The following is a 535065-nucleotide window of genomic DNA, read 5'->3' on the forward strand; positions in this document are numbered from 1 at the left end:
GGGTGATAGAGGTGTGAAACAGCCTCCTAGTAGAAGTAGGGTCGGTATTAGACATGCTGGGACCCAGGGAAAAAACTTAAGGAGGGGGCCCTTAATCCCCTTCCCCCAATCTCTTCAATGTCATTACTACCACACACATAACAACTTTTAATGACTTCTCCACACACAAGACACAGACAGACTTTTACCAAATAAGGTCCATCATGCCCAGCATTCCGCTCACTTGGTGGCCCATCAGGTCCATGACCTGTATAGTAATCCTCTATCTATATCCTTCTATCCCCTTTTCCTTCAGGAAATTATCTAATCCCTTCTTGAACCCCAATACCATACTCTGTCCTATCACACCCTCCAGAAGCGCATTCCAGGTGTCCACCACTCTTTGGGTGAAGAACTTCCTAGCATTGGTTCTGAATCCATCCCCTCTTAATTTTTCCGAATGCCCTCTCATTCTTGTAGTTTTTGAAAGTTTGAAGAATCTGTCCCTCTCCACTTTCTCTATGCCCTTCATGATACGATGGCCTCCTAGCCACTCGAGCTGCAAAACTAGATAACAAAATCTCCAACTTACTGTTAATCACCCCAGACTACAAGATTTTCAGAAAAGAAATAAAAACTATACTCTTCAAGAAAGCCCTAAAACAGTCCTAACCACACCTACTCTTAAAATCTCTTACTCCTAACAACACTTAATCTTAACAACTCAAGAAATGACAATGGATCGACCCTTTACAACTCTCAACAAATGATCTACTCCGTACAACGCTAGAAATGACTATTATTCTTCCATTGTAACCCCCATTCTTTATATCTTTTGTAACCCCCATTTTATATCTTTTGTAATCCGCCTTGAACCGCAAGGTAATGGCGGAATAGAAATCTCTAATGTAATGTAATGTAATGTAATGTAATGATCTTGTAAGTCTCTATCATGTCCCCTCTAAGTCTCCGCTTTTCCAGTGAAAAGAGCCCCAGTTTCTCTAATCTTTCAGCATATGAAAGGTTTTCCATACCTTTAATCGATCATGTTGCTCTTTTCTGGACACTTTCGAGTATCGCCATATCCTTCTTAAGGTACGGCGACCAATACTGGATGCAGTACTCCAGATGCGGTCACACCATCGCCCAATACAACGGCAGGATAACTTCCTTCGTTCTGGTTGTAATACCTTTCTTGATAATACCTAGCATTCTACTCGCCTTCTTAGAGGCCGCTGTGCACTGTGCCGATGGCTTTATTGTCTTGTCCACTATTACCCCCAAGTCCTTTTCTTGGGTACTTTCACCCATTACCAGCCCTCCCATCGTGTAGCTGTACTTCGGTTACTGTTTCCTACATGCAAGACTTTACATTTCTCTACATTAAACTTCATCTGCCATCTCATCGTCCACTCTCCTAGTTTGTTCAGGTCCCTTTGTAAATCTTCACAGCCCTCTTTAGTCCGAGCACCACTAAATAGTTTGGTGTGTCTGCGAATTTTATTACTTCGCACTACAGAACAAGGGATCACAAATAGAAATAGAAATTGAACTGGGAACCCCAGGAAATAAAACTCAGCAAGTATGACAACACTGGAGAAATAAAAACAGATTATACACTTCTTTTTTGTACTGATCCCGGCCCAAGCCCCCCCCCCCCAAATTAGCCACCTCCCTTGCTGTGGCTGGCACTCATAAAGGGCCATTCTTAGGGAACAATCCATGGCTCCACTCAAGTACCTCTGTTAACAGCCAAAGAGCATATAAAAGGCCTTTACGGTCACACATGCAGAACAGAGGACCATTGCTCTTTTCAAGTACAGGCAAAAATTAAGTTGATATCCCAAGAAGCCAGACTGCAATGCAGCACAAATACCAGGAAAACAGAAAGAAACATGTTTCCTCCCGCACAGTGCAAAATAAAGACAGTAGATGTCAATTCTGAAATTGAATGTATTCCAAATACTAAAATGAAAATAAAATGATTTTTTTCTACCTTTGTGCTCTGGTGACTTTGTTTTTCTGATCATGTTGGTCCCAGTCCCTGATTCTGGCTCTCTGTTTCCAGGGCCTCCTATCCATTTGTCATTTCTTTACTCTTCTCCTTTTTTCTTCACTTTCGGCCCTATGTCTATCTTTGGCACTGATCTTTCAGATTCATCTTTCTTCCATGTTTCTGTCCTTTATCAATTCTTGTTTTCCATCTGTTCCCTTCACCCAATCCATGTATATCTTCCCATCTGTCAGGAATGGTTAATGACAGATCCTTTGGATCTGCTTTATACCTTCTACAATGGTGGTGGTGTATCTGTGAAGGATCCGGCTTTTACTTATGTGTTGCCTTGGATCCTCTGCTGTCTTGGATATGGGATTCCAACTTCCCTGTTCTGCCCATGATCCTGTGCTGCCTCAGCCAGATCCTGTAGCTGCCATGGATTCACTACTGTCTCAGTCTGCTCCAGATCCAGTGGCTTCTCCACCCTAATCTGCTCTGCTTCAGCAGGGCTTATCTTGCCCAGCAGCTTCAGGATCTTTTTTTTAAACATTAAAGTTGGATCCAGGGGTCTTCTCTGGATCTGACTTTTCAGCAAAAAAGTTGGATACATAGATACCTAGATCCAACTTTAATATTTAAAAAAATCATAAAAGTAGCTAGGACAGACACAGGATCTGACACAGAATGAGGCTGCAGTGGATCCGGGGCAAAGCAGGGCAAGTTGGAGCCCTACTTCAGAGACAGCACAGGATCTAGAGTAGTGCATAAGTAAAAGCCAGATCCTCTGCAGACTTGACTGGATCCTAGAGGAGGTATACAGTGAATTCAGCAGATCCGGATATCCAACTTTTGCCTTTCTCCATCCACGTGCGTATTTTCTCCTCTCTTCCCTTCCCCTCCATCCATGTGCATCTCCTCCCTCTATTTCCTTCCATTCCACTTTAACCATTTGCATCTCCTTCCTCTCTCTTCCCTTCCTCTTCATCATATGCATAACATCCCTTCTTCCCTTTCTCTTCAGTTTCACTTCCTTTCATCCATGTACATTTCCACCTCTTTTCTTCTCTATCCCATAAGCAGCATATCCCTTCTCCCTTTCTCCTCCACCATGTTCAGCATTTCTCCCCATCCTTTCATCCATCCAGCCTTACCAATTCTCTCCATTTCCCCCACCTACCTCAGTCCAACATTCCCCATCTCTCCTTTCCCTCCCAGGCAAGTCCAGTGTTTCTCTTCCTCTAACCATCCTCCTTCTGCCATCCTACCACTGCCTCACCTGGAGTCTGGAGTTCACATAAGGCCCGTCACTGGCGCTAAACTTCTACGATGCACATATGTATCAGAGGGGTGGTACCAACAGGGCCTCATGAGCAGATAGACGCAAAAGCTCTGTGTCAGTTAAGTGCCAGGTTTTGTATAGACTCTGGATTCTGAGGCAGACAGCGGGATGGAGACAGAAGGCGGACAGCTCTTAATCTCTGGAATTAGCTTGGTGTTGCCTGGACTGTGAGGCCCCCTGGAGCTGTGGGTCCTAGGGCAGTGCCCTGTTTGCCTTCCCCTAACACTGGCCCTGAGTAGAGGTGGTAGAGACAAGGACAAGATCTGAGTTTAAGAAAGTACAGATATGTTATAAGTACAGAGGATCTCTGAGGAAGAGGAAGGGGATGTAGAGTTTAGTGGCTGGTATGAATGAGTAGAGTTGATGGAGCCATAGGCCTGTTGCTATAAATGGTGCATCACCATAGAAATATAGAAATGTGTTGGAAGATAAAGGCCAAATACTCCATCCAGTTTGCCCATCTGCAACATCCACTATCTTTACCTGTCCCTAAGAGATCCCATGTGCCTGTCCCACACTTTCAATTATCAAATTAATTTTTTAATGGCATGGTTACCATGCCATTTAACCAATTTAAAAAAATTAACTTTCACTCAGATTTAAATTAGGCATCACTAAGCATCCACAATTAAAGCACCTGGTGGTGCCTAACATGGACACCATAGTCTTCATCTTCCATCATTTTTCTATGTTTCAAGGTAAAATGCAAATAATTTAAATAATTCTAAAACTTTTTAAAATTACAATTTAACCCTGCTTTATGTAACTTGATGTTGAACGAGAGCAACAGAGCCGAGTAACAGGCATTTGGAGATGCAGATTTCTCATAAGAACCACAGTGCCAAATAAAGGGTTAAAATAAGATGGTGAAACTGTGCGTCTAACTGCCTACATTGCATGAAGACAAACTATTCTACACATTTATCATATCATACCAAAATACACCTGGACCCAATATTTAAAGGATGTATGTACATAATTTTGAAAATGATGCTCTTAAATAAACCTATCTGAAAATGTAGTGAGTGCTTAAATTTATGCTCAAAATTTCACAAATAAATTTAGAAACATAAAAAGTGAGAGGCCTTAACAAGTGGACAATGAAACAATAGATGATCCAAAGTTCCAATTTCAATATGACAATGCCAACATCTATTAGACTTAGAGCAATCAAATTTTTGTAAACGAACAGGGGTCCAGAATGCTCTATGCAACAGGAAAAACCATGTTTGTCTCATAGATGCAGACATTGTACATTTCATTCTCCAAGACCAAATGCGTGGCCATTGAGACGCATTAATCTGATGCCCAATCTCAATGCTCCAAATATCCCTAAGTCCATTTTTTGGTTTTTTATTCAAATAATTAGCTAACACTTTATACCACTCAATTTAGGACCAAGTTAATCTTATGATGGAAAATCATGTGGCATTATCTTATGATACGGTTCTGTTTGGAATGTGTATGAGGGCTAAGTCTCAAATATCTTCTGCTAATAATAAGCTGTTAATGATCCTTACAGGTGTGGCTATACAACAGATAATGTATAATTGGAAAAATTATACTAGATTAAACTACAGTTTTTGGTGGAACTCTGTGTGCCAGATATACAAAATGGAAAGATTACTTGCAGTACAAAGGGGTTATTTTAATAGGTTTAAGGATGTGTGGGGGCCATTAATAAGTTATCATAATGATTAATGAATATTTATTGCTTTTTCTTATGAGATGTTACTGAAAGAAAGGGTGGGGGGAGGGTTATGTTAATGTAAGATTAGGAATGGAGGGATATATAGGTATATATATGATTTGATTGATTATTTTACTGATATGGGGAGGGGTGGGAGGTGGGTGGGGGGATTTAAAGTATTTAAAATAACTGTTTAAGATTGTCAAGTGAGTTATGTGAATTATTTGTAATAATATTGTACACTTGTTGAAAGAATTAAAAATGAATAAAGATTTATAAAAAAAAAAAAAAGTGAGAGGCAACAGGAATGGACATAGGGAAGAGAAAAACCAGTTAGGAGCATAGTACTAATTTTTACCACTAGGTTTATTAATGTATGCATATTCATAACCTGTAAGCTCCTATTCTAAGGGACCATTTTACTAAGGTGAGGTAAAATCTAGGTTTAAGGCGGTTTAACATAGGACTTTCCCATAAACTACATCCAGATTGAATTCAGCATATTTTAGGAGTTTTACTCTTTTGTTTTATTTGCAGGATGTGTGCTAATGCGCCTGATAGTGCACAGTACCTGCAAAAAATTAATGCAGGAGCACATACCACCTTCTATTTAGGAGGCACTAAGGGCCAGATTCTGTAATTGGCGCCTAAAAAAGATAGGCACCTATTGTATGTCAATCACACTTAGGCACCCATTACAGAATCATGTTTAGTGGTGCCAAACTTAAAACTTAGGCACCTGTAATGTAGGCCAAGGTTTTAATAGCCTGCATTATAGGTGCCTAGGTCTTTTAGAGCATTGCACCTAGTGGTACCTAAGTTTTTCTTCTCGCCCAGACACGCCTACTTTGGTTTGAGGTGCTTATCTTTTGTAGCATCACGCCTAAGAAGATAGGTGCCCATCTCCCAATTAAATTTTACCTAATCTAATCTAGTATTTCTGAGTCACAGTATGCCTAGAAAGGTTCAAGATGACTTACAATATAAGGAATTACAGAACGTATATGCTACATTATAACAGTTTGAGGAGGGCAGATTTATGAATGGAGTAATGAGGAAGGGAGAATAGAGGTTCTATGACTGTACTGGTATGGGATTTGGTGACATTAGGTATTTTGAGAAATCTAATTCTAATATCACAGTGCAAAATATTTAGAAAAGTCTTATTGATGTAACTGACCAATGAACACTACCAATATAATTGTTCTAGCTCTGTTGTATAGGCAGGCCCAATATTTTCCATGCAGCAAAATTGATATGTTTCACATAAAGAGCATTCCTCTCTCTTCTTTCTGCCATCCCAGTCCTTTTTGAACAGAATATGATGCTTTCTACAGATGCTTTGGGCACTATTAAAAGGGTAGATGAGGTAGGCAACTGTATAGGACACTAACTTGCCACAGCAGAGGAAGAGGCACCAGCAGCAAAAGCTCTACTGGCATATGGTTACATTGGAGGAGAGATCCAGGCAGCAAGGTTATTGGAGAGAGACCTACACTAGAGAATGACACGGTGACAAAATTCATCACCGTTCCTGTTTCCGCGGATAACTGCGGGAAATAATCCCATGTCATTTTCTAGTGTCTATTTCAACCTCAGTCCTTCTACACCAGCATTCTTCAAAGCAAAGCTTGCAGGTCAGTGGTTGTGGCCATTCATACTCTGATTCTTACGTGAGCCAAGGATAATGAAGCCATTGTGACATCACCGATGTGATTGGCTCTTAGGCACTGGTGGAATGAGGCATTATGACATCACAATATCAGCTCTGGATACCAGAGACTGTCGTTCTGCAGTGTCTATCTCAACTTCAATCCTTCTACACCAGCATTCTTCAAAGCAAAGCTTGAGGGTCAGTGGTTGTAGCCATTCATACTCTGATTCTTCCCTCTCTCCTTAAAGAATGACATGAAGATGGTTTCCCGCGGTTATCCGTGGGGACGCAAACGGTGATGAATTTTGTCACCGTGCCATTCTCTAACCTACACCTTATGTCCACCACTACCCCTGGAGAATCTGACATTGTGAAGGGTCTGGTTGAAACATATTGTGATGGTAACAATATCCAGGCCTGGCTCCGGTACTTCAATGGACAGACCTGGAATTTTATTGCCTCCCAGCTATTTCTCCTTGCCTTCTCTACACTCCTGCTTCCCTTGCCTAATGTCATTTAAACTGGATTTGAAATGATGGGTAAAGACTATAATCCCCATGTTGGATGAATGTAATTTAGCCCATTTGTAAAGATCCTTATCTTCTTTCCTATATCCCTAGTCACCTATACACATAAAACATTCTTTCATACACCAGGTTTTCAGCAATGAATTACAGATCTTTTTAAGGGCAACTCCTGTTTCTTCCCTGTTGTAGGCAGAAAGCCCTTAATAAAAAGGTCATAGATTGAGTTACCTGACTGACAACTCTCCCTGACTCCTTAAATTTCTCTTGAATTCATGCTAATTGATAATTTGGCTGATCATTTGTACCTGGGTGCACAATGGTATCACAGTTTGCCTTCCTTTTCCATTTCTCGCTAAGCTCCTGGATTATAGCCCAGTCTTGCAGTCTGAGGCATCTAAAAGGCAAATAACTTGCCTCTAGCCACAGTTCTTTCTCAGCTCTTCATGTTGCCGTTATACAGTCAGTCTGCTCCACATATAGGTTCCATTGGTTTAGGTATTAGATTGGAAAGAGGTCTCTGAGCTCCATGAGGAAGCATTCTTTTCCGATAGTCAGAGGAGGGGCGGGACCACGGCAGAGGGACGACAACTCAGGAGGCCTATGGCAACCTGCAAGGATCGCGATCCTTTCTGCAGGTTGCTTTCAGCAGGAATCAGGTAAAGGGAGGCGAAAGCCTTGGGGTCAGTCCATGAGAAGGGAAGTTCCCGGACCATGACTCCAAGGTCGGGAGCACCCCTCTCATGGCTTGCACCCAGGGCGGACCGCCCCCCCAGGCCCCCCTCCCCTCCCCTCTCCCATCTTGGTATGACACTGCAACATAACATTTCATACTGGTAAAAGTTTGTACCCAATCCTTACAAAAAAAAAAAATTGCAAAAGGTAGACACAATTTCAGCATTCACAATGAAGGGATGCCTCTTCTTTGAATTCTAGTAAGGACACAAAACAGTTCCTAGATTAAGGGTTGCTTTAGGCACCTCCCTTTTCTTTGAGGCTTGCATGATGGCCTTAAAAGGGCAGTATGACCCCTCTCCCATCTCCTTGAGCCCAGAGCTGTGACCTACTTTCTCATCCCTTAACAGCCCTACTTGAGAGAATGGCATGGGGACAAATTTTTTCTCATCCCCGCAGGAACTCATTTTCTCATCCTGTCCCGACGAGTTCTTTTCCTGTCCCTGCCTAATTCCTGCAGGCTCTGTCCTCATCTGCACAAGCCTCAAACACTTTAAAAGCATAAGTGTTTGAGGCTTGTGCGGTTATGGCAGAGCTTAGAGGAATGAGGCAGGGACAGGGAGAGCAATAAAACTCATGTGGTCGGGATAGGGAAATTGAGTTCCTGAGGGGACGGAGACAAATTTGTCCTCATGTCATTCTCTACCTTGCATAACAGTGAAAAAAAATAGGTCAAAGGACCCACCAACAGCAACACAGTCACAAACAAAAGCTATGTGTTTGATTTATCCCCTTTCCCTTCTTTATATAGTCCCCTCTGTCAGAAAATCCTTCAAAACTTGCATTCAGCAATGTTCTAAAGCAGTGGTTCCCAAACCCTGTCCTGGGGGACCCCCAGCCAGTCGGGTTTTCAAGATATCCCTGTATGCAAATCTCTCTCATGCATATTCATTAGGGATATCTTGAAAACCCGGCTGGGGGACCCCCAGGACAGGGTTTGGGAACCACTGTTCTAAAGCATCTGTCTTCTGTCCCTCACCTAGCTGAGGTACATCACCTCCATGGGTATAAACAAGGGATCTCAAAGTCCCTCCTTGAGGGCCGCAATCCAGTCGGGTTTTCAGGATTTCCCCAATGAATATGCATTGAAAGCAGTGCATGCACATAGATCTCATGCATATTCATTGGGGAAATCCTGAAAACCCGACTGGATTGCGGCCCTCAAGGAGGGACTTTGAGACCCCTGGTATAAACCCTGCCAGCTCCATCAGACAGATGACCAAGCATACAACCAGCTTGTGTATTCTCACAGCCTGCATTCCATGAACACCCTAAAGCAGGAATCTCAAAGTCCCTCCTCGAGGTCCGCAATCCAATCGAGTTTTCAGGATTTCCCCAATGAATATGCATGAGATCTATGTGCATGCACTGCTTTCAATGCATATTCATTGGGGAAATCCTGAAAACCTGACTGGATTGCAGCTCTCAAGGAGGGACTTTGAGATCCCTGCCCTAAAGTTACTTTTTCTTGAAGCGGTAGAGTTCTTCAGCAAAATTTGATTAACATCCACGTAGCTTTTACATAAATGAAATGTGCCTAGTCAGAACAGCCTGTCTTCTCGACTGTATCAACAAAGATTGATTCTTGCAGATCTTTTAAATACAGACCAGTAGTTAGTGTAGTGGCCTGAGATTCCGGGGTAACTGGGTTCAAATTCTCATTGCAGCTCCTTGTGACTCTGGCAAGTCACTAAACCTTCCATGGCTCCAGATACAAAATAGGTACCAGTAAATAATATGTAAAACACTTTGTAAACCACAGAAAGGCAGTACAAATCCCATCCCCTTTCTCTTGTGAAGTTTTTGACAGAAATTTTGTTTGATACAGGTTGCTGATAGTAGCTACTGCCACTTTATACATTAGTTTTCTCATTTGCAAAATCCTAGGATTCTATGTGGCACAATTCAGTGCAATAACACACCAAAGCAAGGTTTTGTGGGACAGTCTAATCTCTCCTCAGCTCTATTACTGTGTTCTGCTACCTGGGTCAAATAATTCCAGATATTTGGATGAAATTATCAACTGACCTGGATTTCTTTTAAGACAGAACGTCCCTAGTGAATATGTATTCAATATTTGCTGTAGACAGGTTCTTATATCTTATGTTTGTCTTTTGTAGTCCGCTGTATCCCCGCAATCAATAATACCAAATTGATGTAATACATTAGAAACAAAAATAAGGCCGAAAAGACCTTATTATAAAAGATACTTACAAAACAAATACAGTATATCTTTAATTGCTTATGACCTAAGAAAAGAAGAACTTAAAGCATACTTCCTGGGGTAAGGATTTCCAGATCTTAACTAATAGAAGAAAAAAAAATTATGAAAACTTAGGGCCTGTTTTACAAAGCCGCGTGGTAATGGCCCCGAAGCCCATAGAGATTTAAAGGGCTTCGGGGCTGTTGCTGCGCGGCTTTGTAAAACAGGCCCTTAGTCTTAAACCTTTCATGGAGGGAAAGTCCAAAAGAAGATGATCTACACCGTGACAGGAAGAACCAAAGCTTAATAATCACAAGGAAGATGGCAAACTCTCAGAGGAATATTCTTATGCATAGTCTGTAAAGGTGCCTGCAACACCGGCTGGGAATGGCTTAACTTTGTTTATAGTTGTGAAGAACTGTAGGTAGAATTTAGTTGGATCTAACAAGTATCTTCGGGAACAGACTACCTAACCTACTGAAGAGGGCTTTAAATTCGGATTTATGAGTATCAGGTGGACAAAGCCCTCATGTAAATTGGAATAAAAAGGCAACATTCAGAAAGCTATGTATACTAATGTCCATTGCAGGGGAAACATGATGTAAAAGCTGTAATGGATTTAGTGGCAACCATAGAGATGCGATACACAGAGAACTATAACTATAGTTATGCAAATAAAACCCAGCAGATCACAAAGTTCCAAGAAAAAAATAATCCTTTATTAAAACAAAAACCTGATGTTGTCCACGTTTCACCCACTCTTGGGTTGCTTCAGGGGTCAGTGCTAATTAGGAGGTTAATAAAATTCATACTTTCCAGCTGTCATGAAAATACTCAGCCGTGCAACACTTGTGCAGCATCAACATGAAGTTTTTCCAGCTGCTGAACATTTTCATGCAAGCTGGGCGGTGTGAATTTTTTTAACTTCCTAACTAGTGCTGATCCCTGAGGCAGCCCATGAGTAGGCAAAACGTGGACCATGTGGTGTTTGTTTTAATAAAGGATTGCTTTTTATTGGTACTTTGTGTGTGATCTGCTGCTTTTTTGCTTTATCTTTTTCAGTGCAGATGTAAAGAGCTGCTCTGTTTCTGAAAAGTTCTCAGCCCAACCAAGACGGTAATGACGGGGAGCCATGAAACGTTAAGGCATTCCACATATTCACCCTAAGTTCAACCAACTTGGCATCTCTTGTCTGAAATTTCTGTAACCCTTCTATACTCCGATGTCTGGTCACTGAAATACTACTCTGCTATCACCTCTGAATCACTCACAAACTGTCACCCTTTCAATCTCTTTTTAAGGTTTGGAAACAAAAAGTAGGCAGATGGAGCAAGATGTGGCGAGTAGGGTGGTCTATGCACTGAAACCCCAACTGCATCAAAACATCCATCGTTTTGCCAGCCTTGTGAGTAGGTACATTATCTTGTTAAAAAAGAACTCCTTTCTGCAGCTTCTCTCTCCTTTTTCCTTTGAATGCCTCCTTTAATTGGCACAGTAAGTTACAATAGTATTCTGCATTAACTGTTTAGCCCCTTGGAAGATGGTCAGTAACCACAACACCTTCCTGATCCCAAAACACTGGTCATGACCTTTCCTGCTGACTTTTGGGTCTTGAATTTCCTTGGCTTTGGAGTACCCGAGTGCCACCATTGCATGAAATGTTGTTTTGTCTCAGGATCATAGTGGTGTAACCATGTTTCAACAACAGTAACTAGTCGTTCCAAAAGGTTGGCACCAGCTCGCTGAAAATGCTGCAAAATCAACTTGGAAGTGTCTACTCAATGTTTGTTTCTTGTCAGCAGTCAAACATTTGGGCAGCCACTTGGCTGACAGTTTCTGCATACCCAGCTGTTCATGGATTATTCACCTAACACACAATCCCTAGATATCTGTTGTGTCTTAGCAATTGTTTTCGCTGATATTCACTGATCTGCCAAAAATCAGATCATGGAGATGGTCAATAATTTGAGGAGTTGATAACGTTTGAGGCTTCTCAGACCATGCTGAATCTTCAGTCTCAAAATCTCCATGTTGAAAGTTTGCACACCACTTCTTCACTGTGGAGTATAAAGGGCATTTGTCACTCAGTGTTTGCATCATCAAATAAAATGAACCTGAGCTTAAGCAGTGGGAATTTGACATCACCTCTAGTTCTCTCACTGGCTTGTGCTGCTATTTCTAACTTAGTATACTTGACTCTAAAGTGGAAGGACCATATCCCATTCAGGCACATAGCCCTTTTGGGAAAGGTGCTAGATGTATTGGTCTCTTAGTAGAGGTGGTAGAAATGAGGATGGTCCCTGAATTCAAGGATGCACGGAACATATCCAATTGTCCTCTAAGGGAAAGGAAGAGACCCATTGAGCTTAGTAGCTGGTGTGCATAGGCAGACTGGAAAGGCATCCGTCTATTTTTGTAGACTTCTATAAATCAACCACACAGCAACAAAGTAAACCCAAGAACAAGACTGGGTCATCTACTTACTGAAGCTCTTACTAAACCAGATGGCATGGGTGCTTCCATATTATTGGAAACCAGTAGCATAGTCACAGGGGAGGGAGACCTGGTCCTCCCCCAAACTGATACACTGTATGCTTGTTCGGCTGTAAGGGGTCCTCAAGCTTTGCCAGCAGAAGTCTTCCTCTAGCCGATACTTGTTTCCTGAGCCTCTGTGCTGTCTGCCTTGTCCCTCCCCCCCCTCATGCACATGCTTGATTTTAGTGAAACTGAGTATGCATGAGAGAGGCTTGTCCCTCTATTATGCATGCTTAATTTCTCTACAAATATGTGTAGGTGGGGGGAAGCAAACTAGGCAGCGCAGTGGCTCATAAAGACAAACATCGGATGTAGCAGGGCTTCTACTAGTAAGGCTTAGGGACCCCCCATCAGCCCAGGAATGTGGGATTGCTCCCGAGGTAAGAGTGGCAGGCCAAATTTTGTCCTCCCCCAACATATTGGGCTCAGATCTCCCAAAACCTGAGGTCCAGCTATGTGCCTGTTGGAAACAAACATTAAGCTTGCTTAGCTTATCACTTCAACAGTCTCGGCAAGAGTTGAACACAATTTTCAAACTTATTAATATGTAAGAACTAATCTGGGATTTTATTTATTCATTTTTTAGCCTGTCCCAAAAACACCCCGATGGGTTTCTTTTTAGAAATGCTTATGCCAGGAGCAGCTTTGCACGGTGATACACAAAGTCACATTCCAGGAATCACTAAAGTCATCATGTTCTGTTGGAAACAGAGTGTATTCTGAAGGTAACAGTGCCAGGGTCAGAGGAACATAACTCTTGCACCACAATAGAGAGCTTGAGACTGACAAAACTTAATTCTTCCAAAGACAACATGAGAAAAGTTATAAATGTTCTCACAAGCTGATCCATTATTGCTGTTCTTTTCATTTTAATTAAAATTTAGATGTATTTAAGTTTGCAAAATAATATCTACATATAATATTACAGCAACAACAGGTACAGTGGGTAAAAGACTGAATGAAAACATTTATGTCTGCAAATTAAACACAACATGTAGAAAGGCAAATACTTTTATTTCTGATCAAAATGGCAGTATCCATTCATAACTTAATTAAAACAAAAAGGGAGTAGGGGGTCAAGGTAATCTACATTTACTTATTTTAGCCATGATGCTGTCCAGAAATTCATTTCCATAAAAGGTAAAAATATCCCCCCCACCCTTATAAGGGTAATTTTGAAAAATGAATGACTGAAGGCCAGCAAAGGCTAAATATCCCTTTCAAGCACCGATATACAAATGCACTTGTCATGTGCATGTACTGAAATAGTTAATAAAAATTGTACAGGCTGCCTGATCTAGACATTGTGGAATTAGTTTGGCAGATGCTGAAAGCTAGGTTTATAGATATGTGTTGCAGTGTTCAGTAAGGCACAGATTCTGGAAACAAAGAACTGGCTACCATATCTCATACTGAAGTGACTTATATACCAGACTGTGAACTAATTTTCCTCTATCATTTAATGTAGCTTTCAGCAAAGGATATGAAATGGCTACAACAGTTTGATCCACCCCCTTAATTTATAGATCCTCAGTGTCTCTTACAATGACTTATCAAAGAGGTAAAAAGTGCAAGAACTAGTTTTTTTCCAAGGCAACCTATTGAGCCTTTTTTACCATCTCCCCTCCATACTAACCCCACAAAATTCTTATAAACAAGCTATTAATCCATTGACCAGAATCCAATGTTAATAATACTATGCTACAGGATAAAGTAGTCTTGTCCTAAAAGTTTCAGTAGATAAGTGGTTTCCATAGAAGTAAATAATGCCTCAAAACCACTTCTGCATCATAAATTTTTTTACTTGTTGCTACTACTTTGCTGCTACTTAAAGAATATATTGTTTAAAACAAAAACACTACCTTTAGCACACAACTGAACCTGAAAAAGATATTTTAAAGAGGCACTCACTGGCAAATTTGAAATAGAGGACCATTTTTGATAGGACGTCTAAGTGCGAATTTGGACGTTTCTCACTAAACATCCAAATTCGGGAGTGAAGAAACGTCAACTTTTGAAAATCGACTACTTGTCTTGGTCGCCAAAACATCTAGACCACCAGGATGTCTAAAGTTATTCACCATTTTTGACTACAAAAACATCAAAGTTAGAGATGTCTAAATCAGTACCATTTAGACATGGAAGGGTTCAGTGTTGGTTATGGACTGGCCTCGTACATATGCCAATAGAGTAGTGGGGCACCTTAGAAGCCACTGCTGTGAACTTCACATACAGGGTGACAGACATACATCTCACCATAATCCCCTTATAATTTATGTTGAGCCCTCCAAAACTTCCTTGAAACCTACTATACCCATCTGTCTACCACCCTAATAGCCCTTATGGCTACAGGTGGCACCTATATGGCAGTATGATAGGGTTTTGGTGGGCTCAATCTCTGCACCATGAATGTAGTGGTAAGATGGCTTATGGGCCTGGTTCCTCCTCTCTATGGTTCACTAGCCCACCCACTAGGCTACTTAAGATATCTGTGTGATGCTCTACTAGGATTTCCCATACCAGATACTGTACGTAATGTTTTATTTAGAAATTTAGGGGGTGGGAGGGTGTCAATGAACACTAGGAAAGTGTGTGTGTGTGTGTGGGGGGTCATCTGGTCAGATTGGATCACTTTTGGAATTTAGATGCTTGTAAAACAGGTCTAGGCAAAAACATCTAAGTTCCGTCTAGGACAGCTTGCAAAAGGTTTGGTTTTCACTGCAAAACATCCAAGTCTAACCCACCCCAAAACCCTCCAAAAAACCCTCCTCTTACATGCACCTTTTAGACTTTGACATTCTGGAGGACGAATGATCTGCAAGATGTCCAAGTTTCTGTTTAAAAAAATCAGAAGTTGACATTTCAGCGAGCGAAACGTCCAAGCACTGACTTAGGTGGTTTATTGGGACATTTTTGTGTTTTGATTATGCCCCTAATAGTTTGTGTAAAGTTAGGTGCCTACAACGGTGCACCTAGCCAATGTAGGCACCTAACTTAATTGGTTAATAGGCTTAATTGGAGCTGATAATTGGCACTTAACACTTCATAATTGCTGTTAATTGGACTTAACTGAAAATTAGGCACTTAACTTGTAAAATATGATTCTATAAAAAGTAGGCACCTAGTTTAAAACACCTACCTAATCGTAGGCGTGATTTTGAGTTAGGCGCCATTAGGCATATAACTTAGGTGCAGGTATTTAGTTGAAGAAAAGCCTAGCATAAATATGGTGTGTCTAAAGTTAGGATCCCTAGTGACGCCTAACATTGCTTAGGTAGCGCTAAGCATGATTCTAACTTCTACAGAATCACGCTTAGTGCCACATTAGTTGGTGCTGATTTTTTGGGTAACCTATATAGAACCTCAGTGAACAAGACGATAGTTTAATCTTTACAGTCTGACTTAAGACAGTGTTAAGTCAGGACAGATTACATATGAAGCAGATAAGAAATAAATATAAAATCCAGTAGAAGGCAGATAATGTTGCAGCTTCCTCAGTTATGTATGAGTGGTAAAATGGAGCCATCTACAGTCAGGCATGTGTGAGATTTCAAGCAAATATTAGAAAAGACAAATGTTAAAATGCTCCACAATGTACCAATGTCGTCAGCCATAAAAATATTGGTTTATAAAAACATGTGGAAATACATATTCTGAAACAGAAGTTTCCAGATTCCACAAAATAACAGTCATTCAGAGAGTCTACCATTCAAATTCAGCAATGCTACAGTGCACAGCTAAAGTGCAGAGGACTCTCTGTCACAAACTCAGTGAACCAGAAATAAAGCTATTTGTGAATGTTTTATTGCCTCCAAGTAAGGCAGGAGTGTTCAAAGCAGCCTCCACCCTCTCGTTAATTTCTTAAATGCTGTAAAGTGCATACTATTTGATACAGTTTCATCTAAAGGGAGCCTGGACCTATATAAACAAAACTTTAAAACAAAAGCACCATTTCTAAGTGTCTTTTGCCCATAATCTGAATTTCATAATTCAAGAGCATTTTTCACTGACTGATTACAAACAAGGACTTTCTCCATGCCAAGCATGTCCCTTTTCTCAAATGTGTGGTTCAATTTTTGCTTTAGATGTGTATGTAATGCGCCCACATGAAAAAAATGTGAATCCTCGCTGCAGAAAAGGATGGTGAATGCTTCACTCTAATGTCAAAAAGTGTCCCATCAGCCTCACGGTGAAAGTTTTCGGCCGACATCCAGCTCTTTTTCTGCTGGAGGTGGATTTCTACCTAGGTTTTTTATTTGACCACGCAGATCTTCGACTGTTTGCAGCAACGCCGCTCTCTCAATTTCCAGCGTCAGGACGGATTGCTTCAGCTTGCTCTCAATACTCATGAAACGCTCCACAGTACATTCTAGACTTTGGATCTTTCCATGGGCTACCTACATTTTAAAATCAAGAAAAGAGCATCAGTACGGATTAAGGGGTAAACTCTATATATGGCAAAAAAAAAAAAAGAGCGCTATAAGCCATGCTTAAAGTTAGGCGCGGCTTACAGATTAGCGCTTATGTCCGAGAACTGCGCCTAACTTTAGGAGTGATAATTTGCATCTACAAAAATGTGGTGCACTTAAAGTTAAACGTAAATGCCCTTTTTCAATAACTATGCATATAACGTAAAGGAATGCCTCTGATCTGCCCAGCACGCCACTCATTTCCAGATTCTCTTTATTGACTTGTACATAAAATTTAGGCATGATCAAGTGTAAATTTATGTGCATAATTTATATAAATCAGGTGGTTAGTATTCAAGTGCCCTGACCCAGCCTCAATCCCTCCCCTGACCTGCACCCAGCCCCCCTCCCTCCCTGGCTCAGCACCCTGCCCTCCTTTCCTTCCCTTCCAGGTTCTGCACTCAGCCCCCCCTTCCTGCACCTTGTCCCCCCTTCCCTCCTTGAACTGCCCTGTGCCTTCTCCCTCACTCACTCTTGATGCCTTGCAAGTCTCTGCCGGGCCTGTCGTAAGACCTGGTGAGCCGCAACAGGAGGGATCCCTCCCGCCTTCTGTCCCAGCAGACTCAAAAAAACTTTTACCCAGCCTCCCAATTCCCCTGTGTACCTTTAAAATCCCCGGTGGTCCAGCGGTGGGTTGGGACAGGAGGGATCCCTCCTATCTCTTATCCCAGCTGACTGTGCCTTCCTTTACCTCCCTCCTGCCGCCTCCGTGTACCTTTTACAATCCCTGGTCGTCCGGCAGTGAGCCAGAGCAAGAGTGGCCTTCCCATGCTCCTGCCCCATTGAGTTACTTGTGAGAACTCATGGCAACCATTCAGCAAGTGGCTCAGTGATCTGCAGGAGGGAGGAAAGCTTGCTCATGCCCAGTATACCGCTGGGCCGCGAGAACTCGAGGTGGCCATTTATGGAGGAGGAGCTCAGGGTGGACCAGGAGTGTGGAAAGTTTGCTCCTACCCGGTACACCACTGGACCACCAGTGATTCAAAAAGGTAATGTATAGAAATGACTTGTTCTGTTCTACGATGGGGGAGGTGGGAGGGAGGTAAAAAACAAACAAAAAACCCCCAAAAATCACAAAACACTGACAAAGTCGGCCAGGATAGGAGACTGGAGGGATCCCTCCTTTTCCGGCCCATCAAGTCATTTAGTAGGCCTGGTGGGGGCCTGCAGGACATCGAGAGAGATGGGGACAGAGTACTGGGCAGGGAGAAGGGACAGGATAGAGAGCAGGACACATGAATATTACCCCCTCCCCCCTCTTATATTCAAGTAAACCTTTTTTCTTCCTTTTTTGTGGAGGGGGGTACCTCGTCTTATACTCAGATCGACTTGTATTCAAGTATATACGGTATGGATTAGGTTTGTTATTGCTCCTTAAAAATGTAATGCACAGAAAATCAATTTAACATGTTGGCATAAGAACAATATATTTGATGACTAAGGAGGTTTTTGTTTTTTTTAACAATGGTGATGTTCATAGCCCCATGAAGGTGTTTTAACAAATACTCAAACACTTGGGTATTTGAGGTCTTTTCCCCTTTGTTTTGTTAAACATACATAGGCCCAGATTCACTGCCTAATTACTGTAGTGTTAGACCAGTGGGCTCAAACTCAAACCCTTTGCAGGGCCACTTTTGGATTTGGAGGTACTTGGAGGGCCTCAGAAAAAAACAGTTAATGTCTTATTAAAGAAATGACAATTTTGCATGAGGTAAAACTGTTTATATTTTATAAATCTTTCCTTTTGGGTAAGTCTTAATAATAATATTGTAATTTATAGCTAGAGAGACATATGATCAAGAAATTGTTTTATTTTACTTTTATGATTATGATAAAACATACCGAGGGCCTCAAAATAGTACCTGGCGGGCCACGAGTTTGAGACCACTGTGTTAGACCGTTTATATTTGCCTTTGTAAAATTGGGATTTGGACGTCCATGTATTATGGATATCTAAATGCCAGTTTTCAGACGTCCAAAATAACCACTTATGTATGAAGAACTACAACTTTTGTGATTTTGCATAGAATAATACAAACACAGCTATACAAAAAAAAAAGATATGATAAAATTGCCTTAGCCTTTTAACTCCTCTATCTCAAATGCACAGAAAAGAGATTGGAATTAACAGAGAACATAACAGCAAATAAAAGGCCATAAGGCCTATCTAGTCTGCTCATTTTACTTCTTGATTCAATGCCCTTTATATGGAGACTTCTGCAATGCCCAATTGTACACCCTTAAAATTGCAATATACCACCTGTAAATCAAAGGTGTGATCTACTTGATTAAATGTCCCTGCAATCTGTTGTGTTGTCCTCACACCTCACTAAACATCAGAGCTGTATTTCAACAAGAAAAGCTAAAATACCTATGGTGTTAGAACCATATAAATATGATGGCAGATAAAGGCCAAATGGCCCATCCAGTCTGCCCATCTGCAGTAAGCATTATCTCTTCCTCTCTCTAAGAGATCCCACATGCCTATCCCACGCTTTCTTGAAATCAGACACAGTCTCTGTCTCCACCACTTCTACCGGGAGACTGTTCCATGCATCTACCACCCTTTCTGTTAAAAAGTATTTCCTTAGATTATTCCGAAGTCTATCACCTCTTAATTTCATCCTATGCCCTCTCATTCCAGAGCTTCCTTTCAAATGAACGAGACTTGGCTCATGCGCATTTATGCCACGTAGGTACCATATTTTTGGCTCCATAAGACGCACCTCACCTTAAGACGCACCCCAGATTTAGAGAAGGAAAACAAGAAAAAAAACCATTCTTAACCAAATTGTATACTAATATATACCCGACACCTTTAAATTCCGACCCAGCCCCTCGACGGTACCTTTAAATTTTGAAGGTCGGGGATGGCTGCCTGCTGTTTGTCGGAGCCCGCGGCATTTCCTAATTGTGCCGGTCGCTGGTGCTTCACAGGGCGGCTGCCTGCTGATTACCGGCACGTCGGGGGCCAGCGGCGCACAAGCGCGCTGCTGCGTGGGTGTGCGCCACTTCTGAATGGCTACCTCAGTTCTCGCCTCCGACAGCGGCAGCCTCATGGACAGCGGCAGCCAAGAAAGCAAACAAGATACTAGGAATTATTAGAAGAGGGATGGTAAACAAGAGTAAGAATTTTATAATGCTTCTATCGCTCAATGGTACGATCTCACCTTGAGTACTGCATTCAGTTCTGCTCTCCTTATCTCTACAAAGATATAGCCGCACTAGAAAAGGTTCAAGGAAGGGTGACCACGATGATAAAAGGGATGGAACTCCTCTCGTATGAGGGAAGACTAAAGAGGTTAGGGCTCTTCAGCTTGGAAAAGAGATGGCCGAGGGTAGATATGATCAAAGTCTACAAAATCCTGAGTAGTGTAGAAAAGTGGTATAAGTGGATCAAAATTTTTTACTGCATCAGGATTTACAAAGACTATGGGACACTCAAAGTTACAGCGTAATACTTTTAAAACCAATAGGAGGAAATATTTTTTCACTCAGAGAATAGTTAAGCCAGAGGATGTGGTAAGAGTGGTTAATGTAGCTGGTTTTTTAAAAAAAAAGGTTTGAACAAGCTCCTGGAAGAAAAGTCCATAAACTGCTTTGAGACAGACATGGGAGAAGCCACTACTTGTCCTGGATCAGTGGCCTCCGTGAAGACAGGATACTGGGCTAGATGGACCACTGGTCTGAACCAGTAATGTTATTCTTATGTTATTAACAGTAGCTGGCATCTGTTGATCTCAGAATAGGGCTCTCAGATAAACTGTTTTTGACTGGTTTGATGTGATTTTGTAGAAGACTGGACTCCTGAGGAAGGCACTGCATGCCAAAACAGACCGTGTTGGGTCCTTGATCCTGTGTATTCACTGACTGATGCAATCAACATTTTTGATAAAGCACAGTTACTTACCGTAACAGGTGTTATCCAGGGACAGCAGGCAGATATTCTTTACGCATGGGTGACGTCACCGACGGAGCCCACGGTACGGACCTTTTTACTAGAAAGTTCTAGTTGGCCGCACCGCGCGTGCGCGAGTGCCTTCCCGCCCGACGGAGGAGAGCGTGGTCCCCAGTTAGTATAAGCCAGCTAAGAAGCCAACCCGGGGAGGAGGGTGGGACGTAAGAATATCTGCCTGCTGTCCCTGGATAACACCTGTTACGGTAAGTAACTGTGCTTTATCCCAAGACAAGCAGGCAGCATATTCTTTACGCATGGGTGACCTCCAAGCTAACAAAGAGGGAGGAGGGATGGTTGGCCATTAGGAAAATAAATTCTGAAGTACAGATTGGCCGAAGTGCCCATCCCGTCTGGAGAAAGCATCCAGACAGTAGTGAGTAGTGAATGTGTGAACTGAGGACCAGGTGGCCGCCTTGCAGATTTCCTCAATGGGTGTGGAACGGAGGAAAGCAACAGAAGCGGCCATAGCTCTTACCCTGTGGGCCGTGACAGCACCGTCTAGTGACAGACCGGCCCGAGCGTAACAGAACGCGATGCAAGCTGCAAGCCAGTTGGATAGCGTCCGTTTAGAGACCGGTCGACCCAAACGATTTGGGTCGAAGGTCAGGAAGAGCTGAGGGGACAAGCGGTGAGCCCTTGTACGATCAAGATAGTAAGCCAGGGCACGCTTGCAGTCAAGACTGTGCAATGCCTGTTCTCCGGGATGTGAATGAGGTTTCGGGAAGAAAACAGGCAACACAATGGACTGGTTGAGGTGAAAAGCTGAGACCACCTTAGGAAGGAACTTTGGATGGGTGCGCAGAACCACCTTGTCATGGTAATAAATAGTGAACGGTGGATCGGCAACCAGTGCATGAAGCTCACTAACCCTCCTGGCAGAGGTGATGGCAATGAGGAAAAGAACCTTCCATGTCAGAAATTTGAGCGAAGTTGTGGCAAGCGGCTCAAAGGGAGGTTTCATGAGGGCAGATAAAACCACATTCAGGTCCCAGACGACCGGAGGAGGCTTCAGAGGTGGTTTGATGTTGAAGAGGCCCCTCATGAATCGGGAAACCAGAGGGTGAGCCGTGAGAGGTTTTCCTAAGACAGGTTCATGAAATGCCGTGATGGCACTGAGATGGACTCTGATAGAGGTAGACTTGAGGCCTGCATTGGACAGGGAGAGCAAGTAGTCCAGAACAGTTTCCACCGCTAAAGAGGTGGGATTGTGATGATGACGGAGGCACCAAGAGGAGAACCTGGTCCACTTCTGATGGTAACATTGGAGGGTGGTCGGTTTCCTGGAGGCGTCCAAAATGAGACGGACAGGCTGAGACAGATTTCCTGAAGAGGTCAGCCCGAGAGAAACCAAGCTGTCAGGTGGAGTGAAGACAGATTGGGATGTAGTAGAGACTGATGTTGCTGTGTAAGTAGAGTAGGAAACACAGGCAGAGGAATGGGATCCCTGGAGCTGAGCTGAAGCAGGAGGGAGAACCAGTGTTGACGAGGCCACCGGGGAGCTATGAGGATCATGGTGGCGTGGTCTTTGCGGAGTTTGGACAAGGTCCGCAACATCAGAGGAAGTGGAGGGAAGGCATACAGGAACCGATCCCTCCAATCGAGCAGGAATGCATCCGGGGCCAGACGATGAGGAGAGAAGAGTCTGGAGCAGAACTGGGGCAGCTGATGGTTGTGAGGAGCTGCGAATAGGTCCACCTGCGGAGTGCCCCAGCGAGCAAAGATGGAGTGGAGCGTGGGAGGGTCCAAAGTCCACTCGTGAGGTTGAAGGATGCGGCTGAGATTGTCGGCCAGGGAGTTCTGTTCGCCCTGGATGTAGACAGCCTTGAGGAAGAGACTGCGGGCCGTGGTCCAGGTCCAAATGCGAAGAGCCTCCTGACAAAGGAGGCGAGATCCGGTGCCGCCCTGTTTGTTGATGTAGTACATGGCAACTTGGTTGTCCGTGCACAGGAGCAGAACCTGAGGGCAAAGAAGGTGCTGGAAGGCCTTGAGAGCATAGAACATGGCTCGTAGTTCCAGGAAATTGATGTGATGAAGACGCTCCTGCGGGGTCCAAAGACCTTGGGTGCGTAGGTCTCCCAGGTGAGCTCCCCATGCATAAGGGGAGGCATCCGTGATGATGGTCATGGAATGCGGGGGCAGATGAAAAAGAAGGCCCCTGGAAAGATTTGAGGAGTTCAACCACCATTGTAGAGATTGCTGAAGAGACGATGTCACAGAGATGGGATGAGAAAGAAGATTCGAGGTCTGCGACCATTGGTTGGCCAGAGTCCATTGAGGTGTCCTGAGGTGGAGTCGTGCCAGGGGAAGCACATGCACCGTCGAGGCCATGTGGCCCAGGAGGACCATCATCTGTCTGGCAGAGATGGAGTGATGAAGGAGCACCTGACGACACAGGCGGAGCAGGTTCCGCTGACGGTCGGAGGGGAGAAACGCCCTCATCAGTGTGGTGTCGAGAACTGCTCCAATGAACTGAAGGCGCTGCGTGGGAAGCAGATGCGACTTGGGGTAGTTGATCTCGAACCCCAGGAGGTGGAGGAGAGAGATGGTATGATGAGTGGCTTGTAGCACAAGCGGAGACGTAGGTGCTTTCACCAACCAATCGTCCAAGTAGGGAAACACCTGGAGGTTGTGAGACCTGAGGAAGGCCGCCGCCACAATGAGGCATTTGGTGAACACCCTGGGTGATGAAGCGAGGCCAAAAGGTAGCACTTTGTACTGATAATGGCGATGGTGCACCTGGAATCTTAGGTAGCGACGTGAAGCTGGATTGATTGGTATGTGAGTGTAGGCCTCTTTGAGGTCCAGGGAACATAGCCAGTCGTTCTGAGAGAGATGAGGGTAAAGCGTGGCAAGGGAGAGCATTCTGAACTTCTCCTTGACAAGACATTTGTTGAGGTCCCTGAGATCGAGAATGGGACGTAGGTCTCCTGTCTTTTTTGGAACCAGAAAGTAACGGGAGTAGAATCCCCGGCCCCTTTGTTCCAGAGGTACTTCTTCGATGGCATTGAGGAGAAGGAGGGATTGGACCTCCCTCAGGAGGAGGGGGGTTTGAGTTGAAAGAGAAGCAGACTCTACGGGAGGATTGTCTGGTGGAAGAGTCTGGAAGTTGAGAGAGTAGCCGTGGCGGATGATGTTGAGGACCCACTGGTCCGATGTGATGACCTCCCAACGGCTGAGAAAAATGTGGAGCCTGCCTCCGATTGGTTGAGGGAGAGGCAATGAGGGTGGAAGACTGGCTAAGCCCTGGAGAGAGGAGTCAAAAGGGCTGAGAAGGTTTGGCAGGAGGAAGAGGCTTGGCAGGTTGATTAGACTGTGCACGAGCCTGGTTGTGGTGTTGTTGGCGAGCCCGCCTAGGTTGCTGTGAAGGCGGGTTAAGCGGCCTAGCGGAGAACCTGCGCTGGTATGAAGACTGTGGTTTGTAAGGCCGAGCAGGAGGGGCCTTCTTCTTTGGTTTAATGAGAGTATCCCATCTGGTCTCATGGGCGGAGAGTTTTTGTGTGGTGGTATCCAGAGACTCTCCGAACAATTCGTCTCCCATACATGGGGCGTTGGCTAGTCGGTCCTGATGGTTGACATCCAGATCAGAGACCCTGAGCCAGGCCAGGCGGCGCATGGCCACAGCGATGGCAGATGCACGAGAGGTGAGCTCAAAGGAGTCATAGATGGAGCGCACCATAAATTTTCTAAGTTGAAGCAGGCTGGAGATGTGCTGCTGGAATAGTGGAACCTTGTGCTCCGGCATGTACTTTTGCATGGCGGAGAGTTGCATTACCAGATGTTTCAGGTAGAAAGAAAAGTGGAAAGAGTAATTGTTTGCCCTGTTGGCAAGCATGGCATTCTGGTAGAGCCGCTTGCCAAACTTGTCCATCGTTTTGCCCTCCCTGCCAGGAGGGGTAGAGGCATATACACTGGAGCCTGGAGTCTTTTTTAAAGTGGACTCAACCAGGAGAGATTCATGGGGCAGCTGGGGTTTATCAAATCCCGGGATTGGGATAACCCTGTAAAGGCTATCCAGTTTACGGGGTGCCCCAGGGACAGTTAATGGATTTTCCCAATTTTTATAAAAAGTTTCCCGTAGGATGTCATGCACGGGTAACTTCAGGAACTCCTTAGGAGGTTGATCGAAATCTAATGCCTCCAGGAAAGCTTGTGACTTCTTGGAATCAGATTCCAGAGGCAAAGATAAGGCCCCCGATAACTCCCTGAGGAATTTTGAAAAAGAAGATTGCTCAGGTTTAGATGTGGTATCGGGGGCCGAGGGCTCTTCGTCCGACGACGATGCATCCTCCTCGGTACCGAGGGGAGATTCCTCCCAGAGGTCCGGGTCTCTGACATCGGTGTGTGCGTGCCGAGAGACTGGAGTGGAAGGTTCGGTATGATGAGCTTTAGACCGAGACTTGCCTGAGCGTACCGAGACGGTACCGGGGGATGAAGACCTGTGTCTGTCTCGGTCCCGGGAAGAACGGTGCCGGTCAGGTTCGCGGGAAGACCGGTGTTCCGCTCGGTCCCGAGGAGGATCGGATGTCGTCAGAGCTACGGCCTCGGCATGGGCATGGATATGCGGTGCCGAGAGAATGGGCATGGAGGGGTCCATAGGTACCGATGGCGTGGATACCGGTTGGACGGTGTGGGGCTCGGGCCGGTCTGGTACCGAGAGCAGCGGTGCCAGGATAGAGGGCAAGAGCTGTTTAAGTTGCTTTTGGAGTTGTTCCTGCAACTTATCCTGGAGGATGGCCGCAATGCGGTCATCCAGGGTTGGCACCGGAACCACTTTTTTCTGCTTTGGTTCCATGGGTGCCGCTCTACGCTCCGGCGATGAGGCGGCCGATGACGAGGCACTCACCGATATCGGAGCGGAGCGTTTTTTAGTTCGGCGTGGAGCCGAAAGAGCCGGTGTCGCCACCGAGGTGGGAGGGCGCTCAAGGGTGGAAGGCTTCTTAGCCGGCTTACCTGGCGCCGGTGGCGCCGATGTAATGTCAGGCGGTGTCGAGGTGGTCGGTGCCGACTTCGATGGTGCCGCAGTTGAAGAAGTCGAGTCCATAGTCGGGCCGGTGCCGAACAGCAGACTTTGCTGGATTTGGCGATTCTTCAAAGTGCGTTTTTTAAGAGTGGCACAGCGGGTGCACGAGTCCGCCCGATGCTCCGGTCCCAAACACTGTAAACACCAATTGTGTGGGTCAGTGAGGGAGATCGGGCGTGCACACCGCTGGCACTTCTTAAAACCGGGCTGCGGGGGCATGAATGTGAACACGGCCTCCGCAAAATCAAACCCCGAGGCCTGGATCGTGACAACAGGCCCCGCCGGGGCAAAGACAAAAAACGAAACAAAAAGAAAATATTTTTTTTTTTTTTTTTTTTGGAAATGAAATAAAAAAGAACCCGAAGGTAAATAAAACTAAAAAAAGAACGCGAGCGGGAAGGCAAAAAGAGGATTTCAATCGGAGTTGAAAAACGCACGTCTTCTTCGCTCCGCGGAAACGAAGAAACTGGGGACCACGCTCTCCTCCGTCGGGCGGGAAGGCACTCGCGCACGCGCGGTGCGGCCAACTAGAACTTTCTAGTAAAAAGGTCCGTACCGTGGGCTCCGTCGGTGACGTCACCCATGCGTAAAGAATATGCTGCCTGCTTGTCCTGGGATAATGCAAGTTATCTGGATATAGAGTGCTTCCAATTTATTTGGCTGGGTAAAGCAGACCAATATCACTTTTTGGTTTTTCTTTGGACTATCCTGTATGAGGGTACCTCTGTCCTTTTTTTTTTTTTTTTTTACACTGTCTTAGGTCAGGTCAATTTTCTGACTTGATTGTTATGGCAGGACACGTCTATTTACCGTGGAGGGGAGGAAATTAAGATTATTTGTTAGCACAACATGAACAATTCTATGAGCATCCAAACTCTATGACTGTCGGAGCAGAACAGAGCATTCAGCGTACCGGCTGGCACTAAAAACCTCTTCCGCGCTTTTGTAAAAGTGGTGGTGGTGGTGTGTGTGTTTGTGTGTGTGTGTGGGGGGGGGATTAAGTTTTGAATTTTTTCACACACTGTTCTGATCAGCAATATAGCTTCCGCATCAGAGATGACCTTTACAGCAGCCACACACAATTTCAACGCTCCGGCTGCTCGTAGGAAGCAAATTTAGAGAACTTGTCTGCCGCGAAGGTAAGGGGCAGGGAGGGAGAAAGGGAGAAAAGGTGGAGTGGAGAAGAAAAGACGCTGAAGGGACCTGGGGAAGATGGGGTGGGGAGGAACAGACGCTGAAGGGAACTGGGGAAGATGGGGTAGAGAGGAACAGATGCTGAAGAGAAGAGGGGAAGGTGGGGTGGAGAGAAACAGACACTAAAGGGAACTGGGGATGGTGGGGTAGGAAGGACCAGACCCTGAAGGGAATTGGTGAAGGTGAGGTAGAGAAGAGCAGACGCTGAAGGGAACTGGGGAAGGTGGAGTGGACAGGAACAGATGCTGAAGGGAACTGGGGATGGTGGGGTAGGGGGGACCAGACGCTGAAGGGAACTGGGGAAGGTGAGGTACAGAGGAACAGACGCTGAAGGGAACTGGGGAAGGTGGGGTGGACAGGAACAGATGCTGAAGGGAACTGGGGAAGGTGGGGTGGGGAGGAACAGACGCTGAAGGGAAATGGGAAAGAGAGAGATTCCAGACTATGGGGAGAGTGGAGGGAAGAAGATGGGTGCCAGACCAATTGGTGTGGGGGGTGTAGGGAGAGGCACAGTAACAGAGCATATGGAAGAGACAGAGAAGGCAGACAGTGGAAGGAAGAAAATGAATGAGGAGAAAATGTATCAGAGATGACCTTTATGGCAGCCACATTTGATTTCAACGCTCTGGCTGCTCGAGGGAAGCAAATTTAGAGAAATTGCCTGCCGTGAAGGTAAGGGGGAGGGAGGGAGATGCTCAGGCAGCGGCGATTGGGCGGCCGTGATCATTAAGGAGGGAGGGAGGGAGATGTTTGGATGGCAGCAGTGATTGGGCAGTGGCAGCGGCTATCAGTAAGGAGGGAGCACAATCGGTAACCACGCGCGTTCCCCCTTTAACTGCGGAGATAAGGCCATTCACCGCTCCATAGGGCGGTGAATGGCCTTGTCCACGTAGCCGTAGTGAACACTGTTTTCCACCCCACCATTTCGGCGGGTTACCCGCAGTCACTCGTGGCTTACTGTGGATAACAGCCACTTTGTCATTCTCTTGTCCTAAGTAAACAATATTACAGTAGTCCAATCTAGATATAAATAGGGAGACTATGAATAAATGAAAGCAGGTCTATTAAAGAAAGACTTAATGGAGTACAATTGTCTCAAGAAAGAAAGGAAAAAACCCAAACAGATTTATAGACTGCAGAAATTAAAACTTTGAGGTATAAAATATAATTGGGAGTCTAGAATCATGCCAAGGTAACAGAAGGAGGTTACTGGGGTGACAGAAGTACTGAACAGTAATAGTTTATTAAGTCAGAAAGCCATGGTTTTATCTCAGTTCAACATGAGATGATGATCACTGAGCTATTTATCCACTTAGACCAGTGGTCTCAAACTTAAACCCTTTGAAGGCCACATTTTGGATTTGTAGTTACTTGGAGGGCCTCAGAAAATAGTTACTATCTTATTAAAGAAATGTCAATTTTGCATGAGGTAAAACTCTTTATAGTTTATAACTCTTTCCTTTTGTCTAAGTCTTAATAATAATATTGTAATTTATTGTTAAAGAGACATATGATCAAGAAACTGTTTTATTTTACTTTTGTAATTATGATAAACATACCGAGGGCCTCAAAATAGTACCTGGTGGGCCGCATGTGGTCTCCAGGCCATGAGTTTGAGACCACTGACTTAGACAGTTTTGAAGGGGTGTCATATCAGGATTAACAAAATCAGTATGGAATAAAAGAAGATTATCAGTGTATATAAGAAATGATATACCAGCTTCCTGAATTAAAAAGTGATAAGGGACTGAGAAAGGGAACAAATAGAGACAGGGATAGGATTCAACTTTCAGGTACGCCACAAATAAGCTATTTCGATTCAGATTTCCCAGAAGAGGTGGAGACAAAGGAGCAATCTGCTAGGAAGGAGTGAAACCATATCAGAAATATCCCTGATATTCCCAGAGAAGACAAACAATATAATAAAAGGAAATGGCCAATTAGGTTGAACTCATAAACCATAATAAAGAAAAAACCAAAAGATAGTTGCCAGTACTTATAAATCAATACTAAACCAAAAACTGACACGGAAACTAGGTTGAACGCCACTGATAAGTCCAGGGATAAGTCTTAATCTAGATAAGAATAGACTTTACTGAGAACTGTGGCAGGGATAGTTTCTGTACTACGGTTGGGACAGAAACTTGACTGGTGAGGATGAAAGGCTAGAGTTTGTTCAGCAAATTGTGTAAGTTGTGTCTAGACTACTTTTTCTACTATTTTTGGAACACAAACAAAAAACCCACAAAAAACCCCTTCTCTTTCCTCTGTTAAATCTTATTTCCTCTTCCTCTTCATAGGAATAAGGGTAAGACTTTTATTAACTCTAATTAAATCCTGGTGCCTGTGGCACAGGGTGACTAAAGTAGGGAAAATCCTGTTATAAATCCTGTGTTTTAGGGTAGCCACTGATCTGGTTCAGAGCCTGCATTTCTGTTTAAAACCCTGTGCTTTGGGGTAGCCACTGATCTGGTATGCCTGTATTTCTGACTTACTAGTTTTCAGCCATTGTATCTGCTGATTAGGTGGAGAAGGGAGAGGTTCTGATTTACTACTAAGGTTAACTGCATTATCTTTGGGACAGTGCTGTGAACAAGTCTGCCCTGTGAACTTCTAAAAGCTAAGTTACTTATCATTTCATATTCTGCTCTTTTCACTGTTTTTCAGCATTATATCTGCTTAATTTCTCTTCTCCTCCTCCCTGTTTCTTACTTAAAAAAACAACAAAAAAAACACAAAAAAATAAACCCTTCTCTTTCCTTTGTTAAATCTTATTTCCTCTTCATAGGACTAAGGGTAAGACTTAAAGTCCCACCCACCCCAGGGACCTCTGTTCATATATAGAGACCCAAATAATCAGGACTACTCAAATCAAGTCACTTCACAACCAATCAAGATGATCTTTATTCTATGCAATCACTGTGGTGCTTTAATTCCAAGACACACTATTTGGAGGCTTAAGGCTTGCCCCACCTGTCTTCAACTTGCTAGTATTACATTACATTACATTAGAGATTTCTATTCCACCATTACCTTGCAGTTCAATGCAGATTACAAAAGAGTAATAAACGGAGGGTTACAATAGAAGATCAATTGGTGATTTCTAGAGAAGTTAAATAGGACAGGTAGTATCTGTGGGGCAGGAATAAGGTGGGAGGAAGGAAGGTATTTGTGATGTTAAGACTGTTTCAGGGATTTCTTGAAGTGTATAGTTTTTATTTCTTTTCTGAACATCTTGTAGTCTGGGGTGGTTATCAGTAGATTGGATGGGGGTGGATATACATAAATAAAACACGTATAAAATATAAGTATAAAAAAATACTACTAAGAAATACGTGTGAGCAGGAAGGCAAAGGCAAAAACTTGAACAATATTCAAAAACATGACTTCTTAGCTCTGCGGAAAACTAAGATCTGAGGAGCTGCCCACCTACGTTGGGCGGGAAGTTAAGGAGGAGCTCTGCAAACTTAAATTGAATACAATTGAATAAAATTAAAGCAGCTTCCATCACTCCACAAAATCATACCAACTTACCACCTCTACCTCAAAGAATAAAACAGCCCAGGAATAAATGGGTCACAGTAGGCTCAGGAAGACTGCGACATGTAACACAGAAACATCCACCTTCACTAATATTATCTCTACAAAATTCCTTCGCTCCACTAGTGCACTGCGATATTCAAGAAAACAGAAGGGAGGTGGGACTGGAACCAATGAAGGTAACTCAAGAGAACAAGCGTACCCTAAGCACAAATAAAAAAGCCAAAAACAGAAAACTATTACTGTTGGGGGATTCCATCATCAGAGGCATTAACCTTGGAACACAAGGCAAGGAGACCAAAATAGTGAAATGTCTTCCAGGATCCTCAGCTACCAGGAGTTCCAGGCAAATACTGACTATAATTAAGGAAGAAACTAAGGATTTTAACGCTGATGTTGTTATCCATCTGGGAACAAATGACCTGGCCAACAACTCCACACTTGCAGCACAGAAAGCTTTTCGGGAGCTTGGTGAGGGCTTGAAACCTCTTGTAAAGACTTTAGCTTTTTCTGAAATACTGCCTGCATATGGAAAGGGAGAGCAAAGAGTGAAAAACACAGAGGACTTTAATAGATGGCTCAAAGCCTGGTGTCATCAAGAAGGCTTCAGGTACATAGGAGGATGGAGAAATACATGGAAGGACAAGAAGCTATATTGGGCTACATATTACTACAGCAGGAAAAAGAAACCTTGCAGAGAAATTTAGACAATATGTTTCTAGGCATTTAAACTAGAAGGTGTGGGTGGTGAATGTATGAAGGACAATTATAGAGACCACCCCCGGCAAAAGAAAAGATGTGATAGTATTAAAGATTGCAACATAAACAATATCAGCAACTCATTTCTTAGCATTGCAACGGAAAGTGAAACGAAACAAAAATCTATACGAAAAAGGAGATTGCGGCTGAAAAATAGCTGGAAAGCGATGACCACAAATGCTCGCAGTCTAAGCAACAAAGTTCATGATCTGCAAGCCCTGATGTTAGAGGCAGATCTAGATATTGTTGCTATCACAGAGACATGGTTCAGTGAATCACATGGATGGGATGCAAACATACTGGAATATAATCTTTTTAGGAAGGACAGAGATAGTCAAAAAGGTGGAGGAGTAGCTCTCTATGTAAAGATCAATATCCAAGCGACCGAAATGCAAGGGACCTGGGGAGAGGAAGAAGCGATAAGGATCGCTATGAAAAGAGAAGATGGATCTTCTATCTACATGGGTGTAGTCTACAGACCTCCAATTCAATCGCAGCAAATTGATAAGGATTTGATTATGGATATCCAAAAGTTTGGAAGGAAAGAGGAGGTGCTGCTGTTGGGAGATTTCAACCTGCCAGATGCGGACTGGATTGTTCCGTCTGCGGAATCGGAAAGAAGTAGGGAGATTGTAGATGCCTTTCAAGAAGCTCTGCTCAGACAAATGGTGCGGAACCCACGAGGGAAAAAGCGATATTGGATTTGGTCCTCACAAATGGAGAGAGTATCTCTGATGTTCGAGTGGGTGCTCACCTGGGAAGTAGTGATCATCAAATGGTTTGGTTTGATATAACGGCTAAAGTGGAGAGCCGCCGCACGATACTTAAAGTCCTAGATTTCAAACGTACGGACTTTAATGCAATGGGAGAGTACCTGAAGAAAGAGCTGTTAGGATGGGAGGACATAAGAGAAGTGGAAAGCTGTGGTCTAAGCTGAAAGGAGCGATAAAAATGGCTACGGACCTTTATGTGAAGAAAATCAATAAAAACAAGAGAAAAAGGAAGCTGATATAGTTCTCCAAACTAGTGGCAGAGAAAATAAAGGCAAAAGAGTTGGCATTCGTGAAATTAAAAAAAAAAACCCAAGAAGAGGAGTGCAGAAAGGACTACAGGGTGAAACTTAAAGAAGCCAAGAGAGAGATACGTCTGGCGAAAGCACAGGCGGAAGAACAAATGGCTAAAAATGTAAAAAAAGGGAGACAAAATTTTTTCAGATATATTAGTGAAAGGAGGAAGATGAAAAATGGAATTGCTAAACGAAAAGATGCTGGGAACAGTTATGTGGAGAGTGATGAGGAAAAAGCAAATGTGCATTAAAGACCTGTTCTGATCTTGGTGAGTGGCCGCATTGCTATTTAATATGGTAGTCTTCCCTCGGTGGCTCTATGTCTCACAACAACTTCCCCTATGGATTCTAAAGAAGGACCTTTGTAAACTTGAGTCTGCCTTGCAAAAATTCCTCTGGAAGGGCAAAAACCCCAAATTGAGCTTTCAGTTTCTGACAGGTTCTTGGAAACAAAAAGGGATGGGGGTTCCCAATTTAGCCCTGTATAACTTGGCTTGTGGACTTAGATATTTAAGGGACTGGATCCTGGGAACCTCTGCATTTACCCCAGAAACATTAGAGCGTTCTCTGTTTTGCCCCTTTCATCGGCATTATCACTTGCACGTTGCAGGATCGAGATTACCACCACATTTGAAAAGTCACGCTATTCTTATGTATATGAGGGCGGCATGGTGTGCTCTGTTGAATCTGTGGAACCTTGAACACTCATCCACCGATGTGCTCCCTATTGTGGGTAACATAGATTTTCCTCCGGGTTTAGATAACAGAGTATTTCTTAGATGGGCTGCCTCAAATCTAGCACGTGTTCTCATTTGTAGTTGAGGACAGAGGAATACTCTCGTTTGAAAGCATTTTGGAACACCCTGCAGTGCAATGAAATTATTACTATGCATACATGCAGTTAGAGCATTACCTTCACTACTTAACTAGAGAAGACCTGGCAGTGGGTGTGGGGTGCAAGTTAGGGGAGTTGTTTACACCTATGGAGGTTTGGGTGCCCTCAGTCTCACATTATTATAAACTTTTAGGGTCTATTTTGAACAAGCGGAGCTATGTTCAGATGAGTCCAGATGGGAGCAGGATTTAGGTTCCCAGGTTGGGTCTGCACAGGTTGAGATGGTATTCGATCTCATAGTCACTACAACCTCCAGTGCCTATTATTGAGAAAGCACCTTTCAGGTAGCCTCCCGAGCATATTTCACAAGCTCAAGCTTTCCACGGTGGGCTTAATAGTATGGATATTTGTCTTAAATGTAAGCAGGGGAGAAATTCCTTAGGACACGCGTTTTGGTTGTGCTCCCTTATTCAGGGGTGTTATTTCTGCAATGGGGAGGGACTTATAAACGAGGGACTAGGGAGCTGCTCCATAGGGCGATAATAGTGGGTCAGAAATGTATTTTGTAAACCTGGGTTACTGACTCCCCCCCATCATATTGGCATTGGAGGGCAGCTTCTCATGCACTTCTGCTGTTAGAAGTCAGAGCTACATCCCACACCAATAAACAAACACTAATATTTTGGCAAACCTGGGAACCATATATTCAGGTGTTGTCTCCTAGGGCCTTAAGTTCAGTGCTAAATTCCCTTCATCTTTAAGTAGGAATTGGGGAACTTCATTGAGGTTGAGATGTCTGGGTAGAGAGAGAAGGTGGGTCTCCAAGTTCGTAACCACTGATTCTAGATGACAGGTTTGGGAGGTTTGGGGGGTGGGGAGGGGTGGGGAATCCATTTTTCTCACTGGTCTATTATTCTCTTTATTACTTGTGATATTATAGTGATCTGTGTTGCTTTGAATTTTAACTGGTGAGAGTGGGTTACAGGCAGGGTTAGGGCTAGGGCAGTGGTCTCAAACTCACAGCCCGCCAGGTACTATTTTGAGGTCCTCGGTATGTTTATCATAATCACAAAAGTAAAATAAAACAGTTTCTTGATCATATGTCTCTTTAGCTACAAGTTACAATATTATTATTAAGACTTAGACAAAAGGAAAGATTTATAAACTATAAAGAGTTTTACCTCATGCAAAATTGTCATTTCTTTAATAAGACATTAACTATTTTTTTCTGCGGCCCTTCAAGTGCCTACAAATCCAAAATGTGATCCTGAAAAGGGTTTGAGTTTGAGACCACTGGGCTAGGGGATGATCTTGGTTTGGTATAGACTTGAAAGTATTGTTACATGTGGTGTCTGCATTTTTTATAACTTGACTGGTAATGTATATCTGAGTAGCCTTATGACTTTGGCGGTCGGCCCTTTGCAGAGGGAGGGTGGGTGTGGTTGAGGGGGTATGATACTTGGCTCCCTTCCAGCTGAGACACCATAAGAGTCCATGTGTCTCAGTATAATGATGTAGTTGCTTAAGCTAGTGGGGGAGGGAAGGGGGGGAGGGAAGGTATGAAGGGGAAAGGGGGGTCCTTAAGGGAGCTGTTGTTCAAATATTGATATATTAATTATGTATATTTTAGTGGATTGTTCTGTTATGCCTTATTGTAAAATTAAGGCATAACAGAACAATCCAGTAAAATATACATTTTGACTCCAAAGACCCGTTCTGAGCTCCTTGGGGAAGACAGGATAGAAAATGAATTAAATAAATGAATGCTAATGAGGCCTTTCAGCATTACATTACTTTGTGCTGGCTGTCAGCATTAGTTTGTTGGCATGTCCAGAATATCAGCAAAGACTTATGGGATATTAAACAATCCGACTCTTGGCAATGTCTCCAGATAGACTGAATAGCCCCTATTTTACATGTCTTAAGCCCGATGCTTGGGAATATCCTTCAAGTTCTGAACTTTCAAAAGATATGATAAAGACAGGTGCTTAATTATAACAAATAAACTCAGCCAGAATGGTTCCATACACAAGGGTCATCCTTGTCAATTTTCAAACAAATATCAAATTGTGACACAGAAAGATATTGGAGAATACTAGAAATTCAAGTCTGGCTTTGGCCTTCTGGGTCTCTCCTCTCTCGTTTCAACACATCCACCTATTCAGACACACACTTCATTCAAATTCTGGTCTACAAAGACAGGCTTCACCCTCTCTTCTCTCTTTTTCTCCTTCAGTCTCTTCACACCTCCTCATTCAGATACACAGTTTCTCCCTTTCCCAGACCCAGTTCAGCCATTTTCAAAAGCCCAGCCACACTTTTCCTTATACATACACAGAAGCAGCTCTAACCAAATATTCTTTCTGTACATTCTTATATATATATATATAAGATTTCTTTTCAAAATCACCCCTTGCTATTCTCTCATTATTTTACTTCCCACTGCCTCTCAGGCCTGATACCCAGGACCCAAAGGACTAGGTAAACACAAAAGATTACAAGGCCATTGATTATTCCATGGCAATGCAGAAAAGTAGACCGGGAGCTGCTAGTAAACAGTTACTGCAACAATTTACCCAAGTAGCAGCACACATGGGTTTGTGAAGAGGAGATTTAACTGGCGGTCCTGCCTCCTTGTCTAACTACAATGAAGCCCCTGTAAGGTTCAAAGGTAGACCAGAGGAAACAGACATGTGTGCAAGTCTGTAGAGAACTGGGAGAAAAAGCATACATCAGCACCTGTTCTGCACCCAGATATGAGCCTCATAAAAATTTTACATGCAAGCAATTTTTGCAAGGTTCCTAGTTAGACACAGAAGAACAGGCTCTGACACTTTCAGCTTTTGTTGGACATACACAGAAGACTCTGAGCTTCCCTTTGTACACATGTCCAACAAGCTCTGACCATTAGCCATAAATTTTCTGTGCATAAAATTTGCATGCCATTAGCTTTTTGCATTGCATGTTACGCTTGTGGAAGAAGATCACACACAGCTCTACTGTAAGGCTTTCAGCATTGGCCCCTCAGTTCATAAACATGTTTTTAAAACTTTAGTGTGCACTAAATCAATTTAATGTATTTTAACCTATGAAGTAATGTGTGTTGTCTATTAGCGCATGTTAAAAGCCGTTTGTTTCCTAATTGAATGTCTGAAATGAACCAAAAAAAGTTGTCAAACTGGGTAGAAAAGCCCAAATGAAACAAAAAGAAAAACCTGGACATTTTTGCCCTGTGCACCTCCCTATATAATCACTTTTTTCCTGTCTCTCTTGTACCCAGTTAAAAAACAAGGATTGTATCTTAATCTGGCCTTCCTGGTCAACCTTAGTTCTTTTTTAATCATTTGCCCAGGAGTTAGAAGTACAATACCTACCTGCAGCTCCTCCAAAAGATCAAAGTTTTGTTTGCGCAAGCTACTGTTTGTTTTTTCTAATTTATCTATTCTCTGATTATCACTGAGAGGAGAGGCGACTATCAGCTCTTCCTGAAGCACATAATATTCTACTTCATAAGCCTGCAGTTGTTTGGAGATATCCATCTCAAACACCTGAAAAAACAACAACATATGACCACCATAAATTAAAAAGGAACAATGCAATCATTTTTATAGCATCCAAAAACACACAACATCCTGAAAAGAACAAACACGGTTAAAATAATTTATGAGACCATAGGCGGTACAATAAGTGTTACTTTTCAGAATTTTGTCATTTAGCAAATAAGGTACAGTAAGGCCATGTACCTTCATCACTGGCAACAGAAGTGTTTCAAGGCATGAGGTTGGGGGTTCAAACCCACGCTGCTCCTTGTGACCCTGGGCAAGTCACTTAATCCCCCTATTGCCCCAGGTACATTAGACAGATTGTGAGCCTACCAGGACAGAAAGGGAAAAATGCTTGAGTACCTGAATAAATTCATGTAAACCATTCTGAGCTCACCCTGAGAGAATGGTATAGAAAATTGAATAAAGTATGATAATGGGACTTGTATACTGCTTTTTTGTGGTTACACATTCAAAGCAGTTTACATATATACAGATACTTATTTTGTACTTGAGGCAATAGAGGATTAAGTGACTTGCCCAGGGTTACAAGGAGCAGTGTTGGGAGTCAATCCCACAACCTCAGGGTGCTAAGGCAATAGCTTCTCACACAAGTAGAAAAAAAACTTACAGCCAGAAGAAACAAAAAAAATGAAAGAACTACATTATTGGTAAATATCTTGTATGAATGTTAACTGATACAGTATTGAATGTTCCACAGATTCCAGATAAAACATTGAGGGGCATAGTTATCAATGCAGGATGATAGGGAGGTAAAGTTCCTTGATGAAATCAAGAACTAATTTATGGAGTAGCTGGTTCAGGAACCATCAAGAGGAGGAACAATTCTAGACCTAGTGCTTAGTGGTGCAAATGATTTAGTGCAGGGGCCACTTGATAACAGTTATCATAACATGGTTAGATTTGATATAATCTCTGAAGTAAGTACACACAGGAAATCCAAAAGAGATTATAATAAAATGAGAATGGTTAAAAACACAAAAAACAACTTAGAGGAGTTGCTGCAAAGGTCAAAAATGTACATCAAGCAGGGATGTTATTAAAAAAATACCATCCTGGAAGCCCAGACCAGAAATAGTCCATGTATTTAAAAAAAGTAGAATGAAAAGTCAAATGACAGCCAGCATGGTTAAAAAGTGAGATGAAGGAAGCTATTAGAGCTAAAAGAAAATCTTTCAGAAAATGGAAAGATCTAACTTAAAAGAACAGGACACAGCTTAAGGAATGGCAAGTTAAATGTAAAGTGCTGAAAAGGAAGCCAAGGAGAGTCTTTGAAAAGAAGATTGCATTTTTTTGAAACAAAAAACATAGTAAATGCCTGGAATGATGGACCCTCACTATCTGACTTGGGCACATCAAGGCCTTGCAGACTTGGGCAATTTTGTTGAAAAGGGGTGAGTTTGCCCTTTTCTGTACTGTCAGATGCCTATGATTTAGAGCAATCTGATCATTTCAGATACAGGCTAGTGAAAGACTTTATATATCATAAAGCCTTTGGAAAACTTCAATTGCCTGAAACCCCCTTGGAATGGGCTCTTAATGGTAGCTCTGGTAGGGGGTGTGTATCTCACTTTTTCAAGGATCTTATTCAACAGAATGCTCCCCCCCCCATTAAATCTATAGCCCTATGGGAGGGTCAATTGGATCCCCTGTCTCCGATATTCAATTGGGAGAAGTTATTCCAGTATCTGTTGTGCCCATCAGTTGCGAGTTCCTTGGTGGAAAATGGATATAAGATGCTCTACCAGTGGTATCTTACTCCGGTGTGGCTGCATAAAATGTATCCACAGGTATCGGATTTGTGCTGGAGTAAGTGTGGGCAGCAGGGTTCCTTTCTCCATATTTGGTGGGATTGCCCAAAAGTCATTCCTTATTGGGATATGATTTTTGAATTACTATCTGAAATTTTGTACTTAGAGTTTTGCAAATCCATGGGCAGTACTCTATTGCACATTGCTTTAGTAGCAGTCCCAAAAAAATTTCACAAACTTGCTTCCCACATTTTTACAACTTTTACTGGCAGCACACTGGAAATGAGCTCATCCTCCATTTCGGAGACAGTTTCTTAGTACATTAGATTTTATTTATCGCATGTTTAAGCTGACTGCTTTACTGCACAATCGCACCACACTCTTCCTTAAGGTATGGAACCCGTATGTAAAATGGATAGAGGGTTCCATTGAGTAATATTTAGCTTTTGTCTTATTTACCTTACACATGCCACATGCCCACCAATCTGCGTCTTTGGGGGGGGGGGGGGAGGAATTCTTGGGGTTGCACTGAATTGGCCTTGTACTGAAGAGTTACTGTACAACTTGTTGGCATCAATGGTTGTTGGGGGGGATTGGTTAAATTTCTATGCTGTTACCTATTGTTTATTATAATGTTTTGAGCAAATTTTAAATAAATAAAAACATATAGTAAAAACTTTTTTAGCATATAGTAAAATCCTTTTTATGTACAATAGAAGCAAGAAGCCAGCAAAAGAATCATTTGGACCACTAGATGGTAGAAGGGTAGAAGGGGCACTCAGGGAAGACAAGGCCATAGCAGAAAGATTAGATTAATTTTTTGCTTTGGTCTTCACAGAGGAGACTGTGGGGGGAGATAAAAGTGCTAGAAATACTGACAAGTCAGAGAAGCAAATCTTTGTAAACCTGGAAGATGTAATGGGGCAATTTAACAAACTGAAGATTAGCAAATCATCTGACCAGATGATATACATCTCAGAGTACTGCAGAGTACTGTTACTATATTGTTAGTAATATGCAATTTATCTTTAAACTCAAGCACGATACCAGAAAACTGAAGGGTGGACAAGTTAATGTCAACAACTTTTAAAACGTGTTCAGAGATATCCTGGAAATAATGGTGAGCCCAATGTCAGTGCCATGCAAAATGGTAGAGACAATTATAAAGGACAAAATTTCAGAGCATATACAAAAACATGAATTAATGAGACAAAGCCAAAATGGATTTAGTCAAGGGAAAGCTTGCCTCACCAGGGAAAGCTTGCCTGCCAGATTTTAAGGATAAATGGGATGCCCATGTGGGATCCCTAAGAGGGTGGAGTTAAGGATGGGTCATTAGGAGCGGGATCTCCAGGAGAGCAGACTAGGGGGGTGGGTCTGTGGAGTGGGCAGACTTGATGGGCTATGGCCCTTATCTGCCGTCATTTTTCTAAGTTTCTATGTTTCTAATCTACTACATTTCTTTGAATGTGTGAATAAGCATGTGGATAAAGATGAGCTGGTTGATCTTGTACATCTAGATTTTCGAAAGGTATTTCACAAAGTACCTCATGAACGACTTCTGAAGAAATTAGAAAGTCATATGATAGGAGGTAATGTCTAAAATTAGCTAAAGAACTGGTTAAATGATAGAAAACAGAGTAGGATTAAATGATCAATATTCCTGAGTGGAGAAGGATAGATAGTGGGGCTCCCCAGCGTGTGTTGGGACTGTTGCTTTTTAACTTATTTATTCCCATCTGTACAACATTTATAACTAGTGGGGTAATTACAATACAAGACTGGGAGATTGGGCATTCCAATGGCAGATGACATTTAATTATAGCTATGTGATACAAGGCTCCACATTAGGAGTCATCACCCAAGAAAAAGATCTGCTCAGTGTGCAACAGCAGCTAAGAAAGCAAATAGAAGGTTAGGAATTATTAGGAAAGGAATGGAAAACAAAAATGAGAATGTTATAATGCCTTTGTATTGTTCCAAGATACGACTGCACTTCAAATGTCTAGGGGAGGCGCTGGTAGCCTCTTTGTGATTTGTATGTGCGATGATGTTTGAGATTGTTGAAATGTATGCGATTTTGATTATGTTTGTATTTTATTGTGACTCGCCTTGGAAAAGGCGGGATATAAATAAACAAACTATACACAAATGCTCTGTGCAATTCTGGTCACTGCATTTCAAAAAGGATATAGCTGAATTAGAGAAGGTACAGAGAAGGGTGACAAAAATGATAGAGAGAAAGGCTAAAGAGGCTAGAGCTCTTCAGCCTGAAGAAGAGACAGCTCGGTGGAGATATGATGGAGGTCTATAAAATATTGAGTGGAGTGGAATGGGTTGACGTGAATCACTGGTTTAACTTTTCCAAAAATACTAGGAGGCAAGCAATGAAGCTACTATGTAGTAAATTTAAAACAAACCAGAGAAAATATTTCTACACTCAATGTGCAATTAAACTCTGGAATTCATTGCCAGAGAATGTGGTAAAAGCAGATAGCTTAGCGGGGTTTAAAAAGGGTTTGAATAAGCCATTATTAAGATGGACTGGGAAAATCATCTGCATATTTCTAGGACAGTGGTCTCAAACTCAAATCTTTTGCAGGGCCACACTTTGGATTTGTAGGTACTTGGAGGGCCGCAGAAAAAATAGTTAATGTCTTATTAAAGAAATGACAATTGTGCATGAGGTAAAACTCTTTATAGTTTATAAATCTTTCCTTTTGGCTAAGTCTTAATAATAATATTGTAATTTATAACTAAAGAGACATATGATCAAGAAACTGTTTTTTTACTTTTGTGATTATGATAAACATACCGAGGGACTCAAAATAGTATCTGGTGGGCCGCATGTGTCCCCTGGGTCGCGAGTTTGAGACCACTGTTCTAAGATAAGCAGCATAAAATCTGTTCTACTCTTAAGATCTTGCCAGGTACTTGAGACCTTAATTGGCAACCATTGAAAACAGGATAATGGACTTGATAGACCATCAGTCTGTCCCAGTTTAGCTATTCTTATGTTCTTATAACCCTTATGCTCTTATTGTTAAGACATATTTTACCAAAGGTATTATTTCATGCAATGAGGTCTAGTTACTCATAACTGGGTTTACAATAAAATAACGTCTTAACAGTAGGCTATGTTAATAACTTCTCCCCTACCTAAACTAAAGGTTTTTGACAATCTGAATAGTTTTTAATTGCATATAGAAATCAGAACAAATACTGGACTCCGTGCCTAGGAATTGACATCAGAGGGATAGCCGACAACACGATGTGGGCAACAAGTTTGTGAGGTTGCTCGTGCCCAGAAAATTAAAAAGGTATGGGGGAAGGGAAGGGCAGAGCACCTGGCAAAGGGGGGGGGGGGGGCAGGAAGGAGCATGGGCGGGAGAAGGGGGGAGAAGAGGGCGGGGAGGGGAACCACTCAACTTCACTGCATATAATTTAAAATAATGAGAATAAAATACACAAACCCAGAAAAATAATTAAAATATTTAAAATTTTGGTCCAGAAATTTAGACCAACAGGAAAGCAACACCCCAGGATGCTACCATGCCTTCAGGATAGGAGAGATAGCCACATTCCAGAAGTTAGTGTGAACAGAAGTGAACAAAACCCTCAAAGGTTCACAAACAGGAAATAATTCAAGATACCTGGGGTAGGAGTGCTACATGCAAAAGCAGCTACTGGTGCATGACAGACAGGAGACTTTTTCATAAAATCAGACTTCTTACCCTCTAGTAGAGGTTCTCTAAGTGCTCTGCTGAGTCTGAAACCCAGAATATTAAGTCATTTGATACCATGAAAGTTCAGATTATATCCTACCTGATTAATAGTTTTCTCCATCTGTACCAAGCCCAAATTTGGTAGAGTGTTTTTAATGAAATCAACTATGGCCTCTAAATTTTCATGTTGCAGAATTAAGGGCTTGTGACTTCCCAATAAACTCAAAGCAACCTTGAATATAACTTCTGATCCTTGAAAAAAGATCATATCTGAAAAAAAAAAAACCACACAGAGAAAAAAAAAGAGCCAAGCATAAAGTAACATTAATAACAATTCATAATCATTTCTTTATTCTTTAATAAAGTACATGTACAAACTTATCTAGGGAATTGACCTTAAAAGAATTTCCAGCACAGATGCTGTACATAACAACTGAACTGATGTCTTGCCTCTGAAGGCCACGCATAGTTTGGCTTTCAGAAAATCCATTGTGAGTAATCAGATACATCTGCATATGCCTTGTCTAATAAATAAGGTTTGCTACAAATATTTCGTGGGACCAGACCCATGATTAAGCTATACCTTTCTGGGCTGTGGGCTTGGATCTCCCATCTCAAGTAAATCAGTCAGGTTTGTTCCTATCTAGACTGTGGATGTGATAAATAATGACTAATTAATATATGTGTAATCTGTTGGTGGAGGATGTGATTAAGGCAACTAAGACAGAGGAACTGTACAGAGATTTGGACAAGTTTCTGGAGGAAAAGTCTATAAAAATGATTATATTCCTGACAGCCATTGCTCATCCTTGGAAATGAGCAATGAGAAATATGTCTTTTTTGGGAACGGGGGGAGGGGGAATCTTCCAGGTACTTGTGACCCAGATTGGCTACTGTCAGAAACAGGAAGCTCAGCATAGTTCACCCTATATTCTTATGTTCTCCAATAATGGTTGTTTTTGTGGGTTAAATAACTATGCAGAAGGTACACCTTGGAAGAAGACAACTTCATAACTTTAGAGCAGTGTTTCTCAACTCGGTCCTGGAGTTGCCCCTTGCTAGTCAGGTTTTCAGGATATCCACAATGAATAGAGGAGTGTGTGTGGCGCAGTGGTTGGAGCTACAGCCTCAGCACTCTGGGGTTGTGGGTTCAAACCCCACGCTGCTCCTTGTGACCCTGGGCAAGTCACTTAGTCCTCCATAGCCCCAGGTACATTAGATAGATTGTGAGCCCACCGGGACAGATAAGGAAAATGCTTGAGTACCTGATTGTAAAACCGCTTAGATCAGTGATTCCCAACCCTGTCCTGGAGGAACACCAGGCCAATTGGGTTTTCAGGCTAGCCCTAATGAATATGCATGAAGCAAATTTGCATGCCTATCACTTCCATCATATGCAAATCTCTCTCATGCATATTCATTAGGGCTAGCCTGAAAACCCGATTGGCCTGGTGTTCCTCCAGGACAGGGTTGGGAACCATGGCTTAGATAATCTTGATAGGCGGTATTTAAAACCCTAATAAACCATAAACCATAATATGCATAAACTTGATTTACATACACTGCCTCCATTATATGCAAATTTCTTTCACGCAGACTCATTGTGGATATCCTGAAAACCTGACTGACAAGGGGGTACTCCATGACTGAGTGGAGAAACACTGCTTTTGAGGATACTAGCGGTTTGTATCAAAAACAACAATTACTGAGAGCCTGAGAGTTGCATCAGAAACATAATAGTGAACCCTCCAGGGACAAAAGAAATACATACTAGACCTGAATGTAACTCATCTTAAGCTACTACTGAAAAAGGTGTGAGCAAAATCCAAATATATAAAGTAAGCTTATCTACAACAAGTTAAGACAGTCCTAATCAAATCATACCAGAAGGCCAGAGAAACATCCCTGTGGTGGTTAATGGTAAACTATGTACTTTATCTAAGGTATAATAAAATGACTCACTAGAGCAGCTTTCTATTAATAATTATGTTGCAAAAGGGGAAAGAGGATAGGATTTGATATATCTCAGAGACAGAAAATATCTCAGAGAGAGAAAGAGATAATGGTTACTGTGGATGGGCAGACTAGATGGGCCATTTGGCCTTTATCTGCCATCAAATATCTATGTTTCTATCACCTTTCTGTGGTTACGATCAAAGTGGTTTACATATTTTGTACCTGGGTAGTGGTGTAATAAGTGGGGGGACAGGGGGTCAGATTGTCTTTGAAGGGGGCACTGCCGCCTCTCCTCCTCCCCTGCATATCTCTTTAAATGTTCGCCAGTGCAGGGCATGGCCTTCCAATTGGTCTTGGATGTCCCGTGAGCATTTGGGTCTTTGCCTGCGGCTTCAACTCAGTTATGCCGTAAAATGAGTTTGGTAGCGCGTAAGTGTATTTTGCAGTATTGGACATCCAATACTATACCCACTTATTGGCACTCACTGGTATAATTTACTGCATCAGTTGGCCAGTTGGGAGGCTCGAGATGTCAACGGGAAATGGAAGGGAAGAAAACTTTATTTGAAAATTTGGGGATCCTAATTGGCGCAGTTGCATCCAAGAGGGCAGAGTAACTTACTTAATGAGCTCTAAATAGTTCAGTTGGTAACCCTGGGGATTCTTGTTCAATAGTGTGCCACGGGAAGGGTGGGGGGATGGGACAGGGTTAGTGCAGCAGGATGGAGTTAGGAGAGAAGGGGGGATAGAAGGGGTCGGGTTGAGGGGGATTGTTTGAGATTGTTGGCTCTGGATGGTTATTGTTTGGGGGGTAGGTAGTTCTGATTCTGTCTGATTCAGCTAATTGATGAGCTTTATCCCTTATCTTCCCCCCCCCATTTTGTTTTCTGTTTACATGATATTGATTTCTATTGTTGTACCTGGCTCCTTTCCAAGCCTTGTGCAGTTGGGATAAGATGGATGAGAGGGGCAGGGGTGGAGGTAGAGAATGACACGGGGAAAAAATCTGTTCCCGTCACCGCCCCGTCACCGGCCCACCATCTTCTGCACCGCCCCGTCACCGCCGTTCCCTTCACCGCCCCGTCACTGCCATCCCTTTCACCGCCCCGTCACCGCCACTGCCATCCCATTCACCGCCCCGTCACCGTCCCCGCTGCATCCATATAAGCCTTAGTACTGTAATATTTAGCTTATTCCTTTCTTATAAATCAAAGTTCCTGCTGCTGAACTAGAGAAAGAGATGTTCAGCTGGCAGGGCTTTGTTTATAAATTTTTATCAACACAACTAATATACTATTTTATCCTAAAGCAAAAAATAAATAAATAAATATAATTTTTTTTTCTACCTTTGTTGTCTGGTTTCTGCTTTCCACATCTTCTCATTGAATTCCTTCCATCCACTGTGTGTCTTCTCTCTGCGTCTTCCATTTGCTGTTACTGTGCCTCTCTCTTAACCCCCCCCCAATTGGTCTAGCACCCATCTTCTTCCCTCCGCTCCCGCATAGTCTGGCATCTGTCTTCTTCCCACTCTGTCTTCCACATTTCCCTTGGGGGTCTGTTCCTCTCCACCCTCCTTCAATGTCTGTTCTATTCCTTTCCACCACCACCCTTCCCTCCCTCCTTTACCATCTGTTCCTTTCTACTACCCTTCAGCTCCTCTCGCGTGGCCTATCTACCTTCCTTCCTCTTATTTTCATGGCACGTTACAATGTAATTTGTGCAAGCCACTGGAGCCTGCAAGCTCGGTCCCTGTCCCATCCCCACAAACCATCTCGCTTCTGTGCTCCTATTTTCTCCATTTCTAATATCTCCCCTATGTATCTGTCATTGCCCCCCCTGTGTCCATATACCATCCCCATGGCATGTCCCCTTTATGTCTCTGTCCCTATGCCCCATGCACATAATTTCCCTTCTTTCTGTTACCTTCCTGTGTCCAGATTTCCCCTATCTTCCTCTTCCATACCAGTGTGTCTCTTCTTTTCAACCCCATCTAGCTTTTTCCCCTCTTTCTTCCCCCCCCCCCCTGCTTCTAGCATCTGGCTCACCTGCCAGTCCTTCCCTTTCTTTCCTGCTGTGGGTTTTTCTTTCCGACTTCATCCCCTTGGCCCAGAATCCTTTTCCCTTTCACTCCCTCCTTCCAATTTGAGCCGGGAACACTAGCGATCGCACGGTCCCTGCAGCCACTACCTGCCTGCCCAATCGATCCTAGTGTTTAGCCAGCTCTCTCCCTTCTCCTCACCTTAGTTTATAGGTTTTCTTTTTCGGCGACCTGCACGCTTTCCCAAAGAGCCGCGCACGCGCGGCTGCTCAGTGTTCAATCTTCTGCTCTGCTGCAACTTCCTGTTTCCGGTTGTGTCAGAGCAGAAGTTCGAAACTGAGCAGCAGCGGGTGCGCGGCTCTCTGATAGCGTGTGGGTCACCGAAAAAGAAAATCTACAAACTAAGGTGAGGAGAAGGGAGAGAGCTGGCTAAACACTAGAATCAATTGGGCAGGCGGGTGTGAGCTGCGGGGACCGCGCGATCCTTCATGCCTCACTGCGGGGACAAGACCATTCACCGCCCCGCGGGCGGTGAATGGCCTTGTCCCCGTCGCCGCAGCGACTGCTAGTTTTCTTCCCCGTTTTCGGCGGGTGACCCGCGGCTAAAATGCGGTGGCCGCGGGTAAACCGCCACCGTGTCATTCTCTAGGTGGAGGGTTATATAATGACAAAAATCAGATGGCATGGGTAGCGATGTGTGCCTTGTTGATTGTGCATATTTTGTGCAGTCATCAATAAAAATAGTTTAAACATAAGTGTTCGCCAGTCCAAGCAGAATCTTCCATTTGCTGCTCGCACTGGCCTTGGCCCCCTTCTGATGTCACATCCTGGTCACGGGATCAGGATGTGATGTCAGAAGGGAGCAGAGAGCCCAACCGAAGTAGAAAAACAATGGTCCAACTGTCTGCAGTGAAAAACAATCCAGAGCAAACAAAACAAAAACAAAAAACTGCAGACTTTGTACACGATGCAGGCAGCCTTTATTTATAACGAATAAAACATTAGATTAAAAACCTTTTACCAGGCAAGGGACCCAGAGGCCAGAGCAAGCAGCAGGTAGAAAATGCTGCTCATGCAGGCGAACATTTAAAGTGGTATGTGGGGAAGAGTTGGGAGGTGAACGGTACAGCAATGCTGGGCGCCACCCTCCCTCGCTAGCCACTAGGCAATGGAGGGTTAAGAGACTTGCCCACAGTCACAAGGAGCTTTTCCCTTGGTTCTCAGACCACTGCACTAACCATTAGGCTTACACCTTCATTCAAAAGGATCCTTCATTCTCCAAACTACTAAAATAAAACTAATTTTACTGCTACAGTAATTTTTCCCATCTAATAGTGGCAGCAAATGTAAACTTAAAAATAATTCACAATTTAAATGATGGCATGTACAGCACTGAACCTTAACATAGCAAAATGTATTTCATGTCAAAGGTCATTTTAAGCACATTTCTATAAGAGGATGCCTGCATTTATATACTACTTGAGCCCACAAATTTACAGAATACGGCCACTTACATTGCAAGTGGCAACTCAGGAACTAAGTGTTATTCTGTAAGAGAATGTGTACTTAACATTGCACATAAATGCAAAGCAGCATCCCATGGGTGGAGCATGGGTGGGGCTGTCACTTACCGTATATACTCAAATATAAACCGGCCCATAAATGGGGATCCTGGTTTATATTCAGGCCAGTGCCCACCAATCCCCTCCCAGACTTATTGCAGGCCTCTGCAAGGCCGCCAGGCTCTGCACCCTGTCCCCCCTCCCTGCCCATCGTACCTCCAGTGGTCCAGAGGTGTAAGTGGGCAGAAGCGAGCTTTCTGCGCTCCTGCCCTGCTACTAGCCCGGTCGATCGGTCACTGCCGCAAGTTCCAGCTTCAGCCACTGAGTGGTACCGAGTAGGAGTGCACTTTGGCGCTGCTCGGCGCTGAGTGGCTTCCTGAATGGCTCCCATGAATTCTCCCATTTTTATTCTCATGAGAAATCGCGGGAGCCATTCAGAAAGCTGCTCAGCGCTGAGCAGCGCCAAAGCGCACTCCTGCTCGGTACCGCTCTGTGGCTGAAACCAGAACTCGCGGCAGCAACCGACTGGGTTAACAGTGGGGCAGGAGCGCAGAAAGCTGGCTCCTGCCCGCTACACCTGTGGACCACCAGAGATTCCGGCGGCATAGGAAGTATGATGGACAGGGCAGGGAGGAGAGATAGGGTGGAGAGCCTGAGTGAGAGGGAGGGAAGAAGGCTGTGTGCAGTGCCAGGCAGGGAGCCTAACAGAGGAGGCAGGGGAGAGGCTTGGTACAGTGCCTGGCAGAGGATGGAGAGGGCACTGGGTGCATATCCTGACAGGACAGGGCACTTCAATATTAAGCCACCTGACATATTTGAGTCAACCATTTTTCCTTCTTTTTGGGGGAAAATGGGGGTCTTGACTTATATTTGGATCAACTTATATTCGAGTATATATGGTATACATGCAACATCCAGAATGCTGTCAGTTTACAATGCCCTTGCCACATTTACAAAACAGCAGTTACACCAGGGTCTGTGGCAGTTGTTAATTGTGGACCACAAAAAGGAAAGGAGAAGGTTCGCCTAAAGATTAACACACACAAAAAAGTAGAGGGGCAAACCAAAAGGCAGATAGTGGAAACAAAAACAAGGCATAAAAGATGTATAAAAATAGTCACGGTTTATCGATATAAAAAAGAAAAAGACCAGTACGGGCCAATGAGGGGTCCAAAATAGGCCAAATGTTCTAAAAATAAAAAAAGGCTAAAAACAATGATAAAATAAAAGACTGAATGCGACATTGTGTTTCCGTGAAATGGCCTACATCTGGAGTCAAACATCTAGAACCACAGATGAAAACATAAATCACAAATGTGTATAAAATAAGCAATCAATCAAAAAGAAAAATTAAATGTTTAGGACAAGGGGAATAAAATAACTCCCTACAGTTTTGCAGTTTTTTTCAGAAACTGCTTTTAATTTCAGCGAGAAATTTATGTATTTATTTAGTCATTATCCGCTTTTTTATCACTGGCTGTAGTGGTAAAAGTTTCAACACTCACAGAACTCCTACAAGCGCCGGAGCTAATACCGCTACGGCCAGCGATAAAAAAGCCTAACGCAGCTTCATAAAAGGGGGCCTATATTTATATATTAGCATTAAACAACATTTATTTATTTAAAAATTTATATACCACATACAACTATGTGGTTTCCATATCACATCCATAAAATCTTGTTTCCCTCTGATTATCACATATAACATAGACATGTCAAGACAACATCGTTAACTGTCCCTGTTATAATAGGGATAGAGCACAAATTCAATCAATTCAGAAGTACAAACAAGCTTTAAATCATACATTGATGTCAGAAAAATTCTAAAAGGCGATTATCAACTGAAATATATCTTAGCATAAGAAGGCATTGGCAAATAATTGAGTTTTCAGCATTTTCTTAAAATTCATCCTCCCTATACAAAACTGCAGGATACCAGGCAAGGCATATGCTCATGCTATTGACATTTGAGCATTAAAAATATTCATATTAAAAAACACAATTAAAATAATATCATTCAAACAATTAATACCATTCATGTGTCAGAATTTTGCAGTCACTGTGAATGCTCTCCCAGCTTTAACATAGGAAGGACTTCAGTCACTTTGGGAAGTTCTTAACAGCCTTGTCAATCAGTCCCTGTGGCAGGCTGTCCCAGATCATCAACCAATACCTTGCCCATGATAGCTGTTCTGACCCAAAATGCTTTTAAATAAATTATCAAATACAAATTATTGTTTTTAGAAGTTTTTGTCACTTTGACATCCTTAACAGTAAGTTGGTACTCTGTTTTCCCCCCAAATAATGGTAGTTTTACTGTGCAAAAATGCACGAAAATTGCCAGATGGTCATGTTAAAACTTTTGTAATTTCACCATATTTAAAGATAGGCACATAAATGTTGTTTTTTGTTTTTTTTAATCTTTATTAATTTTCAGATCAGATACAAAGTGCAAACAATGTACATCAAATAATACATTAAACATCACTTATAACCAAACAAATATCAATACAAAATAGATTCCCCCCCCTCCCTCCCTGGATATGTGTAGAAATCAATTTGGAATCAAAGGTGTCTTCGATTAATTAGTTTTAACAAATGCTGCTAATGGACCCCATGTTTCTTTAAACTTTTTATTATGTCCCAGTTGTTCAGCATTCATTCTTTCATATCTATAATACTGACAAAGAGTTTCTCACCAAAAAATAACGTTCAATCTGTCCCAGTTCTTCCAATTTCTCGTTATTAACTGCATGGCCTGCCCCGTCATAATAATAAGAAGTCTGGGGTTTTTTCCCCCCCCATTAATTGGACTCTTAGGTTTCAATAAAGTCCCAAATAAAACAATGTCATAAGACAATGGAACAGAAGCCTCCAATATCCTGTTAATTTTACTCCAAATTGATTTCCAGAAATTGAAGCACATAAATGTTGATAGTATCAAATAAAGCAATAAAATTTCATGTTGAAAATCCAAGTGGTTGCTGAGAAAGCAGCAAAAACTCTAGGGTGTTACACTTCCCCCTCCCCATTCGCGGTTTCCGCTGTCGTGATTTCACGTAATTGCGATATTTTGGGGGGGAGGGGAACCCCCCCCCATATTTTTGCCTTCCCCCCGGCATCCCGGCCTTACCTGGTGGTCTAGCGGGCTTTCGGGGCAGGAGCGATCTTCCTACACTCCTGCCCCGTGTAGATCACCAATAGGAAATGGCTGTGGGGAGTTCCCGTCGTAGTCTCGAGAGACTATGGGAACTCACAGCAGCTATTTCCTATTGGCGATCTGCACAAGGCAGGAGCGTAGGAAGATCGCTCCTGCCCCGAAAGCCCACTAGACCACCAGGTAAGGCCGGGATGCCAGGGGAAGGCGGGAGGGAGGCGAGGGTGGGTCAGAGCCGGATATTCGCGGTATTTCCCTGTTCGCGGTCCGGCTCAGCCCCTATCCCCTGCGAATAACGAGGGAGATGTGTACTTTTTGCCTCATCGTGTATACACATATACAGGGCTCCTTTTACTAAGCTGCGCTAGCGGTTTTAGTGTGCACTGCAGATTAGCGCGCGCTGCCCCCCCCCAATGCTATGCGGAAAAACTAACGCCAGCTCAATGGAGGCGTTAGCGTCTAGCGAGTGCGACATTTCAGTGCGCGCTAAAACTGAGGAGTCCATAGTTTTAAAATATGTAGAACACAATAGATTACCATCCTAAGATTTATGTAAAAAAAATATCAAGAGACATAAAATGAATATGATATCCTCTATACCACAACCATAAATTCTTAATACTGTATTGGGTTTAGAACTATGTACAAAAAAAAGAAATCTAAAATCCATTTCAATATACAGTAATCTCGTTATAACGGACTTGCTTATAATGGAACCTCGCCTATAGTGGACGAGGTCCGCTGGTCCCAGCCGTGCGCCTTTATAAACATACAGAAAATCATCACATATAACGGACTTTCAGATTTAACGGACAACCAATTTGGTCCCCAGAGCCTCTTTTAGTTGTAGTTTTGTTCGGCTATAACGGACATGCAGGCTCCACCTACAAGGCGCGTGGCGTGCCGGTGATATAGTATCAAAATGCAACCCAGAAGAAAATGACAGAGTATTTTTCTTTCCAGTACAGTATGACATAATGCTTTAGAACATCTTTTAGTGTTCTGGTTTTGCAATCATTTCGTGCCATGCCAATGTTTTGCTGAGTTTTGTTCTTGATGTTGCTGATATGCTTGTGCAGTGACTGTTGTTCATCGATTTACGTTGTTTCAAGTTGACCTAAATAAAGTTTTTTAAAAATGCAACTCTGGATATAACGGACTGTTTTTCCAGGTCCCTTGAAGTCCGTTATAACGAGATTATACTGTAAATGAGACCAGAAGGTACAATCCTGAATGTTCATTCAATGCTCTTGTTAATTGTGATTATATACAATTAGGTGTGCTGATGCCGAGTTATGATAGCATTTTATAATGGAATCCTGGTGCCCGGATGCTGTTATAAACTCCCACTGCGCATAATCAGGGTGCCCACCTTTTTTTGTTACTGTATCCCTAGCTGTAAGGTTTTTTTTGGTTTTTTTTTCTCTCTCATGCTAAATTTCAGGTTAGATGTCCTGTATGAGCTGTCACAGTTAAAGAGAGTGAAGTTAAAGCAGATGCTGCATTTTCTAATAGGATATCATTATAAGAACTCTTGTTCTATATATTACATATTTTCAACCACATTTGTCCTCTGTAGAAATAGAAATAACTGTACGAATATTTATATTCCAGTACAGAATGATTATTTGACCATCAGTAAGTTAAGGATGAAAACAGTGTAGCTGTAAAACTAAACAATAACATGTGCCCCTATATTATACAGGATATTCCTTAAATATTTTCAAACTTGCTACATTCTCTTTATGTTACGTACATGCTTACAGGTAACTTACGTGTAAACAGAAACATTTAAAACACTTGTTCATCAAGATTCGCCTTTGACATTTCTGTGGAAACTAAGCAGCCTACCTACACTGGTTATAGGTTCTCCAGGTGGCCTCAAAGAACATACAATATAGCTACTCACTGACTAAACAGCATCCAATTACTTTTCAACAAAAGCTTCCTTTCCATCTCTCCCACTTCCTCCTCTTTTTACAAATGACCTACCGGCCCCAGGCTATGTCCGGTAGAAAATGTAAGGGGCAGCTGTTGCTGAAACCAACAACATCAGCTCCATGATCCATCTGGCAGGGGGTGCTACGGTTAGCTGTTTTTCTTCAGACAGGCTGCTCCACTAATCTGACACTCACACAATACTGGCAGCTGCTAGAAACGGTCTCCTGGTTTGGACATCTAATGATCTGGCACACTTAATCTGGTCAGAGATTTAAAACACAAGAGCAAAACCGAATACCTTATGCATGATCAGCTTTAAAATGGCCTAATTTAACATCTACATCACTCCTGACAAAAACATGCAGCACTCGTAGCACACTGGAAGCAAATCTAAGAATTGGGGTAGTCTACATATAACAAAAGGACTTGTATAACGACATTTTGTGGTTACACGTTCAAAGCAGTTTACATACACTGTACAAGGTACTTATTTTGTAACCTGGGGCAATGAAGAACTAATCCCTCTCCCTTTACAAAACTGTAGTGTGTTTTTTTTAGTGCCGACAGCGGCGGTAACAGCTCCGATGCTCATAGAATTCCTAGGAGCGTCGGAGCTGTTACCACCTCGGTTGGCGCTAAATCCGCACTACGGTTTTGTAAAAAAAGGGGGGTAAGTGACTTGCCCAGGGTCACAAAGAACAGCACTGGGATTTGATCCCACAACCTCAGGGTGCTGGGAAAGCAGCTCTACCATTAGGGGTCTCACTAAGGGCACACATTTTCAAACTAAGAAATACACCTCCCCCTCCATATTCGCAGGGGTTAGGGGCAGAGCCGGCCCGCAAATATTAAAAAACTGTGAATAATATTCAGGCCGGTTCTGCCCCTAACCCCCGCTTCCTCCGGCTATTTTAAGCCCTGCAAGCGCCCCCCCCCCCCTTAAGCCTTACCTGGTGGTCTAGCGCAGTGTTCTTCAATCTTTTTACACCCGTGGACCGGCAGAAAAAAAAGAATTATTTTGTGGACCGGCAAACTACTAGGACTAAAATTTAAAAACCCCGTTTCCGCCCCATCTCCGCAAGCTCGGTCCCCACAAATCATCTGATCCCATCCACACAAGCCTCAGTTATGATTTTATATTGAATGTATTTTATTAAAGTATAAAAAGAAACAATATTCTGTACAATTGTCATTTTATAAATACAAATAATTCAGAGCAAGGATCAACAAAACCCCTGTCTCCCCTCCCCTTCACATATATCCCCTCTACTATCAAGAAAACTGAACAAGCCAAATTATTACAGAATGCTACACAGAAATATCATGCTAACAGAATACTGCAGTCACACATGACAGGAATAGTTTTAGGGGAGTGCAACTAGGGCAACTGCCCCCTGGTCAGAGAGCGCCCTAAGCCAGCTGGAAGCTAAAGAAGAACTTCCTGGGTTTTGCAGTCCCCAGTTATGTCTAACACCAGCTCTAGCAGGATATATATTTCAAATCTGATATATTCTAATCACAAAATAGAAATAAAATTATTTTTTTCTACCTTTTGTAGTCTCTGGTTTCTGCTTTCAATCTTCTTTTCACTGTCTTCCTTCCAGCGTCTGCCCTCTCTGTCTCTTCAATCCAGCATCTGCCCCATCCATCCACTGTCTGTCCTCTCCCCCTTCCATATGGTATCTGTCTTCTTTCTATGCCCCTCTCCCCTTTCCATCCAGCTTGTACTCCTCTCTCCTTTTTACATGATTCATTCCAGCTTCATTGCTCTCTTCATTTTTATCTCTCCTACACCAGATCTATCATCGTTGTCCCTCTTTGCTTATTTTTCTGCTGACCCCTTCCTATCATCAATCTCTCTACTTTCTCATGCCTGTGTCTCCCCTTCCCCTCCTCTAATCTCTCTGCCAGCTGTTTCCTTCCTTTTTTCATTCTCCCTTCCCTTCCTCCCCTCCCAGCAGCATCTCTCCTTCTCCCTCTCCAGTAGCAGCTGTCCCTTTTTTTTCCTGGCCCAGCAGCTTCCCAGATTCCTTTCCCTCCTTCCCTCCCAAAAGCATCTCTCCTTCTCCTTCTCCCTCTCCAGTAGCAGCTATCCTTTTTTTCCTTGCCCAGCAGCTTCCCAGATTCCTTTCCCTCCTCCCCTCCCAGAAGCATCTCTCCTTCTCCTTCTCCCTCTCCAGTAGCAGCTATCCCTTTTTTCCCTTGCCCAGCAGCTTCCCAGATTCCTTTCCCTCCTCCCCTCCCAGAAGCATCTCTCCTTCTCCTTCTCCCTCTCCAGTAGCAGCTATCCCTTTTTTTCCTTGCCCAGCAGCTTCCCAGATTCCTTTCCCTCCTCTCCTCCCAGAAACATCTCTCCTTCTCCTTCTCCCTCTCCAGTAGCAGCTATCCCTTTTTTCCTTGCCCAGCAGCTTCCCAGATTCCTTTCCCTCCTCCCCTCCCAGAAGCATCTCTCCTTCTCCTTCTCCCTCTCCAGTAGCAGCTGTCCATTTTTTTCCTTGCCCAGCAGCTTCCCAGATTCCTTTCCCTCCTCCCCTCCCAGAAGCATCTCTCCTTCTCCCTCTCCAGTAGCAGCTGTCCCTTTTTTTCCTTGCCCAGCAGCTTCCCAGATTCCTTTCCCTCCTCCCCTCCCAGAAGCATCTCTCCTTCTCCCTCTCCAGTGGCAGCTGTCCCTTTTTTTCCCTTGCCCAGCAGCTTCTGACAGTGGCTTTCTCCCCTGCCAGCAGCTCTTCTTACTTTCCAGCGCAGCGATTCACGAAGGCAGCCTCGGGTCCTTTGTTGGGTCGGGTCGCCTCTGAGGAAAGAGGAAGTTGCATCATCAGAGGCAGCCGCGACTCAGCAAAAGCCCCGAGGCTGCCTTAGTGAATTGCTGCGCTGGGAAGTAAAGTAGAGCTGCAGAGAGGGGAGAAAGGCACTGTCGGAGGCTCCCCATGATCTCTCCGGCCCAGCTGAAAATAACTCGTCGATCTTGCCGGCCCTGCGCGAACCGGCAGGAAATTGAAGTTAGTCAATCTTGCCGGCCCTGCGCGGACCGGCAAAAATTTCCTGCGGACCGACATCGGTCCGCGGACCGGCGGTTGAAGAACTGTGGTCTAGCGGGTTTTCGGGGCAGGAGCAATCTTCCAATGCTCCTGCCCCATGCAGATTGCTCACAGAAAATGGCTGCTTTGAGCTCCTGTAGTCTCTTGAGTCATTTCCTGTGAGCAATCTGCACAGGGCAGGAGCGTAGGAAGATCGCTCCTGCCCCGAAAACCCGCCAGACCACAAGGTAAGGCTTAAGGGGGGGGGGGGGGCGGCTTACAGGGCTTAAAATAGCCTGAAAAATGAAAATGCATTTTTAAAATTTAAAACCGCGAATAAGCGAATCCGTAGGTTCGGAATTCGTGAATACGGAGGGGGAAGTGTAGTCTGACAAACAGTAGCAGAAGTACTTAAATCAATCAATCTAACAACATATTGTGGTGGCCTCTAACATAGTTTACACATAGCAGGGGAACATAAATAAATTGTATTTTACAATCAAATCTCAGTAAAAGAAAAAAAAGAAAAAAAGCAGCTCTTAATACAAGGGTTGCAGTTGGGTATAGACAGACCGTGCATAATGAGCACAGAAATATCAAATCTTTGGGACAGTTTTATAGGATACAATCACAGGCACTGTTGCTCAAAAATCTTGCCATATATTGAAATTAAGAAGGGATAGTGTGCTTCTAATATAGAGCCATCTAGCATTAGCATTGAAAGTGACGTTAAAAATGAAATGTTAAAGTCTGGAAATGGGTTGGGATGATTCTTCCTGGACAAGACACCACAGCACAGGATGGTTTTGTCCAATGATGCAAATCTAAGAAAATATTAACTTAATTTTTACTTTGTAAGCACCCGAGTGTGTGGTGTGAGTAGATCACAGAGCAGCCACAGACAAGCAATAAAAAATAATCAGAGAACACACAACTAGGGCCCTAGCCTTCCTCAAAAACATGCAAATCATAAAATGCTTTAAGTTAGTCCAATAAAAAAGGTATCACCTTATTTCTTTTATGTTTTTGTTTTATTTCTATATATCAAGTGGACTAAAAAGTATAGATCTTTAAATGCTTGAAAAGAATAATGGCATAAACAAGCATTTTCCAAACGAGAAGCTCTACAACTAGAGGACATGACATAAAACTTTAAGGAAGGTAAAGTCAAAAACAGTAGGAAATTTTTTTTTTTGTGAAAAGCTTAGTGAATGCCTAGGATGCCCTCTCAAAAGATGTGGTTAAAGCAAAAAGAGTGGGATATACTCAGTGGATCCCTAACAGGAGAGATGATATAAACCAGACTTGTCTAAGTTTAGTCCTTGAGGGCTGCAAGCAGATCAGTTTTGCAGGATATCCCTTATGAATATGCGTGAGAGAGATATGCATACAATGGATGTAGTGTGCATTCAATTCTCTCTCCAGCACATTCATAAGAGATATCCTGAAAACCTGACCTGATTGCAAAGCTGAAGGACTGAACCAAACAGCATTTCAGCTATGCAATGTCTTTTGCACATCTTAAGACACCAAAATATAAGTTGGGCGTGCTTTGGGACATTGCAGGAAAGTTAATTCCCTAGACTCCACCAAAAATACATAAACCTCAAATCTAAATTTTTAAGATAAGGAGCACCTTCAGCGTGAGTTTTGAAAGCTTTAAAGAGCGACTCAAAGAGCCGCTCTAGTGCCTAGAATAGCAAAGCCAGCAAACACTGAGCAGAGATTACCACTCCCTGCCAGCCGCACACCATCATCTGGGTGCTCCTGTGTGCTTTAAAGTGCATGTCAAGTGCAAACAATGTGCAATAAATAAATAAAAGCACACAGGAGCACCCAGATGATGGTGTGCAGCTAGCAGTGAGTGGTAATCTCTGCTCAGTGTTTGCTGGCTTTGCTATTCTAGGCATTAGAGCTGCTCTTTAAGTCGCTCTTTAAAGCTTTCAAACTCACGCTGAGGATGCTCCTTATCTTAAAACTTTAGATTTGAGGTTTATATATTTTTGGTGGAGTCTAAGGAGTTAACTTTCCTGCAATGTCCTAGGGCATGCCCAACTTATATTTTGGTGTCTTTTAAGGATATTTTGTCTTGGGGTTTTTGCACATCTGAGACATCATGGGGAAAGTAAGCTGCACTGCACAACAGATACAACCCTAATATATGGGGAGGGTGTGGCGCAATGGTTTATGGGTTCAAACCCATGCTGCTCCTTGTGACCCTGGGCACTTAATCCTCTCATGGCCTCAGGTAAATTATATAGATTGTGAGCCCACCAGGATAGACAGGGAAAAATGCTTGAGTACCTGAAAAAAATTAATTTAAACCGTTTAGAGTTCCCTTGGGAGAATGGTATACAAAACTGAATAAATAAATGTATGGAAAAAGGAACCTGTACTGCATGGGGAAGGTAACTTGCACTATGCAACAGTTACATCCCCCAAAAACCTTCCTAGGTAGACTTAATAGGCCACATGGGTCTCCCTCTGCCATCCTTTACACTTCTCCCTCTGAATCTGCTAAGGTTAGGGGCAGAGCCGGCCCGCGAATATGGAAAATCACGCATAACTTTAGGGCTGACTCTGACCCACCTCCGCCTCCCTCCTACATCCCGGACTTCCTCAAACCTTACCTGGTGGTGTAGCGGTGATGCGGATCTTCTTACGCTCCTGCCCTGTGCAGAGCCATCATCAAAAACTGCTGCTGCAAGTTCCCGTTGTAGTCTCGTGAGACCACAGGAACTCATGGCAGCCATTTTTGATGACGGCTCCGCACAGGGCAGGAGAGTAGGTAGATCACTCCTGCCCCGCATCACCGCTAGACCACCAGGTAAGGTCTGGGGAGGTTCGGGACGCAATGATTCAGCCTTCAAAAACTAGGGGAAGGTCCAGGCTAAAAAATCATGAATAACCAAATTCGCGGGTACTTCAGATTCAGAGGCAGACGTGTAGTATATTATGATGACTTACATATTTTCAAAGCTGGGGCTCTCAACCCAGTCCTTGGGACACATCTAGCCAGTCAAGTTTTCAGTACACCCGCAATGGATATACACGAGATAACTATGCATACATACTGTATTACCTCCATTGTAAGCAAATCTACCTCATGCATATTCATTGTGTACATTCTGAAAATCTGCGTGGCTAGGTGTGTCCCAAAGAGCTGATTAAGAACCCTTGCTTCAGAGGCCTGCAAGTTCAGCCTGCATAAGCTCTTCTACCTTTTCTCAAAGGATCCTTGCATTAATGGCAGACAAACAAAAGGAGGTTAGTTAAATGCTGCTGAAGTCGGCATTCACATTTAAGTACAGTTGTCAAAGAACTGTTTGTTTTGTCTAAGAGCTTATCCATCCTTCAGGATTACAGCAAGTGGGCTGCGAGCCAGTTTATGAGGGCAAGCGAGGCATCAGCATAGCTGCTGATGTGATTGCCAGGCATCAGCATTCAAAATCAACTTATCTACAATACTGAAACAGAATGAACATTGTTCTTACAAGTCTCTTTCAAAACTAAATAAAATTGTGGTTTTAGAGGCATATCTTGGTGTAACTGTCACATGACCGTCTATCTAAAAGTGTTGAAACTTGGGAGAGAGAAAACAAAAATGTTTTGCAACCTCATATAAAACAATGCTGCTTTGTGGGAGTTCCAACATCCTGTCAGCTAATGAATGCCTTCACATAACTTGTTTTATTCAAGGACCTAGGAATGATGCTGCTCTGGGGCCTGGAATAGCTGCAATGTTAAAACACCCATTAGTGGAACAAGGTGCATAAAAACAGACTGCGTTTTAACTTAGTCTGGTGTATTTTAACTAGTGGAAGCCAGAAATCAAATGTTTGAATCCAAATGTACAGAGCTTTTTCACCTTCAAGGAGGTAGGTAGCAGAAATGTAAGGCCTTAGCCTTTAAAAAAAAATTTCCACTCATGGCTGGACATTTTCAAGCCACAAGACTTTGCAGAAACTATAATCTGAATGAAGATTTTTTGGGGACTGTAAAATTCTCAGTTACTGATTAGTGGTCCCAGGTTGCTTTTGGATGCCTGCAGTGGAAGAGGATTATACTAGCTGCATCTGGACAATTCTAGTTGTGATGTATTAGGACCATAAAGTGAATCCTCCAGGATGACAGTCAGAGCTTCCCAATTTGGATGGCAGTACTAATGTATGAAGGCGAATCAAGGATGCTTCTCCAGTTGGAACATCTAAAAACCAGAAACTTTCCAATAGCACTATCTCCAGTAGATCCTTTGTATTGTTATTACTCTGAGAGACAAAGTAAAACAAAACCAACCAATGGAGTGTCTGCTCCATTCTAGATTACCCTATGGAGAAGAGATATATTGGTGGCAAAAGTATAGTCAAAAACAAAAAAGGAGAACTAAAACCCTATACCAAATCGCAAAGTCCTTCATTAATCTCACAAATTCAATAATCTCACAAATGATGTTGGATCACAGGGAAGCGAGAAGTAATATATCATTTAATTGTCTCTGAATTTCTCTGATGTAACCATGTTTATTGCGAACGGTCATCCATCCTCCCTTGTCTGCCAGTTTTATCACCATATTGTCATTATTTGAGAGAGCTCAGACTGCCAGATATTCAGTTTTTGTCAAATTATAGTATCTCTGTTTCTTATATTGTTCAATTTCCTCAATGTCTCTTTGCACACACAGAGTAAAAGTGTGTATCAATGGATCAACAAGCCCAGATTGAATTCATCTCGAAGGACAATCTTAAATTGCAACATTATTTTTAGAGAAGGACTGAATGATTTGTAGTTTACTAGTGAATCCAATAAGATCCACTCTAGTCTGGAAAACATTATAATTCACTGTAAGTATAAAAGAAAGACCTTTTGTAAAATGTTTGCTTCAGATTCTGTATGATTGACATTTGACAGAATGAAAATCTGAATTTCTACTTCCAACTGTCTTTGCGATAGGAAATCTCCGCCTTTACCACTTTATGAGATATTGTGTCTTCTGTACATTGTCAGGAAAGCAAAGATGGAAATGGAAGAAAAATAGATGACACGGTAGATATATTAGTGATAGGAAAAAGAACAAAAGTGGCATTATGAGACTCAAAGGTTAAGGGGAGAAATAAGTAGAAGTTGATAAAGATATGGCTGAATTGCTTAACAAATTGTTCTGTGTTCACAAATGAAGTGCCAGGAACAGGACCGCAGAAAGACATTTTGATGGCCCTTGGAGACGATTTAAGAAAATAAAATAAAAAAAATGTCAAAATAGGTGTTTTGGAGGTGGAAGACTTGAACCCTACTCCCAGAAACTGCTAAAAACTTAGTTTTTAGACCCCCCACCCCTCCTGATTCTCCCATAGGAAGTAATGGGGATGTACTCACAGTCTCCAAAGTGCCAGCCTGTCAGTACAGTTGAAATGAAGGGAAAGGAATTTCTGCCTCAAATTTCCTCCAAATAGTCCAATCTTCAGGATCTTCGGGCTACCAGTTGGATGGATCCCGAACGAAACCTCCGCCTACTTGGAATCTCACCACACACCTGAGGGCAGAAAAACGCAGCCTGTGCCCTAATGGCTCTTACTCAAGGCACATACAGTCTGTGCTTAAGCCTCCTCTAAGGTCATGAGGCAAGCTTGCTCCCAGGGGAACGAACTCTGAGGCTTGAGGTGGCACACAGCAAGCTGGCTCCACAGGTCCACTTGAAGCTTGCCCTGTGAAGCTGCAGTCTGGTTCCATGGAAATTGCTTCCTTTCCCAGGCAGAGAACCCCTCCAAAAGGGGTGTCAAGGCACCAAAGCTACCGAAAAAGGACAAACTTAAGTGGAAAATTAAGAAAAAGAAACAGAGCAGATCAGAAGTACTTCTGCACGGTCCTCTTGCAGAAATAAAAACTGAAGGGGGCTCTGCGTTCCTCAGCTAAATGGGAAAAGCAGAGGAAAAATATGTATGGCTTTCTGCAAGACCTGGTTTGCAGGTTGAGATACTGACTCTGGAATGGACGTAACAAAATGTGGGTTCAATTTTCCTATGTTACCTATTGTACTCATAGTTGAAATGTTTAAACAGCATTTGAAAGAAGTGTTACAATTATCACCAGAAATGTTTCCATTTGATATTCCTCCATTTAAGAAGCTGATGCAATTCTGTCTCCAGTGGTGTAGAGCAAGGGTAAGAGGTGCCCGGGGTGCTGGTGCCCCTCCCCAACTCTTTCCTGTCGCATGAATGTACCCTTTCCCTTCCCTGTACATCTTTAATGTTCCTGGCTTCAGCAGCAACCCCAGCCTCCTGCTCGTGCCAGTAGTATGGAATCGAGACACTGGAACATATAACCTGGACTAACCACTGTTAGAAATAGCATACTGGGCTAAATGAACTTTCGGTCTGATTCAGTAGGGCAACTCTTATGTTCTAATCTAAACTACAGGCGAGACCTGCCAGACAAAGATACTGAAGAGAAAAGGAAACTGTCAACCAATGTCTTTTTTTTTAAAGAATACTTTTTAGATTGCGCTGTACATAAAGGCAAGTTATGTAATTGCTGAAGTAAATTTAAAATTCAAAATCATCTTTAGGTAGAGGGTTATTAAAAATGTTTGGCAAGCAGGAAGAATCCAAAATGGCTCCTTAGAAACAGGATGAAGGCTTATTCCTTTACACATTAAGGAGCCTTATGAACTATTTTCCTTCTTTTGGGTTAACTAGGGATAATATTGGAGAGAAGGGGTCAGACAGTTTTCAGCCAGTAACCCAACTATTCATCAGGTCCTCAGTCCTAATTTGTTTTCAAGCAACAAAAATTAAAGAGCTGAGCTGAGAACTAGGGAACTCAGAGTTCAGTTCCACTGCATTTCCTTATGGATTTTGGGCAAGACACTCAACCTTCCATTACTTCAAATACAAACTTAGATTATGAGCCCTCTGAGGACAGAAAAATACCCAATGTACCTGAATATAACCTGCTCTGAGCTACAGCTCAAAAAATGCAAGCTAAATTTTTATATAAAAAAATAATCTCTCTTTGTATTGTTCAAGACTATGGATGAAATATCTTTTTCAGAGTATTAGTGGTTCTGAGATATAGAGAAACCCCCCCCCCCCCCACACACACACGCACACTGTCCAGTCAGGTAGAATGATAGAGATATCAGCATCATTTAAGGAACTTTCTGTTGTTCTTCTTTATGCCAAATTAATTCTGCTGCACGAAGTTATTGTGGTAGACACAATGAATAGGCTCTCAATTGCTTCTGTCTGTGCTCTTACTCTACTGAACACATGAATTCATTTGCAAGGCCAGAGAAATCTGTCTCAGCAGAGTGGAACAAAGCCTGAATCTTTGGTTTCTAAGCTTTTAGCCTGTTCACCAAGACCTAATGATTTTGTAAGATCTATGCTCTACAAAAAAGCAAGGATTAGCTGGCCCTAAGAATGTTGGAGTGAACATTTGATGATCCAATCAACTACAATTTGAGGAAATGGACTATGCAGGTCTTTATCTGATGTCATTTACTATGTAAAACTATTGATAATCCCTAAAATTAGTGTTCCTTATGGTCCATTCCAGACCAGTCCAGACAAGCAGGTCATGTCACCCTATCAGAAGATGGAGAAAGATTTGCTTCAGATTCTGTAATTCTGGGAATTATTAGTTTCCATCCCTATGGTGACCAAAATAGAAAGGAGGTGTATCCCTTGCCCCAGAAAGAAGAGGTACAGTTGTAAAGTCCACAATGTAGGTACCGGGAAGCACAGCTCTCACAGACCTTTGTAATAAAAATTTTGGGCCTCTATGTGATCATGATTTCAATTTCTCCAGTGCCTTTCCCCAGGCAGTATTATGTAGTAGCTCCAAGACTCGAGACCTCTTGGGTTGGATTCAGCAATCCCTCAATGGTGACACATATCCTTTGTTCAAGTAGTGATATGCAGAGGTTGGATGGTTTGACTCACTTCCAAATGGACCCAAGCCAGAAGAGTTTACCTGGAGAAGGTAAATGTCAACGAGGAGCTCCTTTTGTCAGATGCCTTGACAACCTGCCCAGTTCTAATGCAGATAGAGCCACAGGGATTATAACTAGAGTCCTTGGAAGCTCCCCTACAGAGTGGCAGTCTCTTAAAGCCCAGTTTTGTTGAGTAATTTTCCTAGGCTTTAAGCACCTTCTGGGAAAGTCATTTTAGTAGCTATGAGTTACCTGATCAAGCACCTTCCTTTCTTGTCTCAGGAAGGTGGCCTACTAGAGCTGGATCTTTTCCCTCCTTGTTGTGAATGGCTGAATGCTAGGCATTTTCTTTCATGACAACACCAGGGGCCTTCATCATTCAGTTGTATGACAACACTTAAGGGTCTGTCACTCACAAGTTTGGCCATAGCAGTTACAGTATTGGTTCAACCACAAGTTTGGTGTTCTGTATGTATTTTACAGACAGGTCAGAAACATGGTACTGTCACGGCACTTGAGATAGAATTTGCTGTCACAGTTCTATAAGAGAGTATGGTAAGGAGAGATATCTCACACTTCTGGGCCTGCCTAGAGAATGATAAAATATGGATGTAAATTGCACCTCTAACCATGTCTCACCCAAACTCCACCAACTGTTCATGCATGCACTAGCTTGTATCACATGCACTTTGAGGCATGATCTAATTTATAAGAATCCATTTTATATTTATAGATCAGTGTTATCAGAACCTGGAAAAACCTCCCACACAAAATAGAATTTATAAGCAGGAGATTGATTAAATTAATTTGGCTGATTTGACTTTATCTGGCAGACTAAAACAGAAAATATGATGGCAGATAAAGGCCAAATAGTCCATTCAGTCTGCCTATCCCCAGGAACAATGATCTAAATACACAACATCTAACACACTCCCTCTATCCAATTCTCTGGTCACCCGGTCAAAGAAATTGATCAGGTTTCTCTGACAAGACCTACCTCTAGTGAATCCATGTTGCCTCTAGTTCTGTACTACACCAGATTCCAGAAACTTCACCATTCGCTGTTTTAAAAGTATTTCCATTAATTTGCTTATCACAGAAGTTGGACTTATCGGCCTATAATTCCCTACTTCTTCCTTACTTCCCACTTTTGTGGCGAGGGACCACATCCACCATTCTGCAGTCCTCCGGTACCACTCCTGACTCTAGAGAAGCTTTGAAAAGGTCAGTTAGCGAAGCCACCAGATCTTCCCCAAGTTCCTTCAGCATCTTTGGATGTAAACCATTTGGCCCCATCACTTTGATTACCTTTATTTTAGTTAGCTCCTCATGAGCACAACCCTCTGAAAATTGATCAGGATCTGCCACTCTTCCATCCCTATTCGTGTTTTTCTTCTGCGGTCCCACTCCCAGCGCTTCAGCCATGAACACAAAACAGAAATATTTAAGCAATTCAGCCATTTCTTTATCAGCTTCTACATATTTTTCCTCTTCACCTTTGTGTCTCACAATGCCACTTTTTGTACTTTTTCTTATCATTAATATATCTAAAAATCTCTTGTCTACCAATTTTACTATGTCAGCTATTTTTTCTTCCATTTGCTCTCTTGACTACTCGACCAGCCTCTCAACTTTTCCAGATATTTTTGCCTGACTTCCTCTTTCTGCGATTTTTTGTAGTTTATGAAAGCTAATCTCTTATTCCTTACCTTCTCAGCTTTTGAGAACCAAAGCCTTCTTTTTCTTAAACTTTTACTTACTTGCCTCACAAAAAAGTTTGTTGCTCTTACAGTAACTCCTTTCAGTTTTGCCCATTGCATTTCTACTCCTTCCAGACAACAATTCCTTGACGTAATCCCCCATCCAAAGTTAGTTTTTTAAAAGTCTAGAACTTTTACTTTGAACGAGCCCTTATTCCCATCTTAATATTAAATTGTACCATGAAGTGATCATTGGATACCAGATGATAACCCACTGCAACATCAGAAACACTTTCCCCATTTGTAAGAACTATGTCCAGTATGACCTCCATCCTGCGTATGTTCCATTACGAACTGCTCCTTGTAGAGAATTCAGGATCTCCCTACTTCTAGAAGACCCCACAATAGAGATACTCAGTGTTAAAATCACTTATTAGTAAAACTTCTCCTTTTTTAGATATATTCTGAATGTCTACCTTTAAATCTCTGTCCACTTCTTCCGTCTGTGAAAGAGGCCTGTATATCACACTATTGTAAGTATATTTAAAATTCCCTCTTTCCAAATTGATCCAGTGCGTCTTCCTTGCCCTGCAGATCCTGCAATTGTGTGGCTTTAATATGATCTTTAACATATAACGCTACTCCCCCTCCTTTTCTTCCTACCCTGTCTTTCCTGAACAGATTATAGCCCAGTATAACGACATCCCAGTCATGATTCTCCGTGAATCATGTCTCCGTGATCGCCACTATATCCAACTCATCTTCTTCCATCACAGCTTCTAGATCTAGAATCTCATTTCCCAAACTTTGAGCATTAGTATATACTGCCTTCCAGACATTGCCCCCTTTTCCTATCCATGTAGAGGTATTCAGTGATTCACTTACCTGAGGGCTTATACTCACCCGGGGGCTTTGATCACCCTGCCCCATCGCTTCTAGTTTAAAGTCCTCTTCAGTAGATTAGCCAGCCTGATGCTGAAGACACTTCTTCCCTTCTTTGATAGATGCACACCATCCCTGCTCAGCAGCCCTTGGAAAATCATCCCATGGTCCAGGAAGCCAGAACACCCATCATTGGGTCTTTAAATCTTATGGTAAGATAATGTACTTTGAATCTATTGGGAAACTACTTATTCTAAGACTAAATTACAAATATTTCTGTGGTCTCCATATAACTACCTGCTCAATAATATAAAATAATTAAAATCATTATGTATTTATTTTCTTTATTTATTGGACTTTATTAACCATCTATATGAAGTCATTCATCCACATCGGTGTAGAAGCATAGCTTGACAAACTAACATTGCATTATCAGCATAACATAGCAAAATGCTGAAAATGTAAGCAGAAAATGTAATCAACAAGATAAACTTGGAAACAGGCAAATTAAATTTAGTAATAACAACAAATAGTATCTGAAGTACACATAGTAAAACAGCAGTTACTATACGGAGACATGACTACCTCAAATTCTGGTTTTATTAACAAGCAAGAGTGATTGTATCCCATGGAAAAGTGGGGGGGGGGGGGGGGAATAGCCTTCACAGAGAATATCAGCAAGTCCCACCCAGGAAGAATCAGTTTAGGGCAAATCTCTTTTATGGGGGACAGGTTAAAAGATGCATGAGTGAGTAGGTGTGCTTAAAAGATCCAGAACCAGGTCTATAAGTTCCTAGCAATGCTTTTGACTCTCAGGGTTAAAGTAGAGTATGAGGCAATACTCTTATAAGACTCGTAACAGAACAGGAATTTGTCTAAAATGACCATTCTGCCCATTCAGTCTGCTTATTTACTCCTGTTAACATTGCAAGGATAAATGTCAATATTTATTTATTTTAAAAATTTATTTTCCGCTTACAACCTAGGCGGATTACAATACAACAAACCCAGAATATTTCACATAATCTTCACAACAAAACAAACTGCAACAAGTAATCCTACTACATCATTCCCTCTTCTAAAATTTCAAATATAAAATCTCTCCAAGACATTTCAATCAAAAAGGATTATTTCACAACATTTCACTCTAGAAAAAAATCTTGTCTTTTTTGTACTCTGCCAGTTCGGTAGATGAGCTTAGATGATCTTCCCTCTAATTCACACCTAATAACTAACCCCTTCCTTTCCATGTCTGAAACCTACCAGTACAAGCACAGTCATTGGACAGAAATCTTGCTTCCTAGGCCTTCTGCACATCCTGTCAGACAGACCTGTCTCATGAGTGCCTGCACTTCTGTTTCTATTTCCAATTTTTACTACACTTCTTCCTCCTTATTCATGGGAGAGGCAGGCACAACATGGGTGTGAATATGGGAAAACTTTTTAAACGTAATTTGTGGTTTTTAGAAAAAGCTCTCGTTTTTTGTATTGAAACCGCAAATAACTTTTCTTTTGAATTCTTTATTGATTTTCAAACTACAAATGTTATTCGCAGTTTTTTGAAACAAGCCACTATTACTGCTACAGTTTTTCTCAAACTGAGCTCTGATCACCAGTCAGTCTTCGACCCTGACCAAGAAAGCAACAAGCAGAAGAGAACCCAAGCAAGGAAAAGCTCCTTCTAGCAGGAACCTCTCCGACCCGGGACAGAGGAAAAGCTTCTGCCGGTATCCAAAGCGAGTGCTCTGTTTCAGATTTCCTGATCACACAGTAGCTTGAGAAAGACACGCAACAAGCGATTCCCTGAGAAACTCTTAACGCTGCAACATGCAAATGATGCTAGTAACTGCACCGTGGTGGAAGAGGGGGAGGGAGGACGCACCTTTCTGAGCTTGGCTCTGCCCGAGCAGGAGCAGTGGCAGGAGGGCGGTAAGCCTCCGGAGGTTCCCGCTCACGATTCCCAGCATTTTCTCAGTGAACACTGGGAAGCATGGAAACAGCGAATTTGTGGAAGAAAGTTTATAAGCAGCAATTTTCAGAGTTAATGGTAAACTTTTTTATTATTTAAGTACGGTACAGTAAAAGGAAAAAGTACTTTAATGGTGATGTAACTTTTGGGGGCGGAGTCAGCGGCTGAAAAATCGCGAATACACGAATCCACAGATACGGAAATGCGGATATGGAGGGAGAAGTGTACACTTGCAAGCCTGCCAGACAGACCCAACAGCTAGTTTAATTTTATCAGTGCATCCTAATCTAAAGAGCTATCAATGCTATCATGGCTACTGTCCAAGCACTGGGGTAAAGGAGTAACCTACTAGCGGTCCGAGTAGCAGCTGAACAATCAGGAAAACCAGGATTCAAAATCCTGCTGCTGCTCCCTGTAATCTTGGTTGGACAACTCAGTTCAACTCGCATGACCTCAGGTACAAAATCAGATTATAAGCTCTGCAGAAGCAGGAAAAAGCATGAGCTAAATCCAAACTAAGACCTTCAGGTCCTATGCACTGCCAGCCAGAGACCAACCAAACTATGTGAATCTTGCATTTTCATGAAAGCTTCGCTATTACTGTACTTCTGGCAAAAGGATCATCGAAGTCTGGCAGACAAACCTAGCTGTGGGGCTGGCTGTGTTTAAGCAAGCACTTTGTCATTCGTTTTGGAAGCCCAACACACACACTGTTGACTCATCCAAGTACAGCAACACGTGCTGTTGTCTCTCCTCCACTTTTTAAAGAAAGAGCGTCTGGGCTTATCCCATGCCCTCTTAAATCCACTACTTCCTCTGTCTCCATTGACCTTTCCATGAAAACAAATTATTTCCTGATGTTGCTCTTTAGACGTCACAACTCTTTTAGTACTTCCTTTCATGTGCAAAGGGGTTACTTCCTAAATATCATTAATGCCTTTTAGGTAGTTTATTTATTTATTCAATTTTCTATACCGTTCTCCGGCATCCCAAGTCCTCTAAATTTTCTTCACACTTCTATCTCTAACCCTCTGTTGTAGTTCCTATTTCTTCTAATGTAAACCGCGCCGAGCTCTACGAATGTGGAGATGATGCGGTATACAAACCTAAGGATTAGATTAGATTACATGAATTTATTCAGGTACTCAAGCATTTTTCCCTGTCTGTCCCAGTGGGTTCACAATCTGTCTAATGTACCCAGGGCATTGGGGGGATTGAGTGACTTGCCCAGGGTCAGAAGGAGAAGCATGGGTTAGAACCCACAACCTCAGGGTGCTGAGGCTGCTCACCTGTCTGCATCATACCTTCCCCATCTCACCTCTCCTCTTAAGAAGTTTAGCTTTAGAAGTTAAGCTTCATCCCTTTGGTACATGACTTCCCCATCCATTTTTTCGGTAGCACTTTTCTATAGGGCCTCCATTCTGTTCATGTCAACGTCTGAAAGGACTGAGTGGAGGCAGCCTGCTATTTGCTTACTGAAGGCAATACAGAACACTGCAGCTAAACTTATCTTTGGTAAAAGTAAATTTGATCACGGAACCCCTCTGCTCAAGGAATTACATTGGCTTCCAGTGTATCTCAGAATTCAATTCAAGTGCATTTGTATTGCATTTAAGATCCTATTTGGCATTTTTGCCACTTTGATTCCATTAGACTGGAATGTTCATAGATCTCATCTTGCCAGAAGTTCTCAAAAATTAAAACTTATATTTCTCTCTCTCAGTGGTAAAAACAGAACCTTTAAGAGATTTAGTTATTCTTTTGCTTTTAAATTAACCAAATTCTGGAATGCTTTACCGCTTACATTAAGAAGTTTAGGTTCTTTTGCTTTATTCTAGAAAGTTCTGAAAACTTTTTTATTTGCTAAACCTTTTGGGAAACCTTTGAAGTTGGCCGGACAGACGGGAGCCAACCCGCCTGTCCGGCAGGCAGCCAACGAAGGAATGAGGGCCGGGATTGGCCCATCCGTCCTAAAGCTCCGTCCTACTGGTGGGGCCTAAGGCGCGTAGGTGCCAATCAGAATAGGCCCTGGAGCCTTAGGTCCCACCTGGGGGCGCGGTCGTGAGGCACATGGGCCAAACCCGACCATGTGCCTCAGGCCGCGGCCCCCAGGTGGGACCGTAAGGCTCCAGGGCCTATTCTGATTGGCCCACCGCGCCTTAGGCCCCACCAGTAGGCGGAGCTTTAGGACGGATGGGCCAATCCGGCCTCATTCCTTCGTTGGCTGCCTGCCGGACAGGCGGTTTGGCTCCCGTCTGTCCGGCCAACTTCCAAAGGTACGGGGAAGGGGAGTGGGGGGGGGGTCGTGGGGGTCGGCCAGGGGGGTCGCGGGTCGGCTGGGGGGGGGGGGGTTTGCGTCGAGGGCAGGAGGGCCTGGGATCCCTCCTGCCCGTAATGTAGTGCGGGGTGGGGTTAGGGGGTCGCCGTTGCCAGGAGGGTTTGGGCTCCCTGCTGGCCAACTACACAAGGTACGGGGAAGGCGGGTGGGGGTGTGTGGGGGTCGGCCAGGGGGGTCGCGGGTCGGCTGGGGGACGGGCGGAGGTTCTTGGGGGGGGGCGGTCGTTGGGGGGAGGGGGTTTGCGTCGAGGGCAGGAGGGCCTGGGATCCCTCCTGCCCGTAATGTAGTGCGGGGTGGGGTTAGGGGGTCGCCGTGGCCAGGAGGGTTTGGGCTCCCTCCTGGCCCGATATTGTTGGGGAGTCGGCGGTCCTTCGGGGTGAGGGTGCGAGTGGTCCTGCCGGGGGGGGGGGATGTATCGGACGTCGGGGGGGGCATCAGGCTTTCAGGATGGGGACAGACCTTCAAGGGGGGACAGGACTTCAAGGGAGGACAGTGCACGGAAGTCAGGGGGGGTGAACGGAGAGTCGGGACAGCGCACGGATTAACTACTTCAGCCTACTTTTTCTTGTCAAATTTATGTATTATGTTTTACATTATTGTAAACCAAGTCGAGTTCCTCTTGGTCGATGACTCGGTCTATAAAACTAAGGGCTCCTTTTATTAATGTGTGCTAGCGGTTTTAGTGCACGCTAAGCACGCGCTACAATACCGCACACGCTAACGCTTCCATAGAGCTTAGTATTTTTCATTTAGCGTGCGCTAAAAACGCTAGCGCACCTTAGAAAAGGAGCCCTAAGTTTTAGTTTAGTTTAGTCTATCTTTCAAGAAGAAAACACCATAAAATAAAGTATGAACTACAAGCAGCACAGGAATTGAACTACAAATAAGAGACAGCAGCCGAGAGAAAAATATTTTTATCTAAATTAATCCCGAGAGAAAAATATTTTTTATCTAAATTAATCCTTTAATATGCACAAGGAAGCAGTTCTACAGAGACACACACACATACACACTACTGCTCTTCTGCAAGTGGGACAGATCAGGGGAGGGTTAGTTTACTAGATTTATGATGGATGCATCTGGGAGAACTGTTCCAATGGAAAATTGAAGTAATATACTTTTGAAATATATCTGGAAGCATAAAATAGCTTTGGAACCAATACAAAAGCCTTAGTTGCAGCAGGTTAAGTCATGCATACAAAAGAATTATGGAACTGATGATCAAGTTAGCCAAAAAAATACAGCTACAGTTTTCCCAACATTTCAAAACTATGTGGCAGGGCATGTCCACATTAGATATTCTGAACCGAGTCCCAGGATATTTTACACTGATGTGTTATTAAATATTTATAACCTCTGATGCGTCTCACTTGCTTCTCCAGCTCACTGGGTCTCTCTTTCATTTTCCCCTCTGTGGCTTCTTTTGGCCCTCAGTAAGTCACTTAACCCTCCATTGCCCCAGATACAACCCCCACCAAACAAACAAAAAACTGAGCCCACTAGGGCTCCCAACGAAAAGGTACCGGGGAGGGACCAAGTCTGGGGCAACGGCGGTGGGGGTGGGCGCCCTGACAGCAGGAGGGAGTAGGCATCCCTCTTGCCTTATGTAAAGGTACCAGGGGTGGTCTGGGCCAGGAAGATGGTGATGGCTGTGTGGGGGGGGGGGGGGCAGGGTGGGCAAGGGTGTTCAGTCAGCTGCGGGCATGCGGGGGAGGAGGGACCGGTGGTGGGATGGGCTGAGCCGGGATGGGAAGACAGTAGCTGTGAGGGGGTGCTGACGCAGAAGCCCTGACAGCAGTGACAGAAGGCTGCTTCTCCTGTAACTACTGTCAGTGTCTGCCCCGACTCAATCACTTTATACATCGCTGTATATGTACAGTCTCTTCTTTAGTATATGCCTTTTTAATACTGCTATTTATGTAACACCTCTGTAAATGTAACAACACTGTAATATGTATCATCGCTGTAAATGTACAGTCTCTTCTATTGTTAACCGCATTGAACTTCCATGGTATTGCGGTATACAAGAATAAAGTTATTATTATTATTATTATTATTTTGAGTCGAAGTTTGCATGCAAATGATTTGTATAGTACAGTGGTCCCGAACTTTTTGACACCAAGGACCACTTTTATAGAAGCAAATTTTTCCAGGGACCGGTAAAGGGGGTGGGAGGGGTTTGTAGGGCAGTTTTATACATTTACAGTTTTATAATTTAACAAAATAAATAAAAAAGGCTTTCCTCTCTCTTTTAGGTCCTAGTTCACACTTGCTGTCTAAAACCAGCTCTGGCAGGATACACATTTCAAATCTGACACATTGTAATCACAAAATAGAAAATAACATTATTTTTTCTACCTTTTGTTGTCTGGTCATTTTGGTTTTCCATCATCTTGGTCCCGGTTTTTCTCTCTGTTTTTTGTCTATCTTCTACCAATTCTCTTTCAAGTGTCTGTAGTCCATTTTTTCTCCTCTTCCATTAATTCCTTATGCCTGTCTCCAACGTATTGATTTTTCCCTTTCAGCTTTCTTAACTTTTTCTTTTTTGCTAATATCCACTCAAATCTTGCCCTCTCTCACTCTTCTTCTTTTTAAATTTTCAGCTTCCTCTCAATTCTCCATCTTCTCTCAGTCCCTAGCTCTCCCATTTCCCATCTCACTCCTTTCCCAGCCTCCTATTTCCTTCTATCTACTTCCCATTACCACAGTTCTACCACTATACTCACTATTCTCTCACCAGTCATCTCCCTTTTGATCTCATCCACAAGGCTCACCACTTTAAGAAACCCCCTCCCTCTTTCCACTGGTCAGGCTTTATCTCCCTTTCTCTCCATCCCCTAGGCATCTCCAGCTCTCTTCCCTCCTGCCCTCCCATGGGTCCATCTCTCTTCCTCTCTTCCCATGATCCAACATTTGCTCCTGCTCTTTTCTGTTGTTCTTCTTCCCTCCCTCCCCCTTGATACTTAACAATGAGATGGAAGAAAAATAAAGAGAGATGCTGCATCTCTCTCTCCCTTTCACGCCCAGGCCTAACATCTCCCTTCCTCCCTTCCAACTCAGATCCAACTTCTCTCCCTTTCTCTTCCCAATTGCCCCCCATCCTATCTCTCCCACTGCCTGCCTGCCTTCCTTCCTCCCCCAGGTCCACCATTTCTCCCTTTATTTGCCAACAGTTCTCACTTCAAGTATTTCTTTCCCTCTTCCTCCACACCACCCCAGGTCCAATTTCTTTCCCTTCAGACCACTGCCCACATTAATAAATCACTGCTGAGGCTAGAAGTTTTTAAGCGCGACAGAAAGTGTGGACAACATCGGACCAGCACGGAGCGAAGGGAAAAGACATGCTGGGCCATGCCTAGCGTAGTGAGTCTCTGATGCCGGCAGTTCTCTCACGGACCGGGGGTTGAGGACTCCTGCAGCAGTACATCAAATACATGATCTTAATCCCTTATCCTCCATTTTTCTTCTCCCCTCCCCCTGCATTCACTATCTCCTCTCTTCAATATGAGGGGCCGCTGAAAATTTCTTAGCCCACTCAACAAAGTTGGGGCAGTCTCCATTGAGGACTATACAGTTAGTCCAGTGATCTTCCACTTTTTTTTTTGTTCTGTCGGAAAAATACAGGGTGCCCACAAAAACACTCCTTGATTTTAAATGGTTACAAAATCAAAACTTATTGGAATATGTTTATAAATAAGATGACAGCAAATACAAGTCCCAAAAAGCACGGTTAGCAAGATCTTACACAATCGCTTGCACTTTCACCCTTATAAGCTGCAATTGGTGCAGACGTTACATCCTTCAGACAATGCAACGTGAAAAAATAACTAGATGTTCCTCAAGTGGCCCCCAAGATCACCAGACATTACTATTTGTGACTTTTTCCTTTGGGGGTACATACCTCAACTACAACTACTATGGATGATCTGCAGGAGTGCATTATTGAAGGTATAAACGCGATCACAACAGATATGCTTCCGAGAGTCTGGTCCGAGCTCGATTATCGCATCGATGTTTTTTTTATTTTTTTATTTTTTTTGTTGTCAGCTCTTTATCACATACCTCATCTAAATCATTTAAAACATCGATTTAAAATAAAAGATATAAAACACAAAATACAAAATTTAAAATTAAAACTCAAGCTTTCATCGAGCGGGGTTTTTTGCAATTTTTGACCGCGGCTCTTTTGAGTCAGCTGTTCAGTCAGCTGTTCTATTACTCAGCCACCTCCCGGGGGTTTGACGTCATTCCCCGGGAGTTCATAACCCGGCACAGTCATGGAGTAGCCATCTTTTTCGATCTTTGGATCGCTTGAGACGTAGCAGCGTCCTACTAAAAGGTATGTCAAAGTGGCTTCTGTAAATATATGAGAAGTTTGCTTCAATTCCAGATATTGATATAATTCTTTTCTGGTTTCAGTTTTTTGATCGGACTTTGATTACACCCTGAGGCAGCAAGTTAGTGAAACGCTGGCCATCGTCGGTGTACCGGTCAATTGAAAGATAAGTAGAAAAGTTTTTCTTCTATCAAGCTTAGACAGCCCTGCCTACAGTCATTTATAACTGGGAGTTAACAGAGGTTTTTGCCAGTGAGGTTATCACCCAACCACCTTTATCCACCATTGTGGCGGTGGGAGGGTCCCTATCTGAGGCTTTTCCTCGAGTTCAGCTTGAACTTTCTCCCTATGACTAAAGCAGTACTGTCTACACATAATATTTGACATCATTCATTATTTTTCCCGTGAAAGTGTTTCACATTAATCCTGATTTTTTCACGGCTCCGAGTATTTGTGCTATATGTTTTCTCTAACATACAACATCTCTTCTCCTGCTTACACCCCCTCTGTTTATATACTCTTGTAAATGTTTCTCCTCTCTCTTCCTATTTTTTTAAGCTTTGTAAACCGTGTCAAGCTCCACTTCCGTGGAGATGATGCGGTATATAAACTTAAGGCTTAAATTTAGTTTTAGTTTAGTTCTTTTGGTTCCATTCAGTCTACGGGGAAAGTTTTATAAAAGAAAAAGACCCACACCCCTGCCTGGACATATTGGTTTTTGTTTCTCTATAGCTGGACCATTGATGCGGAATACCTTTTCCGGAATGTTACGCCATTGTAGAAATCTCCTGCAATTCAGGAAGTTGCTTAAAACCCATCTGTTTGTTCACGCCTTCTTTAAGTGAATATAAAACATCTTTTGAGTTATGTTTTTTTTTTTTTTTAAAAACGGTGTACTAAATTAAAGAATGGTGTTATTTGGTAATCATTTTGGACGCAGTTGAGGCCACGATGACATAATATTGTGACTTTGTATTTTCCTCTAATTGATGTATGTCTCCTTTTAAAATGTTTATTTTATTATGCATGGAAATTTGTGAGCCACCTCGGATAAAGGCAGATTAAAAATGTTTTAAATAAGTAAATAAATAAATACAGTTTTTAAGTGCTAAAAGCTTTGACATGGTTCACCTAGGGCTCCTTTTACGAAGGTGCGTTAAGGCCTTAATGCACGGAATAGTGCGCGCTAAATTGCCCTGCGCGCTAGTCACTACCACCTCCTTTTGAGCAGGCGGTAGATTTTTGGCTAGCGTGCACTAATCCGGTGCATGCGGTAAAACGCTTAGCACACCTTCATAAAAAGAGCCCCTAGTTTATTAGAATTCTAAAATCTAAAGCAACTCGGTAAAGAAAGCAGATGTCTCTTTAAGTCAGACTGAAACTGCTATAGACCAGTACCACCAAGTGAGTCCTCTATACCAGGGGTCTCAAAGTCCCTCCTTGAGGGCCGCAATCCAGTCGGGTTTTCAGGATTTCCCCAATGAACATGCATGAGATCTATGTGCATGCACTGCTTTCAATGCATATTCATTGGGGAAATCCTGAAAACCCGACTGGATTGCGGTCCTCAAGGAGGGACTTTGAGATCCCTGCTCTATACTTACTCACTTTCAGCCTTAAAGAGTATCTTGCCACTCCTTCAACCCAGTATCTACAACTCCTGAAGTGTAAAAAGTAACCATTTGCCTTAAATAATCTTTTTTTTTTTTGTTTGTTTTAATAAAAACACATTATCCTCTCATTTTATAACAGCTCATCTATTTGTGAAGGGCAAATAGACGCCCATTTCTATCCTACTTTATAAAGATATACAGGTGCCTATGCATCATTCGAAAATACTAAAAACACAGTGGCAATAATTACAGCTACTTTGAAGCTGGGGATATTTGCACTTGCTCGCAAGGTTTAAATGTCTGTGCATATTTCATAAATGTAAATAAAAACTCAACTCTGCCAATGCTCCACCCAAACTCTAACCGCTGAGTATGTCTACATGCAGGTCACACAAAAAAATGTGCTTTGTTATCACCAAGTGCACTATCTTCTAACCCTTTGGTAATTTCAGAAAAGAATAAAGGGGGTGGGATTAGATACCACTTTTTCTGTGTGGTTTTACACAATCACAGCAATTTACATAATTTAGACAGGTACAAATAAAGTGTTAAGTGACTTGCTCAGAATCACAAGGAGCTGCGGTAGGAATCAAACTCACAGTCTCATGGTGCGGAGGCAGCTGCTCTAAACACTAGGCCACTCCATTACCTATGAAAAAATCCTCTAAATTACCAAATTTTATGTGGAGGTAGGTCTTGGTAGGCAGGGGCAGTTAACCTTTTCTTGTTGGAGGGGATCAAGCAAACCATTTTCCAGTCCTGCCCCAAAGCTTTCTAGGTGTTGATGCTGTGTTGGGCAAAGCACAGGTTGGGCCTTAGTCCTAGTGACCCCCCTACCCCCACCCTCTTCTGCTGCTTAGGCTGGTGAGCAAAGGGGCACTGGACTTTTCTGCTTTCCCCACACCCTTCAGATCATTCACCAGCTTTGAGAGGGGATGAGCACAAATTTTGTATTTTTCCAGTAATGCCCAGAGATATAAACCAAGGATGTCTCACTAACAAAACAAAATAACTCACTAATAAAAAAAAGCTGAACGTGTTACAATAGTGGATAGTATTATTAACACAAATTATTTAAAAAAAAACAACCAACCTGCTCCACTAGTCGCTACCCCCAGGGTTCTGCATTCTTCTTGCTGTTCCACTAAGGCAATAGCTTTTTGTCAAAGTAAACAAAATCCTGCCTGGAAAAGGAGCTTGAAAGAGTCTGTGCCAAACCCGTCTTCCAGGCTGGATTTATTTACCTTGATAGAAAGCCATTGCTTCAGTGAAAAAGCAGAATCAATTGCACAGGAGGAGGAGACGGTGGGAAAATACTGGGGGTAAGGACTAGGGCAGCCATCTAAGATTTCATCAGCTAAAGTAAATTATTATGTTTAAGAGACATGCAGACTGCAAAAAGCATTAAAAGCTGAAGAACAACCATGATGCCTCAAATATTAACTTATGTTCTTTGGGATTCTTTCTTGGTCAGCCTTAGTTTTAGAGGCTGAAGCTTTTCTTTTTTTGGTGGTTGTGGGGATTATTGAAAAGTTCTGGATAATATAAATAACAAAAAACTAAGGAAACATAAGGTGATATCTTTTTTTTTTACTGGACTAACTAAATACATTTTTGACAACCTTTAAAAAGAAGAACCTTTGAAAGCTCAGCAAAAAATGTCAGTCCAATACAACACGGTATCACTTTATCTTCCTTTTCATTTTATTTCTATTATCTTTACAGAGGACCAACAAGGCAACCACAGTACTTTATACATAAAAATTTCAGAAAAAGAAACAGTTAAGGGGGGAATAAGTGTTACCTTGCTTAGTGGTGGCTGGCCCTGAAATGGCCTACTAGAGTTTACGTGAATAGAGGGCAGTTTTATAAAACAATGTTTTACCCAAAGAAATAGGCTTTTACCTATAGAAATGCCTTTTGAAAATGATTTCTCAACAACAGGGCAACTGTCGGGCTTGGCTGAAGCTTTTTTGTTTTCTTTTTTCCTTGTGACCCTGGGCAACTCACTTAATCCTCCACTGCCCTAGGTACATTAGATAGTTTGTGAGCCTGCCAGGACAGATAGGGAAAATGCTCGAGCATCTGATTTGTAATCCATTCTGAGCTCCCTTGGGAGGCTGGGCCACAAAATAAATAAATATTCTTAAGGTCTTTAGAGCACCCAATAAAAACTGCATTACAATAGTCAAGCTGCGTTAGCAAAAGAGACTGGGCAGACTTGTACGGTCTGTGTCTGTGTATGGCCGTTTGGTGGAGGATGGGCAGGGGAGGGCTTCAATGGCTGGGAGGGTGTAGATGGGCTGGAGTAAGTCTTAACAGAGATTTCGGCAGTTGGAACCCAAGCATAGTACCGGGTAAAGCTTTGGATTCTCGCCCAGAAATAGCTAAGAAGAAAAAAAAATAAAATAAAAAATAAAATAAAATAAAATAAAATAAAAAAATTTAAATTGAATCAGGTTGGGCAGACTGGATGGACCATTCGGGTCTTTATCTGCCGTCATCTACTATGTTACTATGTTACTATGTAAGAAGTCTAAACATTGCATGTTTATAATATTTTGACCATTTCTAAGTATAACTATATTACCAAATGTCAAGGAGAGGTGTACTATGACTCATTTTTGAATACGAGTCATAGTAACATAGTAGATGACGGCAGATAAAGACCCGAATGGTCCATCCAGTCTGCCCAATCTGATTCAATTTAAATTTTTTATTTTATTTTATTTTTTTTAATTTTTCTTCTTAGCTATTTCTGGGCAAGAATCCAAAGCTTTACCCGGTACTGTGCTTGGGTTCCAACTGCCAAAATCTGTGTTAAGACTTACTCCAGCCCATCTACACCCTCCCAGCCATTGAAGCCCTCCCCTGCCCATCCTCCACCAAACGGCCATACACAGACACAGACCGTGCAAGTCTGTCCAGTAACTGGCCTAGTTCAATATTTAATATTATTTTCTGATTCTAAATCTTCTATGTTCATCCCATGCTTCTTTGAACTCAGTCACAGTTTTACTCTCCACCACCTCTCTCGGGAGCGCATTCCAGGCATCCACTACCCTCTCCGTAAAGTAGAATTTCCTAATTTACGGAGAGGGTAGTGGATGCCTGGAATGCGTTAAGCCTACAGCATTAAACCCTGTCTTATGAAATTGTTCATTTATTATCACGAGCGAAATTCTTCAGCATATGTTTTTTTCAATGTTAGTCCACGTTGGCTCCAGATTACTGGGTTAGGAAGTATCAAGTCCTACAAATAATACATTTTGAAACAGTAACACCTTCCAAGTTATTTCATTCAATTAAGGAGAGCTTTAAATTAATTACCAAACACTCGTGCCACAAATCCCAAGGGAAACTGCGAGGCAAACATGGTGAGAAACCAGGGAGCAGCGTAGAGGCTGGGGCCAATTTCATATTCTTCCAAGTGATCGTATAGATCTCGATGATAGTCGTGAAGCAATCGAGAAAGTTGGTACATTTGGACCTGAGGGAAAAATAATAAGAAGGCATTAGAACATAAAATATGTACTATGTTGGATCAGACCAAATATCCATCAATCTAAGCATCCTTTTGTCTGACAGAAGCCAGTTCAGATCCTCTAAGAAGCATCTGTCAGATGCCAAAGAGTAATTAAACCCATGTTTTGCTGCTCTTTCCAGGAATAAGCATCAACTTTAGCCAGTCTAGTTGGCTCAAGTTCTTCTAGGAACACTTGGCCTGGCCACTTTTAAACCACTTATGCTATATGCCTTGACCACATCCATTTGCAACAAATTCCATAGTGTATTTTTCACTTAACAATCAGGCTTTCTTCAATTAAAACTGCTACCAGTTAACTTCATAAGAACATAAGAAGTTGCCCCCGCTGAGTCAGACCAGAGGTCCATCCTGCTCAGCGGTCCGCTCCCGCGGCGGCCCATCAGGCCTAGTGCCTGAACATTGATCCCTGATTAATTTTATAACTTACCTCTAATCCCATCCCTATAATCTACCTCTACTCTTATCTGTACCCCTCAATCCCTTTGTCTATTTGAAGGAATAATTGTTCCATATTAACCTGTTCCACCCCACTCATAACCTTATAAATATCTATGATATCCCCCTCTAAGATTTTTCTTCTGTACAATAAACAGCCCTAACTTGTGCAGCCTTTACATAAGAGATGTTCCATTCCCTTTACCATTTTGGGTTTTCTCTGTACCTGTTCTAGCCCTTCTAAATCTTTTGAACTGGTGTGGCCACAATAGCACATAATACTCCAGGTGTGGCTGCACCACAGACTTATTCAGGGGCATTACGATATCCTCCATTTTATTCTCCATTACTTTCTGAATAACTCAACATTTTACTTGCTTTTTTGACCACGGCTTTTCACACATTGAATGAGAATGTCTTGTTCACAATGTCTCCAAGATATATTTCCTGGGTAGTGACTCCTAATATGGAACCCAGCATTGTGCTCCTATGGTTAGTATTGATTTTTTTTTTGTCCCTATGCACATATTTAGGTGTCCAAGTCTCCAATCTAACCTGGTTCTTCTGCATTTCCTCATAGTTTATTTTAACTACTTAGAATTTATTTTGTCATCTGATAAATTCACATGTTGCTTCTTTCCCCAGATGATTAATTATATACTGGTCCTAGCACATATCCCCGGGTCAATCCATTTTCTTCTTTCAATTGGGAAATCAACTCGTAGTTGTACTCTTTGCTCACTCTTTCTATCAGTTAAGAATCAATAGTAAGATATTGCCTCCTATCACCCAACATTTTAAATGTTCTGAGGAGTCTTATGAGAGATCTCATCAAATAATAATAATAATAATTTATTGTTTATATACCGCCAAAGCCAAGTTAGTTCAAGGCGGTTTACAATAAAGAAGAGCTGGACATACAGCGAAAAAAAAACCAATGAAGTCTTTGAGTACAATTCAGTGCAGTGCAAAATAGAAGAGCTGGAACATACAGCGAAAAAACAGAAACAAGAAGGCTTTGAGTGCATGACTGTTTGTATAGATTAAGGTAACATTGTAGGGATGGTTTGCAATAAGAGTGAGCCAATAGGGAGCAGGTCGTACAGTGTGGGGTAAGTAGTGAAGGATTTGGGAGATTTTGGTCAAAAGGAAGTAGGTCGAGGAGATTTACAAAGAAGGGTAGGTCATACAGTGTGGGAAAGCAGTGAAGACTTTAGGCATTCCTGGTCAAGAATCGGTTGAACAGATTGGTTTTGATTAGTTTTCTGAAGTTGAGGTAGGATGAGGAGTGCATGATGGTGCTGCTTAACCAGTCATTCTGTAGGCTTGCTTGGAAGGCCAGCGTTCTGTCAAGGAATCTTTTGTATCGGCAGGTTTTTATTGTAGGGTGGCTGAACATGCGTATTCTGCATGTAGGCCTGGTGGAGCAGTCTAGTTTGAAGTGGGAGACCAGGTACAGAAGGGCCAAACCGAGAGTGGATTTGAAACAGAGACAAGCAAATTTGAACAATACTCTTGCCTCCAGGGGAAACCAGTGGAGTTTTTGGTAGTAGGGGGTTATGTGGTCCCATTTCTTTAGGCCGAAAATCAGTCGCACAGCTGAGTTTTGTATGATTCGGAGTTTTTGAATGGTTTTCTTGAGCGACCCCAGATAAATAATATTGCAATAGTCAAGTAGGTTTAGGATGGAGGATTGCACCAGTAAGCGGAATGATGTTGAGTCGAAGTATTTTCTGATGGTTCTAAGTTCCCATAGTGTCGAGAAGCCCTTTCTGATTAAAAGCTCTGAATGCTTATCTAGGGTGAGATAGCGGTCCAGTGTCACTCCTAGGATTTTTATGGTATCGACAATAGGGAAGTTCTGTCCTTGAGGGTTATTGTAGTATCTTTGATTTTGTCATTTGGGCTAGCCAGGAAGAATTTGGTTTTTTCGGGGTTGAGCTTCAGTTTGAACTCTGTCATCCATGTTTCGATTTGTTTTAGAATTAGTGCTAGATGAACCTTCGTCTCTGGGTTCAGGCTTGTTAGAGGCAGGAGTATGATGATATCGTCGGCGTAGATGTAGAATTTGATTTTTGCAATAGATTTGCCAGTGGGGCGAGGTAAATGTTGAATAGAGTGGGGGATAGGGGGGAACCCTGTGGGACACCGCATGGGTTAACCCAGCTGGAGGATTGGATATTGTCGCTATAGACTCGGTACGTTTGTTTAGTCAAGAAGCCTCGGAACCATTTTAGTACTTTGCCTGAGAGACCAATAGTCTCCAAGCAGTCAATTAGGATGGTGTGATCGACTAAGTCAAAGGCGCTGCTTAAGTCTAGTTGAAGGATTAGTGCATTGGAGCCTTGGCTGAATAGGCTCAGGAGGGAGTCCAGTAATGAGGCAATAACCGTTTCCGTGCTGAACCCGGATCGAAAGCCTGATTGGTTGCCTTCAGAAGACCAAAATACTCTCTCTACATCAACCAAATTACTTTTATCCACAAACCTACTGACACCTTCAAAGAATTCTAATATATTAATTAGGCACATGGTTAGAGTTAGATGGGTACTACTTGGTCGACTGCCTAGGGCACACAGGTCACTGGAAGCCCCAAACTTACTTGTGGCTGAAGGAGACTGTCTGCCAGTGGCTTAGAGGCCCCTTCCTAAATCTCTGTCCTGGGCTCCAGCAAGTCTAACACTAGCTTTTTTTTTTTAAACATACCCTCCCTTTTCCAAATCTTTGCTATCTGTTCCCAATTAAGCCATTATCTGTTCATACCAACCAGTCATTTTGTTCTTTATAACAGTTTTCACCATTTCATCTAGCATCGATATAAGGCTCACTGGTCTGTGGTCACCTGGGTCACTCATGGAGTCCTTTTAAAAAACTGGTATTAAGAACATAAGAATTGCCTCTGCCGGGTCAGACCAGGGGTCCATCGTGCCCGGCAGTCCGCTCCCGCGGCGGCCCCCCAGGTCTATGACCTGAAAGTGTTCCCTACCTAACCTAAAATATCCATACCCTATTCGCTCAATGTCCTGTAAGGTACCTCTATCTGTACCCTGTAATCCCCTTCGCTTCCAGGAAGTCATCCAGTCCCTTTTTGAACCCCAGAATTGTACTCTGTCTTATCACCTCTCCGGGAAGCGCGTTCCAGGTGTCCACCACCCTCTGAGTGAAGAAGGACTTCCTTGCATTCGTTATGAATCTGTCTCCTCTCAGTTTTTCTGAATGACCTCTTGTTTTAGTTGTCCCTGCTAGTCTAAAGAATCTGTCCCTCTCCACCTTCTCTATTTTATAAGTCTCTATCATGTCCCCTCTCAGTCTCCGCTTCTCCAGGGTAAAGAGCCCCAGCCTGTCTAACCGTTCGGCATATGAAAGGTTCTCCATACCCTTTATCATCCTCGTTGCCCTCCTCTGGACCCTCTCGAGTATTGCCATGTCCTTCTTGAGGTATGGCGACCAGTATTGGATGCAGTATTCCAGATGTGGGCGCACCATTGCTCGATACAGTGGTAGGATAACTTCCTTCGTTCTGGTAGTGATACCTTTCTTGATAATGCCCAACATTCTGTTCGCTTTTTTTGAGGCTGCTGCACATTGTGCCACCGGCTTCATTGTGTTATCCACCAATACCCCCAGATCTTTTTCTTGGCTGCCTTCCCCGAGTACCCTCCCTCCCATCGCGTAGCTGTACATGGAGTTCCCCTTCCCTATGTGCAAGACCTTACATTTCTCCACATTGAAGCTCATCTGCCATTTTTTTGCCCACTCACTCAGTTTGTTCAGGTCGCTCTGCAGTTCTTTGCATTCCTCAACAGTTCTGACCCTGCTGGAGAGTTTTGTGTCATCCGCGAACTTGATAACTTCGCACTTTGTCCCCGTTTCTAGATCATTAATAAATATATTGAACAGCAGTGGTCCCAGCACTGACCCTTGCGGAACACCACTTGTGACCCCTATCCAGTCAGAGTAGTGCCCCTTTACTCCTACCCTTTGTTTCCTGTCCGCCAGCCAATTTTTGATCCATCTGTGCACGTCCCCTTCCACCCCGTGACTCCACAGTTTCTTCAGTAAACGCTCATGGGGCACCTTGTCGAAGGCTTTTTGGAAATCTAGATATATAATGTCTACTGGGTCACCTTGGTCCAATTGCTTACTTATCCCCTCAAAGAAATGCAGTAGATTTGTCTGGCATGATCGGCCTTTACAGAAACCATGCTGGCTCGATCTCATCAGATTATTTTTTTCTATATGCTCATTGATACCTTCCCTGATCAGTGATTCAGCCATCTTCCCCGGAACAGAGGTTAAGCTCACAGGTCTGTAGTTTCCCGGGTCGCCTCTCGATCCTTTTTTGAAGATCGGTGTAACATTCGCTATCTTCCAGTCCTCCGGTATTACCCCTGTTCTCAAGGACAGGTTGCAAATATGCTGCAGTAGCTCTGCTGTTTCATCTCTGAGCTCTTTCAGTATTCTCGGGTGGATCCCGTCTGGGCCCGGAGCTTTGTCCGTTCTTAATCTATCTATCTGCCTGAGAACATCTTCGAGGCTTACCTCCATGCATGATAATTTCCCCTCTTGATCTCCCCTGAAGATTTTTTCCGGTTCTGGCACACTGGATGCGTCCTCTATTGTAAAGACCGACGAGAAGAACTTGTTTAGCCTACCAGCCACTTCTTTTTCCTCTTTCACCACTCCCTTCCGGTCACCCTCATCCAGGGGCCCCACCTCCTCCTTTGCTGGCTGTTTCCCTTTCACATATCGGAAAAATGGTTTGAAATTTCTTGCTTCCTTGGCCAGTCTCTCCTCATACTCTTTCTTGGCTTTCCTGACTATTCGGTGACATTCTTTTTGATGCTTCCTGTGCTCTCTCCAGTTTCCTTCAGTTTTATCTTTTTTCCACTTCCGAAATGATATTTTCTTGTCTCCTATCACCTTCTTTACTTCACTGGTTATCCATGCAGGGTCCCTCGTCTGATTCTTCTTGGAACCTTTCCTAAATCTTGGTATATATAGGTTTTGCGCCTTGTTTACTGTGTCCTTGAATAGGGACCAGGCTTGCTCCACAGTCCGAGTTTCCTTGGAGCTGTTTCTGAGCTTCTTTCTCACCATTTGTCTCATGGCATCATAGTTCCCTTTTTTGAAGTTAAATGTTGTTGCCTTGGTTCTCTTTCCCATAGGTAGTCCTACTTGCACTTTGAACTGAATCATGTTGTGGTCACTGGTTCCTAGTGGTCCCATGACCTCCACATCCTTTGCGGGTCCTTTCAGCCAATTGAGGATCAGATCCAGAATCGCTGATCCTCTCGTTGGTGCCTCGACAAGTTGTTCCATGAAGCAGTCCTGGACTGCCTCCAGGAACTCCGTTTCCCTTGCACATTTTGAAATTCCAAGACACCAGTCTATACCAGGATAGTTGAAATCTCCCATAACTATGGTGTTTGGGTTCTTGCATTCCCTTCTCTGCTCGGCTACCATTTCTGTATCCTCAGCTTCAGTTTGCCCAGGTGGATGGTAGAACAGTCCCATCTTTATCTCGGATCCGTTGCTTCCTGGTACTTTGATCCACAATGACTCTAGTTGGGCATTTGTCGCTGCTGTGTCCACATTGGTTGAGTGAATGGTATCCCTTATGTATAGTGTTATTCCTCCCCCTTTCTGGTAAGTCCTGTCTTTTCGGTAGAGTTTGTATCCTGGCAGTACTATGTCCCATTTGTTTTCCTCGTTCCACCATGTTTCCGTGATTCCTATGATGTCTAGTCTCTCATTATTGGCCATGACTTCTAGTTCCCCAATTTTGTTCTTTAGGCTCCTTGCATTAGTATACATGCAGTTCAACTCCTGGCATTTTCCCTTCCTTTCTATTTTCCCTTGCATTCCATTCTTCATTCTGTCCCCTTCCTGCCCTGCCAACTCCTGAGTATTGTCTCTTTTGTCCTCTCTTTGTGGTAGATTCCTATTGCCTTCCCCTTGTGGCGTGTTCCTATTGTCCTCCTCCTGTTCCTTCTCATCATCCAGTCCCATTTTGACTTCCCCTTTCAGCATGCTCATCCTTTCCCCCTCTCGCTTCATCTGACTCCCTTGTTTGTTCATAGTCTGTTGCTTGCCACTTGTGTCTTCCCCGTAATCTTTCTCCTCAGTACCCTCACTGGATACTGTTTCCCGAACCGTCGATACCAGGTCGACTGTCGGCTTTCCCCTTCTCCTTAGTTTAAAGCTTGCTCTATCGCTCTTCTGACGTTATTTGCTAGTTGTCTAGTTCCCGCCTTGCTCAGGTGTAGACCATCCTTCTTGAAAAGCTTGTTCTTTCCCCAGAACGTTGTCCAGTTCCTCACGAAAAGAAATCCCTCTTCCTCACACCATCTTCTCATCCATGCGTTAATTGATTGTAGCTCCGTCTGCCTCTTCGTTTCTGCCCTCGGTACTGGCAGGATCTCTGAGAAGGCTATCCTCTGGGTCCTCATCTTCAGTTTCCTTCCTAAGATCTTGAATTGTTCAGTCAGTGCATTCTTGCTGTAGTCCCTCCTGGTGACATCGTTCGTCCCGACGTGGACTATCACTGCTGTCTCTTCCGTCTCTGCTCCTTCCAGGATTCTCTCAATCTTGTCAACGATGTCCTTTGTTCTCGCTCCTGGGAGACAGGTCACTAGCCGATCCTCTCTCCCTCCTGCTATGTGACTGTCAACGTGCCTCAGGATTGAGTCTCCCACCAGGATTGCAGATTTCCCTTCTTTCAGCCTCCGTGTCGGTCGCAGGTCTGTGTCCTTGGTGTTCTTCATTTCTTCCAGCAAGGTTCCTCCGTGGGTATCCTCTACCTTGGTGTCAGATGTTTCTTGTCCTCTGCTCTGTGTGTCTTCCTCATTTCTGTGCTCCTGTTCTTCCACTCTCCTGTAGGCATCCTCGATGAACCTCTCGAGCTCCCTGACCTGTTCCTCGATGTACCTCTCTCGCATGGGGTCTTCGGCTGTCTGGAAGGGGGCTTCGGAGATGTAGAGTCCCTCCAGCTCCTGAGCTTCAGTCGACTGACTTCTCTCTTCAAGCTCTCCATTTCCTGACATCGTCTGCACACATATGACTGCTGCCCGGAGGAGAGGTAGTCATACATGTGGCAGTCCGTGCAGTACACTGGGAAGCTCATCCTTTGGGTTCCTTCCGCTTCCATATTTGTCCGCTCTCTAGGCGTCCTGTTGCTCTTTGCTAGTGTGTTCACTCCTGTGCCTGGCTCTTCCTTACCTTCTTCGTCTTTCGCTTCCTTTTACTTATGCGCTTGTGCTATTTGCCCCTTGTTTACCCTCAGTGGCTGCCTTTTCCTTTAGCTTGTGTTCTCTCTTGAGTTCGCCTTTTCTTGTCCTGCTGAGCTTGTTACTGCTGTCTCTGTGTATGTGTGTGCGCTATCTTCTTGGCCTGCTTCTACCCTGTCTTCTGCCCTTGCTATTGTTCCTTTGATGTGTGGTCCTTCCTGGGCCTACTCCTTCCTTCTTTTCTGGGTTTGCTTCCCTTTTGCTTGTGTGTATACTTCCTTACCTTGCTGTCTTCCTTTCTTGGAGTCCTTGAATATAGTGACCCGGCCTGCCCTTCTTAAAGCCCTTCGCAAAGGCGCTCTTGCTAAGGCGAGCGCCTTTTCCGCTCGCCTTCGTCGCGCGCTGAACGGCTGTGCGCCGTTGGCTTCCCTCCTTCAAGGGGGAGTCTGGGCGATGACGCTGCGCTGACACGGTGGGGGTGGGCGGAGCCTCCTCTCGCCGCTACCCGCTCCTCGCCGCTTCTGAAGCTGGTCTCCGGCCCCTGTCTCCTCTCTCCGGCTCCTCTGGCTTGTCTCCTCTCACTCCTCCTCTCTTCGCCGCTGCTATCACGCGGCTCTGGTTGCCTTCGCGCCGCGGCTCCCCTCCTTCAAGGGGGAGTCTGGGCGATGACGCTGCGCTGATGCGGTGGGGGTGGGCGGAGCCTCCTCTCGCCGCTACCCGCTCCTCGCCGCTTCTGAAGCTGGTCTCCGGCCCCCGTCTCCTCTCTCCGGCTCCCCTGGCTTGTCTCCTCTCACTCCTCCTCTCTTCGCCGCTGCTATCACGCGGCTCTGGTTGCTTTCGTGCCGCGGCTCCCCTCCTTCAAGGGGGAGTCTGGGCGATGACGCTGCGCTGACGCGGTGGGGGTGGGCGGAGCCTCCTCTCGCCGCTACCCGCTCCTCGCCGCTTCTGAAGCTGGTCTCCGGCCCCTGTCTCCTCTCTCCGACTCCCCTGGCTTGTCTCCTCTCACTCCTCCTCTCTTTGCCGCTGCTATTACATTGTCTATCCTCCAGAAGCAGATCTAATAATTAGTTACAGATTACTAGGAGCACATCTTCAATTTGTTATGTTTTGTTACACTGATTTATATATTCTGCCTACAGCTATGTAGTTCAAGGACAGATTATATAAAAAGAAACTAGAGCTATTTGTCTAGAATTACAAAATAATATTCCACAAATTAATCAATTAAGCATTAACATTATATTTGAGTTCCTTTATAACTCTGAGCTACATACCATCAGGTATAGGTGATATGCTATTACTTAAATGTGCAACTGGCCACTATACCTGCTGTATTTACTATTTCTAACTCATTATTTAACCTGGCTGGGATCCATTTCTGTGTTCATGTAATAGAACTGGAGTGGGTTTTTAGCTGGCTCTCCCCACTGAAAGATGCCAAGAGAGAGGTTGAGGAGGTGGTAGAGTTAATAAACTAAGAAGTATGGAAGAAAAATTGCCTTTTGGGTTTATTTTTCTCTGCCTCCCAAAAGCAAACCGATAGTGAGCAAACTAATGGAAACTCTAATCAAACACCAATTGGATAAGATCCTGGATGAGGAGAATCTACAGGATCCCTGACAACATGGATTTACTAAGGGGAGATCATGCCAATCCAACCTGATCAGCTTCTTTGACTGGGTGACGGGGAAGCTGGATATTGGGGAGTCCCTGGACATCGTGTACCTGGACTTTAGCAAAGCATTCGATAGCGTACCACACCGCAGGTTGTAATTTGTAATTTATTTCTTATATACCGCTACATCCGTTAGGTTCTAAGCGGTTTACAGAAAATATACATTAAGATTAGAAATAAGAAAGGTACTTGAAAAATTCCCTTACTGTCCCGAAGGCTCACAATCTAACTAAAGTACCTGGAGGGTAATAGAGAAGTGAAAAGTAGAGTTAGAGGAAAAATAAAAATAAAATAAACATTTTAACAAGACAGCATTGATCTAAATACTTTGGAAGGTAGAAGAGAGGAGAGAAAAGAATAGAAGCATGATGAAGTGATGAAGTGGAGCAAGTAAGTTTAGGTTGCTGAGCAAGATGAGTTCTATAGGATTAGGTGACACATTGACGAAATGGGTTGGGAGCTGGCTTGGAGGTAGGCTCCAAAGGGTGGTGGTGAACGGCACCCCTTCCGAAATGATAGAGGTGATTAGTGGAGTACCACAGGGCTCAGTCTTGGGCCCAATCCTATTCAACATCTTTATAAGAGACTTGGCAGAAGGGCTTCGAGGTAAAATAACATTATTCGCCGATGATGCCAAACTGAGTAATGTAGTGGGCAAATGCACAACAGACGAAGATTCAATGCCCGACAACATGATGCACGACCTACTCCTACTGGAGCGATGGTCTAGGACATGGCAACTCAACTTCAATGCCAAAAAATGCAAAGTTATGCACCTGGGCAGCCAAAATCCATGCAAGTCTTATACCCTTAATGGCGAGATCCTAGCAAAAACGGTAGCAGAACGAGACTTGGGGGTAATCGTCAGTGAGGACATGAAGTCTGCCAATCAAGTGGAGCAGGCTTCGTCCAAGGCAAGACAAATCATGGGCTGCATACGAAGGGGTTTCGTCAGTCGTAAGGCGGAAGTCATTATACCTTTGTATAGATCCATGATGAGGCCCCACCTGGAATACTGTGTGCAATTCTGGAGGCCGCATTATCGCAAGGATGTGCTGAGACTGGAGTCAGTGCAAAGAATGGCCACCCGGATGGTCTCGGGACTCAAGGATCTTCCATACGAAGAACGGCTTGACAAATTACAGCTATACTCGCTCGAGGAGCGCAGAGAGAGGGGAGACATGATCGAGACGTTCAAGTATCTTACGGGCTGCATCGAGGCGGAGGAAGATATCTTCTTTTTCAAGGGTCCCATGACAACAAGAGGGCATCCGTCGAAAATCAGGGGAGGGAAACTACGAGGTGACACCAGGAAATTCTTTTTCACTGAAAGAGTGGTTGATCGCTGGAATAGTCTTCCACTACAGGTGATTGAGGCCAGCAGCGTGCCTGATTTTAAGGCCAAATGGGATCGGCACATGGGATCTATTCACAGGGCAAAGGTAGGGGAGGGACATTAGGGTGGGCAGACTAGATGGGCCGTGGGCCCTTATCTGCCGTCTATTTCTATGTTTCTATGTTTCTAAAGGTAGGAAAAATGATTTTATTTTCAATTTAGTGATCAAAATGTGTCCGTTTTGAGAATTGATATCTGCTATCTATATTTTGCACTATGGCTCCCTTTTACTAAACCGCGATAGTGGTTTTTAGTGCAGGGAGCCTATGAGTGTCAGGAGCTGTGAGGGGCATTCATCATAGCTCCCTGCGCTAAAAACTGCTATCGCGGTTTAGTAAAATGGGAGGGGATATATTTGTCTATTTTTGTATAGTTGTTACTGAGGTGACATTGCGTATTTTAAAGTCATCTGCCTTGACCTCTGAAAAAAACCCCAAATACAAATGATAATTAACATTTTCTCTGCGTACAGTGTGCTTTGTGTTCTTTAAAATTTTATCAATTTAGTAGTGTTATTGACCCATAAATGGCCAAGTCAGTTTAGAAATACTTGAAAATGCATTTCTGAATTACCAGCTTAGAAAGCATTTTGAGATCTCTGTTCACAATGCAGTAATTTAGCTGCTACAGTTTCTAATTTATTTTGCCACTTCAGCTACATTGGTCAAGTATCAATACTATACCTGCAAAATAATCATGTCGGGTCGATACTGCTTCCTCAGACCCATGTCGTACATAAGAAACTTTAACATTTTAAATGCATCCTCCTCACTCATGTGAAGCAATAGGACTCCTGCCACGAAACTCAGGCCCTGGCAGTAACCTACTTCAGGATCCAGAAGGGAGTAGGCCTTCAGAATGTTGTAGAGTGACAGCTGTCCTGCTCCCAGTTGTGCGGAGAAGTAAGGGTGTGTTGGAAAGGTGCGGCCTAAGAAAACAAATGAGGTTTGCATTTCAAACACTGTTTTTTGTGAGGGTTTTATTTTAAACTCTACTATCTAGGCAGTCCAAACAAACAAAAAAAAAAAGAAGCCTTTTGAAGCTGTCTTATCTTTTTATGTCAACTTTTAAGACTAGCATTGCTGAGTAAACAGTGTAAAATCAACTTGCCCTTGGCCCTGTAGGATTATATATTTTTTTTGATAAAAATTAACAATTTCATATAGGTTATTGCTATAGCTCTGATAAAAGACATTGTAAAAACTACTTCTGCTTCAGTAATCGATAGTGGTTAAAAACACATGTCCCTCTCTGCCATGACTATTATATGAAAATCAACAGCGACACCCAATGGTCAACAAAGACACACTAGGGTTAGCAGGCTATATAGGGGATCTCAAACAAGGCAAACCAGATCTATTGACTTGCTAGCTTGTAAGGTGCTATCAACTCTTAATTGAGTCTTAGCAACTTCAAGTTTTTGTGGTGGAATACAGAGTAAATTGCTGGGCCTTTCTTCTGCGCAGTATAAATCTAATGTTGTCGCTTTAAACGCAATCCTCCGCCTTCAGCACTGCCCATCTGCTACTGCATCATTCATCTGACATCTTTACTAAAACCTGTCCGCCTTGGTAGTGAAACTATTGACGGCATAGCTTTTAGCTTCTCAGATACGCACAAGCCCCAGTGGCAGGGCAAGCCCATGTACCATGATTGGACTGCTGAAAAAACTCAGGCCCTGATGCACAAAAGGTTTCTATGCCAGTAAGACTTGTTAAAGTAGTCTTTACTGGCAGGGAAACCCACCTCCCAATGTTCACAAGGGTTCTCTGTGGCTGCTATTGGTTGTTGTAGCAGCCACCGAGAACCCTGTACAAATGCATCCAAGGAGCTTATTAGTATTCTAATGAGCTCCTTGCGATGCACAAAAGGAAACCGCCCCCCATCTATAGTTGTTAGTAATCTGTTTTTAACAAACTATCTAATCAAAAATGAAAGTGACTGACCTCACACACACACAAAAAAATTTTTTTTTTCTCCATTTAAAGAGACCTCAAGAGGCATGAAGTGATAATAGCCACAAAGGCAAATCACCTCTCTAATCCCCATTAAAATATCACAGGACCTCAAAAACCCCTCCATTTTAATCTAAATAATTCAAGTTGTAAGGTCACTGTGAACTTTCATCTGCAGTACAACAAAAATGCTGACAAGGTTGAAACATTGTGAAAAAACTGAAAATATAATTCATTTATCTGAAGTAGCAATTATTATTTCTTCTGCTTCATCTATTCTCAGCACTGGTGGATATTGTCAAAACACTTCAGCGTACTCCCGACATGGTAGCTGTTTCGCATGTCGCTGCATCAGAGTATGATGAACTGTCTTGCTGCCCACACCTTCTAAGATGGTGCTAGGGTGCTCAAAGACACCATTCTTTAAAGCTATGCTATGCAAAGAAAACTCCACCTTCTACAGTTCCTGCATATAGTATATGTAAACTGCTTTGATTTTTACCACAGAAAGGTCCATGATCCTTTACAGTCTCTCACAATAAAAAAAAAGTTGACCATTCAGAATTCAAACCTATCAGCTCAATTGTCTTGAAAAAATAAATCCATGTCTGCTCCCTTTCTAAAAGTTGTCTCTTGAAGTTGTCTATGCAAGATTGTTTAACTTCTTGTTGACATTAGATGTTTATTCCTTATATACTTCTGCTCCTTAAAAAAAAAGCACCAACAGTTTTGTTTACAGCATTGGAACAATGACCCCGTCCGATTTTGGTTCCCACTCAGTTTCTGGTGTCACTGAGTGAGGTAGTCATGACAAAGAACTATTTTTTGTTCAACGGTTGCTTTTACCAGCAAGTGACTGGACTATGAGGCTGGTTTGAAAAGTTTGGTAAAAAAGCAAGCTAAACAATGTAGTTAGTCCAAAGAGTTTCCATTTTTTTTTTCGTATCAAAGGACAAATAACTTATGAAAAAACTGGAGACTTGCTGAACTAAGTGTATAGACCTCAATGGAGACTACATTGTTTAAATTGCTTTTTCACCATACTTTTTAAACCACCCTCGTAGCCGTGGGAGCAGTGTTTGCCCCCAACAGTAGCCAATTTACTTATGGTGATGTTTGAAGAGAATATTCCCGTCAACCTACTCAATCTCAGAACACCACACCATGGAATATATATATATTCCATGGTGTGGTGTTCCGAGATCTTTTCCTTCACTTAGGCATCTATGTGATGTGGTTGACCTTGATTTGAGGATGTTTGAAGAGAAGCATGTATATTCTGCCATTTTTCAAACAAGAGATGTTAGCATCACTTTATTGATGATATTTTTGTTTATGGGATGGTACTAGAGAAGTTGTAAATGGTTTTTTTCATTATTTGAATAGATATCACAATTCAATTAAATTTGAAATGAAAGTTGAACCTAAGGTCATTACTTTTTTAGATGTTCAACTGCAAATGGAATCACAAACTTTTTCCACTACAGTGTTCTGTGAAAACAACTGACAGGAATTCCTTGTTACATTTTCTCTAGCATGCATCCTCAAACATGAAAGAAAGGATACCATATTCTCCATTTTTGAGATTTCGATGTATATGTAGTAATGAGAAAGAATATAAAGCTAAGGATGAAAATTTATACTCCAAGTTTGATCAGAGTGGATATCCATCTACAATAATTAAAAAGGTGGCTACTAGAGCCTTTTTTAAAATCTGTGTGAAGTCCTGTTGGAACAAAAAGGAGATAAAGTTGGAGAATATATTATGAAATGGGCTAACTTTCTTTGTCTGAATCCCGCAAAAGATATGGTTTGGATAGGCTGGAGTGAGCTTCAACAGCAACTCTAGTAGTTGAAAACTAAGGTCAGTACCAGGTAGACTTCTAAGGTCTATGGCCCAGAAATAACAAAGAAAAAAAGACAACTTAATCATGAAATTGTGATTAAAGGGCAGACTGGATGGACCAACAGGTCTTTATCTTCCGTCATTTACTGTTAGAACTAGAGAAATTTTCAGACCCACAATGTAGAAAGTATTATTTGGATCAATGCATGACATGTCAATCCATGAGAGTGGTATATGCGATTATCTGCCCCTGTAGACTACTATATGTGGGGCAGACCTCCAGATCATTATATGTGAGACAGGTAGAACATAAGTCATGTTTAAAGAATACGAGGCCATTGGCACATATAGTTTTGCATTGTATTTCTCAATATGAGTTTGAAGGATTGCAATGTATCATCATAGATCAGCTTTGAGCCTTTGATTGCCAGGGTAATCTGAAGAGAGACAACTTTTACAATTTGCATCATCAAAGCTTTTCTGTTTTTAGTACTATTATAGAAAATCTGTATCAGTTTGGAACCATGAAAAAATATATGGTTTTCCTCCCACAAAATGCCCATGTTCAATGTAGCTCTAATTGTCTTTATTTAAAGACAAATGAAGTGTCTGTGGTAACTTCCCATTTGTTAAACATCACCTCACCTTTCTCCTCCAGGAATGCTGATCTAATGCTGCTGCAGAAGATACCAACAATAATTTTTTTCAGCTATACAAAGCTTTGTAAAACCCAAAACTGTGTGACCATGAAGCATTTTTAAGCTATGTTGCTTCAGTGAGCTTCTCTTTTAATTGGTGGAAAGCCAAAGAAAAGCAGAACACCAGTTTATAATACTGCCATAAAGTGTATTGCATTTCCACATATTCTTATACTCACACACACAAAAATAAGTCTAGAAACTAGAAAAGGTTGCCAAGAATGACAGTAAAACCCACCTCAGGGCCAAGACAATGTAAGACAAACTAAAGGCTAAATATACTGAAGCGATTTCCCCCTTTTGTGTCCATGATCCCTTTTTTAAGGGCTCTCACGAGAAAGGGGAACAGCTTCAGGTGATAAGGTCAGGTCAGTGATTCCCAAATTCATCCTAGACAAACTCCAGGCAGTCAGGTTTTCAGGATACCCACAAAAAATATTCATGAGATCTATTTGCATATATTGCCTCCCTGATAGGTTTTCACAATGAACAATCATGAGATAAATTTGCATATCAGTGAGGTAATATATGCAAATTGATCTCATGAATATTTTTTTGTGGATATCCTGAAAACTTGACTTGAATGAAGGGTTAAGTGGTGCAGTGGGAAATAAATTCATAAAATATATTTAATTGTGCAATTGTGATTAAAAATGTTTTATTAATAATAATAACTACTTTATTTTTCCATACCGCCATAGTCAAATGACTTCTAGGCGGTTCACATTTAAAGAAGGCTGGACAATCAGCGAATTACAGAATGCATGAAGAGAAATGTTACATAAGAAATTGGAGTTACAAGGGGAAGGAATATATAATAATAATAATAATAATTTTATTCTTATATACCGCCAAAGCCATGGAAGTTCGAGGTGGTTTACAGCAAGAAGCGCTGGACATAATGAAAGAATTGGAAAGCTATATATACATGAGATATTGGAGGTACTAGAGAGATTACATCAGGGTTTGCAGTGGGGAATTAACATAGTGAGAGAAGGTCATCTGTTTAGGCAATGAATTTGTCGAATAGAGTGGTTTTAATTGATTTTCAGAATGCATTGTAGGTCTGTTTGGCTTCATTTATGCAGTTTCCCAGACAGGATTGCTGTCTGTCTGCTTGGAACATGAAGGTTCTGTCCAGGAACGATTTGTATTTGCAGCCTGTGATCTTTGGGTATGCAAAGATGTTTTTGTTTCTGGTTGTTCGTGTGGGGTTGTGTAGAATGAAGTATGCTTGCAGGTAGGAAGGTGCTAGACCCCAGACTTGTTTGAAACAGATACATGCAAATTTGAACAGTATTAGCACTTCCATTGGTAGCCAGTGCAATTTTTTGTAGTAGGGGCTAATGTGTCTTTTTTTTCTCAGTCCGAAGATTAAGCGAACTGCAGTGTTCTACACTAATCTCAATTTTTACTGTTTTTTGTGGGATGCCCAGGTAGACGATGTTGCAGTAGTCCAGGATGGACAGGATCAGCGACTGCACCAGTAACCTAAAAGATGTTGTGTCAAAGTATTTTTTAATAGTCCTTAGTGTGTAAAAGCATTTTTTTCACCAATAAGTTTGTGTGGTCAGCCATGGTTAAGTGTGTATCAAGTGTGATAAGAAAAATTGTATAGAATACTGCTCATACTGGACAATACATATCAGTATTGGAAGCCCAACAAACTTGAAGGGCTCTGGCCTCAGAATCGGAGCCTACGCACAGCAGTGAATCACAAACTGAGATGATCCGCGTAGTTATACAGCTCCTGCTCCAATCATTGGCCAGTAATTAAATTTTTTTGAAAATTTTTTTAAAGCAATTTAATAAAGCTAAAACCCTTCCAAACTTTAAAGGGATACTATGCATATGTAGTAGCCAGGATTTGAAAAAATGTGAGACCAAAAAGACTTATCTCAAAACTTGACTTGTCTTTATAACATGTTCAGTCACCAGTGTCTATTTGCCTACGCAGCCACGTTTCGCGGGAATTATTAACATCCGCTGCGTCAGGGCCACCAGGACATTCAAAATCACAGGCTCACGGGTCTGCTTTTGGCCAGTCTCTGGAATCCCCTTTACAGGGTTTGTCTGCCACGGTGAGATTCCTCCCTGGGTTCTCAATCCCCCTCCTGCTAGGTTGTCTCCAGGATGGGGTCCTGGCTTGAGGCACCTCTCCTCCCTGGGACACCTGATTGGTGTTCACTGAGGATGTTAAATTTGTCTAATGAAATGCAGCCCTAATATCTAGCCTTTAGTTTTCGTCTTACCTCGTCTTGGCTCCAATGTGGTCTTGCTCTCATTCTTGGCACCCATTTCCTAGTTTCTCCAAATGTTTCTGTTTCCCCCCCCCTTTTTTTGTTTGAGTACAAGAATGTATAGAAGCACAATATACTATATGATGGTGTTATAAACTTAGGGATCAAGTTGCAGTCCAATACTTCTCATGCACTGATTGTCTTTCTAATCTAGGGTATAGTTATTGAAGTAGAATCGAGGAAGGCTCTGCTCTCCTGACTAGGATGGATACTCTGAAGAAGTTGCTCTTGTTGGTTACTCCTGGATCAGTGCACAAGTGGACTCCTTATCTCTAACACAAGAGCAAAGAATGTTAACTTCCTTCCCCTGCAGTGTTCCTCAGGGAGCAGGTGAGCCCCAAGTTGCCTTTACCCCAACTTTTAATGGTAAAACCCTGTTGCTCCCCCCTGGGGTTCCTTGTTACCTTATAAAACCCTTCTCACATAGGCCAGAATATGCAAATAAATTGTGTTAGGGACCTTAGTGATCCCTATGCATATGGCCAAGGTACTTAGTATATCTCATCTTAAAATAATAGCTTTGGTCCTATATTCTGTGAGATTTCAAAAATATTTTAATTCTTTAATTTTGCTTTGCATATTACATTGTCATTATGTGATCTGTGTACTATTCAAAATTCAAATTTATTGTTAAGTAGATATTAGAATATTTCTTTCCTAAAGTGAAAGTGTTCCTTGACAGCAGTACACTTCTATGCATCTACTGTGAAAGTGTTCTGTGGGTGGCCTTTGTGACTAGGATTGAATATTAAAGTTGCAATTTCCATTGAACAAAATATGAGCTGAACTTTCTACATTAGTCATACCCACAGAGACAAAAGGGTTCAAGTTCTAAGGCCAGTTAAAAGGTGACGCTTTATTTCAACATCTTTCTTCAAAATATGTTGCATGAAAGGGGAGAACAAGAAGAGAAACAAGATTCAAATCCAGAAGTGTATCAATATATACAGGGATCTTCTCGTACACTATACAGATTTGATGCGCCCAAATTAAGAATGTAGAAAGATTCTGGCAAAAGTGTACTGGAGAACGTTGGTGAATAAATATAAACACATAAAGTTAAAAAATACACCATTAAGGGTGCACAAGGCAGACAAATTGTGTAGCAAATTTAAAATGGCGAAGAATGATAAAAGTTTCCTCACCTTTGTGGATGGTGTCATTTTTCTTTTCCATTTCTATCGTGTTTCTTTCATAAATTCTTTCTTTAAATTCCTACTTTTGTCATTTTACTGTTGCCTGGTTTTCCCTTTCTTGTAGCTCTTCCCTTTCCCCATTGTCTTCCCTCAAGTCTAATTTCGTCTCTTATCCCTCTCCCCATAACCTTTCTTCCCTATCTCCCGTCATGACGTCCAATATTCTTGTTTTATGACTACATCCTTTTTGTTTCCTCTCCTTTCACATAAGATCCCCTCCCATCTTTCTCTCTCCCTGAGAATTACTCTGCCATATCACCTACTTACTGAGGGGTATGACACCCAACTCTATACCATTTCCACTTTGAGTTGAGCTCCTTAGGCCAATGCTATTTCCTCTCTTGTGCCATGACAGGCTGCAGGTCTGATTTCCTTGATCCCATACTATCGCATGTCTTGACGAATAAAGCAAAAGCTCATCCTGGAATAATGCTAAAAAAATGGTTTTAAATTAAATAATCTCAACATTGAATTTGGATTTAGATTACAGTTAAGTACTGCTTTAATGCTACACACGAAGACTACGAGAAGCTGCTTTAAAAACCTACTATCCTGCTCCAGCCTAACCCAGGGACTCAGTGGCATTGCTGTGTGGAGAGTCCATGGTTAAATCAAAGATTGTACTTCCTGCACCCTTTAGTAGGCAAATCACAAAACTGTATTCTCCAGTTTAATTTATTTGGATTTAAATGGATAGCCTAAATCTAAAAGCATAATAGAATTCTAAGAATGGAATCGACATGGGTCACTCCTGTCCATGCTGGTTCCAATCGCAAAATGGCTGAGACTGCTACTGGAAGTTGAGGCAACCATTCTGACAGAGGATATGGGACTCAAGATCACTCCTGCACTAACTAGCGACTAGACCAGATGTTAAGGTCAAACCAGGGAGGGACGATGGATACTGCCTATGGCAGTCCCCAGGGGAGGGAGGAGGAAGGAGGATGGATGGCAGGGGATGAGAAGTTGTAGAAAGAGAGTGGAGCTGTTCTGTCAAGAGGTCAGGCATGTTTGGTTGAAACCAAGAACTGAATTTAAGCCACAGAAATGGTCTTGGTCCCCCTCTGAGAGTTATTCATATTGGGTATGGACATGCATTTAATATATTGCCTTTCTGTGGTACATATAGATACTTCCTGCAATTAAGAGATGCCATTTTAATTCTGTTAGTGGTGTTTGAGCAGACATTAAATTTAATTAATCATAAGCACTTTCATAATATGAAATAGGGCTTGAATTTTTTTCAGGCTTGACAAAAGCCACGCGGGAGTATAAGGCAGATGTTCTCAAAGCAGCAATGCGATATGCTTCCTCCTCCTCACAACTAGCTAGATTTTCAGGATATTGACAATAACCTTTCAAGAGATAGATCTATATGCAATGGAAACATAAATCTCTCTCATGCATATTCATTATGGATATCCTAAAAACTCAACTGGCTGGTTTGGGGGGTGGGAGGTTGCTCAGGACCAGTTTGGGAACATCTGGCATAAAGCTTTCCTCTTAATTCATCAAGAAATTCAAGACTTGGGAGCAATTTTTTTTTTATCCTGAAATTGTCCTGCCCCCATCTGTGCAAACATCTAGTCAAATTATCTGGACTGAGTTATGTCCTTGAGCAGCTGTGATTCTTTTTAGATCCTAATAAGATTTCATCTGGGTGTCATCACTGTAGCATTAGTGTGGCCAATGAGAATGATGGTGAGTAATAGGTGTGTGAAACAGGAAAACTCAGGCTTGGTTGCTTCTTTATACAGTTTTTTTTCCTTTATTTACTCCATGTTTTCCTTTCACTGAAAGAAGGGAAGGAAGGTCTAATGTGGTCATAAGAAACATGAATAATTTTGTTTTCTTACTACCAGTATTTTGAGTATACTGTGGGAATGTTATGATGACCTACATTTCTAATAATCAAGGTTGCTAGACATGGTTTATTGCAAAACATAAATAAAGTTGATGGTCTGTACATTTTATTATATTTTTAGTTTCACGAAGTGGAATCCTTCTTCCTCACACCAGCGCCACAACCACGCGTTGACTTACTTGGCACTGGGCCAGGAACCACATATAAATATTACATGCAGATCTGGAAAGGGGGCGCAGCCATAGGAGGGGGATGGGTAGATCAGGGGCAGATCAGAGGCATTCTTCAAATTTGCATGCAGTGTTACAGAATAAGAAAGAGACACACCTATTTTAGGCGCAAGAATTTACTCCAGATTTTAGTTGGTGTAAAGCTTCATTCCCAAAATGAATTGTAGATTCTGGCACCAAGTGCTATTCAAGTCTCATTGTGTTTAATATACCGACCATCAAAATGTATCTGGCTGGTTTACAATGCAAAAAAAAAATAAAATAAAGAAATATGAAAAAAAAATAATAATAATAATAATTATATATATATATGGGGAGGAGTGAACATTATAAAGACGATAAACAAGGACTTACGTGAATTTGAAAGTAATAAGAGGAAGGAAGGGTCAATAAATACATTATTAAAATGAAATTTAAAATAAAGGGAGGAGGGGGAGAGGGTATGACATCAGGGATAGGGTTGCTTCATAAAAGCGGTTGAGATGATTTTACTGGTTTTGGGAAAGGAAGTATTTAGAGATTATGATATGCATCTTGAAAAGAAATGTTTTTAGTTTGGTCTTGAATTTAACGAGAAGATTTTCATAATGGAGTTGAGGTGGCATGGCGTTCCAAAAGATTGGAGCAACTACAGAGAAGTTAATTTTCCTAGTGTAGTAGAATTCTTTAATGGAAGGAACAGCCAGTAAATTTTGATCTGCTGATCTTAGGGTCCGAGAAGGACAGAGAGGGATAATAAGTTTGTCGAGAAAAGATGGAAGACGTGAGAGTTTGATTTTGAAAACCAGCATTAAGGTTTTAATAGGTGATACGGTGCGTGATAGGTAGCAAATGAGCTTCTTTCAGAAGAGGAGTTACATGATCATATTTCTCTACTTTATGTACGAGTTTAATTGCTGTATTTTATATGAGCTGCAAAAAACGTAATTCTTTTTGTGGGAGTCCATTATATAGGTAATTACAGTAGTCTAGATGGGAGATAACCAGTGAGTGCACAAGGGTTATGACTGAATTAATTTCAAGGATTGAAGTTAGAGAGCGGATGAGCCTGAGTTTGTAAAAACAAGTTTTTACTACGGAACTTATTTGGTCGTGGAATGTTAAGTCTTTGTCTATGGTTACTCCGAGAAGTTTTATTTTTGGTTCAATTTTTACAGAGCAGGATTTAATGAAGATTTTTCCAGTTATTGTTTTGTTGTTCCTGACTGGGAAGAGTATACCGCAGGATTTATTAATGTTGAGGGAGAGTTTATTTATTTGGAGCCAATCACTGATTTTATCAAGTTTATTATTAATTTCTTGTATTTCGTTTGCTTTTGTAGAATCAACGGGGTGAAGTAGTTGAATGTTTACGTATGCTAAAATTGTAAAGCCAATGGACTGAGCTAGGGTGAGAAGAGGAGAAATGAAGATATTAAATAGTAGTGGGGAGAGAATAGAACCTTGGGGGATGCCGTAAGTTTGAAAAATAGGTGGTGAGGTTTTCTCTTTTGAGTGAACTTTAAAGTTTTGCTCATTAAAATAAGAAATAAACCATGAGAGCGCTGAACCTGTGATACCGCAGTTCCTAAGACGATCAATAAGAAGATAGTGATCGATAGTGTCGAAGGCAGCGGATAAGTCAAGAGAAACAAGAAGAACAGATTTTCGGTGATCAAGAAAGTAGTGTATAGTAGTGATAAGACCGAGTAAGGATAATTCAGTGGAATGATTGGAACGGAAACCTGTTTGGTGGGGGTGAAGCGCATTGGATTTATCAATAAATTCTATGAGCTGATTATGTACTATTTTTTCCGTAAGCTTTGAAATGAGAGGAAAGTTGGCAATAGGGCGAAAGTGTGTTAACTAAATTTTGGTTTTTCAGTTTTGGAAATACTAGAGCGGATTTCCAAGCTCTTGGGACAAGGTTGGAGGTTAGACTTTTAGTTACCATTTCCAATATATATGGGCCAAAAATGGAAAATAATTTTTGAGGATTATGGAAGGGATGCTTTCTGTTGGGTTATTAGGGGCACTTATAGATTGGAAGACTCTGAGAAGATCAGCTAAAGATGGAAGTTTAAAGTTAGAGAATGAGCTGAAGGATAAAAGATTAGTATGATCAGAGGATTTTGGAAATTGTGTAGGTGTAGATTGATCTAGGTTTGATCTGATATCATTGATTTTCTTGTCGAAATAGTTTGCAAGTTCTGATGCTGGTGGTGGTTTAAGTAGGGGAGGGGGTTTCTTATTAGAATAAGGGGATAGTGATCGGACTATACTGAAAAGCGCCGAGGAGTTATGAGCTGTGGTTATGTATTTTGAATAGTACTCTTTTTTTGTTTGTTGTATAGTGGTTTTATATTGAGTAGCCATTTTTTTGTATTGAAGGAGGGAGTTGTTAGACGACACTCAACTGAGCGCCAATTATAGAACAGCAGTTAGTGCTAATGTTTATCGGCACCAATTTTTTTCAGCGCCATATACAAATTTTAGTCCTAACTGCTTAGCACAGCTTTGTAAACCGTCTCCATTGTCTTCCAGGGATGCCCTCTTGAATGCCCTCTCGTTCTTGTGGGGCCGGAGAGCTGCTTCTGCCTCGCGGCGCTCTGGAGCTCTGGGTCTCGGCAATATTCAGGAGCTCCTAAGGTGCATGCAGGTGGTCTCGGCGTCATCGTATGGTGGCTTGCTGAGGACACAGGGAGGCGAACCCGCGGTGGACACTCTTGGGCCCGATACTACTCTCAGCCCTGATACCAGGGCGCCGCCCCCACAGCCTCAGATTACCAGCTCCCCGGAATCTGAGGTATTCTCTTCTCCAGAGGCAAGTAAGGATCTGGAGGAGAGCTTGGGGCTCGTGTCACAAGGGCCCCAATGGAGATATTTGGGGCAGATTCATCTCTGAAGGAGGGGGAAGCCCAGAAGACATGTCCCGAAGAAAATCTTCAGAACGGTGAGCACTATACAGTCACACAAGTTCCAATTGTACTGAATAAGCCTGCTGAAGTGACTCTAGATTCCTTATGGGACCTAATGGCTGACTTTGTTAAGACCATTATTCCTACTTTTCAACAAATTGAAAGAAAAATTAAGGAACATAACAAAGAATTAAATGATATAAGAAAAGATATAAATATTTCTAATTCATCTATACAGAAAATTGAAAAGGAAATGACAACATCAAAACATCTGTAAGAGACTTTAGTTAAAGATAACATTAATTTAAGGAGGAAAATTGAAATGTTTGAGAATAACTCACGTAGTAATAACTTAAGGTTAATTAATTTTCCTAGGCTTGATTTGGTAACACCTAGAGATATGCTTAAGAGATATCTAGTGCAAATCTTGGAGATATCTGAAGAATTGTTACCACCATTCTCACGGGTCAATTACCTGCTTGATAAAGGACAAAATCAACAACAAAAAGAAAAATCCTCAGATCAAGAATCCTTAAATATTTCAGAAATTTTAGAGACACCTGAGAAGGACTTAGCTTCATCCACTATGATTATTACTTTAGCCCTACCAAAACATTGTTTACTTTAAAAATAGACAAAAAAATTTTCTTGTTCATAAAATACAAATGTTTCCAGATTTAGCACGGGAGACGCAAAAGCGCCGCCATGAATTTCATTTTTTGAAACCTGAGGTTATATCTTTGGGGGTTAACTTTTTATCTGAGACATCCGTGTAAATGTATTGTGTGTTACCGTACTGTTAAGTATAATAATAATAACTTTATTTTTCTATTCCGCCATAGTCAGATTGACTTCTAGGCGGTTTACATAGAAAGAAGGATGGACAATCAGCGAATTACACAGTGTGAGAGGAAGAAGTTACATAATAATTAGGGAAGCATAGTGAAGGAATACATGAGAGAAAGAAGTTACATAATACATTGGGGGTGTAAGGGGAAAGAATATCTGAGAGAGGTCATCTTTGAACCATCCCAATTGACAACTTTTGTGGCAATGTCTTGTCTGGATGGAAGAAATCTTTGAGCCCTATAATTTGTTATTAGATGACCTCATTTCAGAGCTATACTTTCAGTTTCTTGTCAAACTCTTAGTATTTTCTTTTATGTTTCGCCGTTTTTGAGTCTTGGATCCTAAGTTGAGGACTTGAGCATAAATAGTTAAAATTTTGTTAACTTTATGAGTCATAATTACATTGTATTTAATGTGCCTTCTATTATTGCTTTCTGTACAAGTATAATACCTGAAATTTAAATTTAAAATCAATAAAGATTTAATGAATTAAAAAAAGACAAGCTTAAGTCTTCTGGCGCAAGCCTCCTATCATTTTCGTCGCCCTCCTCTGGACCGCCTCAAGTCTTCTTACGTCTTTCGCCAGATACGGTCTCCAAAACTGAACACAATACTCCAAGTGGGGCCTCACCAATGACCTGTACAGGGGCTTCTTCCTTCTACTGACTACGCCTCTCTTTATACTACCAGAAGGATGCTGGGCTGTATAAAGAGAGGCGTAGTCAGTAGAAGGTGTTGATGCCCCTGTACAGGTCATTGGTGAGGCCCCACTTGGAGTATTGTGTTCAGTTTTGGAGACCGTATCTGGCGAAAGACGTAAGAAGACTTGAGGCGGTCCAGAGGAGGACGACGAAAATGATAGGAGGCTTGCGCCAGAAGACGTATGAGGAGAGACTGGAAGCCCTGAATATGTATACCCTAGAGGAAAGGAGAGACAGGGGAGATATGATTCAGACGTTCAAATACTTGAAGGGTATTAACGTAGAACAAAATCTTTTCCAGAGAAAGGAAAATGGTAAAACCAGAGGACATAATTTGAGGTTGAGGGGTGGTAGATTCAGGGGCAATGTTAGGAAATTCTACTTTACGGAGAGGGTAGTGGATGCCTGGAATGCGCTCCTGAGAGAGGTGGTGGAGAGGACATAATTTGAGGTTGAGGGGTGGTAGATTCAGGGGCAATGTTAGGAAATTCTACTTTACGGAGAGGGTAGTGGATGCCTGGAATGCGCTCCCGAGAGAGGTGGTGGAGAGTAAAACTGTGACTGAGTTCAAAGAAGCGTGGGATGAACACAGAAGATTTAGAATCAGAAAATAATATTAAATATTGAACTAGGCCAGTTACTGGGCAGACTTGCACGGTCTGTGTCTGTGTATGGCCGTTTGGTGGAGGATGGGCAGGGGAGGGCTTCAATGGCTGGGAGGGTGTAGATGGGCTGGAGTAAGTCTTAACAGAGATTTTGGCAGTTGGAACCCAAGCACAGTAGCGGGTAAAGCTTTGGATTCTTGCCCAGAAATAGCTAAGAAGAAAAATTTTAAAAAAAATTTTTAAATTGATTTAGGTTGGGCAGACTGGATGGACCATTCGGGTCTTTATCTGCCGTCATCTACTATGTTACTATGTAAGTTACGGTTTTAACTTATATGCCATGTTGAAAAGTCAAGTTTTCAGCATAACTTTGAAAGTCTTTAACAGGCATTCCCGAATACACTGCAAACAAGTCAGGTATTTCTTAGAACTGCTACAGTGCATCAATGCATCTTGATATACTAAGATATGTAAAAATCATGTGTGCTGCTAATGAGATGTTTTTATTAGTACTGTAATAGACAAAAGGGTGTGTTGTTTTACTAAGTTATTACCTTAGGTGTGGGAAAGTATGCTGCACTGGTTATACAATGCTTACTGTTCATGGAAAGGATAACAGTGTTTATTCTCTAAGGTCAAATAATGATGAAAATCTTAGTCCAAGAAGAGACTAGAGCAGATAGAAAATCTCTCTTATACTGACTGAAAAGAACTTCTATTGACATTTCTACTAGAAGTTATACATGTAATATGGATTTAAATCTTATACTATGGGCTCCTTTTACGAAGGTGCACTAGGGGCTTAATGCACGGAATGGTGCGCGTTAAATTGCCGCGTGCCCTAGCCGCTACCGCCTTCTTTTGAGCAGGCGGTAGATTTTTGTCTAGTGCGCACTAATCCAGTGCGTGCGTTAAAACCACTAGCGCACCTTCGTAAACGGAGCCCTATATTTATACAATGCTTTGGAATATTTTCAATAGCTATTTATTAATTGCAAGGTAGGTTTAATATGTCCCTTGACTCCTGCTGCTCCATGCATGGAAACAGTTTTCAAGCTCCTCTCAAAGTATTTAGCAGCAAATGTACAACTTGATCTGGTTGCAGCTCCTTTGCATACCCAAACACAAGGAAAAGATGAACAAGGTGGCCTGAACTGTTTAGTTCTGATATCTGTCCCACCTCAGCTTTATAATGTAAAGTTAAATACTGAATAATAGCTCTTACAATTAAATCCCCTCATGGAACACTTCCTACAGAGCTAAATTTTCTATAGGTGCTGGATTTGGAATAATTTGAAGAACTGGCTATATCCATTACAAAGTAAAAATTATCAAATATATGCAAATATGCCACATAAGATATGATTCAAGCCTACAAAATCTGAGTGGAGTAGAATGGGTAGAAGTGGATCGATTTTTCACTCCATCATAAATTACAAAGACTTGTGGACACTCGATGACATTACAGGGAAATATTTTTAAAACCAATAGGAGGAAATATTTTTTCACTCAAGAGATTAGTTATGCTCTGGAACATGGGGAAGGCATGTTTAGCTTTGCTAAAATCTAAATACACCACATCTAGCGCACTCCCTCTATCCAATTCTCTGGTCACCCAGTCAAAGAAATTGATCAGATTTGTCTGACAAGACCTATCTCTAGTGAATCCATGTTGCCTCCGGTCCTGTAATCCACCAGATTCCAGAAACTTCACCATTTTCTGTTTTAAAAGCATTTCTATTAATTTGCTCACCACAGAAGTCAAGACTTACTGGCCTGTAATTCTCTACATCTTCCTTACTTCTACTTTTGTGTAGAGGGACCACAACCATATGGCAGATACTAAAACACCCCCTCCCAGGGGTCCAGCAGTTTCTCCTACCTCTCTCTGGGTCCTGTACATGTGCAATCTTCACTGACAATTAATGCAGGCCATTATCAGCAAGCTCCGAAGACTTCCTTTCTTCCAGCCCCGCCCACGCAGCAACAGGACATTGCTTTCCAAGAAGGGAAATGTTCGAGAGGTTGCTAGACTATCCAATGGCGACTTGTAGTAATCACTGGCAAAAAACACACACTTATAGGACCCAGTTGTGTGTGTGTGTGTATGGGGGGACGGGAGGGAGGCAGGCAGGCAAGAGAAATTGCCAGACCTGCAAAGAGTGGAAGACAATGGTGCTGGTCACAGGGGTAGAGGAACAGGCACAGGGACTGAACATCTCATAGGAGGGAGCCTAACGGTTGTTTTTTTTAATCCCCTCCTCCCCAGGCAAAAAGTTAAAAAGGATCTTGGTGCTGTATGGGTCCTCTCTCCCGATCTGCCTCCTTGACTTACTTCACTGGACACATGTGACTTAGCAGCATAAGTCTGCACAGCTCAGGTTCTTTCTATGTCCTTTTCTTGACGCCACATTATAGAAGGCTGCACCTGCACAGTGTAATTTTTTTTAACAGGTGGTGGAGCAGAGAAGGAGGCCTGGCTTACAGCCTGATTAGTGATTCAGCACATAAAAGGTAAATTCTGCGTCACTGGGGAATTCTCCGCAAATTCTGTGTTGCACAGTTGCATAGAATTCTGCCAGGAGTAACATATGGTTGCAGCCATCTAGTAAGGAGTTAGATCCTGGCGTCTCCTTTATCCTTCAAACATACAAGTACTGTGTACCAGGCGCTTTCGCTGTCCTCTACGACAGTCTTGGAGTACCCCCTTGCCACTTAGGTTTTCAGAATATCCACAAAGAATATGCATAAACTTGATTTGCATACACTGCCTCCATTATATGCACACTTCTTTCATGCATATTCATTGTGGATATCTTGAAAATATGACTGGGACTGGGACTGAGTTGAGAAACACTGCTCTAAGACATGCTCATGAGCTGGGTTGGTTTATTTTTTCCTCTACTCTTTTCAAAGAACAAAGCATTATTTCATATTGTACGTGCTTCACTATGGAGCTGTTTGATGGTTCTGAAGCATTCCTAAAGGTGTGTTTAGGAGGATAAACATTTCTGGTATCTTGGAGAAATGCTTGTTGCAACATGTCAGTCTCTTCCAACCTGTGCTATGCCTGCCCATCCATACTTTTTTTTTTCCCCTTAGACACTTTCTTTCTGATGAAGATGCAACCTAAGTATATTCTACAACCTGAAATGAGTATAAACACACTTCTTGGGTTTAAGAGCAATTATCCAAAGGAAATGATATACCTTTACTGGCTTCAAAGTGTTATCTTCCATAGTACCTGCTTAAGGCAGATTTAGCAAAACCCAATCCATTCCAGATTTTTTTTTTTTAAGTATTTTTTTTTGCATCAAACATGTCCTTTTACTACACAAAATAGCTAAATCTTTCCAGCTGAGTAAATATCATGTTTTTTCTTTAATTTCCCAGTAATGAAAATATCTCTTTTAAGTTTATGATCTTCTGGCTGGGCATGCAATTAATTTGATGTATTTGCAGTTTCTAACATCACACATTTTGTATGATTTCAACTATATAGCTTTTTTTCCATGTGTGAAAATGCTGAAGAGCTATTCAGCCCATTTTCAATTCACACAGTACATTTTAAGCATTTTTTTTTTGGCATATACAAACATATCACAGATTTTATTTAGATGAATGAAATCACCTTGATCACATAAAGGCACATGTTTAAAATAGATCATTTGCAACTCATCAATAAGGTGCTTTTGATTGCAGAAGGTTACAATCGCCAAGAAAATGAGTCTGGATTCAGTCAGTTATTTAATGCAATGAGCAAGCTCCAGTTTAAAGACACTGTTACTTGGAAGATACCATCAGCAGGCTTTGTGCCCATATAATTTGTTTTTCATCAATTTGTGTAAGCTTTTTCCTTAAAGTGAGGATTATTTTATAATTAGTACTATTTTATACCATTTTGAGCTATACTCTATTAGCCGTTTTACACATTCTTGTTTTTAGAACTTTGACAAAGAATTTAGATGGATGGATCATATCACCGAGTTGGCCACCAACTCATGGCAACATGCAGAGTGAAGCATCTACCCTGTGATGTTTCATGGCAAAGTACAGGAATGGTTTGCCATTGCCTTCTCCCGTGCAGTGTGTGGCTCCACTAGGTCGCTGCTGCCCAACATAGGGCCCCCTCAGCCTACAGCACCTGGTATTCCCTGGTGGTCTCCTATCCAGGTCCGACCCTGCTTAGCTTCCGATTGTAAGAGCGGGCCTACTCAGGGCGGCCAGGCTGTAGGAAACAAAGAATTTATGTTGGTAATATGTCTGATGCAAGCATATTTTCAATGTAAGGTTTTTCTTACCATTATTAATGAGCTGTCTGATTTCTTTTTATTGATAAGTTGTTTTATACCGTTCCTTTGGCTATAATAGCCTTTTTCATCTCATCGTTTAACCATACTGGTGTCATTTAACAGAAGGAAATAAAAATGTGAAGCTCCACTGCGTACTAGTGGATCAATTAGGTTCTGAAAGAGTCTTGCCTAGATGAACCAGCATCAGTCAGCCAGCCTGGTGGAGCCTGCTGATACCTGCTGGCAAGGAAACCTCAGTCCACTCCATGGCTGCCACTTCCTCTCAGAAGCCATCTTCATCCTATGGCATTTGATTTTAAGCCTAGTCTTGGGTTAGTCACTTTGCCACTAATTTATCTGCTTTCCTATGATGCATTTTTTTAACCTTTAGATTCAAATTCTCCTGTGACATCATCTTCACTCTAGGCCCCGTCTTCCAGTCAAGTATTCCATTTTGGTGACTTTTTATTAAACACCAGTTTTCCAACTCAGTCCTGCCAGCCAGCAATGCCAGGAAGACTCTATTTAAAGGGAAGATGGTTGCTATAAGAAAAAAACTGTTCTTGTCACCCTAGGCTTGCTACATCTGGTGAGTATTCTGCCTGTGGAGCTTAGCTTGAACTCTATCTCTAATTCACTTCTTACCAGCAAAATTATAGGAAAAATGGTACTGTCAAACTCAAAGAGTGGAAGGAAGAAGTATGTAGAGGCTGATAAGCATAAAGCAGTTATGTTTAACAACTATTTCTGTTTGTTGTTCACCGATTTAGGGTCAGAAGTAGAAATATAAAATTAAGGACAAGATGGCGGCGGCGTGAGAGCTGTTAGAGCTGGAGTCCTGTCTTACCTCAGGATTTGCAGCTTTTCTGGCTTGATTTGGATCATGCCTCATACCAAGCGTAAAGGCGTTATTCGGGGGGAACTCTCCACACCCGGACAAGCGCTGATGGACCAGTTTCTAACGAGGTCGCCGGTCACTGAACGAGGGGGAGTTTCACCCACTGTTGCACCTTGGAAGGAGTCACTGGCGCCTTGGACCTTGAAACATCGCTATTCCCCCCCAACAGCTCAATTAACGCAGAATCCAGCACAGGTCAGCACATGACCTGGGAACGCCGAGAGCTTGAGCAGCGCGGCATCCCCAGATGGAGGGGGCCAAGACGCTGACCGGGTCGCTGAGTCAAAATCTTCAGTAGAATCGTGCAAATCGATTTCTCAGTGGCGGTTTTAGAGAATATATTGAGGACTCTCCAGAGACTCGAAGTGGCTAACACCAAATAAGCAGAAGATATTTCAAAAGTCGTGAGTAAACTAGAAGAGTTATCTACTTCTGTTCAAAATCTTCAAACTGATACAACTAAAAAATTTTGAAAAAGTAGATAAAGATATTTCATCATTGCAGAAATATAAAATTAAACATGAATGGGAATGAAAGTGAGGTAGACTTCAAAATATTTATCAGAAAATTATGTCAGTGAAGAGTTAGCTACAATGTGGAAGAATGGGATACATGTGTGGGTAATGAAATAATTTATGGAAATTCTAGGAGCTCTGCTGAAGTAGCCACCTAATGGCTAAAGCAGTGTATCGCAAACTGTATGCCACGGCACACCAGTGTGCCTCCTGAGATTTCTAGTGTGCTGCGACACACTGGTAAGGAGGAGAGTCGTCCATGCCAGCTGCCTGCCTACAGGACGTGCTTCTTGCGGTGAGAGGCATGTCCTGTAGGAAATCAGCCAGCATGGATGACTCTCCTCCTTATCGACATCTCTCCTCTTCTTCCTGCACCTCCTGCATTCCCTGTAATGGTGGAGTCGCAGCAAGACGGGCCTCCACACATGCACAAACATTGATGCGATGGCGTCATGAATGTGCATGACATCATCGTGTCAACTTCCAGGTGCCTTCCAGCCGGGGCACTGCATTTAGTTTGCCGCCAGCCGGAAAAGTTTGCGGGACACTGGGCTAGAGCCTTAAGGCTGAGAACCTAAGAAAACCAAGGTGGCTCCTGTGATCTTGGACAAGTCATTTAAGCCTCTATTGCCCCAGTACAAACAGAATTAGCCCTCTTGGGGACTGAAAAATATCTGCTGTACCTAAATGCTTCTCACCTTGAGTTACAACTGAAAATGTGTAAGTTAAATTCAAAATTCCTTCCTTTCTCCAAAATTAGAAGTAATGCAAAAAGAAGATAAAGGGTTATGGACTTGGTATGCTGTCTTTCAGAAGCAGGCTGGAGCAACTAGCAATGCCTGCCACAAGGGGTGGGGGCCTCCCTGATTGAGAGGGAAGGAAGAACAGAGGGGAAGGATGAAGGGAGTAGAGGAGCCAATTGGGGGAGGAAGGGAGTGCGGCAAGGTGAGCGGCGAGACCCCTTTAAAGTGGCCTTCACCATTATTTCAGTGGCATGCTCAGAGAACAAACACGTGTACTCCCACCCACTGCCCTAAAAGTTAGTACACTGCTAGCGTAACCGCCAGGGTAGCATCCAGGCTCATTGCAGCAGGCAGAATTGGTGACCCAGGGGACCACAAGATGAGTGTGGTGGTGATAATCACTGTATTGCTTATCGTTATGTAACCATGCTGTGGTCTCACAATAAACTTCTCTTAGTGGAAATTTACCATGGACTTAAGACTGCAATTTGTCGGGAGGGGGAAGGGCAAGAGCAGGGAGAACTGGCTGAGGCCTCCCCAATTGTGTGTCATACAACAGAAGCAATTTACATATTTATGCAGGTACCGTATTTTCTCTGTCCTTGCTGGGCTCACAATCTGTTTTTGTATCTGGGAAAATGGAAGGTTAAATGATTCCCCAGGGTCACAAGAAGCTGTAGTGGGAATTGAAACCAGTCCCCTAGGTTCTCAACCTACCGCATTAACCATTAGACTACTTCTCCAAGCCAAAAAGATAGGCAAATATGGTTCCTCTCCAACAAGAGCAGAAGTAAAGAGGAGTCTGACTGACTGGGTTACAAACTGGTTGCCGCATTATTTAATGGAATTAATTACATTACTTGTGGGTAGGCCAGGTAATGTTTTATGGAAGCAATTTTATCTTCAATTTCTATCGCCGAAGGCAAATCATGTACTTTTATTCATTGATTGTATAATTTTTAATGTATGTGGACTGCCTAGAACTATGTGGTAGGGCGATATATAAAAATAAAATTATTATTATCATTTACTCAATGGAATGCATCTTTTTTCTACCAGGCTCCCTTAATTTGGAATGATCTTCCTATTTTAATTAGAAGAATGTTATACAGTTTTTAGAAAACTTTAAAAATATTTTCTGTTTAAGAAATTTTAAGCATGAATCCAATTTGTTTTTTGCAGTCTATAAGCTGCATGAATAGTTGTCATTATACTATGTTTAACTGGGTCTTTTTCCAGTAGTCATTACTTATTGTTATCCACCATAAACTCGTAAGGGCTTTGGTGGAATACAAATTGAAATGTAATGTAATGTTAAATGGGAAGCCACAATGGCTATTGCTGAATGGCTACAGGTTAAATAAAGAGATATTACTAATGGTGTGCCACAAGGATTGATCCTCAGTCCAGTTCACTTCAACATTTTGTAAACAATATTAAAGAATGGCAGTAGTTAAAGGTTGCCTCCTCAAGAGAGATATCCTTAGAAGGTGTGGAAAAATATGAAGAGGCATCTAGCAAACCTCGAAGAATGGTAATGCATTTATGCTGTAAAATCCACGCAAGTGATCCAGTATAAACAGTGAATTATTTCTCTGTATGAAAAAAATGGTGTTTGATGTGAAAATGATAGTATCTGATCACATTTAGGAAGCTCAAAAGGTAAAACGGGCAACAGAAAAAGCCAGATTGATGCTTAGATGCATACAAAGAGGAATTGCACAGTGCTTCTCAGTGTCTGAGACCTCATTCGGAGTACTACTTGAAATTCTGAAGGGTGCATTTTCTAAAGCAGGGGTGCCTATCCTTAGCCCTCGCCAGGTTAAGTTGTCAGGATTTCCATTATCATTATGCATGGAATCTATTTGCAGACAATGGAAGCAGTGCATGCATATAGATAGCATGCACATTCATTGGGGAAATACCGAAAACTCAATTGGATTGCAGCCTTCAAGGACCAAGGTTGGACACCCCTGTTCTAAAGGATAAACTGAATAGTCTGTCCAGAGAGTAGCTACTAAAATAGTATGTAGTCATAATCATAAACCAAAACAATTTGTATCGATTCATAAATTCAATATATCATAAATACGCTCCAATTTCCATGCAGCAAAATACATTTACTCTCATTAATCACCATATAGTACAATATCGGGGTATCTTGCGGATCTTCAGACCACCACTCGTGTAATCTAACATCGAGTGGTCCAATTCCTCATTGATCCTGATATAGACCCGAGGAACATTTCTTTTGTTCTTATTAACTTTTTTTTATATCTTATTGCCTTTTTTTAAATTTTTTTTTATAGTTTTTCTAATTAGAAATATAAACATTCAGGGTGCTTTACTTGATCTCATTTTTGTTATGTAAACGCTCTCATGAAATACATGCGAAGGTATTACTTAGCTTAATAGTCAGTCATCCCCTCACTGACATGTTTCCTTTCACTTCCTCAGGGTCGGGGAAGCACCAAATTAGAAATTGATTTTAGTTTAATTTTTTTTATTTAAAATCTTATAGTATTTCTTAGATTTTTTTTCTGGTTGCTTGAGAGTTTTGGTTAATTGAGTCCCGGTTAACAGAGAGTCTACTGTACATGAGACAGATTTGCATATGAGGGCATTCCTACAAAGTACAGCAAATGTTCGGTGCCAAAACGCTGGGTGCTATCCACAAATTATATTATGGGATCTGGGTACCCAGATTCCATTATAAAAAAATAGCCTAAGTCAGCAATTACACACCAACATTTAGGCGTGCCCACTTACATCTCATCTATGTGCACACAAATGACACCATTCTTTAATACACATGTAATTGTGGGACAAAGTGTGCACTAAGATTACAGCAGTAACATGTAAAATTTCTCATATTCACATGAAAAGTGCTAGTATTCTATAATCTAAGCACATTAATTCATGTCTAGCTTTAGGTACTCACATTATAGAATGATGGGGATACTGGGTTTTAATATCTCTTCAAAAGGGAGATCCTCTGACAGTAGCACAAAGGGTACAGCTTTTCTTCCAGGTACATTTATGGAATCAGATCTCAGTAGCTTATTACTCAAATCTATTGCTGAAAACAAGGCACTCAGGTGGGCCAGTAACACCTTTCTTCTAAAGGTGTTACTGGCCCACCTGATGCTAATATATACATCTATGCTAATATATACACCTAATGCTAATATATACATCTATGCTAATATTCAGAGCAACGCATCATACTTACCCAGATCAATCAGTATTGCATGTTGCTGGGAAGTTAATTGCTTTAAGAGGTCTTTATAGGGTGTATCCATAGGCTGCTGTTTGCTTGGAAACTGGTGTTTCTGCTGATACTGCTCGGCTAAAAACTTCCAGATTTCTCCACGGTGATGGCGTGGCACTCCTTTTAATAAAGCAGAAATGAGGAAAATATGTAATCTTTACCCAGTCATGTGTGACAGGAGAAACTAGAAAGGGCTTTTGCATTAACTCATCAAGCAACTTTGTTTTTACCAGTGGCAAAAATATTTTGACTCTTATTCAATAAACTTTCTTTTGTAAGAAGACATTGGGACTTTGGTTTATAGACCAAAAGATAAAAAATAGTAGTATATGAGCGTCTAACTCCAGAAAGAACCCTTTTCAGGATCACTGACTACACAGAGAACTGATCTGGCTGCTAGAGCTCTACATTGATTATGAATGTGATAAGCACTGTCAAGTTGGCGTCACCTTCCAGTGACTGGATGAATGAACTCTCTAAGTGGACATGCCTTCAACTGTTTCCCACAAGTGCTGCAGCAGGACCTAAGTTACATGAACACAAGCTATTCCTGTGTCCGGTACAAATTATGGTGCCGATTAACATGGCCCACAGAAAATGGATGACTGTAGCCTATTTGGATCTTCTCATATATACATCCTGTCCATGCAAGACAACTGGGGTGAGGTTGGAATTTAACTCCAAGTGATTATGAACTGAGGTTTACCAGAAGGTATCTTGTTTCACAGCAGAAATAACCATCAAGAAATGATCTGAAAATTCCCGTACTGCACTCTATCAGAAGGGCCAGTACATCTAGCTGCAGAACCTTGGCAGTTAGAAATACTATGCCCCGTTGTAAAAATGAGAATGCTTTCAAAATTTCCCCTTTAAGTCATTATCATTAAGATTGAATGTATGAATTATATGCATTAGGAGCTCATAGCACAGGTATCTGGAATTATATTAGCCAACAGGGATGTTTAGGAATTGTTTTGTTTGTAAAGTTCTTGTCCATTCTCTTATACTGAAGCTTTTGGTAAAATGTCCGATTGTAGTATGTTTTTGAAAGTTGAGTCTAGTCATCCCTACCATCTATATACTTTCCAAGATCCACAAATTCTTAAAGAATTGACCTAGTAAAGGATTGGGACTTGTATACTGCCTTTAGACTAATCATCGCTGCAATAGGCTCTCGTTTGGAGCCATTATTTATTTTTGTGGCCAAATTTTTGAGATCACTTGTCCCTACCATTTCTTCCTATGTTAGGGATTCATCTGATATCAATACTTTGAAGGACCTGCATGTTGAAGGAGAGATCACACTGGTCATACTGGACGTTAAATTGCTCTACACAAGTGGTCTCAAACTCAAACCCTTTGCAGGGCCACATTTTGGATTTGTAGGTACTTGGAGGGCCTCAGAAAAAAAATAGTTAATGTTTTAAAGAAATGACAATTTTGCATGAGGCAAAACTCTTTGTAGTTTATAAATCTTAACTTTTTGGCTAAGTCTTAATAATAATATTGCAATTTATAGCTAAAGAGACAAATGATCAAGAAACTGTTTTATTTTACTTTTGTGATTATGATAAACATACCGAGGGCCTCAAAATAGTACCTGGTGGGCCGCATATGGCCCCTGGGCCATGGGTTTGAGACCACTGCTCTACACTAATATTCCTCAGGATGAAGCCATCAGTGTGATTAGGGAAGCACTGATGGAGACATACCTGCAACCCATAGAATTTGTGGTGGAATATGTATCCATTGCATTAGGTATTTCTTCTGCTTTGAAGGGGCTTTTTACAAACAAATAAAAGATACTGCTATGGGGGCCACCATGGAACCCTCTGTGGCCAACCTCTATGTGGCAGCATTTGAAAAATGATTTTTGAAGACATCACTATGGAGAGATAATATTGTCCTGTGGAGAAAGTATGTAGAAGATACTTCTGATTTGGAAAAGAAGCACAGCAGCACTTGGAATTTTATGGATGTCTGAACAGATTTCATCAGAATTTAAGATTTCAGATGTCTTTCAAGCAAAATTCGGATCCCGTACCTAGATGTACATATTTTGAAAAATGGAAGCTTCACAGTGATTTGTATATAAAGCCAAAAGATGTTAAGAAGTATTTGGCTTTCAAGAGCTGTCATAATATGTCACTGAAAATGAATTTACCTTACAGTCTTTTCTTAAGAAGCAGCAGACACTGCTCTAATGAAACCTTTTTCATTAAGCAATCTAAAGAGATGAACAAACGCTTTAAGTCTAAAGGTTACCCCAAGAAAATGATTTTGGAAGGTTTCAAAAGAGCTTCTAATGCCAACAAAGAGGACTTGTTGCTGCCTCAACCAAAGAAAACAAATGACAAAGTGGCACATGTTACAGTTCACACATTTATCAGGAGACATTATAAAGTCTTATTAGAGAATGACACGGGGACAAATTTGACCCCGTCCTCATGAGTTTTGTCGCTGTTCCTGTCCCATTCCTGTAAGCTCTGCCTTAACCGCACAAACCTCTAACACTTATGATTTTAAAGTGTTTGAGGCTTGTGCTGATGAGGACAGAACTTGCAGGAAACACTGGCACATAATATGAGGGATCCAACATTTTGGAGGAAAAAAAAAAAAGATTGCACATAAGAAAGGGAATAACTTTAAAGTTATTCTGGTTCATTCTGCACTTCTAGATCCTCATGCAGGAGTCATCAGGAGACCAGCAGTCCACCACAAATGTGGTACCTGCTCCGTTTGTAGAGTGAATATTGATATTTTAAGATGTTTGTGCATCCAGGAGCATGGGAGAAATATATTTTGAACAAATTCACCAATTGTAAAAGTGCTGGGGTAGTGTATGTGGTGTTGTATCCATGCAAGTTGATGTACACGGGAAAAATTATAAGACCACTGAATGAAATAATTTTGGAACACAAAAATGCAATTAAGAGAGCTGCAATGGACAAACCTTTGGTTCAGCACATAAATTTGAAGATTTGAATTTTTTGTGCTGTGTATACCATACCCTGCATGGAGAAGAGGTAACTTGGACAGCCTGCTTTTGCAGACAAAACAATGATTGATTTATAGATTCCATACAGTCACTCCCAAATGGACACAATCAAGAGATAGACATTTCTGTATTTTTATGATTCTGTCGCCTTATTATACATCATATTTGTGATATTTAAAGATCTGTTTTATACCTTGGTCATCATGGATAGATATGAATTTATCTTACTGGGGTTTTAAGTTGTTTACCTGAGATTTTTATTTATGTTCTAACTTAGATTTCCCAGTTTTATCATCATTTTTAAAAAAGTATTAATTTTGTTATTTATGGCACTCTAGATAACATATTCGATCAAATTCTGAGATTCTGAGTCGGTCTGACCCTATTTTAGACAGTTTTATCAGGTTTCTCAGCTTTTTTTATACATGTTTTAACAGTATACTATCTATCTTTTAACAGTATACTACTATCTTTCCCCTCGCTAAAAGGCGTTATCTATGTGGGAAAATTAGGGAAATCTATTTTCTTCAAAATCACTGAGCTTTGGAATAACCTTCCTGCCCTGCTGCGGAATCTGGGCTCCTTCCAATTATTCTGAAAGCATCTGAAAACTTGGCTATTCTCAAAACTGTAAATCTCACTACCCTCTTTATAATCACTAATTCTTATTATGTTTTTCCTTCCTTATATTAAAGTTCCTGTAAACCGTGCCGAGCGCTATCTTTATGGAGAGGATGCGGTATATAAACTTTTAGGGGTGTTTCCTTATTCACACCTGAAGGTTAGGCCTCTCTTACGTCATAAAGCCTGATCCATTGTCTGCAAGAAATCTTTCCAGCATGAACCATGAATGCAAGAAGAGAAAGAAGAAAACATCTTTGCTGTTTATGGCTGATGCATTCTGGGTATGTACCAGAATTGTATTCTAGTCAAGGACATCCAGCTATGCCTACATGCTCAGTCTGTGTGAATCTTGGGGGAGACATGGCTCCTATGCTGTTCTTATTGACAAAGGCACCTCTGTTTCACAGCCTGTGCGAGACTCTATACAGAAAGGCTATTCATCTAAATTCTGTTTTTGGATTGGTCCGGAGAGGTCATCTGATGAGCCAAGTGGAATGTGCCTAATTATTAATTGATTCTGTGCTAGGATGTGAGGAAGCTTGCATCTTATCATAGGTGTTCTCTGCACATCTTCTATAATAATTAAGACCTGAAAAGTTACTTCTTGTGACTCTCTGCTTGAGAGACAGAATCAGACTTTTATACATCTGGATTCCATCACATAAAGGAAACCTTTGCTGCCAACCTAATTTACAGCTGTTCCAGTGACCAATGGACTCTTGTTCCTGTACCAAGAGAATTCTTATCTTCAGTGCTGAGTAGAAGACGTCTTCCCTTTCACCTGATTCTGTGCTACGGCCTAATCGGATGGTGAGAATAAGGAATATGTCTTTTCAGCTGGGTTAGAGAGAATTCTATTGTCTTTGGGACAAGGACGTGAAGTATCTGTGGTGATAAGCTATATTTTAGTTGCTGCTAATCAGAAATTATTATTATAAGGAATTATCTAGTGTGTGTAAGAATTAGTATATTCATTCATTTACTTAGGAATTATTGTGTAATAATTATGTACTGAGTTTCATATATGTATTTGGATATGTTGTGAACAATAATTAGTTTATTATTTACTGCTGGCTTATGAATTATATTTTTTATATTTCTAATAAAGTATTTCTCATAGCTTGGGTCTCTGTGTCGTGGAAGTAGGCAAAGCTTGCTGGACCTGGATGAGATATTATGGTCTTCTCTAGAAAACTAAGACAGGCACGTAACATGTTTATGTAACTGATTAGTACAACCATAAATCTTACTACATACTTAAGGTTTAGTTTTTAGTTTAGTTTCAGGTTTCTTTTGTGGTTGGAACACACCATTGAAGTCATTGGAACATATAAGACCACCTTTTAAATATTTTAAATTGTTTTGAGATATTTTGAGTTTCTGTCACAGCAATTTGTGGTGGTATGGTCTTAATCCAGTTTGTTTGGGGATTTTTTTTTTTTTTAAGATCCCTTCCCCTTCCCCAACATTTTTTATTCTAATATCCATTCTTTATATGTTTTAGTGGGTTCAAGTTTTGGCTGATGTTTTTAGTGTGTTTTGAACTAATTATGCATACATTAGACCTATCTTTGAGATTTAAGTTAGGTTGTAATTACATGACTGCCTGATTGCTAATCTTCACGCAACCAGGCACATGCGAGTAAGTCCTGACCTAATGTATTTCTTTTTATATCATTCTTTAGAAGGTTTATAAACTTCAGGTTTGATTAAATTGCTTACTGCATTTTTTATTGAATATACCTAGTGCAGCCTGGCTTTGAACCGAGATGTACAGTATAGTTTACCTTTCTTTTACTTTTCTTATTTTAAGTTGTGTAGTGAGTTATATATGTTGAGAAACATGAGGAGCTTCAATGAAGTATTTTAAGTATCTAGTCCAGGCACGTGTTATGTTGGTAATGTGGTCAGTGCACATCATCTGTCTTTCTTTACTGTTTTAATCAGTTGTATTTGCAGTTTTGGTGTTTTTAATATGTCTTTCACCAGCCTGGTAAGCTTTTATTTCTCTTTTACACACACACATAATGTTTGGTTTTACATTTGTAGAAAGTATTCATTAATTCATATTTATCTCTAATGTTTTTTTTATTGTTTGAGATTATGTATACTCACAGGTTTATATTTTTACAGTGAATGTTCTATTTTATGAATTGTGGTTTCATTTTTAATTTATATTTGGTTTTAAATTTGCCCCTGATGCAGCCATATAGGCAAAACATGGCCACATCGGGCATATATTTGTGTTCCTGGGACTACTTCTAATAAAGACTTTAATATTGGGATTCTGTTTGGTTTACTTCTTTGTTTTCCTCGACAGTGGATCTAATGGACCTGTTGCCTTTTTGTTTTCTCATTCGGATGCAATACAGCTGAACGGTTCAAATGGTTGCACAATTGCAGATAGATAGAGGTCAAGGGAAGCAAGGCTTATACCTATGCAAAATTCCACTTAGCAAATACCAAATACTGAGCAAATGAGGAATTCTTCATAAATTCCCCCAGGAATATTAGTATACTAGTCAAGCAGGCAATTTAGAAACTTTTATTTTCAACATTTCTCATGGACACCCATATCACTAATCTTACAATTAATACTAATGAAACTTGACCTTACTGAAGCTTTTTTAAAAAAATAATTTTTATGGCTCAGCAGCTTGCTGCTGCTCGATTTTGGGCTTCCAGTTCTAGTGGCCTCAGTTCATCTGGAATAAGATGTCATAAACTCTTTCACAAAGCTTTTGAAGGCTTTCCCTTATTTATTCCCCATAGAGCCACTGCATCAACAGCCTGTTTTAGAGAGACAGAACGCATCACTCCTTTCAGAGCCCCATATATATGGCACTCTGATATCAGTTGATCAATATCACCAGCAATCAGGATCTCCTCCGTGGAACATCTAAATGTTGCGCTTGCATTATTGCTAGGATGCCAATCTAAGTATCAAAGTAGAGTCTACTTTATGGCAGCATTCCTAGATAACTGGGGCAATACAACCAAAGACTTCTGTAACCACACCAAAAAAAAAATCCAAAGAAAAATGTAGTTTTACCTTGTCCAACAGCAGCATGGATTTTCTCCATGTCAAACTTGATCCTCGATCTTCCTGGTGTACTCAGCATTTTTTCCCAAACCAAAGTTACATCTTTTAGACATGGAGTGATTTCTTCATAATCAAGTTTCAGGCGTTTGTTTAGTAAATCGTTTTCAGATGCTGGCAAATGAAATGATTAACATGTTAAGTCAGAAATTATTGCTGCTATTTCAGCATTTTGAATCAGAGACCTAAAAGCAGAGCCAAAAGGAATGGAGCCTGGACATCCAGGCCCTGATTCTCAAAAAGTGCGTCCCGATTTTAGGCAGCTGTAGGCGTCTTACAGCTGTCTAATCAGCCAATCGGGATGCACGTTTTAAAAAAAAAAATGCTCCCCAGGCAGGCCTGAAGGCACCTCCGGGAGCCTAGGGAGACCCGCAAGACGCCTAAGCTCGCCTAAGGGTCTTAGGCGAACCTAGGTGGCCCTACGCGTCTCCCTAGTAGAGGAAGAAACCTTAAAAATGTAGGCCAGCAAAATGCTGGTCTACATTGTAAGTAGACGCAGCTGCTATACTTATCGCGGCAAGGGATCTCTCTCTGCCGCTATAAGTATAGCGGGCCGCGGCCTGTCCGATCGGATGGCCGCGGCCTATCCGATCGGATGCCCCCCCCCGACATTACCGATCTCCCTCCCACCCCGACACTACCGATGCTGGCAGGAGAGTGCCCAATCCCTCCTGCCCGAAGACAGCGCACCCCCCCCCTCCTGCCCGAAGACTGCACACCATCCCCCGGCGCTAACAACCCCCAAACTAACCTGTTCTTCGGGCCAGACGGTTCTTTCCCGTCTAGCCGGTAAGCCCGCCTCGTCGAAATGAGGCGGGCTCGCCCCTTCCCGGCCCATCCCGCCGAAGCCTAAGGCCTGATTGGCCCAGGCTCTAGAAGCCTGGACCAATCAGGCCTTAGGCATAGCGGGTCCGCCCATCCCCACTAAGTCTAAGGTCTGATTGGCCAAGTGGGGATGGGCGGATCCGCTATGCCTAATGCCTGATTGGTCCAGGCTTCTAGAGCCTGGGCCAATCAGGCCTTAGGCTTCGGCGGGATGGGCCGGGAAGGGGCGAGCCCGCCTCATTTCGACGAGGCGGGCTTACCGGCTAGACGGGAAAGAACCGTCTGGCCCGAAGAACAGGTTAGTTTGGGGGTTGTTAGCGCCGGGGGGTGGTGTGCAGTCTTCGGGCAGGAGGGGGGGGATGTGCCGTCTTCGGGCAGGAGGGATTGGACACTCTCCTGCCAGCATCAGTAGTGTCGGGGGGGGGGGCGGTCGGTAGTGTCGGGGGGGGGGCATCCGATCGGACAGGCCGCGGCCCGCTATACTTATAGCGGCAGAGAGATCCCTTGCCGCGATAAGTGTAGCGGGCCGTGTCTAATCTAACCCGATTCTCTAACCCGCGTCTGTAACATGGACGCCGGTTACAGAATCGGGGTTTAGTTTAGGCCGATTCTGAATAGGACGCCTCTCCCGGGCGTCCTATACAGAATCAGGGCCTCGCCTTCAATATAGGCGGCCTGCCTGGGGAGCATTTTTTTTTTTAAAAAACGTGCATCCCGATTGGCTGATTAGACAGCTGTAGGACGCCTACAGCTGCCTAAAATCGGGACGCACTTTTAGAGAATCTGGGCCCCAGTCTCTCAAATGTTCCATTTTCCTTTTAAACTTTTTAGAAATTTTCATTGTTTAAAGAACGGTAGTACAGCATAATTCAAACACAACACCAATTTAATGCAGCAGATATTTCAAGGTTGTAGCAATTATGCAGCATATTTTCATATATTTGCATATTAAATTGTGCAAATTGACAACAAATATTTAAAAACATAATTTCTACTATTTCTTATGTACCCAATTTAGTCATTTTATTGTAGGGAAAAATATATTAGTCACTGGTACCAGGAACAGAGGAGGGGAATAATAGTGAATAATAAATAGTATCTGAGAGAGGGTGAAATAGAGGGGATCAACAGTCATCAACATTGCCCACAAATATAAAATCACTATTCACTCTTATGCCGATGACATACAACTATTGATCCCACTAGGTAAGTCCCAATCCATCCAACTCACCAACTTCTGCCACTATCTTGACGACATGAAGAACTGGATGACAGACAACAAACTCCAACTAAACATCTCTAAGACCGAACCCCCCTGGATCAGAAAGAAAAACACCAACTTTACCCGCCCAACGCTATTCCTGGGAATCCACCTCCTTAACGGCAAAAGACCAGGTTCGCAGCCTTGGAGTGGTACCTGTCTCTCTCCTCCCACATCTCAAAGGTGGTAGTCACTTCTTTCTACTACTTATGCCAACTCCGAAAGATCAAACCCTATCTTTCAAAATCAGATCTGGCCCAGCTGCTCTATGCCTATGTGTTCTTGATGATGGACTACTGCAACTCCATGTTCAACAGACTAACCATGAAAGACCTGAAACACCTACAGCAGGTGCAGAACTCAGCAATCTGCATTCTGTACAACCTCAACATCTGTGATCCCATCACACCAGTGCTCTGCACGGTCCACTGACTACCTGTCAAGTGCTGTGCCTTTAAGGCCCTAGTAATAGCACATAAAAGATTCCACCACAAAACCCCAGCCTACATAGCATTCAAGCTATGACCATACATTCCCAATTGCTCTATCCACTCTGACACAGAGATACTCAGCATTCACCCAGGAAAATCACTCAAACTGGAAACAGCAAGCAAACACTCTTACAGCCACTTTCTTCCTCTTCTATGTAACCAATTACCTACTCAGATCAGGTCACTGGACTCACTGATGGCCTTCCGAAGACCTGTGAAGACCTTTCCTTTCCGCTAACAATGCTACTGTCTGTAACCTGATGTCCTTATATAGATCACTTGTTCTTTGTAGATTACTATCTATAACCTCATGTCCTCATCTTACTCTGTGAATGTCTTATTGTAACCTGTTCTGAGCTTTTTGGAGGACGGGATAAAAATCTAAATAAATAAATATTTTGAATTAACTTTTCTTAAATACAGGTCTTTGCTGAAAACCCATCTCTTCCGCACAGCTTTTCACTTAGATAATACTTGAAATATTATACCCAGGCCTGGACAGAGACACCATAAGATATATTGTGCTCTCTTGTCTGATCTGCCATGAATGTGGTTCTATCCTATATGATTTTAAAGGCATTTTTTTCCATATATATAAAATGTTATAATGTAAACTGCATGGTTCCATCTGTGAAAAAAAACAGTATATTATGCCTAAATAAACAATGATAAATTATGAATTTGTTTTATTCTTTAAGTGTTTAAAAAACAAAGACCATACGGTTCATCCAATCAACTCAAACTGTTATAGTAAAAAAACTGGATTAAACTTTTAGGAATATAAATTGATTACTATATGCTCTAATACACTGTGATGCTTTGCAATAATGATAACACCCTTTATGGCTATCCCTAATGCTAACTTTGTTATAGATAATAGTTTTAAAAAGTTCCAGCTAAAGCAAAGTGAACAAGCAAAGCTGGCTGGACTCCCATCATCCTAATTCATACTCAAACAATATAGATGCCTAAGGCAATTTTTGCAAGATATAGCAATAATAAAAAAAATATTAGAAACACAATCTCTCTATTGTACAGCTCATGGAAGACTGGCAACAGCAGAAATCTCAAACCTCATAGAAAAAGGAATGCAGTAGTTTCAGAGTCAGACTCACAAGTTTTAACAGCTTCATTACAAATTTGGATATGAAAATGTACTTTCAAGGAAGCCAGTTTTGATACAGTTAGAAAAATGCTTAAGTATCAGAAAATGCTCCAGGTCAAGGTGTTTCTGTGTTTGGTCTTTATCAGAGACATAGCAAAGAAGGGCACTTCCAAAGACAGGTACGTTTAAAAAAAAAAGGTACGTTTAAAAAAAGCAGCTTTTGAAGAAGCTTATTATGTACCGAACTAAAATCATAGTGATGAGGCTTCCAAGTTTTCCTTTGTTAAACAATAAAGAGATAGCATTAGAATATACAGTCAAACCTCGGTTTGCGAGTAATGCGGTTTGCGAGTGTTTTGCAAGATGAGCAAAACAATTTTGCAAATCGTGAAAAGAGGCCCCCAACCTGTGAACCGGCATCGCCCCCTGCCCACAAACACCAACCCCCCCCCGCGAACAGGCATCACCCCCCCCTGCCCAAATTGAAGGCTTACCCCCCCAATTTGGCACCAGCACACAGCACCAATCCAAAGGAAGTGCCGGTGCCCAAAGATCCTGCCTCTTGCCTGACTGGGCCTTCTGGCTCCCGCCTCTCTCTGAGGCTTCTGCTGGGGTTTTTTCTTTTTTTTATGGCACAGATATTTTGCTTGTATTACACACGCAAAATATCTGCCCGATTTAAAAAAAAAAAAAAAAAGACCTCTCCGACAAAATGCCCCCTCTCCCCTGAACCAAAATGCCCACCGCCATCGCAACCTCTGCAAACAGAATGGCAAGAGAGATTCCCATCCCCTCCTGCCATCGGCCTCTCTTCTTCCCCCCAAAACAAACGGCAGGAGGATTGTCCACTCCCTCCTGCCACCGGATAACATCTACTGACCCCCCTGCCCCCTCCCCATACCTTAAGTTGGGAGCAGGAAGGGTACTCAGTCCCTGCTGCTCCTTCGGACTCCAGCAACGGATGAACTGTGAGCCTCAGACCCCTCCCCGTTGCATCATGTGATGCACGGGAAGGGGCTTAAGGCCCCGATTGGCTCAGGTGCTTCAGACTCCTCCCGTGTACCTATAGTATCCCTGGTAGTCCAGTGGTGAATCGCGGCATCTGCCGCGAGTTCACGGCAGCCAATCAGCTAGTGGCTCTGCATAGGCAGGAGCAAAGGAACGTTGCTCCTGCTGCAATTCACTGCTGGACCACCAGGGATACTAAAGGTACACGGAGGCAGGAGGGATGTAAAATTCGGGACAGGAGGCATCCCTCCTGTCCCGACCACCGCTGGACCACCAGGTCTCATGGCAGGCCCGGCGGAAGCCTGCAACAGGTTTAGGAGGGAAGTGGGTCAGCACTGACCGGAATATAAACCGAGGCCTTTTTTTTGGCCCCAAAATCTCGGTTTACATTCAAGTATATACGGTAGTAGGAAGATTCAATGCTATTCATCCCAGGGACAAGCAAAGGCATCCCCCTTGCCTATCTTTTGTTTTTTTTAATGTCTTTATTCATTTTTAAAACTTTCAACAAGTTTAACATAAGATACAATCATTTTATACTTTAACATCACTTAAAATACCATCAAAGTTTAACTCACATCAAATATCCCTCCCCCCCTTATATCCAACAATTGTACTTAAGCATAATATTACATAAAATATTCCCTCCCCCCTCGGACGTATATGAACAAAGGGAGAAAATAATATTCATTATGTACAATATTTTGTTAATAGCTCCCAAACATCCCTAAATTTCTTAAAATGCCCCTGCTGTATGGCTAGTACCCGTTCCATTTTAAAGATTTGGCATATTGAATTCCCCCCAAAATTATAATTCAGCCGATCCCAATTTTTCCAATTTTTCATAATTTGCTGTATGGCAACCCCTGTCATGATGAGCAAATGTTTGCCTTATCTTAATAGCAGTTCATTGATTTTTCATCCAGAAACTTCTCCAAACCTTTGTTAAACCTGCTTTTTCCACATCCTCTACCAATGAGCATTGCTGATCCAATAATATGGGCACAAACTACACTGACCTACGTTGTTGAGGTAGTTCCATTTTCAAAATACAGAATTCTGATATCTACCAGCGTGTACTATCACTGCAGGATTTCAGAGTTATTTGACAGTGTTCCAGCCCTATCATGTGTGTGTCAAGGAACCAGCTCAGTTGGAATAAGGATTCAAATCCAGTGACATTAACCTTAAATATCTCATTCTCTGCCTACTCCCCCCACCTCTGTCTTTGCAGCAGCCCTGCACCAGAACTCCATACCATGGGTCCTAAATCTGGCCTTCAGGTGTCACCATTGCACAAATGATTTCCTCCCTTGCCTCAGGGGATATGAATACTACCTACTCAGTATTCCAAGTCCTAGAAAGCAGAAGACCTAACCCACGAATGGAACTCAAAGCTGTGCATGGCAGTATGCAATACTACCGCAAGTTCTGACTATACATATGCCTTTGAGGGTAAAGTCTAAGCTATACAATGTTCTGTGTAGCATGCTTATATTTCACAGCACATAGAAGGTGCTACATGAAACTTCAGGGGCAAGAATGTAGAGTATCCAAGGAAACCTTTCTTCAGTTGTTTGTGTGTTTGCGTGTGCATGCGAGTTTGTGTGTGCATTTACATATTTGCGTGTGCATGTTTGTGTGCGTGCTTGCATGTGTTTGCGTGTGCATCTGAATGTGTGTTTGTGTGTGTGTGTTTTGTGTATAGCCCATTTCTGTGAACCATTGCTTTAATGCGAATGAAAAGTTATTTAATAACTGATTACCAAAAGAGATCTAACTCGTATGCATTTATACTCCCCTGCAACATGATTGCATGGCTGATCAACTTTACAACAGATCAGGTCCGGGGAAGTCTACATATAGAATCTTAAGGCATCGTATTAGACAAAATACAACTAATGCATTGCAGGAAAAAACTAAAGGATAAGAACAAGAAAACAGCAAAAGCGAGCTGGCCCCAGCGCAAAATACAAAAAATATATATTTTTTAAACCTATAGAAAGCACATCAGGCACTTGACTGACCTTGTAATTTTTGGTTTTCCTTCTCCATTCTAAGAAGCAATATCTGTTGAAGGATTGCTTTCTGCCACAGCTCACGGATTTCCCGTGATGTTCGGCTTCTTTCTTCTACTCCCAGCTTGAAGGGGCCATCTTCAAAAACGGGCTCTAGAGGAGATCTGGGAGGAAGCTCTCCCAGTTCTGAGCGATCTAACAAATACAAAGAGAAAACAACACGATTAGATATGCCAGTAGTTTTTGGCCTTGAGCCATCATTACCTTGAGAAGCATAACATTTTGGAGTGTCCCCTCTGTGTTTCCCTTTATTACAGCATTAAACAAAAGAGATGCCACCCAAAATTAGTGCCCAAATGTTTGAAAAGGAGAGAGTATGAATGCACACTCACCTTGCTTAAAGTATGCTTAACTTCCAAAAGTAAACTAACTGGTTATTCATCCCGATACACTGATGAGCAGCCTGTACTAAGTCAACAGGAACTGAACTATACAAAGATCATGAATTACACGTGGCAGGTTTGTATACCTGGAAGGACTCTTGTGTAGAATGTCTAAGATTGCTGCATCTGTTAAAAATCTAGTGTACTATAGCAACAGGCCTCATTTAAAGGTATATAAACATTTTCAACAATCCAACATCTTTTCCTTTCATAGGGTCAATGTTTGGTTCAAGTGCTGGAAAGAAAGCACTTGTCTACCTAAAGTAAGTTTATGCTGCATCTTACAGTAATGTTTTAACAAGCATTAATAGAGAGTTATCTGCTTAGTCAGTGAACAGGCCCCCACTAAAAATGGGGCTTGCATTCATGCCTGTTAGAAATAAGGATCTTAGATAGTAAAAACTCTGGACTCGGGAGACAAGAGAATATCTACTATTGTTTTTATTAATTTATAACCCGCTTTTTACAGAGCAGTTTACAATAAGAATATACAGAGTATTTAAAACACATGTGCACACACCAAATATGATTAAAAAACACCAATAAATCAGTGACCAGCGGTTACACCATTGCAATAAACTCAGTCCCCATATTTCATATTGCAAAACAAATGTCTTTTCAATAACTTCTTAAAAGTAGATAAATTTCCCTGCTGTCATATATAATAGAGAATGACACGGGGAAAAATTTGTCCCCGTCTCCGCCCCGTCCCTATGAGCTTATCCCCGTCCCGTGAGCTCAGCCCCCGTCCCATCCCCGAGAGCTCGGTCCCCATCCCTGCAAACCATCTGATCCCATTTGCACAAACCATCTCCCTTCTGTGTTCCTATTTCTAATATCTCCCCTCTGTATCTGTATACTCTCTCCTGTGTCCAGCATTGCCCCCCTTTATCCATATACCATCCCCATGTATCCCCCATGGGAGTGGTTGGGACTGCAAGTGTGAAGGACACCTGTCGCTGAAAGATGAATGTTGGAGTGAAGTTCCATTTTCAAGATAAGTCTCTTTGTGCGCACCTGAATGGAGTAATTTCATTTTAAAACCTTGTTTGATATAAGTGGGAGCATTTTTATGCCTAAATGACATGACTGAAAGCAGCCATAAGCGATTGGTTCAGAAGTGCTGCTACAATAGTTTGCTGCTTTTTTCTCTCCCTTGCTGTTTGTGTAACAGGGTTTTAGATGGAATGCCCCTCAGTGACCACAAAAAAAACATTTTTTGTACAGTTATTTGTTTGTTATCCTTTTGAGATTTTTTGTATGATACATAAAACTAATCCATTTGGAGATACTGCCCACAAGTGAAATACAGCAGTCAGGAACTTGCAGTAGGATGGAGTAGCTTTGGGAATGGAGATAGCTTGTGAACAGGTAAGCGAGGAGGCAGTCTGAAAGAAGCAACTGCCCCCATGTTTCTGTCCCTATGCCCACATGCACATCATTTCCCCTCTGTTACCTTCCTAAGTCCTGATTTCCCCTCTCTTCCTCTTCCACACCAATGTCTCTCTCTCCTCTCCAACTCCATCTTTCCCTCTTTCTTCCTCCTCTTCCAGCAACAGGCTCACCTGCCTGTCCCCCCTTTTCTCTTTCCTGCTATGGGTTCAATATTTGACTCCCTCTTCATCCACTTGGCCCAGCATCTCTTTCCCTTTCACTCCCTCCTTCCTACTGTGAGGGAACATGTGCGATCCAGCAGCCCCCTCCTACCCAATCACCGCATCCCACATCTCCATCCCTCCCTCCCTTCCTTCCTCTCACTTTATATGGTGAATTTAATTATTCTTCTCCCAGCGGCACGCTTTCAACAAGTCAAGTGCGGCTGCTTCAGTTGAATCTTCTCCTCTGACGAAACTTCCTGTTTCCAGTTGCATCAGAGGAGAAGATTCAACTGAAGAAGCCACACGCAACTTGTTGAAAGCATGCCGCTGGGAGAAGAACAATTAAATTCAGCACATAACGTGAGGGAGATAGAAGGACGCAGTGATCGGGCAGAGGGCATGACCGCATGTGTTCCCCTTCACTGCGGAGACAAGACTATTCACCTCTCCACGGGGCGATAAATGGCCTTGTCCCCATCCCTGCGGCGACTACTATTTTTTTGCTCCCTGTTTCAGCGGGTTACTCACGGGTATCAGCCACCATGTCATTTTCTAATATATACATAGGTACTCAATTCCATTCCTGGGGACCCATACAAGAAAACAAGCTCGTTCTTGACACCTTCAACCTTCAATGTAACTTACCTTGAGCTATATCCAAATAAATAAAAATAGAAATGTCTATTTTTTGCTATGGTGATACAGAGAATTTTGGCTTACACTTTGCAATGACACTTCATGGTACAATTTTGCACAATGTTCCACCTTGTTCCCTTTGGCTGGATGTACAACACTTACTTAGCTGCTGTCAGTGAAAATACATAAAGCCCAGTTACTTAGCTAAAGCAGATGTATCCTGCTATTCATAGGGAACAAGCCCTCACAAAATCTGATAAAACTCACATGGAAAAGCTTCTCCTACTTAGATTACTCTAGCAGTTTTTGAAAAGCAGGAAATAAAGAAAGAATGGGTCACAGGGGAATGGAGTTGAATTCTAATTCTCAAAGAAATTCTGGAGGATCAACTGGCCTATTGTCAGGTTAGAAGCCCCTTTACAAAAGATAGCGAGATATTCATGTCACAGCCTTGCATGGGGACCAAACTTAGTGGGCTACCAATGCAGCCATGGATTGCACAGTACTAGCCTTGACATTGCCCTCATAAGTCAAACTTGCCTATGCATAAGTGAAGGAAATGCAATCTCCAACTCAACTGGATACAGTGTGCATGGCAATGTAAGTCCCAGGTTTATTGGAGGTCAAAAGAAATAAGACTTAGTGAACTTTCTAAGGAATATAGGCCACTACGCAGAAGCCTAAGGTTCTTTTGGAATCCAAAGCATGCAAGACACATTCACCTTCATAGACATGTGGCTGAGGAAAATCTGTTGGAAAGGAAATTAATAAATAAATTGCTAAATAATCATGTAGCAAAATAATCACCAGGTCATGGAAATACATAACATACATACATAAAAGCATTAATACAAATATAATTGAATCAAAACAAAAACACACCAACGAATATTAAAGAAATATGCTCTAAACACTTGCTCAAACAAATTAATGAAATCCACCACCACCTTGGGCAAGAACTTTGGATGGGTGCATATTAAGTGAAAAATCCACTAAAATCTGGAGTTCACCAACTCTGTGTGCCAAAGTTATCGCCACTAAAAATAAAGACGTTCCAGGTCAGGACCTCTGATCACAGGAGTCTAGTGGCTGAAATAGAACTTTCCAAAGCTGAGCAGCTTGATAAGAGGCTGCTGTAGAAGCAAACTCTGACAAAAGCAAACTAAAGATTGTGCAGCTGGTGCTCGCCATCATGTAGAAGACAAATCCAAGGTGTACTTCAAGTCTGACTCTGAAAAATGCAGAAGACACTCATGCAATATTTGTCTGAGACAGGTAAAAGGATCTAAGCCCTTTCTTTCGCATCAGACATCAAACATCTTCCACTTAAAAACATTAAGACCTAGTGTAGCCTCTCCTGGAACCCAAAAGGATCTGTGACATAGACAGATCTAGATTAGCTTAAGGCTACTCTCTTAACATCCAGATGTGAGGGCAAGAGACCTGATGCTGGGATGAAACTGCATTCCATACAAGTAGGGTCTACTTGTAAAATATCATCTGAGCCATTCAAGAGTCCAGAGATCTCTTGTATGTCTAGCATAACTATTCAGTTTGTTCATCAAGACAATGTCCTTCTGTGCCATGTAAGTGGCCCCGAGTATTATTCCATGAGAAATAGTCCAATTCCACATTCTAGCAGAAAACAGAAGAACAATCTACCGCAAATCAAAAAGCAAACCAAGAAACAGAGTAGGAGATGAAAAAAGCACAGTCTATGATGTTCCAACAGATGAATTTATTGAATTGACTCAACACAACTTGTGTTTTGGCTGCTAGGCCTGCCTCAGAAGTCTGATGTTGTAGTCGGAACCCCAGAAGTGCTCAGATTCCCATCCAATAAAGATTTCTAAAGGCCAAATCTAGGCCTGAACCTGGCTAGATCTTTGAATGTCAATGAAAGTCAGCCTAAAGTGAAGGCATTTAAACACAGATGTCCTCCTGAGTCGAACCAAAGCTTCCTCTTCTAATGCACTGAAGTCAGACTACTGTGCGGGTAGATACTGAATCTCCTTCAAGTACTTCATGAGTTTCAGATTAACTGAAAGTTTTATGTACGGTACTGATGAAGTCAAAGCTGAGGCAATGACTTTGCAGGAACTTATTGATCTCCTCCTCAATGGCTGCCAATGCCAAAGGTGCAGGAAGTCCAGCAAGTCTGGCCACATCCTTCTAAGTCACTTGTGGAGTATCTGTGGCCTACTCTCATCTCCTTAGAGGCTATCACTACTTCATTAGTGTTAACAAAGACAAGCAATCCTCTTTGTGGGGTTGCTTCAAGAATACTGGAGAAAGCAAATACCTCAATACTCTCAACACCAGTTCTGAAAGGGTATGATGTTGATGCTTCTTGGTCTCTGCCAACATCTTGAGCCTCCAGCATCAGTTAAAAAGAGGGTGAATTATTAATTTCCTTTAGATGCGATTCAGTTAATAGTTAATCCCAGTGGACTATCAATGCTTAACATCAAGGGCAATCATAGTGCCCTTGGTGTCAGTGCATGTCGAGCATCTGGTGCAGCTCTAAAGCCAAGACTGGCACCTTCAAAGTAGATGTTAACAGACTGGATTTAGAAGCACCAAAGATCTTCTCATTCTGTTCTCCACAGCCATGAATAGAACACAGATGACAATCAAAGGGTTTATGAACAGTCCTAAGTTACTTCTATCACCAATTTTGGCTATATGCTTTTGTCTGTGACATTAAACCCTACCTTAATTATGTGTGACACACCAAAACTACCTGGACATAGGCTAATGCCAGAGCAAACTAATCTCAATAGCACTCTATTAGAGACTATGGATCTCAAGTGCTCACAGCTAGTAGCCACTTGAAGTTGTCTAGGCTTGCTAGCCTAAATGCGAGCTATTATTAATAAATAAATTGCTAAATAATCATGCTCTTACTCTGGACGTCAATACGTAAAGCCAGGACTACTTCCGCTTATCACGTACTGGATGTGAGATCAAATAAACCTTTAAAATCAGAAACAAGAGAATTAGTCTCCTATTTGCGTTGCTGAAAGTTTCCTGTAATGGCGAGAAAGCGCCGGGGCAGCATTATTAGGTAAGCGAGGGAGTTGCGCTTAGGTTGCTAGTTCAATTAAAAAGTTATCAGGAACTTGCTGTTGCTTGTTGTTATTATTACGATAAAACAGTTAGCAATGTCTATAGGCACCAGGCGATATGGTTAGCTGTTGTAGTAAAAATTTGACTCTAAAAATTTTGACTTTAAAAAAATTTTGACCTTAAATAAATTGCTATGAAGTCAAGCTCAAAATAAGCCTCGGTCCAACCCATTTAAGTTAATTTAGTACAAGGTGCTACTAAGTATAGTTTGTGAAAGTGTATGTAATCAGATTTCAATTTTAATCTCAAGTTCAATTTCAATTTAAAACTTATGAAGTGAACCGGGCAGGTATTAAGAAATCCTGCTGTGATTTCTTAGAAATCCCTTAGCAATCCCCTGAGTCTTCTTAATTGGCTAGAACAAGTTTGTCTTAATTCTGATTAGTTATATATTAAGGAATTTGAGTATGTATATATTAAGGAATTTGAGTATGTATAATGTATACTTTCATTATTTTTTATATTTATAGTATGTGTAAACGCATACCATCCGTGCCTTGAAGAAACTCTCTTTTCAGTGTGAGTGCGAAACAGAGATCCTCCGTCACTGGTTTTGAGGCCAGGTAGAAAATCACACCTGAGCTAAGTATCTTACACAAATACTATGGCCCTGATAAGGGCTCTTATACCTTTATGCTAGTTGGGTAAAAGCCCTTAGGCATTTATTTATTCATTTATATTTGAGAAATACAAGATAAAAAAAATAAGTAATAAAATTATAAATTAAGTAGCTCTTAACAAGAGATCTTTTGGACCGATGATAGCTCGCATTTAGGCTAGCAAGCCTAGACAAGTTCAAGTGGCTACTAGCTGTGAGCACTTGAGATCCACATTCTCTAATAGAGTGCTATTGAGATTGCTCTGGCATTAGCCTATGTCCAGGTAATTTTGGTTTGTCTGTAACATAACATCAAAAAGCACAGTTGCAACACAGCCAAATGCTATATATACCTAGCTGAGAGGCCCTAAGACCCCTAAAGAAGGTCTGACTAGGTATTCATTAAAAAAAAAAAAACCCAGAAAATCTGAACATGCCCAAAATCCTAAGCAGGGACACATATTGGGGGTGAGGTAGGAAGGGAGACTGTGAAAGGTCCACACGACAGTGAACTGAAAAGAAAAACTATCTTTGAAAGTTTTTACAGAGTGCATTGGGAAATGTCCCTTTGGCTGCATGAACAGACTGAAGGTAATCCCGAGAGACAGCGATGAGTGGGAAAGTACACGTTCTCCATGCGAACTTGTCAGATGACATCACACGATTATGAGAACTTGCTATCCTACTTTTCCTCAGAGATATACTTTCCTAAAATTAAACAAAATAAAGAAAATATATGGTTGGTTCTAGAAAAGGAGAACAACAAATAAGCATTAAAGTCCAGAAGAGCAGACTGATGTAGTACTACTTAAGACTGAGCATTACTGTATATCTAAGTTTTAAACAGCTAAAACCAAAACTTAACACTGAGCAATCATATCTTATCAGATGAAACCATAAGATAATGAGGAACTGTCACTGTATATAAAAGTACCTCTAACAGTAAGAAAGCTAGGTGGATCTAAAAGGGAAGGGCAAATTGAAAACATATTTATCAGGGCCATTTTAGAAGTGATGGAGAGCAAACATGCTTTGCTGAGCTACTCAACCACAACAAAAAAGGCTTCAGTGAAGAAATAAAATGCCAGCTAATCTTTAACTAGTATGCTTATACCCTAAAATCTTGGGCTGGAAACTGCCACTCAGCACTGGGCTTTTTAGAGATGACTAACCACAAAGCAAACATCAACACCATCTGGGCTTCTCTTGTTTATCTCCCCTGCTGAAGCAAACACTAGACAAGGGCAGTAGGAGTGGGCACCTTGTAAAAGGTGCTTGGTCAGGTCAACAGGGTTTTGTTCGTGTGTGTATTTTAAGATCTGCTACGTTCGGCAAATAAAAAAGCCAGTAACCTTTGCTAACTAGTTTATCTATACCCCAGCATGCAATCATCTAATAGTAAACTAAACTAAACCTTAAGTTTATATATTGCATCCTCTCCATGAATATAGAGCTCAGTACGGTTTACAAGAGCTTAATAAAGGAAAGTATAACACATTGAGTTTGGAGGTAGTGTAAAGGAGGGGGGGGGAGGAGAGCATTATGTTTTTGTGAAGAGACTAGTTTTCAGGTGCTTGCGGAATAGTTGGAAGGAAACCTGATTCCACAGTAGTAAGGTTATACTAAAGCCTTGAGATTCTGAAGAAGAGAGATTGTCCCAATTTTCCCGCATGGAGGATGCCTTTTAGTATACAGAAAAAAACAGGGGAAAGCAACACCACAACCACAAATATGCACAAATCAGAGTGGAATTGTCCAGAAGAAAATGATGTGCACTAAAGATGTGTCCTCCAATATGTCTGGTGATTTGAAGATCTTTATTGTTCAAACATCAATAAAACACATTCATCGACTCGACATGTACATGTTTCGGCCATCAAGGCCTGCCTCAGGAGTCTATAAATATATATATGAACATATAAAAAGCATCAATAATTGCACATAAATCAATACAAAAACTCAATCACTAATCAGATAATAAAAGACCATGAAGACATATATAAATATCATAAAAACATGGATGAAACATAATTTTAATAACAAAAGTAACTATTCAAACAATATAATACATCAGCTTTTACTTGATAAAATTAATATAATACTCAGCATATACAAATTTAATGATATCCAGGCTCAAGAACAATTAATATAAAGCCAGCACATATTCCATCGACAAAATCATTAACAATTTTCCTGTATGGAGGATGCCTTTTAGTATATACATAAATATATACATAACCTATAAATATATACATAACCTCTTCTTCCCTGAAGGTTGCTTGAAAGGGACGGATGAGAGCAGACGCCTTTGCTTCTCTGGAGTTTGAAATTAAGTAGTGGAACTGAGGTCCAGGCTGTTTATCCCTCTCCCCCCAAAAAATAAGCCCTGCTCTTAAGTATTTAATTCATTTATAAAAGGGAATTAATTATTCAGTTTTATCCTAGTAATTCCTAAGGAATTGAAGGCACCGCTTCTCAACATAACATACGTTTTTGTTTATATACCGCAATAAGCCTTTCGGTTCTAAGCAGTTAATAGCCAACAACTCAGCTCTTAAGAGAATGACAAAATTCATCACTGTTCCCGTCCCTGCAGATAACCGCGGGAAACCATCAAGTGTCATTCTTTAGTGTCTATCTCAACTTCAATCCTTCTACACCAGCATTTTTTAACGCAAGGCTTGAGGGTCAATGTTGTGACCATTCATACTCTGAATCTTCTCTGTCTCCTTAAAAAATGACATGGAGATGGTTTCCCACGTTTTTCTGTGGGGACAGGAATGGTGACAAATTTTGTCACCCTGTCATTGCTGCCATATGCTTCACTCATTTTCCAGTAAAACAAGTACATGTCTCCATATATATCTCAGTGTTGAGGGTATTTTTTGCCTCTTAATTCAGTTATCTGGATTTTACAAACACATTTTTATACAAGTACTTTTTTTGCTTGTCAGTGTTGGGCCAATTACTCTTTGTTAAGTTCAATTCTGTTCTGTATGGCAGCCTTCAGTGTAATGATTATGTTTTCCTACTGTTATTTTGTGGTTTTCTATTACATATTATTCTCTTTTATTAGGTAATTTGTGACTGGTTCATTTTATTTCTTCTCTTATTAGGAAACTTCAAAATCCCTATTCACAGCAAATCATTTTGTTTTAATATATGCATGAGACCTGCTTCTACTTACGACTATTTTTAACTACATTGGGACAAAAAAATAAATAAAAATCATGATCAAAATCCTGCATCAGCATGCCACAGACATATTAGACAAACAGCTAACTAACCCCCTCCCCCTTTTTTTTTTTACAAAAGCGTAATGCAGTTTCTAGCGCCTGCCACGGCGGTAACAGCTTCAATGCTCAGAGAAGTACCAAGCCCTTCTTGTGGCTGATGGAGTCTACTACCTCAGCCATAGCTTCTACCAGTGGCCCCTCCAGTTCTTCTCATAGGTCTGCAGCTCACTTCCCTACCTCCACCTGAGGTTGGGCATCTGCCCCCCTCTCAATCCCCACCCCACCAGTCTACAGTAAAAGTGCTTCTTAGCACCGGCAGCATTGCACATTTGCTGTCTGCAGACTGCTAAAAAGTTTTCCCTTTGGCCTGCCCCACCTCCTCTGGCATCATTTCGTACTTCTGCAACTTAGATTGTAAGCTCTTCTGAGCAGGTACCATCTATAAATGTCAAAATATACAGCGTTGCTTTATGTCTTTCAGCGCTATATAAGTGATAAGTAGTAGTCTGCATGGGTGGGATGAGTCAGAGGCAGTATATGTGCAACACTGCCTCTGCCAGAGACTAACAGAAGACCACATTTAAGGTAGACTGGGGCAAAGGGGGGGAGGGAGGACATTGAAATCAGGGGGTGAGGGGAAAAATGTCAGATTGCACTGAGGACGGAAGCTGAAAATGGAAGAGAACAAAAGAGATGTTTGAAGGAACAGGAGACACTGCAACAATTTTTTTTTTTTTTAAAAGAATTGATTAATAATTAAAGCATTAATCACAGAGTTAACTTCGATTAATTTGCAGCCCTAACAAATTTCTTTCAATGTATAAAGCCTGTTTTTATACAGGAAGCATTTTCTATAATGCACATATACGTAAGCACATGTAAGTAATGCACATATAAGATCACGTGCTCATGTGTGTGATGCACTTAGGCAGCATTTGGCAGGAGGAGGAGTAGAATTACAAAGTATGCACGTATATTGTATACAATATGCAGGTACCCGCACACGTTGGACCTCCTTCAGTGAAAGTGGCAATTTGTGTGCGAGCATGTGGATGCCACCGGAGCTGCCTCAATGTGCTCAATTTATAAAAAGGCACACAGGCACCTATATCGCTTTTATAAAACAGGTACCACTGTTACTTTGACCAAAGCGCCCTCATAAAATTAACTGCATAAGAAGAGGTTCTGCTTTACAAATCGAGAAACATCATTGTTGAAGATAAAGAGGCCCTTTTACTAATTACAATGGACATGCGCTAATGGCCACGCAGAATTTAGTGTGCGCTAAGCTTTATTTATTTGCAAATTTGAGGGCCCTATTACTAATTGTTTCAGCAGTTGGTTTCAGGAAACAATAACTAACAACAACAATCTTAATTTGTGTGGGTTATTCACATAGGCTCAGCCAATATTTTTGGCCAGTAATGAAGCGGGATAGGGAATGATGGCGCAAAACTGAACCGAACGGCAAATTCAGGCGATGACAGCTTCATCCTACCACAAGGGCTGGGAAAGAAGGACAACTGCTGTGGGCGCCAAGTCGGGTAGGGTGGGGCGTCACATTCGTGCGAGTCTGTGTGTAGGAAAAACAACGGGAGGAGGCACCAAAAGCAACCTTTATCCAGGGCTGTGCTTTGACAAGTGATTGACCTATGCACAATACCTGCATACTCTGGAAGGAAAGGTGAAAATATGGACTCGTACGTCTAAGTTTGGGAAGGGGATGTCAAAATACAAAACGACAAGCAAATTACACAGTACCATCAGCTGAAAAATGTCAAGAAGCCACAGAGGCAAGTGCTTTTGGACTATATTAGGAAACCAATTCTTTTCTGTGGTTCTCTATACCAGCTGAAAAGCAGAGTGATTTACTGCTACACATGCAGAGACTTTTAGCCAGCACATAAAATTTAACCAAAGCTTTGCCAGCTCAACACATTCAGCTTGGCATATTTTTCATATTTTATTGAGTTGAGAGAGAGGGGAACTATGGCACATTAACAACTGCCTATTAATTTTACTTGAATACAAAGTTAACAGTGGACACAGCATTCCACAGAGGCAGGTCAGAAAGCAGTGAAGAAATGATTAACACAGCTCACAAAAGGCACAATAGATAAGGAGTTTACAATTTGTCAAACTGAAAGGGAAAGGGGCTGAGGAGGCTTAACAAAATGCCCCCATGTATAGGAAACATAGAAACACGATGGCAGATAAAGGCCAGATGGCCCGTCCAGTCTGCCCATTCACAGCATCCACTATCTCCTCCTTTCCCTAAGAGTTCCCATGTACCTGTACCAAGCTTTCTTGAATTCAGACACAGCCTTTATCTCCACCATTCCACACATCTACCACCCTTTCTGTAAAAAAGTATTTCCTTAGATTACTCCTGAGCATAATACCTCGCAACTACTCTGGAGCTTTCTTTCATCTGACAGAGACTGGGCCCATACCTATTTGTGGCACATAGATATGTTTAAATACCTATCATATCTCCCCTCTCCCATCTTTCCTCCAAAGTATACATACTGAGATCTTTACGTCTGTTCCCATACTCCTTATGACAAAGAACACCGACCACTTTAATAGCTTTCCTCTGGACAGACACCATCCTGTTTATATCTTTTTGAAGGTGCGGTCGCCAGGAATGTACACAATATTCTAAATGAGGTCTCACCAGTCTTTTTACAGGGGTTGAATACCTCCTTTTTCCTACTGGCCATACCTCTCCCTATGCACCCTAGCAATCTTCTAGCTTTCGCCGTCGCCTTTTCAACCTGTTTGGCCACCTTGAGATCATCACATACTACCACATTCAAGTCCCGCTCTTTTGTGCACAAAAGTTCTTCACCCCCTAAACTGTACCATTCCTTCGTGTTTTGCAGCCCAATTGCATGACCTTGCATTTCTTAGCATTAAAATTTAGCTGCCAAATTTCAGACCATTCTTCAAGCTTTGCTAGGTCCTTCCTCATGTTATTCACACCATCAAGAGTGTCTGCTCTATTGCAGATTCTGGTATCAACTGAAAAGAGGCACACCTTACCTGACAGCCCTTCAGCAATATCACTTAAAAAATGTTAAAAATAACAGGCCAAAAAACCAAACCTTGAGGCACACCACTGATAACATTATTTTCCTTAGAGCGATTTCCACTGATCTCCTTCCACTCAACCAGTTCCTGACCCAGTCCGTCACTTTGGGGCCCATACTGAGGGTACTCAGTTTATTTATTAGACGCCAGTGTGGAACACTGTCAAGACTTTGCTAAAATCTAAATACATCACATCTAGCACACTCCCTCTATCCGATTCTCTGGTCACACAGTCAAAGAAATTGATCAGATTTGTCTGACAAAAACTGCCTCTAGTAAATCCATATTGCCTTGGGTCCCATAATCCACTGGATTCCAGAAACGTCTCTATTCTCTGCTTTAAAAGCATTTCCATTAATTTACTTACCACAGAGGTCAGACTAACCGGTCTGTAGTTCCCTACTTCTTTACTTCTACTTTTATGGAAAAGGACCACATACGCCCCTTCTCCAGTCATTTGGTACCTCTCCAGACTCTAGAGAAGCACTGAAAAGGTCAGCCAGAAGAGCCGCCAGAACTTCCTTCAGATGTACACCATCTAGCCCCATCACTTTGTCCTCCTTTAGTTTAGCACTTCACGAACACAATCCTCTGAAAATTGATCAGGGTCTACCACACCTCCATCCCTCTTTGCAGTCCCACTCCCAGCCTTTTCTTTATCAGCTTCTACATATTTCTCCCTTTCAGTAGAGTCTCACAATGCCACTTGCACTTTTTAATCACTAATATAAATGTCTTGTCTCCCCGTTTTATTGCGTCAGCTATTTTTTTCTTCCATTTGCATCTTTTCTTTCCTGACTACTCAACCAGCCTCTCAACTTTTCCAGATATTTTTGCCTGTCTTCCTCTTTCTGTGATCTTTGGTAGTTTATGAATACTAACTTTTTTTTTACCTTCTCAGCTACTACTTTTGAGGACCAAAGTGGCCTTCTTTGCAGCCATCAGCAACCGAGCTGCCGCATTTTGAACCAGTTGCATTGAAGCTGTTTTTTCATTATAACAGAACATAAAGAATTACAGCAGTATAATCTATTGGTAATCAGAGCAAGCATCAATGGAACAAATCTGATTCTTGACTATATATATATATATATTTTTTTTTTTTTTACCCACCTTTTAAGGTGGAGACTTAAAAAACAAATATAGAATGGTTAAAGACCAGTAATGGTCCATCCAGTCTGACTAAAAAGGACCAGAACAGTACCTTCAAACAGTGAAGATTACTTTGCCTGTGCCTTTTTTTTTTTCAGCACCTGACTCACAGAACACGTAACTTGTCTTGTAGTTTCTTATGCTAAGCAAAAGATAGTTGCTTGGAGTCAAATAAACAAAAAAGCCTCAGAGCTATAGCCTATGTATTACCGTATTTTCACGCATATAACGCGCGCGTTATACGCGTTTTTACCTACCGCGCATACCCCTCGCGCGGTATACAAAATTTTTTTTACATAGTTCCCACCCCGCCCGACGCCCGATTCACCCCCCCAGCAGGACCGCTCGCACCCCCACCCCGAACGACTGCTCGCACGCGCTCCCACCCGCACCCGCATCCACGATCGGAGCAAGAGGGAGCCCAAGCCCTCTTGCCCGGCCGACTCCCCAACTCCCCGACAACATCGGGCCAGGAGGGAGCCCAAACCCTCCTGGCCACGGCGACCCCCTACCCCCACCCCGCACTACATTACGGGCAGGAGGGATCCCAGGCCCTCCTGCCCTCGACGCAAACCCCCCTCCCTCCAACGACCGCCCCCCCCCAAGAACCTCCGACCGCCCCCCCAGCCGACCCGCGACCCCCCTGGCCGACCCCCACGACACCCCCACCCCCTTCCCCGTACCTTTGGTAGTTGGCCGGACAGACGGGAGCCAAACCCGCCTGTCCGGCAGGCAGCCAACGACGGAATGAGGCCGGATTGGCCCATCCGTCCCAAAGCTCTGCCTACTGGTGGGGCCTAAGGCGCGTGGGCCAATCAGAATAGGCCCTGGAGCCTTAGGTCCCACCTGGGGGCGCGGCCTGAGGCACATGGGCCCAACCCGACCATGTGCCTCAGGCCGCGCCCCCAGGTGGGACCTAAGGCTCCAGGGCCTATTCTGATTGGTCCACGCGCCTTAGGCCCCACCAGTAGGCGGAGCTTTGGGACGGATGGGCCAATCCGGCCTTATTCCGTCGTTGGCTGCCTGCCGGACAGGCGGGTTTGGCTCCCGTCTATCCCAACTACACAAAGGTACGGGGAAGGCGGGTGGGGGTGTCGTGGGGGTCGGCCAGGGGGGTCGCGGGTCTTTATAGTGCTCATGCCTAACTCATTGTCTTTATAGTGCTCATGTCTTTATAGTGCTCATGCCTAACTCAGGGTTACCCGTGTGTCCATTTTTGCGTGCGTGTGTGTACACGCGCCGGAATGAGATATTGTCATCACAACAGCCCGATTCAGCCCTTCCCTGCAGCAATCAATACAAATAAGTGATGGCAGTAACTTTCCGTGCCGCTGACACAGCTGAAACCTGAACATAGTAATTCATTTGAGTTCGCTGCACAGTCTCTTCTCGTGGGCTCTTATTAGACTCTCTGCTGTGTCTTCCAGAAGGGAGGATTTAGTGGGCAAGCCATAAGCTTCTAATAAAAGCATTTATGAGGGGGCGGTCGGAGGTTCTTGGGGGGGGCGGTCGTTGGAGGGAGGGGGGTTTGCGTCGAGGGCAGGAGGGCCTGGGATCCCTCCTGCCCGTAATGTAGTGCGGGGTGGGGGTAGGGGGTCGCCGTGGCCAGGAGGGTTTGGGCTCCCTTCTGGCCCGATATTGTCGGGGAGTCGGCGGTCCTTCGGGGTGGGGGTGCGAGTGGTCCTGCCGGGGGGGGGGGGCAGGGCAGGGCAGGGCGGGTAAACGGAGAGTCGGGACAGCGCACGGAGAGTCGGGGAGGGCGAAAGGAGAGTCGGGGCGGGCGAAAGGACAGTCGGGCAGCATGCGCGGTATACCCGTGAGCGCGGTATACAAAAGTTTTTGTACATAAAATCGTGGTTTCTGCGCGCTATACCCGTGTGCGCGTTTTACACGGGTGCGCGTTATCTGCGTGAAAATACGGTACTATCTGCATTAACGCATATACTTTCACTCATATATTCACTGATGGTGATAATGCACAATTCATTGTATCTCACATCAGCTTTTAATATGCACATTGAACACTTTGGGCTCCTTTTACGAAGCTGCGTTAGCAGCTTTAGCGCGCACGACTTTTCATCACGCGTTAACCCCCGCACTAGCCGAAAAACTACCGCCTGCTCAAGAGGAGGCGGTAGCGGCTAGCACCGCCGGCGGTTTAGCGCATGCTATTACGCGCGTTAAACCGCTAATGCGCCTTCGTAAAAGGAGCCCTTTGTATATCTATATAATCTCCAACTAATTCTAAATCAATACATATTTATTTTTAAAATTTATATACCATCTATATCTAGACAGTTTCCATATAAAACATAGATAACATAAAATCAATTGTTTATTATTATACATTTGATATCCTGCTTAATGCAATAGTTCAAAGCGGCTTACAAACTAAAATGAAATTAGGTACTTGAGAAAAACTACCCTATCTGTTCCGAAGGCTCACAATCTAGCTAAAGTACCTGATTAAAATAAAAACATATAATACATTTCCAAGATCAAAAATCAAAAACGAAAAAGAATGAAATATAAATAATTAAAAATAAAATAAAACAAATTTAAGAGTTAGAAAAGTCTCTGAAGCGGTCTAATAGTAAGTTCAATCTGAAGAACCAGGTCAACAGGCCATCACCAAAGAAGCAAGACCAGGAATCATGCTAATGAAGATTATTATGATGCCAGGCGCCGTCGATAGAAGACTTTTGAAGTGAAGTTCAGTTTACCTTCGATGTATCCAACAACGCAGCTGTAGGAGTACAAGTCCGCCGAGGAGAGGGGGAGGGAGGGCAGGAAAAAGGAGATCCTCCAACGTCGGCATCAATCTACCGCTGGTGACGTCGGGGCTGTGCTGCATCGCGCCGATGGCTTCCCCCTTCTGCTGCTAGACAAAAGCCCGGAAAGGGTTGTGCGCTGCTCTTCCACCGGAGTTTGTACAGCTCCTCATTCAGACCCTCGCGAAGACGGGCTGCCTTCGCCCTCTTAGGCTGCACATGGAGTTCATGTAGAGCTGTCCTCTCTGCCGACACAAAGCTCCAATGCCCATCACAGCACCGTCCTCGCCACTCCAATGAGCCACCAGAAGGGAAACGGCAATCACCCGTTAACATCAACATCGATCTCCTGCCGCACCACACTGCACGACCCCAAACACCAAAAAGCATCATTTTCTGGTGGAAAACAATGCTGTCCCGGCTCCACAAGACCTGTTACCATTACTACAGTTGGGCCAGAAAAATAACGGTCAAATGAGGAGGAATATAAATGTTAAATGGTGCCTTCTAGTCACTCATCCCAGATCAAAATGGGTAGGAAACAAAACAGCCAAAGCAAAAGAATAGAAAATAAGGAAAAAATAAAATAGAACAGAAGAGGGAAGAAGGCACCATAACCTACAACCTAACCTGGCGCCATTTTGGAATTAAACTCAACATTACAAAAAGCTGACTTCATGACATTGCTTGCCCACTTCCACTAATTACCTGTGCAAATAGAAATCTTTCTTTACATGCAAGCAGATACAAATAGCTGCGTTTTCAATAGATTTTTTTTACAATGTAATCTGTCAGTACATAGGCATAAAAGCAGCTGCTGTAGACTCAGCATATCATACTTTAGTCGGTTTCAAGTAACATGGCATTTCCCCCCCTCTTTTACCAAGGCGCGCTAGCCAATTTAGCACGCTAAACGCTAATGCGTCCATAGAATATAATGGACACATTAGCGTTTAGTGCGTGCTAAATCAGCTAGTGCGCCTTAGTATAAGAGGGGGAAAATGCCATGTTACTTGAAACCGACGAAAGACTTAAGATGACATAACAGTGGCCTATTAAAATATATACTAGTTATTACTGCGGATCTTACCTAAGCAGAACAACTTCATTTTGCCTTTTTCTCTTCAGCAGCAACCATACAAGCATTATCAGTTCCCCTCAGAGGGCCATCATTTCAACTACAGCAATTTTTGGTTAAAAAAAAAAAAAAAAAAAAGGCTAGTGGAAACAAGTTATTTGCCTATCAATTACACTGAATACTTGACAATCCACATGCTCTAACATGAGATGAATTGTTACTCACCAACTTCTCAGAATCAACTAAGCATTGATAAGAATTTCTTAATTAAAGGAAGCAAGTTTAACAGTGTATCTGGTTAACAATTAGAGAAAATATATCTGTGGCTCTTCCCCTTAAGACAACAGTGCTCTATAGAAATCAACTTTAATACTGCTCGACTCTAATTTCTCTTTTAGTCCCATTTCCAGGTCTCCTCCTTTGCAAGACCAGATTTATCTTTCATTTTTCAGGCGTGTTTACAACACAGTGTATTTTTTTTTATTTCTCAGTTTAGTGTTGTGCAACATACTACTACCTGCTAAAAGATGCACAAATAAAGCTGTGGGTCTTTGGTCTAATATTAAAAATTTCCCCTAAATCTCTGTGTGACATAAGCCAAAAATTAACTCAGTGCCAGAGAGCAATATATAGCACAAAATGATGTGACCTGTTACATTTACCCCCATTTAGAGCACAGTCCCATTAGGGATGGATAGTGGTTGAGGACTGTATGTATTCTCTGCAGTTGATGTCAACAATTCCTCTCCCCAAAACTGTATTTTTATGTCAGGTAAGCTCAAGCTTCTTTGGAGTTCCTCAAAACATCATGTAGTAAGGGGACAATATTTTTTCACCATTCCCATCCCTCCTCCTGAAAAGCAATTCTTGTGCAAAAGTTTAGACCTATTAGAAAGGGATAATCGGAGGGTAAGGATTTGTTGATGCCGAGTACGCCTGGCAATTGTCAAGAAAATCAGCAGTTCACTTACTTCCCACAGCCTTTCCTGTTACCTCTGGGGAGGACTGCAGAAATATACTGGCTCACAGTTACTCATGGAGTTATCACTCTACAATAAGGAGGAGGTGAAGATAAGTGTTCTGAGCTGTCTAGAGCTGGCATGGAGAATCCTTGTGTCCTCAGGTCTCCAGCTGTTATCCAGCTCCCAGTCTTTGGAAGAATCGATTGCGGCTTGTTTAAAAGATACTAGAAACTGAACGATTCGAAATGCAAGTTTAAACTGAGAGGGTCTTATTTTATTTTTATTTAATTACTCTTTTGTTTTATTTTAATTCAATTCTGTTATTTTAGGGGGTTATTCTGGTCGTCTTCTTTAGTATGTAATGCAATTGTTCATATAGGTGCTTTAGTTAGACTGTAAGCTTATTGGGCAGTTACGGATTTTTTTTCAAAGCACCTAATATTAGATAATTCATTGTTTGTGAACTGCTGTGAATTTCAAAGAGGTATAGGCGCCGTACATGAAGGATACTGTACTACTCGAAAGGGTCCAGAGAAGAGCGACTAAAATGGTTAAGGGGGCTGGAGGAGTTGCCATACAGTGAGATTGGAGAAACTGGGCCTCTTCTCCCTTGAAAAGAGGAGACTGAGAGGGGACAAGATCAAAACATGTTATCAATTGTGCATAAAATATGCCTTTCTCTCCCAAAAACTACTATAATTCAAGTCATGTAAAATTTAATCAAGACCCACAGCCAGAAACACACGACAAGTGAATCATACATGTGCTCAAGAAGAAACGTTGGCTTTTAACAAGCTCGAATGAAACATGCCTGTCTCCCATAAACTCAAAAGAAGCGTGATTTTACTACCCTCCATACATTTTTTTCCCCATAAGCCACAGTCGAAACACAAGTGCTGGCACTGTAATGGCACTCTCGAGCCAGTCACTACTTTTTGTCGCCAAAAAGCCAACGCCACTCTTCGAAAATGCCTTGGCGATATTTAAGAATCCACCTGAGGGCTCATTTCAATGTTAAAGAGCACATTTGCGTGCCATTGTCGGAGACTGCTAGAAACCTTGCTAAAGACAGAGATAATCCATTTTGATAATCTGCCGCTATAATGCATGGAGGCTAAACCGCCGGAAAACAGTTTAGCAACCGCGTTAAAAGTTTTGAGAATCTTGCCCTTAGTCAGCTGTTTCCTTTAACCTCGTTGCACTTCCAGTTTATTGCGTGCTTCAACTGGGGTTACTGCACCATTCACCTTTACTGAACTTATGCAGGTTTATTCTCTCTTTATTATCTCTCTGTTTAAGCCCAACCACTGCAGAGACAGTCCCCTGGTCCAGAGGCACTCATCACAGTTCCGTCTGAAGCACAGTGTAGGAATGTCCTCAAGCTAAGTAAATATGAAACATGTTAGCTACAGTTGGTTTCAATACCATCCTTGCCACCAAAAGCAGGAATTGAAGCCAAAGCTTAAACCCATCTCCTGTACCCTAGCTTAGCGCACATGAAAGTTCTTCAACACCTTCCTTTCTACCAGCTTGTAATGGTTTATTTGTTTTTGTAATTTAATAACATTTATAGACTGGTTTCTCACCCTGCTTGGATCAATGGCAGATTAATCACTATAGAACAAGTAAAATCACTACAAAAAAAAAAGAGAACCATAAAAATCGGCTGCAGTTGAGCATTTTACCCCAGGAAAGAGCGCTACAGTTTGAAATTATACAGCGCCACTAGTGAACCCTTGGAAAAGCCAGTACAGCTGGCAAAATGGGTCCCGTTGAGCCAAGGATGTCTGCTCTTTTAAAGAAAAATGGTACAAATTGATTTCTGGATTTTTAAACAAAAAACAGTCTTAGAGACATCTGGAGCATCGAGATAAAACTATATATTTCTGTGTCTCGTTGGCCACAAATTTGGACTTGGAGATTGAAATGTACAGCGTCAGCATCTTTGAGGCAAACAGGTTATATTTGTTACATAGGATTTTTGGGACCTCTGTTTGATTAAATAAAATAGATAGTTCTAAGTCTAATAGATGCTGGCACTGTCATATTGATATAGGGATCATCTGCTATATTTTTGTCCGTTTATATTTATATTTTGGAAGTCAATTTGGGGACAAATAAATTTAGTTTTGGATTCAAACATTCCACTATCATATGAGGCTATAATTTGTGGAACGATATTACATGTGAAACCCACTCTAGATAAATATAAGAGTCGTCTATTTATGATCATGACAGGTATAGCCATTCAATTGATAACGAGTAACTGGAAGAACCATGACAGAATAAGTTATACTTTTTGGTGGGTGAACGTGTGCACCACATACAGATATGAAAGAATTAATGCAGAGTGTAGGGGAGTTAGTGGTGTATTTAATAAAGTTTGGAGCCCATTGACTAAATTTGTAAAATTATAATAATGTATATTTATCTTATCTTTCCTTTTTTTTTCCATTTACCTTTATATATCCATGAGGGGGGTTGAGGGATTGGAGGGAGGGGAATAAATATTGTTGGGGATATTTGGGTAACTTTATTCTTTATTTATACTATGTATTATGTTATATTATGTTATTATTATTAAATGTAGGATAACTGAAAATCTTGAATGACATATGTGTTACCTGTACAAATATTAGTGTAATGTATGTAATATCTACTGTTTGTTCATTTGTATGACACTGTTTTAGATTAAAAATCAATAAAGATTAAAAAAAGAAAAATGATTTATTTCCTTTGCTTTGCTTGGGATGAGTAAATGCCACAAGTGGAAAGTCATATTAAATTTTTAAGTAGAATATAAAATAAAGAAGTTTTAGGCAAGCAAAGGTGTTTAAAGTTAGGTGGGGAAGGATTAGAGGATCAATGATTGAAACTTGGAACCTGTTATTCTTGGTTAAAAGGTTCATTTACCAAATTCACTAGTGGGTTTCTGAGATCCTCATTCTCCCTTTAACCACATTCCATATTTTGGATAGTGGGATCTTTCTGTACTGTTGGACGTTTCCATTTGATCTCACCTACCATCTTTTGTGAAAATCAGTTGGTAAACAGCAGTTCTTCCCAGGTGGTGCTAATCAGTACCATTGCAAATGGTCAGAGGGAGGCCAGTTAAAAGACTTGCCTGCTGACAGAAAGAGAGGACAAGGAGAGAGGAGAAGGTGGAGAGAGGAAGTAACCCCTCCTGGAGAGAAGCATCCAACCCAGGACAAGGAGGACCCCAAAGTAAGGTCTGAGTTGGATGCTGTGAAAGGACTGGAGAATGGAGATGGTCATAGGAAAGGCCAGGGAGCCAATGAAGAGAAGACCCGGGGCCTGTAAACCTTGGAGGAAACCCAGATAAGTCCCCAGATGGTGGGAGTTGGCTTCTGGGTTGCAAGGCGCTGTGTGGTGCACTAACTCCCTTGGCAGATATGTGTGGGCAGTGTGCAGAAGCCCCTGCCAGAGAGGGAGAGTTCCCCGAGAAGGACAGTCCCTGAGAGCCTGGGAGGAGGGCTTCCTGAAGCTGAATGAAGCAGAGGGGGCTCTAGAACGGAAGGGCTTCCCTAGCAATGAAAAGTAATGAATTAGAGCACTGGGAAAGAAGAGAGACTGCAAGACTCAAGGTGAACAAAGCCATGGGACCAGACAATTTGCACCCAAGAGTGCTCAGAGAATTGAGCGATGTCCTGGCGAAACCGTTGGCTGAGCTATTCAATCTCTCCCTAAGTAGGGGGAAAGTTCCCCTGGACTGGAAATTAGCTAATATCGTTCCTCTGCATAAAAAGGGTTGCAGGGCAGAGGCTGAGAATTATAGACCGGTGAGTCTCACATCAATAGTGTGCAAACTCATGGAAACACTAATTAAAAGCAAATTGTACACGATCTTGAATGAAGGGAATCTTCGGGATCCCAGTCAGCATGGATTCACCAAGGGTAGGTCCTGCCAATCCAATCTCATCAGCTTCTTTGACTGGGTAACAAGAAAGATGGACTTGGGAGAGTCTTTGGACGTCGTGTACCTGGACTTCAGTAAAGCTTTTGACAGTGTCCCACACCGCAGGCTGCTAAGCAAGATGGAATCGATGGGGTTAGGAGAGACACTAACTGCATGGGTCAATGATTGGCTGAGTGGCAGACTTCAGAGGATGGTGGTTAATGGTACCCTCTCTAAAACATCGGAGGTGACCAGTGGAGTGCCGCAGGGCTCGGTCTGGGTCCACTCCTTTTCAACATATTCATAGGGGATCTGACTCAAGGGCTTCAAGGTAAAATAACACTATTCGCCGATGACGCCAAACTATGTAATATAGTTAGTGAATGCAGTTTACAGAATTATATGGCGCAGGACCTGCTTACATTGGAAAGTTGGTCCTCAACCTGGCAGCTAGGCTTCAATGCTAAGAAATGTAAGGTCATGCACCTCGGAAGCGGAAATCCATGCAGGACGTACTTCTTGAATGGAGAAACTTTAACTAGGACTTCAGCAGAACGAGATTTAGGAGTAATCATCAGTGCAGACATGAAAACTGCCAATCAAGTGGAGAAGGCTTCATCTAAGGCAAGGCAGATATTGGGTTGTATCAATAGAAGTTTCGTCAGCCGAAAGCCTGAAGTCATAATGCCGTTGTACAGGGCCATGGTGAGACCTCATCTGGAGTACTGTGTGCAATTCTGGAGGCCACATTACAGTAAAGATGTGCGCAGATTTGAATCGGTTCAGTGGACGGCCACCAGGATGATCTCGGGGCTCAAGGGTCTCTCGTACGAAGAGAGACTGAACAAATTGCAGCTCTACACTCTCGAGGAACGTAGGGAGAGAGGAGACATGATCGAAACATTTAAGTACTTCACGGGACGTGTCGAAGTGGAAGATGATATTTTCGTTCTCAAGGGACCCTCGGCCACAAGAGGGCACCCGCTCAAACTCAGGGGCGGAAAATTTCATGGCGACACCAGAAAGTATTTCTTCACAGAGAGAGTGGTTGATCATTGGAACAAGCTTCCAGTGCAGGTGATCGAGGCAGACAGCGTGCCAGACTTTAAGAATAAATGGGATACCCATGTGGGATCCCTACGAGGGTCAAGATAAGGCAATTGGGTCATTAGGGCATAGACAGGGGGTGGGTAAGCAGAGTGGGCAGACTTGATGCGCTGTAGCCCTTTTCTGCCGTCATCTTCTATGTTTCTATGTAAACTAAGATAGTTGCCAAGTGGCTTGCTGAGTGGGTGGTCATGGTAAACCACTGTATGCTGAATAAGCTTAATGGCATAGTGTTTTGAAGCATGATAAAGTCTAAATACTGGGTCTTGGTAAAGCACATGATTATAAGAGACTCGAGGCCAGACTGTATAAGCTCTGACACAATGGCAAAAAATAGCATGGTAGAATGATTTTTGTTTTAATTTAATCTAATCTAGAATTCATGAGTCACACTATGCCTACAGAGGTTAAGGTGACAAAGTATAGTTGAAGGTTTAGATATGCATTACAACACCAGTACAGATATTCATTACAGTGCAGGAAGCACTAGAGATACATCAAGACCTTTGGGATTCTTTGAGGTGGAGATTGTCATGGCCAGAGTCTTAGGCCCCTCTAGGGTGCACTAGGAAAGGGATTAAGGTTCTGATTGGCCCAGGCACCTAAGGTCCCTCCCATAGAAGTCTTAGGCTTCTCCCCGGTGCATCCCAGGATGCACTGGGAAGGGGAAGGCCTGCCAATTTGAAGAGGCTGGCCTGCCAGCAGGAGAAAGTGAGCATACCTTTTTCTACAAAATGGTAATGGGTGGGGGGGTCAGCCCACTAGATCATAAGAACATAAGAATTGCCACTGCTGAGTCAAACCAGTGGTCCATCATGCCCAGCAGTCCCGCTCACACGGCGGCCCTCTGGTCTAAGACCAGCACCCTAACTGAGACTAGCCCTCCCAGCGCATGTTCTTGTTCAGCAGAAACTTGTCTAACTTTGTCTTGAATCCTTGGAGGGTGTTTTCTCCTATAACAGCCTCTGGAAGAGCATTCCAGCTTTCTACCACTCTCTGGGTGAAGAAGAACTTCCTTACGTTTGTACGGAATCTATCCCCTTTCAACTTTAGAGAGTGCCCTCTTATTCTCCCTACCTTGGAGAGGGTGAACAACCTGTCCTTATCTACTAAGTCTATCCCCTTCAGTACCTTGAATGTTTTGATCATATCCCCTCTCAATCTCCTCTGTTCGAGGGAGAAGAGGCCCAGTTTCTCTAATCATTTGCTTGGTGTGGTGGGGGGAGCTTGCTGTCAGGGGAGTAGGGGGGGTGGTCGAAGTAGGGGATGGCCCACTAGACTACCAGGTTTGGTGTGGTGTGAAGTTGTTGGGGGGAGGGCTTGCTGTCAGGAGGGACCATGACCCTGGGGCAGGAGGGAGTTGGCATCCCTCCTGCCAATCTTCCGCATGGGAGTATCGGTGGGGGTCACTACCACCAGGCTTTTCTTAGGCTCCATTTTGAATTGGGGCCATTTGAGGTGATGGGTCTGAGCTGCTTTATTTTCCTGTCAGTGCCTGAGCCAATCAGCACGCAGAAACTGACAGGAAAGTAAAGCTACGACAGCTTATAGTAACATAGTAGATGATGGCAGATAAAGACCCGAATGGTCCATCCAGTCTGCCCAACCTGATTCAATTTAAATTTATTTATTTTTATTTTTTCTTCTTTGCTATTTCTGGGCAAGAATCCAAAGCTGTACCTGGTACTGTGCTTGGGTTCCAACTGCCGAAATCTCCGTTAAAACCTACTCCAGCCCATCTACACCCTCCCAGCCATTGAAGCCCTCCCCAGCCCATCCTTCACCAAATGGCCATATACAGACACAGACCGTGCAAGTCTGCCCAGTACTGGCCTTAGTTCAATTTTTAATATTATTTTCTGATTCTAGATCCTCTGTGTTCATCCCACGCTTCTTTGAACTCAGTCACAGTTTTACTCTCCACCACCTCTCTCGGGAGCGCATTCCAGGCATCCACCACCCTCTCTGTAAAGTAGAATTTCCTAACATTGCCTTTGAATCTACCACCCCTCAACTTCAAATTATGTCCTCTGGTTTTACCATTTTCCTTTCTCTGGAAAAGATTATGTTCTACGTTAATACCCTTCAAGTATTTGAACATCTGAAATCATATCTCCCCTGTCTCTCCTTTCCTCTAGGGTATACATATTCAGGGCTTCCAGTCTCTCCTCATCCGTCTTTTGGCGCAAGCCTCCTATCATTTTCGTCGCCCTCCTCTGGACCGCTTCAAGTCTTCTTACGTCCTTTGCCAGATACGGTCTCCAAACTGTACACACAATACCACAATTGCCAGAACACAATACTCCAAGTGGGCCTTACCAATGACCTGTACAGGGGCATCAACACCTTCTTCCTTCTACTGGCTACGCCTCTCTTTATACAGCCCAGCTTCCTTCTGGCAGCAGCCACTGCCTGGTCACACTGGTTTTTCGCCTTTAGATCTTCAGACACTATCACCCCAAGGTCCCTCTCCCCGTCCATGCATATCAGCTTCTCTCCTCCCAGCATATACGGTTCCTTCCAATTATTAATCCCCAAATGCATTACTCTGCATTTCTTTGCATTGAATTTTAGTTGCCAGGCATTAGACCATTCCTCTAACTTTTGCAGATCCTTTTTCATATTTTCCACGCCCTCTTTGGTGTCTACTCTGTTACAAATCTTGGTATCATCTGCAAAAAGGCACACTTTTCCTTTTAACCCTTCAGCAATGTCACTCACAAACATATTGAACAGGATTGGCCCCAGCACCGAACCCTGAGGGACTTCACAACTCACCTTTCCTTCCTGCGAGCGACTTCCATTAACCACCACCCTCTGGCGTCTATACCACAGCCAGTTTCTAACCCAGTTCACCACTTTGGGTTCTAACTTCAGCTCTTCAAGTTTGTTCAACAGCCTCCTATGTGGAACCGTATCAAAGGCTTTGCTGAAATCTAAGTAAATTACATCTAGCATATGTCCTCGATCCAGCTCTCTGGTCACCCAATCAAAAAAATTCAATCAGGTTCGTTTGGCACGATTTACCTTTTGTAAAGCCATGTTGCCTTGGATCCTGTAAACCAGAGGTGCCCACACTTTTTTGACTCGCGAGCTACTTTTAAAATGACCAAGTCAAAATGATCTACCAACAATTAAATTTTTAAAAAACACAACACACACTGTATGCATAGAATTATTAATTATCATTCCTATTCCGGGGGTTTTTCAAAGAGGTCAAAGCAGATGACTCTATGCACTGTTACCTCAGTAACAACCATACAAAAATAGACAAAACCCACCCCCTCCCTTTTTACTAAACCACAATAGCAGTTTTTAGCACAGGGAGCTGCGCTGAATGCCCAGCGCTGCTCTGGACGCTCATAGGCTCCCTGCGCTAAAAACCACTATTATGGTTTAGTAAAAGGGGACCATATGGTAAAATTATGGTCATACCTGTTAATTTTCTTTCCTTTAGAAGCAGCAGATGAATCCAGAGACTAGTGGGTATAGCTCACATCGACCAGCAGGTGGAGATAGAGAACTGATTAACAGTTGGCCTTAAAGCCTGGTGCTCCTTCTGTTGCTTCAGTTTTGCACTTTGCCCAAGCATCCCGATAGGAGAATGAGCAACCAGAAAACTCCATTCCAGTAGAAAATGTGTCTCTCTCTTCTTCTTATCCCTTTGTTTTTTTTTTTTTTTTTTTTTCAGCAATGAAATAATACACTTACCAACCATAGCCCCGGCTAACCAAATGACCTAAACACCCTACACACAACCCGTGCACTTGGGGAGGGGCTCTGGATTCATCTGCTGCTTCTAAAGGAAAGAAAATTAACAGGTATGACCATAATTTTACCTTCCATAGCAAAGCAGCAGATGAATCCAGAGACTAGTGGGATGTAGCAAAGCAAACTCAAACTGGGTGGGACGCCAATGCCGCCTCTGCCAGCACTGCCGCGCCAAAACTCGCCTCTGACCGGGCTGCTACATCTAAACGATAATGCTTTGAAAAAGTATTACCTGACGACCAAGTGGCCGCCCGGCAAATCTCCTCTAATGACATCCCCCCGGACTCCGCCCAAGATGTAGCCAAAGCCCGAGTGGAATGAGCATGCAGGTGCTCCGGTACCTTCTTCCCTGACAACACATACGCCGAAGCAATAGCGTCCTTGACCCAACGCGCAATGGACGCTTTAGACGCCGCCATCCCCTTGTTTTTACCCGCGAACGCGACAAAGAGATGGTCCGACCGACGAAAAGCATTCGTCACCTCCAAATAATGGAGAAGCATACGGCGGACATCCAGGAGCCGTACCGACAAAAAACGCTTCCCCCAATCCTCCTTCCTGAAGGATGGCAGAAACAGGCTCTGGTTCACATGAAAGGACGACACAACCTTAGGCAGGAAGGACGGCACCGTACGCACCGTCACCCCAGCCTCCGAGAAACGAAAAAAGGGTTCCCTGCAAGAAAGCGCTTGCAGCTCTGATACTCGCCTTGCTGAAGCCATCGCCACCAAAAAAACTGTTTTTAGCGTGACATCTTTCAAAGTGGCCGCTGACAGGGGCTCAAAAGGTGCCCCCTGCAATTTCCCAAGGACGAGTTTAAGGTTCCAAGTTGGACAAATTCGCCTAACCGGCGGCCGGATATGTTGCACCCCCTTGAGGAAACGCACCACGTCCGGCAGTGATGCGAGAGCCGAGCGAGCCACCCGGCCCCTGTAACAGGCAATGGCCGATACCTGCACCTTTAAAGAGTTATATGCTAACCCTTTCTCTACGCCCTCCTGCAGGAACGCCAGAATAGCCGGCAGAGAAGCCTGGAAAGGCGCAATTCCGTGTCTGCCGCACCATGCCTCAAAGATCCTCCAGACCCTCGCATAGGAGGCTGACGTTGAAATCCTCTTAGCCTTAAGCAGGGTGGAAATCACCCGTTCAGAATAGCCCTTCTTCTTCAGCCGTGACCTTTCAATAGCCAGGCCGTAAGACCAAAGCGGCCCGGATCTTCCATTAATATTGGACCCTGAGTTAGCAAGTCCGGAGTTACCTGGAACGCTACCTGATCGCCTACCGACAGCAGCATCAGATCCGCGTACCACGGCCGCCGTGGCCAATCCGGAGCCACCAGGATTACTGTGCCTCGAAAGCGAGCAATGCGCTGCAACACCCGCCCTATCATGGGCCAAGGCGGGAATACATACAGAAGGGAATTCGGAGGCCACGGGAGCGCTAATGCGTCCACCCCTTCCGATCCCAGTTCCTTGCGTCTGCTGAAGAACCGAGGCACCTTCGCATTGCGGGAAGAGGCCATGAGATCCATCTCTGGCCACCCCCATCGACGGACTAGCAGGCTGAATGCTCGAGCCGACAACTCCCATTCTCCCGGATCGAGAAGAGTTCTGCTGAGGAAGTCCGCTTGCACGTTTTCGTGCCCTGCAATGTGGGCCGCCGACAGAAGCGGGATCTGCCCCTCTGCCCACTGAAACAAAAGTCTTGCCTCTTCGGCTAACTGCGGACTCCGGGTACCCCCCTGACGGTTGACATACGCGACCGCCGTGACACTGTCCGACAAGATCCTGGTCGGGCTGTCTTGAACTAGGGTCTGAAAAGCCCGCAGCGCCAACCGGATCGCTCTTAATTCTAGTAAGTTTATGGGCCATTGAGCCTCCTGGGAAGACCATCTTCCCTGCACCGACGTGTGCCTGCACTTGGCTCCCCAACCCTGCAGGCTGGCATCCGTTGTAACCACCACCCAATCCGGTGTGGCCAACGGCATGCCCCTCCACAGATGCTCGTCCTGGAGCCACCAGCGCATGCTTTGAGCCGCTCGAGGACTCCACTGGAGACGCACATTGTAGTTCAGAGAAGCTGGAGACCAGCGAGAGAGCAGAGACTGCTGTAAGGGTCTCATGTGGCTCCGGGCCCAGGGAACCACCTCCAGAGTCGCCACCATGGAGCCCAGCACCTGCACATAATCCCAAACTCGAGGTCTGGGCGACCCGAGAAGGAGGCGAATCTGCGCCTGCAATTTCTCCCCCCGCTCTCGGGGTAGAAACACCTTCCCCAGAGTCGTATCGAACCGCACCCCCAGATGCACCAACGACTGCGATGGGGACAAAACACTCTTGGGAAAGTTGACAATCCACCCCAACGACTGAAGGAGAGAGATTACTCTCTGCGTCACCGACAAACTCTCCTGCCGGGATGAGGCGCGGATCAACCAATCGTCCAAGTAAGGGTGTACCCGAATCCCTTCCTTGCGTAGAAAAGCGGCTACCACCACCATGACCTTGGAAAACGTGCGGGGAGCCGTCGCTAGGCCAAAGGGCATTGCCCGAAACTGATAATGTTGGCCCAGAATCGCAAACCGCAGATACTGCTGATGCGGAGGCCATATCGGAATATGGAGGTACGCTTCCTTGAGATCGAGAGACGTGAGGAACTCTCCCGGCCTTACCGCCGCAATAACCGAGCGTACCGTTTCCATTCGGAAATGGCGCACACTGAGGAATCTGTTGACCCCTTTGAGATCCAGCACTGGTCTGAAGGACCCCCCCTTCTTTGGAACAATGAAGTACAGGGAATAAATACCTCTGCCTACCTCTTCCGGGGGCACCGGTACCACCGCCCCCAGATCGAGCAGCACCTGAAGGGTCCTGCGGACCTCGGCTCCCTTGGCCGCTCCATTGCACGGGGACACCACGAAAGAATCTACGACCGGAGCGGCGAATTCTAATTTGTACCCGTCGCGAACAATGTCTAACACCCACTGATCGGACGTGACTGTGGCCCACTCCGCCCGGAATGCCGAAAGCCGACCCCCTAAGGGCAGGGCGGAGGGAGCCCAGCCCCCGTCATTGCGGAGTGCGACTGGCTGGGGTACGGGCTGCCTGCCCTGGAGAGGGTTTCGTCGTGCGAAAGGAACTTCTCTGCTGAAACCGAGGTCTCGAAGCAGAGAACGGGCCAGATGCAGCCCTGGAAAAAGGTTTACCAGCCCTGGCACGCCTCACATCCCGGAAACGTGGTCTAGACGATGAGGCCCGTACCGGGGGCCTAGCCCTGTCCTCCGGTAAACGCTGCGTTTTGGTATCCCCAAAATCCTTTACCAGTTTATCTAACTCCTCTCCAAACAATAAACCCCCTTTAAAAGGGAGTCTCACCAGCCGGAGCTTGGACGCGGCATCGGCCGCCAATGACGGAGCCACAAGGATCTGCGTGAAACCACAGACAGAGACATTTGTTTCGCAGACGCCCGAACCATATCATACAAGGAGTCCGCTAAATAAGCCAAGCCGGCCTCCAAATCTGCCAGTTCCGCAGGGACAGAACCCCCAGACTCCAGCAAATTATCGGTCATCCCTTGTGACCATTGCAGACATGCCCGCGCTGCGTAAGAACTGCATATTGCGGCCTGTAAAGTAACCGCCGCCACCTCAAAGGACATCTTTAGGGATGCTTCAATCTTTCTATCCTGCGCATCCTTTAGTGTCACGCCCCCTTCAACCGGCAAGGTAGTCCTCTTGGTCACCGCCGCCACCAAAGCGTCCACCCTAGGTAACCGAAACTTGTCCAGTTCGGCCGGGTCAAGCGGATACAAGCGCCTCATGGCCTTTGCCACCCGCAAACTGGCCTCCGGCGCCTCCCATTGCGCCGAGATCAGCTCCTGCATGGCCTCATGGACCGGAAAGGACTTAGGCGGCCTACGTGTACCTGCCATCAGCGGGTTACCGGACACTTTAGCATCTTCCTGAGAAATATTCAAACTTTGTAAAGCCTTTGAAATAAAGGAAGAAAGCTCCTCTCCATGGAACAACCGGAGAGCGGAAGGGTCATCCCCCTCCCTACCCGGGATACTCTCCTCGTCCCAATCCAATAGTTCACCCTCCTCCAATGACTCAGGTAAAGAGAAAGGCGACCTGGGCAAAATATCTACCGCCTCCGCAGACACCAGCCTGCGCTTTTTAGCCCCCTGCGACCGCCCCGGGGACCCAGCTGCCCCCGCAGTGGGCCTGGTATCTGTCCCCTCCCCCCCCGCCGAGGTAGAGGGTACCGCAAGGGACCTCCCGGCCCCCAGCACCGGCTGAGTAGGCTGGGAGGACTTCAACTGAAACACATGATGGAGCAACTGTACAAACTCGGGCGACAAAGATCCCCAGTTAAGGGGCACTCCCCCACCCTGCTCCGAGCCGAGGGGCGGGCCCACGCCGGCCTCCAGCGCTCTCAGCTCTCCCCCCGCCGCCTCACACTTGTCTTCCGTGGCCGAGTCCTGCAGTCCCCCTGCATCGACTTCGAGCGGCGGGGACCTTGAGCGAGACTCCCGCACCCGGGAAATGGCCGCCTCACAAGCCGCCAAAAACGGATCATCTGCCGGCGCTTCCCTGCACCCGGCAGAGCACAGACCCGACAGTGTTCGACGCTCCCCACAGCGCGAACACTGCTGACCAGCCTCGGCAGCCATCCCCCCTCGGCTTTACTAAAGCTCCGCTTTTTTTTTTTTTTTTTTTTTACACACACGCGGTGAACGCCGCCGAACGCTGACTCCGCCCCCGAAGCCGCCCGGCACCCGGGAACGCTCCGAGGACCAGTACCAACAAGCAAGCAAAAAAAAAAATCACTCACCCAAACGGGAAGCCGCTCACCCCCGAAGCCAGGGAATTGTTGGTAAATGTACTGGAAGCCGAGTTTAACCCCTGCCCGGCTCAGTACACGCAGGAAGGCTCCTTTTTTTTTTTTTTTTTTTTTTACTGGAATGGAGAAGCCAGCCAATAGTCCTGCAACCTGGAAAGGAACCCCTCTATCCAACGGAGGGGAGGGTGGAGGAGGGACCTGGGAGGGCCCAGGTGTACCTCCTAAAGCCGGCACCAATCAGCCAGGCACCCCCAACCTACTGAAGAGAACTAGTCTCAACAGAGGAATTCCAACGGACCACCAATCCAATCTATCCGGCAGCAGCCAGAGACTAGGAGCTAGAAGGGTAGCTCCAACCCTGCTGGGAGATAGAGCAAAACTGAAGCAACAGAAGGAGCACCAGGCTTTAAGGCCAACTGTTAATCAGTTCTCTATCTCCACCTGCTGGTCGATGTGAGCTATACCCACTAGTCTCTGGATTCATCTGCTGCTTTGCTATGGAATGTAAAATATAGACAGCAGATATAAATTCAGACACATTTTGATCACTAAATTTAAAATAAAATCATTTTTCCTACCTTGTCTGGTGATTTCATGAGTCTCTGGTTGCACTTTCTTCTTCTGACTGTGCATCCAATCTTTCTTTCAGCCTGTATGCTTCCTCTCCTCCAAACCTCATTCCCTCCCCCAACTTTTTCTTCCTCTCTCCCTGCGCTTTCTTTCTTTCTCTCTTCATGCCCCCTTTCTTTTTTTTCCTATTTCTCTTCTTTCCTTCTGTCTCCCTGCCTGCCCCCTTTCTTTCTTTCTCCCTGCCCTTCCCCAAGCCACTGCCACTGTCGCTGCCATCGGGGAACAGGACCCAAACGCCACCAACGGATAACAGGCCCCAAAGCCGACGCATGCTCTCTCTGCATCGGGCCGATCAATCTTCCTCTCCCCGACGTCAATTCTGCCGTCGGAGAGGAAGTTCCGCCCAGCCAGGCAGCGATTGGCTGGCCCGAACTTCCTCTCCGACGGCAGAATTGACGTCGGGGAGAGGAAGATTGATCGGTCCGATAGATCGCCAAGGCAAAGGGAGTCCTGGATGATCGACTCACTTTGCCTTGGCGAGCTACCGGTCGATCGCGATCGACCTTTTGGGCACCCCTGCTGTAACGCATTAGATTCAAGGAAGTACACTATCCTTTCTTTCAGCAACACTTCCATTATTTTTCCAACAACTGAAGTGAGGCTCACCGGCCTGTAGTTTCCTGCTTCATCCCTGTGACTACTTTTATGAATAGGGACCACATCCACTCTCCTTCAATCCCCAGGAATCACTCCCATCTCCAGAAATTTGTTGAACAAGTCTTTAATAGGACTCGCCAGAACCTCTCTGAGCTCCCTTAGTATCCTGGGTCTGATCCCATCGCTTTGTCCACCTTCAGTTTTTCAAGTTGCTCATAAACACTCTCCTCCGTGAACGGCACAGAATCTACTCCATTTTCTCGTGTAACTTTGCCAAACAATCTTAGTCCTTCTCCAGGATCTCCAGACAATCTCGGGCCTTCTCCAGCTCAGACCCTGTCGGTAAATATCGGCCTCGATTCCTCGTAAATGGAGGGGTTTTCCTTTTTAAAATCGCCTGAAGAGGTCATTTTAATATTAATGATCTTGTTATACTACAGTTTTAATATTAATGACCTCATTGTACCACATTTGCATAGTATGGCTTATGGTTTAATTTTATTTAATATACTGCCCTTCCTTATGCAACAACAGAGCGCTTTACAAAATTACAATTAAAATAGAAAGGAACTCCATATCCAAAAAAGAAACAAACGAATATAAATTTTTTTAAATATATAAACAGTACAATTGGAAGCTGCCAGAAAGCACGGGAAAGACCACAGTAGCTACTGGACAGTGGGGGAGGTAAAAGCAAGGGAGAAGGGCTACTGCTGGACAGGGGGAGCAGGGAAATGGTATTACTGGACAGTGGGGAGATAAAAGCAATGGAGGGGGGGGGAGATAAAAGCAATGGAGAAGGGCTACTGCTGGACAGGGGGAGCAGAGAAAGGGTACTACTGGACAGGGGGGAGATAAAAGCAATGGAGAAGGGCTACTGCTGTACAGGGGGAGCAGGGAAAGGGTACTACTGGACAGGGGGGGAGGTAAAAGCAAGGGAGAAGGGCTACTGCTAGACAGGGGGAGCAGAGAAGGGGTGCCGCTGGACAGTGGGGAGAGAAAGAAAAGAAAAGAAAAGCCTAAGTGTACACATCTATTCTAGCACTCGTTAATGTAACGGGCTAAAAAACTAGTAGGTAATATTCAGAGACAGTAATTCTGTCAAAATTGATGGGACTCTAAAATAGATTATAGTAGGGCAGCATGACAAAGTCTGCACTTCTATTTATCTGAAAGCAGCTTTTAGGGCTAGATTCACTAAACCCACCGATCAAGACCCGACCGGTGATGGTACAAAAGTATGCGAGACAATTGAGCGCTGACAATATGGAGCAGACGATCGCAGGCAGAACATCAGCGCGCTGGACTTAAACTTAATTTTAAAGTGCTCCGAGGGTGTGTGTGTGTTGGGGGATACCCCCCACTTAAGTTAGTACTATTGCTGCTGCCGTTGGGGGGGGGTGGGGGGAACCCCCCACATTAGAGGAAACTTGACGTTTTTCCCTAAAAAAATGGAAAAAAACGCCTCTTCCCTCTATTTATGGGGGTTCCCCCCACCCAGTACCTCCACTCAATGGCAGCGCAAACAGTACTAACTTAATTGCAAGGGATCCCTCCCCAAACCCCCCCTTGGAGCACTTTAAAATTAAATTTAAGTCTGGCGCGCTGATGTCCTGCATGTGATTGTCTGCTCTGTATTGTCAGCGCTCGATTGTCCTGCACGTTTGACTATGAACCGAACCGACCACTTAGCGACCCAAACCCAATTCACTAACCTGCCTCTCGATCCAATTCCAATCCGCGCATGCAAATGAGGGTAGAGACATTCAAAAGTAGGGAAGGCAGCGATTCACAAACAAAAGTAAGGAACTCTGACTGGGTTGGCCGATCACATAAGAAGCGACTGCTGGGGACCAATCGCTCACGTCCCTGCCGCAGTAGAGGAGGTAGCCAGAACAGCACTGCTGACAGTTCACGGTCTGACTCTCCTGCTCTTGCCGCCCTGACTTCAGTGCGAGCCCGTGGTTTTAACCCGCGGGTTTAAAGCGGGGCCGCACTACGACGTGTGCAGCCCCGCTTTAAACCTGTGGGTTAAAAACACGGGCTTGCACTGAAGACGGGGCGGCAATTGCAGGAGAGTCGGGGTGAATCTCTAGGCCAAACAGTCACCAGAATAGGGCAGTGCTGCTCCAAAAAAGCTTTCACCAGGCTGCTGACTGAGAGTCAATAATCTACTTCTGCATTTGTAACATTCCTCTTTTCTGCTCTCAGGAAGACTGCTCCTCCTAGCTTCTGCTCTTCTTTTCTATTTGGCTAGTCTGGTTCTTGCCTGTGTCAGACCTGTACTCCAAAGAGGCCCGGAGATCTAGCTCATGCGCAGACCATGTTTAGATGGTCTGTGCGTGTGCTGGGATCGCTGTAGAGTGATCCGGGCAAGCAGATGGGGGGTGTTCCTCCGATCGCTCCCAACTGCATATTCAACTTTTAAGAATTCATCGGACCTGTTCGAATCAGGCCCGATCAGGCAGGTTCGTGAATCTAGATCTTAGAATGCAAAAATGTTAATATGTAAACTGAATTCAGAACAGATAAGATCATTTTCTTTCACTTTCTTAGAAGGACTGGCAGGCTGTTAATTGTTCAATGAACAAAAAAACATCAAAATGTGGAAGAAATTACTCAGAGGAAGATCAAGAACATTACCATGAATGCGTGTGTAAGGGTGTGGATCACAGGACAGACTTTGATCTACCAGCAACAAAACAAACTCTTAAAAGGAAAAACTGCAACACTGCCATCTAGTGCTCACTGTGGCATTTCATAGCTCATCTATAATGAATTCAATTAAATACAAACTATCAGTGGTGTAGCGAGGGTAGGAAGCACCTGGGCAGTGGCACCCCCACCTTCTTCCATGGCCCCCCGGACCCTGGCCACGCACTCACCTTCCCCTCCCGTACCTCTCTGGCTCTTCACTGGCATGAGCAGTATTTCCAAACTGCTGCTTGTGCCGGCATCGGCTCGCCCTTCAAAATCAATTCTTGAGGAAGCGAGTTCAGGAGAGACAAGGCCGGCACAAGCAGCAGGTAGGAGATGCTGCTTGCACCGGCAAAAAACCAAAGGGGTAGAGGGGCGAGAAGAGGAGAGGCACCAATGCCCCCACCTACACAGCACCTGGGGCTGTCTGTCCCCCCCCTACTATCCAACTGCAGGTTTTTGCTTATTTTTCCCACCATTAACTTGTTATTATTGCTATAAAATCATACCATAAATTGGAAATACCAGCATAAATGATTAAGAAAAGTTAAAATTTCTTAGGAAGAATAATTATTAGATTTACTATTTTGTGGAATTTCTTTAAATACTGATCAATAGAATGTATGAAAGATGGTGACCTCTCTAACTGTGGGCTAAATGGCATTACCGATGTTTGGAAAATGATGTCTATATATAATTTTTTATTTCTGTTTAAATTTCCATTTCTTTGCCTTGTGTAATTCAATAATTTTGAAAATTATAAAAAAAATAAATAAATATCATACCAAACAGAGCAGTAAGTACAAAATGTGATAAAGAATACTACAAATAGTGGCATAAGAGTAGAACATGCCTGCATTAATCTCAATTTCTCTGTTCTCCCACCCTTTACTCCATAAATCTAAATTCCAAATAAGCTGATCATTCAGAAGGTGAGTGAGAACATACACTGTGACAGGGAAGATGCGCAGCACAGTGAAAATCCTGAATCACTATATCAGGATGGGGAAACTTCCCTTGTCAGCAAAGGAGAGAGCTGTCAAACACCATTCTATCCAGAAAGGGGGTAGAAAGCATAGTATTTCCTCCAGCCAGACTTATTTATCCCCAGATAAGGAGTCTGTCACTTTAAAATGACCTGCACACAAGGGTAATCTAGGTCCCTGCACAGAACCCAGAGGGGGAGGGGAGATAAAGGCCCAGATTCATCACTAACCTGCCCAATTAACTCCACTCCATGTCCGATTCTACGCAGGCCAACTGATTAACAACGGGCCTGTATTCAAATGGGGACGATCTGAGGAACGCCCCCCTCCAACTACACGGATTGCGATCAAGTGATCCAGATGCATGCGCAGACCATCTACTTTGCCTGTAGATGGTCTGCACATGAGTTTGATGTCCATGTGTTTTTGGGGGGTTTTTTTTCTAACTTTTTACTCGTGAGCCTGTGGTTTTAACCTATGGGTTTAAAGCAGGTTAAAACCACGGGCTCGTGCTGCAGGGAAGGGTGGAGAATCGGGGCAGAGAAGACTGGAGGAGGAGAGTTGGCAGAGCTTGGGGCAGAGAGCAGGGCTGGAAGATCGGGGCAGGAGAGTCAGGGCATAGCTCGGGGCTGAGAGCAGGGCTGGAAGTTGGCAGGGATTTCAGAGCGGCAATGGAGCAGGAGAGTCGGCAGGGACGTGTGTGACTGTTCCTCAGCAGTCGCTTGTTTTGGGATCGGCCAGCCCAGTTGGTGTTCCTCTTTTTTTTTAGTGAATTGCTGCCTGCCTACATTTGTATGCTGTTCACCCTCATTTGCATGCGCAGATTGGAGAATGATCGGGACAGAGGTTAGTGAATCGGGTTGGTGGGAAATTGAGTCGCTAAGTGGTCGGAACTTGATCGGTGGGCTTAGTGAATCTAGCCCAAAGTCCTTAATTACAGGGTTACTTGAGAGAGCTCTGAAATCAGTAAGCAGAGAGAATCTCTAAGCCAATGAGAAGCTACCACACACCAGCTGAACCCATTAAACAGGGAAGCAAAAATCAGTACAGGACGGCAGCTGAAAAGGTAACAGAAGGGCAACAGCCATGGAGTAACAGGAGCAACCATCAGCCTGGTAGCAGTTTCTACTCTCTAGCACACACAAATCTACATCTCTCCATGCTATAAGGTAAAGCCCACAGCTTTGAAAGAGGAAGCCAGAGTGTTTACAAGTAATCAGAATCAAATTCCTGATAGAGAGAGAAACGCTGCTAAGTGGCACAGATTTATTGCAGCTAAGCATTCCAGTCAGGTTAGGGTTCCAGACACTGGAATCCCTAGTTCTGAATTAACCCCAGACTCTGAGAAGTGGGAATCTATCTCTGTGGGTTGTGATTTTTCATGAGATCCTAACTTGGAAGAGGATTGAGTGATGCAGTGGCAACCTGAACCAGGTATCCCTGATTGAAAGGAGAAATTCCTTTAGAGCTAAAGTTTGTGGTACAATGAAAGATGTTTTCTACCCTGGTGTACATGAATGTATAGAATTAATAAATCTAAAACCTGTTGTTCAAAAAAAGCTTAAAAGACAACAATAAATTGCATGTGTTTTGTACCTGCACATGTGCAGGGTTATGAGAAACTGTGGGAGAAAGTACCTGCTTTATTTTCTCATTGCTTCTAAGGGATCTATAGAAGCAAAGTTAAGAGACTTGCCAAGCATTAAACTTATGATTGTTTTGTACTATGATTTGCCAGAGCTATGGAGCTTTATGAAAGCATTATTCCATGAATGGAACTGTTTGGTTACAGAAGAAAGCCTAATATAAATGAACCTTGTTTAAGAGACTTTTGGATACAGGACTCTTTATTACAATTGGGCCACTCCAAGGCTAAAGCTCAGCTTGATGTTTGGTTGTGGCATAGGTAAGCCAAGGCTTTCACCTACCCCCTGCCGCAAAACAAATCTGTAATGTACAGAACAGTAAATTGATATAAGGCACAGTAATAATATCGGCAGATTCTAGTAAATAGGCACATCATTCTTGAAGCCCACCCATGTTCATTAGCCTGCTTACTGTCTCAGACATGTCCGATTGCAAGCTATCTTGTTTCTGTCCAGAATGGTAAAGGATAGAAAAGACCACTGCTATCAGAAAGGGATCAAGGAGTATCATCCAGAGCTCCAGGACTGTTAGTGCAGGTTGCACCCAGGTAGGTGACTTGTTTGTTCCATATAGTTATATGTTTTAAATGGTTCATGATTATTTCATGTTAAATGTTTTAATATGAGCAGAACATTGCTTCTTAGGGAGATTCCCCAACATATCTCAGTATCGGCATGCTAACCACACCCTTAATTACACCAGTCATAGATCTGTTGTGAAGGTGGACATCTAAATGTGGTAGAAACATGCCTAAGTGATGGTCTTCTGTAAGTTACATATGTAATTGAGATATCCTCTTATATCCTATCCTTGAAAATACACACTATAAGTTAAGTAGGTGTCCTACTGGTACTTCATAGGTAAGTAACACATGGAATGAGGGGGCATAGGATGAAGGCAAGAGGGAACAGATTCAGAAGTAACATCAGAAAATAATTTCTCACGGTAAGTGTGATGAATGCTTGGAATGGCCTCCTAGTGGAGACAAGCTTGTCCTAAGTTTTCTTGAATTGTATCTCAATTCAAGAAAGCTTGGGACAAGTGCGCTGGATCTCTAAGGGAGAGGGAGGAATTGTAGATGGCATGGTTAGGCAGACTAGATAGGCCATATGGTCTTTACCTGCCTTCATTTTTCTCTGTTTCAAAGGGGAGCATAAATGCAGGTGCCAAGATTATGGAATTGCGCTCCCTGAATAACGAGGCCTCTTACCTTCGTATCTGATGGAAGAGTCGCATCCTTTCTGTGGAGTAGCCACTCTCAGGAATATCTGCTGCCTCCACGAATGTCTTCGGGTCCTTACAGGGCTGTCATAAGCAACACTCCCAGGACTGTCTTTAGACTCAAAAGCACTACAATTAGAAATGGCCACAGCTGTTTAAGAATAATGGTTGGGTTACCTGGTAAACCACTGAAAGCTTTTAACACTAGTAAAAGCACACCTGTGAACATAGGAGTCTTAAGTGGTCAACTAAGCAAGTTCCCTGCATTTTACACACTGCACCATATGCTTAGGGAGGATACTGTAATGCAAACACACATGAAAGCACTTATTACTTCATTGTTAAAAAATGGTAATGTACTGTTAGCTGTTAATTTTGCTACAAGTTAAAATCAGACTCTACAGACCGAGTTCCAATGACAGACTCAAATATATCCACCCCTTAGGCCATACTGTTACAGAAACAGACTTTCTGCAGCCATGTGGGCACAGCGGCTAAAATTAAGATACACAGGAATTACTAAACACACCAGTGAAACAACTTTAAAGTAAAGCAGGTAGAACTTAAACCTACCTTTTCTTGATGTCAGAGTTATTTTCAGCTACAGAAGCCAGAAATTTAAGAAAGTTTGGCACAGAAGAGGAGGAACGAAGCTTCTTGCGTAGAGCACTGCGGTAGGATGTGCTGAGAGCAGAGTTTAGAATGAAGAGGTCATCAAGTCAACATGCAAAGCTAAGTACACATACAGAATGCTTCAAGACACAAAAGCCAATGCCACACTACTGTGGAGCTCTAAAGGAGAAGACAGTTTCTCACACAAAACAAATAAAAAGTAGATAGGAGTTAGAGAAAAAAATATTTATGAGGACTGATCCAATCAAAAAAATGTTGGCCTGTTAAAGAGATAAATATTTCATAGGGCTGTCATTTATGGAGGTAATTTTAGGAGATTCTGGATCCATGCATCTCACAATCTTTGGATCCTGTAGGACAAGGCATGACGTTGTGAGCTAACTTCTAGCTCACAATAGGTATACAAGACAATTTAACTTCCATTTGGTCTTTCTCATGTAAATAAGTGAAAAACCTTCATATTTTACAGAACACAAAAAGGATTGCTATTTTACAAAATAAGAACTTTCAACTAAAGTTTTGTCAACAGCTTCTAAAGCACATTCAATGGAACATCTTATCCAGAAAGCAGGCAAAATCTTCTGTCACGTATTGTAATAAGAACATTTTAGTTCCCATCTCATGACATGCACAGAACTAGAAGTATGCAACACTATTAAAAATAAAACAAGAACAAACCGTGCATCTGCTCTCACCTCTTTTGCAAAACATGCCCACTTTGTTCTCTGCTTGAATTGGGCTTTAACTTTTGTAAAAAATTTGGAGAGGAGGCTGATGTTTTAAGACGAGCTGGAGGAGGGGGAGTTGCTGGTTGAGCAGAGTAGCTCGTAGACTCATTTGGAGGTAGGCTCAAGCTAAACAGAAGCATTCCAGGGAGTGAGGGAGGACAACAGAAGTTGGGAGGGAGGGGAAGAAAAAGAAATAATGCAAAGAGCAAAAAAGGAAAGGAATGAAAAGCAAGAACAGCAGGAGAAAACTAAAAGATTAAAAATCCTTCAGATTCTCTCTAAAAGCAGTCTTCTATTATTATTATTTTCAATGCTAAGGCAGGGACATCCGATGTGCAGCTCAAGGGTTAAATATGCCCTGCCTGATCTTGGGATGGAGTACATTTGAAATTTCTTAGCAAATTTTTGTCTTAATTAGCTAGCACACATGATCCTTAAGCATTACAGAGCTATTTGTTGAATATGGAGTCATAATTTCATAAAATATCTACTAATGTTAAAGAATATAAATTATGCCATAATAGCTAAAATATCAGACACCAGGAGTAAATCATCCTAGAGCAGGGGTGTCAAAGTCTCTCCTCGAGGGCCGCAATCTAGTCAGGTTTTCAGGATTTCACTGCTTTCATTGTATGCTAATAGATCTCATGCATATTCATTGGGGAAATCCTGAAACCCTGACTGGATTGCGGCCCTCGAGGAGGGACTTTGACATTCCTGTCCTAGAGTGAGATTTCCATCTCCAAAGAGAGATTTTTCAAATAGTGTGTCCAGGATATAAATCTAGAAAGATTTGTGTACTCTTGCTTTGCAAATGAATAAAAGTAGCATTGAAATATTTGCTTTTATTTGGTACAAGGGTATAGAAAAGCAACAGGCAACATGGGACAATTTTCAAAGAAATTTATCCAAGTAAGTAAGCAGTTACTCGTATACATATTCCAGACTTAAAAGTGTCTTCCACTCAGCAGCTAAAAATGTATATGCAGTATAAATTTCAGAGGAGATACATTTGTCAGCACTGAGAAAAAGGGACAGGGGAGGGGGCAGTAGGCAAAAGGGGAACTAGGATATCTTTCTAGTGCAAGGTGTCAAACTTCAGTCTTTGAGGGCCACTACCCAGTCAGATTTTCAGGATTTCCCCAATGAATATGCATGAGATTTGTTCCAAGTGCTGCCTTCAGAATACATAAAAAGTTATCATGCATATTTATTGTGAAATCCTGAAAACCTACCTGGGTAAGGTTTGAGGTTCTAGTGACTGGGCTATTTTTCTTTCTTCCTCTGAAAGCAGTATCAGGATCAGCATGCTGACACTGTGGCTCTGATGAGCGAGGCACACCTTCCAGTGAGTGAGGCACAGCATCGCTAAATATTCATGCGACTTGCACACCTATGGATTTCTGTTGGAAAAAATGTGAACATCTTGATTCATGTAACAAAATCCTTAGAAGCAGTAGCTTTGAGCAAGTCCCAGGACTCGAATAGTATGGTTGCAGTTGCACAATTTGTACTGTTGAGATATTTGCTATGATATTTTATGAAAAATTTTTTTTTAAAAAAACTTTTGTTCTTAATCTTTTCTTTTCTATTTTTAATGGAGTTCTTCTCTTGATGAATAAGAATTGTGTATTGTAAACCGCTTAGCCCCTTTTAGGCTGTTATGCGGTATGTAAAGTTCTTAATAAACAAACACCAGTTCCACAAGAGGAGGAGATGGCTTCCATTGCCAAGGAAACCTTGGTCAAGGATTCTTCAGTGTCACCAGGTCTTCCCTTTAATGTGCCATACTGCTACTCCTATGTAAAGAATATGCAGTGCAAATATAGCATAAATTCAAATCTTTGCCTCTGAATCTCAATTTATCCAAATTCTAACCATCTCCCCTCCTTTTCCTGTCCCCTCCTTGTAATTGAAAACTAGTTACCAATACACTTGGCAATTACTCTTTGTATCTTCACTGTACATGTAGTCTCTTCCTCTGTAAACCGCTTTGAACTGTTTGTGGTATAGCAGTATACAAAAATAAAGTTATTATTATTATTAGAGCTGGAAAATTAACTCCGTGGTCCCTATTGATTCCTAACTCTGGACCGGTTTTAGGAAAATCAGCTCCAAATGCATTCCTACCTTAATCCTATTTATGGAGTTCCTTCAATTTCTTTTAAAATTAAATACTGTAAACCACCTAGAAAGTTCCCTAATTGGGTGGTATACCAAATTTTAAATAAACTTGGAAAGTGCAAAACAAGAGTACGCCTTGGAGGAGATATGCTTCCACAGTGTCACCTAGACACACTGTCTGGGGAGAAGACCTTGAAGATGGAGTGTGACGAAGACAACTGCAAACAATTCCTTGGTTCTCTTATACACATGTTAATTCCCTTTGGAAAGAAGTCTGGGTTATCATACAAAAGATATTTCAAATCAGATATCATTCTCAATCGTTATATTCAAATCACATTCTCCAGATATTAGTATTTCTGCTAAAAATAGGAAATTATTTGATATTGTGCTTACAATTGCCCAGAAGTTAATTCTTTCCAATTGGAAAACCTCACATCTTCTTAATACTAGTGCTTGGTGGAACTCAATCCTTTTCCATCAGAGATGTGAAATGGTAACAGCAGAAAAGTTGGGGGTATTTAGAACAATTCACAAACATTGGTCCCTTTTATCTTCTCTCTGTGACCTTTCTTTATCACAACTGAATTAATTTCATAGTCCTCCTGGGATACACTGAATCCTTCTTTTGATAAAAGTGGTGTATAAATTTAATTTGCTCTTTTATATGCACTGTGCTTCCACATTTTGTATTTCATATTATTTACTACAATATTTTCTTGTTTTGTGTTCTTTATATACAGTAATTAAGTTCAAATATGTTGAACATTTATTGTATTTTTTAATTATATTTTTCAATAAAATATCTTGGGGGAAAAAATAAAAGGAGTGTGATGAAGAGGACAATAACAAATATTTTGTATAACAAGAAGATTGTTATAAGAAGCAATGGGTCTTATATAGTCAGTAGCAAATACTGACTGTCTAAGAAGTGCTTTTTCAAAAACATTCCCATATGTTATGGTTGTGATCAGCACCAAGGTACAAGAGACATTCTGCATGTGTGTCACAATACTTGATTTTCATGCCACAGTATGAACAGGAATGACATTCTGATTTTGGAAACAATGTCTTTTTTCCCCAGAAAAGAATAAATTTATATTTTTTATTTTTTTTTTTTTGGGGGGGGGGGGGTATTGTATGTTTTTGTACCATCTTGTATAGATGAGTCTTTTCTAGTTTTAAATGACATTTTTACGATATGCACGACTATGATCTTACTTTCGTTAAGTCAAGTGGTATTAGAAAGTATAATGAACTATAAAATGCAGGCACAATGAAAACAGCAGCAACAAAAAAACAACTAAAGGCCTGAGGAGTTGACTGCGTACATTTTCAGAACTTTACATTAGAGTTTTACATTCTGAGAGAACCGTTCCATCCTGGCACCATCAGATGCTGTTGTGTGTTATTAATCCTGGTGACTATGAAAAACATTATTACAGATGAGCAACATTGCTTTCGGTTTCATTCTACCCTTTATTTCGGGCATGTTTTCTATTTCTAATAAGTTCAGCATTGAAAAATGAGCTGGCATCCTTACAGGTTTACCACTGCTTGCCAGCAGCACTGTTTTATACCAGCAAGATAGACACCTATGAGATATAGATGTAAATGTTTATATCAAGATTCTATTCATAGAAATGCTTTGAGATACAGCTCCGCTTCACATTTTTTTTTGCAGGAAAGCTACAGTCAATTTAAGCCGCCCCTCACCCTTCTCAGCTCAGACTATGTATTATACCTCAGTTTTGAGGGGAAGGGGGGGTTATTCAATAATTTGTTGACTACAACTCAAAAGAAAAAGTAAAGAAAAATATATGGTAATTTTAGGAAAAATTGCATGCCAAAGCAATTATGCGACTATCTAGCCTACAATAGGAGGCGAAAGAACAGTAAATCATAAACCAAGACAACCCTCAATGACACTCTAGTACCAAAAAACCTTAATAAACCCCTATACACATCTTATTTGCAAAGAAAAAAGGATGGGAAAAACATCAGTACCTCATTCTCTAGAAGTTTCTTAAGTTTCAAAGGGTCAAAAAGGAAAAAAAAAAACCCATATTGGTTCCCCTAAACGTTTATAGGGAAACTGCAAGTAAGAAGTAGCCTCAATGAATAAAACCACAGCTCTTATCTGCAGGAAAGACTTTCTACATAACTCGACTCACTCAAGCACGTCAGACCAATGTGTGGAGGGCCTGGTGTGAGGGACAGATGCTGGACTATGTGCGATGGAGGAAAGGGAGGGGATGCCGTTGCACACACCTTGCTCCATGCATGTTCCCAGGCTGTGTAGGTGGTAAACTGCACTCTCTATGGTGCAAGAATTAGGTGACTGGGTTTTATCATCCCTGTCTATAATTGTAAATAAATCGCTACAGCTGAACATTATGCCAAAAATTGTTAAAGACTGATATGATTAAACCTAAATTGAAAAGGGCCCAAGATGTGTATGTTGATCACGTTTTTCAAATTACTGTAGATTGTCATAGTAATCCAACTAGTATAATCGGTTGTAGTAAACTGAAGGTATTGTCAGTAGCTCAGCTGAAGCCCAGGGAAGGCATCCAGCTACACTCAAAACATTTTGCGTCACTTCTCTCCTCCCATGTGGCCTAATAGGCATCTTTCCCTCTGCACTAACAGCGTATTATGTAAGAACGCAAGAATAGCCTTACTGGGACAGACCAATGGTCTATCAAGCCCAGTAGTCCGTTCTCACGGTGGCCAATCCAGGTCACTAGTACCTGGCCAAAACCCAAGGAGTAGCAATATTCCATGCTATCAATCCTCCTGAGTTGGACATATAGATTGGTCCATGTTTACTGTGCTGCATGCTGACACACACAGCTGATTCACCATCAGGCACTATTTTTAGAGATACGTATGAGAGGAAGTATGTATTGGGCCATAAGAAGCAGGTCAATTTTAAGCTTAAAAACACACACACACACACACCCCTCCTTCATCTACCGTCTTTCTCTGAAAATAAGACACTGTCTTATATTAATTTTGGGCCCAAATAGCGCACTAAGTCTTCTTTTCAGGGAAACACGGTATTTCAGCTCATAATAACCTGCTTATCTGCTTCCCCGCCCCACCTCTCAGCTGGTGGGACTTGGGTATCCCCTCTAGCCATTGCAAATGTACCACAATTTTAGGTGAACCAGGATCCATTTGTGACTCCAGCCTTCAACCGAGTGTCTCTATTTCTCTCATATATACCCATGCCATCACCCAGTCTCTCTCTCACATCCCCCTCCAGTCACCCTGTTTCGCTCTCTTAAATCTCCTTCCAGTGTTCTCTCACTCACACATCTCCACTCCAATCAGCCTGTCAGTCTCTTAGATCGCTCTCCAGTCTTCACTGTCTCTCACACACACTTCTCCCCCTCCCTCCAGTCACCCTGTCTCATTCTCATATCCTCTTCAAGTTTTTACCACTTACTCTCCTCATCTTGCAAATAGCATGCTTACTACCTCCCTGTTGCTGCTATTCTGCTCCCTGTTAGCTTGAGTAGTATGGTGCGAGAAGATCGGGCAGGTCTTGTGGTTTAGAATCTTGTGAGATTTGGAAGTCGCGAGACTTGCTGAATTTCCTGCACTGAGCAGCATAAGCAGTCCGACAGGGAGAGATGGGAGGGGCGGTGGCAGGGGGAAGCGCTTCCACTAGGGCTTATTTTTTGTGAAACACCGTAGTATAAAACTTGATTCTTTACATATCAGAAGGTTACTGGAAAATTCATCCAAAATACCTCTACCTGCTATGTTAACATGGTACTGACAAATTGTTCCTTAGATTTTTCTATCTTGAGTCTTTGCATAATTGCTTAAAAATGAGACTGTTTCCATAGGTAACAAAAGTGTTACTAATCTAATCTAATCTTCTATTTCTGCTTCGCTCATACTAGGTAGGCTCAAGGCGATTTAAAGAGGGGGGCGAGGAAGGAGAAGGGAGAAGGAGGGGGTGGGAGAAGAGAAGAGGAGGGTAGGAGGGGGTAGGGAGAGGGGTGGAGAGGATACAGGTGATTAAGTGTCAAATAGATGAGGTTTTCAGTTTCTTCCGGAATATGGTGTAGTTAGGTTCCATCCTGGTCATTTCAGTAAGGCCATTCCAAATTTTTACGCTTAGAAAGGTGAGCATGGAGTGGAAAACACGTTTGTATTGCAGATTTTTTGTGGAAGGGAGATTTAGAAGTATTCTGTTGAGGGTTCTGCAGGAAGTAGACCATACCTTGGAGAAGAGTTGGATGAGAGTTTCCGTAAAGTATACAGTGAATGATGCATGCAGTTTTGAAGGTTATTCGTGATGGGATAGGTAGCCAGTGCAGTTGCCTAATGAAGTCTGTAATCGAGTAATATTTTCTTAGGTTGAAGATTACTCAAAGTATGAGGAATATATGTCTGCTGCTGCGACAATGCTTCGACAAATGAGTTCTGCTTGAACTTTTCCTGCAAGGGTACTGTGAAATCTAAAAACGTGAGATATATAATTTTATCATCCTGCAGGGTTCCTTGGTATCTCCATCTCCTATTATTTGGCAATCAAATCTTTGACTTGAAAATTTGTATTGAAGGATCCATATCTAGCTTGGCTCTACTTTTCTTTTGTATAGATGATTGCCTTACATAGCAACATAATAAATGACAGCAGAAAAAGACCTCAACAGTCCATCCAGTCTGCCCTATAATTACATGTATTACAATTTCATGATTAAGTGTCTTTTTTTTTTTGGGGGGGGGGTTCTTTTTTTTACTTCTGGGCCATATAGGCCTTAAGGGTCAGATTCTGTTAATGTCACCTATATTTGTCAATCACATGTTAGGTATCGCTAACAGAATTGCACCTACATTGAAGGCATCTTTAATGTAGGCCAATGGTTTACCTTGCCTATATTGAGGTACCTAATGTAGACACCTACTGTTACTTTACAATGCCTAGAAGCGCCTAAGTTTAAAAAATGCCCTTGATCCATACCTACACAGTGTTAATTGCCTAGGTGTAGGCGCCTACCACCAAATTAGCCTTAATTTTTGTGTCATTATGAGCTTGTTAAAGCTCATTAATGATGCCATTAACTCTAATTCAGACTGTGAAAATCTGCCCAATACAATCCTCATGTTCCAAATAGCTAGGGCTCCCGTCGAAGCACTCCCAAGCCCCATCCTAAACTGACTTGCCATATACGGGACACATATTGTTCAAATCTGCCCAGTACCGGCCTTTGTTCTTCAATTTATACCATTCATATTCTAATTCTGTGTTCATCCCGTGCTTTTTTGAATTGTGTCACCATATTCCTCTCCACCACTTCCCTTGAGAGGGCATTCCAGGCATCCACCACCCTCTTCATGAAAAATAATTTCCTAACATTACTCCTAAGTCTGCTACCCCACAACCTCAATTTATGCCCTCTAGTTTTACCAATTTCCTTTCTCTGGAAAATATTTGGTTCTAAATTAATACCTTTTCAAGTATTTAAATGTCTGTATCATATTACCTCTATCCTTCCTCTCCTCTGGAGTATACATGGTAAGGTCTTCCAGTCTCTTCTCGTACATCTTTTAGCGCAAATCCCCTACTATTTTCAGAATTTATATCCTTAGCCAGATATGGCCTCACTAATGACCTGTACATGGACATCATTACCTCCTTTCTTCTGCTGGTTATGCCTCTATATAGCCTAGCATCATTATAGTTACAGCCACTGCCTTATCACACTGTTTTGTTGCCTTCAGACCCTTAGACACTATCACTTCAAGGTCCCTCTCTCAGTCTGTGCTCATCAGACTCTCACTTCCCAGCAAATACATCTCCCTTGGATTTCTACTTCCCAAATGCATCAATCTGCACTTCTTTGCATTAAATTTTAGTTGCCAGACAATAGACCAATCTTCTAAATTTTGCCAAACTTTTTTCATGTTTTCCATTCCCTCTGGGGTGTCTACTCTGTTTCAAATCTTTAGTATCATCCGCAAAAAGGCAAACCTTGCTTTCTAACCCTTTGGCAATGTTGCACCAATCCCTGAGGCACTCCACACTCAGGGCAGGATTAATTCATCGAGGGCTCCTAGGCACATAAGTACACTGGGCCCCCTACCCCACCCCACCATGCACCCAGGTGGAAACAGGAAGCTGCGTCAGAGGGAAGCTTTTGGCAAGCAGCACCACTTGTACAATTACAGTTCCCGTTGCTTGTCTTACTTTCTGTTGATGGGGGGGGGGCCGCATTGCCGATCCGGGGAGGGGGCCCGCGTTGTCAATTGATGCTGGAGGGGCCCATCGCCGTTTGGAAAAAACAATGTTGATGCCCTCCTTCATCGGGCCCCCCTGACCATTTCGGGCCCTAGGCACGTGCCTACTGGGCCTATTGGTTAATCCTGCCCTGACTCCACTACTCACTTTTCCTTCCTCCGAGCAAATTCCATTAACCACCACTATCTGACATCTGTTTGCCAACCAGTTTCTAATCTAGCTCACCACTTTGGGTCCTAACTTCAGCCCGTCAAGTTTGTTCAAGTACCTTCTATGAGGAACCGTTGAAAGGCTTTGCTGAAATCTAAGTAAATTACATCTAGTGCATGTCTTTGATCCAACTGTCTGGTCACTAAAATAAAGAATTCAACCAGATTCATTTGGCACAATTTAAATTTAGTAACCATGTTGTCTTGGATGCAGATTCTAGGAAATTCACTATTCTTTCCCTTCAGCATTGCTTCCATTATTTTTCCAGTAACCAAAGTGAGGCTTACCGGCCTGTAGCATCCCACTTCATCTCTGCTACCACTTTTGTAAAGAGGGACTGGACATCTACCGTATTTGCCGGCGTATAAGACGACTTTTCAGTACCTTAAAATCCTCCCCAAAGTCGGGGGTCGTCTTATACGCCGGGTACTGTTTAGAGAGCTGCACGGGGACGCCCCTAGGGTCGCGGGGATCCCGTGGGGACGCCCCCTAGGGTCGCGGGGATCCCATGGGGATGCCTCCGAGGGTCGCGGGGCTCCTGCGGGGCTGGATGCTCAGTCTTCTGGATGTACGCGGCTCTTCTTCTCCCTACCTTCTCTGCTTGCAGCACAGAGCCGAACGGAAGTCTTCCCGACGTCAGCGCTGACGTCGGAGGGGAGGGAGGGCTTAAACAAAGCCCTCCCTCCCTCCGACGTCAGCGCTGACGTCGGGAAGACTTCCGTTCGGCTCTGCTGCAGGCAGGGCAGATAAGGAGAAGGAGAGTAGCCTCGCGGTTTGAGTGGTTACCAAGGGAGAAGGGCGGCCGCCCCGCCCCGGTTGCAGCACAGCCGGCCAGGTTCCCTTACTTTTGTGGCACTTCCCCGATCGACCGATAACAGCCCGGGTCCGACCTTCTTACAGCAGCTGTAAGAAGGTAATTTAGATTCGCGGTTAAGGGCAGGGAGGTTTGTCGGACCCGGGCTGTTATCGGTCGGTCGGGGAAGTGCCACAAAAGTAAGGGGACCTGGCCGGCTGTGCTGCACCCGGGGCGGTAGAGAAGGTGTGCGGAAGAAGGGGTAGTCTTATACGGCGAGTATATAACAAAACTCTATATTTTAACTAAAAGTTGGGGGGTCGTCTTATACGCCCAGTCGTCTTATACGCCGGCAAATACGGTACTCTTCTCCAATCCTACAGAACCTCTCCCATTCTCCAGGGATTTATTGAACAAATCTAAGTGGACTCACCAGAATCTCTCTGAGCTTCCTTAATATTCTTTGCCCACCTTCACTTTTTCAAGTTATATCCACTCCATTCTCACGTGTAGCTTTGCCAGCCAATTGTGGTCCTTCTCCAGAATTTTCTTCCGTGAAGATAAGCATTTGTTTAACACATTTGCTTTTTCCTCATCACTCTCAACATAGTGGATCATAGCTTCCTTCAGTCTTGCAATTCCATTTTTCATCTTCTTTCTTTCACTAATATACCTGAAAATTTTTTTGTCTCCTTTTCTTTAACATTTCTAGCCATTTGCTCTTCTGCTTTCATCAGATGTATCTCTCTCTTGGATTCTTTCAGTTTCATCCACTTATTCCTTTCTGTACTCCTCTTCTTGAGGCCAGCTCTTTTGCCTTTATTTTCTTCGCCGCTACTTTGAAGAACCATATTGGTTTCCTTTTTCACTTGGTTTTATTTTTCCTCAAATAAAAGTTGGTAACCATTTTTATTGCTCTTTTCAGCTTGGACCACTGTTTTCCCCATTTCTCTTGTGTCCTTCCATCCTATCAGCTCTTTCTTCAGGTACTACTCCATTTTACTAAAGTCTGCACGTTTGAAATCCAGAACTTAGAGTTGTGTGGCCACCCTCCATTTTAGCTGTTATATCAAACCAAACCATTTGATGATCACTACTGCCCAGGTGAGCACCCACTCAAACATTAGATACACTTTCCCCATATATGAGCACCAGATCCAGCATCACTTTTTTCCTTGTTGGTTCTGTCACCACTTGTCTAAGCAGAGCCCCTATGAAGGCATTCACTATCTCTCTACTTCTTTTGATTCCACAGACAAAACTTTCCAATCTGCATCTAGCAGTTTGAAATCATCCAGCAACAGCACCTCTCCTTCCTTTCCCAACTTTTGGGTATTTGCAACAAGATCTTTATCAATTTGCTGCAATTGAGTCAGAGGTCTGTAGACACCACCCAAGTAGATAGACATTGCAACTTCTCATTTCAAAGCGATCCATATCACATCTTCCTTTCCCCAGGCCCCCTGCATTTCAGTCACTTAGATACTGGTCTTCACATAGAGAGCTACTCCTCCATCTTTTCGACCAGCTTTGTGCTTCCTAAAAAGATTATAGCAAGATATGTTTGCGTCCCATCCATTGGAATCACTGAACCATGTCTCTGTGATAGCAACAATATCCAAAGTCTGCCTCTAACTTCAGGGCTTCCAGATCATGATTTTTTTTTTGCCTTAAATATAGCTTCTAGATCCTTTTTTATTTGCAGACTTTACAGAATTAAGTCCTATGAATCTCTTATTTTATTTTAATGTATTGGATGTAATTGTTATTTTTTAGTACTGCTTGAGCAATGTAGCTGTCGGTGGGTGGGAAAAATAAATACAATAAACATACAACCCCAACATTGTTCTAGCATAATTTTGGGACAACCATGTAACTACCTCTGGGAAGTAATCCAAGATAGTGTTCTCAATGCAAGATACATTGTAATTGGTTTAAAATGGCACAAGAAATGACAATAAATATTGCAGATTTAAGACCCTAATAGAAAAATGCTTGAGTTCTCAGGATACAAAATCACAAATACTTAAGAAAACAAAAGAAGTCAAAACAAGACATAAATAACAAACATAAACAAAGACAAAAATATTAACTTATAAAGAAAATTCCAGAACTTACTGAAAATCACAAGAAAATAAAAACATTTTCAGTTTTTCAGCATCACAATTTAAAAAGAGAGAAAAAAATAAGAAAAAGCAACTTTGCAAATGTGATATTATCCAATAAACAAGTTTCAAGTTTCAAGTTTAGTTTCAAGTTTATTTAAATTTAATGGTTCGCTTAAGAATTCTAAGCGAATAACATTACAATAAATATAGGGGTCAAAAACAGTTAAGATCATTTTTGTGAATTAAAAAACATATTCGTGACCACTTAACAAAACAGACACTACTGGAGTGGGTGGGAAAAACATGAGGGATAAAAAGTTACAATATTGTTGTGTCCTCATAGATAGGCGAAGAGAATTGTCTCTTAGTCTCTTACATTACATTACATTACTCTTACATTACATTAGTCTCTTACAACAACCAGCATTAAAGTAGATCTCTTCTATGGGGCTTTGGAGCTCAGAAGCTGAAGGCTCAGCTATCTGTGTCTATGGCTGGATAGCATCTGAGCCCATAAAGGGGCTTCTGCTGGAGATGTTCACCTTCAGCTTACTAAGTTGCAATATTTTGATAGCGTCAATGGTCTCTAGTAGAAAGAGGTATAAGATTCTTATTTATTTATTCAATTGTCTATTCTGTTCTCCCAGGGGAGCTCAGAACAGTTTTCATGAATTTATTCAAGGTACTCAAGCATATTTCCCTTTCTATCCTGGCGGGCTAATGTACCTGAGGCAATGGGGGGATTAAGTGACTTGCCCAGGGTCACAAGGAGCAGCGTGGGTTTGAACCTGCAACCTCAAGGTGCTGAGGCAGTAGTTTTAATCAAGGGGTTTGGCACATCACCACCCCCACCCCCACCAATGGTCTGGTTGCTGACACTGAATTGACCTGTTACCCCCCAACCAATATGATCTCTTTACCCTTTTTGCCCATACAAATTAAGCAGGCACGACCCTTTAAGGAAGTTTTTTTTCACCCAAAGGGTCGTGGACACTTGGAATGCGCTACCGGAGGAAGTGATCAGGCAGAGTACAGTACAGGGATTCAAACAGGGATTGGACGGATTCCTGAGGGATAAAGGGATCGTGGGATACTGAGGGAGGAGCTGGGATGTAACACAAGTATAGAAAGCTAACCAGGTAATAAGTATAGAAACCCAACAGGTCGTGCATGTGCAAGACCGGAGGGTTAGGACTACGATGGGAAGATAGGACTTCAATGAGAAACCAAGGTGGCAAGGGAGCCCCCTTCTGGTGATTCAGACAGGTCGTGACCTGTTTGGGCCGCCGCGGGAGCGGACTGCCGGGCAGGATGGACCTATGGTCTGACCCGGCGGAAGCACTGCTTATGTTCTTATGTTCACACTATGGACTCAGGCATGAATATTTGCACGTGTCAAGTCTGAATCCCATTTAGCACTCCCTGGACCGGATTCATACCTATCAGGCAATTCTGAATCAGGCTAGAAATAGTAAATCCTATGCCAAACAAATTATATAAAACATACAGAAATTAAGAAACTCAATGAGGCATTTGTCATGCAAATTAAACATTCTGCTTACCTCTCTGTGTGTGGAGTCTCTGCACCTACTGAGTGATATCTCATTAGTTTTCTTTGTGGAGTGGATGCAGATTCCTCAACAGACTTCACAGGCTCCTGGTATTCCACAGGAAAGTGACTCAGTGTGTTTGCACGCCGCCTAAACCCTTGCTGAGATGCATGGGCGTCCTCTTCAGAGGCCAGACACTCAGGGTCCTTGGAAACATCTCCCGTAGATCCATGCGATTTGAGAGTGTTGGGAAGTGGCTCCACTTCCTGTTCACAAACAAACAAATCCTAAAATAGAATTCAGAAACCTGCATTAGAATATGTACTGTAAAGCAAAATTTAGCTTTTTCAACAGAAGCACATTATTATGTTTAGAGTAAAAAAACTAAAACCTGTCCCCGCTTGTGTTCAAAATCAGGAATACAACCCTGTTTATTAGATTTCAGTCTTGACTGAAGTCTGCTATTTATTACCTGCATTTTCCAGCTTAAAGGCTTCTGATAATAGTTATCCCTATCACCAAAACAAAAGATAACATGAGGCATCTCACACACAGCAGAAGAAATGCTCTGTAGTGTGACCAACTCAAGGTCCCCAGATATGCAACAAGTTCTGGTTTTAGGGTACATCTCAAATATTCATTCTGGGTATTTGCACAGTTTTATAAATATTTAATATATTTCAGCTCACTTGAAAACTAAGCCTATACACAGTCTTCAAGGACCTTAGGAGGTGGTTCTCAAATGTTTGCGGTAAAATTCGATGGGTTGCCATTGTAGCCATTACTGTAATGATTTCAAAATGGCGAGCCATTCTCTAAAAACTGTGCATGCAAATGAGGTTCGCAGAGAGTCGCAAAATTTGTATGTGGCTATCGCTGGTGATAGAGATAGACACATATGCAGAATAAACCCACAAATTAAAAAAAAAAAAAAAGAGGCCCACAAATTGAAGATTGGCAGGAGAGATGCCCACTCCCTCCTGCCATAGATGTCAAGCAACCTCCCCCTGACATCCCCCTTGCAGCAGGAGGGATGCCCACTTCCTCCCACCACTGCCGTTAAGCAATCCCTCCCCCACACAAACAACAGCGAGAGAGAAATGCCTACTCCCTCCTGCCACTGCCATTAAGCAACCCCCCCGTGACACCCCCCCAGCAGCGGGAGGAATGCTCACACACTCTCACTGCTGCTGTTAAGCAACCCCCTCAGAAGCAGAAGGGGATGCCCATTCCCTCTTGCCCTCCTCTCCCCGTCATGCCCCCAGCAACCCCATCCCCCACCTTAGAAACATAGAAAGATGACGGCAGAAAGGGGATATAGCCCATCAAGTCTGCCCACTCTACTGCCCCATCCTCTTAAGTCTATACCTAGTGATCAATTCTTCAGATCGACCCTCGTAGGGATCCCACATAGGCATCCCTTGTTTACTAGCTCCGGCCAGTAGACCCACCCCTTCAAAATAGCAAGTCTTCCCCTTTCCAGTGCATCCTGGGATGCACAGGGGAGGGGCCTAAGGCTCCAATTGGTCCAGGCTGCTTAAGGCTCCTCCTATGTGAGGGACCTTAGGTGTTTGGGCCAGTCAGAACTTTAGACTCCTCCCCGTTGCAAAGTTGCTTGCATTTTGGGGGTGTAGGGTGAGGAGAGGGATATTTTTAAAATTTCTTACAGTGGACTCTATGATCCATCATTTCTCTCAATTACCTTAAATATATAACAAGACTGGTTTGAAAGCTACTGGAGGTGAATGAATGTTTGTAGATATATCCATGTGGGGCAAGAAAGCACTAGGGGGCTTCCACAGTAGCCGTTTCCACTGCAAGTTCTAATTACCTGTGTGTGTCTTTTTCTGCTCGTTATAGTTCAACTATTTTTCCCCAATTGGCCCAAAATTTTATAGAATTTTGCACAAAAGACTGTTGAACTATAAAGAGAAACAATGGATCTTTACTTTGCAAGCAGTTTTACCATGAGGCTTGAATGAAGAATTAGATTGGACGTCTCTGGTGTAGCCTTATTAGTGAGTGTCCTCATGTGATGCACATATATTTGAGTGAAAAAAAACACCTTGGCCATTTTGAAAGACAGAAGAATTAAGTATGAGTTTCCAAATCAGATAACAGAGTAAGTTTTGAACATATTGAGGTAGTGACTGTGAATATATTTTCAAGAATGAATTTCTGTTTTGATTATTCACTTATACAGTATAAATCCCCTGATGAAGCCTATTGCAAAACACTTTGGTTGTTGGAAAAATAATGGAAGCGTTGCTGAAAGAAAGGACAGTGAAATTTCTAGAATCTAATGGGTTACAGGATCCGAGGCAATATGGTTTTACTAAAGGTAAATCATACCAAACGAAACCGATTACATTTTTTGATTAGGTGACCAGAGAATTGGATCAAGGACATATGCTAGATGTAATTTACTTAGATTTCAGCAAAGCCTTTGACACAGTTCCTCATTGAAGGCTCTTGAACAAACTTGACGGGCTGAAGTTAGGAATCAAAGAGGTGAACTAGATTAGAAACTGTTTGACAGACAGACACATCAGAGGAAGAAAAGGTGAGTAGTGGCATTCCTCAGGGTTTGGTGTTGGGGCCGATCCTGTTCAATACGTTTGTGAGCGACATTGCCGAAGGGTTAGAAGGAAAGGTTTGCCTTTTTGTGGATGATACCAAGATTTGTAATAGAGTAGACACCAAGGAGGGAGTGGAAAACATGAAAAAGGATCTGCAAAAGTTAGAGCAGAGATCTCAAAGTCCCTCCTTGAGAGCCAGAATCCAGTCAGGTTTTCAGGATTTCCCCAATGAATATGCATTGAAAGCAGTGCATGCATACAGATGCATGCATACAGATGCAGGATTTCCCCAATGAATATGCATTGAAAGCAGTGCATGCATACAGATGCATGCATACAGATGCATATTCATTGGGGAAATCCTGAAAACCCGACTGGATTCCGGCCTTCAAAGAGAACCCTGAGTTAGAGGAATGGTCTAATATCTGGCAACTAAAATTCAATGCAAAGAAATGCAGATTAATGCATTTGGGGATTAGTAATCGGAAGGAGCCGTATGTGCTGGAAGGTGAGAGGCTGATATACATGGATGTGGAGACAGATAAAGGGGCATAATAAAAAAAAGTCTAAGTCCCTTTTTGGCCTAAGGCCTTAAACGTTGAAAGTAGAAGCAAGGAAAATGTCCATTATCAAAAAAAATGTCCAAAAGGAGGTTTTTTTTTAATAATGGCCTGCCTCTACGTTCAGCTGTTTAAACGCCACTACGTCTACACTAACACCATATAATCAACCTAAAAAAAGCCTAACTCCCAAACGCCCAAAACAAGAGCTTTTAGGCAAAGGAGGAGCCAGTTCTTCACCTAAAAGCTGGATTCTATAACAACACCGGTTACAGAAACCCCCCTTTACAACGATCCGGGCAGGAGGGAGCCCAAGCCCTCCTGCCCCAGCATCCCCGAACCCCCTGACACTATCAGGGCAGGAGGGAGCCCAAGCCCTCCTACCCTTGACGCAAGGGCCCCCTGGAACCCCCAATCGACCCCCCCCCCCGCCAACCCACGACCCCCCTGCCGACCCCATGACCCCCCCAACTCCACCATGTACCTTCAAAATCGTTGGTAGGACGGACAGGTGCCAAGCCCGTCCGTCCGACAGGCCAGCCATCGTTGAATGGCTGGCCTTAGGGCCTGATTGGCCCAGGCGGCTCAAATCCCTCCCACAGGTAGGGTCTGAGACGCCTGGGCCAACCGGAATAGGCCCAGTAGGCTTAGGCCCCCCCCCTTTGGGCGGGGCCTTAGGCATATTGGCCGGGTTGGGATAATTTAAATTAAATCAATAATTTAAAGAGAAGGTAAGGTTGGGCAGACTGGATGGACCATTCGGGTCTTTATCTGCTGTCATTTACTATGTTACTATGTAATTTATTCTGAAGAGCTGGATAGGCCACAAAAAGATGCATTTCATAGCACACCCTACTATCTTTGAATTTCCTCTTCTATAGTAGCTAATAATTCCCCCCTTCACCCAGTAGTACAACCTTAGTGGCCTCCCCAAATAATACTGGATCAGTTTCATGTATTTGATTAAAAATTCTATATATCAGCCTACTTATCCAAAAGATAGACCAAAAAAGCATCTTCAGTGTAACACTGAAAAGGAACTTCCGTTGATGAGAACCAGATGAGACCATTTAGAAGTCCTTCTCCACCCAGATCATTGCATTGTCTCACACCTCATAAGGACCAACTCCATGACCAGACATTTGTCCAAACAACTCTTAAGCAGAAAATGACTAGGTGGAATGGGCTCTCGACAAGTACGTATAATCCCTTTCTATCAGGTGGAGAACTTATTGAAAAGTGTGGATGGACTATGAGATACCACCATCTTACCCTTCTGTGGCCTAGCCTTCTCTTTGCGCACTCCCTTGGCTGCCATTCAGACCAATTCCAAAATGCAAATAGCACAGTCAAATATAGTGAATCATCCATGGTCCGTTCAAGTTAGCGACCAAAAAAATGACAGCCAGGGGAGGAGGGGGGAATTAGAGCAGATGGGCCAGGAGCTCAGACTCTTACTATCTTCCTTCGAGCATGGCACCCATTTTAAGGTTTTAAAACTGGTTAATAAAGCTACTTTTCTACTCTGGCTATTCTGTGTACTATAACCCCTTTCTTATGCTCAGATAGCAGATCCAAGCTCTTCATTCTACCCCAGGATTCTTCTTGTTTGGAATCCACCAGGCATAGTGCTTTATTTTCCTAGGACCTGCATTCTGAATTCACTCCCAGCATCACTTAACTTTGAATTGCAAAGCCACTGGATAACGCATCCATTTATTAAGGCCTACAGTGATCTTGGCTGCAGGGAGGAATGACAGCTCCACATTTGATTGCTTAAAAAAAAAAAAAAGATTGTTCTTTAATTTCTTTACTTCATCTCTTCTGTTCTTTCTGCAGTGCTTGTCTATCATGTTGGAGTTTTGTTTTATCTCTTGATTCTGAACTGTAAACCACCTTATTTTTCCCAAAAGCAGGCAGTATTTTAAATTGAAATAAACATTAGCACATTGATATATTGCTAGCACAAACAAGGACTAATCAGTGGATTATGAACCAGCATTATCATAATACATACATACACTCGGCACTGCTAGCCATATAATTAGCAATGCTGAATATACATGTTGAATGATGACTATTCTTGCACTTCCCAAGATTAGGCCAGCCTGATAAAAAAAACCTAATCTACATCTGGATGAGGGCTGAATAATCACCATTATCTGAATTGGTCCAGACACCACCTTCATGCTGACCTAAACAGGTCCCTTTTTATCTGTATAATACACAAGCATTTAGTAATAGTCAACATTGTTTAGTAATAATTGTAGGTGCTGGTCACTTAAATGTTTTATTTGATTTGTTTAATTGTAAGTGATGTGCTAATATTATACAAGTAGGTTTTGGAACCCCCTTTGTATAAAGTGGGATATAAATCTATAAACTATAAAACTATAAATTGGATATTATTCTGACCACTTTTAGAACTATCCAGATAGATGAAATATGTGCAGGCCACAGGGCAGCCTACACAACTCCCTTTGAATATTGCTTGAATAATTTTAAGCACTTTTATGCTGTAAACCACAAGTACTTTCACTTACTTTACTGGTAGCATTTACAGTGCTAGGCAAGGTATGGTCCAAGCCTATGCTCCCAGAACACTCCTGTTGACCTTTGATCTTACTTCCCTATAAAATAAAAATATGTCCTTAATTAAAACTAAAACAAAATACACCCCACCACAGTCTTTCCTAGATACATTAACTCATACAAAGCAAAACTTTTTATACTATTTTCAGTCGATATGAAAACTCGAATAGTTTGTTCTTCATTATTTGCAGCTGTTTTCCTTACCTGAACTCAGACTATGAAATGAGATAGTAATATAAAATACCATAGTGAGATCTCTCTGCCCACACTTTGCCAAAGCAAGAAGGGTGATATCAATAAGATTTCACTATATGTGCTCAATTTTCTACAAAATTAGGACAGATTTGTTGCACTTAACTTAAGTGCAGGATATAAGTTACGTTTTATTATTTCCAACCAAACAAAAGTTGGAAAGAATTATAGAAGAAAGGTTTCTAACAGTGGTCAACCTAGGTGACAATTACCTGACCAGATCCCAAGGAGAAAAACAGATTTTATGCTGCTTATCCTAGGAATAGGCAGTGGATTTCCCCAGGCCATCTTAATAACGACTTATGGACTTCTCTTTTGGGAAATTATCCAAACCTCTCTTAAACCTTGCTAACCTAACTGCTTTCACTACATTCTCCGGCGGTGGCGTAATAAGAGGGGGCATGGGGGACCACTCCAGGTAGGGGCCCATCCTCTGCTCCCCCACTACTTTGAGAGTGAATATGGATTTGTTAAGGATGACGCCCATTTGTTAGATGTTACATTAACATTTGCCCTAAAAGTTACTAATAAATAAAAAATGTTACTAATAAATAAAAAATTATAGAAACATAGAAAATGACGGCAGAAAAGGGCTACAGCCCATCAAGTCTGCCCACTCTGCTTACCCACCCCCTGTCTATGCCCTAATGACCCAATTTCCTTATCTTGACCCTCGTAGGGATCCCACATGGGTATCCCATTTATTCTTAAAGTCTGGCACGCTGGCATTCTGGCACATGGCAGAATGTTAACTATCAGCTGAAACTTTGAAGACCAACACTTCTGGAGAGGTCCAACAGATAATTCACCTGTCTGTTCAAGCAGTGTCATTCTTGCATTGACCCGATGAAGGAAGCAGAGCTGCAGAAAGTTAGTTCCTCACCAGACACTCATAATCATTAGCCCAATAAAAAATAGTTTCAACTGCAACCTGTTCCCTGGCCTTTACTTTCTATAATCAAAACTAGATTAATGCAAAAACCATGCTATTTTAATTAAGTAGAACACCTCACTAAAAAAGGGACACATCTGATTTACAAAAGAAAAAAAAAAAACCAAAAATGAAGAATTAACAAACGATTCTTTCACTTTGCGCCGCTTAATGTGTTTTAATGGTACCAGATGATTAATTAAATGCTTACCCTGGACAACATGCTCTCTAGGGATTCTGTTAAAGATCTCTTGGCTTTGCTCCTTAGCATGTCAAATTTGAACCGAGCAGCAGCACCTGGGAGCTCTGCAGTGACATTTTCTGATGAAGTTTGTGAAGCCTTAAAAAATAACCAAACAGCAAAAACATTTAACAACATCTATAGTGAGTATTTTGAAAATAAAGCTTACATACAGAACTTTCATGATCTATTAACTAGTAACCTAACAAAATAACTAATCCTAGGAGCATGTCCAAAAGATAAAAAAAAAATAAAATAAAATAGTGTTCTATTTGGGAGCACCCATCCTCTCAGAGAAACTAATGCAGAAATCTACCGTGGGGGATGGAGTGTGCTGTTAAGTCTATGAACTCGTTATAGGCCACATGATGCAGAAAGGAATTCAGCGATTAAATTAACTTGCAAGGTAGACATCAGCGCAGGGCATATTAAAATGCACGATAAAGAGGTTATTAATTAAGCTATACCAATGCAAAGAAGTTCTAACCTATATGTTCAGAAATTTACTACCAGATCTGAGATGACAGAAGGGTTAAGGAAAGCCCCAAATTCAAAACCCCTGTCCACCCAATAGCTTTCAACATATAACCTTGTTAGTCTAGCGCAGTGTCCTGCAAACTTTTTGACACCGCAGCACATTAAACTCGGTGCCAAGGCTGGAGGGCATCCGGAAGTGTGCATATATCAATGCGCATGCATGACATCATCACGTTGACGTCCGCACAAGCGCAGGTGGGAGTGGGCATCTCTCTTGTTCTTTTTTTCAGGGAGGAGAAGGGTAGGGGATGTTTGGGGGGAGGCTGGTGCGGGGGTGGGCCTTCAGTGGCAGGAGAGAGTAGGCATCCTTCCTACCAATTTTCTTTCATGCGGGGGGAGAGGGGAACATGCCATGGCAGGAGGAAGTAGGCATTCCTCCTGCTGTTTTCACTCCCACGAGGGGGGGGGCAGTGGTTTTGGTTCACAGTGAGTCGAGGAGGGCCGTCATCGGCAGGAGGGGGGAAGCTTTTTTTCCTTCTTTTTTCTAATGGGGCACATATTGTGCAAGTGTAACATGCACAGCATCTATGCCCATTAAAAAAAGTTTTTCTAGTGCATCAAGAAGCCATGTTAGAGCATCAATCACTCTATTAATTTGCATGGCATTTTAATATTAATGAATTTATTTGCATGGTCAGATTGGAAATGAGTGACCGTGCAGAAAACCAGGCAGTGAGCCATTCTCTGCATCAGGTCGGCAAATGCAATCGTTGGTAAAGCTGTTAAAACAGGTTTAGCGACGATCGCTGGCTTTAGTGCATATTGTTCATGGGCAGTCTGTGCCGATGCAAGTGTCAACTTAAAAAAAAAAAAAAAAAATCACCCTGTCATATTGTGAGCCATTATCCCCATGCACTGACAGCAAGGGTGGCATTTCAGAAAGAGCTGTGGATTTCTGCCACAGTTTTAACATGAAAAAGGGGAAAAAAACCTTCTTGAAATAAAGGGAGAACAAATCACAATAGACAAAAATATATATGAAGCTCCCTGTATTTCTGCTTTACTGTAAAGTGCTCCCCTGCGAAGTCTGCGATTCGCGGTCCTGGTTATTCATGATATTTTCCGACCTCAAATGACCGGGCAGGAGAAGGCAGCCGGAGCGCCAGCGAGTGAAGGAAATCACTTGCGGTATGCTCCGACCACCTCTTCCTGTACTAAAGTCGGGCCTCACCAATCAGGAGCTGCTTTGACATGCAGTTCCTGATTGGTGAGGCCCGACTTTAGTAAAGGAAGAGGCGGTCGGAGCATACCTCGAGTGATTTCCTTCACTCTCCAGCTGCCCTCTCCTGTCTCCCCTGCTAAAAAACGTATTTGCGGTTTTTCAACATTCACGGGGGTTCCTGTAATGGAACCCCCACGAATATCAGGGGAGTACTGTATACTGTCTTGAACTGAAAAGGTATGATGGGATATAAATAAAGCTATTATTATTATATTAAATGATATTATAAGAAAGAGGTTTTTAATACTTATCAATCTGCCGAGTTTGAAATTTTGCAGCGTAGGAAAAATATATTCAGAGACGTGGAGGCCAAAAAAAGGAGACAAGACCCCCAAATATAGCCTCACTATCCAATCAGAGCATATACTTCCACGAATAACCACTTTTCTTGATATTATGAACAGTCATTTTCAATGTTCAAAACATTAAAAAAGTGGTACTGCAAACATGCACTTATCTGCTTAAAGGTTTCAGTTTTAACAAAGCAATAATCTCATGCTCATTGCTTATAGCAAGCAGCAGTATTTTTGAATTACTAATTCTGCAGTAGAGCAGTGCACTGAGCCTGCTCTGCCACAAGGCTTTCTGCATCAGTCCCTATATAAAAGTACATAAAAACCTATGTGTCTTTATATAATAGTCTTACAATAAACACCTAGCCAATTTGTTATAAAATCACCAACCATCTGTGCACTACTGAATGCTAAAATATAAATTAAACTATGCTAATATGATATTCCTAAAAAAAAAAAAATCTGCAAACAATGATTAAGGGCATAGGATGAAGTTAAGAGGTGATAGGCTCCGAAGCAATCTAAGGCAGTGTTTCTCAAGCCAGTCCTGGAGTACCCCCCTTGCCAGTCAGGTTTTCGTGATATCCACAATGAATATGCATGAAAGAAATTTGCATATAATGGAAGCAGTGTAGTCAAATCAAGTTTATGCAAATTCAATGTGGATATCCCAAAAACCTGACTGGCAAGGGGGTATTCCAGGACCGAGTTGAGAGACCCTGATCTAAAGAAATACTTTTTTTTTACAGAAAGGGTGGTAGATGTGTGGAACAGTCTCCCGGAATAAGTGATGGAGACAGAAACTGTGTCTGAATTCAAGAAAGCGTGGGACAGGCATGCGAGATCTCTTTGAGAGGAAGAGCTACGGATGAGCAGACTAGATGGGCCATTTGGCCTTTATCTGCCATCATGTTTCTATGATATGAAATCATGTCACTGGAACTCGGGTATTATAAAAGTAAGGTATCCTTCCTAAAAAGGTGGATGTTCTGGCCGTGATCAATATAACACTTCTGTCACCAGGCTTTCTGCTACCCACAGGAAAGTACCTGAATTGCATTCTTCTGTTGGCCAAGACTGCATCATTCTTGTCCTATCCCATCCATTACTTGAATTTTGGTTACATAATATGACTTTAGTTTCTAACAGAAAACAAAAACTGGTATGTGGGGAGAGCTGTGTTCTACAACACTATCACCAAGTTATAAAAAGTTTCTCATAGTTAAACAGCTATCACAAACTCTTCTGGTTTTGCTTTTTTGTTTGTTTTACTACTTCTAACCTAACCAGAATCGGGCTCTGCTTGGGCTCCAACATCTTCTTACTCAACTACCTGAAGATTTTTCCCCTGTTCCAAATCCTTACCTCAGGCAGCTTTATGGGGTAAGGATTTGGAACATCTGATAATGTCTTCTAATTCCTATGAAGAATTTAGGAGAAATTTAAAAACATATTTGTTCTCCAAATACTTGGATAATTAATTTGCGTACACATGGATATTAAAATTTCAGTAAACTTGTTTCGTTTAGTTGTAATTATCTAGTTATTTAATCTTGATTCTATTCAATTGTATATCTTTTTAGCAAATATTTGTTAACCGCATAGAATTTCACAATTCTGCGGTATATAAGCTGATTGTTATGTTATTTTGCTCACCTGTAGCACAGGCAACGTCCCAGGGCTCCTTCTAGGCCCTACGATAACAAGCCATAAAGACAGATCTCAAGTATCAACACTTTGTGATGACTAAGCACCCCCCCTCCCCAACAGGGGCCAATCAAGTTTTCTGGTTTCTTTACATTTTAATATACCGACCATTAACGTGTACCTGGCCGGTTTACATAGCTAAAAATATTAAATAAAATTTTAGAAGGGGGTAGGGAAAGGAAACGTGAACATTAAATAGAATACAATTATGAACACAAGTTTGAGGGTGAAGAGGGAGGGAAAGTTTATAATTACATCGTTAAAACAAATGACGCTTCCTGCCTCTGAAGCATCCTAAGCTCCGGTCATGCAGGGCTTCAATTTGGCAACAAAACCCAGATACTCCATATGACACAGTATAATTGCTCCTATAAAGCCACCAGGCAGGCATAACGCAAAATTTTTGAGAAGTCCTACCTGCTTCACTTCTCCATTATGGATGTGGTCTCTCTGCTTTTCTTCATACAGATTTCTCAGTAGAGAAATAATCAGTTCATTTTCCTGCTGATCAGATCGTGGCATCATTTTCTTAAAAGCAAAAGGAAACATACGTTATATAACATGACAAGTGAAGCTGGTACAATAGCACTTTGTTCCACCTAATTGGTACACAGAATTTTCTTAAGTACATCTTCTTCTGAAACAACATACATAGGAATTGATGGTAGAAGACAACTAACCAGCCCCTCCAGTTGGCACAGTTGGTTAACATTTACATGACTCCTGCTGGCAAATTGTTAGCCTCTCTTAGTAAACATTATCAGCTTTATGCTGATGATTTCAAACTCTCACTTGAAAGACCGATTTCAAAACTATTCAAACATGAATGACAGTTTAAAATGATTCATTCTTACTGAGGATAAGGAAAGATTAGGTTCTTACCTCACTGATCTTCCTAGTAGAAAGGCACATCAGCCCTGATCAATGGGTTATTCTCCTCTACCTTTTTCAGCTCTGCCTCTTTCCTCACTGGGCTGGGCTGTAGCTCCTCAGTTTGTCTCAAAGCAGTTGTAAACTACTATAAAGAGGAGAAATAAGAAAAAAGGGTACAGGGAACTTCCCTGACAAATCACATCTGTTCTGCAGCAATTATTGTTAAACAATGTCAATAAAACAATATGGAAAACATGATGAAACAAACACGCTACCTACCTGAGGGACGCCAGCACTAACACCTATGGATCTCTCATATTCTCACTTGACCTCTTAACAATAGAGGTGTCTTTTTACACGTCAGATATCTGACAGGAGAAGATCCCAACCTTTGGAAACCCATACCTATCTGAGACAGTAAGCGGGCGAAATCAGTAATTGACAGGACAGGTCGTCAAAACTGATGTGCCTTTCTACCAGAAAGAAGATTGAGATAAGAACCTAATCTTTCCTTCTGGTGAAAAAGGGCACATCAGTCTTCACCAACAGCAGGTCCTTGAGTCTAGGGCAAGGCAGATGAGTCTGCTGTGAACGATAGGGACCAAAATCCCATTTTTCTGCCACGACCACTCTGTAAAACTTCCTCGGGCAGTACTGGGATTCTGCCTATGAAGAACCCACACTTCTAGTGGAATGCATCCTCAAAGAGATTGGCAAATCCATCTGGAAATAGAAACCTAAGAACATAAGAATTGCCACTGATGGATCAGACCAGTGGTCCATCATGCCCACTGGTCTGCTCACATGACGGCCCCCATGTCAAAGACCAGTGCTCTAAATGAGTCCAGCCTCACCTGTGTACGTTCCAGTTTAGTAGGAACTTGTCCAACGTTGTCTTGAATCCCTGGAGGGTGTTTTCCCCAATAACAGACTCCGGAAGAATGTTCCAGTTTTCTATCACTCTCTGGGAGAAGTCGACTAGGACTGGTAAGCACAAAAAGATGAACTGAGAAACAAAAATCATTACGAGGCCTTAATGTAATGGAGAAGGACATTCCTAACATCCAGCAATACTAAAACTTTGGGGGTGGGGTTCAAACCCAACCCCTGGAATGGAACACTAACAGCTGGATGTCCTGATTTACATGGGAGCTCAAAACACTTATGGAAAAAGGGAAGATACCATGCACAGAGAAACCTCAGTCTCTGTAAATTTGAGGCATGGCTCTCTGCATGAGAGTGCCTGCAACTTCAAGACTCTCCCTGCTGGATAGATCCATTAGACACCCCTCCTACAAGACTGAGGCCCTGCAAAACAAATGCTAAGGATCCATACTGAAAAAGGTTGCCATACAGGAGGATGCATCCAGCGCAGGCACTTCAAAAGTCTGACGATGTCTGAATGAGAAGCCAGTGAAACTTTCAGCACTCGAGCCCTAACGCGCAAGAGGCATGGCAACTGCACTTTGCAGAAATGCTTGGAACGTTGACATCGGAGCGCTAAAAATCTCTGTATTCTCATTAGCACACCTGTGCTGAAACATTTTCCCAGCCTTAGTATAGACCACAACAGTTGCTGGTTTCTTAGATCTTAGGAGGATAGCTATGACCATCTCTGAGTAGCCCTTCTGTGCTAATGCCACACGCTTAAGAGCCATTCTGTGAGCCCAAAGCTTTCTGGATCCTCCATGGAAACCGGTCCCTGTGATAGAAGGGACAAATGAATCAATGGTTCGAGACCCTTGTCTCTCTGCTGGCACACTAGATCTAATCTAATCAAGATTTGTCTATTGCATTTTCCCGAACAGGTTCAAGGCAATTTACACAGAAAGAAGCCCATGCAGAATCATGGGAAGAAATTACATCCTGAGGGAAGAAGAAAATTACATTAGTGTAGTAGGGAGAGACTACTTTACATGAGAACATAAGAATAGCTTTACTGGGTCAGACCAATGGTCCATCAAGCCCAGTAGCTCGTTCTCACGGTGGCCAATCCAGGTCACTAATACCTGGCCAAAACCCAAGGAGTAGCAATATTTCATACTACCGATCTAATAGATGAAGGTCAATAGTTATGTTGGGCTATAGAGAATATCTTCTTTGTCTGGGAGGAAGCTGGTAACATTACATTGAGAGAAATTTGTTGACTAGGTGGGTTTTCAATCGTTTCCTGAAGATGAAGGGGTGCTGTTCAGTTCTCAAGGCTGTTGGAAGGGCATTCCAGGTTCTGGTAGCAATGAATGTAAAGAGGGTGTTGAATATTCATTTGAGCCTTACTCCTTTAGCAGATGGGATGATAAGTTGGTGGGTTTCAAGAATCCTAGTTGAGTTGAAGAGGGAGGAGGAAAACATGTGGCCTGTTTCTTCCGGTGCTGTGGCAACCAGCGCATGATGTACAATGTGTGACAGTTTAAACAGGATACATGCTTGTATACATAGCCATTGAAGCATGTGATAGTAAGCAGTGACATGTTTATACTTTTTAGACCGAAGATGAATCAGAGTGCAGCGTTTTGGATCAACTGTAGTTTGTGCATTTGAGAGAAGGCTAAGCCCGCATAGAGAGAATTTCAATAGTTAAGTTGTGTTAAAACTATCATTTGTACAAGTATTGCAAAGTGGTTGCAGTGGAAGTAAGGTTTGATTAATCTCAGCTATCTCAAATTTTAGAAGGTCTTTCTCCGGAGGTTGGAAAGTTGGGGGTTTATATGAGAGTGTGGAATCAAGCAGGAATCCTAGCACCTTGGAGGTCTTCAACAGTTAGTGTCTCGCCTGTGTGTAGTGTTAGGCTTGTGGGTGCTGTCTGTGTGGTGGTGTGAACTAGAGTAGTTTGGTCTTGGTGGTGGTTCATTTTAGTTTGTTGGAGACTGCCCAGGAGTGGATTTCTTTAATGCTGTTGGAGACTTTTTTATGTGTGCGGGAGGGGGGGGGAGAGGGGGATTCACTAGCATCAGGGTGAAGCGTGATTAGAAGAATTATGTCATCAGCATAGGAAAGCAGGCATTCTCCATCAGTTAAGGTATTCATAAAGACATTGAATGGCGGTGGTGAGAATGGGAACCCTTAAGGTACTTCACAGACTGCTTTCCAGGTTTATGAGAAGGAACCTTCTTTCCATATGCGGTATTCTCTGTTTGACATGAACTCTTTGAACCAATTGAGAACAGTTCCAGTGAAGCCTAATTTGCTGAGTCCACTGAGTTGAATGTAGCAGATATGTCAAACTAGAGGAGAAGGAACTGTTGTCCTTTGCTGTGCATCTGCTTGATTTTGGTGGGTAGTGTGAGTAGAAGCATTTCTATGCTGTGATTGGGTCTGAAGCAGTATTGAAAGGGAAGGAGACAGAAAAATTGGTCATTCTAAGTTGTGAATTGCTTGCAGACTAGTGATTCTAGACGTTTGCTGAGTAGGGTCTGAAATTGGATAGTAAGGATAGATCAGATCCTTGGGCCTTTGGGAAGGGGGCAGGGCAATGCAACCCATTTGGGTCAGAAGTTGACCATTTTTAAGAGATTGTTCCTCAGTGATGTCAGCCAATGAGATCATTAGTGATGTGGGAGTGATGTGGGAGTTCAAGCATGGTGAGCATTTGTTTAGTCCACCACTTTTGGAGGATAGTTTGATTAGTTGGGGGCGAGTGGTTCAAAGGTGCCCCAGATTTGGTCCACCATGCAGTGGCCAGTAGTTACAGGAATAGATTTGGTTTCCAAGTGTTTGGTGTTCGGTGATTTGTTGATCTCTGCTTGTACGTTGTTTATTTTGTCTTGGAAGTAAATAGCTAGCTTTTTGGCACTGGGTTGGGTCTTAGTTAATTGCTGTACCTGGTTTAGGGAGAGCAGCAGTAGTGTGTGCAAGTTGGAATAACTTCTTGACATCAAAGATCCACGAACTACAGCCAACGTGGTCAATCCAGGGCAACCAGGATTACCAACCCCAGGTGGCTCACTATTCTGTGAGTGAACCGGCCTATTCTTGACCATAGGGAATGTACAATAGGCCTCTTTCTGGCCACAGTTAAACTATTGCTTTGGTGGCAGGGGGGAGCCTGGGATAGTCACATGGGATCTCTTAGAGAGAGGAAGAGATAATGGTTACTGCAGATGGGCAGACTGGATGGGCCATTTGGCCTTTATCTGCCATCATGTTTTTATGTTTCTATATTTCTATATGGTCAGCTATCTGGAAGGGCTTAAGGTGACAGTATGTCACATTGGCCATAAGATTGTTCAGTCTCTTACCAAAGAGCATTTGGCCTTTGAAGGAAAGCCTGTTAAAGGAGGATATGGAAGCTGACTCTCTCGCCGATTGCTTAATCCAAAGCATTCCAAGGGTGGAGAACAAACAGAAAACGTGCTCAAACCCCAGAATACGTCATATAGAGCATCTGATACTTAATCTACCAACATTAACAACTGACTTAAGTGTCATCCATCGCAGGAATCAACTGTAATTAGTATGGCATGCATGTACAGTAAAGGAAGCAGCTGCTTCTGCCTTTACTCCCAAATCCATGGCCTCCAAGTGTCTTTTGAGGACTACATCTACCTTGTGATACTGCGTATCCTTGAAAATTATTTGTCTGTATTTTATGACATGGGTTTTTTGTTTTTTTTTTTTGGGGGGGGAGTTTAATTCTTTATTGATTTTTAATCAAAAACAGTGTCATACAAATGAAAGAACAAAAGATATTCCATATATTATACTATTATCTATACAGGTAACATAAATATCATTCAATAATTTCATTTTCCTGCATATAATAATATCATAATAGGGCGCTGCTGAGCCCGCACGAGATGGCAGCATAAGACCTGAGCTCCTATAATCTCCCGCTTAAAAACGCTGCAAACTGCGTTATAAACTGAGCAAATCCGACCCGAACGATCGCACTCGATCACGCAAGTGGGGGGCAATAATAATATCAAATCTTGCCGGTTCCAGCTAAGGCGATGGCGGATAAAAAGGTGGGTAAGCGGCACAAGCCGGACCCTCCTTCCCCGTCCAAGATTCCGCTCCCCGCCGCACCGGAAGACACGAACCGCGAGATTTTAAACGAACTAAGAGAACTAAAAGAACTGGCAACAGATACGAAAACAAGAACAGATGAAATAAACGAAAAACTAACTGCTCTAACTGCTGATCTTTCTCTAATACAAACACGTGTTACCACCTTAGAATCCAAGATGGAGGCGTCCTCACTACAAATCACTGAGCTCCGCAGACAAACCAATCGAATAAATCTACTTGAACAAGAGCTGGAAGATAGCAATAACCGCTCCAGACGCTGTAACCTGCGTATACTAGGTATTTCCGAAAATGTGCGCGACTGTGACCTAATAAAGCATCTTGAAACACTGCTGCCCAAACTGCTTGATATTACCTTCCAGCGTGATTTTGAAATAGAACGAGCTCACAGAGTACCCTCTGCTCGCATGCCTGCTGATCGTCGACCCAGACCAATTGTACTCAAACTGCTGAGGTACCAGCATGTGCTAGACATCCTTCAAAAGGCGAAGATAAAATCTCCGATTCAGCATGAGGGATCCACAATTTTATTCTTCCCAGACCTGAGCAAGACCACGGCTTCTAAACGCAAACAACTCCTCTCATACAGGCCACAACTCAAAGCCCTGAATGCTAGATTTGGCATGATGTACCCAGCACGTTTGAGAGTGACATTAAACAACCAAACTAAAGATTTCACTGCCCCTGATGAGCTGGCTACATATATCGAGCTCCACTCACCAACACCGATTAATCAGGTTTGACTGGGTACTTGAACATGTATGGGAAGGATTCAGTGTCCCACAGAATCTAATCTAATCTAACTGAAGTCTTAATATCCCTTGTCTGTCTCTGGATATTATTGTCACCAAAATACATCAGGTGCCTCTTCAATTCTGTTTCTATTGCTCATACATAAATAATGTTATGATATTTTATGTTTGCCTGTTGAAAATACTGACAAGATTGGGAGTTTAGGTTTTCCCTCTCTGCCTCTCTGTTACCTTAGCTGCACTCACGCTGTGTTATAGAGGTGCACACTATTGCACCATTAATTACCAGATGTACATCTTACGGATAAAAATGATATGGCTCTCTCTTGCACTGTTCATGACATGTTTAAATGTATGGTATGATACTAACCTCATGATTTTTTTCCTGTTATTGATATGCAGATCTGAATGTATGTCTACATATGTTATTATACTTTATCATCACAATGTCTTTTAATATTATTTCATTGAACACAAAAGGTCTCAATAACAAAGTGAAAATGAAAAAAATTCAGTCATATATTGACAATTTTAAACCAGATATAGTTATGCTGCAGGAAACTCATCTGAATAAGGACTCTTCCTCGAAAGTCCTTTTTTCATGGTCGTTAAAGCCTTTTTATTCTCCTGCTTACGACCGCAAGGGAGGAGTGATTACTTTAATACGAAATAGATCAGATATCACAATTATTTCTTCAACTGCAGATCTTAGTGGTAGATGGGTCAAAGTTAAACTTAAAATAGCAGGTGAGACCTATTGTTTGATGAATATCTACGGTCCCAATGCTGATAAACCTGACTTCTTTCATGAAATTAAGGCAACAATTCTGGAAGATATAGACTCAAAATTGATACTGGCAGGAGACTTTAATATGGTATTGAACCCGACAATAGATAGAAAGTCTAACTGTGCCTACAAAAAAACCAAAGCCTGGTATGCATTACAGGATCTAATATCTGATTCTTCACTCATTGATATTTGGAGATATATGCACACTAATGACAATTCTTTAACATTTTTCTCTCCCCCACACTCATCCTATTCTCGAATTGATATGTTTTTGATCAGTGACTCCCTCACGAATTCAGTTGTGAAATCTGATATCTCTTCTATATGTGTCTCAGATCATGCTGCAATCACCATCTCACTCAAATGCTGTTTGCCTTCCTCTCTACCTAAACAATGGCGCTTTAACAACTCGCTTCTGCAGGATCCACTCTTTTGCACCAGGATGAAGTCCCAGATAGAAGAATACTTTCAGCATAATAAACCTGAACACACCTCCTGGACATGTTGGTGGGATGCCTTCAAGGCATATGTCAGAGGTATCACTATTACTTATTCAGCACATAAACACAAACAGTTGAAGGAGAAGACAAATCTCATTGAACAAGAGATATCATTTCTGGAGAACCAACACCAGAACACACCTTCAGACGTCTCCGTCTTGATCCAACTCAATAAAGCAAGATTTAGATATAATTCTCTTTTGAGCCAAAGAGCGTCGCAGGAGATAATACAGCAATCGGCATCGTATTTTGCAGGGAGCAACAAATGTGGATCTTTATTGGCCAAATATCTTAAAGGACGTAGAGAAAAATCCAATATCGCAACCATCAAAGTAGATACGGGTGAAGACATTACATTACATTACATTAGGGATTTCTATTCCGCCTGTGCCTTGCGGTTCTAGGCGGATTACAATAAAGATGAATCTGGACATTTCCAGTAGATTTACATTACAGGAGAAGAGTAGATTATAAGTAAATGTGAAGAGTTATAATACATTCAACATCGCAGCAGAGATAACATAGCCTCGGATTACAATAAGGAAGATATCTGGGCATTTCCAGTAGAATTACATTACAGGAGAAGTGTTAATTACAGGTAATAGTGAAGACATTACTGATCCATCAGACATATCCCAAGCCTTCATGGGATTCTACCGTACTCTTTACACATCAGAAATCAGACTTCCACACAAATCTATGGAATTCTTAGAACCTATTCTACACAATTGTCTTTCTTTAGAGGACAATGAAATATTGGATGAACCAATAACGCTCGAGGAAATATCTTCAGTAATTAAATCCATGGCACTCAAAAAAACTCCGGGACCTGATGGTCTGACCGTGGAATATTATCGTGAATTCCAGGATATTTTGGCCCCATACTACTTACAATTTATCGAACATCTCATTGCTACTGGTGAAGTCGCTGGGTCATTCACTGAAGCGACAATTATTGTCCTTCCAAAATAGGACAAAGATAAGAGAATTATATCTAATTACAGGCCATTGTCCTTGATTAATGTAGATGCGAAGATATACGCTAAATTATTATCTATTCGTCTGCAAAAAGTCATCACTAACCTCATATCAGCAGATCAAACCGGATTCATCAATGGTCGATACTCTTGTGAGAATACGCGCACGTTCTCTCATGTACTTGCACAGGCACATGCCCAACATCAGGACATTATTGCGGTGGGACTGGACGCTGAGAAGGCATTTGACCGTATTGAATGGCCCTTTTTGTTCCACACATTACGCTGGTATGGCCTCTCTGAGAACTACATTTCCAAATTAAAAGTCTTATACACCAAGCCTTCCACTAGAACATACGTAAATGGTCATCTATCAACTCCTTTCCATCCAACTAGAGGGACTAGACAGGGCTGTCCCCTCTCGCCACTCCTGTTTAATCTGGCACTTGAACCATTGTTACAAAGTATACGTCATAATCCTAGGATCACTGGTCTCACGATTGAAAATCATGAACTTAAATTATCAGCGTATGCGGACGATGTCCTGCTGTATATGACTCCTGCTTCATTCCCTCACTTACTGGAAACCATTAAGAGATATGCTGCAGTCTCAGGATACAAATTAAATACAGGTAAGACGGAGGTGATGTCGATCACATGCCCGTCCGCTGAATTCGACATAACTTCCTATGGAGTTAAATGGTCTTCTTCCTCTATGAAATACTTGGGAGTGCTTTTTGGTCCCACCATACCTGAATCTATACAACTAAATTGTGCATATCTCCTGGATACCCTTAAATCGATAGTAACTAAATGGTTCCCCTTAACAATGACCTGGTGGGGGAGACTTGAAACTATCAGGATGATGTTGACTCCTAAAATTAATTACATATTGTACATGCTTCCTTTCCAATTGCCCTCTTACTTCTATAAACAAGTTGACTCCCTACTCATGAAGTTTTTATGGAATTCTAAACAGCCACGTATCGCACTAAACAAACTAAAGGCACCACGTAAATCTGGAGGGGTTAATTTCCCGTCATTCTCTCACTACCACAATGCATTCATCATGAGACAATGGACGCTGGGTCATTACCTAAAGGTCAGGGATCCGAACCCTCCAACATGGATACTGATTGAACGAGAAATGTACGGTGAAAAACGACTTCAACTATTGGCAGGCGTGCTTCTAACTAAAAAAGACTCCACTGACCCCATTCTCCAGGCTTATAAATCAACCATCCATAACCTTGACTTAACTTTTAAGACTAAATGGGAGTCGTCGACTTTAATTCCTCTCTGGAGGAATGATCGCTTCAAAATTCAAAACTCAGCAGTATCCTGGAAAGAATGGCGAGGATGTGATATTTGGACTGTGCAAGATCTCATAACTTCAGATGATTGGACTCCGTTTCAGACTATCGTAGATAATAAAGGTCTTCCTGCTACCCAACAATACAGATGGTTACAACTTGTGCATTGTATTCGAAACTCCATGCCTACGATTCTTACTTGCAACATTGACTCTGGTCTGCGTAGTTTTCTACATAGGACTTCTGGACAAGTACTCACTGCGTCAATATGGTATAAAATTTTACAGATGACGGCTTTTACTGGTTCTACAGAACTGGAACAGAAATGGAATTACAAACTCAGTCTCCCATCTGATGCCATCGACTGGGAGGAGCTATGGAAGAACTTCTTCAAATCCATTCGCTCTGCTTCACTTTTGCAATCCATTTTCTTCGTGTTTCACAGAGCTGTATGGACCCCACAACTATCCCATAAAATTGACTCGACGACTTCACCTCTATGCTGGACCTGTAATTCATCTGAGGGTTCCTTGGAACACTTACTTTTCTCCTGTTCACATGTACAAACCTTTTGGGACAGAGTTTGGAAAACCATCTGTGAAGTTTTACAGATACATGAAACGTTGTCACATGCTACACTTATTGGTATGAGTCAAACATTATCGACCCCCATATCTAAGTCTTCAGAACGCTTATTTACCATAATGGTGGCAATAGCTTTACAAACGATACTATATTGTTGGAAAGATCTCACTAAAGTAGATTTCCATATGTGGTGGAATGCTCTTTGTATCACTGGTAAATATGAAAAAATCTATGCTGAAAAATCTCAACTAATGTATAAATATTATGATATATGGAAACCATTACTTGATTACTGCTCTAATTGACCTTTTGTGTCTCTGGTATATGTATGTCTCAAAGGACATTTCTACTAAAATTTTTCTATGAGAAAGATATATATTATATATAGTATGTTCATGTGCAAGTCTGAGTTGTTCGAGAGCTAACTGTGATTACCTGTACATCTTTCCATATGGTATTGTTTTCTTCTTGTATTACAATAAATAAAAATAATTGAACTTAAAAAAAAAAAAAAATAATAATATCATAATATATCCTAATATACAATACGAATAAAGTTACCCAAATATCACTATCAATAAAAATGACCCCTAAGTAACCAAGCTATTATGTCCACAGGGCAGGATTTTCTAGAAAGACACTTACACACAAAAGTGTATTTACAGAATAAGTTCACTACCTGTGTTATTATGGTGCCTAAATGGTGGCACTCGGTTATAGAAGTGCCTCCTCTGTGTTCCTGCAACCTCTGCTTTTGCCTCTGCTCTTGAAAGCATGAAGGGCAGAGTTATCCTATATGTACTGCCAAGAAGCAAAATGTCCTAAAGTAAGTTCCTAGAAACTACTGGCATCATGGATTATTTTAATGGTATCACCATAAATCTATTCACCTTGTTCATGGTTCAGTTCTATATTCAGAAAAGCATAACCGCTCTGAACTGTTTGTGGTACTGCGGTATATAAAATAAAGTTATTATTATTAACAAGACAAATTAAAATTGTATCAAGATTGTTCTCAAGTACCTTTTCTTTTCAGTACTTTTTTTTTTTTTTTTTAACAGAGTTTAGCAACTACTACAGCAGACATTTCTATGATATTGCTATAAATCGAGGTATGGAAGGCTCTATTAAAAAAAAAAACCACACAGTAAGCAGAGTAGAGGCCAACCGAGTGGTGGGTGCTTGGAATGCTCTCCCGGAGGAGGTGGTGGCAGAAGCTACTGTTCTGGGTTTCAAACGCAAGTTGGATGCACACCTTCTTGCAAAACATATTGAGGGATACAGGAAATCCGGGTCTCCAACAAGGAGCACCTAAATGGGCCTCCGCGTGTGCGGATCGCTGGACTAGATGGACCTTGGTCTGTTCCAGTGAAGGCGTTTCTAATGTTCTTATGAATTTCAGTTTCAGTGTTGATGCTGGCCTAAAATCCTATTTCTGTCTGGTTTTTGTTCTGGCTTTGGCCAAAAGGCGATACAGAAAACAAGGGAAATAAGCCCACGAGGAAACAATGGAGATCATGCGATTGGGTTGGAATTGTACACATCAACCAGGGATATATCGAACAAGTGAATCTTTATTAAAATATTAAAATAACAGTTTCTGAGATGTATTCACTGCATGTCGTGGACCCAACACAGTCTGTGTTTCGGCTAGAAAGCCTACCTCAGGGGTACAATCCACAGAATGAATTAAAACAATTTAAGAGTAATGAACCATTACTTTATTGAATGAAACCGATACCAAAATTATGGCAAAAAAATTATATAATGTGCATGTGGAGTGTCAACAGGATGAGGAACCAGAGAAATGATCCCAGAGATATGGACTGAAGAGAAGAGATATGTAGGACATAGGAAGGCCCAGAGAAAATTGTGCAGTATATAAATGTGATAAGATTTATATTGATCTTGAATCAAATAACTGATGGAAAAAAATGTGTAGATATTGAGTGAATTTCTGAATAAAGAATGACACAGGGACAAATTTGTTCCCGTCGGAATGCAATTTCACCGTCCCATCCCCAAGCGTTTTGTCACTGTCCCTGACCCATTCCTGTAAGCTCTGCTTTAACCACACAAGTTTCAAACACTTATGATTCTAAAGTGTTTCAGGCTTGTGCAGATGAGGATGGAGTTTGCAGGAGTGGGGCAGAGACAAGAAAAGAACTTGCGGGGACAGGACGAGAAAATGAGTTTCCGTGGGGAAAGCGAAAAATTAGTCCTCGTGTCATTCTCTATTTCTGAACAAAAACAACATACCCAGCAGGTGGCGCTCTCATATCATTAAAGAACAGCTATATAAATACATGTCAAGGACAATGAATTGTACAATATCCTCAACACAACACGGGAAATAGGAAAGAACAAAAACTTAAGGCAAAGAGAAACTGTATAAGCCAAAGAAAAAGGGGGGACCAAAAGTAAAATGCATTGAGTGAAAGCAAACTGAAATTATTACGACGCTGTGCATATAGCAGATTGCACCGAGTGAAAACAGACAAAATATTATGAGATTGCTCTGACATGATCCATTTTGAAGGAGAAACTAGCCACCATATGTTAAATAGAGAAGAGGAGAAATAACAAAAAACAAAAAGTAATACCTCTAACAACGAGACCAGTCAGTTAGAAGAGGTATGCAGGCAGATTGATAGGCTTAAAAATGATAAATCCCCGGGACCGGATGACATCCATCTGAGGATAATCAAGGAACTGAAAGGGGATATAGCTGAACTGCTTCAACTAATAGCAATCTGTTGATCAAATCGGGAAGGATTCTGGAAGACTGGAAGGTGGTGAATGTTACACCGATCTTCAAGAAAGGTTCGAGGGGTGATTCGGGAAACTACAGACCTGCGAGTCTGACCTCGGTACAGGAAAAGATGGTAGAGGCGCTGATAAAAACCCACATCATTGAGCACCTTGACAGACACGATCTGATGAGGACCAGCCAGCATAGCTTCAGCAAAGGAAGATCTTGCTTGACGAACTTGCTGCACTTCTTCGAAAGAATAAACAGGCGGATAGACAAGGGTGACCTGGTCGACATTGTATATCTGGATTTTCAGAAAGTGTTCGACAAGGTTCCGCATGAACGACTAATTTGGAAAATTGTGAGCCATGGAATCGAGGGGGAAATACTCATGTGGATTAAAAACTGGCTGGCGGATAGGAAACAGAGAGTGTGGGTAAATGGACAATACTCAGACTGGAAAAGCATTAACAGTGGAGTTCTGCAGGGTTCAGTGCTAGGACCCATGCTCTTCAACATATTTATAAACGATCTGGAAATTGGTACAACGAATGAGGTGATTAAATTTGCAGACGATACAAAGTTATTCAGAGTAGTGAAGATGCAGGAGGACTGCAAAGGCCTACAATGTGACATAAACACGCTCGAGAAATGGGCCATGGCATGGCAAATGAGGTTCAACGTGGATAAGTGTAAGGTGATGCATGTCGTTAACAAAAATCTTATACACAAATACAGGATGTTCGGGGCGCTACTTGGCGAGACCCCCCAGGAAAGAGACTTGGGAGTACTGGTTGAGAAGTCAATGAAGCCGCTCGTGTAATGTGCGGCAGCAGTGAAAAGGGCGAATAGAATGCTAGGAATGATTAAGAAGGGGATCACGTACAGATCAGAGAAGGTTATCATGCCGCTGTACCAAGCCATGGTAGGCCCTCAACTGGAATACTGCATCCAGCACTGGTCGCTGTACATGAAGATGGACACGGTACTACTCAAAAGGGTCCAGAGAAGAGCAACTAAAATGGTTACAGGGCTGGAGGAGTTGCCATACAGCGAAAGATTAGAGAAACTTTGAAAAGAGGAGACTGAGAGGGGACATGATAGAAACATTCAAGATACTGAAAGGAATAGACTTAGTAGATAAAGGCAGGTTGTTCACCCTCTCCAACGTAGGAAGAACGAGAGGGCACTCTCTAAAGTTAAAAGGGGATAGATTCCGTACAAACATAAGGAAGTTCTTCTTCATCCAGAGAGTGGTGGAAAACTGAAACGCTCTTCTGGAGGCTGTTATTGGGGGAAAACACCCTCCAGGGATTCAAGACAAAGTTAGACAAGTTCCTGCTGAACCGGAACGTACACAGGTAAGGCTGGTCTCAGTTAGGGCACTGGTCTTTGACCTAGGGGCCGCCGCATGAGCGGACTGCTGTGCATGATGGACCACTGGTCTGACCCAGCAGCGGAAATTCTTATGTTCTTATGAGAGGAAGTCCTACAGAGAAGGATTTAAAACAGAAACCAAATTTTAACAGACAAACAATTACCCTCAAAGACATATAGTTTAAAATAAAACCAGCCATAAAAATGCCATGCCAGATATGACAACTGAAAATAGAAAATTAGAACTCACCCTTTGTTACTTAGAAAAACTGTATAATCTCTAAACTCTGTCGAGAAATGCTAAGAAAATGGCAAGAGGGGAAGGCCTGTCATTTTTGATAGGGGGAACTCAAGAGCTGGAGGAACCATACATCTCTCCAGTGTCCATCTACCAAAGATACCGGGGGGGGAGGGGGGGGGATCTGGTTCGAGGGGGTATCTGGTGGGAGGAGGGAATGGGGCCCACTGGCATTAGGGAGTGAGCATCCCTCCTGCCAATTTTCTCTTATGAGGGATGGGGCCGGTTTGGCAGGAGGGAGTGGGCATCCCTCCTGCTGTTTTCACTGCTGCCAGGGGGAGGAGGGGTATTGGTTGGTTCCCGGTGCCAGGACATCAGGGAACGTTGGTTGGTTCCCAGTGCTGGGACATAAATCTGTCCATTAAAAAGAAAAAAAAGTTTTCCTGCCCCGAGTATCTGAGTGGCAGGAGGCTGCTTTCAAGGCTTCCCCGGCCTCTCAGCTGCTCGGGCTTCCTTTTGCCAACTTTGCGCATGTGTGAGAGCCACTCTCACACCGATCAATCGGATGAGAGAGACTCGAACCTCCCCGCAAATCATTTGCATGTAATCTTTTTGGTACATCGATCATCTTCTGCAATTGGCCAACAGCAATCCAGTCGGTATTAGCGATTATGTTTAGTGTATTCGGGCCAAGGTCCTGTGCCGACTGCTTCTGCCATTATTTTAATGCTTTGGATAAGTGGGGGGAGGGGAGAGGAAGTAGATAAAGGAGAGGGGTGTGGTTTTGTTTTCATCATCTGGCATCTTGTGAATTTTTAAATGTTAAAAGGGAGGAGGGGCATGATGGATAAAAGTTTGGGAAAATTTGCTCTAAATACAGATGAGCTATAACAAATGTATTTTACTAGTATTTCAACTAGAGGTCTCTGGTGATTTCTGCAAATTCTTTACTGAATGAGCTATAGAAATAATTCCCCTTTCCAAGCCAGTTTCTGAAAATAAAAATCATGTTATAAACAGAGCCTGATTTATCAGGAGTTCCTTATTAAAGTGCTAGTAGAAAAAAAAAAAAAAGATATGTGACAACGGGCACAGAATGACTGCCTCGATATAGCCAATTCAATAGCAAGTCATTCACCATTCACGATGAAAACTAATACACTTCTCCCTCCATATCCGCGGTTTCCATATCTGCGGATTTGCTTATTCACAATTTTTCGGCTGCTGACTCCGCCCCCTAAATTTCATCACTGAACCCAGCGTTTCACTTTGGAAATCACTGCTCGCAGTGGTTCCTGAAGGAAATCGCTGCTCTTGGCGTTGTACAAAACAAATCGCAGGTCGTGTTATTCATGGTTTATCGTTAAATATATTTTATTGAGCACAACAATCAGAATCAAAAGCAGAAAACAACAATGTAGCTCAAATTTGTATACTAAAACCATCAAACCCACCCTACCAACCCAACCCATCCCCACCCTCCCCCTCTCACTGATGCCAAACAAAGTGAGGTAAATAAGAAAATAATATCCAATACCCTAGCAGTTCAGAATGCGACTACGAGCCACCGGAGATAATTTAGACCAAAAAGGCTCCCAAATTCGTTGAAAGGCCCGTCCAGGCAAGGAAGAAATGTCCTGAACACCTCTCCGTTCCCAAGAAAGCAACGTAATCATGTGACTACGCCAAAGGGAATAGTCAGGAGCCTCCGCCTCCATCCACTTAAGCAAGATGCACTTAATAGCAATCACAGCCATCCAACGAATGAATGCAGAGGCTCTAGGCCAGGGGTCTGCAACCTTTAAGACATAAAGAGCCACTTGGACCCGTTTTCGAAAAGAAAAAAAAACTTGGAGCCGCAAAACCATTATAAAACAAATCTAACACTGCATATATTGTTTCTTATCTTAATGCTATATACAGGATCACTAAATTGAAAATAAAATCATTTTTCCTACCTTTGCTATTTGGTGATTTCATGAGTCTCTGGTTGCACTTTCTTCTTCTGACTGTGCATCCAATCTTTCTTCCTTTCTTTCAGCCTCCTGTATGTTTCCTCTCCTCCAGACCTCATTCTCTCCCCCAACTTTTTCTTTCTGTCTCCCTGTTCCCCCTTCTTTCTGTCTCCGTGCCGTCCCCCAAGCCACTCGGTTTGCTGCCACCGCAATCGGGGAACAGCCCCCAAGCCACCGCCGTCCCAAGCTTTCCCTGCAGAAGTGTTGCGCTGACCAGCATTCCGCTCCCTGACGTCAATTCTGACGTAGGAGAGGAAGTTCCGGGCCAACAAGGCATTTCTCCTCATTCCATCCAGCCTGAGCCCCATCTCTCCTTGATCCAGCATTTCCCTTCTGTGTCTGTCAGAATTACCATTCCACCTATTTTCCAGCATCACCCTTCTTTGTGTCCATCTCACCTATATCCCTATCTCACCACTTTTTCAGAATCTTCATTTGTCTCTGTCCTTATCTTTACGCCATGTTCACCATTTGCCCTTTCAATGTCTTTATCTCCCCCCCCCCCCACTTTTTCAGCATTACTTCTATGTCTCTATTTCACCTCCTCTTCATGTCCCCTCTGTATCTCTATCCTTATTCAGTAGGTCCTGCTTACTCTTTCTCTTCTTTGTGTCACTATCTCCATTTTCAGCTTTCCCCCCCTTTTCCTTTGTTAATGCACCCTGTAGCCAGAATCTTTCCACCCTCCCTCCACTCCGGCCCAGCCCAGTATGAAATATTTCCTTTTGTTCCCCTCCCCTCTCTCTTTCTCTCTCTCCTGCTCCCTCACCCACGAGTCCTGCATCTGGCCCTCTCCCTTCTACCTGCACCTGGCAACACCCCCCTGCTCCGCGGCTCTCTTCAGCAACTCGTCAGCATCAGTGATCAAGACAAGCTGCCGACATCGAGGCCTTCCCTCTACGAGTCCCGCCTTTGTGGAAAAAGGAAGTTGAAACAAGCGGGACTCGCAGAGGGTAGGCCCCGACGTCAGAAGCTTGTGTCGATCGCTGCTGCTGAGTTGCCGAAGAGAGCCGCGGAGCAGGGGATGTGGCCGGAAGCAGGTAGAAGGGAGAGGGAGATAGGAAGGCTGTAGATCTCCGGAGCATGACACCGACCCCGGCCAGGATGATTTCTTTTTCAGGCACCTTACAACTCCAGCGTCGCGGCGGGAAATAGCCATGCTGAGCAGTGAGCTCAGCACTACACAGATGAAAGCCTTGCTTGCTGATTGGTCCGGCGGCACGGCGGGGCGGGGCCGCCGGACCAATCAGCAAGCAAGGCTTTCATCTGTGTATGTGCTGAGCTCACTGCTCAGCATGGCTATTTCCCGCCGCGACGCCGGACTTGTAAGTGCCTGCGTGACACACTACCGGAGCCGCAGCAAAGGTGGAAAAGAGCCGCATGCGGCTCTGGAGCCGCAGGTTGCCGACCCCCGCTCTAGGCCGACGAGGATGAAAATGCAAGGAGGCTCCAAATAACATCAGGGCTGATCTCCGAACTGTAATGGTCCAGATGTCATCCACAAAAAGAAAGACAGCGTCCCAAAAGGTCTGTATGGATGAACAAGACCAAAACATGTGACCAAGACCAGCATCCGGGGCACCTTTTTCAGGTCTATTTTACTGAAAAACCACAAATAACATGTAAAAAGTTATTTGCAGTTTTTCAGTATTCATGGCTATGTTCTACCTGCATCCCCCGCGATTAAGGAGGGAGAAGTGTAAATCTGTCCATGTTCAGCGAACTTCTCCAGTCTCTCTCTTTCTCTTTGGTGAACAGTCACAAAAACAAAACTCACAGGTAAGCTACTACAGGAAGTCACCAACATCCCCGTAGAGCAGTGTATCACAAACTGTGTGCTGCAGCCACACCAGTGTGCCTCCTGAGATTTCAGGTGTGCTGCGACACACTGGCAAGGGAGAAAGTCGTCCACGTCGGCTGACTGCCTACAGGACGTGTCTCTCGCGGTGGCACAGATAACTCTCCTCCTGGCCGGCATCTCTCCTCCTCTCCCCACACCTCCCGGATCCCTCCACCGAAACGGGTCGTGCCACAGTCAGATGGGCCTCCGAGCATGTGCGCGACGTCACTGTGTTGATGTCCGCTCACTTCCGGGTGCCTTCCGGCCGGGGCACTGGATTTAGTGTGCCACCGGCCAGAAAGTCTGCGATACACTGCTGTAGAATCTGGCTAAGTTTACCATAAATCTGAATTTTCCTGAACGTGTCCTCATTTTAGAGGACTCTCCGGGTGTCCAGATGGATTTTGAAAAACCAGCAGTTTGTCTAGGTTTTTGGAAGACCACAGCTCTGCTAAAGCTCGGGGTCACTTCTGGACTGCCTCCCTAAGGCTGGCTATATTTAGTCTCTTAGATATCCACAGTTTTGTTTGGTTTATTTATTTATATCTCGCCCTTATCCAGGGCGGGTTACAAAAATACAAAATTACATACAAAATCAACAATAAATACAAAAATGCAAAGAATAAAATACATAGGCTGTCATTATCTCGTCTTCATTAACCACACAGTCTCATACCCTGGCAAAAAAGTTGTCCTGGTGGTGCCACGTCCAAGTTTGCTTAACCAATATTTCAGCTATCTTGCTGAGGCTTTCTTCAGGATGATGCTGTGGTTTTTAGGTAAGGATCTGCAGTCCAGATCTGATTGGACAAACACCAACCAATCTGGATCAAGAATTACCAAATAAAAAACAGTACACAGACTCACTCTGAAGAAAGCCATAGCATGATTTATAGTTATTTTATTTATTTATATTTCACTCTATTAGAACATTTCTAGGTAGATTTCAACTCAACATACACAATTTAAAACATACACTTCTCCCTCCGGATTCGCGGGGGATAGGGGCAGAGCGAATGGTGAAATACCGTGAATATCTTCTGGTCCGGCTCTGACCTACCCCCGCCTCCCTCCCACCTTCCCCCAGCATCCTGGCCTTACCTGGTGGTCTAGCGGGCTTTCGGGGCAGGAGCGATCTTCCTACGCTCCTGCCCCGTGCAGATTGCCAATAAGAAATGGCTGCCGTGAGTTCCCGTAGTCTCTCGAGACTACGACGGGAACTCCCCACAGCCATTTCCTATTGGCAATCTACACGGGGTAGCAGTGTAGGAAGATCGCTCCTGCCCCGAAAGCCCGCTAGACCACCAGGTAAGGCCGGGACGCCAGGGGGAAGGCTAAACTGTGTGTGTGGGGGGGTTCTTTTTCCCCTCCCCAAAAAAATCGCGTGTATGTGAAATTGCGATTGCCGAAACCGCGAATGGGGAGGGGGGAAGTGTAATCTTATCTAAAAACAGAAAACAGAACAATTATATACGCAATAAAATAAACATACCTTAAAAAAATCATCATAAATTTAAAAAAAAATTAAAAACTTGATAAAAGAACAGACATGATTAAATTAATCAACTATTAAACACTTCTTTAAAAAGAAATGGCTGAAATGTCAGTCAAGCCAATTATTTATATACATTTATTTATTAATTACTACTGTATTTATCACTGTTTATGTGTGAATGGTCTCACTGCTTTCCTTTCTCCTACCACACTCTTATACATGTCAGAATTCATAATGAAGTGCATTCCTGCAAACCATCTTGAACATGTAATCAGGACAGTGTTATTATGTTTTAAATTAATAAAATAATTTATTAAAATGCATTTATAATATCCTAACTCACATCCTCTTTTATGAAGCCACGTTAGGCTTATTTTTTTTTTCTTTTTTTCTTTAAATCGCCAGCCGCAGTGGTATTAGCTCTGATGCTCATAGAAATTCTATAGGGGTAGGAGGTAATAGCACCACGGCCGGTGATAAAAAAAGCCTAATGCGGCTTCGTAAAAGGGGGTTTAGTCACCACATCATATTGCTATATTTTATATGTATGAAATTTTCTTTTTTTTTTTTTAATGAAAAAAGGAAGTGATGCGGTTCTATTTAGCTGCGTTAACACCAAACACTGCCATTTAGAACAAGAGGTTTTGAGGCAGGGCACCAGAAGCCTCCAGTAAAGTATATGGTTTTAATATTCGCATTTTCTTAAACTTAATTACATATTTAACCTTGAAGTTTCAAGGGAGTTAGTATAAGGGTAAATCAAAAAGTAAAGGCAAAATACATTAAACAGAAGTAACTGTGAGCAATTGAATATATCAGTTTTCCACATAGTCACCATGCAAGACGATGCATTTGTTGAATCATTCAATTAGCTTCTGCATTCCTGAAGAGAAATTTTTCTGCTGCTCCCAAAGCCAGGTAAGCACCGCCTCCTTTATTTCATCATGCTTTATCTTTTGCCCTTCAGGTTGCAATGATGTTCCCATGTCTCATCACCAGTGACAATTCTCTCCAGAATACTCGGATCTTTTTCATACCTTCTCAGGAACTGGGTTGCAACCGCCACACACTTTGCTTGTGCAGATCAGCAAGCTGTTTGGGAACCCATCGTGCACAGACTTTCCTGTATTCCAAGTCATCATGCATTATAGCAAATGCAGATCCAAATTTGCAGCCAATTGAGACAACGTTATCCGTCGGTTGTCTCTAGTCAAGGCATCCACCCTGTCAAAGTGCTCTTGTGTGCGTGACCAGAATGAACTTCGTTGGTTACACCCGTTCTTCCTGCTTTAAACCTTTTCATAAATCTTTCTTTAATTCATGGTGCTAGGTCCATGCTGAGTCAATATCCGATGGTGAATTTCCATAGGTTTCACTCCCTCTGCCCAAAGAAAGCACATCATTGCACATTGTTCTTCGATGGTGCTATCTTGCAATGGAGCATCCATGTTTCTGACCTCATGGCTGCCACACGACTAAAGGCCGAATGCTGCACTTTGCGTAGACGAACTATCCAACAGGCACTGTATGAGAAATATGTTGCATTTTACTAGTTCTGCTCTGGTTATCGCGTAATTTAACAATTGCCTTTAATTTTTGGTTCACTCTCGTATATTGTCAGCATTCTGGAGAATGATTTATTATGAAGAGAGTTTTGTGCCTGATCTGCAAAATCTTAACATCTTCTCTTTATTAAGGCCTGGATATTTACCTGGACCTCCTCAAACACAGATGCTTGCTCCTGGTTGCTGAGGACTGTAAGGTGCTTCTGAAGTTCTAGCTTAGTTTTAGAAGGATGAAGTCCTAGGGGAATAAAAACCATCATCATAAATACAAATCAGCTTCGAGCAGTAATCTCCTTATGCGACAATCAGAAAAAAATAAAGCCCAGTTTCTCTAAATAGCACCGTTGTCGGCAGCCACCTTAAAAGTGGCTACCGATCATGTCAATCGCATGATAGCACTGAATCACACCTCTGGCAAAGTAAGGTGCCGGAAATGCAGATCAAGGTTTTCAAGGCCTACATTTCCAGTGCCTGCCTTTGACATGAATAGTGCCTCCAAAGGCGCCGGACGCCACTTCTTGCGTTAACCAAACCTAAAATGGCGTTAGGTGCTGGAAGGCACCTCCGGAGGCGTGATTCCAGCACCATTTTAGGCACCAGTAGGCACCTTGAAATTTTATTTAAGTACCATTTAAAACGGCGTTTCCCTCTTAACGTAGGTGCCATTAAAGCACCGTTTACAGAACTTCCCCCTAAGTGGATAAATGTTGGTTTGTTCCAAAATAGTTATGCTCCACATAAATTTAGGATATTGCCACTGATGCAGATATTTTGACTTTTTTCTATGAAGCAAATAGCTCTTTGTTCAGCAAATTTATACTTTTACTTCTGACAAATGCTAACTTGTACGACAGTAAATCTAGAGGCCATTTAGATACTTTTGACCTGGTAAGTAAACACAGAGAACATTCCCCCATAACTTTACTGGCAATGACAGATTTATAAACAATGGGACAAGAAGCACCAAAAGATAGGGAACACACCCTACATCTTTAATCATGTTTGCTTAGTTTAATCATGTTTGCTCATAAATGAGTTTCTGTTCCTAACTGCTGCTCTGGCTGCTTCTTGAGATATTATTCCTCTGCAATCAGCTTGGTGCACCATATCAAACCAGACATTTCACTTGATGCATCTATGAAAGGCAATTCTATAACCTAGACATCCGCATTTACACACACATTACATGCCTAAATATTTAGACTGGTACCTATGCAAATATGTGCGCACATATCCAAAGTGTTAGCAGGGTGCAAAGAAGAGAATGACACGGTGACAAAATTCATCACCGTTCCCGTGGATAACCGAGGGAAACCATCTTCATGTCATTCTTTAAGGAGAGAGGAAAGAATCAGAGTATAATTGGGCACAACCACTGACCCGCAAGCTTTGCTTTGAAGAATGCTGGTGTAGAAGGACCGAGGTTGAAATAGACACTAGAAAATGACATGGGATTATTTCCCGACAGGAACGGTGATGAATTATGTCACCGTGTCATTCTCTATGCAAAAGTGCTATTCTGCAAAAAGACCTGCTTAACTTAAAGAGTGCAAATTGCAAGGGACGTGCAACAGGGGCTGAGTATGGATAGGACATCGGTGGGACTCCCATTTACACTTGAAGCTTACAAATTAAACATTACACGCATACTTGCTGTATTTACAGTAGGTACCTACACCAGCTCTAACTGCAGACAGGTTGGATAAAAATCAATTATTATTATTTTTTTTTTAATTTAAATCTCATTTTTTTAAATGGTTTATAAAAAAAAAAAAATCTATCTAATGATAGCTTTCTATTTTTTTGGTAAATGAATTCCATTAATCCATTCATAATGTCACAGGCAATTTTTCTGTCTAGAAGATATTTACAGACGTTTGGCTTTGCATTTCTCAAAACTGTGAATTTGTGTCTGCAGAGAAAACATGCTTTTTCATAGCAAAAATGTTATAAATACAACAAGTTGTGAAAAAAGACCTTAGCACCATTGTTCCTTTGCAAATGGATGTACACAGAATCAACCCCCTAACTCTTAAATGCTAACCCCCTCTTTTACAAAACTGCGACAGCGGTTTCTAGCGCAGGGAGCCGCGCTAAATAGCCCACGCTGCTCCCAACGCTCATAGGAACTCTATGAGCATCGGGAGCAGTGCGGGCCATTCAGCGCGTCTCTCTGCTAAAAACTGCTAGCGCTGTTTAATAGAAGAGGGGATAAATTTATATATATGCACAAGGAACTAAGGCCAGGATTTTCAAAAACCTGCATTAAAAAGTGACGGTCTGCTAACGCAGCCGTTTTGATACCAAATCTAAAAGCCCGAGACATTCTTAAAAAATTGCACATGCTAATAAGATCAGCGGACAGCGGCGAAGATGCTGATGGGCACATGCACAGAAAAAAATGCCGTAAAAAACAACCCCTCCAAAACACACTCTCCCACTGCCCCTGTGTTGTGATGCAGCGGGAAAGATGCCCATTTCACTGCATCATAATACCCCTTCCCTAAAATCCTGGCCGCGACCCCCCCCCCACCTCTGCAGCAGGAGAGATGCCCACTCTCTCCTGCTGCACTAAATAAAAAACAATCCTGACCCGAAATATTTCAGACTCATTCATTCTAAATTGAGAAATCGTTTGGGACCTGATAAAGCAGGAAAGCTTGTTTTAATTTTGTAGGTTATAAACAAACAAGACGATGAAGATGAGTGAGCTACTGAAGACAGTATTTTAAGTTTTTCAAGTGTGGAACTGGCTGATAAGTCTAAGATTTTTTAAAAGATATTTTAAGTTTCAAGTTTTATTATTTTTAATATACCGACCATCAACAAGTATCTAGCCGGTTTACAATGCTATGTTAAAATAAAGAATTAAAATAATAGTTATAAAAGGGGGAAAAGTGCACATTAAAGACTACATAAACAAACATGAAAGTGGGGGGTTGAAGGAGAAAAAGGGGGGTAGAGTTACATTGTTAGGAGTGGAGAGAAAAAAAAAATTTTGGTTAAAAAGAAAAGAGAAGGAAAAGGGATAAAACATTAGAATTGGGTCGCTTCTTAAAAGCGGTTGGTGGACTTAATGATGAGAAATTTAGGAGCTGTGAAAAGCATCTAGAAATAAGAATGTTTTTAGTTTAGTCTTAAATTTATCAAGGAGATTTTCATGGCGGAGTTGGGGTGGCAAAGCATTCCCTAAAGTTGGGGCAACTATGGAGAAATTGATTTTCCTGGTGAAGTAAAATTCTTTAATAGAGGGGACGGATAATAGATTCTGATCTGCTGATCTAAGAGTCCGAGATGGACAGAAAGGGATGAGGAGTTTGTCCAGGAATGGTGGAAGACGCGAGTTTGATTTTAAAGATTAGCATAAGTGTTTTATAGGTAATACAGTGTGTGATAGGTAACCAGTGGGCTTCTTTCAGAAGGGGGGTTACATGATCATATTTCCCTAACTTATTATTGCTGTGTTTTGGATGAGCTGTAGACGTCTTAATTCTTTTGGGGGGATTCCATTATAAAGAGAATTGCAGTAATCAAGATGAGAGATAACTAATGAATGAACAAGGGTTGTAATGGCTTTGGTTTTGAGGATAGAAGTTAAAGAGCGAATAAGCCGAAGTTTATAAAAGCAGATTTTTACCATAGAACTAATCTGATCATGAAAAGTTAAATATTTATCTATGATTATACCAAGTAGTTTTATTACTGTTTCCATTTTTACAGGGTAAGATTTAATGAGGATCTTTTCTTTTATTATTTCATTGTTCTTGGTTGGAAAAAGTAAACCACTGGATTTATTGATGTTGAGGGAGAGTTTGTCACTGATTTTGTCCAGTTTTAGTGTTAATTTCTTGTATTTCGGATATGTTTGAAGGATCAACAGGGTGAAGTAGTTGAATATCGTCTGCATATGCGAAAATCGTGAAACCAATAGACTGAGCTAAAGTAAGGAGAGGAGCAATAAAGATATTAAATAATAAGGGAGAAAGAATAGAACCTTGTGGGACACCGTAAGTTTGAACTATAGGTGGTGAGGTTTGCTCTCTTGAGTGAACTTTGAAGTTACGTTCATTAAAGTAAGAGGCAAACCATGAAAGGGCTGAGCCTGTGATGCCACAGTTCCTAAGATGGTCAATAAGAAGAGAGTGATCGACAGTATCGAATGCTGCAGACAAATTGAGAGAGATAAGAAGGACAGATTTTGGTGGTCAAGAAAGTAGTATATAGTGGTAATGAGACCTAGTAAAGATAATTCGGTAGAGTAATTAGAGCGGAAACCAGTTTGATGCGGGTGTAGCACGTTGGTTTTGTCGATAAATTTGGCGAGCTGGTTATATACTATTTTCTCCATTAGTTTAGAAATGAGAGGGAGGTTGGCAATGGGATGGAAGTTTGCTGGTAGTGTTGCGTCTAGGTTTTGGTTTCTTAATTTTGGGAAGACCAGAGCTGATTTCCAGGCTTTAGGGACAAGATTAACAGTGAGACTTTTAGTTACCATTTCCAATAGGAATGGACCAAAGAGAGGAAAGAATTTCTTAAGAATAGAAGGAGGAATGCTTTCTGTTGAGTTGTTGGGAGCATTTATTGATTGGAAAACTTTGAAGAGGTTTGTTAGAGATGGGAGTCTGAAGTTAGAAAAAGTACTGAAAGATAGACGATTTGTCTGTTCAATGGAATCTTGGGGTAGTGTAGGTATAGATTGCCCTAAGTTTGATCTAATTTCCTTAATTTTCTTGTCAAAAAAATATGCAAGTTCAGAAGCAGGTGGTTGTTTGGTTAGAGGAGGAGATTTCTTATTGGAATATAGAGATAGTGATCGAACTATATTGAAGAGTGCTGAAGAGTTGTGGGCTGTAGTTACATATTTTGAATAGTATTCTTTTTTGGCTTGTTGTATAGCGGTTTTGTATTGAGTGGCCTTTTCTTTATATTGAAAAAGGGAGCTGTTTGACCAGGTTTGACGCCATTTATGCTCGATAGAACGAAGTTGACAGTGAAGGAGGACAAGTTTTTCGTTGTACCATGATTTCTTTTTTGGTTGTAGTTTTGAAGATTTTTCCTGGGGGAGGGTGAGGGGGGCAGAAGGTCCATTAGAGATTGTGTTGTAGTATTCAAAAGGGAGGATTGTTCTTCTATTGTAAGATTCATGAAATCTTGTAATTTTTATTTTAAAAATTCATAACCCACTATGGGCTCCTTTTATCAAGCCGTGCTAGCGGGGTTTACGGCGCAACTTTTCATCACGTTAACCCCTGCGCTGGCCAAAAACTACCACCTGCTCAAGAGGAGGCGGTAGTGGCTAGAGCGGCCGGCAGTTTAGCGCGTGCGCTATTACGCATGCTGAACCGCTAGCGCAGCTTGATAAAAGGAGCCCTATATCCAACAATTCTGTGTGCGGTACAACAAAATTTATAACAGACCATCATTAACATAACATTTTGTTTCACTACATCAGTAAATATGGTTTATGGTTTATTAATCTTGTTATACCGCTCGCTCATTTCATTTGTCCAAGCGGTTTACAGAATACAATTAAATATTTTTTTTTTTAAAGAAATATAAAAAAGAACTCCATTATCAAATAGGATAGACCTGACCCATATATGGATGTTAAAGCAAATACAAGAATTTATATGCTATTTTGTTATTGTTTTGGTTAAATAAAACTATTTACGTTGTTATTAAGGTAATGATTATTTTCTCCTTTCAATATACTACAGCAAAAAGGTTGTCCAAATAGGAATGATTAACTTATAATGGAGATAAGTTACCATCACTACTAATTTCTATAAAGTTACCAGATACACACAGTGCTGTTCATTAATACAGAAGAGACAGTTCCTGCTCAAGAGAGCTTACAATCTAATTGAGAGATTTCACCTTGCAATAATTTCATAATTATTTATGTATTTCTAATATTACATTACATTTTGACTTATATTCTTCCAAAGCCCTTACAAGTTCATAGCGGATAACGATGGAGTAATTTTTTTTTATATATAAAAGTAAGACAAATCTGAAAAGTTATATTTCAAAAAAAAGAAACCTTCATCTGGTTGTAAATATTAAGATTAAACAAGCAAGAATAAGCCTTTCTGTAGAAAACCATGATTTAATTCAAATCCACCATGATTGCAGATGCCTAAATTTATTTATTTATTTTTATTTATTTATTTAGATTTTTATCCCGTCCTCCCAATAGCTCAGAACGGTTTACAAATGAATATACACAGTGCGGAGTAACTAGACATATAAGTATTACAACAGGTTTAGTGGTTGGATTTATAGTTTTTGGAGAGAATTAAATACAGGGAGATTAAGCAGAGAGAGAGAAGGGGGAAATACAGTAGTTTAATTTATGGAAAGTTATAAGCGTATAGGTGCAATTTTTTAGTGGATAGAGTAAGAGAGGGTCATACTGGAATTTCGGGAAGGAGATAGGAGAGTGGAGGGTGGGGCTTAAGGGGGGGAGAGACAGAGGAGATCTTTAATTGAAGAGGAGGGTCTTTACCGATTTACGGAATGCTAATAATGAGTTCTGTTGTCTAAGTTGGGGGGGAAGTTGGTTCCAGAGGTGTGGAATGAAGTGGCTGTAGGATCGTTTGTGGGCAGTTTCTGTGAGCAGGGATCTTCCGGGGGGGACGCAAAGGCGTGTCTCTGACTTTGAGCGGAGGGTGCGAGTGGGGTTGTAGATGGGAAGTTTGGATTTTATGTAGGAGGGGGTGGTGGAGTAGATTCTCTTGTGGGCAATTGTTAGGGCTTTGAAAGTACAGCGTTGGCTAATTGGGAGCCAGTGTTCAGCATGGAGTGCCGGGGAGATGGAATCGCGGTAGTTGAGGTTGTGTAGGAGGCGGATGGCTGCATTTTGGACCCGTTGGAGGCGTTTGATATTATTTTTGGTCAGTCCGTTAAATAGCGAGTTACAATAATCCATTCTGGAGAGGACATATGCGTATAGGAGTTGGGCGAGGTCTGGTTTGGAGATGTAGGGTTTGATCCTTTTCAGTTGGCGAAGGTAGTAGAAGGAGGTGGAGACTACTTGGGATATGTGGTTGGATAAGGATAGGTGTCCGTCTAGGGTTACTCCCAGGCTGCGAACTTGATCTGCTGCCGTTAGTCGAGTGGAATCCCATGTTAGTGTAGGTCGTAGGTATTTGGTGTTTTTGTTTCTGATCCATAGGAGTTCGGTTTTGGAGGCGTTAAGTTGAAGCTTGTTGTTTGACATCCAAGTTTTCATGTCAGTGAGGCAGAGTTCGAGGTTAGCAATTTGGGATGGCCGGTTTTCGCCTAAGGGGAGGAGCAGCTGGATGTCATCTGCATAAGAGTGGATTTTGATTTTATATTTTTGCGCTATATCGATGACGGGTTTGATGTAGAGATTGAATAGGAGGGGGGATAGAAGGGCGCCTTGGGGAACGCCATATTTGATAGGCTTAGGGTTAGATTTATGTGTCCCTAGTAGGACTGTTTGGGTCCTTTGGTGAAGGAAGGAGGTGATCCATTGGAGGGCTGTGTCTTTGATTCCGAGGTCGTGGAGCCTAGATGTGAGTAGGTGATGGTCAACTGTGTCGAAGGCAGCGCTAAGGTCAAGTAGGACTAGTAGGGCGTCGTTGCCTTTGTCCAGTATTGACCAGCTGTCGTCAATGATATCAATGAGAACTGATTCTGTGCTGTGGCCCTTACGGAAGCCGGATTGGACTGGGGATAGGGCAGCGTGTTCTTCAATGAAAGGGTGTAGGCGGTGGAGTACAATTCGTTCAAGGAGTTTGGAGACAATTGGGAGGTTGGAGACTGGGCGATAGTTGCCAGGTTCATTAGGATCAAGGGAGGGTTTTTTGAGAGTGGGCTTGATAATAGCTGATTTCCAGCTGAGGGGGACAGTTCCAGTAGTTAGAGAGGTGTTAATGATGGGGAGGATGGATTCTGCCATGGCATCTCCGGCAGCCAGCAGGAGGCTGGACGGGCAGGGGTCGAGGATGGTGTTGGAGGGTTTGAGATCTCTCAGGGTTTCGAGGACCTCCGCGTGAGTGGCTAGATGAAATTGGGAGAGAGAGGCGGAAGGGGGGGTATATGGAGTTGGTTGGAGCTGAGTAGGAGTGGTTTTGGTGTTGAGGTCGAGGTTAGCTCGGATGTTTTGTATTTTGGACTGGAAGAAGTCCGAGAGAGTTTCGCTATCGAGTTCTGTTTGGTTGATTTGATTATTCCTTTGGGCGTTGGTGAAGAGATGGTTGGTAAGGGTGAATAGTTGTTTTGATCTGGAAGGGGCTTGTTGTAGGAGATGAGAGTAGTAGGTCTTTTTTGCTTCTAGAATGGCAGTTTTGTATGTGGTGGATATGTTTTTCCAGTGGGTTTTGGTTTCAATGTTCGGATGTTTGGCCCAGATCCTTTCTGCTTTCCTCAGGGATCGTTTTATAGATCGGAGGTCATTAGTGTACCAGGGAGCAGGTGCTTTGTTGGTGATTGTTTGGGTTGTTTTTGTCTGGACCAGGTTATTATAGAGGGATTGGATGTTAGAGTGCCATGTGGTGGCTGCCAGGTCAATTGATAGGGGATGTTGGGTATAAGATTCGTTTAGGGTGCGAATACCTGCGGCCATATCTTGAGGGTTGACCGAATTAGGAAGTTGACGTAGGGTGGGGGGGGTGGGATCTTTACGTGGGATTAGGGCAGTATCGAGTGGAAGTTCGAATTCAATGAGGTGGTGGTCTGACCATGGGACAGGTGTGGAGGTGTAGGTTTGCTGGGGCTTTGTCGTTGGGTCTCTGAGGGTGAAAAGCAAGTCTAAGATGTTGCCTGCTGAGTGAGTGGGGGTGGTTATAGTTTGGTGGAATCCTAGGTCGGAGAGGGAGGAGAGGAAGTTGTCAATTTGTCCTGAGGTGTTGGGGTAGTCTGGGAAATTGAAATCTCCTAGGATTGTCATGTGTTTGTGTGAGATGGTTAGTTCAGTGATGAATTCGAGGAGGGTTTCTAGGGTATTTGCTGGGGAGTTGGGGGTTCTGTAGAGGAGTATGAGGGCGGTTTTTTGTTTGTGGCCTAATGTGAACGCAATAGCTTCTAGGGAGGGAATGTTGATGGAGTTTATTAGTTTTGGTGTGGCGGAGGTTTTGATAATGGAAGTCACTCCACCTCCTTTTCCAGCGGTACGCGAGCAGGTTAGAGCCTGGTAGCCTGGGGGACATAGTTCGCCTAGCGTTATTCCCTCGTTGTCTTGGAGCCAGGTTTCGGTGATCATGAGGGCGTCCCAAATCTTGTCGCAAATGAGGTCATGTAGGAGGAAGGATTTGTTGTTGACTGATCTTGCATTGATGAGTGCCAATTTGAGCGTGTTGTGAGAGGGGGTTTGTGGAGAGGGAAGAATGGGGATGAGGTTGGCAGGGTTTCTGGAACGGCTTTTTTTAGGTTGGGGGGAGATATCACCGTATCTGCCTTGGCCTGTAATAATGGGGATGGTGAAGTATAGTGTTGTGAGAAGTGTAGTGGGAGTGGTGGGAGTGGGAATGGGCGGGAGGGTGGTTTGTAAAGTGGTGGGAGGAGGGGCGGGGAAGGTGGTGGCCTGGATAGTTGGTGGCATGGCAAGAGGGGGGTTTGGGGCGTTAGGACGGAGGGATTCAGGGGAAACTCACTATCAGGGAAAACTCGGTTTGGTTCTATTGGTGAGTTAAAGTTTGGTGGGAGTCAGTTTTTATAGAATTAGATCAGGAGCTTGGAGTTGAAATGTTATTATTGGGCAGCTGGAGGAGCAAGTAGAGGAGAGAAAGCTGGGAGACAGAAAGGAAGGAGTCAGAGAGCAATCAGATAAGTTAAAGAGGATTGAGTAAATTACTGTTACTAGTTATAGTAGTTGTGTAGGTCGTGTATGCTGTTATGCTAGTTAAAGAGCATGCAGCTTGTGTGAGGGATAATAGTGGTCTTTAAAACAAACAATAGAGGTCTGCTTTCCTGTGTCGGGAGGGGGGCGGAGCAGGGCTCCCACGCTCCTCTCTCGATGCAGGGGCTGAAAAACGAAGGCAGGCACCTCCGGTGAAGTTTCTGTTTTACAGGCAGTTTTCCTGTGTCGGGAGGGGGGCGGAGCAGGGCTCCCACGCTCCTCTCTCGATGCAGGGGCTGAAAAACGAAGGCAGGCACCTCCGGTGAAGTTTCTGTTTTAAAGGCGGTTTTCCTGTGTCGGGAGGGGGGCGGAGCAGGGCTCCCACGCTCCTCTCTCGATGCAGGGGCTGAAAAACGAAGGCAGGCACCTCCGGTGAAGTTTCTGTTTTAAAGGCGGTTTTCCTGTGTCGGGAGGGGGGCGGAGCAGGGCTCCCACGCTCCTCTCTCGATGCAGGGGCTGAAAAATGAAGGCAGGCACCTCCGGTGAAGTTTCTGTTTTAAAGGCGGTTTTCCTGTGTCGGGAGGGGGGCGGAGCAGGGCTCCCACGCTCCTCTCTCGATGCAGGGGCTGAAAAACGAAGGCAGGCACCTCCGGTGAAGTTTCTGTTTTAAAGGCGGTTTTCCTGTGTCGGGAGGGGGGCGGAGCAGGGCTCCCACGCTCCTCTCTCGATGCAGGGGCTGAAAAACGAAGGCAGGCACCTCCGGTGAAGTTTCTGTTTTAAAGGCGGTTTTCCTGTGTCGGGAGGGGGGCGGAGCAGGGCTCCCACGCTCCTCTCTCGATGCAGGGGCTGGGTGGTTCATAGTCATTCGCGCGCGAGACACCAGCGCGCTGACAATGGAGGGCAGACAATTCAGCGCAAGACACCAGCGCGCCGTGGGAAAACTTAGTTTTAAAGAGCTCCGAAGTGGGGTGAGTGGGGAACCCCCCACTTTACTGCATAGTGTTCGAACTGCTGTTGGGGGGGGGGAAGGTTGGGGGGTTGGAATCCTCCATTATAGAGAAAATAGGAACTTTTTTTTTTATTGGCAGCACAAATAGTATGCATTAAAGTAGGGGGGTTCCCCCCACACACTCCCGTGGGAGCTCTTTAAAACTAAGTTTTCCTGCAGCGCGCTTGTGTCTTGTGCCGAATTGTCAGCGCTCGACAGTCGGCGCGCTGGTGTCTGGCGCGCGATTGTCCCGTCACCATACTGGCTTATGCTAGTATTCTATAATGTTCCTCTATAACAGTGTTTCTCAACTCAGTCCTGGAGTACTCCTTTGCCAGTCAGGTTTTCAGGCTATCCACAATGAATGTGCATGAAAGAAATTTGCATATAAAATGGAGGCAGTGTATGCAAATAAAGTTTATGCATATTCATTGTGGATAGCCTGAAAACCTGACTGGCAAGGGGGTAATCCAGAACTGAGTTGAAAAACACTGCTCTAAAGAACAGGCACCAGCCACATGGCCATGGCATGCCTAAATGGAGGTGCCCTGTTATAGAATTGCCTGCTTAATGTCTACAGTCTTTGGCATGTTTTTCTTCAGCTGCCTTCTGCATAATTATAATTATACACTTGCCTTCTATCTTCTCACAGAGTCTGTGGAGGCTCTGCATGGGACATCCGTCACAAAACTGATGCTGAGCTTTGGAGTTCTGCTGTACAGCTGCGACACTAAAAGCCTGCTTTAGCGTCATCATAATTTCATCAACCTGAACGGAGCAAAGGAAGGGAAAAAAAAAAAAAAAAGGTTAAAAAGATCTGAAATCAACACATTACAACTACTATAAGGCACTTTTCAAAAGGATACTACCTCACCTAAATAAGTTCTCTTAGGCTTCCGCGGCTGGCATCATGATTGCAGCAGGTTTCCGGGTCTCACCGCAGCGAGACCCGGAAACCGGCTACAATTACCTAAATAAATTTGCACTCAAATATGCTTATTCATCTCACACAGCATATACTATCTGCAATAAATATTACAAACATTATTTGTGACAGAAAAAAGTAGACCTCGTTCTGGGCATGCCTGATAACACAGAGGTCTTTATGGAAAGCTGGGTTAGGTTTCTAAAAATACATCCTGGCTCCTAAACACAACAGTTCTGCTAAAGAAGGATTTGGAGGGGGGATGGTAGTACTACATTATTCTCACAGGGTCAGTACAGAGTGGCACTAGACATAGCTGTGATGGGAACAATTTCCTCTCTATTTTAGATAGTTTAAGATTATGTTGAGAAAATCGGGGAGGGGGAGGGGGGAAAGGTGGGCAGAGGATATGTCCTCCCTGAAATAAACATATAAAAGACTAAAGAGAAACCTTACAAAGAAGAATGCACACAAAATCAAGTATCTAAAGTACATTCTCACAACCCGCTAAATTAAAAATACTAACACTAATACCGTGTTTCCCCGAAAATAAGATACTGTGTTTTAATAATTTTGGACCCAAAAAAGGCACTAGGTCTTATTTTTGGGGAGGTCTTATTTTTTTTCATGTACAATGATTATCTCTCCCTTTCTCTCCTTCACATGTGCAGCATCTTTCCTCCCCTCTCACCCATCCCCTTGTGCAGTATCTTTCTCTCCCTCTCCCTCCTTCCTATCCCCCTGCCCAGCAGAACCCTTGCAGCTTCTATCCCTCCCTCCTTCCCATCCCTTGTGCAGCAGAACACTTGCAGCTTATATCCCTCCCTTCCTCCCATCCCCCCGTGGAGCATTTTTTTAAATCCCTCCCATCCTCCACGCTGCCACCGTGCACCCCCCTCTCCCTGCTGACCCTTTCATCTCTTCCATCCATCCAAATCCTGACCATGAGACCAAAATACAGTACCTTATAACAAACCGCGTCGTCGGCAGCACAGGCCCCATCGTGGCTTTCTCAAGCTCGGGCGTTCCTCTGCCATGTTGCTGATGGAGCCTGTGCTGCCGATGGTTTGTTATAAGGTACTGTATTTCGGTCTCACGGTCGGGGTTCGGATGGAAAGGTTGCGGAGGGAGCACTACTGCCACCGACAGCAACTAGGGCTTATTTTTTGGGGTAGGGCTTATATTAAGACCTACCCCGAAAATCATGCTAGGGCTTATTTTCAGGGTAGGTCTTATTTTTGGGGAGACATGGTACTACATTTATTTCTATTGAGCTACTACATGTAAGCATCAGGAGATAGGTTTATGATAATCTACGAGGGCAAATCAAAACTTAAAGGCAATTGTTAAATTAAGCAATAAACCAGAACAGAGCTAGCAAAATGCAACATATGCACTTGTACATTGGATGGTTTGCCCATGCACAGTGCAGTGCTCGGCCTTTAGTCATGTGGCAGCCATGAGATCAGAATCATGAACGCTCCACTGCAAGATTGCGCCATTGAAGAACGTGCAGTACTGCGCTTTCTTTGGGCAGAGGGTGTGAAACCTGTGGAAATTCACCGTCGGATATTGACTCAGTATGGACACAGCACTATGAATCAATGAAAGGTAAAAAAATTCAAAGTGGGAAGAACAGATGTAACCTATGAAGGTCGTTCTGGTCATCCATCAACATCACACACACAAGAGCACACTGACAGAGTGGATGCCTTGATTAGAGAAGACCGATGGATAACAGTGTCTCAATTGACTGCAAATTTGGATATCAGCTTTGGATCTGCATTTGCCATAATGCATAATGACTTGAGATACAGGAAAGCCTGCGCACAATGGGTTTCTAAAAAGCTTAATGATCTGCAGAAGCAAAGCATGTGAAGGTTGTGACCCAGTTCTTGAGATGGTATGAAGATCCAAGTATTCTGGAGAGCATTGTCACCAACAACGAGACATGGGTGCATTACTTTGACCCAGAGAGCAAAAGACAAAGGCATGATGAAGTACAGGAAGAAGTGCTCACCTAGTTTTGGGAGCAGCCGAAAAACTCCTTCTCTGTAGGAATGCAGAAGATATTTGAACAATATAATAAATGTGTCATCTTGCATGGGGACTATGTGGGAAAGTGATATGTTCAATTGATCACAGTTACTTCTATTAAAGCCATTAAATGTATTTTGCCTTTACTTTTTGATTTACCCTCGTATCAAGACCTCCCTTTCCAGGTAGCACGCAAGAACTTCCAGTTCTCAACAATCTATTGATTGCAATCATGGAGACCTAAACTAAACTAAACTAAGCCTTAGGTTTATATACCGCATATTCTCCACTGAAGTGGAGCTCGACACGGTTTACAGAGTTTAAAAAATATGGGAAGAGAGAAGAGAAAGAGTTTACAAAGCATAAAAAGAGGGGATGTAATCAGGAGAAGAGATTATTATATGCTAGAGAAAAGCCAGGTTTTCAGTTGTTTACGGAATAGTTGGAGGGAGTCCAGGTTCCGCAGCGGGACAGTGAGGTCGTTCCAGAGGCCGGTGATTTTGGAGAGGAGGGATCTACCCAGTTTACCTGCGTGGAGGATGCCGTGTAGAGAGGGGAAGGATAGTTTATGTCTGTGGCCAGATCTGGTGGTAGTTGGTGTCGGGGCGAGGAAGGATAGAGGGAGTAGGGGCGGAAGGATGCCGTGAATGATCTTGAAAGCCAGGCAGGAGCATTTGAAATGAATTCTGGAAAGTACTGGGAGCCAGTGAAGATTGGTAAGTAGAGGGGAGACGTGGTCATATTTGCGTTTAGCAAAAATCAGCTTAGCCGCAGTGTTCTGGATAAGCTGGAGTCTGCGAAGACTTTTTTTCGTTAGGCCTAAGTAGATGGCGTTACAATAATCGAGTTTGGATAGGATGATGGATTGTACAAGGACGGTGAAATGCTTTTGGTGAAAATAGGATCTAACTTTCCTCAGCATGTGGAGGCTGAAAAAACAAGATTTTGCCAGGGAATTCAGGTGATCGTTGAGGGAAAGGGAGGAGTCGATAGTGATGCCAAGGACCTTGCTTGAGAACTCAAGGTGTAGAGCAGGGCCTGTGGGTAGGGTGAAGAGGGCGGGCAGGTGAGCTAATTTTGGGCCGAGACAGAGTAATTTTGTTTTTGATTCATTTAATTTCATCTGTACTGAGAGGGACCAGGCGTGAAGTCTCATTATGCATGATGTGATGTTCTCTTGGAGGTTTGTAAGGTTTGGATCTGTTTCGAGGAGGATGAGGATATCGTCTGCATATGTGTAAATTGTTTCAAGGGGGGATAGTTTAAGGAGCTTCAGGGAGGTCATATATATGTTGAAGAGAATATGGGATAGGGGAGAGCCCTGTAGAACACCACAGGATGGTGTCCATGAAGCGGATTTGGAGCCGTTTGTGTTGACAATGTAGGAACGATCGCGAAGGAAGTTTGAGAACCACTTTAGGACAGAAGAGTCTATCCCAATCTCGGAAAGTTGGTAGATTAGTATGTCATGATGCACGACGTCGAAAGCCGCGGAGAGATCAAACTGTAGGAGAACACCAAATTTGTTTCGGGCGTGTAGTTGTTGCACCTTTGAGATTAGGGAAACTAGGAGGGACTCGGTGCTGAAATTGGGCCTAAATCCGTATTGGTAGTGTTGGAGAATGGAGAATCTCTCTAGGTAAGAGGAGAGCTGAGTGGCGACTATGGTCTCTAGAAGTTTTGTTAAAAGAGGGATGTTTGCTATGGGGCGATAGTTCAATGGTGAGGAAGGGTCAAGATCGGGTTTTTTCAGAAGAGGGGATAAGGCAATGTGTCCCATTTCGGTGGAGAACAGGCCCGATAGTAAGACTTTGTTTATGAGGTTAGTAAGGGAAGAGATGGCCTGTGTAGGGATTTTTTCGTAAAGGTAGGATGAGAAGGGATCTAGGATGCACTTGCAGGATTTAAGTTTGAGGCAAAGTTTAAAGATCTGGGTCTCGGATACAAGTTTGAATGTAGTCCATGATCTGTCGGCAGGGATAGCGTCGGAGTCTTTCGGGGGGAGAGAGTTGTAGGAGATAGCCGAGGGAAACGAGATCTTTATGGTAGTGATCTTCTCGTTGAAAAATTTGGCTAGGTCATTTGGAGATGGGAGGGGGGGAGGGGGGCGGAGTCATTTTTAGAAGTTAGGTTCCGCCAGATGTGGAACAGTGTACTGTTTTGGTTTTTTGACCTGGAGATTTTGTCTCCATAGTAATTCTTCCTAGCTTTTTTTTAGTACGGAGTTGTAGGATTTGATGTTTTCTCTCCAGGATTGCTTATCTAGGGGGGATTTTGATTTTTTCCATCTTCGTTCCAGGGCCCGACATTTCTGTTTTAATTCTCTGTGGTAAGGGAGGTACCAGGGAGCCTTGTGAGAATAGGAGATGGATTTAGTGGTTAGAGGGGCATTCGTGGATTCGGAAAGAGTCACCCAGTTGTGCCAGATTGAGTCAGGGTTCGTGTGAGTGGAAAGGGGAGGGAGTTTGTTGAGAAACTGGGACCAGAATAGTTCATTTGAGATCTTTTTGCGGTAGGTGATGGAGTTTGTGGCACGGGTTGGGGTATCAAGGGCTGACATGAAGACAGGGAGGCAGAAAGAGCCTAGGAGGTGATCTGACCAGGGGACATGTTCCCAACGGGTCGTATCTGTGGAAGTTTTATGCTCAGTCAGGTCAAGAAAGCTAATGATGTCAATGGAGTGCCCCTTTTCATGGGTAGAGGTGGGCGGGGAAGCAGTGAAGCCTAAGGAGGTGAGGAAGTCTTTGAACTCAGTTGAGTCATTGTTGGTGTTGTCGTCTAGGTGAAGGTTTATGTCACCTATGATCAGTAGTCTTTGGAATTTTAGATAGGCCTTTGTTATGGTCTCAAGAACAAAGTCAGAGGATTTGTTCCAGGGGTTGGGTGGGCGGTAAAGTAGCAGGATGCCTAATGGGTGGGGGCGAAGTTCGTCATTTATTGAGGCTAGCATGAATTCCAGGGAGGGATGACTACCCTTTTCTAAGAGCTCAACATTAAAGAATGATTTGTAGAGAAGGGCTAGACCTCCTCCTTTTCGATTTAATCTAGGAGAGAAAAGACCATGGTAGCCTGGGGGACAGAGTTCATTTTGTGTGAGTAAGTCATCTTTTTCGATCCATGATTCAGTGATGCACAAAAAACCCGGATCAAAATCCTCAAATAAATCTTTTACTATTTGGGTCTTATTTCTGACGAACCTGGCATTACAATAGAGAGTAGGGACTGGGGTGAGAGAGTCAGAGGTAAGGATGGCCAGGTTTGCTGGGGGAACAGGTTTTACGGAGGAGAGATTTGCACCTCGGTGCTTTTTGAAATGATGGGGTCTGGAGGATATTAGCATGGGAATTCTGAGCCCAGGACAGATGTTGATTGGGGAATGTAGCATCAGGAGAGTTTGGGAAGAGGTTTTTGGGATTGGGAAGTGTTTGTGAGGGAGCAGAGAAGGAGGATAAGAGGCCAGAGTGAAGGAATTCGGGGGCGGAGCAGGGCTCCCACGCTGCCCGAAGTCACCGGGCCAAAGAGAGGAGCAGCCCCGAAGGCAGGGAGCTGCTTATAAGGAGAGCGATGAGAGTCTCTGGACTTCGGGGGCGGAGCAATGGCTCCCACGCGGCCCGAAGTGGCGGTTGGAGTGAGGAGCAGCACCCGATGGCAGAGGTGCTACTCTCGAAGAAAACTCGGTCCAGCAGGGGAATTCGGGGGCGGAGCAGGGCTCCCACGCTGCCCGAAGTCACCGGGTCGAAGAGAGGAGCAGCCCCGAAGACAGGGAGTTGCTTCTGAGGAGAGTGATGAGAGTCTCTTATGAACCAAAGAAATACAGAGGCTCCAAATTCAGTTTGAGACTGAATGCAACAGAACACATGAACAGTTGAGAAGTTATTAGATACTTCAGTTAGATACCAGCATAAAAAAAAAGAAATTGATACTCCTGTATAAGACTCTGGTGAGACCTCATTTAGAATATTGTGTACAATTCTGGCGACCATACCTTCATAAATATACTAATAGGATGGAGTCGGTCCAGAAAAAGGTTACTAAAATGGTTAGTGGTCTTCATCATAAGGTATATGGGAACAGACTTAAAAGATCTCAATATGTATACTTTGAACGAAATGCAAAAGAGGGATGATATGATAAAAGACATTTAAATAGCTATGTGCCACAAATGTGCCATAAATAGTTTAATGGCCTCTCTGTGGAGGTGGTAGAGACAAAGGGCTCCTTTTACAAAGCCGCGCTAGGGCCTTAACGTGTGGAATAGCGCGTGCTAAATTGTCCCGTGCGCTAGCCGCTACCGCCTCTTTTTGAGCAGGCGGTAGATTTCCAGCTATAGCGCGCGCTAATCTGGTGCGTGCGTTAAAACCGCTAGCGCGGCTTTGTAAAAGGAGCCCAAAGTGTCTGAATTCCAGAAAGCTTAGGACAGGTACATTGGATTTCTAAGGGAAAGGAGGGGATTATAGATAGCATGGTTTCAACTCCTAACTCTCACTCACTGTAAGATACCTATGTATATCCCATCATTCTCTCTGCAAGAAACTACACAACTCTATATGTCCTGTCTGTCCAAATTAGATTGTAAGCTCTTCTGAGGAGGGACCGTCTATTACATGTTAAATGTACAGCGCTGCATACTCCTTTCAGTGCTACAGACTTGATAAATAGTAGCAGTAGTAAGGCAGACTAGATAGAAAAATGAAGGCAGATAAATAGAAATATAAGGTATATGGTCTTTAATAGCACATGTTCAATATCTGTATAGTCAATGAAGTGATTAAACCATATGACAAATCGCAAGGAAAAATCTGTTAAAAAGATTCTTCGAACTCCTGTTCAACAATCTCATTAAATCCCATCATATATATTTGCTAGGAGTACATCCATTTCCTTTTTGGAGAAGCAACAAGCAATTAAGTTAGTTCATACTGTTACTCCATCAAGGCCAGCCCAACATTAGCTAATATCCTAGGCAAACCTTCAACAGTGCAGAGGTGACTTAAGGCTCCTCCCCCTTCCTCTATCCAGTATCTCCTCCATCTATTTCCCTTACAGACTCTGCTCTTTGCCTTCCCCTGCTGCCACCTTACCCCCGCCTATCATGAAGCCTCCGAGTACAAGCATACACACTCGGTCCCATCCCCTCCAGCAGAAATTTGCACCAAGAAGGTAGAATTAACCAAATCTTGAATGCATGCCTGGGGTCAGAGGCCCCACACTCTGCATGCCACTTCAAGCATTTTAGGGCAGCCCAGGCAAAAAGAGGTTGACAGTAGTGTCAGCAGCAGAGCAGAAGAGGGATTAGACCCTGCCCTGCTGCATCCTGCAGTCTGTTACAATATATTAGACTGTAATGAATTACTATGACCTTGGGAGGTCAAAAGCCTTTGTCATTTTCTATGATCTTAATAGTATTAAGAGTGCTTACCAGAGCTTCATTTGTACACTGGAATACATAACAGACAAAATGGCAGCCTCCATTTGCTAATAATTCTCTGCAGATAAACCCAAAGTGATCCACATGTCTTATTCCCTGGTGAGAAAAAAAATATGAAGCAATTAGTAGGGCTGTTCAGAAAAACCTAAAGTTGGAAAAACTATGCGAATTGAAGTTTTTTGATGAATTTGATTGCGCTAGATCAGAAAATAGTTTTAAAAATTTGTAAAGCCAATCCTAGGGGTCCCGCAAAGCCACTGATTACACAAAGCTCCGGTTTTCTTAAAATTTGCTATTATTTTTGCTTAATGGAGCACATTTCATGGTATTATAGCTATAACTTTTAGGGAAAGGGACACTTTTGTTTACACACTCAGAAATGAATGATACATTGATAAAAAGACATTTTATGTCAAGTCTGTTTTATTGAAAAAGAACTATAAATTAGTACAGAAATAACACTAGTTTCCCCAATATGCTTATTATGGGAAATTTGACCATATGACGCTGACTTAAATAAATAAATAAATAAAATATGTATTTATTTATGTATCATTTAATTATCTATCCCATTTTCCCTAAAGAGCCCAGAATGGGTTACAGGTTAACATACATAATAAACAATTAGGTTACAATGTACCATAGTTACAGAACAAGTTTTTGTTCTAATTCGATACATACTAGGGATCTAATACCAATATACATAATATACAGTTTACAGGTTAAATTTGCCATAGTTACAGTTCAAGATGTTTCAATCCAAGTTTTATCCTAATATGACACATACTGAGGATCTAGTACCAATTACGTTTCTTTTTGATCTATCCGTCATGGCGGAACAGTTAGGTCTCACTTCACTGGCTTCCCATTGAACAACTGTCGTTAAGCTTCTCTGCCTAACTTACAAAGCTCTTCATAACTTAAGATCCCCTCCCCCGCCAATTTCCGTATTGTTGCAGCGTTAACAGCCTACTAGGACGCTACGTTCCTCTGGTGATCTACTGGGCACTCCTATGTCATTCAGATTGGCCATGGTGAGAGACAGGATGCTATGTTTGATGGTTCACTGGTCTGACCCAGAATACATTGGGGGGAGGGGGAGAGAATAGAAAGGGCTATGCAAGAAAAGAATTTCACAATTAAAGGGTGTCTTAAGACTAGACCAAACTTTTCTTGACTAGTCCCAACAACAAAATAACAAACTCATTGCTTCATCTTAATGGTCATGACTACCCGATTATTAAATCTATCAAAATTCTGGGAGTCACACTAGACCGACATTTAATACTAGCAGAACACACGAACTTAGTGGTACAAAAATGTTTTTTTACATTGTGGAAATTAAGAACCATAAAAAAAATATTTTGATCCTTTATCGTTTAGACTATTGATGCAGGCATTAGTTTTATCTATTTTAGACTATTGTAACATCATCTATTTAGGAGCACTAAGGAAATTAAGGATAATTCAGAATACAGCTGTTCGACTGATTTTTGGTTTAAAAAAGAACGACCATATTAGTCCATATTATCGTTTACTTCATTGGCTGCCTTTGGAGGCAAGAGTATCTGATTTAAGCTGATATCGGGATTGTCTCCAGCTTACCTTTTTCCTCATTTTGTGTTGCATAGACCATCAAGAGAAACTAGAAACTTCTACTTATTTGCTTATCCAAAAATTAATGGGTATAGATATAAGACCTTCTTAGATAGGACCCTAACATTTCAAGCTGGTAGGCAACAATCTTGGTTAGGTAAATGTATTCAGCAAGCTATGTTATCCTATTGCAGTTTTCGGAAATTAATTAAGACCACTTTGTTCGATAAATTTATTACTTAGTGAGTTTCATTATTGAAATTCTATTTTACAAATATTTGTATTTTTTTTTAATGTATTATTGATTCTCCAGCTCTTTTTAGTGTAAACTGCCTAGAACTTTTGGTTATGGCAGTATAAAAGAATAAAGTTATTATTATTATTATAGGAAGGAAAACCTGCTTTTTGTGCACCCCATCGTGTTATAATTTAGAGTTTTGCCCAGTGAGGGAGCAGGTCTTATTTCTTAGCTGAAAGGGGAAGGGTTTGGTGTCTATGGTGCAATTTTAAGACAGGGTGCAGTCAGAGGTTCAGAAAGTTTGACGAGCTGCAGGCACAGTATGGCTTATTGGTTCGGGATGTGCTCCCATACCTGCAGGTAAAACATTACATCCAAATTTCAGGAATTTGGGCAGATTTAAAATTAGGGAAGAGCACATTTGAGAGTTTGCGCAGCCCTATAGTCCTAAAGGGGGCAATATCCCAGATCTTAATAGTAGCTTAATAGTGGCAAACATTGGGCCTGTACAAAAAAATTAACTTCTTCACAGTGACAACTTAGGGCTCCTTTTACTAAGGTGCGCTAGCGTTTTTAGCGCACGCAGGAAATTACTGCGCGCTATGCTTCTAGAACTAACGGCAGCTCAATGCTGGCATTAAGGTCTAGCGCGTGCACTATTCCGCTCGTTAAAGCCCTAGCGCACCTTAGTAAAAGGAGCCCATAGCCTTTTTAGGCTACTATTCACCCTTCCTTATGTATTTGCCCTTACACTGTTTCTTTCCTATTACAATTGTAGTTCTACTCTCCTTCCATTTTGTTCCTGTTATAGTTTTGTTTTTAGTTCCTGTTATAGTCTTGTTTTTAGTTTTTAATTGTTTTACCCTGGTTTTTAATTGTAAATTGCTCAGAAATTTTGTATAAGCGTTTAAATCAAATTTTAAATAAAACTTGGAAACTTGGGTGTCTCAAAAATTTAAATATAGGTTAGATTGGAAAAATGACTTGGGGTTATCCTTGAGGTCTGAAGAATGGGAGGAACTATTGAATAGAAAAATCACAAGGAATCTCTGCTTTGATTGCCGAGAATGGCGATCCAGGCAGATCAGATGAAAGATGGTCTGCGCATGCTGGGCACGGCAGAGATTTTTTTTTTTTAAACTTTTGGAGCCTGTAGTTTTAACCCACGGGTTAAAACCATGAGCTTACATTGCGGGGAAGGGTGAGAGAGTCGAGGCAGACAGGCAGCTCCAGGGATGCAGGCGATCAGGGCAGCAGGAAGAGTTCAGGGCAGAGAGCAGGGCAGTCAGAAAGGGCTTGAGCGACTGATCCTCAGCAGTCGCTTATTTGTGATCGGCCAGCCCAGTCGGTGTTGCAGGGTTTTGGTTTGTGAATCACATCCCTGCCTACTTTGCATGCCGTTGCCCTCATTTGCATGCGTGGATCGGAAGATGGTCGGCAGAGAGGTAAGTGAATCGGGCCGGAGGGAAATTTGCTCGTAAAGGGGTCGCAAACAGATCGGTACATAATTGGTTTGCTTTGTGAATTCAGCCCAAGGTTTTGTTACATTGGTACCATACCCCAAAGAGAATGTGGAAAATGTGTATGGGATACAGAGTTTTGTTGGAGAGGGTGGGGGGGGGATCAAGGTACTGGAGAAAAGTGATGGCGAAACTGGATCAGTGGCATTCGCCGACGGCGCTATGCAAATATAAACTGGGACTTTTTGAGTGCCAACATTGTTTTCAGTTGCGCAGACAGACGATTTCCACCTAGGGGATGGATGAGACTTCTCAGAATATATGCCATTCCTGGACAAGTTAGGATTGCAAAGAGCAGCGTCTTACAAACTTCACGAGCTACGGCACACTAAACTGGGAGCTGTGAATCGAGGGCACCCAGAAGTGGGCTGCCTACGCTGCGATGATGTCACGTGCATGCGTAATGTCATCATGTCGACGTATACGCATGCATGGAGGCCCTCCAGATGAGGCAGTGAGCTGCCAGTGAGGGGTCCTGAAAAAGAAGGGGCACAGAGAGGAGGAGAGGTGCTGGTGGTGGCTGACTACCTACAGCACATGTGTCAAACACAAGGCCCACCTGGCCTTTTATGTGGCCCGCAGCAAGGCTCCCGAACTTCCCCTTCTCACAGCTCAGCATGTCCTCTCTCCCGCACCGGTCTGACGTCACCATCATGTCAGAAAGTCTGCCAGCTTCGGCAGCGATTCAGTAGTGTTGTCTCTGGCTCCCCCAACTGCCTTCCGTCCACCACGGTCCACCCGGGCAGAAACAGGAAGTTGCGCGTCATTGGATAGACCGCGGCAGGTGAAAAGCAGGAGGGGGGAAGCTACATACAACACTGCCGAATCACTGAGGCTGGCAGATTCCTTGGCTGGGAGGTGTTGGACCTGGGGTAGTGTGGAGGAAGACGGGAAAAAGATACTTGAAGGGAGAACCATTGGGAAGAGAAAGGAAGAAATGGTGAACCTGGGGGGAGGGAGGGAGACAGGCAGACAGGGGGAGAGATAGAATGGGGGCAGTTGGGAAGAGAAAGGGAGAGAAGTTGGATCTGGAGATGGAAGAGAGGGAGAAATATTAGACCTGGGGGTGGAACGGAGAGAGATGCAGCATCTCTTAATTTTTCTTCCATCTCATTGTCCAGTATCAAGTGGGAGGGAAGAAGAACAAAAAAGAGAGGGAGCAAAATGTTGGACCAAGAGAGGAGGAGGAGAGCTAGAAGGAAATAAAAGGCTGGGAAAGGAGTGAGATGGGAAATGGGAGAGCTACAGAATAAGAGAAGATGGAAAATTGATAGGTAGCTGAAAATTTAAAAAGGAGAAGGATGAGAAAGAGGGTGAGATTTGAGTGGACAGAGGCAGAAAAGAAAAAAAGGAGAAAAGTTGAAAGGAAAAAAATCAGTATGTTGGAGACAGGGACTGGAGCAAGCGAGGAGAAAAAAAAAGGACAGCAGACACTGAAAAGAAAATTAGAAGATAGACAAAATCAGAAAGAGAAACTGGGACTAAAAGCAAAATGACCAGACAACAAAAGGTAGAAAAATAATTTTATTTTCTATTTTGTGATTACAATATGTCAGATTTGAAATGTGTATCCTGCCAGAGTTGGTGTTAGACAGCAAGCATGAACTAGGCCCTAAAAGAGAGGAAAAGTATTTTTTATTTATTTTGTAGCCGGCGTGGGGGTGGAGAGGTTGTTTTACTTTTGCTGGCGCCCGGCGTGAGTTTTGGTGCCGGCGGCAGTGATTGATCCGACGCTCACAGAAGTCCTGTGAGCGTTGGAGCAGCCGCTGCCGTCGCTGGGGCTCACGCTGTGTGTCAGCAAAGGAGGGGGGTAAGTACTGTAATAAAAAATCCAGCCCGCGACTTAGCCTGTGTTTTAAATTTCAGCCCCTTATGTGATTTGAGTTTGACACTCCTGACCTATAGGATGTGCCTCTCGCTGGGAGAGGAACGTCCTTTAAGCAATCAGCCAGCACTGGTGCCTCTCCCCCTCCCCAGCATCTCGCGGCACACCTGAAACCTCATGGGGCACACAGTTTGCGATACACTGACAGAGGATGAGATGATTTTTTGGGGGGGGAGGAGGGGGAAGGGAAGGAATGGGGGGAATGGCTGTTTTGGCTGCTCTGCTAGTTTTGGTTGGTGAGAGGGGATGCATTGAACAAACAATGTGCAAGAGTGGCAGGGTAAATGGGGAGGAGAAAGTGTCAAGGTTACCCAGCCTCCCACCAACACCTGAGAAACGAAGGGGCAGGGGAGGGTCCCAGGCCTCAGGAGTTTGAACAAGCTAACAGGTGGAAACAGAATCTTGCTTCACAGCAGGAGATGTTAGAGCCTGCTGCTCAGCCAGGGGAGGAAGGAAAGCAATACTGAAAATCCAAGAGGGAAAGGACAGCCTGGGAGGGAGTAGGTGATGGGCAAGCCCTGTTCTCAGGACAGAAAATCTGAGTTGAAAGAAGGCAGAAAAATCAGAATTATTCTATTAATGACTGGAATTGTAAATACTGTGAATAGTTCTTACCTTTCTGGGCATTCCTAGGATGATGAAATCATTGCTAAATTGTTCAGCATAGTTAATTGTTTCACAACATTTGCTAATGTGGAGTGGATTCCCTCTCAGAGGATGTGTGAAAAAAAATGGCAAGAATCTCTCCAGCCTACCAGAAAATATCCCGGCCCCAGCCTGCGCCCTGAACTGAAAACTGAATTATAGACCTGCCCTTCTCATGCTCAATCGGGCCTTACGGTAAGGTCCAAATATATTTCACCACCAGCCCAGGCAGCAGGTCAGGTGAGGGACACAGAGAAGGGTCTCTGGGTCTTGGCTTCTAAATTGGAAGTCATTTACACATCTACCCTATGTAAGCAGTTCACTATTTAGATCAATGCTGTCTTGTTAAAATGTTTATTTTATTTTTATTTTTCCTCTAACTCTACTTTTCACTTCTCTATTACCCTCCAGGTACTTTAGTTAGATTGTGAGCCTTCAGGACAGTAAGGGAATTTTTCAAGTACCTTTCTTATTTCTAATCTTAATGTATATTTTCTGTAAACCGCTTAGAACCTAACGGATGTAGCGGTATATAAGAAATAAATTACATTACATTACATTACTACTGAGTAAAGTGGATGGACCATATTGGTTTCTCTGCTACCAAATACTCAATTACTAAAAGTCTGGTAAATCCTAACCTTACTAAATTTGTCCAGCACAGAGATTAATATTGTGCCCTGATATGCTGAAGGATTCCTTGCTAGCACACTGATATCCAGAAGAAGTGCTAGAGATATGCTTAGCTGAACTAGCCATAAAAATGTTCATCTTGAAAACCAGATAACAAAAAAACTCTAATATACAGGAAGTGTGAAATTGTACTCACAACTGGACAATCATGAATTATGCTCATTTGCTTAATATAACAAGACATTACAGTCCTGAAATTGTCCATAGCTTCTCTATTTATTGTTATCCTTGGTCAATTTGGTCCTGCCTTTTGTTCATTGTAATCCGTCCTGAACTGTTAAGCTAGTTGGCCGAATAGAAAACCAGATACAACATAACTTACTGATACATCAATATAGCAAACAGCAAAAGTCCATTTCCTTTTTACATCTGAGGCTACTTTTTTGTCTCTAAATGAGTGCTGAATATGAAAAATGTTATTGCTAGTTTGAGACACGAGCTGTTTGCTTTTGTTTAGTTACTTCAAATTGCTGCCTGGCCACTGGAGTTTGACCTCTTGCGAGCATTTCCTCCATTCTTCCCAGCCTCCTACACAATTTTCTGAAATCCTTCCTCCTTGAGCTTCTACCAAGAGGTACAAGAGAAATTAATGACGCACACTACATGAGCCAGGTGCTGTTCCCCAATGACTCAGATTTAGTAGGGATCAAACTGCAGTATGAGTACATACCTTGTCTTGTTTCTAACGCGATTGTATTCCTGAAAATCGCTCCCCAACCTATTCTTGTAACCTCTGTACATCATGCAGTGTGTCTCCTCTAAAATTATGCATGTAAAATTGTAGTCTGCTTAGAAAATAAATAAAATACCTGAACTGCAATGTATAAATCACTAGTGTGAATAAATATTTTTCTCTGAATTATTTATAATACAAGCTAGGAACTAACTGCCCCCCCCCCCCTTTATGAAGCTGGATTAGGATTTTTTATTGCAGGCTATGGCGGTGAAAGCTCTGACACTCACACAATTCCTATGAGCATCGGAGCTTTTACCGCCGCGGCCAGCGATAAAAATCCCTAACGCAGCTTCATAAAATGGGGGGGGGGGGGTAAAACAGAGCAATCAAGTTGGTCTGCAGCACTTCTCACAACTCAGCCACAGAAGAAAGGCAACACGATCTTAAACAATGTACCACTAGCCTGTAATATATATTTTTCGTGTGAATATTTTTAAGAAAAAAAATGATTTGAACATTATAGTGGCAAGACATCATTTACAAAAAATCTGAGAATACTTATCTGATCAACGCAGAGAATCTCTTAAGAGTAAGAAGCTGGAAACACAGCACTGGAATTACCTGCATGGACAGGACTTCAGTTCAAACAGCAGTGAAATAATGACTGTGTTGCTAAGACAGGCAGAAAGAAGAACACCTCGCCTTGAGATACAGACAGTCCAACAAAAGGCAAGGAAGATGTCTTTTTCAACCAATGACAGACTTTATTTAATATACACAACTGGGAAGAATTTCAGAAAAAGGGTTGTTCCCAAAAATTCTGGATAGGCAAACAACTAGTAAAGGAACAAGCTACTTTAGATACCTTTTTAAACGAGTAAAGGTGCTCAGAATCCAAGATGGAGAAAAAACTTCAATTTGGGGTACAAACCCCTAAAAGGCGTTTTTTATAGAATCAATCATTGCACCATTTTGAGTAAAAAGGTAATAGAGAGTGCTTGTTGAAAAACACTCTAGAGTTAAATGTCCTTAAATGTCCAATAAAGTGAATATTCTCCAACTACTATATGAATTCAAAGAGTTTAAGTTCAAAAAATAGTAAGAACTTATCTAAGTGGGTTCAGATAGCGTTGACCCGGCGAGGTTCTGACGCGTTTCGCCAATCCTGGCTGCTTCAGAGAACCTGCTACGCTGCTAGTGAACTGTTGCTTAAATAGTCCAAAGTTAAAGGTGCTTCTTATATCTAAACAAAGTAACAAAACACAAAAAATGATGCTAGTTTGTAACAAACACTTGTGAAAATCTGTTTCCATAACCACACTTGCTCATTGCCTCCCCTATTCAAGTGAGCCACTTCAATTATTACTGAACATTTGAGCAAAATCAGGAGGGGCAATATGGGGGCCCCCCTGGTACAACATTGGCAAGACACTCCACATCAATTGCAAGATCTTCGTTTTGTTGTTTTGGAAGTGGCTCACTTGAATAGGGGAGGCAATGAGCAAGTGTGGTTATGGAAACAAGAACAAAGGTGGATATTTCACTGGCAAACTGTGTCTCCCAAAGGGTTAAACAAGGAAGTAGAGTGGTGGGCGTTTCTTCATTAGGTGATTGACACATCGTCATTGTACAAATACAGGAAGCTCAGCTGAGCTCCCACGTCACAGGAAACGTAAAAAAAGTTCCTCTGAACCAGGTACCCTGCTGTCAGTGCCATGACAATTGTTTATTAGCTTTAACATAGATTTTCACAAGTGTTTGTTACAAACTAGCATCATTTTTTGTGTTTTGTTACTTTGTTTAGATATAAGAAGCACCTTTAACTTTGGACTATTTAAGCAACAGTTCACTAGCAGGTTCTGAAGCAGCCAGGATTGGCGAAACGCGTCAGAACCTCGCCGGGTCAGCGCTATCTGAACCCACTTAGATAAGTTCTTACTATTTTTTGAACTTAAACTCTTTGAATTCATATAGTAGTTGGAGAATATTCACTTTATTGGACATTTAAGGACATTTAACTCTAGAGTGTTTTTCAACAAGCACTCTCTATTACCTTTTTACTCAAAATGGTGCAATGATTGATTCTATAAAAAATGCCTTTTAGGGGTTTGTACCCCAAATTGAAGTTTTTTCTCCATCTTGGATTCTGAGCACCTTTACTCGTTTAAAAAGGTATCTAAAGTAGCTTGTTCCTTTACTAGTTGTTTGCCTATCCAGACTTTATTTAATGACAGAAACCTTGCTCAAAAATGTTGTCCCAACAAGGATCCTAGTTTCAGCATAATCGATATGCCTTCCTCAGGGGACACTATTGGGAACATTTAAAAACATAGATATAACCATACTAAAACCAAATTAAAAGCATAAAATATATTCCAAACAAATAAAATGTATATACATATTTAAAACAAGAAAAAAAGACATGCATTTGCTAAATGAGACAGGTTGCACATATAAGCGCAGATTAAACCAGAAATAAGATCAATAAGATATACTGTGAACATAAAAGGAAAGGATGATCCTAAGCCATGCTACTAATGTAAACTAAACTAAACTAAACTAAACTAAGCCTTAGGCTTATATACTGCATCTTCTCTATAACAGTAGAGCTCGGCATGGTTTACAAGAAATTTAGAAAGGAGAACGGATACAGTATGGATTTGGAATAGTATGGAGAAGAGCGGAATTTACAACTTTGAAAATAGCCAAGTTTTCAGATGTTTTCAAAATGGTTGGAGAGAACCAGATCGCGCAGATGAATAGGAACATCATTCCACAGCTCAGTAATTTTGAAAAGTAGAGACTTCCCTAATTTGCCAATGTAGGTAACGCCTTTCAGCGTAGGAAAGGACAATTTAAATTTTTGAGTAGATCTGGTAATGTCAGATCTTACAGAATTCCAAGACAGGGGAATTAAAGGAAGAAGGATGCCATGCAAGATCTTAAATGTTAAGCAGGCACATTTAAAATAAACCCTGGAAATTATAGGAAGCCAATGAAGTTTTTGCAGGAGCGGAGAGACATGATCAAATTTACTTTTTGCAAAGATCAGCCTAGCAGCAGTATTCTGGATCAGTTGAGTCTCTTAAAGCTTTTCTTGGTCAAGCCTAAATAGACCAAATTACAATAAGCCAGTCTCGAAAGCATGATTGATTGAACAAGGACAGCAAAGTGTCGATGATGGAAACAGGATCTCACTTTCCTCAACATATGGAGACTATATCACCAGTGAGTCAGAGTAAGTACTGACAGAACTGAAAATAAAAGAATGAGCATCAAGAATAAAGTGACAAAAGAAGCTCCAGAGAGAACACCAAATGTAGACATAAGAGACCACACAGAGAGATTACCTGAACAGAGCAAAATATGCAGAAAGTGAGACTGAGAACACAATACCTCTTGTTGAGCGCAAGAACCTCTCCAGATGGACCCCGCCTGGACCCCAAAGATCCTCTTATTGAGGCATTTTCAACCTGTGTCCTTAATGAGATCTCAGAATTAGAAAAAAGGAACAAAGGTTCTTTAACTATGGAGCAAAGGCAAAATGTGAAATGAACATAAAGGGCGGAACTCTGGATTAATCTAGTGTGACTAAAGGAAAGAAAATTATCAGGTAAGAATATTATTTTTCCTTCCTTGTCATCAACAGCAGATGAATCCAGAGAAAAGTGGAATTTAGCAAAGCAGTCTTCAGTTGGGCTGGATAAAGAATGAATTGTAGGCCAAAGAAAATACTAAAATACAAAATCCCCCAAAGAATTGCTAGACGGGCAAATTAGAGCTGCCAGGTGCCTATGCACCCAAAGGAACATGACGGAACAGAATCAAACCCATCACAACATTGAGAGGAGACAAGGAATTGTGCCCCCCCCCCCCCCACTCCAAGATGGCAAGAATGAGGAGTGCCTAAAGCATAGGCAAACCATAGAGGAGAGCATATGCACCTTTCCCATAGGGGAGGAGCTGTGGAAAGTATACCCCCTTCAACAGCCAAGAAGGAACGCTCGCTGCACTGCCAGCAAAGAAAGTATACCAAGAAAAGGCCAAAGCAGGATATGTGCTCAATGCCAGAAAAGTTAAGTACACCCTGTAGACCGACACTGCAATAATTTAGTTGAGATAGTACCAGTGACTGAACCAAGTTGATCTGAAAGTTTTCTTTAGCAAAGCAATACCAGATTCGGCTCAGTTTTCTCAGTGTAGTGAATATTTTGTATGTTAAATATTCACATTTGTGCCTCCCAGGATAGGTTCTTGTCGAATATAATCCCTAGGATTCTCAGTTCTGATTCTAGTTTTAGTGGGTCATTCTCCAGTGTTATTTGAGTGTTGTCACTGGCAATTCTGGGTGGGCTTATTACTGTATATACTCAAATATAAACCTGGGATTTTGGGGCCAATGGGGGTACAGGTTTATAATCAGGCCTGCACCCCTCCTTCCAGAATTATTGCAGGCCACTGCCAGGCTCTGCATCCTGTCCCCCAGTCCCTGCCCTCGTACCTCCTCTGCCGATCCCTGGTGGTCCAGAGGTGCAGTAGGCAGGAGCAAGCTTTCCGCGCTCCTGCCCCGCTGCTAATCTGGTCAGTGGTGGCTACATTGAGAACGGGTTTCTTCAGCCACTGAGCAGCACCAAGCAGGAGTGCGCTTTGGCATTGCTGCTTGGTGCTGAGCAGCTTCCTGACTGGATCCTGCAAATTCTCAGGCAGCACTACTCTCCATCGCCCCAGGTACCACAGTCAGCTTGTGAGCCTGCCAGGACAGATAGAGAATATACCTAAGAGCACCTGATTACCATTCACTATGGGTGAATCTTTTCATGAACAGGTAGTTAATAAAATCCAAATAAATAAACAAAATATTGCCTTCTATCCAATTACTTTTTAATTTTCTCAGGAGTCTGTCAAAAGCAGTCTGAAAATCTAGATACACTACATCAACCAGTTCACCTTATGTTTATTTAGCCTTCAAAGAATTAGGCAAATTGGTGAGGCAAGACTTCCCTTGGCAGAATCCACGCCGACTCAGTCTCATTAAACCATGTTTGTCTGTGTCTTCCATAATTTTGTCCAGTTTCCACTGTTTTGCTTGGCACTGAAGTCAGGCTATAATTGCCCACATCACCCTGAATCCTTTTTAAAAATTGGCTTTATGCTGGCCACCCTCCAATCTTTCGGTACTATGGAGCATTTGTAACTGCAGCTTACTAACAGCAGATCAGTAATTTCATGTTTAAGTTTGTTCAGTACCCTAGGATGCATGCCATCCAGTCCAAGTGATTTATTTATTTATTTATTTATTTATTTAGATTTTTATCCCGTCCTCCCAATAGCTCAGAACGGTTTACAAATGAACATACACAGTGGGGAGTAACTAGACATATAAGTAGTACAACAGGTTTAGGGATTGGATTTATAGTTTTTGGAGAGAATTAAATACAGGGAGAGTATGCAGAAAGAGAGAGGGGGGAAATACAGTAGTTTAGTTTAAGGAAAGTTATAAGCGTTTGGGTACAATTTGTTAGTGGATAGAGAAGAGAGGGTCATATTGGAAGTTCGGGAAGGTGATAGGAGAGTGGAGGGTGGGGCCTAAGGGGGGGAGAAGACAGAGGAGATCTTTAGTTGAAGAGGAGGGTCTTTACCGATTTACGGAATGTTAATAATGAGTTCTGTTGTCTAAGTTGGGGGGGGAGTTGGTTCCAGAGGTGTGGAATGAAGTGGCTGTAGGATCGTTTGTGGGCAGTTTCTGTGAGCAGGGATCTTCCGGGGGGGGGGGGGGGGTGCATAGGCGTATCTCTGACTGTGAGCGGAGGGTGCGAGAGGGGTTGTAGATGGGAAGCTTGGATTTTATGTAGGAGGGGGTGGTGGAGTAGATTCTCTTGTGAGCAATTGCCAGGGCTTTGAAAGTACAGCGTTGGCTAATCGGGAGCCAGTGTTCAGCATGGAGTGCCGGGGAGATGGAATCGCGGTAGTTGAGGTTGTGTAGGAGGCGGATGGCTGCATTTTGGACCCGTTGGAGGCGTTTGATATTATTTTTGGTTAGTCCATTACTACTGTTTAACTTGTTGATTTGACTCAGTACAAGTTTCAGGATCACTGAGGATTTCTTTCAGTTCCTCTACAACAACATTCTTAAAAATTGTTTCTGGTAGATCTCTTACATGTTCTTCCATAAATACTGAAGCAGAGAGTTCACTCAGCCTCTCCGCTATGGCCTTTTTCTCATTTGTGATCTAACAATCCCACAATGATTCTTTCATGGGATTTCCATTTTTGATGTATTAATTTTTTTATTTTACACTTCTCCCTCTGTATTCGCAGTTTCTACACTCGCAATTTCGATTATTCACTGGTTTTGTTTTGTTGGCTTTCCCCCGCCCCAGTCCTGCGCCCACACTAATAAACTTACTTTTCCCTGGCCGTCGGACGGTACGCTGTTACTCTTCCCTTTGGCTTGCAGATAGCTCCGATTGTCAAGTACCTCTTCTGATTGGCCAGCAGCCATCCCTGGCACCACCCTCCTTCGTTGTGGTAACTCGCTTGATGGATAGGTTTCTCCTGGAACAGAGCAGCGCCGCGCACAACAAACAGTGAAGCGTCCTCTTTTCCCCTGCCTCCCTTTCTCCCCTTCCGTGGCACAAGGGGGAATTAGAAACAGTCCCCGGATTTTTAAACAGCTGCTGTCAGGCGACACCGAGACGAGAAAAAGAGAAAGCACGGCACGGATCACTGAGGCGGGTGGTAAAGAGTGCAAAGCTGAGCAGAGTCTGGGCAAGTACATAGAAATAGTTATTCACGATTCCTCCGTATTCACGGGCTGGCTCTGCCCCTAAACCCCGCGAATACGAATGGAGAGAGTAAGCAATGGGATCATACTCTTCCTTCTCCTCTTCTATGCAATGTTTAGAAAAGAAGCGCAGGCTGGGAAAGAAAGAAACTACAGATTTTACTAGATTGATTTTATACAGAATTCATCCCATTCTTCTAAAGTTTTTTCTAGAGTTTTCAACTAAATCTGGGATAAAATGGTGTGGCAGCTATTTTAAACCACATTTAAAGATAATGAATAGAAATGGAAAAACAAACAAACAAACAAAAAAAAAAACCCAGGGACACTTTGCGGGAAAACACTTTGTTAGAGCAGAGCACTGCATGAATAACTTTATGCTGAGAACACTAAAAGGACATTTTAAAAACAACCTAGGAACGCAAGACCTTTGAAGTTATAATGATGAAATATTTTGACACCCACCAGACAAGATTTAACTAAGATCTAGGTTTCCTATCATATTATAAACCATGAAATTATACTGCCTTTGTCACTCTCTCATCCATCAATCTTTCCCTACTTCTCAGCCAACCCCCCAATCCCTAATTCTTCCTGTCAGACTGTCACTGGAATGCTTTTATGTTTCACTTATATATTCTGATATATGTCATCTGCTCATTTCTGATCTGAAATTTAAAAAAATACTGCTTTCAAAAGCTAATCAAGTAATGCACTGTTAGTCCAATTAAAAAAGGCACCCTCTTATTTTCTTTTTTTGCTCTGTTTTGTAACCAACTCTTAATAACACTGATAGCTAAATTTATATCATCTTTTTATCCCTTGATAATATTCTTCTTGGGGGGAAGGTGGGTTAGGAGCCTTACTATTCTCTGGAAGTCTACAATATTATGATTTCATTCTTGCATGAATATGACTAGATTACTAGCTGGGACCATAGCTGGTCTCTTTAGTGTCTGCTACAATTACAATTCAACAAACAGAAGTAGTTTCTGCTGCAATCTTTCTGTGTATCCTGGAGCTCGTGACCAATTACAAAGAGATATCTGTGGACCAGGTTTTAAATGAGAACCCTGCAGTATTGTCTAACACACAGATAGCATGCTCCCAGACTTGAATTCAGTCCCAGCTGTCACTAACTGAAAAGGCAAAAAAAAGAGAAAAATCCAAAGGGAATGTAGCCAGAGGCAGGGAAGGACACTGTACTGTCTGTAATACATGCAAGATCATCACACGAACCACCTTTCTGCATCAGTCTCCACAGACTACAAACCCCTATACCTGAATGTTCCTGAAATTAAAGTGGCTTTTCTGGTTTTCACCATCCAATTCCCAACAAGCATGGGCTAATTAGACTAGAACAATTTATATTTGGCTAAGAAAGTTAAAGACGCTAGATCCAAGTTTCAAAATTTCAAGCATTAAACTCAAAATTTCTTTCTTTTGGCTGCACAGGCTTAGCCACATCTGGAAACACCACAGGTTTTACAGAAATGAAGGTTACACTACCCTTTTGCAGAAAGCTTTAAAGAACAAAACCCATATGCATGGAGAAATAACTCTACAAGTATGATGGCCTGGGTTTTTTTTTTGGTTTTTTTTTGGGGGGGGAACATATACACACGTACGTCGGGAAAGTCGATGTTGGTTTAACTTCTGACAGCAACTTTCTGGGAACGAGAAGGACCCTCCAAACCCTGGCAATTTAGGGGGGGGGGGTTTATACCAAGAATATCAGAAAGTCTTAACTGCCAAAGGAAACTAACAAAGCCTCTAATATTTTTAATGTCATTATCAGATAATACCACAAGAGGCTGTAGATAGGAACATGAGGTCCCTATTCTACATTCAAAGAGCTATGTAATGCTAATTTAGTATATTGCAGAGTTCAAATCTCAGAAAAACCTTCAACAGTAGCTACTTCATTCTTCATAGTTTTAAATCTTCCCTCGTGTAGTGCCAAAAGTCAGTTTAATTGCGGGCTATCCATCCCTGGAGGCTTTAATAGATCAAAAGAGAGTCTGCATTGTTATCTTTCTTGGACAACATCTTTCACTTAAAAAAAAAACAACAACCACCTAAAAAACAGATAGTACAATGTATAAGAACCCAGTTAAACATTTGACTAACCAAGTAAAATGAATTATATAAAATGTGAAATTAAAAAATTATGATTATATAAGTATACAGTAATTGAATAATATTCAATAAATCAAAAACTCTCAAATATCTTAAGAATCATAATATGTGAAATATAATAAAACTAGTTTTTTAACCCTTTATATTAACAGGTGCTAGAATAGATGTGTAGACTTAGGCATTTCTTTCTTTCTTTCTGTCTCTCTCCCTGGCCCCGTCTGTCTGTCTTTCTTTCTCTACCCCTCTGTCCAGCAGCACCCCATACCCTGCTCCCCCTGTTCAGCAGTAACCCTTCTTCCTTCCTTTTACCTCTCCCCTGTCCAGCAGCACCCCCTCCCTGCTCCCCCTGTCGAGCAGTAGCCCTTCTCCCTTCCTTTTACCTCCCCCCTGTCCAGCAGCACCCCTTCCCTGCTCCCCCTGTCCGGCAGTAGCCCTTCTCCTTTCCTTTAACCTTCCCCCTGTCCAGTAGTACCCCCTTCTCCCTTCCCTGTTCTCTGTCCAACACCCGCTAGGCCGGGCAGCCTCGGGGCTTTTGCTAGGCCGGCCCACCTTGCATTATCAGCTGATTTCCTGCCCTGATCTCTGACGCCGGCTGACTTTCTGCCTTCTGACTATGCTGCCGCTGCTGCTCTGGGGGTGAGAAGAGGAGGTGTCCCGGCAGCGGCAGCATAGTCAGAATGCAGAAAGTCAGCCGGTGTCTGAGATCGGGGCAGGAAATCAGCTGAAGCAGGCACTGCGCATGTGCGGCATGGAAGCACGGACGCACAGAGATTGAAGTGCGCATGCGTGCTAAGGTTTTTATTATAGTGGATGTGTGAATAATGTGCTCAGTGAAAATTATAACTTCATACAGCAGTATGAGAAGATTATTTCAAAACCTTCATAGCACATTATTTGAAACCACAAATTAACCACAAAAAAGATAAGCACTACACTGTATAAAAAGAAATTAGTTTCTTACCTTGCTAATATCTTTTCTAGTAGATAGTTGTGTCGTTCTGGACGGATGGGTAACATCCCCATGCTCGCAAGCCATGCAGGATTCCACTTCAGCTTTTGAATTCCTTCTCCTTCACTAAAAGGCTCTGCTGCCCCCTTTAGTTTGTACCAAAGTAAGTGATAGTGATAGCCCCATATAGAAACACATGTGAAGGAGGGGTACAGTGAAACTCTCCATACTACAACTCTGTTCTGCTCTGAAAATATAACAAACATGTTAAACGCTGCTATTGAACAATCAAAACATCATGCCAAACAGAAACATTTATGAAGCTCAAATAATACCCCAATGTGTTATAGCAATAGATTATTCTTCATACCCTTAAGGTCTGACTGACATCCAAATTTCAGTTTGGACGCAAATTCTCTGACTGAGACAGTAGGCAGGCGCAGGAGATAACTGACAGGGCGGGGCTCCAGAATAACACACCTATCTACTAGAAAAAATATTAACAAGGTAAGAATCTAATCTCTTTCTAGTACAATAGGTGTGTCATTCTGGATGGATGCGATGTACAAAAGCAGTCTCAGAAATCTAGAGTGAGACCACTGCACTGAAAATTAACATCTTTCAGTTATAGTTTTGATAGCCAACAGTTGAATTACGAACACTAGCAAGTGCAGGGCTAGGCTCCTGGAATCCAGCTCCAGAATCATCAGCTAGCCCTGTCTAGCAGTAGAACTTTCTCCTGCGTGAAAGCACAGAAAATAAATTTTACCTACAATCAGTTTCAGACTCCACAAACAACTTTAGAGGGGCAACAATATCACCTACAAATTTCAACATGTCCCATAAAATCAGTGTAATAATTACTGCATCTCAAGTTCACACCAACTATTGCCACCAGTTCTGATTTTCAGAGCCAATGCTGTTATAGGGGAGAATGGAAAAAAAAAATGTACCTTCCACTGCTCATTCTTGCTTCATTGTAGGGCTGAGTAGAGAACAGCATAATGTGATGGCTGCCTTTGCAATGCCATTTCTCCAAAGATTAGTGATGAGATGAACTGTTCTACCACTACCAAAGCCCGTTTCATGTGCAGGACTGGTCATCAGGCTGGCATGGGACATAGAAGCCACAAGAAAGTCTCCAGCATTTCCACATCAACTTAAACAGTAATACAATTAGAAACCAAGCCTGGGATGACCACGGCTGGAGCTGACTCATCCACCCCCCCCCCCTGCAGTTCTGGATAAACTCACCTTTTCAAAAATGGCCAGAAGGTTTTCACATAGCAAAGGAAAAACTATATATCTTCTCGTCTCCCAAAAACTTTCTGAAAGCCAACAAAAATAATTCCCTTATTTTTAAAATGATCTGCTATCAACATGGTGCAGCTTTAAAACCTTTGCGGCACCATGCTTTATCATAACAGGGAGATATTGTAGCTAAGAGGATCTAAGCTATGAAGTTGAACAGCAGAAACTCCCAGTAACAAAGCAGCAGTTCCAGAGAAGACTTCAATTTATATAACTATTTGGGAACAGACTTAAAGATCTCAATATGTATATACTTTGGAGGAAAGGCGGAAAAGGGGCATATATGAAAGAGATGTTTAAATACCTACATGGCATAAATGTGCATGAGTCAAGTCTCGTTCATTTGAAAGGAAGCTCTGGAATGAGAGGACATAGGATGAAGTTAAGAGGTGATAGGCTCAGGAGTAATTTAAGGAAATACTTTTTTACAGAAAAGGTGGTAGATGCATGGAACAGTCTCTCGGAAGAGGTGGTGGAGACGGAGACTGTTTGAATTCAAGAAAGTCTGGGATAGACGTGTGGGATCTCTTAGAGAAAAGAAGAGATAATGGTTACTATGGATGGGCAGACTGGACGGGCCATTTAGCCTTTATCTGCCAGCATGTTTCTGTGTTTCATTGTTTTCATAAACCAAGAAAGTAGAAATGAATAACACACCTTGACAATTCTATTCCCATACCAAGCAACCTCAAGTATCTATCTCACTGGAGCCACATATAAGCATCATTCAAGCCAAATTGACAACTGGAAGTGAACTTCAGAAAGATGATTTTTAAAAATGAGTTCCCTGAATACAACATTCACATTTTTTAATTGGGGGAAGGGAAAGGAAATCTCCTACAACAGACCCACTGCCAACAAAGGTACATTCATACATTAAAGAATTTAGTAGGTACTGCTGCTCTCATTGGCCCATAGTCCAGTTTTGATCTCAGTTTGAAATGTTAATCCATGATTAAGGGCTTAAGTTATTAAATCATGTTCATTCATTCATTCATTTTAATTATTTATATTCCGTATATCCTACAATTCTATATGGATTACAAATTATTCAGGCACTCAAGCATTTTTCACCTTACCTGAGAACAAAAGGATATTTCCTTAAAGCTTTTCTCAATAGCAATTTGTTTTGTGTCAGGGCTGATGAGGTAAACTTCAGACTGGCCAATCTAAATGAACATAAAAAAGGAACAGATTTTCAAATATGTATTTTCTGAATATGATGTCATATTCAAAACAAGGTCAAACTTATTCATTTGCTGCAGATGTTCTCCCTTGCCACACATTCATTCTGCTTTAGACACAACAATTTAAAGTTGTTCTAATTACTTTTCCTTTGCACTAATGCAATCACATTATAAAACAAAATTTTAATTACTTTGCATTAGCTAAAATGATATTTTGGGCTTTATTACAAGTATTATTCAGAAAGCTGAATACTGAAGAGCATTTTTCCAAAACTCACCCAATACATATTTTGTCAGTTTTGAGTTATGTGATTAATTTTGTGTATCAAGGCAAGATACATTTTGGCAGCGGGAGAGAGTGGGCATCTCTCCCGCTGCAGGGAGTGGGGGGGGGGTGTTGTGTGGCAGTGGGAGAGCATGGGAATCTCTCCCGCTGCTGGAGGGGGTTTGCTTGGCAGCCGGAGAGAGTGGGCATCTCTCCCGCTGCAGAGGGGCGATGTTGTGTGGCAGCGGGAGAGATTTCCATTCTCCCCCCCGGAACCTAGAATTAGATGGCTGACCAGAGGGATGCCTACTCCCTCCAGCCAGCTGGTCCGCCTCTTCAAAATGGGTCTTCCCCTCCCTTGGGCATCCTGGGATTCACCGAGAAGGGGCCTGAGGCTCTGATTGGCCCAGGTTGTTTAAGGTTCCTCCTCTCAGTCTGCCAGTCTCCTCTCAGGTTAAGGCCCCTCTTTCAATCTGCCCATAGGAGTGGCCTTAAACATCCTGGGCCAATCAGAGCCTCAGGGCCCTCCTGAAAGGCCAAATCCAGCACAATAGAACCAACGCTGTGCCAGTAACCTGGTCCGGGCCTGACGGCTGGTGCTTTTTTTTTCTTCTTATGGGAAAGAAGCCCTCCGGACTAAGGAAATCCTGTACTCCACGGGTGGGGAAGGGACCTGGGAGGGCCCAGTGTTGCCCCCCCAAGTCGGTACTATAATCTGCTGACACCCCTGAACTCAACTGAAGCCTGAGTAACAGGAGAAATCAGCCTTTACGAACAGGAGCCCACATCAGATAGCCAGGAATGACCGGAATAGGAGCCATTCATCCTGCTAGAGAGAGAGCATACTAACTGGCTAGGAGGGACTCCATCCAAGATATATGCCTGCCAGTCAGATGTCTATCTCCACTTGCTGGTACATGTATGCTATCCCACTAGTCTTTGGATTCATCTGCTGCAGGCGCTAAGGAAACAATCAGATAATTCACATATCTTTTGCAATATCCTAACAGCTGTCCCCTTCTGTGCCTCATCAGCTGGCAGTATTATCTTTAGATGCAGAAAAAGCATTTGATAGGATAGAGTAGGTCATATGTTTCATGTTCTTGAGTGATTTGGATTGGGTTCACAATTCATTGCTATGGTAAAGTTGTTATACAGATCAAAAAGTACCCACAGGTTTGTCCTCTTTCTCCCTTGCTATTTAATTTGGCCTTAGAACCTCTATCTGCATCTTCAAGGGAACTATACAGGAGAGGACAACGATTACGGTTGTTACAAAATGGAGTTCCTTTCTGTTGCTATTGATCTTTTCAAGCATCCACGTCATCCAGATATCCCTCCAATCAGATGAACACCTTCCACTCGATGAATAAATTCAAACCTTCTGGCACCAAAGTACATAAAGCACAGTTACTTACCGTAACAGGTGTTATCCAGGGACAGCAGGCAGATATTCTTAACACATGGGTGACGTCACCGACGGAGCCCTCGGTACGGACCTTTTTAACTAGAAGTTTCTAGTTGGCCGCACCGCGCGTGCGCGAGTGCCTTCCCGCCCGACGGAGGAGTGCGTGGTCCCCAGTTAGGATAAGCCAGCTAAGAAGCCAACCCGGGGAGGTGGGTGGGACGTAAGAATATCTGCCTGCTGTCCCTGGATAACACCTGTTACGGTAAGTAACTGTGCTTTATCCCAGGACAAGCAGGCAGCATATTCTTAACACATGGGTGACCTCCAAGCTAACAAAGAGGGAGGTGGGATGGTTGGCCATTAGGAAAATAAATTTTGTAACACAGATTGGCCGAAGTGTCCATCCCGTCTGGAGAACGCATCCAGACAGTAGTGAGTAGTGAACGTGTGAACTGAGGACCAAGTGGCCGCCTTGCAGATTTCCTCGATGGGCGTGGAACGGAGGAAAGCTACAGAAGCAGCCATAGCTCGGACTCTGTGGGCCGTGACAGTTCCTTCCAGAGAGAGACCGGCCCGAGCATAGCAGAATGCAATACAGGCAGCAAGCCAATTTGAAAGTGTCCGTTTGGAGACAGGACGACCCAAACGGTTGGGATCGAAAGACAAAAATAGCTGAGGGGATGTTCGTTGAGCTCTGGTACGATCAAGGCAGTAAGCAAGGGCACGCTTACAATCCAGCGTGTGCAACGCCTGTTCCCCAGGATGCGAGTGAGGCTTAGGGAAGAAGACGGGCAACACAATGGACTGGTTGAGATGAAAAGCCGAGACCACCTTGGGAAGGAATTTAGGGTGGGTACGCAGAACAACCTTGTCATGGTGAAAAACAGTGAATGGTGGGTCAGCAACCAGTGCATGCAGTTCGCTAACCCTCCTGGCAGAGGTGATGGCAATTAGGAAAAGCACCTTCCAGGTAAGAAGCCTGAGCGAAGTAGTGGCAAGAGGCTCAAACGGAGGTTTCATGAGTGCTGAGAGAACCACATTGAGGTCCCAGACGACAGGAGGAGGCTTGAGAGGCGGTTTGATATTGAAGAGACCTCTCATAAATCTGGAAACCAGAGGATGAGCCGTGAGGGGTTTTCCGAGAATAGGCTCATGAAACGCAGTGATGGCACTGAGGTGGACTCTGATGGAGGTAGTTTTGAGGCCAGCATTGGACAGCGAGAGCAAATATTCCAATACAGTTTCCACCGCTAAGGAGGTGGGTTCCTGATGATGCCGGAGACACCACGAGGAGAATCTGGTCCATTTCTGATGGTAACATTGGAGGGTGGCCGGCTTCCTGGAGGCGTCCAAGATGAGGCGGACCGGCTGAGATAGGTTCTCTGGAGAGGTCAGCCCGAGAGAAACCAAGCTGTCAGGTGGAGCGAAGACAGATTGGGATGCAGTAGAGACTGATGCTGCTGCGTAAGTAGAGTAGGAAACACAGGAAGGAGAATGGGTTCCCTGGAGCTGAGTTGGAGCAGGAGTGAGAACCAGTGTTGGCGAGGCCACCGAGGTGCGATAAGAATCATGGTGGCGTTGTCCTTGCGGAGTTTGGACAAGGTCCGCAACATCAGAGGAAGTGGAGGGAAGGCATACAGGAACCGATCCCTCCAGTCGAGCAGGAATGCATCCGGAGCCAGACGGTGAGGGGAGAAGAGTCTGGAACAGAATTGGGGCAGCTGATGGTTGTGAGGTGCTGCAAAGAGGTCCACCTGCGGAGTGCCCCATCGAGCAAAGATGGAGAGCAGAGTCGGAGGGTCCAACGTCCACTCGTGAGGTTGAAGGATGCGGCTGAGATTGTCGGCCAGAGAGTTCTGTTCGCCCTGGATATAGACCGCCCTGAGAAAGAGATTGCGGTCCGTGGCCCAGGTCCAGATGCGCAGAGCCTCCAAACAAAGGGGGCGAGATCCGGTGCCGCCTTGCTTGTTTATGTAGTACATGGCGACTTGATTGTCTGTGCACAGGAGGAGGACTTGAGGGCAGAGAAGATGTTGGAAAGCCTTGAGGGCGTAGAACATGGCTCTGAGTTCCAGGAAATTTATGTGATGACGACGCTCCTGTGGGGTCCAAAGTCCCTGGGTGCGTAGATCTCCTAGGTGAGCTCCCCACGCGTAGGGGGACGCATCTGTGGTGATGATCATAGAGTGGGGGGGCAGATGAAAAAGTAGACCCCTGGAAAGATTTGAGGAGTTCAACCACCATTGGAGAGATTGCTGAAGAGATGATGTCACAGAGATGGGATGAGAAAGAAGATCCGTAGTCTGTGACCATTGGTTGGCGAGAGTCCACTGAGGCGTACGAAGGTGGAGACGTGCCAGAGGAAGGACATGCACCGTCGAGGCCATGTGACCCAGGAGGACCATCATCTGTCGGGCAGGAATGGAGGGATGCATGAGTACCTGACGGCAGAGATGGAGCAGGGTCCGCTGGCGATCGGAGGGGAGAAAGGCCCTCATCAGCGTGGTGTCCAGAACTGCTCCAATGAATTGAAGTCGCTGGGTGGGAAGCAGATGCGACTTGGGGTAGTTGATCTCGAACCCCAGGAGGTGGAGGAGAGAGATGGTGTGATGAGTAGCTTGTAGCACGAGTTGAGATGAAGGTGCTTTCACCAACCAATCGTCCAAGTAGGGGAACACCTGGAGGTTGTGAGATCTGAGGAAGGCCGCCACCACTATAAGGCACTTGGTGAAGACTCTGGGGGAGGAGGCGAGGCCAAACGGTAGCACTTTGTACTGATAGTGGTGGTGTAGCACCTGGAACCGCAGGTAGCGGCGAGAATTCTGATTGATGGAGATGTGAGTGTAGGCCTCTTTGAGGTCCAGGGAACATAGCCAGTCGTGATGAGAAAGAAGAGGGTAAAGCGTGGCAAGGGAGAGCATTCTGAACTTTTCCTTGACCAGACACTTGTTGAGGTCCCTGAGATCGAGAATGGGACGGAGGTCTCCCGTCTTTTTGGGAACCAGGAAGTAGCGGGAGTAGAATCCCTGACCCCTTTGATCTGGAGGTACTTCTTCGATGGCATTGAGAAGGAGGAGGGATTGAACCTCCCTCAGGAGGAGGGGTGTTTGAGATGAGTGTGAAGCAGACTCTACGGGAAGGTTGTCCGGTGGAAGAGTCTGGAAGTTGAGAGAGTAGCCGTGGCGGATGATGTTGAGGACCCACTGGTCCGACGTGATGACTTCCCAACGGCTGGAGAAAATGGTGAGACGACCCCCGATAGGCTGTGGAAGAGGCAGCGAGGGTGGATGACTGGCTATGCCCTGGAGAGAAGAGTCAAAAGGGCTGAGATTGTTTAGCAGGCTGAGGAGGCTTAGAGGGTTGAGTGGCCTGAGATCGAGCCTGGGCATGGTGCTGCTGTTGACGGGGTCGCCGAGATTGTTGGGGAGGCGGATTGAGTGGCCTGGCTGAGAACCTCCGCTGGTAAGATGATTGAGGCCGATAGGGTCGGGCAGGCGGAGCCTTCTTTTTCGGCTTGATCAGGGTGTCCCACCTGGTCTCATGGGCCGAGAGTTTCTGGGTGGTGGAATCCAGTGACTCTCCAAAGAGTTCGTCCCCGAGACAGGGGGCATTGGCCAAACGATCCTGGTGGTTGATGTCCAGGTCGGAGACTCTGAGCCAGGCTAAGCGACGCATGGCTACGGCCATGGCAGAGGCCCGAGAGGTGAGCTCGAAGGAGTCGTATATCGAGCGGACCATATATTTGCGCATTTGGAGAAGGCCAGAGATGTGTTGTTGGAATAGCGGGACCTTGCGCTCAGGAAGGTACTTCTGGAGGGCAGACAGTTGTTGGACCAAATGTTTCAGATAGAAAGAAAAATGGAAGGAATAGTTGTTTGCCCTGTTGGCAAGCATGGCATTCTGGTAGAGCCTCTTGCCAAACTTGTCCATGGTCTTACCTTCTCTGCCAGGAGGGGTAGAGGCATAGACACTGGAGCCCTGAGTCTTTTTTTAAGGTGGATTCAACCAGAAGGGACTCATGGGGCAATTGAGATTTGTCGAATCCAGGAATAGGGATGACACGGTAAAGGTTGTCCAGTTTACGGGGGGCTCCCGGTACCGTGAGGGGATTTTCCAAGTTTTTGTAGAACGTTTCCCGTAGGATGTCATGCACGGGAAGCTTGAGGAACTCCTTAGGAGGTTGCTCAAAGTCTAAAGCCTCTAAAAAGGCTTGAGACTTTTTTGAGTCAGATTCTAGGGGAAGGGACAGGGCAGCAGACATTTCTCTCAGAAATTTAGAAAATGAGGACTGCTCTGGTTTAGAGGTGGCATCGGGTGCCGATGGTTCCTCATCAGATGAGGAGGGATCCTCCTCGGTACCGAGAGGAGTTTCCTCCCATAAGTCAGGGTCCCTGACCTCTGGTGCATGTCGAGACACCGGGGTGGAGGGCGCGGTATGGCGAGTCTTGGACAAAGACTTTCCAGAGCGCACCGAAACGGTACCAGGAGAGGACGACCGGCGTCGATCTCGGTCCCGGGAAGAATGCCGTCCCGCCTGGTGCCGAGGAGGATCCAATGTGGCCTGAGAATGAACCACCGGATCGCCATGGAGTTGTTGGGCCGAAAGGATCGGCATGGAGGTGTTCACAGGTACCGAAGGGGTGGACACCGGGGGCTCGGTACGGGGCTCGGGCCGGTCTGGTACCGGAAGGAGCGGTGCCAGGATAGTGGGCAACAGGTGTTCAAGTTGTTTCTTTAACTGCTCCTGGAGTTGAGCCTTTAAGATGGCCGAGATACGGTCATCTAGGGGTGGCATCGGAACCGCTTTCTTTTTCTTCGGTTCCTTGGATGCCGCTCCACGCCCCGGCGATGAGGAGGCCGATGACGAGGCACTCACCGAGATCGGGGCGGAGCGTTTGCGGGACCGGTGCGATGCCGGTAGGGATGGTGTCGCCACCGTAGCTGGAGGGCGCTCGAGGGAAGAGGAAGGCTTCTTAGCCGGCTTACCTGGCGCCAGCGACGCCGATGTGGGGTCGGTCGGTGTCGAGGTCGACGGTGCCGATTTTTGAGGTACCGCCGTTGAAGTTGAGGAGTCCATCGCCGACTCGGTGCCGAAGAGAAGAGTTTGTTGAATTCTTCGGTTTTTAAGGGTTCTCTTTTGAAGAGTGGCACAGCGGGTGCAGGAGTCCGCCCGATGCTCCGGTCCCAGACACTGCAAGCACCAATTGTGTGGGTCGGTGATGGAGATCGGGCGTGCACACCGCTGGCACTTCTTAAAACCGACCTGCGGGGGCATGAAGGGGAAGATAGCCTCCGCAAAATCGAAGCTCGAGGCCTGTATACTGGCAACAGGCCCCGCCGGGGCAAAAACGAAAAAAGCAAAGTTTTTTTTTTTTTTTTTTTTTTTGCAAATCAAAGAAAAATAAACCCGAAGGTAAAGAAAGAAAAAATAAGGAAAAAAAGCGCGAGCGGGAAGGCAAAAAGTGGTTTCAACGGCCGTTGAAAAAACACACGCGTCTTCTTCGCTCCGCGGAAACGAAGAAACTGGGGACCACGCACTCCTCCGTCGGGCGGGAAGGCACTCGCGCACGCGCGGTGCGGCCAACTAGAAACTTCTAGTTAAAAAGGTCCGTACCGAGGGCTCCGTCGGTGACGTCACCCATGTGTTAAGAATATGCTGCCTGCTTGTCCTGGGATAAAGATAAAAACCAATGCTGCTCTTTCATAACTAATCACTTCCTAATGTCACCCCAACATGCATTTGGCAGCAATTGCTCCAACACGATACATTTGAAATCAGAAAAACTGTGTCCCATTTCATTGCAATGGTCTACCAAAGACTTTTCTTAACATTTTTCTTAACATTTGACAAAATATCTGTGTTCTATCATTCTGGTTTTTAACTGTCTTGAGGTTTGTCCGATATAGATTTTATCACATTGGCAGATCAAAGCATATATCACATAACTCAATTCACAATTAATCCCTGATCTCAAATTAATCCCTCAATGTGTCTTGGGGTTAAACTCTGATGTATACAGAAGTGCTACATTAATAAGTGTGTGTTTGGTAGTAGCATGTTCTGTGATTCACAGAGATATTTTTTTCTCCACTTAATTTTTGAATTAATGGGAATTCCCCCACACGCAGGAAAGAGTAGATGGTTTTTGAGATTTTGGTATTTGACTACTCTTAGCCCTTTTGTATTTTTTCTGGTAATTGAAATCACCCATTATTATACGGCTGCTCAATTTGACACCTTTCCTACTTCCTTACTAGGGACGTTCACTGGGCCAAAGTACACTATACAGGAGTAGATCAATACGTTTCGAAGACACCAGTATTGAAATAACTGCTGCCAATTGTTTGGAGAGTTCAGTTTAAGGCAGTGGTCTCAAACCCGCGGCCCGGGGGCCACATGCGGCCCACCAGGTATTATTTTGATGCCCTCTGTATGTTTATCATAATCACAAAAGTAAAATAAAAAAGTTTTTTGATCATATGTCTCTTTAGCTATAAATTGCAATATTATTATTAAGACTTAGACAAAAGGAAAGATTTATAAACTATAAAGAGTTTTACATCATGCAAAATTGTCATTTCTTTAATAAGACATTAACTATTTTTTCTGAGGCCCTCCAAGCACCTACAAATCCAAAATGTGGCCCTGCAAAGGGTTTGAGTTTGAGACCACTGGTTTAAGGTATTGACAATTATGTATCGTGCTCTTTATGATCAGACACCTTGGTATTTGAAGCAGGTTTTTGGCTGTGTATATTCCTGGAAGAAACTTAAGATCTGAGTCATCAATGCAGTTAGTGGTTGAAGAGGCTACATGTGTGACAACATCACAGGCTGGCATAAGCTGCCAGGTAAATATGTGGTTATATAAGAGATATGACCAGTTTCGTAAGACACTTAAAATATATTTATTTGTGTGCTAATTTATTACCGACACTGAAGAGGAATACATGGATATAATGAAACAAGAGAAGAAATGATATCTAGCAAATTAGTTGTATTTTTCCTCTCTTAGAATGTGATATCTGTTGGCATCGATTTTTATGTATGATTTTTTAATGTAACTTGTGTAGGTTTTAAGCGGGCGACAAATTTTTTAAATAAATAAATAAGATCGTTAAGTCTGCAAGGGTAACCAGTTTTCAACCTTGCAAACATCCATTTCCTTCTACCAGCAGCTTGTCAGCTTTTCCCAGACAGCCAATAAAGTCATGCTGTGAAACACAAAGTAACTTTCTTATCTTTATTTGTTATTTACTATTTCACCTTTCAGTGTTGCCACCATAAAGTAGTTTACAGACTAAACTATGGCCAGAAAAGAATGCCATTTTTCAAATAGAACAGGAGTAATAGCAATAGAAAGCAATGCCTCACCACAACACATACCCAAAGCCTGTCATATCACTAACCAACTGTGCTTAAGTCAATGGGGAGAAAAATTCTCAGTGCTGGGAGGGGAGAAGCTCTGGTCTCATGTTACCATGACCTGTATATAATCCATAATGCAAATTGTAAAAATGCTTCAGCAATTGCTTAAATACTGTAGCACTTCTTTTAAGAAGCCACAAAAGTTTTCCTTTGCTTTTCACTTGGAGAGAGACATCCTTCCAAAAGATCGGGCAGTATCCCCTTGCCAGTCAGGTTTTCAGGATATTCACAATGAATATACATGAGATTGGCATGCAATGGAGGCAGTATAGGCAGATCAATCTCCTTCACGATATTCAATGTGGATATCCAGAAAACCTGACTGGCAAGAGGGAAACATTGGTTTATAGATCACTGAGAAAAAAAAAAAAAAATCCCTTGCTGTTCCCCACCAAAAGTCTTTGTTTATTCATGCAGCAGGACATTGAGGCATGGAGTGGAGATACTCTTCCAACCATCCTATAACAGTGACACCAGCTAACTTCAGGACGTATAATAAAAGTTATAATATGTGTGACTGATCAGTAAGATCACTGCTTTAATACCAAGCTAGACCAAGATGGTGTGTGTGGGGAGGAGGACGGAGGGGCTCTACAGAGAAACCAGAACTGCAACAACTCCCCTATTTATGACAGGGGTGATTGTAGAGATCAAGTAGGTACAAGACTATCAACCTAACTAGGAATCAGACAGAAGTATCCAAGACAAAAGAAGAATGACTAACTTGCTTCTATAGTATTTATTTGCTGCTACAAGCCCTTTGGCTGAAAGATCAGACCCAAGTTGTATGTCTAGACTTTGTGACAGATTTAAGTTTCAAAACAGAAGCAAAGCAAAAAAAAAAAAAGAGAGAGAGAGAGAGAGAGAGCATGAAACACCTGAAAAGCACACTGTGGGATTTCTGCCTCATTCAGAAAGGCTTTGGATACTTTTTCTCTGAAATGGTTTTCCCACGGACTGTAGATGTGTTTTCCAGGAACAGGGCTTTAAATACCCTGGTACTATATCAGAATAAAACAAAACAAAGAAAATAAGATGATGTGTTAAATTAGTCCAATAAAAAAAATATATATCTCATTTTATGTTTTGTTTTATTTCCATATACTGTATTACCTTTAAGATTCAAATCTTTTTATTGTTGAACAAACAAAAACTCAAACATTTACAAGACAATAATGATTCCAATCCAACCTTGGTTGAACACCCAATCCCAGAACCAGTGCAATAACAAAATCTGACTTTCCTATTCTCTTCCTTTCCCCCCACCCAGCCCATATGCAACCCATACCATATAAACAAAATGGCCACTAGTACAAAACATAACCATCAAGAAACTGTTAGGTGCTACTACAATTTATTCAGTAACAAACTATACCCATTGGGTGCAGGGTTTGCAGACATGGGTCCCATATTTTCAAAACAAAAAGTTTTCATTGACGTATGAGGTAGTTATATGCGGAACGTTATTGCATATTAAGCCCCCATGGACTGCTATAAATGTCAGTTTTTCCGTATTATGACCGAGATAGCCATGCAAATGATTACTCGCAATTGGAAGAATTGGGATCACTTTAGTTTTCCTTTTTGGTGGGTGAGCTTATGTTTAACTTATAAATATGAGAAAATGAATGCTGACATGCTGGGGCATAATAAGATATTCAAATTAGTTTGGGGACCATTGATGTCTTTTGTAGATTTGCTATAGTTGTCCTTTATCTTTATTTTCCATTGTTTTTCGCCCATACATCCAGGGGGGATGGGAGCGGGAGGTAGGGGGTATATCTTTTGTTTTGGTATTATTCCTGTGGTAATGATGGATGGGGGAGGGAATTTTTATCTGTTGTATAGATACTAATTGATTATAAGTGCTTGGTTGATTATCATTATTTGTATATAAATTGTATTTAACTTTTTTGGCATTAAAAACTAAATAAAGTTTAAAAAGAAAACCTAAAAAGTTTTCTCTTCCGTGTCCTCCTGGCATCCCTCCATATATTACCTTCAAAAGTGGACTAAACTCAGCTACCACACCATTTTACTTGGATATCTTGGAAATCATGCCTGCTTAGGCTGCCTTCAACTGTGTGTAATACTGCAGGCCAAGAGAGACTGGAGTTAAAATGCCTTGTCCACTATGGTGAACTGAGTTTTAAATATCCTATGGCTCAAGACACAAAGAGATTATAACATTACCACAAATAAGCCACTTGTGTATAAATATTTTTTTTAATAAAATCAATTATCTTTTAGACTATGGGATGCAAGAAGAATGAGAATACCTATCAATAATACTACATTTAGGACGCTTATTGTATCCCTAATCAAGGTGCCTCATTACAGAAAGCAAGGGGAGGATGGGTAATTTCATAAAAAGTTACCTACAAAAAATGTCAAAGAATACACCTATTTTAGCAAAAGCAACATAGACACTTAGGTGCCTTTATACCAGTGGTCTCAAACTCGCGGCCCGCCAGGTACTATTTTGAGGCCCTCGGTATGTTTATCATAATCACAAAAGTAAAATAAAACAGTTTCTTGATCATATGTCTCTTTAGCTATAAATTATCTAAGTCTTAATAATAATATTGTAAAAGTAAAGATATATAAACTATAAAGAGTTTTATTTACCTCATGCAAAATTGTAATTTCTTTAATAAGACATTAACTATTTTTTCTGAGGCCCTCCAAGTACCTACAAATTCAAAATGTGACCCTGCAAAGGGTTTGAGTTTGAGACCACTGCTTTATATAGTGCCTTCCAGACCCAGCGCCAACGCCACTCAAATGTCCTTATACTAATATACACCCTCACCAAGGTGGATACAAATGTGTGCATACTTTATGTACCATGTATTCTGCAAACCTGGCCAAAAATAACTCCCTGAGAATGCCTATATACAGGTTGCACAGAAGTAGAAGTTATCTTTTTGTCCCTAGTTTCTGTACTTTTATATCCCAACTTAATTTTTTTGAAAGCCTTTTCCCCACATATGAAATATGATTTACAGGCAGAAAATGTTTTGCAAAACTACTCCAAACATTGAAAAACATTTTATTCTCCTAACATTTTGCTATAATATTCTTCTTATAAACTCACATGTAGAATGACGTGTTCAGCTTTTCTAATAGGCCTACCCCAAATGTATCTGCTTAAAGTCCTTTCCTATGCTACTTATCTTTGAAGAGATCACTATAATGCCTGCATATGACTCTGAATAGGCTCAGTAATGAAGCACCCCAGTATATTTACATTTCTAACAGGCAAATCTTTCAAAATTCTTCATATCTTAATCTCTTCAGAGATGAAAATTTCCTGACCACAATGGTGGACCTGGTTTAGTGGCCACATGGGGCAGAACATCCTCTCATCCAGGAAGCATGAACAGCTGTAGGACCATGCATATGTCGGCTTTGTTGATCCTCTGCCCTGGAACAGGAAATTGGCATCAGAGAGGTCAAGGGCTAGCGGCCCTGCAACCATTCCAAGCAATCCCCTCTCCCACATGCTACCTACTACTGCTGTCCGATTCAGGAAAAAAAAATTTGATTCGATTCAGCCTATTGAACTGGTTTTTCGATTTGATTTTCCTGCCCAATTGGGTGTTTTTTTCAAACATCCTGGTAGGTTTATTTTATAGCCTCTTCACCCCCTTTGCCTTCTCCTAACCACACTGGCACTGTGATGTAAAAAAAAATAAACAAACAAAAAAGACTTTTCCTCTCTCTCTTAAATCCTAGCTCACACAGGATACACGTTTCAAATCTGGCATATTATAATCAGAAAATGGAAAATAAAATTAGTTTTTCTACCTTTTGTTGTCTGGTCATTATTCAAATCTTGTTGGTCCCAGGCTCTGGTTGTCTTCTGATAACTTGCTTGCCAGGGTCTCCTTCTTTCTTCTTTCTCCGTTCTAACCATCCATCTGCCATCTCTGTCCTCCCCTTCCGTTTCCCTTCCCTCCCCAGGAGATCTGGCATCTTTCCTTTTTTTTCATCTCCCTCCATAGATCCACCTTTTCTTAACTACCCTTTCATCCAGCATCTCTCCCTCCTTCCCACCACCCCAGGGTCCACCATCTCTCCTTTTCTTTTCCCAACTACCCTCCTATCCAGCATCTCTATCCCCCGCTCCACACCATCCATTGTGTCCAACTTTTCTCCCTTTCTGTTCCTTCCCTCCCTAAATCCCATTGTCCATCATCTCTCTCCCTCTCCTCTATTTTTAGACCCATTATTTCTCCCCCCCAAAGTCCGGCAAATGCATGTCTCTTTGAACTCCCCTTCCCTCCCTCCGTGTACTTCTACACCAGTGCCCCCCCAAAGGTCTGGCCCCCCTGAAGGCGTGCACCTCCCCCTGAAGGCCTGCACCCCACTCCTGAAGGCCTGTTCCCCCCCTTGAAGGCCTGTCCCCCCTGAAGGCATATGCCACCATCCCTGGCCTGTCCCCCCTTTGAAGGCCTGCACCCCCCCTTGAAGGCCTGTTCCCCCCTTGAAGGCCTGTTCCCCCCCTTGAAGGCCTGTTCCCCCTCCTGAAGGACTGCGCACACACCCCCCGGGAAGGCCTCCATGTTCCCCCTGGCATCCCTGCACCGTTTACCTCATAGCTGCAGTCTGCAGCGAAGATCGCGGTTACAGCATCTTTGTAAACTTGCTTTGAGCTGTTTCCTCTGCTGCGGTCCCGCCCCTCATCTGACGTCAGAGGCAGGATTGCAGCGGAGGAAACAGCTCAAAGCAAGTTTACAAAGACGCTGTAACCGCGATCTTTGCTGCAGACTGCAGCTATGAGGTAAACGGTGCGAGGAGGCCAGGGGGAACACAGAGGCCTTCCCGGGGAGAGGGGGGGCGCAGTCCTTCGGGGAGGCCAGGGGGGGAAACCAGACACCAGCGAGGGGGGCGAAGCCGGAGACCAGCACAGCAGCACTTCCCGACTGACTCTCCCTCCTCCCCTCTAAAGCAGATGGGGCACTGGCTGGCTAGCAAGAGCAGCGCTGCCGCTCCTGCTTTAGGGGACGAGGGTCAGATGAATCGGGAAGCCGATTTTTGGGGGGTTTAAATCGATTCAAATCAATTCACCTGAAGTGAATCGGTGAACCGATTCAAATCATGAATCGGGCAGCACTACTGCCTACACCCGGGGCTGACTGGCCCCACCCTTGATAAGCTAGAGCCTGATCATATTATTGAAGGAAGTCCACCTGCAGTGTCACATGCTCTTAGTAAATGATCCCCCAGCCAAATTTAGCTAGGATCAATGTTTTACAAATTATTTGAGATCACCACCACATTGCTCATTAGGGACTCACAGGTATGAACAAAATTATCTCTCTCAACAGTAAGGCAACCCACGGAGGCAGGAGCAGGGACAGTTAGAAAAATTTTCAGTTTGTTTTCAAATACTTTGGCTGGGGCATCAGCGAGGGAGATATCCCTTTAAGAAAAGGAGATAAATGAAGGCATTAGGCCTACCCAATCTGCCCATCCATGCCACCTATTCTCCTTTAGAGATCCCATGTACTACTCCCAAGCTCTTGAAATCAAGATACAGTGGTACCTTGGATTACGAGCATAATCCGTTCCAGGAGCATGCTCGTAATCCAAAATGCTCGTTTATCAGAGCGAGTTTCCCCATAGGAAATAATGGAAACTCGCTTTGATAGGTTCCCCCCCCCCCCCGAGGCCAGCAGCGCTGCTCCCCCCCATGAGAACTGGCATTGCTCCCCCCGAAGGCCCCCCCCCCGTGAACCGGCACCCTCCCCCCGCGATCCGCACCCCCCCGCCGCCATTGGGCACCCCCCCCCCCCGCCGCAACCTGAGGTCCCCCCAGCCCACCCAAACCCTCTTCTTACTTTGCTGTAGCCTCTGCAGCGGCACCGGCACCAGATCTGCTTCCTGTGCTGGGCCTTGAGAGTTCACGTTCGATGTGAACTCTCAGCCTTGAGCATGCGCACATGCTCAAGGCCCAGCACAGGAAGCAGATCTTCAGGCACCGGCACCGGCACCACGCACAGGACATGCTGGTGCCGGTGCCGCTGCGGAGGCTACAGCAAAATAAGAAGAGGGTTCGAGTGGGTTGGGGGGGCCTCAGGTCACGGTGCGGGGGGGGTGCCCGATGGCGGCGGGGGGGGGCACGATAGCGGCGGGGGGGTGCCGGATCGCGGGGGGGGAGGGTGCCAGTTCGCAGGGGGGGGCGCTCGCAAATCGAAGCACGCTCGGTTTACGAGGCGCCAATTTTGCGAATGTTTTGCTCGTCTTGCAAAACACTCGCAAACCAGTGCACTCGTAAAGCACAGTTACTTACCGTAACAGGTGTTATCCAGGGACAGCAGGCAGATATTCTTAACACATGGGTGACGTCACCGACGGAGCCCTCGGTACGGACCTTTTTAACTAGAAGTTTCTAGTTGGCCGCACCGCGCGTGCGCGAGTGCCTTCCCGCCCGACGGAGGAGTGCGTGGTCCCCAGTTAGGATAAGCCAGCTAAGAAGCCAACCCGGGGAGGTGGGTGGGACGTAAGAATATCTGCCTGCTGTCCCTGGATAACACCTGTTACGGTAAGTAACTGTGCTTTATCCCAGGACAAGCAGGCAGCATATTCTTAACACATGGGTGACCTCCAAGCTAACAAAGAGGGAGGTGGGATGGTTGGCCATTAGGAAAATAAATTTTGTAACACAGATTGGCCGAAGTGTCCATCCCGTCTGGAGAACGCATCCAGACAGTAGTGAGTAGTGAACGTGTGAACTGAGGACCAAGTGGCCGCCTTGCAGATTTCCTCGATGGGCGTGGAACGGAGGAAAGCTACAGAAGCAGCCATAGCTCGGACTCTGTGGGCCGTGACAGTTCCTTCCAGAGAGAGACCGGCCCGAGCATAGCAGAATGCAATACAGGCAGCAAGCCAATTTGAAAGTGTCCGTTTGGAGACAGGACGACCCAAACGGTTGGGATCGAAAGACAAAAATAGCTGAGGGGATGTTCGTTGAGCTCTGGTACGATCAAGGCAGTAAGCAAGGGCACGCTTACAATCCAGCGTGTGCAACGCCTGTTCCCCAGGATGCGAGTGAGGCTTAGGGAAGAAGACGGGCAACACAATGGACTGGTTGAGGTGAAAAGCCGAGACCACCTTGGGAAGGAATTTAGGGTGGGTACGCAGAACAACCTTGTCATGGTGAAAAACAGTGAATGGTGGGTCAGCAACCAGTGCATGCAGTTCGCTAACCCTCCTGGCAGAGGTGATGGCAATTAGGAAAAGCACCTTCCAGGTAAGAAGCCTGAGCGAAGTAGTGGCAAGAGGCTCAAACGGAGGTTTCATGAGTGCTGAGAGAACCACATTGAGGTCCCAGACGACAGGAGGAGGCTTGAGAGGCGGTTTGATATTGAAGAGACCTCTCATAAATCTGGAAACCAGAGGATGAGCCGTGAGGGGTTTTCCGAGAATAGGCTCATGAAACGCAGTGATGGCACTGAGGTGGACTCTGATGGAGGTAGTTTTGAGGCCAGCATTGGACAGCGAGAGCAAATATTCCAATACAGTTTCCACCGCTAAGGAGGTGGGTTCCTGATGATGCCGGAGACACCACGAGGAGAATCTGGTCCATTTCTGATGGTAACATTGGAGGGTGGCCGGCTTCCTGGAGGCGTCCAAGATGAGGCGGACCGGCTGAGATAGGTTCTCTGGAGAGGTCAGCCCGAGAGAAACCAAGCTGTCAGGTGGAGCGAAGACAGATTGGGATGCAGTAGAGACTGATGCTGCTGCGTAAGTAGAGTAGGAAACACAGGAAGGAGAATGGGTTCCCTGGAGCTGAGTTGGAGCAGGAGTGAGAACCAGTGTTGGCGAGGCCACCGAGGTGCGATAAGAATCATGGTGGCGTTGTCCTTGCGGAGTTTGGACAAGGTCCGCAACATCAGAGGAAGTGGAGGGAAGGCATACAGGAACCGATCCCTCCAGTCGAGCAGGAATGCATCCGGAGCCAGACGGTGAGGGGAGAAGAGTCTGGAACAGAATTGGGGCAGCTGATGGTTGTGAGGTGCTGCAAAGAGGTCCACCTGCGGAGTGCCCCATCGAGCAAAGATGGAGAGCAGAGTCGGAGGGTCCAACGTCCACTCGTGAGGTTGAAGGATGCGGCTGAGATTGTCGGCCAGAGAGTTCTGTTCGCCCTGGATATAGACCGCCCTGAGAAAGAGATTGCGGTCCGTGGCCCAGGTCCAGATGCGCAGAGCCTCCAAACAAAGGGGGCGAGATCCGGTGCCGCCTTGCTTGTTTATGTAGTACATGGCGACTTGATTGTCTGTGCACAGGAGGAGGACTTGAGGGCAGAGAAGATGTTGGAAAGCCTTGAGGGCGTAGAACATGGCTCTGAGTTCCAGGAAATTTATGTGATGACGACGCTCCTGTGGGGTCCAAAGTCCCTGGGTGCGTAGATCTCCTAGGTGAGCTCCCCACGCGTAGGGGGACGCATCTGTGGTGATGATCATAGAGTGGGGGGGCAGATGAAAAAGTAGACCCCTGGAAAGATTTGAGGAGTTCAACCACCATTGGAGAGATTGCTGAAGAGATGATGTCACAGAGATGGGATGAGAAAGAAGATCCGTAGTCTGTGACCATTGGTTGGCGAGAGTCCACTGAGGCGTACGAAGGTGGAGACGTGCCAGAGGAAGGACATGCACCGTCGAGGCCATGTGACCCAGGAGGACCATCATCTGTCGGGCAGGAATGGAGGGATGCATGAGTACCTGACGGCAGAGATGGAGCAGGGTCCGCTGGCGATCGGAGGGGAGAAAGGCCCTCATCAGCGTGGTGTCCAGAACTGCTCCAATGAATTGAAGTCGCTGGGTGGGAAGCAGATGCGACTTGGGGTAGTTGATCTCGAACCCCAGGAGGTGGAGGAGAGAGATGGTGTGATGAGTAGCTTGTAGCACGAGTTGAGATGAAGGTGCTTTCACCAACCAATCGTCCAAGTAGGGGAACACCTGGAGGTTGTGAGATCTGAGGAAGGCCGCCACCACTATAAGGCACTTGGTGAAGACTCTGGGGGAGGAGGCGAGGCCAAACGGTAGCACTTTGTACTGATAGTGGTGGTGTAGCACCTGGAACCGCAGGTAGCGGCGAGAATTCTGATTGATGGAGATGTGAGTGTAGGCCTCTTTGAGGTCCAGGGAACATAGCCAGTCGTGATGAGAAAGAAGAGGGTAAAGCGTGGCAAGGGAGAGCATTCTGAACTTTTCCTTGACCAGACACTTGTTGAGGTCCCTGAGATCGAGAATGGGACGGAGGTCTCCCGTCTTTTTGGGAACCAGGAAGTAGCGGGAGTAGAATCCCTGACCCCTTTGATCTGGAGGTACTTCTTCGATGGCATTGAGAAGGAGGAGGGATTGAACCTCCCTCAGGAGGAGGGGTGTTTGAGATGAGTGTGAAGCAGACTCTACGGGAAGGTTGTCCGGTGGAAGAGTCTGGAAGTTGAGAGAGTAGCCGTGGCGGATGATGTTGAGGACCCACTGGTCCGACGTGATGACTTCCCAACGGCTGGAGAAAATGGTGAGACGACCCCCGATAGGCTGTGGAAGAGGCAGCGAGGGTGGATGACTGGCTATGCCCTGGAGAGAAGAGTCAAAAGGGCTGAGATTGTTTAGCAGGCTGAGGAGGCTTAGAGGGTTGAGTGGCCTGAGATCGAGCCTGGGCATGGTGCTGCTGTTGACGGGGTCGCCGAGATTGTTGGGGAGGCGGATTGAGTGGCCTGGCTGAGAACCTCCGCTGGTAAGATGATTGAGGCCGATAGGGTCGGGCAGGCGGAGCCTTCTTTTTCGGCTTGATCAGGGTGTCCCACCTGGTCTCATGGGCCGAGAGTTTCTGGGTGGTGGAATCCAGTGACTCTCCAAAGAGTTCGTCCCCGAGACAGGGGGCATTGGCCAAACGATCCTGGTGGTTGATGTCCAGGTCGGAGACTCTGAGCCAGGCTAAGCGACGCATGGCTACGGCCATGGCAGAGGCCCGAGAGGTGAGCTCGAAGGAGTCGTATATCGAGCGGACCATATATTTGCGCATTTGGAGAAGGCCAGAGATGTGTTGTTGGAATAGCGGGACCTTGCGCTCAGGAAGGTACTTCTGGAGGGCAGACAGTTGTTGGACCAAATGTTTCAGATAGAAAGAAAAATGGAAGGAATAGTTGTTTGCCCTGTTGGCAAGCATGGCATTCTGGTAGAGCCTCTTGCCAAACTTGTCCATGGTCTTACCTTCTCTGCCAGGAGGGGTAGAGGCATAGACACTGGAGCCCTGAGTCTTTTTTAAGGTGGATTCAACCAGAAGGGACTCATGGGGCAATTGAGATTTGTCGAATCCAGGAATAGGGATGACACGGTAAAGGTTGTCCAGTTTACGGGGGGCTCCCGGTACCGTGAGGGGATTTTCCAAGTTTTTGTAGAACGTTTCCCGTAGGATGTCATGCACGGGAAGCTTGAGGAACTCCTTAGGAGGTTGCTCAAAGTCTAAAGCCTCTAAAAAGGCTTGAGACTTTTTTGAGTCAGATTCTAGGGGAAGGGACAGGGCAGCAGACATTTCTCTCAGAAATTTAGAAAATGAGGACTGCTCTGGTTTAGAGGTGGCATCGGGTGCCGATGGTTCCTCATCAGATGAGGAGGGATCCTCCTCGGTACCGAGAGGAGTTTCCTCCCATAAGTCAGGGTCCCTGACCTCTGGTGCATGTCGAGACACCGGGGTGGAGGGCGCGGTATGGCGAGTCTTGGACAAAGACTTTCCAGAGCGCACCGAAACGGTACCAGGAGAGGACGACCGGCGTCGATCTCGGTCCCGGGAAGAATGCCGTCCCGCCTGGTGCCGAGGAGGATCCAATGTGGCCTGAGAATGAACCACCGGATCGCCATGGAGTTGTTGGGCCGAAAGGATCGGCATGGAGGTGTTCACAGGTACCGAAGGGGTGGACACCGGGGGCTCGGTACGGGGCTCGGGCCGGTCTGGTACCGGAAGGAGCGGTGCCAGGATAGTGGGCAACAGGTGTTCAAGTTGTTTCTTTAACTGCTCCTGGAGTTGAGCCTTTAAGATGGCCGAGATACGGTCATCTAGGGGTGGCATCGGAACCGCTTTCTTTTTCTTCGGTTCCTTGGATGCAGCTCCACGCCCCGGCGATGAGGAGGCCGATGACGAGGCACTCACCGGATCGGGGCGGAGCGTTTGCGGGACCGGTGCGATGCCGGTAGGGATGGTGTCGCCACCGTAGCTGGAGGGCGCTCGAGGGAAGAGGAAGGCTTCTTAGCCGGCTTACCTGGCGCCAGCGACGCCGATGTGGGGTCGGTCGGTGTCGAGGTCGACGGTGCCGATTTTTGAGGTACCGCCGTTGAAGTTGAGGAGTCCATCGCCGACTCGGTGCCGAAGAGAAGAGTTTGTTGAATTCTTCGGTTTTTAAGGGTTCTCTTTTGAAGAGTGGCACAGCGGGTGCAGGAGTCCGCCCGATGCTCCGGTCCCAGACACTGCAAGCACCAATTGTGTGGGTCGGTGATGGAGATCGGGCGTGCACACCGCTGGCACTTCTTAAAACCGACCTGCGGGGGCATGAAGGGGAAGATAGCCTCCGCAAAATCGAAGCTCGAGGCCTGTATACTGGCAACAGGCCCCGCCGGGGCAAAAACGAAAAAAGCAAAGTTTTTTTTTTTTTTTTTTTTTTGCAAATCAAAGAAAAATAAACCCGAAGGTAAAGAAAGAAAAAATAAGGAAAAAAAAGCGCGAGCGGGAAGGCAAAAAAGTGGTTTCAACGGCCGTTGAAAAAACACACGCGTCTTCTTCGCTCCGCGGAAAACGAAGAAACTGGGGACCACGCACTCCTCCGTCGGGCGGGAAGGCACTCGCGCACGCGCGGTGCGGCCAACTAGAAACTTCTAGTTAAAAAGGTCCGTACCGAGGGCTCCGTCGGTGACGTCACCCATGTGTTAAGAATATGCTGCCTGCTTGTCCTGGGATAAAGATAAAAACCAATGCTGCTCTTTCATAACTAATCACTTCCTAATGTCACCCCAACATGCATTTGGCAGCAATTGCTCCAACACGATACATTTGAAATCAGAAAAACTGTGTCCCATTTCATTGCAATGGTCTACCAAAGACTTTTCTTAACATTTTTCTTAACATTTGACAAAATATCTGTGTTCTATCATTCTGGTTTTTAACTGTCTTGAGGTTTTGTCCGATATAGATTTTATCACATTGGCAGATCAAAGCATATATCATATAACTCAATTCACAATTAATCCCTGATCTCAAATTAATCCCTCAATGTGTCTTGGGGTTAAACTCTGATGTATGCAGAAGTGCTACATTAATAAGTGTGTGTTTGGTAGTAGCATGTTCTGTGATTCACAGAGATATTTTTTTCTCCACTTAATTTTTGAATTAATGGGAATTCCCCACACGCAGGAAAGAGTAGATGGTTTTTGAGATTTTGGTATTTGACTACTCTTAGCCCTTTTGTATTTTTTATGGTAATTGAAATCACCCATTATTATACGGCTGCTCAATTTGACACCTTTCCTACTTCCTTACTAGGGACGTTCACTGGGCCAAAGTACACTATACAGGAGTAGATCAATACGTTTCGAAGACACCAGTATTGAAATAACTGCTGCCAATTGTTTGGAGAGTTCAGTTTAAGGCAGTGGTCTCAAACCCGCGGCCCGGGGGCCACATGCGGCCCACCAGGTACTATTTTGATGCCCTCTGTATGTTTATCATAATCACAAAAGTAAAATAAAAAAAGTTTCTTGATCATATGTCTCTTTAGCTATAAATTGCAATATTATTATTAAGACTTAGCCAAAAGGAAAGATTTATAAACTATAAAGAGTTTTACATCATGCAAAATTGTCATTTCTTTAATAAGACATTAACTATTTTTTCTGAGGCCCTCCAAGCACCTACAAATCCAAAATGTGGCCCTGCAAAGGGTTTGAGTTTGAGACCACTGGTTTAAGGTATTGGCAATTATGTATCGTGCTCTTTATGATCAGACACCTTGGTATTTGAAGCAGGTTTTTGGCTGTGTATATTCCTGGAAGAAACTTAAGATCTGAGTCATCAATGCAGTTAGTGGTTGAAGAGGCTACATGTGTGACAACATCACAGTCTGGCATAAGCTGCCAGGTAAATATGTGGTTATATAAGAGATATGACCAGTTTCGTAAGACACTTAAAATATATTTATTTGTGTGCTAATTTATTACCGACACTGAAGAGGAATACATGGATATAATGAAACAAGAGAAGAAATGATATCTAGCAAATTAGTTGTATTTTTCCTCTCTTAGAATGTGATATCTGTTGGCATCGATTTTTATGTATGATTTTTTAATGTAACTTGTGTAGGTTTTAAGCGGGCGACAAATTTTTTAAATAAATAAATAAGATCGTTAAGTCTGCAAGGGCAACCAGTTTTCAACCTTGCAAACATCCATTTCCTTCTACCAGCAGCTTGTCAGCTTTTCCCAGACAGCCAATAAAGTCATGCTGTGAAACACAAAGTAACTTTCTTATCTTTATTTGTTATTTACTATTTCACCTTTCAGTGTTGCCACCATAAAGTAGTTTACAGACTAAACTATGGCAAGAAAAGAATGCCATTTTTCAAATAGAACAGGAGTAATAGCAATAGAAAGCAATGCCTCACCACAACACATACCCAAAGCCTGTCATATCACTAACCAACTGTGCTTAAGTCAATGGGGAGAAAAATTCTGCAGTGCTGGGAGGGGAGAAGCTCTGGTCTCATGTTACCATGACCTGTATATAATCCATAATGCAAATTGTAAAAATGCTTCAGCAATTGCTTAAATACTGTAGCACTTCTTTTAAGAAGCCACAAAAGTTTTCCTTTGCTTTTCACTTGGAGAGAGACATCCTTCCAAAAGATCGGGCAGTATCCCCTTGCCAGTCAGGTTTTCAGGATATTCACAATGAATATACATGAGATTGGCATGCAATGGAGGCAGTATAGGCAGATCAATCTCCTTCACGATATTCAATGTGGATATCCAGAAAACCTGACTGGCAAGAGGGAAACATTGGTTTATAGATCACTGAGAAAAAAAAAAAAAATCCCTTGCTGTTCCCCACCAAAAGTCTTTGTTTATTCATGCAGCAGGACATTGAGGCATGGAGTGGAGATACTCTTCCAACCATCCTATAACAGTGACACCAGCTAACTTCAGGACGTATAATAAAAGTTATAATATGTGTGACTGATCAGTAAGATTCACTGCTTTAATACCAAGCTAGACCAAGATGGTGTGTGTGGGGAGGAGGACGGAGGGGCTCTACAGAGAAACCAGAACTGCAACAACTCCCCTATTTATGACAGGGGTGATTGTAGAGATCAAGTAGGTACAAGACTATCAACCTAACTAGGAATCAGACAGAAGTATCCAAGACAAAAGAAGAATGACTAACTTGCTTCTATAGTATTTATTTGCTGCTACAAGCCCTTTGGCTGAAAGATCAGACCCAAGTTGTATGTCTAGACTTTGTGACAGATTTAAGTTTCAAAACAGAAGCAAAGCAAAAAAAAAAAAGAGAGAGAGAGAGAGAGAGAGCATGAAACACCTGAAAAGCACACTGTGGGATTTCTGCCTCATTCAGGAAAGGCTTTGGATACTTTTTCTCTGAAATGGTTTTCCCACGGACTGTAGATGTGTTTTCCAGGAACAGGGCTTTAAATACCCTGGTACTATATCAGAATAAAACAAAACAAAGAAAATAAGATGATGTGTTAAATTAGTCCAATTAAAAAAATATATATCTCATTTTATGTTTTGTTTATTTCCATATACTGTATTACCTTTAAGATTCAAATCTTTTTATTGTTGAACAAACAAAAACTCAAACATTTACAAGACAATAATGATTCCAATCCAACCTTGGTTGAACACCCAATCCCAGAACCAGTGCAATAACAAAATCTGACTTTCCTATTCTCTTCCTTTCCCCCCACCCAGCCCATATGCAACCCATACCATATAAACAAAATGGCCACTAGTACAAAACATAACCATCAGAAACTGTTAGGTGCTACTACAATTTATTCAGTAACAAACTATACCCATTGGGTGCAGGTGTTGCAGACATGGGTCCCATATTTTCAAAACAAAAAGTTTTCATTGACGTATGAGGTAGTTATATGCGGAACGTTATTGCATATTAAGCCCCCATGGACTGCTATAAATGTCAGTTTTTTCCGTATTATGACCGAGATAGCCATGCAAATGATTACTCGCAATTGGAAGAATTGGGATCACTTTAGTTTTCCTTTTTGGTGGGTGAGCTTATGTTTAACTTATAAATATGAGAAAATGAATGCTGACATGCTGGGGCATAATAAGATATTCAAATTAGTTTGGGGACCATTGATGTCTTTTGTAGATTTGCTATAGTTGTCCTTTATCTTTATTTTCCATTGTTTTTCGCCCATACATCCAGGGGGGATGGGAGCGGGAGGTAGGGGGTATATCTTTTGTTTTGGTATTATTCCTGTGGTAATGATGGATGGGGGAGGGAATTTTATCTGTTGTATAGATACTAATTGATTATAAGTGCTTGGTTGATTATCATTATTTGTATATAAATTGTATTTAACTTTTTTGGCATTAAAAACTAAATAAAGTTTAAAAAGAAAACCTAAAAAGTTTTCTCTTCCGTGTCCTCCTGGCATCCCTCCATATATTACCTTCAAAAGTGGACTAAACTCAGCTACCATCACCATTTTACTTGGATATCTTGGAAATCATGCCTGCTTAGGCTGCCTTCAACTGTGTGTAATACTGCAGGCCAAGAGAGACTGGAGTTAAAATGCCTTGTCCACTATGGTGAACTGAGTTTTAAATATCCTATGGCTCAAGACACAAAGAGATTATAACATTACCGACAAATAAGCCACTTGTGTATAAATATTTTTTTTAATAAAATCAATTATCTTTTAGACTATGGGATGCAAGAAGAATGAGAATACCTATCAATAATACTACATTTAGGACGCTTATTGTATCCCTAATCAAGGTGCCTCATTACAGAAAGCAAGGGGGAGGATGGGTAATTTCATAAAAAGTTACCTACAAAAAATGTCAAAGAATACACCTATTTTAGCAAAAGCAACATAGACACTTAGGTGCCTTTATACCAGTGGTCTCAAACTCGCGGCCCGCCAGGTACTATTTTGAGGCCCTCGGTATGTTTATCATAATCACAAAAGTAAAATAAAACAGTTTCTTGATCATATGTCTCTTTAGCTATAAATTAATCTAAGTCTTAATAATAATATTGTAAAAGTAAAGATATATAAACTATAAAGAGTTTTATTTACCTCATGTTTGGCTGGGGCATCAGCGAGGGAGATATCCCTTTAAGAAAAGGAGATAAATGAAGGCATTAGGCCTACCCAATCTGCCCATCCATGCCACCTATTCTCCTTTAGAGATCCCATGTACTACTCCCAAGCTCTTGAAATCAAGATACAGTGGTACCTTGGATTATGAGCATAATCCGTTCCAGGAGCATGCTCGTAATCCAAAATGCTCGTTTATCAGAGCGAGTTTCCCCATAGGAAATAATGGAAACTCGCTTTGATAGGTTCCCCCCCCCCGAGGCCAGCAGCGCTGCTCCCCCCCCCACGAGAACTAGCATTGCTCCCCCCGAAGGCCCCCCCCCGTGAACCGGCACCCTCCCCCCGCGATCCGCACCCCCCCCCCCCGCCGCCATTGGGCACCCCCCCGCCGCGACCTGAGGTTCCTCCAGCCCACCCAAACCCTCTTCTTCCTTTGCTGTAGCCTCTGCAGCGGCACCGGCACCAGATCTGCTTCCTGTGCTGGGCCTTGAGAATTCACGTTCGACGTGAACTCTCAGCCTTGAGCATGCGCACATGCTCAAGGCCCAGCACAGGAAGCAGATCTTCAGGCACCGGCACCACGCACAGGACATGCTGGTGCCGGTGCCGCTGTGGAGGCTACAGCAAAATAAGAAGAGGGTTCAAGTGGGTTGGGGGGGCCTCAGGTCGCGGTGGGGGGGTGCCCGATGGCGGCGGGGGGGCACGATAGCGGCAGAGGGGTGCCGGATCGGGGGGGGGGAGGGTGCCAGTTCGCAGGGGGGGGCGCTCGCAAATCGAAGCTCGGTTTACGAGGCGCCGATTTTGCGAATGTTTTGCTCGTCTTGCAAAACACTCGCAAACCAGTGCACTCGTAAACCGAGGTACCACTGTACTGTTTTTTTGTCTCCACAGCAGAATGTCCAAAAGGCATCAGGTTTCTGCCCAAAGCTACCATCACAAACCTTTGTGGAATCCACCCAGCACAATGATAGGTAGAGGCCCATTGAAGGAGACTAGTAGGTTGGCAGCTGGGAGGATACAGAGGCTGGTAATTTTTTTTTTTTTTAATCTTTACTTAGGGCTCCTTTTACAAAGCCGTGTTAGTGGCTTCATCGCACTCACCTTTTTAGCGCTGCTAACCCCCGCGCTAGCTGAAAAGCTACCGCATGCTCAAGAGGAGACGTAGCGGCTAGCGCGGCCGGAAAATTAGCGCACGCTATTACGCGCGTTAAACCACTAATGCGGCTTTGTAAAAGAAGCCCTTAGGGTTCTCCTCAATTTAAATTTTTGTCTAATATACTGTAAATGCCATTTATTGTGCTCGTTTGATTTTTAATTAATTTTGCAAACCACTTTGCTGTTTATTATGAAAGTAAGTATATCAAGAAATCAAACTACATTAAGCTGGAATAGGGAGATACTGGAAAGGGGAAACTGGTGGAGTAAGGAAGGAAGAAAGACACTATAGGGAAAGGCTGGGTGGGAGAAAAACAGGTGAAGAGAAGGAAAGAGTAGAGATGAGAAGTAAGAGACTGGTTAGGAAAGGGAAAGGATGTAAAGAGATTAATGGAGGCAGCATGAGGATGGCTAGAAAAAGTGGTAGAGACAGAGCGGTGGGGAAACAGCAGGCAGGGAAAGTGATCTGATGAAAGTTAAGAGGGCAGAAAGCCCAACGAGTATGAGCAGGAGAGAGAGACTATTGAGAAAGGTATGGGGGGGGGGGGGGGCAGGAACAGGTTGAGAGACTTTTGCCAGCAGAAAAATTCAATAAATAAAATGTCAATCAAAGACCACAGCATTATCAGAATAACACATTTTTCATGCTTACTTTTAAGGCATTCTGTCTCTGGGTTACTTCAGTTAAATAGCAAAAGAATTGTAGCTGCTGCGTTAGACCATTTGGAAATAAGGGTCAAACAGTGATATGGTCTAAATGTCCCCCAAAAAACTTACTATATCGTGACCCTGTGTCAAGCGTTATACAATTATCCTCTCCTCACCGAGTTAGTGAAGAAACAGTGCAGTTATGTTGGTTTTAATTTGTAAAGAATAATTGAAATCTTAGGCTGTTTGCATATGTTACTGCAGCTCAATAAGAGGGAGCAAGAAGAAACAGAGGTGAAGATAGAGCACCATTTTACAGATGAAAGGCCCTATATCTAACAATGGGTGAGAAAGCCAAAATATCTATCGAGTCATTTTGTGTTTTGTTTCATTGTAGAAAGCCTGAAAACCAGGCCGGTTAGAGGAATTCTCAACCCTCTCCTGTCTGCACACACAGCCTGTTGAGTTTTCAGGATTATCATGGGTATGCTCGAGATTAATCGAGGTTTATATTGGAGACCCATTTTATGCAAATCTCTCTCAGGTATACTCAGGGCCAGATTCTCCAAACTTAAGGTGTATTCTGCTCAAGTGCCGATGACTATCACCAGCGACTCATCGCATGTAAATTTAGCAAACCTTCGCTACTCTCCACCGACCTCATTTGAATGCGTGATTTTTTTGAGAATGACTCATTTTTTTTAAATCGCTACAATAACGGCTGCGACAACGGCCCATCGGTTTTTAACTGCAAAGTTTTGAGAATCCTGCCTTCAGTGTAGTAATCCTGAAAACCCAAATGGCTAGGTATACTGCAAATGGAAGGCTGAACACTGAATTGAAGGATAAAGATAACCAAATAAACTATATTGTTTAAGCACTCTCTTGTGTGCTCCTATTTGGTATAAATGTGCCAAAAGTTTTCAACAGATCCCAGCGATTGTGCATTCACTGTCAAACTGATAATTGCTCAGAACAAATCCTATTTAAAACACACACAATTTGTGGAATTTGATATCAAGTAGTATCTATAAGGAATAGAAGGTGGTAAATACCGTGAACAGCATAGTCTGGTTTTCTTCCATATCCGTTGGCTGCACAAGATTATTTCCATGGCCAAGGTGATTTTGCCCATCTAGTGCATCATAATCTTCAAAAGAGCCTGGGAGACTGTAACTCCCGTCACGCCACTCCTTCTTAAAAGAGGTCCGTAGCCCAGGCTGTGAAGAGCATTTTCTAATTGGCTTCTTATGGTTCTCTTCGTTGGACGCCGATTGAAAAACAGATCGAAATTTGTCACTCAGCCAAATTCCTCCTGAACGGCTCTCAGTTTCCAGCTGCTGGGACAGTGAAATAAGTTCTGTTGTTTTGGTAGAACTAGCATGGCTAAATTTCTCAATACATTCATCGATCAGTGCAGGGGGGGCTTTTTTGTGTGCCACCGTTACTCGTCCACAGAATAGCACCTCAAACTTTTTTGTAAATGCATCATCCACGCTGGAAAAACTAGATTGAGACTCTTCTTGGTGTGCTGTCTTCCCTGCTTGTCGAATGGAACTAATTATTTCAGGTACCTAAAAGAAATTGAGAGATCCACAGTGAATATTTGTATTTGCTCATGCTGCAAGGTCACAGGTGACAATATAAAATCTAATGGTCCAATATTCAGCTGGCAGTGATCAGCATTTTGCTGGCCACTGCTAGCATTCAACCTGGGAATTCAATTGCCAGTCTATGTCAATGTTTCTGGAGCTGGCTAAGTGCTATATTCAGCACTTAACCACTACGAGTTACTGCATATAGAGAAGGACTGACTTTTATGTGGTCTTATTTATGCAGTTAAGTGCTGAATGTCAAACATTTAACTGGCCACGTGCCGACTCCGCTCCCCAAACCCCCCCCCAAAAAAAAAAAAACCAGTTTTCAGCTCAACGCTAACCAGTTATTTTCAGTGACACTAACCTGTTAAGTGCAGTTGAAAATTAGCGGCTAGCTATGAACAAGTGACTTAACCAGTCAGGAGTCATTTCTGAAAGGTTTACTTTGAACAACGACTCTTAAATATAAATGTTCACTTGACCCCCTTACTCCATGTGCTTGAGTCACTTCACAGTGGTAAACAGTTATTAAAATCAAGTTTAAGTTTCAAGTTTTATTTAAAAATTTTTATACTGCTCAATCAGACTGCTGAGCAGTGTACAATAAAAATTACAGTTTGTGTCACATAAAATGGGTAAGATGATTAAAATAGACTGTTTAATAAATTGTGTTGAGGAAGCAGTTTCAATTCCATTATGAAACATTCATCAATAACCCAACACGGGTTCTATGACAGTTTGGTTTCATATTTTAAAACACAGATGTTGACCAGGGTATGTGCTATCAGATGTGCCAAATGGCTTGTGAGAACATGGCAACAGTTTCTTGAAAGGAGGGGGGGGGGGCAGAGGAGTAGTATACAGCGAACAGCAGTAATGGATTGACAGTGAAAATTTATATCAGCTTTGGTCAATTCAGAAAACCCACCATATTGCTAAGAGTACAGCAAAAAACAGGACCACATTATACCAATTTTACTCTATGCTGGCTTCCAGTTCTCCACAGGGCCAAATTTAAAATCCTAATTCTGAAGGCCTAATAAAAAAACCCCAAAACTGAGCTAGTTACCTAACAGCAGACACTTGCTAGGCTTTTGAAAATTTCTCAAAAAGCCTCAGTTTCAAATAACTGAAATAAAAAGGTCCTTCTCAGAACCACCACCACTCATTGCCTCCCACAAAGCATTTTGCACAACTTGGGACTGCTTCTGAAAGTCTCCAGTTCCCCATCTTCTGCAGCCTTACAGTATTCCCAGACCTGGTGTGCAAAATTAAGATAGTCTTTACAAAGAAGTACAAGAAGGGTTTCTGCTACAAACTGGACAACCTGACAGAAAGAAGGACCAGGGAAGAGAAGAAAACGATGGACAGAAGGGAGACAGGGCACATGATAATCACAAGGAAGAGAGGGAGAAAGTGGCATACAGCCATGAAAGAAAGAAAGAACAGGCTAGCACATGAAATATGAGGGGAAGATAAAGACAAGGAAGCAACAGATAAGAGAAGGGAGTCATTAGATATGAGAGAGATATCAGAAGAAATGGATTTGGGGTTTTAAATTACTCGCCTTTCCAAGTCTGTGTTCAACATATAATTCAAATACAGTAGGTCCCTACTAGAGAATGATATGGTGACAAAATTCATCACCGTTCCCGTCCCCACGGATAACTGCAGGAAAACATCTCCATGTCACTCTTTAAGGAGAGAGGGAACAATCAGAGTATGAATGGGCACAGTTACTGACCCTCAAGCCTTGCCCTAAAGAATGCTGGTGTAAAAGGACTGAGGTTGAGACAGACACTAAAGAATGACACGGGATGGATTCTCGTGGTTATCCGCGGGGACAGGAACGGTGATGAATTTTGTCACTGTGTCATTCTCTAGTCCCTACTCTAGGGAAAGAAACCAACTTGCAATCCATGTTGGTACCTGTAGCAATAGAAGGCAAAACAACTTGCTAAAGATTGCAGTGGAAAAGCAGGAAAATGAGGGGATGGGATATAAAAGGAAAAGAGATAATCAGAAGGGACAAGAGACACAGAGCTGGAAGGAAAAAACTTAGGACTGGGAAGGGGTGGGCCAATGGAAGCAGTAAATGGAAAACTACCACCACTACCGTGTTTCCCCGAAAATAAGACACTGTCTTATATTAATTTTGGGCCCAAAAAACACACTAGGTCTTATTTTCGGGGTAGATCTGTTTTTTCATACACAATTATCATCTCTCCCTTTCTCTCCTCCACCCCAATTCTTCCTCTTTCCTTTCCCCCACCCATATGCATCATATTTCCTCCCCTCTCACCCATCCCCTTGTGCATTTCCCTCCCTCCCATCCTATCCCTTGTGCAGCAGAATCCTTCACAATCCCTCCCTTCCTCCCATCCCCCCCATGAAGCATCTTTCTATCCCCCCTTGCACAGTCGAACCCCTTGATACTTCCATCTCTCCCTCTCATTAGAACGCCACCGACCATGACACCAATATACCTTGCAAACGGCAGCATCGGCACAAAAAATCTAATCAGGCTGCTTCGCAGCCTTCTCTTCTCCCTACCGGGTGTTCCTCTGCTGCCATCACTGATGATGTCATCAGCAATGTGGCACATGGAACGCCCGGGAGAAGAGAAGGCCGTGAAGCAGCCTGATTAGATTTTTGCTGATGCTGCCTTTTGCAATGTTTATCAGTCTTGCAGTCGGTGGCATTCTAATGGGAGGGAGAGATGGAAATGTCTGCGGGGGTTCAGCTGCGCAAGTGGGGTGTCGGGGGGGGGGGGCACAGTGGGAAGCGCCGCTGCCGGCGACTAGGGCTTATTTTGGGTTAGGGCTTATATTAAGACCTACCCCGAAACTCATGCTTGGGCCTATTTGGGGGGAAACACAGTACTATTTATTATTTCTAAAGCGCTACCACAGCGTTTTACATTAAACACCCAAGACAGTTCCTGCTCAAAAGAGCTTATAATCTAATTGTGAAAGATGCACTTGACTAAAAGGATGACTCTATACATGCTGCTCTGGAAGGGGATTACAAGGGAATGATGAGGTGGATAGGGTAGGGGACTATAAAGAGAATGACAAACAGATATAGGTGCTCTACAACTTGGTTGGGTTAGGACTTAAATGCAGCTTCAAAAAAGGTTAAAAGGTCAAAAGTATGAAAAGCACAATAAAAGGGATAGACTGAAAAGAAAAATGGAAAGTGGAAGAAACAAGGCCTGCTAGAGGAAGACTGGGTTTGGGGAAGAGGATGGTCATAAAATGAAAAGTGAATTGGATAAAAAACAGAGTATCAACACAGTATAATGTGAGAGAAAATATAAAAGGATAAATTTTAAAAAAACATGATTTTTAATAATATCCAAATATGTGACTTTGGAAATTTAAAAATAGTTTTGAAAGTAATTTATTTATCATGCTAGCAATACAGGTGGTGCCTCTTAATATACCATTAGCCACTGCTTTGTCATATTTGGCAAATTGACTGATGACAAAAGATGATATAAATATCTGGTCTCTTTCTCATTTAACAAATGCCAGTTCCTTCCTTCCCAAACAGAGTGCAGCATTTGGATTTCCACAAATGAAATACATTCTGTTTTGCTTTGCTCTTTTGTCTTGAACACACAATTACAAATCTGTTGACCATTCTTCCAATCATTTCAAATCATCTTTTATTTGAACTATTCCCCTGGTAGGTTGACACTAATGAAAAGGACCAGCCTTGTGGCACCTCACTAATTTTCCCTTGACTCAAAAAGGATCAGGTGAATCACCACTCGAAGCCAGAGTCTCTAATGTCACCATGCATTTAATGATGGCACTAAACCATTGCTAAATGCATGTATTTACTGCCCGATTATTAAAACACCTCACCGTGGTCTTTTCTGTGCTTTCTAGCAGCCTCTGACTGTACTATGCAAACATAATGCATTGAGGTCATTAATATTAAAACTGCAGTATAGCAAGATCATTAATAGTAAAATGACCTTTCCAAGCAATTCTCAAAAAGGAACGCCCCTCCATTTCCGAGGAATTGGGGCTGATATTTACCGACAGGGTCTGAGCTGTCATAGCCTTACTTTCTTGTCAGTGCTCGCTCAGGCACTGACAGGAAAATAAAGCAGCTCAGACCTACCACCAACAATAGCCCCAATTCCTCTTAAATGGAGTCCAAAAAAAAAGCCTGGTAGTCTGGTGCCCTCCCCCATCCCCCAATGTGGAAGATAAGCAGGAGGGATTCCCACTCCCTTCTGCCGCAGGTTTGGAGTCTCCCTTCCTGACAGCAAGCTCCCACACACACGCATACACCAAGCCTGGGGGTCTAGTGAGCCATCCACCCTATGACCCCCCTGTACCCCCCCCGGCAGCAAGCTCCCTCCCCAACAGCCACCCACCACACAAAGCTAAATGTAATCTAGTGAGCCGTCCTCCCCTTTGATCCCCCTTCCACACACACACACGGTACCTTTTTTAGAAGTCTTGCAGGAGGGATGCTCACTCACTCCCACCAGCAGGCCTGCTTCTTCAAAATCGCAGGCCTTCCCCTTCCCGATGCATCATGAGATGCATTGGGGAAGGGCCTACGGCCCTGATTGGCCTAGGCTCCTAATACCCATTAAAAAAAGCAGCCCCTGCTCTCCATGCTTGCTGGTACAGAAATGGAAACCAGGGCCTGCTTTTTTTTTTTTTTTGGCAGGTAGGCAGGCAGGCAGGTGGGCAGAGAAGCTGTGAAAGTTGTTTTTCTTCTGAGCAGAGTTTCTCCCACATCCCACTTTACCGGTGGTTTTCTGCACACACAGAATGCATATAATTTGCATGCTATTGTGCTGAGAATCGTCAGTAAAACAAAAATCACTCCCACCATGGTATTTTTTTTACCATGACGTCAGAGCTTAGAGAATCTGACCCTCAGTCTTCTGGCTAGTTTCCCCAACAGCTTTCTATGCAGACATGCTACAAAAGTCTTACTAAGACCCAAACAGACCATTTACTGCATATCAATCAGCTCACTTCATATATCCAAATAAACCATATCTACTGTTGACTTTTCCTTTTATTAATTTATTTTTACCAAGGACGTTGATATTCTAAAAAACCCAGTTAGCAAGTGCTCACATAGTTAGGTTTGTCTGCATGAAAGAGGAAGTATAGGGAAACAGAAAGGAAACAAACAAACAATTTGTTAAACAAGGTCATTAAGGTTAACATCAGTCCGGAAATATTTTACACCATTGTGCCTTGCTTAGTGGAACCTCTGCCTTAATTCTGGCTATAAAGAAACACTTAAAAAAAGAATATTTATTCTGTTTAAATTAAACAAATTCTCATTTTTTTCCTTATGCGTACTTTAAGAACTTTGATGTTGTGATCATGATTTATGCTGCTATCCTACAGTATTTATCAGCAGCTAGATAGATTATATTAATCACAATGAGGTCTCTTACCAGAGTAAGTACAATTAAGGTGAATGACTGGCTCTATTTCCTAGTCCTAGTTTTAATTATAGTGTGTATGGACCTGTAGATCTAAGACCCCTAAGAAAGGCAGGAGTATATGTTCATTAATGAAATGTGGGTAAATCCAAGATTGGATCTACCATTTCTGGAAGAATAAAAATACAAAGCTACTTGGTCATCTTATCTATGACACAAGCCTAGAGACTAATTATAACTGCCTTTGAGCTATCAGTGGACTGAAAAGTAGCATCAGCTCACCTATCCTAGCTTCAGTTTGAATTCAGTCATCCATTGCTCCATCCGATTTAATACTTCTGTTGCTTTGGGGGTGACTTCTGAGATAGAGGTAGTAAATGGGATAATTATCGTGAAGTCATCAGCTTAGCTGAATAGTTTAATCCCCAGCTGGGACAATTGCGCACCCAATGAGGACATGTAAACATTGAAGAGCAGAGGGGATAGTGGTGACCCTTGTGGTACACCAGTTGGATTGCTCCTTGTATCAGAGAGATCATAATTAAAACGGACTTGGTAGGTGCGGGATTAAACTGGTTTCAAGGTTTCCTTATATCCCGCACCTACCAAGTCCATTTTAATTATGATCTCTCTGATACAGGGAGCAATCCATCTGGCGTACCACAAGGGTCACCACTATCCCCTCTGCTCTTCAATGTTTACATGTCCTCATTGGGTGCACAATTGTCCCAGCTGGGGATTAAACTATTCAGCTACGCTGATGACTTCATGATAATTATCCCATTTACTACCTCTATCTCAGAAGTCACCCCAAAGCAACAGAAGTATTAAATCGGATGGAGCAAAGGATGGCTGAATTCAAACTGAAGCTAAACTCAGAGAAAACAAAATTTTTTATAGCATCGCCACACCTACCTGATACTAAATTGTCAGTGTGCATCAATAACCTTAGTTATCCCATTCAACCCACAATGAAGGTATTGGGAGTAACACTGGACCAGAATCTGACCATGAAAGACCAGGTAGACTCCTTGATTAGAAAGATCTTTCTCACCCTCTGGAAGCTTCGATCCATCAAAGCTTATTTTGATGTCTCATCATTTAGAATTCTAGTATAATCCCTAATACTAAGTCAACTTGACTATTGTAACATTGCCTACTTGGCACTCTCCCAGAAAAATATGCGGTGATTGAAACTGATACAAAATGCAGCGGTTAGGCTACTCTGTGGACTGCAGAAGTTTGATCATGTAACACCTTCCTATCGACTTCTACACTGGCTGCTGATGGAGACACGTGTGAAATTCAAGTTTGGTTGTTTTTGCTTCAAGGTACTTTACGGCTTAGCCCCTAAATATATAATAGACCTTTTCTCCTTCACAACCAACAGACATAGGAGAAGCTCACATCCAAACTTTGTTTCTCCACCGGTTAGAGGTTGTAAATTTAAAAGTCATCACCAACATCTTTTCTCACATCAAGCAGCATTATAGGCTAAAGATCTGGAACAACTGCTTGGGCCCACTACTTATAGGGAATTCAGAAAAAGCCTAAAAACACATCTGTTCCTGAAGTACTTAGGTAACTGACCTATACAATCTTAGTCCCAACAAATGATCTTTAGAACTGCTATTCTCTAACTCTGAACTATGTTTATTCTATTCAATCTGTAACACCTTTAATCATTGTAAACCACATAGAACTTCACGGTCCTGCGGTATATAAACTTATTATTATTATTATCCTATCAGTAACTATAAAGATAAAATAGTACTCTCTTCAGCTACATTGGCAAAATATCGCTCAGAATTTAGGAAGTTGGTTGGGCTGGGAACTTTCTAGCACCCCTCATATAGTTAGGTTTAGAGTAGAATGCATGATGAAAAATGAAAGGGGCTTATTATTCCGCAGCCAAGGCAAGAATCACAAAATAAATTGTAAACCACCAAATTTTTGTGCAATGCTGCCTCTCTTAAAAATCTTGCCTCACCAATCTACTATATTTCTTTGAAGGGGTGCCTAAACATGTGGCTGAAGGTGAGCTGGCACATCTGGATTTTCAAAAGGTGTTTGACAAAGTACCTCATGAAAGACTCCTGAGAAAATTAGAAAGTCATGGGATAGGAAATAAGATTAAGAACAACATTAAAAGAAAAAAACAAAAGGGAGTATGATTAAATGGTCAATATTCTCAATGGAGAAGGGTAAATAGTGGGGTTCCCCAAGAGTCTTGCGGGGGCCACTGCTTTTTAACATATTTATCAATGACCTAGAGCTGGAAATAACTAATGAAATAATTAAATTTACTGGTGATACAAAGTTGTTCAAAGTGGTTAAATTGAAGGAGGATTGTAAAAAATTGCAAGACAACCTTGTGAAACTGGACATCAAAATAGCAGATGACATTTAATGCAACATAGTAACATAGTAAATGATGACAGATAAAGACCTGAACGGTTCATCCAGTCTGCCCAAACATGATTAAATTAACTTGTCTCGTTGATATTTCTGGGTCGTAGACTATAAAGTCAACCTGATATTGTCCAAGGTTCTAAATGCTGAAGTCGTCATCCAGCCTATCCAACCATCCTGTCTGCAGGATATCTACCATAAAGTCTGGCCAGTAACATACTCATGTTCCAACTTAATGGAGTTCCCATTGATTTCCTCCCCAACCCATCCTACATCAAATGTGAGCAAGTGCAAAGTAATGCATGTGGGAAAAAGGAACCTGAACTATAGCTATATAATGCAGGGTTTTACACTAAGAGTCACTGCCCAGAAAAAGGATCTAAGGCCTAGATGCACTAAACCAGGGGTCAGGAACCTTTTTGGCTGAGAGAGCCATAAACACGACATATGTTTAAAACTAAATACAAGTAAATGTGTGCATTTTATGTAAGACCAACACTTTTAAAGTACAATAAGTATCTGAATTCTTTTTAATAACGTCGTTATGCTGCTGCTAACCAATGATGACTAAAGTAATTCTTACCATTAATGCGACTTCTGGTGCTGCATGGTTTTGCTGATGGCTTTGTAGTCTGATTGATACGTGGTGAGGTTAAGTTTCATGCAGGCATTGAGACTTCCATACGTTAAACGTGATCGTAGGTTGGTCTTAATGTTCTTTAGATGTGTGAAAGCCTACTTACATGCATACGTAGAGCCAAACATTGTCAGTACAGCAATACTCACACGCTGCAGTGTGTGGTATGTGACGGGAAGCGCGTTCCAAGTTTTGAAAATCAGCTGGTCTGCGGGTTGAAGTTTTTTTCATTTCTCCCCACTTGTGTTTGCTCGCCAACTCTGCTTGCTGTCGTGCAAGTCATTCCAAATCTTCATTCAGTGACTTGAACTTATTCACCCACATGTCTGAGGCCTTCAGGTCAGCAGCTTGGAGCAAAATCTCTGACGGAGACACCAGGGATGTAACTCAGGTCGGCGCTGTCCACTGCACACTTGTGTGGATGGGTGATGAACTTAAAAAGACGAGCGCGCTCACGAAATTCTCCAAAGCTAACTTTGAATGACTGCAGGAGATTAGATGTGAAGCCCGCTACCTGCTGACTGGTTTAGCGACTGATCAAAACAGCTCACCTTTTGGTTTTCCATGCGTTTGTACATTCTCCGATTCTGGCATTCAAATGACCTCATTACTATTAAAATGAAGTAATAAATTTTAGAACGAGCCATCCGATCAATGGCCTAACATTTCAAAGCCTTAAGCAATCATCAATACCAACCTGAAAATACTTGCAGGTCTGCCATGTTTTTTCAATGGACACAGATGTGTGTGCTTAACACACAATATCTGCCCTATAAAAAAAGTTCAGTCACCCCCCCCTCCCAACTCAGAACAAAAATAGAGGTAGGAGGGATGCCTACCTGCCAGTGCGAACCCCTCCTCCCCCCAATGCCGTGAACTGTCTCTCCTTCAACACCCCCATTGGAAAAAGAAATTGGAAGGGGGGATGCCCACTCCCTCCTGCCACCGGAGGCTACCTCCCACAGAACTGACACTCTTTCCCCTCCCCTACTCCCTGCACTTTGCAAAAAAAAAAAGGAGGGATGCCCACTCCCTTTTGCCACCGGATGTACTCCAGCCTCTCTGAACCACCCCCACACCTCTACATGAAGAAGACAGCAGGAGTGATGCTCAATCCCTCCTGCCCACAGTTCCAAAATGGTGGGCCTTCCCCTTCCCAGTGTATCCTGGGATGCACAGGGAGAGGTCTTGGGCATCTGAGCCAATTAGGGCCTTAGGCACCCCCTAGTATATCCCAGGATGTACAGAGCAGGAGGCCTAAGGCCTTGATTGGCTCAGACGCCCCCTGGGAGGGGCCTTAAGCATCTGAGCCAATATGGCACTGGGAAGGGGAAGGCCTGCCATTTTGGAGGTGGGCCTGGGGTCTGGGTATCCCTCCTACGATCTTCACATAGTTATGGGGATGTTTCAGGGGGTTTGGGGGGCGCCATGGCCATCCCTCCTGCTGATTTTTTGCAAAGTACAGGGGGTGTGGAAGGGGAGGGGGTGTCCTGGCATGAGGGAGTCAGTTCCGGGGGAGGGTAGGTTTATCCGGTGGCTGGAGGGAATGGGCATCTCTCCTGCCTCTCTATTTTTGTTCTGTAACCTTAGGAACACTTCCCTGTTTGTAAGCACCAAGTCCCAAGTAGTTCTATCCTGCGTGGGTTCCATTACTCATTGCCAGAAAAATACTTCCTGTAGCGAATCCAAGATCTCCTTGCTTCTAGATGATCCTGCAGCTGGGACGGCCCAATCAACATCCCACATATTAAAATCACCTGCCAGTAGTACTTCCCTTTTCCTAACTATCTTGTGAATGTTTTCAATTAAATCTTTGTTCATTTCTTCTGACTGTGAAGGAGGCCTGTATATCTCACCAATGTAAATACATTTTCCATTCCCTCTTTCCAGATTAACCCACAATGCTTCTTCTTTACATCTCGCAATTCTGTCACTTAAATATTATTCTTAACATATAACACCACTCCTCCACCCTTTTTACCTAACCTATCCCTCATGAATAGATTATAGCCAGCTTAAAGCCCTCTTCAGTACATTAGTCAAACTGTTACTAGAGATATTTTGTCCCTTCTTTGATAGATGGACACCATCTCTGCTGAGCAGTCTTGGAAAATCATTCCATGGTCTAAGACAGTATTTCTCAACGCGCAGTATGCATACCCTAAGGGGTACGCAGGCCACTTGTTGGAGATACAAGCCTGTCCGCCAATTTCCGCCCGTCCATAGCTGTGTCCATCGCTTTCACCGCCACCCGGGATCTCGCAATATTGCCCCGATCTCTGTTTTGCCATGCCACCCCGTCCCCACCCCGAAGTTGACACAGTGTGACAACCTTGGAGCCGCACTCTCTTTTGGTTTTCAGCCTTCAGCAGCGCTCCTTGCAGTGGGCAGTGCATGCAGCGATTCAGGAACTGCATTAAGTGGCTGACACAGAAGCCTTCCCTCCAACATCAGTTGATGTCAGAGGGAGGCTTGTAGGTCAGCCACGTGCAACGTGTGGGTAGCTGCTTCCACCATCCATTGCGGGGAGTGCTGCTGGGAGCCGAGGACCAAAGGAGCAGTGCAGTTCAACAAGTAAGGGGGACAAATGCTGGAAGGCAGGGAGGGGGAGGGGGAGAAGGATGAGATTATTTATTGCATTGGATATGATGGGGAGAGGGAACAGAGGGGATGCAAGGTGGGGGAATATTGGACATACTGATGGAAAAGTCAAAAACAATGCAGACAAGAAACATTTTTGTCTAACTGTCCACCTAGTGTCTTCTGCTTTCTTGCTTTTCAGTTCTAGACCAGTGTTTCTCAATATGGCATGATGCTGGAGAGGGGTGATATGAATGGGCATATGGGGCTGATAGGCAGTGGTGAAAAATGCAGCACATGATTCAGGGGATGAGAGAGGGATGTGGATGTGGCAGTAGAGGAGGTGGGAGAGATTCATCCTGGATGTTGGTTGGGGAGGGGAATGAGGTCCAGAGTAGAGGAAGCATGCACATGTTGCATTGGATTGGTGGAGGGAAAAGAGGGAGAAATATTGGACTGGGAGGGGGTCCAGAAAGGAGCAGAATGTCAAATCACTGGAAGGGGGAGGGAGATGTGTGCGAGAGAAATTGCCCATAGTGACCGACCAAGTTATCTTTAATTTCTCTGGGAAATTAAAAAAAAGGAATCTGACTAGTCGCTATGATCAGTAAGAACATACCTGCTGATAAGAGACCAGCTGATAAGAGGCCAGACAGTTTACTTTATGGGAGTGAAACATAACTGTTTTTGATATGTAGTTTAATTTTGTGGTTACCATTCTGTATTGTTAATAAGGTTATACAGTAGTTTGTATATTAAAAATAAATGGAAAAGGTTTATAAAAAACCAAGACCTTGGCTGAGATTGGTTGTTTATAAAAATAAATAGAAGAAATGGTATTACAATTAGTACTATTATTATGGGGGTGGAGTTTGGGCGGGTGTACTTGGTTGGTATTTGTTAGGCTTAGGGGGTACTTGGCTTGAAAATCCCCAGAAAAACTTTGCCAACACTATTGATCCGACTCCATGTTGCTATTCTCAGACTATGAACTCCCTTACTTATTAACCTCCCTTCTCAGTTAGGTCCTCTTAATTCCCTCTCTGCGATCCTCCAGTCTCTCAGTTCTCTTCTCCTTTAATGTAGCTCACCGACTCTTCTCAGCCATTTTTATATAAACTGCCTTGAACCGAAAGGCACTCGCAGTATATAAATAAAGATTTATGTTATGGAAACTTCCATTAGTTGCATAAGGGAATTTATATTTTTAGCTTAAAAAATGTTCATATCTCAACTGGGCAGACTGAGTGGGCCAATCTGGTATTAGTACACAACACAGACATTGGTAGTCTAAGATATTTGACCATGTTATACATGAATCCACATTATATCAGATATATGGTATAATATACAATTTTTAAAAAGGGGAGGGGAATCCTACCTTTGACTATAATATATCAAACTGTATAACATGGGGTCTAGATTTTATAGATCAAATTAAGAGCCAGGGGCAGACTGACCATACAGACAACCGGGCAGTCCCCAAGGGCCCAGTGCAATTGGGAGGGGACCAGCACTTCCCACCAGCTGTCTGCAGCCAAGCTCACGGCCTATTCTCTGCTTGTCCTGTCCCCTTCTGATGCCAATTTCCTACTTCAGCAAAGGCAGGACACAACAGAGATCAGGCTGCGAGCTCCTTGGCAGACAGCTGGAGGAAAGATCTGTTGCTCTAAACTACCACAGAGTTCAGAGAGCAATCAGAACATCCAGAAGTAGAATGTATAATGGCAGGCCACCAGTCTTCGGCAAAAGACAAAGCAGCATTTCATCTGAGGAAGTCATCATCTACAAGCAAATTTGTTTGTTCCTCTCAATACTTTGAAGCTTTTACACCATTACTATATCTAATTTTGCAGGGGAAGGGGAAAAAAGAAAGTTAATTACTCCAACAAACTAGATGCATTAGTGATTAAATGCAGAGGAAAGGCACTGAAATTCATTGTTTGTTAGAACGTCCAATACTTGGCACATACATCCCCACAAGCTGAAAGCTAAGTACTCACACAAACTTCGTAAAGTGCTGAAATCCAAAACAACAAAAGGGATAAAAATCCAAAAGAAAGATGTCAAGAGGAGAAGGATCTAGTGTTTTCATATTTAATCTTGCTGCTACACACATTTTATCAATTACTTTCTTTCACAGAAATTATTCCACTGCTATTATAAAATGAGACTTAACATACATCAAATGGCTGGATTAACACTATGAGCACTAAGCAAACATATTTGTGGGTCCTCCTACCAGGGGCCCCTCCCCTACCATCATTTCACCTCTGAAAGTAGCAGGGAAAAGTACATAGCCTAATTGTGGATATGAAAGCCTAATTAGTGAGCGAGCATGGGGTCGATGCAAGCACATGCTTTGAATGGAGGTGCTTAATGGGTAGAGGTGGAAAGCTACCAAGTTACTCAGTTCCAGGAAGGAAATTCTGAGCCAGTCCTTGTACATTATAGGACCTGAAGTGTTAATTTCAATTGGTGGTATCAAGGACTACATATAGAATACTGAATTGGGATACAAGTTCAAAAAACAGGACTGGCCAAATAGTCTATTTCCTGAAACTGAGAAACTTGGCAACGCCGCAACAGAGGGTTAAGAACCAAGGAAGCTGGGAAAGTCATTTTAACTACCTCTGGTACAAACCAGAGATTCCAAGAGTGGAGTACTTTAAAGAGTGAGATTTAAGGACAAAGGCCCTGATTCTCTAAAAGTGCGTCCCGATTTTAGGCAGCTGTAGACGTCCTACAGCTGTCTAATCAGCCAATCGGGATGCACGTTTTTTAAAAAAAAAATGCTCCCCAGGCAGGCCTGAAGGCGCCTCCGGGAGCCTAGGGAGACCCGCAAGATGCCTAAGCTCGTCTAAGGGCCTTAGGCGGGCCTTAGGCTGAACCTAGGCGGCCCTACGCGTCTCCCTAGTAGATGAGAAGCTTAAAAATGCTGGTCTACATTGCAAAATGCTAGTCTACATTGTAAGTAGACGCGGCCGCTATACTTATCGCGGCAAGGGATCTCTCTGCCGCTATAAGTATAGCGGGCCGTGGCCCCTGACCGATCACTGGCAGGAGGGTGCCCAAACCCTCCTGCCCGAAGACGCACCCCCCTCCCCGACACTACCGATCGCCCCCCCCCGACAATATCGGTCGCTGGCAGGAGGGTGCCCAATCCCTCCTGCCCGAAGACGCACCCCCCCCCGACGCTAACAACTCCCACTCCACCAAACCTGTTCTTACAGATGGGTCTTGTACGTCGAGCAAGCAGGCACGCCTCGTCGAAATGAGGCGGGCCCGCCCTTTCCCGGCCCATCCCGCCGAAGTCTAAGGCCTGATTGGCCCAGGCTCTAGAAGCCTGGACCAATCAGGCCTTAGGCATAGCGGGTCCGCCCATCCCCACTTAATCTAAGACCTGATTGGCCAATCAGACCTTAGACTTAGTAGGGATGGGCGGACCCGCTATTCCTAAGGCCTGATTGGTCCAGGCTTCTAGAGCCTGGGCCAATCAGGCCTTAGGCTTCGGTGGGATGGGCGGGGAAGGGGCGGGCCCGCCTCATTTCGACGAGGCGTGCCTGCTTGCTTGACGTGCAAGACCCATCTGTAAGAACAGGTTTGGTGGAGTGGGGGTTGTTAGCGCCGGGGGGGGTGCGTCTTCGGGCAGGAGGGATTGGGCACCCTCCTGCCAGCGACCGATATTGTCGGGGGGGGGCGATCGGTAGTGTCGGGGGGGGGGGGGCGGTCGGTAGTGTCGGGGAGGGGGGGGCATCTTCGGGCAGGAGGGTTTGGGCACCCTCCTGCCAGTGATCGGTCAGGGGGCCACGGCCCGCTATACTTATAACGGCAGAGAGATCCCTTGCCGCGATAAGTGTAGCGGGCCGTGTCTAATCTAACCCGATTCTCTAACCCGCGTCTGTAACATGGACGCCGGTTACAGAATCGGGGTTTAGTTTAGGCCGATTCTGAATAGGACGCCTCTCCCGGGCGTCCTATACAGAATCTGGGCCTAGGTGTCTTGCGGGCCTCGCCTTCAATATAGGCGGCCTGCCTGGGGAGCATTTTTTTTTTTTAAACGTGCATCCTGATTGGCTGATTAGACAGCTGTAGGACGCCTACAGCTGCTTAAAATCGGGACGCACTTTTAGAGAATCAGGGCCAAAGTGTCCAAGATATGAGTACACTTCTCCCTCCGTATCCACGGGGGTTAGGGGCAGAGCCGGCCCACGAATATTAAAAAAACGCAAATAATATTTGAACCGGTTCTGCCCCTAACCCCTGCTTCTCCCCAGCTATTTTAAGCCCTGTAAGCTCCACCTTAAGCCTTACCTTGTGGTCTAGTAGGTTTTCGGGGCAGGAACGATCTTCCCACACTCCTGCCCAATGCAGATCGCTCACAGGAAATGGCTGCCTTGAGCTCCCGTAGTCTCTTGAGACTAGGACGGGAGCTCAAGGCAACCATTTCCTATGAGCGTCGGGAGTAGCGTGGGCCATTCAGCATGGCTCTTTGTGCTAAAAACTGCTAGTGCAATATCTCATAGGTTGCTAAACCATGAAAAAGTTAGGCTTAACACAGATGATGTGCTCTTCAGACAGGCTAAATTACTTTTGACATTTGGTAAAATACAGGCAAGGAAGAAAAGACTTTCTCACTGGATGCTGCCTTATGAAAAAAGATTTTCAATAAAAGCAGTTTAAAACTGGATTTTGCAGCTGATGTGCATATACATTTTGTACCCAACATCAAAAATAAAGATCTGTGATGCAAAATTGATCTGTTTGCAGCTGTTGCTTCAGTTGATCAGTTTGCAGCTGTTGCTTCAGTTTTTATTAGGCATCTTCTGTTAGAATCAGGGTGGATGGATTTGATTGATGTAAATCACTAGTCAGAAAGACTTGATTTAAATTATGGTTTTCTACAGAAAAACTCATATTTGCTGGTATAATCTTAATATTTACAACCAAATGAAAGTTTTGTTTTTTTGAAAAATAACTTTTCAGCTTAGTTAGTTACGTTTCCTTGTAACCTATTAATCTAGGCTCCTGGGGAGAATGGGCTTTAAAACTGAATGAATAGATAAATTAAATCAATCACTGATTTGATTATGCTATTAGAAGTACAATATGAAATTTTTGCAAGGTTAACTGTTTTCAGTTTCATAAATTAATCATTCATACTTGAACAGCTTTTCTACTGTACTTTATTGAAAGGAGAAAAACATTACTTAAAACTATTTAAATTGTTAACGTAACCAAACCAATAATATTATAGCATATATATTCTCGCATTTATTTAAACATCCATGTCAACTGATGTGGTTAAACAAAATATTTTTTTTTTTAAACCCAACTTAGATTATCAGCCAGGTCCAAACATGAAAAAGTTAAACTACTCATAATGTCTTCTGTAACTCACTCATCATCTTGTTTGTTTTATAATCTTGAAAAGAAAACCAAGCTTTCCTGCTTTATCGGGTTCCAAGCAATTTCTCAATTTGGAATGAATGAGTCCAAAAGAAGAGAATATTCTATGCCAGCAGAAGCAGCTACTACTGTTAAAAGTGAAATCATTACTTCAACTGTCTCTAAATTCAAATGCTTAATAAGTTACCTCCACCAGTTCACTGGTGAGACTTTATTTAAAACATCATCGGCAAACATATATTTCTTGAATGGTTCCCCCTTAGTGCTGAAGTTTATTGCAGCTGGCATTACAGATGGGTGATTCCTGGATACCCATGTCATAGCTAACTCCTCTTTTTCAGCACTTAAGGTTTGACTCTGGTAGAAGTGACAATATTTACAAGAAAATGAACTGGAGATGGTGCTTGTTCGATTTGGGTTTTTTCTATGCTTGTAATTAAATTATGTCATTATACAGTTCTGTTTTTAAATGCCCATACAGCTCCTTCCAAATTTCAATAGCATCAGCAATAAAACAGCTATTTTTCTGTATTTTGGTTAAAGCTTCAAAAAAAGCAGATAGCATAACTGGTTTTAAGAAAGGTTTGGTCAATTTCCAGGAGGAAAAGTCCATAGCCTGTTATTGAGAAAGGCATGGGGGAAGCCACTGCTTGCCCTGGATCGGTAGCACGGAATGTTGCTACTCCTTGGGTTTTGGCCAAGTACTAGGAACCTGGATTGGCCACCGTGAGAATGGGCTACTGGGCTTGATAGACCATTGGTCTGACCCAGTAAGGCTATTCTTATATTCTTAAATGGGTTTCATTTCTCTTAAGCCTAATGTTGAAGATTTTGACTATAATAATGCCATCTATTTTCTCTTGATTTTGTTCACAAACTGCCATCAGAATAGGCCAGTTCTTGATATACTGCTAAAAGTCCACTACAAAATTCCATCTAACATCTTGTGGGAGCATTAGCTTGATTCCACCCATTCTTTTCAGAGCAGTAGTTGCAGTGATTGTTATGGAAGTATTTAGCAATTTCACCCATATTAGGCTTTATTTCTGAGATACTGAAGTCTTTGGCTAATTAAAAAAAAAAAAAAAAAAAAAAAAAGAGATTTGCTCATGGCATTATAACAGAGTATTTGTAATGTTTATCTGAGGCATGAGATCTTTTTGTTTCCTCCTAATGCACTGAAATACCAGCCTTGAAGAGAATTTATGACAGTAAGCCTGTCTACAGCCAGGGTAAATTTCAGTGTGCTGTGATAACTACATGGTAATTAACGATGGAGCCCGTTACCTTTGAGTATTTGCAGAGATTTCACTGACATCTACCAAGCTAAGACCAAAGAAACTATTTAACTAGGGAGAAAAGGAATGCTCTTTTAAGTACAATCACACTCAAGCCTCGTTCCTCTTTGGTGCACAAATGTTCTTCACCCCTAAACTGTACCGCTCTCTCATGTTTTACGATCCTCTACACAAAAGTGGAAGTAAAGAAGAAGTAGGGAATTATAGGCCAGTAAGTCTGACTTCTGTGGTGAGCAAATTAATGGAAACACTCTTAAAACAGGGAATGGTGATGTTTCTGGAATCCGGTGGACTAGAGGTAGGTCTTGTCAGACAAATCTAATCAATTTCTTTGACTGGGTGATCAGAGAATTGGATAGAGGGAGCTCGCTATATGTGGTGTATTTAGATTTTAACAAAGCCTTCAACAGTGTTCCACACAGACGTCCAATAAACTGTGTGCCCTCGGGAAGGGCCCCAAAGTGACGGGCTAGGTCAAGGAGATGACAGACGGTAGTGGTTAATGGAGATCGCTCTGAGGAAAAGGATGTAACCATTGGTGTGCTTTAAAATTCTGTTTACTGAGAAGTGTTTAGGAGAGTAAGTGTCTCGAGCAGACATTGTTTTTGCAGAAAGAAAACAGAAACAAGTGCCAACAAGATTAAGCAAAGACTGAACTGCAATAACAAAGTTTAACATTGCAATGTGCCAAGACTCACCTCCCCCATTCACAATATTTCCTCTTAAAACTGAACAATCCCCAATCAAACATCTGAACAAGATGCAACTCAATAACCTGACTTTGAACTCTACATTTGTGACTATGGATATGGTGTGTGTGTGTGTGGGAGGGGAGTGGTTGTGAAGCTATAAAGGAACACATCCAAGCCAGGAATATATTTAACATATTCTAGTTTTCTCACTCTTGGCACAGATTATTATTCTATTCTATTCTTATTTATTTATATTCCACACTATTCTCACAATAGATTCTAGGCAGATAACAAGAACAAATAGTTCTATGAAAAATGTTTGCCCTATCTACATGAAACAATTTATACACAGCTATTCCTCTTCTATTTAGATCGGCATCTACTGACGGTGTCAACACCCACAAGTCTGAAACTGCACAACATGAAACCATTTTTGTGCATTTCTTTTTCTACTGCTACTAAGCAAGAAAGAACATCTTATGTCCATCAGTTTGTTTCACAGCTAAACAATATACTGAATAGCTGTATAAAACTTAGGTTTCTGGATTCTTTGAGAAGAAAAAATGGGGTTGGCGGTGAGCCTCATATCAAGACAAACGTACACAAAGAAGTCACCAGGAAACTAGTAGAAGATTAGGTTTTTACCTTGTTAATCTTCTTTCTGTCATAAGACACAGAATTATGTACTGAATGTGTTCATTCCCCTTAGTCACAAACTTTGCAGAAGGATGTCATTCAAAACTTCCAGCTCCCTCTTCAGTTAGTACCAAAGTAATCGAACTCCACTGAAACAGAAGAAAAGAGAAGGAGGGGCACGGGGAACTTCCCCAGTGACAAACCATATTCTGTTCTGTACCTTTGACAAAAGTACAATTAACAATGATCAATTAAGCACATGAGTAGCTAAGAACCAACCTACTAGGTGCAATTATGAAAACCTGTAAAACCCCAAAGGGTAAAGGTAATAGGTGCTTTCAAATTCCTGTATGTTATCACTTCTGAATCTTAAGGACAGGAGAAAAAGTCTCATGACAGACATTGGCCATGTCCAAGGCAGAAATCAGGTGAATCAAAAATCTGCACAGGGTGAACCGTACAGAAGCCTATGTCTTACAGTATAACAGAAAAAAGAAAGAACCTAATCTTCCATTCTGTACTGAAGCTGATGTATCAAAATAGTGCAAACTTCTAGGGAGGGACAGATGAGCCTGCCCGCAGTACCGAGATCCCAAAAGCAGCATCCTCTCGAGCCATCACATCCACTCTGTAGAATCTCGTAAAAGTGTGGAGAGTAGACCAGGTAGCTGCTATACAGATTTCATCAGGTGAGACAGCCTGGGACTCCACCCAAGATGCAGCTAAGCTTCTAGCTGAATGTGCAGCGACCAAGATAGGGGGCTGTTTAATGCAGGCAATGTAGGAAGATGAAATTGCCATGCAAATCCATCTGGCAGTCAGTGGCGTAGCGAGGGTGAGGCACGCCCCACTCTCCGCTACACACAAGACCCTTTCCCCTGCACCTCTAGTTGTTCACCACCACGAGTAACAACTTCAACATGCTCCTCACGACCCCGGCGGCTCTCCCTCTGATGTCACTTCCTATGCGTGGGCACCCGGAAGCGACGTCAGTGGGAGAGCTGACGCGGTCGCAAGGAATACATTGAAGTTGTTGCTCATGACAGTGAACAACTAGAGGTATGGGGCAGGGAAGGAGAATGCGTATGTGGCGAGGGGAGGAGTGGGAAGAAGTAGAGGGAGCAGAGAGGAGGAGGGGTGCTGGCACCCCATCAACATGGCGCCTGGGGAGGACTGCTCCCCCTTTACTACATCACTGCTGGCAATCAAACCTTGGACAGTCAAACAAAAAAAGGCAAGGGTGGTGTTTTTTCTTGTCTGACTGGCCTTTCTCAAAGGCAAGGTGCTCTTCTGTTTTGCCTGCTCAAACCTTGGAAATAGGCTTGCCTCATCTCGATTGGCTGACCAGCACAAAAAGCTGGTCAGAGAGCTAGGAATCATTATTTCTCTCCAAGTAGTGAAGGAGGACTCTACATACATTCAGTCTCTGCAAAATCTTGTTAAGTTTTGCTGAACCTGTGAGGTGAAAGTCAGGTAAATGAATCTCTTGATTGATGTGGACAGTAGAAACCACCTCCAGTAGAAATGAAGGTATCGTCTGCAGAGAAACCCCAGCTCCGTAAACCTAAGAAATGGTTCTCTTCAGGGGAGAGCCTATAACTCTGAGATTTGCTTCACTGAGACAATGACATCCAAAATGGTTTTGACTGTAAGATTCAAGAAGGACGTGTCTGGCAGAGGCTCATATGGAGCCCAAGATAGACCCTTCAAAACAATATTAAGGACCCAAGAAGAAAATGGCCTACGCAGCAAAGTAAGCAATTGGAGAGCCCCCTCCCCTTCAAAAACCCTAAAGCATGAGAGACCAGTCACTTTTACCTTGAGAGAAGAAACCGCTAGGCCTTTTTCCAGGCCAGCCTTTAGGAAGGTTAGAATCACCACGATGAGAGCCCTCTCAAGCTCCACTTGTTCACTGGGCACACCATAACTAAAAAGCCCTCCAGGTTATAGCGCAAGTTGCAAGAGTCAAAGGCTTTTATGCTCTAAGGAGAGCCACAATGACTACTTCCAAGTAACCCCTATGAGTTAGAGCTGTATGCTCAAGAGCCATGCTGTAAGACTAAAGTGCTTGGAACTCTTCATAGGAACTAGCCCTGACTGAGTAGATCGGGATGAACCGGTAGCCTGAGTGATTTGCCTTTTCAGAGGTGTACCAGATCAGCGTACCAAGGATGATGAGGTCAGTCCAGAGTTACCAAGATCACCAGCCCCTGGTGGCTCGGTTTTCTGTGAATGATCCAGTCCACCATGGCTGACAGAGAAAACACACAGAGGAGGAAATTGGTGGGGCAGGGCTATACAAGAGTGTTCATACCCACACTGCCCAACTCGGCTCTTTGACTATAGAAATGATCTGCCTACACATTCTTGGCTAAGGCCATGAGATCTATTTCTGGACTTCTCCAGCACTGCACAATGAAGGAGAATGCCCTCTGGGACAGGGAGCACTCCTCCGGATCCAGAGTCTGTTTGCTGAGAAAGTCAGCTTGCACATTCTCTACTCCTGCCATCTAAGCAGTTGAAAGGGCTTGTAAGTGAATTTCTGCCCTGTGGAATAACTTCTGTGCCTCCTTGCAAAACTCACATATAGATAGGGAAGTGATTCTAGTGCCTCCTTGTCTGTTCACATAAGCTACCAGGGTGGCATTGTCTGAAAACACCTCGCCGGCCTTCCTTGACAGGAAGGATTGCAGCTCTTTCAGTACCAAATGAAAGGCTCTCAGTGCCAGATGATTTATTGACCACTTGCTCTCCGATGGAGACCATTTGCCCTTTAGAGGGCGACTGTAGCAGTGGGCTCTCCAGCTGCTCAGGCTGGCGTCAGTCATGAGGGTCATCCATAAGGTGATTCTGAGAGATATACCGTATTTCCCCACATATAGACCGCTCCCATGTATAGGCCGCAAAAAATGCCTACATGAGTTTAAAAACTGGTAGATAAGCTACCCCATTTTAGTAGCCATGGCATATCTACCAGTAACTGGGTGGCCTACACAGCATTTTAAAATCATACCTCCCTTCCCTTACCTCCCTCGCTGGCGGCGGCCTCCTCAAATCGTACTGCCAGCATTGCAGAGCAGGAACGATCTTTGCGTCTGCAGGCTGGCCCCGCCCCAGCGAGGGAGATAAGGGGAGGAAGGTAAGGGAGGACAGGGGGATTATTTTAAAATGCTGTATAGGCCGTCCCAGATATGCAAGCCATACCCACTGGGCCGGCTTGCAAAACCCATATATAGGTCACAGCATATATAGGTCACAGCGGAAAAATGGTACCCATTGATAAGGCATCCCCCTATAGCCACCAATGTAAGCTGCATTTCACCCCCAGAGATTGGGGAGATACATCTGTAGAGAGTGTCTTTGTGGTGATCACATGGAGAAAAGAGTCCTGGAGCGGCTGCCATCGAGCGCAGCACCTGAAGGTAATGCCAGGCCTTGGGGCTCAGTAAGGTCAAAATCTCAGAGATCTACTTCCCGAGCTTCTATTTGCATGGCCCGGGAAGAAAAAAAAAAACACAATCCTACACTGTGTCAAAGCAGACGTCCAGATATTCCAAGCACAGAGTCAGTAGTAGGTGACTCTTTCAAAAGCTGACTATCCAACCAATTCTCTAGAGGAGATCTACCACACTGTGAGCTCACCCTCCTGATGAGAGAGCCCAGATAAGCCAATTGTCCAGGTAAGGATGCACTACTATACACTACTACCAACATCACCTTGTTAAAGGTGCATGGAGACATAGCCAGTCGGCAGGGCAGTTCCCAAACTGGAAGTGTCACTGGAGGACATAAAATCTTTAAGATATTTTCTGTGATCCAAAAAGATGGGTATGTGAAGATATGCCTCTGTTAAATCCAAGGAGGCTAGGAATTCTCTCTGAGCCACTGCCGCTATGACCAAGCAGACCTTCTCCATGCAGAAGTGGGGAACTCTTAGTGCCTTGTTCACCGACTTTAGGTCCAGGATAAGCCTCCAATCTTCTGTGCCTTTCTTGGGCACTATGAAGTATATAGATTATCTGCCGGAGCCCGATTCTGCTTAGGGGACCAGTTCTATGGTGTATACGCCTAAGAAACATTGTACTGTCACTTGGACTCTAGCATCCTTTTCTGGCTGGCCTGCTGGGGAATCACTCAATAGTTCTGGAGGACAATAAAACTATCTTGTGCCCTTCCCAAATGATATGCAGGACCCACCGGTCTGATGAGATCTGATCCCATTCCCTCCAGAAAGCAAACAGCCATCCGCCAATGTGAAGGGGGAGGCCATTAACCTGGCATCATTGTGGATTTTTCTTGATGAACCACCACGGGAACCTGAGGATTGCTGGCAACTGTACGTGCCAAATCTCTGACGGGACTCCTGGAAGGACCCTCTGGGAAGAGGAACCAGAGGAAAACTGGTGGGATCTCCAAGAGGCATGAAAATTGTTTCTGCTGCTCTTGTGGAATGACGGCCCCTGCTGTCTGAGAGGCATTTGGGATGGCAATCTGCTACACTGGCCATAACGTCATCTAAATCTTTGATAAAAAGCATCTGCCCCTTGAAAGACAGCCTGCTGAGAATGGCCTACTCCTTGCTTAATCCCAGAAGAGTTGGTGAAAACAGAGACTGTGTCTGAATTCAAGAGGGCCTGGGATAGGCACGTGGGATCTCTCAGAGAGAAAGAGATAATGGTTATTGTGGATGGGCAGACTGGCCATTTGACCTTTTTCTGCCGTCATGTTTCTATGAGGAAGATCTGTGAACCAATAACTAGGACTGAATCTCATCCATGTCTTGACCTCGAGGGCAGCAGACTGTGGTCCACACCCGATGCAACCTGCACCGGTTGCTGGAGACAGAAACACTTGCTAGATCCATTGCAGCACTACTCTACTAGTGATTTTGTCACTGATTTTTCAGTATTTTCTTCCTCCATCTATTGGTTTGGAGCTATAGCCCATGTTTCTGGACTGTCTAACAGGATAAGAAACAAAGAATTAGATTTCAAAAGTTAGTTCTTCTTCACATCACTATTTAACCTTTACGTTTGGGTCTCATGAAGTCCAGCTTTGTAAGAGCTGAAAGAGACTTAACACCTTATTAACAGACATACTATGGACCTCTGAAAGACTGGGAGCAAAGAAGGGAGAGTTTGGACTCAAGTCAGTCACCAGGTAACCCTACAGGCTTTTATGCAGTATCCTATAGGGAAAACATTGTTATTGTTTAAAGCTATGACTTCACCAGCAGCTTTCGGCATGGTTATAATAAGGACTCTCGAGAAAACCCAGAGGCAGCATATGCCACAGGACACGTGGCTTATGAATCATACTAAATAAAGCAAAGGCCAATCAGATTTGCAGGTGAAAGGGGAGTTAATTTCCCACCTCCCATCAGGTAAATCCCACTTACTGAAAAGGAAATGGAAACAGTTTTCATAGTATGGCCCAACACAAGTCATCTAACATTACTAACTAGGCAGTCGGACTCCTGGTAAAGAATTCTAAAAGTGTGATTGCCTGCAAAATGTTCAGTTAGCTAAGGAAACCCTAAGTTCTCTTTAACCACTTTATATCTTTAAAATCACAAATTCCTTGCATTAAAAGGGGGTTCTATTTTGGTGTGTTTTGATATTAAACTGCAGATCTCTGTTTAATAAACTAATAGGATTCCATGTTTAAGGTTAATATTCTCTCCCCATAATAAACACCATGATCATTGTGGATTTTCTATATGCTTGTAGCGTTAATTAGTGTCAAGTTGCCAATGTTACTAAAATGAAAATACTCAAATATGCCTGTGTCATCCACAGAGAATTCAAATCCCAACACTCCCTGTGACCTTGCACAGGTCATTTCACCCTCGTTGGGTCTCTATTTACTTAACCAACAGAAAAATCTCACATTTGCGTGCTATTATTTTAAAAAGAAAGAAAATTAATCTTCAAGTCCAGTGACGTATGTCATGTTGCAAGCCTTTCTGCCAAACCATCTGCACAATATTTTTTATGAAAAGGGGTTAGATTGCATGTAAATTTTGTCTCCTTTTTTGCCTCCAACTTTATAATCAGACATTCATTTCATGAGCCCAAACTCTGAATGCTAGTCTGATTTTCAACCAGTGAGGATGAAGCCTGGAGCTTTTCTCTGAGCTACAATTCACAGTATAATAACTTAGAATCTCATCCCTATGCCCTATTGCATAACGGCCAAGGCCTTGAGTGGCCAGCATTGAGTTCTATTTTCAATTCTTCACAGGATTTTTGCCTTGTCAACTGAAAAGGGCTGCTCCTTCTAGTGCTACGAGGAAAGGTTAAAGCAGCTAGGGTTCTTCAGCTTGGAGAAGAGATAACCGAGGCTCAACAGTTCCTTCCCATTCTCTGTGCTCATTCTCTCTCTTCTTTAAGCATAAAGTCTTTACCCACAGCACTGCTCACCCGCTCAATGCAGACCTGAACAATCCCAAATGGCAAGTAACCAACACAGTAACATGGGCTGAATTCTTGGCAATAGACATTATAGCTCTTGATTTTCATATCGATGTTAATTCCATTGTGGCAGCAGAAAGGGTTTAGGAATCTGCCACTAAACAGCTCACACTGCCAAACACGCATTACATATCCTTAGTCAATGTTTCTACAGAGTTACAAGTCTATTGCCCACAAAACATGATGTCACAGACTGGAGATCCAGTTTATAAACCACAGCTAGTAAAAAAAGATGTAATTAAAAGTGCATTGCCTAGTCAAATAGTATTCGTGTAATGCAGAAATTTGAATCTTCAATCACTTACATAATTTGGATATTGTCATCTTTTGCTCATATTTGTCCTGGCCTGACAAAGGTGGTTCTGGCTTTTGAAAGCTAGTCAAAAACTGTATTAAGTCCAATAAAAAAAAAAAATGTATCATCTTATTTTCCTTTGCTTTTATTATAGTCATTTATTAACTTTAAAGTGAACTAACCCAGCAATCAAACTACTTTATGCACTTTCAGTCTTTAAAATTACCGTAAACACTGTCAGTATGCTTTGTAAGATGTCTGCTTATCCACAAAATGTAGAATTATAGGCTATCACTAGCCAAGCTGTTTTTCTAAAGCTCAGCACAGAAGTGATGACCACTGCCTTTTTTAATTAGCTCAGCATTAAATGTTTTTTGCTACCGTCATGAATTTTAAGAGAGATTATACTTGTTACAGACCGTTGTAAATAAATTATTCTGCTATTCAAATTTTATGAACATGGTTTCATATTGGCAAAATGCAGGAGCTTTTCCACTTTACCAAAAATGGTAAAAAGAATTGTGTTGCCACTCTCTCACCAACAGCAAAGTAAAAAAAAAAAAAAGAGAGAAAGATCAGGCAATTGTCCAAGTTTCACTGAAAGAAAGACTTCAAATAACCAGCGAGACTGTGCCTTGGCAAAAAACCAAGAATGATTGAGTACACAGGGGAGATGGCTACATCTCACAGCTAATGAAAATATGTGGCACTGGATTTCTCAAATTGAGTCAACAACCAAACATGTCCTTTTCACAGTCTTGCCACAAATTTCTGCAAAATCTGTCCATTCCAGAAGTGCTATAAAGAACTTCCAATGTAAGTAATTTTAGAGGGAAATAATGTTTCAATCTTGTTCTGTGCCATACCACTGGATTTATCTTTGATAAAGCTTCCTCCTCTGGAGCAAAGTTAGCTATCAATATCATACTCTGGTTTAAGAAGGCATGCTAGAGCCCAGGACAGAAATTTGGAATAAGGCCCCAAAGCTCACCATCGGGCTGTATATCCTACAGAACTGGACAAGCTTGGAGCCCTTTTTAACTTAGGAGTCCAGGGCAATTGTCCTGCTCACACTCCCCTAATTCTGGCCCTCTTTGAAGGTCAACTTTCACAAACTATTGAGCACTTGACAAAATCCAGGTATATGAAAGTCATTGGCATTTCACTTGATCGTTTCTCTGCAGCAGGGGTTCTCAACCCAGCCGGTCAGGTTTTCAGAAAACCCACAATGAATATGCACTAGATCGGTGTCTTGCAAACTTTTTCAAGCCAGGGCTCACTAAACCTAAAGCCCCTGGCTCGAGACACCCGGAAGGGCAACCTTTCAATACAGCTGCTGCTGGTACTGCAGGGCCAAAGAGTGGTTTCAAAAGATATGTTATTATGTTCTTATGTTCTGAGCATAAAAGGCCCTTAAACAAGTAGGAACCCAACAGTCTGTGTTTCGGCACAAGAAGCCTTTTTCCAGGGCCCTTTAAAAATAACAAGAGAAACCCGGTATGCCTATACAGTATATGCAACTAAAAATATGTAGAGACTAAAGATGTGAAGTGGCTGAGGATGTGAATAAATTAGTGAGACAATGAATGTGCAAATTGAAAAAATGTGATATACATTAACTGATGAGTATAGTAGACAGTGAGCAAACAACTAGGTTAAGAACGAATTCCGTTTTTTTAAACCGTTGCTAAATTGAATTTGTATGTAACTCAGCTCCTGTACAGTATGCAGTCTATAAAAACATTAAACATTAAAGAAAGTCCTCAAAAGCACTGTAGTTTAAATAGAAAGGATAGGTTTACACTTACTTTCGTTCTTCATCCGTCCCACTATTCCCTCTCCACCACATCCCACATTTCTCCCTCTCATCTCTCTTCCCCATCATCTGTACCTCGCACCTCTCCTACCACTATGTCCAAAATTTCTCTCCCCAGCCCTACGCCTAACAATTCTCCTCTTTCTTCATTTCTCAATGTACACATCTCTCTTTCCCTCTCCCTCAGACTCCCATGCCCAACAATTATCCTTTTCTATTCCCTCTACCACCTCAGCATCTTTCCCTCACCCCCTCCATTCTTCCATCCTATGTCCCAATTTCATGCTTCCCTCCCTCCATTCTGTGTCCCAAGTTCATGCCCCCTCTCTCCTACCATTCTTTGTCTGAAATTTCCTCCTTTCCTTCTGTGTCCCAACACACCCTCTTCCTCTGTTCCATGTCTCAACATGCCCCTCGTCCTCCTTCTCATTTGCCTCCTTCCCACGGGTGTTTCCTCCTATGGCTGGCTCCCTCTTCCCTGCCATAATTCTCTTCTCAAAGCCACGGCTGTGGTTCCTACATGCAAACTGCAGCTGACTCAGAAGCCTTCCCTTCCTGTCCCAATGCATCTCTCTTCCTCCCTTCCATGTCCTAAAGCGCCCCTCCTCCTCACTCACCTCCCTCCTGTGGGTGTTACTTCCTCTGGCCGGTTCCCTCCTCTCTACTGTATTTCTTTTCTCAAAGCTGTGTCCATGGGTCCTGCATGCGGACCCAGAAGTCTTCCCTCAATAGTCATGCAATACCTCTGGGTAAACCTGGCAAGAGGCAGAGAAAAATGCCTGTATCTAGGTGTGGTATACAGACCCCCAAGACAACTGGAACACATGGACGCAGAATTAATTGAAGACATAGAGATATCACTCTACGAGGAGAAGCTGTACTGCTAGGGGACTTCAATATGCCTGATGCAGACTGGAACTCATTTTCAGCGACAACCAGCGGTAGCAGGAGGCTCTTAACCTCCATAAAGGGAGCACGTCTCAAACAAATGGTAACGGAGCCCACTAGGGCCCAGGCGATCCTCGACCTGGTACTCACCAACAGGGAAAGCGTCTCAGAGGTCTCAGTAGGAGATACGCTAGCCTCCAGCGACCACAACATAGTATGGTTCAACCTTAGGAAAGGCTTCCCTAGATCAAACATGAAAACAAAGGTACTCAATTTCCGGGGCACAGACTTCGCACGCATGGGAGATTTCGTCCATCAGACGCTGCAGGACCAAGCGGAGACCGATGATGTAGAAGCTAAGTGGTTAACACTGAAATCAACCATACATGAAGCAACTAGCCGCTTCATAAAATCAGTAAATTAATAACAAAGAAACAATAAACCCCAATGGTTCACCGCGGAGATCTCGCTCCTCATTAAGGAGAAGAAAAAGCGTTTCTCTCCTACAAGCGCACGGAGAAAAGAGAGGCAAAAGTAGAATATAGGACCAGGTCTACAGCGGTCAAAATGGCAGTTAGGGAGGCAAAACTTCAAGTGGAAGAAATTCTGGCAAAACACATTAAAAAGGGGGACAAATCCTTCTTCAGGTATATTAGTGACAGAAAAAGGAACACAGGCGGGATAGTACGCCTTAGAAGACCGGACGGAAGTTACGTGGAAGCAGATTCCGATAAAGCCGAACTACTGAATGAATGCTTCTGCTCAGTCTTCACCTGTGAGGCACCGGGACACGGTCCGCAGTTGAAGACAACACAAAGCACAGAAGACCCATTTCAGAATTTTGAGTTCACACCAGGTGAAGTTTACAGTGAACTGGCAAGACTCAAGGTGAACAAAGCCATGGGACCAGACAATTTGCACCCAAGAGTGCTCAGAGAATTGAGCGATGTCCTGGCGAAACCGTTGGCTGAGCTATTCAATCTCTCCCTAAGTAAGGGGAAAGTTCCCCTGGACTGGAAATTAGCTAATGTCGTTCCTCTGCATAAAAAGGGTTGCAGGGCAGAGGCTGTGAATTATAGACCGGTGAGTCTCACATCAATAGTGTGCAAACTCATGGAAACACTAATTAAAAGCAAATTGGACACGATCTTGAATGAAGGGAATCTTCGGGATCCCAGTAAGCATGGATTCACCAAGGGTAGGTCCTGCCAATCCAATCTCATCAGCTTCTTTGACTGGGTAACAAGAAAGTTGGACTTGGGAGAGTCTTTGGACGTCGTGTACCTGGACTTCAGTAAAGCTTTTGACAGTGTCCCACACCGCAGGCTGCTAAGCAAGATGGAATCGATGGGGTTAGGAGAGACACTAACTGCATGGGTCAATGATTGGCTGAGTGGCAGACTTCAGAGGGTGGTGGTTAATGGTACCCTCTCTAAAACATCGGAGGTGACCAGTGGAGTGCCGCAGGGCTCGGTCCTGGGTCCACTCCTTTTCAACATATTCATAGGGGATCTGACTCAAGGGCTTCAAGGTAAAATAACACTATTCGCCGATGACGCCAAACTATGTAATATATTAAGTGAATGCAGTTTACAGAATTATATGGCGCAGGACCTGCTTACATTGGAAAGTTGGTCCTCAACCTGGCAGCTAGGCTTCAATGCTAAGAAATGTAAGGTCATGCACCTCGGAAGCGGAAATCCATGCAGGATGTACTTCTTGAACGGAGAAACTTTAACTAGGACTTCAGCAGAAAGAGATTTAGGAGTAATCATCAGTGCAGACATGAAAACTGCCAATCAAGTGGAGAAGGCTTCATCTAAGGCAAGGCAGATATTGGGTTGTATCAATAGAAGTTTCGTCAGCCGAAAGCCTGAAGTCATAATGCCGTTGTACAGGGCCATGGTGAGACCTCATCTGGAGTACTGTGTGCAATTCTGGAGGCCACATTACAGTAAAGATGTGCGCAGAATTGAATCGGTTCTACGTACGGCCACCAGGATGATCTCGGGGCTCAAGGGTCTCTCGTACGAAGAGAGACTGAACAAATTGCAGCTCTACACTCTTGAGGAACGTAGGGAGAGGGGAGACATGATCGAAACATTTAAGTACCTCACGGGACGTGTCGAAGTGGAAGATGATATTTTCTTTCTCAAGGGACCCTCGGCCACAAGAGGGCACCAGCTCAAACTCAGGGGCGGAAAATTTCATGGCGACACCAGAAAGTATTTCTTCACAGAGAGAGTGGTTGATCATTGGAACAAGCTTCCAGTGCAGGTGATCGAGGCAGACAGCGTGCCAGACTTTAAGAATAAATGGGATACCCATGTGGGATCCCTACGAGGGTCAAGATAAGGAAATTGGGTCATTAGGGCATAGACAGGGGGTGGGTAAGCAGAGTGGGCAGACTTGATGGGCTGTAGCCCTTTTCTGCCGTCATTTTCTATGTTTCTATGTTTCTATGGGTCATATGGAAGTTCCATATCCTATATCTGAACTTGGCTCCTCCTCCTCAGCTTAAGAATGCTGTGGGGGTGGGGGATTAAAGCCATTGGGGGTGAACTCAGGTATAATTCAACAATTCATGCCTCCTTAGGATCTCACTTATGCAGGGCACTGACTAATATAGAGCAGAAGTCAGTGCCTTGAACTCAGAGGAAAGTAATGTGTGGATGAGGAAGGACTTAGGCACCTGCAAATGAAGATTCACAGCCCACTTTTGGCAGGCTGCAATTGAGCCAAGTATCCACAAGCAAAATTAACCAAAACAAATGGTCTTTACAAAATGATGATCATGTCTAATACAGTATATACAGAAATATAACAAAAAAGTGCAATTAAAAAGGTATCACCTTATTTTCCTACCAATATGATTTTTAACAAACTTTCAATGACAGAATCATCTTCTTCAGTCATGCATGAGCAAAGATGACAATATCAAAATATACTGTATATAAGCAAGAGACATGAACAGCATTCCAATGACTGTATGAGGGAGGAGCAAGAAACAGGAAGAAGTGGATGAGTAATCAGAAGGTGACAAAGCGGTGTAGATCTATGGTTTATAATGAACAGAAAACCCAATCAGTCATTCTCCTTTCGTTTTATTTAAGTTTATTACCTTTACAGCAGACTCACACTAATATATATAATAAAGGGTCATGGATTTCATATACAGTACTGCCTATGATACAACTAAAGCTGTTTATATATTACTTGCAGGTACTTTGTGAACCCACTAGAGACAAAATCAAAGATTTTGTATCTGGGGCAGTGGAAGGTTAAGTGACTTGCCCAGGTTCTCAGTCCACCGCACTAACCACTAGTCTTATCGGTTACACTGTACATCCTGCATGCACACAGAGAATTACGCTCTAGGACTTCACCATCAAAAAGGATGTGGAAAACGTGACTCATTTCATGAACATTTGTTAAAATCCGCACAACCATGAAAATAATGGGAGAATTTGCATATTAAAAAAACTTGAAAAGCAATATCTATAGCTTTAATGTTTTGGGGTTTGTTTTTTTGTTGGTTTTTTTTTTTTGGGGGGAGGGGTTCTGGCTGAAGAGATAGGGAAGGGTTTACAAGAGAAGCTTATTATAGGTCATAGGCACCAAGATTTCATGATGATTGGGAATGACAAAAATAAATTACTTCTACCAACCCCCCAACATAATGAAGCAGCTTGCTTAATACTGAGAGTGCCAAGCACCCATAGAGCTGGCTCCTATATAATAGGTAAATTAGTTAATGTGACTTTACAGATTAAGAGTGATGTGTTCATATTTTTTAGGATTTTTTTAATGTTTATTTTTCCCTCAATTACAAACCATTTACTTATTGGGCTGCATTTTAAATTTAAAATTTTAATCTCACGATTAAATATAGGTCACAGAACATATGAACATAAGAAGTTGCCTCCGCTAGGACAGACCAGAGGTCCATCCTGCCCAGTGGTCCGCTCTCGCGGCGGCCCATCAGGCCTAATTGCCTGAACAGTGCCCCTGACTAATTTTGTAACTGCCTCTAAACCTATCCCTAATACCTACCTCTGTTTCTATCTGTACCCCTCAATCCCTTTGTCCTCCAGGTACCTGTCCAGACCCTCTTTGAAGCCCTGTAGCGTGCTCCTGCTTATCACATCCTCCGGTAGCGCGTTCCATGTATCCACCACCCTCTGAGTGAAGAAGAACTTCCTGGCGTTTGTTCTAAACCTTTCCCCTTTAAATTTCTCTGAGTGCCCCCTTGTACTTGTGGTTCCCCGTAATTTGAAAAATCTGTCCCTGTCTACTCCCTTCATGATCTTGAAGGTTTCTATCATGTCTCCTCTAAGTCTCCGCTTTTCCAGGGAGAAAAGCCCCAGCAAGCGGTTCATTGTGTGGGGGGCACAGGAGGGGCATGCATTTCTTCTCCCTCTTCCCCACATTAGTTATCATACCTTTGCTGGTGGAAATGCCAAATCCCACTAGTCAAAGACATCCTCTGCCAAAAGCTGCCTCTTTCCTCCTTATGATGCCTAAGAGTTAGGAAGTCAGTGGGGTGCCTCCAGCTGCCGAATGCGGGCACTCCCCAAGCATGAGCATGCTTGTGGGGTATAAGCATCAGTGGCTGAAGGCACGCCAATAGTTCTTCACTCCTAAGGCAGTATGAGAAGGAAGGGGGTGACTTAAGCAGCAGATCTCTTCTACTGATGGGGTTTCAGCTACCTCACTAGGCACTGAACAGGTACTTCGGGTTAGCCTTCAGATGAGCCCTCCAAAGCCCCCACCCAATATCTTCCTTTCTCTCTCTTCAGGTCCAACCCTCTTCCTTCCTTTCACCCTTCCCCATACTCTAGGTTCGTTCTCTCTCTCCTAACATTTTTTCTTCCCTCCACTCTCTCAACCTCGGGTCCATTATGCGTCTCCCTCTCTCTCCTCCCTCCCTTGAGTTCAACATTCTCTCTCTCTTCTTCCTCCATTTCCCTCAAGCCTTTGCAGTTCTCTTAATTCTCTGGTCACGTCCTGGGCACGACCCTTCTGATGCAATATCCTGTTTCCAGAAGGGGCAGGCCAGGTTAGAGGGAAAGACCTAATGCAGGTCACAGGCAACCTTTCAATACAGCTGCTGCTGGTACTGCAGGGCCAAAGAGTGGTTTCAAAAGATACAACCAGCTAAAAGAGGGGGGAGGGAATCAAGCAGAAGATGGGCTGAACACAATTATTAATTGCAAAAATGGGCTTTGCACAAACTAACCATGTGCAGCACTTAGGGTATAATACACCAATGCATAGAATTTTTAAATCCATAGTAATGAGGCTTTTGGCTATTAAGCATAGATGCAGAGAAGTGAACAAAAAAGCAAAAGGCTAAGCACAGTGTCGAAGCTTTAATGCCAGGTCTCAGGAAACATAGAAGGTTAGTTCAGAACTTCTGAGGCAGCATGAGGATTTCAGACCTTTAAAGTAAGCATAGTAGTCAGCAACTTTAGAGAACATAAGAACATAATAGCCTTACTGGGTCAGACCAATGGTTCATCTAGACCAGAATCCCATCTTCAAAGTGGCCAATCCAGATCACAAAACCCAAATATCTTATGTACTCGAATATAAGATTTATCAGCCCAAATAAATAGCCCAAAAATGAGGGTCTCATCTTAAATATGGATCAGCACCCTCCCACACTCCTCCCTGACTTCTTGCAGGCCTCCGCCGGACCTGCCTTATGACCTGGTGGCCTTCCGGACAACTCTGACAATTTTTTTTACCTCCCTCCTGCCTCCCCCCCACACACACTCCCCCCCCCCAAGTACCTTTTTGAATTCCTTGTGGTTCAGCGGTGTACCAAGCATGAGCGAGCTTTCCATGCGCCTGCCCCGCTCTGAGCCCCTCTGAATTGCTGCTGTGAGTTCTTGCGGTCCAGATGGTATCAGGCAGGAGTAAGCTTTCTGCGCTCCAGTCCGGCACTGAGCCACTCGCTAAATGGCTACCGCAAATTCTTACGGGACTCACGGCAGCCATTAAGCAAGTGGCTTGGAGCTGGGCAGGAGAACAGAGGGGGGCTGGACGCAGAGCCTGTCAGGGAGTGAGGGTGGCTGGGTGCAGATCCTGACAGGATAGGGCACATTAATATTACCCCCCAGATTATATTTGAGTCGACCTTTTTTCCATCTTTTCAGGGGGAAAAAGGGTACCTCTATTTATATTCGGATCGTCTTATATTTTGAGTATATAAGTTAGTAGCAACATTCCATGCATGCAGTAGGTATACAAGGAGCTTAAGAGTCAGGATGTGGGAAAACAGGTTTATGTGCTCAGAACTGTTATCCGCATCCAAGTTGCAGATACATCTGCACATGTGATAGAATGCTATTCTGCACATCAATGTTATTGCCACAAATATTTTATGCACAGAATAGCATTCCCATACGTTCACAGATGTGCATGCATGCCATTCTGTGAGATTTGTGCATTAAATATAGCTGCCTCTAGAGCAGGGGTGTCCAACCTGTGGCCCGAGGGCCGCATGCGACCCCGTAAAGTATTTTGTGCAGCCCCGGTCAAGGGCAATGCACTGTTTTCCTCTGCTGCCCCCGGGTGTTTACCGTCTTGCCGGCTCCCTGTTCTGTCTTGCTGTAGCGTTTACGTGTTTGTGTGGCCCCAGAAACATTTTTTTTCGGCGAATGCGGCCCAGGGAAGCCAAAAGGTTGGACACCCCTGCTCTAGAGCAAACCTATGTGCATATATATCCTGTGCACTCTCGCCACAGCACATTTTTTGTGCAGGGCTGATTTGCATATTTGCTCCTTATGAGGAACAAAAAACTTTTGCATTTCACTCTTGCATTAGGAAGCCCAAAATTTCTGTATTGGCTCCATTCAAAACAATTATGAAAGAAACCTTTGCTTAAATTAGACATAGTTACAGACCAAGCAGCCTAGCTTTCACTTTTACATGGACATCTTGCACATTTAAAAAAAAAGGTTTCAATTTTAATAATAAATTACAATAAAGAGTTTTCCTCCGTTTTGCACCATTCTTAAGTATTTTGCTTTAATAGTAATTTGACAGTGAGCAATTGCTTCTGATCCTTTCCAACTCAGAGCTAAATGCACTAAACAGGGTTGATAAGTCTGCAAGGGTCCGCTGCGGTCCGATTTTTGGCAGATTCCAAAAGAGTGATTGATGCTCAAAAAAGTTTGAATACAGATGATCTGAGTGGAGGTTTGCCGTAGTACCCATCCGATGAATCACTGTGAGAGCGACCCTCACACATGCGCAGAAATGGCAGGAGAAGCCCAAACTGAGAGACATGGGAAGCCCCGAAGCAGCCTCCTGCCACTTAGCTGTTAGGGGCAGTAAACCTTTTTTTTCTTTTTAAATGGACACAGATGTTGTGCATCTGTTAACCACACACAATATCTGTCCTGACCACAGCCATTGCACCCCCTCTGACAACCGCAGGTCCCCGACCCCCCTTTGATGGTGACAGCTGCCCCCACAACACTGACGCACCCAGAGAGACAGGAGGGATGCCCACTCCCTCCTGCCTCAGCAACCTGGTTGTGCCTCTGGGCCACCTGGACCCCCTCAACACTCCCCCAGCACTTCCCCATGCACCCCCTGACACCCCACCCCCATCCTACATCCCAAGAAGACCCCAAAAGACAGCCCTGGTAAGCTGTTAGGCTAGGAGGAGGGTCATCTCTGGTACCACCAGCTCAAGCAACCCTACAGCCCCTCCCCGGTACCTCGTTATAGAAGCCAACAAGAGGGATGCCCACTCCCTCTTGCCAGCAGGCCTGCCTTTTCAAAATGGCGGGCCTTCTCCTTCCCGGTGCATTCTGGGGTGCACTGGGGAGGGACCTAAAGCTTCAATTGGCCTGAAGTCCCTGCTATGGGAGGGGCCTTAGGTATCCAGACCAATCAGCACTTTAGACCATCCTGGGATGCACTAGGAAGGGGCCTAAGATTCCAACTGGCCCGGGTACCTAAGGCCTCTCCCATAGCAGGGATTTAAGGTATCCAGAACAATCAGGGTTTTAGGTCCCTCCCCGGTGCACCACAGAATGCACTGGGAAAGGGAAGGCCCACTATTTTGAAGAGGCAGGCCTGCTGGCAAGAAGAAGTGGGCATCCCTCTTGCCGGCTTATACAAGGTATGGCGGAGGGGCTGGGAGGCTTTTGAGCTGACCCCCCAGCCCATCAGGGCTGCCTTTTGGGGTCTTGGAGGTGGGTTGGTGGGAGATGTGATCTTTTTGTAAGGTGGGAAGGTTGTCAGGGGGAGCATGGGGGAGTGTTGGGGGGGGGATCTAGGTGGCCCGGATGCCCAACTGGGTTGCTGAGGTAGGAGGAAGTGGATAGCCCTCCTGTCTCTCTGGGTGTGTCACTGTCACGGGGGTGATCGTCATTGTCAGAGGGGTTCGGGGACCCACGGTTGTTGTCAAGTGGGGGGGGGGGTGCAGTGGCTGTAGATATTGTGTGTAACACACACACAGCATCTGTGCCCTTTTTTTTTTTTTTTTTTTTTAAAGTATTTTAAATGTTATACATATATTAATTTCAGGGCTGAACTATAGGTAAGACGACTAAGCGAATGGTTTTGATCAGTTGCTTTTTCCGGATCGCTAAAAATCATTGCTTTTTTTTTGTGCATTGTGAAGCAATGTTAGTGCATCAATCAGCTAATTTACATGCCATTTTACTATTAAAGTGCTTATTTGCATGGCCGGATCAGAGAATGAGCATTCATGCAGAAAACTATGCGGTGCACCGTTTTGTGCATCAAAACTGTTTTAGCAAGGATCTTTAGACGATCGCTGACTTTAGTGCATCTGGGCCACAATGTTTAGCACAAAGCTCTATCTATAGTACATAATACTGGTCTTACAGAAGGGGGACTGTAAAGACATTTTCCAAAAGTGAACCTAACTGCTAAAGATTCAAGCGGCCGTTTTAAAGCACAAAACTGAAGGAACCCTTCATTCAAAAGAATCCACTTTAAGTATATAGTACTAACATCATATTTTATTACGATAAACTTAGAAAATAAATTAGTGTATATTATAGTGTTACATTAGAGTAACAAAGCGCCCTCCGGGCACCATAAGTATTATTACTTTCTCAGTACATGTAATAGAAATATCCGATACAGTTCTCACACCAAGCAACAAGAGGGAAACCTGGGGGAGAATTATTAAAACAGAAATGCTTCACAAAGTAATTAAAAGGCCAATAGTCTTACCTTAGCCACCCAGCTGAACAATGGTGACATCCTATAGCAGCAGAAAATATAGCATAGGCAGATTCTCAACTAATCTTCCCCCCCCCTCCCCCCGATCTCAAAGGGGGAGGAGCTCTTAAAGTGCGGAAGACGCGCAAGCCCATGCTGCAGACTGCATGGTCGCTTCCCAGAGCCGACAGCAAGCCGTGTGCCGCGACCGATCACGCAGCCCCCGCCGCTCGCATCTTTCCTCTCTCACTCGCGCACACAATGCAAGGGGAAAGGGGAGGGGCCAGCAAAGCCGCTCTGCGAACTGATCCCGCCTACTTGGAAGATTACGCTTACCAACAAGACCGCCGATTACAACAACCAGGAAGTTGAGAAAGGCGCTCCTCGTCACTCCCAGCAGAACTCAGAGGGACTAAAACGTGCAACGCTCATTAAAAACAGCAACTCTGGGCACACTACCGCGCTCATGGTCCAATATTTGAAACAAGAAGATGGCACTCGTGAATTCATTCTGCTTTTTAAAAATGAGATGATTGCGCAGGATTATGGATGTGCTGGGGGAAGGCCTTCCAGCACAAAAGTAATCCTCTTAAAACAAAACATGTTAAAACTGCGAGGTTCCAGGTTTTAAACTTATGATGCCATAAAATATACTTTAGTAATAGGAAAGTCTCTAAACCTCATGCCTAACCACTCCCGCAGAATTAGTAGCTCCCGACACCTCTTTCAATTGTAAAAGGAAAAAAAAAAACAATATTAAATATTCTGCTGCTATTGCGATGACGGCTCCAGATGGAAGGGCGGTAATCCCCTCCTCGTCACCCATTTCAAAATTAACTAATTAGTTTATTTATTTATTTTCTATCCTGTTCCCCCAAAGAGCTCAGACCGGATTACAGCTTGATATGCATAATATACAACAATATACATGATATACATAATATACAATTTGCCATAGTTACAGTATAAGTTTTTATCATAATTTGATACATACTAGGTAGGGATCTAATACCAATACTGTATACATAGTGTATACAGTTCTATATAAAATGCATCCAAAGTAAAAGCTGATACATGGAATGCAGTTCTCCCCTTGAGGCAATTAAGCAGACCAGGGTCAGACTAAGATTTTGGCACTGATGAGCAAAACCAGAGGCAGAAGAGAGAATCGAGGGCTGCGAGGCTCCAAAAATTGAAATGCCAGAATATGAGTCAAGAACAGCAGCACTTTGAACCAGAAGAAACACATGGTGCTTCTGTAAAAGGAAGCAGGCGTATTTGAAGTCCTGTCTTTCAGCATATAGATTTGTCTCAGGCATGTTCATTGCTGATCTCCTGAAAACACCACCGATCAAGTTTTCCTCAAGAGTCCACCTCCAAAAAAGGGTTGGGAAGCACTGTCCAAATTCAAGCCTAGTGCCATCCTTAGCAGACATTTTTATTATCTCCAACTCATCACAATGTTTCAAAGCAATTATACATAAGGGGGTAAAGAACGCCAGGCAACAAAATGAGAATGGAAAGCCAGGAGAAAAAAAAAAGAAGAAGACACATGGGCCAGATCAAAATGAGGATTCCAGAGAAATAAATATATTAACATCTCTGGACTGAATCTGATGTGTGTGTAACTGTATATATAATTTTTTTTTTTGTAAATTCTGCTGCAACATAACCATATAGTTTGCTACCGGTACTACAGTAGTTATATTTACTGCCACCTTGTGGTAAAGAAGCAAAACAACAGTTACTGCCTAAGGACAGTGGCACCGGTGGCTGCAAAATCTCTTTTGAAATATGTTGACAGCTGCATGGAAAGGCTAGATCTTTTTCTTCTTTCCATTCCAGGGGAATTTAAATATATTGTTCCATATTAACAGCCTCACCCTTTTCCCCATTAATACACACAGACAAAACAAATACAAATGCATGGACGCACATAAACACACAGAATGGAAAGACTTCCATGAGTTATGCTCTGCCATGTATACCTCCATCTGTTATTCTTTCCTGGTTAATAAAGTGGACCACAATCCTGGCGAACTGGGTTCAATTCCCACTGCAGCTCCTTGTGACCCTGGGCAGGTCACGTAACCCTCCATTGCACTAGTTTAAAAAAAAAACCAAAACCAAGATGAGCCCACTGCATATATGACTGTGTACAGTACTCAGTGGCGTAGTGAGGGAGAGGCACCCCCCTTATCTCCACCCCCCACTTCTTCCCCAGTCCCACCTGCCGCGAACGCCCCTCCTTCCCCCATACCTCTAATTGAAGTTGTTGCTCATGGTGGTCAACGTTATCCTCACGATCCTGTTGGCTTTCCCTCTGATGTCACTTCCTATATGCGACACCCAGAAGTGACATCAGCAGGACTCGTGCGAACTCACGGCAGCCATTCAGCAAGCGGCTCAGTGCATGGCATGAGCGAGGAAAGCTCGCTCATGCCCATTACACTGCTGGACCTCCAGTGATTCAAAAAGGTACGGAGGGGGAGGCAGGAGGGAAGTAAAAAAAAAAAAATAAAACTGGCAGAGTTGACCAGGACAGGAGGGATCCCTCCCCCACCAGGCCATATGTCAGGCTCGGTGAAGGCCTGCAACAAGTCCAGGAGGGAGGTGGGTGGGTGATGACCCAAATATAAGCCGAGACCCCCATTTTTGGGCCCAAAATCTCAATTTATATTCGAGTATATACGGTACTCCTGAGCCTATTACCTCTTCACTGCATCATATGCTCTCTCATTCCAGTTTCCTTGCAGACGAAAGACTCAACTCATGCCCATTTATGCCACGTATTTAAACATCTCTATCATATCTCCCCTCTTACGCCTTTCCTCCAAAGTATACGTATTGAGATCTTCAAGTCTCCATACGGCCTAAGACAAAGACCAAGCACTATTATAGTAGCCTTCCTCCGAACCGACTCCATCCTTTTTATATCTTTTTGAAGGTGTGGCCTCCGGAATTCTACACCCTGATTTTCTATTTCTTGTCAGAGTATTTTAAAAAATCCACATAGACGACCTGAAACAAAGCAGCTACAGGTACTCTAGAGGTCTCCTTTCATAAAATGACATATTTCTTTATATATAAACACTTTAAAAAGGGACAGTTTGCTATGGCTAAACACTGTAGAAATCCTTAACCTACAGCGATGTGCAATGCAAAGCATGCTATGCTCATCATCACATTTAAATCTCCCAGTTTCAGATTCTCCACCAGAGTCTTATACAGGAGCATCAATACCTCCTTTTTCATAATGGCCATACTTTTTCAGCTTGAATGTTCAGCTGTAAAATAAAGCGTCTCTGTGTTCACCGTCGAGGCCATCAGATCCATCTTGGCAGTGGGAGACCCCCACTGCCGAACTATGATGTCGAACATCTGTGGAGACAGTGATCATTCCACTGGATCAAGAGTCTGCTGACTGAGAAAGTCGTGCTACACATTTTCCACTCCTTCTACGTGCACAGTTGAGAGCTTGAAAGTGAGTTTCTGCCCACCAGAAGAGGAGTTGAGCTTCTAGGTACAAAGGGGCACTTCTGGTGCCTCCTTGCCTCTTGACATATATTATCGCTGTTGCGTTATCAGAGAAGACTCTGAATATCTTGCCTTCCAGAGACTTCACTAGTGTCTGAAGTGCTAGACAAATGGCTCTGTGTTCCAGGGCGATTTATGGACCAGTTCTACTGAGCCGGGAGTCCAACGCCCCTAGACTAGGTGTCCATTGCAGTGACACCCCCCACCACACACTATAAAGGCTGGCATCAGTCGTTAGTATCTCCCAGATGGTGATGCAAAGAGGCATGCCCCTGGAAAGGGCATCTGACATCAGCACCACCGCAGGCTGCTCTTTGCTGTAGGTAGCCAGGGGTGCGGCTGCTGTAGTGAGTCCGACTGAGGAGACCAGCAAAAGAGAAGAGTGTCTTGGAGAGGTCTCATGTGCTCTCTGGCCCAAGGAACCACCTCTATGGTCATCACCATCGACCCCAGGACCTGCAGATAATGCTATACCGTGGAAGCCGGTCTCTGGAGTAGCTCCGAAATCTGTTTCTGGAACTTCAATCTATGTGGCTCTGGAAGAAACACTTGGCCCAAGGCCATGTCAAACAAGACTCCCAGGTACTCCAGGCACTGAGGCAGTTCCAGTTGACTCTTCTTGAAGTTGACTATCCAGCCTAAATTTTGGAAGAGTTGCACCACTCTTGCCTTCCTCCTTGGATCGATCACTGATGAGCCAATCATTCAAATATGGGTGCACCTGAATCCCAGCTTTGCAGAGGTGCACTGCTACCACCATCATCTTGGCAAAGGTGCGAGGTGCCGTGACCAGGCCAAAGGGGAGTACAGAGAACTAAAAATGCTGCTCCAGCATATGAAAGCGCAAGTACCTTCTATGGGAAAATGGGGATGTGAATATAGGCCTTCATCAGATCAAGAGAGGTGAAAAATTTCCCCAGCCCCACTGCCCAAATGGTCTCCATGCAGAAGTACGGTATCTTCAGAGCCACATTGACTTAACTTGAGGTCTAGAATCGGTCTGCAGTTGTCTAAGCCTTTCTTTGGCATGATGAAGTGTATGGAGTATCTGACCATGTCCAAGTCTGCATCTGGGACGAACTCTCTGGCCCGAAGAGCCAGTAACTTTGAGGGCCATTTCTGGTCGGCTGGCTGGAGAAGTTACAAAGCAGCCTGGCAGGGGGCACAGAACTTGATTTGTACCCCTCCCGGATCACGTCTGGAACCTAGCAGTCTGTGCCAATCTGAGACTAGACCGACCAAAAGGCTGACAGTGTGCCCCCTATCTGGGGAAACTCGGCCCCTGGCCTGGAATCATTGTGCTTTCTTAGTGGCTGGTGAAGGGCGAGAGCCCAAGGCTTGCTGTCTTCTGCCCTGCTGAATTGCTGATGCAATCCCTGAAAAGGTCATTGCGTCATTTGCTCTCCCCCGCAAAAAATCTGTACAGAAACTTCAGGAGCCTTACAAGCTTCTCTTTTGAAAACAGTGTTTTCCACACAAGGCCTGTTCCAGTTACAGTGCTCCCTTTTGGCTTTCATGGAGCTCCTACTACATTTCAACGCTTGGTTGATAGTCCCCAGCAGCTTGAGGAGGCAATGCGGCGCCAACTTAGACAACATTGTCATCTATAGCAAGGACTGGAGGACCCTCCCCCCTGCCAAGTGGAACCAGCCCTAGATAATTTGCAGACTAGCAAGGACTGGAGGACCCACCTTGTCCAAGTGGAACCAATTCTAGAGAGTTTGCAGACTACTGGATTGACAGTCAATCCAAAGAAATGCTTCTTGGAAGAACAGGAGATTCAATATCTGGGGTACTCAGTTAGAAAGTGTCTAATGAAACCCCAGATCCAGAAGGTAGAAGCCATTACCCAAGTGTCAGTACCCCAGATCATGAAGCAGGATCTGGGGTACTGACACTTGGGTAATGGCTTCTACCTTCTGGATCTGGGGTTTCATTAGACACTTTCTAACTGAGTACCCCAGATATTGAATCTCCTGTTCTTCCAAGAAGCATTTCTTTGGATTGACTGTCAATCCAGTAGTCAGTAGCCCTTCTTAGGGCTCATAGGATATTACAGGCAGTTCATCCCGACCCACCTGCTACAGAAGAATGCTCCAGATAAAGTGAAGTGTACATTGGAGTTGGACAAGGCATTTCAAGCTTTGAAGGACATCATCTGCTCGGTGCCCATACTGGTTGGCCTAGACTTCAATTGACTTTTTCTGGTACAGACATATGCCACAGAGGTGGGACTTAAGGCTGTTCTGGTCCAGAAGATGCATAAGGAAGAACATCCAGTGGCCTACATTAGCCGCAAGTTGTTACCTAGAGAGAAGAACTATGAGGTAATTGAGAAGGAAGCCCTCTCAAATGGGCTTTAGAAACATTCCAGTATTATTTGTTTAGTCACCACTCCATATTGATCACAGACCATGCTCCCCTTCAGTGGTTGGCTTGCCATAAGGACTCCAATGTTCACATCATGAGATCGTTCCTCTGCCATCAAGCCTTCGATTTTGAGGTGTGATGTCAGACAGGCCAAGAGAATTTGAATGCTGACTTTCTGTCTCAGGTGGTGGACCCTGACATGGCAGGTGCTCCATCAGGCATAACTGAGCTAAAGGGGGAGGGTATATGAGGGAGTCTATAGGACACTACTCCCTCACAATGCCAGAGCCACCTTAATATAGATAGATTCTCCTTAGGGGGAAGTGACACAGGAAGGAGGCAGGGAAGCAGGAACCAGGAAGTATAAGAGGCCAGGTCAGAACTAGCTAGGGGAAGCCCAGGGGAAAGGAGGAGGAAGAGGCAATTCCTGTAAGCGCCAATCTATCTTTGTTGCTGAACACTTGTGATTTTGTTCTGAGGTCTGGCTGGGGCCAGACCCTGTTGACCGACAGAGGAAAACTATTGAAAGACTGTGTTTGGGGGCATGGCAGTCACAAGCCACGGTTCATGATTCGAGTCCTGTCAGCTACAGGCCCCTCTCAGAACCTTTGAGCAAGAGAGGTGTTCCATGTATGCCTGGCCCTGTGAAGTAACAGGATACAGGATTTCTCTTTATGAGTTAATAAAGAAAATTTCCTTTACCTTCTCTGCTTATGTCTGGCTGTTTGTATATTGGTCCAGACCCCACCCCACTCGCGCTGTTACAACAGACGTCAGCCTTTTCTTTCCTAACCCCATATTTTTGGAATGACTTACCAGCTTAAATCAGGTCAGAATAGTCATCTTCTTTGTTTAAATCACAACTTAAAATATATTACTTTTAACTGGCTGCTCCCAACTCTCATAGGAACTCAATGAGCGTCAGGAGCATCATGGGCCATTCAGCGCGGCTCTCCGCGCTAGAAACTGCTATCGCAGTTTTGTAAAAGGAGGCCTAATAATCAGGCTATTGGTTTGGATGGAAAACCTTTTAAACATAACTCTTTGCTTGTCTTAAGCCTGTGCAGAATACTGAAATTAAATGAAATATCATCCTCTTACTGAAATCTTGCTTTAAAATGAAACTGGTTATTTTCAATTTGGGAAACACAAAATCTCTGAACTATAAAGCATTCAAGGAATTGTTCCTCCCACAGAGTTCACTGTTCTCAGCTATTCCACTCAGGGCCGATAAAGAGACCAGCAACAAGCTGAATAAAGATACTGTGTTCTCAAAATACCATTACCTAACTTGTTTCAAGAGAACGCCTCTCACCAAGCTGAACTATTTCTTTCATTACACTCTCTACATCCAACAGGAAAAGCACGGCTACTGCTCCACCGTATAGGACAGCTCTAAATGTCTGCCTTCTGATCTGAAGAAGAATTATCTTCGAAAGCTAATCTAACCATACTCCAGTTAATCCAATTAAAAAGGTATCACCTGATTACTTTTTGCGTGTGCTCCTTGCCTCATATACCCGGGCTGTGCCTTAATAATTACATTTAAAAAATGCAAGACATTTTCAGTTATTTATAATAAACCTGAAGGTATCAGTGATACTTCAACTTTGAAATGTTAGAAGCTGCCTTCTTTTATTTTAAGCATTTATAACCTTCATCAGAAAAAAAAACACACATACACCCTCCAAAGCATTGGACAGTAAGAATATATTTCCCCAGACCTTCGGCTTGAGAACAAGTGTTATGAAAGCCCCAATTAAATACAAATTAGACACACTTTTTACTTCACTCAGCTTTTTGAGCCCCTGTCCTGCACACAGCTTTTATGGATCAGTTTTTTTATCCACATATCTTTACCACTGGACTTCATAGGGACCCCTGAAGAAGACATTCTGTCGAAACACGGACCGTGTTGGGTCCAGGGTCCAAAGCTTTTCAGCAGACTGTGTCCTAGAGGTTTTTGTGTGGTTTGCCAAGTTTTAATATTATTTTAATACTAAAAAAGTCCAACCTGGGAACATCATTTCTCCACATTGTTTTTTGTTTCTTTTTTACACCTTTTATTAAGCCTGACAGCGCGGGACAGTGCATCAAATGTTCCAACACCCATATGAATTAAACAGGCATTGGAGCATTTGCTGCACAGTACTCAGCTGTGCAGCTTAGTAAAAAGACTGTCAGACAATTCAAGCATTAAATATCAGTCCCCATATACCAACCCTATTGATTATAATCAGCTCCCCCTCCCCCAAGTGCCCCCTTGTAGCATTCTTCCCCAAATCACCAACCCCCTCCCTACCATCACAAAATAAATCAGCCTCATAAACCACCTAACACAACAGTATTTACTGGACTAAAAAGTCCAACAAGAAATGAATTTGGAGGGGGGATACTGGACATCCCCTTAGACGCAGTTAATTTTCCTTACAGCTTACTGTAAAATCGTTATTTATTCATTCAATTTTTTATACCGTTCTCCTAAGGGAGCTCAGAATGGTTTACATGAATTTATTTAGTTACTCAAGCATTTTTCCCTGTCTGTCCTGGGGGATTAGGTAACTTGCCCAAGGTCACAAGGAACAGCGTGGGTTTGAACACACAACCTCAGAATGCTGAGGCTGTAGCTTTGACTACAGCACCACACTCCCCCCTTAGTTTGTTCAATTCTTTTTTTCTGTCTCTCGCTTCTTCTCCAAGATAAACAGAATGCTCCGTTAATGGGTAGCAAAGCACTTTGGGCTACATGTACAAAACATGGTCGCCAAGAGCGTGCAGGTCGCTGTGGGCCGATTTTTTTTGGCCAATTCTGAAACAGCGACCAATGTTCCAACAAGTTTGCATGCAAATGATTTGTGCAGAGGTTTACCGTAATCCCATCCGATCGGTCGCTGTGGTGAGAATGACAGACACATGTGCAGAGGCAGTCTGGGGAAACCTGAACAGCTGAGTGGCAGGGAAAGCCCCAAAGCAGCCTCCTGCCATTCAGTTGTATGGGGCTTTTTTTTTTTTTTTTAATGGCATAGATGTTGTGCGTGTTACACAAACACACAATATCTGCCCCATTAAAAAGTGTGAGCTGCCCCCTCCCTGATGACACCCTCCTGACAACACCCAGTACCAAAATAGAGGCAGGAAGGATGTCTACTCCCTCCTGCCAACGCAAACCCTCCACCCTCTGTACTTCAATAAAAATCAGAAGTAGGGATGCATGCTCCCTCCTGCTACTGCAACACCCCCACTAAACTGACAGCCCCACCAGGATCTCCTCCTGAAGCGACCCCTCCCCTCCTCAACTTTAACAAAAATTGGCAGAAGGAATGCCCACTCCCTCTTGCCCCCTACCTCAAATCAGGATGACAGCAGGAAGGATGCCCAGTACCTCCTGCTCACAGGCCCTCAACTCCAAAACGGTGGGCCTCCCCTTTCCAGTGAATCCTGGGATGCACGGGGAGGGGCTTAAGGCCCTGACTGACTTTTTTTTTTTTTTAATGGGCCAGATATTGTGTGTGTGTTACACACACACACATCATCTGTGACCATAGGAAAAAAAAAAGTGAAAAAAAACAAGGAGACCTGTCAGTAACACAGTTACCCACAGGTCTAGCTAGACCTGTCGGTTTTTTCTGGTCAGTAGTACTGATCCGATTCGGCATATGATGTTAAGCCGTCGATCGGATGGCATTAATATTAATGACCTTATTTTTATACCAGAATCGGAGAATGTACGTCCGCACAGAAAACCACGCGGTGAGCCGTTTTCAGCACCTTTGTTAGCTGTAAGGCAGATTGCATATCAACAGCATTATTGTACTTGAAGGGCCTTTACCCCAATATACCAGACACTGAAACGATGTTTTACACAACAGATAGGCCTAGATCAGGGTCTCAAAGTCCTTCCTTGAGGGCCGCAATCCAGTCGGGTTTTCAGGATTTCCCCAATGAATATGCATGAGATCTATGTGCATGCACTGCTTTCAATGCATATTCATTAGGGAAATCCTGAAAACCCGACTGGATTGCGGCCTTCAAGGAGGGACTTTGAGATCCTTGGCCTAGATCATCCACAAGAGTCTACCTAGTAATTACCGTGTGTCCCCGAAAATAAGCCCTAGCATGATTTTTCATGGTAGGTCTTAATATAAGCCCTACCCCCCAAAATAAGCCCTAGTCGCCAGCAACAGTGTATACCCCCACATGCCCCCCCCCACCCCTTCCTTTCATCTGAACCCCGACCGCGAGATCGACATACCTGGAAACAAACGGCAGCGTGAGCAGTACAGGCATGAAAAGGTCGCGATGCAGCCTGTGATACCGACACTGCTTTTTGTTACCAGGTAATTCGGTCTCGTGGTCGGGGTTCAGAAGGGAGGGAGAGATGAAAGGGTCGGGGTTGGGGGGTGGCAGGGGGAATGGGAGGGATAGAAAGATGCTGCACACGGGGATGGGAGGAAGGGAGGGATAGGAGCTTCAAGAGTCCTGCTGCACAAAGGTTGGGAGGAAGGGAAGACCATGTGCTGGATGAGTCATAGCACAAAAGGAACCGACAGCACAGTGAGCATCTTTCTTCCACAATGGCATTGCTATGATTGTACTACAATGTTTTCGCAAAAATAAGACAATATTAATCATTTTTATTTAAAGTATTACAGCATTTCTTTGATTTTTTTTTTTTTTTTTTGCTGGTTGCTTGAGTTCCGATTAACAGAGAGTCTACCGTACATCATCAGAAACTAGAAGGTTTGAGAGGCTTAAGATTGGTTTGTTTGACCCTCAGGGCCAGTCCAACCCAACCATTAGACAAGACTAGGTAATCGTCCAGGGCAACAGCTAAAGGCAAAGGGGCTCATAATCGAAACGGAAACACGTCTAAAAACCGGCCTAAATCGGCACTTAGACGATCAGACAAGTCATCTAAGTGATGATAATCGAACCAGGTTTTAGATGTATCTAAAAACGACTTAGGCCTTCACAGTGCTACAGTACACCCAAAGCTAAAAGGGTGTTTTAGGATTAGTGGTGAGGGCGGGATTTGGGCAGGACATGGGCCGTCCTAGATTTAGTCATAATGCATGTATAACCGAAAGTTTAACAACACTGCCTAGATGGAACTTGGACATTGTGACTTAGGCCGTCTAAAACCAGGTCTAAGTCACAAAAAGGTATCCAAAGCGACCAGATAACCACTGCAGGGCCAAAGTATAGACCCTTACACACTCCCCCAGTGATCACTGACGCCCCCCCCACCATAAAATTCATAATAAAAACATCACATATCTGCCTCCAGAACATCAGCACCTGGCAGCCTGGCATAGGAAAGCCTAGTAGAGCTGCACAGAGGTGGCTTAAGTGGTCTGAGGCAGTGGCGTACTAAGAGGGGGGCGGTCCACCCCGGGTGCACGGCTTGGGGGGGTGCACAGCCGACCAGGTCCGGGTCTTCCTGCCCTTCCTTTCCCCCGGCTGCGCCGCTACGATCCTACCTCCCCAGCTGACAAGAAGTGTCCGACGTCAATTCTGATGTCAGAGAGGACGTTCCGGGCCAACCAGGCAGTGATTGGCTGGCCCGGAACGTCCTCTCCGACGTCAGAATTGACGTCAGAAAGACTTCTTGTCAGTGGAGGGAGGTAGGATCGTAGCACACGGGCTGGGGGAAAGGAAGGGGAGAGGCGCTTTTTATTTTTTTCTGCGGCAGGAAGGGCAGGCAGGAGGCAGGCAAGGCAGGCAGGCTGGCTTTAGCGAGGGAGGGAGATAGGTAGACAGGCAGGCTGGCCAAAATCTGGTAGGTAATGGGGGGGGACATAAGGAGGCACTAGGGGCACTATGGACACAGGACGGAGGCACTGGGGGCACTAAGGACACAGGATGGAGGCTCTGGGGGCACCATGGCCACGGGACGGAGGCACTGGGGGTACTAAGGACACAGGATGGGGCACCATGGACACGAAATGGAGGCACTGGGGGCACCATGGACACTGGAAGGAGGCTCTGGGGGCACTAAGGACACAGGATGGGGGCACTGGGGGCAACATGGACACAGGACGGAGGCACTGGGGGCATCATGGACACAGGATGGAGGCACTGGGGGCACTAAGGACATGGGAAGGAAGGAAGGAGGGAATAGAAAGGGACAATTGTTGGGCCTGAGTGCAGAAAGAAAGAAATGAAAGAAAGGATACACAGTCAATTAATAGATGTCACCTTTTGATGAAAAAAATAAATGATCATGTTACCTTTGACTTACTTTCGCTGCAGCAAAGTCGGCAGCCGTGCTGAGGTGCAGGAAGGTCTCACGCTGACTCATCTGCCAGCTCTGCTCCGGAAGAAGTAAGTTACGTCAGGGGGGTGGACCCGGCAGACGCAGTCATTTCGGGACTTTGCCACAACTCCCTGCGTCTGCCGGGTCCACCCCCTCTGACATAACTTACTTCTTCTTGAGCAGAGTCAGCAAACGAGTCATCGCAGGACCTTCCAGCATGCGGCTACTGAGTCTACTCCAGAGCAAGTACGTCGGAGTGGGGTGGACTGGCAGCCGGCAGCTACAATCATCGTGGGACCTTGCTGCATGAAGGTAGAGAAAGGAGCAGGATTGCTGGAATGGAAGAGTGGTGGAGGGAAAGAAAGGGGGCAGGGTAGTATGGAAGGGTGGTGCTGATAGAATTGATGTACAGAGAAAGGGGAGAGACATAAGGGGGAAGGATATTGGAGGGAGAGAAAGGGGGCAGATGCTGATTGAAGAGGGGTGGATGGAGAGAGAAAGGGCAGACACTGGATGGTAATGGGGAGCCTATGCTGGATGGAAGTGCAGATGGGAGAGATAAGGGAGCAATTGCAGGAAGGTAATGAGAGGAGAGAAAGAGGGGAGCAGACGCTGGATGGAAGTGGACAGAGAGAAGGTACTAGATGGAAGGGTTGGAGAAAGAGGGTACATGATGGAAGGAGGGGGATAAATAAAAGGAGGGCACATGATGGGGAGAAAAGGATTGAGTTAGGGAAACACTGGAGGGGGTGAAGGAAAGAGGTGGCAAGCTTTAGGTAGACAGTAAAAAAGGACATTGATGAGAGGGTAGTAAGAACGTAATCTAGACAGATGCAGAAAAGGAAAATGAGGGAAAAAAGGGAAAGGGATTGCAGAAGAGAGGTGTGGGAGAGGGAAGGAGAGGAGAGAGATGCCAGACCAATGGGGGTGAAAGGAGAGATGGAAGGGGGAGGCATACAGTTTCTGGAAGGGGCATAGGAGAGAAGATGCCATATAGGGGAAGAGAGACGGCAGACAGTGGATGGAAGGAAGAGAGTTACAAGGAGATGAGGAAAGCAGAAACCACAGAAGACAAAGGTAGGAAAAAATTTGTATTTATTTATTGCTTTAGGAGACATGTGTCACTGTTTCTGTGGTGCACTGTATGCAAAGTCCAGCTTCTTACTGGTTCAATTTAACCATTGTCTATGTATTTCTATTTTATCTCCCCTTTTACAAAACTGTGGAGCGTTTTTTAGCGCCAGCCGTGGTGGTAGCAGCTCTGATGCTAAAATTCACACTACAATTTTGTAAAAGGGGGAGGGGTTAATTTGTGATGATATATTCCACACTAGGCGAAAGTGTTTTCTGTGTGTTCGAAAGACATGTTTTCTTGTTAGGATTGACTGCAGGATTGATCTGTACTAGTCTGGCTTGTTTAGTTTTACAATGGGTGTATTGATGTTGTACTGCTCAGTGCAGTATGTAAGATGCTGCCTTTTCCTAGGTACTCATGTGTAATATGTGGCTTGTTACTAAAAATAATGTTTTTCGTACAGATGGGAGGGTGTCAAAAAATGATGGGCCCCGGGTGTCACATATGCTAGGTACGCCACTGGTCTGAGGGGTAGGCTAGTGAACCATGCAGCGGAGGACCCAGGCCCATAAGCCACTCTAACCACTGCATGCATGGTGAAACATGCGCACCCCCCAAAACCCTTATGTACTGCCATATAAGTGGCACCTGCAGCCATAAGGGCTATTGGGGTAGTAAGCAGGTGGGTCTAGTAGGTTCTGGGGAGTGTTTGTGGGGGCTCACCATGACCTATAAGATTGTTGTGGTGAGATGTGTATGTGGCACCCTTTTTGTGAAGTTCACAGCAGTGCCCTGTAAGGTACCCCACTACTCTGGTGCAATGTTTGGGTGTCCAGTCCATCACTTTGCTGATCCCGCCCACATCCAAAAGGTCTTTTTTGTACGCGTTTTTGACTTGGACGAATTTTTGGACGAAAATGGGATATAGGCAACTTAGCGGTCTGGATGATCAGACGGCTGGACGTACAGTTAGATGATTTTCGGAGAAAAAAAAAATTGGACATATTTTTCAAACATGGACTTTTTCCATGTCAGACTTTGGGCGACTAGACAACTTACCCCTCTAAGCAAACAAGTCCTGAAAGCCATACAAAGACAAAAGAACAATCAGCACATAACAAGCATTTTTATATGTTGTTTGTTTGGTCATCATGAATATTGAGTTTAATTATCAAAATCGGGAGAGGGGAATCAGATTGAAAGATCTGTTGCCCTGTATTATGCTACCATCGTTCCACTGTCTCAAGTACAAAATTTAGATTCCTGTCATAGGAAAATACCTACAGTTCTTGTATGTACGGGAAGGACTTGGAATGCCAAATTAATGAAATCTAAACAAACTCTGAACATTGAACAAAATGAACAGTGTTTCGAACTCAATGTCCCAGGTATAGGATGTGGTTTCTTTTGTTTACCTTCAATAAAATGAATTTAACACATCTGGCATACTTTTAGACTGCAAGCCGCCCAGAAGGCTATGACCCTTGGTGTGGGATAGAAAGTTTTAATAAACTTGGGAACTTGGCAAATACTAAAATACAAACTGCAATACAGTAATTAATAGATTTTAATAGTCTCGGGAGCCACACCTTATCAAACACATTGCTGCACCAAAACTTTTAAAAACAGAAAGCTGAACGATCACTACTACATTTCTGCTTTCTGTACTACAGGCAGTATCTGGTAAGATCATTCAACAAAAAGGGGCAATGAATGAGCTTAACATTCCACACTGGGGGTTTCTCAAAAGTACCAGCCCCAACGATTTGCTCTTCGGCAGTGCAGCACGCCCCGACTTGCAAATTAGCACAGAATTCAGGGAACAAGCTCAGCGCATGTCTGAATCCACAAGTCTTAAACGCAGCAGAGCACAAATACCTTACTCTCCTTTCCTTGGCCGGTATCTAGCTGGAGAAATCTCAGCTTCTGCAATCTAGCCCTCATATTCCTCACTGCAGGGCTCCCGATCGGAACCACATGCTGCAAACGCCGGAGCGAAAGCCTCTCGTGGGCCCCTCCCCCTACAATCAAAAGCTGGCTCCGCGGCTCCAGCCAAACAGAGAGCAGTTTCAGACCCACTTCGTCACGGCCAGGTTTCATTGGGCCACAATTCAGTCAGTCAAGTTTTCTTCCTGAGGGCGGGATTTAACGACATTTTTATTACTCGTTGCTACTGAGCAGAAAAAGGTCCTTTGTAAAGCAAGGTCATCTCTCCATACTGTGAAGCAAGTGAAAGTTAAGTCTTATAGAACATGGCACTGACTAAGAAGTTTTTCCCTCATCCACAATTATTATATATATATTTTTTTTAGAGAGGGAATATAGGAGAGAAGATGGTGTTTTGGAATTTTTAAGACTCTGTGGAGGGGTAGAGGGAAGTTTTCTCCAGAGCTGCAGCAGATGAATTCCATCTGGCCATATACCTTAATGCTTCCCTGCACTAGGGTTACCAGACGTCCGGATTTCCCTGGATATGTCCGGAAGGCTTTTCAAAACCTGGCACTTTGTCCAGGTTTTGAAAAGCTTCCCGAAAAAATTGCGTCAGTATGAGGCATCTGCACATGCGCAGACACAATGCAGTGATGTCACACGTACGATCGTGTGCGTGTGATGTCATTATGTTGCGTCCAACGCATGCGCGGATGCTGTCTGGGGGTGGGGTTGGGGCAGAACTGGGCGGTCCTGGGGGCATGGCCATGGGTCTGGATTTTTACTTCACTAAATATGGTAACCCTACCTGCCCCCACATCCAAAATCCCCACACATGATGGCAGATAAAGGCTAAGGGGGAAACTCTCGAAGACGCGCTGAAGGTTAGCCAGCAGTAGAGCACCCTACCACTGGCTAGCCAGCAATCCAGAAGCATGTTTTCTAAAAAGGCGCAAACAGCGTCTTCATTTACAGTGCCAGTGTCACACTTACAGAAGTGCTTAGGGGCACTTAAGGACACGTAAGGCCAGCATGGGCGTGCCATGTGCCAGAAGTGGCCTTAGGCGTCCTTAAGTACCACTAGGCGCTTCTGTACGCATGGCACTGATGCCTTAAATGTAGGCTTCTAAAATGTCGGCCTACATTTAAGGCACCATGTTAAAAAAAAAAGTCAAAATTCTATAATGGGCGCCTCTTTGTGATTGACATATTATCCACGGCCACTTCTTAGGCAGCCACCGATTATAGAATTCCCCCCTAAATGGCCCATCCAGTCTGCCCATTCACAACATCCACTATCTCCTCCTCTCCCTGAGAGATCCCACGTACCTACTTCCAACACACGTTCTAAGGATTTAACTCACACCTTTCTGTAGTTCTAGTGTTACATTCTGATACAATTAGGTATTTTCTGTCATTGGTGGGCTTAAAATCTTAAATTTATACCTGAGGCAATAAAGGGTTACATGACCTGCTCAAAATCACAAGAAGCATCAGTGATTTTGGTAAGCAAATTAATGGAAACGCTTTTAAAACAGAAAATGGAATCCTGTGGATTATAGCTGGGTTTCTCAAAGTGTGGTACGCGTACCCCAGGGGGTACGCAGGCTGCTTGTTGGGGGTATGCTGGCTGACCATCACCCACCCATTCTTCCATCCCTCATCCGCTCACCATCGCTGCCACAGCTCGCCCGCTACATTTACTTACAGCCCCCCTGGAGCTGCAACAAAGGGAAGCGAAGGGCCAGGCTTGTTGCCATAAACCTTCCCCCCCCCCAATGTCAATTCTGACGTCGGAGAGAAGGTTCAGGCCAGCCAATCCCGGACCTAGGACATAGGAAGGAGGCACTGGGAGACACCAAGGACATAGGAAGGAGGCACTGGGGGCACTAAGGACATAGGAAGGAGGGAGGTAGGGAATAGAAAGGGACAATTGTTGGGCCTGAGTGCAGAAAGAAGGAAATGAAAGAAAGAAAGAAAGAAAGGATGCACAGTCAGAAGGAAGTGCAACCAGAGACTCATGAAATCACCAGACAGCAAAGGTAGGAAAAATTATTTTATTTTCAATTTAGTGGTCAAAATGTGTTTGTTTTGAGAATTTATATCTGCTGTCTATTTGTCTCTTTTTCTATAGTTGTTACTGAGGTGACATGGAAGAAAGACCTAGTGAAGCTTGAAGAAAGGTCTGAAATTTGGCAGCTAAAATTTAATGCTAAGAAATGCAAGGTCATGCATTTGGGCTGCAAAAACCTGAGGGAACGGTACAGTTTAGGGGGTGAAGAACTTAAGTGCATGACAGAAAAGCAGGACTTGGGTGTGATTGTATGTGATAATTTTAAGGTGGTCAAACAGGTTGAAAAGGTGACAGCGAAAGCTAGAAGGATGCGAGGTTGCATATGGAGAGATATGGCCAGTAGGAAAAAGGAGGTATTGATGCCCCTGTATAAGACTCTGGTGAGACCTCATTTAGAATATTGTGTACAGAAAGGGTGGTAGATGCGTGGAACAGTCTCCCAGTAGAGGTGGTGGAGACAGAGACTGTGTCTGATTTCAAGAAAGCCTGAGATAGTCACATGAAATCTCTTAGAGAGAGGAAGAGATAATGGTTACTGCAGATGGGCAGACTGGATGGGCCACTTGGCCTTTATCTGTCATCATGTTTATGAGATTTGAATCCTAGTTTTTAGCCTATTGCTGAAACCATTAGGTTACTCCATGCAGTCTGGGGTTGCATTTCTCAGACAGAAGACACATACACCAAACCATTATGTTGGTAAACTAGTATTCTCTTTCAGAAAATAAAATAGTTCTCTCCATCCCTTGATAGCGTTTGTATTATTTTCTGCTTTATCTCTCTCTTTATTCAACCTCTGTTTAACTTTTTTCTTCTTCTCTCTAGTGTCTTTATTCTCCCACGATTTTTCCTCCTCCTCCTCCCCCTCCCCTCATTTCAGTTGATTCTTCTGTATCTCTGCAGTGAATACTTCATTCCGTTTTCTCTCTTTTCCTGACATTTTCCCTTTTCCTTGTTCTCTTCCCTTTCTCCTTTTTTCCACCATCTCCTCTTTGGGCTAAAGAGGGAAAGTGGAGGAGGGGTGGCAGCAGCATAACTTTGGAAGAAGCAGGTGGACAGCAAAAAAAAAAAAAAAAAGAAAGAGGAAGCAGACAGCATCAGGAAGGAGAGTTAGTACTAGTTAGCATTGGAGGAGAGAGTAGGAGAAGCTGAATGAAGCAGGAGAAACAGACAGGTGGAAATTTGGGAAAGGGGAGAACAAGGGATATAGAATTAAAAAAAGGGAGACAAGTGACAGGAAAAAGAGACAGCAGCAGTTTTAGGAGGCAAGAAGGAAGGAGAGCGCATCATCAGCTAGGAGGGAGGGAAAGGAGACAGACATAAAGAGAGCAAGGGGGTAGTGCTGGAAAGGAGGGCACAGCAGAATTCAGCAGGAGACGGTGTCAGGCAAGAAGCAGCAGTATAGGTCGCATTGGGCAGAAGATGCTACATTAGGGTTGTCCAGAAAAACCTAAGGTTGGAAACACTGTGTGAATTGAAGTTTTTCCCATGAATATGTGCTGGATCAGAAAATAATTTTTTTTTTCATTTTTTAAAGCCCATCCTAGGGTCCCTCAAAGCCACTGATTATATAAAGCTCCATTTTTCTTAAAATTTGCTATTATTTTTGCTTAATAGAGCAAATTTCTTGGTATTATAGCTATAACTTTTTATGTTTTCACACTCAACAAAGACATTTTTTTTGTCAAGTCTGTTTTATTGAAAAAGAACAATAAATCAGTACAGAAATAACATTAGAGTCTCCAAATGCTTATTATAACAAGTGGAGTCAGATTCTTTAGAACCCCATTAATAGTGTTATAACCACAAGAGAATGGAAAAACATTCTCCTGTCATCAAATAATGATAAAAAGACATTTTATGCAAAAAAAAAAATCTAGCAGAGCTTTTATTAAATGAACCTTTAATATCTGTACTTTATTGTGGAAAATAACAAAAATTTAACTTACTTTGCTAATAGCTAAACACGTAATGTACACTTTGGTGTAGTCATCAACCAATCGTGTTCCAAACATTCAAGAATTCAATGTCCTCTTGAGACAGTCAGGATAAAGCCTGCAATGTTGTTCAACTCCTTGCAAGAAGGCCTCATGCTGTACTTTTATATGATTCCAATTATGCGGTTACCTTGACTGGTTAAGCACTGATATCGGCACTTAACCTGACAAATACTGACTCTACCCTGGAACATCCCCAAAATAGCCAGTTTGAGTTTGGCACTAAACAAACTTTTTAGCTTTGCCATCAAGTTAATTAAGTACCACTGAATATGACTGGTTAGCCTTGAACAAATAGTCCAGTGATATGCTGTCAGGGCCTTCAGTGAATCCCCAGCCCACAATGTTGCTTTTTTGTTTGAACAATACAAAAACCCAAAAAAGGGGGAGCACTGCAAAAAATGCAAAAACAACAAGTCTCCCCTGACCCGAAAACAGGGTGCGGAGCAGAGGCAGCCGAACCAAACCAGAGGCGTTCCCCTCTAGTTAGCGCCATTTTCAATCCGGACTTTCTACTCTTTGGCTGGTTATTTGAGAGCAACTTTGATTCACAGCTGGTTCCTGAGGAAGGGGGGGTTTTCCCTCAAAACGGAGCCCCGTTGGACGGGTTCATTTCAAGCTGGTTACTCTTTACTCCGGACCATTATGGAGGAGCCAAGTACTGTTTATTACCTTTGACTTGCTCGTGATTGAACCAGCTCAGCTGATTCTGGATGCTACTTGATCCTCGGATGAGGGGCAGAGACAGTTGAACCATTCACAGTATATATATATATACATTTTGTGGTCATTTATTTATAATATTTACTTCACGTTTTCACTTGTAGCACATTTGTGCACTAGTTCAATTATATAGGTAGCCCAGGGATGTTTCACAGATAATACCCATTTGGGTGTACAACTGTGACAGCTGGTACATTAGGGACACGTCCCATTGCAAGCTGTGAGAACGAGGGCTTCCCATTCACCAATAATAATTTGTGATTGATTGGTTTGGTTCGGCTGCCTCTGCTCTGCACCCTGTTTTTGGGTCAGGGGAGACTTGTTGTTTTTGCTTTTTTGTTTGAAACATGGAAACATGATGGCAGATAAAGGCCAAATGTCCCATCCAGTCGGCCTATCCACAGCATCCACTAATTCTTTCTCACTAATTCTGCCCCACAATTTCTTGAATTCAGACATTGTCTCCACCACCTCTACCAGGAGACTATTCCATGCATCTACCACCCTTTATGTAATAAAAGTATTTCCTTAGATTTCTCTTGAGTCTATCACCTCTTAACTTCATCCTATGCCTTCTCATTCCAGAGCTTCCTTTCAAATGAAAGAGACTCGCCTCACGCGCATTTATGCCATGTAGATATTTAAACGTCTCTATCATACCTCTCCTCTCCCGCCTATACATATTGAGATCTTTAAGTCTGTCTCCATACACCTTATGCTGAAGATCACACACCATTTTAGTAGTCTTCCTCTGGACCAATTCCATCCTTTTTATATCATTTTGAAGGTGCGGTCTCCAGAATTGTACACAATATTCTAAATGAGGTCTCACTAGAGTCTTATATAGGGGCATCAATACCTCCTTTTTCCTACTGGTCATACCTCTCTATGCACCCTAGCATCCTTCTAGCTTTCAGCCTGTTTTGCTACCTTAAGATCATCTCATAACCAAGTGCACAAAAGTTCTTCATCCCCTAAAATGTACTGTTCTCTCAGGTTTTTGCAGCCCAAATGCATGACCTTGCATTTCTTGGCGTTAAATCTTAGCCGCCAAATTTCAGACCATTCTTCAAGCTTCACTGGGTCCTTCCTCATGTTATTCATACCATCAGGGGTGTCTACTCTAATGCAGATATTGGTATCATCTGCAAAAGGCAAATTTTACCTGACAGCCCTTCAGCTATATTGCTTACAAAAATGTTGACAACATCAGACCTTTCTTTCCTCCTCTACAAATACTATACTTTTCTGTCTTGCCTGGAGCTTTCCAATGTACCTCCCAGCATTGATAAGTAGCGACAGTATGTTTCACTGTGCCCATGACTATTCCCTCTTGAACCAAATCCACCCCCAAAATTCCCATTTTTTAAATAAAGTCTACATTATGTGTATATGAAAAATGGATGGAAGAAATTGCGTGACAATTAGTACTATTATTATGGGGGTGGGGTAAGGGGCAGAGTTTGGGCAGGTCTGGGGGTGGAGCTTGGGCGGGGGTACTAAGTTGGTATTTGTTAGGCTTAGGGGGGGGTGAAGTTGAGAAACACTGTTTTAGAGCATCCGGCTCTATGAATTTTAAATTTTCATAGAAAGGAAACATCATATAATATACTGTACTTTCAAGTTTATTTCTAAACATCATGGAAGGCTGGGGTTGAAAGAAGAGAAGGCGGTGCAGGAAAATTGTGTGTTAGATCATTAACCCCCCCTTTTACAAAACTGCGATAGTGGTTTTTAGCACAGGCCAGCGCGCTGAATGCTCTGCGCTGCTCCCAATGCTAATAGGAACTCTATGAGTGTCGGGAGCAGCAGAGCATTCAGTGTGCTGGCCTGCGCTAAAAACTTCTATTGCAGTTTTGTAAAAAAAGGGGGGGAGTAAATAAAATCCACCTAAAAAGCTAGAGTTTATTTTTTCATGACATGAATACACTGATCAACCACTATTTTTCTGAATGTGGGAAAGCACCTAATTGCCTTAAAAAGTCCTAAAATTCTAGATAAACCCCTAGGATCAATTCACACATCACAGAAATGCTGTAGTCCTACATAATCTTAGTCATAGGTTATTACCATTCCTAAAAAATATCTGGTACTCACAAACCATCGCTTTTAAGCCTGTCAATCTGCCTGCATACCTCTTCTAGTCTTACTGTCAACCCAGTCAGTTTCCAATCTTCGTTTCCTAGGTATAGTCTGTCAGATTCTGGTATGTTGCGTATATCCTCTTCTGTAAACACAGACGCAAAAAATGTGTTCAGTTTGTTGGCGATGGCTTTGTCCTCTTTCAGCACTCCCTTTATTCCATGGTTGTCCAACGGCCCCACCGCTTCCTTCACGGGTCGGCAAGGGGGTTGACTTACCTGTTTCATCTGGTCCATAGGGATGGCACGATGAAATCTTTTGCACAGCTGTGCAGGGATTTTAGCCTCACTGATATTGATAGGTTTGCATATGTGCAGATTCACCACTATGTGGCTTCCCTTCAAAAATAAAATTTAGGTAGTAGTAGGCAGGAGTTACTGTCTCCAACGGCCTATACCTTGGGTTCTCAGCTGAAAGTGCCCTTCAGATTTCATCATCGTTACTTGAAGGACGAGACCCCCTTGCCTAACTATGCGAAATACCAGGCTGCTTGCGCTCAGGATCTCCAGGTAGCATTATCTATTGACACTTTATTGAATGCTGTAACTAGATTGCCTTCTTTGAGGACTCATTTGTATTTTTTTGAAATACAATACAAATTGATTTTCCTTCTGTATGTATCGCCCTTATGGGCTTATCGTGCTAAGTTTAGAACCTCTGTGGCCTGTGATAAATGTGGACATTTGGAGGCTACCCTTGGCCACATGTTTTGGTCTTGCCTGGCCATTCAGGCCTTTTGGACCGGACTGTTTACCTTTATTGGAGGATGACTATTCGCTCTTCTCCTGTGCTCCTGTTTGGAGTACTTCCATCTCATCATCCTCGAGAACTGGGCACAAGGGCTTTTCTGAGATGGTCCATTTTGTCTGCCCTAAAATGCATTTTGCTGAAATGGCTGGAGCCTGAGCCTCTACTCTCTCGACGTGGTGGGCTCACATGTTTACACTGCTCTCCAGGGAACGTCAGACTATCTTAGACTTCTCTTCCACTAGAGGTGTGCGTTTTACAGCTACCTGGGAGCCTTTCTGGACCACCATGACCCCTGTGGCCAGAAGTCAGATTTTGAATTGCTAAATGTGCTGTCCCTCTGTTCTTTCTCCCTATTGATTGTCTTCCAGTCTATTATTTTGTTGTTTTTCTCTTGACATTTTGAGCCCATGGAACTCTGGCCAGGGGGGTGGAGGGAGGGGAGGAGTTTTGTATTGTTGAAAAATTTGTTTGAGCTCTGTTAATTGGATGATACCATTGGACCAGTTCATTTATCTTGGCTCAATAAAAATCATTTAAACATAAGTTGTCTGATCTGTGGACCATAGAAAATTCCTGCCTTCAGTTTTTCCATGGTAAGGCCAGGTAACATATGCCTTATGTAATCAATGCACGAAAAATCTTTATTCAAAGTCTTTACAAATTGTTTACATTTTTATGCCAATTATAGAAAAGGAAATAGACAAATAGATGTGAAACAAAGGTTATTATACACCACAAAAAAGTAGGTAATTTTAAATACATAAATTTCAAAGAAAGCTCACTATGACATCCTGATTCTGCAGAAGAGATCTTTTAAAAAGCAGTAAAAAAATTAATAAATTAAACCATATCTAAGAAACTAGAGCTGATGTGGTTTATCTAATGCAATTTCCTAAATCAGTGCCCCAAATAACCCCAAGAACAGGTCAAATAATTCAAGACACCAAGAACATTTTTTTTGTTGTTGTTATCAATTATTTGATTTGTATATTCCTGTCAAGATGTTTCAAGTCATTTGCTACTGAAAGTCTTCCGTTACATATCCAGTTTGGCCCTTGCAGATCCAGGACTGTATTACATTAACTACTCTAGTGGCAAGAACAGCTGGACTCTTCCTGTTGTAAATGGGGATGGAACTCTTCTCGCATAAGAAAAGACTAAAATGGTTAGGGCTCTTCAGCTTGGAAAAGAGACGGCTGAGGGGAGATATGAATGAAGTCTACAAAATCCTGAGTGGAGTAGAATGGGTACAAGTGGATCAATTTTTTGCTCCGTCAAAAATTGCAAAGACTAGGGGACACAGAAATACTTTTAAAACCAATAGGAATAATTTTTTTTTTTCACTCAGAGAATAGTTAAGCTCTGGAACGCATTGCCAGAGGATGTGGTAAGAGCGGATAGCGTAGCTGGTTTTAAGAAAGGTTTGGACAAGTTCCTGGAGGAAAAGTCCATAGTCTGTTATTGAGAAAAACAAGGGGGAAGCCACTGCTTGCCCTGTGTTGGTAGCATAGAATATTGCTACACCTTGGGTTTTGACCAGATACTAGTGACCTGAATTGGCCACCGTGAAAATAGACTACTGGGCTTGATGGACCACTGGTCTGACCCGGTAAGGCTGTTTTTATGTTCTTATACAAAAACAAAAGTCGGGTTTTTGTCTTTGTTATGTTATGTGCAGTCTTAAGAACATAAGAATTGCCACTGCTGAGTCAGACCAGTGGTCCATTATGCCCAGCAGTCCGCTCACGCAGCGGCCCTCTGGTCTAAGACCAGCATCCTAACTGAGACTAGCCCTACCAGCGCACGTTCTTGTTCAGCAGAAACTTGTCTAACTTTGTCTTGAATCCTTGGATGGTGTTTTCCCCTATAACAGCCTCTGGAAGAGCGTTCCAGCTCTCTACCACTCTCTGGGTGAAGAAAAACTTCCTTACGTTTGTACGGAATCTATCCCCTTTCAACTTTAGAGAGTGCCCTCTTGAATTGATTATAGACAGTACTAGATTTTAGATGGGAATATGGCATACTTTTACACATTATTAGGAGGAATTGTGGACAATATGGCAAGTGAAGATACTGGAAAAGGCCACAGTTTTGCTACCTAATGTCAAAAGTAATCCCCATAGTATATAAAAATGTCATCATGAGGCTAACCATGACAAATGCTGTAGCGTTCAGAGTCCTGCTCATTCCCTTTATAGCTGCATAATGTAAACTTAGCAAGCTCAAAGTGTTCTGCAACACAGTGGCATTCACCTGATTTGGCAGACAGTTAAGTGTTGATCACTTGACACTGGTACACTGCTCACTTGCTCACTTCAAAACTGCTTTCAGTCACATCACTTTCAGCACAAGATAAAATGTGATCTGCTACAGGGGATGAGATTAGTAGTTAAGCAAATCGGCACATTAAAATGTATAAATAAAAGCACACCTGTCAAAATACAACTAGCACAGTGTTCACCAAATAACAAATGCCTGGACAAAAACTTTATTTTCTGAACCCTGACCATGTCATGCATTTTTTAAGTACCTTCTTACTTCTCATTTATAATCTTAATGTATATTTTCTTCAAACTGCTTAGAACTTAACGGATGTAGCGGTATATAAGAAATAAATTACATTACATTACATTACATTTTCTGCAAAGCTAATTAAACTAGAAAAGACTCTGCATTCAGAAGAATAATATTATTTTCCTACTATTGAAATAAATACTGTTGGCACTGAATGTACCCATTTCATGCAAGTTTATTGAGAGAAATGCCTTAGAGTTAAGAGCAATGGACTATAAATAATAATGGACCTAGAAGTATTGAAATAGATCAGTACTGTACAGTATATATGATGTGACAGACAAGGGAGCCTGTCATGTAATGCAGTGTCCACAGGGGGGAGATCCATGACCAGGGATGTGTGATATAGGGGTAAGATATGCCCAGAGTCCATTGGGAGAAACTTTAGTTTCCAAAAGGAGGATTAATGAAGGCCAGACTTCTGTTCAGAGAGAGCTACACTTCTCAGGAGCCGTAGGGGCCAATAATTGCTTCTTTGGGACCTTGGGAAAGTAGGGTAGAAATCTGGACTAGAATCTTCTGGTGGTTACCTTTATGTATTAAGATTATATTGTGTGTATATGAAAAATGAATGGAAGAAATTGCATTACAATTAGTACTATTATTATGGGGGTGGGGTCAGGGGAAGAGCTTGAAAGGGGGTACTTAGTTGATATTTGTTAGACTTAGGGGGCACTTCGCTTGAAGAAGTTGAGAAACACTGATATAGAGCCTTCCTGTAGTCTCCAGAAAGAAGAGGGTCCAGAAGAAGCACACTGAATTATTCAGGGGTCGGTTCCTGGATGGAGCTATTCTAGAACCATACAAACCCTTAGATAAAAGCAGGTGGACTTGATGAGAGAGGGGAGGATGTATCTGGAACTGTCTGTGCCCACAGATAGTGAAAGAAGTAAAGCCTACTGGGAATAGAGAAAGTGGTTCTGCTGATATCCAGTTTGCAAATCTGTATATTGAACCCCTTATATTCAATAGTCATATGGTTGAATAAATACTAGTGATAACTCCAATTTAAATGAAAACAATTGATTTTCTGATATATGCTCAGACACCCTGAGACTACTCCCAACACTAACCAGAAACTCTTAGGCAGGGATGAAAAACCTAGTGCCAGGTGACCTCGATACCTGGAAAAACTGGCACTTGATGCTGACCTGGGCCCAACAGAAGGAACCACCACCAGCTAGTTCCGTCAAAAATGACAAACACTAGGGGACACTCGATGAAATTACAGGGAAATACTTTAAAACCAATAGGAGGAAATAATTTTTCACTCAGAGAATAGTTCAGCTCTAAACCCATTACCAGAGGTTGTAGTAAGAACGGATAGCGTAGCTGGTTTTAAGAAAGGTTTGGACAATTTCCTGGAGGAAAAGTCCATAGTCTTTTATTGAGAAAGACATGGGGGAAGCCACTGCTTGCCCTGGATCAGTAGCATGGACTATTGCTACTCCTTGGGTTTTGACCAGGTACTAGTGATCTGGATTGGCTACCGTGAGAACGGGCTACTGGGCTTGATGGACCATTGGTCTGTCCCAGTGGGGCTATTCTTATGTTCTTATAGTCTACAGGAAGATGGAAATGACAAAAGAAAAATATGTAATACATTGGAAAGGAAAAAAAGAACAACCTAAAATAGAATAACAAAGCAAAACAGCAAAGAATATATATAACAAAGACAAAAAGAAATTAGGGAAAAAGACAAAACAAGCAAATGGGGAAAGCGTATGAAGTATGGCTCATGGAATTCTTTCCAGCTTCTCTGCGTGGTGGAGGATGTGTGTGTCGATGTGTCAAAGGAACAAACAGGGGAAAACAAAACCACAGACACAAATACAAATAAACTAGAATGGAATTGTCCAGATCAGAATGATGTGCACTACAAAAGTGTCCTCCAACTCATCATCCACCATTTGCAGTCGTTCTCTTTTTTTCCAATTTAATTTCTGCCAGAGCTGAAAATCCAAGTTCGCAAAGATAAGAAGATCTAAACGATAACAAAGCCTGATTGCTTTGTGGATTAAGTTAGGATAACTACTGCATAAAAAAAAAACTAAAATTACTTGCCGTTAGCTTTCAAGGACCAATCAAGACACTGATTTATACTAACTATATGGTTGGCGTAAGTGTTCCTGCCTTAAATACAGGAACATTTTTGGTCACCTGCACTAGTATTTGTAGGTGTCTATTTTTCTTTATAGAATAGGTTTCAAATAGGCACTTTCCTAGCCCCCAGATCTAGGCATTTTTAAAATAGAACTCTCCTCTAATGAGTCAAGTCTATAATTCTGTACCAAAATTATATGCTCCCCACAGGATTTTGTGCAGTAGAAATTCTATAGCCCAGTGGTGTAGTAAGAGGGAGGGGGGAGGGCGGTTCACCCCGGACACCATCTTGATGAGGGCACAGCCACCCATCCTCCTCTTCGCCCTGGCACAAAAAGATAACGTGGACATCATCGGCATCACGGAAACATGGTGGACTGAGGAAAACGTCTGGGATACTGTGCTACCGGGATACAAACTATACCGCAGAGACAGAGTGGCTCAAAAAGATGGGAGCATTGCCATATACGTCAAAGAGAGAATTGAATCAACTGGAGAGAACACATCACAACAGATGGATAAGTTAGAGTCTCTATGGGTCAAAATTCTGGGAACAAATGGACTGGAAACGAAGACTGCCATCTACTACCGACCCCCAGGGCAGTCCAAAGAAATTGATGGAGAAATGATGGATGAGATTAAATGCAACTGCAAGGGAGGCAATGCAGTTATCATGGGTGACTTCAACTATCAGGGGATAGACTGGAACCTAGGCACCTCTGGCTGCGCTAGGGAGACCAAGTTCCTGGATGCTGTAGGCGATTGCTTCTTTAAACAACTTGTCAAGGAAAATACAAGAGGAAATGCAATTCTGGACTTAATTCTAAATGGACTGCGAAGACCGGCACAAGGTGTAGAAATAGAAGGGACGCTGGGAAACAGTGATCACAACATGGATGCAGGGGCGAAACATCGGTCCAGAACGACGACCACGGCACTGAACTTCCGATAAGGGAATTATAAAGGGATAAGACTCATGGTGGGGAAGAAGATTAAGAAGAGGATAAGCACTGTAAAAACGCTAGAGCAAGCTTGGTCCCTTTTTAAGGACACAATCACCGAGGCGCAAAATCTATATATAATGCGTATCAACAAGGGATCCAAGAGGAAAAAGAACAAGGAGGCAGCGTGGCTCATTGTAGAGATGAAGGAAGCGATCAGAGACAAGAAAACTTTGTTTAAGGAATGGAAAAGGTCAAGAATGGAAGAAAACTGGAAAAAGCACAAACAACATCAATGCAGGTACCATAGGGTAGTAAAAGGGGCCAAAAGAGACTACGAGGAGCCATAGGGCAGTATAAGGGGCCAAAAGAGACTACGAGGAAAAAATAGGCACGGAGGCGAAAAACTTCAAGCCGTTCTTTAGATATATTAAGGGGAAATGACCCATGAAGGAAGCGGTGGGACCGTTGGATGACCATGGAATAAATTTTAGTGCAAAAGAGCCTTGGCGTGTTAATATCTAGGCATGACTGCTTATGCCATGCCAATGGCAGACATACTGTATGTTGCCACTCATGCGGCACTTTGCAGCATATGCAACTTATAGTACTCTGTAAGGTGTGCACATCACCCATGCTCTGCCCCACAGGTATGGCCTATTTACATTTGCACACTAAGCTCCATGCATTCCATGTGCACAGAATAGGGCCTAGCATGTATGCATATATTTGCCAATTAAGGGTGTCAGTCCCATGCATAAGTGCTAGTATTTTATAAACATTGGCGTGGAAATGGTGCCTTAATTTAGGCATGCCTTATAGAATTACCCTTCGTATCTCTCGTCACAGGAAGCAACAGACACAAACCATTCAGCACTTACCTTGGTCTGATCTGCAGCTCTGAAGACATAGCAGACACTTTGCTGCTTTCCTCCTTCTTCTTCTCGGATCAGGCAGGCAAAGTAGCTGGGATCCTGGCTGTTGTGAATCAGTTTCTGAACAGACTGTGGCTTGCACTCAAAAATGCTGGAATATATTAAAGGATCCCACTGCTGGCTTTTGCCTCTATCTCGTTCACACTGCAGGCTTGCTTTTGAAACATACAGAATGATTTGGCTAGAGTGAGTTCTCTCCTTAGAGCTCCAGATACCAAGTCTTCGGATTTCTGCCACAATCCAGGGCAACATAGGCATAGTGGTTAATGAATGTACCAGCAATGAACCCACCAGCTGCAATCTAAACTCCACAGGAGCTTCACTGGAAGCTGATGGTTTTGGAATATTAAATGATAAGAGATCCATCTCTTACCTGTAAGTGAATATAGCAGAAAACTTCACAGATAGTGCAGGTTCCTGAAATGAAAAAGACATTTGTATTAATTAGAGTATGTGATGCATGGGCTGGATTCTACTCAATTTGGAGTTGTGTACCCGATATCAAAAACAGGGCTATGGGTGTGCCATTTTATAATTAGGATTTCCTTAACTGCAAAACATATTTCTGGCAATATTCTCCCTCCTCAGAATCTTTTTTTCTATATGCATCTCCTACCAATTATATGCACATCTGGGAAAGGGAGAAAGAGATGCTAATGAGGCAGAGATTGTGGCACAGTGGTTAAAGCTACAGTCTCAGCACCTTGCGGTTGTGGGTTCAAACCTACACTGCTCCTTGTGATCCTGGGCAAGTCACTTAATCCCCCCATTGCCCCAGGTACATTAGATAGATTGTGAACCCACTGGGACAGACAGGGAAAAATGCTTAAGTACCTGAATAAATTCATGTAAACCATTCTGAGTTCCCCTGGGAGAACAGTATATACAAATTGAATAAATGAATAAATAAAATGAGCAGTTTCCAACTGCTGATGTCACTTCAGAGTAATGGCTAGAGGTTGTGAATGCCTATCCATATTCAAAATGAAATAGCTTTCCCCTGATTGCAGGCACATACTGTAAGTTGCACAACTTCTCATGCATACATAGAGCAACATTTCACAAGAAACTTACTCTTCTAAGCTCTCAAAGTGTTGATCTGGAAAAAGTTAAATAAGAAAATGATCTGGCCATAACACTCTAAAGGGCCACTCAAGACCTTATAGACAACAGCTTCTCACTGACTCTGTCTTTTTGGCCCCGATTCTGCAAAGTCCGCCTATCTTTAGGTGTGCTTTAGGAATCTTTTATATTTAGGCAAATTACTATAGCTGCTAATGGTCCTTTGAAATGGAGAGAGTTGTGGCAGATATAGGAAAGAAAAGGTTAAAAGATAATCAAGAAAGGTAAGGTCTCAGAAATCAGCATAAGCAATAACATAGAATGGGAGTCCTTAAAGAGAAAATGCTGCTCTGATGGACCTTCTTATACTAAGCACGCCTAAGTAGCGTCTGACGTCATAGGACTTCCCACCAGAAAACTTTCAAATCTGATTGAGCGTGCTTTGGGTGTGGTTTGGGCAAACACACCTGTACTGACTTTTAATCATTTCCTTCACTTTTCAAAGCTTTGACAAGAAGCCATTCCTCATCTGCTTAGTCTGTAGAGGCTCTGTTACCAAATTCTAAATGTAGTTCCCTTTATAGCTCTATGCCTTAAGGCACTACTTTTATCTTCCATACGTCAGGGGTTCAAGTCTTGAGTGCGGTTAGCAAATAATTATATTTATATTCATTTTTAATTATATTTATATTCATTTTTTATACCAGAAAGTAAACCTTCAAACTGTTTGTCCATTCCTTTGCTGAAACACATTTGGATTGAGCTTTAAAATGATCTGCAGCAATTCTCAGATGTCTAAAGCAACCTGTTCTCTCATCCATGCAACTCTATAAAAGTTATGTGCACTGCATAGAATCATGCTTAGCACCATCTAAGTGCCACTATGCCTCTCAACATTTAGGTGCACCCTATTTATGCCAGGATTTTCATGGCCTAAATACATGCACCTAATTTGTGCACAGAACAGCACCTAAGTCAAAAACATGCACCTAATTCTAACACACCCATGATCTGCCCCTAATCACACCTATTTTTAGGTCTGCACTTTGGAGAAGGCACAAATTACGCCGTGTTGTGCGTGTAACTTTCAATTGGAGCTCATAAGCACCAATTACGATGTGTTAATTGCCAGTTATCAGCGCCAATTTGGCCATTTAATCAATTAAGTTGTGCATATATGTCAGCTATGTGCACCAATGTATGCATACAACTTTATGAGTATTATCTAGAATTTGGGGGCTAAAAGGCAACTCTACAAGGTAAGGTAACGCGTGTGCGTTTACACACGTATTTGTTTAGAATACTAGCACTTATGCATATATGTGTGCATGTACCTGCTAGTAGGGTACCTAAGCACTATTCTGCACATACCTCCTCCATTTGCATAGTGCATATTTACAAGGGGGGCATACACAGGAAAGAAGCATGGGCAGGACGTAAGTGGGGCTCCCACTTATATGGGTAATTTGCACATGTCCCTGCCACATTTAGATATCTGCCCATGCACTAACTATGGTTGTACTAGCATTCTAGAACAGAACTTAGGTTCCATAGAATAGCCACCTACCACAAGGTCTCAGAGTGCTTAAATGGAGGTGTCCAGTTGATGCATTGCCAAAATAGCCTTCCATTGCATCAGCTATAAACATAGACTATAAGCCTTCCAAGAACAGAAATACCTCAAAGTACACCACTTTGATAGTTCTCGGGCTTGTAGGTGGTATATGAGAAATTAAAATTAAAATAAATAGTAATAAACTTTAAGCTACCACTGCAAACAGGTTAAAATTAATCCACTCTTTCATTTTACTTCCTCATTTCCTTTCATGTCTCATTTTAAGATACCTAAGTAATGTAGGGGGGAATTTGTGAAGCAGCATTAGATCCTTCACGCAGGCATTAGGGCCTTAACATGTGTCAAATGTAAGAAGAAAATCATGTATATTGACAGACTAGATTCAAAAGATCTAACAAAGGATCAATTATAGCATATAGAGACCTAAGTGAAAGAAACATTTCAGATACACCACACCGAGGATCATATAGAGTTCTCTAGTTTCATCGATCTGAAAACCTTCATAGTTTTATTGGCCAAAACTCCACGGCCTTACTATTTTTGTAATTTTTCAAAATTTATTTTTAAATATTTTTGTATTTTTTCAATATTTTTGAAACACCATAAAAATAAGTGAATCACTCTTTGTTGAATAAATATATGAATAAATAAATAAATGGCAGTCACATTCAATCTTAATGACTGTCACAACATATGTCCCGTGCAGAAAAAGTTTATGCCACTTATCTCAATCTTTAGCAGATCAATCTGCACTTTAAGACTGCCTGTATGGCATCATCAACAGGTCCCGTTTCACCGCTTTACAGTCAGCTTCTTCAGGATCTTAAAACGGGCTCCTGCAACAATACGTGCTGTCTGATAGCTCTTGGGCTTGTAGGTGGTATATGAGAAATTAAAATAAACTTTGAGCTACCATTGAATACAGGATAAAATAATTCAAACTCCTTCATTTTACTTCCTCATTCCCTTTCTTGTCTCATTTTAGGATACCCAAGTAATGTAGGGGGGGATTTGTGAAGCAGCATTAGATCCTTCACACAGGCATTAGGGCCTTAATAATAATAATAATTTTATTCTTATATACCGCCATACCGAAAAAGTTCTAGGCGGTTCACAACAAGGTAAGCTAATACATGGGATACAAAATACAAATTAGAATAATGGACTTAAAAACAGATAAAGACAGAAAGCATTTACAACATAATGCAGAAAATACCGGCATGGCAGGGAAAGAAGTAAGTCCACAGCTTCTGCTCGTGTCCTTTTATAATAATAATAATAATAATAATAATTTATTTCTTATATACCGCTATACCGTGAAGTTCGAAGCGGTTTACAATAAAGATACATTTGACAGTACATGGGATAGAAACAGTTTACAATAAAGATACGTTTAGTCAGTACATGGGATGCAAGTGGTTTACATTAAAGATTCTTTTTGCCAGTACATGGGATACAAGTGGGTTACAATACAAGTGGTTTACTATCAAGGTGCATTTTGTCAGTGTATGGGATACAGGTGGGTTACCATAAAGATACATTTAGTCAGTACATGGGTTACAATAAAGATACGTTTGTCAGTACATGGGGTGCAGATGGGTTACAATAAAGATACATTATGTCAGTACATGAGATTCAAGGTGGAAAGTATAATTAGTTTCGGGCCTTGGAATTAGGGGGCGAGGTGGAAGGGTCATGGCAAGGAAGAATTGGGTATGGGAATTTAGAATTTGTTAAATAGTTGAGTTTTCAGGGATTTTCTAATGTCTGCATATGTAGTGGCCTCAAGTATGGGCTTTACATCAGTGTTTTACATCAGTGTTCTTCAGTCGAGTGCTCATTGTCCGTTCCCACTTCCTTTTGTACTGTTTTATACCCGTGGGTTCTCTGTACTGTTGGACTTTTTGGTGTTTACAGGGAAAGAAGTACTACATAGAACAGATAAAATACATCAAGTTGAATATAAGGAACTTGATTGAAAAAAATGAAGCAGAATGCATTAAGATACCAGCCTATCAAAGAGTTGAGTCTTTAACAATTTTCTAAAATCAAGATAGGAAGAGACCTCTAACATAATTTTTCCAAACCATACATTCAATTTAGCGGCTTGAAATGAGAGGGTTCTCTCAAGGAACTTCTTATAACGACAGGATTTTATGGAGGGATATGAAAACAAGTGCACTCTACGTGTGGTATTTTTGGCATGACTCAACTTTAACGTGTGTTATATGTAAGAAGCCCTTAGGTATAAACAGCTAAGGCCCTAATGCTGCTTGATGAATTCCCACCACACTTATTTTTCTAACTGTGGCAATTTGATTAAGTGATTGCAATGCAAAGTCAAGTAACTGTGTCCATGATCTCCTTTGTAATGATATTGCCATACCAGAAGGTATGGTACCATACCATATCATACCATACCTCTCTCAGAATTCTTAACAGGATACAGTTAAACCTCCCCTCGACAAAACACTTCAAGTACAGAAGAATCTTCCAATCCATGTTCACCTTCTTAGGAATCAAGTCTTGGAATGAACTCACAGAGGCAATAAGAACAGAAGCCAACCACACTCTTTTCCGGAAGAAACTGAAAACTCTACTCTTTGACAATCTAATTACGAGAACACACTTGCACATGCTCTCTTACTTAGTATGACTAGGCTTTTCTTCCCCTCCCCCCCTTCTCTTTCCCCACCCCTCTCACATGACCCAGCTACTCTTCTTCTCTTACAAGTCGCCTAGAGCCTGACTAGGTTTGCCTAGAGCCTGACAAATATTAGATTAGATTAGAAGGAGAAGGGCAAGAAAATAGTGTCCAAGGAAAACAACATATATTACACCAGTGGTATCCAAAACGTGGCTCCCCAGTTGCATAGAGCCAGTGACCCCCCCCCCCTCCACTACTGTGGGTAGAAAAAGGCCCCTCAAAACTCTACTGGGTCGCATGTATCTGCATGGTCACATTGACGCACATATGCATGCAAGCAAATGCCAGCCGACTTGCCTGTGCATGGTGCACACATGCGCATCAGTGTGCACACGACTCAGCGAAGCTTCACGGGGCCTTTCTCTACCCACAGTAGTGACAAGATCTCCTGACGGTACACCTCTGCTCTAGCTCAGCAAAGTGGAATTACAGGTTTACTGGTTGCTGGTGAACATGCACCTCCCATTTTAATATTAGTTTGATAGGTTTGAAAATTAGAGCAAAGGACTGTGGTATTTTCATTCAAGGTGGGCTGACCGGCAGCAATGGAATGTAGTGGCTGTGCTGTGTGCACCCTCATTGCTTGCGCTTACCTGTATGATGTGGCATTGTTGGATGGTGATATGCTTGTGGAATCAAAAATAGTATTGTGTCCACTTTGTGGCCCTTTACATATGGTGGTGTAGTAAGGGGAATGATCTGCCCTGGGCACTATCTTCATGGGGGCGCTAGCCCCCATCCTCCTCTCCGTCACCCCCCACTCCTTCTCCGCCCCCTCCCAATGACCACGCGCGCCGCTTCCCTTCCACCTTACCTCATTAACATTTGCAGCGCGAGCAGCAACCCCAACCTGCTGCTTATGCCAGCATCAGCTCATCCTATGATGTCACTTCTGTGACTAGGAAGTGACGTCAGAGGAAGAGCCAGCTCTGGTGTAAACAGCAGGTTGAGGTTGCTGCTTGTGCATTGAACGTTAATGAGGTATGGGGAAAGGGAAGGGTGCACACGTGGCAAGAGGGGGCGGAGAAGCGGACGGGGAGGGGCGCCTTTCACCCTTGCAATGCCACTGGCTTTGACTAACATGAGTCGATGGCACCTAACACAGCAGCATTTTAACGAAGAGTGCAGAACTGAGATAGGACAATATCCTTTCCTATTTAGATCACTATTTTATTACCGCGCCAAATGACCCTGTTTTGGTTTTTCCTCAACCAAGTGCTTTATTTGTCTCATTTAAGGGAAGTGCTGCTCTACCTCAGAGACTCCCTGCTGACAGCTGTGAAGAAGGATGTGAAATATACTTTGGCCCAAGGCCTGGAATATCCACTTTCACATTACTCTTGAATATAGGTCACAATTTTTTTTCTTGAACTTACTGAATCACTAAATTTTCTCCATCTAATGCTCTTCTGTAGCACAGCTACTCTCCATCAAACTTTATTTCTTATCAAAAAAATAGCAGCAATAGGAAATTGGCATCCCCTCATAAAACCTTGTATCCTCCTAATCAGTCAAGCTCAGAGGAGTGATCACAGTCCTATCTTGAATAGCTGGGAGTCACGCTGGGATAATTCTATAAAGTAGAAGCTAATAGTGATGCACGGTCTGTGCACATAAATGCTTAGACTACCAGCATACTTGTACGTGTGTGTTTGTGCAATATTTTTCACTCAGAGAACAGTTAAGCTCTGGAACGCATTGCCAGAAGATGTGGTAAGAGCGGTTAACATAGCTGTTTTTTTAAAAAAAGATTTGGTAAGTTCTTGAAGGAAAAGTCCATAGTTTGCTATTGAGACAGACACTGCTTGCCCTGGATCGGTAGCATGGAATGTTGCCAGGTACTTGTGACCTGGATTGTATAAAACTTGTATTGAAGAAAACCTTGTACTATAACTGTGGCAAATTGTAATCTGTTAACTGTATATTATGTGTGTCAACTTGTAACCCGTTCTGAGCTTTTTGGGGAGAATGGGATAGAAAATGAATTAAATAAATAAATAGGTTACCATGAGGATGGGATACTGGGTTAGATGGACCATTGGCCTGATCAAGTAATAATAATAATAATAATAATTTTATTCTTCTATACCGCCATAATCGTGTGACTTCTAGGCGGTTTACAACTGAAGAGAGCTGGACAATCAGCGAGTTATAATATGCAGATAGTTAGTGAAATTACAATATACAGAAACTTAAAATGCAGCAATTACAATGTACAGTTCATTTAGAATTTCAGAGGGGTCCTTTTAGATAAAGTGGCGAATTACATAACACAGTTTGTTTAGAATTTTTCAGGGGGGACATATTCAGTGGCTTACCTAGCATATGTGACACCCGGGGCCCATCATTTTTTGACACCCCCCCCATCTATATGAAAAATATGATTTTTAGTAACAATCCACATATTGCACAACAAGAGTGTACCTAGGAAAAGGCATCATCTTAAACACTGCAGTGAGCACTAGAACACCAACACATACATTGTAAAACTAAACAAGCCAGAACCCGCACAGATCCTGCAGTTGATGCCAACTGAAAACTATGTTCTTTTTATACACACAGAACATAGATACATCCTCGCCCAATATGGAATAATCACAAACTAAAAATAGAAATATGTAGACAAAAGTTAAACTGAACCGCCAAGAAACCAGACTCTGCATACAATGCAACACCACAAAAACAATAACACATGTCCTCTAATACTGTGCAAAATATAAAGACAGTAGATGTAAATTTGAAAAAACTGATACATAACAATCACCACTTTACAAATTAACAAATAAAAATAAAAAAAATAATGAGAAATAAGAAAATACCATTTTATTGGACTAATCCCCATAAGCTCGGACCCCATCCCCGCAAACCACCTGATTCCATCCACACAAGCCTTGAATTGTTTTATATTGAACTTATTATATTAAAGTATAAAAAGAAACAATATTCTGTACAATTGTCAATTTATAAATCAGTGTCTTCTCCCCACTCTCTCTTCCCTACTTCCCTTCAGCGTCCTCTGCCCACTTTCCTTCAGCGCATGCACATAAAAACAAGCAAGTAATTTTATATAATTTTCATTCTATTCATTCATAGAAATTAAAGTCTAAATAATGCCAGTCACATAAAAAACATGATTTTACAAAATTAATTCTCTGCACAGTCAAGCCTGCAAGGATTACTAGATGTCTTTCAGCAGCTCCCCGCCCTCGTGGCCAAGTCACAGCTTACCTTCGTGGCCAAGTCAAAATGATCTACCAACAATAAAATTTTAAAAACACAAAGCACACTGTACGCAGAGAAAATGTTAATTATCATTTATATTCCGCGGGTTTTCATAGAGGTCAAGGCAGATGACTATATGCAATGTCACCTCAGTAACAACTATACAAAAATAGACAAATATATCCCCTCCCTTTTTACTAAACTGCGATAGCGTTTTTTAATCCTGCGCGAGAGGGGAGGTGGGGAATAAGCCAGCAATCTCACACACTGAATCAGAGAATCAGGTGGGGTTTGTGGGGGGCTTTCCTGCCTTCACAGATAGAGCCTCTGCAGACTCCACTTCCCACATACACTCTGCCAGCTCCTGCTCCTTGTGACTCTGGGCAAGTCACTTAACAGTCTGGAAGACAGACTTTCATTTCAGTTTTAATGTATTAATTCTTTTTTGCCAACCCTCTTGCCTTCAATGAAGTGGGGGGCTTTTCCCTTTAATTACAACCCAAAATATAAAATTATAACTAATTAGCTCAGATAAAAAACAAGACTCAAAGAGATATCAGTATACTAAAAATATATTTATTTTTATATAGAGGAGGGGGGTTTAAAAATTTTTTTTTCAGCCGTGGGTGTTACATACACTAGGCACACTATTGAAGAGAGTAAAGAATGCCTAAAATGCTTAAGCCCAGATAAACATACAGTATATCCTTGATAGAATACTAAACGAAATGCCATCAAGGCCTGCCCTACCACTTCAGGACACTGTTTTTTTCCTCAATGGCCATGCTTTTCAGTTCTGCTTTTCCACTCTTATAATCTTATGCAAATAAGACCCTGCAGTGACTCTCTCAGTGGGGATCTCCTCCTCCCCCTCCTCCCCCCCCCCCGGCCTGATAGCAATGTTCAATTTCAGGAAGCACTAAGAAAACTTTTTAATCTGGTTGTACTCTGGTTACTTCGCTAAGACATGGTTAGAGGAGCTAATTGTTCCAGTCTGTAAATGAGGGGATGGGGTGGGGGGTGGTTGGGGGGGGGGGTGGATATCACTAACTCCCATATTTATAGAGGAATATGTTTAAAATGGAAGTAAAGTACAGCCTGAACAATTTTCAGAGGACTGTGTTTGTGATAACATAATTAACTACAGGTAGACAAATCAATGGAATTTAGGAGAGTTTTTATGGCTCCTCTGTCTGACCTTCTCTAAGCTTCTTTAGAATTGGAAGTAGTGCTGAATGAATGGAGAAGGATGGATGTAGTCTCTTTCCACAAAATCGGAATTAAGGAGGAGGTTTTAAGTATAGGCCAATTAGTCTGACCTCTGGGAATGTGTGGTGCAGTGGTTAGAGCTACAGCCTCAGTACCCTGAGATTGTAGGTTCAAATCCCGCACTGCTCCTTGTGACCCTGGGCAAGTCACTTAATCCCCATTGCCCCAGGTACATTAGATAGAGTGGAAGCCCACCGGGACAGTTAGAGAAAAATGCTTGAGTACGTGAATAATTTGTAATCTGCATAGAATTGTAGGATATGCAGAATATAAATTATTATTATTAAGAACATAGTCTAGGTTCCGGAATCCAATGGACTGCAGGATCTGAGAAAGTATGATTATACTAGAGTTAAGTCTTGTCAAATTAATCTGATTAAGGGCTATACAGCAATTAAAAATTGTAATCGTTATTAATTGCATAATGCATCTCCTCTCACATTTTCACCTGTACAGTGCAAAATATAGACAGCAGATGTAAATTCTCGAAACTGACATATTTCAGTTACTAAACTGAAAATAAATCATTCTTTTTAACCTTTGTTGTCTGGTGATTCTTTTCCCCTAATCATCTCGTTCCCTGTCTCTGGTTCTGCTTGCCTCTTTTTGTGCTCTGAATTCTGTTTCCAGGACCTCCTGTCTAGTCACCTTTTCTTTCCTCCTTTCTTTTTCACTCCCTGCCCTATATTTGTCGTTTACATTCAATTTCTTCCATTTGTCTTTCTCCTCAAATCTGTCTAGTTTCCATCCCTTCCGTCATGGGCATCATCTCCTTTCTTTTCTCTTCCTTTCCTTTCCTATCCCTTCCCGTCCAAGGGCACCATCTTCTTTCCTCTCCCCTTCCTCTTACCAGTTACAGCATCTGCCTGCTTCTCCCCTCCCCCTGCTCTCAGGCATCTCTGCATGCCTCTTTTCCCTCCTCTGGTCTGCATTTCTTTCTCTATTTCCTCCCATGGGTTCTGGCATCTTTGCCTGTCTCTCCCCTCCCCAGCCCCTGCACGCAGGCATCTGACATTCCCCGTAGCTCTCCAAACTTGCCTATATATAGGGTTACTAGATTTGTTGAAGAAAAAAAAGAGGACATATGGCACCACCCCATTCCACCCTAACCCCAACCCCACGCAAACCTCGTCTCTTCTCCTTCCCCGAGTCTCGTCTGGAGGGCCTCTGAGCATGCACGAATGTGACACAATGACTTAAACATCCCAGTGTATATACTTTAGAAGAAAGGTGGGAGAGCAGATATGATAGTGATATTTAAATACCTCTATGGCATAAGTGCAGAGGAGCTAGGTCTCTTTCAATTAAAATGAAGCTCTGGAATGAAGGGGTATAGGATGAAGGTGAAAGGGGATAAATTCAGCAGTAACTTAAGGAAATACATTTTTACACACACTAACATAAAACCCTTGGGAATGGTTCTGGATAACAGCCTATCCTTTGATAAGCTGGTTTTTTTTACAAAGAAAGTTTTCCTCTACTGATGGCCACTTAGACAGATAAGGCATTGTTTTGAATGTGCTCAATTTAAATTGATTGTACAAGCTCTGATATTAAGCCAACTGGATTACTGTAACTTGCTATGTGTCAGATGTACAAGGGCAATTTTGATGATGCTCCAGATTCTACAGAATTCAGCAGTCAGGTTGATCTACTCTGCTGGTAACTTTGATAGAATAACACCACTATTGATTTAAAACTCATAGGCTGTTCAAGACTAGGATATATTTTAAAGTCTGTGCCATCTTACAATAGTTTCTTAAGACTGAATGGGTTAAAAAAATCTTGCATTTTCCATCATTTTAAAGGAATTCGATTTTAAAAGTTTATTAATTCTCTTTTCTTTTTCCTACAAAAAAAATGTGGAACAATCTTCCTATGGATTTTAAATATCTTAGTAATTATATAATATTTCAGAAATCTTTAAAAACTTGGTTATTTTATAAGTATCTGTCATAGTTCGATGGAAATGGTGCTACTATTTGGGGTTTTGACAGGTACTTGTGACCTGGATTGGACACCATGAAGACAGGATACTGGGCTAGATGGACCATTGGTCTGACTCAGTATGTTCTTAATGTGCAGGGGCATAATAAAAGACGTCTAAGGGCTAGATTCACAAAGCAGACCGATCGTGTACTGATCGGTTTGCGACCAAATTTCCCTCGGGCCCCATTCACTAACCTCTCTTGCGATCCGATTCAAATCCGTGCAAGCAAATGAGGAGAAACACATGCAAAGTAGACAGGGACGCAATTCACAACACAAATTTTCCAAACCGACTGGGCTGGCCAATTATCCTAAGAAGCAACTGCTGGGGATCAGTCAAAAATGTCTTTCCAACTCTCCAGCTCCATAGAAGCCCTGCTCTGCCCCGATTTGTCTCCTGCCTGCTCTCCACAAATGTCACCCTGATCTGCCCCAATCTGTTTCCTGCCTGCTCTTCCCGAATGTTGCCCTGCTGTGCCCTGATCTGTCTCCTGCCTGCTCTTCCCGAATGTTGCCCCGCTCTGCCCTGATGTCTCCTGCCTGTGCTCCAATCGCCGCCTTGTTCTGCCCCGATCGCCGCTCTGCTCTTCCCCATCTCTCCTGCCTGCAGTTTGGGGGGTGGGGGTGGGGGTGGATCACGATTGCGGCAGGAGAGATACCCAATTTCTCCTGCCTTGATTGCGATCCATCCCGACCTCCGAACCCCAACACAATATCAGTAGGAGGGAGCCCAACCCCTCCTGCTGAGACACACACGCGACCCCCCCACCCCCCCTAAAATATGGGCAGGAGGGATCCCAGCCCCTCCTGCCCACAGCGCACCCCCCGCGAACGCCCTACTCAAATCCCCAATGGGCTTCCCCGAAGCCCGCAACCCCCCAACCACCACCCCCACCCCGATACCCCCTCACCCCCCTTCACTTACAGTAAATTGGCTAGGTAGACGGGTCCCCAGCCCATCCATCTGGCAGGTCCACCATCCTCTGAGTGAAGGGGGTGTCGGGGGTGGGGAGTGGGGTGGTCATGGGGTTCGGGGGGGGCCGATCGGAGGTTGGGGGTACCGATTGGGGGTTCGGGGGTATTTGCAGGGGGGGTGCTGTGGGCAGAAGAGCCTGGGATCCCTCCTGCCCGTATTTTAGGGGGGTGGGGGGGTCATGGTGTGTCTCTGCAGGAAGGGTTGGGCTCCCTCCTGCTGGTATTGTGTCAGGGGGGGGTCGAGGGTGTATCTCAGTAGGAGGGGTTGGGCTTTCTCCTGCCAGTATTATGTCGGGGGGGGGTCGCGGGTGCGTCTTGGCAGGAAGGGGTTGGGTTCCCTCCTGCCAATATTGTGTCGGGGTTTGGAGGTGGGGGGGTGGATCACAATCGCGGCAGGAGAGATTGGGCATTTCTCTTGTCGCGATCGCGATACCCCCTCCCCAAACTGCCATGAACCGTGGCAGGAGAAATTGGCCATCTCTCCTTCCATGGGTCACAGCAGTTCAGGGAGTGGGGATTGCAATTGCGGCAGGGGAAATGAGCCATCTCTCCTGCTGCGATCATTGCAGTGGGGGGTAGGCAGGTTGCCGGCGCTGCTGAGCTGATCGCGGCAGCTGCGATCAGCTTAGCAGCCCTATTCGGAACTTATACCTGTTTTGACTTGGTTTAAGTCAAAACGTATAAGTTCTGACTGGGCAACCTGCTCAAGTTTTTGGTTATACTTACTGTACGACTAAGTCTAGGTCGGCCCATCTCCCGCCCTTTCTCCTCCTCTAAAAACGCCTCTTTTAGCTCTAGGCATTTAGAGGCAGGGGAAAGACCTAAGCTGGTTTTAGATACGTCTATAACCAGCTTTCATTATCGGTACTTGGACGATCTGGCATTTTGATCATCCAAATACTGATTTAGGCCACTTTTTGGACTTATTTTTTAATTACGAGCCCCTTAGGGTCTCTTTAAAATCAAATTGTTCAATGTAAAGGAGTTACATTTGTATCATCCCAGGTATACCCGGCTTCTTTGTTATGTGATCTGCACTGAACTTCTAAGGTATTCATGGAATATAAGCATGTATTTATTTATTTATTTAAAATATTTATATTCTACATTATTTCAACATTCTAAGTGGATTACAATATAACAATCATAATAAATACACAATCTCCAAAATAATACCCTTCAAACACATCTAATCAAAATCATTCCAAACTCATAGGTCATCAAAATATTGAATAAAAAATATGTTTTTAGACCTTTTTAAAATCTCCTACAGTTTGCACTTAGATTAGGTGGTAGACTTGTGGAATAGCCTCTCAGTGAAGATGATGGAGACAAGGAGGTCTAGATTCTCTAAAGGGCGCCAGTATTTTTGGTACCGGTAGGCTTCCAAGCTGAGTGAAAAATGCCATTTAAATTACATTTTTCACTGATTTTCAAGTCAACTGCTGGTGCATAAAAAATCAACACCAGAATCATACCTCTGTAGGCACTTTACAGCACCTAACTCCACTGTAGGCATGCTAATACTGAGGTGCAATTCACATGAAAGGTAGGCATCAGAAACATAGGCCTGGAAAACCCTGGCCTACATTTCCAGCACCTACCTTTGCCGGAGGTGCAATTCTCCAACTGGCCCCATCGCATGATTGACACGTGATCAGTGGCCGCTTTTAAGGCGGCCACCGACAACAGCGCCAGTTAGAGAATTTGAGCCAGACCATATTTGTATTTGAATTCAAGAAAGTGTGGCATAAGAACATAAGATTTGCCGCTGCTGGGTCAGACCAGTGGTCCATCGTGCCCAGCAGTCTGCTCATGCAGCGGCCCTTAGGTCAAAGACCAGTGCCCTATTTGAGTCTAGCCTTACTTGCGTATGTTCCGTTCCAGTAGGAACTTATCCAACCTTGTCTTGAATCCCTGAAGGGTGCTTTCCCCTATAGCAGCCTAGGGTAAGTATAGGATTGTCCTAGTGGTACAGCTGCTGCCTCAGCAACCTGAGGTTGTGGGATCAATCCCAACACTGATTCTTGTGACCCTGGGCAAGTCACTAAACCCTCCTTTGCCCCAGGTACAAAATAAGTACCTGTATATATGTAAACCACTTTGCATGTGTAACCACAAAAAGATGGTATACAAGTCCCATCCCCTTCCTCTAAAGGAGAGGGAGGGATTGTAGAGATTAGTATTTTATATGGATGGATAGACTGGATATGCCATATAGCAGGGGTGCCCAAAAGGTCGATTGCAATCGACCAGTCGATCGCAAAGGCAACACGAGTCGATCGCGACTCGCGTTGCCTTTGCGTTCTTCCTATTCTCCGATGTCACAACAGGCCAGCAGTGACTTCAGAAGTGCCAGGCAAGCCAGCCTTCCCCCTACAACGTCAATTCTGACATGGGAAAGGAATTTCCATGCGTCGGGGGTGGGGGGGGGGAGGCTGCTAGCCTGTTGTGGCATCGGGAAACAGTGAGAACTCGGCGGCAACTGCGGCGGCGGTGTTTGTGGGCCTGTTCCCAGACATCGGCAGTGGCCTGTTCCCAGATGTCAGCGGTAGTTTGGGGGCCTGTTTCCAGACAACAACCCCGATGGTGGCGTGGGGAGAAAGAAAGGGGAGACAGAAAGACAGGGAGGAAGAACGGGGAGACAGAATAAAAGGGGGAGCAGGGAGACAGAAAGAAAGAAAGGGGAGGTGGCAGGGAGAGAGGAAGGAAAAGGGGGAGGGAATGGAATGTGTAGGGTGGCAGGGGGCAGGTAGGGAGAGAGGAAGAAAAAGTGGGACTCATGGAAGGACAGAGATGTTGATTGGGGAATGGAATGAGGTCTGGAGGAGATGAAGCATGCAGGAGGCAGAAAGTAGGGAAGAAATATTGCATGCACAGTCAGAAGAAGAAAGTGCAACCACCAAACAACAAAGGTAGGAAAAATGATTTTATTTTAAATGTAGTGATCAAAATGTGTCCGTTTTGAGAATTTATATCTGCTGTCTATATTTTGCACTATGGCCCCTTTTAACTAAACCGCAATAGTGGACTTTAGCGCAGGGAGCCTATGAGTGTCAAGAGAAGCCGGGGCATTCAGCGCAGTTCCCTGCGTTAAAAACTGCTATTGAGGTTTAGTAAAATGTGAGGGGGTATATTTGTCTATTTTTGTATAGTTGTTACTGAGGTGACATTGCATATTTTAAAGTCATCTGCCTTGACCTCTTTGAAACCCCCCCCCCCGAATATAAATGATAATTAATATTTTCTCTGCATTTAGTGTGCTTTGTGTTTTTTAAAATTTTATTGTTGGTAGATCATTTTGACTTGGCCATTTTAAAAGTATCTCGCAAGCCAAAAAAGTGTGGGCACCCCTGCCATATAGTCTTATTTGCTGTAATTTTTTATGTTTAAATTGTCCTAAAATACTAATGTAGCTCCTAATGAGGAGTGCAGACTGGAAAACAAGACAACTTGACAGATTTACATGCTAGTAGAATACTTGACCTTGGTCAGACATGCAAAGCATAGACAGACTCTCACCAAATAAGAATAAATAGCCGAGATTAGAATAGAAACATGCAGACAGATTCAAAACTAGAAACCCAATGAAGCAAGACTCTGTATGCAATGCAATATAGGGGAAATAGAAACAGAAATGCATTTCCTGTTGGGCTGTTCAAAAGCTATTCCTTTTAAATGGCAAAAGATTATCCATTTTACTCTATTGTGATTGCATAAGAACTACAATGAAATTATGCAGATTACTAGAAGAAAATTCAAATTTACTGGCAGATATGAAAACTGGCAGGTATATGTTATGAGAATCCATATTTTGTTAAATTGCTTTACTTACAGAAAATTGTGAGCAGATTCATCAAGTTGAATAAATAGGCAAGTCCCGAGTGGCTCCCCAAAACCCTGGCAGGGTCTTATTTATATTGTATTGTGTGTCTGTGGAAAATACTGTATGCTTAGTAAATTGGACTGTATTTATTGTAGTTTCACAAGGGACATTAGCTTTAATATGAGACCAGCCTTTCTGTACTGCACACAATAAAGTGATCAGTGTGATTGATTAAGAACTGATAACAGAAAGATTTTCTGCACCTTTATTAGTTAGTAAGGCCCAAAGCCCTCGAGCAGAGATATTATCTAATGTTTATAGACACAAACTTCCGGGACCTCACTTATACTTTTTGCAGATCAGAACTGCAAAGGAAGTGCAAGAACGAACACTGCATCTATAAAGCTGTCATCTACAGTATAGGCACAAAAAAAGGAAAAAAATCCCCACAACAAAGTAAAATACAGGAACCCACACTTAATGCCAGTATAAAATGTCTGATAAAAGACAGGATGCCCCTTGCATGAAGGAGTCAAGCCCACTAGGGATTTTCTGTCTATTTCTCTTTGGTAAGATCACACAAACACCCAACCCAATGCACACACACACACACACACACTCATTCACAGCTCTCCCGAGATCCTCCCAGTCCATACTCTGTACCTACCTGCAGCTGCACAGTATGTAGACCTACACCTGCAACAGAATGGAAGCAGCTGGGACTCCTTCCAGCACCTTAGGGTACACAGGCAGCTGCACAGATCTTTGCATGCCAGCGAGCCGGAGGGCAGGCAAAGAACAGGCAACAGGAAGGGGACAATACCAGTAACCCTTGTGACTTTTTTTTTTTTTGCAAGAGACCTAAGAAAGGTCTTTGCCTGTCACATGCGAGCGACAGCTGCAGTGCATGTCCTGCTCATTTCCTCTAGCTTGGAAGGACAGTAAGCTTCGTGTTTTGAAAGCCAGTGTATGGTATGGAGAGTGCAGATACCAACCTGGTACTTTTCTTCCAGTCTACAGGACATAGGAAGGGAGTTTAAAGTATTATGAGATTTATGGAACTGCTTAAACATAAGACCAGAGGCTTGTTACCAAGACAAACACAGACAAGTGAATATTCATATATAGGGTAATTTTATAAAAGTCTTTTTATGTGTAAGATTACGAAATTTATAAAATTACCTCAGATGTACACTTATATGCAATAACAAATAGGTGCATACTTATATATAACCTGGGTGTAGGCGTGTTGAGGGTAGATGTTAAAGTGCAGGCAGAGCCATGATTTTAACCATGTTCTTTGTAAAATGCATGTGCTCACCTGTACTTTAAGAACTTACATTTACATTGGCTCCTAAGCCAGTGTAAATGTACATGGTTCATTATAGCCATGATTTTGGCTGACTTTGTGTAGGGTTACCAGATGTGCAGATTTACCCGAACATGCCCTCTTTCTAGAGGAACTGTCTGGGTGTCTGGACAGCATGATTACTTTGGAGGAGTTTGGGTACAACTCAGTCTTCCCCCACTTACCACCTCTGCTGAAATGTTCAAACTTCAGGCAGGCTGGCAGCGTCAGCGAGGTGAGCCTGCTGCCGTTGGCCTTCCATGGAAGCCTTCATTGTGCAGCTATCCTGCCTACATGGGAACAGGAAATCACTGCAGAACGAAGGTTTCTGGGACATGTTGAAGGCAGCAGGCTCACCTCGCAGACGCTGCTGGTCTGCCCAAAGATTGAACATTTTAGCAAAGGAGGTAGGTGGGAGATGGGAGAGCCATGACTGGATAGAGTCCTGGATCTTGCTGGGGGAGAGGGTTGGAGAAAGACAGAGATAGAGAGAAACACTCATGGGATTGGAGAGAGGAAGAAGGAGAGAGAAAGAAGAACCCACAGGGGAGGGGGATGGAGAGAGAGACAGATAGCACTAAAAGGGAAGGCAGACTATGGAATTGAGTGAGGAGTTGGATGGGGCAGGAGCAAAACAGGTGGAAGGCAGGGGTGGGGCCAGGGGCAGGCTAGGGGCAAGACTGACAGGAGGTAGGGTGGGGGAGTGAGGCCATGAGTCCTCTTTTTTGACTTCCCAAATATGGTAACTCTAGGGTTACCAGATGTCCGCGAAAACCAGGACTGATTAGAATTAGATGACACAATTGGATATATGTGTGACTAGTTACTTGTGTGATTGTGAACTTTACTTTTATTTTTTGGCGTTCCTTTTCTTTGTATTTATGTATAAATTGTAAGCCACTATGACCTATTGCACTGGCGGGGTATCAAATGAATAATAAATATATACAAACTATCCAAAACCTGGCATTTGTCTGGGTTTTACAAAGCCCTGACGAGCTCCAGCCACATCTGGAGGAACCCTGAGCATGTGCGGATGACATCACACACATCTGCACATGCTCCAGGCCCTCCAGACATGGCTAGAACTCGTCTGGAAGAAGAGAGGAGGCTTTGTAGGGGCAGGGCTAGAGGCAGAACCGGGCGGGGTTGGGGTGGAATGGGTGTGGTTGGAGGCAGAATGGGGCGGGGTTATGTGTCCAGGGTTTCTTGGAGAAAAATATGGTAACTGTAACTTTGTGAGACCTATGTATCTTTATAAAATCATTTTAAAATAGGTCATCCAGCCTACACAACCTGTTATAAAATTACTTTCAAATAGGGTAGAGTTCAATTTTTCTCAAAGTGATTATAAGAGGAATAGGAAGTTATCCTCAAATACCAAAGAGACAGCAAACTAATACTTTTGGCCAAAGCCCTAGTGACAATAAAGTTTGAGGTTAACTGGTAGAAAGATCAGCACACTACTTATTATATCATAAAGATCAGTTCCTTATTTTTACATCATAAAGAGAAGTAGGAACCTGGCTCCCTTCATAAGAACATAAGAACATAAGTACTGCCTCTGCCGGGTCAGACAAGAGGTCCATCCCGCCCAGCAGTCCGCCCCCGCGGCGGCCCAACAGGTCATGACCTGCCTTAATCACCAGAAGGGGCCCCCTTGCCCCCTAGATTTCTCATCGAAGTCCTATCTTCCCATCAATGTCCTAACCCTCCGGCCTTGCACCTGCACGACCTGGTGAGCTGTCTATACTTATGCAACACCCCAGCACCTCCCTCAGTACCCCACGATCCCCTTTTCCCTCAGGAATCTGTCCAATCCCTGTTTGAATCCCTGTACTGTACTCTGCCGGATCACTTCCTCCGGGAGCGCATTCCATTTGTCCACGACCCTTTGGGTGAAGAAAAACTTCCTTGCATTTGATTTGAACCTATCTCCCTTCAGTTTCTCTGAGTGCCCCCTTGTACCTGTCGTCCCTTTTAGTCTGAAGAACCTGTCCCTGTCCACCCTCTCTATGCCCCTAAGTATTTTGAAGGTCTCTATCATATCCCCCCTGAGCCTCCTTTTTTCCAGAGAGAAGAGCCCCAGTTTATCCAGCCTCTCAGCATATGGGAAGTTTTCCAGCCCTCTTACCAGTTTCGTTGCCCTCCTTTGGACTCTCTCAAGAACTGCCATGTCCTTCTTGAGGTGCGGCGACCAATATTGAACGCAGTATTCCAGATGTGGGCGCACCATCGCTCGATACAGCGGCATGATGACTTCCCGCGTCCTGGTTGATATGCCCCTCTTGATGATATGCCCCTCCTGTTGGCTTTCTTCGAGGCTGCTGCACACTGTGCGGATGGTTTCATGGATGGATCCACTAGCACACCCAAGTCTCTCTCAAGTCCGGTGTCTTCCAGCAATCTCCCCCCCATTTTATACTCGAACAACGGGTTCTTTTTCCCTATGTGCATGACCTTGCATTTATCTACGTTAAAGCGCATTTGCCATTTGTTTGTCCAGTCCTCCAGCTTATCGAGGTCCCTTTGCAGTTCCTCACACTCCTCCCTGGTCCTAACTCTGGCGCAGAGCTTGGTATCGTCTGCAAATTTTATAACTTCACACTTTGCCTCCGTTTCCAGGTCATTGATAAATATGTTGAAGAATAGCGGCCCCAGCACCGATCCCTGCGGCACACCGCTCGTGACTCCCCGCCAGTCAGAATATTGGCCCTTTACTCCGACCCTCTGTAGTCTACCTGACAGCCAGTGCTTGATCCATCTGTGTACATCCCCGCCCACCCCGTTGCTGCACCCCTTTACCTTTGCTGGTGGGGGATGCAAAAATCTTTGGGCAGTAGGGCCTTTCCTCTGCTGAATTCTGCTTCTCTGATGCAAATTTCTGTGGGCACGACATGGCAGAGGAAAGATCCTGCTGCCCAAAGAAGCAGCTTTCAGTGCTGCCTCCGCTATGATTTCAACAGTGCATGGAGGACTGTGGTGAGTATGAGAAGCTGGAGCAAGCCTGGATTCACATGGGCATATGCGTGTGTGTGGGGGGCGGGGGGTGGGGAGATTTGAAGCAAAGGGAAGAAGGAGCAAATGATAGGCTGGGGGTGAGCAAAGAGAAGAGCTAGAAACACTGAGCTAGAGGAGGAGGGGGAGAGATACCATACCAAAAGGGAGGAAAGGTGGGTGGGTAGGATGCAGGAGGACAGGAAGAGAGAAGATGGACATGGGAAGGGACAGGGACACCAAAGAGGTGCTGGACATGGAGGGAAAATAAGGACAAGAACACAGAAGGGAAATATTGGACACAAGGGGAGGGATACGGACACAGAAGGGGATGCTGGACAGAGTAAGATAGAGATATGATAGAGATGTTTAAATACCTACATTATGTGGCATAATGCACATGAAGTGAGTCTCTTTCAATTGAAAGGAAACTAGGGGATAAACTCAAAAGTAACCCTAGAAAATACTTTTTCATGGTAAGGGTAGTGAATTCGTGGAATACGATGACCAAGTTATCCTGGTATTAAAACTACATCCAAAACCATCACTTTGCTGGCCCCTCCCATGTCCAAAAGGTCATGTTCTAGGCGTTGGGACTTGGACGAGAATGTAATATAAAGATAGATATACTAGTGGTCTGGACGATCGAATGGCTGGACGTAGATGTAGATGGTTTTCAAAAAAAAAAAAAAATTGGGGGACATATTTTTCGAGAATGGACTTTGGTCACTGCCGACTTTGGACGACTAGCACCCTAGGCCCAAAATGGACATAGACGTTTGTTTTTATTATGCCCCTCCACGTATTCAATGCACAAACCATCTTTATTCAAAGCCTTTACAAATTGTTTCATCAGGCTTAGCATTATATGCAGTGGTGGCAGTATGATTCTCTCTCGTGCTACCAAAGGTTCATTGATTATATTTTGTCCTCCAACAACCATATAGTCCTTTGGAGGCCAATCTTTTTTTTTTGCCCAATTTTCATGTTTGACTCTACTATCCCAAAGGCATAAAAAACAAGGATACTTTGTGTAGCCACCATATCTAAGAAACTAGAGCTGATGCAGTCTATCCAATGCAATTTTCTGAATCAGCACCCCAAATAACCCCAGGAACAGATCAAAAAACCGAAGGCACCAGTCAATATTTTTTTGGTGGCCTGTGTTATAATTTAATAGTGTCTGTATTGAAACCATCCCAGGAAACACAAACTCTGTATTGTAATACCTTCACAGAAGCTCATGTATTGCAACACCATTACAAAGCTCATATAAACTGCTCTTGACTCCCCCAGTCATTAGCAGTGGTACAGAAGCTTTCAATAAACAATAAACTGCCAAGCTTCCAGCAGAGTTCTCTCCTTTTGAGTGCAGTGACGGACCAAGAGACAGTGACTGTGGAATTTGGGATTTACTAGGATTTTAACGAAACTTGGTATGCAGATCCCTCACTACCTGGGGTGATATGTTCTGGGGGTCTCGCAGCCCACCTGCACACGTGGGCGGAGCTACAAACATAAAATCGGATTTCACCCATTCATGTCAATGGAAAAAATGTAAAAAGCTGCCATTCTCACAGTAATTCAAAAACGACTTGACCGATTTGAACGTAACTTGGTATGCAGATCCCTCACTACCTGGGGTGATATGTTCTGGGGGTCTCGCGGCCCACCTGCACATGTGGGCGGAACTACAAACAGAAAATCTTATTTCACCCATTCATGTCAATGGAAAAAATGTAAAAAACCTGCCATTTTCACTGTAATTCAAAACCGGCTTGACCGATTTGAACAAAACTTGGTATGCAGATCCCTCACTACCTGGGGTGATATGTTCTGGGGGTCTCACGGCCCACCTGCACATGTGGGCGGAGCTACAAACAGAAAATCAGATTTCACCCATTCATGTCAATGGAAAAAATGTAAAAAGCTGCCATTCTCACAGTAATTCCAACTATAAAACACTTTCTATGACACTATAACCACTAGGGACATTGTTTCTATTCTACCGCAGACACCATACATATAGAGTTTGTATGTTCTAACTGTGTTTGTAACTGTTTCCTTCATGCACCCCAGTTCATAATGTTATTACATTACATGAGTACTCACATATCCTGACCTATGAACACAGGTTCCATTCTGAACCGGGAACAAACTGCGTGGAGTTTCTTTTCAACCTGAGTTTCCACATATTGAGTTGTTTAAATCAATACTGAAACTTTTGGATGCCACTTATTCCAACAGATCTTCCTTTTCAGTTTATGAGATTGCAAATTCCAGTGAGACTTGCATTCTCTATCACAATCAACAAATCACAGGGACAGACTATTACATACTGTGGAGTGGATTTAAGATCCCCCTGTTTTTCCCATGGACAACTCTATGTTGCTTGATCAAGGGTGGGTTCACCCAAGAATTTATATGTTCTTGCTCCTGGAGGTGAAACTAAAATTGTTGTTTATAATCAAGTTTTGTGTTAGTTGTATTGTATTCATTTTGTCTAATATTTCACATTATAATTTGATTATTGTACTTTTTATAAAGCTGTAAAATAATAATTTCATTCACCACTATAAAGTATCTTTATTTCAATCCATTTACTGTGTTATTGCTATCATTAAATACCCGTGCAACGCCGGGGCATCAGCTAGTATCTAATATAATAAAACGCTAAGCGCGCATGCGCACTCTTACCACCGCGTTGCCTGATCTGTAGTTCTGTGGTCGGCAGAGTGCGCATACAAAGGTCCCTCTCTCGCAGGTGATGTGCGGTCTTGCCCTCTCCGTCTCTCTTACACTTCACAGCCGACGTTTGCAACATGGATGCAGGGAACACGCCAGTGACTCCCCCCTCTTCCCCTGACTTCGTCAAACACAGCGTTCAAGACCAGACCGACGACCCCAGAACAATTCAAATTTGGCTGTAGTCCTCCAGAAAACATGGCACAGCAGACCGAAGACAGCAGGAGAGAAAAGAGAAGGCAAGTCGCAACCAGCCACTCGAACTCCAAATCGCCTGAGAGGGAGTCATGTAAAAACCGGAGCTCTGCAAACACAGATTGAGGAAATGCCAAAGGCCTACACAGCCAGGCGTGATCTCCCGTAAAACAGTAGGGGAGCCGCACCAAAGCAGAAACTCCACCAAGGGGAGCAACCGAGGGGGTCCAGTTGGAATCCGCATCCCCCAAGCACCAAAGGAGGGCTGATTTGACCGTTGGAGCCAACGGTCAGAAAGTTATTATACACCTGGATTAAATAGTAAGATCGAAAAAAAATTAATTAGACCAAATTAAAATTAAAAGAATAGTTAAAAGAATAAAAGAAAACAAATAAAAACCCAGAGGCACCGAAACTGACACCCATACCAAGCACAGTCTTTCAATACTGTAGAACCCCAATTAAAAAGTGGAGGGGGAGGGAAATGCTGCTGCACAGGGAAGTAGGGGGAGGGGAGGGAAAGGGGGCCAGGGAGCCAACTTGCTATGCTTTGGGGGGAGGGGTGTCAGGGAGAGAGACAGACAGGGGACCAGAGAGACAGACAGAAAGAAAGACAGACAGACAAAGGGTGCCAGGGAGAGAGAGAGAGATAGAGAGAGAAAAATAGCAGGAGGGAGAGAGACAGACAGAAAGAAAGAAAGGAAGAAAGAGACAGGAGCAGGGAGAGAGAGATAAATAAAGAAAGGCAGACAGGCATATATTCTAGTACCCGTTAATGTAACGGGCTTAAACACTAGTTATTAGAATAATGCTAGTGGCTTCATGTTTTCCCTCACTACTGCTTATAGCAGTATTGGGAGTAAGAATTGGGAGCACCATTTCTTTTTTTGTCATGGAATAAATATATACTGCACCAAGAAAGTCCTGAGTGGATAACTCAGCAGAACTTAAAAAAAAAAAGGGCAATGAGAAAAAAGAGGCAAAAACTGTTGTCTTATTCTGTAGCCAATCAAAAGAAAGCAATCCTTTATACAGTATGGGCTCCTTTTACGAAGCCACGCTAGCGGGTTTAACGCGCGTGACTTTTCATCACGCGCTAACCCCCGTGCTGGCTGAAAAACTACCGCCTGCTCAAGAGGAGGCAGTAGCAGCTAGCGCGTCCGGCGGTTTTAGCGCACGCTATTACGCACATTAAACCGCTAATGCGCCTTCGTAAAAGGAGCCCATGTAACCATTCTATCTGCAAAATTACCTTCTTGTGATTAAAGCTGTAAGCCACCTTGGAAATGATTTTCTTCAATCTGTCCTGTAATAGGACTCCGGTTATATATAAATAGATGTGTTGTTCCTCATGTCTTCTCCAGCTGATGATGCCTGCATGGTCAGAACAGTCAAAATATGTAACTGACAGACACTGGAAGGGCACCAGCACACTGGAATCAAAAGAGAATTGCAAAGTAGAGATACAGGACAAGACAGTTTTTTTTTCTAAATTTCACAAATCAAGCTTGTAAATGATGTTTTCTTTTCAAGCAGAATAAAAATATCTTACATATTAGATACCTACTATGGGGTGAAGGAAAAGCTTACTGTTTAGAGTAGTGTGAATACATGGTTTTACAGTAGTTGATTTCTTTTTTAATTGCAAAACTCTCTGGCACAGTGGAAAAACCAATATGACCTGCAGGTAGCCAAGCTAATCAGATGACCAAATAATTGGGGAGGTGAAATGTTTGTGCTCTGAGACTTAGGGCTCCTTTTACAAAAGGCGCGCTAGCGGGGTTAACGCGCGCAACTTTTCATCACACGTTAACCCCCGCGCTGGCCTAAAAACTACCGCCTGCTCAAGAGGGGGCGGTAGCGGCTAGCGCGGCCGGCGGTTTAGCATGCGGTATTATGCGCGTTAAACCACTAACGCGCCTTTGTAAAAGGAGCCCTTAGAGGCACTGACCCTTTGAAGAAAGAGGTTATATAATCCTACTCCCCACTGCCCACCACCCTAGACAGCAGGTTAACCATTCTCCCTAACTGTATCCATGGCATCCTGTTTGTCTGTCTTGTCTGTTTAGATCAGGGGTGTCCAACCTGCGGTCCGAGGGCCGCATGCGGCCTCGTGAATTATTTTGTGCGGCCCCAGTCAAGGGTGATGCAGTGTTTTCCTCTGCTGCCCCTCGGTGTTTACCGTCTTGCCAGCTCCCTCCTCTGTCTTGCTGCAGCGTATGCGCATTTATGTGGCCCCAGAAACATTTTTTTTCTGTTAATGCGGCCCAGGGAAGTCAAAAGGTTGGACACCCCTGGTTTAGATTGTAAGTTCCTTTGAGCAGGGGCTGCTTTTTTCATTACTCTGTACAGCACTGCGTATGTCTTGTTGCACTATAGAAATTAATTGTAGTAATTAATGCTATAATAACCAGGCACTTTATTCTTTCCTGTCCTTTGAAGTGCAACTTCCTTTTTTATCTATGATCCTTCCTCTGACTTTAACAATCCTATACCCTTTAAATTGCTACAAAAATAATTACCTAAGGCTACTAGTATCTAGATAGAGGCCCTCTTTCTGCCTCTTCCTAATGTTCACATCACTTCTTTTTCTATTTCTCTTTCAATCTATTTTTTTTCTCTTTCTTGATAAGACACAGCACATAGGGTTCATAGAAAATGCAGGGGCCACCTGTGACCTGTGACCCTGTCCATAAATCATAACATTCCAATTAAAAGGGCCAATTTACATTTTGTTACTTCCAAGGGTCGTGATACAATCCAGATTGACAGAGAAACATGAAAGATATTAAAAGAATCAAAGGAATGTTTGTTTGACCTGATTTACACTGAGGGCTCCTTTTACTAAGCCGCGTTAGGGCTTTGACGCGCGGAATAGTGCACGCTACATTGCCGTGCGCACTAGACCTTAATGCCAGCATTGAGCCGGAGTTAGTTCTAGAAGCGTAGTGTGTGGTAATTTCCTGCTTGCGCTAAAAACGCTAGCGCACCTTAGTAAAAGGAGCTGTAAGGTTATCTGAACTAATGAATATGCATTTCTCTTATTCTATATATGTTACCAAGAGTCCTATATAGCAGTGTTCTTCAACCGCTGGTCCGCAGACTGGTGCCGATCCGCAGAAAATTTCTGACGGAACGCGCAGGGCCGGCAAGATCGAGTTGGCAGTTCAAGTTCCTGCCGACTGCCGTTCCTCCCAGCTTCGGGCGATCAAGACAGGCTGCCAACGTCGGGGCCTTCCCTCTGTGAGTCTCGCCTGTTCAGAAACAAAGTTGAAACAAAATAGGCGGGACTCAGAGAGTGAAGGTCCCGACATCAGCAGCCTGTCTTGATCGCCGCCCCTGCCGAGTTGCTGAAAAGGGCTGCAGGGAAGGTGCAAGTGGAACGGAGAGAGCTGCAGGTACAGGTGCAGGTGGAGGGAGATGGTCAGTGTGTGCGAGCAAGATCCTGGGGAGCCTTCACAATGACTGTCTCCCCTCCCAGCAGCTCTCCTACTTGCCAGGGCAGTGATTCACCGGCAACTTCCTGCAGGCAAGTACTGAGAGCTGCTGGAAGGGGAGGAAGCCACTGTAGGAGGCTGGGAAGCTGCTGGATAAAGGGAGAGCTGTTACTGGACCTGGAGGGAGGTAGAAGGAGAGATGCTTCTGGGAGGGGAGGAGGGAAAAGGATGGGAAGAGAGTTATTGTTGGATAGGGGGAGGAGGGAAGGGAGAAGGAAAAAAGGAAGGTGGAAAGGAAGAAGGAAAAAAGGAAGGAAACAGCTGGCAGGGAGATTACAGGAGGGGAAGGGGGTCAGGGTGGAATGGAGAGATCAGATGAGGGAAAGGGGAGAGAGAGGAATGAGAAAGTAGAGAGAGATTGATGCTGGAAAGGGGGTCAGCAGGGAAATGAGAGAGGGATAAAGATGCTAGATCTGGTGTAGGAGAGATAAAAATGAAGAAAGCAGTGAAGCTGGAATGAATGATGTAAAAAGGAGAGAGGAGGCACAGGCTGGATGGACAGGGGAGAGGGGCATAGAAAGAAGTCAGATACATATGGAAGGGGGAGAGGGCAGACAGTGGATGGAATGGGCAGATGCTGGATTGAAGAGACAGGGTAGATGCTGGAAGGAAAAGAGTGAAAAGAAGATGAAAGCAGAAACCAGAGACAACAAAAGGTAGAAAAAAATAATTTTATTTCTATTTTGTCATTAGAATATATCAGATTTGAAATATATATCCTGCTAGAGACATAACTGAGGACTGCAGTATTCTGTTAGCATGATATTTCTGTGTAGCATTCTATAATAACTTGGCTTGTTTAGCTTTCTTGATAGTAGAGGGGGATATATGTGAAGGGGAGGGGAGACAGGGGTTTTGTTGGTCCATGCTCTGTATATTTGTATTTATAAAATCACAATTGTTCAGAATATTGTTTCTTTTTATACTTTAATAAAATACGTTCAATATAAAATCATAACTGCGGCTTGTGCAGATGGGATCAGATAGTTTGTGGGGACCGAGCTCGCGGAGATGGGGCGGAAACGGGGTTTCTAAATTTTAGTCCTAGTAGTTTGCTGGTCCACAAAATAATTATTTTATTTCTGTTGGTCCACGCGTGTAAAAAGGTTGAAAAACACTGCTATATAGGTAGACCCCCTGAGCCCTGTTTTTCTTGTGCCTGAGAAAATATTGCTAGGCCAGGATTACAATCCCCCCCCCCCCCACTCTCGCTCTGTTTTTTTGTCTATGCCAGTCTTGACTCTGTCTTATATATTACTGTGTGCTTATCTTGTATAAGGATTCTTCTGAGAAAGTTCTATTTGTTAGTAGACCCTTCAAATATGATTAGTATTCTTTTCTAATTTTTTATATAACATTTTTCTATTATTATGAGAGAAGAAGCTAACCAGAATAAAAGTGAGTATTACCGTGCACAGGTTTGGTACTGTTTGGCTGAGAATACTGGCATTCTCCAAGACCATTTGTGTCCTCTGGAGATTGCCCAAGTTCCTATATTTGTGGTCTGGGAACCAGAGGATCCAAGTTCAAATCCCATGGCAGCTTATTATGGCCTTGGGCAAACCACTTAAAATTCCATTGCTTTAGGGATGACTGGGGACAGTGCTGGCAACCTGCTCAAGTTCAGGTCTGCCATGGCAACTGTCACCTGTCATATTTGTACTGGCCCCCATGAATTGTTCATGGCTTGCAATTAGGCAGTTAAAAAAAGAAAACACAAGAAACTGCAAAGGGTAAAAATTCACCTGTGGCATGGACACTTAAAAAAAGAATTGTTTGGAAGCCCAGCCAAATGTATTCCAAGTGGATAGACAAGGGCGACTCGGTCGACATTGTATATCTGGATTTTCAGAAGGCGTTCAACAAAGTTCCACATGAATGACTACTTCAGAAAATTGCATACCATGGAATCGAGGGTGAAATACTCACGTGGATTAAAAACTGGCTGGAGCATAGGAAACAGAGAGTGGGGGTAAATGGACAATTCTCAGAATAGAAGAGCATCACCAGTGGGGTGCCACAGGGCTCGGTGCTTGGACCTGTGCTCTTCAACATCTTTATAAATGATCTGGACATTGGTACGACGAGTGAGGTGATTAAATTTGCGGATGATACGAAGTTATACAGAGTAGTGAAGACACAGGGGGATTGCGAAGATCTGCAACATGACATAATCAAGCTTGAGAAATAGGCATCGACATGGCAAATGAGGTTCAATGTGGATAAGTGCAAAGTGATGCATGTCGGAAACAAAAATCTCATGCACGAATACAGGATGTCCGGGGCGGTACTTGGAGAGACCTCCCAGGAAAGGGACTTGGGAGTTCTCATCGAGAAGTCCATGAAGCCATCTGCACAATGTGTTGTGGCGGTGAAAAGAGCAAATAGAATGTTAGGAATGATCAAAAAAGGAATCATGAATAGATCTGAGAACGCTATCATGCCGATGTACCGGGCCACGGTGCGCCCTCAACTGGAGTACTGCGTCCAGCACTGATCCGCCGTACATGAAGAAAGACACGGTACTACTCGAAAGGGTCCAGATAAGAGTGACTAAAATGGTTAAGGGGATGGAGGAGTTGCCATACAGTGAGAGACTGGAGAAGCTGGGCCTCTTCTCCCTTGAAAAGAGGAGATTGCAAGGGGACATGATCGAAACATTCAAAGTACTGAAGGGAATAGACATAGTAGAGAAAGACAGACTGTTCACCCTCTCCAAGGTAGGGAGAATGAGAGGACACTCTCTAAAGTTGAAAGGGGATAGATTCTGTACAAACGTAAGGAAATTCTTCTTCACCCAGAGAGTGGTAGAAAACTGGAATGCTCTTCTGGAGTCTGTTATAGGGGAAACACCCTCCAGGGTTTCAAGACAAAGTTGGACAAGTTCATGCTAAACTGGTGAGACTGGACTGATTTGGAGCACTGGTCTTGACCTAGGGGCTGCCGCATGAGAGGACTGCTGGGCAGGAAGGACCACTGGTCTGACCCAGCAGCGGCAATTCTTATGTTCTTAAGGTTGAAAGATGATCAAATGATTGCCAGTATGGTTAAATCGATGAGTGAAAAGAACAGCTTTCCAAAGCTGGAAAGAAGATAAACAGATGTAATGCTTCAGTAATATAGGTCTCAAGAGATCTGGAAAAAAAAAAGCTTTCACAGAAGCAAAAACTCATACAAGCTTTTTCAAACATATTGAATGCAAGAAGCCTATGAAACAGTTTGCTGGACTACTTGATGGACCAAGGAGTAAAAAAGGGACTCGGAGTACAAAGCTATTGCTGAAAAACTAAATTAAAGACAGAAGCAAAATAGTATTTTGCTTCTGTCTTGACTGAGAATGTTTGGGAGATATCCATACCTGAAACATTCGTTGATGTCAACGATTCAGAGGAACTAAAGCAAATCTGGAAGATACAGCAGAAGAAATTGACTAAGGAGTAAAAAGTCACCAGGACAGAATAACATCCTAGGGTTCAGAAAGGACTCAAAAATGAATCTGTAGAACAATTCCTATAAATCTGTGCTCTATCATTAAATTGAGGAATGTAAAGCCATTTTTAAGGACTCCAGGAAAATCATAAGAGCATAAGAGTTGCCATATTGGGACAGATTAAAGGTCCATCAAGCCCGGTATCCTGTTTCCAACAGTGGCCAAGCTCCTTCTCCTCACCTCTCCTTTTGCAGCAGCCCCCTCCTGGTGGTAATAGGAGGCTCAGGGCCACAGCTGGAGGACATCTGCGCATGTGTGGGCCGTTGGTGTGATGATGTCACGCATGCACAAGATGTCATCACATCGACGTCTGCACATTTCTGGGTGCCTTCCAGCCACAGCTGCGAGATTAGTGTGCTGCACCTTAAAATGTTTGCCACACACTGCTTTAGGGAGTAACAAATGAAACAATGTGTGCACCATTGATGACTCTTGCTTTTGTTGCCATTTCTTAGTTGTTGCAGTTGACTTCATTTTGGCTGCTTGCTCCTGAAAAAGATTTGGCTGTTTCCTGCCACGTCAAGATCTCCCCACAATACCTTACAGTTCTGTGGTGATAGTGGGGGCTATGTGTTAGTAGTGTGGCATGCACTGTGCTCATTTACAACTCTGTGTTGGTATCAATTCTGGCTAGTCCCTTCATGCATGCAATTCCTGGTTGAGTTGCAAGTGGCATAACTTAGATAACTTGGCACCCCTCGACAGGGATGACCATTTCCCCCCCCCCTTAATAGTCATCCTTCATGAGCAGACAGTTCAGATTGATGGCTTGCATATGGGCTGACCTCTCCAGCTTTGAATTTCCTGGACGTGGAATGGAAAAATAACACTCGCAGCACAGTTCTATGGTTGAAGTTTGTTGATCTGTCCATATGAATTTGAGCTGATATTACTTACAAATGAAAATTCTTGAAAATATATGGGATCAAATGCTTACATTATGGGCCCCTTTTACAAGGACAAAGTAGTGAGTTCCGGCGCAGCAAATGAGATGCAGACCATAGGAACTGAATGGGCTGCATTACCTTTGCTGCATGGGAATCACTACTGTGGCTTGGCAAAAGAGGCCCTATGTTTTTTCCTGTAATGATACTTTTCTATTTATCCTCTCCTTCCCTTATGTATTCCACATTAACACTTGGTTTCAATAAACGTTGCAGAAATCTGAACACAAATTTTGGACACGTGCAACATAACTACTTAATGAGCCAATTCACACCAATTATTGGCGCTAACTTCAGTGCCCAACTTTACAGAACAGCCCGCAGGCAAAAGCATGCATTAATCCAAATGATCACCAAAGGCCTGTTTTACAAAGCCGCACAGTAATGGCCCTGAAGCCCACAGAGATTTAAAGGGCTGGGGCTGTTGCCGCGCAGCGTTGTAAAACAGGCTGCAACTGTCTCACTTACAACCCAAAAGGAGGCATAGGTGAGTCAGGGGCATTCCTATAATTTAATCGTGATTTTATAAAATCTGTGGTTGCATGCGCAACTTGTGCACCACGATTTACACTGGGTTTTACTTGTTATAAGTCCACACTCCCAAAGTTGGTCTTGGGAATAGGCACTAAGCACAAAAGTTGGCCCTCAGTATCCATGGGGGATTGGTTTCAGGACTACATTTGCAGTCAGTCTTGACACTGCAGCAACAGCTACAGTCATACTCAAAGGGTGTCTGCAGCCTGTACTGGGCATTTACCTCTTATCCAGCCCACTCAGGAAGTTGCCCAGATTGGCCAAAGCCTGAACTGGTTATTTCAACACAAAAGTCCTGGTTAGCCCTCAAAGGTAGTAACCATGTGATTCAATTATGCATTTTTACAGGATTAATCTGGGAGGAATAGAGTCCAGGATGATCAGAAGGGGGAAGCCACTGCTTGCCCTGGAATCAGTAGCATGGAATGCTGCTATTTGGGTCTCTGTCAGTTGCTTGTGGCCTGGCTTGGCCAATGTTGGAAATAGGATACTGGACCATTAGTCTAACTCAATATGGCTATTCTTATGAATTATTTGGGGATTTATTTCCCCTTTTGAGGTAGGGAGAGGTAGCTGGAATGTGTATCCTAAGTCTTGTGGACTGAAATTGCTCTCAAGTAGAAGCCTTTGTATACAGAAAAGTTGTCAATTCTTAACTAGTAGAACTCTGCTCAGAGACATGAAGGCAATATGTTCCGCCTCACCACCCAATCATTGCAGTGTTCAAAACAGTTTTTACTCCAGTTTAAGACATTCTCCTTAACTGTTATGTTGCTAGCTACAACGGCTATGCTTGGCTTCTTATGCAAGTCTAAAATGTAAAGGCAAATTACTCAGACTTAGCTTTGAAACAGTAGCAGGTTCCGACATGCCACGTTTCGGTCCTTCGTCAGGGAACCGACAAACAAACACAGTTAAACTGGAGGTGAGGCGGAACATATTGCCTTCATGTCTCTGAGCAGAGTTCTACTAGTTAAGAATTGACAACTGCTGAATTACTATCTATGAATATTTTTCACGTAGTGACTTTTCTGTATACAAAGCAATTCTATTTAGTCACTCAACAGCAACAGTTCATTTATTGATTCTGTTACCCCTTCAGTATTTTCCTCAAGTAGAAGCCAGCATGTTTTGATGTGAATTCCAAACCTTTTAGGAACTAGTTATACAATGGTATTGCATATCTTTTAAAACAATTACAGCATCTGCTTGGGAATATAAGTTTACCAACTTCTTTACCAACCCTGCAGCGTTCTGAGAGTGTTTTTCCTAAGGCTAGAGTGGAGAGGAGTACTCTGATGTCCAGCACAGAGGACAGGCCTTACCTGCATTGCTGTACTTGAACAGCAGAGGGTGACAGCCTCCACTATGGATTTATCCTTGCCTCACTCAGGAAATCTCCTTTTAATCCTCTAGAAAAAGCATCTCTCAAATTCCTAACCTGGAGAGATCTATTCCTCATAACTGTTATGTCAACTAGAAGAGTTAATGAACTTCGGCCATTAGTAACATACAAATTATATACCCAATCCCATTATCATAAGACTGTCCTTCACTCATTTCAAATTTTTGCAAAAGGTTGTCACACTTTTCCATCTTAATGAGGAGTGCTTCCAACCTTCTATTCAAAGACTCACTTGAATTCTCAATAAAGAGCCCTTCATACTATGGATTGTAAACAGACTTCAACTTGTTGCTTACAAAGAATTTCATCTATGGGAAAGTCAACTCATCTATTTGACTCTTTGAATCCAAACATGTAATTTGTGCACAGATATTACTGCCTATGTTATAGAATTACCCCTTTAGGATCTTTGTTTCATAATGATTGGAACTTCAAATCTCCATGCCACAGAATTATGGAAAATGTTTGTGTAACAGCTTCAGCTAATGCCTGGGCTGTAAACTGAACCCAGATCATCTACCTAGCAGCACACAACACTGGCACTGAGGTACTGGAACAGTTCCGGTTCATCTCTTTTACTGACAGCAAATTAACTCTCATGCACGTTTTTAACTTCCTGGTTTAAAAACAAAACAAGGGGGGGATTTAAAAGTGTTATATTTTTCTTATTAATAAGGTTTTAAGGATTCTGATTTAGAAATTTAAGATAGGGCAAGCCTATAAAGTATAGCCATATGGAACATCTGGGTTCCATTTCTGAGCTGGGCTTTTACTTCCCAAGCTAGGTTGAGATCCTAGAGGACAGATGGATAAATAAAGGAGGAATTACAAAAATTAAAATAAAATAGTGAAAACCTATTCAGTAATTGCAAACATAAGAATTGCTGCCCAATATCAGCTGGGTAGACAAAACCTGCACTTAGATTCTACTTCAAGAGCTCAGCAGCCATTATCCAGTTCTTCCTCCTTTTCTTACTGGGTCTTGAAGAGTCATTGATGTAGAAGTTACCATATTAGAACCCTTGAGAGTACTTTGGAGCCTAGAATAGCCCTTGTGAAGACAGCTAATGGGCTATTAAAAAGTGCAGTTTAAGGCACTGCAGTACTATACTTCAGCCACAGGAGGCTGCTAAAGTTCTATATAGTAAGGAATGTTGCAAGCTAGGTACAGCAGCAAACAGAGCTATTTATTAGGTGACCTTCAAGAGTATAAACAAAATGAAATGCCTCAGTTAACTAATCAAATACATGCTCAAGAAGAGATTAAATTGCAGACAAGCCTGCTGCTACTTCCCAATTGACCTTATAAACAATTACTGACTAACCACACCAATGAGAATTTTAACACTGAAATTTACTTTTTTAGGAAGTTATTTTCATGCATCTTTGCTAACACCGAAGTCCTCTGTGATTCTGGAAATGACATCTGCTGTGGTAGACGCCTGAAAAATGGGTGCTTACCGCATGCCAATCACTGGTAGGCGCTGTGTCCAGAATTGTGTTTATTTTTTGTACAGATGCCTTAAATGTAGGCCAGCATTTTACAGGCCTACTTTAAGGTGTCTGGATTCGCGCCTGTATCAGTGCTTAGGCATGCCTATGGACGCCTAAGGCCACTTTTGACAAAAGCCATGCTTACGCCAGCCTTAGACGTCCATAGGCATACCTAGATGCTTCCATACACACCTGAATGACACCTACATTTTAGGCGTTGTTTGCCAAATTACAAAAAAAAGCATCCCAATTGGTCCATTAGATGGTAGTACGACGCCTACTGCCGCCAACAATTGGGATGCCATTATGAGAATCAGGCCCTAAGTACCTAGCAAGACAAGAAAGCTTCTCTAGACATCATGAATGAGACAGAAGACAAATGGTTATTTAGGAAGGTTGGCAAATTAAAATATTCATAAATACTGGTTGAGACATGAATAGATGCTGTGCTACAGGCCAAAGAGCAGTCAATTGGGTGAAGAGAGTATAGTGAGTATAGTGCTCAGATCAGTTATAAAAACATAAGATAGGCCATGATTTATCAGATCAAAGGTCCATTGAGCCTAGATCCTGTTTATGACAGTGGCCAATCCAGATTTATTTATTCAGTTTTATAGCCTGTCCTCCCCAGGAGCCCAGAACAGGTTATAATGATACATTCACAATATTTTGGAGGCACAGGGTACATTTACATTATACTGAAGGGTGGAGTAAGGGAAAAGGAGGTGCATTCACAATATATTGGGGCAAAGCATCAGGGTACATTTACAGTATACTGGGGAGGTGGAGTAGGGGTTATAGAGGTATATTCACTCTAGGCTGGGGGTTTTAGGTTTAGATTGGCACAAGTTATAAAGTCCTGGAGGCATATAAGGCTGCATTTACAATGACTTGGAGGCATTCGATTAGATTACGTTTGACATATATTCGAGTCAGGGCCTATAGAGATGTGTTCACCTTGTATTGGAGGTATTTGCTTGGAGTACTTTTATCATATACTCAGGTCAGCATTAATGGTGACAGTGGTATATTCACAACTAAACTGGAGACATGGGGCGGTGGAAAGGTACCCGTAGTGAACAATACCTCACCATCAGCAATGAGTCTTAGATGATCAGTTTTGGTTGCATACTGTTAGAGCCTGGTCTCTACGGTTTCAGGGCGATTATGTGTTGGTTTGAGAAAAAATGGTTTTTACTGTTTTCCGAAAGGGTAGTAGGTTATTTATAGCTTGAATGTCTGGGGGAGCTGGTTCCACAGTTTTGTCAAGCTATGAGAGAAGAATCATTCCTGGGCTGTTTCAAGTTGGAGCTGATGTGCTAGTGAGATGCACAGTCAGCGTTCCAATTCCAATCTGAGTGGTCTGGTTGGGTTATAGATGGGGAGTTTTTCAGTTATGTAGTCGGGAGCCATGTTGCAGAAGTGCTTAAAGGCGATAGTCAGTTGTTTGAAGATGGCCCGTTTTCCTATGGGTAGGCAGTATACTTCATTCAGAGCTGGGGGTAATAGGATCAAAAGGACCGAGATTTTTCAATAGTCTGACTGTGGCATTCTGGACTCTATAGTCGATGTTGTTCTTTCTTAGGAAGGCCAACATTCAAGCATTCAAGCTTTTAAAGTAGTCCAAGTGAGAAAGCACAAAGGCATATAGCAGTTTAGAGAAGTCTGCGTCAGAAAAGTATTGCTAGAGATGCTTTAGTTGGCATAGGTGGCAGGATGAGGACACCACCTTGGAGATTTGTGCTGAAAACGTGAGGTTGGCATCTAGGATGATGCCTAGACTCCAAACTTGATCTTTGGGTATGAGAATGGTGTTATCCCAGGGGAGGGAGGGTCAAGAGGATGTACGGGTCTCTTTACGGATCCATAATAGTTCAGTTTTGGATGGGTTTATTTGATGTCATCCATGATTTGATCTTGTCTAGGCAGATTCTCAGCTTTTTAAGTTGGGAATTCCGTATTGATCCCAGTGGAATGTAGAACTAGATATCATTGGCGAATGAATGAGTGTGGATTCCATGCCTTGAGACAATTTCAATAACTGGTTTAATGTGGAGGCTGAAGAGCCATGGAGATAATAGTACTCCCTAGGGTACTCCATATTTTGGTGATGTTAGTGTTGACAGGTGGGCATTGGTGAGGACGCGCTGTTGTCTGTCAGGAAGGACCTGAACCAGGATAGTGCCGTGTTGTTGATCTCGATCTCCATTAGTCTAGAGAGTAGGATATGCTTGCTATCATATCATCATGGTGATTTGAGTGCCTCCAAGTGTTATTGTATACGGTGCCCCTCTCTAGTTGGCAAGCTGTCTAGTTTGAAGCTTATTTGGTTCAGTTTTAATACATTGCATACTCCCTCTTTCTCTTCCTCTCTGTGCCTGCGAGTGTGCATGATGTGTTCTTGGGATTGTAGATGCAGCTGCATGTCCTATCTTTTTCCCTGCTTCACATTTGCTGTTTTCTTACTGTCTTTAAAACATCTTGACCAAATGTCTTCATTCTTTCTTAGTGAAGGCCCAAACCTCCAGAAGCAAATGAAGGAGAAGGAGATTCCATTCTTGTTTTTAGGTTAAGCTCAAGGCAGGGATTTTAAACCCAGTCCTTTAGACAACTCCAGTCAGGTTTTCACAATGAATAGGCATGAGAGAAATTTGCATACAATGCAGGCAGTGCATGCAAATCTGTATCATGCATATTCATTGTAAAGAGCCTGAAAACCTGACTAAATTGAGAACCCCTGTTCTAAGGTGCAAGAATATGCCTGTTTGGAGCCTATTCTACAATGAAAAGTAGGTGCTTACTTTTCTTTACAGGATACTAGTATAACAGGTTAAATACATTCCTCTATTTTAAGTGTGAGCACTTAAGACTTGCCCTAGAGCTAATGTAAGGAAAAATTAGGTTCTTACCTTGGTAATCTTCTTTCTTGTAAACCCTCACTCTATTCCTGAATACTCGGGTAGTCAATCCCATCTCGCAAGATCTCTTGTAGGAAGTCTCATTAACATAGCTTTTTGTTCCTCCTCTCTTACCTCTAGACTGCCTTACATCTTCTAGTATGTGATAAAGCAGACAGCCATTCCTGTAGAGAAGAGAGGGGTATGGGGAAACTCCCAAAGAAACAAATCTAATCATATCAATAAACATTAACATCAAACATTTTTTTGTAAACAGAATAACCAATAAAATTCTGAGAACAGAGAGCCAGATTCTGTAACCGGTGCCCAAGTCAATGGCTGCCTTAAAAGCGGCCGCTGATCACCTGTCAATCAATTGAAGGCACCAGTTACAGAATCACGACTTTGGGAAGTCCATGCTGATCAGCTGATGGGGGGGGGGAATTCCCCAGTCACGATCGGCTGAGTGGCCGCAGCAGGGAACCCCCAAACCCCACCGCAAGTGGGGCAGAAAGGATGCTCACTCCCTCCTGCCACACAAAATCTATTCTGTGGTCTTGGGTGTCCAACACCACACCGCCTTCAATGGGAAGAGAAGTATGCTTAGTAATCTGCACCACCAAAGAATCCACCTTTGGGGAAATAAAAAACTGATTGAAAGTATTTGCCATCGGATAGAGCTTAGACATAGCCTCGGCCACTCATAGGGGACCTGAAGGGATTCTGAAATGATCCCTATCCATAATGAAGGTTTGGAATAGTTGCCGCTCAGTGGAGTCTTCCCCAAGATCCGGAGTGTCCCTGGATCTAGGTCCTGCAGATCTGTGACTGCAGCCACATCTCCCCCTGTGGAAATACCTGAGATCATTATTCAGATCATTTGAGTTGTCCTCAGGCGGTCTGTTCCCCAACTGTGCATGGCTCTGGGGGGAACACTCTTGGGGGGGAAAGAACTCTTGATGCTAACAGGGCCACCATAGTAGGCGGATTCAGCAAACTCTTGTTAGCTAGATAAGTTTGAAACAGCATGTTAATAAACTCTGGGGGAAATCCTTGCCTTTGAGGAGCTTTTTAGAGCCTTTGGTGCTTTTCTGGGATTTTAGCACCATGTCACGGCTGTATTTTGCCAGGGACGCACCGGAACTGCCCCTTGTCCCTATTTTGGACTTTTTGGCCAGTCCTCAGACTGAAGGGGCAGGAAAGGGGGGGCTAAAGTGTTACCTCCCTCCCTCATGCGCCACGTGGCATGTAGAACACAGATGTTCGCCCAATAGCTATCTGCCTTAAATAGGGCATGAATCTGAAGTATCCTGCCTCGAGTCCATCCCACCTGTTCTTGCAAAATGAGGCAGCTTAAAACTCAAATCAGGAAAATCCAAAATGGTTGCTGCGGGAGCAATTTTAGCGCTAAAATGGCCTGGAATTTTTGGGGTAGGGGACCTAGGAATATCCTGCAAACTGCACAAAATTTAAATCTGGGGATCCCTCAAAATCAATCTCACAGGATTTCAGCCTGTTACTTACTGTGTCATGCTGTGTTCTGGAAGCTGCAAGCTAGAAACTGTAACAGCTTACAGGGAGATTCTCTGCTTCAAGAAGCCTGGAAACTGGACTGCCTTTTTCTAACGACTGCTTCTCAGACCCAACGCATGGTCTGAGACCTCCACCCCTCCAGGAACCCATGCATGCTAATGGGTAGAGGAACATAGTTGGTCCCGATCCTGAATTCACTACCTTGGAGCCAAGCAGCCTGCGCTCTAACCCACCAATAGATGAACCTGGAGTAAGCAATGCTCCCAAGGGAATGGTCCCCGAGTCCCAAACTGAGATTGCGGGCTGTCCAGGTGGGTGCAGCACTGTGAAGCAGCCAACCTCCGGTGGGTGCAGCACTGTGAAGCAGCCAACCTCCTGGAAGCAGATTTTGCCCTTAAAGTCTATGATCTCCTGTAGCTAGGGCTGTCCCCACGGGGATCCTCTGCAGCTCAAAAGTACACAAAGCAGTGGAAAAATACTAACATTAAAGAAAAAAAAGAAAAGAATAGAACCTACTATATCGCTTGTGGGAAGACTGGAAGTTGGAAGGCAGTCTAGAGGTAGCAAAATCAGTCTAAAGGAGCAGAAAGCTATGCTAATGAGGCTTCCTACAAGAGATTTTGTGAGATAGGATTTACTACCCGAGTGTTCAGGAACAGAGTGAGGGTTTACAAGAAATGCTCATGCTTAGATCATGAAAGAATGCAGGTAAATCAAAGTATTCTATAATTGTGCAACAGTGTGTCCTATCCAGCCTACAAACCAACTCCACCCAGGTGAGCATGCACCTGCAAAGTATGTGTCATTGACTACTGGCACCTATTCATCATGTAACTGTATTATGATCATTTGCATGTTTGTATGTTTACCCACATACATGTGTAAATGAGTAGAATACCAGCACTGATGTGCATTCTGACCACTTAAATTTAGGTGGCTCCTTACAGAATTACCTCCTAATTGCAGTTTAGGAAACTGATTTGCAAAAGTTAATAGGTCAAGAACTACTATGTTAAACAAAAGGTGGATTTAAAAAAATGACAAAACAAATATTTTTGATTCTCAAGGTCAACCAGACAGGTCTGAACCAATATACATGGACATCTGTAGAATTAAAAGTCACAAGCTGGGAGTGATCAACCTACTGTGGCTCCCTACATGAAGAACAGTTTCAGAAACTGGTATGTTCAGTTACACAGTGCTATAGTATTTTGGTCATGCAGCCTTAACTCTTACTCTGTAAACATAAGAACATATGAACATAAGCATCGCCTCTGCCGAGTCAGACCATGGGTCCATCATGCCCAGCAGTCCACTCCCGCGGCGGCCCCCCTAGGTCCATGACCTGCAAGTGATCTTTAACCTAAAACATTTTATTCCCTAATCCTTTAATATCCTGTATAGTAACCCTCTAACTAGTAACCCTTCAATCCCCTTTTCCTTCAGGAAATCATCCAATCCCATTTTGAAACCCAAAATCGTACTCTGCCCTACCACCTCCTCTGGAAGCACATTCCAGGTGTCCACCACCCTCTGAGTGAAGAAGAACTTCCTAGCATTTGTTCTGAATCTGTCTCCTTTCAATTTTTTTGAATACCCTCTTGTTTTTGTTGCCCCCGCTAGTCTGAAGAATCTGTCCCTTTCTACCTTCTCTATACCTTTCATGATCTTATAAGTTTCTATCATGTCCCCTCTAAGTCTCCCCTTTTCCAGGGAAAACAGCCCCAGCTTCTCTAGCCTTTCAGCATATGAAAGGTTTTCCATGCCTTTTATCATCCTTGTTGCTCTTCTCTGGACCCTCTCGAGTATCGCCATATCCTTCTTCTTAAGGTACGGCGCCCAGTATTGAACGCAGTACTCCAGATGTGGGCGCACCATCGCCCGATACAGTGGCAGGATAACTTCCTTCATTCTGGTAGTGATACCTTTTTTGATAATGCCCAACATTCTGTTCGTCTTCTTTGAGGCCGCTGCGCATTGTGCCGCTGGCTTCATTGTTTTATCCACCAAAACCCCCAAGTCCTTTTCTAGTTTGCCTTCCCCCAGTACCATCCCCCCCCATCGTGTATTTATACATCGGGTTTCCTTTCCCTATGTGCAAGACTTTACATTTCTCTACATTGAAGCTCATCTACCATTTATTTGCCCACTCACACAGTTTGTTCAGGTCCCTTTGTAGTTCTTTACATTCCTCAACAGTTCTAACCCTACTGGAGAGTTTTGTGTCGTCTGCGAATTTTATAACTTTGCACTTCGTCCCTGATTCCAGGTCATTAATGAATATATTGAACAGCAGCAATCCCAGCACTGACCCCTGTGGGACGCCACTCATGACCCCTTTCCTATAAGAGTAGTGTCCCTTTACTCCTACCCTCTGTTTCCTGTCTGCCAGCAAATTTCTGATCCATTTGTGCACGTCCCCTTCCACCCCGTGGTTCCATAGTTTCCTTAGTAGGCGCTCATGGGGTACCTTGTCGAAGGCTTTTTGGAAGTCCAGATATATGATGTCTATGGGGTCACCTTTGTCCAATTGTTCGCTTATCCCCTCAAAGAAGTGCAGTAGGTTCGTTTGGCATGATCTTCCTTTACAGAAACCATGCTGGCTTGTTCTCAACAGATTATTTTTTTCTATATGCTCATTGATACTGTCCTTGATCAATGATTCGACCATCTTCCCCGGAACTGAGGTTAAGCTCACCGGTCTATAGTTCCCTGGGTCGCCTCTCGATCCTTTTTTGAAGATAGGTGTAACATTCGCTATCCTCCAGTCCTCCGGGATTACCCCTGTTTTCAAGGATAGGTTGCAAATCTGCTGCAGTAACTCCGCTGTTTCATCTCTGAGCTCTTTCAGTATTCTCGGGTGGATTCCGTCTGGGCCCGGAGATTTGTCAGTTTTTAATCTATCTATCTGTTTGAGTACATCTTCAAGGCTTACCTCCATGCATGATAATTTTCCCTCTTGATCCCCCTTGAAGATTTTTTCCGGTTCCGGCACGTTGGATGTGTCCTCTTTTGTGAAGACCGACGAGAAGAACGTGTTTAGTCTGTCTGCCACCTCTTCTTCCTCCTTCACCACTCCCTTACTGTCTCCCTCATCCAGAGGTCCCACGTCCTCCCTCGCCGGCTGTTTTCCTTTCACATATCGGAAGAATGGTTTAAAATTCCATGCCTCCCTGGCAAGTCTCTCTTCATACTCTTTTTTTGCTTTTCTGACCACGTGGTGACATTCTTTTTGATGCTTCCTGTGCTCTTTCCAATTTTCCTCAGTTTTATCCTTTTACCACTTCCGGAATGATTTTTTTTTCTCTCCTATCACATTCTTAACCTCATTGGTTATCCACGCCAGGTCTTTTGCTTGTTTCTTTTTGCACCCTTTTCTAAATCTGGGTATATACAGGGTGAGTCATTCTAGACATGTAGGTTATTTCCCAATGGTCATAAGCCATCTGCAGAAGGAATCTGTAGAAGGAATCAGATTTTTTTCCTCCGACTCTCCTCTACTTCACTAGGAGCTCTACTGCCACCTGAATGAAGTTAGTACCCAAGCATAAAGAGATCCATCGATAGTATGTGAAGTAGGATCACCAAATGGGAACTTTCCCAAGAATCAACTGTTTTGCTCAAATAAGAAACTTTAGAATAATAAACAGCCAATAAAGCATCTAAGGAGCTCAGGAAGTACCCCTGCATGCAAGTTGAACATATATGCAAAATTCTTCAAAGACCCAAGGTGCGTGAAATGCTACTATTTAACTTATCATTTTAAAATTAAACAATCATCAATTTCCCCAAGATAAAAATGAATTTTTTTTTAGCATGACTATCATCTTGCTACACCTAACATGAATATGTAACTTGCTTTGACTTCTGATTTGGAATATAAAATAAAAACCCATTTAAAATTATTTCAATCTGATTTGGTAGGATGTACAAAGCCAAAAAAAGTCAGTGTTTGTATTTTATAAAATTTTCTAGATTTTCATTTTTTTCAGGATGTATTCTGCACATTTGTTTTAAATATGATGCACGCCTAAATATTTGAACAAACAAATTGACTGTATGTGTGCTAATTCATAAGCATACATGTATGCAAGCACAGACAAAAAAATTTTAGGTGCCCAAAAGAAGCAAAGACATACTGATAAATGTATTCCCTTAGTGCTTGGTTAATATCACAATGTAACTTAGAACTGCAGATTTTAAATGAGAAATATTATCAAAATATTGTTTGAAGATACAGGAATCTTACTGGTTTACTTTTCATACTTTTTATTTTTTTTAAAAAAAATGACTGCACAATAAAAGCACATTTGGAGGCATTTCCTGTTTTTCCCTTGAAATTCCTTTAAATTTTCTTTTGTGTTTCCGGTCATACAGGCATTGAGGTGAAAGTGATATCCCAGTTGTCACAGTGCCCTTACTGGTACTGTGTACATATTCCAACATGTCATTGAAAATGCACCATTAAATCATCACTGTTATTATACAGATTGCTTCAGTCAAACTTTCTATGAAATACCATTAGAGAGGCATGTGTGCACACAATTGCTGCAAAATGAGGAGGACCCCAACATCACTAAAAACAAGTGCATCATGGGACAGATACTGGCACCAGCAAAAAGAAACAGACAAGATAGCTCTAAGCTTACTGAGCTAAGGCTTAGAGATAAATTGCAGCACAACAAAGAAAAATGGGGAGACCCAATGATCCACAGTGAAAACAATCCTCCGATGAAAACAAAACAAAAAACTGTGGATACAGATGTTCTGGAGCTGAAGTAGCATTGCTACTTCAGCTTGTCTGCGGTGTCCTTTGCTCATATGTTTAAAGAAAATAGACTTGTTTTCAGTCCAATTCTTTATATGTGAGTTTGCAAACAATTGGACCCCTGAGGAAGGCGCATTCGCCGAAACACAGACCGTGCAGGGTCCGGTTGAATTTTTACCACTGTATTTTTTATCATTGTACTTTTTTCATTGAATTTTCATGTTTTTATATGTCAGTATTTAATAAATTATCTCCAGAACATCTGTATCCACAGTTTTTTTGTTTTTGTTTTCATTAGAGATAAATTGAACATCAATATGTGACCCGCTGAGTGAAAAGCTACCAAAAGTAGAGTATGTGACTTATTTGTACCACAAAATTGAGGGATATTATTACTAAGTGCTGTACACATTGTATGCAGGTACTTTCGCTACCTCTAGTGGGCTCACAATCTAAGAAAGGGATGATGTAAACTGCTTGTTTATTTTTTACCAAAAATACTAGGACTAGTGGGCATGCGATGAAGATACTAAGTAGTAGATTTAAAATAGAATATATTTCTTCACACAACATGTAATTAAAATTCTGGAATTCGTTGCTGTAAAATGTGGTGAAATCAGTTATCTTAGTGGGATTAAAGAAAAAAAGTTTATAAAAATTCCTAAAAGGGAAGTCCATAGATGGCTTGGGGAAATTCATTGTTTCTTCTTAAGATAAGCAGCATAAAATCTGTTTTACTAGTTGGGATCTAGCTAGGTACTTGGGATCTGGGTTCGCTACTGTTGGAAACAGGATATTGAGCTTGATGGGCCTTCGGTCTGTTCCAGTAGGGCAATTCTTATGTTATTAAGTTATTGTACCTAGGGCAATGGAGGGTTAAGTGACTTGCCCAGGGTCACAAGGAGCTGCAGTTCCCCAGGATCTCAGTCCACTGCACTATTAAGTTACTCCTCCACTCTAAAGAGTTGAAGTGGCATCTGAACTTGGATCCCTTGGTCTACACTCTACTGCACTAACCACTAGGCTATTCCTCTGACCTGCATCAACTGCATAATCAAATTGTGAAAAGAAATTGTATAGTCCCTTTCTACCCTATAGTACACAAAGGATCTGATTCTAAAAATGGCGCTGTAAGTTAGGTGGTGGTAGGCGCCCCACCGCTGCCTAACTTAATTGCTTTAATCAGTGCAGTAATTGTGCCATTTAAAAACCAATTAAAATCCATTAAAAAAAAGTAGGCGCTGGCAAGCACCTACCGTGATAGGCATCAGAATCATGGCTATGCGATGAAGCCTAATGGCGCTTAAGCTCAAAATAGGCACGATTATGGCTGGAAACTACTTTAGGCACCACTAGGCGTGATTCTCAGTCAAACTTATGTGTAGGCCTTTAAAACCCTGGCCTACATTAATGGCGCCTAAGTTTGACATAAGACATGATTTTGGTAACGGTGCCTACATGTGGCCAATGCTGTTTTTTGAGGCGCCGGCTGATGTAGGCACCGTTTCTAGAGTCAGGCCCAAAATGTTCAACAATGAAGGCTGCCCAAATTTATTCCTCCAAAATTTTTGATAGCTTTTATCTTTGTAATTTGTAGCCCCCACCTTTGATACCTCTTTGCTCAGCGTGTCACATATTAATACTGAACATGTTTGCTAAGCATTTCAAAGGTCCTATTACAATGTTCAGCTTTGTGGTTCTGATTTGAATTGATTTTTAGAAATCGCTTGCGTTGCGTTTTTTTTTCTAACTAAAACAAGGAAACACATGGTAACTTAAACTTGATCAAGCTATTGTGATAATACTTTCAAATTGGTCCTTAAAATGATTAACCTATAAATAAAAGCCAATAATAGATTTCTAGCATGAATCTGCAATACAGTACAGGTTAAGGATGTTAACTTCAGCTGCTTCACTCTGCCTTTGGTTGCAGTTTATTTTTTTCTGGCTGGAAGAAATACTCCTCTATAGCACTGGCCAGCTCATCCAGTTCCTTCTTCAGCTGTTCAAAGTCACTGAGAAAACAGAAGGGAAAATATTTTCTCAGTTAAGAACTTTTGTTGGAAGAAATAAATCTCCCACAATTCAAAACTACAAGCCTTCTGACGTTTAGAAGGTAACCTCTAAACATGTTAAACTGCACCATTTGCTTTTAGATATATGGAGGGTCATTTTCAATAGGACATCTAAGTCTGAGGTTGGATGTTTTGGGCAAGATGTCCACAAAACCAGTAGAAAAAAATGTCCATTTTTAAAGCTGCTAGACATCTATCTTTTATTTTCAAAAATGACCTATGTATAAGTTTTAGTCCTTAGGACGTCTATCTTTTCTGGCTATTTTCAAAAATAAAAACGTTCACATGAAAAATGCACAAATGCAAGTTTTGTAGATGTACCCAACTATTTTGTCTGATTGCGGCAGGGAGTATCCCCATCAGTTGACCCAGTTTCAGGGATTCCTGCCGGTTCAGCTGATGGGGATTCTTCCCTGCGCAAGGTACAAGAGTGTCGGGTGATGTGGGAGAGTATTGCCAGTGCTGTCGGGGAGATGTGTGTGTGTGTGAGGAGGGGGGGGTTTGCCAGTGCTGTCGGGGGTGTCAAAGGATGTTTGGGGGAGGGGTGTAGTGTGGGGGCTCTCTGTGGAGGGGGCTGGGGGATCAGTGCCTGGGAGGGAGGGAGAGGAATCTCCTTGTCAGTTCAGCTGATCCTGTCAGGGGGAATCTCCATCAGCTGAGCCAGCAGGAATCTCTGGAACTGGCTCAGCTGGTGGGGATTCCTCTGCCCTGATCAGCTGATGGCAAGCCCTCAATTTGCTGGTTTTCCCCCTATCTCTGGGTGGTGAGAGGGGGGTCGGTGACCATTGGGGGAGTAAGGGGGGATCATACCTTAATCCTTCCAGTGGTCATCTTGTCAGTTTGGGCAGCTTTGGGGCACTTAGACGCAACTAAAACAGGTCTAACTACTGGCGTCTAAGTTCCCTCTATGAAAGCTTTGATTATCGCTGCAGTACGTCCAAGTTTAAGCCTGCCTGATTCTCGCCCATAAATGCCCCTTTGAGTTCTGGTCGCACAGCAGCTTAGAAGTGCTAAGAACAAAAGAACATAAGAATTGCTGCTGCTGAGTCAGACCAGTGGGCCCTTACGCCCAGCAGTCCGCTCCCGTGGCGGCCCCCAGGTCAAAGACCAGTGCCCTAACTGAGACCAACCCTACCTGCGTACGCTCTGGTTCAGCAGGAACTTGTCTAACTTTGTCTTGAATCCCTGGAGGGTGTTTTCCCCTATAACTAATAATAATAACTTTATTTCTTCTATACCGCCATAATCTTACGACTTCTAGGCGGTTCACAGTGAAGAGAGCTGGACAGTCAACGAATTACAGAATACAAATGGCGAGGATGATACAGTATAGTCAGTGAATTACAAATTACAATTAGTAAAATACAATACGATACAATACAGTTAGTACTGTACACATATCAAGTTATCAGCATGGAGTTAATCGTTTAGAACTGGTAACTGATTAGGAGATAAATCTGTTGAATAGTGCTGTCTTAATTTCTTTCCGAAATGCGACGTAGGTCAGCCTAGCTCTGTTGATGTAGTTGCCTAGCCAGGTCTGCTGTTTGCTAGCTTGAGACTTCAAAGTTCTGTCCATAAAGGACCTGTATTAGCAATCAGTGATCCTTGGGTAGGCAAAAAGATTGGAAGAGCGTTCCAGTTTTCCACCACTCTCTGGGTGAAGAAGAAGTTCCTTACATTTGTATGGAATCTATCCCCTTTTAACTTTAGAGAGTGCCCTCTCGTTCTCCCTACCTTGGAGAGGGTGAACAACCTGTCTTTATCTACTAAGTCTATTCCCTTCAGTATCTTTAAATGTTTCTATCATGTCCCCTCTCGGTCTCCTCTTTTCAAGCGAGAAGAGGCTCAGTTTCTCTAATCTCTCGCTGTACAGCAACTCCTCTAGTCCCTTTACCATTTTAGTCGCTCTTCTCTGGACCCTTTTGAGTAGTACCGTGTCCTTCTTCATGTATGGCGACCAGTGCTGGACGCAGTATTCCAGGTGAGGGCGTACCATGGCCCGGTACAGCGGCATGATAAACTTCTCTGATCTGTTCGTGATCCCCTTCTTTATAATTCCTAGCATTCTGTTTGCCCTTTTCACTGCCGCCGCACATTGCATGGACGGCTTCATCGACTTGTCGATCAGAACTCCCAAGTCTCTTTCCTGGGAGATCTCTCCAAGTACCACCCCAGACATCCTGTATTTGCGCATGAGATTTTTGTTACCTACATGCATCACTTTACACTTATCCATGTTGAACCTCATCTGCCATGTTGATGCCCATTTCTCGAGCCTGATTATGTTACATTGCAGATCTTTGCAATCCCCCTATGTCTTCACTACTCTGAATAACTTTGTATCATCCGCAAATTAAATCACCTCACTCGTCGTACCAGTGTCCAGATCGTTTATAAAGATATTGAAGAGCACGGGTCCAAGCACCAAGTGAGAGATATTACCAACAAGTTTTATCCCTTTTACTGAAGGAAATATAAGTTTGTACTTCTGAGAATTCCTTGAAACAACAGACTGAAGAGAATTCCATGCTAGAGGGACTATAGGCAAAAATCGACCATGGATAATTTTGACTATCATAGAAGCACATTTAAATCAAATTCTAAGATGAACAGGGAGCCAGTGAAGATTTCTCAGTAATGGAAGTACATGATCAAATTGATTTTTTCCAAAAATCAATTTGGCCGCCATATTCTGAATCAATTGTAACTGGTTGATATTTCCTTTACTCAAGCAAATGTAAATAGAGTTGCAATAATCTAACTGAGCCAAAATAATGCATTAAACCAATACAGCAAAATGTTGCTTAGAGAATAGCTGATGTACCCTCCGTAAAATTTGAAGACTAAAGAAACATTTTTTTAAAAGATGATTCACCTGACTTTGAAAGGAAAGGAAGAATCCAACAAAATACCCAATACCCTAGATCAGGGGTAGGCAATTTCGGTTCTCGAGAGCCAGAGCCAGGTCAGGTTTTCAGGATATCCACAATGAATATGTATGAGATGGATTTGAATGCACTGCCTCCTTGAGATGCAAATCTATCTCATGCATATTTATTGTGGATATACTGAAAACCTGATCTGGCTCCGGCTCTCGAGGACCAGAATTGCCTACCCCTGCCCTAGATGAAAAATCTATCTTCAAAAGATCTGCAGACCTTAAAGTTATCGAAGAAGGTAAAAGATCAATTTTTGGACCAAACCACAATAATTTTGTTTTTGCCACATTGAGCTTCATTAGAACATCCCAGGCTTGTAATCCGGAAATCAGCATTGGGTCTACTTCTAATAAGATAAAGATGTTATCAGCATATGTGAATATTGTCTCAAGAGCAGTTGACTTATATTTCTTTAAGGTGGTCATATAGATGTTAAAAAAGAGAGGGGACAATGGAGAGGCCTGTGGAACTTTACAAACAGGCTTCTATGTTGCTGAGGTTTTACCTTCACTTTGTATGAATGCAAAGTTAGAAATCCTACAAACCAGCTCAATACTTTTGATCCAAACCTATATCTGAAAGTCATTGGATTAATGTTTCATGATGAACAACATCAAAAGCTGCAAAAAGATCAAACTGCAACAGAATAGCAAAACTATTTTGAGATAGTAAACTTTGGATTGTGGAAATTAGAGGTAGTAACAGAGTTTCTATACTAAAATTAGATCTAAAGCCATGTTGAAAAGGCAGTAGAGTAGGGTTTTTTGGTGGGTTCACATGTTCCACTATAAATGTAGTGGTTAAGAGTGGCTCGTGGGCCTGGGTCCTCCTCTCTATGGTTCACTAGCCCACCCCCCCAGACTACTTAAGCCACCTCTGTGCAGCTCTCCAGGCTTTCCTATGCCAAGTGCTGATATTCTGGAGGCAGCTATGTATGTTTTTATTCTGAATTTTGTGTGAGTGCAATGGGGACAGGAACATGGGGATCTTTATTTTGCCTCTGCAGTGGTTCTCTGGTCACTTTGGATACTTTTTGGGCACTTATAAGTGTCTTTACATCATCTAACTGCAAATGCAAGCAGTGTCTCACTTCCGGCTCACCACACAATTGTTTCCCACGTACTCACCTTTATAGGACCCCAAGGGACCCCTGAAGAAGACTTTTTGTCAAAACGCGGACCGTGTTGGGTCCTGTATCCCTAGCGGACTAGGTCCTTTAACACTCTTATGTGGATGATTTACTTTTATGTGGATGGAATTATTTTATGTGTATGATTTCAGTGTACCTTTGGAACTTTGACACTTTCAAATAAAGTCCATTTAGGAACATCGTCACTCCACAGAGTTTTTTTGGTTTTCTCCAGTTATGATTTGCACCTGTTGTTGAGGGGAGATGGGAGTTTTGTGGATGCAGAGCATATTTCCACTTACCATATAAGAACTGACATATTGTATCAGAACAAAGATCCATGAAGGTCAAGTATGCAGTTTCACAGATGTGAGCATCATCCATAAGGTGTGTCCCAACTGAAAAAATGTTGGGAACCAGTGATCTATAATATACATTTGGGCCAGATGCTCCAGGTTATACCTGATCTTGGCACATCCAACCCAGACATATAAACCTATACCTAAAGAGTAGGCTTTGCCCCAGAACATTCATTTCATGCCTATTTTTCGGCACATATAAAACTATGTATGTACCTGCGTGCACTCACAGTTTTATGCAAATACTGCTGCTGAAAATGAAACAAAACTGGCACTTAAGACGTCTGGCTCAGATTCAAAGGGGCAATTTCTGTAAAATAACTCAATGCTATGTAGTGATAGCCTAATTTATAACGGTATCAGGATGCCTAGATTCCTTCGTAGAATATCAGCGTAGCCTTACATTTACATGCTTGCAGTTAGCCCTGGCTTAACGGCAAGTACATAAATGTGGCAAGGAGGTGTGTAACTTACAGTATTCTGCAAGAAACCAGTGTAAGTGGCAGCCCCGTCTATGAGTACGTATCATGCCACTTATGTACACTCTTATAGTGTTTAGTGCCCTATTGCAGGTAAATGTACTCTTAGACGTGTGTGTGCTAGTATTCCGTACAATATGCAAGAAGCTGCTAAAGTTATAGAATTGCCCTTCAAATGTCTAAGTGCCATTTGAAAACTGACCTTGATTTTATCAAAATTCTATTTTAGATAATGGCTGAACATGTAAGACATTAGGTCCAGGACAAAAAGGGAGTCTTTACACACAGAAAAATTTGTCTAAAATTATTCCCAATGGCTAAAGTAGGCAAAGTCTTCTTAATCAAAAACAAGTGCAACAGTCAAAACTGAAGACTAATATAAAGAGTTCTTGCTCATATCGCTATACCGCTCTCAGAGACCTGTAAGGTTAAACACAGCTGTGTTCTAAAACCACTTTGACAGGTGATAGGTGTCATTCATTGAGCCGGTAAGTATATATCGTGTATTTTTGTGCAAATTACTGCAACCAGCTATACAGCTCCAATAAAGTGCAACGTGTAATAAATATTTAAAACGTATATGAAAAATATATATCAAAAAATTTTAAACATTGCACTTATCTCATATAAGCTGGTTCGTAGTTAACGAATGGCTAAACGCCCTACGGGACCCGTTTCACCATGTATATAGGCTTCTTCAGGGGTCATAACATTGAAAACTACAAAAAACAGAAAAACAATATACTGAACGTTAGTGCGACAGTGCTAGAACATATAATAGATGAAAAAGTAGACATACTCACAGTGCGGCGTGAATTACGTCTGCACAAGAAAAAATGGCGCTGGCAATTTTTGAACGCCGCGCATGCGCCCTTTATCCTCTTGATCGCGCATGCGCCTTGTTACATGAATGTTAACCAAAAACTACTTATTTAAAGAAATATACTCTTTTGTAAAAAAACAAACAATTGAGAAAAATAATTTTGAAAAAATCTCTTTAGAAAAAATCTTTTTAGAAAAATGAACTAGAAAAATGAACTAGAAAAATGAATACCAGTCTATGTTAGAATTCAACCCCCGTGGTTTTATCGTATTTAACTTAAAAATCCATCGTGACTCACGCTGATGTAATCTCCGTTGTCTGTCACCCCCTCTGATGTTACATACTTCCCTGTCTATCCCAAAACATTTTAAATCCGAAAAAACATGTTTCAACTGAATACAGTGTTCTGCTAGAGGGGCATTTCTTCGGAGACATTTAATGTTGGATTTATGTTCCCCCATCCTAACTTTCAATGACCTAGTGGACATGCCAACATAAAATTTGTTGCAAGGGCACACTATCACATAGATGACATAATCAGTGGAGCATGTTAAAAAATGTTTAATTTTATGCGTTTTACCATCCTGTGGATTAGTGAACTCAGATTGTGAAATAGTGAGTTCACATATATTGCAATGTCCACAAGCAACAAAACCAACCCGCGATGAACTCGGGGTTTCGGCTATGCCACATCTAGTTGGAGAAAGAATGTCTCTTAAATTCCTATTTCTAGAAAAGGCTATCCTCAACTGTACATCTTCAAAAAGAGAACTGGTATTCATAATTTTCCAGTTCTCTTTCAAAATGTGCGCGATGGAATTCCCATCATTTGAATAACGCAAAGTATGTAACATCAGAGGGGGTGACAGACAACGGAGATTACATCAGCGTGAGTCACGATGGATTTTTAAGTTAAATACGATAAAACCACGGGGGTTGAATTCTAACATAGACTGGTATTCATTTTTCTAGTTCATTTTTCTAGTTCATTTTTCTAAAAAGATTTTTTCTAAAGAGATTTTTTCAAAATTATTTTTCTCAATTGTTTGTTTTTTTACAAAAGAGTATATTTCTTTAAATAAGTAGTTTTTGGTTAACATTCATGTAACAAGGCGCATGCGCGATCAAGAGGATAAAGGGCGCATGCGCGGCGTTCAAAAATTGCCAGCGCCATTTTTTCTTGTGCAGACGTAATTCACGCCGCACTGTGAGTATGTCTACTTTTTCATCTATTATATGTTCTAGCACTGTCGCACTAACGTTCAGTATATTGTTTTTCTGTTTTTTGTAGTTTTCAATGTTATGACCCCTGAAGAAGCCTATATACATGGTGAAACGGGTCCCGTAGGGCGTTTAGCCATTCGTTAACTACGAACCAGCTTATATGAGATAAGTGCAATGTTTAAAATTTTTTGATATATATTTTTCATATACGTTTTAAATATTTATTACACGTTGCACTTTATTGGAGCTGTATAGCTGGTTGCAGTAATTTGCACAAAAATACACGATATATACTTACCGGCTCAATGAATGACACCTATCACCTGTCAAAGTGGTTTTAGAACACAGCTGTGTTTAACCTTACAGGTCTCTGAGAGCGATATAGCGATATGAGCAAGAACTCTTTATATTAGTCTTCAGTTTTGACTGTTAAAATTATTCCCAACAAGTACAATTCTTTATCAGTTCCTTAAGACCATCCTTTAAAAGAAAACAAAATTTATGTTTTTGAGTTACAATTTAAAGCATCCCAGGAGACTTTTTCTTTAGTTGAAGCAAAAAAGGTTAACACTCCTGCATTGCCAGCATGGCAAAAGCTAAATGTGATCTCCTCATAAAGGAGCTTGACTGAATTAAAGACAGCATAACATTACTGGTTTTGTAAAGATGGCACTGCAAATCAATTTTAGGAAACTTCTGTTGAGACTTTATAAACCCTGTACCTGTTTCCAGGAGGTGTACACAGTTCAGCATAGTATTTAATTTTGGGTTCCGTCCCGCTGGTCCTGAGTGTGACTACCCCTCCGTTAGTAAAAGTGAAGGTTATCATTTGGCTGCTTTTACTAGTAGGAAGAATCTGAACATAAACAATTCACAAAGAGAATACATTTAATGAGCTAACTTAAAGCAGTATATAAAACAAATTTGTTAATGGCAAAACACAAGACTTGTTGAAACTAGCTTCTTGTAAATTATTTTGTTTACAACATTCCAGCAGGCTTCCATTTCCTTCCAAGTCCACAGTTCAATATGAAAGATGACAGGCCAGTAGCACATTTAAATATACTCGACAGAAACCATGCTTTAAAAATATCAGTGTCAACAACTGAAATTCAAATTCTTCACAGTTGACAAAATTAGTCATAAGTAATCTCCGTAGATAATAAGGACAATAAAATAGTTCAAAAGATATGGAGCGCTCAGACACAGGAAAGAGCTACAGTGCTTCAGATGCACACCTTATCCTTTAGTGCTCCCTTTACAATGAGCACCTGAACAAGACACATAGTAGGGGGGGCACACTGCCCCAGGCGCCATCTTGGCAGGGGCACCAGCACCTCACTGCCCCCCCACATGCCACGCTGACACCTTCCCTTCCCTGTCCTCCTTACCTCTTTAAAATCTTTACCAGCATAAGCAACTAATCTTGCCTGTTGCTCATGCTGGCCTGGCTCTCTGAAATCACTTCTGGGTCAAGGGGCCAGGAAGTGATATCAGAGGGAAGCCAATGCGAGCAGCAGGCCGGAGAAGCTGCTTGGGCTGGTGAAGACTTAAAGAGGTACTGGGGTGGGAAGAAATGACGCGAGTGTGGCATGGTGGTGTGGAAGCAGCAGGGGATAGGTGGGGAAAAGGGCGCAGGGGGGAACGCCATTGCTCCGGGTGCCTCCTACCCTCACTACACAACTGACCTGAACACTTAAATCTGCTTTGGAACTAACTGTAGGTGGCAGCAGAGCCCTCTGTGAAGTAGGAAGGATACAGAAAAAATCTGGAGTGGATTCCTTCTGCAAGGCTCATGGCTATGGGAAATTACCTGCTTGTCCAGAACAATACACCGATTGCACTGGAAGTATTGTTATCTGCCTAGAATCTGACTGGAGATTAAACAGGGCTATAAATGTTATATAGAATAGAATAGGATTTTCTAATCATCTTGTTCTCTCTCTGCTTGTGCTTCCCTCTGTATGTGCTCTTAATTCTGTTTCCAGAAGCTCCTGTACATTTACTATTTTTTTCTTTCCTTTCTTAACTTTGCCTTACATTGATCTTTGGTGCAGATATTTCCATTTTTCTGCCTCCTCAAATCTACCTACTTTCCCTTCCCCTGCCCTCCATCCATGTGTACCATCTCCTCTAGCTCTTTTTCCCATTTCCTGCCCTCTATCCATATGCAAAATCTCATCTTTCTTCTCTTCCCCTCCATGCAGTCATGTGCCTCAAGGTTCTGTTCTTGGGCCTGTTCTTTTTAACATTTTTTGTAAGTGATATTGCTGAAAGGCTGACTGGTAAGATTTGCCTCTGCAGATGATACCAAAATCTGCAATAGAGTAGACACCCTTGATGGTGTGGATAACATGAGGGAGGACCTAGTGAAGCTTGAGGAATGGTTTGAAATTTGGAAGCTAAGATTTAATGCTAAGAAATGCAAGATCATGCATTTGATCTGCAAAAACCTAAGGTAACGTTACAGTTTAGGGGGTGAAGAACTTTTTTGCATGAAAGAGAAGCGGGGCTTGATAGTAAGTGATGATCTTAAGGTGGCCAAACAGGTTGAAAAAGTGATGGCGAAAGCTATAAGGATGCTTGGATGCACAGGGAGAGGAATGGCCAGTAGGGAAAAGGAGGTATTGATGCCCCTGTATAAGACTGGTGAGACCTCATTTAGAATATTGTGTAAAATTCTGGAGACTGCACCATCAAAAAGATATAAAAGGATGGAGTCGGTCTAAAGAAAGGCTACTAAACCTGTTGCAGGCTTCTGCTGGGCCTACTGTGAGACCTGGTGCTCCAGAAGTGGCCGGGACAGAAGGGATCCCTCCCACTTCCTGTCCTAGCCGATTCTAAGAATTTTTACCTCTCTCCCACTTCCCCTGCGTGTACCTTTAGTATTCCTGGTGGCCAGCGGTGAATCGCGGCAGGAGTGACCTTCCTTTGCTCCTGCCGTATAGAGCCGCTAGTTGATTGGCTGCTTTGAACTCATGGCAGCCAATCAACTAGTGGCTCTGCATGGGCAGGAGTGAAGGAAGGTCGCTCCTGCTGCGATTCACCGCTGGACCACCAGAGATACTACAGGTATGCAGGGGAGGAGGAAGGGAGGTAGAAATTCTTATAATCAGCTAGGACAGGAGGCAGGAGGGATCTCTCCTATCCCGGACACTGCAGGACCACCAGGTCTCATGGCAGGCACGGTGGAGGCCTGCAAGTCATCGGGAGGGAGCGGGGACAGGGTACAGAACCTGGCAGTGAGGGAGTGGGGCTGGGTGAAGAGACTGGCAGGGGAGGGAGTGAGTGGTGGGCTAGATGCAGTCTGGCAGAGCAGCGAGGGAGGGGAAACAGGGTGCAGAGACTTTCAGGGCACTGCACTTGAATATTAAACCCCCGGTTTATATTTGAGGCAACCTTTTTTTGAGGAGGAAAAAGGTTACCTCGATTTATATTTGGGTCGGTTTATATTCAAGTATATACGGTATATTTGCCAGTTTTCCAGGTACTGCATATGTGTTGCATATGCTTTTGGAGTATGTGTACCACATGTTGGGAACCTCTGCTCTATCTTTAAAAGAGAAATACTTAATTAAATGTATGCTATACCATATTTGTTTGCTTTTTGTTTAATTGTGTGAGGAAAACAGAAAAAGGGAAAAAACAAAAACAAGATACGATTGATGATGTTGTACTTTTAGTTGCAATGCGTACTTACCGCTTTTTTATCAGCTTGGCTGCTGTCATAACCAGTTGTTAAATCTCGAATTCCAGAAACCTCAAATTTGCCACACGACTTTGGGTATGTGCTTTCCCCTCCATAGTTTCTGAGATTTTCAAATAAACACTTTATGATTTTTGGATCATGACAAATAAAATATGAAGCTTTGGTAATATGATAGCCATACCTGTCAAGATGAATTGAAAACATTTATTAATATACAGAACTTTGGGGGTAATTTTAAATCTGAACAGGTCACCTAGGTTGAGAGAGTAAGAAGTCACATACTTTTAGCCTAAATGTCTTTATAAAATACAAGAGGTAAACCAGTAGAAATTGTGGTTGAAGCCACAGACACCAGTTCATATGTGCATATTTTATAAAGAGTTCATATATTTTACGACTCTACCCATGTTCCATCCACTCATTTAAAATATGCATTGTTTTGTCACTGTGCGTTTCTCATGGGGTAATTTAAGACATTAATGACTTGATTCACTTACGCTTTTCTCTCACTCTGTGGGCAAGATTATAAGATGGCATGCACATAAATGCTAGCACCTAACACAAATAAATATTTAGAATACCAACATATACATGCCTCCATTACATGATGAAGGGCAAATAACTCTCATAGCTAGCCACAGGATATATTGAGTTAGTCTAAAAAAACAACAACACCTAGAAATTGCTCTCAGACCCTAATTTCGACTTACTTACCCAAAGTCAGAATTTTATTGGTTAATAGGGATCAAAGTGCAACATATTGGTTAAAGCAGTGAACTATGACTTGGGGAGAACTGCAAAATTCAGGAATCCAGTCTAGTGACTTTGAGCTAACACCAACCAAGCCATCTTGTATCTCATGTTGCTATACCCATGTGGCACATGTAGTAGTATTGCTTCTTCTCCTATAGAAGGTGAAATACAGAACTTCCAAACTGATAACTTTTTGTATTAACATAAGAATGTAAGAATTACCGCTGCTGGGTCAGACCAGTGGTCCATCGTGCCCAGCAGTCCGCTCACGCGGTGGCCCTCTAATCAAAGATCATTGCCCTAACTGAGACTAGCCCTACCTGAGCACGTTCTGGTTCAGCAGGAACTTGTCTAACTTTGTCTTGAATCCATGGAGGTTGTTTTCCCCTATGACAGACTCCGGAAGAGCGTTCCAGTTTTCTACCACTCTCTGGGTGAAGAAGAACTTCCTTACGTTCGTACGTAATCTATCCCCTTTCAATTTTAGAGAGTGCCCTCTCGTTCTCCCTACCTTGGAGAGGGTGAACAACCTGTCCTTATCTACTAAGTCTATTCCCTTCAGTACCTTAAATGTTTTAATCATGTCCCCTCTCAATCTTTTCTGTTCGAGGGAGAAAAGGCCCAGTTTCTCTAATCTTTCACTGTATGGCAACTTCTCCAGCCCCTTAACCATCTTAGTCACTCTTCTCCGGACCCATTCGAGTAGTACCATGTCCTTCTTCATGTACAGCGACCAGTGCTGGATGCAGTATTCCAGGTGAGGACGCACCATGGCCCGATACAGCAGCATGATAACCTTCAATGATCTGTTCATGATACCCTTCTTTATCGTTCCTAGCATTCTGTTCGCCCTTTTCGCCACCGCCGCACATTGCGTGGACGGCTTCATTGACTTGTTGATTATAACTCCCAAATCTCTTTCCTGGGAGGTCTCTCCAAGTACCGCCCCGGACATCCTGTGTTCGTGCATCAGATTTTTGTTACCAACATGCATCACTTTACACTTATCCATGTTGAACCTCATCTGCCATGTTGATGCCCATTCCTAGAGCCTGATTATGTCACATTGCAGATCTTCGCAATCCCCCTATGTCTTCACTACTTTGAATAACTTCGTATCGTCTGCAAATTTAATCACCTCATTCGTCGTACCAATGTCCAGATCGTTTATAAAGATGTTGAAGAGCATGGGTCCAAGCACCGAGCCCTGCGGCACCCCACTGGTGACACTCTTCCAGTTCGAGTATTGTTCATTTACCCCTCACTCTCTGTTTCCTATGCTCCAGTCAGCTTTTAATCCACATGAGTATTTCACCCTCGATTCCGTGGCTCGCAATTTTCTGAAGTAGTCGTTCATGCGGAACCTTGTCAAATGCCTTCTGAAAATCCAGATATACAATGTCGACCGGGTCGCCCTTGTCTATCTGTCTGTTTACTCCCTCAAAGAAGTGCAGCAAGTTCGTCAGACATGATCTGCCTTTGCTAAAACCGTGCTAAAGGCATGGTCTTAAAAATCAAATCCCAAAAAAGTGTGTTGGCAACCAATTTAGGCGAAAGATACTCCATAGAGTGACAACAGAATCTTGGATTTATCAATCTAGATTAAGGGCTCTCAATCCATTCCTCAGGTCACACCTAACTAGTCTGGTTATCAAGATAGCCACAATGAATATGAATGAGAGAAATCTGCATACAACAAAGGAAGTGCATGCAAATTTCTCTCATGCATATTCATTGTGGGTATCCTTAAAACCTAAGATGTTAATGGAAATTATCTAATAACCAAAAAATGACCAAAAGGCAAAACAATAACGGATATGATAGAATCTGTTATTAATGCTTCCGATTTTATTTCTATCGTGAAGCTACTTGGGGAAACCTCAAACGCCCAAGTGTTTTAAAGTGCTAAAACACTTTAATGGGGCCATGAACATCATCATTGGTCACAAAAGCCCAGTGTATTTTTTCTTTTTTATTCGTGTTAATTACATCTAAATTTATGTGCATTGAAAAAGCATACTTGCCTGTTATCATTCATACAAGTATGCCCATAAATTTAGGTTTAATTAACACGGGGGCCAGGGAAGGGGGCAGGCCTACCTTGCTGTATATTTTTTTCTGGTAGGTGAACGTGAGGGATCACGATCTGGTCAAGAATTTATGTGGGTCCCGGCTGAATATCAGCTGGGATCCTGAGAATTAGTCTGAGATATACAGTGCTAGTGCCCAGACATGACCCAGGGCTAATTGAGCTGGCACGAGTTAGTGTTTATAAGAAATGCTGACTGCCACCAGATGAATAATTGGCCAGTATAATATTTAGAATCATCTATGATGTAGCTCCAGCTTACACTGGATACCTGATAACTTTTATACCTTCTACTAAATCATTATGCAACCAAGATCAATTGATCTTTCAGTTTCCATCAGTGAGAAGATCTAGTGGGATGTTCTCAGCAACTTTCCTTTACTGGGCCTCCACTTTTTTTTGCATTCATTACCACCAGATACTAGATTAGAAATCAGTTATACATGGTTTCATAGAATGTTAAAAACATTTCCAGAAATTTGTAGAGATAGACTAATCATGCTGGATAGCATTGTATTAGTCTTTTACATTGTGATCCACAATGAACCAGATTGCTGGGTAACTGTAATTGTATCGTATAAATCAAACCACTATTTTCAAAAAGGAAGGCCTAGACAAAACACGAAGTACAAAAAGGTTCAACAAAAGCAAAAATGAGATAAAAAGAAGAAATCTTCAAAATGGTTCAAAAACCTAACAAAGAGACCTAAAAGAAAAAGGTCCGCATTTGTGACAACAAAATCTGAAAAAAAAGAGCCTTAAGAAAGCTCAAAAATTGCTACCGAGAGACTGAATTGGAAAACACATCTCACCAGTTCTGTGGATATACAAGAACTGAGGTAGGCCCTGCATAATGACGCAGTGAGGAAGTAGTACATATGTGGTTCAGGCAGCAAAAGCTTTTGAAGTTAACTGTAAGAGGATCCATCGGATTAAGTCACCTACTTGTGACAGCTTGCAAGCCTGCTTGTCTTTGGAGGATATACAGTACATCTAAATCATACTTATATAACCACACAATTATAGCTGTATCAGAGCAGGTTTAAATGTATGCAACTACTTTCCCTGATGATTGAAGAGCAGCTGCCCCTCCCCAATCCCAAGAGAATGATTGCATTGTATATTTCCTACAGCGGTTACTGTTTCATTTAATAAACTCACTCATTATAGATAGCTTTCAACTGTTGAGACAAAGTCAAATTCTTAGTTGCTAGAAAACTAGCCATTTCTCCGGTTATAACAGCAGCACTGACACCATCCTTGTCAAGCACAGCAGGGCAGCACATATAACCTGCAGAGAGAAAATCCATTTCATTATAGAATTTAGCAGAATTTAAAAAAAAACATCAGAGGTATAAGTTTAATAAACTGCTCAGAGAGACAAATCCCCTTCCTTATCTACTTCCATGAAGTGTTGTGATGGGTCTATTCCACTGTGGACAGCAGGGAAAGTTTTCCTAATGGAACAGTATTTATCCACTTCTCACCTTGGTCCATTATTTTGCATACTTGGTCAAGGGCTGCCAATACATGAGACTGAGTAGAGGACTAACGGCTAGTGCATCAGACTTTGATCCTGGCAAACTGGGCTCAGTTTCCACTATTTCTTCTGACCTTGGACAAGTCACGTATCCATCCAGTGAGTGCCCCAGTTACAAAAACTTAGATTGTGAGTCCACTTGGGACATAGAAAATATCTGCATAAAATGTGTACAGTGCACATCTAGCAGCGCTATAAAATAATTAGTAGTAATAGTAATGAAGAAGCAGGCAAACTGGTTCTCATTCTGTGGAGTAGGGATGAGACTGGCACCTATGCATGCACTTTATAAAATACACACACGTGTTTATTCTTTCTGGCATATACAATCACACAATTACATCTGCCTTGAGCGCCTGTCATCTCTCGAGACTACGACGGGAGCTCAAGGCAGCCATTTCCTGTGAGCGATCTGCACGGGGCAGGAAAATTGGAAGATTGCTCCTGCCCAAAAACCCACTAGCCCGAAAAATGAAAATGATTTTTTTTGGCAGGAAATCGCGAATAATCAAAACTGTAGGTACGGAAACTGAGAATACAGAGGGGAAAGTGTATTACTATTAGATGCTTGGGATGTACAAGGCTTGCTGTTTTTTGCTGTTAAGCTCCAAGCTTTTAAAATGTGTTTTGAATTTTATTATATATACTGTTTTCTAAGATTATGCCCTAGAACTCTCAGCCGATGAAAACAAAAACTGTGGATACAGATGTTCTGGAGATAATTTATTAAGCACTGACATATAAAACCATGAAAATTCAATTTAAAAAGTACAATGATAAAAAATACTGTGATAAAAATCCAACCGGATCCTACACGGTCCGTGTTTCGGCAAACACGCCTTCCTCAGGGGTCCTAAAAGGAAGAGGTAATAATAAATAATGATAAAGAGAAAGATTAAAAATGAAAAGATAGAAAGATAAGAAGTGACTGTGATGCCAATCTGGAGCATGCATATTAGTGTCTATACTCGACTGCAAGATAAAACAAGTGAGCCAAGTGTGACATGCTATATACAGAGGCTTAAAACATCGACAAGAGACATGAGAGGAAAAAGTGCCATAGGTGTGTATTAGAGTATAAACTTAAGCACAGGAGTCTATAAGGTGCCTAAGAGAAGCCATAAGAATGAAAAGTTAATAGAATGAAGAAACCATGGTGCATGTCTGATTTTGAAAACACGAAGAGATATGTGACACAATGTAATGACAAGAAGACATTATACATACCAATGGTTTGCAACCTCACATATTAAGAATTGGACTGAAAACAGTCTATTGTCTTTAAACTATATAAAAAAGACATCGTATTCAAACATGAAGAAACCAAAATAGGACATGAACACATAGAATAATGCAGTTAAAATAACAGAATAAAATGACTTGGTTCTAAGACAGCAGGACAATCTTAGCTATCAAATTACTAGACAAATCATTTCATATTGTAATTTTAAAGTTAAATGATATAAGATATATAAAGCATGGTCACGATGAAATATAATGCACCCATGAAATGAATGAAACAAAGATGTGAATGGATTATATATATGTGTTTTGCGGGACATAGAAGATTTTGAAATGAAAAAACAAAGTAGAGGATATAATCATAATCTTGACAATACAGAATTTCATGCTATTACCGAATTAAGGAATAATCATCAAATCATCATTAAACCTGCCGATAAAGGAGGGGGGATCGTCATTCTTAATCGTGAAGATTATATTAAAAAAATACTCTGACAAGTTAATGACTTAGAATTTTACATTCCCCTAGAAAATGACCCAACTACAAGATTACATACGGAGATTAAAGAACTAATAGAGAGTACTTATCAAGCAGGCATTTTGACATCTAAAGAAAAGACTTTCCTGTATTATTCTGTGTGTTCATGTCCTATTATGGTTTCTTCATGTTTGAATATGATGTCTTTTTTATATAGTTTAAAGACAATAGACTGTTTTCAGTCCAATTCTTTATATGTGAGGTTGCAAACCATTTGTATGTATAATGTCTTCTCGTCATTACGTTGTGTCACATATCTCTTCATGTTTTCAAAATCAGACATGCAACATGGTTTCTTCATTCTATTAACTTTTCAAGCCTCTGTATATAGCATGTCACACTTGGCTCACTTGTTTTATCTTGCAGTCGAGTATAGACACTAATATGCATGCTCCAGATTGGCATCACAGTCACTTCTTATCTTTCTATCTTTTCATTTTTTATCTTTCTCTTTATCATTATTCATTATTACCTCTTCCTTTTAGGACCCCTGAGGAAGGCGTGTTTACCAAAACCGGACCGTGTAGGGTCCAGTTGGAATTTTATCACAGTATTTTTTATCATTGTACTTTTTAAATTGAATTTTCATGGTTTTATATGTCAGTGTTTAATAATTTATCTCCAGAACATCTGTATCCACAGTTTTTGGTTTTATCGGTAGATTGTTTTCACTGTGGATCATTGGGTCTCCCCATTTTTATTTGTTGTGCTGGAACTCTCAGCATCTTCCCTATGTTTTCTTGGAGTCTTCCTATTGGCTCCTACCTGTTCTTGCAACAATAGCACCAGTACCAATGTTAACAATGGACATTAGGTAGTGGCTGCATTGAGGCATTGGGAACCTCGATGTTGAGGCATGCCTCAGAGGTGACACCAATTGCAATGACAGTGATGGGCATCAGAGCGTCAACACTTAAGAGTGAGTCAACAGCAATCACGCTTGGGAGGATGCCAATGCATGTTTGGAGAGGGAAACATGTTTATGCATTAGGTTCCCCTAATGATGGTAACATCAACATCGAAACATGATGGCAGATAAAGGCCAAATGGCCCATCCAGTCTGCCCATCTGCAGTAACCATTTTCTCTTCCTCTCTCTAAGAGATCCCACATGCCTATCCCAGGCTTTCTTGAATTCAGACGTAGTCTCTGTCTCCACCACCTCTTCCAGGAGACTGTTCCACGCATCTAGCACCCAGAGCTTCCTTTCAAATGAAAGAGACTCGACTCATGTGCATTTACATCACGTAGGTATTTAAACGTCTATCATATCTCCCCTCTCCCGCCTTTCCTCCAAAGTATACAGATTGGAATCTTTAAGTCTGTCCCCTTAAGCCTTATGATGAAGACCACTAACCATTTTAAAAGCTTTCCTCTGGACCAACTCCATCCTTTTTATATCTTTTTGAAGATGTGGCCTCTAGAATTGTACACAATATTCTAAATGAGGTCTCACCAAAATCTTATACAGGGATATCAATACCTCCTTTTTCCTACTGGCCATACCTCTCCCTATGCACCCTAGCATCCTTCTAGCTTTCGCCATCACCTTTTCAATCTGTTTGGCCACCTTAAGATCATTACATAAAATCACACCCAAGTCCCGCTCTTCGGTCGTGCACGTAAGTTCTTCATCCCCTAAACTGTACCAGTCCCTTGAGTTTATTCAGCCCAAATGAATGACCTTGCATTTTTTAGCATTAAGTTTTAGCTGCCAAATTTCAGACCATTCTTCAAGCTTCGCCAGGTCTTTCTTCATGTTATTCACACCATTCTGAGTGTCTACTCTATTGAACATTTTGGTATCATCCACAAAGAGGCAAATCTTACCCGATAGCCCTTCAACAATATCGTTTATAAAAATGTTAAAAAGAACAGGGCCAAGAACAGAACCTTGAGGCACACCACTAGTAACATCCCTTTCCTCAGAGCGATCTCCATTGATCACTGCTTTCTGATGCTTTCCACTCAACCAGTTCCTGACCCAGCCCGTTACTTTGGGCCTCATCCCGAGGGCACTCAGTTTATTTATTTGACGTCTGTGTGGAACACTGTCAAAGGCTTTGCTAAAATCTAAATACACCACATCTAGCGCACTCCCTCTATCCAATTCTCTGGTCACCCAATCAAATAAATTGATCAGATTGATCAGGGTCTACCACTCCTCCATCCCAATTCATGTCTACCAATAGTCCAATCTATTGCAATCAACTTATTTCACCATGCTAAACCGTTTGATCATGTTACCCCCTCTTCTCTACCTGGCGTACTGGCTACCCCTCTCTGCCCATATTCATTTCAAACTTGTAATCCTTGTTTTCAAATCCTGCTTCCCCTTAGCATCAGACTACCTTTCCTGCTTTTTCATTCCCTACACTGCTTCCTACTCGCTTTATTCTTCTACTGCTGGTCTTCTTGTGCTCCCTCCTTCTGCTGCCGTCCCCCTTTACATGACTTGCACCACCGCAATTAGTTACACTGGCCCAAAGTTTTGCAATTCACTCCTTCTTCACCTCCGGCTTGAACCCTTTTAAGCTAAGCTTGAAGCAGAATTGAAACTCACATCTTTAGCCCTGCATACCTTGTTAACTCCTAACTCCTCTTTTCTCTCCTTGGCAGCTAATTTGTTTTATGAGAACTGCTTAGAAGTCAGTCCTTGGCATATTTTTTTTATTTATTTTAATAATTTATATTCCGCAAATCCGGATTACAAATTATTCAGGTACTGAAGCATTTTTCCCTAACTGTCCCAGTGGGCTCCCACTCTATCTAATGCACATGGGGCAATGGGGATTAAGTGATTTGCCCAGGGTCATGAAGAGCCATGTGGGTTTCGAACCCACAACCTCAGAGTGCCAAGGCTGTTGCTCTAACCACTGCACCACACATTCCTACAACACCTGCTGCACTGGCTGCATGCGGAATATCAAGCAAATGCAAATAAAACATTCTTTTCTTACCGATTGCTTCTTCAAAAGCAAATAATACAGTTTTCCCTTGATCCATAAGCTGCTTTGCTCGATTTCCCATCCACTTGAATCCAGTCAATGTTTCCTACATTAAAAGTCATCAAATTCAGTTATTTTTAAACTTAAAATTGCAAAAAGGAAATGGAAAAGCACACTAGTATACCTCAAAGTGGAATCCTTCTTTCAGTGCAATAGCTCTGAGGATTTTGGAAGAGACCGTACTTGCCAGCATGTACACATCTTTGATGGCACTGGAATCCTGAGCTTGTTCTTTCCAACAGGTGAATATCCACCAACCTAACATTGCTCCAAGTTCATTGCCAGAGAACACTTTCCATTCTCCACTGAAAACCAAGAAGATGCAGCCAGTGTTACAAGTAAATGAAAAATGGTAAAAACAGTCTCAACATTAGTGTATATCAGTTAAACTTAAGTTCTCCTTCTGTAAGATTTTCCACTACAGAGTAGTTACCTAAAGAGCAAATAAAAAGGATTGGTGGTTTTTTTAAAAAAAATAGCTTCTGGTAGAGTGAAAATTAGACATTAAGGCCTGGATTCTCTAAACAGCATTGGAAATGTAGGCCAGGGTTTTCAAGGCCTACATTTCTAGTGCCTACCTTTGATGTGAATTGCATCTCTGGAGGCGCCTAGCACAATTTCCAGTGTTAGCCATGCTTACAGTGGCATTAGGTTCCATAAAGCATCAATGGAGGTGCGATTTTGGTGCCAGTTTTCAAGTAGGCATCTTGGAAATCAGTTTAAAACATCATTTAAAAAGCATTTTTCACTTAGCTTAGGCGCCTAAAAAAAAACAGCGCCGTTTAAAGAATATGGGCCTAAAAGAGAAGGTTTTTCATGATTATAGTTAACTTGGATTCTTATCTTCTTAGCCAAAGTAATTCAAGGCAGATTTCAAAATCCTAACACACAATTAATAATAGATAATAGTAATAAATATTAATAGTAAAATTATATTTATCATTATCAGTTAAAAAAATGTTAATTGTACATTTTATAAAATTGAATACAACCACCAGCATTAAAAATAACATTGGAATATAGCAACGTTGCTCACCTGTAGCAGGTGTTGTAAGGACAGCAGGATGACTATTCTTACTCCTGGGCAATGCCAGTTGACAAATCCCTTGTTAGAATGCTCCCCAGCAACTATTCTAGAAGCTTTTGGAAGCACCTCACCGCACATGTGCTCATCATCCTACATATTGTTGTGCAGGACCAGATCAGTCACAATAACATAATGATGGCAGATAAAGACCTGAACAGTCCTTCCAGTCTACCCAACAATCCCACTTATAACTAAACCAACAATGAATGTGAAATAAAATACTTGATCTTTGTCTTTCTTTGGGCATTTTTGGGACATAGACCATAAAAATCCACCTGGCAATGTCCTTACGTTCCAACTACTGAAGTTGCTGGCAAAGCACATTCTAACCTATCCAAATCCATCTGGTCATTTGCAGGACACAGACCGTACAAGTCTGCCTGGCATTGACCACATACTCCAATTACTGGAATTTCCATTGAAGCCCTCTCCAGCCCATCCTACACTGAATTGCCATATAAAAGGACACATGTCATACAAGTCTGACTGCACTAGCCTTAGTTCTTCACAGCTGGAGTTGCTATCCAAGCACCACTCAACATTTCAAACACAAATGCAACCATCTAAGTTTGGGTTTTATACCATTCATTTTCTATTTAGAGATCATCTATGTTTATCACATGCCTTTCTGAATTGTCACCATTTTTGCCTCCAGCACCTCTCATGGGAGGGTATTCCAGGCATTAGCCACCAACTTCATGAAAAAAAATTTGCTAACATTACTACTAAGTCTACCAACCTGCAACCTCAATTCATGTCCTCTAGTTTTGCTTCTATATCTGTTATCATATCTCCTCTCCTTTCTTTCCTCTAGGGCAGTGGTCCCCGACCCTGTCCTGGAGGACCACTGGGCCAGTTGGAGTTTCAGGATAGCCCTAATGAATATGCATGGAGCAGATTTGCATGCCTGGCACCTCCATTATATGCAGATCTCTCTCATGCATATTCATTAGGGCTATCCTGAAACTCCAACTGGCCCAGTGGTCCTCCAGGACACGGCTGGGGACCACAGCTCTAGGGTATACATATTCAAGACTTCCAGTCTCTTTCTCTTATGTCTTTTGGTGCAAGACCCATACCTTTTTTTTTGTCCAAATTGAAATCAGATGACTCAATTGTGAAAAAATTGAGCCTAACTGGGTGCCTGAGGTCTAACAATGTCTAGATAACAAATGACAATGTCTAGATAACAAACGATAATGTCTATAAACTTAGAAAGTGCCAAAAACCCTAACTAAGGACATGAAGGTGGTAAAGGACCTGCGTGACAGGACGTTTACACTGAAATATCCAATGGGCAAATTAATACACAAGTAAAATATACACTTGAAAAGAAATAAGTTTAGAGGAAACCATATCAAATAAAAGAAATATATTAAAGTAGAAAATGCACATATACAGAACCTTTTGAAAAGCCCACATTTTAAGAACAGTGGAAAAATAACTGGGAGAAAACTAAAGAAAAAAAAAGGAAAAATTAACCAGTCAAGTGCCTGTGTTAGGTGCCATTGACTTGTGTTCAAGTTCTAGTGACTTGATGAATTACAGATCTGAAAAGAAATTGGTATTCTTCTAGTCTGGTAAGGTCCTCTAGTGTCATCCCCATGGTTTGTTTTCAACATGTCCAGTCATCTGACTGAAGGTCACCCTCTTCACCTGGTTCCTTCAATCTTCACAGACATGGTGTCCTTCTCTAGTGATCTCTCTCTTCTGACAATGTGACCAAAATAAGACAGCCATAACTTCATCATTTGGACTTCGAGTGACATAGCCTGTTTGATCTCGTCCAGAATTGATTTGTTAATTCTTCTGATGGTCCACAGCACAAATAAAATCGTTCTAAAGCACCAAAACATAAATGAGTCAATCTTCTTTCTATCTTGCTTCCATAGCATCCAGCTTTCATATCCGTAACTGATACTTGAGAAAATGAGTGCTTGGACAAATCTGATCTTTGTTTGGAGTATTTCCTTGCCTTTGAATACTTTGTCGAGAGTCTTCATTGAAGAGCAACCAAGTGCTACTCTTCAGAGTATTTCTTCCCTGCTAGTTCCCTGCTAGTTTATAAAAGAGCCCAGGAGATTGAAATCCTTTACAACTTCTACGTGTATTCTATCACCTTCAAGCTCAAAATTTTCATCATTTACCAGTTTATGATCTTCATCTTATGTTCAGTTCTAATCACGTTATGACTTTTGGCTTTGACTTTTCTCAGTATATACAGCATGTCTTCTTTGCTGTTGGTGATGAGTGTTGTATCATCTGCATAGCACGAGTTTATATTTCAGCCACCAACTTAGAAACCAACGCTCTCTTCTCCTAAATTTGCTTTTTTGAAGACGGCTTCGTCATAAAGTTTGAACAGGTAAGGTGGCATGATGCATCAAGTACCAAAGGATATAGAAATTTGATTAAAGACCTTTTATCTCATTAATATAGAGTAAAAGAAGGGTTTACTCAGTAGGAGTCACAGGTGAAATATTCTGTTATTGGCCTAAGAGTGTCAATTGGTAAGGTATAAATATATATATTTAACATTTTCAAAAGCAAATAACACATCTACAGAGAAACAGCAGCAAGAAATGTGCCCCCAAATGTAAAGCCTGAGGTAAATCAACAAAAACTGTTTGCTTTTTCTGGGTGGCCTTGGCCACATCTAGGAAGACCAATACTTGGTAATCCAAAAACTTTTTCCTCCTATACTTATAATAAAAGCTTAATTATTTTGTCTCAAATAGACTCTAATTAAACATTGCTATTGCTGTAGGGGTGGGCATAGTAGTCTTAACAGACTGCTCAAAAAGATTTAAACTTTATTCAGATAAAACAGGACCAATCGAACAACTTATTCATCTTCAGTTGAAATATTAAAAATTTCACAAAATTATTGTTATAGCAAAGTCTAAGGGCTCCTTTTACTAAGGTGCACTAGCATTTTTAGCGCGCGCTAAAGATTAGTGTGCGCTAACCACGCGCTACACGAAAAATACTAAGGCAAGCTCTAAGGCGGCGTTACGTATAGCGCGCACGGCACTGCAGCGCGCGCTAAAACCGCTAGCGCACCTTAGTAAAAGGAGCCCTTAAGATATACTAACTTTCCTAGGTAAATTAATAAACTGCAGGTTTTCATTTTTTAGTTAAATTTTCTTAAATTGCTAAAATATCCATCTAAGCAGGGGGCGCAGGGGAGGTGAGACGGAGAGGTAAAGTTTCTTGAGTTGCTAAAATATCTTGTATCAAAGCTGCATTTTCAGCTCTATAGAATCAAGTCTTTTGCCCTGATCTACCACAATTAAAGTTTGTTCTGAGAAATCTGCTGAGAGTCTGTTAACATTATCTTCCAAGTTAAATTTATTAGTGAGCATTTCACCAAGATTATGAATCACTACCATAATGATTCTAATGTCATAACGTGGGGCTTCTTAGAGATTATTTGAGGGCCTTTTTCTACTCCCAGGCAATCTTTGAGAGTAGAAAAATCAGCAAAACTACTTAACAGGCTTTTGCTGTAATTTCTCCTCTACATGACTGCCAAAAGAAGATGCCAATGCTGCCAAATCCTATCTGTAAGCCATTCCTTGTTTTGCGCTCACCTTACAGGGCCACTGTACCTGGTCAGAGTGGCATTCTGCATTTATCGAGTGATAAGAGATGTTTAAAGCACCAAAGAGAACGTTACCTCTGTTAGTGATCTATTCCAAAGTGACAAACTGCCTAAGGCTGTTTCAGGGACCTTGGATGTGGGGGCTAAACAAATCAAATGGGCCATAAATCTAGGTTTATATTTGAGTATTCAGTATACAATGTATTTCATCTCCTTTCTTTCTAATCGATCATCCATAGTTAATTTCAATTAAACAACATCAAAGTCTTATACAATTATTAGTCCGATCCTACTACAAAGGTCCCCACCCCCGTCCCAGTCAACAGATCCTGGACTACCTTTGAGCAAGTATCCGATTCGCAGGTCCTCAAACTCTGCCTGAAACTGAAATCCTGTAACTGCACCTTGGATCCATTCCCATCCTATCTATTTGAGAAAATACCCACACAGGCCATCTCTTCTCTCACCATACTCATAAATTCTGCCCTATCATCGGGCCTCTTCTCCCCTGAAATGGGACGCATTGCACTGACCCCTCTACTGAAGAAAGCTGACCTAGACCCCTCCTCCCCATCCAATTATCGCCCAATAGCAAACATTCCGCTCCTAACCAAATTGCTAGAATCCATCGTCTCCTCCCAACTCTCAGCCTACCTGGAAAGATTCTCTGTCCTCCTACCCTATCAATACGGCTTCAGACCCAACTTCAGTACCGAAACCCTCCTGGCCTCCCTAATCTCGAAGATTCAACAATTTCACTCTCACAAAAAATTTGCCGTTCTCCTTCAATTCGACCTCTCTGCTGCCTTTGACGTTGTCCACCATGACATTCTAATCTTCCTACTCTCCGAGATAGGCATTAGTTCTACAGTCCTTGACTGGTTCTCGAACTTCTTACGTTCTCGCTCTTACACCGTCACCAAACATGGTTCCTCTTCCTCCCCATGGAAACCGACTTGTGGAGTCCCACAAGGCTCCCCCCTTTCTCCCATCCTCTTCAACATTTATATGTCCTCCCTGAATCTTCTCCACCTATCCCCCCTAGAAACACTCTACACTTACGCCGACGATATCCTGGTCCTCATCGAGACCGACGCGAACCTCACCAATCTCGCAGCTAACATTTCTTCTTGCATAACCAAACTTCAATCCTGGGCTCACACTGTACAAATGAAATTGAACGAGTCCAAAACTAAACTACTTTGGCTCGGCCCTAAACTTGATCAATTACCCACTTCCATCCCACTGCCCACAGGCTCCTCTCTACAGCTGGAATTCTCTAGCAAAGTTCTGGGCATCACCATAGATTCATCATTATCCTTCAACGACCACCTCAACTCCCTGATAAAAAAATGCTTTTGCAGCCTTCACATGCTGAGGAAAGTGAGATCCTGCTTCCACCAAAAACACTTTGCCGTCCTCGTACAATCCATTATCCTCTCCAGATTGGATTATTGCAATTCCATTTACCTAAGCTTAACAAAGAAAAGCCTCCACAGACTCCAACTAATCCAGAACACCGCAGCCAAACTTATCTTCTCAAAAAGTAAATTTGACCATGTCACACCGCTCCTATCCAAACTCCACTGGCTTCCCGTTATTTCCAGGGTCTACTTTAAATGTGCCTGCCTAACCTTCAAGATCCTCCACGGTATCCTTCCTCCTTTTATCCCTCTATCCTGGAATTCCTCAAATCCAACCTCCACTAGATCCACTCAAAAATTAAAACTATCCTACCCCTCCTTAAAAGGCATCTCCCTTGTTGGTAAACTTGGCTCTTCCCTCCCTTTCAGAATCACTCAGCTCTGGAACAGTCTCCCTTCCCCTCTCCGCAATTTGAGCCCCCTTCTACCATTCCGTAAGCATCTGAAGACTTGGCTCTTCTCCAGAACGTAACCCCGTCCCGCTCCTGGCACTCTCACACCAACCTCTCTTCTCTCATACTTATATAATTCCACTGGAGTTCCGTTCCTTCCCTAACCATGTAAACCGTGTCGAGCTCCATCTGCGGAGATGATGCGGTATATAAACCCAAGATTTAGATTAGATTAGATTAGATTATACTCTCAATTATGGCATTCCCCAAGGATCCATTCCATCCCCATTATTGTTTAACATTTTTCTATCGCCCCTATTAAGTCTATGTCAATCGATAGGCTTTACTACCTTCACATACGCTGATGACATTCAAATTTCACATCCCCTAAATCCAGAAAATACAGAGGAAATACTTGAGATCAACAAAAAACTTGAGACAATCAAAGACTGGCTTAATTCCAACATGCTAGCTCTAAATATACAAAAAAACAAAAGCTTTACTTTTCCCATGGAAAAAGGGAATAAGCTTGAGTATTCCTTTCACTCTTGATAGCATTCATCTGGAGTTAGTAACATCTTTAAAAATACTGGGTGTCACTATTGACGATAAATTCTCCTATCATGAACACATAAGTAATACCGTCAAATTTTGCTTCTATAGGTTACGCATGATTCGCTCGATCTCTAAGTTTCTCGAGCCAAAATCATTAAACATTCTAATCCACTCCCTAATTATCGCTAAACTTGATTACTGCAATTCATTATTAATAAACATCACACAAAAAGAAAAGAAGCACCTTCAAATAATACAGAACACAGCCGTCAAACTCATTCATAACGGTAAAAAATATGATCATGTCACTCCTTTTCTAATCAACTCACATTGGCTTCCAATCAACCACTGTATCACCTTTAAAACATTACTCTTAGTATTTAAAACCCTTTCCACCAATGAACTACAATTTATTAATAGAATGCTTATTCCTTATAATATACTGCGCTCTCTCCGGTCTACTAACCAAAAGCTCATAGTAGTCCCTTCTATGAAAGTTATCGGAACTCAACGTCATGATATGTTTTCGGTGATGGCCCTGCAACTTTGGAACACTTTGCCTCAATATATAAGAGAGGAAAATGATCTTAGCCGTTTTTAAAAATAACTTAAAAAGTTTCCTTTTTAAAGATGCTTTTAATCTTTAAATTATACTTAAATCTTAAAATAGTTACCCTCCAGGTTTATACTACCCCCTCCCTAATGTTTTTTCTATCTATGGTTCTTAGTTACCCTCCAGGTTTATACTACCCCCTCCCTAATGTTTTTTTCCATCTATGGTTCTTTTTTCTACTTTAAAACCCTGAATTGTAACTTCATCCTTCCATTCCTTGTATATCAATTAGTAATTAGGTCTGTCGGTCATTTTATTACATTTTATTAAATTTTAAATAGTATGTCTAAATGTATGTTTATCTTTTTATTGTAACTCGCTTAGCAAATTTGAATAAACGATTCATCAAATCAAAATAAAACTTGAAACTTTTCATGTCCATCTGCCATTTTTGCTCCATTTCAGCACCTTGCATCTATTAGAATGCTTTTTCAAGCTGAGTACCTAATATTCGGTACACCAAAACAAGAGATTTTACCTCCTCAAGGTAGAACACAGAAAAACAAGAGGCAACCTATGGTGCTGAATCTTTTATTCAAGTACAAGACCCGACACATACGTATTTCGACCCTAATGTTCGGTGATATATATATATGTCTATATATATATATATATATATAGATATATATAGATATAGATATATATAATTTCCTTGTTAGTGAATCAGGCTTTAATCCACTTAACCCTCCTTTCCCTCAGGTACACTCAGATTGTGAGCCTTCCAAGGGACAGAAAAAGACTCACTGTACCTGAATGTACACTGCTTTGAGAGCTTTCAAAACTATATAATATCTATATAAATATCTTCAAACTACTACTACTACTACTATTAATTACTACCTATATTTCTATAGTGCTATGATGTATGCAGCGCTGTACAGAGTAATGAAGGTGGCAGTCCCTGCTCAAAGGAGCTTACAGTCTAAACCAGGGGTGTTCAATAGGTCGATCACGATCGACGGGTAGAGCGCCCCATGCCCATTTCTCCTTCTATCACTCCTCTCCAGCACAATGCCACATTTCTCCATCACTATGTCCAACATTTCTCCCTCTCATCCTTCTATTCCCCATGCATCTCTACCTCACTCCTCTCTATGCCCAATTTTCCTTTCTTCCTTTCCCCATGTACACCATCTCTCACTGACACACTCATGCCTATCAATTCTCCCTTTCTACCCTTCCCTTCTGGGTCCCATGTTCATGCCCCTTCCCTTCCTCTGCCACGTCCCTGATGACATCATCAGAGACAGAGACGCGGCAGAGGAAATCAAGGCAGTAGAAAGCCGCAAAGTAGCGTGTTTAGAGTGCTGCAGACGCTGCTGGAGCCTGGAGGTTTGTCGGTCGTCTCGCGGTGGGAGGGTCAGTGGGGTTGGCTGCACGGTGGCGGTAGTGGCGGGGGGGAGATGGAAACATGCTGCTCAAGGGTTATACTGCACAGGGGGATGGGAGGGAGGCAGGCAGGCTGGCTTCGGAGGGTGGGGGTGGGACAAAGTCTGGAAGGCAGTGAGGGGGACATAGGAAGGAGGCACTGGGGGCACTAAGGACATAGGAAGTGGCACTAAGGGCACTAGGGATATAGGAGGCACTGAGGGCACTAAGGACATGGGAAGGAGGTACTAGGGGCACTAAGGACACAGGACGGAGACAATGGGGCACTAAGGACACAGGATAGAGGCACTGGGGGCAATAAGGATATGGGAAGGAAGCACTGGGGGCACTATGGACACAGGACAGAGGCACTGGGGGCACTAAGGACATGGGAAGGAGGTACTAGGGGCACTAAGGACACAGGACGGAGACACTAAGGACATAGGAAGGGGCACTGAGGGCACTAAGGACACAGGAAGGAGGCACTGAGGGTACTAAGGACATAGGAGGCAGTGAGGGCACTAAGGACATAGGAAAGAGGCATTGAGGGCACTAAGGACATAGGATGGGACACTAAGGACATAGAAAGGTGGAATTGGGGGCACTAAGGACATAAGAAGAAGGCACTTAGGGCACTAAGGACATAGGATGGAACACTATGGACATAGGAAGGGGGCCACGGAGAGACAGGCAGGCAGGGGGGCCAGGGAGACAGAAACAGAAAGAAAGACAGACAGACAGGGGCCAGAGAGAGACACAGACAGAAAGAATGACAGACAGACAGCGTCCAAGAAGAGAGAGAGAGAAAGGAAAAAAAAACCCAGACAGACAGACAGACATCTTCTAGCACCCGTTAATGTAACGGGCTTAGCAGTTTTTATATTCTGGATCATTAACGTGCAGTAACTTGAAAAGGATAATATCTTGCAGTGGAAGCATTAAAACTATAGATCTGATAGTCTTCAACAAGCTTTTCTAATCCTGTCATTCTCCAATTTCCACTTCTTAGCACTAGAGGACTCCATTTACAGGGAATCTTGTTGTCAATGATCAGTCAACTATTATACGTTACTCATTTTTGGAGCTTAAAGTCTTCACCAATTAGGTATTCTGACCCCTCATAGAAAACCGTGGTAGTATTTCTGAAAACCAGTACCACCTCAGTCACTTAGCTATTATATGTATGCTTTTTTTTCAACATTTTAAAACAGTGCCATGACAGTTATACTGCTGCAAAGCTGCATGATTAAGAAAAGCCCCAAGCACCCCTTTCCTTTCTGAAGCTGGTACTTAGATTGGTATCCAGGAACTATGCAACACTAACATATGTAGGCAGCCAGAGAATCTTATTTATTTATTTTATTTAAAATACTTATATCCTGCATTTCACAATATCTATGAGGATTACAAAATATACATATATAAATTAAAACAAACATGTCAATAATAATAATAATAAAATAAATTCTTTAAAAATAAATAATTTACAAAATTAAGACAAAACCAAACTACATAACATCTACCACAAAAGTATCTCATGGTACATTTTCAAAAGCCTCTCTAAACAAAAAAGCTTTCAATATCTTTCCGCCTGCTAAAGGATGCAAACTTAAAAAATATCATCAGCATCTTCTTTCATATCAAGCAGCAGGATGGGGCAAAGATCTATATCAATTGTTCATTTTTACTGAAATTTATGGGGAATTTAGAAAACATCTACAAACACATTTATTTCTGAAGTACTTAGGTAGTTAATTTGTAAAAATTTTATACTATGTAATTATCTGATTTTAGGGGTTTTAGCCATTGGTTCTTACTCTCTAATTTCCTTCTGCTTTTATTGTATTTCAAATGTATTTTAAATTGTGTAAACCACATCGAACTTCACGTTTTTGTGGTATATAAATAAACTGTTATTATTATTATTAAAATGATAAAACAGTACAATTAGACGAATACTGTCAGGAAGTGTATTCCACATTTGAAGTATTTCTGGGCTCCACAACCAGTGGCAGGGTTCCATGACTAGAGGGCATCAGATGAAGGATTAGGTTCTAACACGGAAGTAATATGATCTCTTGCTATATTTTACACATCATAAAATACATTCTCTGCTTGTAAAAATAGTTTTTGCAATGAGTGATCCAGAACCACTGTAAAATGGACAAGAGAGTGAATCATGTATGAAAAGGGACTGGGCAGTATTATAGTGAAGCTTCATATCTTTCCAGCTGTTTGCCTTTTCCTTTAGATGTACAATTAATCTAAGAACAGGTTCAACAGGTACCTTCCATTTTGCTCACATGAGCTGACTGCCTAGAAGCTCTACCACCTGCGAACTATAAATGTTTGCACAGCAGCCTCAATTACCTTTCCTGTTTCTCTGCAACAGCAAGTCGATCAGCGTCGGGGTCATTTGCTAAAATGACTGTAGCACTTTTCTTCTCAGCCAAAGCAAACGATAATGTCTATAAAAGGGAAAAAAAATCAGGAATTTAAGCAATCAAAAAAGGTCTACATAGGATTGGGGAAATACCAAAGCAGAGCACAGGTAGATTGACTGCAAACTATGGGTCAATTCCCCTAATCATCGTTTGCTAATCCTAATTCATATTATGAACTCATGGAAGGAATGCCAAAATAAGGGCTTGCATGATGCTATTTCACAGAGCTAATATACAAAAGCCAATTTTTCAACAGACCTCAGCAGTGTGACCCAGGACTACTATTTTTAGCATTCACTGGGAGTATTACACTCCACCAGCTTCATCGAACTGCATCTTTTTATATTCATTGCAAGGATCAAATTTAAATTAGGCATCACTGCCTTTAAGATCCTGACAGGGAATGCCCATAACTGCCTAACAGAGTTAGCCACCCTACTCCAGAGTGCTTCCAACAGATATTCCACCAGAAATCCTTTCCACTTAAAATTCCCAGCCTTAGAACCAGGAGAGGACTGGGCCGCTAAATCCAAAATCACTGAAGAGCTTGGACATTTAATCGAAATCTACTAGGTCAAATGCACTGCTTAGGTCAAATTGGATTATGATTGCACTGTGAACCTTGCTTAGTAGTTGTTTGCTGTATGTTACTAGTGCCACGACAAGTGCTGTGATTGTGAAGGGTGGAGGATATTGACATGTTGTAAGTAGCATTTGAGTTATTCTGTGACATATCCTTCCATCACTTTGATAAATATGGGGATGACAGCTACTGGCCAATAATTAAGGGGCTCAGTCTTATGTTCTTGGGACTGGATGTTAAGATACTTCCTCCTGATTTGAGGAAAAGGCTGGTTTTTAGGTGACAGTTGAGCCACTGGGTTATTATTCCTATGGTTGAAGAATAATGCTTGTCTAGGCAGTTGTATCCTTATGAACACAGACACCTCATAACATTGATAGACTTTTGCTATGCAATGTATAGTATGTCATCTATTCGAGTGCATACTTATGAAGGGAATTTTTAAAAATAAAGTAAAATTCCAGAATCTCTCATGGTACACCCAGTTTGAGACACACTGCCCCACACTATTTTGTAAAAATAGTAAAAAAAAAATGTACATTCATTAGTTCTCCAGCAGCCAAGAGAATAAATTTGTCACCTTTATAGAGGTTTTGCATTGACTCATACCTGGATATGAGAAACAAAAAAACATAAGACTGGTATTCATCTTACAGAACACCATACCAAACTTATCTTGAGACAACCAGGATATCAATAAAAGCTTCTCTGGATGAGAATGGACATCACTCTGGATTCTGAGCTAAAAGATTTACATTCTATAAAAGTGAGTTCTTATAGCATACATTTTGACTACTATGACAGAATCTTCATCAATTATTGTGGAAGATGAGATGAGACTTTAACAACATTTCTTGTTACAAAAAAGTAAGCTACAGTGATCATAAAAAAATGCTTATTAGGAATATTCTGTTTGTTGTTATTTATCTTAGGCGATTATTCACTCCGGGGTTATTGCAGTATTTTGTACCTGAAATTGCGAATGCAAATAGGCACAACCATAAAACAAATGCTCTGAAAGATCTATAAAACTTACCAATACACCTTTTCCCTCTTCAGGATTTGGATATTTAACAGTTGGAAATTCTGGATCGGGATCTTTCTGTTCTGGTACAGCAAGAGGAGCTCCAAAGCCAAAAGCTTTAAAGGCAGACTGGACAAATTCATGGCCTACACCATGAACAGATGTGTGAACAAATTTTAGCTTTGATTTCTTATTGATGTCCCTGGAACAACAAAAGCACATTAGATTGCTGAGAGAAAAGTACTCCTATTGCATCAAATCCCATAGAGTTCTGGAACTGTGCATTCTTCCTAGGCTCATAAATGAACGTGTTCTCTACTTTGGTAATATAAGCAAACTATGTAGTTCTGCATAAATTTGTTACATAAATTGGTTATTTGTTGATGACTTCTAACATAGTGAATTTATTTGTATCTGCATTTGGTTTTTGATAAAGTGGAAGAAATTGAAATAAATGAAATAGAACATAGCCAGAACAGTACCACCCTTTAACTAAAAGCAGTTCATCCAGGAAACAAATTTCCAAATCATTTCTGACCCCTCGATACTTGGCACCTGTGGGTTTTTGTACAAAAATCCTTTTGAAAACTGATGAGGATGCACCTAGGGGCTGATTCTATAAACGGTGCCAGTCACAGAATTGCAGCTAGTGGCGCCTATGTAAAACTTAGGCGCCTGAAATGTAGGTGAGGGTTTTAAAAGGCCTACATTTAAGGTGCCCAAGTTTTTTGGAAAATCATGCTCAGCAGTATCATAGTCAAGCTCTACCCATAAAAACACCCACTCAGGCATCACTATATGCCATGCAATAGGTGCCTCTCTCTTATAGAATCATATAGGCACCTACCACTCAATTATTGATGCTATTAAGGGCATTTTGCCAATTAAGTTAGGTGCCTTTATAGAATCAGCCCCTTACTTTTTCTGTAGGTATTCTCTCACATTGGTTGATTTGGAAATGCAATCTATAGAAATAGCTTCCCTTCTCTTGACCTCAACAGCACCCCCTACTCCATGAATGCTGCCTTCCTAAAGTTTGCGGTTTGTGGAATCCTAGTGTACCGTCAAGGTACACTTTATATTGTCACCACCTGTGCTTTCGCCGAGTGGTTTAGGCAGCCTGGCAGTGACATATGACTTAAACTCTGGCGTGAGCCCCTATGAAGTAGGGAAACCTTTCAAATAGGATACCCCTAGGTTACTACCTAGCACAGACGGTGTGTGTTTCTTTCTAGAAAATCCATTAGTCAGAATGGCTTCAGTGAAAATTATAAGCTTTATTAGGCCACTGGCCTTAGCAACACAATGCACTCCCGGTTCCAACGGTGGCATAAACTTTACAAACTAGAAAAGAATTCTTCAAAACAAAATATAATTCAATCTGCTCTGGGCTTTATCAAAATGAATCACAGTCTTAACATTCCTCTTCATCAGAGTCTTATAATTGAGTATGCTAACTGCTACCAGAGTCCAAAGTTCATTCAGCTTTAATAATGTCCAGTTGAAAATGACTAGCTGGAAAATACTCCCTAAGCTTGAGCTGCATTTACCACGCAACAATGGAGCAGTCTTCTACTCAGCGTTTTGTTTAAACTTCAAAGGCAAGCAGGACTAATTGCCTTTCACAGGTTTCTATAGCAAACAGATAACAGCTGCACGGAGGTTTGGGTAACAATACACCAGAGTACTTCCAGGCTGTCTTTCTGCCTTGTGTTTGATTTAGCTAAGCTAAGGTTTGTATAGTAAAACATATAGGCTCTTGTGATTTACCCAGCTATGTCATCAGGAAGCAAGCTTGGCAATTTCCAATATTACAACTTCTGCCATAACACTTTCCCCATTTATCAGCGAGACAGCAGAGAAGCAGCAAGGTAAAAAAATATTTCCCTTTGGACTCACAGTTCTTAGGCTATCTCCATTTGTTCAGGCTGGCTTTCAAACGGAGCACTACTCTCCTCAATCACCATAGGCTCAGGAATACAGGATTCTGCAGGAGAGCTCACCATCTGCTCCTCCTTCATGTCCCAATCGAACTCAGCAAGCTGCCCTGGCTGCTTCCAGGCAAGGACAGCCTCACGCTGGACTCCCTGCCTCTGCACTGCTCCTGCCTCGAGGGCTCCCCTGGTTCCTTCCTCCTCCAGCTCTCTATAGAGCCTCGCTTTAAGCTAAGGGAAGAAACCACTCCCCTGTAGCTGCAGATGGGGGGAGGGTTTCCTTCTCTCTGCTTGTATCATTTCTCTCAGGGAAAACTGCTCATCTGCCTTTTGCTTCCCAGGCACTGGATAATGAGAGAGCAGAGATTTCTGCTTTTGCTTAGACACTAACTTAGGTAAAGCAAAGCTTTCTTGGTCTGTCTCCATGTCTTCCTCACTGCTTACAGGGTAGTCAGCTGACTTACTCTCTTGGGCACTGACCTGGTCAGCCCTTCTGCATTGGGGTTTGTATGTTTTATTATATTTCCCTGTGATAAACCTCGGGGATGCAGTAGGTTTGTCACAATATCAACATATAAAGTTCAAGTAAATCTTTTTGTATCTGAAAGGAAAGTACAGATCTAAAATCCTGGCATTCTTTTTTACTTTAATAATACATACACTGATATTCACTTCGAAACGCAGTGTTTTTTTCTTATTGTGGTTTGGATGCTCTAGCTTTCTTGTTAATTAACTAGTTTACCACTACAATCACTTTAAATAAATCTTTGGCCAGATGGGAGGAGAGCTATACAATAGTTTCCCATCATACTGGGATTGAACTTTCCCTGATATCTGCTTTCCATCACCTTAATGAAATCTTTCCACATGTTCATCACTGACATCATTAAGATTGGGTGGGAACAAGTCGAGATAAGAATGTAAGAAGTTCATTTTAAGTGACATTCTGGCATCCATTAGCTGATATGCTGTCAGCAAGTTCTCCACAAGCTCAGCATAATTCTCTGATCTGTGATTACCAAAAAAATTCTGAACAACCAGCACAAATGCTTCCCATGCTGCTGATTCAGCTGGGTTCAGCTTCTGTTTGAACTCATCATCAAGGATCAGTTCACGGATTTCAAGTTCAACAAAAACAACTTCTTTGTCCGCAGACATAACAGGATGTTTAACACAACTTCGTCTGGTCATAATAATTATAATATTTTAGTCAAAAACAAACAAAATATAAAAATTTACAGATAGAAAAAGCAGCACAATCACTTTTTAGTACAAACTTTCAAATTACTGTTATATGTGATGGATGAGCTATCCTAAAATGCAATATTGTGTTACAGAAATACCGATGCTTCACGGTAGCATTATTGATGAAATGATAAAAAACACAAACTTAACACAGGATGTGATAGATGAAAACTGTTTTCAGATTTAGAGTCAACATGTGGCTCTTGTTAAGGTACAGGTGACAGAACTCCAGTAGCAAAATGCTAGTTGACCAGTGTAATACTTTAAAAGTTGAGAGGAAAGGTTCTATACAGAGAGACATGGAAAAAGCAATCCATAATGTGGGTCCCCCTACACTAAACATCGATTTGTAAAGTGACCGATATGAAGTAACTTGAAGCGAGGGGACCTCCAAGTGTTCTTGACTAGAGCACAAAGCTCACATAGGGATATAAGAGGTGTCAAATAAGAGGTCAAAAATTGAGGATGACCAGTGTGGAGAATTTTAAATACTAGTAACAAGTGTTTGTAGATTATACGCTGAAGTACTGGTAGCCAATGTTTGGATCTCAGTAAGGGAGTCACAAGGTCATATTTTGCAGCCATATTATTTATCAATTGCAGTCACTTGATCTCTCTCTCTCTCTCTCTGGCTAATGCCCTTGAAAAGCACATTACAGTAGTTCAAGCGTATAATAACAAGAGCGTATATAAGCAGATGCTGTACACATCAAATCTGCTGCAGCCTAAAGAAACAAGCTCTAACCACTAAAGAGATATAAGCTTTAAAGGAGAAGTTAGATTACAGTAGTATATCCAGAACCTTGATTGTATTGCTAGGCTGCAGGGAAGTATCTCCGAACTTAAGAGGCAGTATTACAGATAGTAGTTGACATCTATTAAATACTTGACAGTGCATATTTATTCACCTTCAGCCAGGTCTCTGTCTGTGATAGTTTGCCCCTAACCTATTCATAACAAAAATTTCAAATTTATCTAGTGGAATAAGAACTTGAGCATTGTCAGCATAGATATATAGTGCCCATCCTACTGTCTGTATTAATGTTTAACAATTTTTTATTGATGACAACAAAAAAACTGAATGTACAATAAAACAATATGTTACAGAATGCATCATCTAGTTTTTGTGCTTCCCCCCAGCAACCCAGACCTACCTACCCCCAGAACCTCCCCCCCCACCAATAAAGGCATCAGAGAAAAGCCGAAGACACCTATGAAGTAAACCAACCAAAGTACAGCCTAAGTCAGGCCAACAGGGCAGCAGCAGTTAAAGCCATCACAATCAGGTTAGCTGCGACATCCTAACCCCCACCCATCCCTTGAAAGAAGGAAAAAGAAAAAGAAAAATTGTATTTCCAGGACCCTGGGCTCTGATGGGTCCCAGAAAAAAGCTCACAGACAGGCAACAAGAATAGCCCCCCTCCGCCTGATGAGGTGTCCAACCTAGAAGAACACCCAACAGAAGGTAACCAGACAATACAAATGAACATGCTCAAATATAATGGAATCCCTCCCTTCCCTACCTGGAAAACCAGAAAGAAAGTATGAAGAAAAAAAGAAAGGAAAAAGAAAAGAAAGAAAGGTGCATCTCCCGTATACCCCCAAAGGATCTCCCCTATGAACCTCCAAGCTGAGCAACTACTGACTGTATTAAAAAGACTACAAGAGACAAAAAAATATTGAAAAGGGCTGGGGCTTTTAGGGATCCTTGAGTGCAAGAAACTGCAGCAACATTCCTTGGCTGGGAGTCATGAACCTGCAGCTTTTTCTAGAACACTACAATCATGAGCCTCAAATCTGGCCACAGGATGTCACCTTTGCATGATAACGTCACACCTCACTAGTTCTCAGAGGCCGTGAATGTCTCCATTTGTGAATAAGCAAATGTTGCACACATACAAGAGATTTTTAAAACTGTACTAAAAGGTTGGCTTTATGATACTGTTAAGAAGCTGTTAAGAAGCTTCTTGTGTCAGAGAGTTGTGTAGTATGACAATCCCTGTATGTGTGGATACTGGAAGCAGCTCACTATTATGAAGCAAGCTGGCATGATTGTGTGAAGAAGGTTCCACCACTGTGGGCTGTTCTGTACAGATTCATGGAGGACTTTGATTTTAAGTGCTTTCAGTGTGGCACAATTCACGAGTGCTAAAACATTATAGAAGTCTAACCTGTGAAAGCAGTGTTTCTGGATGACTTCAAAGTAATCTTTATTGATAGAGGTATAGGGATCATGAAGGAGTGAACTACTGTCAATTAAACTGTCATCCCAGGCCTCAGGCCAGGGCTCAAGATTCTCCTCAATAGCTTGAGCAATTCCTTTGTCATGAGGAGAGATTATCTGAGCTCCATTTTCCCAATAAACCTGAATAGGAGCAAAAGACAGAAATGACATGAGCTGCACTTTAAAGAAGTAATTCAAATACAGCATTTTCTGCTTGTGAACCAGGCTTTACATAGGAGAAAAGGCTCTTATAAAACTGTACTGGCAAATACATGCAAATAAGCAGGTTAATCAACAAAACAAGTGTGTGTACTTATATAAGCACAGTCCTTAGATTTATTTATTTATTTATTTATAGCCCTTCCTTCTCAGGAGCCCAGAACAGCTTACAAGGATAGCTGCTCCCAAGGGCATAGCTTAGGCAGTTATGACATACAAAATATATAAGTATACACAAAATACATGCACGATGTAAATTTGGGTGCCACTGCAAATCGTTCTGGGTGCCTATTTTATTAAAACAAACAATAGACTTTCCACTTTAAACAATCCTACTCATGCAATAAAAATAGTAGATGGTGACAGTAATATGATCTGTAAGAAATCATCAAATTATTTGTCTAATATAGATCAAACGAGAACAGGGTTTATCATAAATAAGGCAGGAAAACCTATACATTAAACTCACAATTTTCCTTCAACACCTTAAAATTTTAATTATTTATCCCAGGGGTAGGCAATTCCAGTCCTCGAGAGCCGGAGCCAGGTCAGGTTTTCAGGAAATCCACAATAAATATGCATGAGATAGATTTACATCTCAAGGAGGCAGTGCATGCAAATCCATCTCATACATATTCATTGTGGATATCCTGAAAACCTGACCTGGCTCTGGCTCTCAAGGACCAGAATTGCCTGTTCCTGGTCTATCCCTTTGAATCTCTGGCCTTTTTATTTTATATTACTTTTATTTCAATAATTTTTCATTTGAGAGCAAAAAATATTCCAAGGTTTAAATAATTTTCAAGCAGGAAAATGGAAAATAGATTGTTACTTTTATAAAATAAAGCCCTAGATTCTATATATGGCTTTGAGATTTTGGCCCTGAAGTTGAGTGCCGATCCATGATGCATCCGCATCTTAATCAGCAAATGAGCCATTAACTAGCAATTAAACTAAACTTACATACCGGGTCTTCAACCAAAGGAAGCTCGACGCGGTTAACAATAAATTTTAAAAAAATTAAGTAAACTGAAATACAAGAGTTAGTTTTCAAAATGTTTAGCGAATAAAAAAGTTTTTAGAAGTGTACGGAAGAGTTGGAAGGGACACCTCAAAATTAGGGGAAGTTCATTCCATAGCTGGGGAAATTTAAACGCCAGAGAGCTACTAACAGAAAGGAAATGGCAAAAACTGGGAACTGTACACAACTCTGCTTGCACTCTATACTATAACCCCATATGCCTAAATATCCTAGTGCAGTGGTTCCCAACCCTGTCCTGGAGGCCCACCAGGCCCATCGGGTTTTCAGGCTAGCCCTAATGAATATGCATGAGAGAGATTTGTATATAATGGAAGTGACAGGCATGCAAAACTGCTCCATGCATATTCCTTAGGGCTATCCCGAAAACCCGATTGGCCTGGTGGTCCTCCAGGACAGGGTTGGGAACTACTGTCCTAGTGCACACTCAAAAAGGGGCACAGCTAGGGGAGAGACGGTGGTATTGCAAAAATCTATGCGTGGGGTTATAGAATAGCTTAATTTCTGCACACAAATGCCAGGATATAGGTGCACCATATTGTGGAGTGTGAGCAAGTAGTGCATTAAGATGAAAACTTGAGAGATAAACCCAGCCCTGACGCATACATCGAAATACATACTGGCATTGGGTTTGGCTGAAAGACTGATCTTATGATTAGTGCAATATTTAAATTATATATGGATAATATAAAGAGAGATTAAAAGTATACAAATATGACAGTGAAGCCGATGAGGAAGCTTGCGGCAAAATGAAATATATCGGGTGAAGTGTTTTCCCGTAATTAAGCCGCTTCTGAGTGCTTCATATATCTGTCGGTGGGACACTGAATATAAACTAGTCATTTCAAAGAAGCTGATATACACACTGATAAAGAAAGATTACTGGCAGATTCTTTAGGATTTAGATGCTGGCATTTACACCAGGTTTCGACTGACAAATACCTGTGCCCAACTTTTGGCTCATAAATTGGTTCTAGGGAGTAACGAATAATCTGAACAATTTGGAGTGCTGTTTATAGAACAGCGCTCTGTGCCAAATTTTCTACGCCATTATATAATTGCCTTCCAAAACGGATCTTTTTGGAACTCCGATGGATATTTTGTTAAAAGGTTTAGAAACTAAACTGCCTATTTGCATTATTTATAATATCTGTGGCATTTGACAGTAATCCCGCTGGATTAGGTGGATTTCTATTGAAATGGGTTGCTTCATTTTTAAGTAGCTGTGAACAGCAAGTTCAAACAATTAAGGGAATGTCTAGATGGTGCTGTTTAGACAGAGGCATCCCCAAGGGGGTCGATAGTGTTGACTTTATTTAATCCATATAGAGTGCCACTCTGAAAATGTGATACCTAACAAACGGAACATTTTCATTTTACAACAGTACATATTTGCTCCTTTTTCAAATTTAAGTGGTCTGCAATATTCCAGCATAGTTAAAAATGTTACTAAATACAATGACCTGTTTATTAATTTAAAGAAAATGGGGGCACTGGTTATGCATATTGATTCTACTTATCTTTCTCCAGATGTTTTATTTATTAAAGGAAGTTCAGATCCTATCCCCATTTGGGATTAACGTATATACTCGAATATAAGTCGATCCGAATATAAGTCGAACCCCCCCTTTTCCCCCAAAAAAGGAGGAAAAATGGTTGACTCGAATATAAGTTGGGCGGCTTAAAATTCAAGTGCCCTGCCCTGTCAGGCTCTGTATCCATCCCCCTTCCCTCCCTCCCCTATCAGGCTCTGCACCCAGCACCCTTCCTTCCTTCCCCTGTCAGATTCTGCGCCCTCCCTCCCAGGCTCTGTCCTCTGTCCCCCCTTCTTGCCCTATCCTCATAGCTCTGCTGATCCCTGGTGGAGGTGCAAGCTTTCCGAACTCTCTGGTGGAGGTGCAAGATTTCCGAACTCCTACCCTGCTGCTAACCGGCTGCGCAGATCCAGTTTCTTCGGCTGAGCAACATGAGCACGAGTGCAATTTGGTGAGAATTCGCAGGAGCCAGTAAGGAAGCTACTCAGCGCCAAGCAGAAGGGTCAAATCATGCTGCTGCTCGTGCCACTCAGCGGCCGAAGATACTGGATCTGCGGCAGCTGGTTAGCAGCGGGGTAGGAGTTTGGAAAGCTTGCTCCTTCCCGCTGCACCTCCACCAGGGATCGGCAGAGGTATGAGGATAGGGCAGGGAGGAGGGGGGCAGAGCCTGGCAGTGGCCTGAAAAATTCTGGGAGGGGGCAATGACTCGAATATAAACCGGGATCCCCATTTTTGGGTCAATTTTTTGGGCCAAAAATCCCAGTTTAAATTTGAGTATATACGGTAAGTTCAATACACGGATACTGTGATTGATTGATATTTGACTTTTTGTCCTTAGATAAATGAAGTCCTTTGAGATGTGTTGTTAAGCTCCACTGGGTGTGATGGCCATACCCTTTTCTAGACTCTGCAAACCTGATGGATGATATTGTTAGTCAAAAGAGAGCATAATATACTGACATCGGTTTACCTGAGTTATCCATTAAACCACTACAATTGATACAGAAAGTGGCTGCCTACTTGATTGAATGGCCTGACTACATTAATCTTTTCTCCATTTTTGAGAAAATTTCATTGGCTCTGGGTTAAATATTGATCAATCTTTACATTTTTGTTTATAGAATTTAAACTGTTTATAAGGTATCTTCAAAAGTGACTATACTTTGTTATGTGCATCAACTGTCTTGATCATTACATGTATTGTTCTGGTAGCTAGAGCAGTTCAAAAACTGTCAACCTGTTCTTGGGTGTCCTCAGTATGAGGTTCACAACTGTGAAACGCTTTATCTGAGCTGTGAGGTGAACAGGATTTTTGAGGTTTCATAAGAAACTGAAAGCTTATTTGTTTGCAACAGCATTTTAGTTGTTTCACACCATGGGCTCCTTTTACAAAGCTGCGAAAGCGTTTTTAGCGCACACAGAATTTTAACTCAATGCTGGCGTTAGCGTCTAGTGTGCGCGGCAATTTAGCACGCACTAAGGGGTAAATTCTCTATTAGTACGTCTAACATAGGCGTGCTTTAGACGTCCGGGAACCGCAAGTGTCAATCAAACGGTACTTAGGCGTGCGGTAGACGTCCCTACAACCTCTTCGCGCAAAATAGACGCAGGTTTCTGAAACGTCATTAAGACGTCTCCAATGGACCCGTGATAGACGTGGGTACGGTTTTGTTTTTTTTTTTGTTTTTTTTTCTTAAGATTATACTTTTTTTATACTCTTTATTATCACTCATTCAGCATTGTAAGTATAGGATGATGAAAAAGATAACCAAAACACAGTATACCATTTTGAAAACTATATATTAGTTGATCTAGCAATATCAGTGAGGTAGGGAATGGCAGACAGAGAACACTGCTGTGTTGTATCTTTTTCCTCTAGGATATCAGAATTGTACAGTTTATCATTAATACAAGGAAAAAAAAATATGTTATGTTTCAAAGGAGAACTAGAAGATGAAACGTACCGAGTGGGTGTTGAACTTACATTATCAGTATGGAAGGTGGGAACCGGTAGATGTATGCTACACAGAAAGCTGTACAGAAATGTCATACTCACCTCCTATTAGAAGTGGAAAGGATAGGACTTTGAACACCATATAAACTTCGTTTAAGTTCCACAAAGACTGGCAGGAAAGGCACATTAAGTCATCTAATAAGCTTTCTCTCGATTTCCCAGAGACATTATTTCAGAGAGGATAGTTTAGAAGTGATATCTTGCTCGAAAGAACACTCTCCTGGTCTTAAAACATTGCAACAATCAGCTCATTCTTCAGAACAAAGGTAAATCCCATAACTTACACTGGCCCAACTTAGAAACAGAATCAAAACACAGATTAGACTTGAATGTGGCTTCTAGTTCACAGGAAGAGGAAGTAGCAAGCAGCACAATGCTGATCTCATTGTGACATCATCAAGGTGCACCTGGAAGGTAGATATGCCACAAGTAAAAGACAAGCCGGGAGTTGAACTCACAACCTACAGATGATCGATATAGTGCTTTTACTCACTGACCTACACCTGTGTCTCTGGTTCCCCTGTCATAGCATACCTTAGTGATGTGCTAAAGTATACTCTACTTAGCTATCATATCACAGTCAGTTGAGGCAAAAGACTGGTAGCTCAATGGTGTAAAGCACTGTTGTCACGGATGCAACACCCATATTCTTAAGTATGGTTCAATAAATGTAATACAGAGTCAAAATTATGCTGTTTATTTTATCAAACCCAAGCTCAACTTTGTAATGTATTGTGTATAGTCTCGCTAATGTGTTTGTGATGAAAATGAGATGCGATAGGTGTATATCCTATATAATAAAACCCTAGCCACGCATGCGCACATACCTGCATGCTTCTGTGATCTCTGCTCTGTGATCAGTGGGTCTGTGGCCAGCAGGAGTGCAGATGCAGCAGCCAGGCGACTCCCCCCTCCCGCCCTCACTCACCACCAAAACCACCACCGCCAAAGCCTCCTCCTTCTGCCCAGCCGGGAGGAGGGCTCCGAGTCGCTGAAGACCGTCCCAGATCAGCTTACACAGTCCCTCAAAAATTAACCTTTTCATCTGAGGCGCGAGGCTGCGGTGACCTTCCTCCCCCGGCTCACTAAGGTTTCATCTTAAGAAATTCAAATGCATTGTTGAAAATGCAAGTGACTATTCTCTGTCATCCTAGACACCCCTGCAACACCCCAACAACACACTCCTGCAGCATAAACCCCTCATGTTATAATCAAGTAAAAGACAAGCCGGGAGTTGAACTCACAACCTATGGATGATTGGTACAGCATGTTTACTCACTGAACTACCGAGCTACTTAACTGTAGCCCTAACCCTAACCATAAAGTAGCATCTGACGTCATAGAAGCCGTTAGAATTTTGAAATCGTTTTGGACGTTCATTGGGTGTTCTCAGATCAAATACACCTGTAGATACTTGCAATGATTACCCCTTGTCAAAGCTTGTACCTAAAGCCATTTCTGGAGACTCCCATTCCCAAGACCCCAACATAGCTCAGTGCTTAAAAGCACTGCATGTATCTTCCAAAGGTCAGGGGTTCAAGTCCTGACTAAGATTACCAAAGACATAATACTTTTTTTTTCCACCCACCCAAACATGCATAGCTAAGCATGTGAACCTCACTTCCCAATCTTCATGTATTTGATTTATAACTTGTCATTGTGTTTGGGGGAGGTGAAGTTTCATTAGGTTTACATGGTAAGCTTCTAAGCTTGTACCTAAAGTTATTTCTGGAGACTCCCATTCCCAAATCTCCAACATAGCTCAGTGCTTAAAAGCACAGCATGTATCTTCCAAAGGTCAGGGGTTCAAGTCCTGATTAAGGTTACCAAAGACATAATATTCTTTTTATTTTCCACCCACCCAAACATGCATAGCTAAGCATGTGAACCTCACTTCCCAAAATGCTGGAGTACGTGAATAAATTCATGTAAAACATGTGGCAGAAGGGGGTGGAGGCAGGCAGAAAAGCGGATAGGGGCTCTTGGAGGGCAGCATACTCCATTTTTATGTGCTTATAGAGGTCAATACTTAAGTAAACATGTTATGCCACAGTGCTAGATGGCACTCATCATATCCCTCCCTCTCCGTTCTTTCTCTCTCTCTCTCTATTATCCAGGTTGAGGATCTCAGGAAATGGGGTCGGCTGCTGAGGCGCCAGGAGCGGGCCTTCCTTGAGGGGGTGAGGGAGGAATTGCGCGCTGAAGCCAGTGAGTAATGAGTCCAGCGTGTGTTTCTTTGTGATCAGCCTACCAGAATAAATAGATGAAAATGCTTGAGTAGCTGTAAACCATTCTTAATCATAAAATCTGCAGTAAAGCTGCTATTGTGATATCATGTCACAATGGCTTTATGGTGTTCTACTTGCCTCACTTACTTATGCTACATTTTGATGTTTACAGTGGAGTAGGTGCTTTGCATCCTGTTATTAGCATTTGAAGAAATAACGTAGTAAAGAATGTAATGTTCAAAAGTGTTGTGGACATATCTGACTGGATCCTGTTTCCCTCTTGTCAAGCAGCAGCGCAGGCACCCCCTCAGGAGGCACCGCAGGTGATGGAGGGAGCCCCACCCTGGTCCTCGGCAGAGGAGGAGGAAGAGGAGGAGAGGGAAGAAGGGGAGGAAGAAGAGGAGGAGGGGGATTATTCTCCCTGGGAGCCCTCATGACCACCCACACCGACTGCCCCACCACTGCCCCCTGGACCTCCACCGCCTGCCCCACCACTGCCCCCTGGACCCCCACCGCCTGCCCCACCACTACCTCCAGGACCCCCACCGCCATCCCCTGTTGGACCTTCCCCTTCATTCTAAGCACTGTACTAATGCATATATGACTGTAAGTAATCTGTTCCGTTTAGGCATCATACCGGAAAAGTGGTGTTTTTTTTGCCCTTACCGATCAGCGTCATTTGTGCTGCAATTCTTTAATACATAGTTGATATTTGTTTTCTACCTTCCAAATTTGTTTTCTACCTTCCAAATCTTTAGGCATTCCTTTGCTTAAACTTATTTGAGTTCATCCTGATATGATCGCTAATGAGCATAGACAGCTCAGTCAAGTATGATATGAACGGGTGGTGAGATGGACCTTAGTAGAAGCAGCTGTAGCTCTATGTGTTAGGCACCAGCCTGTGCTCCTAACATCCAGAGGTTGTGAGTTCTACACCCAGCACATCTTTTAATTGTGGCATACTACTTTGAAGGTGCAGATTGATGAGGTCACAATGAGGTCAGTTTTGTGCAACTGAAGACCTCCATTTTGCAATGAGGGAAGTTTGAATGTTAAGGTGTGTATCTGTTTATTCTCTTTTTAAGTGCTGATAATGTGTGCTGTTTTTTCTTTGCTTTCAAAAGAGAGCCGATTGCAGTGCTGTTTGTTGAGAAAAAAAAGGGGGTTGTAAAAGCCATGTGTAAATTATATTATTGTTTGGGCAGAAATGTGGTTTGTTATCCATGCAATATAATGTGTTCCATTGTTATGGTGTCATTATATTTATTAGGACAGAGAAAAGATGAAAATTACCTATTCAAACTCACTATTGGAATTATTGATGAAAAAACACAGCAGACGTCTGCCTCACGTCTAACAAAGAGCCGCAATTACGATAGATGAAACGGCATTGAAATAGCTTTGTAAAAGGAGCCCTATATTTTAAATGTTTATAAATGATGTATTGTCTTGTTTTGCATTACTTTCAATATATGTTGAATTATAAATTGCTCAGAAGTGTAAAGATGGATGGGTATAAATCCATTAAATGCAATAAAATGAAGAAAAAAAATCTTTGACAAGGGCGTCTTGTTATTACCCCTCCCCTCCCAAATATTTATAGCTAAACTTTTCAAAAATATCAGCTTGGCTGTTCCAACTATGCTTCTACTTGTAGCATCATTTCCTAAGAACCTTCAATTTTGTCTTGAAATGTTTTACCCACACTACTTTAAATAAGTGTGAAGCTTTTATTATGGCTCTCATTTTCCCCTCCTGCTTTTCTATCGCCCCCACCCCACCTTGCTGAGTCTGTTCTATCTGTTTCACATGATGGTAGGGCATACAAACCATTCATCAGTTCAAGTAATATGTTCATTCAGACTCACGTTAAACCATCAAAAACCCAGGTCTGAGCTTTAGTTATGCATGCTGTATCTGCACCTTTCAGGCTTCAGTGCAATCCCTGCAAAAACTTCTGATGAGGTTAATGGAGCAAAACTCAAATTTAATTAAATTCATAAAGGTCAGAGCGAGCCTAGCTTTGTCAGCTTTTAATGGAAGTGTTAAAATAACTGTCACAAGTTAATGGAAATGCCAGTTGCAAGTAACAACGGAATAACCAGGTTTATCTAGCAAATTTTAAAATTGTCATTTTATCCTCCTTAAAGATGCATCTTTATGTATTTATTTGTTGAACTTTATCACATGCCATATTTAAACTCAGATTGGTCTACCATATCCACAGCATCAAATTACTACTTTAAAGAAATTTTTTTCAGATCTTCAGAAATGCTTCTCATAAACATTTAATTGTACTTCAAGAATGTATGCACCTGAATTATCATTTGATCTGAATTACTTTTATCATTAATTGTGCTTCATTTGTAAGTAAAACCCATTATTTTTAGTCACATTTTTACATGCTGTTCATAAATAATTTAACTTAACTTGGGCCGCTTTTCAAGTCGGCGTCGGGTGGGAACATTTCACTCAAGGCATGAATGCTTACATAACAAGGCAAAAAAATACATAAACCCCTGGATTCTATATATGGCATGTAAATCCATAAAACCAAAATCTTGCCAATAGATCTGATGTATCCATACAAAAAACAGGCAGTAAATATACAGTGGTACCTTGGATTACGAGCATAATCCGTTCCAGGAGCATGCTCGTAATCCAAAATGCTCGTTTATCAAAGCGAGTTTCCCCATAGGAAATAATGGAAACTCGCTTTGATAGGTTCCCACCCCCCCCCCCCCCGAGATCAGCAGCGCTGCTCCCCTCCCCACGAGAACCGGCATTGCTCCCCCCCGTGAACCGGCACCCTCCCCCCCGCGATCCACATCCCCCCGCCGCCATCGGGCACCCCCCGCCACCATTGGGCAACCCCCGCCGCGACCTGAGGTCCCCCCAACCCACCCGAACCCTCTTCTTACTTTGCTGTAGCCTCCGCAGCGGCACCAGCTCCAGCATGTCCTGTGAGAGGTGCCGGTGCCTGAAGATCTGCTTCCTGTGCTGGGCCTTGAGAGTTTACGTTCGACGTGAACTCTCAGGCCTTGAGCATGCGCACATGCTCAAGGCCCAGCACAGGAAGCAGATCTTCAGGCACCGGCACCACGCACAGGACAAGCTGGTGCCGGTGCCGCTGCGGAGGCTACAGCAAAGTAAGAAGAGGGTTCGAGTGGGTTGGGGGGACCTCAGGTCGCGGCGGGGGGGGGGCCCGATGGCAGCGGGGGGGTGCCGGATCATGGGGGTGAGGGTGCCGGTTCGCAGGGGGGGTGCTCGCAAATCGAAGCGCGCTCAGTTTCTGAGGCGCCGATTTTGCGAATGTTTTGCTCGTCTTGCAAAACACTCGCAAACCGGTGCACTCGTAAACCGAGGTATCACTGTATTTCTTAAAGAAATTGCTTCTTGTGGACTGCTCTTAAATAAGAGCTCTGAAATTTCAAGACACTTATTGCAAAATTGTGCCTCTGCAATTTCAAGGTACTTATAACAAAATAGCATCATTAGTATAGGGCATCAGCGTGTTAAATTATTTTAAGAGAGCTTAGTACAGGGCAACTGCACTAGATAACCAAAGGCAGTTTAACCCAGGACAGTGTCTCAAACATGGCACATAAAATCAGTACCTAATTGAGTCTGCTCCGTACGGCCATGGTTAGAGCGTGAGCATTCTAAAAGGTTGTACACAGTGTTATAGAACAATGGTTCTCCACACCCAACTCGGGTACCAGGATTTATACCAAGTTTCAGCAGGCACAAATCTGGGGCCCAGAATTGAGTATGGAAACCGGTGCCAAGTTCTCCACCCTCCTGCCTAATACAGCCAAATCACCCTTAGATTCAAATTCAACCTCGGTCATAATATTATTTCTCATCGAACCCAGACTATATTACAAAACCCAGCATATATCTCCTATCACTCAATATCTTGGAGTGAGGGGGGGGAAGGGGGTATTTATTTGTGAACATAGCCGTTTTACCCTGACCAAACTCTGATTTACCTAAAGAGATATATCTGTTTTGCTTTATCAATCTCCTGCCTATAAACGTTTCTGCTTATCTTCCATTAACTGACCAAAACATGTTGAACTAATTAGAGGAGATTGCCTATCTATATAGCAAGAATGGTTTCTAAACAGGCAGAGAAACCTGTGAAAGATTTGTAACCCATTTTCAATACCTTGTAACCATTATCTTGTTTTGGGTTATGAGAAGCAGTCACCATAATTCCAGCACAAAGATTCAGGTGAGACAACGCGAAAGGCTGTAAAATTAAAAATAAAAAATTACACACGTTAGCCTGAAAACAAACACCTACAGCCAAACCCTTTCTTTCAGTAAACTATCACTGAAACAAAGCCAAGCTTAAAGTATTTATTACAACAGAGCTCTTATACCCACAGGATTTGATAATGACATTTGTTATTAGATGTGACATTAGGGTTTGTAATATCAAAGCCTTTTAGCTTCCATTCTAGTCTTTGTTAAATTTGAGCAACGTGTGGTGGACACCTGGAATGCGCTTCTAGAGGACGTTATAAGGCAGAGTACGGTACTGGGGTTCAAGAAAGGATTGGACAAATTCCTACTGGAAATGGGGATAGAGGGGTATAGATAGAAGATTACTGCACAGGTCCTGGACCTGTTGGGCCGCCGCGTGAGCGGACTGCTGGGCACGATGGACCTCGGGTCTGACCCAGCAGAGGCATTTCTTATGTTCTTATGAGGCTCAGCAAGTCAGAGGGCCTGAGGCAGTTTATGACTCAGAAATAAATCTAAAATTAAGAAGGGAACAAAGCAGTGGTTCCCAAACCTTTTTGGTTCAAGGCACCATTAATGTATTAGTAATTTTTTCACGGCATCCTTAAGTCAAAAGAAATACCTAACCATTCCCCCTTCCCCCCAATCTGGTAACTTTCTCCTGACTTCTCCTTCCTCCCTCCCTTCTCTACCTCATCCATGGTCTGGCATCTCCCTCTTCTCACCCACAATCTCTATCTCTCTTCTCTTATCTGTGGTCTACCATCGCTCTCTCTCTTCTGTTCTACCTTCCCTTTCATTCCCTAGTCTGGCATTTATCTCCTTCCTTCTCCCTCCCCCCCAAAAAAAAAATTTGGCAGTTTTCTCGCTTAGCCTTCCTTTCCAATGAGGTGCAGCATTTCCCCCCCCCCAATGGGATCCAGTACCTCTTTCTCTCTTCCCTATGTTCCATATTCATTAGGGACATCCTGAAAATCAAATCAGACCCGTTTGTGGCCCTTGAGAATCAGAGGTTAAGACCCCTGCCAGAGAATAATATTAAGTAAAAAGTAAGATAAATTGATGTCAGAGATACAGTGAAGTTGGAAGAAAATCCAAGCAGTCAGAATGGAGATGATGTCTCCATTCTTACTTGGGATCTAGCTAGGTACTTGTAACCTAGGTTAGCCACCGTTGGAAATAGGATACTGGGCTTGATGGTCTACCCCAGTATGGCAATTCTTATGTTCTTATGTCCAGAGAAAGGTGGCAGGGTCAACACTTACATCAAAATTTTAAGCAGAGCTAGATTAAGGAAGGGCAGTTGGAGCCAAAAAAGAAAGCCAGGAAGAGAGAAAATGGAAGTTGGCAGTAATTACAAAGAATAAGACTTCAACTCAGAAAGGGTTAAGCATGAGAAATCTAGGGTGCATGCAAAACAAATACAAAGATACATTGATACTGTCTCCAAGACACCTACATTACATTCATAAGATAGAAAAATACCTTGCATCATAAAGGCATTTCACTGACCTACTTCCTGAAAGCCAGGTACAAATGTATTATGTTAGAATTTATTGACCTCTATTGTTTTGGAACTAAGCAAAACACAACTAGTGGTCAAGGGTTGTACTATTGTTCTGCTACTTCATTCCCAGTACTGTAAGCAAATATCACCACCAGACTAGCCTCTCAAGACGTAACCAATTCTTTAATGCAGTAACTCAAAAACAAGGAGGAAATGATTTAACAGTTCAGTTGCTTGGAAAGAATTGTAGCCTCTGCTACCAGAGTCCACTGTCAACCAGTGCTCCTTAGACTTAGGAGACTGGGAAAATATTTCAGCACACACTGAGTGGTAATGCTATGGTACTATAAGATAGAAGGATACTGTATAATAGATTGGTAAAGGGTGAAAAGACTTGATGGAATTACAGTGGTCTTGAAAGCATATGCTGCTTCTGCTACAGCCCTGAGGGAAGAGAGAAGACAGGAGGGGCTACCAGCTCAACATGCTTAGAGAGCAAGCAACCAATAGGAAGAATCCTATAAACCATGGACAGCTTAACATGTGCTCTAAAGGGGCCTATTATAAAGAACTACAGAATTACATAAATTTGTAGTTCAAGGGAACAATCTCATATTTTAAATATATACAAACAAGCAACTTGCCTCCATGCATACGGGAGAAGAACAACTATTATATTACATTACATTACAGATTTCTATTCCGCCATTACCTTTCGGTTCAAAGCGGATTACAAAAAGAGTTATGGAAGAAGGGTTACAACGTTAGATCAGAGAAGGTTTCCAAGAGAGGGAAAAGTAGGATCTGGGGTTAGGGAGGGGATGGTAAGAGGGGGTTAAGCTTTATCATGGTATTAAGCTTTATTAAGGGATTTCTTGAAGAGCATGCTTTGCACTGTAGTGAATACTTATATTTTTAATTTTAAAATAATTAATTCAAACTAGATAACTTATCTGGTTAGCTCTAGGCCAGTTACTTTTGTACCTCTGTTAGGAATGGGCTGGTCTCCTGAGGTTAGCATTCCATCACCTCATGTGTTACATGTTTGTATAAGACTTTGGCCTAACTGATTCAGCAAGTGGAGTCAGTGAATACATTAGACCAGGAGTGGGCAACACGATCCGAGGGCCGCAAACCAGCTGCGTTTTCAAGATGCACAAGATTTAATATGCATAAGATTGATTTTACTACTTCTATTGTATGCAAATAGATCTCAAGCATATTATGAAAACTTATGAATACACGATTGAGTTGTGGCCTTCGAGGATTGTGGTTGCCTACCCATGCATTAGACCAGTGGTCTCAAACTCGCGGCCCGCCAGGTACTATTTTGAGGCCCTCGGTATGTTTATCATTATCACAAAAGTAAAATAAAAGTTTCTTGATCATATGTTTCTTTAGCTATAAATTACAATATAATTATTATTACTTAGCCAAAAGGAAAGATTTATAAACTAAAGAGTTTTACCTCATGCAAAATTGTCATTTTTTTAATAAGACATTAGCTATTTTTCCTGAGACCCTCCAAGTATCTACAAATCCAAAATGTGGCTCTGCTAAGGTTTTGAGTTTGAGACCACTGCATTAGACCCACTAACCTGCTTTACATTACTTTACTGATGGCATTCCTTTAGGGATGGGACTTAATATACTGCTTTTTCTGTGTGGTTATACAATCAAAAAAGTTTACATATTTTAGACAGGTACTTATTTTGTACCTGGGGCAAAGAAGTGTTAAGTGACACAAGGATCTGCAGTGGGAATCAAATTCACAGCCTCAGGATGCTGAGACAGCTGCTCTAACCACAAAAACACTCCTCCACTATAATGCTTTCCCCAATAATAAATGGGCTCCATATCCCAAAGTCTGCAGTATTCCCTCAAAATAAATCCAAAGGCTGTCCCAGTATTCATTCCATATACAGTACCTAAGCTCACTTTTCAAGGCTGCTTTTAACTCCTAACACCCACTCCCCATAAGATACCTATGCCCATTCTACTATTCTCCCTGTGAGAAACTCCCCAACCCCTATATGTACTGTTCGTGTGTCTAAACTAGATTGTAAGCTCTTCTGAGCAGGGACTGTCTATTACATGTTACAGCACTGCATATGCCTTTCAGTACTTTAGAAATGATAAATAGTAATAATAGTAGTATTATATCTAATAATTGCATGACAATACAATAACGGATGTAGCGGTATATAAGAAATAAATTACATTACATTAAATTACATTACAATAAAAGGCTAGCCGAGGACAGTTGCAATATGAGTGGGCTAAAATACATTTAAGACATGCTGCTGAAGGCACCCATCCCACACACTGTGCTTGGGCCTATGCAAGATTCGAAACTGACATTTGTGCAAATATATATTACACACTAGGAATGGAAATTATTTTAGGTATTTATATACCGCCTATCAAAATTATCTAAGTGGTTAGGAATCAGGCACTCAAGCATTATCTCTATCTGTCCCAGTGGGCTCATAATCTATCTAAAGTACCAGGGTCATTAATTGTTTATTTAAACATCCATATCACCAAAACCCTATGTAGGATACAAAAGAAAACACAAACATAGGTGAACAAACACACCCTGATCTTAAAATACTAACATATAATTCTTAAACTTCCCCAAAATACACAATCATATAAGCTATTAAAAAAAAATTAATGATCAAATTTTTCAAAACATATAGATAATAAAACAATAATTGTTTTAATTAGCACTAGCATACAAAGGGAGACTCTGAGAGACCCAAATCCTCATACCAGTGAGGTCTCCGTACACTCTAAAATGAGCCCTGTGTGTACTGTGTCCATCATAGGCTAGAGTTGGACAACTGCCTCAAACCACTTAACTAAAAATTGTCTAAGCTTTGTTCCATAGCAAGTACACTAGCCCGTTTGGTGCAAAGATTTAAAATAATGCCATAGCTAGGTATAAGCGAAACAAATCGCTCTATGCAATTAAGCCACACTGCTGAAGATCTGCAAAGGCCTCCCTGCTTCCCCTGAGACATGTTCCACCTCCACACCCTGTGCCTTGCGGGAAAAGGCACTGCTCTCCATCCCAGGAGTGAAGGCCGCATTATCACCAAGAGGTAGCAGATCTGAAGAGTTCGGATTTTGTTTCCAAAAGGATGACAAAATATCTCTGGGTCTCATGGAGGGAATGTAACAAAATTTAACTTCACTTCCTGAGGGATGTGCTACACCTTGACATGTAAAAGATAATGAAAATGCCCTAGGTAAAAGTGTCTACTGTGTATCAAGCAGCTAAAGTAACACCTAAGTAACACCACAAAAAGGCAAAATTATATTTTCTAAGATCTGGGAGTCCTATTCCCTCCAGTGTCCAATTATACTATAAATATTCCAGTTTCATCTTTCTTTTTACCCCAACAAAATTTAGCAAGGTCTCTAACAATTTCAAATCTTTCTTCAGCAAACGTAAGTGAGCATGTTGGAAGCCAAACACCACCGCAGGAATAATGCAATCCAAAAATTACATATTTTGCCACTTAAGGAAAGTGGCAAGGTCCTCCAGTTAGCTAACTGCTGTTTAGTTTTATCAAGCAGTGTATACACATTGAGCTCATATAGTAATCTGGGGGTCAATGGATAATTCTATTCCTAGATAACAGAAAGACAGAGGCCCATCTCAGGGGAAAGGAACCCACCCAGGAACATTGTAAAGTTACATTCATAGGCCAAAACTTCAGACTTCTATCATTTAAGCCTGAAAAATCCCCATATTCATTCATACTTTCCATCAGGGCCAGCAAAGATGCTCTGGGGTCTGTTATTTGAACAAATAAATCACCTGCGAAGGCTGTTATCTTGAAGCAGTACTGTCTAAATTGTTCTCCTTTTATATCTGGCTTAAGAGTGATTTCTCTTATAAGAGGATCCTGAGTAAGAACAAAGAGTAGAGGCAAAAGCGGACAGCTGCTGCTTGCCTCGTTGAATATCAAAGGGCTTGGGGATTACCCACTAAACCAGGGATCTCAAAGTCCCTCCTTGAAGGCCGCAATCCAGTTGGGTTTTCAGGATTTCCCCAATAAATATGCACTAAAAGCAGTGCATGTACATAGATCTCATGCATATTCATTGGGGAAATCCTGAAAACCCGACTAGATTGCGACCCTCAAGGAGGGACTTTGAGACCCCTGCATGAAACCATTCAACACTACACAAGGCTCACGATATAGAGTGCAGACATCATCGCTTAAAATGATAGTTCAGGCCATAAGCTCTAAACACTCTATACATAAAATCCCAATTTGCCCTATCAGATGCCTTCTTTGCATCAAAACTAATAAGCAGAGAAGGCTCTTGCTGGAATCAAACTTGCTCCAACGATACCAAAATGTCTTTCTGATAAGTTCTCAGAGGAGAGGTGGACGTTTCTCTGGGTAAGCAAACATTAATTTGCTCTATGCTTTGATAATTTGGGGGTAAAAGAAAAATTGTAGGTTCCTTTACAAAAGACAGTTTAAATTTTAAGGACAAACTTTACTCATTAGCTAATTTGCATAGTATAAAAGACTTTACGCCCATAGTTTTAAACTTAAACTCTCCGCTAGAGATAGAACTTAACTGCCATAGCCTACAACATTAACAAGTAAGGGCTCATTTTCAAAGAAGAAAGACGTTCATAAGATGACATAAACTGGCACTTGAATGTTTTAATCACCAAAACATCCAAGTGCCGATTTTTGAAACTGACTTCCTAGACGTTTTGCTAGGCCTTTTGACTGCAAATCATCCAAAGTTCAAGGGGGCCTGTTGGAGGAGTGTTATGGACGTGCTTAGTAATTGGATGTCTTGCAGTGATAATCCAGTATTTACCAAGGTGTCGAGGATGCCATTTAGATGTCTGAAGCTAGACCTGTTTTAAAAGCATCTAAGGCCAAAAAGGTACCCATGAACCCCCCACACTCTCCAAGTGGTCACTGATTCCCTATCACCCCCTAAGATCAGAATGAAACAGTACATATCTGTTTCTATAACAGCAGCACCCGGTATTGGAAATCCTAGAAGGCAGCAAGCAGGTGTCTGGAGTAATGTGGTGGGTGGTATAGTGAATCATAGAAAGGGGGTCCTAGGCCCATATCTTACTCTAACCACTATATTTATGGTGGAAAGTGTGAGCCCACCAAAATCCTACTGTACTGCCATATAGGTGACACCTGCAGCCATAAGGGCTATTGGGGTGGTAGACAGGTGGGTATAGTAGGTTTTGGGGGAATTCTGGAGGGCTCACCATCTATGCTCCCTCTGAGTACATGAGCAATCGCTCATACATTCTAGGAACGTCACTCACAGAATTTGCATAGTCTCTCACAAAAATACTTTCAAATCTGGAAAATTGTTGGTTTTTAGAACTTGTTGCTCACACAAAAAATAAAATTTTCACACACCTGGCCAATCCTTAGAGGGAATATTGCTCACCATACATTATAAAGGAGTTATGGTGAGATGTACACCTGGCACCCTTTATGTGAAGTTCACAACAATGCCCTCTAAGGTACCCCACTGCTCTGCTGCCATGTCTGTGTGGCCAGTTTTATGTTGGCCATTTTTAACTTAGATGGGGGTGGGTTTTTTTTCCCCAAAATGGCCAAAAAGTTAGACATTCTAAGGGCCAAAATATCTAGATAGGTGATTTATTAAAAAAGAAAAGACATCTAGCGGTTTCAAAAATGGACAATTATTCCAACTGAGTTTTGGACTCACTTCTCAAGATGTCCAAATCGGACTTAGATGTACTATAAAAAATGGCCCTCATAGTCTCTAAAGGCACAGCTGGGCCTAGCTCCCTCTTCTTTCCCACTCACCTCTAGCATATCTCTTCACTTAAGTCTTAATTTATAGTCAGTTATTCTCATTAGGATAACAGGAGGAGGAGTGTTTATTACAGACTTATATTCTATTAATTGCTAAGAATCAAACACTAAATAAAGTGCACAATATAATCCTTGGGCACTTTATACTAGTCTAACATTTCTAGTACCTTAACAAGGTTTAATTAAATAATACCAAGATGCAGACAGCAGTCCAACAGTGAGAGGGGTGCTAGTCAGTCTTTTACATTGTGTGTCACATGTATGATTTATCTCCCAGTTGGCAAGATATTATATGTGTGCTTGATACAAAGAGCTTCTAGCTCTCAGAAAACGAGTCTGCTCTCTTGAGGCTAGAGTAGCAGACCTGGAGGAGCTGAGGGAGACAGAAGTACACAGAAGAGGCCTACAGGGACATCATAGAGAAGTCCCACCTCCAGTTTGGCAGCCCTTGTGTTGCCTTGGAGGAAGGAGGTCTCCTAAAAGGACAGCATCACCCTGGTGAGGTACAAGATAATCCTGTTACTAGGACTTGCCCACCAGGCAATGCAATATCCTCTCACACTGAGGATATATTTCCAAGGGCTTCTGCCCAAAAGGAAATGGTAAGGACAGCTATTATAGCTGGTAATTCGATCTTTAGAAATGTAGACTGCTGGGTGGCTTGTGGTCAGAAGCCAAATTTAGGCTCATAGGTAGAAAGCTAAAATCCAGATCGTCCAGCATTTTTGGAAACAATTCCTGTTCCATGTGCAGGACCTGATAGGCAGACAGATTGCCAAAATCTCAATGCATGGTTGAGATGATGGTGCAGGGATGAGGGATTTAGATTTGTTAGAAAGCCTGTTCTGAAAGGATGGACTCCACCTTATCCAGGATGGAACCATGCTGCTGGTGCTAACATTTAAAAAGGAGATAGAGCAGCTTTAAACTAAATTGGGATGGGGGGGGGAGTCAACAGTTGCTCAGGAGCAGATGGTTTGGTGAAAATGGTTAAAAAGAAGCTTAAAGGATCGGTGGCAAAGGTTAGGACTTTAAAGCATGCATGGATGTTATTTAAAAATGTCATCATGGTAGCCCAGACCAAATGTTTTCTTTGTATTAACAAACGTGGAAAGAAGAGAAAAATATAGGCCAGCATGGTTAAAAGGTGAAGTGAAAGAGGGTATTAGAACCAAAAGAACATCCTTTAAAGAATGGAAAAAGGATACAAATGAAGAAAATAAGAAGCAACATAAGCAAAGGCAAGTTAGTTGCAAAGCACTGATAAAGAAGGCTAAAAGAGAAACTTGCCATAGAGGCAACAACTCATAGTAGCAACTTTTTCAGGTATGTCAGAAGCAGAAAATCTGTGAGGGAATCTTTGAGACTGCTGGATCATCAAGGAGCAAAAGAAGCATTCAGGAAGGATAAGATCATAGCAGAGAGACCGATTGAATTCTTTGCTTTAGTCTTTATGAAAGAAGATGTAAGAGATCTACCTGAGCTTGAAATGATTTTCAAGGGTGATGGTGCGGAGGAACTGAAAGAAATCTCCGTGAAATTGGAAGCCAAATCGACAAATAAAAAAGTAATAAATCACCTGAACCGGATGATATACATCCCAGGGTACTAAAAGAACTCAAATATGAAATTGCTGACCTGCTGTTAGTGATCTGTAACCTGTCGCTAAAATTGTCTGTAGTACCTGAAGATTGGAGGGTAGCCATTGTTACACCAATTTTTTAAAAGGGTTCCAGGGGAGATCCAGGAAATTACAGACTGGTAAGCCCAACTTCAGTGCCGGGCAAAATGGTGGAAACAATTATAAAAAAAATAGTAGTATATCCAACATGGGTAAGATTAAGAACCTACTGCTTCACTCCTAACCCCTTCTTTTACTAAGCCGTGGTAGAGGTTTCTACCATGGCCCGGAGTGCTAAATACATCAATGCTGCTCCGAAACTCATAGAATTCCTATGAGTGTCGAAGTAATGTCAGAGCATTTAGCAAAAGAGGGCCTAAGTTAGATATGAAAGATTTAAAATGAAGTTTCAAGTTTAATGATTATTTGATATATCGCCTAAGTGATTATACAAAATATTTAAAATCAGGGGGTACATAACAAAAATACATATTATCAGATACAAAGACAGAACGGACTAACATGGCATGGAAGGACTAAGGGTGAACTACAATAAGGTATAGTAAAGGAGAGAAAACAAAAAAGGATAAAACAATGGGGGGGGGGGTAGGAGTTATAATGAGTACATGGGGCAGAAACACCCTTGAAACATACATTAAAATCACCCAGAATAATAACATTAGAAACTAATTCAGCATTTGTTGGGAGAATGTTATTCAAGCTCTTTTCTGACAATAAAATAAATCTAAGTATACCATGTCAGGTGCTAAAAATTTTCCTATTAATACCTCCTTGTTCAGAAGTGATATTGATGGTATTTAACTAAGGAGATAGTCTCTGCTGATAAGAATGCTACCCCCCCCTTTCTTAATGGGGCCGTATTAATCAAATAAGATTCTTCATCATGCACTAGCCATGTCTCTGTCAAACAGAAAATCTTATTATAATCCTTAAAAAAGATCAACATTAGCAAAGTTTTTTGTTTAAGTTTTTTATTGAATTTTTTTTCCATTTAACAACAAGTGTCATAAATTTTCATACAATTATCTTAACAATACACTTGATATTTTTATAATATATTTTATATATAACATTTCTTGTCTTATTTTTCTTATGGTTTTATATATCATATAATTGTAATTATTTTTCTTATAAAGTTATACAATATATATATTGTAATGATTTTATCAATTATTATTTAAATATGAACCTTTTCCCCCTCCCTTTATTACGTTATTTTCATGTAAGAATATCATCTATTATAATTAGCATTAGCAAATATAACATTAGCAAAGTTTTGATTCTTAGTGGCCTCAGTCTCATTACTTATTAGGACCTTCTCTCAAGGTCGAGGATAAAGAAATAGGGATTAAATTAGCTGGTTGTAAACTATAAATGCACTTCTTTGAATGGTGTGGCCTATTATTCTCCTAAGGCTACATTATTCCCATTTCCCTCCGCTTCAAAGGATACTATAATAATTTTTGGAAAAGTATTGTTTAAAATGTCAATATTCTCTGCTCCTAGGAGTGCCATATTATTGAAGTTGAAGCCTTTAACAAAAATGTTTGCTGCTGGCACTGAACATTAGCCTATTAGTATACTGAAAACAGACTAAAATGACTTCAAAGATTGATAACCTTCATGTTTACTGTTTCTTAATGGAATGTTATGGGGTCATCACCATTTGTAATTTTTATTTATTTGATTTCATAATTATTAGTTGTCCCCAAGGGTTAATTGGATGATCTTACAGAACAAAATGGGTGAGGTATAGGATTAGGTTAAATCACTTACCACAAAGGGTGTTGGTGTTATACTGGAGAAAAGGTATACAGGAATTCCCTGGCTAACGAATGTGGTGGCAGCCAGCCTTGCAAACCTAAATTTAAAATAAAAAAGTGATGTGCAAACATGTTTCCAGTTACAATTCCTTCTTATTTTTTTTTGTGTTGCTGAAGAGAACTCTGCAAGTTACAATTCTCATTATACCAAATCACTGTTTAATTAATTTTATCATTTGAATCACTGTCACAGTTTACAACTATTATGCTCGCATTTGTTGGATCCAAAAATTACCACATATAATAAGGTCTAAGCCAGTGTTTCTCAACTTCTTCACACAAAGTGCCCCCTAAGTCTAACAAATATCAACCGAGTACCCTCGCCCAAGTTCCACCCCAGACCCCACCCCATAATAATAGTCCTAATTGTAATGCAATTTCTTCCATTCATTTTTCATATACACACAATATAATCTTATTAATAGATAATGGTAACCACAAAATTAAAAAAAACACAAAGCACACTGTATGCAGATAAAATGTTAGTTATCATTTATATTCATTTTTTCAAAGAGGTCAAGGCAGATGACTTTAAAATATGTAATGTCACCTCGGTAACAATTACAGAAACTGATACATTTCGATCACTAAATTGAAAATAAAATCATTTTTCCTACCTTTGTTGTCTGGTGATTTCATGAGTCTCTGGTTGCACTCCCTTCTGATTGTGCAACCAATATTTCTCTCTTTCTGCCTTCTGCATGCTTCCTCTCCTCTGGACCTCAATTCCTTCCCCAAACAACATCTCTCTCTGAACCTCCGTGAGTCCAACTTTTCTTCCTCTCTCCTCCACCCCCATTGGCAACATGTTGTTTTTCTCTCATTCCCTCCTTTGCTGCAAAGGAAATGGGGAAAGAGAGATCCAGGGTGCATCTCTCCTACTCCCCTCTACTACCACATCCAACATTTCTCCCTCTCATCCCCCAGACCATGTGCAATATTTTTCACCAGCCCCATGCCCATTTCTCCTTCTATCACCCCTCTCCAGCCACATCATGCTACATCTCTCCCTCTATCACTATGTCCAACATACCTTCCCCTTGCATCCTATGCAATCTGTCCCTCTGTTCCCTCTCCACCACCATATCCCAACATTTCTCCTTCTCAACCTTCTCTTCTCCATGCATCTCTACCTTAATCCTCTCTCTCTATTCCCAACAATTTTCCTCTTTCTTCCTTTCCCCATGTGCACCATCTCTTTACCTCTCATTCAAACACTCATGCCCAACAATTCTCTCATGTTAGTGCTTCCTTACTCCCTTCTTTCTGTGTCCCAAGTTTATGACTCCCAATTTTCTTCCTTTCCCAATGTGTCCCAAGTTTGTGCACCCCTCCTTGCCTTTGTCCCAAATTTCACCCCCCCCCCCCCCTTTCTCCCTTTGTCTCACGATCATGTTCCCTCTCAACCTTACTTGCTACTGTTCCCTTCAGGGCTGTCCAGCTTGGCTGCTCCTTCCTGCCTTCAGCCATACAGGGACGTGTCACTGGCAGCGGCTCTTACACGCCGCACATGGCTGACCCACAAGTCTTCCCTCTGAGACCAGCTCTGATGTCGGAGAGAAAGCTTCCAGGTCAGCCAAGTGCAGCGTGACAATTTTTGTTATTCCATGTCCAGTGTGGATGGCTCCACTGATTTCCAGGTTTGTGCTACTATCACATATGTAGCAATTACTCCAAGTTTTATTAAATTAGATTCTGCCATTGTCAAGTTGTAAGGGGCAGCATTTAATAGGGAAACCTCAATCGTTACTTGAATTGCTTTCTTAAAAAAAAAAAAAAAAAGCTGAAATAACTGAAATCCCTACAGAGGGTTTACATTTTGTTACAATTATAAATGTAAGTGTCTTCCTGCCAATATAGGTTTGAGCCCTTGCCATATATTGTGGCTAAAAGCTCCATGGTATAGTGGATTTCCAACATACAGCATGCTATTTTTCCTCTTCATATACATTCAAAGGCCAATGCCCATTACTCCTCATCTCGTGTCTGCCAGTCTTTTTCCCATTGCTTTCATATGAGTCAGTTTGGCTGCTTTCTGACTGCCCATTCATTTACAGAAATGCCCCTTTAGGGATGCCCACTCTAAAAATACCTCTCAACAGACTGGCTCATCTTGCATTGCACCTCTTATTTTCCTCAAATAATGTTTCACTTGGCCATATTGGAAGGATTGCTCATTCTTCTAAAAATTTCCCCACACAAATTAAAACCCTCTCTTTCCAACTCAAGAACACTGCATTCACCATTCCTGACAAAAAGTTTGGATTAGAGAATGACACGGTGACAAAATTCATCACCGTTCCCGTCCCCGCGGATAACCGCGGTAAACAATCTTCATGTCATTCTTTAAGGAGAGAGGGAAGAATCAGAGTATGAATGGCCACAACCACTGACCCTCAAGCTTTGCTTTGAAGAATGCTGGTGTAGAATGACCGAGGTTGAAATAGACACTAGAAAATGACATGGGATTATTTCCCGCGGTTATCCGCAGGGACGGGAAAGGTGATGATTTTTGTCACCGTGTCATTCTCTAGCTTGGATATACAGCAGGGTGTATCTAGAATAACCCTTGGTGTGCAAATGTATCCGTTACTATTTTCTCCACACCTTAAGAGTGAGAGGTTTTATAATCTCTCTCATCTGTGTTCTATGATTTGGCAACCAAAGTCTCTGGCACAAAAGGGTTTCTCTAACTCCTAATTCCTTTATGCTTGACCAGTTTACCATCCATATCTTTCCTGTCCAAAGTTGCCTTCAATTAGGCTGCTTCATAGTATCTCTGAAACTTTAGGATTGCTAAGCCTCCTCGAGATTTTGCTCTATGCAGATTGAGTATATCTGGGAGAAGAAACTAAACACTTTGTCCTGTAATTTCCTTAAAAAATAAATAATACCAAGTTGTCATTAAATTGGAAGAGCACAAAGAGATGGAGAAATTGAGATAGAATCGTCATTTAATTTCATCCAACATTAGAGAGCACATATTGTATTACCACTTATTTTATAACATGACACCTAAAGACAGTTGCTGACTGCACATATTAAGTTATATAATGATGTTACCTTATGCATATAAGTCCATTAAGTGTGAGATGTCTCCTAATTATGCACTAAAATGCCATATTTACGTGACAACAATTACACCTGCCACAGACATGGCTTAACTGTTTGTACCTTCCCTCCCTTGAAACACATCCTGACCCCCCCAACCTCTACCTCTCTCAGCCTGGTGGTTTAGTGGTCTCAAAGCAAGAACGATCCTGTCGCTGCCTGTCAAAATGACTCCCCCTAGTGGTAGTAGTGTGATACTATTCCTAGGGGGTGCCATTTTGACATGCAGCAAGGGGAGGGCAGGAATAGCTGGGTATTGATCTTGCTCTAAGACCGCAAGACTATCAGGCCAGAGAGATACTGGCACAGGGATGGGAGGCTTGATCGGAAGATGGGAATCTGTACTTCAACCCCTTTAGACTTCAGCCGGGAGAACTGGGCCACAGCTTTGAGTTCCAAGGCTCTGGACAGGGTAAAACAACTCTAGCTTTTGGCTGGGGCTATTTACTGTCATTTTCTGCTCATAACGTAATATGTACTGTATCACTGGAAGTCACGTTATGATATTTACAAACTAATAAGATGAAAAACATGCATTTGCATCTCATTACTATAAAATCCATAGCAACCTAAATATTGCTGCAGCAGTTTAAGAAACTTCATTAGAGCTGTTTAAGTTGAGTTAAAGGGCAAATAATGCACCTTGATGAATTACCCCCTTATACACATCTGTGTACACAAGTTCATGTAAATGACAGTCCATCAATCCAAAAAAGGAGCAGAGAAAGCCAGGTCTTCAAGCCAAATCAAACTTTGGACCATGCAATTTTTGTGTAGCGATTGATACTCCCCTTTATCTAATGACAATCCATTATTTATGTATTTATTTTGATTTCCTCCCAGTAGCTCAGAACAGGTTACAAGCCAACATTCACAATGGAAAACATTTTGGACAGTACAAGACTATACAACAACTTAAGTACAGGAGAGTGCAGAAAGGAGGGGGCATATAAGGAATCTACACACTATTCTGTAAGCACATGCCTATCGTTGATGGTGTGCATTTTGCAGATATGTATTCACATGTGATGAGCATGTGGGTGGAGCATAAGCAGGGCACATGTATGTGCATAAATTGTTGTATTCTATAATTTAGGCACTTATCTCCCCAGTCTAGGCCCCAGCATTTTCACCAGCTCTGTGGTTAGCATTAAGACCCTGATTCTATAAATGCCACCACGGAGCAAAATTGTCAATCATCCACTAGATGCCTAAGCAGTCTTGGGCACCAGTAGGCATTGAAACCTTAGGCACACTCCATTTATGCTGTTTTCTTGGCCTAAATGAGGGCGCCTAAGTCAAACCACACCCAAAATCCACCTAAAATCTGCCCCTACCCATGCCTATTTTCTGATAGGTGCCTTGGATTAGACAACTACTGAGTTAGGTACTTACCAGCTAATTAATTGTTTTTTGTTTTTAATTGCACTTTTCAATTAATGGCACCAATTAAGCCTAACTGAATAAGTAAGTTAGGTGCCTAGATCAGCTAGGTGCACTGATCTAGGTGACTAACTTCAGGTGCCATTCATAGAATCTAGGCCTAAGTGCTCATATCTAATCTATATAATAAAACGCTAAGCGTGCATGCGCACTCTTACCACCGTGTTCCCTGATCCCTGATCTGTCGGGCTGTGGCAGGTAAGAGTACGCATGCTTGGGTTGTTGTTCTATTCTCAGGACTGGCAGCAGGTAACACGCCGCAACTCCCCCCCCCTGACCCTACCCGCCACACCAGAAACCCCCATTGACCCTCCCAGCCAACCTTCCCACCGCGAGATGAACACAAACCTCCCAGCTCCAGCAGCATCCGAGGCACAGTAAACACGCTGCTTCGCATTCTTCTACTGGCCTGATTTCCTCTGCCGCGTCCCTGATGACATCATCAGAGATGCGCAGAGGAAATAATTAGGGCAGTAGAAGACCGCGAAGCAGCGTGTTTACTGTGCCTCGGACGCTGCTGGAGCTGGAAGGTTTGTCGGCCGTCTAGCGGTGGGAGGGTCGGCTGGGAGGGTCAATGGGGGTTTCGGGTGTGCCGGGTAGGGTCGGCGCGGGGAGGAGGTTAAATGGAAACATGCTGCTCAGGGGAATGGGAGCAGGCAGGCAGGCTGGCATCGGGGGGGGGGGGGTTAAATGGAAACATGCTGCTCAAGGGGATGGGAGGCAGGCAGGCAGGCTGGCATCGGGGGGAGGGTTAAATGGAAACATGGCACTGGGGGCACTAAGGACACAGGAAGGAGGCACTAGGGTTACTAAGGACACAGTACGCTGGCACTGGGGCACTAAGGACACAGTACGCTGGCACTGGGGCACTAAGGACATGGGATGGAGGCACTGGGGGCATTATGGACACAGGAAGGAGGTACTGTGGCAGTAAGGACGTAGGAAAGGGTACTAAGGACATGTGAAGGAGGCACTAGGGGCACTAAGGACATAGGGAGAGACACAGCCAGAAAAAATGACAGACAGACAGGCAGCGTGCAAGGAGAGAGAGACAAAGAAAAAAAAACCCCAGACAGACAGACATCTACTCTAGCACCCGTTAATGTAACGGGCTTAAAGACTAGTAATAAATAAACAAACACTTATACACACACACATTTGGTTAAGGATTAAGTAGACACTACTTTTTGTTATAGCATAGTCATCACTTCACAGAACTGCTTTCCTCATCTCTTTTCAAATACTGATCTATGAGTAATTGGCTACAATTGATGTGCCACATCTTTCTCGCCAAACCAGAAGCAAGTATGCTTCTTAAAAATATCATGCAAATAACTATTTACCTCTTACTGCTCCCTCCACTTGAAGGATGGGCACGAGCATCATAACCAATCACTACACCTCTGCCCTTCAGATCACCAATCTTCTTTTCAAGGTATCTGCAAAGCCCCTTAACAAACATTCAAAAACATTTCAGAACTGCATATTATAAGCATAATTATATACAGAAGTCACCTTAAAACATTTGGATATAATAATGCAGCGCTTACTATAAAGCCATTATTTTTCAAAAAGTGACTAGAGGTAAAGAACTATTAAAATCCATTTGTCTTTAGAGGTCAACCGGATTTTGGTTTTGGCACTGAAACAGACCTGAAATCCAGGTTCAGGTTTCAGCCAAAAATATGGGTGCTGAAACCAAAACTCTCCCCTGCCCCCATGATCACTCTCCATCCCTTCTTGGAATGCCTGAACGCTAGACCAAGCTTGTCCACTAATCTGGCTATGAGTAGGCCCTCCACTAATCTGGCCTTAATAAGCCCTGGTGGTCTAGTGGCCTATTCAGGGACAAGAAAGAATCCAACCTAAATCTCTGGGCAAGAAAAAGTGCAGTTCTTCCCCCCCCCCCCCACCAAAGAACCACTAAACCACCAGGGTTTGTTAAGGTATGTCACTAATGTTCAGAGAAGAGGAACAGGGGGCGACAGCTGGTGTTCTGCTGGTGGGGGGAGTGGCAGGCATGATGTTTTCAGTTTTTGCTGCAGGTTTGGCCGCGGATTTGGTTTCAGCTGGAACCAAAGACATTGGTTGCGGCTGGCCTCTGTTTTCCTAAGATTTTAATGAATTCAAAAAAGGGTGGATAAAAATCAATGTTTTTTTATTTAAATTGGGTTTTTATTAAAATAAAATGCTTTTCTGAGGAAAAGTCTATCTAAAGATAATGTATCTTAAATAGAAAACTATAATCCAAAAGTTATTCATCATAAAAAAAGGATTAGTTTTGTAATTATGTAGCATGAGGCAGTATATTCATGCTAAGTTTAAATTTTTTGATAAATGAATTCCATTAATCCATTCATATGCAATTTTTCTATCTAGAAGATATTATCATAGATGCTTGGTTTTGCATTTCTCAAAACTGTGAATTTGTATCTACAGAGATAACATACTTCTTCACAGGGAAAATGTTATAAAATATACATTGTTCCTTTGCAACTTAAAGTACAGAGAATCAACCCCTTATCTCTTTTAAATGCCAAGTTTGTATATCTGCACAAAGAGCTAAGTGTGAAGAGGGTGGGACAAGCAGTAAAAATGAAAGTGAAACCTTTTGAGCAGAATACTCCACAAGTCTTGGGATCTTTATGTATATAGTTTGTGGTTTGGAAGACAAAACAGGAGAGACTACCTTCACATCAGTGAGAGGCACGAAAACAAACCAGAGGAGACCAGATGGCGCTCAATCCTTTTATTTATTAATCGTGTTTCAGCCTAAGAAGGCCTGCCTCAGGAGTCTTACTGTAAACTGATAAGACCATGAATGTATTAATCGATGTGTCCAAATATCCTTAAAAAACCAAGATAATGGCTAACAGCAAGTACAGCAAAACCGCATAGAACTGAAGGTCTTATCAGTTTACAGCAGTGGTTCTCAACCTTGTCATGGGGTCCCCCCAGCCAGTCAGGTTTTCAAGATATCTCTAATGAATATGCATGATAGAGATTTGCATACCTGTCATTTCCATTATATACAAATCTCTCTCATGCATATTCATTAAGAATATCTTGAAAACCCGACTGGCTGGGAGGTCCCCAGGACAGGGTTGAGAACCACTGGTTACATTAAGACTCCTGAGGCAGGCCTTCTTGGGCTGAAACACGATCGTGTCGAGTCTGTTAATAAATAAAAGGATTGAACACCATCTAGTCTCCTTTGTTGTTTGTTATAGTCTGTGGTTTATCATATTTTTCTCTCTTTGGAAGAGAAAACTATAATGGCAGCAGGCCATAAAAGAGATCGGAAATTCCTCTACCAATGAGTAAGGCAGACATGTGTACAAAATGCAAACAATGCAACAAAGAAATGTAAGGTCTGGTAGCCCAAATGAAACATTATGAGAAGTGCTTTGATGAAAATGACAGAAAGAACATGTTTGAACAGGCAGGATCTTCAGGTTGATAAATGTTTTTATTTTATCATACTTCTTAAAGAGTGCCTTGAGGAACTGTCATACCTGGGAAAAAATATATTTATTAATGCATGTTACTATCATTTTGATATAATTATTATGAAGAAATAAAGAGTTGAAACAAGCAAATATTCCTTTTTTGGACAGTAGTGAGTGGCAGTGAATGCAATGAGTAATACTAAATAAGCAAAAATGGTGTCAATAATAAAATAATGACATTTTTGTTTAGGGGAATCTATCAAATCTAAAGGATTCTGGAAACTATCCACCTTCAAGATCACCATCTTCCTGTTCTACAGTTTCAGAGTTATCTATCCAGTATCCGACCATCCAGAACCATCAGAGATAAATTTGTTGATAAAAACCAGCAGATTAGAAAAAGAGGCAATTGATGAAAAAATTGCTCAGTTTGTTTATGTGAGAAACTCTTCTTTATATCTGATTGAAAACCCACAATTCATCAATATGGCTCAGTCACCAAGACCAGGATACAATCCACTCAGGAGAGCATATATTACAGGGAAACTGCTGGATAAAGTATATGACAGAGAAACTGAGTAAGGTGCAACAGGTCTAGAGGGTAAAATTGTTAACTTAAGTCTTGATGGGTAGAGTAATGTCTACAATGATCTTGTTGTATGTGCTTGCATAACAACAGAAGAAGGGAATATCTTTCTTGCAGAAAAAAATGATACCTTAGGAAATGCACATACAGCAGAATACTTACAGGAAGTAGCAGCAAAAGCTATAATAAAATGCCAACAAAAATTCTAACGTCTAGTATGCAGTTTAGTCCCAGACAAATGCTGTAAATGTATTCAAGTTGAGAAGTAATTTAGAAGAGCATGAAGAGTATACTAAGTTAATAACATATGGTTGCAGTGCTCATTTGCTAATGTCATTGGAATTGCTAAATACTTCTGTAACAGTCAATTTGCCGCAGCAGCTCTGAAATGAATGGGTGGAACCAAGCCAGCGCTCCCACAAGATGCTAGATGGAACTCTGTAGTGGACTGCTTTGAGCAGAATATTAAGAACTGGCCTATTCTGATGACAGTTTGTGAACAAAATCAACAGAAAATAGATGGCACTGTACAGCCAACCAAAATCCACAATATTGGGGTTAAGAGAAATGTTGAAGATATGCTGAAAATCCTGAAACCCATTTCTGAAGCTTTAAACAAAATATAGAAAAAACAGCTGTTTTATTGCTGATGCTGTTGAAGGAACTGATAGAATTAAAATTATAAGCACTGTCTCCAGCTCATTTTCTTGCAAATTTCACCAATCTGGTACAAGGGTTCAAACTTAAGTGCTGAAGAAGAGGAATTAGCTATGACATGGGTATCCAGGAATCATTTATCTGTAATGCCAGCTATAATAAACTTCAGAGCTAAGAGCTGATTGGTTTAGGGGCTTAGGCCCCTACCAGTGCATAACAAGATGCACTGGGAGGTAGAAAGTCCACCATTTTGAAAAGACAGCACTATCGGCAGGAGAGAATGGGTATTCCTCCTGCCGATGTTTCATCCAAAGGTACAAGCGGTATATGGGGATGTCAGAGGGATGTTGGGGGTGGGGGGTGGAGTGTCGGTAGGGGGGCCGGGGGATGTCATGGGTGTTGCGAGATGTCAGGTGGTGTGTATCAGGCTCGATGGGAGGGGGCTATCTTTGGAGGGGAGTTGAGGAATCAATGAGTGGGAGGGAGAGAGAAAATGGGATCTCCTTGCCTGTTCAGCTGATCACAGCAGGATAATCCCCGATCAACTGAACCGGCAGAATTCCCTGAAGCTGCAGTTTCAGGAAGTCCTACCAGCTCAGTTGATCAGGGATTCCTCTGTCACAATCAGCTGATAGCAGTCATGGACTACTTAGATTTCTGAGGTGTGATTCTCTAATAGGCGCCATCGCATGATTGGCACGCGATTGGTGGCTGCTTTTAAAGTAACCATCGACTTTGGCACCGGTTAGATAATCCAGGCATTGATACCCAATAAAGCAGGGGTCTCAAAGTCCCTCCTTGAGGGCCGCAATCCAGTCGGGTTTTCAGGATTTCCCCAATGAATATGCATGAGATCTATGTGCATGCACTGCTTTCAATGCATATTCATTGGGGAAATCCTGAAAACCCGACTGGATTGCGGCCCTCAAAGAGGGACTTTGAGATCCCTGCAATAAAGTAATCCACTACCAAGTTTTTATAAGAGAGCACCTAGGTTCATGGGCAGGAAGGCACCTATTTTATAAATGAACACACTATGTACTGGTAATACATATAGCTGCGGAAACGTTGGTCTACTTTATTCTTGTACCTGAGTTGTTTGGATAATCGTTAGGTCGTTCATACGAGAAACACCTGCTCCCATTGCTGCTCGGAGTCCTGCTGTGCCAAATTCCATCCGTGCACCAAAACATGTTTGTAATTCTTCTATGTTTCCATCAGCAACCAACTGCTTTACGATCTCCAGAGTTTTTGAGTTCTGTAGTGTTATGAAGAGAGGCATAAGCAATAGTCCTCTTTAGATTCTCAATGCATTTACAATATCACCCCCAATATAGAATTCCATATCTTTGACATCTCAAAGGGATAGGCAGGTGGGATCTCTTAGGGAAAGGAAGAAATAATGGTTACTGCGGATGGGCAGACTAGATGGGCCATTTAACCTTTATCTGCCCTCATGTTTCTATGTTTCTAAGGTTCTACCGTATTTTCACGCATATAACGCGCGCGTTATACGCGTTTTTACCTACCGCGCATACCCCTCGCGCGTTATACAAAAAATTTTTTACATAGTTCCCACCCCGCCCGACGCCCGATTCACCCCCCCCCAGCAGGACCGCTCGCACCCCCACCCCGAACGACCGCTCGCACGCGCTCCCACCCGCACCCGCATCCACGATCGGAGCAAGAGGGAGCCCAAGCCCTCTTGCCCGGCCGACTCCCCAACTCCCCGACAATATCGGGCCAGGAGGGAGCCCAAACCCTCCTGGCCACGGTGACCCCCTACCCCCACCCCGCACTACATTACGGGCAGGAGGGATCCCAGGCCCTCCTGCCCTCGACGCAAACCCCCCTCCCTCCAACGACCGCCCCCCCCAAGAACCTCCGACCGCCCCCCCAGCCGACCCGCGACCCCCCTGGCCGACCCCCACGACACCCCCACCCCCCTTCCCCGTACCTTTGGTAGTTGGCCGGACAGACGGGAGCCAAACCCGCCTGTCCGGCAGGCAGCCAACGACGGAATGAGGCCGGATTGGCCCATCCGTCCCAAAGCTCCGCCTACTGGTGGGGGCCTAAGGCGCGTGGGCCAATCAGAATAGGCCCTGGAGCCTTAGGTCCCACCTGGGAGCGCGGCCTGAGGCACATGGGCCCAACCCGACCATGTGCCTCAGGCCGCGCCCCCAGGTGGGACCTAAGGCTCCAGGGCCTATTCTGATTGGCCCACGCGCCTTAGGCCCCACCAGTAGGCGGAGCTTTGGGACGGATGGGCCAATCCGCCCTCATTCCGTCGTTGGCTGCCTGCCGGACAGGCGGGTTTGGCTTCCGTCTGTCCCAACTACACAAAGGTACGGGGAAGGCGGGTGGGGGTGTCGTGGGGGTCGCGGGTCGGCGGTTCTTGGGGGGGGCGGTCGTTGGAGGGAGGGGGGTTTGCGTCGAGGGCAGGAAGGCCTGGGATCCCTCCTGCCCGTAATGTAGTGCGGGGTGGGGGTCGCCGTGGCCAGGAGGGTTTGGGCTCCCTTCTGGCCCGATATTGTCGGGGAGTCGGCGGTCCTTCGGGGTGGGGGTGCGAGTGGTCCTGCCGGGGGGGGATGTATCGGACGTCGGGGGGGGGCATCAGGCTTTCAGGATGGGGACAGACCTTCAAGGGGGACAGGCAGACCTTCAAGGGGGGACAGGACTTCAAGGGGGACAGGCAGACCGAAGGGAGTGAAAAAGCTATAAAATAAACCCACTAGCGTGTCAATGTGTTGAGAGGAAGAGGTGGTCTGGGAAATTCTGCGCACAGAGAGTCGGGGAGGGCGAAAGGAGAGTCAGGGTGGCCAGAGGAGAGTCGGGGCGGGCGAAAGGACAGTCGGGCAGCATGCGCGGTATACCCGTGAGCACGGTATACAAAAGTTTTTGTACATAAAATCGTGGTTTCTGCGCGCTATACCCGTGTGCGCGTTTTACACGGGTGTGCGTTATCTGCGTGAAAATACGGTAAATGTACCCTCTCTTCTTCCATCCAAATGGCCTAACTCCACACTATTAGTTTTAAGCTAGATGACATTGTTCAAAAGTTATAAAGGAAAGGGCTAAAGACACACTGCTTTATAATTTTATCACTACAGCCTGGAATGCTCTCTGCATATACCCCACAGAACGTGTTTTTAAGGAAAGAAAAACATAATAAGGGAATGCATCTCCAGTTAGTGTGAATAAAGGCTCGTGGTACCAGCTCGTACTTAGTTCAAATTTTACTATAGTGAACAGCAGGAAAGAACTGCTGGGTTTAAACATTTTGGGGCAGAATCTGTATAGGACTTCGTTCTCAGCAGTCACCTAAGAAGAGGCTGTGTGAATCGCACACTGGCGTCCTATACAGAATCGCCTAACCTCACCTAACTGCCACGATTCTCTAACCGGCGCCCATGTTACAGGCACCGGTTTGAGAAACACACCTGCCTGATCGAGGGATCCCTTGCAATCAGCTGATCGTGGCAAGGAAATCCCCCAGCCATGATCAGCTGAGCGGCAGGGGGACCCCCCACAAATCCCGCCGAAATTGGCAGGAGGAATGCTCACTCCCTCCTGCTGCTAACAACCCCCCCAAAGCAGCCAGGCAGGAGGAATGCCTACTCCCTCCTGCCCCCAAACCTCCCCCCGGCAGGAGGGATGCCCACTCATTCCTGCCGCCACCTCCCAGAACCCCCGGTACCCCCTGAAACTTAATCCCCCCCAACACCCCTAGGTCTATCCCAACATCCCCTCCCCCTGTACCTCGTAGGAGAAAGTCCGGCAAGAGGGATGCTTACGCTCAATAGTAGCTGAATTGCTTTGAAGGAAAATTTTTTTGTTAGTAGGGATCAATTTTATTTACAGGTCAAAGGGGTTGCCACATGGGCTACCTGTGCTCCATTGGTGGCTTGCTTATATATGAAGAATTTTGAAGATCAGTACTTAAGTAACTGCCCCTGGAGTTCCAACATTATCAGTTGGAAAAGATATATTGATGATGTTTTCCTTCTATGGGATGGTTCAGTAGAGCAATTAAATCAATTTTGTCATTGGCTCGACAGGCTGGACATGAACATACATTTCACATTACATTACTCTGAGGTGGAAATCAATTTTCTTGATATCTTGATAACTCAATAAATGGTGCATTTGATACTAAAATATATGTTAAACCAACTGACACTAATACCTTATTACGGTATGATAGATGCCATCCGACATCACTTAAACAAAGTTTACCCTTAGCTCAATTTTTAAGATACCACAGAATTTGCTCAAACATAGAGGATTTTAAAGATTCTTCTAAGGTTTTGGCTAAGAATCTGTCTAAAAATACCTAAAGAAGGTTCTTCAAACTTCATATAAACGTGAAATGTAATCATAGGGAGTGGTTATTACAACTCAAACCTCGGACATGCAAGCCAGATGACTTTCAAACCTGCATTATGAAATTTAGTCTGAATCCCAAGGGATTTCTAAGATCATACACTCACACTGGAGAATTTTGTGTTTTCAAGATGTTAAATCAAGCATTTTCTAGGGCAAGTAATATCCAGGAACATCTTGGATTGAAGCCCGATAGTATCCAGCCTAGACATATATAATATGCTGGCAAGCATTTCTGTTGAGGATCATGTCAAATCTGTCTGCTTACATTTTCACTGAGCTCGTTTACGAATCCGATTGACAAGAGAACATACTATCTCAGATTTCAAACCAATTCTGCAAGTGTTTCAGTTGTGTGCTCCGCCTCTTTTGTGCCTATTTCCTCTGGCTCTGTAGTGTACCCTTGTTTAGTTTAGCTAGGCTGTTGGGTGGTTTACCCCTTCTCCATGCTTTTCTTTTCCTTGCCACCCTTTGTGTGGCGGCCCTCAGCCCTCCAGTTTTTCAGGCTGCCAAGAGGGGCATGAGATGACAGGAGACTATGGGAGACCTTTTTCCTTCTTTTTGCTGAAATCACAGGCTAAGTACAGACTGGTTTCACATTTTTAAATGGAACGCCCCATAGCGTTTGGAAGTGTAATACAGTTAGTCTGGGCTTTTAATTGTAGATATAAGGAGTTGCGACGATCGCTGAATTTAGTGAATCGGGGCCTATGAAGCCTACGACCAGCTGGAAAAGAGGGCTTGCAGTCAGAGGAAAGTAAACTCAAGGCTCAGTGGGAGAGGATGTCTAACAGGTATTTAAATCAAGAAAAATCTTGTCATATTTTGGGAATAGATTGCCAACTAGGCAGTCACTTAATAGTGTAGACTGTTTCCAAGAAGAGAAGCCAAGAGGCCCCAGTAGAAGAAAATTCAGAGAAGTACTAGAGCCACCATACAGGGGAACTAACGGGAAGATTCCAAGCAAAAACCCCCAGCATCTACTTCTTTCCTTCCTGTTTTTCATGTTGCCTATCTGAAGTAACAGATAAACTGCTCACTATTTAATCACCTAGTAAATTATTGGGTCATTATTTAAACTCTGCAATTGGTGTTCAAAATTACTCCCAAACATTCAGCAATGGCCGCTATCTAGTTAGACTGACAACTGCTGGAGCTATCTGTACAACCGTAATATACAGTAATATTCAGTGCTGCTAGCTGGATAATTTACATCAGCAATTTTTCTATTCTAAAGCGTCTGGAAAGGTCTCTCAATAGCAGCACCAAATATTACCACTCACCAGATAATTCCATACCTTGCCTATACACCACCCTGGCACCAACTAGATAGCCAAGAGGTGGTCTATAATGATTTTCAGTACAGGTGGTGCTGAGCAATGGAATTTATCCAATCAGAAAGGTGCTACTATCCAGGTAAGTGTTTTTAGATAGTAGGCCATATGTTTTAACTATAGTTCCTGGAGGAGACAGCAGTTTTCTTTTTGAATATCCAACTTAAAGATGACAGACACACTAACATCGTAAATAATGGCAGACAAAGACAAGTATGGTCCATCTACCCTGCCTAGTAAAGTGGCTAGAGTTGTACTTGCCACTATATTCAGGCAATACCCCTTTGCAAGCTATTTAAGTTTTGTTTTGAATCCATCTTGAATTGATATCATGTATGTAATGAGGACCATATTTCCTCAATTAAAAGGACTCTCTGTTTATCCTATGCCTTTTTGAATTCCACCAAAGAGAGTAAGAATTCATCTCTACACAAGGGCCTTTAATTCTTCCCTCTGTCCCTTTGGACAAACCAAATCAAATTTCAACTGAAGCCTCTGAAGCAACAAACAGCAGAATGAAAGGGGGTCTGCCACATACTTTTAGGTCACCAGTTTCAAAGAATCTTTGCACTTACTGGATTATAACACTCCTGGCAGAATTCTACATAACTGCACAGTGCAGAATTTGTGCAAAATTCCTCATCCTTGCAGAATTCTGCACATGCTCTGCAGACTTCTGTGCAGACACCCAGACCTGCCCTCTCCCACATCATTTCTCACACTTCCATTAGGCAAGGCACCACTACTGGTCTGGCCTCTCTCCGAATGACCCAACATCTCCCCTACCTGTGGGCCCTCCCAAAGCAGCAGAGGCGGCTGGCAAGCAAAGGCAGCACTGTGAACAGGCTGCTTGCAACTGGCCCTGCCAGAGCCTTTCTTCTACCATGTCGTCTGTCAGAGGAAAGGCCCTGGCATGGCAGTCTGCAAACAGCCTGTTCACAGTGCTGCCTCTGCTGCTTTGAGAGGCTTGCAGGTAGAGAAGATGCTGGATCTACACGGGGGGTGGGGGGAGGTGAAAGAGGCCAGACCCATGGGGGGTAGAGAAGGGGACCTGCAAATGGGGGGTGGAAAGAAGCAGCGAAAGAGAGTGACTCTGTACAGCGCTGCATGCGTCTGGTAGCGCTAAAGAAATAATTAATAGTAGTAATAGGATTCAGGGTATGAGTGACTGAGGTGCTGATGGGTGGGGGTGAGAGGACAAGAATTATGGAGCTGCAAGTGGGGCTGAGGTATTGCAAAGCTTTAGAGTGATCTGCCACATTGGCCATAAGATCGTCCAATCCCCTTGTCAAATAGAATTTGTCCCTTAAAAGGCTTTAGAAGCTGAATCTCCTGCCCATTGTCTGATCCAGAGCATTCTACAAGCGGAGATAGCACAGTCAGTGTTCAATCATCCTGTCACTGGTAAGACTTATAATTTACAACTTTTCGTTCCCACTTCAGTGGGCAGAGGTGAAGATATGATTCTCTGTTGAAAATTGCGGGATATAAGAAATTGTATATGTGCAACAAACACTACCTACTTCATGATTCTTTCGAGCCCTCTTGCTCTCTAGCTAAATTTTCTCCCCTTAATATTCTTTCAGTGTACCTTCAGCTGCTCCACTGAATTGTACCATACGCCCCTTTAATTGGTTAATATGACAATCTCTATCTCAAAGATTCCAAAAAGGTCTTAATGTATCTCAAATGCATTCTTGTTCTGTAACGACTATCCGTAGCTGATTTGTAATGCATATCTGTGGTGGTGAATCAGTGGATGGTAAAACATAAACTGGTCTTAAAATATTGCAAAATCAGAGATTATGTTGACTAGAAGAAAGAATGATCCACAATGGTCTACAGAAGTTGGGGTATGTAATTAGACATTTGTGATACAGAGGAAACTGAAGATATTAGGGGTCTGGTTGGACAGTACTCTTAGTATGAAGGATCAGATACTTTCTGTAGTAAAATCTGTTTTTTTCAGTTGCGGCTGCTGAGAAGACTAAAGCCGATGATGTCGATATTCGATTTTCGCACTGTGGTGCAGGAAATAGTCATTTTGAAATTTGACTATTGCAATACCCTTTATCTTGGGATTAAGACCTTACAATGCAAAGCTCTGTAGATGATTCAAAATGCTAATGCCCGGGCGATTTGTGGTCTGAGAAAGTTCAACCATATAACCCCGTGGTTGAAAAAACTTCATTGGTTGCCTGTACGATCACGTATTATTTTTAAGGCAATAGTGTTGGTGTTCAAGGTCATCCAGCAAGGGATCCCATATTATTTGTCATAGGCTATGGCACTCAGAGAACTACAATCTGAGGCGGTAGTACGATTGTCACTGACAGGTTTCTCAGCAATGCACTATGAGAGAACTAGGCCTTCCGTTATCTCTTTTATAGAAGTAACACTGTGGAATAGTGCTGCCCGATTCAGGGAAAAAAATTTCAATTCGATTCAGCCTATTGAATTGATTTTTCGATTTGATTTGATTTTCCTGCCCAATTGGGTGTTTTGTTTTGTTTTTCAAACATCCTGGTGGGTTTATTTTATAGCCTCTTTACCCCTTTTGCCTTCTCCTAACCACACTGGCGCTGGGTTTGAAAATAAAATAAACAAACAAAAAAGACTTTTCCTCTCTCTCTTAAATCCTAGCCCACGTTTGCGGTCTAACACCAGCTGGCAGGATACACATTTCAAATCTGACATATTGTAATTACAAAATGGAAAATATAATTCGTTTTTCTACCTTTTGTAGTCTGGTCATTATTCAAATCTTGTTGGTCCCAGGCTCTGGTTGTCTTCTGATAACTTGCTTGCCAGGGTCTCCTTCTTTCTCCGTTCTAACCATCCATCTGCCATCTCTGTCCTCCCGGAGGTCTGGCATCTTTCTTTTTTATCGTCTCCATCCACAGATCCACCTTTTCTTAACTATCCTTTCATCCAGCATCTCTCCCTCCTTCCCCACCACGCCAGGGTCCACCATCTTTCTGTTTCTTTTCCCAACTACCCTCCTATCCAGTATCTCTATCCCCCTCTCCACCATCCCTTATGTCCAACTTCTCTCCCTTTCTGTTCTTTCCCTCCCTAAATCCCATTGTCCATCATCTCTCTCCCTCTCCTCTATTTTTAGACCCATTATTTCTTCCTTCCCCAAAGTCCAGCATATGCACGTCTCTTTGAACTCCCCCTTCCCTCCCTCCGTGTACTTCTACACCAGGGACCCCCCTCCCCTGAAGGTCTGCCCCCCCATGAAAGCCTGCACCTCCCACTGAAGGCCTGTACCCCCATCCCTGAAGGCCTGTCTCCCCTTTGAAGGCCTGCCTGTCCCCCCTGAAGGCCTATGTCACCATCCCTGGCCTGTCCCCCCCTTAAAGGTCTGCACCCCCCCTTAAAGGCCTGCACCCCCTAAGGCCTGTCCCACCCACTGAAGGACTGCTCCCCGAAGGCCTGCCCCCCCCCCAGGACTGCCTGTCCCCCCTTTGATGGCCTGTTCCCCCCTTGAAGGCCAGCACCCTCCGAAGGCCTGTCCCACCCCCTGAAGGCCTGCGCCCCCAAAAGATTGCCCCCTGAAAGACTGCAAAGCCCCCCCCCCGGGACGGCCTCCGTGTTCCCCCTTGCCTCCCCGCACCATTTACCTTATAGCTTGAGCCTGCAGCCGAAGATTGCGGTTACAGCGTCTTTGCAGTGCTTTGAGCTGTTTCCTCTGCTGCGGTCCTGCCCATCCTATGACGTCAGAGGCAGGATCATGGTGGAGGAAACAGCTTAAAGCACTGCAAAGACGCTGTAACCGCGATCTTCGGCTGCAGGCTCAAACTATAAGGTAAATGGTGCAGGGAGGCCTGAGGGAACACAGAGGCCTTCCCGGGAGGGGGCCCAGTCTTTTGGGGGGGGGGGGCAGTCCTTCGGGGAGGCCAGGAAAGAAGCTGGACAGCAGCACTTCCCGACTGCCTTCCTTGCCCTCTAAAACAGGTGCGGCAGCGGCCAGCCAGCAAGAGCAGCGCTGCCGCTCCTGCTTTAGGGGGCGAGGGGAGAGGGTTCAAATCGGGAAGCCAATTTTTTTTAAATTTAAATCGATTCGAATCAATTCACCTGAAGTGAATCGGTGAACCTATTCAAATCGTGAATCGGGCAGCACTACTGTGGAATAAGTTGACTGGACCACTAAGAGCTCTTGTAGATTTTCAGAAGTTTAAAAAATTTCTGAAAGCTACATTATTTGTAGAAGCATTTCAATAAATATTTTTTTCCTGTATTGATATGCTGTGCTGTCAAGTGCTGTAAAATATGACTGATATGAAGGACCTGTTGTTATTTGTATATGTGCTGTATATTTTTTATTTTATATTACACTTCTTCTGAATCCACGGTTTCAGTATCTGCAAATTCAGGTATTTGTGATTTTTTGGGGGGAAAAGAAAAGAAACGCTACATCCCGGATCTTACCTGGTGGTCTAGCAGGCTTTTGGGGCAGGAGCGATCTTCCTACACTCCTGCCCCGTGCAGATCACTCATACAAAATGGCTGACGTGAGTTCCCGTAGTCTCTCGAGACTATGACGGAAACTCCCCGCAGCCATTTTGTATGAGTGATCTGCATGGGGCAGGAGCGTAGGAAGATCGCTCCTGCCCCAAAAGCCCAGTAGACCACCAGGTAAGGTCCGGAATGCCGGGGGCTGGGTCAGAGCCGGCCCAAATGTTATTCGCAAATTTTCAATATTCGTGGGCCGGCTCTGCCCCTAACTCCCATGAATAAGAACATAAGAAGTTGCCTCTGCTGAGTCAGACCAGAGGTCCATCGCGCCCAGCAGTCCGCACCCGCGGTGGCCCATCAGGCCCATGACCTGTACGGTGATCATTGTCTGAACCCTTAAATCCCCTTGGTCTCTATCTAAACTCTCTCTATATCCCATCTCTACCTCTATCTGTATCCCTCAATCCCCCTATCTTTCAGGAATTTATCTAATCCTTCTTTAAAACCCTGGAGTGTACTCTGTCCTATCACAGGATATTGAGGGAGAAGTGTATTGTCTTTTAAGAAGTCTTTTAAATAAATAAATATCTAATTCTCCAACTTTACAGGCAACTTCTGCAGGCATAGCGCGATGCATAAATCCAAGATTAGATTAGTTAATTGGAAATTAGTGCTGCTTATTTGGGCCGGTTATATCTTATGAATATATTGTACATCCACTGTTAAAGTCAACCTTTATCAAACTGAGTTCTTAGAAATCTTATCTCCTTTCGTTGATGGGTCACTTACATTTGTACAGAATGATGGTGCTTTGTTGGCTCTATCTTTTTCAAATGTTACCTTTATACTTGTCTGTTAGGGATGAGCAGACATTGGCTAAGCTTCATAGGAATTATCTTTGGGGAGGTAGAAGGACACAGTCTCTCCTTTAGGAAAATATAACTGCTGATAGATAAGTGAGGGGGGGGGGGTTATGGGCTTAATTAACTTGTGATATTTACTTACTGGTTTTGGCATGCGACACATCAATGACTAGTTTTGTAATACACAAGTAATACCCTGCAGTTGTCACTATTTCAGAATGATTATTTTAGTGCCTATTTACATGCAGTTAAATCAGTGGGATCCATAGGAGCCCCACTTACATTCTATTTAAACCTCTATGGAGGATCTGGAGATGGATTTGTCAATTTCACAGGATTTCCCCTATATACACATTATACTGTATTTTTCCTTTCAGAGCAATGGAGACATTTCCCCTGCATTTCTACGATGGAGTAAGAAAGGGTTTATCTACCTTTTCCATGTCCTAAATGAGAATATCACACCCAAATCTTTTTCTGCACTAAGGGATGAATTTCACATTTCCTCATGGAATTACTTCACTTATTTACAGCTTAGGCATTAGTGTCTCTCCCTCGGGCCTTTTAGACTGAGGAAGTCCATGAACTTTTGTCAACAGCATTTACTTCTGGATCATAGGAATGTGCCCCCCTGCGATAGCAACACACTATAATGGTAGACCAGGCTGCTTTGCTTGATAGGTGGTCAAGTAATTTGGTGGTGCCATTACCTGAAGATTTGATAACATCAGCCCTTCGCAAGCTGTGATCCATCAGATTTAACATGAACATTTGGGAAGTGCAATATAAGATCATTGGGATACTTTATATTTCGCCATTGGGGGCCTGGAAACTTCATATTACAGCCTCTGCTATATGCCTGAACTGTGATCATTCAAAGGCCTCCCTGGGTCATATACTTTGAACTTTCCTAAAAATTGACAGTTTTTGGAAGAGGATCTTTATCTTCATATCAAACATTTGACATATATCCATAATTCCCAAGGCCACTATGCTATTTGAATACAACCGAGACTGCGTAGCCCACTTTACAAATTGCTGTAAACCCTATTTCCTTGATTGCAGTCGTTCATAGTCTAAAGCGCGCGAGGACAAAGGCGCGCTGACAACCGAGCACGGACAACTGAGTGCAGGACTTCATCGCGCCGAAGAAAAACTGTATTTTAAAGGGCTCCGACAGGGGGTGTTGGTGGGGAACACCCCCCACTTTACTTAATAGAGATCGCACTGGCGTTGTGGGGAGTTTGTAACTCCCCTCATTATACTGGAAACTTAACTTTTTCCCGGATTTTTAGGGAAAAAGTTAAGTTTTGGGTATAATGTGGGGGGTTACACCTACAGTGTGAGGCAGTGTGAGGCAGCGCGATCCCTATTAAGTAGAGTGGAGGGGTTCCCCCCCACACCCCCGTCACAGCCCTTTAAAATACGGGTTTTCTTCGGCGCGATTAAGCCCTGCGCTCAGTTGTCCGTGCTCGGTTGTTGGCGCGCCTTTGTCCTCGCACGCTTTTGACCCGTCACCGCCAAGCTCGGGGCTGTGTCTGGAATGCCTCTGAGCATGCATGGATGTGACGGGATGTTACACACTTGTGCGATGTCATCGCATCACATCTGTGCATGATCAGAGGTATTCCAGACAAGGCCTTGAGCTCAAAGAAAGGGAGGTTTGTGTAGGGGCTTGGCACCACATATCCGGTTTTTGGCTCCAGGAAATCTGGTAACCCTAGGGAAAGAGCATATCTAGGTTAATTGAACATGTTTAGTTTTATTTTCTTCTTGGAAACTGTAATGTTTGGTATTCATTGCTTATGTTGTTCTTCCTCAAGCTAAAGAATGTTTCATGGAACTTTAGTAAACTTAGGAGAGTGAAGAGTTGGTTCCCGGGAGAAGGGGGAGAGAAAATGTGAATGTTCATTTGTTACACCAAGCATCTGTATTTGTTCATCTTGGTGTCCGGCAATAGAGTTAAATATGAAAATTCAAGTTTGAGTAATGAGGATGTAGCCCTGTTGAAACAGATGCAACTCCCAGGGAGAAGGGGAAGGAGCACTCTTTTTGAAGAAGAGTTCCTCATTTTTTTATAATAAGAAATTAAAATACTTCACACTTATTTCAAACACACACATCCACAAAACAGGACACCCTGGCTCACAAACGCTAAATTGGGGAATGGACAGCAACAGTTCCTACAAGGAGACTATTAAGGCTGGTATATGATGAATATACGTATTAAAGTTCCACAAACATCAGCAATTGGAATTGGGGCTGCAGCTGTCAGTGCTCTTTAGACATCTTTACATCGCTTGAAAAGCCATCAAAACTTAAAGGTGGGGATGGGAGGAGGAGAGCCACAGATCACAGGAGCCAGATTTGTGGTATCAAGCAAACTGCATTGTGTTTGGCAACCCAATCATTTTGAAATGTGGCGCCTATACCCACTTGAAGAGCCTGAGAACTTGCGACAGGCAGTTCGCTCCCTGACCTCAGCGCGAGAGGACACGAGACACTTGCACGAAAACCTGACGCATCAGTGAGGGCGCACACGCCTACCGACGCCAGACTCTCACCTTGTCCCAGTGCAGCCACTCGCGCACGGCCTTTTTCAGCGCTGCATCCCCGATACTCAATGCCTGCACGTCCATTTCTCTAGCTTCCAAGCTCAACGGATGCTGCTACCCACCTTCGGCCAATCGGCAGCCTCCAGTGACGTTCGAGGTGGGAGTGGACCCATAAGCAAGGCACGTTCTAACCTGAGTCATCCCAAGCCCAGCGGGCGCTTGAGTTCGCGTTCTCGGCGCCGCTGGTAGAAGGGCGGAGTTAGATAAGGAACCTGGCAGAGGGAAAAAACGAATGAAGCCGCAAAGGCTTCTGGGTAAGGAGGGCGTGAGACTTAAAGCAGTGGGAATGCTCTACAATTTCATTGCTTTTAAAAAAGCAGACTTGAGGACATTCCTGATTTTTTTTACTTACCGGTGTATTCTCAGGATGATGAAGGGTTTATATACAATATTTTTAATGACATCTTTTTTTTTTTTCTATGGATGCAAGTTTTACCATAGATATTTTTATACATCTGCACAGCAGATAGTGGCTCTGCTGTTTCGGGAGGCTAAAGTGGGCCGAGCAAGGTAGAGGTGGGCCTAGGACGAGATGAGTTACAATTATTTACTTTGTTTCTTAGCTTAAGCTCATCATTGTCTGACATTTTGCGGAAAGATAGATCATTAAAAATAGGAGCAGGTAATATTATTAAATGTAGATGTTTACATATTTGACATATACCAGATAGTTTGTGTTTTCCTTGTAATCACTACCCTAGGATCTTGTTTGTTTTGTTTTTTTATACCAGCCTAGCAACAGCCATACCTATCACTCAGCAGCTCATTTCCTTTACAGCAGTTGTCAATGTCACTCTTGATCGAAGCCTACAGGTAACAGAATGTGACACTGTTTCATTTAAACTTGTAACATGAAAGCAGAATATTGTATAGTATTGGTTATCCTTAATAATTTAGTAGAACTCTGCAAAACTCTTCAAATAAGTGCCTTGACAATTGTGGAAGTATTTCAATTTGCAAAAGCAGAAATCTAGAAGCTAAGGTTGAAGTATCTTGGAGAAAAGGTTTATTTCAGTGAAACGCTACTAGAATTGTAGTCCTCTTTCAGCTTCAGTTCAGCTTTGCCTTGAATATACGGTACTCACAAGAGGAGTTATTCAGTAGCTGGCCTGGCTGTCGGGAATATGTTGCCTATGGGCCATGGCAGCAGAAAAACCTAGCTCAGTTTAAAAATCTCCCAAAGCAGCATCTGCTTGTACAAAATCAACACTGATGGACTGCTGTGTCTTAGACTCTCCCAATGATACTGTGTATTCTTGTTTTGTGGTGGATTGTTTTAATGTATGTCTTTATATATCCCACCTTGGAATAAAGTGGTTTATATATTAAATAATATGGTTAATAAATTAAATGTTAAACACAATTTCCATGCTTCAGTTTATTTAACAGCAGTGTGATCATGTAGATCAGGGGTCAGGAACCTTTTTGGCTGAGAGAGCCATAAACACGACATGTTTTAAAATGTAATTCCGTGAGAGCCATACAATCTGGCTCTGTGTCGGCGGCTCCTGCTTCCGGGTGACCGGCAGAATGTCTCCAATGGTCTGGGTAGGTCTGCTTGGGTGACCTCTGTTGCAGTGCACGTCTTGGAGAAGATTTTTCTCCGTTGCAGCAGAGGAGCTCGTAGTGTGTGCGGCCGCTCTCCTTGGCTCAGCCCCCGGAAGTCAGAGTGTCACATTGGCAGCGAGCCAGATGCAGCCATCAAAAGAGCCACAGGATCCTGACCCCTGATATAGATGATTTCCAGACCCTGAGTTGCAAGAATGTATACGGTAATTTTAAAGAGTAAAGGGTCATAAATTTGAAATTCTGCTTTTCTGTGAAACAATCAAAGCAGTTCACATATATTGTACAGTATATTATATGCAGGTTTCTTCGTCCCCTTTGCACATCAACAGCGTACCAGACTGATTAGCTGATACTGTAGTTTAACAAAGGGGTCATTCCATGTTAACTGGACCAGGAGCCCAAGCCCGACTCCCTTGTAATCCAACCAAATTTTACAGGGGTGTTGTCTAGGATATAAAATGAAACTCTGCAAAATTTTTGGGATCTAAATTTGGTCAGGAGCTAAGGAACATAAGAACATAAGCAATGCCTCCGCTGGGTCAGACCAGAGGTCCATCGTGCCCAGCAGTCCGCACATGCGGTGGCCCAACAGGTCCAGGACCTGAACTGTAATCCTCTATCTATACCCCTCTATTCCCTTTTCCAGCAGGAAATTGTCCAATCCTCTCTTGAACCCCTGTACCGTATGCTGCCCTATTACGTCCTCTGGAAGTGCATTCCAGGTATCCACCACACGTTGGGTGAAGAAGAACTTCCTAGCATTGGTTTTGAATCTGTCCCCTTTCAACTTTTCTGAATGCCCTCTTGTTCTTTTATTTTTCGAAAATTTGAAGAATCTGTCCCTCTCCACTCTCTCTATGCCTTTCATGATCTTGTAAATCTCTATCATATCCCCTCAAAGTCTTCTCTTCTCCAGTGAAAAGAGTCCCAGTTTTTCCAATCTCTCAGCATATGAAAGGTTTTCCATACCTTTTATCAGACGTGTCGCTCTCTGAACCCTCTCTTTTTTAAGGTACGGCGACCAATATTGGACGCAGTACTCCAGATGCGGACGCACCATCGCCTGATACAACGGCAGGATAACTTCTTTCGTTCTGGTTGTAATACCCTTCTTGATTATGCCTAGCATTCTGTTTGCCTTCTTAGTGGCTGCTGCGCACTGTGCCGTCGGCTTCATTGTCATATCCACCATTACCCTCTAGTCCCTTTCTTGGGTACTCTCCTTCAATAATATCCCTCCCATCGTATAGCTGCACCTCGGGTTTCTGCTTCCCACATGTAATACTTTACATTTCTCAACGTTGAACTTCATCTGCCATCTCGTCGCCCATTCACCTAGTTTGTTCAAGTCTCTTTGCAATTCTTCGCAGTCCTCTTTAGTCCGAGCTCCACTAAATAGTTTGGTGTCGTCTGCAAATTTTATTATCTCACACTGTGTCCCTGTTTCTAGATCATTTATGAATATATTAAATAGCAGCGGCCCGAGCACCGAGCCCTGCGGGACACCACTCGTGACCCTCCTCCAGTCCAAGTAGTGGCCCTTCACTCCCACCTTCTGTTTCCTAACCGCCAACCAGTTTCTGATCTATCTATGTACGTTTCCTTCCACCCTATGGTTCTTCAGTTTCCGAAGTAGGCGTTCGTGGGGTACTTTGTCAAAGGCTTTTTGGAAGTCTAGATATATGATGTCTATGGGATCACCTCTGTCCATCCATTTGTTAATTCCTTCGAAGAAGTGCAATAAGTTAGTTAGGCACGATTTCCCCTTGCAGAAACCATGTTGGCTGGTTGTCAGAAGTTTGTTTCTTTCAAAATGTTCATCGATGTTGTCTTTTATCAGTGCTTCCACCATTTTCCCTGGAACTGAGGTCAGACTCACCGGTCTGTAGTTTCCCGGGTCATCTCTTGATCCTTTTTTAAAGATGGGTGTAACGTTGGCTATCTTCCAGTCCTCCGGGATCACGCCTGTTTTCAGGGATAGATTGCAAATTTGCTACAGTAGTTCCGCTAACTCCTCCTTTAGTTCCTTCAGAACCCTTGGATGGATTCCGTCCGGACCCGAGGATTTATCAGTTTTTAGTTTTTCTAGCTGCCTGCGTACGTCTTCCAGGCTCACTTCCATGGATGTTAATTTTTCTGCTTGATCTCCCTTGAAGATTTGCTCAGGTTCCGGTATGTTGGATGTGTCTTCATTTGTAAATACAGACGAAAAGAACATGTTAAGTCTTTCTACTACTTCTTTCTCTTCTTTCACCACTCCCTTCTTATCTCCATCGTCCAGCGGTCCCACCTCTTCCCTGGCTAGCCTCTCTTCATACTCTCTTTTGGCTTTTCGAACCACACGGTGACATTCTTTTTGATACTTCCTGTGCTCTTTCCAGTTGCCCTCAGTTTTGTCTTTTTTCCATTTCCTGAATGAATTTTTCTTATTGCCTATCGCTTCCTTCACTATTTTAGTTATCCACGCCGGGTCTTTTGTTCAACTCTTTTTGCACCCCTTTCTGAATCTGGGGGATATACAGATTTTGCGCCTCGCTCACAGTGTCCTTGAAAAAAGACCAGGCATGTTCTACCGTTTGCCATTTTCTGGAAGTGTTTCTAAGTTTCTTCCTTACCATTTCCCTCATTGCTTCGTAGATTCCTTTCCTGAAGTTGAAAGTTGTCTCGTGACCTAAAATGCCAACTTTGCTTAAGCACTGCAGTAGAAGGAAACTACCTAGGAGCCTGAAATTTTGCAGTTTGGTACAACACCTTGGGGCAAATTTCTGTGTCAAGTTTGAAAACTTTTGCAAACGTGCTTCCATTTCTACAGGTCAGCAAAGTAGGCAAAAAATTCACGAATGAAAATTTTTGGCACAGTTTGGCTCCTTACTGCTGCTGGTAGATATGTCCGCTAAGGGTACAACTTTACCAGCAGGCATGTACCATGAGATACTTCCAAGATTTGCAATACGAGCTTTTACAGTTAAGTGAAGCTGAAGATATGACCATCCAAAAAATATGGCTTTATGCATTTATGCAAATTTTCACTGTTTTTTAGATTCAAATATCTCTGTGCAGGGTTTTTTAAAAAAAATTTTTATATCATTTGAAAGAGCATGTTTTTTTGCTACAGAAGCTATCCTGTTTCATCTTGGACCCGACCTTTCTTTGGTGAGAATTAATGCTTCAAAGATAAGCATTAGTTGTATATGCGCATGAATGTTTAATATTGAAAAGACTCGTGTTCTCCACAAACAGTACTTCATAACATGTTCATTTATAATTTTTACTTATTCATTGGTCTTCAGAAGTGCCAGTATTAGCCAATTGGTTTGAGTGGCCAAATACTATGTGGCACTAGCCTCCTCATCAGACCGTTATATTTTATATAAAGTGCTTTAGTGCTTCTATACTTCAGTACTTGAATGAATAAATAAATAAATAAATAATCTTTCAACTTATCTTTTTTTCTACATTTTCTGAGTTTTCCCTTTGTCAGCAGTTATCAGGAAGGGACCTGTCATTCCGACATGTTTCACCCGAAGGCTGTGTCAAGAAAAAGTCCCCCCTTCTGCTTTAGCTTCACACCATCCCAGTCATTGGGATTGAACAGGAGCTTCTGTCCTACAGCTTCCAATCTCAAGCAAACTGCTTCTCCAGAGAGAACTCTTCCAGTTCTAATGGTGTCAATGACCCTCCTTCTGCCTTTGAAATCCCTATAAGCCACCTGGAGTTGAAATTGCTACCTCGCCTCGAACAAAAACTGTCTATCAGGCCAGAAACTGCTGGTACCGGGGACTCCAAGAAATGCCGCTGCACTTCATTGTGGTTCTTACCCATAAGGTAAATGATGAAACAAGTAGAACAGGGGTGTCCAACCTGCGGCCCAAGGGCTGCATGCGGCCCTGTGAAGTATTTTGTGCAGCCCTAGTCGAGGGCAATGCAATGTTTTCCCTGCTGCCCCTGGGTGTTTACCGTCTTGCTGGCTCCCTCCTCTATCTTGCTGCAGCGTTTGCGTGGCCTCAAACATTTTTTTTGGCTAATGTGGCCCAGGGAAGCCAAAAAGGACACTCCTGAAGTAGAATTTTAACATAATTGCAGTTAAGTAGAGCCTGATGCCAGATTTCTGCAGTCACTTTACTCTTCAGCCTATGAAATCTGATCACATCAAATGAGGTGTCTTTTCCAAATTTTATAAAGCCAATGCATTGAAAAATATCAATAAATAGAAGAATAAAAAGTATATGTATTGAGTATTCATTCTTTAATAATCCCCTTTGAATGGAATCTCCCTTTTGTATTTATCTGGATGGAATCTTTGTTTGGTTCCAGTAGAGGTACAGATATTTGCAGAGTACAGTAGTTTCCAGTAGATGGCATTCTTGGGTTTATTGTTTTTACAGTTTTAATCACATTAAACAGTTTCAGAAATGTATGTCATTTTTCATACTTTTTGGTATCATTTGACTAAGGGCCTGCACCAAAACCTGGGAATTCTCTTTTCTGTATTACTTACCAATTATGCACTTTTGTCTCTATTTTATTTTAACTATTTTGGAGATAATGTTATAAAGAATTGTCTGTGTGGAAAGCCTGTTTTACACAGATAAAAGGGCTCTTTATAAAATTGCCCAACCACATACTTATGCATATACAAGAATAAGAATCTAAAGAGTAAATCTACTGCTACATAGAGCCAAAGGCGTCATTTTAAAGCTACAACCAGTCCTGCCCTGAAGACCCACTTGACTACCAGAAATATAAAGGTTATCTTAGGGAGAGAGGTAGTAACATAAAAGTTCTGTATTCGGGGGAAGAGAAATTTGTACCATGCTGCTGGGGTCCCAGGAGGGCTATGAGGAAGACAGATCACTTTGTGTATCTTGGCTGCTCCACAACCTTGTTTGAGGTTGCATTTGCTGTTGGGTACAGCTTACACTCTTCCATACCCTTTCTTGAAGTATGATGGTTATTTAAATTTAGCTTGAATTACATCCTTTTAATATACTATATAGGAATTCTGTGTTTATCACATACCTTTTTGAATTCTCTCACTGTTTTTGACCCCCACCACCTGCATCAGGAGAATATTCTAGATATCCACCACCCTCTCTATGAAAAAGTATTGCCTGATGTTACTACTAAGTCTATTACTCTGCAACCTCAATTCATATCGCTTACTTCTACTGCTTCCCCATCACTGAAAGCGGCCAAGGACAGAAAGATACAGAAAGAAAGACAAACAGCAGCCAAGGAGAGAGACAGAAAGAAATACAGACAGACAGTGGCCAAGGAGAGAGAGAGACAGAAAAAAAGACAGACAGTGGCCAAGGAGAGAGACAGAAAGAAATAAAAATAGAGCAGCCAAGGAGAAAGAGAGAAAGAAAAAATAAAGACAGACAGCGGCCAAGGAGAGAGACAGAAAGAAATAAAGACAGAGTGCGGTCAAGGAGAGAGACAGAAAGAAAGACAGAAAGTGGCCAAGGAGAGAGACAAAAAGAAATAAAGACAGACAGCGGCCAAGGAGAGAAAGAGACCAAAAGAAAGACAGACAGCAGCCAAGGAGAGAGACAATGAAAGACAGACAGCGGCCAAGGAGAGAAAGAGACCAAAAGAAAGACAGACAGCGGCCAAGGAGAGAGAGAGAGAGAGAGAGACTGAAAGAAAGACAGACAGATAGCGGCCAAGGAGAGAGAGCGACAGAAAGAAAGACAGAGACAGCAGCTAAGGAGAGAGAGTGACAGAAAGAAAGACATACAGACAGCGGCCAAGGAGAGAGACAGAAAGAGAGAGACAGACAGACAGCGGCCAAGGAGAGAGACAATGAAAGACAACGTCCAAGGAGAGAGACAGACAGGAAGAAAGACAGACAGCGGCCGAGGAGAGATAGAGACAGAAAGAAATAAGGACAGACAGACAGACAGCAGCCAAGGAGAGAGAGAGACAGAAAGAAAGAAAGAAATACAGACAGCAGCCAAAGAGATAGAGAGAGAAACAGAAAGAAAGACAGACAGACACACATCTATTCTAGCACCCGTTAATGTAACGGGCTTAAACACTAGTTTGTCAATATTTAGAGTATTTTTATTATATGTTTAGATCAGATCTTAATATTAAATGGTGCATTGGCCATTCAAGGTGCTTTACAAAGTATGAATTCTCAGCCTTCCCCATATTTTAATTCCTCCTAAAAACACAGTTGAAGATAAAAGGCAGCACTGGTATGCTTTCGTTGGCAGCTGCATAAAATATATTTAACTGCAGGTCCACTGCAGTTATTTCTGTCACAATGATGGAATTGTATTGACAGCCTGTGTAGCTTATGAATCTCATCTGCACATGGCAGATAACAGTACAATTCCCTTTAAATAAACTGGAAATGCCATCCATTTAGGTGTCACATATATAATGAAATTATATCTATTTGAAACTGAAATGGAATGCAAATGCCATAAAGGGGAAATTAAACCAAATCAGTTTTGAGTCTTATCTATGAGTTTTGCTGATCATTATATTTGTGTTGTTGTACTGGCACTTTTTTTTGGAAAATGTATTCATCTATTACCCCAAGTATCGCTGTTCCTCCTCTACAGAAATAATAGAATTATACGTATGTAGGGCCCCCATTGTAATCCTTTTTAAAGCAGTAGGTACTAATACAAAAGCATACCAAATAGAGCAAAGGACTACTATTTATCATACCTGCTGCAGCACCTACTTGAGAGGTTGCTGTAATAGTTGATTCCTCCATCTGTATTAGTAAATGACTCTAGTGACTGTATGAATATTGTAGTTGGATTTGATGGATAGAGGTGATAGATAGAGGACCACCTCCCTGTTCCATCACTGAACTTTTGTTCACTAGATCTGCATTCTGTGTCTGATCAGTTCCTTATCCCTGACCAGCATCCACCCCCCACCTCCATCTGCCAGAAAATCCCCTTTTTTATCTCCCTTTTTCTGCCCTTGAGTGGAACAAACCACTCAAGGCCATTTTGCCAGTGGTTTGTCTATTTCTGTCAACCATGGACCATATCTTTCTGCTTAGCTTTTTAAATGCAAGGAGGGGGCTGGTACTCCCCGGGGAAAAGCGGGGAGGTGGGGTGGAGGGGACATGGGGAGGAAGAGAGTTGCGAGGGTAAAGGCGGAGGGCACAGCAGAGGCACCGGGAGCGGGAAAATGGCCCGAGACCCAAGGGAAGGCGGCCCAGGTAAAGGCAGAGGTGGAGGACAAACACCGGGACCTACAGTGCTTATACGCAAATGCAAGAAGCCTCATGGCTAAGATGGGTGAACTGGAAGTCATGGCCAAGGGGGAGGACCTGGATATAATAGGAATTACAGAAACCTGGTGGACAGAGGAAAATCAATGGGATGTGGAGCTGCCAGGGTACAAGCTCTACAGGAGGGACAGGACCCACAAGAAGGGGGGAGGCATAGCGCTGTATATAAAGGACTATATCTACTCGATTGGGATCGATACAGCAACAAAGGCAGAGGAGCTAGAATCGCTATGGGTCAAATTGCCGGGAAAGAAGAGTGCAGACATAAAGCTGGGGCTGTATTATCGCCCGCCTGGTGCGTCAGAAACAATAGGACAAGACTTGGAAGCAGAACTGAGACAGGAATGCAGGACTGGAAGTGTAACAGTGATGGGGGACTTCAACTACCCGGGGATAGACTGGAGTACGGGACACTCCAACTCCACGAGGGAAGCAGGATTCGTAGAAGCTGTGAGGGACTGCTTCATGGAGCAACTAGTCAAGGAACCGACGCGAGGGGATGCTACTCTTGACCTCATCCTTAACGGATTAGGGGGGCCTGCAAGAGGGGTAGAAGTGGGAGGAACACTAGGCAACAGTGATCACAACGTGATCAGATTCACATTAGAAAGGGGGTCACCCATAGTGGGGAGGACCGCAACGACTGCGCTCAACTTCAGGAAAGGGAACTATGTTGCTATGAGGAAAATGGTGGGGAGGAAGCTCAGGAACGGATTTAGGATGGAGACTGTAGGGAGCGCCTGGACCCTTCTCAGGGACACACTGCAGGAAGCGCAAAAACTGTACATCCCCAGTTTCAGGAAAGGCCGCAAGAACAAGCGGTCAAAAGACCCGGTTTGGATGACACCTGAAGTAAAGAGGGTAATCAGTGACAAGAAAGTGTCCTTCCGGAAATGGAAAAGGGATCCAACGGAGGAAAATCACCAGGAGCACAGGAAATGCCAAAAGGAATGCCACCGAGAGATTAGAAAAGCAAAAGGGAAATACGAGGAGGGGCTGGCCAGGGAGGCGAAAAACTTCAAGGCATTCTTCAGTTACGTAAAGGGGAAGCAACCAGTGAGAGAGGAGGTGGGGCCATTGGACGATGGGGATAGGAAGCGAGTGATTAAGGAGAATAAAGAGGTAGCTGAGAGGTTGAACACGTTCTTCTCGTCGGTCTTCACGAGCGAGGACACGTCCAATATACCGGACTCAGAGGAGCTCATGAGTGGGGAGCAGGCCAAAAGATTGGGGCATATAGAGGTAAGTCGGGAGGATGTCCTCAAGCAGATTGACAGACTGAAAAGCGGCAAATCACCGGGACCGGACGGGATCCACCCAAGGGTTCTAAAGGAACTAAGTCAGGAAATAGCGGGCGCAATCCAGCATGTTTGCAACCTATCCTTGAAAACTGGAGAGGTACCAGAGGACTGGAAACTGGCGAATGTCACACCTATCTTTAAGAAGGGATCGAGAGGTGACCCCGGGAACTACAGGCCGGTGAGCCTGACTTCAGTTATAGGGAAGATGGTGGAAGCAATGATCAAGGACAGCATTTGCGAGCACATCGAGAAAAATGGCCTACTGCGGACAAGCCAGCACGGATTCTGTAAGGGAAGGGCGTGCCTGACAAACCTTCTGTACTTCTTTGAGGGAATAAGCAGTCAGGTGGACAAAGGGGAACCCATAGACATCATTTACCTCGATTTTCAAAAGGCCTTTGACAAGGTGCCACATGAAAGGCTGCTTAGGAAGCTGTGGAACCACGGGGTGGGCGGGGATGTACACAGATGGATCAAGCACTGGCTGTCAGGTAGACTACAGAGGGTCGGAGTAAAGGGCCAATATTCTGACTGGCGGGGAGTCACGAGCGGTGTGCCGCAGGGATCGGTGCTTGGGCCGCTACTCTTCAACATATTTATCAATGACCTGGAAACGGAGGCAAAGTGTGAGGTTATAAAATTTGCAGACGATACCAAGCTCTGCGCCAGAGTTAGGACCAGGGAGGAGTGTGAGGAACTGCAAAGGGACCTCAATAAGCTGGAGGACTGGGCAAACAAATGGCAAATGCGCTTTAACGTAGATAAATGCAAGGTCATGCACATAGGGAAAAAGAACCCGTTGTTCAAGTATAAAATGGGGGGGAAATTGCTGGAAGACACCGGACTTGAGAGAGACTTGGGTGTGCTAGTGGATCCATCCATGAAACCATCCGCACAGTGTGCAGCAGCCTCGAAGAAAGCCAACAGGATGCTGGGCATCATCAAGAGGGGCATATCAACCAGGACGCGGGAAGTCATCATGCCGCTGTATCGAGCGATGGTGCGCCCACATCTGGAATACTGCGTTCAATATTGGTCGCCGCACCTCAAGAAGGACATGGCAGTTCTTGAGAGAGTCCAAAGGAGGGCAACGAAACTGGTAAGAGGGCTGGAAAACTTCCCATATGCTGAGAGGCTGGATAAACTGGGGCTCTTCTCTCTGGAAAAAAGGAGGCTCAGGGGGGATATGATAGAGACCTTCAAAATACTTAGGGGCATAGAGAGGGTGGACAGGGACAGGTTCTTCAGACTAAAAGGGACGACAGGTACAAGGGGGCACTCAGAGAAACTGAAGGGAGATAGGTTCAAATCAAATGCAAGGAAGTTTTTCTTCACCCAAAGGGTCGTGGACAAATGGAATGCGCTCCCGGAGGAAGTGATCCGGCAGAGTACAGTACAGGGATTCAAACAGGGATTGGACAGATTCCTGAGGGAAAAGGGGATCGTGGGGTACTGAGGGAGGTGCTGGGGTGTTGCATAAGTATAGACAGCTCACCAGGTCGTGCAGGTGCAAGGCCGGAGGGTTAGGACATTGATGGGAAGATAGGACTTCGATGAGAAACCTAGGGGACAAGGGGGCCCCTTCTGGTGATTAAGGCAGGTCATGACCTGTTGGGCCGCCGCGGGGACGGACTGCTGGGCGGGATGGACCTCTGGTCTGACCCGGCAGAGGCACTACTTATGTTCTTATGTTCTTATAAGTACAATAAGCTTAGTCCCTGGTTATTTGAATTAAAAGACAATAATCTTCTTTCAATTTAAGCAGCAAAGAAGGTGGGTTGTATGACTACTTATATATACTAGTGAATTCATAGGCAGCAGAACGCTTTTTTGTATGGGGGGAGCCGCAAGTTCCGCCCCATATCCCACCTCTATAATAGTACTAATTGTAATGCCATTTTTTCCATTCATTTTTCATCATATATATATACACACACAATATAATCTTATTAACAATACATAATGGATAACCACAAAATTAAAAAGCACATTGTTTCTCAACATTCATTCCTACTAGAACACCTGGCCTTGGTCACACATGCAGAACACAGATAACCCCTATGGAAATACAGGACCACAAACTAAAAGTAAACCAAACCCTAAGATTCAAAACTCTGCATGCAGTACAACCCCCAGAGAAATAGAAACAAATGCATTTCTTCCTGAACAGTGCAAAATATAGACAGCAGATGCCATTTCTCAAAACTGACACAATTCAATCACTAAATTGAAAATAAAATCATTTCCCCTACCTTTGTTGCCTGGTGATTTTGGTTTTCAAACCATCTTTCCCAGTCTCTGGCTGCACTTCCTTCTATCTGTGCTCTTAACTGTATCCAGGGCCACCTTATCCATTTGCTGTTTTTCACTCCTTCACTTTTTGCCATACATCTATCTTTAGCATTAACTTTTAACATTCAACTTTCTTCCATTTTTCTGCTTTCTTCTCAAAATCTACTTTTCCATGCCTTCCCTTCCCATCTATCCATGCGTACCATCTCCTCCCTCTTTCTTCTCCCCTACGCCCATCTATCCATAAGAAGCATTTCTTCTTATCTCTTCCCTGTCGCACCCATTGCTGTGCACCATCTCCTCCCTTTGTCTCCCCTTCCCCTCCATCCCTATGTACCATCTCATCCCTCTCCCATGGTCAGACATCTCCCTCCCTCATATGGTCTGGCATCTTTCTCCTCTCCTTACCATAGCCTGGAACCTTTCTCCTCTCCCATGGTCTGGCATCTCTCTCTCTCTCCTTCCCATTCCAGTGGTCTGACATCTCTCCCTTCTTTGGGTCATCTCTCCTCCATCCCAGTGTAAATATCTGTCCAACAATTCTCCATTTTTCTTCCTTTCCCCATATACATAATCTCTTTTTCCCTCTCACACCACACACCTATGGCCAACAATTCTCTGTTCCTTTTCCCTCTCCACGGCAGCATTTCTTTCTCTCCCTTCCCACTACTCTATTTGTGCAGCATCTCTCTTTTCCTCCTTTCCTAACTCCCTCCCCCCCTCCGGTGCATTTGTCCTTCCCAACCCTCTCCCTGTATGTGCAGTATCTGTCTTCCTAACCCCCTGAGCATCTGTCCTCCCTGCCTTCCAAACACCCTACCCGCTGCACCCAGCCTCTTCCTGTCATGCTCTGCACCCATCCCCCTTCCCTCCTCCCCTGTCAGGCATTACAACCAGCTCCCTCCTTCCTTCCTCTGCCAGACCCTGCACCCAGCCCCCTTCCTTCCCTCCCTCCCCTGTCAGATTCTGCACCCAGCCTTCACTCCCGTCAGACTCTGCACCCCTCCCCCTTGCACTCAGCCCCCTTCCCTCCCTCCCTTGTCAGGCTCTTTGCACCCAGCCACCCTTCCCCCCCCCCCCCCGTCAGACTCTGCACCCGGCCCTGTCCTCCTACCTCCTCTGGCCTGGTGGTCCAGAGGTGCAGCAGGCAGGAGCGAGCTTTCCTTGCTCCTGCCCCACTGTTAACCTGGTCGGTCATGGCTGGTTTCTTCTGCCGCTGAGTGGCAATAAGCAGGAGTGTGCTTTGGCGCTCCTGCTCGGCGCTCAGCAGCTTCTTTGACTGGCTCCTGTGAATTCTCGCGAATCACAAGAATTTGCAGGAGCCAGTCAAAGAAGCCACTGAGCACCGAGTAGGAGCACCAAAGTGCACTCCCACTCATTGCTGCTCAGCGGCAGAAGAAACCAGCCGCGATTGACCGGGTTAGCAGTGGACAGTTGCACGGAAAGCTCGCTCCTGCCTGATGCACCTCTGGACCACCAGGGATAAAAGTAAGTGGCAATTTTGTGGGAGCCCATGCCCCCTCCTCCCCCGTTCTGGTGCCTATGAGTGAATTACAAGTTCTATTTAAACTTTTCCTCATAAACAGAAAAAAACAAAAAACGAGCACTATTGTATGAATGGTGGTCTGTGTTGGGCACTGTTTATAGAAGAGTGTAGTGCTGGGATCTGTGCACAACCTTGGGCTTGAGGAACTACACCAGTGTCACGCAAACTTTGTTGAGCTGGGGCACACTAAAAGTAGTGGCCGCGGCATGAGGCATCTGAAAGTGCGTGGACGTCGCCATAATAACATCATGCACGTGTGTCATCATCAGGTCGACTTCTGCACATGTGCGAAGGCCTTCCAGATAGGCCCTGAGCTGCCAGTGGGGGGAGCAGGGAAGAGGCGTGGAGAGAAGGAGAGGTGCTGGCGCTGCCTGATTGCCTACTGGATGTGCCTCCTGCCACGAGAAGCACATCCTGTAGGCAGTCAGCCGGTGTCTCTCCTCCTCCCCATTGTGTCACGGTGCACCTGAAATCTCAGGAGGCACACAGTTTGCAATACACTGATATACACTATTGAAAATATGGCCATGCCCCCTTTTCAACTGCACACAAAAATATTTACACCAGTGCGTAGGAAGGTGCATGCATAAATGTAAATTGTTGCCAATAATTGATAGTGCTACTTGACTCAGCCAATTAAATTGTTGCATCCAAATTGGACCTATGCCCAAATTTATGTGCACAATTTTGAGTGCCATATATAGAATTCAGGAAAAATTGGTAAATAGGGTCCTAAGTATTTTAGAATAAATGGAGGATGACTTGTGCTATGCACTGTCATATTGAGGACCTTGGGGTTCACTAAGGAATACCCTCTTGGACCTTCAACTCCACATGTGAGCTGATGATGCTGAATCCAGGGGCAGTGACAAATCTTTGTGGTTGATGTAGCCAAACAAAAATATTTCCATCCTTGGCTCCCAAGCACCCTAGTTTCTGATGCTATGTGGGGCAAAAAAGTATCTTAAGCCATGGTTTTATTGGCCCTTCTTATCCTGTTGCCAGGGGGAGGAGGGAGGGGAAGCATTTGTACAATGACAACCCCTAGAGGCTGGATTTAAGCACTACAATTTCTGGGTTACAGGAAGAGCCCTAATTCATGACCCTTACTAAAAACCTCCTGCAATGACTGGCCCAAATTGCTTATCTCTCAGTTCCTCCTTAGCCTCTTATGCAGCCTCTGTTCCAGTTCTGACTAGTAATTATGTCTTGCTTGCCAGATTTGCCTGAGTAGCTGAATAGTTCAGGTCTCCTTTCCAGCCTCCAAAAGGGTGAATTGATTCCTATGTTTGTCACACGTGTGAGAAAAACATCAAGGACTATGTTATTGCTACTGCTCAGCATGAAAATAAGATTTCCACAGCTACTTAAGTTAATTATGCCTATATTTCCTTGCAATTTTGTATGAGTTAAAATCTGGCTAAAATGTAATGTAGATCTCAGGATCATCATTTCTCAGAGTTTGGTCTTCCACAGATCCTTCTGTCTGGGTATGTCTATAGATCAGATGCCCATAGCAACTATTGATTTTTGACTAAATAGAGATTCTTCAAACAAAAAGAAACTTTCCTTCATGGTAATCTCTGCAAGCTCTATGATGAACACTGTGGGGGACCAAATGTGGACGAGGTATGTTTTTCCAAAACATGCTGCAGAATATGTAACGCTTCATCCTGTGGAATAATAGTGTACAGGGAACAAACATGCATCATTACTAAAATAATGTCTTCTTTTGGTTTTATATCAGCCAATTTCCTTAAAAAGTCTGTAGTATCCTGTATATATGATCGACTTTCTCTTACAAATGGTTGAAGGAATTTATCCACATAAACAGATAATGCCTCCAGTGTTGATCCTTTAGTGGAAACAATGGGACGACCTGGAGGGATAATTAAAGATTTGCGAATTTTGGAGAGTATATAATACTGGAATTTTAGGGTGTAGTACATTCAAAAAATTTAAATTCCCTTAAGAACATAAGAAGTTACCTCCGCTGGGTCAGACCAGAGGTCCATCGCGCCCAGCAGCCCGCTCCTGCGGCGGCCCATCAGGTCCATGACCTGTAAGGTGAATTTTGTCTGAAACCCTTCATTCCCTGTTCCCTTCTATCTGTTAACCTTCTTAGTCCTACCTGTATCCCTTAATCCCCGAGTCGTTCAGGAATTTATCCAATCCCTCCTTGAAACCCCGTAATGTACTCTTGTCTTATCACATCCTCCGGAAGCGCATTCCAGGTGTCCACTACCCTCTGAGTGAAAAATAATTTCCTAGCATTGGTTCTGAACCTGTCCCCTTTCAACTTCTCAGAGTGCTCCATTGTTCTTGTGGTTCCCAATAGGCTGAAGAATCTGTCCCTCTCCACCTTCTCTATGCCTTTCATGATCTTATATGTCTCTATCATGTCTCCTCTGAGTCTCCGCTTCTCCAGGGAGAAGAGCCCCAGTCTTTCTAACCTGTCTGCGTATGAAAGGTTTTCCATACCTTTTATCATGTTTTGTCGCCCTTCTCTGAACCCTCTCAAAGTATCGCCATGTCCTTCTTTAGGTACGGTGACCAATATTGAACACAGTACTCCAGGTGCGGGCGCACCTTCACACGATATAGCGGCATGATGACTTCCTTCGTTCTGATTGTAATACTTTCTTAATACCCAACATTCTGTTTGCTTTCTTTGAGGCTGCTGCGCATTGTGCCGTTGACTTCATTGTTGTATCCACCAGCACACCCAAGTCTTTTTCAAGGTTACTTTCCCTTAGTACTAATCCTCCCATTTTATAGCTGAACATCGGGTTCTTTTTCCCTATATGCATAACCTTGCATTTCTCTACATTGAAGTTCATCTGCCATTTGTTCGCCCACTCCTCCAGTTTGTTCAGGTCTCTTTGTAGGTCTTCACATTCCTCCATGGTTCTAACTCTGCTACAGAGTTTGGTGTCATCCGCAAATTTTATAACTTCACACTTCGTCCCTGTCTCTAGGTCATTAATAAATACATTGAACAGCAGCGGTCCGAGTATCAACCCCTGCGGAACACCGCTCGTGACCCTCCTCCAATCCGAGTAGTGTCCCTTCACTCCAACCCTTTTGCTTCCTGCCTGCCAACCAGTGTTTAACCCATCTGTGTACGTCCCCTTCCACCCCATGGTTCCACAGCTTCCTGAGTAGCCGCTTATGGGGTACCTTGTCAAAGGCCTTCTGGAAGTCGAGATAAACGATGTCTATGGATTCCCCTTTATCCATCTGGCTGTTTATCCCTTCAAAGAAATGCAGTAAGTTCGTTTGGCACGATCTTCCTTTGCAGAAGCCATGTTGGCTCTCTTTCATTAGTCCATTTTTTTCTATGTGCTCACAGATGCTGTCTTTTATCAGTGCTTCTACTATCTTGCCCGGAACTGAAGTCAAGCTTTACCAGCCTGTAGTTTCCCGGGTCACCTCTCGATCCCTTTTTAAAGATAGGTGTAACATTTGCTATTTTCCAGTCCTCCAGGATCTCCCCAGTTTTCAAGGATAGGTTGCAGACTCGTTGGAGTATATCCGCTATTTCATTTCTTAGTTCTTTTAATACCCTTGGGTGGATTCCGTCCGGTCCCGGAGATTTGTCACTTTTCAGTCTATCTATTTGTTGGAGGACATCCTCATGGCTTACTTCTATTGTCGACAGTTTTTCTTCTTGGTATCCATCGAAGATCTCTTCGGGTTCTGGTACATTGGACGTTTGTGAAGACTGGCGAGAAGAACTTGTTTAATCTATCAGCTACCTCTTTTTCCTCCTTTACCACTCCCTTTCTGTCTCCATCATCCAACGGTCCTACTTTCTCCTTCGCCGGCTGCTTCCCTTTAACGTATCTAAAGAATGATTTGAAGTTTCTTGCTTCCCCGGCCAGTCTCTCTTCGTATTCTCTTTTCGCTCTCCTGACTACTCGGTGACATTCTTTTTGGTGTTTCCTGTGTTCCTTCCAGTTTTTCCCGGTTTGGTTCTTTTTCCATTTTTGGAATGATTTTTTCTTGTCTCCTATCGCCCTCTTCACTTCATTGGTTATCCCTACCGGGTCTTTAGTTCGATTTTTTATTTTTTATTTTTTTGCACCCTTTTCTAAAACTGGGGATGTACGGATTTTGTGCTTCTTGCACCGTGTCCTTGAATAGGGACCAGGCTTTCTCCACGGTCTCTGTTTTTCTCGAGTTGTTTCTGAGTTTCTTTCTTTTTGTCAGAAACTCTTGATCTAATGCTTGTTTTGTTATCTTGTTGATCTTGACTTGAAGATTAGTAGTGGGATCTATATCAATTTTTTTTTTTGTATTTCTTCCCTTCTAACTGTCTCAATGCTTCAGTCAAATACATATCTCTGTTTAGTAGAACAATTTATCTGCCTTTCTAATTACCAGAGAGTGATCATTCTGTAGAGTTGTTAATGTCTTTTTTCTTGCAGTGTAAGGTTGGCTTGATTTTTTTTTTTTTCCTTTTTTAATACCGCTCTTTTTTCTCTAGAACTGCCATTACAAGCTTATAAAAGGATTCTAATAATAATAATCAACCCAAGGGGTATCCAAGTGGATTTTGGTGTTACTAAAGATCTGCCTTGATTGAAGTCTTCCTTTGGAAAAAACATTTTTATCCTTAGTGTCTGCATTAATTTTTCTACATCAATTCGAATTTGAAAATTATCAACATTTTTGGTGGGCACAAAAGTTAAACCTTTCGAAAGAACTTTCAGTTCATCCAACGATAGACTATGGTGAGAGAGGTGAATTATGGGAATCTCTGTCCTCTCTGGGATCTTGTCTGCAGTCTCTGATTGTAATTGTAGTTCTGGACTTGTCCCCATTGATTCTCAGATCTCTGTCTACCTCTCTGTTGTTGGTAACGTGGTCTGGCATCTAAAAAATCATCATCAGAGCTAAAGCTGCTGGCTGACAATTCTGAAGTTTTATCAAATGTCACTTTTTTCTCTTTGTGTTTTTTCTTGTCTGTTTACTTTTAACCAAGGTTCACATAATCCTCATCTCTTTTAAATTTTTTAAATTTGCTCTTCTGTATTTCGGATCTAAATGCGTCTAAATGTTTTTTTCATATCATTTTGATGAGTTATGAATTCACTTTCAGAGGATTTTTCTTTCAGATGTTTAAGTTTATCCTCTATATTCATCCTTTTAAATGCGTGGGCACCATTTTCTGTTTGTGCTCCGGAATCGGCTTGATCAGATAACAAGGGTTAAAGTGAGGTAAGCTGTTTGTATATTAATTTAGAATATATGGTGCATGGTATGAGAATTGAATGTAATTTAGGATTTTTAATTTTAGATGCTGTTGCTGTAAAATTCCCTGATGCAGCGGGAGCAGATAAAAACGCAGGCCGCATCGGAATAAGTTAAAAAGATGAGCAACGGCAATATGCCAGTATAATGAGCAACGGCATTAGAAAAAGTATGGAACTAACTTCATAAGTCAAAGAAAGAAAAAAAGAAAGTGTACTCAAGATAAGTACTGATTCATGTTTACAGATACAACGGAATGTATGTTATTAGTTTTGAAAAAAATGTTTCCCGTTTCTGGATTGAAATGAATTGTAAGGTAGATGAGTACAGCTGGCCACCAAACAATAGGTGGATGTAAAAGAGAGAACATGATTTTAGAAAAGGTTTTTTCAAAATAGGGGTTTTAAAGCATGAATATAGTGATTTAATAAAATAAAAGTAATTAAGAAAAAAAACGTAGGAAGTAGTGGGGTTTCAGCCTGTGATGTGAGTAAGAGCCAGTGAATTTATTCACGATACGACCCGAATTGGGTAGAGAAGCTCCATATTCTGAGGCTCCCTATCCCCTAAATAAGTGAGTAACGAATATAACTCCCTTACATTTATTTCTCTTTCTTGATTTAAGCAGCCATGTCTATGCTTTGGGCCTTCTTCTCAAACCCAAATTCATATGCAGAAGTGGATACCTTTGGGGAAAAGCACCAGAGTAAATTTCTTTTAATTTCCATGCAATGTGCTTTGGATGTACTGCGGTCTCTTTCATCACAGTCTGGATTTCTTATGATGTTTAGTGAAATGCACCCTCTGGCTCCCACCAGCCTCTCAAAGAGCACATATTTATCTTTGAATCCTTTGAAGGCTCCTACTTGTCTTTATAAAATGGCACCTTCTTATAAAAATTACCCTCTAAAGGGAAACACCCATGGGCAGTGATGGAAAGCCAGGTTCATTATCCATTGCATTACTTTAAAAACACAAGTAGGCTCCAAATTGTTACTCTGAAAGAAAATTAGAGAAGCAAGGTGGTGCCAAATTACACTGGGAACCAGAAAAATGCATTTTATCTATCGTACTTTACAAAGCTACATTTTTTTCTTTCTCTATTGTACTTAGGATCAGGGTGAACCACTCCCAGTCAAACAGGCTTTTCCACCACACAGTGGCTGTCAAAAACAGCATAAAAATGTCTGTTCTCTGCAATTTCTTCAAAGGGCACTAGGCTAAAAGTCTTGGAGGAATGTAAATTCTATGAATGATCCAGTCGTAGAAAGCACATATTTTCAATACAATCTTTTCTTTCCTATTTGACAATTTGTCTCAGCATTTTACACTTGCAATTGCTTGAAATTTCCTAGCTGGTACAGTCAAAACATCAGTGGAACTCCCTGAGTGGTAAAAATGACAGGCTGTGAATAAGTAAGCAATCCTGATGAATGGCAGTGTCTTGACACGAACGGTGACTTAATAACTTTTGGAATAAAATTTAGACTGAATCCTGTGACAGCATTTACACATGAAGAGATGAAAAAAAATAAAGCATACTACTTATGAGTGATGAAATATAGCTAAAAAATTCTGAGAATATTTTGTTAAAAATATTACAGAACACCCTCAAGAAATATTAAAATAAAGAAAGATGCTTTCCATTAAAACAGATAACCTGCATCAGTGGCAGCACTGCCTGCAGCCATGTGAGAGATCCAGATTCACTTCCCAAACCCGGTTTCTGTTTCCCTGGCCATCTGGGGCTGGGAATATTATGGTGAATCCTCAACCATTTCATAAAATTGATGTTTAGTGCATGAATACTGGCTTCTGTGGATTCTCGCTACACTCAGGAGAGAAACCGCGCTACTAGTTGGGATGGGGAGAAAAGGCTGAATGTAGCGAAACCTGCCTCAGGACAGATTGACCTACAGGACATGCCTTGATGAGCCTCTCAGGTTGGTTGCAGGCCAATGGAATTTCCTCCCACATCTTCACTTGTGACAGGATGTTGAGTACTGTGGTGGTACACAAGAGTCATTGTAGCATGGCATTCACTTCAGTCCCACTTTCTCTTCTCATAGAAACATGAAGGCAGATAAAGGTCAAATGGTCCATCCAGTCTGCCCATCCACAGCATCCCCTAGAAGGGTCATTTCTTCTCTCCTCTCTGACCATTGCTGGGCCAGGACTCAGAATAGAACTATCACCGATTCAAGGTAAATCTGGTGGCATTTATCTCTCTTGCACACCAGGTTAATTGTAGGGCTAGGTTCTGGATTTTAGATTTATTACTAACATTTTCCATATCTGAGTTCAAGATGAGTTATAATCTTATATACACGTTATTTCTCTACACAAATGGGGCACAATCTGAAATGTACCTGAGGCAGTGGAAAATTAAGTGATGCCCAAGGTCATAAGGAGCATCAGGAAAGAGGATGGGACTTCAGTGGGCGAAGCAAGATTTGAACCCTAGTTTTATTGGTTCTCAGCCTGCTGCTCCAATTGCTAGGCCCCCTGTGAAAATTAGCTATGCAGTGCATAGCCACAAAATAATCATGAACTTTACAGTTTGACTTTTTGAAAACTGTCCATATCCCCAATATATGCTTTTCATGAATGGCGTAAATAAAATGGCTTTATCTCTACCATTTGTATTCCAAAGTACAGTAAAACCTTGGATTACAAGTAACTTGGTATGCACGTATTTTGCAAGTTAAGCAAAACATTTTATTAAATTGTAACGTGATATACAAGCAATGTCTTGCAATACAAGTACATACAGTATCTTGTTTTTGGGTTGTAGAACGAATCATCTGAGTTTCCATTACTTCTTATGGGGAAATTCGCTTTATTATACAAGTGTTTTGGATTACAAACATGTTTTCGGAATGAATTATGGTCGTAAACCAAGGTTTTACTGTAATATGTTGCACAATCAGTTCCAGATTTCCTGTCATTGTAGGTACACAAACTGGGTGTCCTAGTACCAGGCTAGATGTTTGGATTACCAGAACTCATGCCCAGGCTCTGTTTCTGGATCTGTTTCAGCACTTAGGGCTCCTTTTATGAAGGAGCGTTTTTAGTATGCGCTACAATGTCACGCACGCTAACTCTGCGCTACACAGAAAATACTAATGCCAGCTCTATGGAGGCGTTAGCATGTAGCACGCGCGCTAAAACCGTTAGCGCACCTTCGTAAAAGGAGCCCTTAGTATTCACCTAGCTCATACCACAAATTAAAAGTGAGAATGAATATGTGAGTGCAAAATGACCATATGTAAAGTGCAATAATGGACTTATAGGAGCCTATACAAGTTCATGAATTGTAAACCACCTATTTTGCTGACAGCAACTCTGAAATTTCTGCTAATAATGTTCTCTCAAATTATACTGCACAGCTGCTTAAGTGCCACTTATCAGAAAACAAAATAATCTAGTAATTATTGTTGTTGTTACAACAAACAGTGTGTAGCATTGGAAAAGATTTGTGCCTGCCATATAGCTATTTTTATGGGAACATTAGCCTACATCAAAGAAGCCTGCATCTAAAGACAACATGAAAAACCCATCTGGGATGACACCAGAGTGAGTACCCAGTTTAGGGTTGCTGGCTAGCTCTATTTTGTCAGGACAAGATGATTCAGGAGTGCTGCTTTCTTAGATAAAGCAATATGGAAAAGAGACCCACAAGTTCATGCTTGCAGTGTGATTTTGTGTTCAATTCTGGAGACCACACCAGAAAAAGATATAAAAAGGATGGCTCCAGAGGAAGGCTACTAAAATGGTGCATGGTCTTCATCATAAGGCACATGGGGACAGACTTAAAGATCTCAATCTGTATACTTTGGAGGAAAAGCGGGAAAGGGGAAATATGAAAGAGATGTTGAAATGCCTACATGATGTAAACGCACATGAGTCGAGTCTTTCGTTTGAAAGAAAGCCCTGGAATGAGAGGGCATGGGATGAAGTTAAGAGGTGATAGGCTCAGGAGTAATCTAAAGAAATACTTTTTTACAGAAAGGATGGTGGATGTGTGGAATGGTCTCCCGGAGAAGGTGGTGGAGATAGAGACTGTGTCTGAATTCAAGAAAGTGTGGGATAGTCACGTGGGATCTCTTACAGAGAGAAAGAGATAATGGCTACTGCGGATGGATAGACTGGATGGACCATTTGGCCTTTATCTGCCATCATGTTTCTAAGAGTTCAGTAGAATATTACAGGATACAGTATTACAAAATATTGGATCTGCTTGTATGTAAACTGGCTCATCTCCTGCACCAGCATCTCAATTTCTGGGTCTGATAATTAATTTGACCTTGTGGCTGAGAGCCGGGGCCTGCTTTTTGGGGGCCATCTCCAATGACGCCTAGCAAGGTTTGAAAATCCTCTGCAGGGTGTTGTATCTAGCTTTTTCTGGATGTTTCAGCTGCAGGTATTTGAACGTTTGGGAGGTGGACTACTCAAGGTTTGATTATGGCTTTATCAGTAAAATGTCTAGCAGAGATCCTGCTTCTTAGTCGCTATTTCTGATTCTCCCACTCACCTGAACATTCACACCTAGGGAGGGGCCCTTACAGTTTGCATTCTGCTATACCTGGAGCATGAACATTTAACTCTCTATTTTGTCTCCACAGGACAGCTGCCTGATAGTGGGGAAGTTTTGAGCTTGCAGGACTTCCTTGCTGTTTGTGTCTTCAAGTAAGCTACCACCCCTAATCCTACCTGTCCCCATGTGCTTGGAAGAGAAGCTAGTGCTTCTCTGTGCTAAAATGGTCTTATTGCAGGATCTGGCTGCTGGACAGGAGATGCTACAGCCACTAGCCGCCAGACACACAAAGGATGCTGTGGACTCTGAGACCTGTGCCTCCTCCCAGGACCTCCTTCCTCCCCCTTTGTCTGTCTTATGCTCCTCCTCTTCAGCAGCCAGAGAAGAAGCCCCCCTTCAATGATTCCAGGGCTATCCCCATAGAGCAGGGGTAGGGAACTCCGGTCCTCGAGAGCCGTATTCCAGTCGGGATTTCAGGATTTCCCCAATGAATATGCATGAGATCTATTTGCATGCACTGCTTTCAATACATATTCATTGGGGAAATCCTGAAAACCCGAATGGAATACAGCTCTCGAGGACCGGAATTCCCTACCCCTGCCATAGAGCTAGGGGGTTTGTGTGCTGCTGCAGCCCCAGCTGACACAACTTCTTCTTGCAGTCCTTGATGTCCCGGTTGTTACAGTGGACTAGGTTGAGGTGCTCACAAATGGCCACCTACTCTTTCTCCATGCTGCAGGGCCATCCAGACTGATGCCCACCCTATTCCCCTGAACACAGAGTAAATTCTAGTTTCTCTACTGTCCGAGCACATCTGCTGGTTCATACCTATCAGGTTGCTATGGTGGAACAACAGACATATATATAGATATTCACCACCCACCTTGTGTATTTATTCCTCATCTGTGTCCATCCCCTTCCCTTCCCTACAATGCCCCCCTTCATCTGCCCATGTGTATGATTTTTTTTTTTTTTTTTAGCTCTATATGTTAGCGTAATCTTTTAAAAATGATGTCATATTGTTCTTTTCTGTATTTATTTATTGAAAGCAGTAGCCATTAGCATCAACTTTGACACGTAATGTGATATGTCACATCAGTTTTATCATCTGTATGTAGTCTTTCACAGCTGTATATTTCATGACATTTACATCTTGATGTCACATGAGTATCATCTCTCTATTATTTCCAACTTGTAAATCTCACCATGATCTTGTTAAGATTTGAGTATTAAACATGTCATGTGTCTTTCATTGTAACATTTTGCTGGGAACAGCAAACTCTAGTCTATGCCCTACATTTCCAGATCTGGAGGGCTTGTCCCTCACAGGTTGCTAGACCATGGACCTTTACATTGACCATTTTTCTCTCAGTGGGGTGTGTGACCAGGGGGTGGAGCTGGACCAGCCCTTTTGATGCAAGCAGTGAGAGTCAGACAGAGATACTTATTTAGGGGGTGATAAGTGTGCGACAACCAGAAATGTGGTCCCCCATCTGGGCCTAGCAGGCCAACATGCTACCTCACCTTTGTGACTAGCGAAGCCAATGTTTAGACCATGGCTGCAGGCTTCAGCATGGAATTGGCCTAGGGGAGCAGCAGGCAAACTGTGTGGCAGAGCTGCTGTCACACACCATGCAACCTCATCACCCTCACCTTTCTCTCAATATCTATTGTTAGTAGCATGTTGACATGTAAATGAACTCTGGCATCAATTGCCAGAACAGGTGGTGACAGCACTTAGTACAGCAGACATTAAAAGAGGGATATGCATAATGTCCACGTGTCATGATTAATAAGGATTTTGGGCGCCCCAATCTGGCCTTGGATATAAGCAAATATCCATTGTAGCCTTTGTGATCTTGACAGATATCTGTGAATTCGATTGGCCACTGTTAGAGTCAGGATACTAGGCTGGAAAGATGCTCTACATGCAGTGACGTACCTAGCATATGTGACACCCGGGGCCCATCATTTTTTGACACCCCCCTCATCTATATGAAAAATATGATTTTTAGTAACAATCCACATATCGCACAAGAGTTTACCTAGGAAAAGGCAGCATCTTGAACATTGCTTTGAGCACTAGAACACCAACACATACATTGTAAAACTAAACAAGCCAGATCCTGCACTGTCAATTGATCCTGTACAGTCAATGCTAACATAAAACCATGTCCTTTTCATACACACTGAACAGAGATACACTCTCGCCCAACATGGAATAATCACAAACTAAAAATAGAAATATGTAGACAAAAGTTAAACTGAACCACCAAGAAACCAGACTCTGCATACAATGCAACATCACAACACCACAGAAACAGTGACACATGTCCCCTAATACTGTGCAAAATATAAAGACAGTAGATGTAAATTTGAAAAAACTGATATATAACAATCACCACTTTACAAATTAACAATAGAAATAAAACAAATAATGAGAAATAAGAAAGTAAAGCAAAAAAAGTCTTTCTACCTTTTGTCATTTCTGCTTTAATCATCTTCTCTTCACTCTCTTCTTTCTATATAGCATTTGTCCTCTCTTCCTTCCATGCAACATCTGTACCCCCCTTTGCTCCTTCCACCCATCTTCTGCCCTCTCTCTCTACCCCCTTCCATCCACTGTCCACTCTCTCTGTCTTCCATATGGCATCTTCCCTCTTTCTATGTCCCTTCAATATCCTGTGCCCCCTCTCTCCTTTGTACATGATTCATTTCAGCTTCACCACCTCTCCATTTTTCTGTCTCCACCCCCTTCCCTATGCTTTGGCATCGCTCTCTGTTCTCCTTTCCTTCCTTCCCACGCCACACCATGGTCTCCTTCCAATTCCCCCTCCCCCTCCATTATCTGGCATCTCCTCTTTTTCCTTTCTCTCCCTCCCTGCTTCCTTCCTTTCCCCTGTTCTTGTATCTGGCTCCTTCCCTCCCCCCCATGCCCTGGCATCTCTCCCTCCCCTTCCATGGCCAGGTATCTCCCTTCCTTCTTTCCCTTGGACTTGGCATCTCTGGATCCTCTCCCTTGTCTTCCTTCTCTCTCCCCTTCCCTGTGCAGCAGCAGCATTTCTCTCCCCCCCCCTCCCTTCCCTGTGCAGCAGTAGCATTTCTCTTCACTTCCCTGTGCACAGCAACAACATTTCTGGCTGATTCCTTGCTGCAGCTAGTTTTCAATTCAAAGCCATGGGCATCGACACCTCGCACAATCCGCGGTAGTGTCGGAAGCCTTTTCTCTGGCGTCATGATGTCATAGGGAATGTTTCCGACGCAGCCGCAGATCGCGTGAGGAGCCGACGGCTGCGGCTTTAAACGGAAAAACCACTGCTGCAGGGGAGCGGCCAGAAGCTAAACATCTCCCGGAGGGAGCACAAGTTGGGCCGTGGATGCCTCTGAGTTAAAGTTTACTGCCGCTGCTGCTGGACCTGCCCCCCCTTGGTACGCCACTGTCTACATGTAGAGGTATGGCCACTCTTGTGTCTGTCTAGCTATGGACTTCAGTTTAGGGATCAACGCTGTTGTACCAGGGTCTGTAGCAGACCCACCATTTGCACCAGGATTTGCAGGTGTTTCTTGAACTCCTGCATCAAGTCCCTATGCATGACGGACACTTGCTACAGGAGGGGATCAGGGTGGCTGACCCCAGCACTTCATTGGATTTGCATACTTTTCTCCTTCTTGCAACTGGAGCATAATATTAAACAAGGAAAGGAATTCAGCTACTTTCTCTGCTGCCAGTTCACATGTCCATGCAACTGCTGGTAGCGTAGCAAAACTTCTCTGTGTTTGCATAGTCCAATTACAGTCCTTGTGGAATTTATCTTCTGTTTCATTTTATGTTTCTATTACACGATTTATTGTGCAACAGAAAGGAACCGAGTAGATTATAATCAGATAGAAATAAATAGGACATTGTTTTATCAAAAGCATGACAAATTCCAAAGATAGCGACAAATCATTAAATCAATCTCAGAGTTAGTACATTTCCTCACCATACTTTCTTAGATTAACTAATAGAAACATGAGCCCTAAAAGTTGCACATTCATCTTTTCTAGGATGAAGGATGCTTCTAGTCTTGAATGTTAGGTTTATTTCTTTGAATCTGACCATGAATCTGAGAGAGTGTGATGGAAGCTGAGACTGTAATTCTGTAGCTTGGCACCAAGAAGTAGGCACCACAATGACATGCATTTAGTGCCATTTCTATAGCGGCTTCAGGGCACGCCTAAGGTCAAAAACTGGCCTTAGTGTGAAAAGAGAATCAATGACGTATACTCTCTTGTACTGTACTAAATATAAAGTTAGTAGATGTAGAATTCATACTGATATAATCCAATCACTACATTAAAAAATTAACAAATAAAAACATGTAAATTAAATGATGCTTTTTTCATTGGAATAACAATAAAAATATATGAAGGCCAAAAACTCTTTTCATAGATCAAGTTAATACACCATAACAGCAGTATACTGCCCAAGCCTGAAGGAGGCTTTAACCTCCAAAAGTTAGAGACCTTGTCAAAAAATGTATTTATTCTGATAAAAAAGTATAAACTTATTTTCCTATTTTTTATTCTCATTTTGCTTAGTTTGTTAATTTATATTCTAATTATGTGGAGAAAAGTAGATCACATGCTTAATCAATAATAAATCCCATCCTATTAACCTTTAAAGTAGTTAGCTAATACAGGTACCACATTACAAAAAATACAGCCACACCTCATGCGACTTGAACTACTGCCCATCATATCTGCTTACAAATGCCTCCCTTAAATTCAAAACCAACCTCATGCAATGGATTCAAAGCACTCTCATAGAAGGTCAATTCCCACAAGATCTTGGAGAGATCATAATCACACCCCTACTGAAAGATCAAAAAGGCCCTATAGACGCTCCTACCAACTACAGACCTATCGCTTCGATCCCATTATATGTCAAACTGATTGAAGGACTTGTGGCTCAATACCTCACCAACTACCTATTTGACCATAATATACTTCACTCCTCTCAATCAGGATTTAGATCTCACCACAGCACGGAAACACTACTAGCAACACTACTAGACATAGCCCGACAACACCTCAGTAAAGGACACAGGATCCTAATTATCCAACTAGATCTTTCCGCCGCCTTCGATCTAGTCGATCACACCATATTACTCCAGATACTTGATGCAATCGGGATCTCAGGGGTGGTTTACAATTGGTTCCAAGGATTCCTTAAAACAAGAACGTACAGAGTTAAGACAAACAACACGAAATCTAACCCATGGTCAAATCCATGCGGAGTCCCGCAGGGGTCACCACCAGTGTTCCCTCTAAGCGGGCGGGTGTTGTGAGCAAACTTTTTTCACCGTGAGCCAAAAATATCGGGCGCCAGCAAGTTATGAGCCAACTCGCCCGATTCTCCTCTCGCCGCCCTGCCATCTGCCGTACGCCTCTTCCGATCGTGCGCTGTGACGAGAAACGTGTGCGCTGCGATGTAATATTTTGTGCGCCAGCGCACGCCAGCGCAGCTTAGCGGGAACACTGGTTCAAATGGTTTTATTTATTTCCCCAAATTTATTTTTGTTATACGCATTGAAAATATTTGATATTGCGTTTAAATCAAAATCTCAATAAACTTGAAACGAGTGCCCGTGAGATTGTGGGAGGGTTAAATACTCAAAACTTAGAAGTTTTTGCTACGCCAGCTTTCTGGTATCTTTACATACAGTGGCGTACCTAGCATATGTAACATCCGGGGCCCATCATTTTTTGGCACCCCCCCCCATCTGTAAGAAAAACATGATTTTTAGTAACAAACCACACGTCACACATGAGTACCTAGGAAAAGGCAGCATCTTACATATTGCAGTGAGCAGTACATCAATACACCCATTGTAAAACTAAACAAGCCAGACCAGCACAGATTAATCCTACACCGTCAATCCTAACAGAAAACCATGTCTTTCGAACACACAGAACACAGAAAACACCTTCGCCTAGTAAGGAATATGTAATCACAAACTAACCCCTCCCTCTTTTACAAAACTGTAGTGTGGATTTTAGCTACGGAGGTAACAGCTCTGATGCTCATAAAATTCTGAGCATCAGAGCTGCTACCACCAAGGCTGGTGCTAAAAACGCTTCACAGTTTTGTAAAAGGGGGGATAAAATAAAAATACATAGACAAAGGTTAAATTGAACCAGCAAGAAGCTGGACTCTGCATACAATGCTTCACAGAAACAGTGACACATGTCTCCTAAAGCAATAAATAAATAGAAATTTTTTTCTACCTTTGTCTTCTGTGGTTTCTCCTTTCCTCATCTTCTTGTAACTCTCTTCCTTCCATCCACTGTCTGCCGTCTCTCTTCCCCTATATGGCATCTTCTCTCCTTCTATGCCCCTTCCAGAAACTGTATGCCTCCCCCTTCCATCTCTCCTTTCACCCCATTGGTCTGGCATCTCTCTCCTCGCCTTCCCTCTCCCACACCTCTCCTCATAGTCTGGTATCTCCCCTTCCCTGATTCTCTGGCATCTCTCTCCTTTCCTTTTCTTCCATCTTTCGTTCCCCCTCCATGCTCTCACATCTCCCCCTTCCTTTTCCCTTAGACTGGCATACCTTCCTCCTATGCTCCAAGCCCTGGCATCTCCTTTAATTCCCTCCCTCATCTTCCTTCTCCCTCCAGCTGGGTACCGCAACACTCTTCCCTGCAGCTCTGCACTTCCCCACAATTGCCATGCTTCGGTTCCTCTTCTTCCTTCCTCCCCCCCCCCCCCCCCCCGCGGGACCCTGCGGCACCATCACCTCTTACTCCCTCTAATGTCGGCCCTGCAGCTCCAGACTTCCTCGCACCTTCTCCCCTCCCCCTTTGGATCGCTATTATTTTAAATGTTATAGCCGCGGAGCTGTATCCATCAGTGGATATGTCTAACCTCGGCCTGCCCCGGAACTCTTACTGCAACAGTGACTTCCTGTTCCTGCCTAGACGGGCGGCTGCTGCAGTAAGAGTTCCGGGGCAGGCCGAGGTTAGACATATCCACTGATGGATACAGCTCCGCGGCTATAACATTTAAAATAATAGCGATCCAAAGGGGGAGGGGAGAAGGTGCGAGGAAGTCTGGAGCTGCAGGGCCGACATTAGAGGGAGTAAGAGTTGATGGTGCCGCAGGGTCCCGCGGGGGGGGGGGGGGGTAGGAAGGAAGGAAGAAGAGGAACCGAAGCATGGCAATTGTGGGGAAGTGCAATCCCCCCAATGCGTCCCCTTACCTTACCGACGCGTGTGTGCGCTGTGAAGAGAAACTTTGCGCTGCGATGTAATATTTTGTGCGTGAGCGCAGGCCAACGCAGCTTAGCGGGAACACTGGTCACCACTATCGCCCATTCTATTCAATCTCTTCATCTCCTCCCTCGGCACCACTTTAGACAACCTAAATGTAACATCATTCAGCTACGCAGATGACATAACTATTCTCCTCCCCTTTGAAATCCAAGACCACACCTCAACAGGACACCTGGAAATAATTCTGGATGAAGTAGAAAAATGGATGACAAACCACAAACTGAAACTAAACTCGGACAAAACCAAATTCCTAATGCTTGAAATGGAAAAAAACCCATCCATAACAGACCTAGAAATTAAAGCAACCAAATACCCAATCCAGACCTCACTCAGAATCTTGGGAGTGCTGATAGACAGATGCTGCACTATGCAGACCCAAATCAACAAAACTACCCAAAAAGCATTCTTCACAATGCGCAACTTAAGAAAAATAAGGAAATTCTTTGACAAAGAACACTACAGGATAATTGTACAATCCCTGGTACTAGGTCTCGTGGACTACTACAATATCCTTTATCTACCATGCCCCACAAACATGATCAAAAAACTTCAAACTTTTCAGAACAAAGCCCTTAGACTAATTTACTCACTCGGAAAATTTGACCACATCACCAATGCCTACCTAGACTCACACTGGCTACCGATTCGAGCCAGAATTCAATTCAAACTATACTGTCTACTCTTCAAAGTAATTAACGGTACTGCACCCACCTACCTAAATGACCGCCTAAACCGTAACCTTCCAACCAGAACAAGAAGAACACTGACATCATTCACATACCCACCACTCAAGGGTACTCACCGCAAAAAGCTTTATGATAGCCTCCTGGCAACACATGCTGCAAAACTCGAACCTTCCATCACCAGATTGTTAACCACAACATCAGACCTCAAGACATTCCGTAAAGAAATCAAAACACTGCTGTTCAAAAAGCATATACAATCTACCTAACCTCCCTCACCCCATCCCCCAAGAAACCAAAACACTGCCGTCCAAAACATCTTCCGATGTTATTAAGTCTTTACTATCATTCTGTTATTAAGTCTCTATCCTCAAACTGTATTCTCTATTGTCATGTACCATCCTGGAAATGTCCAGTTCTCTTATGTAATCCGCTTTGAACCGCAAGATACAAGCGGAATAAAAATCACTAATGTAATGTAATAAATTAAAAATTACTCCCCCCCACCACCACCACCACCAAGCGTCAAAGCAGCAATGCAGCATTTAGCACCCTGGGCTGCAGTAGACTCTCTACTGTAGCTTAGTAAAAGAGGGCTTACAGGTAATTTTTTTTCCTACCTTTGTTGTCTGGCCATTTAATTTTTATAATTGTGATGACCCCAGTCTCTGGTTACTGCTTTCTGTCTTCTTTTAATTCATTTTTCAAAAGACTCCTATCATTTGTCATTTTTTCTCTCCATCTGTCTTCTTTATCTCCTTCACAACATCCAACTCAAGCACCAATCTGTTCCTCTAAGTTTTCTTTTATTTTTTTCTGCATCTCTATTTAGATATAATTCATTCTAAATTATCCCAGTACTCCCACTTGTTACTACCTACAGTTTATCTGCTCTTTCCCTCATCCATGTCCTCCCATTCTCCTTCCTCTTATTCCCCAGTCTTGCACTCTTTCTTCTCTCTCTACCCCCACCTTCCAGTATCTCCTTTCTGTATTTTCCTCCTTCCAATCCAGCATTTCCTGTGTCTCTCTCCGCTTCCATCTAGTACCGCCTGTCTTGTTTCTCTCTTTCTCTCTCCAGCCTTCCAGCATTATTTCTCTATATCTTCCTCTCCCCAATCCAGCATCTCCTGTATGTTTCTCCCATCCATCCAGCATCTTCTCTTGTGTCTTTCTCTCTCTCCTACTATCCAGCATCTCCTTGTTTTTTGTCCACTCATTCCATTCAGAATCTACCCTGTCCCTGCATTCAACATTGCCCCTGTTAATCTGTCTCTTCCCCCATCCCCCTGTACTCTTCAGCATTATCCATGTTTGTCTCTCCTCATGCAACAATGCCCCATCTAACATTGTTCCATCTTTCTCTCTCCTTCATTCAGAATTGCCCCTGTTTTTCTCATTTTGCACCTTCCATGTAGGGGAGGGGAGAGAGAGGGCCAATATTGGGAAAGCCCCCAGGTGAGGAAAACTGCAGTTAGACCTAAGGAGGCTGCCTCTCCAAACCTCTTATACTTGGCACTTGTGCCTTCCCGTATGATAATGATGTATAGGGTAAATTTCCTCCTTTCTGGAAACAGCAAGATTAAAGTCAGTGTATATCGAGTATTACTTAAAACTTCTAGGTGTTACTAGAGGTACCCTTAAAGCAGGATCCTAAGGTCTCTCTACACATATGTTAATTTTAAAACATCAGCTATAAAACTTTTGATACCTGGGGTTTAACAGTGCACTTGAAACTGTATTGGAATGTTCCTCTAAGCAAAATTGAACTGGGGGTAGAAAAATCCTTATCCATAGGCACAATCATGACTTCAATTTTCTTAAAATGTAAAACCATTCTCCTCAACCACCCATTATTTGTTTAAAACTTTCCTTTCAACTTCCAACCAATTACACATGAAATTATTTTGAGTATGTTATCACTCTATTAATATCACACTAACTGGCTAAACATTACCATCAAGCCTGAGGAAGAAGAAAGCTCTGTATTAATTATGAACAGAAAAATGCTGGCACTATCATCTTGATATAGGGACATTGGATCATTTGCTATATTATTGTCCCTTGATACTCAAATTCTGGAAATCCATTTGGGATCAAATTATTACGATATTGGAAGTTCCACTATCCTTATCATATGATATAATGTTATTTGGAATGATATTATTACCCACAAAACTAATTAATTGCTCATCATCGTGACAGGAGTAGCCATGCAGATGATAATGAAAAATTGGAAAAGTTGGGATAACTTAAATTATAGTTTCTGGTGGGAATCCTTATGTCAGATTTATAAATTTGAAAACATTAATTCTATACAGAGGGCACATCATAACAAATTCAAGGAAATTTGGGGCCTGTTAACAAAATATTGTAAGTTATGAATTATTAATATTATTTCCCTTTGATTCATTAAAGATTGTTATACACATCCAGGAGGGTTAGGGTGGGTTTTAATAGCTGTATATTATTTGTTGGAGCAGAGTGCAATATGTTATATTACTTGATTGTTCAACTGTTTACACTATGTATTTGATTTAAAAATGAATAATAAAAAAAAAAAGATTATGGACAGAAAAATGTACATTGAAGAAGAGCAAAGATTGCTCTCAAACAGTACACACTACATGAAGCAGACTAAGTGCTCCTTTTACGAAGCTGTTTTAGTGGTTTAACGCACATAATAGTGCGTGCTAAACTGCTGGCCGCACTTAGACGCTAACACCAGCATTGAGCTGGCGTTAGTTCTAGCCATGTAGCGCGGGTTTAGCGTGTGCTAAAATCACTAACGCGGCTTTGTAAAAGAAGCCCTAAGGAACCCATGCAGGAATATACTAACTAATTTTAAAAAATCTTAACAATTTTCAAAGCAAGTACCATCACAACTTACAAAAGTCAGACCACAACTACTTTTCTGTGGGCACATTCTACATGCTTCCTAAGATCCATAAACCTAGAATCCCTGGCAGAGCCCAAATCAAATCTGGTACTACTGGCACACTCGCAGAAGAAACATCTGGACTTATTGAGGGAACCCTTAAACTCCTATGACACAAGACAAATAGCTTCATACCGGATGCTACTATTTTTGCAAATAGTGTGCAGTGATTTTTGATTGTTTTTCTATGCTCAATTCTTAACTTCATTTGCCATTGTTCTTTACAGTGCCTAGTTGTCAGAAGTGAATTGATTTTCAGCATTGGCCAGCAAGGCAGGATTAAAGCATAGGGAAACTAGGCATGGGCCTAGGGCCCAACTATTTAGGAGGGGCCCTCTCAAATGTATAAGTCAAGGCAGATTTTTGCCCTGGTACATTAGCTGCTACCAGAGAGAAGAAAATTGGATGGGAGCGGAGGGCACAGAGCCAATGTTGGCTCTGCATACTATCTCATTCCCTGTTTACTGCCTTCTAGTCAGCAGCAGGAACCATTGAGCAGGGGCTTCTTATCTGATGTTTCCTCCTTTGCCAGTTTTCCTCTGTAGTCAGAATTGTGCAATTACAATGAGGGGCCCAACATACCTGCTTGCCTAGGGCCCAACAAAGGGTTAATCCTGCCATGTTGGCCAATGCTTTTGTGAACCCTGGGGCAGGCGTGTTCCAAAACATGGTCCATGTCAGGTCTTTTCAGCTGTTGGTGACTTATGAATAAAAGATTACTTATAGGTCCACCCCTACTTTTGGTCTCATCAATGCAAACATTAGCATGTGACCTCCAAAAATATATTTACAAAAGCTTACAATTGATTTGCATTAAATCTGGGCTTAGTGCATGGGAAAGCCTGAATTAGGACGCATTAAACCTGGATTTTTAAGTGTACTTTAATAAAAGAGCTTTACGTTTGTATGCATTGTCTTTATTCCTTCATGCAGGATGTAAACCCCATAACAAAGACCTCAGATTTTGTCTATTTTTAAATGACATTTTGTGTTTTCCAATATGTTTCTTCCTGCTTCCATTCTCAGTTTCTTCACTTGCTGATGGTGACATGAAAAAAAAATCACACATTGGCGTTAATGTGACTGAATTCAAGAAAAGATGACAAGGTGATATATTCTAGTACTGTGCTAACTGAGCCTTCAAATGAAAAATAAGCTGTCTGGAATCTTTCAAATAAACATTTTCTTGGCTTTGACTTATGGGGGATTTTTTTCTCTTAGTGCACATATGGTATAGAAATTACAGTTATGTTATGTTTTATCTTATGTGATGATATGTTTATGCATCTTCATAAATTGCTTTATGAAACAATACCATTGAGGTTTACAGGACTGAGTAGATGGAGCACAATAACTGAGGACTGAAATGAGGGAAAAGGGAGGCAGCCATAGAATGCTACAAGGAGAAAATACTGTTAAGAATGCCAAGTCACTGAGACCCAAGCAAATAATATCATAAGCCAGGATAGTCTTTGGACACACTGGCATTACACTTATTTGCAAGAATTGATATATACCCCCTAATTCTATAACTTTCCACCTTAGGTCCCAATTGTGTAAGTATAGAAGACTAGCACTTACTAAGGTTGCATTTTGATCATAATTTTAAATCTCATAATTAATCACAAGATTAAGAGCAGGGGCATAGCCAGCAGTCAATTGGGGGGAGGGGGGCACAGGGGTGGAAAATAAGAAGTGTTTGTCCAGCTAACTTTGGACTCCTTTTACAAAGCTGTGCTAGCGCTTTCTATGTGGCAAATGCAATGAAGCCCATAAGACTTGAATACGCTTTGTCGCATTTCTTGCGTGGGAATTGCTAATGTGGCTTTTGGAAAGGAGACCTTTAGGAGCAAACCTGGCCAAATCTTCATGGTTAAAATTTCCCCTACTCAATGTTTGTACTTTTCTAAGGAGTAAATAATGCCCCAAAATCCTCTGCTCTGTAACTTTATCAAATTTTGCGCTCATAAGGAATTGTAGCTGTAACTTTGGAGTTCTGCTTAAGTGCTTTGATTAAAAGGACTATGAAGGGCCATTGAAAAGGTCTCAGTCCAACCAAGAAAAGAATGATGTGGAACCATGAAACTTACAAGAAAAGCGTGGAAGTTATTCCACACTTTTCTTGACACTTTTCGTTTCATTTCATATTATTCAAACAAAAAGTGTCAAGAAAAGAGTGGAATAACTTGTAAGTTTCATGGAACCACATCATTCTCTTTTTGGTTGGGCTGAGTACTTTTCAGCGGCCCGTAGAACCTGGTACCTGTGCAAATGATTGATTACAAGTATCTGTTAGTACTCACTGCACTGCTTCAGGGATACTATAGTGCTAGTTTAATTACAGGATGGGTAAGTGGCTTGTGTACATAACCAAGTACACAATTTTATTTTCTCATTTCTGCACGTAAAGCATTGTTTTGATTTGGTTTTGGTTAATTTATTTATATGTTATGTGTTATGCACAGAAATTACTGAAAATTGCCCTCATAATTTTCAAAACTTTTTACACCGACCGACAGCTATTTACCTGCAAATTGTTCATTTTTTCTTTGCAGGTAAAAAGTACCTAGTCTAGTCACAGCATGAATGTACATGGTTTGGCATCTATCCCTTCCCTTTCCGGCCCCAACTACAGTTCATAAGCTCTCTAAATTCCATCCCCCTCCCTCTGGTGCCCTTAAAATCAAGTCTTTGGCTTAGATATATTAGCAGCAGTGATACTCATATGCTGCCTGTGGTCTGCACCAGGAATTTCCCACACTTGAGAAAACAGGAATTTGTGTCAGAAGGGGCAGGATGGGTCAAAGGGAAAGTCCCGGTACAGGCTGACACTCCTGGGCTGAAGACTTGATTTTAAGGTACATCGGAAGGGGGCTGGGGAAGGAATTGAGAGAACTTATAGAACTGTGGTTGGGAATGGGAAGGGAAAGTTATCAAACTGTGTTTGGGGGGGGGGGGAAGCGACAGAAGAGAGGGAAATGCTGTGCAGCACAATTAGTCATGATTAATTTTTTAAAATACAACTAATAACATGTTAATTGTAGTGTTAATCATGATTAATGTGCAGCCCTAGCACTTAACACATATGCTTGGTTATTCTGTAATTATGTGTGTAAGTGCTAGCCACATGCTGAGCGGTATTCTATAAGGCTTGCAACTCGCTTACTGTGTAAATATAAGGAGGTGTACACATGGGTAGGTCCCATATGCATATATGTGCCTTATAGAATACTGGAAGTTACATGCAAAAGTATGCATTTAGGGACATGCACTTATGCCTGCTATTGACATGACCTAAAAGCTGACTTACACTGGCATTCTATAATGGAATCAGATACCATTATAGAATTAGCACTCAGCATGCTGCACCTTGGCACTTACAATCACTGTCTGGCTGGCCTGGAACTTCCTCCCCGTTAGAACTGACGCCGAAGGTGAAGTCTTGTGGGCCCGGTGCATGTAAGTGCCAGGCCTGGCTTGGGGAAGGAGCAGGGAGAAATTGGCTGCTGGCTTGGGGGTGGGGGTAGAGAAAGAATTGGGGAAGTGGCGAAATCGGCAGGATGACTTGGTGAGGACAGGGGGATAGAGTGAGAGAAAGAAAGAAAGACAGGCAAGCAGGGGGAGAGAGAAAGAAAGGCAGAAATAAAGAGGGCGACCAGGGGGAGAGAGAAAGAAAGGCATAAATAAAGAGGGGGACCGGGGGGAGAGAGAAAGAAAGGCAGAAAGAAAGAAATATTTGCTTTATAGAAGAAGGAGCAGAGACTCATGAAATCACCATACAGAAAGGTAGGAAAAATGATTTTATTTTCAATTTAGTGAGCAAAATGTGTCCGTTTTGAGAATTTATGTCTGCTGTCTATATTTTGCACTATGGCTCCCTTTTACTAAACCGCAATAGCGGTTTTTAGCGCAGGGAGCCTATGAGTGTTGAGAGCAGCGTGGGGCATTCAGCACAGCTCCCTGCGCTAAAAAACACTATTGCAGTTTAGTAAAAAGGGCGGGGGTATTTGTCTATTTTTGTATAGTTGTTACTGAGGTGACATTGCATAGAGTCATCTGCCTTGACCTGTTTGAAAAACCCCCCGACTATTAATGATAATTAACATTTTCTCTACGTACAGTGTGCTTTGTGTTTCTTTTAAATTTTATTGTTTGTAGATCATTTTGACTTGGTCATTTTAAAAGTAGCTTGCAAGCCCAAAAAGTGTAGGCACCCCTGCTGTAAACAGTGGTGTCCGCGTCCCAGCTTGTGCTCCCTCCGGCAGTTGTTTCACTTCTGGCCGGCTCCCCTGCTCAAAACCGCGGGCATCGACTCCTTGCGCGATTCGCAGCTGTGTCGGAAGCATTCCCTTTGAAGTCACAACGTCAGAGAGAAGGCTTCTGACACAGCCGCAGATCGCGTGAGGTGTAGATGCCTGTGGCTTTGAGCAGGGGAACCGGCCAGACATGCTGGGCAGATAAGAGATGTTGCTGCTGCACAGGGAAGGGGAGGGGTGTGAGAAATGCTGCTGCTGCATAGGGAAGGGGGGGAGAAATGCTGCTGCAGCACAGGGAAACAGGGGAGCACCCAATTGGGGATTGGGAGAGAGAGAGAGGAAGGAAGGAGAAGGAAGACAAGGTAGAGGAACCAGAGATGCCAAGTCCATGGAAGGGAGGGAAAAGAAAAAAGGAAAGGAGATACCAGACCATGGAGGGGGAGGAAAAGATGCTATGGCATGGGGGGGAGGGAAGGGAAGGAGATAGAGATACCACACCATGGTGTGGAGTAGGAAGGAAGGAAGGAAAGGAGAAGAGAAAGAGAGAGAGATGCCAAAACAAAGGGGAGGGGGTGGAGACAGAAAAACGGAGAGGGGGTGAAGCTGAAATGAATCATGTGCAAAGGAGAGAAGGGACCCCGGATATACAGTTTATTGAAGGGACATAGAAAGAGGGAAGATGCCATATGGAAGAGAGAGAGAGGATGGACAGTAGATGGAAGGGGCAGAGAGAGAGAGGGCAGAAGCTGGGTGGAAGGGGCAAAGAGAGGGCAGATGTTGCATGGAAGGGAGAGAGAACAAACGCTGTATAGAAAGAAGAGAGCAAAGAGAAGATGATTAAAGCAGAAACGACAAAAGGTAGAAAGATGTTTTTTGTTGCTTTACTTAGAATCAAGTAGTATTGTAACTGTATTGATAAAAGTTTATAAATAGGAAATGGAAATAAGGCAAGTTTTTGGACAAACCCCCTTAGGACAGTATACCATAACAGCAGTATACTGTACTTTTCTGAAGAAAGATGTGGCCTCTGAAAGCTAATTGAAAAATGGATTAGTCCAATAAAATGGTATTTTCTTATTTCTCATTATTTGTTTTATTTTTATTTGTTAATTTGTAAAGTGGTGATTATTATGTATCAGTTTTTTCAAATTTACATCTACTGTCTTTATATTTTGCATAGTATTAGGGGACGTGTCACTGTTTTTGTGGTGTTGCATTGTATGCAGAGTCTGGTTTCTTGGCGGTTCAGTTTAACTTTTGTCTACATTTTAGTTTGTGATTATTCCATATTGGGCCAGGGTGTATCTCTGTTCTGTGTGTATGAAAAGGACATAGTTTTCAGTTGGCATTGACTACAAGATCAATTGACTGAGTGGGATCTGGCTTGTTTAGTTTTACAATGTATGTGTTGGTGTTCTAGTGCTAACTGCAGTGTTTAAGATGCTGCCTTTTCCTCTTGTGCAATATGTGGATTGTTACTAAAATCATATTTTTGATATAGATGGGGGGGGGGGCTGTCAAAAAATGATGGGCCCCGGGTTTCACATATGCTAGGTACATCACTGCTGACCACCTTAAGATCATCACATACAATCACACCCAAGTCCCACTCCTCTTTCATGCACAAAAAACTGTACCGTTCCTCCAGGTTTTTGCAGCCCAAATGCATTGTCCTGCACTTTAAAGCATTAAATTTTAGCTGCCAAATTATGGACCATTCTTCAAGCTTTACCAGGTCCTTTTTCATGTTATCCACACCATCAAGGGTGTCTCCCTTATTACAGATTTTGGTATTATCTGCAAAGAGGCAATCCTTATCATACAACCCTTCAGCAATATCATTACAAAAAAGTTTAAAAGAACAGGCTCAAAAACCGAACCTTGCAGTGGCACATGACTAATATCCCTTTTCTCTGCGTGGGCTTCATTTACCACTACACTCTGTAGCTTTCCACTCAACCAATTCCTAACCTAGTCTGTTACTTTGGGGCTCATTCCAAGGCCACTGAGTTTATTTATTAATGCCTGTGAGGAACAATGTCAAAGGCTTTGCTAAAATCTAAATTTACTACATATAGAGCTCTCCCTCTATCCAACTCTGTGGTCAGTCACAGAAATTGATCAGATTTGTCTGACAAGACCTGCTTCTAGTGAAACCATTTTGCCTTGGGTTCTGTTAGCCAGTGGATTCCAGAAACTTCACTATTCTTTGTTTAAAAAGTGTTTCCATAATTTACTCCTCATGCTTCTTCATCATTATGATTTATAACTTACCTCCACAGCTTGTTTGCGGTTTTTACTGAGTTTTTCTCCATTTGGGTAGGTCCCACAACACTATCATAATATTTATAATATTTCTTTCTCTATTGGTTTTAGATCTGGCTATATTTGTTTTTCTTTTTGGTGATATATTTAGTAGTTTCTTTCTCTTTCGGTTTGCTTCAACACCATCTTGCTATTATTTACAGTTGGCTTGACACATACTTGCATGACACATTGGTCACCTCTACTTTTTTTTTGCTTTGGATGTCCTTCATTACCTCTATAATTTTTATTTTTACTTTTAATTCTATTTTCAATTTCAGTTTTGGTTTCCCACTTGTAAGGTTTTGTCCTTTATGGTTTTAAGGTTTGCACTTTATGATTTTAATTTTCAATTCTGATTTGCCCCCTTTTTTACTTTATAAATGCTTATGTATACATATGTATTAATATAATTCTATTTTGTATGTTTCACTCTGATCTATCAGGACCCCTGATGAAGGTGTATTTTCCGAAACACGGACCGTGTTGGATCCATTGGTTTATTTGCCTTTAGGCAACGTTTTTAACCACATTTTAATTATTGTTAAAATAAACTTTGCCTGCATCATTGTACGCCAGTCTGCAGTTTTTTTTTTTTTTTTGGTTTGTCCATAATTTACTTACCACAGAAGTCAGACTTACTGGCCTGTAGTTCCCTATCTTTTCCTTAGGTAGGTGGGAGGGAATTAAATACTAAACAGAGGTTTTCCTCAATCGCTATCTGTGCTCCAAACTGATGTTATCTTATGGTTTAAAATGTAACATACATACTAATCTAGACTCAAACATTAACAGTGACGTTAAAGGCTACATTATTTTCTAAACTGAATTTGCTAAATAAGCAGAGTAATTAAACAAACAAAAATACAATTAAATTACCTGCTGAATCCAAAGTTTGCCTTTTCCCAATTCTGAATGCCAGCAGCTAAGATACTCCAATGAAGTTTTCTTCTCCCCAGCAAGTCTTCACTCAGCACCTCTTCAGGAGCAGGAGCAGCTGAGTTACACTAAACTAAACTTTAAGTTTGTATACCACATCATCTCCATAAAGATAGAGCTCGGCAGGTTTACAGGTAATTCAATAAATGAGGGAAGAATATAATAAGAAATTAGAGGTTATGAAGAGGATATCTATAGGAAAATAAGATGGTCCGCGCATGCGTCCCGATCACGTTTTAAATAGGTGATAGCTTTACGTTTTGGAGAAAAGCCAGGTTTTCAGATGCTTTCGGAATAATTGGAATGAGCCTAGGTTCCGCAGCGGGGCAGGGAGGTTATTTCTGAGTTCTGGTTAACTTTATGTAGCTGGGCTTCTAATGTGATGTTAGCTATACCTCCTGTATGAGTCACACTACACTTATTCTGCCCTTTCAACTTTTCCCTGGTTTAATTAGTCACTGTTTAATTGACAGATAACTGAACAATAGAAAGACCTTTGCAAAAATATACTGTATAGGGTTACTTTCTCTATTAAATAATTTCAAACAAGCATAAATGTGACCCTAGCTTGGTACTAGTTTTTATACCCCCTATGAGCATCGGAGCAGTTACCACCACTGCCAGTGCTAAAACCCGTGCTAGTAAAGGAGGAGGTTAGAGATTTTTTTCTTTTTTAGAAACTAAGCTATACTTTAAACCAAGTGATAAACACTAAAAAGAGGTTTTCCTCAGCTGCTATCTATGCTCTAAACCAGGGGTGTCCAACCTTTTGGCTTCCCTGGGCCGCATTGGCTGAAAATTTTTTTTTCTAGGGCCAAGCAAACGCTGCAGCAAGACAGAGGAGGGAGCTGGCAAGACAGTAAACATCTGGGGGCAGCAGAGGAAAGCACTGCATCGCCCTCGACCAGGGCCGCACAAAATATTTCATGGGGCCGCATGCAGCTCTTGGTCCACAGGTTGACACCCCTGCTCTAAACTGATGCTATCTTAGGCTTTAAAATGCAACCTAAAAGACTAATCTAGACTCAAACACTTAAAAAAAAACAAAAAAAAAAACCTTAACAGAGAGTTCAAAGGTTACACTAAACTGACTTTGCTAAATAAGCAGAGTAATTAAACAATTCTGATGTCGGAGAGGACGTTCCGGGCCAGCCAATCACTGCCTGGCTGGCCCGGAACATCCTCTCCGACATCAGAATTGACATCGGAAAGACTTCTTGTCGGCGGGGAGAGGTAAGATTGCAGCGGTGCGGGCCGGGGGAAAGGAAGGGCAGGAGGACCCGGATCTGGCCGGCTGTGCACCCCCCCCAAGCCGTGCACCCGGGGTGGACCTCCCCCCCCCCTGCGGTACGCCACTGCCTATTGGTTAATCTGGCTCTGGCACCAAAGCATTGCTGCCTTTACTTAATAGGCTTGTTAAATAGTCCAAGAGGGCAGCTATTACTGTTTCTGTACTAAACTGGGGTCTAAATCCCGATTGTGAATCGTGAAGCAAGGAATGTTGCTCAAGATGTTTGGTCAATTGGATATGAACCAGGCTTTCCATAATTTTAACAAAGAGAGGAATTGATGCTATCGGTCTGTAATTAGATAGCAAAGAAATAGATTCTTTAGTATTTTTAATTATTGGAGTGATGATTATATTACCATCATCTGAAGGAAATTTCCCTGCATCTAGGGAATCAGTAATCCATTCAAATAACTTCAATTTAAAATTTAATGGTGCAACCTGTCATCAGTTCAGGAGGACAAGAATCAAGCCAACAATAAGTTTGAGCATATCTTTGAAATAGTTTAGAGAAATCGTGCCATTCTGGCTTATAGAATGTGGACCAACATAAGTCTACATGAATCTCTTCCTTGTTTGGGTTGAAGTTAAAACCCGTATTTATAGAACAAGGTGAACAGGCAGATCTCAAAGCTAAGTTTTCAGAAGATGGAACGGGTTGCCAGGAAGATTGTGTCTTTTTAGTAGTATTGAAAGTATTATTAACTAATTAAAATAGTTTTTTTAACATTAATAGAGGTGGGACCGACTTTTGCTGAGTAATAGATTTTTCGTTTATCCTTTAACATTGCGTTATACTTTTTACTTCTTGTCTCCATTTTACTTTATCCATTGCTAGTTTTGATTTTATCTAATTTTTTCAAGGTGTCGTACCGAGCTTTTTATTTCAAGTAGATCAGAATCATACCACTTTTTAGAATCATATAATCGCCTTTTTATTAAGTGTTTGGGAGCAATTTCATCTAGAATTGAGTGGCAAGTGTTATTCCAATTGTGTGAAAAATCAGGATAATTAGAAGTGCTGTCTTCTAAAAATAAGTTTGCACGTTTCCAAAATTCATTGGAATTAAGGAATTTTTCTAACTAAAATTTCTTGGTTTTGCTGTAACAAATTCGATTTTGATAATTTCGGCCACTTTAAAAAGAAATAGTAAATGCAGTGATCTGCCCAAGGGATTTGTACCCATCTTCCTCCATTTAACTCGATTTTGGACAAGGAATCTAATTTAGTAGTTAAGGTTACCAGATCGAGGTGGTGTCCATCTTTGTGGGTTTGTGAAGGTTGTGAAATAGAAAAGTCTAAAGAAGCTAAAAAGGTAGTGAGATAAGCCATGTCTGAATTGGATTCTATTTCTAAATGAAGATTAATATCACCTAGCAACAAACAGTTGGGGGATATGAGAGAGTTATTAAAAATAAATTCATAAAGAAGCCATTAGACCTGGGCCCAAGATCCAGGGGGTTGATAAAATAAAATGTAGTTTAAGGTACCTCTTCGATTTCATCATATGGGCCTACGTGACAGCCAACCAGGTCCCAATTTCTAGGTCTTGGCAACTTCTTGAGCAGAAGACCTTCACTGCTCTTTGACTGCCTTACAAATACAACAAGTGGTAAAGAACTGCAGAGGGTGTCTGCTAATGTTACCCATTGGGAACTTCAATTGAAGATTGTTTTACAACTTTATATATCACCCATGCATGCCTATCAGATGGGGATTACTCCGGTTCATACTTATTCTAAATGTTCACAAGCTTACACTTCCTTGGGACATATGCTTTGGTTTTGCCCCCGCCAATTTTGGCTCTGTTTGGGCCCCACGATCACTATTCGGATACTATAATATTACATCCCCGAAACCAAAGGGAATGACAGCTTTTATCACCAGAGGTGGTGCTCCTGGGCAAGAAAGCCATTTTAACTAATTGGTTATCTAGTGATCTGCCATCTTATGGTCAATGGCGATCATTGATGATTGCCCATGCCTCTTTGGAACATAGGCAATTCGGTAATCTTGATGCAGGACCTGGCTGCTGCTTTTGTTTGATTTGGGAACATTTCTGGATGGATCTTACACCTTGAGCTCACAGTCGCCTCTTGAACTTGTGATTTTATAGTTCTTTTGTGTTACATGCTCCTGAACTGCTGTTAACCATGGGAATTGGGGGTGGAGAGTGGTTGGGGGGAGGGGAATGTGTTGTGCATCTCTGCAAGAATTCTGTTATTTTCTATTGTTTGCCTTACTAGCACTTATTTGAAAATTTAATAAAAATATTTAAACATAAACCAGCTACATTCACCACTCTTGCCACATCCTCTGGCAACATGTTCCATAGCTTAACTATTCTCTGAGTGAAAAAATATTTTCTCCATTTTCAAAACACAAAAGTGTCCAAGTTCTAAATGTCCAAACCAAAGCCATTTGGACATAGGTAGGGTCACCATTTATACTACACTGGCCACAAAGACATGCCAGAAGAGCAGTGGGGCAGCTTAGAGGGCACTGCTGTGAACTTCACATAAAGGATGCCAGAAGTACATCTCACCATAACCCCCTTATAATGTATAGTTAGCTCTCCAAAACTTCCCCCAAACCTACTTTATTTATCTGTCTACCACCCCAATAGCCCTTATGGCTGCAGGTGGCAACTATATGGCAGTATAGTAGGGTTTTGCTGGGCTCACACTTTCCACCATAAATGTAGTGGTTAGAGTGGGATATGGGCCTGGGTCCCCCTCTCTATAGTTCATTATACCACCTACCAGGTTACTCCAGCTTGCTGCTCTACTAGGCTTTCCCATGACAGGTGCTATATACAGTTTACTGTTTCATTCAGATCTTTGGAGGTTGGGAGGGAGTCAGTGACCACTGAGGGTGTGTGTGTATGTGTGTGTGTGTGTGGGGGGGAGGGGTGTCATTACTTAACCCCTTCAGTTTTCATCTGGTCAGTTTGGGTACCTTTGTGGCACTTAGACACTTTTAAAACAGGTCTAGCTCTGGACATCGTGGTTGCATTCTGAATGTCTTCGGAAAGGTTCGATTATCACTGCAAACGTACAAGTGCTAAGCCCACCCATAACACCCCTCCAACACACCCTCTTGAACTTTAGACGCTCAGTGGACAAGAAGCTTAGCAAGATGTCCAGCAAGTTGGTTTTGAAAATTGGCACATGGATGTTTTGGTGAGAAAAACGTCTAAGTGCTGGTTTATGCTATTTTTGGGATGTCTTTGTGTTTTGAAAATGAGCCCCATAGATACTTTTCCTGGAACAGTAAACTTTAAAACATGACCTCAGTGATTCAAAGACAAAACAGATTTCTGAAGATAGGTGACCTCAAGGTTACTGATAATCCTTGTGACATAATGTACTGTGGTGGTGATATTATCATCAGGCGTTCATGGTGAAGGGAAGAGAGATTACTTGATACTGGAGTGCATTTCTGCTTTGGTGAACACTGCTGTTTACTACTCATTTTAAGCTGTCTGGGGTTTTGGATAATCACTACATCTGCTAGTATCATCAGCTTTGCATCTACAATCATGCAGAGGTAGGGAGAAGGTTTATTAAAAACATAGGTACTAGATGCTGAGGCACAAACATGGCATTAGTTTTGCAATCTTTCTAAGAGTTATTGAATATAGTAATTAAATTGAATATAATGTGTTAATCAGTTGAAGCTCATCATATTACAGTCGGCAACTGTGTCAGACTGGAACTGCTGCAAACACAGAGGTATTGTGCTTCCCTGAGCACAAAGAAAACCAAGAACCTAGATCTCCAAACCAGCATGTACACAAAGAGAATGAGTATCCCGTGTAAGAGGAATTTAAAACCTTGACAAGCTAAATCCACAGTAGCCACAACTAATATGAATCCAACATTTCTCATTGCTTTGATGGTGAGGAAATTCTAAGTTCCAGTACAACCAATTGTGTAAATAATAATGATTGAATAATTATATTTTCCTTTTTTTATGGGCATCTGACCAGAATTTTCTTTGTGTGAGACTAAACTAGTTTTAAATCAGCTGTTTTGAAGACATTCCTACAGGAATGTATAAAGAAAAATAATCTGTAAAGAGAATATGCAATTCTGAGTCATCAGATCATAAAAGGTTTTTTGTTTCAATTCTTATAGGAAAGATGACCACAAGGGTTCCAGCTGTGTATGTTTGGACAAAGCTGAATTTTTAGGACTTTTTTTTTTTTTTGTAGATACCACCAGCACCTTTTTTTTCTGTCTTCCAAACTAAACAAATCAATTCCCATCCAATTAAAGATCTCACTCAAAGTCTCCCCATACTTTTTTCCCTCCTTCCCTCCATCCTATGTCCCGTTCATGCCTCTCCCTCTCTTCTGTGCCCGATGTTTATGCCCCTCCCTCCTTCCAACCTTTGTCCCAAGTTTGTACCCTCACTCTCCCTTCTGTGTCCCAAGTTCATGCCCCCTCCCTCCTTCCTTCTTTTGTCCCAAGTTCATGTTCCATTCCTTCTGTGTCTCAATGCACCCTTCCCTCCCATGTTCCAACACGCCCCTATCCCTCCCTCCCTTCTGTGTCCCAAGTTCATGCCCCCTGCCAAGGGTATGTTCCTGTGTTCTGGCCGGCTCTAAGACATCCAAGTAGGCCTCCACCTCCACCTTTCCAGCCGCACATCTTTCTTCACAGAGCCACAGGCAGCAGCAGCAGAATATGGCCAGAGGTCCTGGTGTGCTGGCTGCGCAGCCTGCCACCAAAAGGTGTGCAGCCAGCTTAGAGGGAACATTGCTTTATTCCTTTTCACTTTTTATCTAATCAACTTTCTATCTTCTTTTTTCTTCTCCTACCTTTCACATTTCTCATCCCCCTTTTATCTGCTTCCCATTACCACATTTCTACCATCCTATACTGCTCACTTATCTCCTTGACAATACTCCCACACGGATACACCATTTCTAGCATCTCCCCTCCTTGTCACATACTTACTTCACCCTTGTAACCCAGCATTTCCTTCCTCTCTTTCTTTCTTTCTCTCTCCTTCCAAGTCTAACATCTCTCTTCCCCTTTCTGGCCCCCAGTCCATATCCTCTCCACCTTCCCCTGCCCATCTCTCCTCTCCCTGAGTTGTCCATCTTTCCCTCCCCCTTCGGCCCCCTCCCCTGAATCTCTTTCTCTTTCCCCATTTTGCCCTCTCCACCAAATCCATCTCTCCCTCCCCCTTCCCCTTCATCTCTTTCTCTTTCCCCATTGTGCCCTCTCCACCAAAACTTTCTCTCCTCCCCATTTTGCCCCTTCACATCCATCTCTCTCTTTCTCCCCCTCTTTGCCATCTCTCCCTCGCTTGCTCCCTTTGTCCTCCTCCAAATCCATCTCTCACTGTCCCCCTTATACCCCCTCTGCTACCTCTCCCTGACCTCCTTCTACCTCCTCTCCAAGTCCAACTCTCCCTGTCCCTCACAAATCTGACATCTTTCTCTCCCTCTCTTACCCCATTCCTGAGTCTCACATCTCTCCCTCCTTCCCTCATTTGAGTCCAACATCTCTCTCCCCCAAGTCCTTTATCATTCCCTCTCTGCCTTCTACCTCTCTCCTGAATCTGAAATGTCTCAGGAAGGGCCTTATTTCTAGGAGGCACTCTGGTGGAAGCAGCATCTTACTACCAGCCAGCGTACCTGCTGGTTGGTTCTCTCTGCCTCATCCCTTCCCCAACATCTATTCCTTCTTTCTTCCCCATCGCCACAGCAGCGTGTCTACCTCAAATTTCCTGTAAAAAACCCCCACAGTGTTGCCCTGAGATCAGTCCCAGCATTTTCTCTCCACTGCATTCTCTCCACAGCGTTTTCTCTCTCTGACAACTTCCTGTTTCAACTGGGGCGGGCCCCAGTAGAGAAAAGACGCCAGGGTCAACATCAGGGCAGTGCAGTGTTTTTTTACAAAAAATTTGAGGTAGAGACGGGGTGGGGAGGGAACAGTAGATGTCGAGGAAGGGACATGGCAGAGAGAGCCAACCAGCAGGTACAGCACTCCCATGAGAGAGCTTAGGTACATTACTGCAGCCTTGCAAGAGGTGTTTCTAGTCAGCAATTTGGGGGGAGACCATGGCCCCTGTGGTCCCCCCATTCCAGCGCTTATGCCCCAGCACATCAGGCAAAGGACGCTGTAGAACTGCTACTGCTATATCGGGAGACCCCAGACTTCATTGGTCCAGACCTCTGGCTTGTGAATTCACCAGACCTGAGCCCAGTTGACTACCAGATCTGGGAGCTGATTCAGGAACGCATCTACCAACAGCGATATCTGATGTTGAAGAACTTAAACAGCGCCTCATCTCTGTTTGGGCTGAGCCCATAGATCAGTGGCGGCCAAGGCTGAGGGCGTGCTTTCAGGCAAAGGAAGTGCACTTTAAACATCTGCTTAGTTAAAACATTACTTTTTGACTTTACATTTCTCTGCAAGATGTGCCATGAAACTTTTTGATGTGTTTTTATTCAGTTCACAATTCATTTTCACAAAGTAGTGTTTTGGTGCAGTGGGAAATATTTACAATATTTTACATCAACTTCATTCAGGAAACGATGTACTAAATTTCATAAGAATCAGACGAGTTCTGAGGAAGACATGACAAAAAAACATTTTGGTAGGGTATTTTTTTTTCCGTTCACAGTGTATTTTGCAACTGCCCATTTCTATGGCCAGAAATAACCAAGAAAAAAGACTTTTATTTAATCACTAGTCTTTAAGCCCATTACATTAACGGGTGTTAGAATAGATGTGTCTGTCTGTCTGTCTGTGTTTCTTTATCTCTCTCTCCTTGGCCGCTTTCTGTATCCTTCTGTCTCTCCCCCCCCCGAGCACAGCTGTCTGCCCCCAGGACACACCTCCCCACAAAGCAGCCCCCTTTCCCTCTCCCTGTCTCTCCATGGCCCCTTCTGTCTTCCCCCCCCAGCATAGCTGTCTGTCCCCAGCACACCTCCCCCCCAAAGCAGCCCTCTTTCCCTCTACCTCTCCATGGCCCCTTCTGTCTCCCCCCAGCACACCCCTCCCCCCAAAGCAGCCCCCTTTCCCTTTCCCTCTCCCCCTGTCTCCCGGTATTGATCACCTTCTTACCCTCCCCTCCATCCTGGCGTCTTCTGGCCTGCTCCTCTTCAAAAGCCTGCGATCTTGGTGGCTGGCTTTAGCGAACCTAGCAGGCCGCTCTCCAACTCGGTAGCACGTTCCCTCTGACGCGATCCCGTGCGTCAGAGGGAGCGTGCTACTGAGGTTGGAGAGCGGCCTGTGAGGTTCTTTAAAGCCAGCCACGATCGCAGGCTGCTCTGAAAAGGAGGATCAGCAGTGGCGGCGGCGAGTGAGGTGACACGGCGAGGATGCGGGCAGACAGCGGCGAATGAGGGCGGGTGGTGACGCGCCGAGGACAGGGAGAGAGCACAGTCGCGCGCCTTCAGCTCCCGCATGCGCTGTGAGGTAAGAATGTTGCCACAGAAGCACACCTCACGGCGCCACACCTCACGAATTTTCGAGAGCGCATGCGCGCTCTAGCGTTTTATTATTATTGATGAAACTGTAAAGCATGCAATAGGGCAGACTAGATGGATCATTTGGGTCTTTATCTGCTTTTACTATGCTACTATGTTAACATGCACTTATCCACTTTTCTGTATCTTTAGAACATCTATATTTCACTGGAGTTCATCTCCATCCTAAAAAGACGAATATATAAAACTTTTGTTGGGTGATGTATATTGAAATTAAAACCATATTACAGAAAGGCCAAACAACTAGTTCTGGGATGCGAATGACTGGCTGCAAAATAGCAGGGTCTCTCCCACCTGGCCAGATTGTTTATTAATACAGTATACTGTAATATTGAACATTAGTGATTTACTAAATTATATGTTTTTAGTGGCTGAGATAAACGCAGTCTACACATAAGTATATGCTTTTTGAAAGATCCACGGATAGGTTTGCTCTGTACAAAGGGAAACCTCAAGTTAGGAAACCTCAAGTTAGGATGTTTGCAATCATAATGAACAGCCTTTTATTCAGTTGTTTGTTTTGGTTTTTTTTTAATTTGGAAAGGCAGAAGCTGGTCACAAGCAGTACTGGTAAATTATAGTATTTGTTTTGGTAAAGCTTTATGTCATAGGCACTATATGAGCTCAGTAATCAACTTATAAAAACATTTCTTTGACTTAAAATAAACAGCCAAGAAGCAGTATATAGATACTTTTTTTTTTTTCCAGAAATCTAAGCACTGCTCTAACGCACAAACCCATTTTTGGAGATTTAACCTGGTAGTTTCTACCTCTGCCTTTAGACTTTTCAGCTCAGTTGAAACCAGGAAGAGGATTTAGCACTATCAGACTTTATTTGTGACTGTTACAAGTTTTCTGCTCTCTTATATCCCCAACCGGCTTAATTCTTACAGTAACAGTACTTGGTTTGGTACTATAGAAAACATAGAAACATAGAAAAAGACGGCAGATAAGGGCCGCTGCCCATCTAGTCTGCCCACCCCAATGACCCTCCCCTATTTAACTCTGTGCAGAGATCCCACTGACGATCCCATTTCTTCTTAAAATCAGGCACGCTGCTTGCCTCGATAACCTGAAGTGGAAGTCTATTCCAGCGATCAACCACTCTTTCGGTGAAAAAGTATTTCCTGGTGTCGCCGTGTAACTTCCCTCCCCTGATTTTCCATGGATGTCCTCTTGTCGCCGTCGGACCTTTGAAAAAAAAGAAATCCTCTTTTACCTCGATACGGCCCGTGAGGTACTTGAACGTCTCGATCATATCTCCCCTCTCTCTGCGTTCCTCGAGCGAGTATAGCCGCAATTTATCCAGCCGTTCCTCGTACGGGAGATCCCTGAGTCCCGAGACCATCCGGGTGGCCATTTGCTAGACTGACTCAAGCCTCAGCACATCCTTGCGATAATGAGGCCTCCAGAATTGCACGCAATATTCCAGATGGGGCCTCACCATGGATCTATACAACGGCATAATGACTTCAGGTTTACGGATGATGAAACTCCTACGTATACATCCTATGATCTGCCTAGCCTTAGATGAAGCCTGCTCCACTTGATTGGCAGTCTTCATGTCCTCACTGATGATCACCCCTAAGTCCCGTTCTGCAACAGTCCTTGCTAGGATCTCGCCATTTAGGGTGTAAGTCTCGCATGGATTTTGACTGCCGAGGTGCATGACTTTGCATATCTTGGCATTGAAACTCAGTTGCCAGGTCCTTGACCATTGCTCCAATAGGAGTAGGTCATGTTTCATATTGTTCGTTGTGCTCTTGCTTGTTATATTACATAGTTTGGCGTCATCGGCGAATAACGTTATTTTACCGCGAAGCCCCTCAGCCAAGTCCCTTATAAAGATATTGAAAAGGATCGGGCCTAAGACCGAGCCTTGTGGCACTCCGCTGATCACTGCCGTCGTTACGGAGGGGGTGCCGTTCACCACCACCCTCTGAAGCCTACCACTAAGCCAGTCCCCAACCCATTTTGTCAAAGTGTCACCTAATCCTATAGAACTCATTTTGCACAACAACCTGCGGTGTGGGACACTATCAAATGCTTTGCTGAAATCCAAGTATACAATGTCCAAGGACTCTCCAACATCGAGCTTCCCCGTCACCCAGTCAAAGAAGCTGATCAAGTTGGATTGGCAGGATTTCCCCTTGGTAAATCCATGTTGACGGGGATCCCGTAGATTCTCTTCATCCAGGATCTTATCTAATTGGTGTTTGATTAGGGTTTCCATTA

At 42.8% G+C, this 535065-nt stretch overlaps 2 protein-coding genes and 3 long non-coding RNA genes across 9 annotated transcripts; 3 read left to right on the forward strand and 2 right to left on the reverse strand.

Moving 5' to 3' along the window:
* Positions 1 to 15114: 15114 nt before the first annotated feature.
* On the forward strand, positions 15115 to 16011 carry LOC117361946. Its single transcript, XR_004539762.1, has 2 exons — positions 15115 to 15609; positions 15665 to 16011. It is a non-coding gene; the product is annotated as an uncharacterized LOC117361946 (long non-coding RNA).
* TBC1D1 (TBC1 domain family member 1) lies at positions 15501 to 337795 on the reverse strand. 4 transcript variants are annotated; one of them, XM_033947560.1, is made up of 21 exons: positions 337646 to 337795; positions 284207 to 284725; positions 255771 to 255860; positions 236247 to 236351; positions 228501 to 228633; positions 217219 to 217310; positions 195393 to 195503; positions 191187 to 191315; positions 189744 to 189830; positions 184074 to 184348; positions 170982 to 171140; positions 170227 to 170337; positions 169643 to 169782; positions 129556 to 129741; positions 122791 to 122952; positions 116078 to 116236; positions 92084 to 92184; positions 80305 to 80464; positions 42636 to 42805; positions 36871 to 37044; positions 15501 to 17052 (listed from the first exon to the last, which is right to left on the reverse strand). In XM_033947560.1, exons 1-21 carry the CDS (start codon positions 337709 to 337711, stop codon positions 16840 to 16842), a joined length of 3342 nt encoding a protein of 1113 aa, XP_033803451.1. In that variant the 5' UTR covers positions 337712 to 337795; the 3' UTR covers positions 15501 to 16839. The 4 variants fall into 4 exon arrangements, with proteins under 4 accessions (XP_033803451.1, XP_033803437.1, XP_033803443.1 ...); XM_033947546.1 differs by having other exon boundaries at positions 91940 to 92184; XM_033947552.1 differs by lacking the exon at positions 337646 to 337795 and adding an exon at positions 322542 to 322778 and having other exon boundaries at positions 91940 to 92184.
* A 60234-nt stretch (positions 337796 to 398029) lies between these two features.
* PGM2 (phosphoglucomutase 2) lies at positions 398030 to 482033 on the reverse strand. The gene is made up of 14 exons (XM_033947590.1): positions 481779 to 482033; positions 469264 to 469431; positions 464825 to 464931; positions 458881 to 458965; positions 448021 to 448104; positions 436762 to 436955; positions 431424 to 431613; positions 429731 to 429828; positions 418442 to 418622; positions 418270 to 418363; positions 413152 to 413281; positions 409140 to 409329; positions 406162 to 406295; positions 398030 to 398423 (listed from the first exon to the last, which is right to left on the reverse strand). Exons 1-14 carry the CDS (start codon positions 481851 to 481853, stop codon positions 398321 to 398323), a joined length of 1833 nt encoding a protein of 610 aa, XP_033803481.1. The 5' UTR covers positions 481854 to 482033; the 3' UTR covers positions 398030 to 398320.
* A 118-nt stretch (positions 482034 to 482151) lies between these two features.
* On the forward strand, positions 482152 to 503242 carry LOC117361955. 2 transcript variants are annotated; one of them, XR_004539763.1, is made up of 4 exons: positions 482152 to 482451; positions 500291 to 500537; positions 500922 to 501024; positions 501104 to 503242. It is a non-coding gene; the product is annotated as an uncharacterized LOC117361955 (long non-coding RNA). The 2 variants fall into 2 exon arrangements; XR_004539764.1 differs by lacking the exon at positions 500291 to 500537.
* A 2139-nt stretch (positions 503243 to 505381) lies between these two features.
* Positions 505382 to 523665, forward strand: LOC117361962. Its single transcript, XR_004539774.1, has 4 exons — positions 505382 to 505746; positions 517559 to 517639; positions 523071 to 523107; positions 523539 to 523665. It is a non-coding gene; the product is annotated as an uncharacterized LOC117361962 (long non-coding RNA).
* The last annotated feature ends 11400 nt before the right edge of the window (positions 523666 to 535065 follow it).

This window comes from Geotrypetes seraphini, chromosome 1, assembly GCF_902459505.1.
Source record: "Geotrypetes seraphini chromosome 1, aGeoSer1.1, whole genome shotgun sequence".
NCBI lineage: Eukaryota > Metazoa > Chordata > Amphibia > Gymnophiona > Dermophiidae > Geotrypetes > Geotrypetes seraphini.

Coding starts and splice junctions, on each gene's coding strand:
- TBC1D1 (XM_033947546.1), bottom strand. CDS start 337,711: ATGAGGGCTAGATTGCAGAAGCTGAGATTTCTCCAGCTAGATACCGGC. Junction 189,831..191,186: donor TAGAGAGCATGTTGTCCAGG/GTAAGCATTTAA, acceptor TTTATTTTATAG/GGAAGTAAGATCAAAGGTCA. Junction 92,185..116,077: donor TGCAATACTGATTGATCTGG/GTAAGTATGATG, acceptor TTGTTTTCTTAG/GCCGCACCTTTCCAACACAC.
- PGM2 (XM_033947590.1), bottom strand. CDS start 481,853: ATGGACGTGCAGGCATTGAGTATCGGGGATGCAGCGCTGAAAAAGGCC. Junction 464,932..469,263: donor CGATTATCCAAACAACTCAG/GTACAAGAATAA, acceptor ATGTTTGTTAAG/GGGCTTTGCAGATACCTTGA. Junction 436,956..448,020: donor AACAAGATAATGGTTACAAG/GTATTGAAAATG, acceptor GCTCCTATTCAG/GTTTATTGGGAAAATGGAGC.